Source organism: Diabrotica virgifera, chromosome 2 (genome assembly GCF_917563875.1).
Source record: "Diabrotica virgifera virgifera chromosome 2, PGI_DIABVI_V3a".
NCBI lineage: Eukaryota > Metazoa > Arthropoda > Insecta > Coleoptera > Chrysomelidae > Diabrotica > Diabrotica virgifera.
In genome coordinates, this window is record NC_065444.1 from 112588213 (window position 1) to 113056939 (window position 468727).

The 468727-nt window shown below is 32.8% G+C and overlaps 6 protein-coding genes and 4 long non-coding RNA genes across 17 annotated transcripts; 4 read left to right on the top strand and 6 right to left on the bottom strand.

Annotated features, from left to right (window-relative positions):
- Positions 1-4761: 4761 nt before the first annotated feature.
- On the bottom strand, positions 4762-29922 carry LOC126880183 (sorting and assembly machinery component 50 homolog B). 3 transcript variants are annotated; one of them, XM_050643956.1, is made up of 9 exons: positions 29729-29922; positions 29560-29679; positions 29358-29480; positions 29205-29300; positions 18025-18236; positions 16091-16196; positions 13761-14030; positions 10052-10337; positions 4762-5072 (listed from the first exon to the last, which is right to left on the bottom strand). In XM_050643956.1, the coding sequence occupies exons 1-9, from the start codon at positions 29747-29749 to the stop codon at positions 4885-4887; spliced, it is 1422 nt and encodes a 473-aa protein (XP_050499913.1). In that variant the 5' UTR covers positions 29750-29922; the 3' UTR covers positions 4762-4884. The 3 variants fall into 3 exon arrangements, with proteins under 3 accessions (XP_050499913.1, XP_050499914.1, XP_050499915.1); XM_050643957.1 differs by having other exon boundaries at positions 29560-29670; positions 29729-29895; XM_050643958.1 differs by having other exon boundaries at positions 29560-29689; positions 29729-29885.
- A 2659-nt stretch (positions 29923-32581) lies between these two features.
- LOC126880189 (uncharacterized) lies at positions 32582-36745 on the top strand. Its single transcript, XR_007696469.1, has 4 exons — positions 32582-32804; positions 32914-33074; positions 33196-33429; positions 36218-36745. It is a non-coding gene; the product is annotated as an uncharacterized LOC126880189 (long non-coding RNA).
- A 488-nt stretch (positions 36746-37233) lies between these two features.
- On the bottom strand, positions 37234-42747 carry LOC126880190 (uncharacterized). The gene is made up of 2 exons (XR_007696470.1): positions 42169-42747; positions 37234-39200 (listed from the first exon to the last, which is right to left on the bottom strand). It is a non-coding gene; the product is annotated as an uncharacterized LOC126880190 (long non-coding RNA).
- A 5853-nt stretch (positions 42748-48600) lies between these two features.
- Positions 48601-49402, bottom strand: LOC126880192 (uncharacterized). Its single transcript, XR_007696473.1, has 2 exons — positions 48940-49402; positions 48601-48865 (listed from the first exon to the last, which is right to left on the bottom strand). It is a non-coding gene; the product is annotated as an uncharacterized LOC126880192 (long non-coding RNA).
- A 10150-nt stretch (positions 49403-59552) lies between these two features.
- LOC126880182 (vacuolar protein sorting-associated protein 51 homolog) lies at positions 59553-62048 on the top strand. Its single transcript, XM_050643955.1, has one exon. The coding sequence runs from the start codon at positions 59676-59678 to the stop codon at positions 61899-61901; it is 2226 nt and encodes a 741-aa protein (XP_050499912.1). The 5' UTR covers positions 59553-59675; the 3' UTR covers positions 61902-62048.
- Positions 62049-77135: 15087 nt separating this feature from the next.
- LOC126880179 (tetratricopeptide repeat protein 37) lies at positions 77136-107832 on the bottom strand. The gene is made up of 3 exons (XM_050643946.1): positions 104894-107832; positions 98430-98659; positions 77136-78188 (listed from the first exon to the last, which is right to left on the bottom strand). Exons 1-3 carry the CDS (start codon positions 107557-107559, stop codon positions 77236-77238), a joined length of 3849 nt encoding a protein of 1282 aa, XP_050499903.1. The 5' UTR covers positions 107560-107832; the 3' UTR covers positions 77136-77235.
- A 148-nt stretch (positions 107833-107980) lies between these two features.
- On the top strand, positions 107981-326749 carry LOC126880185 (CD63 antigen-like). Of its 4 annotated transcripts, XM_050643960.1 has the most exons (10): positions 107981-108125; positions 108233-108415; positions 234450-234638; positions 242725-242895; positions 258589-258724; positions 287546-287659; positions 310368-310445; positions 314042-314080; positions 316833-316984; positions 326266-326749. In XM_050643960.1, exons 2-10 carry the CDS (start codon positions 108350-108352, stop codon positions 326329-326331), a joined length of 1011 nt encoding a protein of 336 aa, XP_050499917.1. In that variant the 5' UTR covers positions 107981-108125; positions 108233-108349; the 3' UTR covers positions 326332-326749. The 4 variants fall into 4 exon arrangements, with proteins under 4 accessions (XP_050499917.1, XP_050499918.1, XP_050499919.1 ...); XM_050643961.1 differs by lacking the exon at positions 310368-310445; XM_050643962.1 differs by lacking the exon at positions 287546-287659.
- Positions 261041-270707, bottom strand: LOC126880191 (uncharacterized). Of its 2 annotated transcripts, XR_007696472.1 has the most exons (3): positions 268235-270472; positions 267723-267918; positions 261041-261062 (listed from the first exon to the last, which is right to left on the bottom strand). It is a non-coding gene; the product is annotated as an uncharacterized LOC126880191 (long non-coding RNA). The 2 variants fall into 2 exon arrangements; XR_007696471.1 differs by lacking the exon at positions 261041-261062 and having other exon boundaries at positions 267298-267918; positions 268235-270707.
- Positions 326750-327974: 1225 nt separating the features above from the next.
- Positions 327975-458598, bottom strand: LOC126880181 (vacuolar protein sorting-associated protein 54). 2 transcript variants are annotated; one of them, XM_050643954.1, is made up of 9 exons: positions 458109-458598; positions 448547-448738; positions 441013-441225; positions 435074-435289; positions 433826-433988; positions 429747-430235; positions 422597-423201; positions 421442-421647; positions 327975-329264 (listed from the first exon to the last, which is right to left on the bottom strand). In XM_050643954.1, exons 1-9 carry the CDS (start codon positions 458484-458486, stop codon positions 329231-329233), a joined length of 2496 nt encoding a protein of 831 aa, XP_050499911.1. In that variant the 5' UTR covers positions 458487-458598; the 3' UTR covers positions 327975-329230. The 2 variants fall into 2 exon arrangements, 1 of the variants encoding a protein (XP_050499911.1); XR_007696468.1 differs by lacking the exon at positions 327975-329264 and adding an exon at positions 405767-405796 and having other exon boundaries at positions 406520-421647.
- On the top strand, positions 342116-396503 carry LOC126880187 (cilia- and flagella-associated protein 161-like). The gene is made up of 6 exons (XM_050643969.1): positions 342116-342310; positions 350831-351055; positions 376233-376335; positions 376761-376940; positions 394769-394928; positions 396347-396503. The coding sequence occupies exons 1-6, from the start codon at positions 342211-342213 to the stop codon at positions 396488-396490; spliced, it is 912 nt and encodes a 303-aa protein (XP_050499926.1). The 5' UTR covers positions 342116-342210; the 3' UTR covers positions 396491-396503.
- Positions 458599-468727: the final 10129 nt, after the last annotated feature.

Consider the following 468727-nt stretch of genomic DNA (forward strand, 5'->3'; position numbering starts at 1 on the left):
AGCTCCAGCTATGCTGGGTCATATTAATAGTTTTTCGGCTTTCGTAAAAAAAATATCCCACATATTGAAGTTACTCACTGTATGATCCATCGCCAGGCCCTTATGGTCAAATATTTAAAACCTACACTGGAAGCCGTCATGCATAGTGTCATCAAGATTGTAAATTCTATCAAGGGACATGCACTAAACACGCGGCTATTTCGTGAATTATGTCAGGACGGTGAAGCTGAATATTCGGACCTACTTTATTATACAGAAGTAAGGTGACTCTCTCGCGAAAATGTACTAAATCGAGTATGGACTCTCAAAACTTAAGTCGAAATTTTTGGGGTTGATTAAAAAAATATTCTCGCAGATAAGTTTAAAAACTCTTCCTGAGTTACATATCTCGCATATTTAGCGGACATTTTTTAAAGTATAAATACTTATATTAAACAAAAAATTGTAAGGCAAGAATATTAATATCATTTCAGCGAGAGAAACAGTGTCAGCGAATTGGATAGTATAGTATATGGCTTAACACCCCATGTGGGGTTTCGCCGCTTTCGCTTTCTAGATCCATTTTACGGGGTGGATCAGTCCCCATGATCATTGTATTTGTTCACTAATATGTCACCATTTCTTCCGGTCTATTGCCCTCTCTTTCCATTTTGTAATTCCTGCTCCTCTTAGGTCCTCCTCTACTTCAGTTAACCATTTCGATCTGGGTCGACCACGTCTCCTTTTTCCTCCTGGTTGCCACAATATCATAGCTTTTGATACTGATTCTGGTCCTTGTCTCCATATGTGACCTAGCCATTTGGTTCTTTGTACTTTTATTTTCTTTACTATATCTTCACCATTTAATTCTTCTAAAATTTCTTTATTCGTTCTCCTTCTATAGTCTTGTTCTTCGATTCTCACTGGACCCAGTATTGTCCTTATTATCTTTCGTTCATTTATCCTTAATTTCTCTTCTTCTTTTTATGTCATAGTCATGGTTTCTGCTGCATACATCGTTATTGGTCTTATTATTGTTTTATATATATTCATTTTTGTTTGTTTGGTCAATATTTTACTCTTTAGTAGTTTTCTATTTGCTTGGAATACCCGGTTTGTCGCAGTTATTCTTTCTTCGATCTCCGTTTTTCTTTCCCCTTTGTTATTTATCATAACGCCCAGGTATTTAAATTTCTGTACTTCCTCGAATTTTTTATTTCCTATCCTTACCTCTCTGTTTTGTTCTGCTTTTCCGAGTCTCATTAATTTTGTTTTCTTTTCATTAATTCTTAGTCCCATCTTCTTTCCCTCTTCTTCTATCTCCATTAATAATTTTTTCATGATTTTTCGTGTTTTTGTTACTATCGCATACGCGTGTTTTTGTTACTATCATCTGCATACGCGATTAGTTGGTAACCTGATGCTCTTAGGTTTCCCTTATGGATCTTTCTTAACACAAACTTAAATAGTTAACACTGGTTAAATAGTGTTGCTGACAGTGAGTCACCTTGTCTCACTCCTTTATTTATTTCGAATTCTTCTGTTTCCCCCTTTTTGTGTTAGGATACTTATTTTTGATTTATTCATAGACATTTTTATTAGGTTTCTTAGTTTTTTACTTACTCCTTGATATTTTAGGGCTTTCATTATTTCCTTTCTTGGCATTGGTATTGTCCTATGATATTTTTTGTTTCATCTGTTAACCTTTTTTGTATTATTGACGATAATATTTTATAGGCAACGTTTAATAGTGTAATACCTCTGTAGTTCTTACACTCATGCTGGTCGCCTTTTTTATGGATCGTTATAATCTGTCCAATTTCCCACTCGTTCGGCATTGTCTCCTCTTTCCATATTTTCTTAATCAATTCATGTATTTTTTCATGCAATATGTCTCCTCCGTATTTTATTAGTTCTAGATTTATTCCGTCCTTCCCAGGTGCCTTTCCATTATTCCCTGTCGTTATAATGTTTTTTACTTCTTCTAATGTTGGTTCCTGTGTGTTCGTTTCTTCTTCGTCCACGTCTTCTATTTCATCATTTATAACTGGTTCAATTAGTAATTCTTTAAAGTGACTTGTCCATATTTCTTTATACTCTTTCTCTTCCTCGACAATTTTACCTTGTTTGTTTTTTATTCCTTTTAATTTACCTTTGAATGTTCTGTTTTCTTTTATTTTATTATAGAATTTTTTTGAATTTCTGTTGTATTTTTCGTTCTCTATTTCCTGAATCTTTAGATCTATCCATTGTCGTTTTTGTTTTCTGTTAATTTTTTTGCCCTCATTTCTCAGTAATTCGTAGTTTTCTCTGTCTTCTGCCGTGTTCGTTCTTATCCATTTTAATCTCGCTTCCACTTTTTTTTTTCATAATTTTTTGACATTCGATGTTGTACCATTCTTTTTTCTTCTCCTTCCTCTTTTTGCCAATTGTTTTTTCTGCTGCTTCCTGTATGGCGTCTTTTATGCAGCTCCACTCCCGTTTCACGTCGACACATTCTTGATTGTCATCCATTCTTAGATATTTTTCCAGTTCTTCCTGATATCTCCTTCTTACTTGCTCCTCTTTTAGTTCTTCAATGTCCCATTTCGTTTGTTTGCTTTTATTTTTACTCCTGCATGTTTTTTGTTTTATTTTTGCTGTTACCATGAAATGATCTGAGTCAGCACAGGCTCCTCTGTAGGATCTTACGTCTTTGATTGAAGATTGTCTCCGCCTGTTTATCAAAATATGGTCTATCTGAGATTTAGTTTGCAGATTTGGTGATATCCATGTTATTTTATGTTTGTTAGGATGCGGGAACTTCGTACTGCTTATGACCATGCCTGTTCTTGTTGCTAGGTTGCATAATCGTTGTCCATTGTCATTTGTCCTTTCATGTATTGTGTATCTTCCTGCTACAATTTCTGTGTATTGTTCTGTTCCTATTTGGGCATTGAAGTCTCCCAGTACCATGATCGTGTCTTCTTTGGGTATCTTTTCTATTTCTTCCTCTATATCATCGTACCATTTTTCTTTTTCTTCTCTGTTCGCATTTTCTGTAGGCGCATATACGTTTAGTAGTGACAAATTGCTTGGCTTTGCTTTTAGCGAATTGGATTAAAACTGCAATATTCGAGACAGAAAGTAGAACAGAACAAGATTAGCTTCTCTTTCAAGGTTATTTTGGAAGATTGCGAAAGTAATAGGTTTGTTCTAGCAAACAGTCAAACTTGTCAGCAAACAGTTGGTCAGTGAGATAACATAATACAGTCACCAGTGCTATCCGCTCTACTCGCGCTGGTCCGCTATTCGCTGATGGTTTCAACTGGTTGAAACTGATGCTAGAACAAACCTATTACTTTTGCTGACATCAAGGATACAATTGTAAGACATCTTATCAAACTCAGAAAGCGGTTTTCAGATTACTTTCCAGATCTTGATACACGTACTGTCAGTTGGAGTGTAGGTAGATCCTTTTAAATGTGAAATTGCTACGATACCAGAAGAACCTTCAGGTTTGGCAGAAGCAATTCTTGAACTTCGATTTAATACTGCAGCATGTATTCAAATTGAGAGTAAACCAAATCAGTCGTCTTTTTGGATGTCAAAAGCTGCAGGTTTTCAAAATTGCACATGAAGAGGCGGTTAAAAAATTGCTGCCATTTGAAACACCATATTTGTGCGAACAAGGCTTTTCCAATCTTAATGAACATAAAAATGAAGAATAGAAATCGATTAAACGCCGAAGACTGTATTCAAATCGCACTTGCATCAAAAAGTCCCAATTTTGAAGCAATTGTATCGAACATGAAACAACATCATTTCTCCAAAACGTGAAGGAAGAATGTTTTCAATGATTCTTTTTTTTTTTTTTAATTTTTTCAATTCTAATTTTTGTTTGTACCACCATTATTATTATTATTATAATTTGTTACAGTATTCCAAATTGTCAACCCTCAATTGTACCCCAATGGGTTTCAATTTGTTATATATATTATTTATATTATATTACTATTATTACCGTTATGTATTACTAGGTATTACATTGATAAATTGAATAAATTATGTTTAAATTAAATGTTTAGTTATTGTTTTCTTTTCAAAATTATCATGGGATGCTATAATATGAAAGATACTAAAAAGAGTCGATTTCGTTTTTTTTGCTCTTCGCCATGGGGTAATATTAACTTACACAAAAATACTGTGGGGTAATGAAAAAAAAAAAGTTCCCCAACCGCTGCAGTGTATATCGTTCGATCTTAGTGTTCTAATTCTAATTTTTTTAATAAAGTGTGTAGAATCACTGACGTACCTACGTTTTACACTGGTCAATAAATAGTTTAGTTAGCATCACTAGATCTTAGTGTTACATTCTAATTTTTTTGATAAAGTGTGTAGAATCACTGACGTACCTACGTTTTACACTGGCCAATAAATAGTTTAGGCAGCATCACTAGATATTTTTAGCATCGTATGTAGTTAGAGCCAATTGCACGACAATTTTTAAAGGAACATTTTATTTATAAACATGCTAGGTCATCCTTTTGCCTCTTGTACAATTTTCTTGATTTTGTCGTTCGATAGAACAAGTTGACTAGCTTTTCTCCGAACAATTCGTCTCTTTCACTTTATTGTAGGTGTTCGTGTCCAATAGAACTTTAGATTGCTATAATCCTCGGGTTTTATTTAGTGCGCCAGCGTCATTCATGGTTTGTATTGAAAAGCTTGATTAAACTCCAACTAACGCTTCTGTGTGAATTTTATGTATTATGTAAAAGTGGTGTAAATAAAATACATAAATAAAATATAACTAAGGCAACAATGTCAATTTTAATAAATAACAAGATTTCACTTCTATGGTACATACACATTTGATTTTTGTAATTATACAGTTTGTACTGACTAAAACTTTGTAATTTATCATTACAAAAATTGAACCCCTATTCCGAACTGAACACCTGGGTGGGTTTGGTCTCCTTTATCGTAAATATATGGAAAGCAGTAATTTATTTCTAAGCGAGCCATATTACCCAGTCTTAACGCAATTCCAACTCCATACGAGACCCTCAAGTTATTCTGGATTAAATCGACTAAGTTGCCATCCTTAAGTACTACAAAATAAAAAAATAAAAATTATGTATAAAACTTTAAAAGTAATGACAAAGCAATATTAGGAAGATTTTTAATCATTGAGTAGGAAATTTTATCTAAACCAGAGGCTTTATCCTTTTTTATGTTTAAAATGTTTTGTATCTCTACCATAGAGAATGGTTCATTAATTACTGTTGAGAGGAGAATATTAAAGCTGGGATCTATATTAGTGATTGACATATTATCTAATATTTGTAATGCTGCCAGTTGGATTTGGTAATTTATTTGTATTACTCGAATTTTGATTACATAGTTAATCGTATTAGTAATCGCTTGTAATAATTTGCTGGATAGAAGAATCAAGAAAAAAGAAGACAATTTAAATAATTTTTATTTAATGTTTATTGTTTCTAATTGCAAACTTGACAAAATATAGATAAGGCCGCACCTACATTGGATCCGTTTTTCTCCGATCCGATCAGATCAGATCCGATATCGGCCAACGTTGCGCGTCGGGAGTAGCTTCTCCTATTTTCATCGAGAAGTGTTTGGTTTCATTTCAGTTTTTGCATATAAGTAATTAATTTTTTGTTTTAACTATTTCATGAAATAAATCAACAATAAATAGCTTCCAAATCTTAATATTTAATTTTGTAATATGTGTCTCTACAAAATAGATATTTTATAATGTTGTCTTGATTATAAGGATTACAAAAATTTATAGGTATAAAATTTAATACCTCTAGCCTAACACAGGATAGGAAACAATTATTGTTTCCTATTCTGTCCCTCTAGGTAAATAGTTTTATTGGGATGGTCAATTTCACTTTCGTTATAAAATTCTAACGGGTACTATGTGTCTTTGAAATTGCCAAAATAATCTTGGATAAAACTTTACAAAGAGAACCGAAGTTTATTACTGCTCAATTTGTGATAAAACCGGAAGTATAATTATTATACCACCTATTATGTGTTACTATATCTTTTTATATGAGAAAATTTTTTAATACGTGCCAACACAAGGCTAGTTTGTAATAAATCAATGTATTTTTTCTTTTCTCATGAATTATTTTACATTCTTGTGACGAAAAAATAGGATCTAAAATTTATCAGGATAGTTACGTAGATTTTTGTTTACAATAAATTCTGCTGAAGATCTGTCTTTATTAAATTTACGCATCCATCTACGTTTTTTTCTACGTCTTTTAAAAACGTTGTTTTCCAACAACAGACAACACATTAACACATCTTCATTGGAACTCATTGTCGGTGGTCGGAAGTTAACGGAACCAGTGTAGGCACCCTCGCCGGAAAATCGGTCTATATCGGATCTGATCTGTTCGGAGAAATGCGGATCCAATGTAGGTGCCGCCTATCGGATCGGATCGGATCTGATCGGAGAAAAACGGATCCAATGTAGGTGCGGCCTAACTCATTTCTATCTGATGGCAATAAAAAAGTTTATTATTATTACTGTGAAATTGTAATTAAAATTGTAAAAAATAAAACAATTTTGTACACCTATGAATAGTATAAACAGTATATTATTCAGTAGTAATTGCACGAGAGCTCTAAAATTATCGATTTGTCTCCCGATCGAGATCGAGTGTAATTCGCTGAGATGATTTCATGAATAAAACTGTCTTTTTAAATCATTTTAACTAATATTTTATTGATATCTTCACCTGAATATTTGCTAAACTTATTTCTTGGTGATCTCTGTGACAAGTTGTAAAACATTAATTGTCATTAATGTTACTGCTTGACGACGGGATATTATCAAAAAGTATCGCTGTAATTTTTATTTCTGTAGCTTTCTATTGGTCAGAATCTCTTATGAATGAAATAATCTCTACAATAATCTTACAATAATTGTTAAATTCGTTAATCCGAAAATATCGAGATATAAAACTATTTTATCAGGTTATAAAGTACATTACTGCAATAATTATAATATCTCAAATTATTTAAATTTTAGTTGATATTAGTTGATAACAAAACATATGTGGTTTTTATCAAATATGGTAGGTTTTGAAATTGGACGAACCATCTTAAAATAGTTTGACCAACGACAAGTAGTAGTTTATTCAATGAATAAAGTTATTCGACCAATAAACGTCAAACAAGGTTTATTTTGAAAGTATATTCTTGCCTCTGCCTCTTTTAACTAACTAAAGATTTATTTTATTTATTTATCAAATAAATATTTACTTGTTTATTACTTTTTTAAATTATTTATTATTATTAAATATTTACTCTTCCAATAAATTGACAAGTTAGCTTTAAATATCTATAACAAAGAAAATTCGTCAGTTTAACTTTAAATTATCAACATTGTATTGAAACACAATAAAAATATAATTGACTAATAAAGGACCCTGCAGAAACCTGCAGGGAAATGGCTCTCTGTAAAATGCCCCGAAACTTTGGGTTCTGGTAGTCCTTGATGTGTAGAACAAAAGACTCAATGGGCCCCTAGCTCCAAAAAACCATGGTTTTAAGATATAAGCCTCTAAAGATATAGGTACAGTGAGGACGTTTGAGTTGGATAAATTCATTTTCTCAAGAATGAGCGACTCTGGAGATAAATCCCGAATCAGGTCGATTTTTAATTACAATTTTTTGGCATATACAGGGTGTCCAGAAACTCTACCGACAAACGAAGACAGGAGATTCCTCAGATTATTTCATTCATAGGAGATTCTGACCAATAGAAAGCTACAGAAATCTGAATTAAATCGATAATTTTTGATAATCTCCCGTCGTTAAGTATATTACGTCAGATGCCCTTCGTTGCTACGAAAAAATACATTCAGTGACATTAATGACAATTAATGTTTTAAAAATTATAAAAGTGATGACTTTCAATCGTCAAATATTTATAAAAACTGTGTGTTTAATGGTACTTACATAAATAAATTACAATAAAATTTTGGTTTTGAACAGTTTTATTCATGAAATAATCGCAACAAATTGCACTCGACCTCTGAAATTAATATAGAATTTTTGCTCTCGTGACACTTAATAATGACATAATGACTTAATAATGACTTAATAGTGACATAATTTCACTCGCCTTCGGCTCGTGAAATTAACTGTCAAAGTGTCACTCGGGAAAAATTCAATAATTTCAGAGCTCTTGTGCAATTACTACTGATAATTTGAAGACAATTTAACCCAATTCACCTAGTAAGAAAACGCTTCCTAATGGAGCTAGAGCTCTTTAAAGATGGCGTTTTGTAAATAGTTTTTTAAATTAGCTACAGAAGGCTTCTATTTAGAAAAATGAAAACTCGTACTCCCATTTAACTTCCAAAGATACATCGATTCCATTACTTGCGAATTTCTAGTACTGGTCATAGGCGTCCGTTTTGGGTAGGACAACGGTTATTTTATCATATAACTTTTTTTTCTTTTACTCTTAAGCATTTCTGACACTGGATTATTAAATTGTGAGGTATTATAGTACTAAAAGGTACTCTTGCTTTAAGTCGGTAGGATGCACAATTTTCTAGAAAAATCGATTTGAAAATGTTTCGTGTGTTGAATTTGAAAAAAAAAATTCCCCAAAAAAACTATTTAGAAAAACGAAAACTGGTACGTTTATTTATCTTCCAGAGATAAATCAATTTCCTTAATTGCCAAATTCTATTACCGGTCATATGCGTCCGTTTTGGGTAGGTCAGCAGTTATTTTATCGCATACCTTTTTTGTCTTTAATTTTTAAGCATTTTTGACACTTGATGATTAAGTTATGAGATATTCTAGTACTAAAAGTTACTCTTGCTTTAAGTCGGTAAAATACACCGTTTTCATTTGATTTTTTTTTCAAATTTTTTTAAAATTGAAAAAACGAAACATTTTTAAATCGATTTTTATAGAAAACGATGCATTCTACTCAATTAAAGCAAGAGTACCTTTTAGTACTAGAATACCTCACAATTTAATAATCCAGTGTCAAAAATGCTTAAAAATTGAAGACAACAAAGTTATGCGATACAATAACCGTTGCCCTACCCAAAACGGGCGCCCATGACCGGTACTAGAAATTTGTAATTAATGGAATCGATGTATCTCTAGTAGATAAATAAGCATACCCGTTTTCGTTTTTCTAAATAGAAGCGTTCTGGAGATATTTAAGAAAAACTAATTCCAAGACGCCATCTTCAAAGAGCTCTAGTTCCCTTAGGAAGCATTTTCGGACTAGGTGAATTGGGTTAAATTGTCTTATAATTATCTGAGGAATCTCCTGTTTTCGTTTGTCGGTAGAGTTTCTGGACACCCTGTATAGTGACGTCGTCCATCTGGGCGTGATGACGTAATCGATGATTTTTTTAAATGGTAATAGGGGTCGTGTGATAGCTCATTCGAAAGGTTATTCAATTATCTATTTACTAATATAAGTAAAAGACGTTTATAAACGTTTATATTATATTATGTGTTAACCTACGCAGCATGTCCGCCCATCCAGTCCTTACTGTCCTTATTATCCTGCTAGCATAATTTGGAAGTCATGTTACTGATGACTTTACAAACCATCCCTTGCAACGGCATGTAAGTAGATCAAATTTCAATACATAGTCATAAACCTCATACATTTGCATGTGTTTGCAGGCTTATGAGTACTTGTTTTGCTTATGGGTGTGCATGCATATGTATTTGTTTGTTATTCTAAAATTTCATATCTACATACTTTTCAAAATTTTGGTTTTCTTATTAGCATCTTTTAAGTATAACCAGACACTGTTCTAACTCTGGTTTTTCTTTAATTGTAGCATTTAATCACTTGTAACGCTGACCTGAATATTGTAGAGATCGAAACCGGTCCTCATTGTGATTTTAATTAAATGATTGTGAGCTAATAAATAAAGCTATAAATTTTTAAAGCTACTAAAAAATAGAATAACTTTTTCAATTTTCAGTTAACATTGTTTTCCTCAACTTATTAAGATTAGTCAATAAACTAAAAATATTATATTAATGTTTAAAAAATACAAACCTTCTACGTTTCCAATATTCCCAGCATTCATAAAAAAGTGTGTTCTAAAAAGATCACCCAATCCTCCTCGACCTGGCCTGAAAGGCAACGGTGTAAAAAGATGTAGACCTCCAGCCCAGTAAGCCTTGGATCCAAGCGCATCTCCATCGGAGTGGGGTCCAACTCCACGGTTTTGGAAACCTCTTAGTGATAATGGACCTCCTAGGAAGTACATATCAGAAAGACTTATTTTCAAATCGTTACTAATACTGGTCATGTAACCCGTGCTGAAACATGCTTGAAAAACCTAAAACACAACAAAAATTAGAAATTGCGTTTTAGAACTATTTATTTTGATAACAACTCTATTTATCACAATTGAAAGTTTTATTTTAATAAAATTAAAAATAATATCAAAAATAAAAGTTATTGAGACCAATTTTCTGATAACGCATGCGTGGTTTCTACAATTTACAAACCAAACGAATGCTGGAAAGAAAGAAGGCCAGGGGAGATCTATAAATTGCATCTCACTTCCTCCATGTCCAGCGTGGCAAAATTCCAACGAAAACTTGGTCCCGCATACTCAGTTAGGAGTAAAACTAATAGAAAATAACTAGCAAGATGCAATCTTTGCCTTCTATGACCTCTGGTCAATAATGGGCCAGTGGGTTTCCTTTCAGGGTGCAAGTCGTTTTCAGCAAGTCTTCCCCTTATCGTATTTTGGCTGATTCTAATGTTATAACGATACAAAATAGTTATTTTCCTAGCAAGTGCAGAAAGTCATACTTTTCCGAACGCGACTGCAGTTTGCCGAACGACGCGAAGCGGGAGTTCGGCAAGCAGTCGAGTGCGGAAAAGAGACTTTCTGCAAGAGTTAGGAACAATATTTTTTCTACGAGTCTTTAAAAAACGACCAAATCTTAATCAATTAGTTTAATTAATATGAAAATACATACACAAATTAATTCTTTGACAAGGTTGTCAAAACCAAACTTTCAATATAATTAGTTAGCATGACGACGATCTTGGTTTCCATGACGATGATTCAAAATGACTGTTATTGTCTACCGATTTGACTTTCGAATATTATGTCAAAATAATTTTATTTCATCGAATTGTCAGTAGTAATTTCACAAGAGCTCTAAAATTATTGAATTTTTCCCGAGTGACACTTTGACAGTTTTAATTTCACGAGCCAAAGGCGAGTGAAATTATGTCAAAGTGTCACGAGGGCAAAAATTCTATATTAATTTTCGAGTTCGAGTGCAATTTGTTGCGATTATTTCATGAATAAAACTGTTCAAAACCAAAATTTTATTGTAATTTATTTATGTAAGTACAAATTAGTACAATTAAACACAAAGTTTTTATAAATATTTGACGATTGAAAGTCATCACTTTTATAATTTTTAAAACATTAATTGTCATTAATGTCACTGAATGTATTTTTTCGTAGCAACGAAGGGCATCTGACGTAATACACTTAACGACGGGCAATTATCAAAAATTATCAATTTAATTCAGATTTCTGTAGCTTTCTATTGGTCAGAATCTCCTATGAATGAAATAATCGCGTTAATTTCATTAAAACAGAAACACAATAAGATACATTTGAAATAAAATAGTAAATAATATCTAAATATTAGTTTATTGCATGTATTATAATTATTTTAAGGCCATATTAAAATATCTACACCTGTGCGGAAAAGTAAAACGCGTGCGGAAAAGTGAAACTTTCTAAACTAAAACACGTGCGCGAAAGTAGACATTTTTGCACGCTCGTAGAAAAATTTATTTTTTAGAGAAGTACTGGCAACAAAGCTTTGTCTTAGCCGAAAAGTGTCGAAAACCGGTCTTGATTATAAGTTGTAACCCTTCTACAGCCTTGGCCGAGTCTTCTCGACTTACTTCCAGTGACATTAAAACGCGTTAATACTCTTGAAATCCTCAGAAAGACTGAGTGATATTAAACCGTTCAGAGAGTTCAACATGACGGTATCCTTCTTAGCGAAGAGTAACCGTTCTAATACATTTACTTTCTGACAAATTCGATTTTCTTGCTGCTAGTGGTTTATTTCAAAGGAAAAAACACTTACTTACGTACTTAATCCAGAACTCGTCTACCTTTCGGTGTGAGTTATTACGGAGTTAGGTGCTCCGTCGTTTTCTTCCACATTTCCTTCTATCCATAGCCAATGATTTTGTTTCCTCCCATTTTATTCCTCTTTTGTCGGCCGCTTCCCTCACTTCTTCTGTCCACGCTTTTCTTGGTCTTCCTCTCTTCTTTCTTCCCATATCTCTAGCTTCATATATCTGTCTTACTATTTTTTCTTCTCCTCTTCTCAGTACATGTCCCAGCCATCTAAGTTGTCCTTGTTCGATTGTTGTTGTAACTGGGTGTATTTTCAGATTTTCTCTAAAGGTTTGATTTCTAATTTTATCTTTCCTTGTTATTTCCTCTATTGTTCTCAAAAACCTCATTTCTGTGCTTATTAGTCTATTCTTTTGCCTTTTTGTTAATGCCCAAGATTCACAGGCATAGGTTAGAGTGGGTTTCACAATCTTTTTTACTATTTCCGTTTTTATATTCTTAGGTATTTCTTTCTTTTTTAAAAAGTTACTCTTAAAATAATATTGTACAGCTTACCAGTCTTTGCAATTCTTTCATTTATCTCATCTTCTAATTTTCCATCCCGGCTTCCCCAAATACTTATGTCTGTCTACCTGTTCAAGTTGCTTGCCATCTACTTCTATTTTATGTGTTCCTTTGTGTCTTCCAATTATATCATTGTTTTTGATTTTTTTTTTGTTTATTTTCATGTTTCTGATTTTTAGCTCTTCATACAATTTGTTTATATTTTCTTGTAATTGTTTTTCTGACTCCCCAATGATCACCAGGTCGTCTGCGTAGCATAGTTCTGTCATAGACAGAAAGTTTGTCTATAATTCTCAACTTCCAATATCCTACATTATATTGTCTCCATTTGTGTTTGCATTTTTTATTACGTCATCTAGTACTAGGTTAAAGAGTAGTGGGCTCAGGACACAACCCTGAGCCTTGATTTTTCATTTCTTGTCCTTACATAGATTTTCGTTTTTTCGTATAAACTCTGGATGCATCTTATTAGATCTTGTTCAATTTTTCTCTTCTCTAGTATTTTCCAAATATCATCTCTTTTAATTCAGTCGAAAGATTTTTCCATATCTATGAATCATGCATGTATTTCTTTTTCTGTTTTAAGAGCTTTTTCTATTATTTGTCTCATTATGAAAACCTGATCGTTCGTCCCTCTTTCTTTTCTGAAACCGCTCTGGCTCTCCTCAAAGGTGTTCTCTAGTTTTTCTCTTAGCCTGTTTTCTAGTATACTAGCATAACGTTTTCCTACTGTGCTTCCAAGTGTTATTCCTCTAGAGTTTATTATCGTCATTTTATTAGCGTCATTGATATTCGATTTGTTAAAAGTTACAGAATAGGGCTGAATGTCACAAAAATCGAAACATTAAAATTATGCGTTAATTTTGGCGCGCAGTGTATATTATTAAAAGTAAGGATCGTATTCGTCCAAAAATTAAAAGTAACTATTATCAACTTAAAATACTTAAGAATATTTGTGTAACTTTCGGATTATTAGATTAGTTGTGAAAATAAAACAAGTTATTACTTCCAATATGACAGACTATGCAGAAAACAATGATAAATATTCTACTAGAAATACATATAACTTACTATATCCTCAGCAATAGAATAATTTCCTTGAACGAATATGTCATTCTTCAGGAAACCAACATCTCCACCTAAACCAGCAACTTCAGAAGTCAACTGGAGTAATGAACCACTACTAGGAAAGATTAAATCGTCTCGAAGATCAAGTGATAAGATGTGCCTGAGGGATGACTTCAAACTTAAACCAGATTCTTTTCTAACATCGAATGAGGCATTTCGAGTTAAAACACTCAAATCTCGAATGTTTCCTTCCCATTGCAGATTATGCTTTAACTGTAAAATAAAAGAGGAATTAAAATAAAAACATAAATTGAGGCGCTCAGAGCAACAGTGGCCTAACCCACAACCCACAATGTTACCAAAACGCTTGTATTACATTAAAGTTATCCCTTATTTAAGTATTTTCAGATGCTTTTGTCTATCCCGAATCTTCTCTATTCTCTACAAAAAATTCCAAAAAATACTTTTTCCTTCTGAGGAAAAAATGTCTGCAATATTTTTTGTAAATTTTTCTAAATTCCTGTTTTTAAATTTGTTTTGTTCTTCACTCTATACTTTATTTTTTAACCAGGAGGAGTAAACTAAAAAGACATATTCACACCCGAGAAAGTCACTAGAATAATAACCAAATACATCTTCTTTTTTGGTTGATCTAGTCGGCCCTCGACGGTAATCCATAAATATTATATTAAATGAATACGTCGCTAAAGAGTTCCAAAAACAACTGCTTTTTATATAAAAGCATACTAACAATCTAAAAATTAAAGGAATAACACAGATAACACAAAAATCGCCGATATAACTTAATTAACCTATGAAATGTCACTAGTGTCAAAATTTGATAAATGTCATTAGTGTCAAAATTTTATAACAGTGGAGTAAACTTGCCTGCGGTTAGACCAATTACAAACAAGCAATACAGCGCGGTAAATTTGAATCATGAAAAAACATACCATAGTTATAAGTGAGATCTAACAATTTTTAAAAATTGCATGCTTTCATCATTATTTTTGTTCTGAAATGTATCAGTTCTCATTTTCCATGCACGATTTATTACAGGCCTTATAAACATTTAAACGCCTTAAACTGGTTTTAAATATAGATTTAAATTGCATTTTATAGGCTTCCATATTTTCACTGTCAATCTGTCATGGACGATATTTTTTAAACGGTTTAATTATGAAGTTACATTCATAGTGTTAGTTATTAATAAAACAAATGTTTGGGGAACTAGTATAAAATCCAAGAGTATAGTATAGTATAACTCCAAGAAAATGAAGAAAGGATGAAAAATGAAAAGTATTAAAAAACTTTCTTAATAAGTAACCACACTAAAGTGTGTAATTAGAATTATTCAAAATAAAACAATAACTCAAAATAACAAAGAAAACTAAGATAATAAAGACTAGCCCAAAAGGCATTTTACAAATAAAATTCAACGATGTATCATAAAGATAAAAATTGTCATAACAAAATTCTCTAAATTAGAATTTAGAAAAAATATTGCAGATTTCATTGCCACTTTTCTTATATCGTAAGCCCCTGCTTCTAAGACTGTCTGCTTTCTTTTAGGCATGCTCACCTAGAACCAGTCATTGTATAAATTATTGATTCAAAGCTTGTCAATTTATTATAAATACTCAACTTTACAATTCTGACATTATTCTCACATAGTGAGTCTACCACTGAAGTGTAATTCAACTATTATCTGATATTTTATCTTGATAAAATCATTGACTATTATTTTTTTATGAGTGAACTTTCAATTATCAAAAGTTATTTGACAATTGAATAATGATATAATACGATATAATATGATTATGAATAAAAATACTCATTACATATTGGGACCGTGCAAGTTCGGCAAAGCGACCCCTATTTCTAAGCTCTGTACTTTTATTCGCACTTTTAATTATATTGGCCAATTATATTAGTCCTGGTTACTGGATAATTGTTAAGGCCATAGTCCAAAAAAATAATAAGAAGAAAAAATAAGATGCAGATTATGTTATGCAAACGTAAACAATTGTATGTAGTAAATAAAATTAGTTATTAAAATGCAGTACTGCAAGCAAAATACAATTAATTAATTTTACCTTTATATAATAATTGCATATCATATCGATATTGTGGAGCAATATAATTTTTCTGCTTCAATGACAGAAGGTATGAAATATACGTCAATTTGACAATTTCAATTGACAATATGAATTATTTAAGATAGTTGCAATATTTCTCCGCGACTCGCGCACGGTCGTTTCTCGTTTCCCTTCCAAGTACTTGCACACCGCGAATACGCAGAATTCCAAAATACATACATAGGCAATACTTACTAAAGACCAAGAATAAAATCCTAAGTCAAATATTAATCCTCTTTCAAGTTGTTTATAGCCAGAAGCTGGCCACTCTGAATGGGACTGGAAGACACTTGTGGTTAATCTGTAAATGAAAAAAAAAACAGTTTATTTTACAAGAACTGTATACACTGAAGAAATTATTGAAAAATAGTTCTATTTTGTATTAAATAAAAAAAATAATTTAATATAGTGAGAGATATCAAAATTCTGAAAATGAGAAACTGAAGGGAACTATGCACATATCTAAATGAGTGGAAGAAAATGCGGAGTGATTCACTGCAATAAGCGAATCAGAAAGCTCTAAGTAAGAACAGCAAACATTCCATCCGGAATGAAAAGCCTTGATGATGATGATTGAGGAAGTAGATTATACAACACAACAAATTAATATGCAATGTAAGTAAATAAAAACATTAGAAATAGGTATATGACAAATGGATGAATAAATTAAATTAATGGTTACTGTACGAAAATCATAATCCCTCCTACCATAAGGTGTATTAATATATAATATATCAAATCATAAACATGCTGGAAAATAGAGATATAATAAAACCACAAAAAAAAATAAAGAAAAAACTTAATAAGGCAGCTATAGTGGCAACCACATATACAGTGATGAGCGTGCTAATAACCGGCAAAATAATGTAAAAGATGGAAAACAGAATACATTGTGAAACAAAAAGAGATGAAACTAGTGGAGGTGGAAATTATCGTTATAAACGTAATAATTAACAGTACATTACATAGTTTCCCACCTTTAGACGTCTGTGATAGGAGTATTTTATAAATTCTACTGTCACAGTGACAGTTGTCATACTTCTCTGATACGTCTGAAGATGGGAAACTATGTAATGTAATGTTAATTTATACGTTTATAACGACAATTTGCACCTCCACTAGTTTCATCTCTTTTTGTCTCGCAATGTATTATGTTATCCATCTTTTGCGTTATTTTGTCGGTTATTAGCGCGCTCATCACTGTATATCAAAAATAACCAACAAATTCAATATGGAAGGATAAATATGTACATAGAATACGAGTTAAATATGTACTAGAAATTGCGCTAAAATAGTGTACACATATTATAATACATAGTTAAAGGTAAACTAAATGAAAAAAACGGGTGCTTAGACAGGCAGGTATTGAGGAGAAGGGGAGATAAATACAAGAATATAATTGTAACATAAGAAATGCAACAAAATGCAATACAGAGAAATATAAATCTAGCATGAAATTATCATCATGGAAATGAAAAAGGTGGTATGAAAACTTCAAAAAGGTAGTACAGTAATGCCTGGTTGCACCAACAAATCTTAAGCTCCGGCTTAGCCAAGCTCAGCTTATAGATAGGGCTATTTTAAGTTTCGCTTACGTTGCACCATAACTTTCGATTCTTATCTACATATGTAATCCACATATCAATCCATTGTGGCAAGCTGAAAATTGATCTAAGACTTCATGGTACAACACGTAGGTTTCGTAAGCTGAGCTTAAGTCACGTCTTAAGCTTAAGATGTGTTGGTGCAACCACGCATTAAACCTCCATTAACCAAAATAATTGGGGTGGAAGCTGTTATGGATAACAAGAATTTTGGTTAAAAATAACATTGTTTTTTGTATTTTTCTTGTATCAAATTACATAATATTTTTAGTCAAAGTTGGTTTTAAAAAATACTATGTGGTGATTTCGTAATGTGTTATAAATTTAATTGCATTCTTTAGTTGTATGAAAGCAATGTTGACGATGTTGACAAATTAACATTGAATTGTTTCTATTTTGCGATAAAAATTTACTTTTTATTGACGAAATTATTGAAACTGCCAGCTGTTTCGGTTACCAGAGGATTTACTGTATGAGTATATTGCTTATTTTGATGCTGAAATAGATTTTGTTATGTGTACTTACGTGGGACGGTATGTGCCTCTAAAAGGCTTAATAAATGCTAAATTGAAATTACTGGATTTCTTGGAACCATGGCTGTACTCAACTTGAACTCTCTCACCTCTGCCAAAAATATTTGGAGCTCTCATTCCAATTTGTAGGACACCTTCATTGTTTCCCACATGGGTACTAACTCCACCTGTTATTCTTTTGTGTTCTTTTACATTAAACGTAACCTTAAAAAAATAAAAGCAAAATAATAGTAATGTATTATAATTATCTTTTGCTGATTGCATTTGATTTCTGCCCCCTAAAATATCTTCGTTATCCTATTCCTTTACTTTCTTGCGTGAGATGGCAGAATGTCATGTTTAGTACAAAAGTAACATACTAAACTAAAATGAAAGATCCTGTAAAAAATAGTGTCTTTAATGATTACTGTCTTTAATGAATAGTGTCTTTAATGACCTATCTCTCAAAAAATACGAGAGAGGTCGCGGTCACAGTGGAGAGGGGAAGGTTATTTCGCACCAGTCGAAACACAAATGCTACAATACGTAAATCGTTCAGCTGGACATAGGGAATACACATTGAGGTCATTGTGGCAACTGCGCTAACTTGTGTTAGTTGAAGCTTCTTTTCGAATACGAGTTTCTGGTGGACTAAAGCTGTTAGATCCAATAGAATGAGTGAGTTTAAGTATGTCCATAAATAAATCAAAAACACAGATTATGATTAATGAGTTAATACTTTTACTTTAATTTTTAAAATAATTTTGATTTAAAATGTAATTTCAAAATTAAACACACAATTTTCCCATTCCCTTAGGCCAAAAATATTTAGCTATTACATTGTCATGTTTTGACGTTTATTTGTATCAGCCGAAATGAATAGGCCATTTCAAGACTTTGACGTTTATATCGCCTCCCAATAAGTGTATTCGTAGAGACAATCAGAGACTAGTCGACAAAAAGTGGAGCATGCCATGACTAGTCCGCATCAGGGTCTGCGAATGAACATATTTTATTTGTTTATATTTTTTGACATTGTGTTTCTTAAATTTTTTACCCCTTTAATAGTTTTTTAGTTGTATTTTGCGAACATTTTGTTGTTGATTTTGTGTAGTTTTTAGTTGTAGAAGTACTTAAACGACTTTATTTAGTTTTAAGCAGTGAATAAATAAAGATGAGTGAATATTTTCGAAAGTTGTTGGCAGACAATACAGATGTTACTTGTAGCTACAGTAGTTAGTTATTTAGCATTTTTATAGTGAATTTTATAGCTTTATTTATTATATTTGACCATTGTTTATGTCTTAGATCATAAATTATTTAGTTCAGTTGGTTCTACGCTTAAAATAAAGCACTGATGGTAACCGATAAAACTGAACTATATCAGGATTACTTTGCATTCCACACTTCAAAACACAACAGAAATGAAGCATATTATCGATTATTCCAGTAAAACTGTTAAATTAATTCTTGTACAAAACAAAATTACAAATAAATGCAACTAAAATGATCTTAAACATATCGATGGCTTAGTGTGAAAACCTCGTATCTCATTTTTTTTTTTTCGAAAATGACATTTTGGTGGTTTTAGTTTGAAAACCTTGTATCGCACGATTTACAACCGTTAGAAAAAATCCAAATACACTAGACTATTTTCTACAGCCAAAAAAAGAAACCGCGTATATCAATTGCTCTCTTCATTTTGTGCGAATACCACGTATATTTATAACCAAGACTTTGGTACTTAATTTGGAGTATTTGTTTGAGAGATTCGACTTGGAGAAATGTTTTTTTTTTAACAGTAAAAGGTAGTCCTGCATACAGAAACATTTTATGAACCCTAAATCAAAAGATTTATACTGTATCAACCTAGTATTTGGAGGTGTGCAGTAAGCTATGAAAAATGAAAACCTGGTAAATAATAATAAACACAACCTCATTTCAGATGAAAAACACGTATATCAAGATATACGAGGTTATCATAGTTACTTGGGCAAAGGCTCTATGTACTGCAAGGATATTTACGTGTTATTCATAGTTAATATTTGTATTTCCAATTTAATAGCAACATTTAACACTTTTAGCTCTAGGCCAATATCAGATATTTGTCTCAATGTGCTCGAATTAAAAATATGTAACGGTAATTTTTGTTTTTAGGTTATATTATGAAGAAAATCAATTTTTTGCCTCTCCTGTAAAATTGTAATTTAATGAGATACGAGGTTTTCACACTAAGCCATGGATATTAGAGAGATTTTAGACCCTCTACTTTTTGACGTACGTTAAACGTAAAATGTTATACTTGCCATGCGCATTGAGCAATAAATAAGGGATAACGTGTTTACGTAAAATAGTTTTTGAATCCTTTCAGAAAATACGCATACAGACTAACGTTAATTGACATTAGGTAAAGGTAACCTAAAAAACGGCAGTTGTGTGCTAAACTTATTTTATTGAATTATTTGCCATAATGGAAGAAAATGTATTAAGACGTTCACCAAAGACAATTTACTACTTTAGGAACACAAAACATCCATCCTAAATTTAACAAGACAATTCGGTCAAGTGTTAGATTTCTCAAGAAATGGTGTAATTTAGAATTATTCTACCAGGGTTGCCAAGCAAATTATATTCAATTATATAATAATACTATGTTTATTACCTCATAGTTTTTAAGAAAAACAAATTTTGATTACAATTTTATACATCGTTACTATGTTTTTTATTCTAGTTGTCTTTGGTTCAGCTCATATGACATTATTTCGTTTTCTTATGATTTAGATATATATGACATTTGGCAACCTTACAAATACGTTATCCCTTAATAACGTGAACCTTATTTCTACCTAAATAAGGGGATACCTTATCCGCTAATAAAGTAATACGTTATTTTTCTGTTAATGCGCATGAGCAGAATAACGCATAACGTTTAACGTTGATAGAGATTTTGCACCTCTTATTTTGTAATTCCGTTATGGTTATCGTTATACTACGTCTGCGCAGTAGCGAATATATGATCCGTTAGTCCGTTATCGTTATTAAACATAAGGGATTCCGTAATTTACGGAGGTTTAAAGTAGTGCTTATCGTTATCGTTATAGTAATGGTTAAATTGCTTTGTTGCCAGAATGTAAAAAAATCAGTAAAATTACATTTACATAGATTCTAATTTTGATGACCTATAAATTAAAATATCAAAAACTGTTCAACTATATGCTTAAAATTACAATAACGTTGTGAAGTGAGGTTATGTTTAAATAACGATAACGATGACACGAAAAACCTACTTGACAGGCTGCAAAAACTCTGCTTTTAACGTTGCCGTTATCGTTATGCTTAATAAAGTTAACCATGGCGGAGGCAAAATCAGCGGTTATTTTAAGAGGTGATGAGGTTTAAGAGGTCTGATGAAATAAGGGGCCTAAAAACTCTCTATTAAGAACTGATAGAATAACATTTGTTTCCCTCCCAGTCGCCATATTGACATAATCTTGACAGCATGTTGGAATGGTCTATTGTCAATTTTGAGGTTAATGCCCCTTAATGCTAACAACCATATTGTCATCGAGAGAGCGCAGTTGCCACAATTATCTCAATGTATATTCCCTATGTCCTGCTAAACAATTTATGTACTGTATACTGAATAGTTATAAGAAAGAAATCTTCTATTCGAGTCTGTATTCATTGCTTGTTCACAGTGGAGAGGGGAGGTTGTTTCGCACCAGTAGAAACACAAATGCTATACTGAATAGTTATAAGGAAGAATTCTTCTATTTGAGTCTGTATTTGTTGCTTGTAAGGTATTTTTGTTGTAATTACTTAAATTTAATAAATTATTGCAGAAAAATACGGATTTTGGACTGTTTGCTAGTTTGCAAGAATTACTGGAAAAAAGGAAGACCTTCTCGAAACGTAAACTATATTAATCATCGTCTTGTGTTTCATTTCTATAACTCAGACCACAATAAAAATATTTATATGGTTTGCGTTTTATAGTGATGTATTTGTATTTGGTGATTTTGGTTTGAACTAATAGTCTTGTAACCGAACTGTAACTTAATTTTACCTAACTACCATACATTATACATTGAATACAGTTTTCTGCAGCCTTAAAAAAACGCATTATAAATCATCACCTTTCAAATATGTATGAAATATATTGTGTTGCTGTCAAAAGTTCAATGATTTGCCTAACCACAAACTGATTAATTATTTTATTTTACATTACAGGTTGGCTGCATGTGATCGAAATAATAATTTTCAACATGGCATTGTGGACTGTTCTGTTGGAGAACAATATCAAACATTCTATGGCCACCAAATGTGGTTTCAACAAAATGTTTATTGCAGATACATGCACTTATCGTCTGCATATATTTATTTCTTCTTATTGCTACAATCCACTTTTTTCTCATAAGATATCTTTGGGAAACCTGTGTCCTCATGTTCTCGATGAGAACAAAGGCACAGCACAACACTGAGACATCTTACTTTCTCCAATTAAATCCACACAGCGAAATAAATGCAATATTTACTTATAAATAGACAGATTTGGACAGTTGACATGACCTAGTATCACCATGTTGAGCTTTCCAGATTAGCTGCCATTGAGTTGTCATGCATGTACTGAAGATTGCAACAATAGGCCTCCTCTAAGTTTCTCCATGTTTCCCTGTCATGAGCTACCATCATCCAGTTTGAGCTTGAGCTTACAATACTGGTGATTAAATAATGGCATGGATCTAAAACACAAACAACTGTAATGACATGACACTCCCTTTTAGTGACCATCCTTTGATTCCTTGAGGGCTTGTCTGTCTTATACTATGTACTGGCATACCTCAAAAGAAGTTTTTGTAATACCTAAAAATATACATAAAAAAGAAACTTTCTGATGTGTTAACTATATAAATACTTGTTTAGGAAATTCTAGGAAATAACACAGTCATGTCATACAGCTAGTTCTTGTAATCAAGTATATTCAAATGGGAAATAAGCCACAATGTTACCTAAAAATGATTTTATTTAACGTTTCGACAACGACACCCGACTTGGGCGTCGAAACGTTAAATAAAATCATTTTTAGGTAAAATTGTGGCTTATTTCCCATTTGAATATACTTGATTATAAAAATGCCACAAGAAAATAGCTTCAGAACAACAGCTAGTTCTTGTGCTTCAGTACTACCACATTATTATACACCAATTATTATGGCACACCAGTGGCAGATCTGCGGGAAGAGAAATATGGGAAATTCACCCCTCCCTCCCTAAGATGGTCCAAAATTCATGAAATTTACACAATAGACAGGCAAATTCAACCCAATAAACCCACTATACTAAATTTACAATCAAGATGCAGTAGAAATAAACAAACCAAGACACGTTAAATGCTACTAAGAGCACTCCCAAATCATAATTTAAAATGTATATATATTTTAAATCCCAAATCATGATTTCCAAAGTTTATACATTGTAAATTATGATTCGGGAGTGCTCCTAGTACCATTTAACGTGTCTTGGTTTGTTTATTTCTACTGCATCTTGATTGTAAATTTAGTATATAGGGGAGTGCAATTAGAACAAAAACATGCATTGTTTCGGAAAAATTCAAACAAGCTTATATTTTTCTAAAACTTTTTTTGTTAGTTTATATACATGTTAAAGTAAAAAGTTCTACTCGCGGATTTGGCCGCTAATTGTTTATTAATTGTTTAAACAATAACAATTGTTTAAACAATAACAATTGTTTTGTATTAATAATTTTTAAAATATCGTTAAATTCATCATTTTACTTTGATCAAATATGTTTCTATTCTGTTTTTGATTATAGTGAATCTGAATATGGCATTGCAATTTTAAAATTCTTATACAGAAGCTCTTATACAGTATGTCTGCGTAGCTAGGAACCACATGGAAAACTTTTTTATTATCAATTTTACGAAAAAAAGTTATTCTTCATAAAATGCTCTGGATAGTCAAAAATCTAAAACTCAACCATCAGATATCAAATTTTATCAATTTGTACGAGTTATGTCAAAAATATGAATTTTGTTAAAGAGTAAAGTACCTTTATATTTCAGAATATCAAAAAATGCTATTATGAAAAGTTGGTTGAAATTAAAAACTATGTTTAAATATACAATTACATTATACTAATCGAAAAAAAAATTTCAATTTTTTCTCAAATTACGGATACTCATCATCATTTTATTACAATTATGATAACTATTGTATTATCACTTTTACGAAAAAAAGTTATTCTTCATAAAATGCTCTCCCTGGTCTAAAATCTAAGATACAACCATCAGATATTAAACTTTTTTAATTTTATACGAGGTATGTAAAAAATATGAATTTTTCTAAAGAGTTAAGTGCCTTTATTATTCACAATATTTTAATTAGAAGGATGTAATTGAACACTAAAACAATTTTTTTAATTCCAAACAACTTAATAACAATTTTCGATATTGTGAAATTTAATGATACTTTACTCTTGAGTGAAATTCATATTTTTTGACATACCTCGTATAAAATTCATTTAATTTGATATTTGATGATTGCATATTAGATTATATACAATGCAGAGTATTTTATAAAGAATAACTTTTTTTCGTAAAACTGGTAATAAAAAAGTTATCAATAGGTTCCAAGTTACGCAGACATACTAGGTTTGTTCGTAGTACGACCCAAACGATCAGCAACCGTTGCCAACCATCAGACGCATGCGCAGTTAACAGTTGGCGCTGCGCAGTTAACAGTTTGAGTTCGTAAACTACGAACGCGCATGCGTCTGATGGTTGGCAACGGTTGCTGATCGTTCTACGAACAAACCTACTGTATAAGAGCTAAAAAAAATTTTTTTGCTGAACATTTATTATTGTTGAAGTTTATTATTAAATGTATTTTAAGTAAGTTTTACAGAAAAAAGTTTTGATAACATGTATACAGGGTGGTTCATCTTATTCGCCTCAGTCTCTGTACGGAAAACCACTTGATATTTTAAAAAAATTTCTTCACAGAAATATACAGGGCCTTTAATACTACAACCTAAAAATAATGTGAATTATACAGGGTGTTCCAAAAAAGAGTGGTATATCAAAGTTATATTTTTTCTTATGGAATGCCATATATCTGATGACATTATTGAATTTACCTTAAAAAATAAGCTATACTTTCATAAGGGTTCCCTATACCTAAATACAGGGTGTTTTGATTTATTTCGATTTTTATAAAAATGTAAGGTTTTAGAAAAAAATAAATATCTACGAATCTAAGAAGCAGTAACAAATTCTTTCTTGGATCTTAATAATAGACCATTTAGCATACTTAAACAGATGCTTATTGCAACAAAATTTCTTACAGGGTGGTCAAAATATGAGATTGTTCTATTAACAAATTCAAGCTGTAATAACTTACTTATTTTAAATGGAACACCCTATATCTTACTAGTCTATTGCGTAGAAAATTTACTTAGCTTTCAATTTGTACTAGGGTTTCCTATACCTACCTTTTACAGGGCGGTCAAAATATTAGATTGTTCTATTAACAAATTCAAGCTGTAATAACTTACTTATTTTAAATGGAACACCCTGTATCTTACTAGTCTATCGAGTAGAAAATTTACTTAGCTTTCAATTCTTATTAGGGTTTCCTATACCTATCTCCCTTCATTTTTTAAATATTTAAAGATTTCCTAATTTGTAAGCTTTAAAAATTAGAATTACATAAGTACCTATGTTGTGTTTATGTACAACACATCACCAATACCGGCAATATACTTAGACAAGATACTGTCATTAATGAAATTTTCAGTGTTATCATGTAGTCACACAGAGTGTTGTATTATTTTAGTTGATTTTGGCCTGCATGTGAAATTGAATAATATGTTTATTTTAAACTGCATACCCTATATTAGATGCCGTATTCTGGAAGATATTTAAATTATATTTCATTCCGTATAAGTATTTTCCATATCCTAACCCAACGGTTATTAAGTGAATTTAAGAACGCCACTTTTTGTTTGAATCTTTAAATCGCAATTACAAACAATTAAATGCAATGGCTACTTTGACGAAAACGAGCCTATTGTACAAAAATATGTAAAAATGGGTATTTACAGAATAACATGGGAATTTATATCTACAGAATAACATGTGTATTGAGAATGTTAACATGGAATTGAAGAGATTTTAAATATGTTCCATTATAAAGAATAGAATATAGAGTATGCCATTTAAAATAAGAACACTCTGTGTGATTAAATGATAAAAATGTGAATTTTATTAATGAAACTATCTTGACTAAGATATTTAAGTATATTGCCGGTGTTGGTGATGTGTTGTACATAACCACGACATAGGTACTTAATTCTAATTTTTAAAGCTTACAAATTAGGAAATCTTTAAATATTTAAAAAATGAAGGGAGATAGGTATAGGAAACCCTAATAAGAATTGAAAGCTAAGTAAATTTTCTACTCGATAGACTAGTAAGATACAGGGTGTTCCATTTAAAATAAGTAAGTTATTACAGCTTGAATTTGTTAATAGAACAATCTAATATTTTGACCACCCTGTAAAAAGATAGGTATAGGAATCCCTAGTACACATTGAAAACTAAGTAAATTTTCTACGCGATAGACTAGTAAGATACAGGGTGTTCCATTTAAAATAAGTAAGTTATTACAGCTTGAATTTGTTAATAGAACAATCTCATATTTTGACCACCCTGTATGAAATTTTGTTGCAATAAGCATCTGTTTAAGTATGCTAAATAGTCTATTATTAAGATCCAAGAAAGAATTTGTTACTGCTTCTTAGATTCGTAGATATTTATTTTTTTCTAAAACCTTACATTTTTATAAAAATCGAAATAAATCAAAACACCCTGTATTTAGGTATAGGGAACCCTTATGAAAGTATAGCTTATTTTTTAAGGTCAATTCAATAATGTCATCAGATATAGGGCATTCCATAAGAAAAAATATAACTTTGACATACCACTCTTTTTTGGAACACCCTGTATAATTCACATTATTTTTAGGTTGTAGTATTAAAGGCCCTGTATATTTCTGTGAAGAAATTTTTTTAAAATATCAAGTGGTTTTCCGTACAGAGACTGAGGCGAATAAGACGAACCACCCTGTATAAACTAACAAAAAAAGTTTTAGAAAAATATAAGCTTGTTTGAATTTTTCCGAAACAATGCATGTTTTTGTTCTAATTGCACTCCCCTATATACTAAATTTACAATCAAGATGTAGTAGAAATAAACAAACCAAGACACGTTAAATGGTACTAGGAGCACTCCCGAATCATAATTTACAATGTATAAACTTTGGAAATCATGATTTGGGATTTAAAATATATATACATTTTAAATTATGATTTGGGAGTGCTCTTAGTAGCATTTAACGTGTCTTGGTTTGTTTATTTCTACTGCATCTTGATTGTAAATTTAGTATAGTGGGTTTATTGGGTTGAATTTGCCTGTCTATTGTGTAAATTTCATGAATTTTGGACCATCTTAGGGAGGGAGGGGGGAATTTCCCATATTTCTCTTCCCGCAGATCTGCCACTGGTGTGCCATAATAATTGGTGTATAATAATGTGGTAGTACTGAAGCACAAGAACTAGCTCTATGACATGACTGTGTTATTTCCTAGAATTTCCTAAACAAGTATTTATATAGTTAACACATCAGATAGATCTGTCCAAACTTGAGTAATACCGTCTTAAAGTGGTGGTAATTCTATAAAACTACAAAGATTTCAAAAATTACATTTTTTAAGACGTCATATCATTTGAATTAAATTTTTGAGATTTTTTTTATGAATGAAACATCATTTAGTACGATGCTTGAAAGGTAAGTTGTGCAAAATTGAGGGTTTTATAAGAGAAATTGATTAGTTACACATTTTTAAATCATTTTTAAACAAAATTCATGTAAGGCTCACTTTCGGCCCCCACCGTACTTATACCCATACATTTTATTTCTTTTTATTATAACCATAAGATAGCTTAATTATTTGTTCCATTAATTAAAGAATTACATTAAAATAACTCAATGTACACTTCGCCGTATGTTAGTTTACAGTGCGCCAATGTTTGTGAGAAGGGTGACTTTAGCGTTATAAATAAAAAATTTTAGAAGATACAGATTTAATTTTAGAAAATTCTTTATATAAGGTTTTTTTTGTAAAATTTTCTGAATTTTTCAATGGTCAAGTCAGTTTTGTTCTAAAATTTATATTTTCGGAGTTATTTAAAAAAACATCAAACTGCGTAGTTCATTTGTTTAATAAAAAATGAAGCACCCACTTCTCGAGTAGAACTTTTTGATATGTTGTTTATTAAACATTTCTTAATGAAATTACAAAAAGTTCTATCTTGTTTGATTTTTTCCGAAGTGAAAATGAACTCCCCTAATAGTTGTTAGGAAAATTAAGGGAATTTAATGCATAAGTTATTATTTATGTCTTTTATGTAGTTTATTAGTTTTTTATATTATGTCTTTTAGGTGGTGTTTCATTGGAAGTTTCCCCACCTCTAGCCAAAGCCACATTCCTAGATCTGCCACTGTACTATAACCAATGAACTGTCAATACGGATGGTATAGGTACGAAGAAAATTAATGCGGCCACGATACAAGAGAGAGGTCCTAGAGAGAGACAGAGAAGGTGCTGGAAAATTTGACAGGCCGTGTAATTTCAGTTGCCTACATCAACTTAAATCGGGGAAATAAACCTCATATTTTTTTAATTTTATTAACTTAATTTAATTTTTAAATACTGCCTATCAGCCCTGATACCAAGTTAAAAAAATATGAGGTCCATTTCCCTGATTTAAGTTGATATAGGCAACTGAAATTACCCGGCCTGTCAAGTTTTCCAGCACCTTCTCTGTCTCTCTCTAGGACCTCTCTCTTGTATGTTGGTGGCAATCTCGCTTCACTATCACTATTTGAATGGGACAGGGCCATTCCATCGTATTGACAGTTCATTGACTATAACACACAGGACTAATAAGTACAACCACATCAAATAGCAACTATTTATCAGATTTATGTTAATAAAAAACTGAAATCTTATATTTAAAAACAATAATTACAGAATCAATCTGTTATGTAATCTGTTTGTTATAAATAATAAATGTCACACTCCTAATGTTAGGAACAATTATTGTTTATCTTACCTCTAAACCATCTGGAGTAGATTTTGATCCTTTACTGGTATCTATATATACAGAAATATTTTTAAAGCATCCCAATTCGTCCAATTTTACACGAGCCTAAAAACAAAAAGTACAAAATAATTATGTTAAAAACATACTTAGAAAGAAACTCACTTTATGTGCTTTTAGAAGTACATCTTGAAAATCTCTTGCTTTAAATAGTTCCTTAATACAATCTTCTATAATGTCATTTTTTGTTCGTGATAACCCATCTACATGTATTTTGTCTACTCTGGCCTTAAATCATTGATATTTTTAGTACAACTAAACTAGACTTTATTTTATAACAAAAATGTTGAATAATAACTTACGATACCTTTACGCCTTCCAAGTCGATTTCTTTAATTTGTTCCTTATCTGGTGGCTCCCTAAACATGGCTTTACTTTTTAAGTTAGAATTGGGGCTATCTGTGAAGTTTTCATCGGCCTGAAAATTCTAGGTTAGACTTATTAATAAATTATTTACGTTGCTTAAATTAACTTACTTTAGCATGCACCGTCCCCATTTTATTTAACGCGATAGCACTTAGATAAATTTAAAACATCTCTTTCATGTCTCCCTCAAATTCTACCTTTATTTGATTTTAGAAAAAATCTGACGGACTTCTAGCCAAAAAACTATAAATCAGTCACAGGCATAGATTAATAATATAGTATTACCTGAGTCACAGGACAGCACACCCCATCAGTTGACGTTTGACTTTTGACATTGACACTGTGTAGGGTACAAATTCATGGAACATTTTGAATTTTGACACATCTTTTGGCATTAACAAGGATAAAGCGCGCCACGCACGGCGAGCTAAGCTATTGGCCATGAGCCGATGGGTAGAGGGGATTTGACAGCTTTCGCCAGCGCTGTTAGTGGCAGTTTTGTGCATTTATCTGATAAATTTAAATGGCGCGCCATGGGTAGAGGAGATGAGATTTGACGGTTATCGCCAGCGCTGTTAGTGCAGCGTTGCCACATTTAGTAGGTTTCTACTTTTTTGGTAAATTTTTGATATTTTTTAAAAAATTCTAGTAGGCAATATTTTTTAATAGATTTTTGGTATATTTCAACATTTTCTTATGACAAAAATAAAATTTGCTTTTTAATAGTATTTACCCCATTTCTAAATTAATTTTTAGACATTTTGTTACAATTTCCCAATGTCATTACCAAAAATAAGATTCAGGGGTGGGATTCTGTGTACAATCGCTAACACCGCCGACCGCTTTCTATCAATGTCAATATATTTGAATTTTTAGTTTTAATTCAAATATTTTCTTGTTTTACTAAGTGCCACTTCAGCATCAACTAGCAAAACTAGAAAATAATTCAATTAAAGCTAAAAATTCAAATATTTTCACGACAATTGACATCGATAGAAAGCGAAATGTAGATATCTACAGTGCACGGAATCTAGCCCCAGGACATAGATGATTAATATTAAACAGAAATGAAACTGGATTCTGGTGTAACAAACTTGCAGATTTCAAGTATAGCAGTGCAATCAGTACCTATTTCAGGTGTTATTGAAGAGTTCTGGCATTCGGTGAGCCTGTTAGAAGCTAACGATGGAAAACTAAAATATCTAAGGCCCGGTCTTTTCACCTCCGGATAAAAGTTATTCGGAGGTTTATTTGACATATTTACATGTAATCTGCCGGATAAAGTTCCTAATAAATATTTATTCGGAGGTGAAAAGACCGGGCCTAATTATAATATATGTAACTTTGCAAAACAACAAATATTGTGTTTGCGTGTTTCTAATATAAAATGCGAAATAATTGTTTGAAAAATATGATCCAGACATGCAGATGTTAAAATCAGCGGATGACAAAATATTATATACAAATATTAAATATAAAACTGATAAAAATTAATAATAGTTGGTCATTTTGTTCCACAGTTAAAATATAAAAAAGTTTTGTTTTTGTTTACAAACAGTCATATTAATTTCTAGTTAAACTCCCTCTGTGGCTCAGTGGTAAGAGCGCCTACCTTTGGACCGAAAGGACCGACTGCTCGCGAGTTCGAATCTCAGCAGGGTAGAGAATTTTTCGTTTATTATAAATTAATAAATGAAAATAGTTTCTATCCTTGTGGGATCGGTACCCATCGGGGGGACCGCAGACGTTCGGATACAATTAGCGTCTCTGCAAAGACAATGACATCGACTTTGCAAAGTAACAAGATACTTACTCAACACACACACTACACATAAAGTCGACTTTACATTACATGATTTATCATATGATTTGGTCATGGAGTGAAATTTACATGTTTACACTGTGTGATTTGTCATATGATTTTGCATTGTTTTGTCATAAGCATTGTCATGCGACTCGTCATGGGAAAAATCATATGACAAATCACATGATAAATCATGTAGTGCAAAGTCGACTTTACACTAGCTACCTAATTGGTAAAATCCACTGTACCATCACCATGCCAATGCCCATTAGTTGTCGAGGCATTAGCTAAATAAAAAAAATTTCTAGTTAGTCAGCTGTTATTTTTATTATAAAAAGTCCTAAATTATATACAAATATATTAATAAAGTTTTATAGTATATTTTAGTTTTTGATAAGTAGATTTTAGTAAGCTAAACTTACAGTAGATTTTCTAAATAAAATGTGGCAACGCTGTGTTAGTGGCAGTTTTGTTTTGTGCATTTGATAAACTTCATAAACTGAAATGGCGGATAATATGGATTTTTCAAAAAAGAAAACAAGATATTGCAGCTGTTGTATTGATTCATGTAAAAATACTGAATATAACAGTACTGGATGCATTTATTATATTCGGAAACATTGCGTACATGTCCTGCATCTACTAAATCCTTTCCTTGTTTGGTGTTGCTGATTGAAATTGGATATCATGGGAAATAAGACTTGAATCCAGTATAGTGTTTAATATCCATTTTGATAGAATTCAAACAAATTACAATTCATACAAATTACAAATTTTAATAAGCAAATCAGTAAGCACACAAAAATAAACAGAGGTAACATTTAAAATGTTAAATAATTCATTTAAACGTATTCTTTTTCTCAATGGTCTCTTGCGTAAGCAGTCATCCAGTCGCACGAACTTATATATTAAATATTAAAATTATAATGAATAAAATAAAAAAACATAATTAATTTTACTATTAATTCTGTGTATTCATTTAGTAATCAGGTTACAATAATATTTCAGTTCATAATTTGTGTCTTTCTAGATAAGTATCTATTTTTCTCGTTTTGTATATTTCACATACATAAATTTTATCAGAAAAGTATAAGTTTCAAACCGCGAGAGAGCGCTACCGTCGAAACTCACAGCCAATAATATATATTTCAGATTTCGGATTTATTCGCGCTGCATGTCTCTTTGACTTTTGTTGGTGGAGACAAGAGACAGTTGACAATTCCTGACTGTAAATTGTCAGATTTTTGGTTTGATTGTTGTTTTTTTGCCAAAAACTTTTTGGTTAACTTATTACTTATTTATTTTTAGAGGTGATAATACATATTTTTATATAAATATAACTAAATCTTACATTTTTTTAGTGGTAAAAATAAGATAAAAAAGTAAGTATTTATTACATTTTAATACATTATAAATATGGAACTAAAAACAGTACACATATTATTTTTATCACTATGTATTAATTTATTAATGAATTATTGTTATTTACAGATGAGTGATCATTTTACATCCATCCAGCGATGAGAATTTAGAAGGAATTGACACTTAGGGAGTACCAAAAAATTTAGATTATTTTGAGGAAACTGTGCCTTTGTTCGATGGCGATAAGTATGTCCTGGAACATTTTGGCATCATCAGAGTAAAAGTAGTAGGTAAGCTTATCAGAAAGATTTAGGCACTCTAAATATTCTCATTATCAAAAAGGAGATTCGCAAAAGATTTCTCCGTTAAAATGTTTGACCATTTTCATGCTAATGAGGTAATTACTTTTAGAGATGTTACAGGTCCATTCAACACATCCAAAAGTTGTTTACACAAAATAGTAAGGAGAATCACTTTTTTATCTGCTGAATACGTTCGTTGGCCAAATGAGTAAATGACAATGAAAAACAGACTATTTAAAGATATTTTCGTTATTGCAATTTCCCAGGGGGCTTATGTGAAAATCGATAAACCAAAGGAAGATCCAGATTCATATTAAAATAGGAACAAAAATATTCAATACAGGTAAAAATATGTAATATTTTTGTAATTACATATACAGAGTTAACCTAGTTAAACAGGGTTAAGGCCGGTTTTTCAGTGATGGGTTAACCTATTTATTTTTCAGTCACCGAAATATTTATGGTTAATCAGTTTTTCAGTACTAGGTTAGAGATTAAGCCCGTTTAAATTAACCAAGATTTTAACTGATACTCGTTAGATGGTTTAACTCCGAATTTTGTGGTTACGCTTGTGCATGGGTGCAGTGAATGCATCAGAGTCGAATTTGGAATGTTTATTTTGAAGAGAATAGTTAGGTATTTTGTTTTTATCGTGGGAAGTATTCTTCCTTGTTATTATTATAAGAAAATTATATATTATTATGGTTATTATAATAGGAAGGAATTGTAAGGAAATATGTTTTTATAACTGTAACAGGTATCTTTGTTTACACATACTTTAACAGGATTTAATGCATGATTCCTAGTAATATTTTTAAAAGATAATTATGTCTATACAGCAAAATAATTATTTACTACACAGTTCGACTTCTTATTTCCTGGCTACTAATTTCCAATAGCAATATCACCCTGGTCTTTGACAAACGAAATCGGCAAAAAAATTCTAAATCGTCCCAGTAATTGTAAATGGTCTCTTCTGTTATGAAACCGAGGTAGATGCTATGAACTAAATAAAGAATCCGAACTTGATATTCCATTAAACATTTTTTTTTAATTTGGTTATGAAATTGTTTTTATATATTCTTTTGAAGTTATACTTCTTTGCGATCGAGGGTGAAATTTTATACTTGCCTGGTGCATGCGCAGGACAGACAGTATGTAGTTCGTTGCTAATCTTTCAAATTATGTAGGTATGTATCAGCGCAAATAAGTCATTAAAAGAATATATTAGTGTTTTTAGTAAATGTATTATTTATTATAATTTTTGTGTCTTTGGATTTGTCTTCCTCAGTAATAAAATATTTTATAATAATAGTAAGTATATTTCCTTTAAATTTTAAAGTATTTTGTCAGTATGTATGAGAAATCTTGTAACCTGTCAAAGCAAAGGGATTTAGCTCAGTGGTAGCACGTTCGACCGGAGATCGAGACGTCCCTGGTTCAAAGCCTTGTGTTATCTAACTTTTTTTTTATTTTAGTATTGTTTTAATAAAAATTTTTGGAAAGTAGTAAGTAAAAATTAGTTTAATCTTTAAATACAAATAACCTGTTGAAAGTATATTTATTTCGTTGAAATCATATATAAGTATAACTTCTTAGGTGCGTACAAAGTACACACACATTCTTTTTTCTGTCAAATTGCTCATTATTTCTCGAATTGCACATGCGCAAGTACAATTACTGCAGCCAACATAAGAAAAAAAGTGGTTAGCTAACTGAAATTTTTTAAACTTGGTTTAAAGCACTGAAAAATGCTAGGACAGTTAAAATATTGGTTAAAATTTAAACTAGGTTAGCTAACCAACATTTTAACCTCTCACTGAAAAACCGGGCCTTAGACATGCAATTTATTTGAAAATTAGTTTATGTATACAAATAGGGCCAGTTATCCATTCATAGTTTTCAAACCTCTCTAAACTATCTGTACTATCTATTACCCAAAGACATTGGATATTATTTTAAATGTGTATAAATATGAAACAATTTAACAGAAATTTTCATTAGACAATGATAGATACAATAAGTTGTCCTCCTCACCAACAAATACATTTTAACCCTTAATTACAGACATTCCATTATTACAATGTTACAGAGCCCCAGTATTTTTTACCGGTCATTATAAAATAGAGTCGATATATAGGTAAAGCTAATAAAAAGAAAACATAAAAATTATGCATTATTATTTTTCTGGAGTCTCTAGATATGGGAGAGCTGGTGAAATGAGTGATTTTTAATAATATAATACAAGTTTTTTAAAGAATAATCTAATAAACGATAATTGTGGTAACATTTTTGGTCTATTGGAACAAACGGCCATAAATGCTATGAACAAAAATTTTGATTTTTGTAACAAATAAACCTAACATAGAATTACAAAGAAACAGAAAATAGCATTGACAACAATTTATACATCCATGAAAAAAAATCTGCAAGAGTTTAAATTGTGACAAAATTAAATGGCAATTCCATTTTTGCAAAGTTTCCTCCTCCAAATTTAATCTTCATTAAAGGTCCCCGATGATTTCCACAGTCCATTTCTTCACTTTTTCCATAAAAACAAAAAAATATTATAAACATTTCACATTTCACCCATGTAAGACTAATTAATACTTACTTAAAACAGACCTCTGGTAATTTTTACCGGTTAAGATTTTTATGTGGGTTACAAAAGAAAAAAATATTGACAATACACACTACCCGCTTTGACTAGTACTGATATACAAACTGCCCGAGAGGTACAGAGACACATGAACTTAAGTGGTGAGGTTACCACAAAATTTGCATTGTAGGAATGCCCACCGGTAATAAATATCTGATCTCTGTATAAGGGTTAGCGCCGGACTCCACTTGCGATTTGCAGTCGCGAAGATTGAACACATTGTTTCAAATACAAGTCAATCCATGATTATTTAGTCGTAAATGGATTGACTTGTATTTGAAACAATGTGTTCAATCTTTGGGACAAAACTATCGCACAACTACAAATCACAAGTGGAGTCTGGCGCTTAAAGTGCATTTAATATACCTATATTGATAAGCTTTACAGAAGATCTGTGCTTGGACCCACAATTTTGAGATTGCAGTTAATTTTTATATTCATATCACTCAATAGGCACATATTTTTGTTTCAGGCACAAATGGTTTATGATCACGAGAAAATGATCAGGGATATATTTGTTGTATATCCAGGTTCTGTACACTATAGCAGAGTTTTAAGGAGATCCAATTTGTTTGCAGCTCTTCCACAAAGATGTGGTGAATACTATATTTTAGGTGATAGTGAATACACATGTTTAAACATTTTTTGACTCCAGTTAAAGACAAGGGTCATTTAAAAAGACAGTAAAGAAATTATAATTATTGTTCAAAAATATTGTTTTGGATTTCTCAAACAAAGATTTATAGGCAGCTGTATCACCATCCATTAAGAAATATTAGAGATATAGTCCCATTTATAAGGGCTAGTGCAGTGTTACATAACTTAGCAATTGATGATAATTTGCCCATCAATTGAATGTTGATGCACCTCATCTTCTCATTACCAACAAATATGAAATTGATGCTGTATATAGGTGGTGTTACAAAAAGAAATTCATGCAAGGTTTAAATTTGATTTTGTAATAATTGTGTTTAATAAACTATATTCAGACACTTTCAAATTATTTGCTTTATTAAAACAAACCATCATTTTATAATAACCTATGTATCGATGGCTTTAGTATGAAAACCTCCTATCTTATTTTGAATGAACTGAATTTCACAAGGTAGGGTCACCAGCGACCCCAAAAATATTTTTAAAAATAAACGACATTTCAATATTTTTTAAACTTATTTAGCAAACATAAAGGATTCGATTTCTAATCAGAAATTGTATTGTTACATAACAATAAGCAATACTAATATACAGAGTAAGTCAAAATATAAAAGCACTTATATTTGACATATCGATGGCAGAAAGGCAGGACCTCATAACTGAAAAATTTGTATAAAATGAGTTACTTCGGTTTTCACTTTAGAATAAGTGTATCAGCACCTATTACACATACACTTATTCTAAAGCGAAAAGCGAAGAAACTCATTTTCAGTTATGAGGTCCTGCCTTTCTGCCGTCGATATACTTTATAAGATATCATTGATATAAACAAAGTTAGAAGTTGAATAGTTTATTTTTATATTATTTACAATCTTTACAAATACTAAATTGATGTTCTGCACAGTAAACACAAATATAGCAGCCTTTTCTATCCTCAGGTGGGGTCAAAAATCAGAAATGTGCTGCATTTACGACTAAATGTGAACTTTCATAAAAACATACGTATCATCGGAGTAACTCGCATGTCAAAAAAATTTGAGCGGTGGGGTCACAGGTGACCCCACTTCGTGGTTTTAGGGTTAATAATAATTTTGGATATTGTGAAAAATGAAAGGTAGTTTACTCTTTAATAAAATTCATATTTTTTGACAAACCTAGTATACAACTGAAAATTTTTTATATTTGATGGTTGTTTAAAGGTTTCAAATCATGCAAAGCTTTTATAAAGAATAACTTGTTCCTAAAATTGATAATAAAAAAGTTTTTCATATGGTTCCAACCATGGACGTATAAATAAAGATATATCTTTATTTATACGTCCATGGTTCCAACTTACTGAGACATAAATTTCTTTGCATTTATTTTATTATATTATGATAAGGTTATTAAAAGGGTACAAATGTAAAAACATGCATTTTAACTTTTGTTCTGTGTCATGGATAACATACATGTTTTATTTTCATACAATGTTTACATACAATGTTTTATGTTGTTCATAAAACAACAGCTAACACACTACATATTTACATAATTAACTATTTAGATAGGAAATAAGCCACAATTAAATAAATAATTTTATTAACGTTTCGACACCCAACTCGGATGTCGTTGTCAAAATACAAAATACTACTAAATTAAACAAAAATGTTGTTGCTAAGTAAAAAATTCTTCTAATAATTTATTTAATTTGACTCATTTATATTGGCAATTCAGACATATATTATACATTTTAAAGTAGAAGACTTTAAAATGATATTGCCAATATTTATGAGTTGCGTTCCTGGGACGAATTTACTGAAAGATAGTTCATTCGATTACATGAAATCAACCTCAACTCAAGAATATCCGTCACAAAAAAAAATCATAGCATGTGATCTGTCTTTAAAAAGAAAACCAAATGCAACGATGACAGTAAAATTCTCGCGTTAGAGATTCCATAGTAAATCACTTTTTTTGCATTTGGTTGTCTTTTTAAAGACAGATCACATGCTATGATTTTTTTTGTGATGGATATTCTTGAGTTGAGGTTGATTTCATGTAATCGAATGAACTATCTTTCAGTTAAGTCGTCCCAGGAACGCAACTCATAAATATTGGCAATATCATTTTAAAGTCTTCTACTTTAAAATGTATAATATATGTCTGAATTGCCAATATAAATGAGTCAGATTAAATAAATTATTAGAAGAATTTTTTACTTAGCAACATTTTTGTTTAATTTAGTAGTCTTTTGTATTTTGACAACGACACCCGATTTGGACGTCGAAACGTTAATAAAATTATTTTTTTCAATTTAATTGTGGCTTATTTCCCATCTAAATAGTTAATCATAAAAATGCCACAAGAAAATAGCTTCAGAACAATATTTACATAAAGTACAAATAACACAGAACATACATTTTTCCAAACTTATTGAATTAATTTCTAAAATTAATTTGAATTAGCATTTGTTGGAGTCTTCTTCCTGTGAGCAGATCTCTATCACGAATTCTACCTTCTATATTTATTCCATTGACATTTCCATAATCAATATCTATATGATTGTTTTCTTCATCACCTAAACCAATAGGGGGTACATTATGCATACCAATGCACAAATTGTGCAGCACAGTGCATGCATTATTATTTATTTTATTCAGCCATGGTTGGAGTGTAAAATTCTATGCCTCCATTTTAAAATCCCATTGCATCTCTCTATAGGGGATTCAGTTCTTCTGTGATGAATATTTCTTCTAGAGTAGCAGGTAATGCATTTTGGATGGATGTCAACATCAACTGACTTAGAGCATATCCAGAATCACCTTAAAGTAAGAATAATTGCATTGCTACAAAATATTATGTACATTTATGGCCTGAAGACCATGGCAAATAGTTTATGTTAACTCACATTAAAAAAAAGACCTGTGTCTGTTGTTATTAATGTTTCTAATAAATTGGTAGGCTACACTATCATTGAAAATACTTATAACTAAGTATCATGACTGCTAATTAAACGAATTAATTTGTTGAATCGAAAAGATCTGCAAAATGAAATGAAACTACTTGAATTAAAAGGAGTTTTGTACACATAAATCTATGTATTTACATCAAAATGATGCTGTTAGCGTGATTCCTTGGATAAATAATATGTGTAATAAATAAGGTGATGAATCACCTGTAATTTATTACAAATTACAATCGAAAGTAGCAGAAAATAATATGTATAAGAAAGACGATATTGTTCTGATCTTAATGACCCAGTATCAGATTGAATTATTAAAGAAATTTGGTAGAAACCTCATTTGTATAGATTCCACACATAGCACAAACAGTTATGATTTTCTATTAAGTACTCTTGTTGATGAGTATGGAGAAGGTATTCCTGTGCCATACTTAATTTCAAATAAAACGGATAAATTTTTTATGGCCCATTTCTTTTAAATTATTAAAACTGAAACTGGATCTATAACTGCTAAAGTATTTATGTGTGATGATGATGCTGTTTTCTATAATGCTTGGGTAAGTGTAATGGGTTTACCGCTACCTTGCTTATTTTGTGCTTGGCATGTTGATCAAAACTGGCAAAAACAATTAAAAACAGTAAATAATGGCTCTCAATAAGTTAAAGCTGAAGTATATAAATGTTTAAGACTTCTAATGAACAGTACCAGTGAAAATGAATTTAGCAATCTTCTAGAAAATACCCTAAATGAACTTCACAACAATGGCACTACAAAAGAATTTACTATTTATTTTCAACATAACTATGCTAATTGAGTGAAATCATGGGCATATTATTATAGGTATGGATTGGGAATAAATACAAATATGTATTTAGAAGCATTCCATAAAGTCCTAAGCATATATTTTATTTGGAAGGAAAGAAGGTAAAAAGACTGGATAAAACGACAGATGATCTAATGAAATTTACTAGGGATAAACTGTTTGATCGATTGACAAAAACAATAAAAGGAAAGTCAACTTATCGAATTACCTTAATCAATAAAAGTCAACAAAGTAGCTTTGAAATAAGAGGAAATTACTGGCATTTTTCAAAATTATACAGGGTGTTCCGAAAAGATTGGTCATAAATTATACCACAGATTCTGGGGTCAAAAATAGGTTGATTAAACCTCACTTATCTATATACAATAGTGCACACAAAAAAAGTTACAGCCCTTTGAAGTTACAAACTGAAAATCAATTTTTTTTTCATATATCGAAAGCTCAGGAGATTCTTTATTGAAAATGGACATGTGGCATTCTTATAGCGGCAACATCTTAAAAACATTAAAGTGAAATTTGTGCACCCCATAAAAATATGGGGGTTTTGTTCCCTTAAACCCCCCAAACTTTTGTGTACGTTCCAATTAAATTATTATTGTTGCACTATTAGGTAAACACAATATTTTTAAAACTTTTTTGCTTCCTAGTATTTTTTTTGATAAGCTAGTGTTTATCGAGATATTTTGAATATTTGTTGAATCCGCCACATATTTGTATATGATTAAGTACGATTATAGAGAGCTGTTAATAATCTGAAAATTTATTTATAATTTAGATCATTTGGTATATTTTGAAAAAAAAGTTACATCTTGATAAAAGGTGACTTATCAAAAAAAGACTAAGAGGCAAAACAGTTGTAATACTGTGTTTATTTAATGGTACCAAAATAATAGTATAATTGGAATGTACACAAAGATTTGGGGGATTAATGGAATAAAACGCCCATAAAATTTTTATGTAAACATCTTAAAAAAGAAGCTGCATCCCGATAAAAACTGGCTTATGTAAAAAATACTAAGAGGCAAAAAAGTTTTAGAAACATTGTTTAACTAATGGTACCACAATAATGAATTAAATGGAACATACACAAAAGTTTGGGGGGGGGGGGGGGCTTAAGGGAACAAAACCCCCATAAAATGTTTATGGGGTGGACAAATTTCACTACCTATATAATTTTATTTTAAGATGTTCCTGCCATAAGAATGCCCCATGTCCATTTTCAATAAAAAATCTCTAATAATTTTCGATATATTGAAAAAAATCGATTTTCATTTTGTAACTTCAAAGGGCTGTAAATTTTTTTTATGAGCGCATTTTTAGGTACTAAGGTAAGTTAGGTGCAATCAAACTATTTTTGACCCCGGAATGTGTGGTATAATTTATGACCGACCAATCTTTTCTGGACACCCTGTATGATATGACAGAGAAAATTATTCAAGTAAAATTTATAAACCCCAATGCAAATACCTGAGGGATCAGTTCTTATTGTACTATTTTTTATTTGCATAAATTCATTATCGCTACTACATTTAGAAGTAAGATAAAATTATTTGCTGATGATATCATTATAATTCATTTTAATAATATCCAGAACAACATAGAAAGTTATTTTAAAACAGTAATTATGGAGGAAGATGATACTTTTTTACCTACATATTTTTAGTAATTAAATAAATGTAGTTAATTAATGGACTAGATCATAAATTGTTACATCCCTTTATTTACAGCGTAAGTTGTGATACAAATTATTAAACTTGAAGGCTAGAAAAAATTTGAAAATTTTGTAGGCATAAACATTTTTGAAAACATGATGTGCTTTATTTAATATCTTACTCATTAAAATAATGGTTAAAAATTCTTGTACCATAAATAAAGTAAATAATCACGTAATATAGAAATAATTAACAAAATGTTACATTTTTCTGAAAATTCATAATTTTTGGTGTTTAATCTTATGATCTTAAAAATCATAAAGAGGAACACATTTTAATTTGTCACTATTACCTGTATTGACTAAGGTTTGCTTAATACAAATTATTCTTTGAATATACGTATAAAGATGTTTTGTTTGCGTCTTTTGATCCCTGAAAAATTAGGCGAAAATAAAAATTATACATTGAAATTGAAATTAAAATTTTTTTTCCTTGCATTCTTGGATGAAATGACAATGACATCCGTCAACACGACTGCTTTCATTAATATTTCTTCATTCTACCACATGGCGCTGCCATCGCGTCAAAATATTTGCAAAAATATATCGCTCCCATATCGCTCGGGTAGGCATATTCGAGATATACATAGGATATTCGCAAATACTCGCCTGCCGTTGGTGAACTGAAAATCAACTGTCATCAATACGCCTAACTTCACGCGCAACTATGATATGAGAATTATAAAAAAAATGCATTACAATCCAGATCCCGTAATTTTTTGAGCATTATTAGTGAGTACAAAGACATACATAGTAAATTTGGGTCAATGTCTCTACCAACAAAACTTATATCCTGGGAAAAATCAGGATACGTTCGGGATATGCAGCGCGAATAAATCTGTAATATATATTATAGCTTAGCTCGCCGTGCGTGGCGCGCTTAAAAACCAGAAAAAAATAGTTACTATGAGAATAAATGTGAAATAACATAAAGTTATTTCATTTCCTGTAATTCATATATCTCATAAAATATATTTTCAATCGCTGTGTCTAGGTACACGCTAACGTGTACGCAAATAAAAAAGTTAGGTACACGCGAATTAAACTTCACCAAGCCAGTGAGTGACGTCATTATTTAGCGTGCGCAGTGACTTTATATTTTGGTACACGCTATTTTGATATGTTTAGTGTTTGTTGTTTCTTTGATAGAAAATATTTTTATTAGGGAAGGGGAAGGGGAGCAAAACTATTCAGATGTTTCAAACTTAATTGTAATAAAACAATATGTATATAAAAGTATATATTCAGGTTAGCAAAATAAATATTAGTTAACATGATATATACAAAATACTGCTAAAATAATTTTTATACGTGAGTTAATTATACCAGTTTATATTGGTGTTTATTTTTGTTGTGGTGTTTATTTTTATTTATACAACGAGTTGAACTTGTTACGATTTCCATAGAAAATTGGTTATAACTTTGTAAATACCCTGTATAACATAATAAGCCTTTATATTTTTGTGATATGGAAGTTAAGAAGATTTCGAACATAAAATAAAATATAGCGTGTTCCATTTAAAAAACATAAGTTTGGTCTGCCACTATATTATCGAACACCCTGTAACATTCTAACTAATTTTAGTAATTTTGTAATATGAAGCTCAAAGTTTGCTAAAATTTTTGTTACTAACTGCTATTACTATAGCGGATCAACTGAGCTTTATCACACTAATCAATCGCCCCGTATATTTTATCTTATTACTTCTGCTACCCTTAATCACGAATTTGTGTCTCTTATCTTTTTCATACTGTTTTAGAATGTTGTTAAAAGCATTAAAAGAACTAAATAATTGTCCACACTCCATAGTTAATTTAAAAACAAAACACTAAACAAGTAAAAAATAAGGAAACTCTTTACAAATCAACATTAAAGTGTAAACATAACGCGATTAGACAAATTCTAACCACACTCTGACACTCGCGATACTTACAGCACAGATCACTTAACTCTCTTTAGATGTTTCACGCAGGTATCTCAAGGTCATACTAAACTAAATGTCATTTTTAGTAATGATACGTTTTTTGAGATGTCGCCATGCACCTGGAGTGAAGATTTCTTCTATATCACTGAGTCTGAGTGTCATTATAATTTGTCAATTGTCATCATTGTCAGTGTCAGTATGCCTTTATCTTTTATCTTTATGTCAGTAAAAATGTTTATCTGATTGTTAGCAATAATAAAAAATCCTGATTTAGATAAAATGGATTCAAATACAGTTTTTGAAACAAAACGAATGTGATTTGAAGATCCCTAGGAAGATCAAATTCCTAGCTTACATTTGCATGGTGAGTTGTTATTAGAGAACAAGTAACACAGTTAGTGGTGTAGGGAAGCAAACGAATGTAACACCAAGACCAAGTAAGTAACCCCTACAGAAAATATATAATTAATACAAATTATTTTACGTGAAATGAATATGGTTATTATCAAATCAATTATATTAATTTTTTGTTTTAGTTGAAAGTCCTCAACAAGTAGAGATGCACACATGTTTCAATCATTTGAGATACCCTTTTGTAGAAGTATTTGGAAGATAACTATTAATAATTTCATTTGTAAAGATACGATTTGTAAAAAAGTATATACAAAGTGGTTTTGCTGGTATGAAATAAATAAATAAAAATACGTTGTCATGTCTTATTTTTTCCCAAATGGTATTTTGTATATTTGAAATTAAAAATAATTTGCATATTTTAAAACCAAATTATTTTTTTTTCAACTATACAAATATTTTAACCTAACATTTTCTTTCCACCAAAATTACATTTTGAAATTCCCGCTTGAAATTAGTTCCGATACAAGCGGCATGGAGCGCTGTTTTTCATATTTAACCAAAGCGTTATCGTGAAACATCTAGAGGAGGTAGGTGATCTGTGACTTACAGATACTTAATACCACAGCCAAAGAATACATATCTCTCACAAGAACCGACACGGACGGCGATTCTTTTGTTGTTAGCATGTACTTAATTTTAGTATCGAGTTGGCAAGTGTACACGCGAGTACACTGAGAAAAGTCTCGCACATTTCTGGCGTGTATCAATAAAATTTTAGTTGCACTGAGAGAAAGGTTGCATGCAGGGCCGGCTTTTGTTGACATTCTAAGGGCCGGTACTTTATGTCCCGGTTAAACCTCGGTTAGCTAACCGGGGTTTAATCGGGACAGAAAAGTACCTCATAGGGCCTCTTGCGTTGTAATAAAAGCAATTATAATTATTATTATAATTATTTATGAATATAATAATAAGTATAATTGCGTTTATGTCTATGCTATGCATATATTTCTGTCCCGATTAAACCCCGGTTAACTAACCGGCTGTTAACGGAGACATAAAGTACCGGCCCTTAATATGGTGGAATTATTTTTGATTTACAAAAGGTTGCAAATACAACACAAAGTAATGGTGAGAATTATGTTGATTAAAACCATGGATAAAATACCTTTTTTATCCTGATTTTAGCATTGAAAGACCAATAATAAAATATATTATAGTGGCGTGACATTCACTAATTATTCTTTTTGGCTTATATTGATACAACGATACAAAATATAATTTGTTGTTTTCACCAATTTTGAAAAAGTGTGAACAAGTTGGTGAGAATTTGAACGACTTGGTGTGACCTAATAGGCTGTCTGTCCGTCCGACCGCGAACATAACTCCTTCAGTCACTATACAAGGTAGAATGACAAATGAGGTGTCAAATGAAAGCTTATAATCCATGGATGGTACTCAAGGTGACACATTTGACCTAGACTGTCTGTCCGTCCGACCGGAGATGTAACTCCTCCGTCACTATACCAGGTAGAATCACAAATGAGGTGTCGAATGAAAGCTCATAATACATGGATGGTACTAAAGGTGGGAAAGTTGACCTAGGACTTCCGGTTTTAGAAATGCGACCGGAAGTACTCTTTTAAAGTCACCGCAATAGCACAAGTGATATATTATTCGACGCGCATTCTCAAGACGAGAACAAATATATACTTCTGGTTTCATGACTGTCTGTCCGTCCGACCGCGAATACAACTCCTCAGTTACTAATACAGATAGAATGACAAATGAGGTGGCGAATGAAAGCTTATAACCCATGGATGGTATTCAAGATGAGAAATTTGACATCGGACTTCGGTTTTAGAGTTACAACCGTAGGTACTGCTTTAAAGTCACTCAAAATATGATATGAATGTAAAACAAGATGACAAAATTAGTAAAATCGTAGATCAATCGAAGCAAACTTACACGAAGAGTTCCAATATCGACTTCCAGTTCTACTTTCGATTACTTTGGGTGAAAACCTAGGACCAATTACTTGTTTGTCGAGGTATTTCCTAATTCATTATATTCGTTATTTCGTAAAATAATCGAAAAATAACGGCCGTTGTAACCGTCACGGAATCCAATTCTTTTTGGATGACAAATGTTCGTGATCAACAACAAGAAACTGTATGTTAAAATCGAATGTCAATATTTTCAATTTTTATAGTCTTATAAACCAGCCAAAACATTCCGTACATTCCAGCCAAAACCAGCCAGTACATTCTTTAAAGTCGAATATCGGGGTAAATAAATAAAAAACCAATAAGTATTTTACTATTTTATTTCTATAAATATAAAGATGTAATAACTGAAAAAATATATATAGTATACAATAAAAACTAATAAGCAATGAAGAAAAGAGAAAAAGTGATTTTTTTAATTAATATATATATATATATATATATATATAAAACAGATGAAATAGAGAATGTGGAAAAATCCCCTTACGAACAATTCACACATCCACCACTTCGGGTTGGGAAAAATTTTTTTGAATAGAATCAAAGATCCAAACACCAGTTCTTAGAAATGTGTTTCGCCCTCTTCAACCTCTCTGGGCTTATCAATAAAGATGAGAGGTTGAATATCCACATTCTCTATTTCATCTGTTTGATTCGTACGAGTGGTCGTCAAACCATTAACCTTGGATCTTTTGATCACTGAGTGTTTCAAGGATCTACATCTCATGTTTTTAAACATATATATATATATATATATATATATATATATATATATATATATATATATATGGAAACGTTTTGATCATTATGGTCAGAAGCTTTTATATTCCATATGAAAGCAGCCTTTAGCTTTTTTTGTTGGAACGCAAGTATAATCAAGAGAATGTAAACCTATTATGAAGAGTGTATTGTCAATTATCAAGCATTAACTTGAATGTTGAAACAATTTCAAGTGATATTGGATCAAACTTTTTGAATTAGTTAAATTATATAATGTTACTCCTGAAAATCCTGAATTTCAAGTAGTCAGTCATAAATTGTTTTATATATTTGACCTAAGTTATTGTTTTATACAAACTACAGAAACAATTTAATGAAACATAGTTTATTAAATTTAATTTAGGTTTGCTGATAAAAGTACTTTATGGAAGTTTTTGTGAGTATTGGATCCTCAACTTTTTAAACACAGCACGTGGCTTGTGGAATGAACACATATAAAATATGACTTTGTGCTCTTCCTGCAGATGCATTTGGTACAGTAGAGGTCAAAGAAAAGTTAGAGAATTTGTATGATATTTTAGATTCAAGTTCTTTGTGAAATCCCAATAAATACAAAATTAATTTTTTATACGATAGTTTATAGTTCATGAAAAAGCTTAAAATAATTAATTCACATAATCAAGATATCTCAAAAAGAATTAAATTGTATAAATGTTGGAAAATAACAATTAATAGTTGTAGGCTATATAACAAAATGTATATAGAAAATAAGTCTATACAAAATACTATGAGCTACAAACTGATACAAAAACAATAAACGTTATTACGTAGGTCAAAATTTTTGACGTAAGATAACTGTCAAAACATTAGAATGTGACTTTTCATTATTGCCATGTTTATAATATTTATTATAAATGCCATGTTGCCATGTATTTATTATAAATATATATTGCCATGTTTATTATAAACATGGCAATAATGAAAAGTCACATTCTAATGTTTTGACAGTTCTCTTACGTCAAAAATTTTGACCTACGTAATAACGTTTTTGTAGTAAAAATACTATACTAACGCCAAGCCAAGCCAAACAAACAACTGTGACAACAAACGCCGATCCTGTACAAGACAAATGTCACCAAAATTATTTGCTATTCATACAAATTGAGAAATGGCCGATCTGGCACATGCGCATAAAAATTTAGTTCATAGATAATCCGTTTGTGTCGGTTCTTGGGAGATATGTATTCTTTGCCACAGCATACACGCGGCTCAAATTCAAGGTTAATAGATTAGGGCGTAGGTTGTCTCATAACTGTAGACCAATCAAAGGCTGGCTTTTTAAAGGCGGGAATACGTCATCCGTACGACAATTTTAAAATTGTCATAAGAGTCAATGCTAATAAAAGGTTCAAAAACTTAGGTTTTGCAATATATTTTGAGATTTTCTTGGGTATAGGTATATTAAGTGGTTCTTATATTGGTAATTATATCAATTTTTCCATTAAAAATCAATAGTCTGCTAACAAAAAACTAGAATTCATTTAACACTTATTATGTGTGTTTTAAATGGAGAAAACAATTTAATTAGCACAAAAATCCAAAAAAATAGAAGAAAAAGTTTAAAATCAAAAATACTAATATGTAGGTACTTACTTATTATGTTTTTCGTGGAATGTGCAGTACTTTTATCATTTTTGGTGGTATGCAACAACAAAAGAACGAATAATATAAATAATTTATTATTAGGTTAAAATATAAAAAAGACGTAACATAATATTAACATATTCAGACACGAGGAAATGTTTGCTACCTATTTTCTTATGTTTAGAGGCCCATTTATCTTGAACATTTTATTATCCATTATTGTTTGATAATGTTAAGGTATTTGGGAAATGTCCAAAAACATTATTTTGTTTCCATCTGGTTCAGGAATTTTGGAGTTGCTTTTACATATAGCTATGCTACAATTAAATGTTACCACCACTCATCTAAAAAATGTTTTACTATTATAACATACAAAACTACATATTATTATGTGTAATATTATAATTTTTAAACTAACTTTACACGGTTACGAAAACACACTTCACAAGTCATTACTGCCTTTGTATAGGACCCAAATAAGTAATTATAGTAATATTGTCCTTATATGCTTAAAAACTCAACAAATATTAAACAAATAAACGAATATAACCACAAACAACTGTCAAACTTGACTTTGTCGTACGAGTGACGTAGGCATTCCCCTCCCTCTCGCTTCCGCCCACATAGTTATGAGATAACCTAACCCCTATCTATGAACCTTGGCTCAAATTAGCGTGTACCAAAAAACCCAGGCCCTGATTCTAATTCATTTCGACAGTCGCAATTTCATTTCGACACCGCCATGACAGCCGCAGAGATTCTTATTCATTTCGATATTAGTTACAACTGGGGATATTAACCTTATCATGTTGAGACTGCTCAGAATTTGGGTTGGCGCTTCGGTTTCTTGGAATTTGTTGATAGTCTGGGAAAATTATCGAAAAAAATGCCATTTTTGGGAAAAATTATTTATAGTATTTTTACTACAAAAGCGAAAGCGATATTACGTAGGTCAAAATTTTTGACGTAAGAGAACTGTCAAAACATTAGAATGTGACTTTTCATTATTGCCATGTTTATTATAAATATGGCAATAATGAAAAGTCACATTCTAATGTTTTGACAGTTCTCTTACGTCAAAAATTTTGACCTACGTAATATCGCTTTTGTAGTAAAAATACTATAAAATCGAATCTTAAGATTGCATATATTAGTAATATTAGGTATGACAAGTCCGCAGAAAGTGTGTTATTTTATTTATAAACAAATTAGCACTCCTAAATCTTCTTTTTTTTCAATTAGTGGTCTGTAACTCCTAAAATTTTTCCTTTGAGCCAAAAACACTCAAATAAAAATTCACCGTAATTTAGTTCTGCACAAAGTTATTTTTTTCCGATTTCCTTCAACAAAAATTTTACTCAGAAAATCCGAGTTTTCCGAAAAAATCTGCAATTTTCAATTAAAATTCTAGGGAAGTACCTAATTATTTATCAATAATTAAATAATTGATGACATGAAAGACCTATTATAGTAGGTTATACAGAGGGACTAAATTATGGAATAAATTCATTTCTTTAAAACGGACGATTTTGGAGCAAAATCCCGAAAGAGGTCGATTTTTATTTTTAAATTACAATTTTTTGGCATATATATTTCATACTAGTGACGTCATCTATCTGAGCGTGATGACGTAATCGATAATTGTGTTAATGGGAATAGGGGTCGTGTGGTAGGTCATTTGAAAGGGCGTTCAATTCTCTATTCAGTAATATAAACATTAATATCATTAGGTATTTATACAGGGCTGCCAAAAAAATTTTTTGAATTAAATTAATTGGCGCAAAAAGAAGAATGTATGTAATTTATTTAACTCAAAATATTTACTTTATTTCACAAATAAACATTTCTTTTCGCTTAAATTAAATCACAAACAGCCTCCCTCCTACCTATTGGCAGTTTGAACATTTAATTTAAGCTAAAAGCAATTTTTATTTGCAAAATAAACATTTTTTTCTATTTTCTGACAGCAATAGAATGTATTTGGAGTTAAATAAATTACATGCATTCTTCTTTCTTGCGTCAATTAATTTAATTCAAAAATTTTTTTGGCCTCCCTGTATAAATAATGATATTAATGTTTATAATACTGAATAGATAATTGAACGCCTTTGTAAATGAGCTACAACAAGAACCCCTATTCCTATTTAAAAAAATAATCGATTACGTCATCACGCTCGGATGGATGACGTCACTAGTTTGAAATTTATGCCAAAAAATTTAATTTAAAAATAAAAATCGACCTGTTTCGGGATTTTTCTCTAAAATCGTCCATTTTAGAGAAAATGAATTTATTCCATAATTTAGCCCCTCTCTGTATATCAGGAGACCGGCGACAATCTAACCAATAATTTAGCAATAATTAAAAAATTTCGGTCGAAATAATAACTAGAAAGATTATGATATACCAGAATAACTATGATTTTCGTATAAAAAAGCACTATACCTATTCAACGTACCTTTCAGGATTGAAATCGGACTATTTGAGCGGTCTCAGGAATGTTATAAAAAAAAAAAATTTTTTGGCTTATAAACAAATAGAACCCCTCAGAAAATATTAGATTAAATTAAATTAAGTTAACGCTGTTGAAAAAGGCACGGCTTCTGTGTCCTTTTCGAAGAAAAAAAAATTGAATTGCGAGGAGTGATTCCAGGTATAACCGGTCAAATTTGAACGGCATTTGCGACAGAGTTATAAACAACAGGATTTTAATCTTTGAACCATTAGATATACCTTTTAATTCCAGTCCTCTTTGTACATACAAATTTTCATATCTTCAAGACACTCATAACAAAAAAGATTTATGTCACTGTCACCAAATTATTTAATTATTGATAAATAATTACTTCCCTCAAATTTTAGTTGAAAATTAAAGATTTTGTTTGGAAAACCCGAATTTTCCGAGGAAAATTTCCGTCGAAGGAAATTGGAATAAATTATCAATGTGCAGAATTAAATTACTGTCAATTTTTATGTGAGTGTTTTGGTTTAAAGTTAAAATTTTCGGAGTTATAGAGCAATAATAAAAAAAAAGATTTCGGAGCGCTAATTTGTTTATAAACAAAATAGCACACTTTCTGTGGACCTTTCACAGCTATATTACTAATATAGGAAATCTTAAGATTTGATTTCAGTATGTCCAGCAATAAAATAGCTGGTAATTAATTTTCCTTGTTTTTTACTAATTTTCCCAGAGTATTACCTTACATCTTTCATTGAGTTGATGATTCTAGTCCTGTCGCCAGGGGGGGTACAACGGCCTCGTTAATTCAGATGGACTTACTCAAGTTTTTTTTATGTATTTTGACCCGTAGAACACGAATTTTTTGGGTAACAGTTGATCCGGATGTCGATAAGATTGTTATAGACCAAGAACTTGAGGAATCAAATAACAGCGATTTTTGGCAAAACAAAACAATATTTTGTATTTTTTGGGCCATTTTAAGTAAAAAATATTTCTACAAGTTTTTTCGTAGGATGCACAGTTTTCGAGATAAACGCGGTTGAACTTTAAAAAAATCGAAAAATTGCAATTTTTGAACCCGAATAACTTTTGATTAAAAAATAAAATAGCAAGTCTGCTTACCGCATTTGAAAGTTTAAGTCAAATTATATCGGTTTTGATTATTTGCATTGGTAAAAATTTATTTTTTTATTGTTTAACAAAGCTATAAACACGTAGGGTTTCCCGTGCTTTTACATGCGTTTTAACGCATGTAACGTAGAAATAGTCTTGATTGCACTAGTACCTATTCTACCTACTCGTTCGATTTTAAATGAGAAATCATAGAAACATCACTCACGCACTAGTTGTTTGTAGCTTTGTTTAGCAATAACACAATAAATTTTTAGCAATGCAAATAATCAAAACCGACATAATTTGACTTGAACTTTCAAAGGCGCTAAGCAGAATTGCTATTTTATTTTTTAATCAAAAGTTATTCGGGTTTAAAAATTGGAGTTTTTCGATTTTTTGAAAGTTCAACCGCGTTTATCTCGAAAACTGTGCATCCTACTAAAAAACTTGTAGAAATATTTTTTGCTTAAAATGACCCAAAAAATACAAAATATTGTTTTGTTTTGCCAAAAATCGCTGTTATTTGATTCCTCAAGTTCTTGGTCTATAACAATCTTATCGACATCCGGATCAACTGTTACCCAAAAAATTCGTGTTCTACGGGTCAAAATACATAAAAAAAATTTGGGTAAGTCCATCTGAATTAACGAGGCCGTTGTACCCCCCCTGGCGACAGGACTATTCATGTTGTGGACATTCTCAATTATTATATTTCTAATTTAATACTATTCTATCTAATTCCTCAAAACAAGCAAATTTCAATTAAACCCAGAGCTATATTATAATACCTTTTGCTTTAGTTTTCCTTGCAAGAAATAAACAAAACACATCTAAACTAAACCTAACCTCGCTTTTGGCCATTCATTCATCTCCGTGTCAAATAATTTCGACAGTCGAAATTATAATATCAACACCCTTTTTAAAGTCGCTATTAATTTCGATAGTCGCTATTTCATGACGTCACTTCGTTAGTTCAACTAAAATCCACAAGGCTCGCACAATCGCATTTCAACCGTCGCCATATTGAAAGCGACTTGTTTAGTGTCGAAATTTGATTTAGAATCTGGGCCCCAGTCATAGTACACGCTAAATAATGACGTCACTGACTTGATGACGTTTAAGCGTGTACCTAACTTTTTTATTTGCGTACACATGGGGCCTGATTCTAATTCATTTCGACAGTCGCAATTTCATTTCGACACCGCCATGACAGCCGCAGAATATAGCGATTCTTATTCATTTCGATATTAGTTACAACTGGGGATATTAACCTTATCATGTTGAGACTGCTCAGAATTTGGGTTGGCGCTCCCGTTTATTGGAACTTGTTGATAGTCTGGGAAAATTGTCGAAAAAATGCCATTTTTGGGAAAAATTATTTACCAGCTATTTTATTGCTAAAATCGAATCTTAAGATTGCATATACAGTGCGTCCATAAAGTAACGCATAAATTCATTATTTCGTAAACCAGCGACATTAATGAAAAATCCTGAAACGGGTCGATTTTTATTTTTAGATTCAGATTTTTTGGCATATATATCATACTAGTGACGTCATCCATCTGGGCGCGATGACGTAATCGATGATTTTTTTAAATGAGAATGGTCATGTGATAGCTCATTTGAAAGGGTATTCAATTCTCTATTCACTAATATAAACATTTACCTAATTAGTTATACAAGGTGTTCAAAAAACATTTTTTTAATTAAAATAATTGAAACAAAAAGAAGAATGTACGTAATTTATTTAATTCAAAATACGTTTTACTGTTGTCAGAAAACATGAAAAAAATGTTTATTTGAGAAATAAATATTGTTTTTTGCTTAAATTCAATGTTAAAGCTGCCACCCACCTGTCGCTTGGCAGTTTGAACATTTCGTTTAAGCGAAAATCAATGTTTATTTGTGAAATAAAATTTTTTTCTGTTTACTGACAGTAGTAAAATGTATTTTGAATGAAATAATTACATTATATTCTTCTTTTTGTCTCACTTATTTTAATTAAAAAATGTTTTTTGAACACACTGTATAAATAATTATGTTAATGTTTATATTCTTGGATAGAGAATTGAATACCCTTTTAAATGAGCTATCATATGACCCCTATTCTCATTTAAAAAAATCATCGATTAAGTCATCACACCCAGATGGATGACTTCACTAGTATGATATATATGCCAAAAAACCGTAATTTAAAAATAAAAATCGATGTGTTTCGGGAATTTTCCTTAAAGTAACCAGTTTACGAAATAACGAATTTATGCGTTACTTTATTAGTAATATGGGGTATGACAAGTCCGCAGAAAGTGTGTTATTTTATTTATAAACAAATTAGCACTTCTAAATCTTCTTTATTTTAAAATTAGTGGTCTGTAACTCCTTAAATTTTTCCTTTGAGCCAAAAACACTCAAATAAAAATTCACCGTAATTTAGTTCTGCACAAAGTTATTTTTTTTCCGATTTCCTTCAACAAAAATTTTACTCAGAAAATCCGAGTTTTCCCAAAAAATCTGCAATTTTCAATTAAAATTTTAGGGAAGTACCTAATTATTTATCAATAATTAAATAATTGATGACATGAAAGATTTATTATAGTAGATTATACAGAGGGGCTAAATTATGGAATAAATTCATTTCTTTAAAACGGACGATTTTGGAGCAAAATCCCGAAAGAGGTCGATTTTTATTTTTAAATTAGAATTTTTTGGCATATATTTCTTACTAGTGACGTCATCCATCTGAGCGTGATGACGTATTCGATAATTTTGTTAATGGGAATAGGGGTCGTGTGGTAGGTCATTTGAAAGGGCGTTCAATTCTCTATTCAGTAATATAAACATTATTATCATTAGGTATTTATACAGGGTTGGCAAAAAAAATTTTTGAATTAAATTAATTGGCGCAAAAAGAAGAATGTATGTAATTTATTTAACTCAAAATACATTGTACTGCTGTCAGAAAATAGAAGAAAAGGTTTATTTCACAAATAAGCATTTCTTTTCGCTTAAATTAAATCACAAACAGCCTCCCTCCTACCTATTGGCAGTTTGAACATTTAATTTAAGCTAAAAGCAATGTTTATTTGCAAAATAAACATTTTTTTCTATTTTCTGCATGCATTCTTCTATGCGTCAATTAATTTAATTCAAAAATTTTTTTGGCCTCCCTGTATAAATAATGATATTAATGTTTATAATACTGAATAGAGAATTGAACGCCTTTGTAAATGAGCTACAACGCGAACCCCTATTCCTATTTAAAAAAATAATCGATTACGTCATCACGCTCGGATGGATGACGTCACTGGTTTGAAATATATGCCAAGAAATTTAATTTAAAAATAAAAATCGACCTGTTTCGGGATTTTTCTCTAAAATCGTCCATTTTAGAGAAAATGAATTTATTCCATAATTTAGCCCCTCTCTGTATATCAGGAGACCGGCGACAATCTAACCAATAGTTTAGCAATAATTAAAATGTTAATTAAAAAATTTCGGTCGAAATAATAACCAGAAAGATTATGATACACCAGAATAACTATGATTTTCGTCTAAAAAAGCACTATACCTATTCAACGTACCTTACAGGATTGAAATTGGACCATTTGAGCGGTCTCAGGAATGTTATAAAGAAACAATTTTTTGGCTTATAAACAAATAGAACCCCTCAGAAAATATTAGATTTAATTAAATTAAGTTAACGCTGTTGAAAAGGGTACGGCTTCTGTGTCCTTTTCGAAGAAAAACAAATTGAATTGCGAGGAGTGATTCCAGGTATAAATGGTCAAATTTGACCGGCATTTGCGACAGAGTTATAAACAACAGGATTTTAATCTTTGAACCATTAGATACCTTTTAATTCCGGTCCTCTTTGTACATACAAATTTTCATATCTTCAAGACACTTATAACAAAAAAGATTTATGTCACTGTCACCAAATTATTTAATTATTGATAAATAATTACTTCCCTCAAATTTTAGTTGAAAATTAAAGATTTTGTTTGGAAAACCCGAATTTTCCGAGGAAAATTTCCGTCGAAGGAAATTGGAATAAATTATCAATGTACAGAATTAAATTACTGTCAATTTTTATGTGAGTGTTTTGGTTTAAAGTTAAAATATTCGGAGTTATAGGGCAATAATAAAAAAAAGATTTCGGAGCGCTAATTTGTTTATAAACAAAATAGCACACTTTCTGTGGACTTTGCACAGCTATATTACTAATATAGGAAATCTTAAGATTTGATTTCAGCATGTCCAGCAATAAAATAGCTGGTAATTAATTTTTCTTGTTTTTTACTAATTTTCCCAGATTATTACCTTACATCTTTCATTGAGTTGATGATTCATGTTGTGGACATTCTCAATTATTATTATTTCTAATTTAATACTATTCTATCTAATTCCTCAAAACAAGCAAATTTCAATTAAACCCAGCTATATTATAATACCTTTTGCTTTAGTTTTCCTTGCAAGAAATAAACAAAACACATCTAAACTAAACCTAACCTCGCTTTTGGCCATTCATTCATCTCCGTGTCAAATAATTTCGACAGTCGAAATTATAATATCAACACCCTTTTTAAAGTCGCTATTAATTTCGATAGTCGCTATTTCATGACGTCACTTCGTTAGTTCAACTAAAATCCACAAGGCTCGCACAATCGCATTTCAACCGTCGCCATATTGAAAGCGACTTGTTTAGTGTCGAAATTTGATTTAGAATCAGGGGCCTGATTCTAATTCATTTCGACAGTCGCAATTTCATTTCGACACCGCCATGACAGCAACTGGGGATATTAACCTTATCATGTTGAGACTGCTCACTGCTCAGAATTTGGGTTGGCGCTTCGGTTTCTTGGATTTTGTTGATAGTCTGGGAAAATTATCGAAATAATACCATTTTTGGGAAAAATTATTTACCAGCTATTTTATTGCTAAAATCGAATCTTAAGATTGCATATATTAGTAATATGGGGTATGACAAGTCCGCAGAAAGTGTGTTATTTTATTTATAAACAAATTAGCACTCCTAAATCTTCTTTTTTTTTTCAATTAGTGGTCTGTAACTCCTATAATTTTTCCTTTGAGCCAAAAACACTCAAATAAAAATTCACCGTAATTTAGTTCTGCACAAAGTTATTTTTTTTCCGATTTCCTTCAACAAAAATTTTACTCAGAAAATCCGAGTTTTCCCAAAAAATCTGCCATTTTCAATTAAAATTTTAGGGAAGTACCTAATTATTTATCAATAATTAAATAATTGAAGACATGAAAGATTTATTATAGTAGATTATACAGAGGGGCTAAATTATGGAATAAATTCATTTCTTTAAAACGGACGATTTTGGAGCAAAATCCCGAAAGAGGTCGATTTTTATTTTTAAATTACAATTTTTTGGCATATATTTCGTACTAGTGACGTCATCCATCTGAGCGTGATGACGTAATCGATAATTTTGTTAATGGGAATAGGGGTCGTGTGGTAGGTCATTTGAAAGGGCGTTTAATTCTCTATTCAGTAATATAAACATTAATATCATTAGGTATTTATACAGGGTTGCCAAAAAAAAATTTTGAATTAAATTAATTGGCGCAAAAAGAAGAATGTATGTAATTTATTTAACTCAAAATACATTGTACTGCTGTCAGAAAATAGAAAAAAAGGTTTATTTCACAAATAAACATTTCTTTTCGCTTAAATTAAATCACAAACAGCCTCCCTCCTACCTATTGGCAGTTTGAACTTTTAATTTAAGCTAAAAGCAATGTTTATGTGCAAAATAAACATTTTTTCTATTTTCTGACAGCAATAGAATGTATTTTGAGTTAAATAAATTACATGCATTCTTCTTCTTGCGTCAATTAATTTAATTCAAAATTTTTTTTGGCCTCCCTGTATAAATATTGATATTAATGTTTATAATACTGAATAGAGAATTGAACGCCTTTGTAAATGAGCTACAACACGAACCCATATTCCTATTTAAAAAAATAATTACGTCATCACGCTCGGATGGATGACGTCACTAGTTTGAAATATATGCCAAGAAATTTAATTTAAAAATAAAAATCGACCTGTTTCGGGATTTTTCTCTAAAATCGTCCATTTTAGAGAAAATGAATTTATTCCATAATTTAGCCCCTCTCTGTATATCAGGAGACCGGCGACAATCTAACCAATAGTTTAGCAATAATTAAAATGTTAATTAAAAAATTTCGGTCGAAATAATAACCAGAAAGATTATGATACACCAGAATAACTATGATTTTCATATAAAAAAGCACTATACCTATTGAACGTACCTTACAGGATTGAAATTGGACCATTTGAGCGGTCTCAGGAATGTTATAAAGAAACAATTTTTTGGCTTATAAACAAATAGAACCCCTCAGAAAATATTAGATTAAATTAAATTAAGTTAACGCTGTTCAAAAGAGCACGGCTTCTGTGTCCTTTTCGAAGAAAAACAAATTGAATTGCGAGGAGTGATTCCAGGTATAACCGGTCAAATTTGACCGGCATTTGCGACAGAGTTATAAACAACAGGATTTTAATCTTTGAACCATTAGATACCTTTTAATTCCGATCCTCTTTGTACATACAAATTTTCATATCTTCAAGACACTCATAACAAAAAAGATTTATGTCACTGTCACCAAATTATTTAATTATTGATAAATAATTACTTCCCTCAAATTTTAGTTGAAAATTAAAGATTTTGTTTGGAAAACCCGAATTTTCCGAAGAAAATTTCCGTCGAAGGGAATTGGAATAAATTATCAATGTGCAGAATTAAATTACTGTCAATTTTTATGTGAGTGTTTTGGTTTAAAGTTAAAATTTTCGGAGTTATAGAGCAATAATAAAAAAAAAAGATTTCGGAGCGCTAATTTGTTTATAAACAAAATAGCACACTTTCTGTGGACTTTGCACAGCTATATTACTAATATAGGAAATCTTAAGATTTGATTTCAGCATGTCCAGCAATAAAATAGCTGGTAATTAATTTTCCTTGTTTTTTACTAATTTTCCCAGATTATTACCTCACATCTTTCATTGAGTTGATGATTCATGTTGTGGACATTCTCAATTATTATATTTCTAATTTAATACTATTCTATCTAATTCCTCAAAACAAACAAATTTCAATTAAACCCAGCTATATTATAATACCTTTTGATTTAGTTTTCCTTGCAAGAAATAAACAAAACACATCTAAACTAAACCTAACCTCGCTGTTGGCCATTCATTCATCTCCGTGTCAAATAATTTCGACAGTCGCCATATTGAAAGCGACTTGTTTTTGGTCGAAATTTGATTTAGAATCAGGGCCCAGGGCCCTAGACACAGCGATTTTCAATAAACTGTTTTGAACTGTTGCAATCTTCATATCAGTCAGTCATATGTCAGCTCTGACATTTGTCATTGTTTTTATATTTGTCAAAGTCAAAAGTCAAGTTAAAAAGTCAAAAATATCAATATTTTGATTGGTTTTGAGTTGAGAATATGTACAAATATAGCTCTTAAAAAGCTTCTAGCTCTTAAAAAATTTAATAATTAAATTGTTTATAAAGTATGTCAGAGAAGAAGCCAAATCCTTTGGATATAAATGGATCCAACTTTAATCCAAATATGTATCTAGAAAAGGTATTCAAGGAATATTCCTTGAAACAAATATTGGATCATGAAGTTGAAGTAGTGAAAGATACACAAACATTACACTCAGACATGCAGACCTTAGTATACGAAAATTATAACAAATTTATATCTGCTACAGACACAATAAAAAAAATGAAGAATGATTTCAAAAAAATGGAGACACAAATGGATCTGTTGGCTTCCAATATGGCTACAATAACATCTTTTTCAGACAAGATAAATGGTACATTGCAAGACACTAGACAAACAATTAGTAAGTTATCTGGAATACACACCCTTCTACAGAAGTTGCAATTTCTTTTTAAACTACCAACTACACTCAAGGCTCGAATGGAAGAAAAGAATTATGTTCAAGCTACACAAGATTATCTACATGCTCAACGTGTGTTACACCAATACGGTGATATGCCTTCATTTCAAGGGATCAAAGGGGATTGTGAATTGATTTTAATTGAACTGAAGAGAGAATTAAGAAAACAATTTGGTAATTCTGATGCATCAGCTAAGGAACTGGCAGAGGCTGTTGATTTACTGTTGAAGTTAGATGAACCTGCTAAAGAGTTATGTATGGAGTTTTTGTCTTGTGCTGAAAAACGTTTAGCAGAACAGTTAGTTATGTTAAAAGATCAAAGTGAGCAACGTGATATTATTGAGTTTGTTGATCTAGGTTGTTCAGGTTTCTTAAGTGATCTGTGTTTAATTGTTGCTTCATTCCATGATATGTTTATAAATCGATTGCATATGGAAAACATTGAAAATAGTGATATATTCGAAAATTTCGCTGCAGTTGAATTAGACAGTTTTGTACAAGAGAATATGAAAAAATATTTTGAACTTGTTCAAAATAAGGTTGATTCGGAGCAAGATGTTGGGGATACTTCTATATTGGTGCAAGCACTTGATAGATTTTACAAAAGAATAGAGAGTAATACTCTCTGCAAAGATATTGATTTTGCCAATGTTGCAGCTGAAATTGTTATCAATGCTGCCAGAAAACAATGTAAATCCCACTTACAGATTCTAAAAATGCATTTTGCTGATTCCTTAACCAAAATTAGGCAAGCATTAACTACTCCAAAACTAATTACTCAGGAAGAATCTTCAAAAAATTTAAACGAATTATTAAATTCATTGGTCATTACTATTGTGGAAAAAGTAAAAGGAGTGTTACAAGACTTAGTAATTTTCTTACAACCTAATATTAATTTTGCTTATAAACCACAATTCAAAGATAGTTTTTGCATAGATAATGTTAGGGAGGGTTTAATAGTCTGTTTCCTTCACCATTTAACTGCTACAGCAAGAAGTTTTTGCACTAAAGTTGCATCTGACCCAAAAATTCCACCAACTCTCTTACTTTTGTTATCTAAATTCTGTGTAGATTTTCAAAATGGCCATGTCCATTTTATATTATCCCAGACAGATGAATTGTTCAATATAAATGCTCAAGAAAATCTTGCCGTCTCCAATGAAATAGAAATTACAAACGCAATGCAAGAATCTGCACAAGAATTGCTAAATTTTTTTGTTAGAATTCAAGGTCTTAACTGCTCACAAATGTTAAGAAAGAGTGTAGAAACAAGAGATTGGCTTAACACTATAGAGCCAAGAACTGTTAGAGCTGTTATGAAAAGAGTAGTAGAAGATATTTCAGCTATAGACTCAACTGTAACACAATTATATGATGATCATGGAAACAATGGTACTGAACATAGTAGTGATTCTAGTCGTAAAGCACATAGTATTTCTCTACCAAGGCACCAGTACAGATCTAATTGGTCTAACTATACATCTAATCCTTTGGATTCTGCACTAGTTTCTAATATGCACAGATTGTTTAGTGAAAGAATAGATATTTTCTCATCAGTACAATTTAATAAAGTGTCTATATTAACAGGGATTATTAAAATAAGCTTAAAAACTTTTATGGAATGCGTAAGGCTCAAAACATTTAGCAAATATGGATTACAACAAATCCAAGTGGACACACATTATTTGCAATTGTATCTTTGGAGGTTTATTGCAGATGAAAATTTGGTACATTTTTTATTGGATGAAATATTAGGGTCAGCTGCCCATAGATGTCTAGAGCCAGTTTTAATGGAACCAAGTGTTGTTGATATAATTTGTGAAAGAGGATAATGAATGCAATGCTAATATTTATTGGGTAGATAAATTAAATAATGCGAAAATATATGTGTGTATTCTATAACTTTTCATATATGTTTATTGTATTTATTCTTTTAGTATTTTGTAAGTTTTAAAATCAAATATATTTATCTGTTTTTATTAATTTTTTTTGTGTTGAAAAGATGAATTGGATATGGCAGAAAGCTTATGAACACAATTAAAATAAAAACAAACATCGTATCTGCTACATGTCATAATGCAAAGAAGAGAGAAAGAGTAGAGGGAAAAAAGGCTTGGAAAGAAGAAATCTTGGCCGAGGAATATCAGAGATTGGACTGACCTCAGTGTTGAACAGATATTTCACATTGCAAAAGATAGAGAAGCGTTTAAAGAAGTGATCGCCAACCTTCCTTAGAAGACGGCACAAGAAGAAGAAGGTAGAGATTTGTGTTACTATGCTGTGTATATACAACAGTTCGTATGCATTTTTATTTGTTCCCAGTAATTGCTTTACAATTAACATCCATTCTTTCTTCTGTGGAATTCTACTTTGTATATTTTACCTACTAGCACTAACATCTAGAATAAGCTTCCAAGATACTTATACTTGCTATAGTTTCTACTGTGTCTTCTTCAAATATCAAGCATGGGAATTGTTTATTATTTAATTGTAAAATTGGTCTGTAAATGGGTAACTATTGGGCAATAAACGCTAATATTATTATTATTATTATTAAGTATGGTACTTTTTTTGCTCTACTTCTAAATGCTCGTATTTTATGATATTTACGGACCTTATTTCAAATACTCTTTCATTAATTAATTGTGTCATCTAATTATCATCATCATGGCTTATTCACTCCTAGCGGAGTGTTTGCCGCCCTTTTGGGCTCTCTGATTCATTTGTTGCGGAGAATCAGTCCGCTGTTGTCTTTTATTATTATAGCAGCGTGTGTGACTTGGCTTTGTCTACAACTTTCCTCCATTCTTTCCGGTCCTTACAACGCTCCTTCCAATTGTAGATTCTCAGCTTCTTTATGTCTCCTAAGACTTGATCTCTCCATCTTGTTTTGGGTCTTTCCTTTGGTCTCTTTGTTGTTGGTCTCCAGCCAGTTATTCGCTTTAGCGTAGAGTCTGGGTTAGCTCTTTCTGTGTGTCCCAGCCACCTCAGCCTCTGCGCCTTCACGAACTTGATTATGTCTTCACCCTGGATAACTTCTTTAATTTCTTCATTTGTTAATCTTCTAAATTCGCCTACACTTATCCTCACCGGTCCCATTATTCGTCGAATTATCTTTCTCTCTAAAATTTCTAATCTCATTTCATCTTTTTGTGTTAGGCACATCCAGAGCCTATTTTACTTCAAATCAGGCGCGAGGCACTACATAATTTTCAGGCCCCTAACAAAAATTTAAAAGTAATAATTATAATATCTAATAATAACTTTTTTAAATTTATTAATTATTTAATAGAAATATAGTTGTACCAGAAATTTAAATTTTTATTAACAATAAATAAAATTTATATTTAAATAATTAAACATTGTTTAATTGTTTAAAGTGCAAAAACTACCGTGGAATTTCTCTACTATGTACCGGGTGTCCCAATAAGAATGGCGCTCGGCCATATTTCTGGTACCGTTTATAGTACAGCTTTGGGAAAAAAAATTTTATAACAAAAGTTGCCTCGAGAAAAGCCTGGAAATTATTTTCATAATTGTAAGTCCACCGCTAGAGGGCGTAATTGAATATAAAAAATTAAAAAATCGAAATTTTACAAGATTTGCCTAATGAAAGGGCACTGGAAATCCAATTGTCGTATTCTTCATAAAATTCTGCGCATATTTTATTTCACAAGTTTAAGTCTACCTGTGCAAATAAGAGGTGGGGGTGAGTGGGAACCTTGTTATGAAAAAATCTCGTGTAAGTCCGGTTCTGCTTAATCGATTTTTGCAAACTTGGTCTTGTTGAAAACAGCTCTTTTTCGTCAATGTAATAGTTATAATTTGGAAACAGCCTATTACGTAATATGCCGCCTAGGAGGCGCTATTTATTTTCTTTTTAGAAATCTAGTTTTGTTTGGAAAATATTAAATACAAGTATGTATTTTTTTCCTGTGTTACAAAATTAGACCAAATTAGCAATAGAATACCGAAAACCGCATGTCTATACCTTTTTTATATCTCGAGATACCTTAAAAAACGTGCAAATTTTAAACATAACTGTTGCCGTCATATAAGTAGAAATATATAGAAGCAAGTAGTGTGCTATGGAAAAAAACAAAGAAACATTTTCCAGATGTCACCGTATATAATAAATCAAAACAAAATATGAAAAACTCTACTACTGGGGTGACGTCTTTGGGGATATTTCATTGCATATATTCTAGCCGCAACAGTTGCATTTCTTATGCAAAAAAATTTAATAGAAACAAACCGCAACAAACCATCAATGAACAAATTTTTATGTTTTACTGATTTGACACATAATTTGACACATGATAAATTTTTAAAGTTAATACTTCTAATAGTTCTATTTTTTTCCATAGCACACTACTTGTTTCCACTTTGACTTCCTTAACTTAGTTTACCGGTGACAATAACAGTTATGTATTTATCTTAGTTGGGAATAGGATAATTGATATTAAAATATAATGAAATAAAAATTAAAAATTTGTGTAGATAATCTGACATTTTTACATTTTCTACGATTCATCGAGAGAAAAGCAAATGCGCGGAGGCAACAAATCATAAAAATTTACATAACTCTATTTTTTGGTATTATTTTAAGTATTAAAATTAGTGTAATATTTAAATAAAAATAAAATTAAACTGTTTAAAATATATTTATTTCGTTAAAATAATAATAATAGAAGTATAACTTCTTACTCGCGTACAAAGTATACACATTCTTTTTTTGTTATATTTTATAGTGTTATTTGTCTTATTGTTGTTTTGATTCATTATATATGGTGACATCTGGACAATGTTCCTTTGTTTTTTTTCATAGCACACTACGTGCTTCTATATATTCACTTATATGACAGCAACAGTTATGTTTCGACAAAGGTATCGACATGCGGTTTTCGGTATTCTGTTGCTAATTTGGTCTAATTTTGTAATACATACTTGTATTTAACATTTTCCAAAGAAAACTAGATTTCTAAAAAAAAAATAAATAGCGCCTTCTAGCCGGCATATTACGTAATAGGCTGTTTCAAAATTATAACTATTACATTGACGAAAAAGAACTGTTTTCAACAAGACCAAGTTTGTAAAAATCGATTAAGCAGAACCGGACTTACAGCGATTTTTTCATAACAAGGTTCCCACTCACCCCCACCTGTTATTTGCACAGGTAGACTTAAACTTGTGAAATATAATATGCACAGAATTGTATGAAGAATACGATGATTGGATTTCATTAGGCAAATTTTGTAAAATTTCGACTTTTTAATTTTTGATATTCAATTACGCCCTCTAGCGGTGGACCTACAATTATGAAAATAATTTCCAGGCTTTTCTCGGGGTAACTTTTGTTATAAAAATTTTTTTCCCAAAGCTGTAGTATAAACGGTTCCTGAGATATGGCCGAGAGCCATTCTTATTAGGACACCCGGTACAGCATTTAAAGTCCTCACGTAAGTATATTATAAACCAGCGGCTCCAACCACTAGCAAAAAATATTATTGGAGAGTGGAGAGTATCAGACGGGGAAGATCGACAATGGATCAAATATTTACAGTAAAGCAGGTCTTGATCAATTCATGGGAACACGACATTGATGTTCACAACGTGTTTGTAGACTTCAAAAAGGCATACGACTAAGTCTAAAGGAAGAGACTATACTATATATTGGCTGAATTGGCAATACCACACAAGCTAATTAGACTCATTAAAGCCACAATAAATGAAATTCAGGCATGTGTACGAGTACAAAACCACCGGACAGACTTTTTCAAAATCTCTCAGGGATTGAAGCAAGGAGATGGGCTGGCCCCAACATTGTTTAACCTGGCACTGGAGTATGCGGTTGGGCAAATGCAAACTGAACGAGGAAACCTACTAACAGAACCATTCAACTGGCCGCTTATGCCGATGATATTAATATTATGAGTAGAACATCAACAGGAGTACAGGAAACATACGCAGAGTTAAAAACGCAAACGAAAAGACTAGGTCTGGAAATTAACACAAAAAAAAACCAAAAATCACACGATACAGACGAGAAGAAATATAGTCCCACAAAACGTCATACATGAAGATGCCATTGAAACGGTTGGAAAGTTTGCATATCTGGGAGTAGAAATATATGCCGACGGATCAGACTATGGAGAAATACGACGAGAATAACGCAGGCAAACAGAGCTTATATTGCCTTTTCCATATATTTCGGTCTAAAAGTGTTCACCGAAATACAAAGATGAGAATTTATAAAACCTTAATTCGACCAATAGCATGCTGTGGAAGTGAAGCATGGGTCCTGAAAGAAACATCCAAAAACAAACTCGACACATTCAAAAGGAAAGTACTGAGGAGAATACTATGGCCTGTGAGGGAAAACGGAATCTTCAGAATTCGATACAACGAGCTTTATCAACTTTATAAGGAAACACGCCTGTCAGACTTCATTAGAATACAAATATTGCAATGGGCCTGACATGTTATAAGAATGGGAGGGGATAGGCTACCAAAAAGAGCAATGAACGCTAGGATGCAGGGAAAGAGACCTCTTGGAAAGCCAAGAAAGCGCTGGGAAGACACAGTAAGCAGCGATGCACAAGCAATTTTAGGAATCCGTGTATCGAGAAGAGCAGTCACAGATAAACAAGGGTGGAGGCAAAAAATAAAGGAGCCCAAGACTCAATTTGGGCTGTAGTGCCGTAGAAGAAGAACAGGATGGGAGGACGAACTTCCTTTTTGTGCACTGTTTTGAGGCCTAAAATATGATAATATTGCATCTTTTTGTGACTGCCGTTCTTGTTCTCTTAATTTTTGCTTTTTTTCGTTTTTCACTGCCACTTTTAGATGTTTGTAACTCAAGATAATAACGAAACGATTACTTAATTAAGAAAACTAAGTGTAAAGAAATTTAATAAAACAACTACTGATTCATGAATAGATTAGTTGAACTAACTTAAAAAGCACAGGACTGAAAACTAATACATACAAGCAAGCAATACATTATCTTTGAAGAAAACGGCATCAAACATCAACTAAATATTAAATTTAAACATGCATTTTGAATAAATGTTATAACAATACGTGACAATACCTCTTGTTAATCCTACCTCTTGTTAATCCTTCGGAGTGGTGTCTAAATTTTGCTTATTGTTATTGATGCCGACAAGGCAATCTACCTACTCTTATTGCAGTTTTATGATAAGAACGGTTTATGATTTATGAATATAATTCTAACCTAATTTGTTATCATTTATCATTTCCTGTTCGTAAAATGAAATAATTTTGAAAATTTATTTTGTTTTTTCAATAAAAATTTTCTTTTGGTGATCTTTTCGGGCCCTATTAAAATGCGGGCCCGAGGCAGGGGCCTCATGGGCCTAGTGGTAAAATAGGCCCTGGGCACATCGTCTCTGCACCATAGGTGATCACTGGCCTGATTGCAGTTTTGTAAATTTTTAATTTGGTTGTCTTTACTAATGTGTTTTTCTTTCAAGAATTTTTGGTAGTTCCAATAGGTTTTATTACCCAGTAGGATGCGTTCATGTATTTCATCCGTTCTATCATTTCTGCCATTCACCATCACTCCCAAATATTTGAAACGGTGTACTCTTTCAAATGTATATGCTCCAAGCTTAATTTCTTTCTCGATGTTCGTATTCTCTCTTGAGCACTTGAGGTATTTCGTTTTGCTTTGGTTTATTACTAGCCCTCTCTTCTTTGCTTCTTTATCTAGTATTAATATTATATTCTGCATGGTTTTTAAATCTCTAGTAACCAGTGCAATATCGTCTGCATACGCTATCAGTTGGGCTGAAGATTCGATAATTGTTCCCCTAATTTTGGCTGCTCTTACTGCACCCTCTATGGCAATGTTAAATAATGTTGTTGATAGGGAGTCTCCCTGTCTGTCACCTACCTCCATTTGTACTTCATCTGACGAGCCTTCCCTTTGTTAAGATTCGTGCTTTGGATTCCTTCATCGTCATTTTCGTGAGACTTACTAGTTTTTCTTGAATGCCTAGTTGCTTCATATCATTAATTAGCTCCTCCCTTATTACACTGTCAAAGGCTTGCTTGTAGTCAATAAACAGTATATGTAGATTCCATGTTCGTAACTTTTTTCGACGATTTGCGTTACAATGTGTATTGCATCTATTGTTGACTTACCTTCTCTGAATCCATGTTGCTATTCACCTATTTTTGTTCTCGTTTCTTTTTCTATTCTTTGTCTGATCAAATTAGTTAATATTCCCCTGTAGTTAGTGCATTTCGTCTTATCACCTTTTTTAGGGATTGGTGTTATCAGACCGCAATTCCAGTCGTTCGGCATGCGTTCTTCTTCCCATATTCGTTCTATCAGCTTGTGGATTCTGTGGGCTAGTTCCTCTCCCCCTTTCTTGAAGAACTCATTTATAATGTCGTCTGGTCCTGCTGCTTTCCTTGTCTTTAATCTGTTTATGGTCGCCAATGCTTCGTTGTATGAGGGAGGCTCTGATTGTTCTTCATTCCTATTTTCTGCTTGTTCTTCATTTTCTGCATTTTCAGCATCGCCTTTCTTTTTGAACAATTCTCTATAGTGTGTTTCCCATTCCTTTTTTCCAATATTTGCCGGTATCTTTTTCTTATTCTGTGCTTTTATGTGTTTATATAGTCTTGCATTATCGTTACTATATAGCTTCGAGTTCCAGCAGTAAGTCTTCAATCCATTTCTTCTTTTTAGTTCTGCAACATTTGTCTGACTCTTTCTTTTTCTCTTTATAGTGTAGGAGATCTTCTTGTTTCCCTGTGGCCAACCACCTGTGTCTTGCTTGGTCCTTGCCTTTAATAGCTTACTCGCATTCTTTATCGTACCAATCTTTTCTTTTATTGTCTTTCATTAGTCCTATCGTCTCCTCTGCTGCTGTTAAAATACTATCTTTTATGTCTTCCCATGTTTCATCTATGTCCGATGGTTTTAGGACTAGTAGTTTTTCTTCCAACTTAGTGCAGAATTTTCTGTTTGCATTATCTGTGTTTAGTTTTGACCTATTCCACCTCTTTCTTTTCTTTCTGTCGTTTTTGTCTTTAAGTACATATCTTCAATTTCATGTCGCCTATCACCAAAATGTGATCCGAATCAGCATTGGCTCACATTCCGTACAATTGTTCTCCATTTTTTTGAAATTAGGATGTGGTCTATTTGGTTTCCGTCTGTAGTTCCAGGTATTAGCCACGTTACTTTGTGCTCTTTTTTGTGCTTGAATTGGGTGCTAATAATAAAAGTATTGATTGCTGCTGCTAGATTACATATTCTCCTGCCATTGTTGTAATCTTTACGATATCTTAAGAGCACACAGTAGCGATCAACAGGTAGCAACAAACGTGGTCCAAGATTGCGAAAGTTCTGCGTACTTTCAAAAGTGAGGCAACAGTGCGTCGGTAATTCGACACTGACAGTGACGTTTATACTATCAAAAACAATAATTTTTATACACATAGGCGCGAAATGTTGCCAAGTCAGTGACGTTCGATTTCTTGTTATAAAAAAATCGATTTTTAGTAGTTCCAATGTGACACAAAATCTAGGCACGGAATAAAAAAGTGTATTTGAAGAAAGTGTATTTTTTGTCTTTCTTAATGGCGGTACAGGCTCCTTTTTTCAATATTTTATTTAGTTATAGAGTAATTTCCACATCCGCACATAGTTCTGAAATTGGGCTCTGTACCGCCATTCTTTATTATATTACGAATATGTGTGCCAAATATCTCGACAAAATATTCAAAATTAGAGCCGCAATCTTGGAACGCGTTTGTTGCTACCTGTTGATCGCTACTGTTTGCTCTTAATAAGAAGCAACCAGTATACCTATGTAATGGATTTTGACATTGAAAATTTCATGTAAACTTGTGTACTAAATCGACACGACTCGTAGCTCTTGTCAAAATCAAAATCCAATATGTACCTCTACCTAGTTTTCTGCGAATAAGATAGTATATAAGTAGTCATCTCCAATTTCGATGCCAATGTTTCTACACAACTTCAAGTTTTTAATGCTTCTTATATCACTTTGGAACAGTGCAGGGGATATGCAACAGTCCCGTAAAAGGTTAGCTAACCGGGGTTTAATCGGGACAGAAAAACCGGCCCTGAGAATAACAGACTTAATAAATACAATTATAATTATAGGTTAATAATTATGATTGCATTTATGAAGTCTGTTATTCTCAGGGTCGGTATTTTATGTCCCGATTAAACCCCGGTTAGCAACCGGGGTTTAATCGGGACATGTAAATAAGATTAATCCAGTGGCGGCCCGTGAGGTAGTGCCATAGAGCCATGGCACTACCTTGCTAACTATCCATAAACATATTTTTTATCTTCAAAACTTTTTAATTCCTATTAATTTTTTGTGTGTATTTCTTTTGATCTTCATAAATTATATAAAATATGGCAACTATGGGCGCAATACAATCCCTGCCGACAGCGGAGAGTATTCGACAGGAGAATCTCCTTCGCGCCGAAGTCAGTACTGGCACGAGTAAAGAGAGAAAGATTTTACGAGCATTATATGTAAGTGACAGAGAAAGAGCTATATTGGACTATTAGTATACCTTAACATTAGAATCTCTGTGCCAGGCACGAGGGTATGAAGCCAGGTCTATTTATTTTGAGTTTCTTTACGTGCTGGTTTGTCGCTTTTATTATGTATATTTTCTGTTAAAAAGTTTTTGTATTTATAATTAAACTTTTAGTGCATCATGATCGTGGGTATTTTGATAATATTTTAATTATTTCTTAAGTTTAATTGACAATAAAGATTAGTATTTTAAAAATTTTTTTGGTGGTTTTTCGCTAGAAAAAAAAACTACAAATGTTATAAGGTGTTGTGGAGCTTTCGAGTTAGCTTTAAGAGGTCACGACGAAAAAGAAAATTCAGAAAATAGAGGCATATTTAAGGAGCTGGTCAATTTTAGCGCCGAATTAGACAACGACTTAAAGGTTCATATTATTCAAAGTACCAGATCTTTCAAAGGTCTACCTTCTCCGGACATTTAGTTGCTTCTAATTTATTTATGTCGGAGAAGTTTTCTGCTTATAAGCATCAGTTCTCCGAATCATTTCTTAATGAACCATGGAGACAATTTTAATTTTTAAGCAAAACTCGGTTTAAAACTGAATTAGAAGTAGGTACTGTATTAGCGAGACGAATTAAGTACTACCTCTGGGGCTGTTTCGCTATCGGTTTTATTGTAGAGGGAAGGTTTAAAAAACACATTTGAAGAAACTATTAAACTTTTAAGTATTTTAGTTACCATTCCTATATCAACATCTGAAGCAGAACGCTGTTTTTCGATGTTTACATCGAAACCTAGTGCTTTAGGTATGCTATCTGCAGAAAAGCATTTTGTAAATTGTATTGATAATTTTAATTATAAAGTCATTGAAAACTTTGCAACCAAAAAATAGAAGAATGAACTTCATATATCGTAAACTTTAAAAGTGACATTACAAAAATATGTGCATATGTGTGAATAATGAAATAGTATTATTTTTATAAATTGGTAAATAGAGACTAAATCGTAATAACAATTTTCAAGCACTATCAGCAGTAAATGCTGGTGGTAGCTTAAGAGGTTTTTATTATTAATTAATTTACGGAACTGTTTTGATCAATGTTGGACAATTGCTTGGCACCTCAGATCAATAAACTTAAGATATGTACATAAGATAAAAGTATCCGCGCATATTTTTTTTAGTTTTTGTTGTCAGTACACCTTTTTTTGACAATATCGTGAATCCGTCACTAACAATTTTGGCGGCTGCCCGAGTTGTGGCACTACCTTCTTAAAGTGGTACGAGCCGCCACTGGATTAATCATATATTCTTGCCCACCGTCTACTTCAAGGATTAAGCTTTGCCTCTCTAGTCTTCACAAGGATATAAGAATATCGTTTTTGTGGTCTATATATTACAAAAACACATTTTTTTCCAAAAAAAGTTAATAGGTGCCCTATAGTAAATGGAGGTGTGATGATCACGAATCTGTTTTTTTTTCAGCACATTAGATTTTCAGTTAAAGTGTGTTTGACACGATAGCAAACTATACGAAACTATATTTAATAGCAAATTACACTGCAAAATTGAGTTGTTCATAAAACAACAATGCAGTATAATCTACATTAGACAATCGTTGGTTCTTTTAAATCAAATTGTTCTCTTTTTCCGTGAAAACTGCATTTAATAGTTTTCTTTTAGTGGATTCTTGCGAGTGAGTCCCTCATCAACGTCCAGCAGTAATCAGCCATTATTCTAATATCCCATCTTCCTTTGTAACGCCTCTCACATCCCCTTTTTGTCTTGATGGAACCTCTCTCCCTGTTCCTCGCTGACAGCTCTAAGATTTTCGGGGAAATAGTCAACGTGGGAATCCAGAAAATGAAGTTTGACGATTAAATTGCATCTCAGCTTTTTTTACGATTTTCGACCATGTTAGCTACAATTTCTTTGTAGTCTGGAGACTTGTTGTTTCCAAGGAAACCATCTATGACTTCTACGAAAGAACTCCATATTTCAGATTTATCCTAGGTCGTTGTATTCTGGATATCACCTGTTAAAAATGCGAGGTGTCAGATACAATGAAAGAAAGCTAGCGCACAACGCCAATGGCTTGACCAAATGACTGCTTTAACAACTCGCATTCGCCATTGAACCTTGTCAAGCCAGTGGGCTTGCGCGCTAGCTCTCTTTCACTTCATATCTGATACCTCACGTTTTTAACCGCTGGCAACCCTAATGTGCGCTCATTTTTCCATAGGCAACCTTATATGTATTATCGATTTAAAAAAAAGAATGTGTGTGTACTTTGTACGCACGTAAGAAGTTATACTTCTATTATATAATTTTAAAGAAATAAATATACTTAACAGGTTATTTGTATTTTATTTAAATATTAAACTAACTTTCTTACCTACCACTTTTAAAATTTTTTTATTAAAACGATACCAAAAATAAAAAAATAAAAAAAAAAGAATATGAATCTTCCGGGATTTGAACCCGGGACCTCTCGGTCTCCGGTCACACGCTCTCCCACAGCTATATTCCCTTTGCTTTGACAGGTTACAAGATTTCTCATACATACTGAGAAATTTAATAGACCAAGTGAAGTATACAAAAATACATACTTGAAATATACTTACTATTATTATAAAATATCTTATTCCCGAGGAACATAAATCCAAAGACACAAAAATTATAATTAAATAATACATTTACTAAAAACACTAATATATCCTTTTAATGACTTATTTGCGCTGACAGCGCTGATACATACATATTAGGGTGGGCTGAAAAAACAATTTTTTTTTATTTGATTCGCAATACCTCACAAAAGTTGTTAATTACCTATCTGAGTAAATTTCTGAAAAAAATTTCTAAATAAAAAAATATCTTCCGTTCGCGCATTCCATTCAAACTTTTGAAAAGTTGCGAAAATTTGCTCGTCTTTGACTTTTTTTTTAATAACTAAATTCACTATTATCAAAACTCAATAGGTCCTAATGTTGAATTTAGCGTATGAGAAACCTAAAAAAAAATTGAAATCAGTAGTTTTTCAACATTAACTGACCGCGCAAATCGTGTAAAACATGGTATTTTTACAACTTTTTGCTTAATTTTGAACAAAACTAGTAATAATAAGTACCGCTTATTTCAATCTCCCACCGAAGCTGCGGTTTGAACAGTTCATATGGTCGTATTCTAAAGTAATCATCGAATGTAAAAAATCATCTAAAACCGGTTTCCGCCCGGGCGAATTTACTTTATGCGGTTGTTACGGAGGTTACTCTAGATCATATGATCTGTTGGGGGAAACCGGTTCTTCCCAACACTCCCCACTCTTCACCCGAGTGTTTCTCTATCTCGTCTAACCTTCCTTCCTCAGTTACCTACTACCTATCGATTACCGAAGTCATATTTGTAAACTGTTTCAAGTTCGTTTTCAACATTTTGTTTTGTTCATCGTGTTAGTGAATTTTGGTAAAAAATGTCGTGTAAAAAAGTCACTACAAGAAAGGATTTTGAATGCCCGATTCTTGGTAATCCTCGAGATTTTCCAAATAATAAACTCCCCAATTACGAAGATGTCTTATTGTGCTGCTTCCAAGTAAGGTATGAGATGTCACTCTACACTAACAACAAAAAAGTGAGCTTTAGTGAAGTAGCTAATACGGTTGCTACAAAGATAATGAATTTGTATTCAAAAGCTTCTATTCCTTCGGTGACCAAAGAAAGAATAGTGCAACTTATTAATAAGTACCATGATAAGTACTAAATCTTACCATCGTGACATAAACAAACCCGATTTCAAAAAAAAGATTGACGAGTTCAAACGTGATTCTGCCTTGCTTTTTGATATGGCTGCGTGTAAATGTCCAATTGTCGTGAACTGCACTTGTAAAAAAACTAAGTTGAGTGAGTGCAAGTGCACGATTTCAATAAACTGTCATTGTGAGAAAGCCAACAAAATTCCAGCTATTGAATTACGATTTATTTATCTACAAAGAAGGTATGGTTTGGGAAAGATTGGATCGTTGGACTTGCAGGAAACACGCAAATTAGCGAAACGGCTTGACAGAAAAGCCAAGAACATAGAGCCCCAGCCAAGTACGTCGAGAGGAATAATTAAGGAATCTGACGAAAACGTACAGTTTATAAAGGTGAAAAAAGATTCTGATAGTGATGATGACCTTGACTTATACGACCCTCCAGTGCGGCACCGAGTTGTCAAAAATAAAAAACTATGGCAGATGAGGATCAATCTCAAAACAACATCTCTAGCTAGTGATCGTTTCGGAGTCTCTGATCGAGCCACGGCCGTGATCGCGTCATCTGTCCTTCAAGATTTTGGTATCATTAATGACACAGACACTTCCCAAGTTATTGACAAAAATAAAATACGCAGAGGAAAAACTCAAAACAGAAATTTTTTGCAGTGTCAATCGATTGAGGAAGCATTACATGGATTGTACTTTGATGGGAGAAAAGATGAAATCATAGTAATAAAAGAAATTAATTCAAAGCGCTTTCGAAAAACTGAGAAAGAAGACCACTATTCCCTCATTCAGGAACCTGGATCAAAATATATTGGCCATGTTTCTCCCTCTTCAGAACTATCCAAAGACATAGCTTCTTCTATAGTTGCTATTTGGCTAAACAAGGGATTTCCCTTGAAGAACTTGATGTGATTGGGAGTGATGGAACGGTGATTAATACAGGTTGGAAAAAAGGTGTCATTCATCAGATTGAATTGCATGTTGGAAGACCAGTGCAGTGGGCTATTTGTCTGCTGCACTTCAATGAGCTACCGTTCCGCCACCTTTTTCACCACTTGGATGGAGTTACCACAGGGCCAAAATCTTTCAGTGGACCAATTGGGAAAAAACTTGTTGGCTGTGAAAAACTACCGCCGGTCCAATTTGAGCCTGTGGATTGCCCTATACCTATTATAGACAGAAAAGTCCTGAGCAAGGATCAAATGTACCTACTTGACATTTCTGTTGCCATCAATACAGGTACTATTTCAGAAGATTTGGGGGCCCGTGATCCTGGCCCCCTTTCACATTCAAGGTGGTTGACTGCGGCTAATCGAGTACTCCGACTTTATGTAAGCATGGAAATACCCTCTGAAGAGGTTAAGCAGTTAATACATTTTATTTTAAAATGCTATATGCCTCTGTGGTTCAAAATTAAAACAAGCAAAAAGTGTACAGATGGTCCGAAAATTGTTTTTGAAACCATCAGAACATCACGCTATCTATCTCAAAACTTGCTGCAAGTCATTGACCCTGTGATTGAGCGGAACGCATTTTTCGCTCATCCCGAAAATTTGCTTCTTACAATGATAGTTGATGAAAGTAGATTCATCAGAGAACTAGGGTTGCGCCGAATTTGGAAAGCACGATCGCTTATGAAGGGAAAGCTAATACGAAATTTCAACACTCCGAGGATAAATTTCGATGCTACAGACTACACCGACATGATTTTTTGGGACACGTGTAAACTTTCTCCTCCTCCCCTTTTAAGGAGGATCACGGATGAAGAAATTAAACAACTGATACATTCTGGCACCTGATTTTGATGATTTTCCTTGTCACACACAAGCAGTAGAACGGTGTGTAAAGCTCGTTTCTGAAGCTTCAAAAAAAGTGTGTGGAGTAGACGCAAGAGATGGCTTGATAAGAACCACCCTCCTGTCACGGTCCATTATGCCTGAATTTTCAACAAAATCTGACTTTAAAGTGCAAACTGTTTAATAAAATTGTTTGTTTTTTGTTTAATTATTTTATTTTGTTCTAATTATAGTTATTTGAGTAAGTAAATGTGATGTAAAAAAAATTGGAAAATCGGTCATTTTTGTGAGAAATTGTAATATTTAACTGCTTTGCGCGAACGTTTAACAATAAAAATTTATTAAATTCGTCGTTTTTTTGTTTTCTTCATGCCTTAAACTCATCATTAGGACCTATTGCGTTTTCATAATAATACATTTTGTATTTTTAAAAAAATTAAAGAAAACAGCAAATTTTCACAAATTTTTAAAAGTTTGAATGCAATGCGCGAACGGAAAACATTATTTTATTTGGAAATTTTTTTTCAGAGTTTTACTCAGACAGGTAATTAACAACTTTTGTGAGGTATTGCGAATAAAAAAAAACAAAAAGTGTTTTTTCAGCCCACCCTAATACATATCTTGAAAGATTAGCAACGAACTACATACTGTCTGTGTGCGCATGCGCCCGGTATTAAAAAATTTCACTCTCGATCGTAAAGAAGTATAACTTCAAAAAATAGCTTTAATTTGATATAAAAAAACATACGTCATGAACGAAATTTGAAAAAAAAATTACTATTTAAATAATTACTATTATTTTAATTAAAACTATTTGCGGCCACTTTTTGACTGGCAACCTATTATCGATGTATTCTCCTATCCTTAAATTTATGCAAATATGTGATTTTAATCAACTACGTTATGGACGTAGTGGTTTTGCAGTGGGATCTTAGACTATAAGATAAAAGAAATAAATTAAATCGTACCGATTTTAATTAAATTAAAAAATTAATACAATATAAATACAATTAAGTCACATAATTCATATATAAATAAATTGTCACACGATATTCATCTATTCTAAAGTATTTTTTATTTTCTTAAGCCAATTTATAAGTATTTCGGGTGGATTTAAATTCATCACATGGTGAAATATATTTGAAACAAATTCCTTGGAGCATCGATTTTTATCCTTGACTAAAGCCGCTAGAAGTACAGCCCAACCATCAACCAAATTTGGATAACAATAAATAGCTTTTTGCGCTGATACCAGTACACTTTTTATGTCACCAGCTAGTAGATGTCCCAATGAAATACATCCCAGAATTTTTGTAATATCCATATTAGATTGGCCGAGTTGGAAAGCAATTTGACAGCACTTTACAGCTGCTAAGGCCCTCTTGTGCTCACTTTTCACTCTTAAAATGGTTATTGCTAGTACAAGCCAGATATTCGCATTATCAGGATGTCTATGAACTAATTTTGACAGTTCTTTAACAGCTCTATCAGGTTTTTCTTTTCTTAAAAGTTTTAGACATAATAAAACCCCATAATGTGGAAGACAGTCTTTATTATCTTTTAATTGTTCCAATTCTTTTAATACTAGCTCTGCCAGTTCAAAATCCCTGTGGACCAAACCCAAAGCTAATGTTGCGTAGAGACCCCAAGGAGATGGCGGTTTCAACTGTATACTCTGAAATAAAAGAGTTTTAGCTCCTTCCAAACCTTGAAACATGTATGCCATTGATGCTAAAGCTACTAATAATTCTGATTGATGAGATTGTTCCTCAGTTAACCAATGTAAAGCTTGATCATATGCAGCATATGATTCTTCATAATGTTGACTTTTGAACAACGCTAAGGCCAAACCACTACCAGAACTAAAGGTCGCTGCTTCTACCTCTTGAAAGATGGTTATGGCTTGAACATACTTCTCGTGTTTTGACAGTAATCTACCGTAATTTACTCTGGTCAAGTCTCGATGATTTGGAGAACAATCATATGCGTTCTTAAAAGCTTCCAAGCTGCCTAAAATTATTTTTAAAACCTTGTTAGTAAAACAGATATATACAGAGTGGATCAAAAGTCTGAAAACGCCTAATTATCTCTTAAATGGATGGTCCGAATTGTGTAAAACCGAGATACTCCTATTCTGCAATGTGGAGATTTCTCAAATTTGATTCTTGCAATGTTGCCAAATTTGCCATAAGTAAATAAATCAGTAAATATAGAATGCTGTGATTTTGACACTAATTCATAAACCTAACAATAACTTGACTTTTATTAACAGCTAAAACTGACAGTTGTTTTATGGGTTTTTAAAAATATTTACAATAAAGCTCGTTTTAAATGAAAAAGAGCGAATTACTGTTTTAATGATGAGGCACTACTGTGATAGAAAAATATCTTATTCGCTGTGAGCCGATGAGTAGAGGGGATTTGACAGTTTTCGCCAGCGCTGTTAGTGGTAGTTTTGTGCATTGAATTTGAACAATTTTATCAGAAAAGTACAAGTTTCAAACCGCGAGAGAGCGCTACCAACGAAACTCACAGCCAATAAAAACAGACGTAACCTCTAAATTTAACATAAACTTATTCTTTTTCTCAATGGCCTCTTGCGTAAGCAGTCATCCAGTCGCACGAATTTATATATTAAAGATTAAAATTATAATGAATAAAATAAAAAAACCATAGTTACTTTTACTATTAATTCTGTGTATTCGTTCAGTAATCCGGTTACAATAATATTTCAGTTCATAATTTGTGTTTTTCTAGATATATATATATATATATATATATATATATATATATATATATATATATATATATATATATATATATATATATATATACCTATATACATATACCTATATATATACCTATATATATATATATATATATATATATATATATATATATATATATATATATATATATATATATATATATATAAAATGAATAATTTTGGGGAATGCAGTCAATGTGTTTTGGGCTGATTAGAAGAGAAAATTAATTAAAATTAAAAAAATTAATTTACGTTTACAATTTATATTTTTTAGAAAGAATTTTTATGTTTTTTATAAGTATGTTAGTTATTTTGTAAACCACGAGCAGTAAGTTGTTATTTTTCTAGTTTTCATCTAAATTTAAACATTTGTATTTTTAGATTGTCTTGATAAAGGAAATAAATTGTCCGAAAGCTCGACAAAAGTTCAAAGTGTTTCTCTTCTAATCAGCCCAAAACACATTGACTGCATTCCCCAAAATTATTCATTTTGTATTATTAACAGTCACTACATATTAATAATTATATATATATATATATATATATATATATATATATATATATATATATATATATATATATATATATATATATGTAAAATATTATACGCGAAATAAATATTCTACCTTCGTCTGTGCTGCCATCTTGGGAACGTTTTCGCTGTCTACAGCTCATCAGCCAAGCTCTCAGAACAGACGAAGATGTAGAATATTTCCTCCGTATACCCGAGGCCGTAAGACAGCCATGCAGTCCTTATGGGACTAGCGCAATCTGAGTTGCTGAACTCAGATTGCGCTAGTCCCATAAGGACTGCATGGCTGTCTTACGGCCTCGGGTATACGGAGGAAATATTCTACATCTTCGTCTGTTCTGAGAGCTTGGCTGATGAGCTGTAGACAGCGAAAACGTTCCCAAGATGGCAGCACAGACGAAGGTAGAATATTTATTTCGCGTATAATATTTTACATATTATTTTCATACTTTTTAAAAAGTAGAAAGTTGCGATTATTTCCTGCTTGTTTGACGCCGTAGGTATTTTTCAATAAATACCAGGTGACATCTCGTGGCCTCAAAGTAGAGGCACAGATCGGTTTCGTACCGAAACGAGCAAGGTAGGTTGCTTCTAACTAACTCAGATATATATATATATATATATATATATATATATATATATATATATATATATATATATATATATATATATATATATATATATATATCTATTTTTCTCGTTTTGTATATTTCACATACACCAATTTTATCAGAAAAGTATAAGTTTCAAACCGTGAGAGAGAGCTACCGTCGAAACTCACAGCCAATAGTGAAGTAGCCAACTTGTTCAACGATTCTTTCCCAAACCATTCTTCTATCGATAAGGCGACGGTACAAAAAATTATAAAGTGCTTTGAGAAAACTGGACGAGTAAAAGATGGCATTCGAACAGGTAGACCAAAAACTGTTATAAATTATAATAAAACTTTGGATTTAATGCATTGTTTAGCTGAATATCTACATACATCATCGCGCAGAGCTGCACAAATACAGTATGTAGGTCATTCTTCAGCCTTGCTGTATTACAGAAGAGTTTATTAATTTAAACCCTACATAATCCATTGGTTGCAAGAATTAAATGAAGATGACTGCGACTGTAGTTTATAATTTAGTAAGTAATGATGAATACAATTATTGTAACTGACGAGAACTGCGTTAACAAGACATATATTTTTCCGATGAAGCAATATTTACACTGTGTGGGAGTGCAAATCGCCAAAATTTAAGCTACTGGAGTGAGGTAAATCCACACTAGATACGTGAAAACCATACTCCTAAGACCAAAAAATCTAAACGTATAGTCGGGTATAGTGAGTCACTATTAGTGACTTCTTCTTCTTAACGTGCCCTATCAAGTCCACTTGACGTTGGCGATTAACATGGCGAAACTGTCTCTGTCTCGAGCTATTCTAAATAGGTGTTCTGCTTTCTTTATTCCTGTCCACTCCCGGATATTCTTCAACCAAGAGGCCTGCTTTCTACCAATTCCTCTGCGTCCTTCGATTTTACCCATCATAATAAGTTGAAGAATATTATACCGGTCTCCCCTTACTACGTGTCCAAAATAGGCCATCTTTCTATATTTGATGTTATCAAGCAGCTCGCGGGTAGCATTTGCTCTCTTAAGGACTGCCACATTTGTCAGCATAGCCGTCCATGGTATTTTTAGAATACGTCTGTGCAGCCACATTTCAAAGGCCTCCAAACGGTTAATGGTGGATATTTTTAATGTCCATGCTTCGACACCATACAAGAGGACTGACCAAATGTAGCATTTAATCATGCGCTTTCGAAGTTGAAGTTGCAAGGTATCATTACAGAAGAATGACCTCATTTTTAAAAATGTCGTGCGGGCTATCTCGATTCTACATTTTATCTCTTTATCTGGATCTAGTTGTTCAGTAATATGGCAACCAAGATATTTAAAACTGGGTACTCTTTGAATCATATGACCATCAACATAATATAACCGTGAATCTTGATGGGCCAAACGGCTAAATACCATGTACTTTGTTTTTGAACAGTTTATATTTAGGCCAAACTCTCTTCCCACTCTGTCAATGGCATTTAAAAGGTTTTGTAATCCATTCATATCATCACTTAAAATAACTGCATATCTGATTGTATTTATCAGAATTCCATTAACCTTCACACCCCATTCCAAATTATGCAGCGCTTCCTTAAATATTCTATCTGAATACAAATTGAACAACAGTGGGGACAGTATACAACCCTGTCTGACGCCTCTTTGTATTTTGCATATTTCTGTTGATTTTCCATTTATGCAAGCTGTCGCTGTTTGACGCCAGTATAATTTTTCTATGATTCGTACATCTTGACTATCAACTCCTTTATCCTTTAGTATTTTAATTAATTTGTGATGTTGTACTCGATCAAAGGCCTTCTCATAGTCAATAAATACAGCAAAGACGTCTTTTCTTTGATCTCGGCATTTCTGTAATAACACATTTAGTGCAAAGAGTGCGTCCCCGGTTCCCAGTCCATTTCTGAAGCCAAATTGTGTTTCATCCTGGTCTTCTTCACATTTATCTCTGATTCTACTGTGGATGATACGTAGAAAGATTTTTAAGGTGTGGCTCATAAGGCTTATTATTCTATAGTCGCTACAGTTTTTCGGACGTTGTTTTTTTGGTAGGGTTATGAATTCGGACTTTAACCAATCTTCAGGGATATCACCAGTCGAATAAACATCATTGAAAAGTTTGACTAGTATTCCAATGTTTTCCTCATTTATGAGCTTTAACATTTCTGTAGGTATGTTGTCGGGACCAACGGCTTTCTTGTTTTTTGCCAATTTTATAGCATTTATATTAGTGACTACTCAGTTAATTGGGCCGATTTTTATAGAAAGGAATGTAACAAGCAATAATTATGAAATTCTGCTTAGAAATGAAATTGTACCTGTCCTGAACAACAAGTTTGGAGCCAATTTTAATGAAATATCGTTTCAGCAAGACGGAGCTTCAGCACATTTTGGTGTAAATGTTCGGCTATATTTAGATCAGACATTTCTCGGATGATGGATTGGTAGATTAGGCAGTATTGACGGACCTTTTCGGTCACCCGATTTGAAAATTAATGTTTATTTTTATTGGGGATGCTTGAAAAGTAGAATTTATAAAACTAAACCAGCAAATATTGCAGAGCTAAGGCAACGAATTATCGATGACTATTAATGCCGTTTAGCATACTGTCAAATGAACAACTGACATTTTAAACACTTGATTAGATAGACATTAATTTAGCAATGTAGTAAACTTTTAATTATTATGTTCAAATTTACTTGTACATAGTTTGATTAAAAAATATTATGACGAAAGTGTTTCTAGGCTTTTATTTTGTCTTTTTTAAGATGTTCCTGATTACATAAAATGAAAAGTATTGTATACGGTTCAACTGGTATTGAAGTGGTGATTTCGATAAAGGTACAATATACAAGGTTGTAACAAAAATAATATTTGGCAAACCCTGCCGCAGGACCTGTCAACGGACAACGGCTGTCACAGAGAGACATTCGCCCCATTCGTCATTAAGCATTCAACGATAATAGGTACAGTTAATTGATCAGTTGAACAACGATGATAATATGAATTACAGTTTACTTTTATTTGTTCTTTTGGTAATTAATATTCGCGGTGTGCAAGTACTTGGAAGGGAAATGAGAAACGATCGTGCGCGAATAGCGGAGAAATATTGCAACTTTCTTAAATAATTCATATTGTCAATTGAAATTGTCAAATTGACGTTCATTTCATATCTACTGTCATTGAAGAAGAAAAATTATATGTTGCTCCACAATATTGATATGATACGCAATTATTATATAAAGGTAAATTTAATTAATTGTATTTTGCTTGCAGCACTGCATTTTAATAACTAATTTTATTTACTACATACAATTGTTTACGTTCTTACGTACTTTAAAAAGGACAATTAAGATTAGGCGAATATATACTAATCTACAGTGGAGTAGCAAAAGAAAACAGGGCCAAAGAAGGTGTAGCATTACTAATACATAAAAAATACCAAAATCACATCAAAGAGTGTCAATATTATATCGGAAAGAATTGTCACAGCAAAAATTACAATGGAACAGGAAGACCTGAACATCATCGGAGTATACGGCCCAGAAAACAACAAGCCTCAAACAACAAGGGAAATCTTTTATGACGAATTACAACAAGTAGTAGATCAAGATAGAGGGAAGATGATAATACTGGGGGATTTTAATGCTCGAATAGGTAACCAAGTAATACCCGGAATTAAGCAAAAACACAATGAAAATGTTAAAAACGAAAATGGAGAAATGATGATAAACTTCTGCACAAATAACGAACTTAGAATAAACAACACATTTTTTGACCACAAAGACCAACACAAATATACATTCAATAACACCCGTGGACAAAGATCTATGATAGATTATGTTGTAACCAACAGAGATATATATCCATCAAAAATAATCGACGTAAGATGCCTCAACTCAGCAGATGTAGGTAGCGACCATAGCCTAATATTATGTAAAATAGGAATCATTATGAAATATTTCACACCTAAGAGGGCAGCACCAACACAAACAAAAATCAAAGTCGAAGGACTACATACGGAATCCACGGAATACTTATACAGGAAAAGAATATCAGAGAAGATTGCTGAGAATGGAATATTAGAAAACTATAACATCGATGAAAGCTGGCAAAAACTCAAAAATAACATAATCGACACTGCAACAGAATCACTTGGAGAGAGAAAAGTAACGAATACTCACATATTAAAGAAGAAAACCCCGTGGTTTAGAGAGGAAGTTAAGATAAAATGCGAAGAAAAGAAGAAAGCCTTTTTACAATACAGAACAAAACAAACACAACAGGCATACAACCACTACAAACGAATCAGAAACGAAACGAATACTTTAGTGAGACAAATAAAAAGGGAGCACTGGCAGTGTTTCTCAAAACAGATGGAACACGACTTCTACGGAACACAAAAAGAAGTATGGAGAATGATCAGAGGGCAAAGAAAGGAGATGAACGAATTAATAAAAGCGAAACACATTCAGAAGGAAACATGGGCAGACTACTTCCGATCTCTATTTGCTAAAGGCGACGATAATGAACCACCAACACCTGAAGTTACGACAAACGAAGAAATAAACATCGAGGAGGGAGAGGTAAAGGAAGCATTAAGAAAATTAAAAAATAGAAAATCTCCAGGAGAGGACAGAATATCGAACGAACTCCTAAGGTACGGAGGACAAGATCTAACTAAACAACTATTAAAACTAATACAAAAAATAATAGAACAAAACAGAATACCACAAGAATGGAGATCAAGCATCCTAATACATCTCTTCAAAAAAGGAGACAAATCAGACCCGGAGAATTACAGAGGGATTAACTTATTAAACACAACATTAAAATTAACAACAAAAGTGATAACAAACAAATTGAATGAAATTATAACATTAGCAGAAGAACAACAAGGTTTTAGGTCGGGAAGGTCATGCACTGACGCTATATTTATAATGAGGCAAGTTCAAGAGAAATCGTTGGAATACAACAAAACGGCATATTTATGTTTCGTGGACCTTAAGAAAGAATTTGACAGGGTCACATTAAAGGACGTTATCCACTTGTTATACTCGAGAGAGGTACCTCTGGGAATAATTAAAACGATTGAAAACATCAACCAGAACAACACAATAAAAGTAAAAGTGGAAGAAGAACTAACTGACCCAATTGAGGCCGGCAATGGGATAAGACAGGGAGATTCCTTGAGTCCTTTATTGTTCAACCTGATCATGGACGAAATAATAAAAAAAAGTAAGAACTAAAAAAGGATACCAAATGGGAGAAAAACAACTTAAAATAATCTGCTATGCGGACGATGCAATACTAATCTCTCAAAGTGAAGATGATTTACAACGTATGCTGCACCAATTCAACATAATCACCAGAAAATTTAACATGTTAATTTCCTCAAAAAAGACAAAATGCATGTTTATAACAGCAGACCCAATAAGATTTAAATTGGAACTGGAAGGTCAGATAATAGAACAAGTGATGGAGTTTAAATATCTAGGCATCACACTATTTAGCTACGGAAGGCTCGAAACAGAAGTGGAAGATCAAGTGAATAGAGCAAACAGAGCCGCAGGTTGCCTGAATGACACAATATGGAGAAATAAAAATATCGGAAAAGAAATGAAGGGCAGAATTTACAAAACAGTCATCAGACCAATAATGACATACGTGGCAGAAACACGACCCGACACAGAGAGGACAAAAAGATTGCTCGAAACAGCGGAGATGAAAACCCTTCGAAAAATACCCATAGAGTCTTACCCTTCGATGGTAATGGCTGTATGACACTATGCATTTTCTTGTATCATTTCTAATATCGTTTCTGATATGTCAAAAAAATGTATAGTGTCATACACAGATACAAGAAACGATATCAGAAACGATACAAGAATTTGTGTCAGGCACAGATTCTTGTACAATAACTGCGCCAATTTCTGCGCAAAGAGCAAAAACGTAAAACCTGCTGGTAAAACTTCTAAATGTCATAATGGCGGCTGAAAATGAGATCATATGATTTATGTCTTGATGAATTTATTTGTGTTTTGTAGGTATTATTTATAAATATTTTATTGATACTTAATATACCGTTTGGTATGGACTACTGTTCTACTAGTAACCATATATTTAGAATACCTTTGGGTTTCATATTGCATAATTTTTTAATAGAGGAAAATACAATAGTTGAAATTTGGATCAAACTGAAGATAATTATAATGCAAATATTTTAGCACAAATATCAAAACAAAATAAAAAACACAAATAATCAACAGTCAACGTAAAAATTCTAGTTATTATAACATTAAAATATTTGTTTTTAAAAGTTTATAAATTTTATAAAATCCTTAAAATCAGCTGTAGACGCAGTACTACCATACCAATGTAACGTGACAGGGTGACAAACAAAATTTCGACCAATCACGTGCCGAATTTCATACAGTTTTCGATACAAGAACTTGCATAGTGTCATACAGGGCACAAATGTACGTACAAGAAATGATACAAGAAAATGTATACAAGAAACGATATCAGAAACGATATTAGAAATGATACAAGAAAATGCATAGTGTCATACAGCCTTAAGGCTGTATGACACTATGCATTTTCTTGTATCATTTCTAATATCGTTTCTGATATGTCAAAAAAATGTATAGTGTCATACACAGATACAAGAAACGATATCAGAAACGATACAAGAATTTGTGTCAGGCACAGATTCTTGTACAATAACTGCGCCAATTTCTGCGCAAAGAGCAAAAACGTAAAACCTGCTGGTAAAACTTCTAAATGTCATAATGGCGGCTGAAAATGAGATCATATGATTTATGTCTTGATGAATTTATTTGTGTTTTGTAGGTATTATTTATAAATATTTTATTGATACTTAATATACCGTTTGGTATGGACTACTGTTCTACTAATAACCATATATTTAGAATAACTTTGGGTTTCATGTTGCATAATTTTTTAATAGAGGAAAATATAATAGTTCCAATTTGGATCAAACTGAAGATAATTATTAATTATCATTTATTATAACATTAAAATATTTGTTTTTAAAAGTTTATAAATTTTATAAAATCCTTAAAATCAGCTGTAGACGCAGTACTACCATCATACCAGTAACATGACAGGGTGACAAACAAAATTTCGACCAATCACGTGCCGAATTTCATACAGTTTTCGATACAAGAACTTGCATAGTGTCATACAGGGCACAAATGTACGTACAAGAAATGATACAAGAAAATGTATACAAGAAACGATATCAGAAACGATATTAGAAATGATACAAGAAAATGCATAGTGTCATACAGCCTTTAAGACTCATATGGGACAGAGCTAGAAGTACAGATATACGACGGAGATGCAAGGTGGATAACATTAATAACTGGGTAAGAAACAGAAGAATAGAATGGAATGACCACATAAGCCGAATGACAACAAATAGGGTAGTCAGGACAGCGAGAGACGGTTCCCCAATTCGCCATGAGCCGATGGGTAGAGGGGATTTGACAGCTTTCGCCAGCGCTGTTAGTGGCAGTTTTGTGCATTTATCTGATAAATTCAAATGGCGCGCCATGGGTAGAGGAGAGGGGATTTGACGGTTTTCACCAGCGCTGTTAGTGCAGCGTTGCCACATTTAGTAGATTTCTACTTTTTTGGTAGATTTTTGATATATTTTAAAAAATTCTAGTAGGCAATATTTATTAGTAGATTTTTGGTATATTTCAACATTTTCTTATGACTAAAATAAAATTTGCTTTTTAATAGTATTTACCCCATTTCTAAATTAATATTTAGACATTTTGTCACAATTTCCCAATGTCATTACCGAAAATAAGATTCAGTGGTGGGATTCTGTGTACAATTGCTAACACCGCCGACCGCTTTCTATCAATGTCAATATATTTGAATTTTTAGTTTTAATTCAAATATTTTCTTGTTTTAAAGGGCCGGTTGTTCGAACGCTAATCAAAAATGATCATTATCAAATATTTAATTACTTTCACAACTGTCAATGTCAACTTTGATTGGGTTGCTGAAAACAATTTTATTGATTACAATTATGAAATTAATTAATCAATTATGTTAATAATTGTTATGTTAATTGATTAACTAATCTCATAATTATAATAAATTATGTTTTCAGCAACCCAACCAAAGTTGACATTGACAGTTGTGACAGTAATTAAATATTTGATAGTGATCAGTGTTGATTAGCGTTCGAACAACCGGCCCTAAGTGTCACTTCAGCATCAACTAGCAAAACTAGAAAATAATTCAATTAAAGCTAAAAATTCAAATATTTTCACGACAATTGACATCGATAGAAAGCGAAGTGCAGATATCTACAGTGCACGGAATCTAGCCCCAGGACGTAGAAGATGAATATTAAACAGAAATGAATTAAACTGGATTCTGGTGTAACAAACTTGCAGATTTCAAGTAGCAGTGCAATCAGTACCTATTTCAGGTGTTATTGAAGAGTTCTGGTATTCGGTGAGCCTGATGTTAGAAGCTAACGATGGAAAACTAAAATATAATATATATTAGGTACATTCCATGTCAAATCACTCAGGCAAAAAATTTTGGATCTCCGATTTGTCTGAAAATTGGTATATAGCTTCTGCGGGACGTAAAAATAAGATAATTAAGGTCAAAAAATCTTCTTCTTCTTTTTTTCTCAAAATCGTATTTTATGCGATTTCACAGTGATTTGGTGTTTATTTAAACAAATTTGCATTTTCTGTCGTAAAGTATCAATGAAAAACATAATATTTTAATAGAAAGGACTCAAAAATGTCATCATATGGCATTATAACAAGTTATTTTGAATCAAAACAAGTTTTTGATCAAATTTTATAGTGTAAAAAATGTTAAAATACCGTTTTTTACATTTTCCTCCATTCCCAAAATACATCATCATTGATTTGTCTGAAAATTTGCCCACCGATAGCCAAAAGATAGGACTCTAAGTGGTTAGAAGGATTTGAATTATATTCCAATACCAAAAAAGTTACATGCAGTAATATCAGACTCAACAGTATATATTAGTCCAGTCGGGATAGCATTTGACCTTGAATGCCGAGCTGCCCAAAATTTTATTTTTCTGATCTTTAGGGGAGTCAATAGTAGCCTAAATTTAAAATCACGAATTAATTCCTCCGTTACGTTTGCCGCCATCTTGATTTTAAAGGAGAACCTGTTTTGCTCAATATCTCCGCCATTTTGAACTTTTCGACAAAAGTGGTAGGAACTGAAATTGTTCCAAATAAATCATATTTACAATTATTACAATTTCTTTCTAACAATTTTTGTCGTGAAGTCGATATTTTTGAGTTAATTGTACTTACAGTAGATGCCTATATTTTTGACTATAATATTGCATGTAACTTTTTTCGTATTGTAATATATAATTCAAATCCTTTTCACCACTTAAAGTCCTATGTTTTGTCTATATGTGGGCAAATTTTCAGCCAAATCGATTTTGATGTATTTTGGGAATCGAGAAAAATGTAAAAAACGGTATTTTAACGTTTTCTACACTATAAAATTTGATCAAAAGCTTGTTTTGAATCAAAGTAACTTGTTATAATGACATTTTTGAGTCCCTTCTATTAAAATATTTTTTTTCCATTGATACTTTACAATAGAAAATGCAAATTTGTCTAAATAAACACCAAATCACTGTAAAATCGCATAAAATAACATTTTGAGAAACAAACGAAGAAGAAGATTTTTTGACCTTAAATATCTTATTTTTACGTCCCGAAGAAGCTATATACCAATTTTCAGACAAATCGGAGGTCCAAAATTTTTTTTGCTCCAAAATTGAGTGATTTGAAATGGAATGACCCATTATAATATATATTATATAATATATATTATAATTATAATATATGTAACTTTGCAAAATAACAAATGTTGTGTTTGCGTGTTTCTAATGTAAAATGCGAAATAATTGTTTGAAGAATGTGATCCCGACATGCAGATGTTAAAATCAGTTGATGACAAAATATTATATACAAATATTAAACATGAAACTGATAAAAATTAATTATAGTTGGTCATTTTGTTCCCCAGTTAAAATATAAAAAGTTTGGTTTTTGTTTACAAACAGTCATATTAATTTCTAGTTAAACTCCCTCTGTGGCTCAGTGGAAAGCGCTCCTACCTTTGGATCGAAAGGTCCGAATGGTCGTGAGTTCGAATCTCACCAGGGTAGAGAATTTTTCGTTTATTATAAATTAATAAATGAAAATAGTTTCTATCCTTGTGGGATCGGTACCCACCGGAGGGACCGCAGACGTTCGGATACAATTAGCGTCTCTGCAGAGACAATGACATCGACTTTGCAAAGTAACAAGACACTTACTCAACACACACACTACACATAACACTAGCTACCTAATTGGTAAAATCCACTGTACTATCACCATGCCAATGCCCATTAGTTGTCTAGGCATTAGCTAAATAAAAAAAATTTCTAGTTAGTCAGCTGTTATTTTTATTATAAAAAGTCCTAAATTATATACCAATATATTAATAAAGTTTTATAGTATATTTTAGTTTTTGATAAGTAAATTTTAGTAAGCTAAACTTACAGTAGATTTTCTAAATAAAATGTGGCAACACTGTGTTAGTGGCAGTTGGCCTTGGCAGTTTTGTTTTGTGCATTTGATAAACTTCACAAACTGAAATGGCGGATAATATGGATTTTTCAAAAAACTTATATATTAAATATTAAAATTATAATGAATAAAATAAAAAAACATAATTAATTTTACTATTAATTCTGTGTATTCGTTTAGTAATCAGGTTACAATAATATTTCAGTTCATAATTTGTGTCTTTCTAGATAAGTATCTATTTTTCTCGTTTTGCATATTTCACATACATAAATTTTATCAGAAAAGTATAAGTTTCAAACCGCGAGATAGCGCTACCGTCGAAACTCACAGCCAATAGGAAGACGATCAGTGGGAAGGCCACGAAAACGATGGAACGACAACTTACTAGAGGCACATTGAAAAAAACAGACAGAGTCATGACTATACAAAAAGAAGAAGAAGAAGAAGAAGAAGAAGAGAATTGTCAGTGATGTGGGAGGGAGGGGATGCGGCATACAGTGAGGTAGACGGGCTCGGTTTCACTCGCAAAAACGCTCCATCCAATATGGCGGAACAACTCTTTGGTAGAAGTATATTCTAGTATATTCTGCTCTATATAAAATATATAATTATAAAAATATATGTTATATAAATATATAAATAATTAATCATTTTAATAACTAATTAATAACATATTCCATATATAACGTATAAAAACCTGCCCGTCGCCATATTGGATGTAGCACAAAAGTGTCAAATCAAGTGGTCCCATCTAGTAAATACAAAATCATCCCTTATGTCGTATCTCCTCTCTCCCACATCACTGAGAATTGTTTACGTTTTAATAACATAACCTGAATCTTATTTTTTCTTATTATTTTTTTGGACTATGGCCTTGACAATTATCCAGTAACCATGACTAATATAATTGGCCAATATAATTAAAAGTGCGAATAAAGTTGCAGAGCGTAGAAATAGGTGTCGCTTTACCGAACTTGCACGGTCCCAATACCACACACAGTAATGTGCTACTTTTATTTGTTTCAACCTAGAGTTGCAGTTACAGTTTTACAGTGTAGTTGAAGTTAAAAAAGTACTAGACACCGAAATAAACCCTTATACTCATGTACCCATTCCCACCTAACATCTCTTATAAGGTGTTATATTTTAAAAACCAACTTGACTAATGGTAGAAAAATGGCCAATCTGGCAACGTCACACACATCAAATTTCAAATATTCATATTGACAATAGGTGTATAATTCGATATAATTATATGCCTGTTTTGTATAATTCGATTTAACAGATAATTAGGCGTTTCCAAACTTTTGTTGTGTAATATGCAGAACAATTTTTACAACGAAAAGTCGACTATAGAGACACCTATTTTCAATCTATTATCTTGAACATCATCACAGTAGGTATCATATCTAAGAGAAAAATGCATCGAAGTAAAATTGCTTTTTTTTTCAGTGCGTAGAAAGTTATGAAATCAACGCTTTGGAAATTTTCTGGTGAAAAATCGGATAAATTTTGGTACGTAAGATTTGAAGGTATCTCTAAAACAATGGTGTAAAAAATTAGATACCTACCTGTTTTTAGTTTTTGTGTAATAATTTTGCAAGCCAGCTCTTCCGGAAAATTCGTAAATCCTCAAGGCTATGTGAACATTATTTGTTATATGATTTGGTTATTAATATAAACAACAGTAAACAAGGTTTTACATCCATTTTGAAAAATACAATCGGTTAATTAGGTAAAACGGGGAAATTTTTTCAAAGGGCTTCTTCTTCTTCTTAACTCAGGCGAGACTCGTTAGTCTCTGGCACTTGGTCATAAGACCTTTGTACCAAACCCGGTTCTTCTTCTTAAACTTTAATGTCCTGTGGCCTCAACGAAGGCCAACAGTTTTCTTATTGGTAGTTTTAAGATCTCTTCTGGTTCAAACCTCATTTGACCAGTGAAGTTCTGCCTTACATCACCTAGCACACTGCAATAGCATAGTATGTGTATGGCAGTTTCTTCTTCCATTTCGCACTTTCTGCACCATGGTTCATTCACCTTACCTAGTTTGTATAGGTGATTTCTTAAACGACAATGTCCAGTCACCATTTCAGTGACCGTTTTGATCTCTCGTTTATTGAGGTTCATCAAACTGTTCGAGAGTTTTTTATCAATATTCTTGATTATTTTTTTAGTCTGGATTTGCCCTTGAGTGGTTCTCCATTTATTTTGATGATTCTTTATCAGCCATTTCTGAACCTCGTTTTTCATAGCATCTTTAGTGATGCCACAGAAAGGTTCTGGGCCTTCAAAAGTTTTTCTCGAGCCTTGTTTCGCTAACATATCTGCTCGTTCGTTCCCATGCACCCCTTCATGACCCGGCACCCATATTAAAGACACTTTGTTGTCTTTTGCCAGGTTATTGAGGAGATCTTTGCAGTTTCTCACCAGTTTCGATTTGGTGAGAGGGTTCTTTACAGCCAGAATAGCCGATTTGCTATCTGTGTAAATGTTGATTCTCTTAGCTTTAGGGTCCTCATCAATTATTTCATCAATGCAGGCCACCAAAGCAAAAACTTCAGCCTGGAACACTGTTGTATGTTGACATAGGCTGTAAGATTTATTATAGTTACATGTTTGCCCAAAGACTCCTGATCCAGTACCATGGGCAGTTTTAGATCCATCAGTGAACCATATTAAGTCTCCATTAATGTTTGGGACTTTTTGTTCTCTAGATGGTATAATTGTGTTAATCTTCTCAGTGAAGATTAGTTCTGGTGTCATCATATCTAAGTTCATCATAAAGATGTATTCCTCAAGTATAGTCCCAGTAATGTTTGTGTGGCTATTCAATACATAATTTGGCCTCCAAGTATTGTTTGCTTTGAGCCTCAGGATGGTCATAAAGGCTACCGACGAAATATACAATTCCAGCGGAGGGAGACCTGTGATAGCCTCTAATGAAGCCGTTCCTGTACTATTCAAGGCTCCTGTTATATTTAGAAGCGCTTGTCTTTGTAGGGTGGTGAGAGTGGTCACACAAGATTGCAAAGCCGTATTTCTCCACCAGAGTACTGACCCATAAGTAACTGTCGGTCGTATCACTGATGTGTACAACCAACATATCACCTTTGGTTTCAATCCCCAGGTTTTACCTACAACTCGTCTGCAGTTCCAGAAGAGTCGCTTAGCCCTATTGGTTATATTGGTAATATGAGTATTCCAATTGAGTTTCGAATCCAGGGTTACCCCTAGATACTTAACCTCATTGGTTTTTTCCAGTACCTCTCCAAATAATTTCAGCTCACTCAGTCCAGTAAGCTTCCTCTTATTTGTAAAGGCTACCAGTTTAGTTTTAGAAGGGTTCACGGAGAGTTTCTCTTTCAGACACCAGTTCTCTATGTAGTGAAGGGCATATCGCATCTGATACGCAACAGTGCTGGGAAATTTTCCCCTAGTTACTATCACGATATCATCTGCGAAACCCTGGACCCAGATTCCTTGGGCGCTTAGCCCATGAATCAGATCATCGACAACTATGTTCCATAATGACGGTGACAATACACCGCCTTGAGGGCATCCCTTAGTTGCCCTCAGATTTATGGTATCTTCATGCGTATCTGTGGATATTATTCTGCTCTGAAGCATCTGAATAATCCACTTGCATGTTGTGTTGTTGATTTTCTTCCTCACCAGTGCGCTTTGTATAGACTCGATTGAGGTATTATCAAATGCACCTTCTATATCTAAAAATGCAGCAAGGGCGACTTCTTTCTGATGCAGACTCCTTTCGAGTTCCGACACTAGATTGTGCAGGGCGGCTTCACCTGATTTCCCTGCCTGATACGCCCATTGCCGTTGGTGCAGTGGATTTTCATTTAAATTGTTTTTCTTGATGTGTTCGTTCAAGATTTTTTCCATGGTTTTTAACATGAATGAGGTCAGACTTATTGGGACCGTGCAAGTTCGGCAAAGCACCTCTATTTCTACGCTCTGTACTTTTATTCGCACTTTTAATTATATTGGCCAATTATATTAGTCCTGGTTGCTGGATAATTGTCAAGACCATAGTCCAAAAAAATAATAAGAAGAAAAAATAAGATGCAGGTTATGTTTAGCAAACGTAAACAATTGTATGCAGTAAATAAAATCAGTTATTAAAATGCAGTACTGCAAGCAAAATACAATTAATTAAATTTACCTTTATATAATAATTGCATATCATATCAGTATTGTGGAGTAATATATAATTTTTCTGCGTCAATGACAGAAGGTATGAAATATACGTCAATTTGACAATTTCAATTGACAATATGAATTATTTGAGATAGTTGCAATATTTCTCCGCGACTCGCGCACGGTCGTTTCTCGTTTCCCTTTCCAAGTACTTGCACACCGCGAATAGGCCTGTAGGATTTTGCTAAGGTGTAATCTGTTTTTCCTGGTTTGGGAATAAACGCCACCCTTGCCCTTCTCCAAGCTTTGGGAATGTATCCCAGAGCATGGCTAGCTCTAAATATTGTGATCAGGGGACCCATGATTATTTCCAGACCCTCCTGGAGAAGCTTAGGAAATATACCATCCGGTCCCGCAGTTTTATAAGGTTCAAAAGTTTCAATAGCCCATCTGACCTTGTGAGAACCAAAGATCTCGTCAGAGGTCAGCCAGTCCCTTTTGGTTGGGCTATTGTTTGCTTGATGATTGTTATTAGCAGTCAATTGCGTCGACCCTGGAAAGTGAACACTTAAAAGATGCTCTACAGCCTCCTTCTCTGTGTCCGTATACTTCCCATTGGGCAATTTCATTGACTTGGGTTTGTTAATGTTATCTCTTTTGAGGATTCTGTTAACCCTGGCGCTTTCAGGTACACTTTCAATGTTTTCACAGAATTCTCTCCAGGATCTTTCCTTAGCGGATTGGATTTTCTTATTATAGGTTTTCAGTTTAGCCTTATATGCTTCCCAATCACCTGATTTCTTCGCCCTATTGAAGAGCCGTCTTGTTTCTCTTTTGAGATCAGACAACTCCTTATTCCACCAAGTTACTTGCCTGGGAGGGTGACTTTCTTTTAACGGGCAGTTTTCCTCATATGAGACGACTATTGCATGCTGCAACCAGTCTACTGCCATCTCAACCTCAACATTGTTTTTTGGCCTTTTAGGATAATTCCGTACCCTTGTTCCAAGATCCCTCTTAAAGGATTCCCAATCGGTCACCTTAGGGTCTCTATAGAACCTTGGTTCCGGTTTGACTGAGTTTATCTCAAAGCATATGTATGCATGATCCGATAAGGATAACGCATCCGACACATGCCAGTCAGATATTATGTTCCCAATCCCCATAGAGCATAGGCTTAGGTCGATTAGTGATTCTGCTCTTGATGTCCTGAAGGTGGGCTTATTACCCCTGTTCAGAAGATCAAGTTCAGTAGTGCAAAGGTACTCAAAAAGTAACTTACCTCTATTGTTTGTATCTCTGCTTCCCCAAATGATGTGGTGGGCGTTGGAGTCGACTCCAATGATAAGTTCTGTATGCTTATCATTGGTGTATTCTAGAAGGTTCTCTAGGTTAGTCCCTGGAAGTTGTTCTTTACTGTCAATAGGAAGGTAAAGAGATGCAACAATCAACTCTGTAACCAACCCATTGCAATTCAGTTTAATTCTGGCAGCTGTCATGTCTCCCGTACAGAGCTCCATAACTGGTACCAGGTTAAGGTCAGATCTACAAAATATACAAGTTCTGATTTTATTGTCAGGTACTCCCAAAATTAGTTCCCATCCCTTAACATTTAATCCCCGTATCTTACCTTCATTTATCCACGGTTCTTGAATAAGCACCATATCAATGTTTTTCTCAGCTACTTCCTGGCACAAAAGTGCCGAAGCTGTTTTTTTTGTGCTGCAAATTGATCTGTATGATCTTAATTTTGCAGTTTATTCATTTTTGGGGTCTCTAACAGGCCCTCTTGTAATTTCTTCCACCTGCATAGATTCCCCTTCGGCCTCCTGCAGTTCGGAAGTAATCGTTGCAGGTTTTGGTTCCCCAATGTTCCCAGCCTGTCTTGCTTTACCCTCTTCCAACGGTATAATACTTGCTCGCTGTAGAAGGTAATAAGGCTTCCATTGAAGCCTTTCGAGCTGTGCCTCTGACTCCTTATCAATTCGGAGACTCACATGCAGTCCTCCGTCAGTTGCTGGTTTGGAACTCAGAATTGCCCAACGACTGGTCCTTAGTTCAGGATTTTGTTTTTCAATTCGTGCCAGTGGCACTTTCAGATCCTCATTTTTAGTCTCTGGAAGGTACATCAGTACACGCTTCGATTTTGGGAGTTCCTCAGCCTTAACGACCTTCCACTCCGTATTTTCTTCCAAGAAATCCTTTGTGATCTTAAAGGACTCCTCGTCAGCACATATCAACCCATAGTATCCATCCATGAGCCGATTACCTTCGTAACGAGGTGCGCAAGGAACCTCATCGATAAGTTTAATTAGGGCCTCTTTTATTGCCCCAACGTCTTTTTCCGTTACAGATATGTCTGGGTATTCTTTGGGAATTATTGCCGTCTTTATTCCCGTAAGAGCTGCTTTGTAGTTGCTGCTGAGCTTTTTGAAAGAGGCAGCAGCAGTTCTGCTCTTTTTTGTTAATTTCTCCTCAGGAGTGCTTCTATCAGACACAGTCCGCTTGACAGCTTGTGTGATTTCGGCATTTAGGAGTTTTATTTTGAGGTCTAGGAGGTAATTTGACCTTAGAAGTGTCAATTCCCTGTTCTCTCATTTTCCGAAGCTTTCTTCTCTGTGCCCCAGATATTTTTGGCCGAGAAACCTCATCCTCAACATCTTTTAAAGGAGTCCGCATTGCGTCCTCAGTATTTTTATTACCCGATGTGATGGGATTATTTTCTTCCAGATTCTGCCGAACAGTCTCAGTGGAAGTTTGATTGTTTGTTGGGTTCTCCTGCGAGACCCCTAGGGTTAAATCTTTTAAATTTTTGCATGGTTCCATATTGATCCCACGAGTATGGGAGAAATAAACTGTCCATACCAGCAGCGCTCCCTGTGCCGGTACAAGGCCTTAAATAGCCTTTCAAAGGGCTATAAAAGTTGTATTTTTTTCTTTATTAAAATTTATTTCTATGATCCAAACATACTGAATGAACTTTAATTAACATGTCATGCTCAGAAGACATACACCGGACATAACCGACTCTTAAAAATAAGTGTAGCTCTAAATCAACTAAAAACTAATAAACGTCCGGAAAAGGATAAAATTACGGTTGAAGTTTTGAAAATTAGTGGCAAAAAAATGGAACAGGTATAAATCTTTTATTTATTAAAGTAATTAATGAAGGGGAGGTTCCTCAAGAATGGTATAATTCCGATGTCATTCTACTATTTAAAAAAGGAAACAAAGCGAACATTGAGAATTACCGATTAATATCCTTAGTATCATATCTACATAAATTACTAACCAAAGTCATAAATAACCAACCGCCTAACAAATAAGCTTGACTTCTGCCAACCTAAAAACACAAAAGCGAATCCCATAAAACTAAAACGGGGAGTAAGATAAGGAGATACCATTTTTCCCAAACTATTCACACCAGAAGATGCCATCAGCCATCATTTCAGTACAATTTTATTAATTTTGGACATAATCGAGAGTTAATATTACAACATAATATTATTTGTAAATACTATTATAAATAATTACCTACCTATATTTAGTTTTAATCTCTCTTTTAAGATGCCAAGCATTGTCCAAGCACATCCATCTTTATCATTGTTTTCTGTATACCAAGTCATAGCATCGCAAGCTACAGGTATAGCATGCATTTCTTCTATAGAATAGCTTAAAGTCTTCTGTGGAGCTTCAAGTAAAGTTCGACACACCCAGTGTGCATAGCCAATTGCCCCTTGTTGATGATGACTGAGTTGCACACTATGCCTGGAAAAATAATTAATAAATATCATCAAAATTAACATCCATATGCAATACTTCTACACATCTGAACAAATGCCTATATGAACCTATATAGTTCAGACGTTCAGAGAAATAATTAAAGGCGGGTTCTCACTTGTCAGTTTCGCTGAGGCAGTCTAACTGATTCAGTGATACTGAACAAATAATGAACATGAGAACACATTTTCATTTTAAATGATCAGTACATTCATACTTTCAATTAAAGTGAAAACCAGTTCTACTTTTTATCATTTTTGATTGATCATGATCACATAATGAATAGAAACTGAAGCGTGATAACATAAAGGACCCCGCAGAAACCTTATGGGAAATGGCTATCTGTCAAATGCTTTGAAAATTTGGGTTCTAGTAGTCCTTGATGTGTAGAACAAAAGACTCAAGGGGCGCGTAGTTCCAAAAGATCATGGTTTTAAGATATAAGCCTCTGAAGTTATGGGTACAGTGAGGACGTTTGAGTTGGAATACATTCATTTTCTCGAAAATGGACGACTCTGGAGATAAATTACGAATCAGGTCGATTTTTATTTTTAAATTAAAATTTATTGGCATATACAGGGTGACGCAAATAAAGTGCCTATTAGAAATATCTCGAGAACTAAAGGCAACAGAATCATGAAAATTGGAATAAAGGGGTTTTGAAGGATGATCTATTAAATGAAAATATTTTCATCTCTTTGCAACTTCCGGTTATACCGGAACTTGCTTATAACTTCGTTTTTTTTAATGAGACATTTTTGGATTCTCTTCGATGTCTTCTTTCTTAAAATATGAGCTTTTGTAATATTATACAGGGTATTTTAAAAGATAATTACGTTTTTTATTAATTTCGTAGCAAAATTAACACTCTGTAGAATTGTAGTAGTTTGACATCTAAAACTCTACTTACGTTCAAATGATTTTTAATATACTCTACTATTGTTAAGAATCATTAGTATAGCTAAATTTTTAATTTTAGTATACAGGGTTGGTCGAAACTCGGAATGAGTATTTTCTGAGTTTTCCTAAATGGAACACCCTGTATTTTAGTATTGTAATGAAATGATATTTTATAGTACTTTTTTATTTCTTAAGCATTCCCTATACCTAACTGCTTTAATTTGTGCTTAATTGTTAATCGCACCAACAATCTTAACTACGTAGGTATTTTGATAGTTGAACCATTATTGGTAATTTTAAGGACCAGTCTGGATTAATATGTATTTATTTCTGAAAAATTATTTGGGATTGAGTATTTTCACGGCCAACCTAATAAAATTTTACGTATTTTTTGGTGCAATTAATGTTTAGCTTGAATCACCAATAACTCACAAATTAAAGCAGTTAGGTATAGGGAATGCTTAAAAAATAAAAAAGTACTATAAAATATCATTTCATTACAATACAAAAATACAGGGTGTTCCATTTAAGAAAACTCAGAAAATACTCATTCCGAGTTTCGACCAACCCTGTATACTAAAATTAAAAATTTAGGTTTACTAATGATTCTTAACAATAGTAGAGTATATTAAAAATCATTTAAACGTAAGTAGAGTTTTAGATGTCAAACTACTACAATTCTACAGGGTGTGAATGTTGCTACGAAATTAATAAAAAAACGTAATTATCTTTTAAAATACCCTGTATAATATTACGAAACCTCATATCTTAAGAAAGAAGATATCGAAGAGAATCCAAAAATGTAAAAATATACAGGGTGTCCCATTAAAAAAAACGAAGTTATAAGTCCGGTATAACCGGAAGTTGCAGAGATGAAAATATTTTCATTTAATAGATCATCTTTCACAACCCCTTCATTCCAATTTCCATGATTCTGTTGCCTATAGTTCTCGAGATATTTCTAATAGGCCAGTTATCTGCCTCACCCTATATACACTGTGTTAATTTGCCGATTAGATATAGGGACTTAAAATGGCAATACTGCCGGCTTCCCACATGCAATAAGCTACATAAATTATATAAATTAAATTAAAGCATATAAATTATATTATTATAATTTATAGACATGTAAATATTTAAAAGTGTCGGCGGCATGAGCAAGATTAGAGTATCAATTTCATTGCCGGCTTCCCAAATTCAATCAGCTCTGGATTATGATAATTTAATAGACATATATTTATAAACATTAAGAGTGTATCATAGTCACTTGAGATCCTAGTTACTTGAGACCGTTCACATGCTAACGCGCGTTTTAGGCCATTAAAATCAAGTAAAATGTATGTAGTTGTAATCGCGCGTTAAGCGCCTCTCATGTGAACGGGCTTTTACTCTTGCTGGGCGGTGTGGTTCCAAAGTTAAAGAGAGGGGAGCACTGAACGAGGAATAGTAAGCAATAAGCAACTAATGTAGATAACCACTGCCGGTAATTTAACAATGGTATTACGTTACCTACTCCCTGTAAATGAGCAATTTCCGAACTTAAATTATTTGTTTGAACCTGCCGATGGATGATTAAACATCGATACTATAGTGGAATAATAAGCAATGTTGCCGATTTTAGCGCTTCCTTCAATGTGGTATATCTAATTACAAAGTAAACGCTCTGTATCATACTAGTGACATCGTCGTCCATCTGGGCGTGATGACGCATTCGATGATTTTTTTTAAATAAGAATAGGGGTCGTGTGATAGCTCATTTGAAAGGTTATATAATTCTCTATTCACTAATATAAACATTAACATAATTATTTATACAGGGTGCCCACAAATTGTTTTGAATTAAAATAATTGAGACAAAAAGAAGAATCTATGTAATTTATTTAATTCGAAATACATTTTACTGCTCTCAGAAAACAGAAAAAAATGTTAATTTGAAAAATAAACATTGCTTTTTGCTTAAATTAGATGTTCAAACTGCTAAGAGGCAGGTGGGTGGCAGCTAATATTGAATTTAAGCGGAAAACAATATTTATTTATCAAATCAACATTTTTCTCTGTTTTCGGACAGCAGTAAAATGTATTTCAAGTTAAATAAACTATATGGTACATTCCATGTCAAATCACTCAGGCAAAAAATTTTGGATCTCCGATTTGTCTGAAAATTGGTATATAGCTTCTGCGGGACGTAAAAATAAGATATTTAAGGTCAAAAAATCTTCTTCTTTTTTTCTCAAAATGTTATTTTATGCAATTTTACAGTGATTTGGTGTTTATTTAAACAAATTTGCAAATACAAATTTCTGTGGCAAAGTATCAATGAAAAACATAATATTTTAATAGAAAGGACTCAAAAATGTCATTATATGGCATTATAACAAGTTATTTTGAATCAAAACAAGGTTTTGATCAAATTTTATAGCGTAAAAAACGTTAAAATACTGTTTTTTGCATTTTCCTCCATTTCCAAAATACATTATCATCGATTTGGCTGAAAATTTGCCCACAGATAGCCAAAAGATAGGACTTTAAGTGGTTAGAAGGATTTGAATTATATTACAATACCAAAAAAGTTACATGCAGTAATATCAGACTCAAAAGTATATATTAGTCCAGTCGGGATAGCATTGAATGCCGAGCTGCCCAAAATTTTATTTTTCTGATCTTTAGGGGAGTCAATAGTAGCCTAAATTTAAAATCACGAATGAATTCCTCCGTTACGTTAGCAGCCATCTTCATTTTAAAGGAGAACCTGTTTTGCTCAATATCTCCGCCATTTTTAAATTTTCGACAAAAATGGTAGAAACTGAAATTGTTCCAAATAAATCGTATTTACAATTATTACAATTTCTTTTTAACAATTTTTGTCGTGAGGTCGATATTTTCGAGTTAATTGTACTTACAGTAGACGCCTATATTTTTGACTATAATATTGCATGTAACTTTTTTGGTATTGTAATATAATTCAAATCCTTCTCACCACTTAAAGTCCTATGTTTTGTCTATCTGTGGGCAAATTTTCAGCCAAATCGATTATGATGTATTTTGGGAATGGAGAAAAATGTAAAAAACTGTATTTTAACGTTTTCTACACTATAAAATTTGATCAAAAGCTTGTTTTGAATCAAAGTAACTTGTTATAATGCCATATAATGACATTTTTGAGTCCCTTCTATTAAAATATTATGTTTTCCATTGATACTTTACGATAGAAAATGCAAATTTGTATAAATAAACTCCAAATCACTGTAAAATCGCATAAAATAACATTTTGAGCAAAAAAAAGAAGAAAACTTTTTGACTTTAAATATCCAATTTTTACGTCCCATAGAAGCTATATACCAATTTTCAGACAAATCGGAGGTCCAAAATTTTTTTTGCTCCAAAATTGAGTGATTTGAAGTGGAATGGCCATATACATTTTTGTTTTTGTCTTAATTAATTTAATTAAAAAAAATTTTGGGCACCCTGTATAAATAATTATGTTAATGTTTATATTAGTGAATAAAGAATTTGAATAACCTTTCAGATAAGCTATCACATGACCCCTATTCTTATTTAAAAAAATCATCAATTGCATCATCACACATAGATGGATGACGTCACTAGTATGTTATATATGCCAAAAAATTATAATTTAAAAATAAAAATCGACCTGATTCGTAATTTGTCTCCAGAGTCGCCCATTCTCGAGAAAATGAATTTATTCCAGCTCAAACGTCCTCACTGTACCCATGACTGTACCTACAACTTCAGAGGCTTATATCTCAAAACCATGATTTTTTGGAGCTAGGTGCCCGTTGAGTCTTTTGTTCTACACATCAAGGACTACCAGCACCCAAAGTTTCAGAGCATTTGACAGAGAGCCATTTCCCATAAGGTTTCTGCAGGGTCCTTTTCGTAATTTGTTCAGTATGGCAAGTTTTGAGACCAATTTTGGAGCAATTTTTTGCAGAATCTCTTGAAATTTGTCTTCGTTCTTAAGTGGTTTGTATATAGTTTCACTAGCACCCCATATATTTCTGTGAAATATCCAGGACCTGACCCACCATCTCAGACGTTTACTTTTCTTTTGATTCACTATACTTCACAGCGAACATGTGGTCTCAATTTTTTTAAATATTTTCATTACCACGATATAAAATGTTTGGACTAACTGCGTACTGAATGTAGCAAAACATGAAAGGTGTGAATACAAATGTCGCTTTTTATTTTTCATTATTAATGAATCACTCAGACTGCGTCAGCGAAACTGACAAGTGAGAACCTGCCTTAAGATTTTTCTCGTGACACTGTCCAGTCAAATGACAGTTGATTTGAGTAATATGGATCTCTATAACATGAACCTATCTATATGTTTCCTGCAGTCGATTTTTTGAACAAGTTGTTAAAAAATTAAGGTCAAAAAATGGTCAATTTTCGCTTTTTGCATCAATGAAGTTATACATTGCAACCAAAGGAGAACAGGAGTGGTAGAAAAAAAAGTAAAGTCATGCATATATTATACTGGTACACTAGAAAAGAATAGAGTAGAAACTGAAGAGAAGGAAAGGAATAATAAACATATAAATCTTATAAAGAAAACTTAACAATGATAAAAAATTAAAACCTGCAAAAAAGAAGCCCAAAAAAGACCAAAGAAAAAATTATCTTACTCTAGTTCCTGGACATAAGCGCTACAATGTCTGATTGCAATTCAGATTCTAATGTAGATCTGCACAGTGATCAAGAGGAAATAAAAATAAATGACCTTTTAGATGATGAGGAGGTTCTTGCAGGCAACTTCGTGTTGGTAAAATTTGCAATAAAGAAAACAGTTGTTGTTCATTTTGTGGGTTGTACAGGGAACATTGTTAAGTGTCTTACATAAAATTCAACACCTCATTTTTTCCTTATAATATTAAATAACTTCTTTGTCAAATATGTTCATGATGTAACCAATAAATATTGTTCGTAAGTATTTTGTGTATTAAGTAATTTTTTGTTTATAAGGCTTAAACAAATGTTTATCTGAATTGTCCAAATGTGCCCCATAGTTGTACAAATTTGCCCCATTTTCCCCCCAAAATGGGTTTTTGTATGTTTGTCTACGTTATTCAAAGTATTTGTCCAAAAATATTCAAAAGCAACAGATACAACTATTGATTTGTGCATTACCAGTCCCATGGAAATATTCCACAATAAAAAATATTGTCCAAATCTACCCCACTCTCCCCTACATACAATTTCTGTTATTCAATTTGAGTGTTATGACTTTTTCTTAAAAGTGTTAAGTATATTAAAAATACTACATAATAATAATAATAATAATGATAAAACACATACCTAAAAAGATCCATAGCCTCTTCAACTCCCATAGATTCTGCTATTAATGCTTGTCCTATCCAATTATTAACATAATTTGGATCTGACCTTTGGCCTTGTGCAAATGCTTTATTTGCCAATTTAATATCTCCCACAATAAAATATAAAATCCCCAAATTTCCCCAAGAGACTGGATTATTATTTTCAACAGTAACAGCCTTAATAAAATAATGTTGCGCTAGGGCATAATCCGGAGGTGTCTTCTCCATAGCAATATTACCAAGTAAATTCCAGTGTTGCCAATATTTGGGGTTAGATGTAGCACAATGTTTTGCTGCAGTCATTGCATATGATAAAAGCATCTCTTTATCAGTCTTATTTGCAGTACATTTAGCATGCTTTAAATAACAGGATGATAGATCATGCCACAATAAATTGTTTTCATTTAAAGATATAGCCTTACAGTAACAGGTGGTAGCTAGATGGAATAAATCCTCTCTTTCTATTTTATCTTTTCCTGCTACAAGTTCCTGGGTTACATTTAAATAACAATAATTATCAGGCAAATTAGTAATAAAAACACAAACATCAGCTAGAATCTTCCATAAACAAGAAAATGACTTATTTTGTTTTATAGCTAATGTCACATAGTTTAGTGCATCTTGTAAATGGTTTCTTACTGTTCCTAAACGCTGATCTCTATAACAATCTTTAGCTTGATACAAATATGTTTCTGATAAACCCTTTAACGCTGGCAAACATTGCTGGTTATTTAAAAGTATTTCTTTAAATTCTGCGCAGGCTTCATCATACAAACCCATTGTTTTCTTTATATTAGCTATCTGCAAACAGGGATATAAAGTATTTTCTGTATATTCCAAGGATTTTTCATAACATCTCAGAGCTGATACATACGATCCTCTAGCAAAGTAGGCATCTGCTAAACACTGCCAACAATTGGTATTTTCTTTTTCTACCCTCACCACAAACTGTAATTTTTCTATAGCTTTTGAATAGTTTTCCTGTTCTAAGTAACACAACCCTAGTTGCAACCAAGCCCAACAATTTTTTTGGTTGATGGGCCCAACAGTTATCGCTTCAAGCAAATTTTGAGTAGAGTCCCATTTCTTTAATATTGTATAAATTTTGCTAAGTTTTTCTACTAATTCTTGGGAGCTTTTATTTAAATTGAACGCTTTTTCGTAACACCTTCTCGCTTTATCAAAATCTTCTATTTTTTGATAATAATTTCCTAAACTCAAAAAACAAATATAATTGTTTGGATCACATTTTGAAGCTTTTAGAAAGGGTATGAGTGACTTTTTATAGTCTTTAAGTGTCCAATAAATCAAGCCTATTTCCATAAACCACTCTGTAATATCAGGTGTATCAGATTCTAAGATACTTAAAGCTTCATCAAATTTCATTTGCGCTTTACATAATTTTGCTTTTAAAAATCTTGCATTTAGTTCATTTTGGCTTTCTAAATTGTCAAGTAGTTGCTGAGCAGTGGGATAATCTTTTAAGTTAATAAAGGCTAATATTATATTTTCTAAATTTTCACTCTTGAGTTTTTCATCTAACATATTCTTATAAATTTCTACAGCTTCTGTCCAGTCCTTTTCGTTTTTAGACTTCGACAATATTGTTAAATGTGAATCTGTTAATATATTACCTAAAATATTGTTTGTATATTTTGTTGATTTTAGTAGTTTAGTTGCAGATAAATAAGCTTGCATAGCGTCATCGTTATGATTTAATTTAGAACAAATCTTCATTAAAAAAACCCAAGCATGAACGAGTCCAGGTCGTAAATTACAAACTTCGTTTAAAATTTCTTTACAATCGATCAGCTTACTATCTAAAAAGAGTTGAATACCTTTTGTAAACAACCCTATTGCATTTTTTGGTTCTAATAATAATAATTTAGGAAAATATTCTTTTATTTTATTGTTAAATTTATCCACTAATTTCGATTCCTCCACAAACAACTGATTATATACTTTACATAACCAAACTAGAGACACAATATCATTTTCAAAAAATGCCTGCATTTCTTCTGCGATTTCAAATACTTCTTCATATTTATGTTGTCGATATAGTAAATTTATATAGGAAGAAAAATATTGAACACTTCTATAGTCTCTTAACTTGAGCAATTCAGAAAAACATGTCTCAAAGACAGCTAGCAACTCACTTGGAGTATCGTTTAAAGTCATATAAAATTTAGCCAAAATGTTAAACATTTTTGGAGAGTCAGATTCCAATTTTGTAGAACAATTAAAAACAGCATTAGTTATGTCAGCCAAATTGTTACTGTTCTGAAATGTACACAACTTTTCAGAATATTCGAGTATTTTCTTTGTGTTTGTTTCAACTTTGAGTGCCGAAAGGTATGCATCTACTAGTTTATTTTTAGCTTCATCAGATTCCGATTTTTCATAGTAAATCACCAATCCATTCCAAGCTAAAGGATTTGTGGGATTATGTTCTATAGCTTTTTGAAATGCTTTACAAGCCTGCTCTACTGGACCCACTTCTTGTAAAGCTAATCCTAGGAACACTAATGCCATATAATTTGTCTTATCTTCCCTTAAAATAGATTTGGATAACTTGAGTGCCACATCAAATTTTTTGTTTTTTATAGCCTCGCGGGCTTCTTTTAATAATGCTTTTACGTCTTTCATATTTGTGACGTCTTTTTGTTAAAAAAAAAACAGTTAAAAATTCATTAAGATTCCTGTTTTAAATATTAAAAACATTTTAAGAACTGTTTTGACATATTTTACGTCTTACACTTAACCTCAAATTTAATTTCTTCTTTTTTTAGTATCCTATATTTCGTTATCAAAACTCAAAACTTTAATTAGTTAAACTTTATTTTTTTGTCGTTTGGTAAAGCAAACAAATTGTGGCTTATTCCCAACTAAAATCGTTAATTGCATAAAATGGTACAAGAACCTTCAGTACCGTTCAGTACATAGCTTCAGTACATTCAGAACATGTTACTTTATTGGCTGATAATTTGTTAAAAATAATTTGTTTAGATAGATAGATTATTAGGCAACTTACTAACTTCATTTCTGTATTAAATGTTGCCTACACTACGAATTAATTAACTAAGTATTTATTATGCAGCAAGGACTACACGCGATTGTTTAAATGGTAGTAGTCACGGGAAGGAATTTTACCGAATCGATTCCAGTCGACGTTTAGAGCATGTTGATAGCGAAATTTAAAGTTGTGAGCGCAGGTAAATAAAACCTATTAAGATTAAGCCACGTATTTGTTTAAATATTACTATCATTTTCTTATCAGTTTTATCTGTCACCTGTACACTTATTGTTTCGTTTATTGCAGGAATTATTAGTTAATGGTTTTAAAAGTTGACAAGTGCGGACATCAGGTAGATTTTTAAACGAAAGTAAAAGTGATACTGCTAAACCAGTTTATTAACATTTAAAAAAATATATCAAAATGAATCTCAGTTGCGGTTCAAGGACTATAAAATACCTAATTTTTACTTTCAATTTTTTTTTCGTGGTAAGTAGCAATTTTTTAATTATTGGGTTTGGGTAGATCAAATATCATTTAAGTAAAAATATTTGCAGAATGAAGTGCTGATAGACTTCCTTTGTTATGTAAACATTAACATTATTACACGAATAACCTTGCGGAAAAGTTTGAATAGTCTAAAATCATACATTTTTTGTAAAAGATATGTAGCAAATACGGTATCTAAAAAACTGTTAATGCTGTACATGAACGATGAACGATTACAATACGATAAAGATAATGCTTGCGAAATTACTTGGAACATTTTGAAAAATTTTAGGTACCTAAATTAAACCAATATTGTGCAACTATACAATCATGGATTTAATTTAATAAAATGCAGAATATAGTATTCTAAAATATTTGCTTCTACAATAAAGTACTGGTTGGCCTGGGTGCTTTATTCAAAACAAAGTTTTCTATTTCTATGTTTATGTCGTGAGAAGTTTTTAATACTACAAGCATGTTTTGTCTGCAATTTTGGTCTAAACTAAATATGAACAACATAAACAATCGCATTAAGTATAATTTTGTCTAATTATTTTCTAGAATATCCTATTATTACCGGTTTTTTAGCTTTCTTTATTATCTTTATTTTTTTATTTACCAGTGGTCGGTCCACTTTGAAAAACCGGCATTGAGTGTTTATGGTTTAGTTTATATGTATACCTACACACACGTTTCTAAATTTCAATTAGTCCAGCATAACGTGAAAAATATATATTATGCCTTATATTAAAGCACTAAAGCCAAAGCAAAGCGTTAACGAAAATGATGTGCATTTTTTCATTTTCGTTCGCGGACCTTTCCATTGCTGTATTAGTCCATGTTGTGAGTCCACTCCCGTATTAGTCTAAGATACGATATAAGGTCGATTTGCACCGATCTATTTAATGGATGAAAATGATTGGATATGTAATTTAGCATGTTAACAATGGACCGTGACAGTGTGACGTCAAAACGTCAAAAAGGTTTCCAAACAAAGTTTCCAAAAAAGTTTGACGTCTATAGTCTATACACGTGATTTGTGTAAATGGGAAATATACTATGGGCATAGATTACAATCACGGGTACTCAACACATTACCATTTTGTAAAAATTAAACATCCTACAAGCAATATATTCCAATTATAAAAACGAAAACAAACACCACGTGTGAATTTATCCTTTGTTTGGAAACCTTTTCAGAGTAGCCAACATTGATTTGACGTCACGACTATCACGGTCCATTACAAAAAACAAGGGTTGTCCGATCTAATCTTGTTCTTACTATAATTAATTAATAATTAAAAAATTACATTTTTTTTAGAAATAAAAAAAAATTCGACCCGGGCAGATGTCATTTCAGATTTTTTAGGTCATTCTAAACAAAAAAGGTCTTTTGTAATTTTTCTCTAAAGTTGATCGTTTTGCAGTTATAAACAATTTAAAACTAAAAAAAGAACGAAAGATGACGATTTTTAAGGCTCAAAAACATAAGTATAAAATATCATTTTTAAAATTACAAAGTACCTAACTTCAAGTTCAAACCTTTTCTACCAGCTCTTTATAAGTCTTCTGGACTTACTTCATTCTGAAACATTGTTTTTTAGTTGTTAATGCCCGACTCCCCATAGAATAGAATAGAAATATGCTTTATTGTCACTGAAAATTTTTACAATTTTATGGACAAAGCTTACATACAGTCAAAAGAAAAATAATATCAACAACAAATAACAAATAACAACTACAATTTACTAAAATTAGATGAATCGTCAATATACAGTAAATATGATATAAAACCAAAGACAAAAACAATAATTGCAAAATTTATTACTCCATTAAAATGTTACATTTTTTAAGCCGTACCTTGCATTTGTTAGAGGAGTAAATTTTATTTCTTTAATGTGTATTGGGGATCAGTAGAAGCTTAAGTTCAAGTTTTTGGGGTCGCCACCCTTGTCCCCCGGCCGCCATATTGGAAATGGTGTGCAAAGGGGTTTCGCGCTATATCTCGTAAACTACCAACCCTACGGAAAATCTAATTAAACATAAAATGTAGCAAATTAAATTTTATACAATTTTATTTTTATTACTTTTTATCGTCAAGTGACCAACAAAAAAGATATAAACAAAAATATGCAAAAAAATTTTAACAAGATTCCTTTTGGAGGTTATAACTTTTTTTAAGTTTATTTTAAAATAAAATAACATTAAAGCAGTTTTGTAGAGGGTTTTTCAGCGAACAATTTCCACTATAAATTTGTTTAATTCTATTTATTTATATAGGTGTTACAGCGCTCCAAACTTGACCAGATTCTCGAATGCTCATAGGGATATAATAAAAACAAAAGTTAGGCTTACTTTTCTATCTATATATATATATATATATATATATATATATATATATATTTTTTATTCATACAATTTATTATGATTTTAACATTCCTATGCTATTATTAATCTGATTTTGACCTTTCTCCCCACTATAAAACTTATAACCCGAAGCATATATAGAAACGGCCCAAGAAGTTGTTTGAGGACAAATTCGCCGGTTCAGAAGAAGAATGACGCAACCGCATATTGCAAAATTCTTAAGAAGAGCAAAAAACGAATTTTTGTTATCAAAATCATAAAGTATGATCAAAATTAGCCATTCACCACACCGTGGTCAGGATCTCGAGATATAAGCGTTTTTTGGGGTGTGCCGCTTGTTTATGAAGTAACATATCTTTTTTCCTGTTGTATATTTTGACTTAAAATTTTCCAAAAAACTTCTTCATGAATTATATTTTATTGTTGTGTTGGTTAAAATTATAAACTAAAAAGTTTGTCACTCAACTTTTTTAAGTAACATGAAACTAACGAAATATGATGACAAAATGTTTAAAAACTAACAATAACTCCTTTTTTAATGTGTTTAAATATTTAGGACAAATTCCATTGTTATCTACGTACTTCAGAGATTAAACAGTAAAATTTTCAGAAGGAAATATTTACAGCGACCAAAGATACAGCGAGGTAAATTTGAAAAATCATCAAAATTGATTTTCGGCATTTTTGTATAAAATTTGATTTTTGAACATGTTCCACCAAATCTAGATAAAAATAAACTTCATATTCGGATTCAGCGACCTCGAAAACATAAAAATAGACCAAAATTGGTCATTCACCTAAATTTGATTTTCGTGGTCGGCATAAAGATTGCTGCCGCTCGACTAATACAGTGCGGTGGAATAAGTGTTGCCCTCCCCCCCTATTAACTTGTTTATTTTAAGAATACAAGCAAAACGCTCGGACAGGTCGATTTTTAAACTAACCATAGTATATTATAGCATCAACGTTTCGAACTTTACGCGATCCCTCTTCAGCTGACAGGCATAACTTTGATTTTTTTTAAATGGGAAAGTACATCATGTGACACCTCATTTAAGAGCTCTTAAAATACTGATTTCAAAAATGTATAATACTTTAATCCTGTTTGAGAGCGTAGGCGTAAAATTTCGGTCGAATTCTTTCTAAATGCAATCATTTTTTTCGAATCCTGAAAAAACTAATAACTATTTTTGAAAAATTTAAACGCTGAATGAAATATTACAGTATTCTCGATGGTCCAAAGTCCCTGAGAACTTCTATAATGTTTATTTTAATAAGTCACAGTGGTGAAAAAAAGAGAAAATTTAGTGTGATTTTTAATTTCAAATATATCATTCAAAAGAAACTTTTTGTTATTCTAAGGGACTGTCAGCCCTCGGTAATAATCTAATCTTTGATTCTGCGTTTAAATTTTTCAAAAATACTTATTAGTTTTCTCAGAATTCGAAAAAAATTAATGCGTTTAAAAAGAGTTCGACCGAAATTTTGCGCCTACGCTCTCAAACAGGATTAAAGTATTATACATTTTTGAAATCAGTATTTTAAGAGCTTTTAAATGAGGTGTCACATGATGTACTTTCCCATTTAAAAAAATCAAAGTTACGCCTGTCACCTGAAGAGGTATCGCGTAAAGTTCGAAACGTTGATGCCATAATATACTATGGTTAGTTTAAAAATCGACCTGTCCGAGCGTTTTGCTTATATTCTTAAAATAAACAAGTTAATAGGGGGGGCAACACTTATTCCACCGCACTGTATATAGATAGAAAAGTATTTTTTTATGGTATTCCTATGAGAATTCGAGAATCTGGTCAAGATTAGAGCGCTGTAAAACCTAGATAATAAATAAAATTAAACAACTTTATAGCGAAAATTGTTCATTGAAAAATCCTCTACAAAATCGCTATGATGTTATTTTATTGTGAAATAAACGGAAAAAAAGTTATAACCTCCAAAAGGAAACTTCTTACAAAATTTTCTCATATTTTTATTTATAACTTTTTTGTTGGTCACTTGACGATAAAAAGTAATAGATATAAAATTGTAGAAAATTTAATTTGCTGCATTTTATGTAAAATTAAATTTTCTGTAGGATTGCTAGTTTAGAAGATACAGCGCGAAAACCCTTTGCACCCCTTTTTCCAATATGGCGGCCGGGGGACAAGGGTGGCGACCCCAAAAACTTGAACTTAATCTTCTACTGAACCCCTCTACACATTAAAAAAATAAAATTGACTCCTCTAAGAAATGCAACCTAAATGTAACATTTTAATGGACTATATATAAATTGCAAATTGAACATACTTAAGAAACCTTCCTCATTATCAATTAAAAAAATATGTTTTAGAATATAACATGACTAAAATTATTATCTAGGCCTGATAGAAAAAGGTTTGAACTTGAATTTATTTACTAGATGATTACAAAAATTATATTTTTTACTTGTGTTTTTGAGCCTTGAAAATTGTCATATTTCGTTCTTTTTTCAGTTTTAAATTGTTTATAACTCGAAAACGATCAACTTTAGAGAAAAATTACGAAAGACCTTTTTTTTGTTTAGAATGATCCAAAAAATCTGAAATAATATCTGCCCGGGTCGAACAAATTTTTTTTAAATTCATAAAAAAATGTAATTTTTTAATTATTAATTAATTATAGTTAGAACAAGGTTAGATGGGGCAACCCTTGTTTTATGTAATTGTTGACATGCTAAATTACATATCCAATAATTTTTATCTATTAAACAGATCGGTGCAAATCGACCTTATATCGGATCCTCTACGATATGAAAAAATTTCTGATTTGAGCTTTGCTGATTTCTGTTCAAAAATGTCCCATTTAAACAAATCTGAAGGGTGCCGGTTGAAATTTTTGGACAGAAACAATAATTATTGTTGCCGGGTAATAATAATAATAATAATATGTTGCCGGGTGAAATTGTTTAAACAATTTTTTGAACAAATACAAAAGATCATCTTTTTTGTTCTGGAAAATTATTTTTATATGCGATTTTAAAACCTAAAAATGCGAATCTAGGCTTGAAAAATTATATGTAAATTACTATTTTTAAGGTTGCCAGTTCCCAAGAGCCTAAGTTGAAGTTTAAACATTGATTTTCAAGATTCTGATTAGTAATCGGGGCTTATTTCAATATATAAGTACCGTCGTTTTTAACTCTTAATTATGTGCGTCCACTCGATCTCTTACGAGTATAACTCGAAAACTGTCAACTTTTGATAATGAAAAATGAAATTTTTTATTTAAAATTTAAAACATTTTTTTTTAAAATTACTCAAAAAATCCAAAAAAAATTTCCGGAGCAAAAAAGGTAGTCTTTTGAATTTGTTAAAAAAATTGTTTAAACAATTTCTCCCCAAAAATTTCTCCCGGCACTCTTCTGATTTTTTAAAGGGGACATTTTTGAACAGGAATTCGCAAAAAAACCGAAAAGACTCTTGTAGAGTGCACAGGTGTTCTACACAGATCCGATCTTTGCTCAAAAACCGACAACCGATGGAGCGTGTGTGTTGTGTGCCTCGAAAATTCTTGCGTCCGATTTGCGCGACGAACACGTTCACATCAGCATAATTTACTTCGAGCACGCAAATATTTGCGACGAACAGCTGGTTCGTCACAATTTTTTATCAATGAGGCCGCGGCTTAATACTAAGGGCTTGTCCATATGAGGGCAGTTTGCCAACGTCGACTGCGCGGTTTACCTGTTTTCCCCCTGTTCTCCTTGGTAACTTCAAAGGCGGCATTAGGGTGAGATCAAGTAAAACAGGTAAAGCGTGCAGTCGACGTTGGCAAACCGCCCTCATATGGGCAAGCCCTTAGATCGTGGCTGCAAAGGACGTTTCTCTTTTTTACAAAGGTAGCCTCGGGCTTGTTCTATTCGGATTTTAATTTATGCGGTTGGATCCCAGTGCCCTGACTGATATTATTGAAAATGATCAACACTGCGTTGAATTGAACGTTTTTTTTAATTTGATTTTAGATACAATCTGTTACATCACAAAAAAAAGTAACACTAAGCATTTTTGTTGAACGAATGTCAGAGGAGTTTTAGTCCAATGACTATCAACTCCTAGTAGGTTTGTTACTAATAACTACACTAAGTCACTTATTTTCACTTAAAACCTTATAACACTTTAAGACACTTATGTTCTAAATGGTAAGTCAAGAGGAGTTCTAATTTTCAGTCTATTTAGTTGTGTAGAGTTGTCCAATAAATTCACTGCTAATTCGTTGGGGTGCTTTTCCAGTCTTTTGAAATATTTATCACTGCATTTGATGATCATCTGCTTCACTGTCTCGATCTTCAAGTCCCTGTAAATGTCTGCATTTGGAATGAACCACGGTGCATTTGTGATAGCACGAAGAACCTTGGATTGAAACCGCTCCAGTATTGCTAGGTTGCTGTCTGATGCAGTTCCCCACAGTTTAATCAGTTCCCCACAGTTCCCCGTATGTCCAGATGGGCCGGATGATTGCTTTATACACTAATATTTTGTTAGATAGAGATAACGTGGATTTTCGGCCGAGTAACCAGTAGTGTTTTTTGTATTTTATTCCTAATTTCTTCCTCTTCGTCCAGATCATAGGCGTAACCAGGATGATCCTAAGGGGGGTTACAACTACCTGAAAGGGGGGGGGTTACAACTACTGGAAGGTCTCTGAGGGCTATAGTGTTAAGAGTATAGAGCTCAAAGTACATCCCAATGGGGGGGGGGGGTTATAACCCCCAAAACCCCCTGGTTATGCCTATGGTCCAGATGTGTGTTCTCCATGTTAGCCCATTGTCAAGGTGTAATCCGAGATATTTTACAGTATCATTTTTAGAAATATTCTTGTTATGCATTAGGATATTCGGTGTTTCTTTGTGACATTTAGTGAATACTATGTTAACTGATTTTGCTTCGTTGATCTTTATCTTCCATTTCTTAGCCCATATTTCAACTAGATGTATGTTTTCTTGCAATATTTCAGCTGCCTGTATGGGATCTGGGTTTTTTACCAGAATTGCATTGTCATCTGCGAATATTGCGATTGTAGATTCTTCTCCAGTTGGGAAATCAGCTGTAAAGATTGTGTAGAGAATTGGTCCCAAGACGCTGCCTTGCGGGACCCCAGCATTTATGTTGTGAATTTCAGGCACACTTTCTTCGTATCTTGTGAACTGAACGTAATTTGATTTTTTAACAGGACACTGCTCCACATTGTGCTTATGTGCTGTACTTCTTCTTCTTCATCTTCTTTTTCTTCTTCTTCTTCTTCTTTTTCTTTTATTCTTATTTACTGCCTGTTTTTCTTCAACGGTGCCTTTCATTCTGTCCCTAAATTGTCATTCCATCTTTTCCTTGGGCGCCCCATACTTCTTCTGCCTAACGATGACTTGTCCCTGGCTATTCTTACTATCCGTGATTCAGACGTCCTGCTTATGTGTTGATTCCACCATTCTTTTCTGTTCTTTGCCCAGTTATTTATATTGTCTACCCCACATACCTATGCGTCTGATTTCATCACTAAGTCCTGTTGTCCTTTTCCAGCGATTCTTCTTAAGATCTTCATTTAGTTGGTATCCAGATGCCTTTGTGTTTTGCTTGTATCTGGTCTTGTTTCGGCCGTGTAAGTCATAACTGGCTTAATAACTGACTTATTATTCGGGCCTTTGTTTCCACTCTTAGGTGTTTGTTTTTCCAATTCTTGTCGTTTAGGCATCCGATTGTGTCTTATTGTTTTTTCTTATAAATAAAAAAATAGATACTTACTGGACCGAGGAGCAAAGTGATCAACCAGTGCATCCTTCCTATCATGACATATAGATGTCAAACCTGAACCCTAACCAAGGCAAACATGAATTAAACTAGCCACAACAGAAAGAGCAATATTAGGTATACGACTGTCAGATAAAAAGAGTAACGACTGGATAAGATCAATCTTTGTTCAAGACAAAAACAAGAGAGGTTGTTGAGAACAGAACGTAGAATCTTGCGTAGATGCAACTATGAGCACTGGCGATATCCCTCAAACGAAATCCATAACATCTCGAACACCCCCAAAATCACCGAGAGAATAAACTCTCTGAACAGGAACTTCACAATCAAAGTAATCAACGGCCCCCCTTCCGACACACAAGAATCTCTCAAATGTTCCTGTTCATCTTCCGGCCACGTACTCCACCGAAAGCCCAAACGCAAAAAGATTCATGTACCGTCCGCTCTAATGCAAACATGCATTGACGAACTCCCGGTGGAGTACGATAACATCCTTGAGGCTACCCCGTTAGCCTACCGTACCCACCTCTAACATTTCCTCTTCCCTACCCCGAACAGGGAGAAGTTGGTTTTTTGCGGTTTCCCAACTTCATTGCACAATTATACCTGTTCGTCCCAAGAAAATAGCCGCAACTATTTTCTCCACTCGAACGCACACTGTCCACGCTGCACTCAAAGCCACCTCCTGACCGCCGACGAGGGACGCAGGTTCGCCTGTCGTTGTACAATGGTTTCTAGGGAGACTGGTCGAGAGCAAAGCACGGACAGTACACGTAAATGTCTATGGAACCAACAACAATCCATCAAACTTTCTTCTCTGTTGACTTCTTAGCCTTCTGGACACCACCGTCCGGCATAACCCAGGATCCAAGAACACCAGGACACGGCGCTTGCCCCAGTGTGTTTTTCGGACTGTTTGCTTTTGCTGCCAACACAATACATTCACCTCAAACCCTGAAGAGGACAAAATCCTAAACGGGGAAGCACATTGAATGCATTTCTTCTAAACATTATCTAGACAAGCAAATCAAACAATGTGGCTGGCTGATAAGATCAAAAACAAAAGTCGAGGACATGACAACAAAGGTTGCCAAACTTAAAAGGAGCTTCGCAGGCCACACTGCTAGAAACGACCAACGTTAGAATGCAACAATACAACACTGGAGACCTTACGAAAGTAAACGACCGAGAGGAAGACCACATATGAGGTGAATCATAGTCACCTTTACTTTACAAGCCATGAAGAGAAAAAGGCAACGTCGCAATTGATGACGTCCGTAGTCTATCTTTCGGACTACCGCTTTCGAAACTACGATTTTAAAGTACAAATTCTGGTAAAATTTATAGTATTTTTTGAGTCGAACAAGAAAATATTATTAATTGGAAGTTTGTACAAAATAATATTAAAAGTAATTCCTTGTAAGTAACGTTTATTATATAAAAAAAAAATCAACAACAAGAATATAAACGGGATTCATTTTTTTTCGAATCCTAAGAAAACTAATAAGTATTTTTCAAAAACTTAAACGCAGAGTGAAAGATTACGTTAGGACCAAGGGCCCAAAGTCCCTGAAAACTTCTATGTTTATTTTAATAAGGTACAGGGGTGAAAAACTAAGAAAATTTAGTGTGATTTTTAGTTTCAAATATGTCATTAAAAAACTTTTTATTCATTCTAAGGGACTTTTAGCTCTCGGTAATAAATTTCTTTTATTCTGCGTTTAAATTTTTCAAAAATACTTATTAGTTTTCTCAGAATTCGAAAAAATGATTACATTTAAAATACAGGCGTCAAAATTTTGCGTTTTGTTCCTTTCCCCTTAAAGTTTGTCGCACTGATTTAGAAACACCCTGAATTGATAAAGAACAAATCTAGTTGTTAAACATAAGCGAATTAATAAAAAAAAACAGAATGTTAAGAAAACCGGAGTCTATAGTTGGGTTTTAATTTCAGTATTTTATAAATGCCCGGTACAGCATAAAAATTTCACTGGTTAGCAACAATATTATTACAGCGGTATTGTTAAAGAATTAGGCTAAAAATCACTTAAATCTGCCAACAGGTTTATTAAATATAAGACATTAAAAATGACAAAATTTTTAAGTGGACGGATATCTATATGCACGCAAGTTTATATAAAAATATATTATATTGAACTAAAATCATCTTAATAACATACCTTTTAATGTTCTTTATAATTTGGAGCACGAAATATTGTAAAATATTTCAGTTTCTCTGTAAATACAGTGAAAATTATTTAAAAACAAATGAGAACTGTCAGAATTAATCGGTCTACCAATAGATGTTGCCAAGTTTCAACTTCGTGGCTTGTTAAGTAAAGGTGGCTATGGGTGGGTTGATGATATTAAAAGAGTAGCTGGAACAAATTGGAAATATGTTGCTCAGGATAGAGACCGATGGAAGGAGTTGGGAGAGGCCTATGTCCAAACGTGGACGATAGAAGACTAAGAAGAAGAAGAGTGACTTAATTTAAAAATTTGATGACTAATCTACAGAGAATTGTAAGCGCCTTAAAACGGATATCTAATTTGACCACCATTGCCATTAAAAAATGTTGTGATTTTTACCCTGGTTTAGAGGTGAAAGTAAAATAATCGAAAATATCGGAAAAATACGTAATCGAACATTGACCTATCGCTGGGTTTTTAAAAAGTGTTGTCGTAGTTCCTGATAATGCCTCTGTTTCGTTTTTGTTCGCTAACTCTGTATATAGCAGGTTCACATCACTAATTAATTATGGTAAATAAATGATGGTTTTTTCCAATCTTTCTACAATTAAAAAGTAATTGACTAAAATAGTTTTAATATTCTAGGGAATGCCTATAACACCGAATATAATTTTAGCGACTTAAAATAAAAATGTGCTTGTAAATGTTTCCAAAATGTTGATATGCTTTCTTTCCGCCACAATATAGTATAACGACGATAGTATATATATAGTGATAACGACGGTTGTTTTATAAATACTTGGAAATATCAATAAACGTTACATTATCTACCTCCAGAAGATAAGAACTTCAATAACATAATAGTCTTCACTTATAAAATGTGAACTGTTAATATTTTTTTATGTGTGCTGATTTATACTATTCAAAATATTTTCTACTACATTTTAGACCTGGATCCCGCGTACCAAAAAAAGTTGATTGATAGCAAGCTGAAAATTTGTTAATAGCTTAACGGTGCCTAGTCGGACAAACTTTGATGTACGGGAACACTGGAACAGAGGGGAAGTTTTAAATGTGGAACAGTTTAAAAATTTGAAACGTCAGATTACGAAAACGTCCCATGTATTTTGTCGGACAGAACATCCAATTGATTTGTTACCCTTTCATTAAACTCTCATGCAAAAATCAGACTGGTATTTATCACCAAGTGGGCATTTTAATAAGTCCGACACGTAGAACATGTCAAATGACAGGAATTATGACAGGTGATAAATAGCAGTCTGATTTTTGCATGAGAGTTTAATGAAAGGGTAACAAATCAATTGGAAGTTCTGTCCGACAAAATACTGACAAAATTCTGACGTTCCAAATGTTTAACCTGTTCCACAATTAAAACTTCCTCTGTTCCAGTGTTCCCGTATATTAAAGTTTGTCCGACTAGACACCGTGAAGATATTAACAAATTTTCAGCTTGCTACTTATCAATCAACTTTTTTTTTGTACGCGGGATCAAGGCCTAAATGAACATAAAATTAGATCAGAGGCACAATAATAATTATTAAATTACTACATAATATAAGCTAGGTTTCAACTTCAACTAAAAAAGACGCAAAAACTTAAGATACAGAAACTAAAGTCAGAAGAAACAAAAGAAAATCTGAAACACGAAATCAACACAAATCTAGACAGAAACCCAGGAAATAATTGCAACGTAGAACAGCAGCGGCAATTCTTCAAAACCTCTATATTAGAGCCAAGTAAGAAAGTACTTACAGCAACCAAACGTAAGAAAGAAGAATGGATGACGGAGGAAATTCTAGAGTTGATGAAAAAAAGAAGAAAAAACAAAACCATCAATAAGACCCGCTATAAACAGCTTCAAAACCAAATAAGAACAAAAATTAGGGAGGCTAAAGAAACCTACTTCTCTGAAAAATGTAAAGAAATAGAAGAGCTACAAAACAGATATGACAACTTCAACCTACATAAAAGAGTCAAAGAACTAGCCGGAATAGGAAATAAAAGAACCTCAAATATATTGCTCGACAAAAATGGAAACATTATAATGGAGACAGAACGAAAACTACGATGATGGAAAGAGTACATTGAGGAACTATTTCATGACCAGAGAGAAGCTAGTACATCCGTAGATAGCCAAACCGGAGATGTGGGCCCATAGATAACCAAATCAGAGGTTAGTCAGGCAATAGACTCTATGAAAACCAATAAATCTGCTGGTCCAGATGAATTACCTAGCGATCTGATAAAGTTCGTCAACGAGAAAAACCTGGACATAATAGTAGAACTGTTCAACGCTATCTATACTACTGGAATCATCCCTAGAGAAATGTTGACATCAGCATTTGTGTGTTTGCCAAAGAAAGTGCATGCCAAAGAACGCAGTGACTACCGAACCATAAGCTTTATGTCACATACCTTGAAAATTCTGCTGATTATTTCATTCATAGGAGATTCTGACCAATAGAAAGCTACAGAAATCTAAATTAAATTGATAATTTTAGATAATTTTCCAACGTCAAGTATATTACGTAAGATGCCCTTCGTTGCTACGAAAAAATACATTCAGTAACATTAATGACAATTAATGTTTCAAAAAATTATAAAAGTGATGACTTTCAACCGTGAAATATTTATAACAACTGTGTGTTTAGTTGTACTAATTTTGTACTTACATAAATAAATTACAATAAAATTTTGGTTTTGAACACTTTTATTCATGAAATAATCGCAACAAATTGCACTCGATCTCTAAAATTAATATCGAATTTTTGCCCTCCTGACACTTTGACATAATTTTACTCGCCTTCGGCTCGTGAAATTAAAACTGTCAAAGTGTCACTCTGGAAAAATTCAATAATTTTAGAGCTCTTGTGCAATTACTACTGAAAATTATCCACTCCAGAATACACTTTAAACTGGAGCTGGATATTAGTGACACTCAATGTGGGTTCCGCAATGGTATGGGTACCAGAGAGACATTATTCTCCTTCAACGTGCTGACACAGAGATGTTTGGATGTTAACCGTCCTCTTTACGTCTGTTTTATAGACTACAATAAAGCGTTTGATAAAGCAAAACATGATCGACTCATGGAAATTCTGAAAACTAAAAACCTAGATGAAAGAGATTTAAGACTAATAACACACCTCTATTACAATCAGCGAGCAATAGTAAGAATTGAAAAAGAAACATCTGAAGAAATAAAAATAAAGATAGGAGTCCGACAAGGCTGAATACTATCACCTCTATTATTTAACGCTTATTCTGAAGAGGTAATGCGACAAACTCTGGAAGATGAAACAGTCGGCATAAGAATAAATGGAGTCTTAGTTAACAACATCAGATATGCAGATGGTACAGTAATAATAGCCGATAGTTTACAAAACCTACAAAGACTCATGAGTAAAATAGTAAGGTGTAGTAGGGAGTACGGACTCTCTCTCAATATCAAAAAGACGAAGTTTATGAAAATTAGTAAACACAACCATAATACTAACGAAATCTTGATACTAGAGGGCCAGCAGATCGAAAGAGTAAAAAAGTACACTTACCTAGGAACACTTATAACAGAAAATAATGACTACACTGCAGAAATCAACGTCAGAATCGAAAAAGCACGTTTTAATTTTATGAAAATGAAAAAGGTCCTATGTAGCAAAGATTTAACATTTAATGTTAATTTAGCTTTTAAAGTACGCCTAATAAAATGTTACGTATACAGTGTAATATACTATGGAGTGGAATCATGGACGTTAAATGTAGAGACAATGAGACGACTTAACGCCTTTGAAATGTGGAACTATAGGAGAATTATGAGGGTTTCCTGGGTAGATAGAGTTACGAACAACGAAGTACTAAGAAGACTAGGTAAAGAGAAGGAAGTTGAACTTACAATTAAAGAAAGAAAACTACAGTATCTCGGACATGTGATGCGGGGCGAGAAGTATGGCATCCTGCGACTCATAATGCAAGGCAAGATAGATGGCAGAAGAAGCATCAGAAGAAGACGAATTTCATGGCTGAAGAACCTGCGAGAATTAAAATAGCTATGGTGATTGCCAACCTCCGTAGCGGAGATGGCACCTGAAGAAGAAGAAGATAATATAAGCCAGGGCATTTAGCACTCAAAACATCGGAATAAATCGATTTTTAAACACAGCACCTAGAGACATACAACTTTCTGCAATGTGTTCAGGATGACGTCAGGAAAAAAGCCTACAATAGAAAAATGGGTGGAAATGTATAATTGCATTTTAAAGTGCAAAACATGCATCCATAAGTGCATAAACATGTCAAAATCAGTATATTAAGAGCCACATTTTGTTATTCGGGTTTTTGGGGTCGTTGAACACGATTACGCTGTCAGAACCATGATCAGAACCGACCTCCGGAGCACCTGGTGTTCAGGGTGACTACTAAGGCACGTCATCTGGAGATTCGAGGGTTATCGGAACTAAATTGATGCAAACACATTAATTACTTGAGGTTTTTGAAGTCCTTGATCACGCCATCAGAACCGGACAGTGGCGGATCCAGGGGGGCGATGGGGGTGATCGGCCCCCCTCTCAACCCAAGTGATTTTTTTTTAAATTATAATATAAAGATAACAAAAACGTTTATTTATTTTTTCAAATGGATAATTATACATGTCAAAATTACAATATTATATAAATTATGAATTACATAAATATAAATATATTTTATTAGTATGGGACTTGGCTAAAACGGGCCAGTGACGCCAGTGTATTTGGAAATGAGTAATTTATAATCCTTATAAATTAAGAATTAAAAATGATCACAATAAGCATATTATTTAAAAAAATATGTAATCCTATATACTGTGAACGCAACTTAAGCATCTCCACGTATAATTATAAAATCGTTTGCAGATAACAGATTCGCTGAAAATCTCTCGAAAATTGCGCGCCTAGCAAAAACTATATTAATTCGCCGAAAATATAAATAATATGTTCACACGCCGATAGCTGACCACGAAAAAAGAACACCTTTATTAATTATTAGTAATTAGTGCATTTTTGTATCGATGCAAGTAACATCTCTAATACTGATTCGTACAGATCTTAGTTTGTAAATTGTTAGCGTGATTAATAGTATTTTGAGTTTATTCTTCTTTTTTTATATTAATATAGTTTGTGATTTACGAAGAGTTATAAGATGACAAATAAACGAAAGGAATCAGAAGCTTCTACCGAGAACTTAAAAAGTAAAAAAATTCAAATGTCGCAATAAAACTGATTATTTTTTTAAAAATCAACGTAATTTGGGTGATAATATTAATAGTAATGATGATAATAAATATGTACAAGGTACATCTTATCAGATAAAAAATAGATCATACTATGAGACCTACTGATCTTGGATCAAATTTAAGTTCTGAGAGCATTCAAAACAAGCCATGCCATTTATGTAAGTCATGCAGTAAATACCAATTCTACTTTCGAGAGTTTTATGGAAAAAGGTATGTCTTATATGCATGAAAGTATAGAAAGTATATATTATATAAGTTTATTTTATATCACGTTTGACAGAAGTGAGTATTTCTCCACGAGTACGATAGATACTTAGTCACTTATGTCGCGGGATGCAATCATCCACATAATATATAAAATTATGGTAATAAATTAAATTTTAAACTTCGTATGGGAAAGTACATCATGTGACACCTCATTTAAAAGCTTTTGAGATACTGATTACAAAAATGTATAGGCAATACTTGTGAAAAATGTCGGTCCAATACTTTTTAAATGCATTCATTTTTTTATATAATCCTGAGAAAACTAAAGTATTTTTGAAAAATTTAAACGCAAAATGCAATATTACCTTATTACCGAGGGTCGAAAGTACCTGAAAACTTCTGTGATGTTTATTGTGATGAGTTACAGGGGTGAAAAAAAAAAAATTGAGTATGACTTTTAACACGTTGACGGACAGTGCGTCAAATGTATAAGCAAGTGTTGTGACACTATATTGTATTTTGCAAAGTAGAATAGGGGAAAATGCAACGTCTGTAGACGTTGTGTCACATTACATCAATGGAAATTAGACGTCTATAGACGTTCTGTACGTTAGCGTGTTAATTTCAAATATATCATTCAAAAGAAACTTTTTCTTTATTCTAATGGACTTTCGGCCCTCGGTAATAATGTAATATTTTATTCTGCGTTTAAATTTTTCAAAGATTCTCGTATTAGTTTTCTCAGGATTCGAAAAAAAAAATTAATGCGTTTAAAAAGCATTTGACCAAAATTTTGCGCATGTACGTATTATACATTTTTGTAATCAGTATTTCAAACGATTTTAAATGAGGTGTCACATGATGTACTTTCCCATTACGAAATAAAATTAAAACTATTTCTACGTGAATTTTTTTGCCTTGAAAAAAGTAAAGTATTTTGCTTTTTTGAAAATTACATTCGGTTAATTCATTATTACATTTCCGAAACTACTATAAGTTAACTTATAAAGTCTCATTTTGTAGGTTTTTTTAAATATTAATGATAATTCACTACATACATATATTTATTTTTATTTCGTCAACTTTATATATTATAGGGTGTCCCAACCCAAAAGTAATGGAACCGTTGAATATTTCGCGAAATGAACATCGGATCAAAAAAATGAAAAATATGTGTTTAATAATTTTTAAAAATCTATCAAATGATGCCAAACACGACCCCCTACGTGGGATGGGGGTAACTTTAAAATATTTAATGGATACCCCCAGTTTTAATTGCAAATTTTGATTCCTTACGTAAAAGTAAGCAACTTTTATTCGAGACATTTTTTCGAATTTTGGATAGATGGCGCTATAATCGAAAAAACGATTTATCGTGATACGTGATACCATGGGTAATTTATAGAAATTGTTTAATATCTATAGAAACACATTCTCAAATGAAAAATCAAAAAACACAAGTTGAATATTTTTTAAAAATCTTAAACACGACACGGTGTCATTCGATAGGTTTTTGAAAAATATTAAACACGTGTTTTTTAGTTTTTTATTTGGAAGTGTATTTCTCGAGACAGACTATTTGTATATTATTCTATTTCTATAGAATACAAAAAATGTCTCGAATAAAAGTTGCTTACTTTTACGTAAGGAATCAAAATCTGCAATAAAAATTGGGAGTTTCCATTTACGATTTTAAATTGAGCCCCACCCCACCTCTAGGGGTTGGAGTAGGGGGTCGTTTTGGTGTCATTCGATAGATTTTTAAAAATTACTGAACAGGTATTTTTCAGTTCTTCGATCCGATTTTCATTTTAGCCAATCGGCCCCCCCTCTTAACGATGCTGGATCCGCCGCTGCCCTCGGAGCACCTAGTGCCCATATGCATGTCATCTTCTGTAATTTCGTGACTTTCCGACACTAAATTGATGCAAATATATTACTCGGGAGGGTTTTTGGGGTTTTGTCTCAATGACAATAATTCTGTGTGATAATTCTGTATAATTCTATAGATTCTTAATAAAGCAAAGAAATCAAAAATAAAATTTAAACTTACGTATGTAGTGTTATTTATATCAAAGTTAATGTTTATCTTAATCTATTTGACATTGGATACATTTAGAATGACCCGGATAAATCAAAACGTTATCAGTCTTTTTTGTCTTTTTTCCCAGTCAATTTGGAAAGTACGCAAAATATCTGGGTAAAACTAATTTTACCCAATTTTAGGGTTTATCCGTAACATAAATATTATACAGTGATGAGCACGCTAATAACCGGCAAAATAGCTCAAAAGATGGAAAACATAATACATTGCGAAATAAAAAGAGATGAAACTTGTGGAGGTGGAAATTATAGTTGTTATAAACGTATTAAATTAACATTACATTACATAGTTTCCCACCTTTAGACGTCTGTGACAGGAGTATTTTATAAAATTCTACTGTCACAGTGACAGTTGTCATACTCCTCTGATACGTCTAAAGGTTGGAAACTATGTAATATAATGTTATTTTAGACGTTTATAATGATCATTTCCACCTCCACTAGTTTCGTCTCTTTTTGTTCCGCAATGTATTATATTTTCCATCTTTTGAGCTATTTTGCCGGTTATTAGCGCGCTTATCACTGTATACATTCCCGGATTCATACACAACAACTTTGCTTAAGATAATCACATGATCAGATGCATAATTGCCAATATTTTTTGTATCTTTTTTGGCGTTCCAAAATTGATATTTTCAGTAATAATTACACTAGAGCTCTAAAATTATCGATTTGTATCCTGAATGACACTTTGACAGTTTTAATTTCACTACCCGAAGGGGAGTGAAACTATGTCAAAGTGTCATGAGGGCAAAACAAATCGATAATTTTTGAGAGCTCGAGAGTAATTCGTCAAGATTAGTTCATGAATAAAACTATCTTTTTAAATCATTTTAACTAATATTATATTAATATCTGCACCTGAATATTTGCTAAACCTGTTTCTTGGTGGTCTCTGTGACAAGTTGTAAAACATTAATTGTCATTAATGTCCTGAATGTATTTTTGCGTAGAACGAAGGGCATCTGGCGTAAAATACTTGACAACGGGAAATTATCAAAAATTACCGCTGGAATTTTTATTCTTGTAGGTTAATATTTTTAAGAATATCTATGAATGAAATAATCAGTAGTAATTACACGAGAGCTCTAAAATTATCGATTTGTATCCCGAGTGACACTCTGACAGTTTTTAGAAATTATGTCAAAGTGTAACGAGGCCAAACAAATCGATATTTCGAGCTCGAGAGTAATTCGGTAAGATTATTTCATGAATAAAACTGTCTTTTTAAATAATTTTAATTAATATTTTATTGATATCTTCGCCTGAATATTTCCTAAACCTGTTTCCTGTTGTTGCCTCAACGAGGCGCATGTGACGTAAAATACTTGACGACGGGAAATTATCAAAAATTATCGGGTATAATATCACAAGAAAGTGAGAATAAATTGAAAGTAATGCGACAGTTTTTCGAAAATTTGTTGTCTTGCAATAGAAACGAGAGCCCGCAGGGCTCGAGTGGATATTGCCCAATGACAACAGATTTGAGTAAAAATGAAGCATTATTTTCTTATTTATTCTTACTGTCGTGTGATATTCGTAAGATTATTTTTTAATACGTATATTATGGATATCTTCTAAAATGTGACAGTTGTCAAAACTAGGAAACTGGTAGCCATTAAACAGAAACAATCTACTTAAAAAAATTCTATCGGTAATTTTCTACAGTAGATAATTCTCAGTATAATTTTAATCTGATTGGACAGAATTAAACACGTGATCAAATATCTTACTATACGATTGGAAGTTAAAATCATCAAAAAATAATCAGTAGTAATTGCACAAGAGCTCTGAAATTATTGAATTTTTTCCGAGTGACACTTTGACAGTTTTAATTTCACGAGCCGAAGGCGAGTGAAATTATGTCAAAGTGTCACGAGAGCAAAAATTCTATATTAATTTCAGAGGTCGAGTGCAATTTGTTGCGATTATTTCATGAATAAAACTGTTCAAAACCAAAATTTTATTGTAATTTATTTATGTAAGTACCATTAAACACACTGTTTTTATAAATATTTGACGATTGAAAGTCATCACTTTTATAATTTTTAAAACATTAATTGTCATTAATGTCACTGAATGTATTTTTTCGTAGCAACGAAGGGCATCTGACGTAATATACTTAACGACGGGAGATTATCAAAAATTATCGATTTAATTCAGATTTCTGTAGCTTTCTATTGGTCAGAATATCCTATGAATGAAATAATCGCTGTAATTTTTATTATTTTAGGTTTCTATTGGTCAGAATCTCTATGAATGAATTAATCTGCAAAATTCAGCTTTTTCATATGATTTTTAAAGGCCAAGTCTCTGATGGCTGGTTCTAGGTTCCAATTTGGGCGATTATTTTTTAATGATTTTAATTTCCAATCGTGTAGTAAGATTTTTCGTCACGTGTTTAATTCTCTCCAATCAGATTATTATTATAGTGAGAATTTTCTAATTGATTGATATAGAGGGAATATTTTTAGGTAGATTGTTTCTGTTATTTACAACGAATTTTCTAGTTTTGACAACTATCACATTAAAAGAAAATGAACCATAATAAACTTTTAGTTCTGCATCTAATGTCAAATTATTACGAGGACAACACAAATCGACAATTTTAAGCGCTCGATTGTACTTCTGTAAGAGTATTTCATGAATAAAACTGTATTTATAAGTAATTTTAACTAATATCTTATTGATATCTTCATCTGAATATTTGCTAAACTGGGCTGTTCACTTTGACAAGTTGAAAAATGTGTGCCACATTAATTGGGATAAATGTCACTAAATATTTTTATACAGAGACTTGAATTTTACACACACCCAAACTTAAATGGAATCACCATGTATTTCAAAGCAATATTTATTTCTTTTAAAAAAACTTGTTATTTTTGTGAAGAATAAAGGTTTTTATTGAAAATAAACAAATCGATAAGACAATCAGATAATACAGCTAGGTACGGTATAAGTTATTTGCTTAAGTTGCAAATTGAACGAAAATAAATAAACTAACTTTTGCGTCCAAAAACGAAAATATGCCTCATGTGGGGTTATAGAACTTACAACGAGGAAAGATTATTGGTCTTGTGGAGAAAGTAATGTTCTCAGAGGGACATAGCTGTAGAGCTAGGCGTAACACAGGGCGTTCTGTCCAAAACCTATGCTAGGTAACAGGAACTAGGAAAGCTTAAAAATAAAGCAAGGGAAAGTCGCCAAAAAGTAATAACGGCTTGCCACGATCGTTTAATTGTCCAATCAGCTGGAAAACACCCAACAATTTCTCACCTGCAGCTCAAAAGACAGCTTTTGGAAGCTACAGGTGTAACTTTTTCAGTTGAAACGATAAGAAGAAGAGTTCGTGCCAAGAAGTATACAGCAGTTGACAGTTATGGGTTCCCGAGTTATCGAGGCAGTACAAGATTGATCGCCTAATTTGTTGTCTTCACCACCAAAACTGGAACATTGGGAATTGACAAAATGTGCTATTTTCAGAAAAAGTTAGGTTTGGTGTAAAATCAGATGACCCACGAAATAGTGTACTTAAAGGTCGAAGAAGAGAAGCAAGAACGAAAACTGTCAGATCTGTTCACAAATATACAAGGGAAAGTACCTATATTGCTTTGGAGAGGACTTGTGATCCGTAAAAAAACTTGTGTGAAGACGATTTACAACGTATGCTGCACCAATTCAACATAATCGCCAGAAAATGTAACATGTTAATTTCCTCACAAAAGACAAAATGCATGGTTATAACAGCAGATCCAATAATATGTCAATTGGAGCTGGGAGGTCAGATAATAGAACAAGTGATGGAGTTTAAATACCTAGGCATCACACTATTTAGCTACGGAAGGCTCGAAACAGAAGTGGAAGATCAAGTGAATAGAGCAAACAGAGCCGCAGGTTGCCTGAATGACACAATATGGAGAAATAAAAATATCGGAAAGGAAATGAAAGGGAGAATTTACAAAACAGTTATCAGACCAATAATAACATACGCGGCAGAAACACGACCCGACACAGAGAGGACAAAAATATTGCTCGAAACAGCGGAGATGAAAACCCTTCGAAAAAAGATGGTAAGACTCTACGGGACAGAGCTAGAAGTACAGATATACGACGGAGATGCAAGGTGTATAACATTAATAACTGGGTAAGAAACAGAAGAATATAATGGAATGACCACATAAGCCAAATGACAACAAATAGGATAGTCAGGACAGCGAGAGACGGTTCCCCAATAGGTAGACAATCAGTGGGAAGACCACGAAAACGATGGAACGACAACTTACTAGAGGCACATTGAAAAATCAGACAGAGTCATGTCTATACAAAAAGAAGAAGAAGAAGAAGAAGAAAAAATTCTTTTTTAATTTTCATCCAATCAACTTTAACTGCTCACAGGTATGTTGATAACCTGTAGTTAGGCTTTGGAAAAATGCAACAGGAGAAAATTTAATTTTCGTGCATGATAATGGACCTCCACATACCATTAGAGTGACTAGAGACATCATTGAAGCAGAGGGTATCCCTTGTTTGGAGTGGACTGCTTGCTCACCCGAGCTTAACCCTATAGAGTATTTGTGGGATATGCTTAAAAGAAAGATTAGAGCTCGCCGGGATAATCGACAAAACACCGAACGGCTAGTATAAGCTGCTTTTGAAGAATGGAGCAACCTACCACAACAATTTGATTAGAAGCGTGCTCAAGCAAACTGAAGCTAGCATAGGACTAGAGGTAATAATACAGACTACCAAAAAAAAATAAAAAAAAAAAATAAAAACAATTATTTAAACATTATTAGTTTTACTTTGAAATTTTTTATTCTATTGACTTTAAAACAACTAGTATTAATTTGTTTGCTAAATACTTTATTGTTTTATTTAATTGTTACGTATTTGTTATTAAATTGCTTTAATAGTTATTTATGATATAAGTGTTAAAATTACACGTTTAAGGCACGCATGTGAAAGTTTGCAGAATGAGCGACAGCGAGTTCTGCAATTCACATGAGTGCCTTAAAAACGTACTTTTTAACACGCATATCATATAATATTTTTTCTACAAACGTAATTACAGGACAATATCTACAAAAACTTTTACTAGAACTTGAGAGACATTCCATTTTTATATTTTTTTGACATTACATCAAAATTGTCTATACGGTCAATACGAACTGCAGTGCCTTAAAAATATTTTAAAGCACTAGTGCCTTAAAGTAGATTTTTAACGCTCGTATGGAGTGCTAAAAATTGCATTTTTAACACGGTTGTAGAAAAAATAAATTATGTTTGACTTCGTGTGTTCGTTTTTTTAAATTCGCAAGAAATAATAAGAAATATCAGATGATTCCATATAAGTTTGGGTGTGTATATAGACATGTTAGGAACACTTAAACGTAACTTTTAAAAAAGGTTTTATTGAGAAATCACAACTTTTACAACTTATGGAACTATTGTTATACAATTAAATACAGATTAAAAAGAACGCTGAAAAATGTATGTTGCATCTATTTATTGGTTCGGTTATGCTGCGTCGGCTTCCGGGTCATCGGTCAGCTTGGGACGTTGAGCCTTGCATTTTTCCTTCCTCCTCTGGAATTGATTTCGTCCTCGAAGTCTAGGAAACTTCTGCGATTAGCTGGTACAAAATTTGGATTTGGGCTGGCTGTAGTTTGGGTCCAAAAAGTAATCTGGAAATCCTTTTTCTCTTTTTGATTAGAACAACAAAAATAAATAGTAAGAAGAAAACTATTAAAATTAAACTGGTAGTGTCAAGTCCCGTTGAAATTTGTGGAAGAGGGTCCAGTGTTTCTATTGGCTGAAGCTGGCCATGGGTATCTGGAATTTTGAGTTTTTCAATTTGAATCTTATGCTCTGGTATCAATTTTATTGGAACGACTTCTGGGATTAGTGCGGCCGATATGTGAATTAATTGTACATTTAATGATACAAGCATATAATTTGGGCCACATATACTACACATATAAAGGTTCAAATTTAGATATGAGGCCATCTCAGATTTTGCCTTTTACAAAAATGGCGGGCATTCAAAATGGCGGCTATACATATGTGTTTAATAGTACCATAACTTTTGAACGAAAAGTCCGATTTTAACCAAATTTCGTATATAGGCTACTTTTTTGATTTACAAGATGGATGTGGTGAACCAGAAGAATCGGTTTACCAAAAGTTGTGTTTTTACTGGTTGTTTATGTAAAAATATGTTTTTTAAAATTTTTCCCCTCTGTATATATTAATTTTTCAAAAAGGTAATACCGCAATTACCGAAAATATTTTTAACTTTTTGGTTATGTTAATTACCATTTAATAAATGCATAACGTATCTTCACATGTACCTATGTGTGACAGATTCGTGCAATAATATAAGAAGTATTGTCCATTTAATGGTAGAAGCATATAGTTTGGACCACATATACTACACACATAAAGTTTCAAATTTAGATATAAGGCCATCTCAGATTTTACCTTTTACAAAAATGGCGGGCATTCAAATTGGCGACTATACGTATGTGACTAATAGCACGATAACTTTTCAACGAAAAGTCCGATTTCAACCAAATTTGGTACATAGGTTCTTTTTTTGATTTTTAAGACCAAGGTATGGAACCGGAAGAATCGATTTACCAGAAGTTGTGTTTTTCCTGTTTTTTATGTAAAAATATGTTTTTTTACCAATTTTTTCACCCTGTATATATTAAATTTTCAAAAAGCTAATACCGGCGTTGAAAGAGCGTAAAAATATTTTTTAGGAAATATTTTGAACTCTTTAGTTATGTTAATTACCAATTAATAAATGCATAACGTATTTTAATATGTACCTATGTGCGGCAGATTCATTTTGAATACCCGCCATTTTTGTAAAAGACCCAATCTGAGATGACCTCATATCTAAATTTGAATCTTTGTATGTGTAGTGTGTGTGGTCCAAATTATATGCTTCTACCATTAAATGCACAATAATTCTTATAATATTTGCACGAATCTGCTACACATAGGTACATGTGAAGATACGTTATGCATTTATTAAATGGTAATTAACATAACTAAAAAGTTCAAAATATTTCCTAAAACATATTCTTACGCTCTTTTTAATGGTGATATTACCATTTTGAAAAATTAATACATACAGGGTGAAAAAATTGAAAATAAATTATTTATTTAATATAAATAGTTTTACATAAAAAACCAGGAAAAACACAACTTGTGGCAAACCGATTCTTCCAGTTCACGAATTGATCTTGTAAATCACAAAAAGAACCTATGTACCAAATTTGGTTGAAATTGGACTTTTTGTTCAAAAGATATCGTGCTATTAGTCTTATATGTATAGTCGCCCATTTTGAATGACCGCCATTTTTCTAAAAGGCAAAATCTGAGATGGCCTCATATCTAAATTTGAACCTTTATATGTGCAGTATATAAGAACCAAATTATATGTTTGTATCATTAAATGTGCAATTCTTATAATATTTGCACGAATCTGCTGCACTAGATGGAAATCTCTTGTGTAGTCTTTTTATTAAATTTGGTTTCTTCTATGACAATTGGTTTATCTCTCATTAGGATACTACTGGTTATGACTTTTTCTTCTCGAATCTTTATTGGATGGACTACTCCTAATAGTATTACTTTATTGGTTCCTTGGAAGAAGTTTTCTGTGACAACGACCTTAGTGCAATTTTGAACATTGGGTATGGAGCATCTGGATTTGATCAATTTCGTACAAATCATGTATTCAGCATGTCCACTGCAGTCTTCGCACCATTTATTGTTAGCATAGAAATGTGTGATCCAAAACCAACAAACCACTCACAAACCCGTCCAAATACGTATTGCGAACCATCAAAGCATTTGTTGAAAAGCCGACAGAAGTTAGATCGTGGTGCGCCGTGTGCGAGCCGTTTGTGTGCCACTTGAAAACACGTACTAATCTAACAAATATGCTGCGCGCGAGCGGCTCGCACACCGAGCAGAGCGCATATGTATACCCGCCTTAACTGTCAAAATCGGCAGATAATTTATTAACTGCGGATAAAAGTACGAAACTATTATTATTAATTTTGTTTATAAGTTTGTCGAATCTCGTATCAATTGATTGTCCAAATGAGATTTGATTGTTAAATTTTTTTATGATTTCGTTTTCTTTAAGTTCAATAGCTGTAATGTGAGTTCTTAACATCTCTAGATCTGAATTATCGGGATTACCTGTTACATATTTGATAGCTGTACCGAGAAAATTAAAACGTCCTCTTTTCTGTTTTCTAGTTATTTTGTGTAAATTATCTTTAACTAGGTCATGTAAGTGAGTATACCGGGAATACAATGAGGACAAAGGTCCATTTTTTATAGGATGCTTAAAATAGTGGATAGGATCTCTTTCTAAGGTTTCTTCTAATTTTTGTAAAAAGATGTGTCTGTGATAATGTAAGATTTCTCTGGATTTTCCAACTTCTTCGGAGAAGTAACCATTATTCGGAATTTGTTGGATCTTGAGAAGATGTCACAGGGATAGGATTGTCCTGTAAAGAAGTTTTGTCTATAAGTTTTCGGGCTCTTTTTGTAAATCTTAAGTGAGTGCTCGCTACGTTTTTTTTGTCAGTTTTACCAACTACTTTCGTCTTATCTTGTTTATCGGGACGTAATTTAGAATAGGGATTTTGTAATTCAGGTCTACGTTTTTTCTTAGTTACGTAGGTACAGGGGTTTTTCAAGATTTATTTCGGGTATCTCTTCGGCAGTCTCGTTTGCTTTGTCAAGTATGTTTTGTCTTTTATCTTTTTGTTTTTTATATAAGTGCTCTATAAAGGGTTGAAGTTCGTCTTTGTGTCTTTGGTTATAGGTTTCATATACCGTAAGATTAAAATCGAAGTGTATTTCTTCGGCGTAATGTCCGTAGAGAATAGAAAAAGGAGAATAATTCGTGGAAGTATGGATAGATTGATTATAAATTAATACAGCATGGGTAAAGATGTCATCTAGTGGATCGTTTGGATTTTGGTCTTTTAAAGTTCTAAGTTTTTCGATAAGGGTAGAATGAAATCGTTCTACAGGGGAGTTAAAAGAGGAATTATTTACTGTAGTGAAATGTAGTTCAATTTTGTGAAGATTCATGAATTCTTTAATTACGGCGGAATTAAATTCTGTATCACTATCACATACTATTTTTTTTGGGATAGTTGTGGTGTGAGAAGTAATGTCTGAGTTTGCTTAGGATTGACAACGAAGTTTTGTCGGGAATTTTGTAACACTGTCCGTATTTTGAAAATGAATCGATAACTGTTAGATAGAGATTTTTGTTGCAATGGAATAAATCTATGTGCATGATATCAAAAGGTTTTTGTCCAAGTAAAGGTCCTAACTGTGGAAGTTTGTAGGGACGTCTTTCGTATTTATTTTTTAGGCAGATTTCGCATTGGTTAATATAGTTTGAAATAGTAGTTTGCATATTAGGCCAGTAAAATTTATTTTTTAAATGTTTGTAGGTTTCTACGATACCGTTATGATTTTCGGTATGGTATTTCTTTACGCATTCGATTTGTCTTTCTTCTTCTTCAATGTCTTGCAGCATTTTATTGCAGAAAAAGGTTTTAACGGTTGAATCTATATTTTTTCTAAAATAGTTGCAAATAAAAGGTCTAAATTCATGAGAGACTTTTATGGCAAATTTTTGATTGGGCCTTAAAGTATTTTTAAAAGATTCTGGTATTTCTGTTTTCCAATTTTCTGTGACATTAACATTGTATCTGTGCTTGTTAAAAATTTGTTTATAAACGATATCGAAATTGTCAGAGTGATCATTAATTATAATTTGATTCGTCGACATATTAATGGGTTCTTCAGAAATTTGGATTCCAGAAATGGGATTTTCAACTGCAGTGTGTTGCGTATCATCATCATTTTGTAATTGGTCAAATTGTTCCAGAAATTCGTCTGGGTCGAATTGTTCATCAATATCTGTAGGTTCAGCACAGTTTGAGCTGGTACTTAGAGCGTTAATTTGTACGCTAGAAAGAGCATCAGCAACTTGGTTTTCCTTTCCTTTCTATTTTACATCAAAATTATATTCGTCAAGGTTGAGTCTACAACGTGCTAATCTAGACGTGGGCTCTTTAATTTTATATATCCAGACAAGGGGATTATGGTCCGTTTCGACTAAGAACCTTTGGCCATATAAATAAGAACGAAAATGTTTACAAGAATCTATGATGGCTAAGAGTTCCTTTTCGATTGTGGAATAAGCTTGTTCAGCGGAATTTAGAGTTCGCGAGTAATACGCTATTGGATGATTGTTCTGAGAAAGCACAGAACCAATCACTACATTGGAAGCATCAGTAGTGAGAACATAAGGTTTTGAAAAATCTGGCTATTAGAGTACAGGGACATTAGTTATCAGTTGCTTACATTTTTCAAATAACTCTAGATAATTAGGATTCTTAGGGTCGACTCCGGACTCTTTTCGAGTACATCTAGAAAGAGAGGATGTAATTTTTGCAAAATTGGGTATAAATCTCCGATAATATCCTATAAGACCTAAGAAGGATTTAATTTCTTTGATTGATTTTGGCAATGGGAATTTTTGGATACCTTCTATTTTGATAGAATTTGGTTTAATACCATCAGCGGTTACTAAGTGACTTAATACTTTCAGATTATTTTTCCGGAATGTATCAATATGAACAAGATGCTCGTGTAAAGACTTAGAAAATACAATAACATCGTCCATATATACGAAACAAAACTTATGAAGAAAGGGCCTAAGAAAATTGTCCATTAATTTTTCGAAAGTGCTTGGGGCATTTTTTAAACCAAACGGCATCCTTGTAAATTCAAAATGAACATGAGGAACTGTGAAGGCAGTTTTCTCGATGGAATTGAGATGTACTTCGATTTGGTGAAAACGAGATTGTCTAATATCTCGTCAATTTTGGGCAAAGGGTATTTATCATCTATTGTATTTTCGTTTAGTTTACGATAATCAACTACCATCCTAAATTTTTGCTCTCCGGATGCATCGGCTTTCTTCTTTACGATCCAGACCGGAGCACTGAATGGACTTATGCTTGTTCTAATAATATCATTATCTAATAATGTATTTACTTGTTTTGTAATTTCTTCTTGCATATTTTTTGAATGCCTAACTAAATCCTCTTACATAAATAAGATTTTCATCTCGCGTTCTAATTTCATGTTTAATGCCAGAAGTAAAAGTTAACTTATTTTTATCATCATAAAAAATGTCTTTGTATATTTTGCCCAGTTTTAAAATTTTATCTTTTTCTTCTAAATTTAAATGACTAGTTCTGATAATAGAATGATCAACATTTGTTGGGCCATTTGAGACCTCATAATTATTTAATTTTTCTACATGAATAGGTTCAAGTTGAATATGATTACAGAAAGAAATATTATCTATGTAATTGTCTTTTGGAATGTGAATGGACTCTGGTATGACTACGTGATTAATCACGGTCTCAGGGAATAAAATTTCACCTTCCGCAACGTCTACTGGAATGTTACTCTACAGCAGCGGTTCTTAATCTTTTTGAGTCATGTACCACAAAATACTTTTTATTATTTTGGTACCACCTAACTGAAATAACTACCTATCTAGATAGGTAATCTAATTAATTGTAATAGTGGTGATTTTGACAGTTTTGCGTTTTGTGTACCACCGCAAATAATGATATGTACCACCAGTGGTACATGTACCACAGATTGAGAACCGCTGCTCTACAGCGTTTGAAATGGAATTGTAACACCGACACTCTTAAGGGTCAACGTTTTTGTCTGATAATTTTATGACAGCTTGTAAATTTTCTAAATCGCGATTCCCAAGTAGTTGAGTCACTGAAGGTGGATATGAGCTATTACCTCCGATTTCGTTGAACCTCCATCGATTTGCTGGAAAATTGGTGAGTGGTTAGAGGATATCTCATGGAACAAAGGTGACATGGTGCCAACTTGCGCTTTTACCCTGGGGGTGGATGCCACCCCTTCTCGGGGGTGAAAATTATTTTATTAAAAATAACCCCATAGTTCGATAGAGGGACAAATTTCAAGCAAAATTTGTTATATAAAGTTATTAAAATAAATCAAAACTTTTTGAGTTATTAAAGATCAAAGATTTTAATTTTTCTTGAGAAAAATGCATGTTTTTAACCAATTTTTCATCAATAACTCAACAAGTGTAAGTTTTTACAAAAAAGTTATTATTATTAAGATTGAAGCTAATAAAAAACGAAATAAATCCCTTACTAGAAAAACGTTTTAATGTTAACTAAAAGTGAGTAATTGAATGCATATTTTTTTCGGCGAGTAAAAAACTCTAAAGTATTCAAGCTGAAATAACGGGAAATTGATGCATTGTATAACATAAACTTATTAAACATTTATCAAAGTACTTAAAAATATCTATCAAATGAGCCCCCGAACATGTTGATAGCGTTAAAATTTATGCTCCAAAATTTTTTGAAAATTTATCTTTTAAAAGTTTTTCCAAAAAATGTTATTGTTTTTTTTAATAACTCCGTTCGTGTTTACGATATCAGGTTCATCTAAAAACTGTTTAAAAGTTAATTCCAAGTGCTATTTAAGCACGTTAAACCTAATCTTCTAAACCCCTTACTTTTTTAAAAAATAAAAGTTTAAATGACCCCGGTTGCATGGTTCCCACAGCAAAATTTAAGATTTAAACGTTTCTATCTCGGTTATTTTTTACCCTATAGAAATAGTAAAACAGGTAAAATATTTGGCACAGAAAAAACTAAAATTTGGTTATATATAATTTTTTACGTATATTGAGTATTTTTGGATTTATTATCAAAAGAATATGAGAATTACAATAATTTTAAAAATTATAATTTTTTTAAATTATATCTTTTTTTCAAAAATATGCATTCTAAATCGGTCAAAATTATCGAAAACATTACTTAGAATTGCTAATATAAAGAAATTCTTGTAAGGATTACTATAAATTTTAATTTTTGTGGAAATGGCGTATGTTTTATTTTTCACTTTTTCCTAAAAAATTCGAAACGGCTCTTTTATTTTCATTATAACTTGCTTAATTTTGACGCTATTACCTTGTTCTGAAGCTCATTTGATAGGTATTGCGAAGTACTTTGACAAATGTTTAGCAGGAATATTTTATACATTGCATCGTTTTCCCGTTATTTAAGCTTGAATACTTAGATTTGAGTACCCGTCGAAAAAAATACACATTCATTTGCCAATAACTCACTTTGAACAAACATTATTTTAGTTCTGTATGTAAAGAATGTATTCAATTTTTTATTATCTTCAATTTCAGTAATAATAACTTTTTTGTAAAAGCTTATAGTTTTTGATTTATACGTGAAAAACCGATTTAAAACATGCATTTTTTTACGAAAAAATAAAATCTTTGGTCTTTAATAACTCAAAAAGTGTTGATTTATTTTAATAACTTTATTAACAAATAATGCTTATAATTTGTCCCTCTATGGACTTATGGTATTATTTTTAATAAAATATTTTCACCCCTGAGAAGGGGGTGGAATCCACCCCCAGGGTAAAAGCGCAAGTTGGCATCATGTCACCTTTGTTCCTTGAGGTATCCTCTAATTACTGACCAATTTTCATGAAAATCTATGGAGGTTCAACGAAATCGGAGGTGAAAACCCTCAGTGACTGCACTAAAGTAAAATATGAAATTCGCGATTCCAATCAGCGATTCGGGCATCAAAAATTTTATTTATGTTCATTTCTTTTAGAAGAGGGGTTTTTATATTTTGAAAATATTTACGAGTCACGTTCATTGAAGTTAATGTAAAGGGTTTTTCATAATAAATGTGAGAAGAGTTAAAATAATTTACAGCTTTAGAGGAACTAATTGTATCAGAACCTCCTCAGTCAATTAAAACTTTCAAACCAGTTTTGGGCATGATAAAATATGGTAAACGGGGAGAGTTATTAATATTATTTAAATTTATAGAAGAGGTAGGTCGTCGTCGAAAGGTCGTACTGAAAATCCTGAGAATGTTCTTGGCTATCTGATTCGATGTCTTGTGTGAAATTTTCGGGATTTTCGTCAGAATTAGCATCTCTATGTTGAAGTTATGAGTTCTTCTTGTAGAAACAGTCATGGGTTGATTGGATGAGATTGTTTGTACACCACTCATAGGAGAAGTATAATTTCGATTTGGAACATTTCGTCTATTATACAGATTTTTTGGGTTAGGTTTTCTGAAATTCGGATTATTGCCGAAATTATTGGGCTGAGAATCGTTTCTAGGATTATTGCCGAAATTATTGGGCTGAGAATAATTTCTAGGAAAGCTGGCTTGATTAGCCTGTGGAAAATTTCTTTCGGGAAAATTATAGCAGGGGCGGCTCGTGATAGTAGAAGGTGGTGAGGCACACTACACCTGAGGAATTTTATTATGATGGTTAGGTTCTCTTTAATGGCCGGAAGGTCGATTTTGTGAGGTCATAACGCTAGGACGAAGCTAGGACAAGTAATCCCAGACAAAAGTCCCCACAAATTATCCCTGGACAAAAAATCTCCAGACAAATAATCCCCGGACAAAAGATCCACACAAAAATCCCCGGACAAATAATCTTCGGGCAAAAAATCCCCACAAAAAATCCCGGGCAAATAATCTCCACAAATTATTTAGACAAAATATCTCCACAAAAAATTCCGGACAAAAAATCCTTAAGAAATATTTGCTGCCGATTAGTTCTCTAAAAGTTTTCCCGTGAATGCGATCGACTCAAATGCTTTCAGCCTCCGTGTATAGAGTTATTTTCAATTCCAATTCCATATCGAAAACTTCAAATTTTATGTAACAAAAGAGTGAGTTTTTTAAAAAATCGTGGAAGATATGGGGAATGAACTAACGCTGTGGGAATCATGTTGCAATATTATTTGCTTAAATCTTTTGCTCACTCTGATTTGAATAACTATGTTCAAAACATTGCCATTATCCAAAAAATTTGTGGGGATTATTCGTCCGGGATTTTTTGTGGGGATATTTGTCCGGGGATTTTTGTGGGGATTTTTTGTCCGGGATTATTTGTCCGAACCCTCGCTAGGGCGTCTACAGAACTGCGCTGTATTTATTTTAATGCTTGCAAACGATAAGTACTAAAATATTAAATAACAATTTTATTCGCAAAAGAATAGCAACGAAAGCTCTAAGCCTCCAACAGGTTCACACTCATAAGAGCTGTTTTTAGCTAAAAAGAATTACTATAATACCACATATCAAACCAATATGAATCAGATGTTTCGTCCTTCCTTGGTCTCATCAGCGTTGTACAGCCATATTAAGCAAACTTTACATTACATACTACTACATGACAACAACAGACAACTGATAAAATTCCAGCGAGTTGCTACATTAGAAGGTATACGATTTCCTCCAATTTGTTCTAACACTTGGGTACCTACGCTTTGCAGATTTGGAAAAATATGAAGAAAAACCGGATAATGTTGAGAAAAAACTTTAACCTGTTGAATTGAACTGCATGCGTTACTTAAAACTAAATTAAATACATGTGCATAGCAATGTATGAACATTGCTTGTGGCGCTATAGATTTAATTTTTGTGTGTAGACCATTCACTTCTCCAGACATCACAGAAGCCCCGTCGTATGTCTGACTCACTAATTTATCATGCAAGTTAAACTTTCCGAATTTGGTAGATAAAAACTCAAATAAATCTTGTGCAGAACGCCCGGAACTTAATCGAAAAATCCCTTGAATCGATCGACTGGTTTACCGTTTATTATTATCGAAAAATTACAGATAGTGGTGAATGGCAGCTTATATCAGTTGTCTCATCTACTTGCCAGGAAAAAACATTGATTTTGAAATTCCTTCCTCAATTTTGTTATTTATTATGAAAGCAATTGAATCGATCAATTCATTTTGTATAGGGCTTTTCATCGATTGTCATTTGTTTCGAGCTTCTGTCATATGTCACATAATATTAATATATCTACGTCATACGTCTTTGGTTTGTATCATTGTAAATACCAATAACGTATGACGTAGATATATTAATATTATGTGACACATGACAGAAGCTCGAAACAAATGACTGTTAATGAAAAGCCCTATTGTTTTAGATGTCCCAGAAAAAACCGATCTACAGTTATTATCATTTTTTTAAATGTTTTTAAATTACTGTCAAATTTACTAACAAGAAAAACTAACTCTTTGAAATTTCCGCGATTTAAAGATTCATTAGATTCGTCATGACCTATAAACGGTAATTCTTGCATACACAGGTGTAGCGTAATATCTATAAGGCTGTTTAAAATTTGTCGATTTTCTTTAACCCTAGCATTAAAATTTTCAATCTCTATTTTACGCGCATTGCCTATTGCAGTTGCAGTGGCGATATTTTGCTTTTGTTTTCTTATAAGAGTAAGCTTGCAATTTTATGTAATATGTTGAGAACTTTTACTGTGTAACAATAGACTCCGAGACAAATTTTCTAAATCAATATAACCACTTTTAGACCAAACTTTTTCGCTAGTATTAGGTGGGGCGAATAAAATAGGTACATGCAAAACAATACAATTTATTTAAGGTTATACTACCCCTAAGCCAGTCATACTTTTCATACCATGAATTTTGAAATGCCCGGATTTGGTTTTCCGACGCCACCGATAGAAACAAGACTTTTACTTAAATCTGGAATGGGTTGTTTCATTATTTTAACTATATATAATTTATCTTCGTATGAATGACTTGAATTCTGCTGATTGACTAAAAAGTTTACGGGATCACAAGTATTATGAATATTTACATTTACCTGGAAAAGTTGTGATAAACTGGTTGGTGATAAATCCATTTTCACTCAACCTGTCTAAATAAAACCGAAAATTCTACAAATTGCAAACAAACCGAATAATATTGTATGTAGTGATAAAGAACGTAAAGCGTTACCGCACCAACAAAAAATTAAGTACTAAACAGAGCGTACATAGCAAATAAGGCAAGCAAGGTCAAGTATTAACTTCATAACTTAAAAAAAATGTTTGAAGCATGCTTCAAGGATAGATAAATTTCGTTCCCAGAACTGGTGGCACATTTTTCAAATTTTGCCGCTTTTACTGTCCCATTTTAAGAAATGGTAGTCTGCTAGACAAGGAGGTTTGAAGCAAGCCTCATCTGTAATGATTTGAGAAAGTTGGAATGAAATGCATTATGCATATAATACTGGCACGTGGAAGACGGATACAAAGATAAAGAGTCAGGGCCGTACTGATTTTAATTTTTGTCATAAAAATAAAGCTATTTAGGAAATTTCAAAAAGCTAAATTATATTTAAAAAACTTATTATGAAACAACGAAATAATGTAAAGAGTCGATTGATATACTGGTGAGGCACTGCCTCACCTGCCTCATAGGACAAGCCGCCACTGAATTATAGTTAGGTTGTTGCTGGTTATAATTAGGTTGTGGCGAAAAATTAAACGTGGGCTGTTGCATATTACCAGGGGGATACATAAAGTTATTTTGAAAATTAGGCGGATTATTATTTCTATTATTAAATCTACCTGAATTATTGTTTTGATTAGAATTATTTGGTTTTTGTTTAAATGTATTAGGTCGCTTGTTTTGTTGACCTTTCAAGAAATTCATGTACTGTTGTTGACTTTTGTGGTTGTCGTATGCAATGCATTTTTGGAGGGCAGCTTCTGGAGAGTCAGCTTGAAAAGACAAATATTCGCAATAGGGGTCATTTATGCCGGTACAAAATGTTTTAAGGGCAATATTCTTAAAATAAGGGGTTTTGAAGGTGACTGTGGCAGGGAGGTATGCTGTAAAAGATCATTTAAGTTATTGGAATCAGTGGTAGACAGTTGGTTTAATAAAATTTTTTCGGAACGTCTATCGCCATACTTAGCGAGTAAAGCGGGCCGAATTTCGGTCCAAATAGTTTTGTTAGAATAGTTTAAGAAATTTCTAGGTTCACCCTTTTTACGAGAAGCGATATTAGCATTGAATACAAATTCTTGTGGCTGGGTAATTTCTTGTGTACCCAAAAATAAAATTAAATTATCGACTGATTTAATAAATGTGGAGAGATTATCTCCAGTAGAAAATTCATGTAAAGTATTACATAAGCTAGAAATATTACCAGAGAACGGTAGTTCTCGCCAGTGGCGCACACCTACACCCCCTACATGCGACACTATATATATACACGAAATTTTCGATTTTCTAAATCTGACTGAATTGAAAATTGGGCCAACTCCCATCTTAAAGTTCAGGAAAAAACTCACCCATTCATATGTCAACCATCCATTTTGGTCCAAGGGTGTGGATTTTACGGCCCTTCCTATTTAGGGTCTGTTTTTCGTTCTCGTCCCCAAAACTCCCAAAAACTTAGAAAATTTAACTCCGACCTTTGCGGCTTCTAATAGAAGCGATCATTACCTTTCCAACGCATGTCTAATTTTGAAAATCGGTTATACCGTTCAAAAGTTACCGAGCTCAGAAATATGAGTAAATTGTTATTTAAAAAAGGGAAAATGTTTGTGGATATGTATGTATGTGTGTGGAAAAGTTAAACCAATCTGAATTTTTTTCTTCTGTGTTTGAAGAGGGGGTGAGGGCCGATTCAGAACCGGTGTAGTTTGTGAGTTTGGACTACCCATAAGCCAGCTATAGGACTTGGTAGGTACAAAACGGCATATTTTTTAGCGGTATATGTCTTCGGTTCAAGAAGAGACAGGAGAACAGTAAATACACCAAATCAATAGCGTTGAGTTAAGCTTTCAAATGGTGTCTAAGCTGTCAGTATCAGACATACAGACGGCTCAGTATAGCCGAAAAACTGAAAAAACTAAACTTTTAAAATTTTGGTTTTTCGACAATTACTCAAAATTTGCAAAACAAAATTTTTAGTTTTATTTTAAAAGATTTGTTCATAATATTTATCAAACTGTATCAAAGTTATTTTTTTGTGGTGCGTTTTACTTCAAATTGGGCAAATATTATGAAAAAATCTTTTAAAATAAAACTAGAATTTTGTTTTGCATCAAAATGAAAATACATTTTCGCGCCACGTAATATTCATATCAGATCTTTTGTAGCTGGAATATTGTATGCGTCACTCATTTTTACGACGTTTAGCGGTTTTTTATTCTTGTCACTATTAGACATAGGCACAGTATAAAGAGGGACAGTAGAACCACTCTCCGAAAAATTGGAAGTAAAATCTGTAGTCGCGCATGGCGACCGCGCAATGTTGGCAGTCGCTTTTGCCCCACTCTCGCATTGCTAGTCGCATAGAAACGCAGGGATTTTAACAGGGAAAACCCGCATCCACCACTGGTGAATTACCAATTGCGTACTGCCGGTATTACTTCTTGAAATCAAAGCGCCGACAGAAGAGTGATTTTACTGTGGAACCTCTATATAGGTACTGTGACATAGGCATTTTTAATTTTTTAAATGATTTTTTAGAACTACGAATATTATCGACACCCCCATCGAACAAGGTTGTAACTCATTTTTAGCGATTTTACAGGAGAGGCAAAAAACGAAAACAAGAATTTTTAAAAATTTGTAGCGAAATTATTAGACCCTTTTACACTAATGTGATATGATATTTAAAACCTAATAAGGGATTACTGTGAAATGTATGCTTTGTAATTTTATTAGCTATTGAGAATCTTGAGTTTGATTGAGATACAACCTTGAGATTAAACATGAGTATTCGTACAAAAAGGTTGTAACTCGCCTAATAACCATTTTACACTCTCCGTGTTAATTATTTTTCCCGTTTAACTATTAAAAGGTTGTATATTTTGACTTATTTGCAATATAGCTAGGAGAAAATTAGTTTTTATGGTATATTTAAACAAAATATCAACTCACAGTTTACACAATTTTAATTGGAAATTATAAATTTTACAATAACAGTAATATTCAACACAACTTCTATCACTATGAAAAAATCATGGTATAAAATAGCTCAAATTTTTCGCATTTTTATTGCGTATCTGTAAATATTTAATTTTAAACCATTTTACTTTATTACTTTACTCTTTTACTATTAATATCTACTTCAAAATTAACATGTGTGCCTTTAAGTGGGTTAAAATTTAAAATTTGCTTCTGATTTATTTCATTTACGGATTTAGGCTTGCCTGATGCTTTGGAATATCGTATCATGGTTATCCATTGGCGTGGAGCATATACGACTCAATGTTTTTTCTGTTTTTCTATAAGGGCATGCATTGAATCACCCTCGTTTTGTGAATGTGCTATTTCTAAAAATATATGTGTAATGTTAATATTAAACTTTTTCACTACATAGAAGTACGTAGCAAACACTATTCGATACTTATTTTGTCCACCGCAACTACCAAAAAGGAAAAAAACTCCGTAAATCCGTTTTTACTTTTATGTCGATAATTTGACTTATGAGATGCACCATATGTTTGAATACGTTATAAATTAAACATACGTGCAACAAACTTGTAACTCATTTAAAAACCTTGTTAATCGTCAAGTATAAAGAAAGTAAATATTTTACATAGGGAGTATCCAGTGTTACTGCCTTCTTCAAGCTAAAATGGAGTAAAATGGCATACGTAACTTAAAATACAACTTCTTATTAGCCAAACTATTGAGAATTAAACTATGTCGTTTATATTGACGTGTGCGCAATTTTTTTGCTGAATTCGCCTGTGTTGAAATCTGAAAAAAGATGTAACTTGAGTTACAACCTTGTTCGATGGGGGTGTCGTTATTATGTTTAGAACTACTAGAAGTATCTAAGACAAGATTTTCAAATAAAACTTCTAAATTATCTCTTGAAATATCGTTTAAAATGCTCATAAAGGAAAGTAAGGAAAATAGACTTACAGGATGATGATCACTGGTGATATTATCTGCATGTTCTTCCTTCTTATCCCAGGTTCAGTGGATTCTCGTCGAACAACTGAAGTTGACCAGGAAACGGGTGGTTTCTGTACGAAGAATCCTGTTCGCAGCGCCAGAAATGTTGGGAACACTTAAACGTAACTTTTAAAAAAGGTTTTATTTGAGAAATCACAACTTTTACAACTTATGGAACTATTGTTATACAATTAAATACAAATTAAAAAGAACGCTGAAAAATGTATGTTACATCTATTTATTGGTTCGGTTATGCTGCGTCGGCTTCCGGGTCATCGGTCAGCTTGGGTTGCGCCTTGGTTGAGCGAAAAGGTTGAGCCTTGCATTTTTATACAGTCAGCGCCAACATACTAGACACATAGGAACATTGAGCTATTACAGTCCTGGAACGTTCAGTTGTTGCAATGTTTATTTTTATGTCTAGTGGCGTTTAGAACGTCAGAAAATGTATAGGTCTAAGAGCTGGGAGCGGATTTTGTGCGTGATAAGTAATATGGAAAAACTATACGTGGATATGTTGAATTAGTTGTGTACATGACTTTCACCAACGGCCGGAAACCAGAGTGGGAGCCGAGGGAGTTATAAGGGGTCAAAGTCGCGGTTTTTATTATTTTTTTTATGAAGCTCATGATCGAGATAGTGCACCAAAATTTGGGAATAAGTAGGTCATGACGTACCTAAGTAAAATCTCTAGGGGCGCAACACTGCTTGGCTGACAAAGGGGTGGGGGTAGGGGTGAATATAAAAAATATAAGGGGCTTTTTGCGACGTTTGTGATTGAGATAGTGCACCAAAATTTGGGTATAAGTAGACCATGACATAAGTAAGTAAAATCCCCAGAGCCGGAAACCAGAGTGGGGGAGGAAGGTAGTTATAAGGAGTCAAAGTCCCGTTTTTTATTATTTTTTTTGTGACGCTCATGATCGAGATAGTGCACCAAAATTTGGGAATAAGTAGGTCATGGCGTAACTAAGTAAAATCTCCAGGAGTGGAACGCTCCGTGGCCGACTAAGGGGTGGGGCAGGGGTGAAAACCCACCCGTTTGTCGGCCACGCAGCGTTCCGCCCCTAGGGATTTGACTTAGTTACGTCATGGCCTACTTATTCCCAAATTTTGGTGCACTATCTCGATCATGAGCGTCACAAAAAAATAATAAAAACCGCGACTTTAACTCCCTAGTTTTTCAATATTACTTATCACGCACAAAATCCGCTTCTATCTCTCCGACTAAAACTGAATATTAACATATAATAGAAAGTTGACAAATAATAGATCAGCTGTATTAAATACAGCTGATCTGATTTTGACGTTTATAGTTGTTGTCATTTTGTTAAAGTTGTAAAAGTTTTAAAGTATGGTAATATTCTTGGTGTTTGAATAAAGTTATTTAAAAAAAAAGTAATAATACTATTAACTAATGTATTTTTTGTATCGAAAAACAATTATTTTGAATAGTTTCTTGACAGTGACATGACAGGGATGAAAGTCACATCTGAGAACGGACCGGATTAGCCCATAAGCATAGCAATTAGGTATCTACCCATGTGCCTAGTACGGTGACTCTTACTGTATAAGTATTAAAAAATAATCTGTCGAATATCACACGATAGTAAGAATAAATAAAAATATCATGCTCCAATTTTTTTCTTAAACTTGTTGTACCTGGCAATAGACACTCTCGTGTCTATTGCCAGGCATCAGATTTTCGAAAAATTGTCGCATTATTGTCAATTTATTCTTACTCACTCTCTTGTGATATTAATGTTGATAATTAAATATCCAACCATGTTTAAAATAAAATTAGTCTATATTTTGTTGATCGCCAAGATTGTTTTTAATAGTTTTAATGTAAAACAGATCACCTACCCAACCACAACCAGACTTTACCAAAATATTGTTGTTTGTTTGGATTTATATGACTGGCGGCACTAAATACATTTGTCAATATTACTTTCCGTCATACAATGGAATTTTCATTATTTGTTCATTTCATTATAGACCTGGATCCAGCGTACCAAAAAAATTAATTAATAGCAAGCTGAAAATTTGTTAATTGCTTAACGCTGTCTAGTTAGACAAACTTTGATGTACGCGAACACTGGAAGAGGGGAAGTTTTAATTGTGGAACAGGGCCTAGATTCCGTGCACTGTAGATATCTACATGTTGCTTTCTATCGATATTTGAATATCAAAATATATAAATTTTTAGCTTTAATTGAATTATTTTCTAGTTTTGCTCTAGTTTATCAATTAGAGTATAACCTAGCAAAACTAGAAAATAATTCAATTAAAGCTAAAAATTCAAATGTTTTGATATTCAAATATCGATAGAAAGCGACATGTAGATATCTACAGTGCACGGAATCTAGGCCCAGGTTACAGGTTTCGAACGTCAGACTACGAAAACGTCCCATGTATTTTGTCGGACAGAACTTCTAATTAATTTGTTACCCTTTCCCTAAACTGTCATGCAAAAATCAGACTGCTATTTATCACCAATATAATTCCTGTCATTTGACATGTTCTTCGTGTTGGACTTATTAAAATGCCCAGTTGGTGATAAATACCAGTTTGGATGAGAGTTTAATGAAATGGTAACAAATCAATTGGAAGTTCTGTCCGACAAAATATATGGAACGTTTTCGTAGTCAGACGTTCCAAATTTTTAAACTGTTCCGCAATTAAAACTTACCCTGTTCCAGTGTTCCTATACATCAAGGTTTAGCTATTAAGAAATTTTCAGCTTGCTATTAATTAACTGTTTTTTGGTAACGCGGGATCCAGGCCTATTATGAAACAAACGGTGCGTTCGGACGACCACAGCGGCTGGACAGCTGAGCCAGCAGTAGCTGTCAGACGTCACCGCTGGAAGTCAGCCGCTGAGAGATTTACTAAGCTTTCCCTATCACGGCTGGATACAACCACTCAGCCGATTTCTGCTGACAGTCAGCCGCTATGGTCGTCCGAACGCACCCAAAGACTACTTCGAGTAGGGTTAGGTATGTTCCTTAAGCTGGGATCCAACGGAACGAGAAAATCTTTTACACTGAAATAAATCTTTTAACATCGATCTCATCTCGCTTTAAGAGCCTAGGCGCAAAATCTCCGATCAATGCATTTTGCATTAATTTTTTTCGAATCCTGAGAAAACTACTAAATATTTTTGAAACATTTATAAGCAGAATGAAAGATTATATTATTACTGAGGGCCGAAAGTTTAGAATAAACAAAAAGTTTCTTTTGAATGAAATATTTGAAATTAAAAATCACACTAAATTTTTTCTTTTTCTTTTTTCACCTCTGTTGCTTATTAAAATAAACATAGAGGTTTCAGGGACTTTTGGCTCTCAGTAATAATGTAATCTTTCATTTTGCGTTTACATTTTTCAAAAATATTTTTTATTAGTTTTCTCAGGATTAAAAAAAATAATGCATTTAAATTGCATTGGTCTGAGATTTTGCGCCTACTTCCTTAATTTTAATTTGTAATACATTTAATGTAATCTAAAGGTTATTATACCTTCTCAAGTGGCTAGTTTCAATTGGTAACTATGTAAATATTTACCACATTTTTTCGGTTAACAATCAACAATAAGGGCCGGTTGTTCGAACGCTAATCAACAATGATCATTATCAAATGTTTAATTACTGTCACCAACTGTCAATGTCAACTTTGTTTGGGTTGCTGAAAACATAATTGATTACAATTATGAAATTACTTAATCAATTATGTTAATCATTGTTATGTTAATTGATTAACTAATCTCATAATTATAATCAATTATGTTTTCAGCAACCCAATAAAAGTTGACATTGACAGTTTTGGTGACAGTAATTAAATATTTGATAGTGATCATTGTTGATTAGCGTTCGAACAACCGGCCCTTAATCTCTTTTTCATTCATTATTTTTTATACTTTTAAGGTTCGTATCCATACGTGGGTGCTCCGTGCTCGGTGTAGCAGCTCGACATAGTGGATACGTTGGTGCTCGCTGCTCGGCGCTCAACCTCTTCAATTAACTGGTTTGCGGTTTATATGTAGGGGAGCGCATGCCGTATCCATTTGAGCAGCTACACCGAGCACGGAGCACCCACGTATAGATACGTACCTTTAGGTTTTCACTGATGACTAGACTTATAGTCCAGGGCGCATCCGTTTTGAGATGGACGTTGAGAGGTGACTCAAATTTTTTTTCAGAAATTGCTTGAAAATACCTCAAATAATAATATTTGAGTTATCCTCCCACTCAAAATGGTCTGGAACATTGTTTAAAATAATCCAAATGTCAAAATATGAAGGAAAAATTCGATTTTTTTATTGGTTTTTTGATTATAACTTTAAAACTATTTATTTCTGAGAAAAGTTGTACTGACATAAAAGTTGCGTAATTAAATTTCCTACAATACAGAATTGGTTAAAAATTTAAAAAATAGTCACCCTTGTTGCAAAATAGCAATAATTGCGAAAAAAGCCATACAATAACAAGTATTCGAATTTTACGTTTTTCAACCATTTACGCTACACTTAAGACTTTCATATTTTGACCATAAAAACTTTATGATATAGTAAAACAACACTGTAAATTTCATTATAATCGGTTTAATAGATTTTGCAAAATAAGTTTTGCAATCCAGCTTTCGCAAAAAAAAATCATTTTTTTTAAATGTTGCAGGACGGAAAATAAAGCAGATAGCAAGTTGACTTTTTTTTGCTTATAGAAGTGTACTGTACCTTTCATTTGCAATTTGCAAAATTAAAATCGATTAATTACCACGGCGTCAGAAAATTTTTTAAATAAACATTAATTTTTCGTGCTACGCGCAGGACAGCGGTGTTCGATTCACACAAGTTGATTTCCACCAAAATTTCTTCCAATCTTTATGTACTATATTATTTTCTTACTCTATATTTTGTTGTATTTTAATATTTTAATTCCACAAAAATCAAACTAATTTTATTATTGTTTGTGAAATATTGTTTAAACAATTGTATATGTTTAAAAATAATAAACTTTTATTCTCTAAGTTAAAATATATGAAGAAAGAAAGTTTTTGCTAAAAAAAGTGTTATTTCAAAAGATAGAGTATGTGTTTTTCTTTTGCAATAAACAAATTTATTTATTTATATTAAAATGTAATAAAAATTAAAATGTATTAATCATTATCAAAGGTCATTGGAATGCCCAATCAGGGCAAACTATCCGCTGTCCTGCGCGTAGCACCAATAATTATTGTTTATTTAAAAAAATTCCTGACGCCGCGGTAGGTAATCGATTTTAATTTTGCAAATGGCAAATGAAAGTTACAGTACACTTCTATCTGCAAAAAAAATTTCAACTTGCTCTCTGCTTTATTTTCAGTCCTGTAACATTTTGAAAAAATGAATTTTTTTTACGAAAGCTGGATTGCAAAATTTATTTTCCAAAATCTATTAAACCGATCTTAATGAAATTTACAGTATTGTTTTACTGTATCATAAAGTTTTTCTGGTTAAAATATGAAGGTCCTAAGTGTAGCATAAATGGTTGAAAAACGTAAAATGCGAATACTTGTGTTTGTATGGTTTTTTCGCAATTATTGTTATTTTGCAACAAGGGTGACTATTTTTTAAATTTTTAACCAATTCTATGTTGTTGGAAATTTAATTACGCAACTTTTATGTCAGTACAACTTTTCTCGAAAATGAATACTTTTAAAGTTATAATAAAAAAACGAAGAAAAAAAATCGAATTTTTCCTTCATTTTTTGACATTTTAATTATTTAAACAATGTTCCGGACCTTTTTGAGAGGGAGGATAACTCAAATATTATTATTTGAGTTATTTTCAAGCAATTTCTGCAAAAAATTTGAGTCACCTCTCAACGTCCAAATGTACTAATATTTTTACAGATGCGCCCTGGTCTATTAGCAAATTTGCAAATAAAAAGGTATTAAATATGCGCATAAATATGCAGTGTTTTACTCAAAAATATGCAAGTTTATCTAGAAAATATGCATGTAATAAAAAAATATTTACAATATTTTTTAATTTACAAAAAACGATATTATTTCGAATTGTGGTACAAAAAATTTTTCTAACAAAAACAAATCTGGCTTCTATCTGAGTGCATAGAAAAACTTCTTTCGACATGAAGTGATGTAACTGGGGCATTTTTCAAATTCACCATAATAGTTGGCTAGTACTTGCACCAAAAATGTCCCAGCTAGTATTTGAACCACTCCTATTTTTTCCATGGTAGTTTAAATTTTTGGAAAGTTTACTTTCCAATATGTATTACTTTTAACGTTTTGACACAATGATTCAAATTCTGTTATTAAAAATGTACTGTCTAACAATGATACTTTGGAGGAATCCAATTGGGTAATAGTTTTCTGAGAAAAACTGTAGTTTGATTTTATGAATGACACTGAACTGTTTATTTTCGGCATTTTCAAAGCAGAACAATTACAGAGACAGGTGTTCACGGCTTATTTTACAACAAAAGTTAAAAGGACCGTCAAAATAAAAATGTTTACTTAAAGATATAAACTGGCAGATTTTGGAACTGTCTTTTATTAGTTACGATATTATAAAAAACTTATCAAAGTTTTTTAGAAAAAAATTGATTTTTTAGTTACTTTGGAAGCTGTAAAGGTGCAAGAGAATATATTTATATCAAAATATATATAGTAATTATTATTACGCAAAGAAATAGTGAATTCCTCACTGAAAGAAAACTATATTAGTACATGGTACATGGTGATAAACATAGATATCAAAATCTTTATTTGGTCTTGTTTAGTATTCTTTTTTAGTGATTTAATTGACCATAATATAAAGGATTACATTTATATCCAGATAAAGGTAAAAATTGTTAGTGTTCAAGAAATCAGTGAAGCTCTTACTGAAGAAGTGACACAAATAGACGTCAAAACTGTAATAAAATCTGTTGATATCCCGTTAAGAGAATCCCGTTAACGGTCTCAAATCATACGAAAGTGTGAAACGAACTCTCCTTGATGATCCCATCAACTAGTTGTAATATATATAAACGTTAACCCCATGGAGGAGGATTTTATAACAGGCATCCAAATTCAAATAGGTTAGAGCATTTCTATTTATTTTAGTAAGAACATCTGTGTATGTATCCTGTATTTCTTTAGTGTTAGTAGTTAGTACTCCTGCCACCTCCACGTGGTTAGGGGGCGGGCAACCACTCCACTGCCATAAGTCGGGGTCCTCCCACAATAAGCTCAGTGGTAGGGCTAAGAGCACACTGAAGAAATTGTAGGTAAAAAAGTGGAAAAAATGGGAGATAAAAAGAAAATTACTTCTTTTGGAGGTAATTCATCTCAAATAGATGACATAATTGAAAATAGTTTTAGAATTAGTATTAATACCTTATCTCAAAATAATAATAATGAAATATTAGATAATAGTATTGTAGATAATAATATAAATAATACTGAATTAAATATAAATTTGAATGAAAATATTGATAATACTAAAACAAAAATTAAAGACTTACTTGACTTCATTGAAGGTGAAATGGAAATAGGTAAAAGATTAAGTAAAATAGGAAAAGATGATTTAAAAAATAGAATAATGTTATTAGCAATGGAATATGGAAATATGGAAGGACAAATAAAAATATTAAAAGAAGAAAATAATAGACAAAGAATAGAATATGAAAAATTAAGAACAATAACACAAACACAAGAAACGAAACAAACATATGCTGCAATAACATCAAAACCAATAAATAATAAAATTGAAAATCAAAAACTAATAGAGACACAAAAACAAATAAACACTCTTTTTATAACAAGTGAAACAGCACAAACTGGAAGAAAAGTACAAGAAGAACTTACGAAAGTTCTAGATCCAGAAAAAAATAAATTAAAAATAAACAAAATGAGAACATCAGGAAGAGTATTAATAATTGAAACTCCAACACTAGAAGACATTGAAAAAATAAAAAATAATGAAAAAATAAAAGAAAAATTTAAATGTGAACTTCCAAAAAAAAGAAAACCACTAGTAATAATGTATGATTTACCAAGCAACGAAAAAGAAGAAATTATATTAAATAAAATATATACTCAAAATTTTGAAAATATAACAAAAGAAGACTTTACAAACAATTGTAAATTAAAATTTAAGACAGGACCAAGAGAGAAATCTACGGTCCATTATGTATTAGAAGTGTCACCTGATATAAGAAAACAATTAATAATAAATAAAACATATGTTGGTTTTACAAGTGTAAACACAAAAGATTACATAGTGGTAGCAAAATGTAATAAATGTAATGATCTAGGACACGTAAGCAAACACTGTAATAAAGAAACAACATGTAACCATTGTGGTGAAAATCACGAAAGAAAAAATTGTAATAAAACAGGACAGCCAAAGGTATGCATACCTTGCAAACACAGAGGAAAACAATGTAATAAAGAAAATAAAAATTGTACAACTTATGCTCTACTTTTAAATCGTCTAATTCAAAAAACAGACTATGGTACATAAATATTATTTAAAATTTAATTAAAATTAAAATTAAAATGAAAATTAAAATTAAATTTGAAATTAAAATTAAATTAAAATTAAATTTTATAACATTAAAAATTAATATAATAAAAAATAAAAAATTTCAAAAACATAAAAACCAATGTGATGCAATGGTTAAAAACAGAGTCATGAGAACCAAAAATCATACTTTAAATACTAAAAATACAAAAAATATAAATCATAATATAAAACAAAAATACTTTAAAAATAATAAAAATTATTGTATCAGAGAAGAGGGAATAAACTCAGATAAAATAATTAAAAATAATAAAATACACAGATATGGTGATAAAATACTAAAAATGAAAATTTATTCGATTCTAATAAACACGGAAACCAAAATGAAATTAATAAAAAAAAAACAAACCAAATTAATTAATGACAAACAAAACATTCAATATAAAAATAGGACAAATAAATGGTATGAGAAGTATCACAGTACTACATGAAATAAGAAAAACAGCAGAAGAAAATAGTCTTGATATGGTTTGCATTCAAGAACCATACACAAGACTAGGAAAAATTCAACACATGCCAATTAATGCACAATGTGCAAGCATAGGAGAAAATCCAATGGCGGTAACCGTATTATTCAATAAAAATATGAGACTTCTAATTCTAAAACAATTTAGTGATCGACACTGTATCTGTGTAGAATTGCTAACAAAAGCAGGTAAATTTATCATAGCTAACCTATATTGTCAGTTCTGTGAAGATATTGATGAATACGTGGAAAAGATAAGAGCTATATTTATAACGTATAGAGAGGAAAAAGTTATAGTTGTAGCAGACGTAAATGCAAAATCAATATTGTGGAATTCAACTCAAACAGATCAAAAAGGATTATTAGTAGAAGATATGATTAATGAACTAGAGTTGATAGTACACAATAAACCAGGAAACCCACCAACTTTTCAAAACAGAGCTGGTGCGGCTAGCAATATAGATATAACAATATCAAATGTTGCAGTAGCACACCTAGTTAAGGATTGGAAAGTGATGGAGCATGCAACAATAAGTGATCACAACCTTATAACTTTCAATCTTAATAACCTAAATCCACGTAATACGGAAATATCTTCGGTAAGATACAATATAGGTAAAGCAAATTATGAACTATTAAAGTCTGAGTTTCGACCACCTTGTCTGGTACAAAGGGGATCTAATATAAATATTGCAACAAAAGAATTAACCAAACAAATTAAAAAAGCAATGGATATAGCAATACCAAAAATAAAAGAAAATAGTAAAGTAAAAAACTCAGCCTGGAAGGAAAACCTCACAAGAATGAGAAGCAGAGTTAGATATGCGCGAAAGCGATATCAACGATGTGGTATCTATCTTGAGAGGCAAATCCTTCTAGGTGAGTATAGAAGACTAAAACAAGAATATAAACAAGAAATAAAAATAACAAAAGCTAAAAGTTGGGAAACCTTCGTATCAAGACACTTAGAATTAGATATGTGGGGAATACCATATAAAATAGTTTCTAAAAAAATTAGATGTCCGACAATGCTTTCTACTTTAAAAAAAGAAGATGGAACATTTACAGAAAGTTGGGAAGAATCGGCCGAAACATTACTTAATGTATTATTACCTCCAGATAAATTAGAAGGAGAAACAGTAGAACAAAGAAATATAAGAGAAGAAATGATACAAGAATACCAAATAGAAGAAGAAAGAGAAATAGAGGAATTCACAGAAGAAGAAGTATATGAAAGTATGAGAGAAATGAAAAGAAAGAAGGCACCTGGACCAGATAATATTCATGTTGAAATACTTCAAGCATTGTCGGAACAAATAATTCCAGTACTAACATCATTATATAATGAATGTCTTAGACAAAGAAGGTTTCCCAATAATTTTAAACAAGCAGAAGTTATAATAATACATAAAGGGGAAGATAAAGATCCTGCCTTACCGAAATCATATAGACCGGTATGTTTATTGAATACAATGGGAAAATTACAAGAAAAATTACTATGTAAAAAATTAAATCAAATAAGAACAGAAATTGGATTACATCCTGGTCAGTATGGTTTTAGGAAAGGTAGATCAACAGAAGATGCAATAAATAAAGTATTTGAAATAGTAAACGAAAGCATAAAAAAGTATGTTTTAATGATCTTTATAGACGTGTCTGGGGCTTTTGACAATCTTTGGTGGCCGTCATTCTTTGAAAGACTTCGAAGAATGAGATGTCCAAAGAATCTGTACGGAAGTCTCAGAAACTACTGTCAAGACCGATATGCAAGCCTAAGCTGTCCAACAGGAAAAAAGACAAAACATATCACAAAAGGATGTCCACAAGGATCAGTTTGTGGACCTATGTTCTGGGATGTAATGCTAGAGGAACTGTTGGAACAATTGACTATAGATCCTGAAGTGCTTGGAAGCATAGCATATGCAGATGATTTGTTGTTGATCATAGATGCAAACTCAAGAAGAGAATTAGAAAATAAATCAAATGAAGTATTAATAAGAGTAAATGATTGGATGAATAAAGTAAAATTAACAATATCAGATTCAAAAACAACATATAGTTTAATAAAAGGAAATTTAGAAAGAGATCCAATTATAAAAATTAGAGGGAAAACAATAAAAAGAAAAATGGAAACAAGATATTTAGGTATTATAATAGACGAACAAAAATTATTTACAAAACACATGAATTGTGTCTGTGAAAAGGCAACAAAGATCATGCATAGCATTGCTAGTCTAGCACAGAAGGAATATAGAATTTCGTTCCGACAGATGAGAATATACCTAAGTACAATACTTGCATCAATTGTAGGGTACGGTTCAAGTGTATGGGCACATAGATTAATAAATAAAAAAAACGCAGAAAAATTAAATAGAGCTCAGAGAGGATTTCTTGTAAGAATGACGGGAGCATTTGGAACAACTGCAACACAGGCACTCACAGTTTTAACTGGAGTAATGCCAATGCATTTAGAAACACAAAAAAGAGCATGTAATTATTGGCTAAAAAAAGAAAAATACGAAAAAATAATACAAATAATAGGATTAGATATAAGAAATAAAAGAGAATTAAAAGAAATAATAAATAGAAAAAGACAAAATGAATGGGAAAATTCAACAAAATCTAGACGTTTATACAATTTTATACCAATATTAGAAAACATTCCAAATTATTTTAATCCAAAACAAGGTTTAATACACTTTTTAACAGGACATGGACCGTACCCAACATATTTGGAAAGATTTAACTTAAAAGATGATGCATATTGTGAATGTGGAGAACTAGGTACACCAGAACATATAGTGTTACATTGTGAAAATACTATAGAAAATGAAGAACACAGAGAAATGAGAAGAATATTAGAAAGAATTGAAATAAGAGATATATTACAAAATGAAGAATATTTTGAAATATTAAACAATCTCACACAAATAATATCTAAAAAACAACAAGAAATCTATAATAATAGAAGAAGACAACCAATAATCCAACCCTGATGAAGTTGAGTAAGATAAAGTTAAAATAAATAAAATAAAATATAAATTCAAAAATAGATATTTACAATTATAATAATAATAATTCAATATAAAATAAATAAATAAAAATAATAATTCAATACATAATTCATAAAAAAAAAATAAAAAAAAAAAAACTACCAACTCTCTTCTGAAAATAGAGGGACTGTCTTTATAACTTAGAAGGGAGTTGATAGTACCAAAAATATTTTAAATTGTTTATTTAAATTTGTTTGTTATACGTAATTAAGAGATTATGGCAAATTGTTATTGTAAAAATAGATTTAATAGTTGAGTAAAAAATGTAAAAATATAAAAAAAAATATCTGTAATCCCATCAGGAAAAAACGACCTGGATTAGTCACTAGAGGCCAGGTCATATGTATAAATAATAAATAAATAAAAATAAAAATATTAGTTACGATACCAAAAAATTGAATACTAAGAGATTATAAAACAAAATAAATATTGAGATTTCCAAGCTTTTGGTTACATTTACATGAATATAAAAATACATACATGTATACAACCAAAATTTCAAATTATATGCACTTTATGCCCATTTATGTATATAAAAATATGCAGAATTGGAGATTTTTGCATTTTTTATGCATAATATGCAAAATATGAAATTTGCATATTTGCCTAATTCTACTGATGACGCATGACGGTCTGATAGCAAAGAATATAGCTCCTAGAAGAAGCTTTTTATTAAACAGATGGTCACTTTTATAAGCAGGCTTGTTCGCTTGTTAACGAGGGATGTTGCGGCCGCAGTGCGGGGGTGGTAGTCCGTAGTCGCTGTCAGGTCTATACTATGCACCTCCATGGCACCTACTCAGTTGGAACGCAAAATCCTATGCTAAAACGTTACAGGGCCGTACCTTTCTATCAGAGTATATATTCGTTGCTGATAGTATCGAAAATTTTCTGAAATTTTAGTCCGTTTGAATAATTTCAATTTTTTATAAATATAATTTTTAAACATTCTACACTAGAAGTTTTTTATTTCACTGGAAATTTTTTTAAACTATGCTATACAGTCAAATATTGGGATGTTTATTCAGGTTATCAGTTTATCAAACACGGTTATCTTTTCGTGGTTTTTTATTTTTTGGTTCCTGGATTTTATAGTCGTCTGTTTTTCGAAAAGTTCTGTGTAATCTAAATGTCTTCATGTTTTAAAAACAATAACATAGTTTCTTCTCATCATCAGTTCACACTTTCTGATTGCAACATGTTAATAGCTCAAATTCATTCTGTATCTTGTACCGGGTGTCCCAATAAGAATGGCTCTCGGCCATAAATCTCAGGAACCGTTTATAGTACAGCTTTGAGAAAAAAATATTTATAACAAAAGTTGCCTCGGGAAAAGCCTGGAAATTATTTTCATAATTGTAGGTCCACCGCTAGAGGGCGTAATTAATTATCAAAAATTAAAAAAATCAAAATTTTACAAAATTTTCCTAATGAAAGGCACTGGAAATCTCATCATCGTATTCTTCATAAAATTTTGCGCATATTTGATTTCACAAGTTTAAATCTACCTTTGCAAATAAGAGGTGGAGGTGAGTGGGAACCTTCTTATGAAAAAATGGCTGTAAGTACCGTTCTGCTAAATTGAATTTTGCATACTTGGTCTTGTTGAAAACGGCTCTTTTTCGTCAGTGTAAGAATCTTATTTTCGAAATAGCCTCATAAGTAATATGCCAGCTAGTAGGGGTTATTTAATTATTTTCAGAAATTCAGTTTTCTTTGGTTAATATTAAATACAAGTATGCATTTTTAATCCTGAATTACCAAATTAGCAACATAATACCGAAAACTGCATGTCGATACCTTTTTTCTATCTCGAGATATCTTAAAACGTGTAAATTTTAAACAACTGTTAATGTCACCGGTAAACGAAGTTAAGGAAAAGTAGTGTGCTATGGAAAAAACAAAGAAACATTTTCCAGATGTAAACGTATATAATTGATTAAAACAACAATAAAACAAACAACACTATAAAATATAACAAAAAATAAAAGCAACTACTTACTTAGTGACGACCTAAGTGTTCAAATTGTTGCCCATCATTTACTCTTTCAAGATTGAACAGCAGTCTCAATTTCTGCTCTCGCAATGCTTTGAATGGCGTTTCGTATTCTCTAGATCATGTTTTCTAGAGTAGTGGGCCTAGCTTCAAAAACAAGGTCTTTAATTCGTCCCCATAAATAAAAGTCTAAAATAGTTAAATCTGTTGCTGTTCAATCTACTCTTGAAAGAGTAAATGGTGGGCAACAATTTGAACATTTAGGTCGTCACTAAGTAGGTAGTTGCTGTTATTCCTTTGTCATATTTTAAAGTGTGGTTTTTCTTATTGTTGTTTTAATCAGTTATATACGTTTACATCTGGCAAATGTTTCTTTGTTTTTTCCATAGCACACTACTTTTCCTTAACTTCGTTTACCGGTGACATTAACAGTTGTTTAAAATTTACACGATTCTTAAGATATCTCGAGATAGAAAAAAGGTATCGACATGCGGTTTTCGATATTATGTTGAAAATTTGGTCTAATTTTGTAATACAGGATTAAAAATGCTTATTGGTATTTAATATTAACCAAAGAAAACTAGATTTCCGAAAATAATTAAATAACGCCTACTAGCTAGCATATTACTTATTAGGCTATTTCGAAAATAAGACTCTTAAAGGGGTGATACACACGCGAGTAAGTACGCGAACTTATGGCTCGCGACCTTTTTCGCACGTGTATCACCGCAAGTACGCGTACTTTAAGTTTGCCGAGTAAGTACGCCGTCGATCCAACAAGTTTGAAATCTTACTCGTAACCCGTACGTGTATCACTTCCACGAGCCGCGAGCCTCGAGCCTTCATGTTATTGCGCTTAAAAAGTTATACTTTTATTATATTTTCACTAATTAAGCAAATTGCCTAGAAATAATTCAATCGTTTATTGTTGAAACGTTCTTACATTTTATAAGTTTTGAGAAAACCGTAAAACACTATTTTAAGCTATACTAAATTATTTTTGATTATTTGTTTTTGAGTAAACCTAATTATTTATAGGCTGTTTTATCCTCCTGATGAAAATATTACCATCTTATCTATGATACTTTGTTTGTTTATGCCTACCTTGTATTAAATTAAAATAGATCAAAAACAAGTGCTATACTTTACATCATTATTTTGACAGCTTACCACACTTATAAAAAATCAAATTATTCTTCTATTTAACAAAACCTGATCAAAAAAATAATCAAACTCTACTAAAAAATATCATTCAGCAAAATTAGGTACACAGAAAATAAAAAAAAATTTAACCACGAGGACAGTTTCTAAATTTTTTGCTAAACACACTTCTCACAGCAGGCTACGATAGGATCCATGCATAAGTAACATTTGCAAAGTGTGCAAAATATCTGGTATTCCTTGTCGTGCAGTGTTTGAAATGCTTTTTTACCTCGTGGTTGGATTAGGTCGGTTTTGTGTAGGCATTCCAGAGTATGTATTTCATAACAGCTTATCGAATATGAGAAAGTCATTCTGAGGATGCAGTCCTAATTTGAAAATAACTTTCTACTAGGTCTATTATAATTTTTTAATAAATAATATTGTCTTCGTTGTTTAGTATATTCCCTATTAGGGTTATGGTAGGGGAGCCCAAGCGGGGATTTTTGCAGTTACTCGAGCGCGTCAGATTATCATATGGGGAGAAACCTAGTGCCCTGCAGATGTACCTCTACCATATATTGGCTCTTAATGCAGGGGAGTTCGTTAAGGGGGGCCCAAAAAAAAATTTATCCTTAAAAAAACTCGAAATTGTCAGATTAAGATAAGGTAAGTTAAGTACATGCAAAAGAGTGTATATTTCAAAAATCTGACGATTTGAGCCGGGCGTAAGGAAATGGGTGAGTCCCAAAGTTTCACAAGAAATAAGTGAATATTTCGGGAAAAGAATGACAAATCAAAAAACTAAAAAATATGTGCTCAATATTTTTTAAAAATCTATCGAATGATACCAAACACGACTTCTCACGGAGAGGGGTGGAGGGTAAATTTAATATTTTAAATACGAATCTCGCGATATTTCGCGAAATGAACATCAGATCGAAAAACTGTCAAATACACTTATTTAATATTTTTGAAAAATCTATCGAATGACACCAAACACGACCCCCCACGGGGGTGTGGTGGGGGGTTACTTTAAAATCTTAAATAGGAGCCCACATTTTTTATTGCAGATTTGGATTCCTTACGAAAAAATAAGTAACTTTTATTCGAAACATGTTTTCGAATTATGCATAGATGGCACTATAATCTAAAAAACGATTGTTGGAAATGGAAAATTAAATTAAAAATGGACAAGTCCCCACTAAAATGGAAAACTTTACTTAACTTTTTTTGGTTTTAGGACCTACTCTTCACATCCCAATAGGTTCCCATAACGCTCGAGTGACTGCACATTTAGCATACTTTGCTCCCCTACCATTATTAGGTAAATGTTTATACTGGCGATATTTAGAACCCCATAAAAAAATTACAAGTAGCCATCGTTTAATATTTCTAGACAAATTATAAGGTGACGCCATTTTATGTACAATATCTACTCCACATTTGATATCATTATAAAATAAAATCATCTCTGGCGTGTTGCTAATTTCGTCTATTCAGTCTGCTGTATCAGTGTAATGAAATGATGAAACCAGTAATACATTTCTATTCTTTTTGGGTACATGATAATCTTCTTTATCTCCACGTGACTCTCTACTAAAAACTAAATTCACATGTGATAAACGCTCTCTTTGCGTAAGCCAGTGCTTTACCCACACTTTTCGATTTCGTCTTTTTTTATTAGTATTTAAAATATAATATGATAAAATTGCTAAATAGCACAAAGCATCTTCTCTCGACGACATTGCAATGGGTTATGAGTTATGAGTATGAGTAAGAGAGTAAGTCTGCCGTGTGTCTTATCGACGGCGACCGCGATCTTTAAAACCGCGTACTTTAAGTCTGCCGTGTATCACCGACGGCGAGCCGAGTAAGTCCGCGATCTTTAAACCCGCGTACTTAAAGATTGCGTGTGTATCACGCGCTTTTACATTTGACGAAAAAGAGCTGTTTTCAACAAGACCAAGTATGCAAAATTCGATTTAGCAGAACCGGACTTACAGCCATTTTTTCATAAGAACCTACCTCTAGCGGTGGACCTACAATTATGAAAATAATTTCCAGGCTTTTCCCGAGGCAACTTTTGTTCTAAATATTTTTTTCTCAAAGCTGTACTATAAACAGTTCCTGAGATACGGCCGAGAGATATTCTTATTGGGACACCCGGTACATTAAAAATAATCGTTTTAATTTCTCTAACTTGGACTAGCGATGGCGGTTGTTGACAAAACACCAGTTTTCGGTTATACCGGTTTTTTTTCACCTAGGGTTTAACCTGGCGGTTATAACCGGTCAAAAAACCGGTTATTCCAAAAACCGGTCAAAAAACCGGTTATTCCAAAAACCGGTTTTCGGTTTTTTAGTCAATAGCCAATACCAATAGGTTACATTTATATTGAGCTTTAGTTTGCGATACTCCATTCTAATCGATGTCAATCCATATCAGTATAGAAATCAGTCATCAATGTTGTCAAATCGGTTTCGGTCAGCTTAAAATTTCTCAGTCGTGCGTGTAGAAGTAAAAATTTTCCCATTTTTTTTTCTGAATTCATTATTTTTTCCATTTATCCGGTTTTTCACCGGTTATTACTTTAAAATGAAAAACCGGTTATAACCGGGACAAAAAACAACCGGTAAAACCGATTATTGCGTAAAGAGCATCATTAGTGTTCTTACAGGCTTTAAATGCTGAGCCACCAAAAATACATTGGTTAAAACCTTTAAATATCGACTAAATATCTCACATTAGAATATTAAATATGAAATTCAAAGGATGGATAAAATCCCTAAGGATCTGCCCTAAGGCATTATATGACTTCCACGAAGCACGTGGGTTGTTAAGTAAAAATTATGTGTCTTCACATTGAGAACGATGAGAGTCAACTCACTTAACTGATGTTCTGCAATGTTATGGATGTTTTTAAACTTCACACTGATCAGTTCTTATTGTTTGTATTTGACTAAGATTTTAAGTATTGTGACTTAAAAATGTTTTTTGTTTTTAACAATCCGTCCAAATATATCGGCCTGTAGTCATTTAGTTTTTGGGTGCGGAAGATTTGCAATTTCACACGCAAGTGTAAATTGAATTTGTAAATTTGTGAATTTGTAAATTCACACTCAAGTGTGAACGTTTATACTAATCGCATTCTTTGAATATACAACTGTCAAGTGACTGTCGGATTCACTGTACAGTGAGTACTTCATCAACAGACAGAAATGTGGCAGCTCAACTGTGGAAGTCTTGATCGTCCAATTTCAATAAAAGCAATTTCAGAACATGTTGGCGTGTCTATAGGATCTGCCCAGAGTATCAAACTACTTTAGGTACATCAAAGTTTGTACGCAATGGATTCCTCGCCTTTTATCAGACGACCAGAGCCGGAGTAAAAGTTTCCAATTAGTTTATCTTTATAATACCTCTAGTCCAGGGCGCATCTGTTTTGAGATGGACGTTGAGAGGTGACTTAAATTTTTTTTGCAGAAATTGCTTGAAAATAACTCAAATAATAATATTTGAGTTATCCTCCCTCTCAAACAGGTCCGAAACATTGTTTAAATAATCAAAATGTCAAAAAATGAAGGAAAAATTCGATTTTTTTCTCCCTTTTTTGATTATAACTTTAAAAGTATTCATTTTCGAGAAAAGTCGAACTGACATAAAAGTTGCGTAATTAAATTTCCTACAATGTAGAATTGGTTAAAATTTTTAAAAATAGTCACCCTTGTTGCAAAATAGCAATAATTGCGAAAAAAAAACATACAAAAACAAGTATTAGCATTTTACGTTTTTCAACCATTTATGCTACACTTAGGACCTTCATATTTTACCCAAAAAAACTTTATGATATCGTAAAACAACACTGTAAATTTCATTAAGATCGGTTTAATAGATTTTGCAAAATAAATTTTGCAAGTCGGCTTTCGAAAAAAAAAAAAATCATTTGTTTAAAATGTCGCAGGACTGAAAATAAAGCAGATAACAAGTTGAATTTTTTTTGCTTATAGAAGTGTACTGTACCTTTCATTTACAATTTTCAAAATTAACATCGATTAATTACCACGGCGTCAGGAAATTTTTTAAATAAACATTAATTTTTAGTGCTACGCGCAGGACAGCGGTGTTCGATTCACACAAGTTGATTTTCACCAAAATTTCTTCCAATCTTTATCTAATATATTATTTTCTTACTCTATATTTTGTTGCATTTTAATATTTTAATTCCACAAAAATCAAACTAATTTTATTATTGTTTGTGAAATATTGTTTAAACAATTGCTTATGTTTAAAAATAATAAACTTTTATTCTCTAAGTAAAAATACATGAACAAAGAAAGTTTTTGCTATAAAAGTGTTATTTCAAGGGATAGAGTATGTGTTTTTATTTTGCAATAAACAAATTTATTTATTTATATCGAAATGTAATAAAAATTAAAATGTACCAATCATTATCAAAGGTCATTGAAATGCCCAATCAGAGCGAACTATCCGCTGTCCTGCGCGTACCACCAATAATTAATGTTTATTTAAAAAAATTCCTGATGCCGTGGTAGTTAATCGATTTTAGTTTTGCAAATTGCAAATGAAATGTACAGTACACTTCTATAAGCAAAAAAAAATTAACTTGCTATCTGCTTTATTTTCAGTCTTGTAACATTTTGAAAAAATGAATTTTTTTTGCGAAAGCTGGATTGCAAAATTTATTTTGCAAAATCTATTGAACCGATCTTAATGAAATTTACAGTATTGTTTTACTGTATCATAAAGTTTTTCTGGGGTGAAATATGAAGGTCCTAAGTGTAGCATAAATGGTTGAAAAACGTAAAATGCGAATACTTATTTTTGAATGGTTTTTTCGCAATTTTTGCTATTTTGCAACAAGGGTGACTATATTTTAAATTTTTAACCAATTCTATATTGTAGGAAATTTAATTATGGAACTTTTATGTTAGTACAACTTTTCTCGAAAATAAATACTTTTAAAGTTATAATCAAAAAACGAAGAAAAAAATCGAATTTTTCCTTAATTTTTTGACATTTTGATTATTTAAACAATGTTCCGGACCTTTTTGAGAGGGAGGATAACTCAAATATTATTATTTGAGTTATTTTCAAGCAATTTCTGCAAAAAAATTTGAGTCACCTCTCAACGTCCAAATGTACTAATATTTTTACAGATGCGCCCTGGTCTACTCACGGAATACAGACAAAACGTTAATGACTTTCTTTTAAAGCGTAAATAATTTCTGGTCACGAATACTTGGTGTAATTATTTTGAACCACCTACGAGTAGTAACCTGGCATCGATGCAGTGTAAACACGCAAATTTTCTACCTTCAAAGGAATTTAAAGTTTAACCTTCTGCAGGCAAGATCATGTTAATGTTTTTTTTTCGACCATGAAGGACACTTGCTCGTAGACTTTACAGAACCTAAAATGCATATCAACGAAAGCCTATATGTATAATGAAACTTTAAAAAAGCTCCATCAAATAAGACGAAAACGTCCAGGCAAGCTTTCACTAGGTCTCATTTTTCTGCACGACAGTGCTCTGCCTCGTGTTGCCAAAGTAGTGAAGAAAACTCTACAACGAAAAAAATGAAAGATATAAGAGCATCCACCCGATAGTCCTGATTTATAGTCTTGCGATTTACATAACTTTGTGCCACTGAAAAAGTCGTTAAAATGTAATCGTTTCCAGCCAGACGAAAAGTACAAAATGCAGTAAAAGAATTCTTAGAGCAACACTCACAAGAATACTTTAAGTAGGGTATACATCGATTCGTGGAACAATTATTATTTGTAGATTTATTTGCCAATCCACTTTTGCTGGACCAGAGATGGGTTTCAATTGAAGAAGCCTCGTAATACAAAACTACCTCTAGCAAGAAATTTTATAATTTTATTATATCTAATGTAATCTAATTTGCAATGCATTGTACCGTTAGGTTTGAAATAACTTAACTCAGAGACCCTGCTTAGACACTACCCATTGTTATCTTAAATTTTCATTTGAATCATATCAAACAATTCAAACTATGTATTTAACTATAAGCTTAACAAAGTGTTAAAATATTTTGCGTATTTGTACTATGTCAATATAAGTTACTGTTGAACTGATAATTGTTTTAGTCGATATAATGATCTAATTCCTTTATTAAAAACACAAATAAACAATTTTAATGTAAATAACATAGTCTTATAAATGTTCGAAAACTAATATAGCTTAAAATATGTGCTACATGTATCAGTGTTTCATGTATCAGAGCTACATCTCAGTGTTTCAATATTATTCGTCACTGCGGTTTCTGAATCAGTTCATTTGTTTTTCCATATTATGCTGTTGTGTTCCTGGGATGACTTTATTAGAAGATAGTTAAAGTTGACTTCATGAAATCGAATGAACTATCTTCCAATAAAGTCGTTCCAGGAACGCAATAGGAACGTCATAAATAAATATTGGCAATATCATTTTAAAGTCATCTACTTTAAAAAGTATAATATATGTCTAGCAATAATTATTGTTATATTCCGTCTACCAAACAGAACAGACGGAGTTATCGAGTGAATAAATCACAATATTTCTTCAAAATACCTTAACGCACGCCCTTGTACACAATTTTGATAACACCAATATCGAATACATTGTTATTGTTATTGGTATTGTGTAGAAGGGCGTGCGTTAAACGCTCACTATACTACTCGCGAAGTCGATCGAAGTTCATCAAGTACGAGAGTGTAGACACGCACCTTATGCGACTTCGCTATGCCTCGGCCTACTTCCATTCGGTGGCGGTTTTTTGCGATCAAGTCAAAGGAACCGAAGTCCTTATCGCCCGGCGTGAATGTGTTCCTCGCGAAGTAGAACGAGTGTGTAGTGACGGGTACTTCGGACTTCGATCAACTTTGCCGAAGTAAGTTCGCCGAGAGTGTGGTGCTTGCTTAAGGTATTTTGAAGAAATATGTATTGTGATTTATTCACGTTAGTTCAGAGAAATAAGGAAAAAAAATATCCTGTTGGTGACACAACCCCCTCCAGGCCGAAACCAAATTTTTTGAGTAGTATGGACATCTATATTAATAACCTATATGTTTCCTGCAGCCGATTTTGATGATATACATAGTATAGTTATAAACAAATGAAGATCAAAAAACGGTAAATTTTCGCTTTATTCATCTATAACCAAAAAGTTAAGTATTTTTAACAAATTTGAGAGCAAGAAACTCATAAATCGTATAAAAAAACTTTAATATGGCGTTCGCTGAATATGTCTATTCTTATTGGTTGCTTAGAAAATTGCAAAATAAATCATAAATTTTGAGTTTTTATAAATATTCACAACTTATGTAAAAATTAACTTAAACGTTCTTATTACACGGAATGCTGAGACTTCTGGTGCTTAAATCATACCCTAAATTTCAAAGCAATTGGTCAAATAGTTTAAAAGGTATTTAATTTGTTTATCTCAAATTAATTTTTTTTTGCAACGCTAAAGTCAGAAAATGATGAAGTTACACTAATACTTTGCATAGTTTATGAAAGAAGAAGATTTATACTATTAATTTAATTAAAAAAAATGACAAAAAATAATTCTAAATACTGCAAAATTATTTTGCAAAAACATGTAAACTAAAAAAAGGGGGGCTAACTTCGTCTCTAATTGTCCTAGGACAATTGTTTTTCTTTCTAAATGTGTATAAAAATTCAGTCTTTCCAAATATGAAAAAATAATTTTTCTACAAGTAACGGTTAAAAAGTTATTCTAATTGTTTATAAGTAAGCAAAAAATCGACGTCTTTTGCAAAATAAGTTTACACTGTTTAAAATTACTTTTTGTCATTTTTTTTAATTAAGTTAACAGTATAAATGTTCTTCTTCCATAAACTGTCCGAAGGCTTACTGTAACCTCATAATTTTCTGACTTATAGTGTTGCAAAAAAAATGAATTTGGAATAAACAAATTAAATAACTTTTAAACTATTTGACTGTTTTCTTTGAAATTTAAAATATAATTTAAGCACCAGAAGTCTCAGCAATTCGTGTAATAAGAAGATTATCAGTTAATTTTTACATAAGTTATGAATATTTATAAAAACTCAAAATTTATGATTTATTTTGCAATTTTCTAAGCAACCAATAAGGATAGACATATTCAGCGAAGCCATATTGAAATTTTTTAGACGATATATGAGTTTCTTACTTTCAAATTTGTTTAAAATGCTTAACTTTTTGGTTATAGAGGAAAAAAGCGAAAATATACCGTTTTTTGATCTTCATTTGTTTATAACTATACAGGGTGGGGCATTAGTGTGACAAAGTCCAATTACTTGTTTGTCGTAAGAGATACGAAAAAAAGTTATTAAGGTAAAAGTTGGGGTACAGGTAGGACCATAACATAAAAATATTTTCAAATATACAGGGCTACCCGTATTGACAGGGTGTCACAAAATTATGTTTTTTTAAATGGAACACCCTGTATAATCTTACTTTTTTGGATTCTCCTCGATGCCTTCTTTCAAAAAATATAGGGTTTTGTAATAATATACGAGGTAGCTTAAAAGATAATTACGTTTTTTTGTTAATTTCGTAGCAATATTTACACCCTGTAGTGATTTGACATCAAATTTTTATTTTATGTTCAAACGATTTTTAATATAGTCTTCTATTGTTAAAAATTAACAGTATAGCGAAATGTTTAATTTTAGTATACAGGGTTGGTCAAAACTCGCAATGAGTATTTTCTGAGTTTTTTTAAATGGAACACCCTGTATTTTAGTATTGTAATAAAATGATATTTTATGATACTTTTTTATTTCTTAAGCATTCCCTATACCTAAGTGCTTTAATTTGTGTGTAAGTTATTCGTGATTCTTAAGCCAAACATTAATTGCAACAAAAATTACGTGAAATTTTATTAGGTGGCCGTGAAAATATTCAATCAAATTTTTCGAAAATATACATCATAATCTAGCCTGATCCTTAATTTATTAATATTGGTTGATATATCCAAATAAATTCGTAGTTAAGATTGTTGGTACGCAAAATATTAATAAAAACAACATACAATATTCTACCTAGTCGGCTATGACACTAAATTTGCTTAAACATTTGACATAATACCATTTTTATAGTTCCAGTTGCTTTGCTACCATTACTAATATGAATTTTACTAATGAGGAACTGATTAATAAGATTTTTGTGCTAGTGGAATATAACAAAAATGTGCTACTAGCAATAAGAATTTTTCATCAAAAATTCCCTGATAGACAACAACCAAAAAGGGAAAGGTTTGAAAAAAATATACTAGAACGGTTTCAACGGACTGGACACTTAGATTATGATAAATCTGATAGAACAAAAACTATTGTAATGAAGAAAACAGGAATTAAATGTTATCCTTAGTGTCACTAAGAATCTGCATATTAGTACAACCGTTCTTACAATCTAAGTATCTAGTCTGTTGTGACCGTTCTAGTATACTTTCAAAAGTTTCTCTTCTAGGTTGTCGTCTATCAGGGAATTACTGATAATAAATTTTTATTGCAAGTAGCTCATTTTTGTTATACTCTCCTAACACAAAGCCATTTAAATCAGTTTCTCATTAGAAAAATTAATATTAGTAATGGTAACAAATCAACTGAAACTATATAAATAGTATAATGTCAAATGTTTAAGAAAATTTTGTGTCATAGCCAACTAGGGAGAATTTTGTATGTTTGATTAATGTTTTAAGCACCAACAACCTTCTACGAATGTATTTGGATATATCATCAAATATTAATAAATTAAGGATCAGGCTAGATTATTATGTATTTCTTTTTTGAAAAATTATTTTTGATTGGATATTTTCTCGGCCTCCTAATAAAATGTTCACGTAATTTTTGTTGCAATTAATGTTTGGCTTAAAGAATTACGAATAACTTACAAATTCAAGCACTTAGGTATAGGGAATGCTTAAGAAATAAAAAAGTACCATAAAATATCATTTTATTACAATACTTAAATACAGGGTGTTCCATTTAAGAAAAATCAGAAAATACTCATTCCGAGTTTGGACCCACCATGTATACTAAAATTAAACATTTCGCTATACTGTTAATGTTTAACAACAGTAGACTATATTAAAAATCGTATATATATATATATATATATATATATATATATATATATATATATATATATATATATATATATATATATATATATATATATAGTCTTTTAAGTCCCTTTTACTTTTCAGTGTCGGGACTAATGTCTATTCACGTGTGCACAAACTTTGACCATTGTTTTCTATCCTGCGCCAGTCTGCTTGCTTCTGCTACGGTTTTCCCTTTCTTTTGGATAATCTTCGCAATGGTTGTATCCCAGTTTTCTGATGGTCTTCCTCTGTTTCTTTTTTTCTGAATTCTTGCTTCCCATACTTTCCTTACTGGTATGTTTCTTCTCATTCTTTTCATGTGGCCCCACCAACTCAGCTGTTTTTCTTCGATGTATTCTAGGAATGGTTTAGTTTTGAGCTCCGCTCGTATATCTATATTTCTTAGTCTGTCTCTTTTTGATACTCCTTTTACTCGTCTTAGGTATTTCATTTCCAGTGCCTGGATCTTACTCTTCATACTTCTTGTTAATACCCAAGACTCGCACCCGTATGTAAGTACTGGTCTGTATATCGTGTTGAAGACAGTTATTTTGGTTTTTCTGGATATTTCTTTTTTGTTTAAAAATTTGTTGTTAATTGCGTGGAATATTTTAGACGTTTTGTTAATCCTTTCTTCTATATCTTTGTGTTGTTTTCCGTTGTTTTCCACTGTTACTCCCAGGTATTGAAAGTAGTTTACCTGTTCTATTGTTTCTCCATTGATTTGTATGCTTAATACGGGTTGTTCTTGTGCTACTACCATAATCTTTGTTTTGCGTGTGTTTATTTTCATCCCATGCCTATTTAATACCTCATTCCATGTTTGTAGATTATTTCTTAGATCTTCCTCTTTATCTGCCATGACAATTACATCATCAGCAAATGCACATTCTGATATTCCTATTCTTTCTAGGTTTCGGTAACCTACATGTAGCTTTTTTAATTGTGGTATACATTCTTTGATTATTTCGTCCATGAAGATGTTAAAGAGTGTAGGGCTCATGACTCCTCCTTGTCTTAAACCTTCAGATGTTTTAAATTGTTGCGATTTCATATTTTTATGCATTATGTAATTCGTGTTTCTTTTATATAGACTTTTGATGACTTCTATTAGTTTTCTATCAACTCCTCTTCTAATTAGACTGTTCCATATTGTTTCTCTTTTCGCTCTGTCGAATGTTTTTTCTAGGTCGATGAAGGCCATGTACGCTTTGGTTTTAGTCAGTAGTGTTTTTTCTGTTATTTGCTTCACTGTGAATATGTGATCTTGCACCCCTCGTCCTTTCCGGAAACCACTCTGGGCTTCTTCTAGTGTCGTTTCTATTATATTCTTCAGCTTTTGTTCTAATACTGTTTCATATACTTTCAGTGCCGTACATAATAGTGTAATTCCTCTATAATTTTTACATTCTTTGATATCTCCTTTCTTATGTATGGGCAGTATTACTCCCATATCCCAGTCTGACGGTATTTCTTCTTTCTTCCATGCCTCATTGCATATTTCTCTGAGCAATTTCCTACCTTCCAGTCCCATATACTTCAGCATTTCTGGTGTTATTCTATCATGTCCAGGAGATTTCCCATTTTTAAGTTTCTTTATTGCTGTTTCTATTTCTTCGTTTGTTATTTCATCTGTGTTTTCTTCCTGTTCTGTTCTTTCTTCATTTTCTTCGTTGTTCTCTTCTCTGTTTACTTCATTACTAGTTAGTAGTTCTTGAAAGTGTTGCTTCCATCGTTCCATTATTTCTTGATCGTCTGTTATTATTGTTCCATCTGTGTTTTTTATTCTTGTATCTCTTGTTGGTTTGTCTATTCTTATATTTTTCATTGTTCGATAGAAAAGTTTCTGATTTTCTTTACTGTTGTATTCCATCTGTTGTCCGAATTGTATCCAGGTCTTTTCTTTTTCTATTTTTATCATGTCTCTTACTTTCTTTCTTTCTTCTTTGTATCTATCGTAATTTTCCTCGGTTTTGTTCCCTAAGTACTTTTCCCACATTTTCTTCTTCATTTTTACATGGTTTTTGATTTCATCATTCCACCAGCTCGTTTGTTTAGTTTTGTTGTTTTTCCTGTACACCCCACACTCTTCTTTTGCCGTTTCAATTAATATATCTTTGAGTAGTTGCCATTTTTGTTCCAAATTGCTTACCTGTATTGATCTCATCAAGTTTGTTATTTTTAAGTTTGTCAGTTCTTCGTATTTTTGAGCTATTTGTTTGTCTCTAAGCTTATAGTTTTTAATTGTTTCGAACTCAATCTTTTTCCTATTTTCTGCTGCTCTAGTTTGGGGTTCTATCCTATGTTTTATTTTAGCTTCTAATAAGTAGTGGTCACTGCTTATTTCCGGTCCTCTTCTAACTCTTATGTCTTGGAGTGCCCTTCTATTATTGCGTTCTATCAGTATGTAGTCGATTATTGATTTTTCCGTTTCTCTTGGTCCTTGTCTTGTAAATTTATGAATATTTTTATGCTCATAATGTGTGTTTGTTACTATTAGGCTATTTAATTCACAAAATTCTATTAATCTTCTTCCATTGTTATTTCTCACCTCCTCACCATATTTTCCAATTACATCAGATGTCGACATATCTTTGGTTCCTACTCTACCATTAAAATCTCCAATAATAAATATATTTCCTTTACTGTTTTCTACGGCTATGTTGAGGTCTTCCCAGAATTTGTCCTTTATTTCCTTTTTCTCATTTTCATCTGGGCCATACACCGTGATTATGGTTAGGTTTTCTTCCCCTTCATCCTTCATCTCTACTGTAAGTATTCTTTGTGTCCAACTTTCCCATGTTTGTATGTGCTTTATTCTGTCTTTATGTATTACACATCCCACTCCCGCTGCTGCTCTTTTTTCGTTTGGCACACCGCTGTATATGAGAATATGTCCACCTTCCAAATACATTTCTCCATTGCCTTTCTTTTTGGTTTCTGTTATTCCTAGTATTTCTATTCTGTTTCTATCAAACTCATAGCTTAATTCTGCCTCTTTTCCATTTAGTCCTCTCACATTCCACGTTGCTAGTCTCCAAATTGTTTGTTTATTACTATTACCATTTTCATTTCCTGTTCTTTGCCTCGTCGTTTCCGTTGATGTCTTGCCATCTCTTTTCCATGTAGTTATTGTAGCCAGTTTTTTGTTTGCGTGTTATTGCTTCTTTGTTCTTGTATCAATTCATTATTTTTTGTACTCCATATCCATTTTTCTCCATTGATTATTAATTTTTGATATCCTATTTTTACTTTCTTGTTTTCTTCTCTTTTTTTTTCTGCAATTATTTTGAGTTTATTTTGGATTGCTCTTTCTTTTACAGTCAGATCATTATTTATATAAACCTGTTTGTGTTCTCCTCTCATTAGTAGTGTTTTATTTTTCATTATTTCCAATTTTTTTGGGAAGTTAGCTACTTTGACCAAGTATGTTTTGTTCTTGATTTTTCTTACTTTTGCATTATTTATTGCAACTTTTAATTCCTTATCGACGAAGTTTTTGACATGGTCTTCTATTTCTTTTTCGTTAATATTTGGTATGTCCAATCCGTTTATGATTATATTGTTTTTCCTGTTTTCCCTATCATTCGTTTCTATTCTATTTTCTACTTCCTCTATGTAGTTCATTTTAGCTCGTATTTCCTTTATTTCGTTTTTCATCTGCAAATTTTCTTCTATTAGTCTTTTTATTTCATCCTTATACATCTGATTCATTTCTTTCACTTCTCTGATTAGATCTCTTGTTTCTTTCATCATTTCCTCTCCATTTTCGGCCATCAGTTCCTTTATGAATTCTTTAATTTCTATTATTTGTTCTTTTTGAAAACTCATATTTAATTGATAATGTTTTATTCAATAATTTACTATTGCTGAGTTTGTGTTGCATACGCTATCGGCGTACTTCACTCTTGTTTTGTAAGTATTATGTGTTGCCTACTCTATCGGCGTAATATATGTAACTATGTAATAATGTGTTCTGTGGTTACCGTTCAGTTTGTTTGCTCTATGCACACCAGGCGTAAAGGCTAATTTTCACAGATCCGATATCCGAAGACACGAAATACGAAATTTTTTCGTACGATTATATTTGATTGTCGTATCCGAAATTTTTTGACATTTGTGTAATATGTCAGATTATTCCATGGATTGATATTTGATACAAATGTTTGCTGTTGGATATTGAACAGGAACATATAGATAGTTTTATTTCGATTTTATTCTTATTATTGTTTGGATCATCATGGATTCGTCAAATTATCTGTTTGAAGAGGATAAAAATGTGAGTTATTGTTAGAAGTACCATCACATCCATTTATAATTAACTGTTTTTAATGGGAAATACAATTTTACTAAAAAATAAAATCATTTTTTTTATTAAAATTGTGGCTTATTTCTCATTAAGAATAGTTAATTACAAAAATGCCACAAGAAAATAGTTTCAGAACAACATCCATTTATAATTACGATTTTGTTGTTCCATTTCAATATATCAAAAACATAAACACTTCACAAAAGTAAGGTTATCAAGACGTTCAAGATAGAATGTCATGTCAAAATTCATCCGATTTTCGTGCAAAAGTTAAAATAATTTTAACTTCTTCCGATGACTTTTTTATTTCGTACGAAAACCCAACTGTCATTTTTCAACCAATGAAATTCTCTGAAATTTCTATCGTATCATCGTACCGTCGGACATCGGATCTGTGAAAATCCACCTTAAGACATTTGACACACCTCAAAAGTGCGGATGTCAAAATATCTATTCCGTGTGCAAGTTTCAAGGTTATTTCTATTTTTATTATAAACGATTTTGACTTACTAAATCTTGTTTTTGGCTTCGTATTTCACTCACATTCACTGCTAAGTGTTCCAATTTTCCAATGGTCACAATTTCGCAATTTTCTACTTGTAAGTTTCCGTTATTTCGAAGTTTTCTTACAGAGCGGATTTATCACGTGTTTACTATCACCAGTGGCGTAACTATCCATTAAAAATCGTTTGAACATAAAATAAAAATTTGATGTCGAATCACTACAATTCTACAGGGTGTAAATATTGCTACGAAATTAGCAAAAAAACGTAATTATCTTTTAAACTACTTCGTATACAGTGGAACTTGGATATTACGGCCTCGGTAGTTACGTCACCTCGGTTGTAACGTCAATTTTTAATAGGTCCGGCCAAAAACTATTCGATAACATTATTAAAAACCCGGTTTTAGCGGAAAAATAAAGTAAATCTCGTCTATAGCGTCATAAAATTTTACAGTAGGTTGTTGTTTTTTCATTTTATGAAGAATAATGTGCAATGCGTTTCCAGCCTTGCGACATTGCTCCTTCCAAGAATGTGAGAAAGGCCCATTATCCCTCTTTGTGTACAGTTATGTGAGCTTGGCAGTTTATGATTTCGTATTATTTATTTCAGTGCCATCATAAAGAGTCAAATTTTCTGCTGTAATAAAATAGTGTAAATAATGCTGTAATAAAATTTTGCCTGGTTAAAATTTCATTTTTTTCTACCTCTTTTATAACGTCACTCTGATATAGCGTCATTTTTTTATGGACCATTCAATGACGCTATAACCAAGTTCCACTGTAATATCACAGAACCTTATATTTTTAGAAAGGAGACATTGAGGAGAATCCAAAAATGCAAAAATATACAGGGTGTTCCATTTAAAAAAACATAAGTTTGTGTCACCCTGTCAATACGGACGCCCCTGTGTATTTGAAAATATTTTTAAATTATGGCACTATGTGTGCCCCAACTTTTACCTAAATAACTTTTTTTCGTATCTCTTACGACAAACGAGTAATTGGACTTTGTCACACTAATGCCCCACCCTGTACATATCATCAAAATCGGCTGCAGGAACATAAAGGTTATTAATATAGATATCCATACTACTCAAAAAATTTGGTTTCGGCCTGGAGGGGGATGTGTCACGAGAAAAATCTTATTTATCTGGACTACGTCATAGGTAGACGGAGTACGAAGTATAGATAAAATGAATTTCCATGAAGTAACGGTGCAATGCATCAACAATAATATATGTCTGAATTATCAATATTAATGAGTCAAATAAAATTAAATTATTCATCATCATCATTTGTACCCAAGCACCCAAGATTTAATCTTCACCTTAAGGCAGATAGTTGAAAAAACCGTTGAAAGAAATGGACAGGTATTTATGGGATTTATCGTCCTCGAAAGTGCTTTTGATCGAGTCCCAAGGCAAATCATTTGGAATTCCTTAATCAGGAAAATGTCCCGGATAATATAACTAATGCAATTAAAAGTTTCTATCCCGAAAATGGGAAGGTACATGTAAGACAAGGAAATAAGATCTCGGAAGCATTCAGGACAAGAGTTGGAGTACGTCAAAGAGGCATACTAAGCCCATTGTTGTTTATAGCTGTCGTGGATGAAATAATGAAAGCATGCAAACAAATGACAAAAGCCTATCACATAGGATACAGACTCATGCAAACGGTATCAATACACGCAATGGCGTACGCAGATGACCTCGTTATTATGTCACCTAGCATTCAGAGACAGAGGACTAATAATAAATGCCAGGAAAACACAAGTAATGAGTATACCGCATCAACAAGATTTCGAAATCACAATAGACGATGAAACAATTGAACAAGTGTCATGGTTCAAATACTTAGGAGGGTTCATTAACGAAAATGGAAATATTGAAACAGAAGTAGACAGCAGAATAAGAAACACCGAAAGACTTTTTCATGCTTTAGGTAAGGCTCTGCTCAATAAGAAGGAAATCACGAGACAGACGAAGTTGAAGGTCTTTAATTCCATCTACGTGCCGACACTAACTTATAGCAGCGAATCATGGATAATAAATCAACGTAATGCTTCGAGAATACAGGCTGTGGAGATGAAATACTTAAGGAGAGTACTTGGAGTCTCCAGGAGGGATCGTATCAGAAACGAGGATATCAGAAAACGCTTGCAAACAAAAGCAGTTCTGGATAGAGTTGAAGAAAATCAGCTGCGATGGTTTGGCCACCTGAATCGAATGCCAAATGAGAGACCCAAAATAGTCTGGTAGTGTAAGGCGCAAGGCAAAAGAAAAAGAGGCAGACCTCAGCTAACATGGAACAACACCATTGAGAAGGCTTTAACGAAAAGAAATATAGACTGCAGGCAAACAAAAACTTTGACAAACAACAGAAGAGAATGGAGAAGAACTTATATTGCAACGCCACGATAAAAGAGTCATAATTTAGTTTTAGATTTTAATTAGGTTGTATGTAATTATTATATACACTAGAATACACAGAAAACTGGAAATGGACATCAATGATACCCAGTTTGGATTCCGAAATGGACTCGGAACAAGAAGGGCGTTGTTTGCACTGAACGTTATGTCTCAAAGATGTCTTGACATAAATCAAGATGTATTCATGTGTTTCATAGATTATAACAAGGCCTTTGATAAAGTGCGGCATGATCATCTAAGCAGACTCCTGGCAGAAAAGAATTTAGATAAACGAGACATCCGACTAATAGCAAATATGTACTACAATCAGAAAGCAGTAGTGAGAGTAGAGAATAATACCACTGACGAAATTGAAATAAAGCGAGGTGTGAGACAAGGGTGTATACTGTCACCAACCCTGTTTAATCTTTATTCCGAAGACGTAATGAATAGAACACTCTCTGAGCAATCCATAGGTATTAAAATAAATGGTGTTAGATTAAACAATCTGAGATTTGCTGACGACACCGTTCTCATCGCAGAAACACTTGAAGAAAAACAGACATTGGTGAATAAATAGCAGACTGCAGCGAAGAATATGGACTATCTTTGAACATAAAGAAAACTAAATTTATGGTAATATCGAAATCAACACGAAATGTCCAAAATTTATATCTACACAGTGAAATTATCGATCGAGTTAGCAAACACAAATATTTAGGCACTTTAATAAATGAAGACAACGATAGCTCAGCAGAAATCAAAATAAGAATAGAAAAAGCCAGATCCATATTCACGAAAATGAAGAGAGTGTTCTGTGGAAGAGATTTGAGCCTTGAAATGAAACTTCGCCTGATAAGGTGTTACGTACTTTCTGTGCTGTTCTACGGAATAGAGTCATGGACGCTGAAAAAGATTGATACCAAAAAATTAGAGGCATTTGAAATGTGGATGTATCGCAGAATCTTGAGAATATCATGGACGGAGAGAGTCAGAAACGTCGAGGTCTTGAGAAGAATGAATAAAGAAAAGGAAGTCATATTTACGATCAAAAAACGAAAACTGCAATACTTGGGACACATTACAAGAAGCAAAAGATATGAACTGCTTCGAATAATTATGCAGGGGAAGATAGCAGGAAAAAGGTCCATAGGAAGAAGATGAAACTCCTGGCTAAAGAATCTACGGGAATGGTATAGCTGTAGCAACAACGAATTGTTTCGGTCAGCAGTTTCGAAAATACGTATAGCCCTGATGATCGCCAACCTTCGGAACGAAGATGGCACTTGAAGAAGAAGAAGAAGTTATTATATAAGTTTATATTTGTTTTTGAAATCTAAAATTTTATTTTCGACACTGGCGTCAGCCGGTAAAAGAAATAAAGATTATTTTATGCATCTATGTATCATCATCATTAGCTCTACAACATCTGGTGAGTCTTGGCCTGTTCTAGAATCCGCTTCCATTTCTCCCTATCCTTCGCCTTGGTTTTCCAATTTCGCACTCCTAACACACGCAAGTCGTCTTCCACCTGGTCCTTAAATCGTGCTCTGGGCCTGCCTCTTTTCCTCACTCCATCCGGTATCTGGCTATAAATGTGTTTCGACGGCTCCATCTCGTTCATTCTGTCTAAGCGGCCCAGCTACCTCAGCTTGTTTATTTTGATGGACTTACCAATATTAGGTTCACTAAAAAGGTGACAAAGCTCAAAATTATAGCGTCTATGCCATAATGCGTTCTCCTGCACGCCTTTTGCTGCAAAACAGCCTAAACGTTCTTTATCGCTTTTTGTCATGGTCCACGTTTCCATCCAAAGTTTCTTTAATCCATAGTTATGCTCTATTTGCTAGATATATTATACGTCTGTTGATTTCTTTGGTTATTGTGTGGTTGATTTGTGAGCCTAGATATATGAACTCTCTTACTCATTCGAAAGTATATGTTCCAACCATTAGATCTTCAGGTTTTGCTTAGTGTTTGTCATCTTCATGTACTTTGTTTTACTACCTAGTATTAACGTATAGCCCCATTCTTTTTGCTGCTGCTTCTGCTTTCTCTACTCATATTAATAATGATTCCTCTTGTTGTTATTCCAGACTCTCTACCTAATAACTTTCTCTATGGCAATGTTGAATAGAAGGTGCGATATTCTATCGCATTGCCGAAGTCCTATTTCTGTTTGGAAAGTTCTTAATACTCCGTTCTCCACTCTAACCTTATACTCGACTGTTGAGAGGGTCGCTTTCACCAATTTCACTAAATGTATTGGGATGTTGAATTCTACCATGGCTTTGTATAGTGCCTTTCTGTCGACACTGTCATAGGCACATCTAAAATCCACAAACAAATTAAATTAGAACAATTTTTAACAAGCAACAAATTCAAAATTTGTTTAATTTATTAATGTTTTTCAGCAGTGGAAATCGAAACATCAAATAAACTTAAGTAAAATTGTGACTTATTCCCAACAAAAATAGTAAATTGCGTAAAGTGGATGTCTCAGCCTAAATATGAAAATAAGTTCTTAAATTAGCCATCTGTTTTTTTAATTGCTCACCCTTATCCGTAAGTCCTCTTCCTCCTAGACCATTTTTAGCTGATCTTTATACTGCACTACGATCACGGGCGCCCATACGCATGGGCAGGGGGGCTGTGGCCCCCCTCGCTTTTCGGGTGCTTTAAACTATACAGGGTGTCCAGAAATTCTACCGACAAACGAAGACAGGAGATTCCTCAGATAATTTTAAGACAATTTAACCCAGTTCACCTAGTCCGAAAATGCTTCTTAAGGGAACTAGAGCTCTTTGAAGATAGCGCCATGAAATTAGTTTTTCTATAATACCTCCAGAACGCTTCTATTTAGATAAACGAAAATTGGTATGCATATTTACTTTTCAGAGATGAATCGATTCCATCTATTGCAAATTTCTAGTACCGGTCATAGGCGTCCGTTTTGGGTAGAGCAACGGGTATTTTATCGCATAACTTTTTTGTCCTTAACTTTTATGCATTTTTGACACCGGATTAATAAATTGTGAGGTATTCTAGTACTAAAAGGTACTCTTGCTTTAAGTGGTAGGACACACCGTTTTCTAGAAAAATCGATTTGAAAGTTTTTCGTTTTTGGAATTTAAAAAAAAATTGAAAGAACTTTTCAACAAAAAACGAAGTATTTTACCAACATAAAGTAAGAGTAACTTTTAGTACTCGAATACCTCATAATTTAATAATCTAGTGTCAAAAATGCTCAAAAATTCAAGACAAAAAGGTATGCTATAAAATAACTGTTGACCTACCCAAAACGGACGCCTATGACCAGTACTAGAAATTAACAATTAATGAAATCGATTTATCTCTGGAATATAAATAAATGTACCAGTTTTCGTCTTTCTAAACAGTTTTTTTTTGAATTTTTTTTAATTTAAAAAGCGAAAAATTTTCAAATCGATTTTTCTAGAAAACGGTGTGTCCTACCGATTTAAAACAAGAGTACCTTTTAGTACTAGAATACTTCACAATTTCATAATCCAGTGTCAGGAATGCATAAAAGTTAAAGGTAAAAAAGTTATGCGATAAAATAACCGTTGCCCTATTCAAAACGGACGCCTATGATCGGTACTAGAAATTTGCAATGGATGGATTAGTTTAATATCTTGTAGATAAATACGCGTACCAATTTTTGTTTTTTTAAATAGAAGCGTTCTGGAGGTATTTAAGAAAAACTAATTACAAGACGCCATCTTCAAAGAACTCTAGCTCCCTTAGGAAGCATTTTCGGACTAAGTGAATTGGGTTAAATTATCTTAAAATTATCTGAAGAATCTCCTGTCTTCGTTTGTCGGTAGAGTTTCTGGACACCCTGTATAGAGTTGGGATAAAGTATGGAACCAGGCAAATATCTTTGAAACGAAAACAACAATATTTATGAAACTTTGCATGCAAGTACAGTGACGAAAAAGACATCTGATGCCATATTTTTTATTACTACTCCACTTGCGGTTTCACCAGAAATACCCTTAACTTATTTACTTTAAATAGGAAACCCTGTATATTTTTGCAGTTTTTAAAAGAACTTGTTATTTTTAATTCATACATACCAAGTTTGGAAGAAAAAACTATTAAAACAAGAAATAAATCTCTTTACAGTTAAAAAATAGGTTAATTTATTTACGTTAGACCAATGATATTAAAAATTAAAAAAAATAATTTCAGACGTGAAAATGTTTGCTGTTCACCTCCTGACAACGTGCAAACCTATAAATAAATTCGTGAGTCACTTTTTGCAAGATTTCTTCACGTATTAGTTCACATTCATCAATTATTATTCTTTGTCTCAAATCCTGCAAGCATGTTGGTCGCATAACGTAAACACGTAATTTTAGATAACCCAAAGAAAAAAATCTAACGGGTTGAGGTCCGGAGAACGAGCGGGCCACTCTATGAATCCTCTACGTCCAATCCATGGATTTGGAAAATTCACTTCCAAAAAATGAAAATTCACCATAACCTATTATCATTAATATTTCAATACGATCTTTTCCACGTAAATGAACTATTGTTATTACAACTTATTTCTGTCAATTAGTTCAGTAACAGTTTTACCTACTATACTAAATTCAAATAAGTCATGCAGTGCATGTAAACAACAATTTTAGTCTACAGCAGGGGTGGGCAAAAGCCGGCCCGCGGGCCGGATGCGGCTCTTTTGCTTACTTAATCCGGCCCGTTGAAAAATCAAGCAAGCAATTTTTTTAACCTCTTTCATGCGATTTCGTTTAAATCAATAGTATTAGCATTATATTAGTGTGCATGGTGTTCATATAAATAATGAAATAAAGAGAGTGTTATAATTTCGAACAGCCGTAACCATATCTCTACTTTAAAATGTCCCACATACTTTCATAAAGCAGAGGTCGACTGACTATATAGAATTGAACATGCACATATCTCACTCTTCGAGGCATATTCTTCTCTCTTCGTCTGTGTGTTACCCTGTCCAGTCGCGAATGTTTTTCAACCAGGATATTTGTCATCTGCCAAGAAGTTTTTCTTAGATTTTACCCTTTATAATCAGCTGCAACAACTTCTACTTAGGTATCGTTTCTAAGTATATGCCCCAAATAAGTTGTCTTTCTTCTTTTAATGGTGGTCAAACATTTTCTGTCTCCTCCCATTCCGTGTCACACCATTTAGTTCGTAATATGATCGGTCCATGGTATTTTCAAAATTCTTCTAAAAATTACAAACCTTAAAAGCTTCCAGCTTTCTCATTAAGTTAACAGAAACAGTCTAAGCTTCGACACCATAAAGAAGAATAAAGTGGATATAACATTTTACCATCCGATATTGAATTTCCAGATTGAGTCTTTGGTTACTCCGAAATTTCTTCATCTTCCAAAAGGCTGCTCTTGATTGCTCTATCCCTGATCGAATTTCTGATTTCGGATTTAGATCTTTCTAATACAAACTCCTAAGTATTTAATTTTGTTTCAATATCTTCATTTTTTATTTGGATCCTTGTTATGACTTAATATAATAGATCATATTTCTTTAAAAATTATGTGACATATTTTATTGGGCACAAATTTTTCGCCTGTATACCCAAGTATGGAAATTTATTATTACTATTATCTATTAACAGTCAAATTTCTTTGTCCAAATTTGGTCCAATTTTCTTTTTCCAAAAAAAATTTCTTGGACAGGGAAAAAACCTCCACCAAAAACATTCGCGTGCGCACAGTGTACGTACCTATCCGCTGTATAATAGTCCTCCGGCCCGGGAGCCATTTTGAAAATTTCATTTTGGCCCACGCTTAAAAGTCTTTGCCCACCCCTGGTCTACAGTATAGATGGTACTCGTTTATTTCCTATTACGTTGTATTAATACAAAATATTATCTACAGACACTTTTTAACAAATTTTTTCTGCCAAATTTGGTATGTATGAATTAAAAATAACAAGTTCTTTTAAAATCCGCAAAAATATATAGGGTGTCTCATTTAAATTAAATAAGTTAGTGGTATTTCCGGTGAAACCGGAAGTGGAATAGTAACAAAAAATATGGCAACAGATGCCTTTTGCGTCACTGTACTTGCATGCAAAGTTTCATAAATATTGTTCTTTTCGTTTTAAAGATATTTGCTTGGTTCCATACTTTATCCCAACCCAGTATATGGTTATCCAAAGTATACATAAGGTAATGTGCAACATCTTCACGTCTGCTCCCCTCTAAAAATTTTTATATGGGCGCCTGTGCTACGATGATGATGTTTTGGTAAATTTGTTAAACATGTTTTTAGTTTATGCTGAACATTTTCTATAACAAGTACATATGTATTTACACTATTGTTAATAATATTTATTATAATAATTATTGGTTTTAATATAGAATAAAAAATTACTCTGTGCTATTATCTGAACTGTCGAACTGTAGAGTATTTATTTATATACAATTACAATTACATTGCTAATAATGTATGTAAATATCGAACTCATAATATGTGCAAACATTTTTTAAATAGACTGCATAGAGATTTCACATTATACAAAAAATACCTAATTCAGATTCAGACACATTGTTTGCCTCATGATTTTTAATAGAACGGGATTTCCAGATTACATTTTTGCAGAACTCGAAATCGCGCATTTTTAAAAGGCGGAAATTCCTTCATATTACATTCTGCATGGCGAGAACAACATTCTTCATTCCGGTTTTCGATCAATAATGGTTATTTTTCGGCTATTAACGGTAATACCGTTGTAATACGTTTAATATTTCAGGTATCAGAATTGAAAACTACATTTTTAAATATGCAATGCAAAATGCAACCATATAGACAGAGACCAGAGCAGATCGGTGAAAAAACGTCTATTTTGGATGTTAGAGGTGGCATTCGGATTTTTGCAGAAAAAGTTAGGTACAAGTCAATAATAATAATTGAAAAATGAAAAATGAATAACCATTTTCAATTTCGTTGCAAAACGAAAATACAGCCGAACCACATTCCAGTCCAATCAGAGAGTGCTGCAAGCACCTCTACCGGTTTCGAAACTTATTAGTCTCTCATCAGGAGGCACATATGCTGCTCTCCCTGATCCAACCAAAACAAACCCCAGCGTGCAGTCCCGAATTGCAACGAACGAAATGGCATACCCTAGCGGCAACTGCTAGCAAAAGACTAAGTTTTCACTCTAATGGCATATAACATATCCCACCAGAATGAAAACAATGGGAACCTTCTCTGGTTACACCTCCGAGGCTTCTACAATTTGCAAGCCATACGGATGGATATGTTATATGCCATTAGAGTGAAAACTTAGTCTTTTGCTAGCAGTTGCCGCTAGGGCATCTATGCCATTTCGTTCGTTGCAATTCGGGACTGCACGCTGGGGTTTGTTTTGGTTGGATCAGGGAGAGCAGCATATGTGCCTCCTGATGAGAGACTAATAAGTTTCGAAACCGGTAGAGGTGCTTGCAGCACTCTCTGATTGGACTGGAATGTGGTTCGGCTGTATTTTCGTTTTGCAACGAAATTGAAAATGGTTATTCATTTTTGATTTACATTTACTCTGTGTGGAGTATGAAGGGAACCAATCTCGTTGGAACTTTACCGCGCTGAGCAGATGTGACGTGAATTGTAAATTGTAGAATTCCCTCATCTTCCTTAGTCTCAGCATCCGTATGGCTTGCAAATTGTAGAAGCCTCGGAGGTGTAACCAGAGAAGGTTCCCATTGTTTTCATTCTGGTGGGATATGTTATATGCCATTAGAGTGAAAACTTAGTCTTTAGTCTTCTAATAATAATTGACTTATTAGTGTGACCAACTCCAATTTAGTCGAATTCGGGACAAGGCTGAAAAATAACCTGAAATCCGGGACTTTTCAATGAAAATCGGGCCATTTTTTTAATATAGAACTTTAATATCGTAATTTTATTGATTAGGCAAAGAAAGAAGTCTTCGTCTGTTCAGAAGACCATAATTAAAATACAGAATCTAAAAAGGTCCACAGTTTGAGCTTTCGTAGAACTATAATACCACGATATAAAATGCATGCCTTTTGGATGTGGTATTAGTATTACACTCTAGAAATTGTTCACTTTTTTTCGTCCCACCAATTCAATCTGATGTGAATTCTTAGAAGAATAACGTTTTCAAAATAGAATTTTACAAAATCGCCGAAAATTCGGATGGCCCGGAAGCCTTGTCCCGGACACCGGGACACGATTTAGTAATTCGGGCCATGTCCCGGATTTTTCGGACTAGTTGGTCACACTATTATACTCCTTCTCAAATAAGCCCGGAACATTAATAAAAAATTAAAATATTTAAAAATTTCTAAAAATATCGATTTTTTTCTACTCTTTTTGCTTATCACTTTAAAACGATTCATTTTGGAGCAGTGGTATAAAAATAAAATAAACTTAATTAAATTTTTTATGACATACGACTAGTTAAAAATGTCTTAATTTATTACACTTGCTGCTGCAAAATAGCAATAGGTAAATACAAAAAAGGGGGAAACAAGGCTGTTCTTATTCAATATTTTTAAACCGCGTGGGTTGCACTTATGACCTTCATAATGCGATTAGAAAATTATTATAACATACTGAAACCGTCCAGAAAATTTCATTAAAATCGACTTAATAGATTTTGCATAATAATTTTGCAAACCAAATTTTTTTTAAAACAGTTTAAATTTTTTAAAGCTGTCAGAACAAAAAGTAGACAATTTAGAAGCTTACTATTTTTTCATATAAAGAGGCGGCGCTTTACCTACCTAATACACTTTACAGAATTAAAATGGGATTATTCAGGCGGCCTCAGCTACATGTTTTAAAGATATAAACAATTTTTTGGCTTATAAACAAATAGAATATCTCCGTTACTATTATATTATATTATAATAAATTCAAAAAACGACACTGGAAAAGAGTCGGTACGACGAACGACGCCTATTTTAAAAGAAAAAAGTTTAATTGCAGTAGTTCCTGAGATACAACCGGTCAAAGTTGGCCGAAGTTGGCTACGAAGTTATAAACAATAGGATGATAATCTTTGAACCATTACCTTATTCTTTCGATCCTATTTCTGCATGCAAATTTTTTATATGCTTAAGACACGCATAAAATATATTACATTAAAAGTCTCATGAAGGAGGTAATAATTTTTTTTAAGTGTGGGCCCAAGACCTATAGTGTCTATTAAAAATGCACCCACATATATTTTTAGCCAGAGGTCCCCTCCCCTCTCGTATCTTTTGGACCGTTATATAATAATGAAATTTCGAGGGAGGAAATAAAAGGACGTAGACTTCTCAAATAGTCATAACAGGTGGCGTAAATCTGACGACAGATGACGTTACATAGCCACTTTGACCGATAATTTTAAATGGGATCTTATGGCAGGTGATATCTCGTTTGAAAGGTATTGAAAATACCTATTTAATCATACTAATTTTGGTTGGGTTTAAGTTGATTTTGATGAATAAACTAAACAAAAATATAAAATTCTACTTTTACATTTAAAATAAAGATTCAAACGTCCGCCTATGGTTACTTGTCAAAAAATTGACGTTTTTCATTTATGTAGTTGTTTTATACGTCAACGTCAACTTTTTTTACAAATAACCATAGGCGGACGTCTGAATATTTATTAATTAAATGCGAAATTACACTTTTATAATTATTCATCAAAATCAGTTTAAATCCAAACAAAATTAGTATGATTGCATGGGTATTTTCAATACCGTTCAAAAGATATATTACTTGCCATAAGGTCCTATTTAAAATTAGTATCATTGAACAGGTATTTTTAATACCTTTTAACGAGACATCACTTCTTGTCGTAAGGTCTCATTTATTAAAATTATCGGCCACAGTGGCTCTGTAACGTCATCTGTCAGTACTACATCACCTGTTATGTAAAGTTGTGAAGCCACGTCCGTTTATTTCCTCCCTCCTAATTTCAATATTATAGGTATTTATTATATACCATACCGTTTATATACCGTATAGCAACCGTTTATTATATAGTGTAACCACAGCAGTTAAAAAAGCAAATTCTGTGCAAAAATGACTCATTTTTCATTATTTAAACAATTTCCCTTTATATCAATCATAGGTATACTTGAAAATATCTTTTGTTTTCACCTAAACTGTAAATTTGTTCCAACCTGTACGGAATTACATTTTGATTTGCATTCATTGTATTTGTTTGATTGGGCTACTATTCATATACCACTACAGTTAATCAGGAAAATGATACTGCAGTTTTCACACCCATTTCTCATTATACATTACCATACATACAGGATAAAACACTAAAATTGGCACGAATGTTAAACTCTGTGACTTATAAGTTTTCAAATAAAACAGTTCTTACAATAAATTCAGTTTTCATCTGAACTCAAAGATAAAATCTTAAAAGATAATCGTGCCTATCCGTTCCGGATGTTGTCGATGTATTAAACCACTTTCTCAGATTTTGAAGTCAAGATATTCTTCTCCTTGGTCCTGTCTTTCCAAATACCTTGCCATGAAGAATGAGTTGCAACAAGCCATATTTATGTTCATTCTTCATAACATGGCCAAGATATTCTAGTTTGCGCTCTTTGATGGTGTTAATAATCTGGTATTATTTGCCCATTCTACGTAGGACCTCTACATTAATCTCACGATCCACCCAAGAAATTTTTAAAATACGTCTGTAGCATCACATCACACCACATATCACCACAAGTTTCGGAAAATATCTAGGCCTCTACTCCGTATAACAACGTAAAAAATACATAGCATCTGATGATAAAGATTTTCGTACCAAGTGGCAAATGGTGACTTCTGAAAAGAGACTTCATCATTATGAACGCTGATCTCGCTTTTCCTGTGTGTTGTTTATGTTCATACCAAGGTATGTGTAGTTGTCCACCCTGTCAATTGGTTGTTGGTTAACTAAAAGCCGTGTATTTAATATTTCGCGCTTACTGACTACCATGTACTTTGTTTTTTCGTATTGAGATCAAGTCCATGTTCTCTACGTATGTCTGATATGGGCGACAGTATTCTTTACAAACCGTCATAGTCTAGGCCCTAGACTATCTGCAAAACCTACTGCGTCGCGTCGTCGCCATATCTAATGTTGTTTAGACGCACTTCGTTGACTAATACGCCTTCTTGTACATCTCCTAGCGCTTACTCGAAAATATGTTCAGAGTATAGTATATTCAGGTATAACACCGGGGACAGAATGTATCACATAGGGACTGCCTCTTTCAATTGGTCATCCACTTTAATGTTGGCAGTTTGGTTGTAATATAAATTATAATATATGATTCTTAAGTCTCTCTCCTCTAATCTCGCTTCTTTCAAGATGGTTATGAGCTTATCATGTTTTACCATCAAATGCCTTTTTGTAGTCGATAAAACAAATATCCTAAGGCATCGCGGAATCCAAATTGTGCCCATGATACTTGATTTTCGATCTTTTTTATATATTCTGCTGTATATCAATTTTAAAAACGTTTTAAGTAAGTGGCTCATTAGCCTAATTATTGTTCTATAGTCTTCGCATGTTTTAGCATTTAATTTTTTTTTATTGTTACGTCAAATATAGTCTTTAGTATCCCTGGCACAAATTGTAATTTGCAATACATTGAGTACTTACCAAGCCGTTTAAAGGACCGCATTACCTCCCAAAGGAGTGATTCCAGGAAATATCCAGATGTGTGTAGTTTAGCTATCCACGTTAATAAAAACGATCATAGCAACAGAAAACAATTATTTTAGGGTATTGTTTCTTGAAATGGCTTTTATCTCCGAAACAGACAAAACCATAAATAAAAAATCTGACATCAGCCACTTAAGTGATAGGTCTGGATCCCGCGTATGAAAAAAAAGTTGATCAATAGCAAGCTGAAAATTTGTTAATAGCTTAAGGGTGTCTAGTCGGACAAACTTTGATATATGGGAATACTGGAACAGGGGAAGTTTTAATTGTGGAACAGGTTAAAAATTTGGAACGGTCAGACCACGAAAACGGCACATGTATTTTGTCCGACAGAACAGACTTAAACTCTTCGAATAGAGATTAAACTCTCATGCAAAAATCAGACTGCTATTTATCACTAAATGGGCGTTTTAATGAGTAGAACATGTAGAATATGTCAAATGACAGTAATTATGACAGGTGATAAATAGCAGTCTGATTTTTGCATGAAAGTTTTATCTCTGTTCGGAGAGTCTAAGTCTGTCCTGTCGGACAAAATAAATGTGCCGTTTTCGTGGTGTGACCGTTCCAAATTTTTAACCTGTTCCACAATTAAAACTGCCCCTGTTCCAGTGTTCCCATATATCAAAGTTTATTCGACTAGACACCCTTAAGCTATTAACAAATTTTCAGCTTGCTATTAATCAACTTTTTTTTCATACGCGGGATCCAGACCTATGAGATTTATCATATTTACTGTTTTTAGATAAAGAGTTCAACGCAAAAAGGTATACGGTTTTAATGCCACAGTCCGAAACCGATTGCATTCGCAGCTTACATATTTTATGAAAAAAGCACTCTTCTAATTCTGATTATAAGATGCGGACTACTATAATTTTACTCACATTATTTTTCTAGAATAGACACAGACACATCCAAAGACTTCTACGAGTCTTGAACTAATTTACTACTTTTATAACTGTTGATTGATTGTTTCTATTTGGATACCTGTTGTTAAAAATAACTGTGGTTTTTCTCTGCATGTTATAATTTCCTCTCACAATCAAAATTGTAGTAATAGGTTGGGCCACTAGTTTTAAAAAAGAAGAAGACTTAGTATGACTTGGCTTGATAAATAGTATTGACTAATTCATGTTATTCCATCAAAACAAAACATTCATATATTGAAGAACAAAATATGATGACGTTGCTATAAAGTTATACAGTTATTGTATTTTTTAAACATAAATAAGTGGTTAATGTTACATGGCGCAGTCAGTAAAGAACTAGTGAGAAAAAAGAGACGGAAAATTACCAAAATACATAGAATTCTAAGGAAATTTAAGAGAAGATTTCAGAAAGGTTTATCAGAACTTTAAAATATATCTGACTGGTACTGAAAAAGTTTAAAAGTCAGACAGGGTTTTTAAACTTAATAACTAGACGAGGCAACGAAGCATTAAACCTAAGAATTTTGTGCAGTAAGATAAATCCTCATGCAACTTTTTGCATTCGAATCGAGAGAGTATCAGGCAATTTTGTGAACTAAATTGATCTCCGGCAAAATTTTTTGTGCATGAGAAAGTGCATTTTCAAAGTGCACCTCGAAGAGATGGGAAATGAAAAATTAGAAACTCAGGAAATATTGGCGGAAATAAGTTCAATTTTTATACTGGGCGGTTTTCGAGGTCACTGAACATGAATTTCATGACGGCGATGGTCTCCGAGGTACCTGGTGCCCAGGGTGGAACTCGTCGTCTGGGACGATCGAATAATTCGCGAAATGAAAACTGGATCGAAAAACTGAAAAATACGTTTTTAATTTTTTTCAAAAATCTATCAAATGACACTAAACACGACCCCCCCACTGCACCCCCTGGAGGTGGGATGGAAGTAACTTTAAAATCTTAAATGGAGACCTCATTTCTTATTGCAGATTTGGATTGCTTACGTAAAAATAAGCAACTTTTATTCAAGACATTTTTTTAAATTGTGGATAGATGGCGCTATATTCGGAGAAACCATTTTTTCGTGAGACCATAGGTAAATTATAGAAACGGTCTAATATCTCGAGAAATACACTTCCAAATAAAAAACCAAAAAATCCGTGTTTAATATTTTTTGAGAACAAATCAAATAACATCAAACACGAGCCTCCACTCGTGTGGCGAGACATTTTTTCGAATTATGGATAGTTGGCGCTATAATCAGAAAATACGATTGTTGGAAAGGGAAAATTAAATTAAAAAAAAATGAAAAGTCCCCACTTGAATGGAAAATTTCTTAACTTTTTTGGTTTTAGGACCTAATCTTCACAACCCAATAGGTCCCCATAACGCTCGAGTAACTGCAAATTTAGCGTACTTTCCTCCCCTACTATAATTTATGTTATTTTTCAATGGCTTGAAGTTCATAGTAGTTTAAGTTCAAGTATACACTTGAAATTATAAAGCAACAACTTTCTAAAAATAACTCATTAAAAAATTGATAGTAGTAAAAATATTGTTCTGAAGCTTTGTTTTTGTGGAATCTTAATACAATTTTATTTTAATTAAAATAAAAATAGTTATTTGAAAATCATCTCACAATAAATTTAAAGAAGGGAATATGGAATAATCCAGACCCTTTGAAAAGAGGATTCCCTTCCAGTTAGTCTAAATACGAGGACTGGCCAAGTACCTAAGAGGTGGAGGCCATGAAACTACAAGAAGAAGAAGAAATATGTTTATTTTGACGTTTTGATTTCACTTCGCAAATCGTTCTCAAAATACAAATTAAACAAATATTTTGTTTTTGTTACAAAAACAACACTTCTAACGAATTTATTTGTAAAATTAACAAAAAATATTTTTCTAAGTGATTCCAACTTCAATGGACACGTTGTACATTCTTATCAAACAAAGCTAGGACTACACTTTGATAACATACAAATCACGATTTTCCCATAGTATTATTTGCATGAAATCACATAAAAATACATTATGTTTTAAAACATCAAAGAGGTCCAATAGGCCTGGATCCCGCGTACCAAAAAAAATTGATTAATAGCAAGCTGAAAATTTGTAAATAGCTTAACGGTGTTTAGTCGGACAAACTTTAATGTATGGGAACACTGGAACAGGGGAAGTTTTAATTGTGGAACAGTTTAAAAATTTGGAACATCAAATTACGACAACGTCCCATGTATTTTGTCAGACAGAACATTTAATTGATTTTTTACCCTTTCATTAAACTCTCACGCAAAGATCGGACTGCTATTACTAACCAACATGATTCCTGTCATTTAACATGTTCTTCGTGTTCCACTCATTAAAATGCCCAGTTGGTGATAAACACCAGTTTGATTTTTGCATGAGAGTTTAATGAAATGGTAACAAATCAATTGGAAGTTCTGTCCGACAAAATACGTGGAACGTTTTCGTAGTCTGTCGTTCCAAATGTTTAACCTGTTCCACAATTAAAACTTACCTTGTTCCAGTGTCCCCATACATCAAAGTTTGTCCGACTAGGCACCGTTAAGCTATTAACAAATTTTCAGCTTGCTCAATCAACTTTTTTTGGTACGCGGGATCCAGGTCTATAATATTCTCGACGACTAGAGTTTTGACGATTAAATAATGTGAACTCAATTTGACAAAAAGTTTCTCATGCAAATTAGCAAAGCGTTAAAAGTAAAAAACATTTTAAATTTTATTCCCAATATTTTTAGTTAAAACAAGCAATTGGACTTGGACTTCGTAAATCCTAGGTTTTACCCAAGGTGACCGGGAGTAGAACCGTGAGGTCGATATTTGAACTTTTCATGTAATTTTGCATAGATAGATATACGATTTCACAAATTTTGAGTCATTTTTGTCAAACTTCCGTTCATTTCTTTTTACTTAACTTGAAATGCCACCAACAATGCCACCAACACCGACATAACCACTAGATGGCTACTACTACTGGCAACTAAATATTCGAGCTCGACTTTTCAATACACTTGTCCATTGATGTTTTACCTGTATTATTTTTGCAACTATAATATGATAACTCCGGTTAGACCAGGGCTGATCTGTGAAAAAACGTCTATTTTTGGATGTGAGAGGTGAGAGGTGGCATTCGGATTTTTGCAGATAAAGTTAGGTGTTATTATTATTCAATAATAATAATTGACTTATGCTACTTCTCAAATATGCCCGGAACATTAATAAAAAAATTAAAATATTTAAAAATTTCGAAAAACATCGATTTTTTCTACTTTCTTTGCTTATAACTTTAAAACGATTCGTTTTGGAACAAAATCGTAAAGAAATAAAATAAAGATATATGAATTTTGTATGATATACGACTGGTTAAAAATGTCCCAAAGTATTACCCTCTCTGCAATTTAGCAATGAATACAAAAAGGGGGGGGGGCAAAATAAGCCTGTTGTTATTCAATGTTTTTTAACCACTTTGGTGGCACTTAGAACCTTAGTAATTCGCTTAGAAAATTCTTATAACATACTTAAACAATCTACCAAATTTCATTAAAATCGACCTAATAGATTTTGCATAATAAATTTGCAATCTAAATTTATTTAAAAAAGTTCAAATTTTTTAAAACTTTTTGAACAAAAAGTAGACCATTTAGAAGTTGGCTAATTTTTTTACATATAAAGAGGCGCTCTACCTATCTAATATCCTTTACAGAATTAAAATCGGATTATTTAAGGAGCCTCAGCAATGTTTTAAAATTATAAACAATTTTTTGGCTTATATTAATAAATAGCTTTATTTAAAAATAAAAAAAATTAATTTTTAGCAGTGCAAACAATCAAAACCGGTATAATTTGACTTAAACTTCCAAATGCTGTCAGCAGAATTCCTTTTTTATTTATTAATCAAAAGTTATTGAGGTTCAAAAATTGCAATTGTTCGATTTTTTTAAGTTCAACCGCTGTTATCTCGAAAACTATGCACCCTACGAAAAAACTTGTAAGAATATTTTTTGCTTAGAATTACCCAAAAAATACAAAAAAATGTTTTATTTTGCGAAAAATCGCTGTTATGTAATTCCTCGAGTTCTTTATTTATACCAATCTTATCGACATCTGGATCAACTGTTACCCAAAATATTCGTGTTCTACGGGTCAAAATACATAAAAAAACTTGGGTAAGTCCATCTAAATACAGGAGGCCGTTGCATCCCCTCTGGCGACAGCACTAATTTGTTTATAAGCCAAAACATTGTTTATCACTTTAAAACATTGCTGAGGCTGCCTAAATAATCCGATTTTAATTCTATAAGGTGTATTAGATAGGTAGAGCGCCTGGTTATATGTTAAAAAATTAGCCAACTTTTAAATGGTCTACTTTTTGTTCAGAAAGTTTTTAAAAAATTTGAACTTTTTTAAAAACATTTAGATTGCAAAATTATTATGCAAAATCTATTAGGTGGATTTTAATGAAATTTGGCGGACGGTTTAAGTATGTTATAAAAATTATTTAAGAGAATTACGAAGGTTCTAAGTGCAATCAAAGTGGTTGAAAAACATTGAACAAAAATAGGCTTATTTTGCCCCTAGATTTTGCCCCCTTATTTATTGCTATTTTGCAGAAAAGGTAATCATTTAAGACATTTTTAACCAGTCGTATATCATACAAAATTTAATTGTCTTTATTTTATTTCCCTACGACTTTGTTCCAAAATGAATCGTTTTAAAGTTATAAGCAAAGAAAGTAGAAAAAATTCCATGTTGTCGAAATTTTTAAATATTTTTATTTTTTAATTAATGTTCAGGGCATATTTGAGAACGAGCTTAAGTCAATTATAATTATTGAAGTTGTCATCTAACTTTATCTGCAAAAATCCGAATGGCGCCTCTCACATCCACCTCAAAACAGATCCGTCCTGGTCTAGGTTACAACTTTTTAAATGTAATATAAAAACCGGAAGTATTATGTGCTCGTTTTGTGAAGGGCGTCGAATAATACACTCACCGGCACAAAATTCCGCCACCCAAAATTTTTGATCAAGTTTGACAATTTATAACTTTATTATTAATTTGTGCTCCAATTTTCAAGATTCTTGCACCAGTTTGTAGGTACATGTATTGATATCGTTTGGCATTATTCTGGTAACAAAAAAATTTTGCTTGCATGGCATTATACAGGGGTGAATGAAAGCGTTGTATTTTCTCCTAACTTTAAAAAATTCTGTGGAAAAATGGAATAGCTGATTTGGTTTCATAGTCCTGTCATATTATCCCGGAGGCATCACTAAAATTTTGTTTTTTGAATTATCCGAATATATCTTTTCTTGTAAGAGCTGTACCATTTTTTGCAAATGAGGCGCTCAGAGCAACAGTGGCCTAACCCACATCCCACAATTTTACCAAAATGCTTTTATTACATTAAAGTTATGCATTACTTAAATATTTTCATATGCAGAGTGGCTCAAGCAACCATTGTTTGAGCTACTCTGCATCTGAAAATACTTAAATAAGGGATAAGTTTAATGTAATAAAAGTGTTTAGGTAAAATGTGAGATGTGGGTTAGGCCACTGTTGCTCTGAGCGCCTCAAATAAAAACACTGATTGACTCATAAAATAGAGGTTGGATTGATGAGATTAGAATGGCCCGCATGTAGCCCAGATCTCAATCCTATTGAGAATTTATGGGATGAATTAAAAAAAGCTATTTGCCGACATCCTAGGCCCCCAGAAAATTTGGTACCGTTAAGGGTCGTTTAAACGCAGCGATAAATCAAACAACTTATCAAGGTCAATCGAGTTGTTGCAACTTATCATTGTGTGTAAACGGTGCATCGCACAACTTATCAAAGTTGGAGTTGGGTTGAAGGTGGTATCGCATTGAATCGCAGCGTCTAAACAGCGTTTCAACTTGTCATCACAACTAATTGCTGTGACTTATCGTTGTGTTTAAACGACGCTTTATGGCCATGGTAGAGGAAAATCGGGCTATTCCCCAGGCAAGGATAACATATCTTTATTCGACGCTAAACAGCTTGTGAGCAGTCGTTGCTGCAAGAGGTGGACGTACTCGCTATTGACTTGTTTTGTTTTGTTGTTACTTTTGTTTTGTTTTGTTAATTTTAGTGCTTTTGATATTTTTAATTAAATAAACCTTCAAAGCAGTGTTTTTATTACAGCTCTTACAAGAAAAGAGATATTCGGATAATTCATCCTGTAGATACCTCCAGGATAATACAAAAGGAGTATGTAACAAAATTAGGAGAAAATACAACCTTTCATTCACCCCCGTATAATGCCATCCAAGCAAAAATTTTTTGTTACCGGAATAATTACAAACGACATAATATATGTACCTACAAACTGATGTAAGAATCTTGAAAATCGAAGTACAAATAATAAAATTATAAATTGTCAAACCTAATCAAAAATTTTGGTTGGCGGAATTTTGTGTCGGTGAGTGTACATATTTATAAACTCAAACTTCCTTTCTAATTCTCTTTTTTTTTTCACTCCTCTAACTTATTAATATAAACATTATAGAAAGGGACTTTCGGCCCTCTGTAATAATGCAATCTTTCATTCTGCGTTAAATTTGTCAAAAATACTTATTAGTTTTTCCAGGACTCGAAAAAAATGAATGCATTTGAAACACACTGGCACGAAATTTTGCGCTTACACCCTTAGGCTAACGTATTCGTTACAAAAAATGTTATACTCTATTTATTTCAACAATTACAATATTATTAAATATTTTAAATCGAAATTTGCAAATCGAAAAAAAAACTGACAAAAATTCAATATTTGAACTTTGTAAAATAAAGGGCACTAATTTAATTTGTGTAAATAATACTACATATGTATAATAGCTATTTATGATATAAGTGTTAAAAGTACACGTTTAAGGCACGCATGTGAAAGTTTGCAGAATGAGCGAAAGCGAGTTCTGCAATTCACATGAGTGTCTTAAAAATGTACTTTTTAACACGCATATCATACAATATTTTTTCTACAAACGTAATTACAGGACAATATCTACAAAAACTTTTACTTGAACTTACTGACGTCCATTTTGATATTTTTTGACATTATATCAAAATTTTCTATACGGTCAATATGAACTGCAGTGCCTTAAAAATATTTTTTCTACAACCACTATTCAAAGTGCACTTTTCTGCACGGTTTTATGTTAACAAACTTGATATTTTCTCACAGTATAAGATATTTGACATTAGTGTGCAGAAAAGTGACGTTTCTGTGCCGCAAAGTGACGTTTCTGTGCCGCAAAGTTCTTTTCTGCACAGTTGACTACCTCATTCTGAGTAACGTTATATTCTGTTTACATCCGTGGACTACCGCATTCTGAGTAACGTTATATTCTGTTTACATCCGTGGTTAAACTTTAGACAAATATATAACCTATAAGACAATTATTATACTTAACTATAGCATAGAAACTAAATTATGGATGTTACAACTGTTTTATTTTACAATTTTATTCTTATTAAACATTTTATAATTATCAAATAACCAATAAGGATTTAGCAACCTGTGCAAGAGACGTCGAATGAAGTAGGTTTTGTGTAAATCCGTGACTGCATAAATATAATGTCAATAAGTGTAATAATTGTTTAAATTTAAACAAATTAAGGCAGTGCATTAATTTTTTAACTGATTTCTGTGCAATTTATTTAGGTATAAGTAATTTAAATTGATTAGTAGGTATTAATTAAATACAGTTTAAAATTTATCACATAGGTACCTATTATAATTAATCGTCGTTTGGAAATTGTGATTTTTATTTTTAGGAAAAACTGTGCTTGTAGAAAAAGTATAGTGTGAAACACGTGCAGAAAGGTAATTTCTCACTCGTTTGAATTGCGGCACTCGCTTGCGCTCGTACCGCAACTTTTCAAACTCGTGAGAAATTAGTACCTTTCTGCACTTGTTGCACAATATACTATTAAAGCACTAGTGCCTTAAAGTAGCATTTTTAACGCTCGTATGGAGTGCTAAATATTGCATTTTTAACACGGTTGTAGAAAAAATAAATTAAATGTATAACCTGAAGATATCCTGAAAAATTAACACAAAAATAATGTCCTGGAAAATAATAATATTTTCAAGTAGATTATTTTTTTAATATCTAGATTAAACAGTCTGTTATAGATAGTATAAAATGACGTAAATTCAAGATAAATGTTTAAATAAAGAAATTTACAGTTGTTTGAAACAATTGTTAATAAAATTTATATGTGATATATGTAAACTGAAAACAGCAAGTAAATATTATAATTCTAAATCTAATTATATCATAGGAAAACTATGGAAAAATGATGTGCCAAATATGATATATCTTTATTTAAAATTAAAGGTTTGTGGTGCTGGTAGGGTGGTAGGGAGGAGGTTGACAAATTATGATTGTTAACTATTGAATTAAAAAAAGAAAAGCGAAGGAAAATAAAACGGGAGATTATTATCATTACAACGAGTAGAAAAGTAATTAGAAAAGCTGACGAACTAATGCTATGCACCAAGAAACATTCACAATATGATCCAAAAACAATACAGCACAACAGTGTCCGGATACATTCAAATAAAAACTTTCTGTATACTCAGGCCGACTAAGGAGGTACAAAGTTAGTAACAAACGGAAATGCGACTAAACCCTTTTAGATCATGCAGAGTAGATGTTTTATAATTTCACCGTAGAAATTCTCAATAAATCGTACCGTACCCAAGCCAAGAAGAAATTCATGACTTTTGTGAAATCTACTTTCCACACCAGTGGCTCTTAACACCAATCAATGCTGGATGGATCGAAGATAGGAAGCACAACTGTCAACATACATTTTCACTTCCTATGAACGGTTCACTACCGAAAAATTCTCAAATATTATCAAAGAGCTTCATAATTGGAAATCTTCTGGACCAGACTGAGTTCAAAGCTTCAAACTGAGTGAATTAAAAATTCGCATAATCTAAATTATTCTATCTAAATTATAAGTATATATTATCTATTATAAGTATTATAAATATATCTAAATTAAAAGTACGAAAAAATGCGCACCTGGACGGGTAAACCTCTGCTTGGGCATCATCTCAATGAGATTAGCTAAGAATATGTCGACAATACAACATCAGGAAAGGTGTTTCTCGAGACAGAGGGTTTCCTACTTGCCATTTAAGATCAGGTTACTCCAACTAGAAATTACCTGAAATGTATTGTCAAAGACAGTCAGGTCCAAAACGACAAATGCCGATACGGATGTCAAGCCAAGAAACCATCCAACATCTTAGCGGGGGCTGCCATGCATTTATCGGTACTGATTACAAAGAACGCCATGCCTGAGTAGGAAAGATTGTTTATAAAGAACTAGCTAGCAAACTGGAACTTCTCCAGAGACCAATCAGTGGCACATAATAGACCGAATCTCATACTAGTTAATTAGCTTACTAGGCAAACAACACTGTGGCTATACTTCATGGCACATATCCATTATGTTGGTGCTCCGGGCTCCATGCAACTGGACCCAACGTATTCACTATTTGGAGCAGTTGCAGGAGCGCGGGGCACCAACATAATGGATATGTGCCTTAAAAATAATAATCTGCGTGTTAAATGCAACGAAATGATCGCCGCAAAGATCTAGAAATTCAAATAAGGAGACAATGACGTAAAAACAAGTTGTTTTTGTTTATACCCACAGTTAATATTAGACGATTCCCATAATTATTCTTCAAATTTCCGGTAATAATAAACAAATGGATGTATGAATCGCATTTAAAGTAGTTAATTTGTGTTGAAACAGCAGTTATAAATCATGTGTTTTTGATAACTTGCAAGTGAATGCTTTATCCAAATATATAAAAATAATATGTCTACATCAAGAATCATCCCAATCTTGTATTATAGAGTGATATTTACATTTAATTTTTTTAATTCACTCAGCTAAAAATCGCGGAGTGCTACCATTTAAAGGAGTAGGTACGTTTTTGAGAAAGGGGTAAATTACCTATGCACTAGGGTGCATTATAGTAAATTCTATGCACTTTTCGTACATATACATCTACATGAAATTTGTTCAAAATTAAATTTCCTATCGAACTTTTTTGTGTTACGGCCATGTTATAACTAGAAATTACGAAAATATCCATAAAGGTTAGTAAAAATCGTTGCGGGAATCACACTTTGATGAAACATTTCTTGATGACCGTTAGTCCTCAAATCTTTTACAATGGATCATTTTAAAGTACAGAAAATAAGCTTTCTTTATTATTTGGCGATGTTAGTGAACGAAGTTAAAACGAAAAATTTAAAAAATAGCAGTAAAAGTTAACAAAACCGTTAAAAGTAGAAAACTTTGAAGTACTGTGTATCTTGCTTAAAATTAGTCCTAGAACATTTTACGATAAATAGACCATTTTAAAGGTAATTGTTTTTTATTTCAATTAAATACATATACGCTATGAGCTCGTAGGTAGAGGGGATAATTAAAAATTCGCGAGCGCCAGTAGTGACAAGTCTGTAAGCTTTTACTGGAAATTTGACATAAATGTCATAGTGATTAATTTAAAACATTGAAATTAAAAACATTAATAGGAAATAATATTAGTTGGTCAAAGCTGTGGTGTATTTTTTTACCTTAATACTTACGTTTTAAATACTGAATTTAAGTTTTTTTAATATTTCGTAATATGTAATTATAAATTAATCTTAAGCGCCATCTACACGATAATTGTGAAAGTATCCGAAGTAAGAAATTAATATTTCATTAATAGAACGTTAAAATGATTAAAACGCTTGAAACGATTGAACGTTAAATATTAAGCGATAACAATTAAATAATAAATTTAAAAATTACCGGCAAAAGTTGCATTAGTAATCCGCTAGGAGCGACACCAGCGAAGCTCAGAGCGTATACAGTCGGAAAAATGAAAGATTACCCATGAACGATCACATCAATCACTTATTTTGTATTTGCTGTCTTTTTCTATAAATAACAAACGTTTGTTATAGAAAAAGACAGCAAATACAAAATCAGTGATTGATGTGATCGTTCATGGGTAATCTTTCATTTTTCCGACTGTACCTTTAAAACCAATACTGTGTAGAACAGAGTACCAAACCAACTTTTTTCCTTCGTATATCCCTTGTTATATTTTTCAATTTTAGCTCGACCCTCGATTAGGTCGATTAAAATTTCTCATTCGTTTCTTCAATTTCACCAAATGGGTTAATAATATGTACATTGCGGTTCTTGCCATTTACCCCCATTTTCATTTTAAAGACCCCTAATTTTTATTTTCGCCCACGTAGACCCGTTGCAGATTGTCCTAGACCCCCGGGGGTCGACATAGACCACTTTGGGAATCACTGGCATAGAACATACCATGTACTGGAATAAGTGTTACTATTAATTTATTTATTTTTAGCACACAATCAAAACGCTCGGACAGCTCGATTTTTAAAATAATTATAGTAGCATCAATATTTCTTCTTCAGGTGGCAGTCAGATTTTTTTTTAAATGGGAAATACATCATGTGACACCTCATTTAAAAGCTTTTGAAATACTGATTTAAAAAATGTATAATACTTTGGTTCGAAAATTTACAGAATTTAAATTATACGAGAAAGAATTTTCATACGTACCTTGCAACCATTTAATCATTTTTTGTTCGTTTGAGTTAATTTTTGTATAACAATGTTTACCAATGAGAGTTTTTTTATCAATGATAGTTTAGTTCCTATGCAACGAAAGATCATTAGGTAAGTTTTTTGATTAGATCTAGAGGTACGTAGGTACAATACATTAAAACTCTTTCTCGCATAATTTAAATGCTGTAAGTTTTCGAAATCCTGTATTATACATTTTTGATATTAGTATTTCAAAAGCTTTTAAATGAGGTGTCAAATGATGCACTGTTAACACTTATGTGCTAAAAATAAATAAAATTTATTGAAACAAAAGGCAGATATCGAGCACCTAGTTTAGTAAATATTGCCCAAGTATACTTTCGCTCCGGACACAGGGACTGATTCGTCGAAGTAAGTTTACGTTATTGTATTTTCTTATTACACATCAACTTCGATTTTTTGTCCAAGTTTTTCCAACTTTTTCGTTTTTTACAATGGCGTTTTTTGGCTTATTTCAGACGCGCCTGATGATGCTCTAGTAGCGAAACTATACTTGGGTAAGATTTAGTAAACTAGGTGCTCAAAATCTTCCTTTTATTAAACGCTCTTCTTTAGTTCAATCATTTGGGTCAAATCTTTAGACGTTAATTTGATTGCCTTTTCTTCAATGCAAATGAATGAAAATTTGCAGACATATGCATTCGCTGGAACAATACACGAATAGTCAATAATTTTTTTATGTTTATTAATTGTTTAATAAAAAAAAGATTTTAATGAAAAATGCTTAAATTGTCTTGCTAATTATATGAACTATGCATAATTTCACTTTTTACGTTAATTGTTTACGTTATGCTTCATAAATAAACAATAAAGTTTCAAATTTTTTGCCGATTTCCACTACTTTTCATGTTTGTGCATCATGTTTAACATCCTAAGCGGCGACGATTTTGAACGCTCATATCTTTGTTTATACAGGGTGTCCAGAAACTCTACCGACAAACGAAGACAGGAGATTTTTCAGATAATTTTAAGACAATTTTGCTCGATTCACCTAGTCCGAAAATGCTTCCTAAGGGATCTAGAGCTCTTTGAAGATGGCGTCTTGTAATTATTTTTTCTTAAATACCTCCAGAACGAACGGTTCAATTTAGAAAAACGAAAATTGGTGCGTATATTTAACTTCCAGAGATAAATCAATTTCATCCTTTGCAAATTTATAGTATTGATTACAGGCGTCCGTTTTGGGTAGGGCAACGGTTTAACTTTTAAGCATTGTTGACACTGGATTAATAAATTGTGAGGTATTCTAGTACTAAAAGATACTCTTGCTTTAAGTCGGTAGGACACACGGTTTTCTAGGAAAATCAATTTGTAAATTTTTCGTTTTTTGAATTTGAAAAAAATTTTTTTCAAAAAAACGGTGTATTTTACCAACTTAAAGCAAGAGTAACTTTTAGTAATACAATACCTCATAAATTAATAATCTAGAGTCAAAAATGCTTAAAAATTAAAGACAAAAATGTTATGCGATAAAATAACCGTTGAGTCAACGGTTCAACCAAAACGGACGCATATGACCCGTACTAGAAATTCGCAATTAATTAAATCGATTCATCTCCGAAATACAAATAAACGTACCAGTTTTCGGATTTCTAAATACACTAAGCATCAAAATTAACGCACCACCTTAAAAATGGGACATTGATGATGGCTCGTATTTCCTAAACCTGTTATCCGATTTTAGTGATTTTTTTAGTATATTATAGCTTTATTTTTCAATAATATCGATGTAATAATATTATTGTTAAACAGATATGTGTCATTGTATACCGGGTGTAACAATGATAGGGTGTTTTTCCTCAAAGTTTGGAACACCCTGTGGAATATTCTAGCGTATATAAAATATTGAAATTAAAACAGAACTTTAGACTTAGACTTTCTTAACATTTTGCTTTTCGATTCATTCGCTTATGTGGGATAATAAAACAGTTAGGTATTTTAACAACTAGTCATGTTATTCATCAATACAGGGTGTTTCTAAATAAGTGCGACAAACTTTAAGGGGTAATTCTGCATGAACAAATAATGACCGTTTGCTTTATAATCATATGTCCGCAATGGCTTTGTTTCCGAGATACGGGATGTTGAATTTTTTCTTACAAACTGACGATTTATTTATTGCTCTAAAATTGGTTGAGAAATGCAAATTAAATTTGGCAGGTTTTAAGGGGTAGTTATTTCTCATTTTTTGACATACAATCCAGAGTTTTATATTCACCATTGCCGTGCATACGGGATGTATCTAAAATGTTTATACCCGTATGCACGCCAATGGTGAATATAAAATTCCTAATTGTATGTCAGAAAATGCTCAATAACTACCCCTTAAAACTTACCAAATTTCATTTGCATATCTTAACCAGTTTTAGAGCAATAAATAAATCGTCAATTTGTAAGAAAAAATTCAACACCCCGTATCTCGGCAACAAATCATTTGCGGACATACGTTTATAAAGCAAACTGTCATTATTTTTTCATGCAGAATTACCCCTTAAAGTTTGTCGCACTTGCATCGCATTGATGAATAATTGCTAGTTGTTAAAATACCTAACTTTTTTATTATTCAACATAATCGAATGAATCAAAAAGCAAAATGTTAAGAAAGCCTAAGGCTATAGTTGAGTTTTAATTTTAATATTCTATATACGCTATAATATTCCACAGGGTGTTAATTAACTTAAAAACACACTATCAATGTTACACCCTGTATACAATGACACTTATCTCTTTAGCAATAATATTATTACAACAATATTTTTGAACAATAAAGCTATAATTTACTAAAAAATGACTTAAATCGGACAACAGGTTTAGGAAATACGTAACGTCAAAAATGTCCCATTTTTAAGGTGGTGCGTTAATTTTGATGCTTAGTGTAGTTTTTTTCTGAAATTTTTTTTTGGAAATTCAAAAAGAGAAAAATTTTTAAATCGATTTTTCTAGAAAACAGTGTTACTATCGACTTAAAACAAGAGTACCTTTTAGTCAATGCCTTTTAGCATTGATTATAAATATTCCACTAGATAGCTCACCTCTTGGTAACCGAAAGACGTATCAACAACTAGATGGCGCTACTCGAAAATCGTATCGAGATTTCTCATTCTCTCTCTGACTTGCGAGGAGGTAGGAGTAGTGTCAGGGCCGAACTTACCCTATAGGTGTATTATCTGTGACAAGTGTTGTGACAAGTTATAGCAAAATTTAAAAAAAGGACTCACATTTTAGATAAAATGGCCTCTGTAACGCATAAGTGTGTTTACGTAGTTATTAATCAATGCTTTTAGTTGTAAAATACGTCAAAATTTAATAATCCCGAGTCAAAAATGCTTAAAAATAAAGATAAAAAATTTATGGGATAAAATAACTGTTGCCCTACCCAAAACGGACGCCTATGACCGGTGCTAGAAATTCGCAATGTATGGAATCGACTTATTTCTGGAAGATAAATATGTGTACCAATTTTCGTTTTTCTCAATAGAAGTGTTCTCGAGTTATTTAAGAAAAACTAGTTACAAGACTATCTTCAAATAGCCATCTTCAAAGAGCTCTAGCTCCCTTATGAAGCATTTTTGGACTACGTGAATTGCGTTAAAATTATCTGAGGAATCTTCTGTCTTTTTTTGTCTGTAAAGTTTCTGGACACCCTGTATAAACATCGCCGCTTATCCGTGTCAAATTTCAATACGATACAACCAAAACGAATTAAAAAAATTCGTGTTTTTGACGTAATCTTATAGGTCTGGATCCCGCGTATGAAAAAAAAGTTGATTAATAGCAAGCTGAAAATTTGTTAATAGCTTAAGGGTGTCTAGTCGGATAAACTTTGATATATGGGAACACTGTAACTGGGGCAGTTTTAATTGTGGAACAGGTTAAAAATTTGGAACGGTCAGAACACGAAAATGGCACATTTATTTTGTCCGACAGAACAGACATAAACTCTCCGAACAGAGATTAAACTCTCATTCAAAAATCAGACTGCTATTTATCACCAAATTGGCGTTTTAATGAGTGGAACATGTAGAGTATGTCAAATGACAGGAATTATGACAGGTGATAAATAGCAGTCTGATTTTTGCATGAGAGTTTAATCTCTGTTCGGAGAGTTTATGTCTGTTCTGTCGGACAAAATAAATGTGCCATTTTCGTGTTCTGACCGTTCCAAATTTTTAACCTGTTCCACAATTAAAACTGCCCCTGTTACAGTGTTCCCTTATATCAAAGTTTATCCGACTAGACACCCTTAAGCTATTAACAAATTTTCAGCTTGCTATTAATCAACTTTTTTTTCATACGCGGGATCCAGACCTATTAAAAAAAAACACCGGTAGAGACGTTTCGTGCTACAATTCACCTTAGAATTTTTGGGAATAATCAATAGCCTACTAACCGATATACAAAAATAGCTAGGAAACAAAGAAAATGCATTGAAGATTAAGCAATATACACTAGCGAGGTTTCCTCAGAATACTCCAAAGACAAAATAAGGGAGACATGAGTCAATTTCGCTGAAACAAAAAGAATATGTCGTGCAAAGTCAGTATTAGGTACGATTATAAAAAGTTTTGTACAACACTTAAAGGTTCGAGGATACATAAATATTTCAATGAAAAAACGACGCTGGTCAATCCATTCTTTATTTTACTTTTTGGGAACAGGGACAAAGACATTATAAAAAGTCTAATAAATAGCTTATGTTACTAATGTTACCACTGCGTTTATTGACTTTTTCACTTACCGAAACTACATGCGATGTTTTATTTACTTTTTCAGTGACGGGTTTTGTAAGGGAGGTAGGCAATATAATTATTAAATGTAGAAGACCCGAAATCAGTTTTAAATTAGTTTTAATATAATGTACAGGTATTAATATTTATAATTAAACAAATTAAACTATTACCGACAAAGGGGTACCCGTACCCAAGTGTGTATATTTAGATCGTCAGGTCACACTCAGTGTTCCCAACCCCGGAAAGTGTACATAGTGGGATTATTGTGCCTAAACCATAAAATTATAGTAAATTTCAAAAAATTTTAGTAGATGAAAAAAAGATAATAGTAAAATTCTATTTTATCGCATTAAATAATGGATAACGTTTATTATGGTTTGTTTTTTAACCAAGAGGAGTGATTCAAATTTACCGCGCTGTATTGCTTGTTTGTAATTGGTCCAACCGCAGGCAAGTTTACTCCACTGTTATAAAATTTTGACACTAATGACATTTATCAAATTTTGACACTAGTGACATTTCATAGGTTAATTAAGTTATATCGGCGATTTTTGTGTTTTCTGTGTTATTTCTTTAATTTTTAGATTGTTAGTCTGCTTTTACATAAAAAGCAGTTGTTTTTGGAACTCTTTAGCGACGTATTAATAATATTTATGGATTACCGTTGAGGGCCGACTAGATTAACCAAAAAAGCAAATGTATTTGGTTATTATTCTAGTGACTTTCTTGGGTGTGAATCTGTCTTTTTATACTCCTCCTGGTTAAAAAATAAACTATAGTTGTTTTTAATGAAAGACAGCTGCGTATGTTTCATTTCGGTTCAGAGCTGATCAATCATCCCCTTACGTACGTTTCGGTCTCCCCAAACCCCATGAAAAGGGCTACATGATGTATCAGGTGATCATTTAGCCCCTCTGATGAGGTCTGGGGAGACTGAAATGTACGTAAGGGAAAGACGGATCATCTTCGAACCAAAATGAAACATAAGCTGTGTTTTATTTTCTCAGTTTACTCAGATTGTGAGTACGCGGCACCAACTTTCGTTGGAATTTTTTCCTAGACGAGTAGACGGAATGTGACTGCATATTGTAGAGTCCCTTTCGTCTCTTTTATTCGTCGTCTTCTTGCTTTACAAATTGTAAAAGGCAGAGGTAAAAAGGATGTAACCAGAAATTGGTTCCACGAGAGGTTTCAGATTTACAGATGTGGGACTTCTCATTTCTTTAATTCTTTTTAATTTTATTAAAATTTAATAAATTTAAGGTTTACTTAGATTTAGCAGGATTTCTAATCACAACTATTTGAGTTGTTAATGAAGCCGAACAGACTTTGCATTTATCTTTACCAATATTAGTCGTTAACTCGAGTTAACCATTGTCTAAAGTCAGCTTTATTTAACTAAGTGTCCCGAAATTTTTGTTGTTGTTTTCCCGTTTTCTGTTGTTGATTAAGGCGAATTTTCTTGTTCCATGGAGTATTTCCATCATCTGGTGGTTCACTCATATTTTGATCAATCAAGTACCTACTAGATCTTCTATCAACTATAATTTTATTATCTTTAGTTGAATCTTATTATACGTATTTTCTATATAAGTACCAAATTTAAATATACTTTTCATGTATGTGTTTGAGTTTTTATCGATACATAGAGTAATATAAACACAGCATATTATCAAGTATATAGTTACCAGTTTACATCATATCATCACAATCGAGGTTTGTTTATATCCTTTAATATTATCAGGAAGTACAACAATCTCTTGAACAGGATAAATCTCTCTTACAAAATTCACTGACACCGTCACCGTGAACTATTGAATTCTATAATTTAAGCATCGTCGCTATTTCATTTTTTTATTGAATTATTTCATTAGATATTAGTTCTATCGTAAAATTATGGTTTATGAAAAATATACTATCTATATCTAAGGATTATTGTAAAGGCCTGAAAGTAGGTATATATAGTAACAAAAGAAGATGAATATAGTACCTATGTCTACTATAATAATTATAGTATGGTGGTTAACACTGGTCGCAATACGTGTGTGAAATAGCATTGAATAAGGTTTACGTCAGGTAAAGAACGGAGTTCAACCACCGAAAATTTAAATGAATCAAATGCTTGAATTACCCTGTAAATTTAAATTTATGTAAAAGTGGATATTTACATATACAAGTCGACGGTTTTCAGCGTTTTTTGTAATTTTTTTAAAAGGACAGAAATAATTTTTTCCTACAAATGGTTTCCACCCTGTATATAGTGGACAATACGTTCAATCATAAATTAAACCCTTAATTCTCACATTAATACTAACTTCCTAATTTTACTATATAGTGAGAGGGAAAATTTTGGAATAAATTCATTTTCTTTGAAATGGGTGGTTTTTTTGATAAATCCCAAAACAGGTCGATTTTTATTTTTAAATTGTAATTTTTTGGCTTATATATCATAATAGTGGCGTCATTCATCTGGGCGTGATGACGTAATCGATGATTTTTTAAATGGGAATAGAGGTCGTGTGGTAGCTCGTTTGAAAGGTCGTTCAATTATCTACTCAGTAATATAAACATTAACATCATTATTTAAACAGGCTGGCCAAAACAATAACTTTTTTAATATATGTATATGCCAAAAATATGTAATATGTTTTGTGGACTTGGAAAAAGCATTTGATCGGGCTAAACCGTAGAAATGTGAAACCGAAGTTAATCCAAGCAATAAAGAGTATATTATATAAATGTACACGTAATAATGTAAGAACGAACAATCGCTCATCTCTAGAATTCTACACAAGGACAGGTGTAAGACAAGGTGGTGTTCTGAGTCCTTTGTTATTCATCACTCTAATGGACGAAATTGCAAAATAATGCAGGGTTAAGGTAAAAAGAACTAGGGTTGGGGTGTATAAACTTCAACAAGGCTACGTGTCAGAGTTGATATATGCCGATGACCTGGTAATTCTGGCAAAATCAGAAAAAAACTTGCAAGTGAATGTGAATGTTTGGAATGAAGCCTTTAAGAAATTTGGGATGAAAATAAATATTGAAAAAACAGAAGCTTTAGTAATATCGAAAACTCAGAAAATATAAATGTAAAGCTGAATAATGAGACCATTACACAAGTAGAGGAATTCAAATATCTAGGATCAACAATGAATGGGCAAGGAAATAAACAACAGGGTAATGAGTGCAACAAAATTATACTATGCACTAAATAAAAGTTTTATTAGAAAGAAATAAGTAAGCCTGAAAACAAAAATGAAAGTATTTCAAACTGTATACGAGCCGGTGCTACTCTACGGTAGTAAAACGTGGACAGTGAACGACAACATCCGTAGTAAAATTCAAGCATGCGAAATGCGATATTTACGTGCGGTATCCGGAGTGACCAGACGTGATCGTATAAGAAATGAAGACATACGTGAAAGGTGCGGTGTTGGAAGGACCTTAGACAGACTTGAAACGAAACAGTTATCGTGGTTCGGACATATGGCGAGAATTAGTGAAGGCAGAACTGTAAAGAGGGTATGGAAAGCGGCATCTGACAACAAACGACGAAGAGGCAGGTCAGCAAGAACGTGGAACGCAAATATTGGAAAGGCTTGCGTAAAAAGAAAATTGGGCGGAGAGAAGCAGAAAGACTAGCTACTGACCGAAAGGCATGGAGACGTCTGATTTCTCCACTTACCTCGGCACCGTAAGGTACAAGAGGACGGCTTAAGTGTGACGAATGCCAGAAAAATTACCATTTCGCTTGTTTGGATGTTGGTATATGCCAAAAAATTATAATTTAAAAATCAAAATCGACCTATTTCGGGATTTATCTCCAAAATCGTCCATTTTAGAGAAAATGAATTTATTCCATAATTTTGCCCCTCTCTGTAATAATTGTGATAGATATCTATAATATACTTTAATTGCGATGTCAGCGATGTTATTTGAGGTACAATTATTGTATCAGTTTGCTAAATTATGTTGCGATAACTTCTTAGTTCAATTTATTTGTGTATGAGTCTAAGTTCAACGGTACTAGTTACGATATAAGGCAAGGGACTTTTTGACGAATTTTACGAAGGTATTATTATTTGTGAGATTTTAAATTAGGTTTAAACTCTTGTGAGTTCGTAGTCTAAATGAGTCAAGTTGCATTGTCACTGTTTGAAGTTACTCCGAGTGTATTTATTTTGAAGCCACCAATAAAATATTTACTCCACCAATTCGAGAATTATTTCACATCGTCGCGCGTCGATTGAGAAGTTCGGACGTATTATTCATTCTTTATATTCGAAATACACACACATGGGAAAAGTATAGAGGTATTTTTAAAAAGAGACGTAATTTCTTCTTTAATTGTTTTGAATAAATAATAATCGATTTGTAGTGTCTAGTAGTATTTAATACACAACAAAATTTGTTGAAAGGTCAAAAATAACGAGAATGCCTTCCAGAAATGTCAGAAATATCGAGTACAATTTAAAAAATAGTTCGTCACAAAATATGGTCGTAATAAGAAAAAAAAATAAAATGAATACAAAGTATCACGTCCACCATGGTTTATTAAGGCTCTACATCTGTCGTTCGTAGACACAATTAAATTGTCGATAGCTGGTTGAGGTAAGTTTGCCTATTCTTCTATCAGAATTTTCTCGGAAATCAAACGATGTGTATTTGTTACACACATATGTGGAGTAATTCCTCGTTGAAGCATGTCCCATACATACTCGATGGAATTCAGGTCGGGGGATAGTGCTGGCCAAGGCAACACCAATGGATTCGTTGCTAAGCCACTACGTCAATGGGTGTGCGACATGTGAATGAGCATTATCATGCATGAGATGGAAGCTTTGACCAACCGCATCAGCAAACGGATTAACAATGGGTTAAAGAATGGTGTCGAGGTACTGATGAGCTGTAAGGAAGCGGTTTGGAAAAACGAGGTCCATTCTTACCTAGTCCATACCATTAAGGTCCATACCAAAGAGGTCCATACCATTACTGCACCACCACTGTATATGTAAAGGTCCTGAACATGTTTTAAGCGTTCTACATTTCCAGATCGTTTCCACACTTTTTCTCGACGAGAATTTGGATACAATGTTCGGCGGTTCGTTTGAGGTGCAAACGTACAATAATTATTTGGAAATCATAGGTCATCTTCTCCTTTCTATACTTTTTTTGTCCTTGATTTTTCCTTGTATAATGCATTGAATTATTCAGTAATTTTTCCCATGCATAATAGGTATGTCTTAGGTATTGCATCTTTATTGTTTTGATAGGTTCTATTATTTAACCCTAGAACGCCTCTGGCAATTCTTTACAAAAATCGATTTTTCACGTACACGTACAGCCTATTTTGTGCCACCATCACCATCAAGTGACCAAATGTATGATATATATTTTACGTCAATGTGCGCTATAAATATACCACTTCTGTTTATTTTTCAAGAATCGTGACCTTGATTAATGAGACATAATAGTTCAATTTATAGATTTTTAATGTATAAATTTCAAATTTCTTCAAATAAAGTTAATACAATATTAAATATTTGAATAGCGTTTTATTCCGCAAATACTAGACTTTTCAACTGTACATTCATATTAAAAATCATTAGAATTAATTTTTTTTCCTACGCAATTACTTAGGTAATACTTTACGTAAGATATAATTACTAACAAAAATTGATTGTATTTTGATTATAGTTATTTAGGCAAAACACATCTATCCAATGGCACTACAGCCTAAACCGGGCCTTGGCCTCCTTCAGCAAGCTTCTCCAATCATCTCGATTTACTGCTTTTCTTTTCCATAAACACGTTTTTATGAGGTTTTTGGAATCCTCATCTATTGTAGATTATTCTCTGTTTTCTAGAAATTTTTCATCCACTGTTCTCTCTAATCTTTCTTGTAACTCGGGTTATCGTTTAGGTTATCTTAGTTTAGTTTTTTTTGTTTTGTATATTTTTCCTTCGCCTGTCGACTGATTTTACATCTAAACCGTGTCTGTACTACACTGAACCAAAAAAGTACGTAAATATAATGAAAAAAACATTGATTCAAAAACGGGGAGCATTAATTTTCGTCCGAAGATCAGTATCGTTGGTCCAATGTAAGTAGATATATTAACTAATACTCAAAAACATTAATTTTTATGAATTAGTACGTTCATTCAATGTACTTTCTAGTTAAGAATCAATGTATCGGTACATTTAATCAATGTATCGGTACATTGAATCATTGGATAGATAAAACGAATATGGTCATTACTTAATGACTACGTGTTTATAGTATTAACGAAATTTTCATTGAATCAATGTAAAAATAGTCAATGATTGGCGTTCATTGGTACTATGTACAATATTTTTTTCAGCGTAATAGATGGTCTGAGTAACAGCTTGCTTCACGCCTACTTTTTATATCTAATATTCTTGTGGCCATTATTTTTTCAACTTGTATGTGGTCTATTTGGTTGAATGTTTTTCTGTCAGGTGATATCCAAGTGCCCTTATGTATGTCCCGATGTGGGAAGCATGTCGAACTGATAACCATATTCTTTCCATCTGCGAAGTCTATTAGAAACTGACCAATCTTATTTGTCTCTCTATACAGACTATATTTCCCTATTACCCCTAAGTACTCTTCTTCTTTTCCGATTTTGGCGTTTGTGCTGCCTATCACCATTTTAATGTCGTTTCCTGCTATTGAGTCATAGATTCGTTCTATAGATCTTGATAAAATGCTACATTAGTGTCTTATTCCTGTTCATTTGTGGGTCAACCTACATTTACAAAAGTTACGTTAAAGAAATGCGTTTTTATCCTAAGCTTACAGATTCTTTCATTGATGGCTTGAAAGGTGATATCAAGTGCTTCATTTTATTACCTTTACCGCTATATAGAATAGTATGTGTTTTAGTGTCCCGGATGCCTTTTCCCGATCATTTAGTCTCCTATACTGCAGTAATTCCTATTAGGGGACATCCATAAACTACGTCGTAAAAAATTTGAACTTTTTAATACCCTCCCCCCCCCCCCCCGTCGTAATTCGTTGTTTACAGACGAACCCCCCCCCCATGTCGACGTCGTCATTGCAGTTCACGACACCCCTTTCAGTGATTTAAAAAAATTCATTTCTGTTTTTTTTAATCAACCTTGAAACTTTATTTGCGAATGTATCATAACAAGAACGATTAAGGGGGTAGGCGCAAAATCTTGGTCCAATACTATTTAAATGCATTATTTTTTCGAATCCTGAGAAAACTAATAAATATATTTGAAAAATATAAACGCAGACTGAAAGATTACATTATTACCGAGGGCTGAAAGTCCCTTAGAATAAACAAAAGGTTTCTTTTTAATGAAATTTTTTAACTTAAAAATCAGACTAAATATTCTCTTTTTTTATCACTGTAACTTATTAAAATAAACATTATAGATGTTTTCAGAAACTTTTGGCCCTCGGTAATAATGTAATATCTCAATCTGCGTTTAAATTTTTCAAAAATTTTTATTAGTTTTCTGAGTATTCGAAAAAAATGAATGCATTTAAATAGCATTGGACCAAGATTTTGGGTATAAATCTTCTCTAAGTATAAATACCACTTAACTAAATAGAACACAATATTTTATTTCCATTCATTCTTTCAGAACTATTTTTTCACACACAGTATGCAGCACATAAATGAACTAACAATTTAATATTGTTTGCTTCCAGACGTTGTTCTGTATATATAGAAGCGCTTGTTTAAACCCAAAGAACAATGTCTTATTGTTTGTTGTCCTGTACAAAAGTGCTACCTAATATTATTTTAAGGCTGTGACTGATAAAAACGAAATGTATGCGATAAAAGTATCTATAAGATAAGAGGATTCTTTTTAATTTTAACAAAGGTGTATTTATTTGTAAACGTTTTGTTTTATTTTCAATTTCATTTCAAAAACTATTTGTTTTTATATGAATATCTGACATACTGATACTTTAATGCTGGTAAAATCTAGTAAAAAATTATATTTATAGAGACAACAGCGACACATTTAAATATACCAATATATTAAACGACGTCGAATGTGCACTCATACCCCCCACCCCCTGTCGTATTTCGTCGAAATAAGCAAGCCCCCTCCCTCTTCTTAACGACGTAGTTTATGGATGTCCCCTTATAGAGGGAGGCCCCATTAGTGCGTTGCGCTGCGTTACGTCTCGACGTCGCAACGGAACAACGCATCGGAACGAGGCTCCATCAGTGCGTTGCACTGCGTCGCGTCGACCAGTTGCGGGTGTTCTTCGATGGCAGTGTCATCGCAAGGCACATGTCGCATAAAATGCGTTGTGCCGTTGCGACGTCGCAACGCAACGCACTAATGGGCCTCACCCCTGTGTTGTTCCGTTGCGATGTCGCAATGCAACGCAGCGCAACGGACTAATGGGGCCTCGCCCTTGTATCTTTTCATTTCGCGTGGAAGAATGCTTTGTGCTCCTGGTCTATTTAGTGTTCTGGCATTCTACGTTTCCAGCAAATATTCCGTTGCCAAAGTTGTCGTCTTGATATCCGTCCATTTTGAGGCCTGTCTGAATGTTTCGTAGTAGTACTTTTTTTACCAGAATAGGTTACTGGCTTATTGCACAACTCTCCTTCTTTATCCGGTCTTTGGACCGGCACTGGCAGTAACTAAGCCACTTACCAGAGGCGGAGTTGATTTATAATAAACGTGGAACATCCTCTGTTAAATACAGCGAATTTGCAAAGGGGTTTTGATAAAAATAGGCAGCACAGTACCGAACATTCGACATTTATATTTGGGACTTTTATTACCAAAGAGATATTAACATACAATTTTGGCTTGTAGGTAATGAAATTAATATTTCAAGCTTTTCTTACAAAAAAAAAACGATTTCGTGGTTCTGTGAGTGGCGACCATAGTTCAGTGGCTAGACACTGGTTTTATTACCGGACGACCTGAGTTCGATCATGGCACAAATATCCGAAATTTTTCAATTTCTCATTTAACTGAGCCACTACCGTGCTTCGGATGGCACGTAATGCTATTGATTCAGGCTACGTAAGTAGTCGTTAACACTAAACATGAGCCAGATGGTTACATGAATGGAAACTGTACAGTAAGCCATTTGGCTGCAGTGTGCAGTGTGATCGGTTATAATAACAAACGACTTCAAAATAAAATTAAACAAAAATCCTTGCTGTGCAATATGTATTATTAAAAAAAAATGGTTCTGTTTATACTATGCTATGTTTATAAAATTCAAATAAAAAAAATCAAATAAATTCCTTACTTGAAAAATGTTTTGAAATTAATTTCAACTGAGTTATAGGTAATTGAATGTAGAGGCATTTTTTTTCGGCGTGTACTCAAATCTAATATTCAATCTTAAATAACGAGAAAATTATGTATTTTATAACATATATATATATATATATATTAAAAATTTGTCAAAGTACTCAGGAACAGGAATGTCCATCAAATGAGCTCCAGAAGAAATTGATAGCATCAAAAGTAAGCAAGTTATGATGAAAATAAAAAAATAAGAAACGCTTTTCTTTAGTTACGAGTGACTAAAATTAAAAATATTATAAAAAATCAACTAAAAAGCAAAAAATAAAAAAAATTCAAACTCGAAGGATTATTCGAAAAAAACTGTTATGACAGATTAAATATACAAAAAACTAACACATTCGTTGAAAAATTGAAAAAATCTAACACATTCGTTAAAGAAAAGCGTGGGGCGCAAAAAGTAAAATAGTATCTATCCTCAAACCGTTTATTCGATGAAAACGCGCCCCACGTTTTTCTTTAACGAATGTGTTAGATTTTTTCAATTTTTTAACGAATGTGTGAGATTTTTGTATTTTAATCTGTCTAACAGTTTTTTTCGAATAATCCTTCGAGTTCGTTTTTTTTTTTATTTTTTACTTTATAGTCTCACACTTTTCAAACATTAAACTATATCGTCATGTTAAAAAAAAGGATGTACATATATGATAGACACATTTTTTTGCATTTATTTCAACATTTGATACACACATTGTACATTTTCTGTAATTTATTCATACATTTCTTAAATCAAAATCATTATTCACACCTATTACAGTTTTCGCAGTCTTTCCATCTCTTCTAATACTTTACTATTACAAGGTGTAGACCCTGTCAATTTCTCGTAACGGAGTTCTTCGATACGCAAGCCGTCTAATGATCGCACTCGGCTCAATGCAACGTAAGCCTGTCCTTCTTCAAACACTTTCGGGCCTAAACAATTAACGTAAAAAGTGAAATTATGTGTAGTTCATATAATTAGCTACAATCGGTAAATGTTTCAAGTTTCTACATTGTAAAAAAACAACGAGAATTTAGTCATTTTTCATCAAAATCGTTTTTTTTTAACAATTAATAAACAAAATCTTTTTTTATTGACTATTAGTGTATTGTTCCCGCGAACGCATATGACTGCAAATGTTCATTCATTTGCATTGAAGAAAAGGCAGTCAAATTAACGTCTAAAGATTTGACGCAAACGTTTAACTAAAGAAAAGCATTTAATAAGAGAATCCTTTCAAATGTTTTAGGAAAAAGTGAAAAATAAAACATACACCTTGTACATAAAATTAAAATTCATAGTAATCCCTATATAGTCCTGTCGCCAGGGGGGGGTACAACGGCCTCCTTAATTCAGATGGACTTACCCAAGTTTTTTTATATATTTTGACCCGTAGAATACGAATTTTTTGGGTAACAGTTGATCCGGATGTCGATAAGATTGTTATAGACAAAGAACTTGAGGAATTACATAGCAGCGATTTCTCGCAAAACAAAACATATTTTTGTATTTTTTGGGTCATTTTAAGCAAAAAATATTCCTACAAGTTTTTTCGTAGAATGCATAGTTTTCGAGATAACCACGGTTTAACTTTCACAAAATCTAAAAATTGCAATTTTTGAACCCGAATAACTTTTGATTAAAAAATAAAGTAGCAATTCTGCTTACCGCATTTGAAAGTTTAAGTCAAATTATATCGGTTTTGATTATTTGCATTGCTAAAAATTAATTTTTTTATTGTTAAACTAATCTGTAAACACATAGTGTTTCCCGTGCCTAATACATGCGTTTTAACGCATGCTACGTAGAAATTGCCTCGCTTGCACTCGTAGCTACTCTACCTACTCGTTCGATTTTAAATGAGAAATCATTGAAAACATCACTCACATACTAGGTGTTTATAGCTTTGTTTAACAATAAAATAATAAATTTCTAGCAATGCAAATAATCAAAACCGATATAATTTGACTTAAACTTTCAAATGCGGCAAGCAGAGTTGCTACTTTATTTTTTAATCAAAAGTTATTCGGGTTCAAAAATTACAATTTTTCGATTTTTTGAAAGTTCAACCGCGGTTATCTCGAAAACTATGCATTCTACGAAAAAACTTGTAGGAATATTTTTTGCTTAAAATGACCCCAAAAATACAAAAAGATGTTTTGTTTTGCGAGAAATCGCTGTTATGTAATTCCTCAAGTTCTTTGTTTATAACAATCTTATCGACATCCGGATCAACTGTTACCCAAAAAATTCGTATTCTGCGGGTCAAAATATATAAAAAAAACTTGGGTAAGCCCATCTGAATTAAGGAGGCCGTTGTACCCCCCCTGGCGACAGGACTATATAAGAATTTCTTTATTTTAGCATAAGTAATGACCTCAAAAATTCTAACCGGATTAAAATCCTTTTTTTTTCATTTTCTTTTAATAATAACTTAAAAAATACTCGATATACGTAAACAATAATAAATAACCAAATTTTAGATTTTTTTTAACAAAGATTTTACGTTTTTTATTATTTTTGTAGAATAAAATATAACCGAGAGAAACGTTTAAAGCCTAAATTTTACTGCGAGAAACATATAATATAACCAGGACCCTTTAACCTATTATATTTAAAAAATAAGGAATTTAGAAGTTTAAAATTTAATACGATTTTATAGCCATTCAAATTACCTTTCAAAAAAATGGTTTTTAGATAAATCTGATATCATAAAAATTAACGGGGGGATTCTAAAAAACAATAACCCTTTTTTGGAAAAATTTTTGGAGCATAAATTTTAATACTATATTAATTTCTTCTGGATTTGATACGTATTTTTGAGTACTTTAACAAGAATTTAGTTAGACTATTTTATAAAATGCAGCATCGTTTTCCCGTTATTTAAGCACGCATAATTAGATTTAAGTAGGTACTCGCCAAAAAAAATATAGGTACATTCAATTACCTCACCTTGAATTAATACAAAAAAGATTTTGAAGGAAGAAATTTTTGTTTTTTTATTAGCTTCAATTTTATTTTAGTAATAATAATTTTTTTGTACAAACGAAGTTTTTGAGTTAATTAAAATATTTGATCTTTAATATCTCAAACCGAAACCGGTTCATCGAAATTGGAGGTAATAGCTCATATTCACCTTTAGTGACCACCACTATACATAGAATTAAAGTATTTAAATTTACGTTTAAAAAATATTGTGGCGATAAACTGCATATCAAAGTCGTCAGATATCATTAATTATCAGTATTTGAATAACAAAAGAAAATGGTATTACAGGTGCACTGTAAATAATTATTGTGCTTAATCTCCATGACTATAAATTTGTATATAATTTAGCTTTTGTTCTATTTTATAGTGGATAGCATCACAATTCCTTTCAGTGTTGTTGAGGTAAAATTTCAAATAACAATAGGACGAACATAAAGAACGCCCTAGAGAGAGAGAGCTGTACAAAGCATAGGCTATTAGTTCAAAAGACTCTTAGGATACTAATAATTTATTGTGGTAAAGACACAAAATATAGCCCAACAATATGAAATTAAAAGAAAAACATACATACAACATACAAACAAATAAATGCAACACTAGTTGATAAAGAGAAACAGAACTACTAACTACGAGCCCCTTCCCATTTCAGTTGGCCCACCTTTGGAATTTGAAGTTTATGACGATTACCATAAACAAGTGATAATCAACATATTTTTATAAGTTCCCATATTAATTATTATTGCATTTCTTACTAATATTTATTGAAAACATTACCCTTATGGTTTTTTATTTATTTTAAATAATAATAAAAAAGTCGCTAAATCGTGGCTTTTGATTCAATTACATCAACATACATTGATTTTTTCATAATTATCTTAAAATCAGAGTTAGGCTATGGAAAATGATATCAAAACGATTGTCAATTAATGTCAAATATATTTTGTGATATTATAAAGCCTATTGCCGTTTGTCGGAATATAGTCATCGATGGGAATGACTGAAGGTAAAGTTATGGATGAGAACATTTGTTCAATCATCAATAGATTTTTTAATTCTCGAAAATCAATTCGAAAATCTCGAATATGTTTCAATTGTCACAGTATAGTGTAAGAAATATAGTTAGGAGATACAAAACCTCAGGTTTTGTCATCACAAAACCTATAAATGAAGGAAAAAGTAAAATAAACGAAACGAATAGAAGGGGATTAAGACGCATTATAGTGAAAAACCGACGTGAAACTTATCTAGATTTAAGTAGTTTTTTTGGAGTAAACTGGTTGGAACCCACGTTTCTAGATCGACATGTCACTGAGAGGTCCACAAATTAAGATTTTCTACTTACAAAGTGATTGATAATGTTAAAAAATCAATACGAATTCTTTGTGAAAATTTTAATTTTATCTCAGTCTAACGAAAATCCAGTCTTAACATTACAACACAAGAATAATAAGTTAAAATGGTCAAAAGAGCATTGAGGTTGAACAAATTCACTAAGGGATACAATACAATGGAGTGATGAATCCAGATTTGAAGTTTGTGATGGAGTCGAGTTAGATACAGTAGGAGTCGAGTTATACGCAGGAAAAGTAAAGCTTTTCAGCTTAATGCTTTAATAGAAAAGTCAAATTTCCTACGTTTATCATGGTCTGGGGCAGCATGTCATCGAATAGTTTGGAAAAATTGCATTTTATCGATGGAATCTTAAATACGGGCAAATATTATTTGAAGGTTTTAAATAATTTCTTACCGATTGTGCAACAAAGTCGTTTCAATAAGTTTAAATTAGCGAAAGATTTTGTCTTCCAACGAGATGGCGTAGGTTGCCATACCTCAAAAAAGAGTTTAAACTGGATTGATGACCACGGTATACTACTTCTGGAATACGTTTCTAACAGTCCCGACTTGTCCCCGAGAAAAACTTTTGGCCTCTTTTTACGCGAAATGAAAAACATTGAGGAAACATCCTTCTAGATCCGTCAAAGAATTGAAGCAAAACTTGCAAAAAATATGGGATCCATTTACACCAGAGTGTTGTCAGAACTTTATAAAAACTATGCCTCGAAGAATTTTGAATCTAATTAAAAATAAAAAAGATGTCACTTAGTTGTAAACTTCCACATTTGTTTTGTTAAAATTAGACATTTTTTGCGTTTTTTTTTTAATTTGTTATTATTCTGTTTAATTAATCGTTCTTATTAATTTAAAACATATTTTGTATACTTTTGGATATCCAAAAATTATCGATGATAACTTTCAAAGTTTAGGTATGCTGGACTTTTGTTTTTGTTCTATAAAATTGGATTTTCTCTTAAATCTACATTGGGCCAACTGATATGGTAAGGGGCTCGTACAAGTATTTGCTAGTGAAATTAGTCTTTCAAAAGTCTTGTGTAAAAGATTGTCTATGTGCACTATTGTCTATTAACAAACTCTACACTGGATCCAATTGGTTGGATTGAAGGAACAGAGAGGTTGCGTCTTCTTCTCAATTCACTCTGTTAAGTGACGTAAGATACCTTGACGAAATCTTTGATGATGCAACAGAGACAGCTGTTGCATCCATGAAAATATCGGTCATGAGTATGGAGTAATCGAAACACCTTAGGAAACCCAAATAGCCAAAAATTAGTTTGGAATAACTATGAACAGCAGATTAAAAATTGATGTAATTCTCAGCATAAGGCACCTTATTAAGAAAATATAGGAATAAAAAGCAAACGCTCATATATAGGTTTTATTGATAATATTGACAAAGCATATTATAGAGTTATAGGTACGAGAGGTTTAGAGTGGTAGGCTCTCAATAAGAGAGGAGTCACCTATGTGTACCTACCTATTTAAAAATCGCGGGAGATATTTATAAAGGAGTACACTAGTGTCAGTAGAGATGTGGACTGTGGAAGAACATTTTTAATTGTGTGCTCTTACTGAAAATAAAACATTTTAGGGTTAGATGTACAATGTTCAAGATAGTTGACATATGTAGATTTATATTACAGAAATACATTTAGAGTACAGTTCAAAGAAGTGAAGTTGGTTTATTTATTATAAACATATTATTAATTAAGAAACCTAAATTATTATTAAATTTAAACATATGCTCTTATTAATCATAAACATATTTTGATGTATGTCATTATTTAATTAAATAAATGTAAATATATCTTAACTGATAAGAGAAATAAGATGGATAGACAAGGTAAATAAATGAATTTTTAACGGGATAAAATATTATTTGCCCGCCATACATTACTATTGTCTATCAAACAATCCAAGGAAAACACGTATTATGTCATAATAAAAGATGATCTACTGGTTTTTACACCAATTACACAAAGTGCAAATATATGTAATCCATCCAACATATTAAAATAATTCAAGCATCACCAAAATTTGATAAGCATTTTTTATGAGTTCATACCTTTTTTCAAATAATGATCTTGAATTATAAAATGGGTTCAATGTTCTTTACATATTAATAGATTTCTCTCACACTTTATTGATTAGAAATAAATCTGTTATATCGTAAGTCAAATGAGTCAGGAACTGTTGCTTATTAACTCATTTGACTTATGATTCATAGATGGTAATCTAATAGCATCTTTGGTAATTAGTTTAATAATTACACCGAAGAGATGAAAATATTTGATACCATTTCAGTGCCTCTACACAACAGGTGCTCCGAGGAGGCTACGGTAACGCCGAAATACGTATAAGCACATGCAGAGGCTCTGTCTGTACTTTAATCAAATCTGAATCTTCTTTTCTATCAAATCTATTTTATATTTGTCACTGGGCAGCTTTTTTAAGAGGTGACGACTCTCATGCTCACCCTGGCTCCTATGCTTTCACTCTAAGATAGTGGGGAACTTCCGGTACTTCACGCGAAGTATGCCAACCTGACATTATCCACTTAACACCTCCATCTACTACTAAATACTCGGGACCATAGGCGCTCGTACCCATGGGAAGGGAGGGCGGTGCCGCCTAGTTTTTCGGGGGTGCTTTAATTAAACTATATATTGTCATCCAATGTATATGTTACGCTCAAACTCCGAATTCGGACAATGTCCGAAATTTTTACTCACTTTGCGATGTGGACAAAGTGAATTACCCACGTCGCGAAGTGAGCATTTTATTCGGACATTTGCCGAAGCGAAATATCTAGAATCCGTTGTGGGTAAACGAAAGTACTCAATTGTCGAAATAAACACGTTCACCGGAGATTGAGAAAAACCGTAATACCCATAACCCGACGTGGGTAATCTGTTTTACCCACGTCGGGTTATGTGTATTTCTAGTTTGAGCAAACGCCGAAATCCGTTTCAGTTCAGACTTGCAGACTCACAGTTACCACAGTGGGATCAAGAGAACCCCTTATGAGACAATGTTTGGTTCACCGCAGAAAAATGGATTATTAGCAGTGCCGGATTTAGGGTACTTGCGGCCCTAGGCCAAATTACCCCGAGCGGCCCCCGATAACTTAACGATTATGTAATTTAAGCATAAAGCACATAATATTAATACATAACGTTTATTTTAATTTTGCTTTTTAAAATTGGTACAACATACAAAGCATAACACAAATGAATAGAAATGTTCTATTCACTAATTAAATAATCTTTGTTTACAAATTTGGCTAAAACCCCAAATCAGCTCTAACAACAATTTCTATCAAAAATGAATAAACATTTTCAATTTCGTTGCAACACGAAACTACAGCCGCAACATTATTCCAATTCAATCAGAGAGTGCAGCAAGCCCCTCTACCGGTTTCGAAACTTATTAGTCTCTCATCAGGAGGCACATATGCTGCTCTCTCTGACCCAACTACGACAAACCCCGGCGTGCTGTCACGGATTGCAACGAACGAAATGGCAGGGATGCGCTAGCTGCAACTGCTAGCAAAAAACTAAGTTTCCAATCTAATAGCACATAAAATAACATCCAAAAATGTTACTCTATATCCTACCAGATTTAAAACAATGGGAACCTTCTCTGGTAACACCTCCGAGGCTTCTACAATTTGCAAGCCATAACGGATGCTGAGACTAAGGAAGATGAGGGAATTTTACAATTTATAATTCACATCCCATCTGCTCAGCGCGGTGAAGTTCCAACGAGAATGGTTCCCTTCGTACTTCAATCAGAGTAAACATGTAAATCAAACATGAATAACCATTTTCAATTTTGTTCCCATTATTTTCAGTCTGATAGGATGTGGAACAGCATGGTGCTGTTTTATGTGCTATTAGATTGAAAACTTAGTCTTTTGCTAGCAGTTGCCGCTAAGGCATACCTGCCATTTCGTTCGTTGCAATCCGTGACTGCACTCCGGGGTTTGTCCTAGTTGGGTCAGAGAGAGCAGCATATGTGCCTCCTGATGAGAGACTAATAAGTTTCGAAACCGGTATAGGTGCTTGCTGCACTCTCTGATTGAACTGGAATAATGATGCGGCTGTAGTTTCGTGTTGCAACGAAATTAAAAATGGTTATTCATTTTTGATTTACATGTTTACTCTGATTGGAGTACGAAGGGAACCATTCTCGTTGGAACTTTACCGCGCTGAGCAGATGGGACGTGGATTATAAATTGTAAAATTCCCTCATCTTCCTTAGTCTCAGCATCCGTTAGGGCTTGCAAATTGTAGAAGCCTCGGAGGTGCTACCAGAGAAGGTTCCCATTGTTTTCAATCTGGTAGGATGTAGAGTAACATTTTTGGATGTTGTTTTATGTACTATTAGATTGGAAACTTAGTTTTTTTAACAGCTTCTATATTTATAGAAAATATATTATTCAAAAAGTTAGCAAACGGCAGTTATTTATAAAATTATTAATATTGCTAAACTTATATTATAAATTAGTATTGCAGTTAAGAGCATAGGCGCAAAATGTCGCCAGTCAAAATGTTCAATGTGTTTTAAATAATGTAGTAATGTTTTTTTTCTTGAGAAAACTAATATGTATTTTTGAAATATTTAAACGCAGAATGAAAGATTGAACGATTGTTAAAAAAATCTCTTTTGAATAGATATTTGAAATTAAAAGTCACACTAAATGTTCTCTTTTTTTCACCTATGTAACTTATTAAAATAAACATTATAGAAGTTTTCAGGGACTTTCGGCCCTCGGTAATAATAGTATGGTATAGTTAGACCCAAACCCAGACATCCAAAGTGAAAGTTATCCTCCAACACCAAATTTTTCTATATGATCCACATAATGTTCAGAAAAAAGTCACACCATTTTGAGCGTCGGGTTTGGGGGGGGGGAGGGGGGAGAAATCTGCAAATTCGTAGTTTTTTACGTTTTTCATCAATATTTCTAAAACCAAGCGGTTTAGCATGAACAACCCTCTACACCAGCGTTTCCCAAACTTATTTTTCCGTGGCCCGGTTATTTTTGTGTTTATCCTCCGTGACCCACTAATTTTTTTGCATACCCTGGTATGAGTGTGTACCAGAAAACATATTTAAATATTTATTACAGTTATATTTCAATAAAGAATCATTAGATTTAACAAAAATGTAATAAAGAAAAATAAAAATCAAATACTTTATTAATGAGAAAAATATCGTTTTTGGTTAAAAACTTCACTTTTGGAGGAAAAAATGATAATTTTATCCTCAGGTCCGGTTCGACTTGCACACCATTCCTATACTTATTTTTGAGGAAAGCCAGTGTTGAAAACCCTGCCTAACACTTATAGGTCGTAACAAAAGGAATTAGAAATTATCGCTTTTTTTGCTTAAACTTGGTACTCCTGGCGGCAAGACAGCCAAAAATTTATCAGTGGTATTTTGTCAAGTATGTCTTTGAGTGTCCTGTCACACAATAGTTTAGTTGCTGACTCAATATCTATATTCGGAAGTCTTGTCTCGGATTCTAGGTCCATTGTAAATGCTTATCCTTATCCATGCTTGTTGTTGCTGTAGATGGGGGAAAAATATTCCTTCAGATTTGCCCCAGTCCTAGCAGGTGTTCCTTGAAAGCAGCTGAAATCTCATCCGGCAATGATTCACATTATACTCTTTTTGTAGTTCTGTTAGCTTTGTAATTTCCTGCTTCCGCGCGACGTGTCCACAAATGTTTTGTTGCAGCTTCCACCTTCTCTGGTACTACACATTGCTATCTTGTAATGGCATATTTAAATTGTTCAAGAAGTCAAAAATACCACAAAGATAGGCTACCCTGACTAACCAATTGACATCATGAAAACTGTCTTTAACTTAAAATATTGTATCCCTAGGCGTTGGTGGATGTTGTTCTAAGAATATTGAAACTTCTTCCTTCGATTCAATTAATTCAATTAGTTTTTTTTTAACATTCCATTTGGATAGCCAACGCACTTCGCAGTGCAAAAGAAGACGTTCATGTGAAACGGCGAGGCAAGAAGACCCGGTGTTTTGCTTTCATGGCCCGGTACCGGGTCGCGACCCACCATTTGGGAAACGCTGCTCTACACAAAATTGTTCTACATTAAATTTGAAATAAAAAAGGCCCTATGCATAACCCATCTAAAATGAACGGTTCCAAAGTTACGGAGGTAGTATAGTCCAAAAGTTGGTAGTTGGTCCAAAAAAAGGCCTAACCCAGACATCCAAAGTAAAAGTTTTCCTTCAACACCAAATTGTTCTATATAGTCCACATATTGTTCAGTAAAATGTTACATTATTTTGAGCGTCCGGTTTGGGGGGGGAGATGGAGGAGAAGTCGATAAATTAGTAGTTTTTTTACGTTTTTCGTCAATACTTCCAAAACTATGCTTTAGCGTAAACAATGTTCTATACAAAAATATTCTACATAAAATTTAAAACAAAAAAGGTTCTATACATAATTGTTATAAAATAACGGTTCCAAAGTTACGGAGGGTGAAAAGTGGAGGTTTTCGATACTTTTTATATTTACCGATTTCTCCCCCTCTCCCCCCCCCCCAAAAAATGGTGTGACTTTTTTCTGAAGATTATGTGGACCATATAGAACAATTTGGTGTTGGAGGATAACTTTCACTTTGGATGTCTGGGTTTTTGGTATAGTTATATCATAAATATTGCCCAAAAAATATAAAAAGTATCGAAAACCTCTACTTTTCACCCTCCGTAACTCTGGAACCGTTGATTTTATAACAATTATGTATACAACATTTTTTGTTTTGAATTTCATGTAGAACATTTTTGTATATAACACTGTTTACGATAAAGCACAGTTTTAGAAATATTGACGAAAAACGTAAAAAAACTACTAATTTACCGGCTTCTCTCCCATCTCCCTCCCAAACTGGACGCTCAAGATGGTGTAACTTTTTACTGAACAATATGTGGACCATATAGAACATTTTGGTGTTAAACGAAAACTTTTACTTTGGATGTTTGGGTTGGGCCTTTTCTTGGACCAGTTATACTATACTACCTCCGTAACTTTGGAACCATTCATTTCAACCATTTCATTTTAGAAAGATTATGCATAGGGCCTTTTTTATTTCAAATTTAATGTAGAACAATTTTGTATAGAAGGTTGTTCATGCTAAACCGCATAGTTTAGAAATATTGGCGAAAAACTTAAAAAACTGCGAATTTACCGATTTCTCCCCCCTCTCCCCCCCCCCAAACCCGACGCTCAAAATGGTGTGACTTTTTTCTGGACATTGTGTGGACCATATAGAACAATTTGGTGTTGAAGGATAACTTTCACTTTGGATGTCTGGGTTATGCCATCTTTTGGATCAACTATACTATACTATAACGTAATCTTTCATTCTGCGTTTAAATTTTTCAAAAAAACTTATTAGTTTGTCAGGATTCGAAAAAAATTAATACATTTAAATCACATTGAACATTTTGACAGGCGACGTTTTGCGCCTATGCCCTTAATTGTTAAAATAGCATTTATTTCATCCGTGGGAAAAGTAGATATAGGTGACAATAAAAGACTAAAAAAAGCCGAGTTGAAAAGACATTATAAGTAAAAGAACAAGAAAAATAATATGAACTGTAACAGTAATAGGCTACGGTACTAAAAAATAAAAATATTAAGAATACCACAAATAAACTTTTAGATCGTTAAATTGTCACAATATTCTCTTATACCGAAAAACGTCAGTGTAATATTCTTAATTTGGATAAAGTTGGATTAGTGATTACCATTGACACTCACTCCACTCCATACTCATAATAAATCTCATATCTAAACTCTAAACACTCACTTTTCTACCTTTTTTGGCTGCAAAATCTTTAATCGAATCGTTAAAGTCTAAGGCCTTGTTTAGATAGGGCGCGGTTTGCCAACGTAAACGTCCCGATTAACCTGTTTAAACGCTGGTAAACAACGTAAAACTCGCGGTGGCATATGTACGATGGTGAGCGGTTGCATTTGTTTCTATGTTAACTTGAACCGCGGTGGTTGGGTTTTTCAGGTAAACGGTGAGGTCGACGTTGGCAAACCGCCTGCATATAAACAAGCCCTAAGGCTTGAAAAAGCCTTTGGGCATTTGAAACAAAACTAACCAAACTAGACAATCTAGAATTTTCGTCAATTTTTGATTCTTTTCAACACGCTGAATGATCTTTCTCTAGATGCATTAGATGTCATCATGCATAGTAGAATGCGCAAAGCCGTGTCCATATTCGGACGCGGCTTTTTTTACACATTTTTTTTTACCAAAAAAGTTTTTTTACAAAACGCTGCGGCCCCCTTTTGCTTGCGGCCCTAGGCCGCGGCCTAGTCGGCCTAGTGGTAAATCCGGCACTGATTATTAGATTCCCCTTTGACAGCCGACGCGCGACGTCGTAAAAAAATAACAAACATTGAAAATAATATAAATGAAATAAAAGACGTTTATGTATGAAAACGTTTAATAATTTTTGTTCTATTTTCAATAATAAGATACTTTTTTTATTTCACTGTTTAGTTTTTTTTTATTAAAATAAATAGAATTTCAAGGAAAATTTTATTTTATTTTACTTGTTATTATGGAATTAGTGTAGAGTATGGTAGTGTTAACTGTAACAAGATACACAAAGGCACAAAGAATCAGGTGGGCAGGTCATGTCGAGAGGATGGATAGGTCAAGAATGCCAAAGAAGATACTATTAAGAAAACCAGTTGGGACAAGGAGACGAGGTAGACCAAGAAAAAGATGGCACGAAAAGTTTCAAGAAGATATAGGATCGATGGAAATTACAGACTGGAAAGAGAAAGCGAAAAACAGGATACAGTGGAGAAACATAGTGCAGCAATTTTTACATAGACAATAAATCAAATTATATAACAAATATAAGACATTAGTATATATTGTCATTTGTATTATGTAAAATTGTTATTGTTAAGTTGTAAAGCCCTAGGCCTCCAAGGCCTGTAGAGCATGTTAAATAAAATAAAAAATGGTAGTGTTTGGAGTTTTTTCGGAGTTTGCGTAAATTACAAATACCCACAACCCGACGTGGGTAAAATATATTACCCACGTCGGGTTATGGGTATTATGGTTTTGTTTAATCTCTGGTGAACGTGTTATTTCGGCAGTTGAGTACTTTCGTTTACCCACAACGCGGTCTGGGTATTTCGCTTCGGCCAAAGTCCGAATAAAATGATCACTCCGCGACGTGAGTAATTCACGTTGTCCACATGGCGAAGTGAGTAAAAATTTCTGAAATTGTCCGAATTCGGAGTTTGAGTGTAACATATACAAAACATCTTCACGTCTGCCCCACCCCTAAAAATTTTAATATGATCGCCCATGCTCGGGACTACTCCTATCGTGTGTAACTTCGAGAATGTCGCTTTTGTCTCTGCCCTATTTGTTCAGTTCCTTTTGTTCTTTTAGTTTTGCCTATTTTGTAGCAGCCTCTCCCAAAGTATTCTTTGCTAGCTGTGGCTTTCTTTATTATGTTTTCAAAATGTGAAAGTTTAAATTCAGCGTTTTTAGACATTTTTCAAATGCGTCCGAAACTGTTTTATTACCGAAACTCAAAATCGAAATTTAATGTTATAAAATTTTGAAGACTAGGCTCTAACAATGTAAATTCCGTAGTGACTCGTCAATGGAAGTTATAAATTTTATTAATATAATAATTCAACACAGACAATCCATTTCAAATAGGACTTAGATTAGTTAAGACACTTCTCATTTTTCTCATGACAGATAAACTTTATTAATATTTTATACCGGTTGGTGAATTGGAAAACGGGCCATAGGAAACTCAATGTAAAATTATAAATTGGTGAATTCCTGCTTCCCTAATTATTTTACATCAAAAGTCATGAGAAACTATTTGTAGAGGATTAAAATCTGGATTTAAAACAAAAGTTAAAATTGTTCTACGATTTGAACACATTCCAAAATTTTGAAAAATATACATTTGCCATAGTAAGTAAGTGCGTAAAAGTAAGGCCACACGTTACTATTTCTGACAGTACGCAAACTATTGACTGAATAAAACATCTTTATTATTACTAGATACTTTCTCCTCAACTGAGGACATCTTTTCAACTTTATTGTTTTTTAAACAATAAATGATAAAATAAAAATACTGGCTGTTCAAAATATCGTGAATATAATAATTTCATTGTGACCGAACGCAACCTTATACACATTCTTGCACCGTATGTGGCCTAAATTTGGCAAATACTTTGATAAAATTTATTATATTTTACATAATTTTGGAATGTGTTTAGTTCGTAGAACAATTTTAACAATTGTTTTCAATAAATATTTCAATCCTCTACTCATGTATTTTGATGTAGAATAATTAGGGAAGCAGGAATTCAACAGTTTAGTAATTTTACATTGAGTTTCCTATGGCCCGTTTTCGAATTCACCACCCGGTATATTTACATCAGCGCGTCATCATTTTTTTTTTCGACTGTGCATCAACAGTGCGTCGGCAGTACGAAGTGACAGTGACACTATACTAGTGACAGTGACACTATACAAGATACAATATTGTGTGTAAGGATTTTATTTATTATACTCATAGGTGCGCTGAATGTTGCCAAGTCAGTCAAGTTCGATTTCTTGTTATAGATCAATTTTCACGACTGAACCAATATAGTGCAATATAGGCCACAAACACTTCAATATTAGTATATTGCACAATAAAAATCAAAGTCCTGTTGATTGACACAATAAATTGCGCAATTGTTAAATGTGATCTACGGACTGTCAATATATTGTACACTATTAAATATTGTGCAATATATTGACAAAAATATTGAGCATCTAGGACCGCTGTACGTCTTAATACTCTAGTTCACTTGTATGGTACAATTTGAAACTAATTCAGTCGAAAAATACTAGAATTTCATGGAAATGCAGAAGCCAACACCGTGAAATAAATAAATATGTACCTACTTACAGTTGAGTCCGCGAGTCTTTACCCGTGCGTCATCATTTAAAGCATACGAAATAAGTCGGAAATTTACTAAACGCAATAGCAAGTGACAGAAATTGGGTATTATTCCGATCACGGGTTATAGTATAAAATTTGACGTTATCAAATAAATAGAATGTCAAATTTAAGTTCTGCTTTAAAATTTTGGTGCATAATTACAACTACATTCGAAGTAGCTTAATAAGTTATTTTATTATTATTAATTAATAAATAAATAAACAATTTATAAAAAAATTCAATAACATATTTTCTTTTTGTTATTTTGTTCACTTTGGCGGAACATTAAACACAAGCATTTCTTGTACGTTATCAAAATTTATCGTAAAATAACATAAACTTATTTATCATAAAATTTCTAACTCCAATATAAAATTAGTTGTGAAAACAATTGTCTGTATATTACAAAAAACTTCAAAAGGCAACAATTCGACAAAATAACAGCAAAAAATTCAACAAACTGACAGCCACAAAAGTAAACAGACCAAAACGTCAGAAATTTTGCTTAAAAAATGTGAAAACATCCCCAGTCGTCTTTCTTTGTATCTATCTCTTTTCAATGCACTGAGTCCAAATCGTTCATAAAAATAACATGTGTTTTTACTTAATAAAATGCGGCAGCTGATTTGTCATTAGATTCATGCGTGGAAGAGAATGATGCTAGATAAAAAGTTTGTGTTTTATCTCGCCAGGTATTAATGACGCACGGGTAAAGACTCGCGGACTCAACTGTACAAATGATTTTTTTTTCTGTATTCAATGTCAATACTAATTTGATTTAATTTTTGTTTTAGATAACTGGTATAATTTTAATTGCAGTTGGAGCTAGTATACATACCTACTATACAAAATATGATTTTTTCCTTAACAGCGAATATTTTTCATTACCAAATATGTTAATTGCTACTGGAACATTTATCTTTCTTATATGCTTTTTGGGATGCTACGGAGCAATTAAGAACAGTTGGATCATGCTAATGGCAGTAAGTATTTATTTTCTTCCTTATTTAGTTACTTGATTTTTTGATCTTGATTTTTCACTTTTGTTGAAAATACATATTAATAGTCTAGTGTGCCACGGTTTTTAACCCCCGAATCTCATCAATATGCATCGATTATCTTGAAATTTTGACAGTAAGTAAGGAAAGAGTTTTCTTACTAAAAATGAATACTTTTAGACTTATTCTTGATTGAAAATTTAAATTTTTCTTATATTTTTAATCGATTTTTTCGCAATTAATAAAAATTTTACATTTTCCCGAAAAACCTGTATAGGGATAAAATGTAGAGATTGCGTTTTTAATTAAGCCTAATATAAACTGATTGAAGTGGCTAATTAGTCCTACCCAAAGCCAGCAATACCTTGAAGAAGAAGAACTCATTGACACTGAAAATGACATATTTAACGAAAAATTTTAAAAATTGAACATAGAGTCACAGAAAAACGGTCAATTTTACGGGAAAAACTAAAATACGTTTTGTAAAATACGAATACTAAATAAAGGATTAAAATGAGATTTTGTATAGTCTGTTCGCTAAACTCAGACGCAACTTTCTAGATATTTTAGTCGGTAATTTTGCCAATTTTAGTAAAATTGGCAAAAAATAATTACTAAATAGTTAATAATCACTAAATAGTTAATAATTTTGCAAATTTTTGCAAAATTGGCAAAAACAAAAAAATTATCGACTAAAATATGTAGCCAGTTGCGTCTGAGTTTAGCGAACAGACTATAAATCTCTGTGCAGCATATTATTAAATAAGAGGGTTGTGACGAAAATAAGAGATTCTTATTGTTTTCTTAAAAAAAAATAAAAATACTACCCTTGCTGTTTGTATCCTAATTGCAATTAAAAGTTTCACCATTTTTATTGAAAACAATTTTTATTGAAAAAGTTTATAAAGATTATTTTTCCGAAGTTAAAACACTTGCGATTGTGGTTGCAAAAAATTAATTTTTTTTTTGAAAAACAGGTAACAAACGGTATATAGGACTTCACAAAAAACACATCATGATATAGGATGGTATAGGTGCAAACTTCAAATAGACCAGGGCGCATTTGTAAAAATATTAGTGCATTTGGACGTTGAGAGGTGACTCATATTTTTTTGCAGAAATTGCTTGAAAATAACTAATTTGAGTTATCCTACCACTCAAAAGGTCAAAAGGTGATTGTTTAAATAATCAAAATGTCAAAAAATGAAGGAAAAATTCGATTTTTTTCTTCGTTTTTTTATTATAACTTCATTTCTGAGAAAAGTTGTACTGGCATAAAAGTTGTGCAATTAAATTTCCTATAATATAGAATTCGTTAAAGATTTTAAAAATTGTCACCCTTGTTGCAAAATAGCAATAATTGCGAAAAAACGATAAAAAAACAAGTATTTGCATTTTACGTTTTTCAACCATTTATGCTACACTTAGGACCTTCAAATTTCACCCCAGAAAAACTTTATGATACAGTAAAACAATACTGTAAATTTCATTAATATCGGTTCAATAGATTTTGCAAAATAAATTTTGCAATCCAGCTTTCGCAAAAAAAATTCATTTTTTCAAAATGTTACAGGACTGAAAATAAAGCAGATAGCAAGTTAATTTTCTTTTGCTTATAGAAGTGTACTGTACATTTCATTTGCAATTTGCAAAACTAAAATCGATTAACTACCACGGCATCAGGAATTTTTTTAAATAAACATTAATTATTGGTGCTACGCGCAGGACAGCGGATAGTTTGCTCTGATTGGGCATTTCAATGACCTTTGATAACGATTGATAAATTTTAATTTTTAGTACATTTCGATATAAATCAATAAATTTGTTTATTGCAAAATAAAAACACATACTCTATCCTTTGAAATAACACTTTTATTAGCAAAAACTTTCTTTGTTCATATATTTTAACTTAGGGAATAAAAGTTTATTATTTTTAAATATATGCAATTGTTTAAACAATATTTCACAAACAATAATCAAATTAGTTTGATTTTTGTGGAATTAAAATATTAAAATACAACAAAATATTGTGTAAGAAAATAATATATTAGATTAAGATTGGAAGGAATTTTGGTGGAAATCAACTTGTGTGAATCAAACACCGCTGTCCTGCGCGTAGCACCAAAAATTAATGTTTATTTAAAAAAATTCCTGCCGCCGTGGTAGTTAATGGATTTTAATTTTAAAAATTGCAAATGAAAGGTACGGTACTCTTATATAAGTAGATAAAAATAATTTCAACTTGCTATCTGCTTTATTTTCAGTCCTGCAACATTTTGAAAAAATGAATTTTTTTGCGAAAGCTGGATTGCAAAATCTGTTGCACTGATATTAATGAAATTTACAGTATTATTTTACTAAGTATATTATATAGTTTTTCTGGGTAAAATATGAAGGTCCTAAGTATAGCATAAATGCAAATATTTGCTGTTTTTTTCTCAATTATTGTTATTTTGCAACAAGGGTGACGATTTTTAAAATTTGTAACTAATCCTCTATTCTAGGAAATTTAATTACGCAACTTTTATATTAGTACAACTTTTCTCGAAAGTGAATAATTTGAAAGTTATAATCAAAAAACGAAGAAAATGATCGAATTTTTCTTTCATTTTTTGACATTTTGATTATTTAAACAATGGGTGCGTTCGGACGACCACAGCGGCTGGACAGCTGAGCCAGCAGTAGCTGTCAGACGTCACCGCTGGAAGCCAGCCGCTGAGAGATTTACTAAGCTTTCCCTATCACGGCTGGATACAACCACTCAGCCGATTTCTGCTGACAGCCAGCCGCTATGGTCGTCCGAACGCACCCAATGTTCCGGACATTGAGTGGGAGGATAACCCAATTATTATTATAGGAGTTAATTCCAAGAAATTTCTGCAACAAATATGAGTCACCTCTCAACGTCCATCTCAAAACAGATGCGCCCTGGACTAAAACCATCTGGAGTCGAGCCAGCAGACAGAATCATTCTGTCTGTATTCTGATTTTTCTGATGTCTAGTACATAGTATGACAAAAATTCACTAAATTGTCTTTTTCAATATTTAAATTAAGAAGGAACCTTTATAGAAGCTGAAATAAATCACAAGGGGTTGACAAATCATAAACAGCATCATACAACCTTAATTCAAACCCTATAAATGTTTTTCAAATAATGCATCAAGCTACAATTCGTAATATATAATAATAAAATATAAGTCCGAAAAGAAAAAAGGGAAGGAAACAATTAGGTCACTATAAATGGAGAAAAATGGAAATGGGATAAAATAAAAGAGAAATTTATAAAAACAAGCCCAAAAACTGAGTCAGAGGAAGGAGGGGGCATAGGTAACGACAAGGCAAACGAAAAGGACTCAGAGATTGTAATAGGAAGTAAAGAAAACTCAGATCACAACGGAAAATTGCAAAGGCAGAACAACGGTTACATAAAAGATAAAAGCAAAAAAATAAACAAAAATAGCTTCATGGAATATTAAAACGCTACTAAAAATAGGAAAAATTAAAGAAGTGGCAAAAGAGGTAATAAGATATAAAATAGACCTGGTAGTAGTACAGGAGGTAAGATGGGAAGATTCGGGGGAAATTAAAAAAGACCGCTACTCATGATTTTTTAGTGGAGAAAAGAAGGCAGGGAAAAACGGTGTCATGTTTTGGAGCATATTATCTTGAAAGAAGCAAAACTAAACGGAAAGGATATAATACTGAATGGAACACAATTTATCGCTTATGCGGATGATGTAGCAAAGAGAAAACTTTTTTGATGCTTAAATGTTCTGTTGGCCTATTTTTCTGAATTAAGTACAAAATACAAACCTTCTTTATTATTTTCTTCTTCTTGACTGGCTTTACAATTTACAATTGGAGGTGAGTTTTCTCAGTATCCGCTATAGGCGATATAATATATCTCTCCATCTTCTACTGTCTTGCGTTTCCATTTTCCATTATTGTACTCCAATTCTAGATAAATCAGCTAACATCATTTTTTTTTTTTTTTGATAGACGGCCTTTTGATCTTCTACCGTCTGGTCTCTCAAAAACACTCTTTTTAACACTCTGTCTTCATCTGATCTTACCACATGACCTTCTTATCTTATCCGGTTAGTTTTTATACAGGGTGTCCAGAAACTATACCGACAAACGAATACAGGAGATTCCTTAGATAATTTTAAGACAATTTAACTCAATTCACTTAGTCCGAAAACGTTTCCTAAGGGAGCTAAAGCTATTTGAAGATGGCGTCTGGTAATAAGTTTTTCTTAAATTCCTCCGGAACACTTATATTTAGAACAACAAAAATTGGTATGCGTATTTATCTTCTAGATATAAATCGATTCTATTCATTGCAAATTTCTAGTACCGGTCATAGGCGTCGGTTTTGGGTAGGGCAACAGTTACTGTATCGCATAACTTTTTTGTCTTTAACTTTTAAGCATTTTTGACTCTGGATTATTAAATTGTGAGGTATTCTTGTAATAAAAGGTACTCTTATTTTAAGTCGATAGGATACACCGTTTTCTAGAAAAATGAAATTGAAAATTTTTTTTAATAAAAATAAATTCATAAAAAGAAACGAAAACTTGTATTTAGAAAAACGAAAATTTGTATTTAGAAAAACGAAAACTTGTACAGTCGGAAAAATGAAAGAATACCCATGCACGATCACATCAATCACTTATTTTGTATTTGCTGTCATTTTCTATATATGAGAAATGTTTGTTATAGAAAAAGACAGCAAATATATTCAAATTATATTCCAGATATGAATCGTTTTCATTAATTGCGAATTTCTAGTATCGGTCACATGCGTCGGTTTTGGGAAGGACAACGGTTATTTTATCGAATAACTTTTTTGTCTTTAATTTTTAAGCATTTTTGACACAAATTATTAAATTATGAGGTATTCTAGTAGTAAAAGTTACCCTTGCTTTAAGTTGGTAAAATACACCGTTTTTTTGTTAATTTTTTTCTCATTTCTTTTTCAAATACAAGGGACGAAAAATTTTCAAATCGTTTTTTCTAGAAAGTATGTAGTCTCAAATTTAAATCAAACCGTTGTTTGGTTTTGCGGTTATTAGCGCAAGTACTTAAGGTCCACGAAAGATGGACTGATAAATCCAAAAACGTTCTTTCTGAACAAAAATAAACTATTGTAATCCATTTGGATGTTTAATTTAATTTTTCAATTAAATATATACACACACCGGCAAAATTAAAGGAACACCTTAAAAATGGTTTGATGTCTCGAATCTCCTAAACCAGTTGTCCGATTTGAGTGATTTTTTAGTATGTTGTAGCCTTATTATTTAAGAATACCGGTATAATAATATTTGATGCTAGACAGCTAAATGTCATTTTATACCGGTTGTAACAATCACACTGTATTTTTTCCTTAAGGTGATACAGTAGCGATCAACAGGTAGCCAAAACGCGTTCCAAGATTGCGGCGGTAATTTTGAATATTTTTTTGAGATATTTGGCACACGTATTCGTAATATAATAAAGAATGGCTGTACAGAGCCCAATTGGAAAAATATATTAATATGTAAAAATTACTCTGTAATTAAATACAATATTAAAAAAACGAGCCTGTACCGCCATTAAGAAGAACAAAAAAATACACTTTCTTCAAATAAACTTTTTTATCCGATGCCTAGATTTTGTGTCATTTTGGAACTAATAATGAAATAAAAAATTTAAGTAGTTCCAAAATGACACAAAATCTAGGCATCGGATAAAAAAGTTTATTTGAAGAAAGTGTATTTGTTTGTTCTTCTTAATGGCGGTACAGGCTCGTTTTTTTAATATTGTATTTAATTACAGAGCAATTTATACATATTAATATATTATTTTTCAAATTGGGCTCTGTACCGCCATTCTTTATTATATTACGAATACGTGTGCCAAATATCTCGAAAAAATATTCAAAATTACAGCCGCAATCTTGGAACGCGTTTTCGCTACCTGTTGATCGCTACTGTTTCCTCTTAAAGTTCGGAACACCTTGTGGAATATTCTAGCCTATATAAAATATTGAAATTAAAACTCAATTATAGCCTTAGGCTTTGTTAACATTTTATTTTTTGATTAATTTGCTTATTTTGCATAATAAAAAAGTTAGGTACTTTAACAACTAGCCATGTTCTTTATCAATACAGGGTGTTTCTAAATAAGTGCAACAAACTTTTAGGGGTAATTCTGCATGAAAAAATAATGACAGTTTACTTTATAACCATATGTTCACAAATGCTTCGTTTCCAAGATACGGGATGTTGAATTTTTCTTGCAAACTGACGATTTATTTATTGCTCTAAAACTGATTAAGATATGCAAATAAAATTTGGTAGAATTTAAGAAGTAGTTACTGGGCATTTTTTGGCATACAATTAAGAATTTTATATGTACCATTGGCGTGCATATGTGTATAATAAAAAATTCTTAATTGGATGTCAAAAAATGCGCAATAACTACCTCTTAAAACCTACCAAACTTCATTTCCATATCTCAACCGGTTTTAGAGCAAAAAATAAATCGTCAGTTTGCAAGAAAAAGTTCAACGACCCGTATCTCGGAAACCAAGCATTTGCGGACATATGTTTATAAAGTAAACTGACATTATTTTTTCATGCAGAATTACCCCTTAAAGTTTGTCGCATTTGTTTAGAAACACCCTGTATTGATGAAGAACATGGCTAGTTGTTAAAGTATCTAACTTTTTTATTATCCAAGATAAGCAAGTGAATCAAAAAAGAAAATGGTAAGAAATCTTAAGGCTACAAAAGTTTTAATTTCATTATTTTATATAGGCTAGAATATTCCACAGGGTGTTCCGAACTTTAACGAAGAAACACAGTATGATTGTTACACCCGGTATAAAGTTTACTTGTCTAGCCCCAATATTATTACACTGATATGATTAAATATTAAGGCTACAATATACCAAAAAAATCATTCAAATCGGACAACGGGTTTAAGAGATTCGAGATATCAAACATGTCCCATTTTTAAAGTGTTCCTTTAGTTTTGCCGGTGTGTGTACCAATTACAACAAAAGTTTTCACTTCGACATTAAAGTTTTTTGCTAAATAAATATCATTCTCTATATTAGCTAACTTCTTGTCCTAATCTATTTATGGTAGGGGAGCCCAAGTGGGGATTTTTGCAGTTATTCGAGCGCGTCAGATTATTACATGGGGAGAAACCTTGTACCCTGAAAATGTACCTCTACCATATATTGGCTCTTAATGCAGGGGACTTCGTTAAGAGGGGGGGGGGAATATATCCTTAGAAAAACTCGAAATCGCCAGATTAAGATAAGGTAAGTTAAGTAGACGCAAAACAGTGTAAGTACATTTAAAAATCTGACGATTTGAGCGGGGCGTAAGGAAATGGGTGAGTCCCAAAGTTTCACAAGAAAAATGCGAATATTGAGCGAAATGAATGACAGATCAAAAAACTAAAAAATACGTGCTTAATATTATTCAAAAATCTATCGAATGATACCAAACACGACTTCCCACGGAGATGGGTGGGGGGTAAATTTAATATTTTAAATACGAATCCCGCGATATTTCGCGAAATGAACATCAGATCGAAAAACTGAAAAATACACTTATTCAATATTTTTGAAAAATCTATCGAATAGCACCAAACACGACCCCCCACGGAGGTGGGGTGGGGGGTTACTTTAAAATCTTAAATGGGAGCCCCAATTTTTTATTGCAGATTTGGATTCCTTACGTAAAGATAAGTAACTTTTATTCGAGACATTTTTTCAAAATATGGATAGATGGTGCTATAATCTAAAAAAAAACGATTGTTGGAAATGGAAAATTAAATTAAAAATGGAAAGTCCCCACCAAAATGGAAAACTTTACTTAACTTTTTTTGGTTTTAGGACCTAATAATCACAACCCAATAGGTCCCCATAACGTTCGAGTGACTGCACATTTAGCATACTTTGCTCCCCTACCATTAGAATTTATTGCTTTATTTGTGATTAACTGATTATGCTTCAAGTAGATATTATGATACCCATAATGTCAGTTAAATTGATTCTTTATTTGTTTCAGTTTTCATTACTGTTGGGTATTATATTCATTTTTGAATTTTCCGCTGGAATTGCTGGTTACGTATTAAGAGACAAAACAGAAAAATATTTGACAGATTCGCTAACCACAGCGATGGATAAATATAACAGTTCGTCATCAACTGCTACCATGTGGGATCTCGTTCAAACAACCGTAAGTACTTTGAACTTTTATTTTTAATTTTTTTCTTTTCCCCCATTTGCCATGTAGTGTTTTTATTTTGCTTATAGATAATCCTTTCTGACGTTTTCGTCAAAATATCATTTTTCTTATCTGTTTATAAATTATATATATTTTTCACTTTCATATATTTTTAGCATCATTTATGACGTCGGATACACAAGAAAACCTTAAAACTGACGTCAAATAATCAATTACAAAAGAACGCGTAAATATGAATATGGGCCTATCTATGGTTTATTTTTTAACCAAGAGGAGTAAACTAAAAAGACAGATTCATACCCGAGAAAGTCACTAGAAAAGTCAACAAATACATCTTCTTTTTTGGTTGATCATATCGGCCTTCGACGGTTATCCATGAATCTTATATTATAGGAAATACGTCGCTAAAGAGTTCTAAAAACAACTGTTTTATATATAAAAACAGACTGAAAATCTAAAAATTAAAGGAATAACCGCAGAAAACACAAAAAATCGTTGATATAACTTATTAACCTATAAAATTGGCGAATGGATTTAGTGTCCGCAGTCATATAAACCCAAACAAACAACAACAACCTATAAAATGACAGCAGTTTCAAAATTTCATAAATGTCATTAGTGTCAAAATTACAAACAGTGGTGTAAACTTGACTGGGGTTAGACCAATTACAAACAAGCATTGCGGCGCGGTAAATTTGAATTACTCCTCCTGGTTTAAAACAAACCATAGTACTAATAGGCTACAGATTATGTAAAAAAAATAGAGGTTTAAAAGAAACTACAACGCTAAAGCGGTTTTATCCCAGAGAACGGCAGTTCTCGCCAGTGGCGCACAACCCCCGTACATGCGACACTATATGTACAGTGATAACCGCTCTAATAACCGGCAAAATAACGCAAAAGATGGAATACATAATTGCAAAACAAAAATAGATGAAACTAGTGGAGGTGGAAATTATCGTTATAAGCGTATAAGTTAACATTACATTACATAGTTTCCCATCTTTAGACATCTGTGACATGAGTATTTTATAAAATTCTACTGTCACAGTGACAGTTGTCATACTCCTCTGATACGTCTAAAGGTGGGAAATTATGTAATGTAATGTTAATTTAAACGTTTATAACGACAATTTCCACCTCCACTAGTTTCATCTCTTTTTGTTTCGCAATGTGTTATGTTTTTCATCTTTTGCGTTATTTTGCCGGTTATTAACGCGCTCATCAGTGTATATACACGACATGTTCGATTTTTTAAATCTGACTGAATTGAAAATTGGACCAAACACCATCTTAAAGTTTACGAAAAGACTCGCCCATCCATATATGTCAACCATCAATTTTTGTCCAAGTGTGTGGATTTTACGTCCCTTACGGCCCTAATATTTTTTTTTCAATCTATTTCGAATAGAAAAAGGATCAAGACACTAGATCATTTGGGAGATAATGCGAGAAAGGCGACCATTTATAACGCTTAACGTATAATCGAGAAACATTACATTCAACTTCATACATTTGGATGTATATTTATTTTAATTGAAAATAAAATTCTAGTTTTATTTTAAAAGATTTTTCCATAATATTTACTAAATTTGAAGCAAAACGCGCCGCAAAAGAGCTTCAAAATGCAAACTGTATCAAAGTTACTCTTTTGTGGCGCGTTTTACTTCCAATTTATAAAATATTATGGAAAAATCTTTTAAAATATCTGAAACTAGATTTTTTTCACCAAAATGAAAGTACATTTTCGCGCCACGTAATACTCATATCAGTTTTTTTGTAGCTGGAATATTGTATGCGCCACTCATTTTTACGGCGTTTAGCGGTTTTTTATTCTTGTTATTTATTTATGTACGGTCAATGGACTTCCAAATATGAAAAAACGTGGAGTGTTACTATTTAAAGGGGTGCGTTTCTTTAGAAAGGGGTGAATTAGACCCAATCCACTAGGGTACATTAGGGTGAATTCTATACACTTTTCGAACATATACATGTACAGAAAAGTTGTTCAAAATTTTTCCTATCAAGTTTGCTTCGTTTTTTTGAATATATTATTGTTACAAAACAATATTTTTGATTTTAGAAGCTGAAATTTTTATATGAAATTTAATTTTGAACAATTTTTCTGTAAATGTATATGTACGAAAAGTGCCTAGAATTCACCCTAATGCACTCTAATGCATTGGGACTAATTCACCCCTTTCTCAAAAACGCACTCTTTAAATGGTAGGACTGGTAGGCGAATTTTTCATATTTGGAGGTCCATTAACCATATAAAATAAATAGTAAAACTCCTTTCTGTAGTTCTTATCAAATGTACATAATCAATAAACTATAGCTAACTATAACACACAGGACAATACTTTATCAAAATTTTTCACGGCGGTTTTTTTAGTGGCATAGACATAAGTCATTTAGCACTTATCACGTCAACATATAAAAACATTTAATGGCAGGATTTGGGAATCAATAAGCAGCTTCTGAATATATGCGGTGGTAGACTTTAAATTTAACAAAATAAAGTATTGATAATAATTTATAATTCAAACTTTATCTTAAGAAAGAGTATAACAGTATGGTGCAAATGTCTGTGGAATAAATTCATTATTGTGTAAACCGGCGACTTTAAGGTGATACAGTAGCGATCAACAGGTAGCTAAAACGCGTTCCAACATTGCGGCTGTAATTTTGAATATTAGTAATTAGTAATATTATTCAATTATTCAATAGTAATTGCGGCTAAGTAATCAGAGCAAGCCTATAACGTATCTGCGCGTAGGGCTAAATTTTTTTGATGAATTCGCGCACATTTACATTCACTCCCAATCGCGCCTAAAGAAGTATAACTTCAATAATATTGTTGACAGATGTTGAGTCTAAAGTCTAAATAAACCTTTCTGTTTACTGTTTTCTCAAATAAGAAAGGGCCTGTTACATGATTACCTAAGATACCACCTTAAACGTTTAAGAACCACCTATACTAAATTTACAATCAAGATGCAGTAGAAATAAACAAACCAAGACACGTTAAATGGTGCTAGGGGCACTCTCGAATCATAATTTACAATGTATAAACTTTGGAAATCATGATTTGGGATTTACAATGTATATACATTGTAAATTATGATTCGGGAGTGCTCCTAGTAGCATTTAACGTGTCTTGGTTCGTTTATTTCTACTGTATCTTGATTGTAAATTTAGTATAGTTTGACTGTTCGTAATTTTGTGGTACGAATTATATCCATTACATTTTTAAATGCTCTCTGATTCGAATGCCAACGATCTGGATATTGCTCATGATAGGATCTTGCTGCAGGTAAACAGTTCTTATTACATTCACCTAATATCCATACCATGTTCATGTTGACTGTTGTAAAATAATTAAAATTCAAGACAATGGCAAAGCAATTTGATTTAAAACTGTGAAATTTAAAAGTTGTGAAACATACCTTTATAGCAACTTTAATTTTAATGATATTATAGTATATTATTATTAATCCAAGTAGGTAACCAAAATAGGACAAAAGTCCAAGTAGGTAGTCCAAATAGGACAAAACCTCGCAATTTTTACAGAATGGATCGATTTGCTTGAAAATTTAAGAATAAATAGTGGATAGTCCAAGGATCAAAATCTATATGAGACCGAAAGGCGCTTTTACCATGGGGGTGGTTGCCACCCCATCTCGGGGGTGAAAATTTTTTATTTTATTTTGACCACAAAAGTTGGTAAAAACATTCATTCTAAGCAAAAAACGTTCTATACATTTTTTTGATAAAATTAATAGTTTTCGTTTTATTCGCTATCGAAAGTGTTAGTTTTATATCTAAAAAAATCAATGTTTTTAATCAGTTTTCTGCTAATAACTCAAAAAGTTTTCGTTTTATCTAAACAACTTTGCTTAACAAAAATATACCTTTTGAAAAAATAAACAAAACGGTTTTTTTATTTTTTTTAAGACCGATAGTAATCGAGCTATATTTTATTATGTTAGCTCTTCTTCGTCAAATGCTAAATATTGTAGTTTCAAAGTCAAAAGACGGGAAAACTATGCATTTTTCGAGGATATCTTGTTCAAACTAATTTAAAGTATTTAAAAATGTCTATCTCCAGAAATAAAAAAATAGTCTCTAACTCAAAAATTAAGTGACTTATAATAAAAATAATGTCAGCCCCCATTTTTTTCAGCCAAAAAGGTAATCGGAAACTTCCCCCTACTTACCACCCTAATTAAAATTAGGCATTGACCTTATTTGGTCTTCTTTATTTATGTATTGTTAATAGGTTCTAGATGTTTGACCGGCTTAGAATGATCAGTTTAAAAAAATGGAGTTTAAAGCGAATAGCGAATTTTTGTAGTTTGGTAAAAAATTCCATTTTCTTCAGAATAGAAAGATTAGCAACAGAGATACGAAAAAATATTTAAATATAAAATTGTAGCTTATTTAATTCTCAAGAACGTGGTTTGCAAAAAATTTTTCTACAGCAAAAATTGAGTGAGCTATTGACAATTTAAACTTGTAATAACATGCAAAAACCACCTTTACCAACCCTTTCAAAGTCACCTCTTTTTGCGACTAAGGATTTTAAAAGGATTTAATATTAATAGCCTTATAGACCTTGTAAAAGTATACAAAATTATTTTTACCAAACTTTCTAGGATAAAAAATAAAAAAGTTACGGTTAAAAAATCAATATATTTTTTTGAAAAAAAAAAGGATAAATCCAATTGGAAGCATAATAATGTAAGTTGGCGGTATTTTTAGTCATTGACCTTATTTATACTTCTTTATTTATTTATTATTAATAGATTCCAAAAGTTTGACTGGCTTAGAATGATTAGTTTTTAAAAAATTGGAGTTAAAAGGGAATAACTAATTTTTGTAGTTTGGTAAAAAATGCCATTTTCTTCAGAATAGAAAGATTAGCATCAGAGATACGAAAAAATGTTTAAGTATGAAATTGTAGGTTATTTAATTCCCAAGTACTTAATTTTAAAACATTTTTTCTACGGCAAAAATTAAGTCAATCGTAAATGAGTATAATATCGAAAAACATTGATTTTTTCGATATAAAACTAAAACTTTCGATAGCGAATAAATCAAAAACTATTAATTTTATCAAAAAAATGTATAGAACATTTTTTGCTTAAAATGAATGTTTTTATCAACTTTTGCGGTGAAAATATAATAAAAAATTTCCACCCCGAGATGGGGTGGCAACCACCCCCATGGTAAAAGCCCCTTTCGGCATCATATAGATTTTGATCCTTGGACTATCCACTACTTGTTCTCAAATTTTCAAGCAAATCGATCCATTTTGTAAGAATTCTGAGGTGAAAAGCTTCAGTTTCTGGACTATATGAAGTAACTCATTACTATAATATTACAATAATTACAATCAAGCACAAAAAAAACATTTATATATATTACGTCATTTAGGGGATCGGTGCAGATTCTCGGCTCCAATGCTATTTAAATGGGATTCATTTTTTTTTCGAATCCTGAGAAAATTAATAAGTATTTTTAAATAATTTAAACACAGAATGAAAGATTACGTTATTACCGAGAGCCTAAAGTCCCGGAAAACTTCTATAATGTTTATTTTAATAAGTTACAGGGGTGAAAAGCTAAGAGAAAATTTAGTGTGATTTTTAATTTCCAATCATCATCAACCCGTACGCGTCCACATAGGTCTCCCTCAGCTCTTTCCATTTATCTCTATTTTGTGCGGCTTGCATCCAGTTACCGATAACATGCTTCAAATGATCGGCCCATCTGGTTAGTGGGCGTCCTCTGCTCCGTAGTGATTCTTCTCGCGGCCTCCACTCGACAATACGTTTTGTCCATCGGTTGTCTGGCAATCTGGCGAAGTGTCCTGCCCAATTCCGCGACGCGATTTTTTCGACAGCGTCTGTTGTTTTTGTTCTACGGCGTATTTCTTCGTTTGGGATTCGGTCTCTCAGGGAGACACCCAACATCTGGCGCTCCACAGCCCTCTGAGTTACGCGAATCTTGTTCACTACCTTTTTTGTTAGTGTTAATGTTTCGGCTCCATAAGTGAGTACAGGCAACACACACTGGTCAAAGATTTTCCTTTTGAGGCATATGGGCAATTCCGATTTAAATACATAGTTCAGTTTACCAAACGCTGCCCAGGCTAACCTATGCGACGTGGGAGTTCCCACGTCTGGTTATTTCGCCCCAACCGAATTTCATGTCCCAAGTACTTATAAGATGCAGTCTGCTCAATATCCATTCCATCAACAACAATATTACGATTTAGCACCAGATTAGTCATTATTTGCATCTTGTTGATGTTAATCTTTAGTCCGACCTCTAAGGAAGCGTAATATCTCATTCAAAACAAACTTTTCAAATACAGTCGAACCCGCTTATTGGAATAGCCTTTGTACCAGGCAAAAATATTCTTATAACCGGGATATTCTAATAACCGATCATTGGTGGCTAGTCGAAATAAGTATACCGAATATACGTAATAATATTATTTACATACTATGCCAATGTGTAGTTTTACATACTATGCCAATATGTAGTTTTACATACTATGCCAATATGTATATCATATATTACCTACATAATCAGTATATGTAAATGTTTTTAGGTCTTTTTACGTCAATAATACAGTAGTGTAACTACTATTTATCTATGTATGTGTTAAATACCAAATTACATTATATTATGTATGTGAATGAATACAGTAGCAGTAGGTAATTAATATAAAATGTATGCAATATGTAGATATGTAAAGATTTTCTTATTAAAATGCATATAACAAAATTACTTATTTTTTCTTGAGAAATTATCGGTAATTATAGCTTTTTCGTCGTTAATCCGTGCGGTCATCCTTAATCCATTGGTTGAATGGAACCTACCACATCGGAACGACCACTTTATTGGCGGCAAGAAATGGATGAATTTAACAAAGCCATAATTCACATCTTGCAAACAAGTAGGTAAATACTCTCTGGGTGAATTCTAAATAAACTGCTTCTAACAATTTTATAGCATGCAACAGTGCCTTTGTGTAGACAAATAAAAATTACTTTATAACCCATGCATTTTTCGGCTAAAGATCGAATTGTTAGGTACTCCTAACAAATTAATAAATATTTATTCTTCTTCTTCTTCTTCAGCCTGTGTTCGTCAACTGCTAAACATAGGCCTCTTCCATTTGCTTCCATCGATTTCTACTCTTGGCAATTCTCATCCACTGCTTGCCCGCGACTTGTTTGATATCATCTGCGCACCTCTTCTGCGGTCTACCTACTCCTCGCCTGTTCTCTCTCTAATATATTTATTATCCTAAATATTTATTACCCTAATAATATCTAATCCAGCACTACAGGATCTTGACGACTGACCATAATACCAAACATAATTTAAATTTTTAGTAAATTGTAAAAAAAAATATTCGTTGACCTGCAAAATATGCTAATAAGCGGTATTATCTAATTAGAACCTATTCCAATAAAAGGATAAATTTATTAAGGAGTAAATGGAAACGTTTCGGGAACTCGAATTTATATCCCATAAACCGGGATATTCCTATAACAGGGATTCTAATAAGCGGGTTCGACTGTATCTAATTTCAAATAACTCATTCAAAACAAACTTTTTATTTATTCTCAGGGACGTTCGGCCCTCGGTAATAGTTTAGTATTTCATTCTGCGTTTAAATTTTTCAAAAATATTTATTAGTTTTTTCAGCAGTCAACACCGTGACAATTTTAGATATTTCACACGGCTTCAGGAATATTTTTAGTTGTTTATTAATTAATATTGATAGTGTATTTGATAAATATAATTGATTTAAGAAGTGAAATTAATAAAAAGTTATTTATTGTTTATTATTTATGGAAGATCCCAAGCAGATAATACAGCAGGATATATTCTGAAATGCAAGTATTTTGTTACTAAAGATGTTCAAAATTTACGTAAGCGTTCCGTAGTAATAATATATTATTAAAAAAATTACTTTTCCTCTTTTCTCGATTGAGTATTAGTTTTTATTAAATAGTATATAAATTATTATAATCACTGAATACATAGTTAGGGGTGTAGGGTTGTGTTATAGAGGTAGTACCTTTCATCGGAACGACCACATCGAGCGTCATAGACGGGAGATGGTTCTTGATAACTGGTCCTCATAAGACACTCAACTCTCACTTATGGCTCCACGTGCCACACCCTGGGAAACTGCAATGGTCTGCAGTGAGGGTAGCCAGATATGGTGAAAATAGTAACGTCTGTACCCAGAATGAGCGGTTGCAAACGGCGTCTGTTCCATAGTGGGCGGCCGAAAACTAAGCCCGGAAGTGTCATAAAGGAAGGCAACGGGATAATACGTTCATAATTTTTTCCCAAGATAATCACTTGAATACATTCAAGTCAAAATTATCCAGAGATAATAGTTCACCAATCGGATCTCCGGGGGGAGCGGTCTTGAATGTTTCAAACGTACGAGCGAACTTAAGAAAGACGTTAAAGATAGGCACCTGGGATACACGCAGCTTATTTGAAACCGGAAAGCTGGTTAACTTAACTCAAGAAATGTGCAGAATCGATCTGGATATCCCGGGGGTCTCAGAAACCTGGTGGCCTGGATCCGGTAAGTGCACTACAGAAAGCGGAACATTCTTTTACTCAGGCAATGATGACCGCGATCATAGAAAAGGCGTCGGGATTATGATAACTAAAAAATTGATGAGAGCCGTCACAGAGTTTGTACCATATTCCGACCGCACAGCCTTAGTAAAACTTGAAGCGAAACCAAATAATCTCAACATCATACAGGTTTATGCACCAACTGCAGATGCAGCAGATAAAGAGGTGCAAAACTTTTATAGTGAAATCAAAGAATTGCTTAAATTGACAAAGAAACATGACGTTAACATAATTATGGGAGATTTTAATTCCAAAATGGGGAAGGGCAGCTTTGAAGACGTAGTTGGACCTTATGGTCTTGGAACAAGGAACGAAAGGGGCGACAGGCTTATACAATTTTGTCAGGAAGAAAATATGAGAGTTACCAACACATGGTTCCAACTCCACTCCCGTAGCCTTTTACTTGGAAATATCCATCTGATAGAGCTCAGAACATAATAAGAAACCAGATAGACTTTATTCTGATCAACGGTAGATTCAGCAGACTGGTTGCTATCCTCAACAGTCGTTACGCTCTACCTTTATTCCCTTACCCAAGAAAATCAATGCAAAAAGGTGTAAGGATCACATACTCATTAGCCTAATGAGTCACACTTTAAAAGATATTCTTAAAAATACTACATCAAAGATGTTGTTCTGAAGCTATTTTCTTGTGGCATTTCTATAATCAACTACTTTTAATGGGAAATAAGCCTTTTTTGTATTCTGACAACGACACCTGACTTGGGCGTCGAAACGTTAATAAAATCAATTTTTTGATAAAATTGTGGCTTATTTTCCATTAAAAGTAGTTGATTACGTCAAAGATTATACAAAAAATGTGAATGGGATATCAGTGATTCTCAGTTCGGGTTTAGACAAGGTTTAGGAACAAGAGAAGCAATAGTAGCAACACAGGTGCTGGTTCAAAATTGTTACGACCAGAGGAAGGACGTGTTCCTATGCTTTTTAAATCACGAAAAAGTGTTTGATCGTGTCCAACACCACAAGTTAATGCAGATCCTCAAAAAACTTGATATAGGCCAAAAATACATAAGATGCATTGAAAACTTGTACTGGTATCAAACGGCACAATTAAAAATATACAATTCTATATCCAAACCCATACATATAAGAAGGGGTGTTCGACAAGGATGTGTGTTTTCCCCTCTTTTATTTAACATTTATTCGGAAGCCGTATTTCAAGAGTCATTGGAAGATGCAGAAACGGGAATCAAAGTGAATGGAGTATTGATCAACAACATAAGATATGCTGATGAAGGTGTCTTAATTTGTGACAACCTAGTCGATCTTCAATAACTTATCACTATAATCGGAGAATACAGTAAGCGAATGGGATTAGAGAGTAATACCAAAAAAACCAAATTCATGATCATCTCCAGAAATCTGGATGCACTTGAAAACTCCACCATAACACTGAATACCAAGTCTATTGAAAGAGTGAGCAAATCTAAATACCTGGGAACGTGGCTTTTTGAAGACTGGGCATCGGACAGGGAAGTAAAATGTCGCATTGAGCAAGCTCGACAAGCTTTCGTAAAACTCAGGAAGGTACTGACCTGTTCAGAGTTCGATTTTCAGCTGAGATTAAGGTTTACTAAGTGCTACGTATGGTCGGTGCTGCTATATGGAGTAGAGGGCTGGACACTCAAAACGAGGGATATAAACAAATTGTAAGCCGTCGAAATTTGGCTTTATCGCCGTATCCTAAAGTGACCATGGACGGCGAAAGTCACAAATGTAGACGTCCTTAAAAGAATCAACCAAGAACGCCAACTTTTCGAAACCATCAAGAAAAGGAAGACGGCGTATCTGGGTCACATCATACGAAACGAAAAATACCAGTTCCTTCTTATAATCAAAGGTAGAATTGAAGGCAAGAGAGGAATAGGACGCAAGAAAATGTCCTGGCTCCGAAACATAAGTCAATGGACAGGGGTTAACGACATTCAATCCCTGATACGCATTGCAAGAAATAGAGTTAATGGAAAATGTGATCGCTAACATCCATTAGTTGATTTGCATCTGAAGAAGAAGAATACATAGTTAGTGAAAAAGTTATCATAATAATTAACTGAAGTAATAATTTAAGCGATTATACAAGTAACAGTTATCCAAGCACATTCAAAAGTGATCTCTAAGTTAATGGTGACAATGTCATTGTCAAGAAATGTTTACATATCCATATCAGTGAGAATTTTACTACACGTAATTTGCCATGTAAAGAAGGAATAAGTAGGAATAGCCGTAAAATATTTGCGGCTACACTCTTAAGTAATTCTGCAGCATCAAAAATATTTTTAAATCTTGTTAGGCTGTGTAATCATTTGAAATAATGATTTGCATTTAATTGTTACCCTAAAAGTCGCTCCATTTGTTTTAATATATTTTTTTATCGATATTAATAGGCGAGCGGCACACCCGTAATTTGAGGCTTAGAAATCGAAAAAGCGACCATGATAGGTTAATGCCAAATTTTGGTCATTCTTTATATTTTTGAGGTTGCTGAATCCGAATATGAAGTTTATTTTTATCTAGAATTGGTGAAACATTTTCAAAAGTCAAATTTTATGCAAAACTGCAAAAAATCAATTTTGTTGATTTTTCATATTTACCTCGCTGTATCTTTGGTCGCTGTGAATATTTCTTTTTGAGAATTTTACTGTGTTATCCTCGAAGTATTTAAATAACAACAAGCTTTGTCCGAAATGTTTAAACAAATTAAAAGAGGAGTTGTTAATTTTTAAACATTTTGTCGTCAGTTTTCGTTAGTTTTATGTTTACTTAAAAAAGTTGAGTGACAAACCTTTTATATTATAAGTTTAACCAACAAATTTTCTGGAAAATTTCAAGTGAAAATATGCAATAGGAAAAACCGTGACTTTATAGACGAGCGGCACTCCCCCCCCCCAAAACGCTTATTTCTCGAGGTACTGAAAACGGTGTGGTGAATGGCTAATGTTGGTCTTACTTTATGTTTTTAATGGTGCTGAAAACGAAAATGAGGTTTATTTTGAGTTTTAGATGGGGGAACATTGTCAAAGTTGCAATTTTACCATAAAAATAAAAAAAGAAATCACGTTTTTCTTAAAATTAAAAGTTGCACAATTTTTTTTCTATAAAACATTTTATTCTTTGTACCCTATATTTTAACATAAATTTGATTAAAATGCTAAATTTCAAGGTATACATACTACAAAAATTTCAGAAAAAATATTAAAATGGAACAGAGTTGTAGCGAGTTAAACGCAAAAAAATGTGATGTCATTTTTTTTATTTTTATGGAAAAATTGCGATTTTGCCAATGTTCCCCCACGTAAAATTCAAAATAAACCTAATTTTCGTTTTCAGCATCATCAAAAACATAAAGTATGATGAAAATTAGCCATTCACCACACCGTGGTCATCATACACACAGTAATTTCGAGAAATAAGTGTTTTTTGGGGTGTGCCGCTCATCTATAATGTCACATAACTTTTTTCTTATTGCATGTTTTGACTTAAAATTTTCCAGAAAACTTCTTCATGAATTATATTTTATTGCTGTGTTGGTTAAAATTACAAACTAAAAAGTTTGTCACGTTACTTTTTTAAGTAAACATGAAACTAATGAAAGCTGACGTCAAAATGTTTAACAATTAACAACTTGTTGTTATTATCTAAATACTTCAAAGATGACACAATAAAATTTTCAAAAGGAAATATTTACAGCGACCAAAGATACGGCGAGGTAAAGTCGAAAAATCATCAAAATTGATTTTTCGCATTTTTGCATATAGGTAATTTGATTTTTGAACATGTTCTACCAATTCTAGATAAAAATAAACTTCATATTTAGATTCAGCGTCCTCGAAAACATAAAGAATCACTAAAATTGGTCATTCACCTTAAATTTGATTTTCGTGGTCGGTATAACGTAATTTTATGGGTTGCTGCCGCTCGCCTATAATCCTAATTAAATGTTAATAAAGGTATAATAAAAAATTACGTAAGGCACTCGTAAAATAACTCTTTAAAAGAACTTATACATTAGGTGCATAAGTTATTTTAAAGCACTTGCAACGTTTAATGATGTTTGTGTTCAGTCAAGATCTTAAACCTGATAGTAAGTCTAATGGACTGTTCTCACCAAAAGCAACTGGCGACCGCAACACAACAGCAACGCGACTGGGCACTAATGTTTAGATACACGTGTTTCCACCTAATAAAAGGCAACTCTACTTATTGGGACCGTGCAAGTTCGGCAAAGCTATACTAAAGCTATACTATTTCTACGCTCTATACTAAAATTCGCACTTTTAATTATATTGGCCAATTATATTAGTCGTGGTTACTGGATAATTGTCAAGGCCATAGTCCAAAAAAATAATAAGAAGAAAAAATAAGATTCAGGTTATGTTATGAAAACGTCAACAATTGTATGTAGTAAATAAAATTAGTTATTAAAATGCAGTACTGCAAGTAAAATAAAATTAATTAAATTTACCTTTATATAATAATTGCCTATCATATGAATATTGTGGAGCAATATATAATTTTTCTGCTTCACTGACAGAAGGTATGAAATATACGTCAATTTGACAATTTCAATTGACAATATGAATTATTTAAGATAGTTGCAATATTTCTCAGCGACTCGCGCAGGGTCGTTTCTCGTTTCCCCTTCCAAGTACTTGCACACCGCGAATAGACTAAGAGCCGCTATAGGTGAAATTTCTTAATCATTTTAGGCACGACGGGACCCTATAACTTAAATAGTAGAACCTAAAAGAAAACGTTTGAGCACTGTGCCGTCACTTTTCAGTGGCACATGCGTCTACAGTGACGCATCAAACTTTCCACTTATGGACGGGATACATAAATTAAAAAATACCCTCCCTCATTACCAGAATTCAATTTTTTTCATTTTTTTAAGTTCTATGTCATTAAGACATAAAATTCATCGTAATTTTAACCCACCACCCCCTTCTCCCTGCCCCCACCATCGAAAACTTTATTTTTCGATTTTATTTTTTTTTGGTGGGATGCAATCAATTTTAAAATTTCAAAAAATTCACACACATAGTTAGGGCTTCTATAAAACACGTCTATTTGTTATAGACCTGTAGGTTGAGTGTACATAACCTCAAAAAAATTAAAAATTTTTTTTTTTGGAAAAAAGTACATAACTTTTCTTTTGGGGATAGCTGCAGATCTAATTTTTTCTTAGTCTTGTGTATTTTATCAAACACTATATTTCTAATTTTTTTCAGATTTTTTTGTAACGCTGGTCACCTTCAAAAATCCAAAAAAACTGTTTTTTAAGGGGGTTTTGGGGGGTTTGAACGTGTTTTTCTGATTTTTAAATATTCTAAAGGACTCAGTTACTTCAAGTTGCATATAACCTATAAAAACAAAATTGATTTAATATATTATGAAGTCTATAAAATAGGGAAAATCCCCCAAAACCCCCCAAAAAACAGTTTTTCGGATTTTTGAATGTGGGGAGCCTTACGGAAAAATCTGAAAAAAATTAAAAATATAGTGTTTAATAAAACACACAAGATTAAGAAAAAATTAGACCTGCAGCTATTCCTCAAAAAAAAGTTATACGCTTTTTTGAAAAAAAAATTTCTTTTAATTTTTTGAGGTTATGTACCCTCTACCTATGGGTCTATAAAAAATAGGCATGTTTTATAAAAGCCTCAGCTATGCGTGTGAATTTTTTGAAATTTTAAAATTGATTGCATCCCACCAAAAAAAATAAAAACTAAAAATAAAGTTTTTGATGGTGGGGGCAGGGGGAAGGGGGTGGTGGGTTAAAATTACGCTGAATCCTATGTGTTAATCACGTAGAACTTAAAAAAATTAAAAAAATTTAATTCTGTTAGTAAAGGAGGGTAACTTTTAATTTATTTATCCCGTCCATAAGTGGAAAGTTTGATGCGCCACTGTCGACGCATGTGCCACTGAAAAGTGACGGCACAGTGTTCAAACGTTTTCTTTTAGGTTTTACTATTTAAGTTATAGGGTCCCATCGTGCCTAAAATGATTAAGAAATTTCACCTATAGCGGCTCAAGTCTATTAAACTTAACCAGTTGCAGTTGCTCCTTGGTTGCTGGCAGCGCTGCATACCGCGTCGCAGTCGCGAGTTGCCTATTACAGCTGCCAAGAATAGCTTAGTAATCGCGGACGAGACAGCAAAAACTTTGAATTTTGTAGCCCTCGTCGAGCACAAAAGGTTTCAAAACAGTTGATTTCAGTAAGTACATACGAGCAACTCGACTAAAGTTGCGGTATCATTTAGGTCTGGATCCCGCGTATGAAAAAAAAGTTGATTAATAGCAAGCTGAAAATTTGTTAATAGCTTAAGGGTGTCTAGTCGGATAAACTTTGATATATGGGAACACTGGATCAGGGGCAGTTTTAATTGTGGAACAGGTTAAAAGTTTGGAACGGTCAGACCACGAAAACGGCACATTTATTTTGTCCGACAGAACAGACTTAAACTCTCCGAACAGAGATTAAACTCTCATGCAAAAATCAGACTGCTATTGGGTGTTTTAATGACTTGGGTAAAAAATGGGTGTTTTAATGAGTGGAATATGTAGAATATGTCAAATGACAGGAATTATGACAGGTGATAAATAGCGGTCTGATTTTTGCATGAGAGTTTAATCTCTGTTCGGAGAGTTTAAGTCTGTTCTGTCGGACAAAATAAATGTGCCGTTTTCGTGGTCTGACCGTTCCAAATTTTTAACCTGTTCCACAATTAAAACTTCCCCTGTTCCAGTGTTCCCATATATCAAAGTTTGTCCGACTAGACACCCTTAAGCTATTAACTTTTCAGCTTGCTATTAATCAACTTTTTTTTTCATACGCGGGATCCAGACCTAATTGTAATTGCGTTGCTGTCGCCGGTTTCTTTTGGTGAGAGCACGGCCTAAAGGCTCATGTTATGCTATTATTATGTTATGTTATTGTTGTCCATTATTGTAAAATATGTTTTAATTTTTTAGTTCACATGCTGTGGAGTTAACAGTTATAAAGACTGGGAGCCAGTTATGAAAAATACCGATTTACCCATATCTTGCTGTCCTACGAAGGCGGGTACATCTGGTTCATTCTATTGCAACGCTGTTACTCCTACTATTAGTAAGTGTTTACTGTTTCCCTCTATTAAACAAAACATGTCGCATATTTTCTTTTAATGTTGGTATTTTAAAATATAATATAAGCAGTGGGGTTCCTACGGTTTCCTCCGCATCCCACATTTCGCTCGCCATCGTTTTCTATCCACCCATTCGTTTTCTTCAATTGCTCTATCTGCCATAGATTGTTCTATGCCTTTCTCTCATATTTCTGCAGGCCTTCCTCTTCTTCTTCTATTCATGGGTGTGTAATTTAATGCTCTTTTTGGCCATCTTTCCTCTGACATCCTCATAACATGACCATACCATAGCAATTTCTTTGTTTCTATATGGTCAACCGTGGAATATACACTCTTTGTCCGTCGTCGTATTTCCTCATTTGGTACGTGTTCTAATGTAGATACCCTGCATACTCTACGTAAGTAATCCATTTCCGCTACTTCTATATTTTTTCTTTCCTTTACTGTGAGTCGCCAACACTCTGCTCCATAAGTTATAATAGGTTCCACAATTGTTCTGTAGATTGTTAATTTTGTGTTTAGCTTCACCTTGTTAGACAATAGTAGACCATTTAAAATGCTTTCCTTCCTTGCTGTATCCTATGCTGTATGTCTCTTTTTGTAGTTCCTTCTTCTGATGTTATGCTTCCTAAATATCTATATTCCTTACATTTTCTTATACTTCTTAACTCTAATTCCGGATCTTCGGTTTCCTCTCCTATTCTCAAACATCCGTTTTCTCCATGTTCATACATAGGGTCCCATTTTTCATATTCGATCTGTAGCATATAATCCATATCATGTTCATCGTTGGCAAGAACTACTTGGTCATCATCAAAAAACAATTAAGCAGTTTTCTTCAATCATTATTTATTGTTTATTTTATGTTTATGTTAATGGTTTATTTTATGTTTATTATACACCCAGAAAAGTCTAGGGATATTTTTATAATATAGTGCATTCATAAAGTGTGGAAACAGTCTATTATCTCATGACTTAATTATTTTCGATAGGTCGATTTTTATTTTTAAATTATGATTTTTTGACGTATATCCCATAATACTGACGTCATCGATTTGGGCGTGATGACGTCATCGATGATTTTTTTTTAAATAGGAATAGGGGTCGCGTCCTGTGGTAGCTCATTTGAAAGGTGATTCAATTCTCTATTCAGTAATATAAACATTAACATCATTATTTATACCGGGTGGCCAAAAAAATAATTTTTGAATTAAATTAATTGCCGCAAAAAAAGAATACATACAGTCGGAAAAATGAAAGAATACCCTTGGACGAACATATAAAACACGCTGTATTTTCCTGTCATCGTGTCACAAAGAAAATTTCTCAGCGCAAGTACATGTAATAATAATTATTACATGTACTTGCGCTGGCCAATTTTTTGTATGACACGGTGACAGGAAAATACAGCGTGTTTTATATGTTCGTTCATGGGTATTCTTTCATTTTTCCTACTGTAGTAATTTATTTAACGCAAAATACATTTTACTGCTGTCAGAAAAGAGAAAAAAATGTTTATTTAACGTGTGGCTGTTTGACGTTTAATTTAAGCGAAAAGAAATGTTTATTTATGAAATAAACATTTTTTTATATTATGTGGCATCAGTGAAATGTATTTTGAGTTAAATAAATTACATACATTCTTCTTTTTGCGTCAATTATTTTAATTAAAAAATTATTTTTTGGTCACCCTGTATAAATAATGATGTTAATGTTTATATTACTAAATAGAGAATTAAATCACCTTTAAAATCACCCTCACGACCCCTATTCCCATTTAAAAAAATCATCGACGACGTCATCACGCAAAAATTTATGACGTCACTATTATGTACTATACGTCAAAAAATCATAATTTAAAAATAAAAATCGACCTGTCAGAACTTTAACTCTGAAAATAATTAAGTCATGAGATAATAGACCGTTTCCACACTTTATGAATGCACTGTATAATAAAATTAATAAAAAATAAATTCACATGATCCTTCAATTTAATTGAATTTATACAGTTGCGTAGATTTTTGTGAGTAAAACATAACGGCAAAAGTGTCAAATTTGACAAAGCTGTTTACAGGATAGGAACAAACTAGTGGTTTACACTGCAGTAAATATTCTGCTAGTTTCATTTCTACAGGTTGGGCGCGATAATTCTTATGCATTGTGTTTTACTTTATCGTACTACATACGCAGTATGAGTATAATAGATAAATATAGTAATGAAACACAGACTTACTCACAATCATTTAATTATACTTTGACGACCGGTTTCGATCTCTACAATATACAGATCATCTTCAGGTCGGCGTTACAAGTAGTTAAATGCTACAATAAGAGAAAACTTGTGTTAGACCAGTGTCTGATTGAAGAGATGTTAATAGAAAGCCAAATTTAAAAAAAAAAAAAAAAAAATTTTTATAAAATTTTTTTGACATAAAGGTTTGCAACTGTTGACATTTCAGAATATTGGTATATACAAAGTCAAACCTATGAGTAAAAATGCTCATAGTCATGTATGTGCAAATGGGTGCATACAGTTTGAATTTGTTGAAATTAAAATTTTTAACCATTAAAAAACAAAATAAACATAAACTGACTTAAATATGCTTCCAAATTCAAAGTAGTAATAATAAAAGAGATAGTAATATTGTTCTAATCTACTTACATGCCGTTACAAGGATTGCGTTGCAACTTAGTTGTTGTCATATTAGTACGTCCAAATTATGCTAATTGGTTTGTTGGGATAGTGATAGGGTAAACAGACATGTTACGTAGGTTAAAACACAGTAAGATTTCGAATTTGGAATGGATCCTGAAGGAAGATGCGTATGTGAAACGGGTGATGTTTTGTTAGAATGGAGAAAGACAATGCTCCAGGAGTTGCGTATTAATTGTAGCAAAGTATGAAATGTTATTCTAGGCTCTTGTACAAATGTGATGGTCTTAGCTCGTAGATGTTATACGATGCGGGCAGAGGTCAAAGCATAGGAAATGACAAATAGGAAAATGTTGTCATAAATTAATCTAATTTAAGATATGTTGTTCTCAGTAAGTTAACTGAGGGATGTCATAAGTATAATAATATCATAATATTATGAAGTAGTAAGTGCCATACACTGTGAAACTATGAAGTGTATAGAAATTAAAGGAAAGCTAGTTAGTTAAATGAAAAAATATTAATATCAAAACATCGGTTAAGAAACTTTAAATTGAAAAATTGAAAAAGGTAAGAAATTGATAAAATTAAAGATTATTTTGTTTGAGCTATTGTATAATGGGATATGTACAAAGAAAAAGAAAGAAACGAAATATTAATGGAAGGGTGTAGGCACTTACTTGAGAATAGTTTTTAACTAAATAAATAAATTAACACATAACACATAGGGTTTAAAAGCACAAAGACATAACAATTATTGGTAAAAGGTTTTTTTTAAGGGAGGTAGCACTACATTTCCCCAATTACTATTTAACTTAGTTTTTACTTCCTAAATTGAAGTCTAGTTTTTGTGTTTTCAAGAGGGAATATTGACAGTGTAGGCAGATGTAGGTTATCTGAAATGTCAAAACACTTCTTCTCAAATGTTGTACAGTAGTTGCCTATTTTAATTAAATCTCTTAGTAACATAAAGTATACAGCATTTTCAAATTTTACAAAAAAGATAGTTGTTAATTTATAGCATTAATAACAAAATCTAAACTATATGTGTAACCACTATTGTGAAAAAACTGTTGTAACAATAATAAAAATACATGATTAATTATTCTACATTAGTATTCAAGTAGAGAAGAATTAAAGTAGAGAAGAAGTGTTGAGTTTAAGTTTAAGTAGGCAGTGCATAATCTAACGTACAAGCATATCACCTGTTGCATAATTGTAGATGAGTAAGATAAATTGATTAGCCTAGTCTATTTAAATTTAGTAAATGAAAACAGATATAAAACTTGAAAGTTATAACGAAGAAAAAGAAAAGAAAGTTGGTTGGTAGTATTGTTAATATTGTAGTCGTGGCAATGCCACGTCAACGAGGTCAAAGGAAGCGGAATGTTTAATGACAGGTGTGTGGAGGGAGGTAGGGGGGGTGTTAATTTAAAAGAGAACCTAAAGTTTGTTTAAATCCTATTTGTATTTAAGTATTGGTGCCAACCAACTTCCTCATGCGCCATAAATGGTAAGTTATAAATTTAAAGTATTTAATAGATTAAAAGGTTTTGATAACTTGTACAAAATAATCATGCACTTCCATAGCGGAACCTATTAAATTTATAAAGCTATAATATAAAATGTGTAGTCTTAGTGAATTCAAAATAATTTAGGGTGACATTTTTAAATTGAGAAACACGTGTTTAATGTTTAAGAATATTGCACTGATCAAACTCCGTATTAAATGTTCAAACGGTCAGGCACCTATGGGATATTAACAGAATGAGCTCAAATGCCATACCAGCAAATTTTCTGACATTTTAAAAAAGTTGTAGGTTACCATTTTTATATCACCACGTGGAAAAGTGCAGATGGTAATTGATTGTCCAGTAATGAAGCTAAGATGGGAAAATTGGCTGTGTACTGAGCTACAAAATCATCAAATTCAACAGGAAACGAACAATGGAAAATGGATTTGAATAAAATTAAAATTAGCGGGATTTTGGAAATTAAGAGTGAGTAGTTGTTGTAACTTTTTAAAAATTGTAAGAGTGTGTATAAGATTGTGAGTTGGAACTATGGAGTAGTTTGAATGAAAAGGCGGGTACGATAACTGCTGTTGGTGTATGTATATTGAAAGATAGATTTGAAATAAAATTTTAGATTTTGCAGGTTTGAAGTTTTAATTAGATGTCAGGTTGTGTACTGTACTAAGAGTGGGTTATTTTATAGTAAAACTGAATAAGCTGGTATAAATTCAAGCTCTAATTGGGCATTCAATGTATGTCTAGTAGGGTCCTTTAACGATTTTAAAATCTCAAAATGTTCCAGGTTATTCAGGACGTGGCCCTTTTTGCAGATGTGAAGAATTTTGAAATCAATGTCCGGATTGAAATTATGGTTGGAGTTACGGATATGTTGGGAAAAATGAGACTGTCCAGATGTTGGGCGCTGTATGTATCTAAGATGTTCCTTCAATCTGGTGTCGAACGATCTAAAGGTTCTTCCGACGTAATATGACGAGCAGGTATGGCATTTAAGCTCATAAACTCCACAACACTCAGATCTATCACGACTGTCCTTGTTATTCAAGAAAACCAAACCTAAATTTGAATTAGTTCTAAAAGAAATATTACAGTAATCTTTAAAAATATGAGCTAATTTGTAAGAGAATTGACCTGTAAATGTTAATGATCTATATGGTTTTGGCTCCTGTTCGACTGGAATAGGCTGTGTATATACTCGATGTTCTAAAATTCTATTTGTTTTTTTGTGTAAAATTTTATTTACTAAGTCCACAGTATAACCATTATTAACTGCTATTTGTTGGATAATTCTTAATTCTTTATTAAATGAAGTTGAAGTCAATGGGATAGAGACAAGCCTGTTGATGTAACTATAAAAAGCAGCCAGTTTATGTTGTATGGGGTGGTGTGAATCGGCAGGGATAACTGTACCTGTATGTGTTGGTTTTCTATAAATACCAAAGTCAATCGTTCCATTTCTGAGTGTCAATGTAAGATCTAAAAAGTTCAAACTCTTTGAGTCATTCTGAATCTCTAAAGTAAATTTAATAGTGTCATGTAAAGTATTGAGGAAATCTAAGAAATCGTGAAGAATGTCAATTGTGCCATTCCATATTATTAAAGTATCGTCAACATACCTAGCGTAAAATTTAATATAATCTGTAAATGGATTATTTTTCACTATTTTATTAGATTCCAAGTCATTTAGAAAAATATCAGCTAATATCGGTGAAAGAGGAGATCCCATAGCTAGTCCGTCCGGCTGCACATATGTGGTGTTGTTGAAATTAAAGAAATTCTGACTCAGACACAAATTCAAAAGCTCTGTATACTCAATAATTTGATTAGGATGGTAATTATTATTCCACAAGTCTAAAGCAACAATACTGATAACTTCTTGTGTTGGAATGTTAGTAAAGAGATTAGTTATGTCTAAGGAAATCAATAAATCTTCATTACTAAGATTAACTTCTGTAATTTTATTTGTCAAACTTAAGTTGTTAGAGACTACATAATCGAATTTATTGTTGTAAAAGGTTTTAAGGAATTTGTTTAAGTGAGAAGCTAATGCATGAGTGGGAGAATCAGTAAAGGATACCACTGGTCTGATTGGTATGTTTTCAAAGACATCAGTCTTGTGTATTTTCATGAGACCATAGAGTCTGGGAACGTTTGCTTTAGATGGTAAAAGTTTCTTTTTAGTAGTATTATCAAAAACTTCAGTGATTTTATTGATGGCTGTTCTAACTTTAGTAGTGAAAGTATTAATATTGACAGATTTTGTTAGAAATTGGTTATCTAGTATAAAATTAGTGACTTTTTGATGGTAGTCTTGGGTGTGTAAGACAACTACAGTGCTGCCTTTATCTGCTTTAGTGATTGTAAGGTTATTTTCACTAATTTTCTTATCAATTGATTTAATGGTGTCCTTAAATTCATTGAGAGGGTTTCTGTGATAGCCCTTTCTGTTGTTACAAATAGCCTCCTTTTCTTTTTTCAGTAATACTTTCAAACTGCTCCTAATTTCTTCTGTGTTTTCCAGTGGTATTGATTGTAAGATACTTTCACTCTCAACTCCGAGTAGTTCTAGATTTCTAAGTTGTTGTTTTTTAGAAGATTGGGGGGGATTGAATTTGAAACCTTTTTGGAGTAGAGACAGTTCATTATTTGAAAATACTACGTTAGAGTAATTTATGAAAGGGGTATAGAATGTATGTTGCTCAGAGCCATCGAAAATGTTGTCTGGGTCAGAAGATATAGATGTATTAATACTATGAGTTTGATCAGGAAGATCACTAAGACTAGTATTGGTAGTAACGTTTAATAATCGTTCAGAAGTATACAAATCAGAATTTGTAAAATTAGAAGGTGTTACAATATAAGAGCCATTACTGTTACTATCCACCACATTGTAGTGGATAGTAACAGTAATGGCTCTTATATTGTAACACCTTCTAATTTTACAAATTCTGATTTGTATACTTCTGAACGATTATTAAACGTTACTACCAATACTAGTCTTAGTGATCTTCCTGATCAAACTCATAGTATTAATACATCTATATCTTCTGACCCAGACAACATTTTCGATGGCTCTGAGCAACATACATTCTATACCCCTTTCATAAATTACTCTAACGTAGTATTTTCAAATAATGAACTGTCTCTACTCCAAAAAGGTTTCAAATTCAATCCCCCCCAATCTTCTAAAAAACAACAACTTAGAAATCTAGAACTACTCGGAGTTGAGAGTGAAAGTATCTTACAATCAATACCACTGGAAAACACAGAAGAAATTAGGAGCAGTTTGAAAGTATTACTGAAAAAAGAAAAGGAGGCTATTTGTAACAACAGAAAGGGCTATCACAGAAACCCTCTCAATGAATTTAAGGACACCATTAAATCAATTGATAAGAAAATTAGTGAAAATAACCTTACAATCACTAAAGCAGATAAAGGCAGCACTGTAGTTGTCTTACACACCCAAGACTACCATCAAAAAGTCACTAATTTTATACTAGATAACCAATTTCTAACAAAATCTGTCAATATTAATACTTTCACTACTAAAGTTAGAACAGCCATCAATAAAATCACTGAAGTTTTTGATAATACTACTAAAAAGAAACTTTTACCATCTAAAGCAAACGTTCCCAGACTCTATGGTCTCATGAAAATACACAAGACTGATGTCTTTGAAAACATACCAATCAGACCAGTGGTATCCTTTACTGATTCTCCCACTCATGCATTAGCTTCTCACTTAAACAAATTCCTTAAAACCTTTTACAACAATAAATTCGATTATGTAGTCTCTAACAACTTAAGTTTGACAAATAAAATTACAGAAGTTAATCTTAGTAATGAAGATTTATTGATTTCCTTAGACATAACTAATCTCTTTACTAACATTCCAACACAAGAAGTTATCAGTATTGTTGCTTTAGACTTGTGGAATAATAATTACCATCCTAATCAAATTATTGAGTATACAGAGCTTTTGAATTTGTGTCTGAGTCAGAATTTCTTTAATTTCAACAACACCACATATGTGCAGCCGGACGGACTAGCTATGGGATCTCCTCTTTCACCGATATTAGCTGATATTTTTCTAAATGACTTGGAATCTAATAAAATAGTGAAAAATAATCCATTTACAGATTATATTAAATTTTACGCTAGGTATGTTGACGATACTTTAATAATATGGAATGGCACAATTGACATTCTTCACGATTTCTTAGATTTCCTCAATACTTTACATGACACTATTAAATTTACTTTAGAGATTCAGAATGACTCAAAGAGTTTGAACTTTTTAGATCTTACATTGACACTCAGAAATGGAACGATTGACTTTGGTATTTATAGAAAACCAACACATACAGGTACAGTTATCCCTGCCGATTCACACCACCCCATACAACATAAACTGGCTGCTTTTTATAGTTACATCAACAGGCTTGTCTCTATCCCATTGACTTCAACTTCATTTAATAAAGAATTAAGAATTATCCAACAAATAGCAGTTAATAATGGTTATACTGTGGACTTAGTAAATAAAATTTTACACAAAAAAACAAATAGAATTTTAGAACATCGAGTATATACACAGCCTATTCCAGTCGAACAGGAGCCAAAACCATATAGATCATTAACATTTACAGGTCAATTCTCTTACAAATTAGCTCATATTTTTAAAGATTACTGTAATATTTCTTTTAGAACTAATTCAAATTTAGGTTTGGTTTTCTTGAATAACAAGGACAGTCGTGATAGATCTGAGTGTTGTGGAGTTTATGAGCTTAAATGCCATACCTGCTCGTCATATTACGTCGGAAGAACCTTTAGATCGTTCGACACCAGATTGAAGGAACATCTTAGATACATACAGCGCCCAACATCTGGACAGTCTCATTTTTCCCAACATATCCGTAACTCCAACCATAATTTCAATCCGGACATTGATTTCAAAATTCTTCACATCTGCAAAAAGGGCCACGTCCTGAATAACCTGGAACATTTTGAGATTTTAAAATCGTTAAAGGACCCTACTAGACATACATTGAATGCCCAATTAGAGCTTGAATTTATACCAGCTTATTCAGTTTTACTATAAAATAACCCACTCTTAGTACAGTACACAACCTGACATCTAATTAAAACTTCAAACCTGCAAAATCTAAAATTTTATTTCAAATCTATCTTTCAATATACATACACCAACAGCAGTTATCGTACCCGCCTTTTCATTCAAACTACTCCATAGTTCCAACTCACAATCTTATACACACTCTTACAATTTTTAAAAAGTTACAACAACTACTCACTCTTAATTTCCAAAATCCCGCTAATTTTAATTTTATTCAAATCCATTTTCCATTGTTCGTTTCCTGTTGAATTTGATGATTTTGTAGCTCAGTACACAGCCAATTTTCCCATCTTAGCTTCATTACTGGACAATCAATTACCATCTGCACTTTTCCACGTGGTGATATAAAAATGGTAACCTACAACTTTTTTAAAATGTCAGAAAATTTGCTGGTATGGCATTTGAGCTCATTCTGTTAATATCCCATAGGTGCCTGACCGTTTGAACATTTAATACGGAGTTTGATCAGTGCAATATTCTTAAACATTAAACACGTGTTTCTCAATTTAAAAATGTCACCCTAAATTATTTTGAATTCACTAAGACTACACATTTTATATTATAGCTTTATAAATTTAATAGGTTCCGCTATGGAAGTGCATGATTATTTTGTACAAGTTATCAAAACCTTTTAATCTATTAAATACTTTAAATTTATAACTTACCATTTATGGCGCATGAGGAAGTTGGTTGGCACCAATACTTAAATACAAATAGGATTTAAACAAACTTTAGGTTCTCTTTTAAATTAACACCCCCCCTACCTCCCTCCACACACCTGTCATTAAACATTCCGCTTCCTTTGACCTCGTTGACGTGGCATTGCCACGACTACAATATTAACAATACTACCAACCAACTTTCTTTTCTTTTTCTTCGTTATAACTTTCAAGTTTTATATCTGTTTTCATTTACTAAATTTAAATAGACTAGGCTAATCAATTTATCTTACTCATCTACAATTATGCAACAGGTGATATGCTTGTACGTTAGATTATGCACTGCCTACTTAAACTTAAACTCAACACTTCTTCTCTACTTTAATTCTTCTCTACTTGAATACTAATGTAGAATAATTAATCATGTATTTTTATTATTGTTACAACAGTTTTTTCACAATAGTGGTTACACATATAGTTTAGATTTTGTTATTAATGCTATAAATTAACAACTATCTTTTTTGTAAAATTTGAAAATGCTGTATACTTTATGTTACTAAGAGATTTAATTAAAATAGGCAACTACTGTACAACATTTGAGAAGAAGTGTTTTGACATTTCAGATAACCTACATCTGCCTACACTGTCAATATTCCCTCTTGAAAACACAAAAACTAGACTTCAATTTAGGAAGTAAAAACTAAGTTAAATAGTAATTGGGGAAATGTAGTGCTACCTCCCTTAAAAAAAACCTTTTACCAATAATTGTTATGTCTTTGTGCTTTTAAACCCTATGTGTTATGTGTTAATTTATTTATTTAGTTAAAAACTATTCTCAAGTAAGTGCCTACACCCTTCCATTAATATTTCGTTTCTTTCTTTTTCTTTGTACATATCCCATTATACAATAGCTCAAACAAAATAATCTTTAATTTTATCAATTTCTTACCTTTTTCAATTTTTCAATTTAAAGTTTCTTAACCGATGTTTTGATATTAATATTTTTTCATTTAACTAACTAGCTTTCCTTTAATTTCTATACACTTCATAGTTTCACAGTGTATGGCACTTACTACTTCATAATATTATGATATTATTATACTTATGACATCCCTCAGTTAACTTACTGAGAACAACATATCTTAAATTAGATTAATTTATGACAACATTTTCCTATTTGTCATTTCCTATGCTTTGACCTCTGCCCGCATCGTATAACATCTACGAGCTAAGACCATCACATTTGTACAAGAGCCTAGAATAACATTTCATACTTTGCTACAATTAATACGCAACTCCTGGAGCATTGTCTTTCTCCATTCTAACAAAACATCACCCGTTTCACATACGCATCTTCCTTCAGGATCCATTCCAAATTCGAAATCTTACTGTGTTTTAACCTACGTAACATGTCTGTTTACCCTATCACTATCCCAACAAACCAATTAGCATAATTTGGACGTACTAATATGACAACAACTAAGTTGCAACGCAATCCTTGTAACGGCATGTAAGTAGATTAGAACAATATTACTATCTCTTTTATTATTACTACTTTGAATTTGGAAGCATATTTAAGTCAGTTTATGTTTATTTTGTTTTTTAATGGTTAAAAATTTTAATTTCAACAAATTCAAACTGTATGCACCCATTTGCACATACATGACTATGAGCATTTTTACTCATAGGTTTGACTTTGTATATACCAATATTCTGAAATGTCAACAGTTGCAAACCTTTATGTCAAAAAAATTTTATAAAAATTTTTTTTTTTTTTTAAATTTGGCTTTCTATTAACATCTCTTCAATCAGACACTGGTCTAACACAAGTTTTCTCTTATTGTAGCATTTAACTACTTGTAACGCCGACCTGAAGATGATCTGTATATTGTAGAGATCGAAACCGGTCGTCAAAGTATAATTAAATGATTGTGAGTAAGTCTGTGTTTCATTACTATATTTAATATGGACTCACATATGCAACCCATTCAATATTTTTATTATAATAGATAAAGTTATAGGATCGTGCAAAAAAAAATTTTTTCAGATTTCACTTTTTTTAAACGTTTTGAGTCCCCCTGAGACTAAAAAGCAAATAAAAAAAACATGTCGGAAGTATGTACGTACGTACGTATGTACGTACGTATGTAGCCACCGCCCAGCAAAAACTACTGGACCGATTTCGATGAAATTCGATATGAGTAAGTTTAAGAGAATTTTGTCAAGAAACTAAGCTTTTGAAAAAAACCTCTCAAAGGGGGGCCGAAATAGGGGGGTTATTTGGGGCCCATTTTTGCAAATTTTGACCGAAACGAATGAAATTTAACTTAAAGTTAGCTAATCGATAGGTAAATAGAAATACGGAATTTGACATTTCCAATTCCAAAATGGCGGCCAGCATGGCCGACCGCCCACCCGATACATTTCCCTACCAATCTAAAAACTTGTTTAGGATAAATTTAATTTGAAAAAACATTTATATAGCCTAAAGATGGGGCTATAACAAGAATATTATCGTTTTTCAGAAAAAGTTATGGGTTGCCTATATTTAAGGGGTCAAAATTTGACATAAATTTGAACTAAATTTTCTCAAAAATGACTCCAAGGAATTTGTTTATTTTTTGATATATTTTTGATATTCTATCGGTTAATTGAATAACATTGATCAGATTTCTTAACTCCTCATAGGAGGGGAGTTATGAATTTTTTATAAAAAAATATTCGAGTGCCCGTAACTACCTCTGTAATAGAAACTAAAATTTGAAATTTGGCAGACGTATATAGTACTTTGTTATCTATTAGCACAATAAATTTTACCCACAATATGGCTTCCGGTTTAACCGGAAATGAAAAAAAATCTTAATTTTTTACATACGCCCTGTATATTTTTACACATTTTGAAAGAATGTAAAATTATCTTTCCAACGACATAAAACTCGTTGCTGTAACTCAAAAACTCGAAAAGTTACAGAAAATAGAAATTTTGCTAGAATCTTGTGTGTGTCCCCTCTCACGCGATCATAGCAGAGCGTTATTATAAGGCAGTCAATGAGGGTATTTGGCTCCGAATTCCATCCTACTGCATCGATGTACTTGATATTTTCACAGTAAGTAGGGAATAGCTCAAGAAACAAAATCTACCCTATATACTATGGCGCTTTTATCTTGGGGGCAATTACCACCCCTTTAAGGGGGTGGAAAATTTATTGGTCAAAATAAGCATGGAAGTGGCTAGAGAACCTATTTTTAAGCAAAAACTGATCTATACTTTCTTTTGAGAACTCAATACTTTTTGAGTTATGCGTAGTTGAAAATTGGCCATTTTCATTTAAAAATGACACGTTTTCGGACGGTTTTTTGTGAATACCTTAAAAACTATGCATCAAACTAAAAACACTAGGTATATAAAATTTTTTTTAATTATAAATAACAAAGAGATTCGTTCCTTGAAGTGTAGTGTTTGAAAAGGCCTTTAAAACGAGCACCGTTAAATGTCGGTTACATTCAAACTAAGCGAGATATGGTGCAAGAAAATATATGACTAATGTACTTTAAGGAAAAATGAGAAGTACATACATTTAACCCCTCATTCACCAGAATTTAAATGCATTGTTTTTCTTTTGCAATACCTCTTAATATAGTGTTATTTCTACTTTCAAAAAGTTGGACGGGTGAAAAAAATAAGATCAAATTATAGAGCGCATTTTTAAATTTTCTTAAAATTCTTCCTTTTGCTCCATGCAATTCGAAAATAAAAATGTTCTATCCCCGAGAAGTGGTGAGAACCGCCCCCATGATAAAAGCGCCATAGTATATAGGATAGACTTTGAATTAGGAGATTGGGCTTTGGGCTACTCCCAAAATTTCATTACAATCCATGCAGTAAAATGAAAATATTGTAAACTATTAATTTCTCAGAAAAATGGACTAATTTGAAATGAAAGTATGACTAATATTCTATTGATTTATGCAATAATCTATAGTGTGTCCCCGAACATTTTCTCAAATGCGGGAATTAATGATGCGTAGAACCATAAAATATTTTCAAGTATACAAGGTGTTTCTAAAATATGAAAATAACGAGTAACTTTGTTATTTTTATAGAATGCCAGTATCTAGTACGATAACGATAATAGATCGGTACGATAAAGTTCTCGGGTGGCCCTTGCGTCCAGCGTTTTTTCTTATTACGATCATATTTTGTGATGACCTATTTTTCTTTTAATTGTAGGTACCTACTAATAGTATTGTTGACATGACATTTCTGAAAGGCATTCTTGTTATTTTTGACAGCTCAACAAATTTTGTTGTGTATTAAATACCACTAAACACTACAAGTTGATTATTATTAACCAAAGCAATTAAAGAAGACATTACATCTCTTTCTAAAGGCCGGTTTTCACGCTACGTTTTCTTGTACATTTTGTGGGTCATGCAAAACGTACGACAAAATATACGTTTTGTCCAATGTATACACACTACGTTTTTACTTCCGTTTTATACTTCATTTTCAATCCAGAGTCTCGAGTTCTATGAGAAGTAGGTAGCGATAGGCGGACGATAACAAAGGCAAACGAAGAGAGACTACGTGCTTGGGAAAGGAAAATCCCAAGAAAGATCTTTGGATCTGTTCTTGATGAAGCAGCAGGACAATATAGGATAAGATCTAACAAAGAGCTCGAAGAACTATATCCAGACACCAACATCATAAAAGAAATAAGGTCCAGAAGACTCCAATGGGCAGGACACCTCAAAAGACATTCTGACCAAAGAACAGTAAGACTGGTGTGGGAGGAAGTCCCAACTGGAACTATGGGCGTAGAGAATTGGATAGAGATTTTTCAAGACAGAGAAGAGTGGAGTAACGCCAGGGAATAAATAAGTAAGATGGTTGGTTTGGAGAAGTCCCAGTTTGATAGATATAGATATCTTTTGATGAAGGATATTTCCTACGAAAATTTAAGAAAAAGATCTTCTGTGTAAAAGTTACATTTATTTAAACCCCAATAAAGGGCTACATTAAAAAACAAAACGTTTTCGCTCTAAAGAGAGCATCATCAGTGTTCTAAGCAAGCTCTACATGCTAAGCCACCAAAAATACATGGGTTAAAACCCTTAAAATGCCGACCAAAAGTCTTACATTGGCGTGTTATATATTAAACCCTGGCGATGGGTGAAATTTAAATAAGATATACCTCAAAGCATCATATGACTATAGCAATAGCATGTGGGTGGTTGAGTTGATTTCTCTGTCTTCACAAAGAGAAAGGTGAGAGAAAGGTGAGAGGTGTCTTCACAAAGAGAAAGCTACCTTTTAGGCTCGAAACGGATAATCGTTTGCAAAAATTGCCGACCGTGATTTGAGTTTTCATACGTGTTATTGGTACCTTTAGCCGTATGAAAATACTTGTTGCCACGAGCGAGCGCGGTGCGTTGCCGTTCCGACCTTGCGCGCCTCGCCCACTTCCCTAGTTTGCCTTTGTGCTCGGGCGCGACCTTGCCAGCTTGTACAGTGCTCGCCAGTCGACGCGTAAACATCGCCGAATATAAATGTTTTCAATTGTGTACGTTATTTACTTATTAAAGTAATATGTTTTGTTGAGACAATGTCGCTAGAAATCGTGAATTTAAAGAGAAAAAGACCCAGTGAACTAGTGTGTCTGTTTTGCGATTCGCCCGGACAGTTAGTGAGTGAACCAAAGCCTGTGAACCACACAAATTATGTCCGTGGAGTGTCACTCTACTTACAAGACATGATTCAATTGCCTAAAGATATCGTGGATGATTTCAGACGCGGAATGCTTTCAGTAAAGCGATCCATGGGAAAGTTTAATTCTGTTGGCTGTGATTTGGCTCTAGAGCAGTCGTAGAATCGGTCTTCGGCCGTAATTGGAGGCCTGATTGGTATAACTCAAAATAAAGAAGCGATGCAACAGTGGATCTTTCTGTATCCCTTCAAAAACTCAATTCATTCCACACTACTGTCATATCTTGGAATGCAAACAGATACTACGGGTGATATTGATTCGAGGGTACATACTTAGTGGAGTGAATCAAGGATCGCTAGAGATGAAAAAGATATTCAAAATCTTATTTCGATTTTGAATGACTTTAATCCATTTAAATCTAATGGGGAGAACAATGTACTCTACAACATACATACTGGTGCTTTGGCTGATAAAGATACCTCAGAATGTCTTCTTAATATCAAAGAATCGGGAGAACGTCTGATTAAAGATTTTGATAAAGCACGTTTTGAATTAAAACAAAAAAGTGTATTTGATATCATAACAGGAAATAGATCTTTAAACTTCAATTTCCAACCTACCAAAAGCAAGATGAAATGTTTTAATAAACAATATCAAGATACAAAAGATGTTACAGAAGTTCAACAATCATTCATGTTAGCTTCTCAACGTGATTTTGACCTCAAAGAACTTGCATCACACTAAATACTGGATTATACAAAATATATTTTTCATAAGCATGGTTTTTATAGAAAATCGCAGAAGTCAAAGTTTAGCTCTGGAAATTGAAAAAAATAGCAATTGCACTTCACAAGATATTGTACTAAACCCAAAAATTTATCTTGTAGATAGCATGGCACTCGTTTATCAAATACAACTAAATAAATTTAGTACATTCGGAGATTTCGCAGCAGCAGCAGGAAAAGTAACGGCATTTTTGTCTCAAACTTCCGTTACGCGAATTGATGTGGTATTTGATCGGTATGATGATATATCGATTAAGTTTATGGAGTCAAAGTTACGAAGCAAAGGACGAAACACAAAACAAGTAATGATTACCAGTCCATTGACAAAAATCCCCGCTGATTGCAAAGATTTTTTTACTAGCACTGTAAACAAATTACAATTATTAGTAAAATTTCTTTGCAAGTACGCTCCCACTTATGCAGAAGTAAGTGAAAATAGTGAGCTATATATTTGCGGTGGGTTTGACGATCCTACAAAATGTTATAAATTGCAAGGAGGTTCTTTCGCTGAAGTTACTAATTTAAAATCTAATCACTTAGAGGCTGATTGCAGAATATTCTGTCATGTATTTCAAGGCATGAAACAAAATACTGAAACAGAAATTATCATCCTCAGTCCTGACACAGACATATTTGTATTAGGTATTTATTTCTGCCATAAATTTGAAAAACTAGGGTGCCGGTGTTTGTGGTTTGAGGAATCACGAAAGAAGAACAGTTTCCTTGGGTGTCATTTAGCTGCACAGTCTCTTGGTGAAAATGTATGTAATGTTCTTCCTGCATTGCACTCTTTAACCGGCTGCGATACCACAAGTCGCGTAGGTACGAAAAAACAAATGCTAAGTGCCGCGAAGCTTGATTTTGTTCAGAACGCACTCCTTACGTTGGGCGATGGGCTTTTGTCAAGGCAGCAGTTCCAAGATGTGGAGAAAGTTTGCACTTACCTAATTTCCAAACATCAAACAACAGCCGATGAACTTCGACATAAATTAATATGTCAAAACATAGGCTTTGTCTTAAGTTTGTCAAGAGTTATATGTACCTCCGATGCGTTGTATTTACATTGTTTAAGAGCATCAGCACAAATATATCTTTGGAAATACTCTTCTGAACCAATGTTTGAGCCCATTGATTTCCTTAAATTTGGCTATGAGCTACGAGAAGGAAACTTATATCCAAAGCAAATGACAAAAAATGCTCTGCCTATCTCTTTAATTAACCCATGCAAATGTAAATCTAACTGTCGCACAATGTCATGTTCTTGTAGAAAAGAAAATTTAAACTGTATAATTATCTTTGTGTAAATGTGTCAATAATGATTGCAAGAATTTAAAACAAAGTTAAATTAAACATGTGAATATTAAATTATTTTGTGCATTTTTCATTTCTATTAAAAGTTTTTAAATCCTTATTGTAGTTTAACTTTCGCCACATATGAATAGGAAAAACATAGCCTCAAGTAGGTACCTATAAAATTTCATGCCTAAAAGCAATAGTCTTTTTAATCGACTTCAATAAAAGAAGCTTTTATCTCATCGCATCTTTATTTTTTTCATCGCAAATACAAGCCTTTATCTGTATGATTTTTTAATGTTTGTTACGCGATTACCCCATCAATTATGAACCGATTTTTATGATTCATTTTTTGTAGGTCATATTTAAGAGATCGATCCAAATTTAAAATTAACTTTACTGGTGCTATTGTACAGTCTGTAGAATTTTTTGAAAAACAAATATTATGAAGTATTGGAGCGGGTGGGGTGGGGGGAGGGGGAACCACAGTACAGACTGGCAACATCTGTGAAATCAAAGTCCAGGGTTACAACAACACATTTCAGAAGTCAGAATCCGGTCTGCAATTTTTTCAAACGAAACTCCTTTGAGAGTCCGGTCTACAATATTATTGTTGTTATCATAAATGTATTTTTCAAAAATATTAATTTGATCTAATTGATCGAGAATTACAGAGTAATATTAAAAGTAACTATTTTATATTATTTAATAAATCGTCCTAATGTTTCTAATATTTGCATATGTAAGCTACCCAGAAACTCTCCCTACCAACGAAGACAGGAGATTCCTGAGATAATTTTAAGACAATTTAACCCAATTCAGCTAGTCCGAAAATACTTCCGAAGGGAGCTAGAGCTCTTTGAAAATGGCGTCTTTTAATTAGTTTTTTTAATACCTCTAGAATGCTTCTATTTAGAAAAATGAAAACTACGCCCATTTATGTTGCAGAGAAAAATCGATACCATCAATTGCGAATTTGTAGTACCGGTCATAGGCGTCCGTTTTATCGCATAGCTTTTTTGTTTTTCACTATTAAGCTTTTTTGACACTGGATTATTAAATTGTAAGGTACTCCAGTACCAAAAGGGACTCTTGCTTGAAGTCGGTAGGATACACCGTTTTCTAGAAAAATCGATTTGAAAATTTTTCATTTTTTGAGTTCGAAAAAAATTTTCGAAAAACTAGAACTGGTACGTTTATTAGAGATGAATCGATTTTATCAATTGCGATTTTTTAGTAAGTAAATGTCATATGCGTCTGTTTTGAATAGGTCAACGGTTATTTTATCGCATACCATTTTTGTCTTTAATGTATGAGCATTTTCGATACTAGATTATTAAATTATGAGGTATTATAGTACTAAAAGTTACTCCTGCTTTAAGTTGGTAAAATACACGTTTTTTTGAAAAAAAATTTCTAATTCAAATAACGAAAAATATTCAAATTGATTTTTCTAAAAACACGGTGTATCCTATCGACTTAAAGCAAGAGTATCTTTTAGTACTAAAATACCTCACAGTTTAATAATTCACTGTCAAAAATGCTTAAAAGCTAAATACAAAAAAGTTTGCTATAAAATAACCGTTGCTCTACCCAAAACGGATGCCTATGGCCGGTACTAGAAATTCACAATTATTGATGGAATCGATTTGTCTCTGGAAGATAAAAAGGCGACCTACAAATTTTCGTTTTAATAAATAGAAGGGTTCTGGAGATATTAAAAAAAAACTAATTACAAGACGCCATCTTTAAAGAGCTCGAATTCCTTTAGGAAGCATTTTCGGACTAGGTGGATTGGGTTAAACTGTCTTAAAATTACCTGAGAAATAATAAGTATTTGTTCTAGCACACAACTAGAATACTGTTTGGGAAAATGTTCTTCCCTCTCAAATTTGAGTATCTTTCCCTCGCTCGACATTGTGTACTTATGCCCATAACTCAAAAATTTCATACATTGACTATTCAGGATGACTATTAATTCAGGTTTATTCGATGAAGACGTGCCCCACGCTTTTCTTTAACGAATGTGTTAGATTTTTTCATTTTTTTAACGAACTTTTTTTTTTCGAATAATCCGTCGAGTTTCGATTTTTTTTAGTTTTTGCTTTTTAGTTGATTTTTTTTTATTTTAACTTTTAGTCACTCATAACTAAATAAAAGCGTTTCTTAAATTTTTTTTTATATTGTTTTATTTTTTACGTTTTAGTCTTACACTTTTCAAACATTAAATTATATCGTCATGATTAAAAAAAGGATGTAGGTATATGACAGATACCTTTTTATGCATTTATTTTAACTTTTGATACATACTTTGTTCATTTTCTGTAATTTCTTCATACATTTCTTAAATCAAAAGCATTATTTACGACTATTACAGTTTTCGCAGTATTTCCATCTCTTGTAATACTTTACTATTGCACGGTGTAGACGCTGTTAATTTCTCGTAATGCAGTTCTTCGATGGGCAAGCCGTCTAAAGGTACGTATCCATACAAGGGTAAACCTCGCTCGGTGTAGTAGCTCCACATAATGGATACGTCGGTGATCGCCACTTGGCGCGTACACTCTTCGTTTCAACCGGTTTGCGGTTTATATGTAAAGGAGCTCATGCTGTATCCATTTGAGCGGCTACACCGAGCGGGGTTCACCCTTGTATGGATACGTACCTTAATGATCGCACTCGGCTCAATGAAACGTAAGCTTTGCACGCTCAATGCAGGCTTTTAAGCCTGTCCTTACGCAAACACTTTCGGTCCCAAGTTCACGACAGCGCAGCGTAGTCAACAGTCGAACCTTGCGTTTTATGGACAGTCGAAGCCCACGACAATACTAAGGGCAGCATTCGTCCCTCTGCGGTGCCATAACTTTTTTTCGCTGAAAACTGGATAGAAATCGGGCAGAAACTGGATAAATTTGAAACTTTATTGTTTATATATGAAGCATAATGTAAACAAATAACGTAAAAAGTGAAATTATGTATAGTTCATATAATTAGCTACAATCTGTAAAAGTTTCAAGTTTCTACATTGTAAAAAACAAGAGAATTTAAGCAGTTTCCATTAAAATCGTTTTTTTTTATTTAAACAATTAATAAACAAAATCTTTTTTATTGACTATTAGTGTATTGTTCCCGCGAACGCATATGACTGCAAAATTTCATTCATTTCCATTGAGGAAAAGGCAGTCAAATTAACGTCTAAAGATTTGACGCAAACGATTGAACTAAATAAAAGCGTTTAAAAAAATGGTGTATGTATTAGGTCTCTAAACCTAGTAGAAGCAGGGTTATAACTAATAGACAAGGCGAAAACGGCGGGTTCGTTGGAAAAAATATTCCCATGAGATCTTTTTGCATAATCACATTCGTGAGTCACCCCAGAATAAGGTTCAAGAAGTCGCCCACGCGAAAAGTGGTCCAAATTTTTTTTAACAATTTTTTTTTAATCAAATTTGCAATTTAAAATTTGAAAAACGCGAAAATGACCATTTTTGAGACTTAATAACTCGGTTAAAAATTATTATTATGAAAGTAGAATGTGGCTAAATAAAAGTTTAGAGCCCCCCTCCCCCGTTCATGATCCTGAAGAAATTTGTGTCATTAATTTATTACTAAGCTGTTATTTTTAATTATTGTTTGTATTTCAGTTATTAATAATACGTGCATGGTGCTCATTATTATTACTTAAAAATAACAGCTTAGTAATAAAATAATCACAAAAATTTCTTCAAGATTGGAAAGAAATCCTTTGTAAAAGGTATAAAATTTTTTTTTTATTAAAAATCCCTTAAAAGGGCTACATCACAACAAAACGTTTTCGATTTTTATAAAAAATCATCATCAGTGTTCGATAAACTGGATGCTAGCTGAGCCACAAAAGAAAAATATCTGGGTAAAAACGCAAATGGGTAAATGACTTAATGGCAACTGTCATTGAAATGTGATCAACTCAATTTGGATCCCACGTGTTGGGAAACCTGTATACCTTACCTTAGGGCATTATCCTGTTTGCCATGTGACCATCACAGGCCTTTTTCTTGAAGTATGCACTTTTAAAGCATCTATATTTTATGTAAAGGGTTTTTACCCAGATATTTTTCTTTTGTGGCTCAGCTAGCATCCAGTTTATCGAACACTGATGATGATTTTTTATAAAAATCGAAAACGTTTTGTTGTGATGTAGCCCTTTTAAGGGATTTTTAATAAAAAAAAAATTTTATACCTTTTACAAAGGATTTCTTTCCAATTTTGTGATTGATGGTATACAGCCAACTACAGGAAAACTTTTTCTTTTCCTTGTGGATTTTCTTCAAGATCTTGTAGGGGCGGCTTTAAACTTTGATTTAGTTACTTTATGACTTTCATAATCATAACTTTTAACCGAGTTATTAAGCCTTGAAAATCGCCATTTACGATCGCCAATACGATCAACTTTAGAAAAAAATTATAAGAGACCTTTTCTGTTCAAAATGGTCCAAAAATTATAAAAAAAAAATTGTCCGGGCCGAAAATATTGATTTTTACAATTTGATTAAAAAAATTTGTACCACTTTTCACGTGGACGACTTCGTGAACCTGATTCTGGGATATCTCACGAATATGATTATCCAAAAAGTCTCATGGAAATGTTTTCTTCAACGAACCCGCCGTTTTCGTCTTGTCTATAATGAATAATAGGTTGATATTCGTAAAATTCTAAATTGAATATTTTAACGTGAAATAACCACAAAATGAAGCAATTTCAGAAGTTGTGTATGTATTGTTTATATGATCTGTAAGCAGGCTTGCCTTGTCTAGGGATTTTTTGGAACTTCAGTGAAGAAAGAGATTTTTCTCCTAGCGCCACCTAGTATGCAGCAATTAAACATGTAGAATTCAAATTTAAAAATACAGTTATCTTCCTTTTGAATATTCCATAAAAGTGTGACAACTTTGTTGGCGTTCAAGTGTTACAAATTGACATTGACACCTGACAAATGACAATGACAATTTCTCATTTTTTGTTCTAACATAGACGGATTAGTAAACAATTATATGTTCTGTGCTTGCGAACCCGTCTTGTTAAATAAATTGACATTTACAGCAGACAAATGACAGCGACAATTTCTTCTTTTTTTATTCTAACATACACGGAATAGTAAACAATTATATGTTCTGTGCTTGTGAACTGAGTTAGGGATTTCTAGGGGAAATTGAAGCTCCCGTCTAGGGAGATTCAGAAATTTCATATGGCAACCCGGTCTGTAAGTTTCATCGGTTCAACGTCCTTATTTTTGAAAGGGCTTGAACGAGTCACTAATCATGAGTGTATGCAATTGTTAACACACTTGTTTTGTGTTTGTTTAACCAATTTTTGTCTTACAGAAAAACAAAAAAATCAAAAATATTCAGAAAAGAAAACCCGATTTTTTTTACTCTTTAATATTTTCACTACGCACACGTCTTATGGAAAATATAATGTCACTCAAATTCAATAAAATTTATACCAATAGATTCGTTTTAAATTAACGATCAAATCTTGTCATTGCGCCAACTCTCTATTTTCAAAAATAAGAGCAGAAATTGATATAAATAAATCTGAAATCAAATGGGTAGGTACATAAGTTAGAGAGAGAAAAAATATTTTAAAATACCCAGATTTTCGGTACTCCATAAATCAGCGGATTAGTTTCACTAATCCGCTTAGGCCCAGCGGGATTTAAGCTGTTATGAATAGCACTCAGAGCAATAATGATTGTAAACTAACATTTTATGGACTCCAAAAATGTGATTTCGATAAACTTTAATTGCAATTTGCGCCGTAATTAATCATAATTAAGAGTTGGCGCAATGATAAGAATTGATCGTTATATTAAAACGAATCTAATCGTATAAATTTTATTGAATTTGAGTGACATTATATTTTCCATAAGATGTGTGCGATGTCCTTTTTAATTTTTATTTTTTACTACCTATTTTGAAAAAAAAACATTTTTTTCAAAATTAAAATTTTTAAAAATTTTACTTTGAAACCAAATTTTTACAAAAGTAAGATGCTAATTAGCGGGTGATTTTCCCGATTTTTTTGCCAAAACAAAAGGGACCATCTTTATTTTGGGCGTAACTTGCTTACATTTGATGCTAGAAATTAACAGAAGTAAAGCTTTTTTAAACACTTGAAAAAAGTTTTAATGAGTTTTCTCCAAAAAGTGCTTTATTTTTTGGTTATTTCACGTTGAAATATTCTATTTGGAATTTGACGAATATGAACCTGTTTTTAATCAGCTATAACTCTGCTTCTACTAGGTCTAGAGTCTAGAGACCCCATACATTCACAATTTTTTTCACTTTTTTACAGATTATATTTTTGCTAGGAATGATTTTTTTTTCAATAAAATACTTACCTTTTTAGTTATTTGCGAAAAATCGTCTAAAAACGTGTTTTCTTTTTGTTGAAAAATAAACTTATTCACTCGCAAATAACTCGAAAAGTATTGACTTAGTGAAAAAACTCTATAGAACAAAAGTTGCTTAAAATTAGTCATATAGCGATACGCTTTAATTACTATTTCGCTAATTTTAATTTTAATATTTTTTCTCAAAAGCGAAACAACTTAGTCATTCGAAATTCACATTAAATTAAACACAAAAATGCTAAGAGTGAAATGGCTTTACTCTGTCAACGTCTGTTTCCTCACCCACATAAATTAGTTATCATATCAGACCATTATGTCAACAAAGAATGCATCGAAATTGCTTTCTTAAAACTGCGAAAGTGTACGCCAGACCTAGTGATTTATTGACAGCTGGTCAAAGTAAAAGAAACACAAACATATTTATCGTTTGTGGTTTTTTCTTTAGTCACTACACAGCATTCGAACGATTCACACACACACCGACTCGACCCTCTCCGAGAGACCTAAACGATAACACATTTTCGTTACAACAATAAAATTACCGTTTGTTTTATTATATTCATTTTTAATTAAATTCCAGCAACTCACCCATCGGAATAGTCAGTTTATAGAATTCCGGACTTATTTTTGAACGTATGCTTTTTCACCCCCCAGACAGACGAGGTGAAACTCACCCACTGGCCAAAAGCGCACATCGGCACATTATCACTTTTTTTCTTTGGCCTGTTAGGCCAAAAGCCTGTATGTCAAATTTCATGCCAATCCAAGTGGTTCTTTAAAATTTGGAGCAAAAACCGTGATATAATGTACCATTTGTGATGTTTGTACTAGCTGATTTTCCTAGTATCAACAGTGTCCACTTTTGATATTGATTCATAATAATAACAATAATTAACTCGGCGAGCCCAGTAGGTCTATGGCTTGATTGACCATTCTCCTCCATCCGTTCTTGTCCATTGCCTTCATCCTCCTATTTGTCTATCTTCTACGTCCAGTCTTGATCATCTTCTACATCCATTTTCCACCTTGTTCTGGATCGACCTCTTCTCTGACGTCCTCCAATTGCAACTGTAGAATTTTTGGTAATCTACTCTCTGACATCCTTTGTATGTGTCGTAGCCATCGTAATCGTTGGGTCTTTATTACTTCTAGTATGCTGGGCTCCCCATATAACTCCCTCAGATCTTCATTTGTCCTTCTGATCCAAACGCCGTTCTTCATTTTCCACCAAATATTTTCCTTAGTACTTTTCGTTTCCATATCTGTACCTTTTCATGTTGCTTTTTATTTATTAATGTCCATTTCTGTGCTGCATAGGTTACTATAGGCCTAACAATCGTTCTATACATAATATCATTAATTTGGCACCTCTTAATCTGGATTTATTTTTTAATAACGTATGTAATGCAAAAACACACTTGTTCGATATCGTTCGAAAATAGCTTGTTATGGAATTTGTTTTAGAATATAAAGTATTCAAGATTATACAAATTAAACGAGAATGCTTTCAATATGTTTACTATGATAAGTATCGATAGTTATTACAGAACCTTAACAAACCAAAATTTATATTAGGTACAGTATACGGTCAAATAAACAGTACTAAAATGAATATTGAAATGTTTATGATTATAATATGCAGTGTGTCAATTTGAAAAGGCGCCGCCCTCTATAATTTGGTCCCTATAGAAAATCTAAAGATGTGCAAAAGCACGTCAGCTTTATTTGTGAGAGAGACATTTTGTTGGGGTCGCGGACGTTTACCCAACTGTCATCAATACGACTAACTTCACGCGTAACTTTGATACGAGAATTATAAAATAAATATGCATTGAAATCCATATCCTGTAATTCGTTAAGCGTGATAAAGTGAGTACAAAGACATACCTACATATTTGTTTCTTTGTAATTACAGCTTCAATTTACCGTACACTTCTCGTAGACTCTGCCGATAAGGTAGAGTCGTGTTATGGAAAAGTCGCGCGCCCATTTTGTAGACCAGTTTTCAACTAAATTACATCAAACCTCTAGGGGGGCGGACACAACCCCCAAAATCTTTAATGGAAAGGGCGGTTGAGTGATACCTCGTGGCACCTTTTCAAATTGATACACTATATAATATACATGATATCTTGCAAACATTATTCACGGCGACGTTCCCGATAAAACAGATGTTAATTATGTTCTAGCACGAAAAACATCTTTAATTCTAGTCGACAATTTCGGAATGTCTGAAGGTGGATCGGCCTCCTTTAGCATTCCCCATATGTACGCATGAGGTGGCGTTATGCCTGGTGAGTGGCGATCTCCCAAAATGATCACGCAGTATTCGAAGAAACTCACTAGTCGTGCGACAGGTTGCCTCGTCCTGCTGAAGCCATTCTTGATTTTAAGGTTGGACCGTTTTCGCAACATTTTCCGTATGACCGAAAATACTACTTCACGATAATTCTTTTTCTGCAAAATTTAGAACCATCCTGAAGCACCTAACATTAACACGACATTCACATACGTTATAACGACGCTCGGAAACCACTCAGTACATTTCGGCGCATGGCACATACAGATATACGACGGCGACATTCATTTTAACTCGGATTATCGGAAACAGCAGGCACCTGTAGTATTCCTTTATGTATTTCAAACTGTCTTAGCATTGTTTAAAAAAGACTAAAAGGCTATTTAAAAAATTCTTTTTTAAACAATGGTCTTAGTCTCCACCGTTCTTAAATAACATAACATCGTTCCGATTGTGACTGTATTGTGTGTAGTGCAGTCTTGTATTGTTCGCGTCCGTTCTGTAATAGTGCTTCAGGTAGATTTGTGTTTGCATGTATTTTTGTCTACGTAATGGCAACAAAACGTAAAAATGTTGTAGTGACAATGGAAAAGAAAGTAAAAGCATTAGGTAGGATTGATAAAGGCGAATCTTTAAAAACAATTGCAACATCATATGGTGTCGGTACATCTACAGTCTACAGTATTGGATTGGAAGAAAAATAGAACTAAAATCCAAGAATTTTGTTTCAAAATGATAACAAAGGACAGTTTGGACAATCGGTGCAAAGCTAATAAAGCTAAAAATGAGACTCTCGACGACGCTTTGTATATGTGGTTTTGTGCGGAACGCGAACGTGGTTTACCAGTGTCTGGACCAACTCTATACTCTATACTTAAACAACTATACCTAATTTAGATGTGTACTGTGCATATATATTTCATGTTATTTCAATGATAACGGAGTTTATGTGTACCTAAGTATACCGTATTTTATTAATTTTTACCATATTCTCCGACTAACCCGGATTTTCGATAACCCGGATCGGCCGGGGTCCCGATTAATCCGAGTTATCGAGGTTCTACTGTACTCATTTCAGTACTGTTTATTTTGCCACATACCGTAATTTTAGAAATACAGTCGAACCCGCTTATTGAAATAGCCTTCGTGCCAAGCAAACATATCCTTATAAGCGGGATATTCTAATAACCGATCATTGGTGGCTAGCTGAAATAAGCGTACCGAATATAGGTTATAATAGTACATACTATGTCAATATGTATTTGCATATAGTTTTAGGTGTCAATAAAAAATAATCTATTTACAAAAATAATTACGAAACGATTAGAAAATAACTTGGAATTGGGTTTTAGAAAAGACTTCCGAATAAACGATCAAATTGGTAATAAATAATCTTATAGAAAAATGCTGTTTCTAAAAACAGCCAAGTGCATGGGTGGCATTATGTACCCATAGAAATTTGTAGACAAATGAAATTATTTTGTGACCTTGTCGGCGAACCATTGAAGTTTCTGTGGGAAATGAGCGTTTATTCATAACACAGTAATAAAAGGCCTATTCGAGCTGTATACTCCGAACGTACCCAGAGGGAGAACGCTTGCGCATTACAAAATTGGACGTTCAATAAGGTCGAATATTTCCCTCCGAAAACCTAATGCGCAGGCGATCTCTCTCTGGGTAAGTTCAAGATACGTTAAGGGCATGCAGCGCGAATAGGTCTAAAGTGTTTATTAGGTACTTGAAGAACCGTAATATACAAAACAACAGGCAGCAAAACAGCGACAAACCAATATACAAAGCAAAATTTAAAATTTAGATAAATTAAAATTTAAAATTTATATTAATTAAAATTTAAAATTTATATTAATTAAAATTTAAATAAAAAGAAATTGTATTTAAAAATCTATTCGTTGACCTGAAAAAATTATTCTATTTTGCGGTATTATTTTGCTAAACCATATTCCAATAAACGGGTAAATTTATTAAAGGGTAAATGGAAACGTTTCGGGACCTCGAATTTATATTCCATAAACCGGGATATTCCTATAACCGGTACTCTAATAAGCGGGTTCGACTGTACATGCTGCAGTTTGTTCTACAAACGTTGTTGACGTATGCTGACCAGATTGGATTCAAAATTGAAAAACAAATGTACTTGTATTTCATATTTTATTACATTGAGGATTGAAAATGGTTTTTTTTATTAGTATCTGTGTAATTCAGCGTATCTCTGGAATTGGCTTTCTTTGCAGTTTCATTATCATCTATTTTATCGTCCTCGCATGTATGTATTATTGTACATAATTCAAAAATATTGTGATCGTTTGTAATTATTGCACGTTGCTTGCCGTAGGTACATCATCTTCTGAGACAACTAGTAGTACCCCTTCTACCAATTCTACCCCTACTACTACTATCAAAACCACACCCTCTACCACTTCTAGTACTGTTGTCACCAACGAAATGAGTAAGTAAAGTATACGCAATGCATTTTAATGTATCATTAACACAACTAATTTATTAACAAATTAACACTTTAACACTATACCCCAGGAAACGAAGCCGAAAAAAACACTTGAAAAATTACTGGGCGCTATTTTCAACTACATACTTCTAATAATTAAGGGTACGAGTACGAACAGAACAAGTGGATCGCAGTGGAGGTGGCGGTCGCGGTCGATGTCGACATCCATATAAAATAAACAACATTGTACTAAATGGAATAGAACCAGTCGCGTAGCGATAGATCAGCGGGCCCTTGTTTCCATTTGGGTGTGTGGGCCCTCCCGCCCAATAAAAACACACATTGTATAACAAAAGTTTTTAATAAACATTAAATATAAATCATCATATTACGGGGTGTTTGGTAAAGATTGGGCCATAGCTTAACCTCAGATGCCTGAGCTTAAAATAGGTGGATTTAAGCTAACTTACTTTAGTACGAAAGTTGATAATAACCGAAATACGGGGTGTCAAAAGTAAACTTTTATTTTATTTATTCTTGAATATTTCGTGACCGGCATGGGATAGCAACACGAAATTTGGTAAGCTGGGATTTTTTGGGACAAGAAATCTAAATTTGTCACCAAAAATGCTGTATTGCCCAGAGGGCGCCACATACGTCTTTCAGTGCTCATTTAATACGTTCAATTTTTTTTATCCCCCACTCTACATACGTTTTGAATCAAAACTTTTATTCTCTTAAAATTTTTACTTAAAAAGTATATACTATATTCATCTCACTAAACTTAACCGTCTTCGAAATAAACGCATTTTAAATCTGCGATGAAACATAATTTTTTGCATATCATTGTAGTTACACCTGGAAAATAAACTTAAAACCATAATAATTGTGCGAGTCCTCATATTTATGTTATTGCATGCATCGCATATTCCATTAGAAGAAATTTGCGATACATTTTTGGAAATTATTATGGCTTTTTTAAGTTTATCTTTCGGGTGTAACTACAATGATATTATGCAAGAATTATGTTGCATCACAGGTTTAAAATGCGTTTATTTCGAAAACAGTTGAGTTTACCGAGATGAATGTAGTATATCTTTTTTAAGCAAGACTTATAAGGGAATAAAAGTTTTGATTCAAAAAGTATGTAGAGTGGGGGATAAAAAAATTGAACGTATTAAATGACCGCTGAAAAACGTATGTGGCGCCCTCTGGGTAATGCACCAATTTTGGTAGCGAATTTAGATTTCTCGTCCTAAAAATCCCCCCTTACCAAATTTTGTTTTTATCCTATGCCCGTCAGAAAATATTCAAGAATAAATAAAATAGAAGTTTAACTTTGACACCCTGTATTTAGATGATTATCAACTTTCGTACTAAAGTAAGTTAGCTTATATCGACCTATTTTAAGCTCAAGAATCTAAAGTTAAGCTGTGGCCCCTTCTTTACCAAACACCCTGTATATTAGTCCTGTCGCCAGGAAGGGTACAACGGCCTTCTTTATTCAGATGGACTTACTCAAGTTTTTTTATGTATTTTGGCCCGTAGAACACGAATTTTTTGGGTAACAGTTGATCCGGATGTCGATAAGATTGTTATAAACAAAGAACTGGAGGAATTGCATAACAGCAACTTTTCGCAAAACAAAACATTTTTTTGTATTTTTTGGCTCATTCGAAGCAAAAAATGTGCAAAAAGGATGCATAATTTTCGAGATAAACGCAGTTGAACTTTCAAAAAATCGAAAAATTGCAATTTTTGAACCCGAATAACTCTTGATTAAAATAATTATTAAATAATTATTAAAAATAAAATAGCAATTCTGCTTACCGCATTTGAAAGTTCAAGTCAAATTCTATCGGTTTTGATTATTTGCATTGCTAAAACTTAATTTTTTATTGTTAAACAAAGCTATAAACACATAGTGCTTGAGCGATGTTTTCAATGCATTTCTCATTTAAAATCGAACGAGTAGGCGCGCCTACAAACAGGCAATTTATACGTAGCATGCGTTAAAACGGATGCATTAGGCACGGGAAACACTATTTGTTTATAACTTTGTTTGACAATAAAAAAATTAATTTTTAACAATGCAAATAATCAAAACCGGTATAATTTGACTTGAACTTTCAAATGCGGTAAGCAGAATTGTTATTTTATTTTTTAATAAAAAGTTATTCGGTTTCAAAAATTACAATTTTTCGATTTTTTGAAAGTTCAATCGCGTTTGTAATTCAGCGAAAAATCGCTGTCGTAATTCCTCAAGTTCTTTGTTTATAACAATCTTATCGACATCCGGATCAACTGTTACCCAAAAAATTCGTATTCTACGAGTCAAAATACATAAAAAAACTTGGCTAAGTCTATCTGAATAAATGAGGCCCTTGTACCCTGCCTAGTAGGGTGGGCCGAAAAAATTTTTTTTGGAAATTTTAGTTGGCATAGTAGAAAAAAGTTGCAAAATGGGTCGACAATTAAACCTATTTTTTTTTAAATTTTTTCTTTCAAAAAAGAGCCGCGCCCCAGGGGGCTGAAAAAAAATTTTTTTTTAATAATATTTTTTTAATTTGGTATAGCAAAAAACTAGAAGATATTAATTCACTTATAATGTGGAAAAAATTTAGTTAAATTTTTTTAATATTTAGCCGCGCCCCTGGAGCTTTGAAGAATTTGATTAATACTTTTGAATATTTAGCCGCACCGCCCCTGTGCAATTCGCCTAAGTTGGCGACCGGAAATAGGAATATAATACGAGACAGACATCAGTTTGTCTTAAACTGTTGTTAGAACATGGTATTGTTCATTAAAGGCATTTTTTTACCGCGAGAACTGAGAACGTTACGCCGTGTTGTGTCATCGTATCCAGGACTGCCTTTGTTTATTCAATCAGTTAGTGATAAGTGATAAATTACATAAAATATCCATGCAAAAAAACATTGGTCGTGTTATAGTGCAATTTGGACACATAACATAAACATGGATAAAGTTAAAACTAGGAAAACAGACATTTGCCCAATATTTGGCTTTTCTTCCGACTTAGAATGTAAAAATTGTTTGCCGACCAAAGAGGATGTGTTTCGATGTTATTTATTTACAAGAGAACAGATCAAGGGAAATTCGAGCAAGCAGCCGCCTGAGTGGGAAGTTGCGAAACTGGTTGCCAATAAAATAGAAGCTATATGGAAACTTGCTTCACTTCCAACAGTTGGTTCCAAACGCGTCATAGCCATGATAATAGCATATCATAAGAAATATCGCAACCTAAGAAAACCCCTAAAAACACGAAAATCGCCATCTTTTTTACAAAAAGTGCAAAATTTCAAACTGGACTCTAAAAAATTATTTGACATTTCTTCATGTAAATGCAGTGATTTTAAATCTTGTAAATGTGAAAAACTCTATAAAGTGCCTTTGTTAGAACAATGGTTTTTAAAGGATCAGAGGAATGATAGAAAAATGCGAATTGCTGGAGTAGATAAGTTAAATACTGAAAAAAATAAAAAAAGGGAAGAAAGGCTTCTTAAACTTTCAATACCTTCGACAAGTAGTCAAAAGATTGATTCCAACTCATGTAGAGGCGAACCCGAAAGTGAAATTTCCTCCAGCGAAGAAGACTTTACCAAAGATGAAGACTTTAAGTGGTCATATTCTCTAGAAGAGCCACAGGAGAAAAATTCACTAACGAAAACATCCAACCAACTCAGAGTTGCATTACCAAATGTTGCTCAGATTGCCGATATGACTGGTGCATCAAATCGAACAGTAGCCAAAATTGCAACAGCTACATTGGAAGATTTTGGACTTGTCACGTCAGATAATCTAATTAATGTAGTGGATAAAAATAAGGTTCGTCGAGAATTACAAAAAAGAAGAAAACACTTACAAGAAAATGCTACCAAACAAAGAAAAGACATTGAAGCTATTTACTTTGATGGTAGAAAAGATCAAACAATGAAGCTAGTTGAAGGCCGCCGTAACATTGAACAAGAGGAACATGTAGCCTTATTAGAGGAGCCGGGAAGCAAATATTTTGGTCACCTATCAATAAATCCACCAGCAAACGCTGCCAACATAGCGAAAAATATTTTATCTTATATGAAGGAAAATTTCGTTAACCCAAGAAACCTTAAAGCAATAGGCTGCGATGGCACGAACGTCAACACTGGCTGGAAGGGCGGTGTAATTAGAACAATTGAGGTTCAAATTGGAAAGCCACTTCAATGGGTTGTTTGTTTGCTACATGCAAATGAGTTACCCCTACGTCACTTGCTCCAACACTTTGATGGACAAACGAAAGGACCAAACTCGTTTTCGGGACCAATTGGTTTATTGCTGGCATCATGCGAAACCAAACCCATCCAAAAGTTTGAGTCAATTGATATCGTATTACCTGAAGTTGACAAAAATAGTTTAAGCACAGATCAGAGATATCTATATCAGATTTGTTGTGCAATTAAAAATGGTTTTTGTTCTGAAGCTTTATCTAAAAGAGATCCTGGAAAAATCAATCATGCGCGGTGGTTAACCACAGCCAACCGACTACTGCGCTTGTATGTAGCCACAACTAATCCTTCCCAGAATTTTCTTCTTTTAGTTGAGTTTATTACGAAAGTTTACGCACCTATGTGGTTTAACATAAAATCGCGTCCTTCAATTGAATATGGCTCCATACATTTATGGGAAACCATAAATAAATCAAGACACCTTCCTGAAGAAGTGAAAATAATTATAGATAAAGTGATTCAAACTAACGCTTATTTTGCCCATCCGGAGAATATATTGACAGCTATGATTGCCGACGAAAGAAGTCATATTAGAGAACTTGGTTTTCGACGCATATTAAAGGCTAGAACTAAAGATCAACCAGAAAAAGTTCGTGTTTTTAAAATCCCTGCCATAAATTGGAATGCCGAGAATTATAGTGAGCTAATTAATTGGAATGAATGCTTTTTAACAGAGCCCCCGCTAACGATGGATTTTAAAAATGAAGAACTGCTAGCAGCTATTAAAAATAGGTCGTTTTTAAATATAAGCAAATTACCAAGTCACACTCAAGCCGTTGAGCGATGTATAAAGATTGTAACAGAGGCATCTAGCAAAGTTTGTGGTCACTCGGCTAGGGACGGATTTATAAGAGTTAGACTAGAGGCAAGACAGAACTTACCTACATTCGAGAATAAGTCACAATATGTTACAGCTAAAAAGGTAAGAACATCAAATAATTAACTTTTACTTTACTACATATTATTAAATTTAGATTTACAACATAACATTTAACCCTTTCGATGCGGCTCTCTCTCCGGCGATACTCATGCCCCAGTGCGGCTATTTCTGACGTCAAAACGGTCGGCCGCTTTCGCGCTAAATAATGCGACTAAATGATTCTTTATAACGTTGTTTTATATAAACAAAATAATTGGGTAATTATTTATAATTTTTTTTATTTTTTTTTGAAACAAAATAAATTTTACAAAAAAATACAAAAACGCTATTGTTTAGAAAAACTTAGGATAGAAAGATAGACAAAAAAAATTAAAAAATTATTGCACATATTTTTGCATTCAAATTCAATGTAAACAAATGTTAACAAAACAAATAAAAACAAAAAAATTATCCATAACAAAAAAACAACAAAATTATCCATAACAAAAGAAAAACAAAATTATCCAAAACAAAAAATAAAACCAAATAGTCATTTGTTATGTAGAACTTACTTTCTAAAAATGTTTGATGGTGTGAAATCTTTCAAAACAATTCACAACACATAAAGGCACATTGCACTCACGGCACATAAAACTTGTTTCTTTTCTTTTTTTGTTTTTGGCACACACAACACATTTTCTTAGTCCAACTTTCCTACTTGTTGTGGGAGGTACATGCGACGGAAAATGCCTACAAGTAAGCCGCAATGGATTGTCGTCGACTGATCTTCGACCTGCTGACGTGCGCATTTTCCCCTTGTGATTTTCTTCCACTATCTGTTGGATGAGTGTCAGTTGAAATTCTGCCAACGAAGTTTTAGTTTTTGCTACTATATTATTCAAAACGTTTGCATTGAGCAGAACCATATCCATAAGGTGAAGGAAAACTTTTTTGTACCATTTCGCAGTTTTTCGGACGCACTCTACTGAACTCAGTAGCATGTCCGTCTTGTCTACTGCACCCATAAACTTATTGTATGCAACAATACACTGGGGTTTTACAATTGTCCTCCCAGTGAGGCGATCTTTTTTACCAGTTTCCATACCGGTGTTGTTATGTAAGCTCGTAAGCATGTATACTTCTCGTTTATCACAATATTTTAGCGACAACAATTTGTCATCACTTCGGAAACTCCATTCTCCTCTCTGAAGCTTTTCTGCCATTTGCGGCATATATTTTCTATTTTTCCGCACAGTTCCACACGCATTTGTAGCTCTATTATACAGCCATACAAACAGACTGGGGCTTGTATACCAATTGTCACAATACAAAGTATGACCTTTATCCAAATAGCGTGCCAAAAGCGTTAGCACCACATCGCCAGATTTACCCAAATTACAATTATTCGTTTGTAAGTCAGTTGTTGCTCCAGTATAGACAACAAAATCGAGAATGTACCCAGTCACTGCGTCGCATAAAACAAAAAACTTTACACCAAATCGATGTCTCTTCGAGGGTATGTACTGTTTGAAAAAGAGTCGGCCTTTGAAAAGCAAAAGGCTTTCATCTATGCACAATTCTTTATGCGGCTTGACAGCGTTTCGGAAAGCATCACGTACGTGGTCTATTACTGCTCTAATCTTGACCAAACTGTCGCCGTTTTTTGGCAGATTGTTGTCCGAGAAATGCAACATTCGCAAAATCAGAAAAAACCTGTCACGCGACATAAGCTCAGAAAATGCTGGAGTAGATAATAGTGTGTTTGTTGACCAGTATTCACTGAGGCGCAATTTTTTTACACGAGGCATCAGATATGTAATCCCAAAAAATAACCACATCTCATTGAAATCTGTATCTTTCCATTTCTTCAAACGTGACTTAGCGGATACTTCCACATGTTCACAAACGTAAATATAAAATTTGTTTGTTTCCGTAACTATATGATTTACTATATTGTCCGTAAAAAATACTTTACAAAAATCCAAAGGTTTATTTTCAGCAGTCAGCCCATCAATTGTTCAACCAACCTCTGACGAGTCAAATGCAAATGTTTTTGGTAGAAGGTCTTTTTTTTTCCAGAGAAAATCGTAGGTATTATTCGATGTTTGGTCTTCGGGCTCTTGAGCAACGTCCATTTCTTCATCGGAATCTAAAGCATTTTGCGTATTTTCTATGTATTCGTCTTCACTGTCGCTTCGAGTAAGAATTTCAAGTAACTCTTTTTCAGTATAAAACTGCCCCTTCTTAGGTCTTGGTAACGCTTTTGAAGGCCCCGGTTGCTGCTCGTCCATTATTTATAAAAACTAATAGGACGATACTGATGTAAAAATGATGCAATACTAAAGTAAAACTGATAGAAATCGCAATGTTTTCGTGTTGGGACAAGCATCGGCAATGAGTGAATAACAACATCTAAACGCAGACGTAAAGAGACCGCCCACTACTCAGCAAGCGCTAGCCCCGCCTTGAATTACCCACAAATGAACACGTGCGCAGGAAACTGCAATTGTCGGCCACAGCACTTCACGGCAAATCAAAATAACTAAATGACGTCCATAGCACTGTAGGCACGGCAAATCAAAGACGTCAAATGACGTCCGCAGCATTCAAAGGGTTAAGGGAGGGAGGCGGGTCCAACTCGACATGCAGCCACCTCCCCGTGGTGAGTTGTGGGTTGAATAAATGATGATAAAAATAGAATGTTATTGCAAAATTTAAATAAATCATCATTTTTTCAAGCGAAGAGCTGCATATTTCGAATTTTTTATTCAAGTGCATTTTTCAAAACGCCAGGGGCGCGGTTAAATATTAAAATAATTTGACCAAATTTTTTTCTCATCATAAATGGGCTTATATCTTTTAGTTTTATGCTATACCAAATAAAAAAAAAAAAATTCAGAAAAAATTTTTTTTTGACCCCTTGGGGCGGGGCTAAATTTTTTTTAATTAAAATAAAAAAAAAACTGTTTGATTGTCTGCCCATTTTGCAACTTTTTTTTACTATACCAACTTCATTTTCCAAAAAAAAAATTTTCTTCCCTTTTTCGGCCCACCCTACTGCCTAGCGACAGGACTATATCATAAAATATATCATATATTTTTTATAAAAACGCAAGCTAATTTATAGTTCATTTTTTACTTACGGTTTTCGCTGATATTTTAAAGAACCGCTTGGATGGACATGAAATTTGGCATACGTATAGCTAACATGTCAAAGAAGAGAAGTGATATTGTGTCGATGTGTGCTTTTGCCCTGGGGGTGAGTTGCACCCCTTCTCGGGGGTGAAAAAACATACGCTCAAGGCGATTATGGTTACAACGTAGAAAATCAAGAAATCTACACTACACAATGAAGACGCAACAAGAGAAAACATGTCAAGTGCTATCCTAAAACTTAAAGATAATAAAGACCCAGGAATCGATGAAATCTTCTTATAAAATCTTCGGCAATGTATTGTTTGAAAGACTTAAACATCTTACAAAGGATATTGTTGGTCAATATCAATGCGGATTTACTGATGGAAAGTCAACTATACATCAAATTGAAGCAGATTCTAGAAAAGTCACTAGAATATAACATAGATACACACCATCTCTTCGTCGACTTAAAAGCAGCCTATGACAGTGTTAACAGAACTGCATTATATATAATGCAATGATAGACTTTGAGATCCCACCTAAATTAGCTAAGTTGATACAACTAACAATGCAAACCGTAAGATCCTGCGTTAGAATTGAAGTGGAAAACTCTACGTTCTTTGAAATTAATGTAATGGTCTAAGACAGGGGGACGCGCTGGCGTGTCTCCTCTTTAATATTGCCTCGGAAAAAGCAATCATAAAATTAAATATTAGAACGAATGGAACTACTTATTTTTAATAGATCGAAGCATATTCTCGCGTTCTCTGACGATATTATGTAGTTGTAGTGGGCACACGTATGAGAGGCATGTTGCAATGTTTTACAAGGCTTGCGGACTCATACTTGCGAATTCAAATCAACACATACCTTTGAGCAAGTCAACGAATGCATGCACATATCTTGGATCGCTAGTAAACGCAATAAACACGACAAGCGACGAAATAAAAAGACACATAGCAATAGCAAACAGAACTCACTGTTCACGGTCTCCAGAAACATTTAAAAAATAAAAATATAGAACGTGCAGTAAAGCTCAATATATACAAGACCTTAATAAGACCGGTTTTGATAAATATGGGGCTGAAACGTGGACTTTATCCCAAAATGATGAAAGACTTCTTGGTATTTTTGAGCGAAAAATTCTTAGAAAGATTTTTGGGATTGTAAATGAAAATGGGCTGTGGTGTCGAAGATACAACTTTGAACTATATCAGTTATACACCGATCCAGATATTGTGAAATTCGTTAAGTACAGAGACTTAGATGGGCTGGACACGTTGCTAGGATGTCAGATCACGAATACATGAACAAATTAACATTTTCAACACCAGAGGGCACAAGAAGTAGAGGACGACCACGAAGAAAATGGATTGATGATGTGGAATAAGACCTAAAGATTCTAAGGGTCAGAAGATAGAGGAAAATTGCCAGGAATTGACAGGAGTGGCAATTTCTTTGCGAGCGGGCCAAGATCCACAACGGATTGTCGAGCCACTTATGATGATAATAATGACTGATCTAATCACTGATCACTTTACACGGAACCCGCGGAACCATGCGCAGTACGCCACTGAATAGAACAGAAGAAAAGAAATTCTTAACGATTTTATTACATATTTGTTGTTAAACAAACAGCTACAGATCAAGAGAAAATACGTATTAATATAATATTTTGTTGAAAAGTCAGTTAAATAACATTTTATTATACTAATAACTTCAGTTAATTGACTGCATATACAGGAGCTTTACCAGATGGTACGCCTATGCACACAGCTGATCCAATACACACACACCTTCTACCTCGTTGACAAAAACTTATGAGTCATCCACAGACGTTCAAGATGGCCGATTCTGCTAGAAATTTAAGGTGTTGTTGATATATGACAGACTCCTTCCTGTTTATTTTATATTCTAAGAGCGCGATGCCATCCAAGAGGTTTAACATCGATGCTTTTTAAAATCAAATGAGTTTGTTTTTACATGGATGCCTACTGCGCGGTCTTCAAGGATGCTTCTCTGTGATTGGGGTTCGATGAAGGTTGTGGTGAGAAGCAGAGCAATTCAAATAGATAATAGTTGTTTCCAATAAGTACGAGAATGTCTCAGGCTTCAATCATTGAAAACCGTCTGTTTGGTATATTACCTATCAGCCACCACTTGGTGACAGCTGACATTTTTTATCAGTTTCATCACTTGATTCGCACAGCATCGCAAAAGCTCAATCTTTTCGTTATTCAAAGGGTACCCCCCCGTTAAGATAGGCAAAATGCCCTCACTCTCAGAATTCAATTTTTTTAATTTTTTTACGTTCTGTGCAATTAAAAAATGAGATAACGCGGATTTTTACCTCGCCACCCCCCTTACCCTCCCCCCACAGCCAAAAACTTAGATTTTTAAATTTAATTTTTTTTAGTTGGGTTGCAATTGATTAAAAATTTCAAAAAATTCACACGTATAGCTGAGGCTTTTACAAAACATATCCATTTTTTATGGACCCTTAGATCGAGTGTACATAACCTCAAATTTTTTTTTAACTTTTTTAAAACCAATAACTTTTTTTTGAAGGGGGCTGCAGGTCCAATTTTTTTTGGATTTTTTCAGATTTTTTCAAAGCTATCCCTCTGATTTTTTTCAGATTTTTCCGTCAGGTGCGCCATCTTGAAAAATCCGGAAAACTGTTTTTTATGGGGTTTTTAGGGATTTTCTCCATTTTATAGACTGCAACATAGATCAACTCAAGGTTTTGTTAATAGATTATGTATAATTTGAAATAAATGAGTATTTTAGGATTATCAAAAATTGGGCAAAATACCTTTAAACCCCCCAAAAACCATGTTTTTTTAAGTTATGTAAGGGTTTTCGCGGGCTTAATGATATTATTTTTTGAGATCGATACAGCCTGAATATTTTTTTTCTTCATTTTTTTACGTTATATGTGAATAAAAAATAAGACTAATCGCATTTTTAGCACACCACCCCCCCTGCCCCCCACAAAAACGTCAATTTTTCTATTTTCTTTGTTGCAATTAATTTAAAATTTTTATGAGGCGTCTACAAAACATATCTATTTTTTATAGACCCGTGTAGGTCGAGTGTACAATACATATAACCTCAAAATTCCTTTTTTAATTTTTTAATACGTATTTTTGACTTCCAATCGATATTTTTTTAAAACGTCCAATGAATATTGTACATCTCTCTCTCGCGGACGGCTGCTTCAATACATGCTTAGCGCTCATTTTTAATTATTAAAAATAATAGTAATAAAATAATGACAAAAATTTCTTTAGGCTATTGCAGGGGGGCTTTAAACTTTGAGTTGGTCACTTTATGACTTTCATAATAATAATTTTTAGTCGAGTTATTAAGCCTTGAAAATGGCTATTTTCGCGTTTTTTAAATTTGAAAATGCATGTAACTCGACAACAGTCAATTTTATAGAGAAATCATAAGATACCTTTTTTGCTCAGCTTGATCCAGAGAATCTAAAACAAATTTGTCCAAAGTGAAAAAATTGATTTTTTGAATTCGTTTAAAAAAATGTTTAAACAATTTTCCGACCGCGGTACTGCCTGGCACCTTGTGGATTTGTTATAAGCACCTATTTTTGAGTAAGTTTGTGCAAAAAAAATAATCGGAATAATTTACCTAACGGGACAAGCATACAGCGTGGACTATTTGCATTAGGAGCCAAACGTAGATGATTTGTAAAATACACAAAAGACAAAAAAAATTAGCAGCCATCGCCAAAAAAAGTTATACGTACCTATTAAAAAACAAAAAAAATGAGGTTATAATATGTACACTCGACCTTCGGGTCCATAAAAATAGACGTTCTGTAACAGCCTCAGCTCTGCGTGTGAATTTTTTGTAATTTATAATTTAATAATTAGGTACTAACTATTCTAAATGCGACATAAGCCACAATTTAACTAAAAAATGATTTTATTAACGTTTCGACGTCCACCACGGACGTCGTTGTCAAAATACAAAATATTAATAAATTAAACAAAAATGTTGCTTGGTAAAAAAATCTTTTAATAATTTAATTTAATCTGACTTATTTATATAGATCGTCCCAAACCATTTTTTCAGTGCGTCACAGATTATCGAATTCTCTCTATCGCATTACAGATGGAAAATAAAATCATTTTTTAGTTAAATTATGGCTTATTTCCCATTTAGAATAGTTAATTACAAAAATGCTTCAGAACAACATTTATAATGTAATTGCAAACCAACTTAAAAAAAATAAAATAGAAAAATTAACATTTTTGGCTGTGGGGGAGGGGGAATAGGGGAAGTGGGCTAAAATTGCGGTGAGTCCTAATTTTTTTAAATCATATAGAACGTAAAAAAATAAAAAAATATTCAGGCTGTATCGACCTCAAAAAATATAGTTAGACCCGCAAGAATCCTTACAAAACTTTAAACAAACATGGTTTTTGGGGGGTTTAAAAGTGTTTCTCCCAATTTTTGAATATCCTAATATACTCAGTTATTTCAAATTATACATAGGTAATCTATTAACAAAACCTTGAGTTGATCTATGTTGCAGTCTATAAAATGGAGAAAATTCCCAAAACCCCCCTAAAAAAACAGTTTTCCGAATTTTTCAAGATGGCGCACCTGACGGAAAAAAAATTTGAGGTTATGTACACTCGACCTAAGGGTCCATAAAAAATGGACATGTTTTGTAAAAGCCTCAGCTACACGTGTGAATTTTTTGAAATTTTTAAATCAATTGCAACCCAACTAAAAAAAAATAAATCTAAAAATCTACGTTTTTGGCTGTGGGGGTGGGGTAAGGGGGGTGGCGAGCTAAAAATCAGAACGTAAAAAAATGAAAAAGATTGAATTCTGAGAGTGAGGGCATTTTGCCTATCTTAACGGGGGGTACCCTTTCATTAAACTACTTCACTTTACAGTGGTCCTAGCTCGACTGAGCAGCGCAGATAACCGCTTTGCTATGGTCTGTCGACATCGACCGCGACTTAACTGGTAGCATCCACCGCGACCTCCACCCACTTGTTCTGTTGTGCCTTAAGAGAAGGAAACTGAGATAGATATATGGGTTATAATACTCGAGGTCATTATGCAAGCAAAAATCTAACGGAAAAGATCCATAGGAAGGAGACGTAACTCATGGCTGAAGAACCTTAGGGAATGGTTTGGATGTAGCAACAACGAATTATTTAGAGCCGCGGTCTCAAAAGTAAAAATTGCTCTGATGATTGCCAACCTTCGAAGCGGAGACGGCACCTAGAAAAGAAGATTTTTGAACTGAAATATCTAGCAGAAGCCAATAGAAAAGGGCTTACCATCACGTGGGTATCGAAATTTTTACTGCGTCACAGTTTTCTAGTTTTTCACAAAGCAAAGCGACTTCTTCTAATTTCAATATTCTGAAAAAACTAGGCACTGTAGATGAATATGTTCAACAGACTATGTACATTCTTGAAATTACTTTCTCTTTAAAATAAGATTCTCTAAATTAAAAAATGTTTATAACAAAAAGGTTATTGCAAATTAAACACGAAAGTAAGCATTTTTGTCAATTGTTTATAATTATTAAAATAAACAATAAAATATTTTATGGTTTATATGTAGTTCATGTAGTTATATATGCGCAAAAGTTGGGTCCATAGTTTTTAAACAATAATATTTGTTTGTCCTATCTAAGAAAAACAATTTTTGAAGTGAAAACTTTAGGGACGTTGTGCGATTTTTGGATAGGGGAAAAAACATTGAATTCGCGACCGTCATTGCGACCGTCATCGCTTATGCTATATATTATTTGTATGTATATATAAATTGTATAGAAGTATTTAAATTTAAAATAAATGCAAAACCTATTTTAGGATGGGGAAAAAAGGTTTATTTCGCGACCGTCATCTCTACGGCGAAGTAAATTTTGTACGTATCTACATTATGTGTATGTATACATAAATTGTATAGAAGTATTTATATTTAAAATAAATGTAAAACCTATTTTTGGATGGGGAAAAAGGATTTATTTCGCGACCGTCATCGCGACCGTCATCTCTTCGGCGAAATAAATTTTGTACGTATATTTATTGAAGTGAAAACTTCTTTAGGGACGTTGTGCAATTTTTGGATGGGAAAAAGTATTAAATTGGCGACCGTCACCGCTTCGAATAAATAAATTTTTGAAGTGAAAACTTCTTGAGGGACGTTGGGCACTTTTTGGATGGGGAAAAGTATTAAATTAGCGACCGTCATCGCTTCGACGAAATAAATTTTTGAAGTGAAAAGTTCTTTTGGGGACGTTGTGCATTCTTGGGATGGGGGAAAAGTATTGAATTGACCGTCATCGCTTCGACGAAATAAATTTTTGAAGTGAAAATTTATTTTGGGACGTTGTACACTTTTTGGATGGGGCAAAAGTATTGAATTAGGGACCGTCATCGCTCCGACGAAATAAATTTTTAAAGTGAAAACTTCTTTAGGGACGTTGTATACTTTTTGGATGGAAAGAAGTATTAAATTAGCGACCGTCATCGCTTCGATGAAATAAATTTTCGAAGTGAAAACTTCTTGAGGGACGTTGTACACTTTTTGGATGGGGAAAAGTGATTAAATTAGCGACCGTCATCGTTTCGACGAAATACATTTTTGAAGTGAAAACTTCTTTAGGGAAGTTGTGCACTTTTTGGATGGGGAAAAATTATTAAATTAGCGACCGTCATCGCTTTGGCGAAATAAATTTTTAAAGTGAAAACTTCTTTAGGGACGTTGTACACTTTTTGGATGGAAAGAAGTATTAAATTAGCGACCGTCATCGCTTCGATGAAATAAATTTTCGAAGTGAAAACTTCTTGAGGGACGTTGTACACTTTTTGGATGGGGAAAAATGATTAAATTAGCGACCGTCATCGCTTCGACGAAATAAATTTTTGAAGTGAAAAGTCCTTTTGGGGGCGTTGTGCATTCTTGGGATGGGGGAAAAGTATTGAATTAGCGACCGTCATCGCTTCGACGAAATAAATTTTTGATGTGAAAATTTATTTTGGGACGTTGTACACTATTTGGATGGGCAAAAGTATTGAATTAGGGACCGTCATCGCTCCGACGAAATAAATTTTTAAAGTGAAAACTTCTTTAGGGACGTTGTACACTTTTTGGATGGAAAGAAGTATTAAATTAGCGACCGTCATCGCTTCGATGAAATAAATTTTAGAAGTGAAAACTTCTTGAGGGACGTTGTACTCTTTTTGGATGGGTAAAAATGATTAAATTAGCGACCGTCATCGCTTCGACGAAATACATTTTTGAAGTGAAAACTTCTTTAGGGAAGTTGTGCACTTTTTGGATGGGGAAAAATTATTAAATTAGCAACCGTCATCGCTTCGGCGAAATAAATTTTTGAAGTGAAAACTTCTTTAGGGACGTTTTGCACTTTTTGGATCGTGCAAAAGTATTGAATTAGGGACCGTCATCGCTTCGACGAAATGCATTTTTAAAGCGAAAACTTCTTTAGGGACGTTGTACACTTTTTGTATGGAAGAAGTATTAAATTAGCGACCGTCATCGCTTCGACTAAATAAATATTTGAAGTGAAAGCTTCTTGAGGGACGTAGTGCACTTTTTGGATAGGAAAAATAGTAAATTAGCGACCGTCATCGCTTCGACCAAATAAATTTTTGAAGTGAAAACTTCTTTAGGGACGTTGTACACTTCTTGGATGGGGAAAAAGTATTGAATTTGCGACCGTCATCACTTCACTGAAATAAATTTTGTGCGTAAATAAATTATGTGTATGTATACATAAATAGCATAGAGCCTACGCGTCGCGTATATGATATAGGTATAGCCCTTCTTTTTGGATGGGGAAAAAGCATTGAGCTCGTAATTTATATAGTATAAGAAGTTTTCACTTCTGTCGGCACTCCCACGAGTGCCTTCAATTTTTTTTCTTGTAAACAAATGAATTATCTGCGCCGTTTTGACCTGAAAAAAACAAATCAAAATACACTACCTGAAATGTGAAAAAACACATTATTATTCTTTTTTGCATTTTTTTATTTGTTCGTTTTTTTACTATCATTATTAATCAATTGAATTGCCTTTTAATATTTTGAAAGAATACAATTTTTGAAACACTTTATAACCCAATTTTGTTTATAAAAAAGCATTTTTGTTATAAATTGTTTTTTTGTCATCATTTTTCTTTTCATTATTTACACTGCTCTTTTCAAAATTTTTATTTGCAGTACCAATATTTCACCTCCGAGGCTTCTACAATTTGCAAGCCATAACGTGGCGTTACCAGAGAAGGTTCCCATTGTTTTCAGTCTGGTAGGATGTGGAACAACCTTTTTTGGTGTTGTTTTATGTGCTATTAGATTGAAAACTTAGTCTTTTGCTAGCAATTGCCGCTAGGGCATCCCTGCCATTTCGTTCGTTGCAATTCGTGACTGCACGCTGGGGTTTGTCCTAGTTGGGTCAGAGAAAGCAGCATATGTGCCTCCTGATAAGAGACTAATAAGTTTCGAAACCGGTAGAGGTGCTTGCTGCACTCTCTGATTGAACTGGAATAATGATGCGGCTATAGTTTCGTGTTGCAACGAAATTGAAAATGGTTATTCATTTTTGATTTACATGTTCACTCTGATTGGAGTACGAAGGGAACCATTTTCGTTGGAACTTTACCGCGCTGAGCAGATGGGATCTGAATTATAAATGGTAAAATTCCCTCATCTTCCTTAGTCTCAGCATCCGTTATGGCTTGCAAATTGTAGAAGCATCGGAGGTGTTACCAGAGAAGGTTCCACTGTTTTCAGTCTGGTAGGATGTGGAACAACATTTTTTGGTGTTGTTTTATGTGCTATTAGATTGAAAACTTAGTCTTTCGTCTGTTTAAGAATTGTTAGAAATAAATAAGTTACCATGAAAAAATTCGGTAAAGTTTTAAACATAGCATATTGACATCATAATTTATCGATTAAAACAAGTTTCAGTTTGTGGGTATGAAATTGATCTTTTTTGGCAAAAGCCACCTGCCTAATATACAGAGTGTCCCGAAAAGATTGGTCATAAATTATACCACACATTCTGGGGTCAAAAATAGTTCGATTGAACCTAACTTACCTTAGTACAAATGTGCTCATAAAAGAAGTTACAGCCCTTTGAAGTTACAAAATGAAAATCGATTTTTTTTATATATCGAAAACTATTAGAGATTTTTTATTGAAAATGGACATGTATCATTCATATGGCAGGAACATCTTAAAACAAAATTATAGTGAAGTTTGTCCACCCCATAAAAATTTTATGGGGGTTTTGTTCTCTTAAACCCCCCCAAACTTTTGTGTATAATTTAATTGCAACGTACACAAAAGTTTGGGGGGGGGGGGTTAAAGGCCCATAACCCCCATACAATTTTTATGGAGTGCACAAATTTCACTTTAATTTTTTTTAAGATGTTGCTTCCATAAGAATGCCACATGTCCATTTTCAATAAAAATTCTCTAAGAGTTTTCGATATATGCAAAAAAAAATCGATTTTCATTTTCTAACTTCAAAGGGCTGTAACTTTTTTTGTGTGCACTATTTTATATTGGTAAGTGAGGTTCAATCCACCTATTTTTGACCCAAGAATCTGTGTTATAATTTATGACCAATCTTTTCGGGACGCCCTGTATAAAACAATAATTGCTCTGTGAATTAAAAAAATATTTCTGGTTCTATGAGTCGTACAAACTTCTATTTTAAGATAGTTTTTGTATAAGATTACAGATAGTGTATTTCGTTTTTTTTTTTGTAAAGGTTAAAACAGCGCTGGTAATTTAATTGTTTATAATGCGAAAAATGGTACTTCATTCTTTTCTACAATGGTATTTCTACATCAATTATTTGTAAGTAAACAATTAAAAATGGATATACTTTTTTAAAAACAAAAATTTTAGGCCTTACGAAGAGAATGAGACCAAAATAATCTCTTGTAAATAATGACAAAGCTTACTTTCGGGTTTAATTTGTGCATTTTAAAGAGCAATTAATTTCAATAAAGTTATCTGTCGCACGTTTTCATCTACAATAATTAGTTTTTCACAATATTTAAATGAATGAAAAAATCGTTTTTTTGCTCAAATGTCAATAAAAAACCTTGACGCAGTAAAAATTTGGATACCCGCGAGATGTCACGCGTTTTCTATTGACTTCCCCCCGAATATTCCAATTAAAAAATAGCGGCCAGTAATTTTCGGTTTTTTGCTTCGAAATGCTTCATTTTCTGGGATAGGTACTACTGCTAGAACAAATTAATCACTTTTATAGATAAAATAAAGTGGATCAATAATCGAGAATTTTTATATTGCAAAGATGTTTTTTTGTATACTTTAAATCTTCGTTTCAGTGAAAATGATTTGTAATTTCTAAGAAAGCCTAGTATTCATTTCCGATAATTTCCAGTTGCTGATAGTATGTTTGCCCTCCATTTTCGCAGAACGTTCATGTTTCTCTTTCCAAGTTCACTTTACCCATTTTATAGATACTATTTTAATGATCTCTGAATATCTCAATTATCAATCATTTAAAATTTTACTGAAGCTATTTTCTTGTGGTTTATTTAACACAGATACTTTTAAGATGGTATTAAACAATCGGACCGGTGACCGACAAAGTAACAACAACTGAATCCAATTTGCAAATGGCCCTAGAACAAACTATACATACTAAGCAAGCAATATAATTGCAAAATATCTACAAAACTAAAATAACGAAAATTTAGGAAATCACAACATTAGAAGCAAGATATGCATTGATAACATCTCTTTGGAAAAAGTGTCGAATTATTTATCTGTGTTGCGATTTAGATTTTGACTATGACCAAGAAATTTACAATAAGTTGACATTCCAAATGTTCCAACTTTCTAAAGAATGTGGGAAATCATGAGAAGATCCATAGGAAACACACGAGAATAGATACAAACTTGAAATGAAATGCCAGCGAAACGTGGAGGCTAACAAAAAAGTTGAAAATAAAATCCATACTCTTGAAGTGAGATGTTTGAGAAGTGTTAGAGAATAACAACAAGAGGGACTATTATTATTAACAGGAGTGTACAAATACTGACGTATGCATCGATATCATAGCAAGAAGAAAGACGGACCTAGTGCAATCGCTTACGGCATTAAAGCAGCAGCAAAAAGAATGGGACTACACTAGTAAAACTAAGTATACCTACATATATAAAACATAGTCACAAAAAACGACAGTACCTACCCATGTTAAGCCCGTCCTCACTTACGCATCATAAACGAGGACGGTGACAAAAAGCGACAAAAAAGGTGACAAAAAGAACTTTCAGTCTGTTTTGAACGTAAAATCATCAGACATAATATTATTTATAAAGGCGTATAGGAAAACTATATGACGTGCAGCTTTACCGCCTTTATAGTGAACCTAGTATTGGTAGGTCCATCAAAATAAACAGTTTTCGGTGGCTAGGCCACTTAAAGAGAATGAACGAGGTCCGAGGAGCCGTTGAAATATATTTATAACCAAAGATTGGTTGGAATGAGGAGAATACGCAGCACTGGCGAAGCGTTCATGTAACCACTGTTACCAATGGTAACAGTTAAAAATCTTGCAAATAAATATCTTATAACGATGAATAATTTTACAGTATGATGAATCTGGTAACAGTAGCCCTGTTACCAGATTTAAATTTGGTTACAGTACCTATAAAAAGTATGCGTGCAGTTAACCATGGATGAGTGTCGCTGCGTAATAGATCAACTACTTGAAAAGTAATTCTCCTTGTATAATTTTGAAGAAAAAAATGAGATTATTGAAAATGAAAGACGTATTTTAAACAATTTAAAAAAGGAATAAAAAAAAAGTAGCTCGATATTTTAAATTTAGTTAGTACAGTGAAAATCCTTGGTTATGTGGTTGCAAGAAAAATAGACTGTATTGTTGGCCACGTCTTCTGGTTTCTACAGAAGAATGGGTGGACCAGGTTCACGATTTAAATCGTTTTAGAGTTTTAAAAAGGAGACATGAAATTTCTCCGTTACCTACATGTAAGATGTATACCCAATTTGATTCAGTTTGTCAAAACAAGAATCGAAAGATCTCTTAACTAAGCTTTTAAAGCAAATATTGCTAAACATAATGAGTTTGTTAAAAAAATAGATAGGTATATCCTTAGCACACTTATAATAAATACTGTATGTTTTTTGGCTAAACAAGAATTAGCGTTTCATGGTCATTTTGAGGGCGACGACTCTGACAATCGAGGCAATTACAGGGAATTGTTAACATTAATTGGCAAAAAAGATCAAAAATTTTACCAACGTCTAGAAACATCAACTGTTTTTTTGAGAGTTTCAAGTGATATACAAAATTATATTATTGAAGCTATATATACATTTTTTGCATCTGGTTTTGGTAACACTTTAGAAAAAGTCACGCGTCGCCTCTGATACGCAGACCCAAAGCACGAATTAAGGACTAGATAGAAGACTTACGAGTTGCCGTTAGGCTACAGCCAGACAAGCTACAATTTACAGCGCTGCAAGAGCAGTAAAATGAAGCGCGAAAAATGGGTCCCACGGTGAGTGTAGTGGATGGCCAGACTGAGCTGTAAAATACCGCTCAGCAACATAGCAACATAACCATTTTTCGCGCGTTTATTTTACTGCTCTTACAGCGCTGTAAATTGTCGCTTGTCTGGCCGTAGCCTAAATGTTCGAAGACCCAGAGAGAGGTGTAGTGAAGGAACGGAACAGATCAGAGGGCCTAACCAGTGAAGACTGATGATGATGATGATCATGTTCACAACTTTTATTTCATAATTTTTTGAAAAAGTTTTCCGCACTGGAAATCGAAACGTCAAAAAGATAAAAAATGTAATGTTCATTACAAATAATTGGGGTTTAATCCCAACTAAAAAATCTGTACCTATCTATTTTTTGTCATTAAATTCTATTCCACTATAACTGGCGTCTGATCGGCCTATAAAGGAGCGGTACGGCAAGAGATAAGGGCTTGCGGCTTGGTGATACTCCTCCATAGATCCTTACCGAAGGGCGTTGACGCCTAATAACGGTGTATAAATTCTCTTCCATCTTTTCTAAGTATATTGTCATTTTATTTTTTTCTAATAAAACCAGTAGACGTTATTATCTGCCTATAAATCCAGTTTTATTTGTAGTCCATACTTACGAACGTAGTCCATATTTATTGTTTGTGCGTGTATGCGCTGTATGTAGCATATTATGCATATTTTAGTAGGGGAGCCAAGTATACTAAATTTGCAGTTACTCGAGCGTTATGGAGACCTATTGGGTTATGAAGATTAAAAAAAAATTAAGTAAATTTTTCTATTTTAGTGGGGACTTTTTATTTTTAAATTTAATTTTCCATTTCAAACAATCGTTTTTTTCCTATTATAGCGCCATCTATCCATAATTCGAAAAAATGTCTCGAATAGAAGTTACTTATGTAGGAAACCAAATCTGCAATAAAAAGGGGGATCCTATTTAAGATTTTAAAGTAACCCATCATCCCACCTCCATGGGTGGTCGTGTTTGGTGTCATTCGATAGATTTTTGAAAAATATTGACCACGTATTTCTTAGTTTTTCGATCTGACGTTTATTTCGCGAAATATTCGCTTTTTTTGTGAAATTTTGTGACACCCATTTCCTTGCGCCCCGCTCAAATCGTCAGATTTTTAAATATACACTGTTCTGCATGTAAAGTATTTCTCATGATCGTCTTTCAGTGCGTCACAGTTTTTCGATTTCTTTCTAACGCATTAAATTGTATGTGACAGAAAAAAAAGCACGTCGGTGATTACATTTCGTCGGTGACATTTTTATAACATTTATTCTAGTTATTCTAGTTGTCGATAGATGGCGCCATAATAAAAAAAATTTTTTTTAATTAGATAATAATATTACAAATATAATCTGTATAATTTATAAGACTATACAAATCAAAGAAAATACCATTTTATAAATGCAAGAAACACATTTGATTTGTTTTTATTCTAAATTGAAAATAAAATGTGACAAACTGTCAGATTTAACTAAAATGTCATGTTAGAATAAATGTCATAAATGTGTATTATCACGGACTTACCCTTTTTCCTATCATTTGTTACGCACTGAAAAATGATCATGAAAAGAACAATACTTATCTTATCTTAAGTTGACGATTTCGAGTTTTTCTAAATATATTTTTTTTGACCCCCCTTAAGGATCTTCCCTGTATTAAGAGCCAATATATGGTAGGGGTACATTTACAGGGTACAAGGTTTCTCCCCATGTGATTTTCTGACGCGCTCGAGTAACGCTTGAGCTCCGGTAACATCATATTTTCCATACTCCACAAGTCCACACACAGAATTCTAATGTTGATCTGATTATCTGTAATTACATGTTACTTACCGCAGGTGTACCAACTCCATCAACTACTTCTGTACCTACTGCTTCTACCGCAAAACCCTCCTCTATTACTCCTACTGTTCAAAGTAAGTAAAGTACTTAGGTATATAATATGAAATAACATTTTAATATACTAATCAATATAACAATTCATACTAATAGAAATTCATTAACCAATTTAAATACCATAAACCTTTTTATGGTTAATTCATATGTGCAACATTCAAACTGGATTTTCTAGATCAAAATTTAATTTAAAAACTAAAAGTAAATAAACAGCCAATATTGTCTATTGGTAATCAAGACAAAAATTTAATGATGACAATTAATAGTTTTGTATTCTTTCTTTATAAAAAGGACGCAAAGCTCGGGTTCGTTCGGCAAAATATTCCCATAAGATTTTTTTGCATATTCACTTTCATGAGATATCCGAGAATAAGTTTTAATTCATCGCTCATGCTAAAAGTGGTCTTAATTTATTCAATAGTATATTGTACAACAAGAGAGAAAAAAGACATATTTCTCACGAGCGCAGAAGTTTGTTGGCACTAGCCGAGGCACGAGGCGAGTGCCGCAAAGCAAGCGAGAGAGAAGTATGTCATTTTCTCTCGTGTTGTACACTGTACTTTTTCTATGGATGCGTTTTTGTCAAGAGTTCAAACTTCAAAATTAAATAATTTAGGTGCTTTTAGGTATATTATATGCCTAAATTGAAATAAAACACATACATACACATAGGTATTTATTACTCTTAATATTTATATACCTTATTTATTTAAAATTATAATTCACAGTTGAACAGTCTTAAAAGGTAATGTTTTATAAGTTTTGACAAGTTTGAACACATTTTGTTTGACAAAAATAATTGTGTTTGTATTGTGCATGTTACCATGGAAATGGCGATCATATGTATGTAAACCGGCGGTGAACCCGTGAGAAAAAATATTTCTCACTGCAATGGCCGACTTTTCTCACTGCCTGAGAAATTGTTCGTTTTGAATGTATGTAAGTAGTGAGAGAAGTTGCACATTGTATAGCATCCATAGAAAAACAATTTTTTAAAACGAATTGTAAAAAATCATTTTTCTCGACCCGGACAAATTTTATTTAGTAGGGGAGGCTTGGATGCTAAATTTTCAGTTACTAATGCGTCATGGGGACCTATTGGGTTGTGAAGATTAGGTCATAAAACCAAAAAAAAATCAGTTAAGTTTTCATTTGAGTGGAGATTTTGCATTTTTTAATTTAACTTTATATTTTTCAATGGTTAAAGAACCTCAGAACATGGTTCAACACAACATCTGTGCAGCTTTTCCGCGTTGCTGCAGATAAAGTGAAGATTGCCATGAGGATCGCCAACATTCGTCACGGATAGGTACATCAAGAAGAAGAAGATATTTTCCAAAAATTGTTTTTTCCGATTATATCGCCACTATCCATAATTCAAAAAAATGTTGTTCTGAAGCTATTTCCTTGTGGCATTTTTGCAATTAACATGATCGTTGTCAAAATACAAAATATTTATAAAATACCCCGAACTTACGCGATAGGTGGGACCGAGCGATAATCGCGTAAGTCGAATTCGCATAAGTCGGGGTATAATTTCGTATATGTATGTATGTATATAAATTATTTTAATTGGGACCGGAAGTTAAAAAAATGCAATTTACTTTATCAACACTTTCCGCTTTCTGAAATGCTATGATTGCTATGTCAATTACAGCGACTTTTGAATCGGCTGAACCAACCAAACTCTTAATCTTTAGCGATTTCTTCAGCATCCTCCTTCAATCTATCAAAAATTAGCTTAGCTTGGGAGCACACTGTGTTCTGGTCAATAGGACAATTTTTCACATTCACCTGATTATCACACCATAATTTTACATTGTCTCCATATCAGTGATAATACCATGACGTTTACATTCGATGGTGGAATTTAAAGATTGTGCACTTTTTACAGCATTGAGAATTTTTTCCTTGCACATTATAATTGTTCTGACCGTCGATTTCGATAGATTAAACTTCTTTGATAATTCACAAAATTTCATTTTTGATTCAAAATATTTAATTACGTTAAGTTTACATTTCAAAGATAACTTTGTTTTTCTAATAATGATAAGTTTTTCTTTTCTAAATCCACAAGGAAAAGAAAATGTTTTCCTGTAGTTGGCTGTATACCATCAATCACAAAATTGGACAAAATCCTTTGTAAAAGGTATACAATTTTATTAAAATCCCTTAAAAGGGCTACATCACAACGAAACGTTTTCGATTTTTATAAAAAATCATCATCAGTGTTAGATATACTGGATGCTAGCTGAGCCACAAAAGAAAAATATCCGGGTAAAAACCCTTTACATATAATATAGATGCCTTAAAAATGCATACTTTGATAAAAAGCCTTATGATGGTTACATGGCAACTAGGATAATGCCCTAAGGTAATGTATTGAAATTTCCCAGCACGTGGGATGCAAATTGAGTTGTTTACATTTCAATAACTTAATGGCAACTCAATTTGTAAACAACTTAATTTGGATCCCACGTGTTGGGAAATTTCAATACATTACCTTAGGGCATTATCCTAGTTGCCATGTGACCATCATAAGGCTTTTTATCAAAGTATGCACTTTTAAGGCATCTATATTATATGTAAAGGGTTTTTACCCGGATAATTTTCTTTTGTGGCTCAGCTAGCATCCAGTATATCAACACTGATGATGATTTTTTATAAAAATCGAAAACGTTTTGTTGTGATGTATCCCTTTTAAGGGATTTTAATAAAATTTTATACCTTTTACAAAGGATTTTTTCCAATTTTTTCTTTTCTAATTTTATACAGGCGGATCAGTTTTACTTCGTTTGGATGACATTATTACTCTTTTAAGTCTTCTTAGGTATAAAACAAAAAATCCCTTTATAAAAGTAACAAACACCCACTCCATTAGACAAAACTAAGACAAAACTGTAGATAAGAAATACCTAATACAAAATAAAATCGCTGGTTCCGTGTGAAAAGTCCAAACATGTACATTGGATGAGCAATAGTGTGTGGCTGGTAATTCTATCTCGTCCGTAGATAACTAAACGATTGTGTGGCGCTCACATAATGAATCAACAAGATTTTAAAATCGCATATCAAATAACAAATCGACAAGATTTGAAAATCGCGTAACTCTGGGTTCGCGTAAGTCGGGGTAGCGTAAGTCGAGGTATTACTGTATTTCACTTGAGTTCTGTTAAGTTCATACTCTAGTTATCCGGAGGTGAAAACACCGGGCCTAAGAAAATAATTATTGCCAATAACTTAGGTAACATTGTATATTGTATACCATTGTCTGACCACAACCTATGGTTTTTTTCATGAAGTTCCACAATTGCTATTGGTTTTTCATGTTCTAAAATGTTGCATTTGCAACAAAATATTTAATATTATTGTTTTATTTCAATACATATTTTTAAAATATAACAATATTGAGAATAATAAAAGAAAATTGATTTAGAAAAATGTTGAGAGTATTTTTTAATATTTCTTACATGTATAGGTACCATAATAATTCTTATAGTTCGTATCGGTTCATGTTAGTTGATTAAGTATTTTTTATTTTCCAAAACAAATTAAAATGTAATTAATATTCTTGGAACTTTTTGTACTGTTGAATAATTGCTTTTATTTATCTTAGGTACAACTACCAATGAGACTAGCGCACAACATCCCAATCGTAAGTATTAAGAACCATATCAATAAATTATAAATACATATTTAACAGGTTTATAGTGAATAGTTTTGAGCGAAAAATCCCAAGAAGAATATATGGAGGCATAAAAAAACAAGGTTTGTGGCGCAAGCGTTACAACTTTGAGTTGTATAGAAATTGTGGAGAACCTGACGTTGTACAATTCATTAAGGTAGCACGCCTTAGATAGATAGGTCATGTAATCAGGCGAGAGGAAGATGCCATAGTCAGAAAAGTTTTTGACCGAAGAGGGTCGATAGAACAACGAGCAAGAGGAAGACCGAGACTTTGGTACCAAGACAACTTAGAAAATTATTTAAAATCTAATAGAAGTAGGTTGAATGCTCGAATATATAGAATTTATAGGAATAAGAGGCAGATTTCAAGCATATAATTTAATCAAATCTTGCCCAAGTATACTTTCGCTAACTTAGTTAGCATCATCAGGGGCATTTCGCCAAAGCAGGAAGATATCCCAGCAAAGTGTAGATAGCATTTGTACGGCAAGAAATTAGGTAATTTAAAGACTTATAAATAACATTAAACACACACTGGACGAAGGACAAACAGATCAAAAATTAGTCAATATTTGCCGGATGATATGCCAGAGACGGGAGCGAATTGAGGATTGTTCTGAAGAAGGCTTTGGCTCATAAAGAGCTGCAACGCCACTGATGATGATAGTTAATAGTTAAGTTAGTAATTATTAGTAGTAATTACACGAGAGCTCTAAAATTATCGATTTGCATCCCGAGTGACACTTTGACAGTTTTAATTTCACGACCCGAAGGTTCCCGAAGGAAGACAATCAGTGGAAAGACCACGAGAACGATGGAATGACAACTTACTGGAGGCACATTTAAAAACAGACATAGTCATGTCTACACAAAAAGAAGAATAAAAGAACTCAATATCCATTTAAACTCATTAATATTTATTTGATCTTCTGTGCGCCATAAAATAATTCAATTTATTTAAAAAGTCAAATCAAACTAAAAATTACAAATATGTACTAAGTAAATATGTAACTCGATTAAAAATTTAGCAACTTTACTTCCTAGTGGTACAATTCCAATTTCTTTAATATATCGGGCCGTGTTACGGAAGGTATCAAGTCCCTTCTTTTCGAAATACTTCTTTGATAACTCCTGCCCTTTTTCTGAGGGGCCTTAAAAGTTTTTTATCTTTTCTTCGTCATACAACGGTCATACCTACAAGAATACTAAACCGTTCTATGTCTTCGCACAGCAGTACCAAAAAAATAACTTTATCATAGATAAAAGTGTTAGTAGGATTGGGTAGAATGCGATCTTACTCTTAAAAAAATATGTCACGTATTTCAGCGCCACCTGGTTAATTGGAAGGGTACCATAATCTAGCCTACACGCTAGTTACATAGCCTCCATACGGTACTTCGTACTTCCAATATTTAATATTTTATTCAAGTAGAGAATAAAGGTAAAACACAAACAACTTTTCTTTCTTAATTATTTATTTATATAATGTGACATTTTACATAGAAATATGAGTATTTAATTTGGATTAAAATATAAATATGTTTACTTTTTGAACTTTTCCACCGTCTGCTCTGCACATAACAGCTGATCGGAGCCATTTAACCTAACAACAAAAAGCGATATAAAATGTGTATTTTAAATCCGTTGGATAAACTATACTCTACAGTACAATCAGAAAAACTTACCTTTAACTTTAAAAAGGTACTCTTACAAAATAACAAAAATAAAAAAACACGACTGAATAATATTATACTTTTTATGGTGACACAAACACAAAATAAAAAAATAATGACTGAACACAAACAGCGCACGCTTTGTCAAAAGTCACGTTCCACGATGCTACGATGCACGAAAGTAGCGCTTCGCACGTAAATTCGGTCTGGAAGTAAACTAAAAATGCGATTACATTTTAATTTACTAGAGTGCGCGGTGTACGATTTTTATTTCTTATCGATTCTTATTCGCTCCGTGACTGACTGACGCGACCCCTAGCGTAGTCGCCCGACATTTTTGGCGACCATAATTTGACGTTAAGCATATGATACACATAATATGCCATATTTGACGTTATTGTTATATTTATTTACCATTTTTGATAAAATTTGTTATACAAACAATAAATATGTCAAGGAGACAGTCAAGGACTAGTCCACGACAAGTGAAGCTTGCGCACTTTAAAATAATTTAAATAATACCGTTGATAGATAAATGTACAAGGTATATTTACTATTAATTAAAATTATTAATTAATTATTAATATACTGGTATATTTATCAATACACGATAATACATTAAATAAATATGATATGGAATTAAAGTGCGCATGCGGTGACTTTTAGTCCACGACAGGTTCCGCGAACGAACATAATGACACTGACATTACAAAAATTCGCCAAAATTGTCATATTTCGGCGCTACGGACGCTGGCATAGTTTCGTGTAACCCCACCATGATCACGCACGGAGCGACCACCACCACCATGGCTTCTACACAAAAAAAAGAAAATTTTTGCTGGCTGGTAATATTTTGACAGTTTTGATAGCAGTTTTTCTATCCAAATACAAAAAACTTCTCAAGGTATCTCGCGACTAGCAAATAAAAATTAGACATAGAAAAGCAGAATCTAATGAGATTTTTAATACTTTTTTGCTATAAATAAAGCTTTTAAAGATTTAAATTAGTATTTATTAAAATGTTAATGATATTTTTTCAAATATTAGCAACTTCATCTAGAAGAAAACGACGAGATGTTTCACAACCAGCCACCACCACATCTCCCTACAATATTGGATGTGAGACGGCATTTGGAAAATGGGTTAAAGCTCATGCTGTAGACATCGGAGCAGTGTGTTTCACATTAGCAGTGTTACAAGTAAGTATAGTCCAATTATAGCCAATATATTCCAATATACAGGGTGTCCCGAAAAGATTGGTCATAAATTATACCAGACATTCTGGAGTCAAAAATAGTTCGATTGAACCTAACTTGCCTTAGTACAAATGTGCTCATAAAAAAAGTTACAGCCCTTTGAAGTTACAAAATGATAATCGATTTTTTTCAATATATCGAAAATTATCAGAGATTTTTTATTGAAAATGGACGTGTATCATTCTCATAGGAGGAGCATCTTAAAACAATATTATAGTGAGATTTGTCCACCCCATAAAAATGTTATGGGGGTTTTGTTCCCTTAAACCCCCCCAAACTTTTGTGTACGTTCCAATTAATTCATTATTGTGGTACCATTAGTTAAACACAACGTTTTTAAAAATTGTTTGCCTCTTAGTATTTTTTCTACAAGAATAAAAAACCGCTAAACGCCGTAAAAATGAGTGGCGCATACAATATTCCAGCTACAAAAGATCTGATATGAAAATTACGTGGCGCGAAAATGTATTTTCATTTTGATGCAAAACAAAATTCTAGTTTTATTTTAAAAGATTTTTCCATAATATTTGCTAAATTTGAAGTAAACGCGCCACAAAAGAGTTTCAAAATTCAAACTGTATCAAATTTACTCTTTTGTGGCGCGTTTATTTCAAATTTAGCAAATATTATGGAAAAATCTTTTAAAATAAAACTAGAATTTTGTTTTGCATCAAAATGAAAATACATTTTCGCGCCACGTAATTTTCATATCAGATCTTTTGTAGCTGGAATATTGTATGCGCCACTCATTTTTACGGCGTTTAGCGGTTTTTTATTCTTGTATCAGGAGTTTTTCAAGTTATATACAAATTAAATGTATGAAGTTGAATGCAATTTTTCTCGATTACACGTCAAGCTTTATAAATGGTCACCTTTGTCGCATCGAATGTATACTAGATTTTTTTCTAGTCGAAATAGAATAAATAAAAATATTGGGATGGCCGGTAAATGAACTCAGATTATCCGTTACAGATCAAATTTAGCGTCGTAACCACTACAACTACATAAACCATTTCGGGAATAATAGTTAATTGGATTATACATTTCTAACTTAAGACTTCTAAACGGCTTAACCGATTTTGATCACTAAACATGAGTTTGAAACGTATTGACAAGTAGTATCTGATGCATCTGAGTTCAAGTATGAAAACTAAAGTTGTTACAAAAATTATTGAGCTTGAACTGTTTTTCCCCATAGGAAATAGATTTGATCATACTTATGAAGCGTATAACTTAAAATTTCTAATTTTCCCGGATATGAGGTAAACAACGTTAGATTAGCCTAGAGTCCTTCTACAAACGCTCAGTTATTGGCGCAATTCGTAGGTTGAAATTTTGAGTAATTGTCGAAAAACCAAAATTTTCAAAGTTTAGTTTTTCAATTTTTTGGCTATACTGAGCCGTGTGTACGTCTGAGCTTGATCGCTTAGGCAACGTTTGAAAACCTAACTCAACCCTATTGATGTGGTTTATTTGCGATTTTCCTGTCTCTCCTTGAACCTAAGATATATACGCCCAAAAAATTTGCCATTTTGTATCTACCTAGCCCTATAGCTGGCTTACGGGTAGTCAGAAGTCAAAAATTACACCGGTTCTGAATCGGCCCTCACACCCTCTTGAAACACAGAAAAAAAATTCAGATCGGTGTAACTTTTCCACATACATACATACATACATACATATGTACATATCCACAAACATTTTCCCCTTTTTAAATAAAAATTGAGTTCTAATTCTGAGCTCGCTAACTTTTAAACGGTATAACCGATTTTCAAAATTAAACATGCGTTGGAAAGGTCATGATCTATGCTATCAGAAGCCGCAAAGGCCGAACTTAAGTTTTTGAAATTTTTGGGAGTTTTGGGGACGAGAACGAAAAACAGACCCTAAATAGGAAAAGCCGTAAAATCCACAGCCTTGGACCAAAATGAAGAAGTAATATATGGATCTAGGAGTCTTTTCCTAAACTTTAAGATGGGATTTGGCTCAATTTTCAATTCAGTCAGGTTTAGAAAATCGAAAATTTCGTGTATATAATATATAGTGTCGCATGTAGGGGTTGTGCGCCACTGGCGAGAACTGTCGTTCTCTGGTAATTTTCAAAATTAGATGTGCGTTGGAAAGGTAATGATCAGTACTAGCAGAAGCCGCAAAGGTCGAACTAATATTTTTGAAATTTTTGGTAGTTTTGAGAACGAGAACCTTGGTCGCAATCTCTCCCAAATGATCTAGAACTTACGACACCAGTGATAAGACAATCCGAGTTCATATCCCAGCCATCCTAATAATTATGTAATTATGGCCGGCAAATGAACTCGGATTGCCCAATCAAACTAGCATCGTAACCACTACAAGTACATAAACCATGATTGATTAATAACATTGATTTTTTCGATATAAACTAAATTTCGATAACCAATAAATCGAAAACTATTAATTTTATCAAAAAAATATAAAACATTTTTTGCTTACAATTAATGTTTTTACCAACATTTGCGGTCAAAATATAATAAAAAATTTCCACCCTCGCGACGGGGTGGCAACCACCCCATGGTAAAAGCGTCTTTCGGAATCATACAGATTTTGATCCTTAGACTCTCCACTACTTATTCTCAAATTTTCAAGCAAATCGATCCATTCTGTAAAAATTGCGAAGTGAAAAGTTTCAGTTCCTGGACTAATTATACTTTTGGAGCTCTATAACTTCTGAACGGCTGAACTGATGTTGATCACTAAATATGAGTTTAAAACGTATTGACAAGTAGTATCTGATGCATCTAAGATCAAGTATGATAACTGAACGTATTACAGGAATTATTGAGCTTGAAAAACGGTTTTTCCCATAAGAAATAGATTTGATTATACTTATGAAGCCTATAACTAAAAAATTCGAATTTTCCCAGATATGAGATATACACCGTTAGACGCGTCCTGAGTCCTCCTACAAACGCTCAGTTATTGGCGCAATTCGTAGGTTTAAATTTTGAGTAATTGTCGAAAAACCAAAATTTTCAAGGTGTAATTTTTCAGTTTTTCGGCTATGGTGAGCAGTGTGTATGTCTCAGGTTGATCGCTTAAGCACCGTTTGAAATATTAACTCATCCCTATTAATTTGGTGTATTTGCGGATTTCCTGTCTCTCCTTGAACCCAAGATATATACGCCCAAAAAATATGCTATTTTGTATCTATCTAGTCCTCTAGCTGGCTTACCGGTAGTCAGAAGTCAAAAATTAGACCGGTTCTGAATCGGCCCTCACACCCTCTTGAAACACAGAAAAAAAAATTCAGATCGGTGTAACTTTTCCACACACATACATACATACATACATACATACATACATATCCACAAACATTTTCCGTTTTTTAAATAAAAATTGAGTCATACTTCTGAGCTCGATAACTTTTGAATGGTATAACCGATTTTCAAAATTAAACATGCGTTGGAAAGGTAATGATCTGTGCTATCAGAAGCCGCAAAGGTCGGGCTTAAGTTTTTGAAATTTTTGGGAGTTTTGGGGACGAGAACGAAAAACAGACTCTAAATGGGAAGGGCCGTAAAATCCACACCCTTGGACCAAAATGGAGATATGACATATGGATGGACGAGTCTTTTCCTATTCTTTAAGATGGGATGTGGCCCAATTTTCAATTCAGTCAGGTTTAGAAAATCGAAAATTTCGTGTATATATAGTGTCGCTTGTAGGGGTGTTGTGCGCCACTGGTGAGAACTGCCGTTCTCTGTGGATAACCGAGTTTTTATCGAGATGCGGCTTCTTTTTTAATATATTTACATACAAATTTTATGGGTGTTTTGTTCCTTTAAACCCCACAAATGTTTGTGTACGTTCCAATTTAACTATTATTGTGGTACCATTAGTTAAACACAGTGTTTTTAAAACTTTTTTGCCTCTTAATCTTTTTTTGATAAGTCACCTTTTATCGAGATGTGGCTTCTTTTTCAAAATATACCTAAAAATTTAAATTATAAATAAATTTTCATATTATTACCAGGTCTCTATAATCGTACTTAACCATATACAAATATGTGGTGGATTCGACAAATATTCAAAATATCTCGATAAACACTGGCTTATCGAAAAAGTACTAAGAGGCAAAAAAGTTTTAAAAGCACTGCTTTTAACTAATGGTGCCACAATAATAATTTAATTGGAACGTACACAAAAGTTTGGGGGGTTTAAGGGAACAAAACCCCAATAAAATTTTTATGGGGTGCACAAATTTCACTTTAATTTTTTTTTAAGATGATGCTGCCATAAAAATGACACATGTCCATTTTCAATAAAAAATCTCTAAGAGTTTTCGATATATGAAAAAAAATCGATTTTCATTTTGTAACTTCAAAGGGCTGTAACTTTTTTTGTGTGCACTATTGTATATAGGTAAGTGAGGTTCAATCAACCTATTTTTGACCCCAGAATCTGGGGTATAATTTATGACCAATCTTTTCGGGACACCCTGTATAGCCAATTTTAACTGTGTATCAGATACTTTCGTACATTTAAACCAAGCTAACATCTACTTTCATGCCCATAAACGAAAACTACCTAATAATATCGTTTTTTGTCCATTGCGCTATACGAAATGTGCAAAAGTTCACATCGTCTAGCAAAAGCTTTCTATTGCTATTGCTTTCGATCTATTAAAAGCCAATATATGGCGTCTGTCTATCGATCTAACTTCTAACTCCTAATGTCATCCATTGTTGATTATTTGCTCCTAAATCCATACTGCCTATCGGAAAAAATTCCTCCTTTTCATTCAGTTCGTCTGTTAACCTTCTAGCGATGTTATGGACATCTATAACATTAGATGTCTATAACATTTTTAGCGACAAAGATCGGGGTACCGTTTTTTTATTACAAAACTTTTAATTTTCAAAAAAATAAAGAAAATCTACGGATTTCGTTTTGATTCAAACAGGCTCTCTGAACCGAAAAGTGGAATATTTTCCTAGCGGTGCCTCTTGGTATTGTTATACCTGGGTTATACAGAATACAGAGAGCTTGAATCGAGTCGAAATTCATTTCACTTTTAATTTTCAGTTGTGGATGTACTTATATTTAATTAATAAAGATTTTCGATCTCTTATCCGACTTTACAGCCGCGTTTCGTTAGTCCGATAACGTAAATATGTTAATGTTGTTCTGAAGCTATTTCCTTGTGGCATTTTTATAATTAAGTATTTTCTATGGGAAATAAGCCACAATTTTACTAAAAAATGAATTTATTAACGTTTCGAAGCCCAAATCGGGTTTCGTTGTCAAAATACAAAATACTATTAAAATAAACAAAAATGTTGTTGCTAAGTAAAAAAATTCTTCTAATAATTTATTTAATCTGACTCATTTATATTGGCAATTCAGACGTATATTATACATTTTAAAGTAGAAGACTTTAAAATGATATCGCCAATATTTATGAGTTGCGTTCCTGGGACGACTTTACTAAAAGATAGTTCATTCGATTACATGAAATCAATCCCAACTCAAGAATATCCGTCGTAAAAAAATCATAGCATGTGATCTGTCTTTAAAAAGACAACCACATGCAACGATGACAGTAAAATTCTCGCGTTAGAGATTCCATAGTAAATCACGAGGGAAAACCAGGAAAAACCTCGTGATACTATCCCGACATCGTAAGTATTTGGTCTTACATTTAATTTACCTTCAAAAAACTAATACCAAATTCTGACTTTAATATGTTTAAACATATTAAACTAACATAGAGTTCAGTGGAGAGATTCAAGTATAGTCCTGAAAGAATCAGATAGTAAAAAAAATCAAAGAAGCAGCTCTAATTATGCTAAATGAAACCAATTGTGTCGCAAATTCCTCGGTAGAATGCAGTAGGACGTGGTTACCCATACTGAAAGAGGAAGTCAATAGAAAGAAAATACCACGATTAGTAAGTCAATATCATATCGAGTTAGTACATATTTTATATTTTAGTATTACTTATTGTATATCTATGTATTATTAATATTATTTATAATTGAAACATATTAAAGTCAGAATTTGGTATTAGTTTTTTGAAAACAAATTAAATGTAAGACCAAATACTTACGATATCGGGATAGTATCAGTAGGTTTTTCCTGGTTTTCCCTCGTGATTTACTATGGAATCTCTAACGCGAGAATTTTACCGTCATCGTTGCATTTGGTTGTCTTTTTAAAGACAGATCACATGCTATGATTTTTTTACGACGGATATTCTTGAGTTGGGATTAATTTCATGTAATCGAATGAACTATCTTTTAGTAAAGTCGTCCCAGGAACGCAACTCATAACTATTGGAGATATCATTTTAAAGTCTTCTACTTTAAAATGTATAATATACGTCTGAATTGCCAATATAAATGAGTCAGATTAAATAAATTATTAGAAGAATTTGTTTACTTAGCAACAACATTTTTGTTTATTTTAATAGTATTTTGTATTTTGACAACGAAACCCGATTTGGGCTTCGAAACGTTAATAAATTCATTTTTTAGTAAAATTGTGGCTTATTTCCCATATAGAAAATTGTAAATATGTTAATGACGCGGGACGCGGAAACGCGTCCAACCTGCACTCTGAAATTTTTTAGAAAGTGGTAGACTCGCTCAAACGAAGCAGTTAAAACCATTTTTAAGAGTTTTGTAATCATCTTCCAAAAAGGACGATGTACTGTGGACTATAATCTTTCTCTCAAAAACTTTCCGTTGCTCTTATTATTAATGTAAATTAATAATCTTATGGTCGTTTTGTAGATTTTCAATTTTTTGTTTCGGCTTGTCTTATTTCTAAATATTTTTTTATTTCTGTAGATCGTTTTATTTCTAATTTGAATTCTTCTTCTTATATTATCTACACTTTCATTTTTTCTGTTGACTAATACTCCCAAATATTTGAACGTTTCAGCCTCTTCGAAACTGTGTGCATGTATTGTCAGTTCTGTCGTTTGTGTCTTCTTTTTCTTGCTTATGTTCATGTATTTTATTTTATATTCATTTATTTCCTGGCCTCGTCTTCTATTTCTTGGAAGGTTTTCTTTAATGCCCTTTTATCTATTGCTACTATGGTTATATCGTCCACATACCCCATAATTTGTACTGTATTCTTGTTTATAGTTCCTGCGTTTGACAGCTTTTTTATTATTTTGTCTTCTTCTTCTTCAGATGCCGTGTCTGTATTCAGACGTTGGCCGTCACCATGTTTACAATTTCCTGAAATCTCTCTGTATCGGCTGCTGCGCGAAATAATTCTTCTACTGTGGAGCCACACCATTGTCTAATATTACGCAGCCATGAAAGTTTCTTTCGACCAATCCATCTCTTTGCCTCCACTTTTCCTTGTATTATAAGGCGAAGCAGATAGTATTTAGGTCCTCTAATTATATGGCCGAAGTATTCTGTTTTTCTCCTCTTTATGATGCTTATGAGCAGACATTCTGAATTCAGCATTTGAAGAACATCTTCATTGGAAGTGTGCGAAACCCACGATATCTTTAGGATTCATCGATAGAACCACAATTCGAATGCTTCTATTTTGTTTAGCATTGCGGTTTTTAACGTCCATGTCTCACAACCATACAATAGGATAGACCATACATAACATTTCAGCACTTTCTTGTAAAACTGGTTTCCAGGTCATAAAAGCCTTCCGTGATATTTCGATCCTAGTTATTATCTCTTCATCAGAGTCACAATTTACATTTAACCAGCTGGTTAAAATGGTTGAAATGATTTACCCGTTCTAACTCCTCTCCATCAAGAGAAAGCGGACCTTGATCTATATTAATCTTTCCAACTGCCATCCACTTTATTTTGAAATGTTGATTTTAAGGCCTCTCCGATAACTTGCTTCACTGACTAGATTTAGTAGTGTATGAAGATCTTGTAAATTTTCAGCAAGAATGGCTGTCTCGTCAGCGTAATATTGTTGATTACTTCTCCGCCTAGCCTTACTCCCTCTTGTGTGTCATCCAAAGAATCCCTAAAGATTTCTTCAGAGTACAGATTAAAAAGGGTGGATGATAAAACACAACCTTGTCGTACTCCACCTTTTATCGGCAGTTTTTCAGTACGACTGTCTCCAATTTGGATAGAGGCTACTTGATTGTAATATAAGCATTTCAGCAGTCTTATATCGTAGTGGTCAAGTCCTGCTGCCTGCAGGCAATCGAAAAGTGTATCATGTTGCACTCGGTCAAATGCCTTCTCGAAGTCGATGAAAAAAACATAAACGTTCTTTCGGAATTCACAACTTTTTGTATTAGAACGCGCATACAAAATAGTGCTTCTCTAGTTCCTAGACCGTTTCTAAATCCAAATTGCTTATTACCCATTCTAGTTTCGCACAGAAGGAATACTCGATTTTGTATAATACGTAAAAGTATTTTAAGTGTGTGACTCATCAAACTGATTAGTCTAAAATCGCTGCATTTGGTGGGCCTGCTTTTCTTTGGTAATGTTATAAACAGTGACTCCAACCAATCATCTGGTATTTTTCCTTTGTTGTAAATTTTGTTAAAGAAAGTAGTCAAGTAGGTAATGTTTTCCTCATCTAAAAGTTTAAGTAGCTCAAACTCAACAGGGATTTGATCTGGTCCAGGTGCTTTATTGTGTTTGGCTTGTTGTATTGCTTTTATGACTTCTGACTTCAGTATGCTGGGGCCTCTGTCTAATTGGTTGTCACAGGTAGTATTTGGAGCATTTTCTCAGAAGCATCGTCAAAAAGTCACTGAGGTGTCTCTCCCATTCTTTGCACTGTTGTTCGTGATCACAAATTTTTCCGTCTGCGGTTTTAAGTACGTGAGCATTTTTCTGTTTTCTAATTCCGGAGAATATTTAAGTTTCTTGTGGAGGTTGAAACTGTCATGCTTTTATTTTGTCTAGTGATAGAATAAATAGTAAGTACCGTTGAGAGGGCATCTCCTTGTCTTGCTCCATTTTTTTTTCTGTGCTTTCTCTTCCGGTGTCTATTGTTGCTTGGGAATCTCGCATTGTCATTTATTTCTATCATTCTTTTAATTTTATTTGGTATTTTATTCTCTTGTAAGCCTTCGACCATTTTTCCCCAGTTTAGTTTGTCAAACGCCTGTATAAAGTCTAGGAAAAGTATATTTCTCTGTCGAACTTTTATGTTTTCTCTGTCACTTGTTTTTGATTGATTTATTAAAAAAGTTAATAAGTACTAATCATTATTCAAATGTTTTTTAGCTCATCGGAATTGGATTCTCCTGTCATTTGTCCAAACAACTGAAGAATTCATATTATAGTACATAAAGTAGTTATCAAATCACTAATTATGTTATTTTCTAAGAATTATTGTTATTTTTGTAATTTTTTTTCCGTATTTTTATTTTTAAGTATAGATATTTTATTTCAATATTTCAAGAGGAACGAATAAAACAGATTATTTTGATGTACCGAATGTAAGATTTTTGATTTTGTACTTAAATTTTTTGGTAAAGAAAAATCATAATTTTGGTATTAAAAATTGAAGCACAATTAAATTTTTCACAATATTTAGTGTTGATCCTGTAATTGGCACTTATTTTTAATTAGTCCACTTTAGAATAAGTTCAATAATTGTTAAAATATATTGTAAAGTATTTAAAAATAAAAGTTGGAAAGAAATGTATACCAGAACGTTATTGTTATGAATTGCAGTATTTTTTAAATAAATAACCATACATGGTGACTATTTTTGTTTTGATATATTTTTTGTTAATAATATGATCGACATAATATTTATTTTTAGCAATGAAATATTTATTGCGAGTTTTGTTATATTATAAATGATTTATGAATATATAGCATGAGAGCTGTTAGACATTTTTGAGTAGGTATTTTAGACAATCTGAAAATTTTACAGGTGACTCTTCCATGATAGCCTAATACAAAAATGCCGGTCTGGCTGGAGGGTAGTGGTTATCTTCCTCAAAAATCCCCCTCAAAGTTAAAAAAAGGGGTAAAAATTGTTATTACAAAAAATATCATTGACGTGACTTTAAAGTAAATTTAAATATTCAAATATAAAAAAAATTAACAGGCCAGGCGATTTCCAAAAGATTTTAACTCTGCAAGATGCTTGTATGGGCGCCCCAGGATTATTTTCAGGGGGTGCATCTGAACTTCAGAAGGCATCTAAACCTGTACATACTATTAACCAGTATAAAGTATAAACAACTATATACATGCATAGCTATGTACTTTCTTTCCGGACAGGGGGTGCAATTGTTATTTTGACAGGGTATTTTTTAATATTAAAAATAAATATTCTAAAAAAGACAGGTTTTTTTAGTGAAATTTTCTAACTGCCAGGTAATCAAACAAATTATGCGTGCATATGAATGAAAAGCGCTATAAATAAGCAGCAGTGTGAAAAAGAGCGTATACCAATAGCTGTTTTGCTCGAGCGAACGGACTCGCTACGATAGATGATGCAAACAGCTATTGGTATACGCTCTTTCTCACACTAGTGCTTACCTATAGCGCTTTTCATTTATACATGCACGCGCAATTTGTGTGATCACCTGGCAGTTAGAAGATTTCACCAAAAAACCTGTCTTTTTAAGAATATTTATTTTTAATATTAAAAAATAACTTGTCAAAATAACAATTGCACCCCTCTGTCCGGAAAGAAAGTACATAGCTATGCATGTATAGTTGTATATTTTATATTTGTTAATAATATGTACAGATTCAAATGCAATCTTCTGAAATTCAGATGCACCCCCTGAAAATAATCCTGGGGCGAACATGCAATCATTTTGCAGAGATCTCTCGCACATCGTCTGGCCTGTTTATTTTCTTTCTATTTGAATATTTAAATTTACTTTAAAGTCACGTTAATGATATTTTTTGTAATAACAATTTTTACCCTTTTTTTAACTTTGGGGGGGAGGGGATTTTTGGGGAAGATAACCAGACCCGCATTTTATATTGGACTATCATCTGAAAAATTTTTCAGATTGCCTAAAATACCTACTCAAAAATGTCTTAACAGCTCTCGGACCAATACTAAATGGTTATTAACTTGAACAATAAAGGAAAAAGTATAAAAGAGTTTAAAAATGTATTACAGTTGCTCCAATGAATCTTTGAACATGCATGAAATTATTCACGAATTCCTTTTTATACTACTTAGGTCTTTTTTTACTCACAGAAACTAGTATCGCTAAATTAAGCCGCTTGTTCATAGACACATTTAATACAAAACAAAATAAGTTATACATTTAAATATAAAAATTTATTTTGTATAAGCTTTGTCCACAAATTGGAAAAATTTTTGACAATAAAGCATACCTTACTTACTTACTTACTTACTTACTAAATAAGCGATACGGCATTCGCTAAAATTTTGACGTTTATCATTGTCTATAAAGAATTGTTGGATTCTACCGTTACTTGATGGAAGTAGGTCATCCACGTATCTCCACCAATATAAGAACTGTTTGAATGCGAGATATTTTGAAATCGTTGTTTGTAGATGGTTGTTAAATGTTGTTAAAATACAACATTTTCAATTACCCAACAACTCTTATATTAATTTTATTTGACATTTGAAAAAATCTTTTTTCATAGTATTCCTCCTACAAAAACTTTTTCTTGTTAAAAATCTTTTAGACCATATTACAAATTCGATCATTATATCTGAAATTTTACACCTTCTTGAAACTTCCATAAATCAGGACTACTTTGAATTTAATAATCAAATGTGCACAAACAACAGTACAGGACTTATCATGGGCAATCCTCTAAGCCCATTGCTATCAGATATTTTTATGAATCATCTAGAAACAACGATTTCACATCCCGTATTCAAACAGTTCTTCTATTAGTGGAGATACGTGGATGATATACTAATATGCTTTACAGGAATTAACAGGCAACTTGACCAATTTTTATCATACCTACATTAATTTACTCCATAGTAATATTGAGTGTACAATACAAACAGAACAGAATCAGCCCATAAACTTTCTAGATGTAACAATTCTTCTTCTTCGTCTAGCCATTCACGTCCACAACTGAACATAAGCCTCTTCAAGTCTTCCACTCAATTGTTTTTTGTTGTACGCTACTTGTAGCCAATTTTTCCCGGCAGTCCGTTTCAGATCATCTGTCCATCTCATAGGAGGTCTGCCTCTAGGTCTTTTGTGTTGGTATGGTCTCCAGGTTAGAATTCAGGGGCGACATTTGATTGAAAATGACTGAAATTTACAAAAAATAGATCAATTTTGTATTATGTTTGCATATATAATGTATTGTATATATAATGTTGGCCCCCTAGCAAAATTTCAAATGACGCTCCTGTTAGAATTGTTCTGTGCCATTTGTTTAGATCGCTACATGTCCAGAACTTTAACTAGCTACATGTCCAGCGTATTCCCATTTCAATTTTAATGATTTTTGTACCACATCGGTGACTTTGGTTTTCTGTCTTATCCATGTGTTTGTTTTCCTGTCCTTAAGTGATATGCCAAGCATTGCTCTTTCCATCGCGTGTTGACTGACTCTGAGTATGTTCATATTCTTTTTTGTGATTGTCCATGTTTGTGCCCCATATGCCAATATCGGAATAATGCATGCATACAATTTTCAGATCTAAGATCTTTAATCTAATCTGAGCATATAATTCAGTTTGCCGAATGCTGCCCATGCTAACTTTCTTCTTCTTTTTATTTCTTCCGTTTGAATTTCCCTATTTAGTATTATTTTTTGTCCTAAGTATATATTATATTCTTCAACTTTTTCTATAACTTTGTCGTTTATGTTCGACAAAACGACAAAGATGTAACAATTACCAGACTGCAAAACAAACATGAGTTTGTTTTGCTTATTGGCTAATCCTCTTATTTCTCCCATTGCGACATACGCAGCTGAAACATGAACTCTCAAAAAAATCGATGAAGTAAGATCCAAGACTTCAAAATGTCCGGATAAAAATACAAAAGAATTATATGTGTGTCCTGTCCTGGACAGAACACAGAACGAACTTTTCAAATATGACAGAGCTTCATATAAAAGATAGGTAAATAAAAAAGTAAAACAAGCGTGCCTAAATTATTTCGGCCCCATAGCCGGAAGAACGGAAACCATCGAACTATTGGTATAGTAGAGAGAAAGGTAGAAGGACGAAGGCCAAGAGACCCAACACGATGGGCAGACCATTTGGTTCGCCAATCTGATTTGGCTGATTACATAATATAACTCAAGTAATTTAAATGCGGCTAAGATGGGCAGGCCACGTGCATAGACTTCATAAAGAGAGACTTTTAAGACTGGTATGGGAGGAGATTCCTACAGGCAAAAGACCACTCTGACGTCCCAGAATGCGATGGAGAAATAACATCCAAGCAGATCTCCGGAAAATGAACATTCCATTTAACCCTAGGTTTATGGAAGACCTAACAAATTGGAAAACAGTTGTACAGTCAGCCAGGACCCAACCAGGGTTGTAGCGCTACGTGATGATGATTAACTAATTTGAATATACAGGGTGTCCACAAACTCTACCGACAAACGAAGACAGGAGATTCCTCAGATAATTTTAAGACAATTTAACCCAATTCACCTAGTCCGAAAATGCTTCTTAAGGGAGCTAGAGCTCTTTGAAGATGGCGTCATGAAATTAGTATTTCTTAAATACCTCCAGAACGATTCTATTTAGAAAAACGAAGATTGGTATGCATATTTACTTTTCAGAGTTGAATCGATTCCATCCATTACAAATTTCTAGTATCGGTCATAGGCGTCCGTTTTGGGTAGAGCAACGGGTATTTTATCACATAACTATTTTGTTCTTAACTTCTATGCATTTTTGACACCGGATTATTAAATTGTGAGGTATTCTAGTACTAAAAGGTACTCTTTGTTTAAGTCGGTAGGACACACCGTTTTCGAGAAAAACCGATTTGAAAGTTTTTCGTTTTTGGAGTTTGAAAAAAAATTGAAAGAACTTTTCAACAAAAAATGAAGTATTTTACAAACATAAAGTAGGAGTAACTTTTAGTACTCGAATACCTCGTAATTTAATAATCTAGTGTCAAAGATGCTCAAAAATTCAAGACAAAAAAGTTATACTATAAAATGACTGTTGACCTACCCAAAACGGACGCCTATGACCAGTACTAGAAATTCGCAATTAATGAAATCAATTTATCTCTGGAATATAAATAAATGTACCAGTTTTCGTCTTTCTAAACAGTTCTTTTTTTTAATTCAAAAAGTGATAAATTTTCAAATCGATTTTTCTAGAAAACGGTGTGTCTTACCGATTTAAAACAAGAGTACCTTTTAGTACCAAAATACTTCACAATTTATAGTCCAGTGTCAGAAATGCATAAGAGTTAAAGATAAAAAAGTTATGCGATAAAATAACCGTTGCCCTACCCAAAACGGACGCCTATGATCGGTACTTGAAATTTGCAATGCATGAATTAGATTTATATCTTGAAGATAAATACGCGTACCAATTTTAGTTTTTCTAAATAGAAGCGTTCTGGAGGTATTTAAGAAAAACTAATTACAAGACGCCATCTTCAAAGAGCTCTAGCTCCCTTAGGAAGCATTTTCGGACTAAGTGAATTGGGTTAAATTATCTTGAAATTATCTGAAGAATCTCCTATCTTCGTTTGTCGGTAGAGTTTCTGGACACCCTGTATAATTGGATGAGAATTATTTTCAACAGTGAGTATCACAAAATGGTATCTACTGTATATTTGATAAAATAAACAATATATAACTTATCTAAAAATATATAATTTGTATCGATACCTTATTTTTATTTAGAGTTATTTCAACATAAATAAACCATGAATCTAATGAATACTTCTTTGTGTCCATAATTGCTAAATTTTTAATTTTACATGTAAATAAAAAGCGAATAAAAGTATTGTTTTTGTTTTCTTGGTACCAAAATCTCTATTCATGAGTTGCTATGTATTTCTACGTTATCATTCGGAGTAGAGGCCTGGACACTTTCGGAAGCTTCTTTAAGAAAACTCGAGGCATTCAATATGTGGTGTTACAGACGGATTTTAAAAATTTCGTGGTTGGATCGTATGACTAATGTTGAGGACCTACGTAGAATAGGCAAAGAATGCGGGATTATTAACACCACCAAAGAGCGCACACTAGAATATCTTGCCCATGTTATAATTAATGAACAGATATATGGCTTGTGGCAACTCATTCTTCAGGGCAAGGTATTTGGAATGAGAGTGTCAAGGAGAAGAATATCTTGGGTTCGGAATCTGAGAAAATGGTTTAATACATCGACAACCGGACTATTCCGAATAGCAGCAAGCAAAATTAGGGTAGCCATGCTGATCGCTAACATCCGGAACGGATAGGCACCGCAAGAAGAAGAAGAAGATGTTTTCTTATAATTGTTCGATCGAGAACCGAATTTATGCATTCACTGAAACTATCTTAAAGATAAAAATTGTGTAATAATTATTACAAAATTGTGTAATATTATTGATTATATATACTAAATCACTTGAAGATTTTTTTACTAAAATAATGTTATCTTCTTCTACGGCACTACAGCCCAAATTGAGCATTGGCCTCCTTTATTATTTGCCTCCACCCTTCCCTGTCTGTGGCTGCTCTTTTCCATACACGAACTCCTAAAAGGGCTTGTGCGTCGCTGTTTATTGTGTCTTCCCAGCGCTTTCGTGGCTTCCCAATCGGTCTCTTTCCTTGCATTCTAGCATTCAGTGCTCGTTTTGGTAGCCTATCCTCTCCCATTCTTATCACATGTCCGGCCCATTGCAATCTTTGTATTCCAATGAAGTCTGACAGGGGCGTTTCCTTATACAGTTGATAAAGCTCGTTGTTGTATCGACTTCTGAAGATTCCGTTTTCCCTCGCAGGTCCTAGTATTCTCCTAAGTACTTTCCTTTCGAATGTGTCGAGTTTGTTTTTGGATGTTTCTTTCAGGACCCAGGCTTCACTGCCATAGCATGTTATTGGGCGAATTAAGGTTTTATAGATTCTCATCTTTGTATTTCGGTGGACACTTTTAGACCGAAATATATGGGAGAGGGCAAAATAAGCTCTGTTTGCCTGCGTTATTCTCTTCCGTATTTCTCCATCTTCTGATCAATCGGCATATATTTCTACTCCCAGGTATGTAAACTTTTCAATCGTTTCAATGTCATCTTCATGTATAATGTTTTCTGGGACTATATTTCTTCTCGTCTGAGTCATTATTTTTGTTTTTTCTGTGTTAATTTCCAGACCTAGCATTTTTGTTTGTGTTTTTAACTCTGCATATGTTTCCTGTGCTCCTGTTGATGTTCTACTCATAATATTAATATCATCAGCATAAGCGGCCAGTTGAACAGTTCGGTTGGTCAGTAGATTTCCTCGTACAGTTTGCATTTGCCTAACCGCATACTCCAGTGCCAGGTTAAACAATGTTGGGGCCAACCCATCTCCCTGCTTTAGTCCCTGCGAAATGTTGAAAAAGTCTGTCCGTTGGTTTTGTATTCGTACACATGCCTGAGTTTCATCCATTGTGGCTTTAATGAGTCTTATTAGCTTATGTGGTATGGCCAATTCAGCCAATATATAGTATAGTTTGTTCCTTTTGACTGAGTCGTATGCCTGTTTGACGTCTACAAACACGTTGTGAACATCAACATCGTGTTCCCATGCTTTGCTAAAGATCTATTTGACTGTAAATATTTGATCCAGTGTCGATCTTCCCCGTCGGAAGCCCGTCTGATACTTTCCAATAATAGTTTCTGCTAGTGGTTGGAGCCGCTGGTTTATAATATACGTGAGGACTTTATATGCTGTACATAGTAGAGAGATTCCACGGTAGTTTTTGCACTGGAGTTTGTCTCCTTTTTTATAGATCGGGCATACTATTCTTTTCTTCCAATAGTCGGGTATTTTCTCTTCTTGCCATACGTCTTTGATGAGCGCGTGGATGTGACTTGCTAGGTGGTCGTCACCTACCTTATATAGTTCTGCTGGTATTTGGTATTTCGTCAACTCCCGGAGCTTTATTGTTTTTCTGGGCCTTAATGGCTTCGAAAACTTCCTCTATGGTTGGAGCTTCTACTCCATTCTCTTCTACGTAGATCATACCCATTTCATCTTCCATGTCTACTTGAGTTCCAAGTAGTGTCTGAAAATAATGCTTCCAGGTTTCTGTGACTATCTGTTGGTCACTGATTATTTGCCCACTTTCATCTTTACATAGACTTGTTTGAGGTTTATACCCACTTTTATCTTTTTTAGGTATTCGTAAGCCCCTCTAATTTCGTTGTTTTTTAAATTTTCTTCCATTTTTTCTATTTATCCATTTTCATAGGCTCTCTTTTTATTTCTACATGTCTTGTCTGCTTTCCGTCTTGCGACTTCAAATAATGTTCGTCTTTCCCGTGTTCTTCTTGTTATGTACATTTTGTGTGCTTCATTTCTTTCCTCTATTGCTTGTCTGCACTCGTCATCAAACCATGCTGCTCTTCTCTCCTTTTTCTTGTTTCCCAGGGTGGACGCTGCTGCTGTCAGTACTGCTGTTTTGATATTAGTCCATTTGCCCTCTATGCTCTTGTGCAGTTCTAGCGTCCTTAACTCATTTGCGACTTCTTGTTCGAACTTCTCTTTACATTCCTGAATCTTCAGTTTTTCCAGGTCCAGTTTGTTTGTTCTTTGTGGTCTTTCGTTTCTTTCCCTGTTAACTCTGCATCTAAATTTGGTTTGTACTAAAAGATGGTCTCATCCACAGCATGCTCCTCGTGTTCTCACATCGGAGATACTACTGGCTGCCCTTTTGTCTATCAGCACATGGTCAATTTGATTGGTTGTGGTTCCATCTGGTGAAATCCATGTCATTTTGTGCATGTCTTTATGTGGGAAGCATGTGGAACTTATAACCATGTTTTTACTGGTGGCAAAATTTATCAAAAACTCCCCATTCTCGCTTGTTTCATTGTGCTGAGAGTGTTTTCCTAGTGTGCTATAAAAATGCTGTTCCTTGCCTTAGCATTCATATCACCCATTATAATCTTGATGTCATTTTTTGGCGCACTGTCATATACTATCTCTAGCTGTTGGTAAAAGCTTTCCTTTGTATGTTGCTCTTGATCTTCTGTTGGACAGTGAATGTTTATCATTGTTAGGTTGAAGAAGTGGGTGCAAATTCTCAACTTGCATATCCTTTCACTGACTGCCTGGAAGTCGATGATTTTTTACTTAAAATCATTATCCACCACAAATGCGACTCCACATTCTTTGCTTCCTTGTTCCTTCCCACTATATAGAATTGTGTGCGTTTTAGTGTCCCTGACACCTTTCCCCAGCTATCTTGTCTCCTGAAGAGCAGTAATCATGAGCTTATATCTTTTTAGTTCTTGTAGAAGTGCGGTTTGAGCTCCTGGTCTATTTAGCGTCCTCACATTCCAGTTTCCAAATGCATAGTCCATGTTTCGTAGCTTGAGTCGTTTCCGAAAGTTCCGTCCAGTATTTCGAGGCAAATGTTCAGGTTTCGTAACAGTGTGTTTCTTTCGGGAGTGGGTTGTCAGCCCACCGCCCAACTGTATAAGCCTGATGGAAGGTGTAATAAATAAAACAAATACAATACTATATTAAATAATTATTGTAGTTATGATTAACAAGTATCTTAGTTCACATTCTACATGCCGGTAACGCTAACCTAACAACCTTGAACCTGACTGCTGTCACCGTCGCACCTCGCTGTCATGTAATCTTGTTACCAACATGAATAATATGAATGTCACTTAACTCTGTATCATCATCCTCTTTTCTTTTTCTTTATAGGTTGAGCTTACAAGGTTTTTTAATTTGTCTCCCTGACCTTGTACAGTAAGCATTAGTTGGATTTGACATTTCAGGTGTATGATTGTCAGGGATTAATATTTCTCTTGATTGAGGGTCCCTACTTTCAATACCCTCATTGTCTGGCAATGCATGACCCACACTAACATCACCACCCAAAAGAGTGGTTACTCCACGGTTACTCTTTATTTGATCATCTCCAAGGTCTAATTTTAAGATTTGGCAGTGACAGTATGTAAATAATAAGTATTTATCGTTCAAAATATAATAAATTAAATATAATCAAACTCATATTCACACACCTAATCAAAAGCTTTTTACAAGAACATAGTCAGCGATTTTGACATGGCTTAGAGCCAGACTACATCAAGATCCCCTATAAATCGTGCTGGTAATAGCCTTGCAACGAGACCAAAAACAAAAAGAAGAAGAAGAAGAAAGTACACTGCTCAATTTTCTACAAAATACGCTTTAAGAGTCGTATCAGTTTTTTTTGGAACCAGCTGTACATTTTCAATACTAAAACATTTGTAATATAAATTAATCTATTAATCTAAGTACCATCTACACGATAATTGTGAAAGTATCCGAAGTAAGAAAGAAAGAAACTAATATTTCATCAAAAATATTTTTGATGAAATATTTTGAACGTCGAAATGATTAGCAAAATCTTAAAAAATAATCATAATTAATTATTCGAGCCATTTTAAATATCATGTGAAGTGTTGCTTGTTTTGTGTGCACCCTGTATACAAAACCGTTAGTTATTGAGAATTGTTAAAAGCGCTGGGTAGTGAATATTTTCGTAATATGGGTACATTTACATTCTTCCACTTATCGGTTTGTTTTGATAATAATTACGTCAGATACATATCATATTGTTTTGTTGAATCAGCAGAATCGCTTATATGATGGGAAGAATTTACCCTTGAAATGTGTAACGAGAATTTCGAAAAGTTAGCGTCGTATGAGTATGTGAGCAGACAAGACAAGATACCGAACGAAGAGTATCGGAAATATTTCCGCGTCGGCCGGTAAAATATAAGTAAGTTCCGAAGATACTGTAATGCACGTCGAAATTCCGGATTACGGTACAAACACTTTAATTATACACGGTGTGTTATAATCAGTGCTGTTTTTGTAATAATATAGGTTCCGGTACGCAATGTTTCAGGAGTCTGGGGGGAGTCAGGCCCCTGGAAAACTTTGTAAATTTAGCCTCAAAAAGGGCGTTTTAAAGCTATTTGGGAGCAAGGAAGAAATTTAAGAATTGTGTATAATTTGACCTGAATACTATAAAAAATCTAAGGCCATCTCTACTTTGCTACATCATTGATAAAATAACTACAAAAATTATTTTTCTCAGAAAACTTGAAATTTTTGACTCCTATTAAACTTGTTTGTGGTTTCTTAACAGGTATGTCTGCTTTTACTGGAAAAAACTCTATTTGCTAAGTAACTGGCCTACTGTAGAAATTTAGTCTTGTACACATTTCAAGGGCATATTATAAAAAACGCACAAAATCTTAGTTTACATGTTTTATTGCATAATTTTCCAAATAACAGTTCAAAAGTAACAAATTAGTTAGTATTCAGTAACAAATTAATCAGTGTAAGTTTTTAGATCATAGCTACATTTTACAAGAAAGAAAGCAATAAATTTGAAAACTTACAGTTTATAGAACTGTCCAAAGTTTGGAGAAGTTTTTGTCGTAAGTCTCTTCTCTGCCTCTTTCCTTGCTGTTTGTGTCCAATGCTGAGTGCCGTCCCCGAAGCAGCCACGAATTCACGTACTTCGAGGGTTCAAATCGAGTAAGAGGTGGGCCGTTTAACTTCACAAACATTAATGAAGAAACAGTTTTTGTGAGTAGGGAAGCTGTGCCATCAGTAATTATCAGGTTCATTTGGGAAAATCCGCTTTCACACTCATTGGAAGATATTGGTATTGCCTTTAAAGCTGTTGTCAAACGTAGCAAATTTTCTGGGTAGCTATTGTTCACACAATTTTCCCCCAAATTTCTACAATTGTCAAAAACATATTCTCTGAAGGATTTAATTGCCTCTCGTTTGTTCACTTGTAGATGAACTGCGAGCGCTTCAATGTATGTTTCCCGAAAAGTATTGTCTTTAATGTTTTTGGGCCAAGCGTTTTTGTCAACTTCATCTTCTTCAAGTGCCGTCTCCTAATCGGAGGTTGGATATCATCATCACTATCTTTACTCTATCCACCGCTGCTCTAAAGAGTTCTATAGAACTGTATCTAAAAGTCCCTTAAATTCTTTAACCATAACACTCTCCTTCTTCCTATACTCCTTCCGCCTCTTATCTTTTGTCAACTATGCGTGCACAATTGGCCAACACTGCAGCGTCTCCACTGAGCATCCTCTTTTCGACTGATTGAGCAGGGTGGTCATAAAACACAACAGCATTGATTGGGTCTTCATTAGATTTCACATACAGTTCGATTCCCATAAAACTTCTGTTGTTGACAGCTGTCTCAGCTTGCGCATAAAACATTCCAGGACTGCCTTTTCGAGAAACAAACGTGTTCATCAAAATCTGAAGTTTCTTGTTAGCTTGAAATAGGTCAAGGTCTCGATGTTGCAACTCCTCACTAACATCAGATAGTTCTTGCAGTGCGTCGCACATCAGTCCCTAATCCAAAATGAAACACGTTGATGTCAGCTTTCTGTGTAGGCCTTCGTATTTGGATCTTTCCAAAGGATCACGCGTCTGGTCTACTTTGGCTGCTGCAAAATGGTTGGTTAAGACCTCATAATTTTCCCAAACGGCCGAAACTGTGCGAAAACTTGATGCGACCCACCGCGTGTTCAACACTCTACCGATTTTTAACAGTTGTACACCAAGCTCATCGGCACATACGTGCAGCTCCCGACTGTTCTTGGGCGAGGCGTGATACAGTACGTATAGTTTGTCTATAAATCCCTTGATCCGGTTTATACTTGCCATTTTCTTTACCACGTCACTCACACACAACTCAAGTCTATGATTACAGTAATGCCAAATAACAATAGATGGAAACTTCTCTTTCAACAGTACACCAACCCCAGACTTCCCTTCAAGCATCACTGCTGCTCCATCACATGCCAAAGCAACAAGTAAACTTTTTAAAACGTTTTCATCTATTTTGTGCCCTTCAGGGCATTTCATAACAGATCTAAAAATTCCACGAGACGTCACATTTTCCAGTTCCACAAGGTCTAAAAAGAAGTTCACAGGTGACTCCATATATAAATGTTTTAGGCACACTCTAAGGTACAAAATAAATGTTGATTTTTTACTTAATGTCGTTGACTCATCAATAATAAGCGCAAATTTATCAGTCCCTTCTACAATTTCCTGTACAACTTGTTTCTTCATTTCTGAACTTATGTGAGCAATTATATTAGCACAAGCGTTCCGTAAATGTAAAATTCTGCCCATATCTAACCCGTTTAACTCTTGAACATCTATTTCTGCCTCAAAGTGGCTGAAAGATTGATTTTCCTTTGCTATATTATAAGCAAAAATCTTAACAGCGCAGCTTCATGAGCAGCACTAACTTTGTGATCAAATATCTTTTTTTTTTAGTCAAGTTTGTTGCTGAGCTCGACTCTCTACAGAACTACTATCATCACATTCAGTCCACTGCTTGACCATTTTCATACCATTTTTTTTTCTACACCCAGAGATCCAACTTTTCTGCAAACGTCACAGCCTAAGGCCTAACTTTTTGTTTTGTACAATAAGCCAATCGTTTTTCCTACAATGTTCACTCTTTTGTTCAAAAGTCCAACAGTCTGGCCAGTGTTTATCACCTTCTTTGGACTAGATACTAGTGAAGGCGTTTGATCCAATATCACTGGAGATGTTAAGCATTTTTGAAATTGTTCATCTAGTTTTTGTTTTTTGGGCTGGTTAAAATAATTAGTAATCTTCTGCATTTTTGAAGCAACACAACACTTTCATACTAAATGAGCGGAAGAGGGTAGCAGATTAGGGCGCACAAATAGGACAGTGGCAAGTACCTGTCACTTTGACCGCGGTTACTGAACTGAGTGAAATATGGAAAACAAAACAACACACGACCTTGGATAGTGCAATATTGCTGGCCGCGGGGGCGGAGACTGCGGGGAGGGTAGAAGAAAATACAGTGGTGGGATCACGATGAGTAGAATTCTATTTTGCTGACGTCACGTTGCCTAGCAACCGTCGATTCTCGCATTGTAAAATTCGTTTTGTGACGTCAGCAAAATAGAATTCTACCGAGCGTGATCCCACCTGTCTCGCGTTAAATACAAAGTTGTAAGTTCTACATCGGGTAAATCGCATAATGACTCACCTAAAGTTACAAAATATTTGTTGTTTTTTTTTTGTTTTCTTGTCCCAAAAGGTGCCGGTACGGCGTACCGGCGCGTACCGTCACAAAAACAGCACTGGTTATAATTATCCATTTTAGAGAGATATACTGTTTATTTTTCGCTTTAATATTTTGCAAGCTGTTAACTCTTTTGACTTAAGCTAATTATAGAAGATAGAAGTACAAAGGCTTTTATTTAATTTCGAATCTCGGGGGGTTTGTCTTAAGATCGGGTAGATTTTTAGAGGCCTCCACAATAATGAATCATAAATTATGTAGTTACTTATATTAATCATCGATTATAATTTAATTACTTCTTTACGTTGTAAATATTACACCATAAAAATTAAATAATACATTTATAAATTTCCGGCAAAGGTTGCATTAGTAATCCGCTAGTTGGTGATGCCAGCGAAGCTCAGAGCGAATACATTTTTTTTCGGAAGTTTTAAATGGTTTACACTGAAGTCTATGAGATATACCGATTAATATCGCTGTTCCTTACAATAACAAGATATTTATCAAGCATTACGAGATAATATCGATGCATGCAAACCTCACTATAGAAAGCCAAAAATTGTAACATGTGGCTAATGTTAAAAGTACATACACCAATAGATTTAGCGACAGGAATTATTCCAAATGTTTAAAGACATTATTCAAACTAGGATTCTAGTTTGAATGAAGGTGGTGATATCTGTATGTCTGTATGCAGCGCTGGATTAACCATTAGGCGGACTAGGCGGCCGCCTAGGGCCCGGGCGCTTGATGGGGCCCGCATCCCGCTCAAATGCATTAATTGTTATTGAATTATTTAAGCGGTGATTTAAAAAAAATGTAAAATGTTAAATAAATCAAATAGGGCTAACAGCTTTTTTACATTGTCGTAATTTATTTTTGGAGTAACTACATCCCAAAACGACATAAATATCTGTAGGTAAATTTGTATTGAGTAAATGGTCGCTATAATGGGGCCTACTTCTTATGGCCGCCTAGGGCCCCATGATGCCTTAAACCGTCACTGTCTGTATGTAATATATTTTACATATTTGATGATCGATCTCATTCCCTTTGATACTTCTATCCAGAAAAGGTAATTTTTATCCACTTTATGCTGAGTGCTAAGTAAGTGTAAGTAATGTTGAGATACGTGTGTGTGTTTGTGTTTATTATTATTATATATTATTGGCACTGGTTTTCACAACCCACTGGCCAGTCAATTCCATAATGATTTTATGCTCTGGGGAGTAGTGTGTGTGTTGAGTAAATGTCTTGTTACTTAGAGTTGACTTCATTGTCTTTATACAAAGAGGCGCTTATTTAATCCGAACGTCTTCGGTCCCTCATGTCAGTAACGATCCCATAAGGATGTAAATTATTTTTCATTTACCTATTATTTTTTTAATAAAGAAAAATTTCCCACTAAGTCGGGATTCAAACTCACGACCTTTGGGTCCAAAGGTAGACTCTCTTACCACTGAGCCACGGAGAGGTGTAATGTTGAAATACACATTTTTTTCTACCCTTGGTTTGGAAACTTAAGCCACGTAATGAGTCATGTGTAGTGTGGGTATGTTAAGTAAATGTCTTGTTACTAAGTAAAGTCGACTTCATTGTCTTTACAAAGATATGCTTGATTCCGAACGTCTGCGGTCTCCTAGGTGAGTATTTAGAGAATATTATTTATTATTCTTCTTCTTACTCTCTTTCTTGGCTTGCATACTTGTGTATCTGCCAGTACATTTGATTGTATTGCAGCTCGTCTTGCTCTAAGCAATGCTCCAACACTGAAAACCTAAATGTTGCCTTGATTTACCAAGTAACCAGGGAAGTATTGGGGGATGTTTAAAATAAGTATTTTAATCTATCACGTCTTCTCTTGTCATTTAATTATATATTTTCTGTCATACGAGACACTATTTTCTGTCATAATAATTTGGTTTTTGATAACAGTACATAATTGTATTACAAATTGTACCATGAAGTGTAATTGTGATAAAAAACGATCATTAAAAAATGATCATGATGATGGAAGTATGTTTCAGAATAGAATTATTTATTCGTTGCCGGTACATATAGGTAAGTACTTTTCAGTAGCGTACTGATAGATCAGCGGACGCTGGTTCCAGGTAGAATGCGGGCCCCTTCTTAATAAAAACACACATTGTATATCAAAAGTTTTTAATAAACATTAAATATACAGCGTGTCTACTTAAGTTGGAAACATATGAGAAACATTTTTATTATTAATTTTACGAAAAAAAGTTATTCTTCATAAAAAGTTCTGCATGCTCTAAAACCTAAGATTCAATCATTAAATATCAAATTTTATCAATATTATACGAGGTATGTCAAAAAATATGAATTTCGTTCAAGGGTAAAGTACATTTATTTCTCTGAATATCGAAAATTCTTATTATGAAAAGTTGTTTGGAATTAAAAACTAAGATCAAATATGCATTTATATGCATCTAACTGAAAAAAAAATATTTTCCAAACTTTTCTCAAAGGACAACGCACACATCTTATGGAAAATATAATGTAACTCAAATTCAATAAAATGTATACGAATAGATTCGTTTTAAATTAACGGTCAATTCTTATCATTGCGCCAACTCTTAATTATGATTAATTACGGCGCAAATTGCAATTAAAGTTTATCGAAATCACATTTTTGGAGTCTATAAACGTGTCAGTTATAATCACTATTGCTCTGAGTGCTATTCAAAACAGCTTAAACCCCGCTGGGCCTAAGCGAATTAGTGAAACTATTATAATAAGATGCTTAATAGCCCGAGAAGATTTATGAAGTACCCATAATTTGGGTATTTTAAAATATTTTTTCTCTCCCTAACTTATGTACCTACCCATTTGATTTCAGATTGATTTATATCAATTTCTGCTCTTATTATTGAAAATTAAGAGTTGGCGCAATGATAAGAATTGACCGTTAAATTGAAACGAATATATTCATATAAATTTTATTGAATTTGAGTGACATTATATTTTCCATAAGATGTGTGCGTTGTGGATACTTAAAAAAGGTATGTTTATAAAACTCTCTGTATGTCCTAAGCCCTAACGTGCAATCATCAGATATCACATTTTATTAATTTTATACGAGGTATGTCAAAAAATATGAATTTCACTCAAGAGTAAAGTACCTTTATTTGTCACAATAGTGATAATTGTTATTACAAAAAGTTGTTTAGAATTAAAAACAATGTTTCAATATGAAATTACATCCTTCTATTTGAAATATTGTGAAATATAAAGGTACATACTATACTCATGAGCGAAATTTATATTTTTTGACACACCTCGTATAAAATTAAAAAATGTTGATATATTATGGTTGTATCTTAGTTTTTAGCCCATGCAGAGCTTTTTATGAAGAATAACTTTTTTTCGTAAAATAAATAATAAAAGAGTTAAGTATCATATTATTTGTAATAAATAAAAATGATGTTGGGTATTCATAAATTTGAGAAAAATTTGTAAAATATTTTTTTTTTCAATTAGAAGCATGTAATTGCATATTTGTTATGAGTTTTTAATTCCAAACAACTTTCCATAATAAGAATTTTCGATATTCAGAGAAATAAAGGTACTTTACCCTTGAACGAAATTCATATTTTTTGACATACCTCGTATAATATTGATAAAATTTGATATCTAATGATTGAATCTTGGGTTTTAGAGCATGCAGAACTTTTTATGAAGAATAACTTTTTTTCGTAAAATTAATAATAAAAAAGTTTCCCATATGTTTCCAACTTAAGTAGACACCCTGTATATCAACAGATAAAAACTCAAGCTAATTTAAAACAGTAAAATAATATTAATCCTATCGTTTTTGATACTGACATGACTGATCACTTTACTCCATCCGTTTTTATACCTAAATAATGAAACTAAGAAATTTTCTACATCTAAGTCCTGGATCCGGCGTACCAAAAAAAATTGTTTTTTAACAGCAAGCTGAAAATTTGTTAATAGCTTAACGGTGTCTATTCGGACAAACTTTGATATATGGGAACAGTGGAACAGGGGAAGTTTTAATTGTGGAACGTGATTTTAATTGTGGAACTTTATGTTTATGATTGTGAAATCTAGCAGGTTGTTTTTAAGTTCATTCAATAGCAAACTTATACAATATGAAAAAAATGTTAGTCCGACAAATATTTTGGGCATTTTACCGACGCGTAGAACATGTCAAATAGCAGGAATTATGTTGGTGATAGATAGCAAGATAGCAGTCTGATTTTTGCATGAGAGTTTAATGAATGACGTTCGAAACCTGTAACCTGTTCCACAATTTAAACTTCCCCTGTTCCCGTATATCAAAGTTTGTCCGACTAGACACCGTTAAGCTATTGACAAATTTTCAGCTTGCTATTAATAAACTTTTTCTGGTTCGCGGGAATCCAGGCCTGTCCAGTCATAATTAAAAACCTTAATATCGGAAAACAGCTTTTAAAAAATGAACATTAGATGCAATTTATCAACAAAATAGATTCTCAAATTGCACATAATATATCATATGTATAATACATTTATAAATAAGTTAAATAATTACAAACAAACCTCTAGGAGTAGGGAGATAAAACGCTTAAATAAAAAATAGCAAAAATAAAACCTTGGATAAAGGTGGGGTAGATATCTTTAATCAAACGACGAGATTTTTTTAAAAAGAAATTAACACGTTGACAGACAGCGCGTCAAATGTATAAGCAAGTGTTGTGACACTATCTGAATTTTGCGAAGTAGAATAGGGAAATTGCTGAATTTCTTTTACCGCTTATAGTATATGGAAACAATAAGTTTTTAAAATATTTTTGTAAACATATGGACGACGACCATGGATGTCGTATCACATTTCATATGCATCTGTAGATGTAATCTACCAATTTTTTGTCTACAACTCGTTATTTTAAAAATGTCGTCTATAGACGTTGTGTCACATTACATCAATGTAAATTAGACGTCTATAGACGTTCTATCAGTCAACGTGTTAATAAAGCAATTTTCGCCAACACTTAGAGATAGGCGCATATTTCGGCCCCAATGTATTTTAAATGAACTCATTTTTTTTCGAATCCTGAGAAAACTAATAGGTGTTTTTTAAAATTTCAAACGCAGAATGAAAGATTACGTGCTTACCGAGGGACGGAAGTCCCTGAAAACTTAATATTTATTTTAATAAGTTAAAGGGGTGAAAATAAAAAGAGAAAATTTGATGTGATTTTTAATTTCAAATATCTCGTTCAAAAGAAACGTTTTATTTATTCTAAGGGACTTTCGGCCCTCGGTAATAAGCTGGCAGTAATAAGATAGCCGGTGGTATCCAATAGACGCCGTACAGCGTGTATTGGAGACCACAACCTTAGATCAGGGTCTTTTAGATATTTCAAACTGTAACTGTACTGACTAAACTTACTAACTGCAGTGACTGCTTCCACACATGAAGGTCGAAAGTTCTGATACGTACCTGTAAGTTCGGTTGTCCTCATTTTTGTCTATATTTAGAATTTAATTTCAGGTATTTTATAAGAATTAGGTACCTAAAATTAGGTAAAAGCTGAAGAATGAAAGTGCTATAAATACGAACAAAAGGAGCATCTAGCGTCTAATTTATTGTCTTGGGATTATTTTTATAACCCCCGTATAAAACTTACATTGAATATCTTAATTTCCAAATTTCTACAACTTTGTAGTTTACAACTATTCATAGATCGTGCTGATATAAACACAAGTGTTTGGGTTAGTAGGTACATGCGGTTATTCTTTAAATAAGTGTTGAAACCAGGGCTTGGGCTTAAGCAGGTAAAAAGAGTACAGAACCTGACAAAAGCGTTCCCTATGTTTCTTATTAAATTTTGTTTTCAAATTCTTTGATAAATATGTGTACTTGTGTAGTTCAAAATGTCCCCATCAAATTATAAAAAAAAAAAAACAAAAAGCGTATTAGAGCGGGCCCCTGCTGGGCCCAGGCGCATATTTACAGATGCTAGTGTGTGTATATACCAGGGTGTTGAAATCAGTTAGAGTTTGAAAAAACAGTACATTTACAGATGCTAGCGTGTGTAGACACCAGGGTGTTGAAATCGGTTAGGGTTTGGAAAAACAGTATATTTACAGATGCTAGCGTGTGTAGACACCAGGGTGTTGAAATCGGTTAGGGTTTGGAAAAACAGTACATTTACAAATACTAACAGATTTGGACACCAGAGTGTTGAAACCAGCTTGCTTTTTTAGTGGCTATATGCATAGATGCTAACGGCTATTGATATTGATTTTATACAGTGCGTTCATAAAGTAACGCATAAATTCATTATTTCGTAGACCGGTGACTTTAAGAAAAATCCCGAAATAGGTCGATTTTTATTTTTAAATTACAATTCTTTGGCATATATATCATACTAGTGACGTCATCCATCTGGGCTTGATGACGTAATCGATGATTTTTTAAATGAGAATAGGGGCCATGTGATAGCTCATTTGAAAGGGTATTCAATTCTCTATTCACTAATAGAAACATGAACATAATTTTTTATACGGGGTGTCCAAAAATTGTTTTAAATTAAATTGGGACAAAAAGAAGAATGTATGTAATTTATTTAATTCAAAATACGTTTTACTGTTGTTAGAAAAAAAGAAAACATGTCATTTGGCAAATAAATTTTGCTTTTCGCTTAAATTCAATGTTAAAGCTACTACCCACTTGCCTCTTGGCAATTTGAACATTTCGTTTAAACGAAAATCAATGATTAACTATTTATATGGGAAATAAGCCACAATTAAATTGAAAAAATAATTTTATTAACGTTTCGACGCCCAAATCGGGTGTCGTTGTCAAAATACAAAATACTATATTTATAGTAGTATTTTGTATTTTGACAACGACACCCGATTTGGTCGTCGAAACGGTAATAAAATTATTTTTTCAATTTAATTGTGGCTTATTTCCCATATAAATAGTTAATCATAAAAATGCCACAAGGAAATAGCTTCAGAACAACGAAAATCAATGATTATTTTTTAAATAAAACATTTTTATTTTTTCTGATAGTAGTAAAATGTATTTAGAATTAAACAAATTACATACATTCATCTTTTTATGTCAATTAATATAATTAAAAAAACAGTTTTTGGACACCCTGTATAAATAATTATGTTAATAAAAAAAAGACTAAGTTTTCACTCTAATGGCATATAAAACAACATAATGCTATTCTACAACCCACCAGAATGAAAACAATGGGAACCTTCTCTGGTTACACCTTCGAGGCTTCTACAATTTGCACGCCATACGGATGCTGAGACTAAGGAAGATGAGGGAATTCTACAATTTACAATTCACGTCCCATCTGCTCAGCGCGGTAAAGTTCCAACGAGAATGGTTCCCTTGTTACTCCACACAGAGTAAATGTAAATCAAAAATGAATAAAATGAAAAAAATGAATTTCTACAATAAAATTGTAGAATTCCCTCATCTTCCTTAGTCTCAGCATCCGTATGGCTTGCAAATTGTAGAACCCTCGGAGGTGTAACCAGAGAAGGTTCCCATTGTTTTCATTCTGGTGGGGTGTAGAATAGCATTATGTTGTTTTATATGCCATTAGAGTGAAAACTTGAGTCTTTTTGCAAGCAGTTGCCGCTAGGGCATCTATGCCATTTCGTTCGTTGCAATCCGGGACTGCATGCTGGGGTTTGTTTTGGTTGGATCAGGGAGAGCAGCATATGTGCCTCCTGATGAGAGACTAATAAGTTTCGAAACCGGTAGGGGTGCTTGCAGCACTCTCTGATTGGACTAGAATATGGTTCGGCTGTGTTTTCGTTTTGCAACGAAATTGAAAATGGTTATTCATTTTTAATTATGTTAATGTTTATACTAGTGAATAGATAATTAAATACCCTTTTAAATGAGCTATCACATGACCCCTATATTCTCATTTAAAAAAATCATCGACTACGTCATCACGTCCCGATGGATGACGTCACTAGTATGATATATATACCAAAATATTGTAATTTAAAAATAAAATTCGACCTGTTTGAAAATTTTTCCTTAAGGTCATCGGTTTACGAAATAATGAATTTATGCGTTATTTTATGGACGCACTGTATAGAATGGTGCAAATGTCTGGAATAAATTCATTATTTCGGAAGCCAGCGACTGAAACAGGTCGATTGAATGAAGGAAAAATCCTGAAACAGGTCGATTTTTAATTTTAAATTATGACTTTTTGACATATATATCAAACTAGTGACGTCATCCATCTGGGAGTGATGACGTAATCGATGAATTTTTAGATAATAATAGGGGTCACGTGCTAGTCCATTTAAAGGGTTATTCAGTTCCTATTCAGTAATATAAATATTAGCATAATTATTTATACAGGGTGTCCAAGAAAAATCTTTTTGAATAAAATTAATTGACACAAAAAGAAGAATGTATGTAATTTATTTAATTCAAAATACACTCTACTGCTGTCAGAAAACAATAAAAAGTTTTTTGATAAATAAGCATTGCTTTTCGCTTAATTTTAATGTTCAAGCTGTCACCCATCTGTCTCTTGGCAGTTTGAACATTGAATTTAAGCGAAAAGCAGTGTGTATTTATGAAATAAAATTTTTGTTTGTGTTTTATGACAGCAATAGAATGTATTTTGAATTAAATAAATTACATAATATGTTATATTATATTATTCTTCTTTTTGTGTAAATTAATTTAATTCAAAATAATTTTTCTAGGACACCCTGTATAAATAATTATGTCTATGTTTATATTACTGAATAGAGAATTGAATAACCTTTCAAATGAGCTATAACACGACCCCTATTCTCATTTAAAAAAATCATCGATTGCGTCTTCACTCCCAGATGGATGACGTCACTAGTATGATATATATGTCAAAAAGTCATAATTTAAAATTAAAAATGGATGTGTTTCAGCATTTTTCCTTAAAGTCGGTGGCTTCCGAAATAATGAATTTATTCCAGACATTTGCAGCACTATACTCAACTATACTGTATGTATAATATCAATGTCAATAGCCGTTAGAATCTATGCATGTACAGTGGAACCCCGCAAATCCGAACCCCGCAAATCCGAACCAACGAAAAGTGAAAAAAATTAAAAAATTCAAGACAAAAACTTAAAAACATGTTTATTTTACCGAGTAAGACCAAAAAGTTGAACAATGTAGAATTAATAGGACTTTGACATTTACAATTTCTTAAAAATAAATACGTACTTTATATGTAGTGTTTATAAAGATTAAACGTAAACTTACGCCGCGCCGGTTCTCCTGTAGCCAACTTGAGTCAAAAAAATTGTCTACACTCTTGCGAGACCGTTTTGAAGAAGTCGGTCACTCTCTTCTGATGCATGGAAGTGTAGCGACTCGACGCAGCTATCTTGAACCATTTACGCATAAACATTACAGACCGGGAACGCATCAGAGTTCTGCTCCACGTAACGATTCAAAGGTTTAGTGGCATCTGCGTGTGACACTCGATCTGGCAGGGAAACTTCTTCCTTGCTTTCTTCATCTTCATAGGGTTGCCTTGAGATTACACTTTCTTCTTCGTTTTCACATCTTGGAAGTTGTTGTACGACTTCTAGGAGGTCATCTTGTAATGATTCTTGGAAAAAATGGAGTTTCTTCAAATTGTAAATATGGTTAGAACTTCTTACATGATTAATATATTCAAAGCCTAAGACTTTGTACATATGCAGGCGGTCAACGCCGCGGTTAGCCGACGTTTTACCGTATACATGACAGCGCTAGCGCTGCGTTTGACTGGGGGTCCCATTCCCCACTAGCAACTGGAACCGCCCTGCAAACGCGGCATTTGAAGTTAATACAACCGCCGCGGTTTGACGAAGTTGGGCGGTTGCACGTGTACGATACCATTTGTTCCTTGGTAGCTTGAAAAGCGGCGTTTGGGTTTACCAGGTAAAACGCGGCGTAAACGCCTGCGTGTGTACAAAGCCTAAGGCTAACTTTCGGATAATCCGAACTTTTCGGAATCCGAACAGGCTGTCCCCCCAATTAGTTCGGATTTGCGGGGTTCTACTGTATAGCCACTAAAAAAAGCTAGCTGGTTTCAACACTCTGGTGTCAAAATCTGTTAGTATTTGTAAATGTACTGTTTTTCCAAACCCTAACTGATTTTAACACACTGGTGTCAACACGCGCTAGCATCTGTAAATGTACTGTTTTTTAAAACCCTAACCGATTTCAACACCCTGGTGTCTACACACGCTAGCATCTGTAAATGTACTGTTTTTCCAAACCCTAACTGATTTCAACACTCTGGTGTCTACACACGCTAGCATCTGTAAATATGCGGCCCGGGCCTTCGCTCAGTACGCCACTGGTACTTTTAATAGTATAATTTTAATTTTTGTATTTTTTAATTGGGGATATTTTGCTATAATTTAGTTAATATTTTTAACTTTTACACTTGTAGGTATATTTAAAACACTCTCCCAACATGCACCTAAGCCATGCTAGAAAATTATGCCAATGTTATTTTTCAGATATATATTAGATATGAATATTATTTCTACTGTTTTAAAAATTCTAGGCATGTGGGATGAAGAAATGGCATTAAGGGATGAGAAAATGCGAATAACTGCTTACAAAAGAGACAATTGTCAATTGTTAATTCAAAAAACAAAAAAAATGTTTAAAAATGTGTTAAAAGCTACAGTATTGGCTATTGAGTCGCCTTTTGTGTTATATGGACAAAATTATCAATTGCGTGCTTGTGATGTCATTACCCAAGACTCATCTGGTTTATATTTATCAGGTACGTTAGTAATTGATTTAATGATCATAAAAATCTAAATAGTTGATATAATTCGCATTTCTAATTATAATTCCTATTTTGTTAATTCTGTGAACTTAAAAAGTATGGCATAGTAAGACTGCCAAAAATATGCTGCATATTATTTGCAAACTTCTACTTTCGAAGAATTATAGGTACCGAAGAAGGTTATAGATCCTTAGAAGAAGGTTTATTTTAACTGAGTTTAAGTTCTTCTTCTTCTTCTTCTTCTTCCTCTTTATAAGCAATTCTGCTTATTCATTGACAGATTGATACCTCTATGGAACGTTGTCATTCCATATTTTCCGCGGTCGTATGATACTTCTACCACTGAGTGATTTTAGTACACGGGTCTCCCCCATTCTGTTTATGTGGTTATTTCATTCTTTTTGTCTATTTAGTGTTCATTCTTTTATACACTGTACGTTATAGTCCAGGGGTGGCCAAACTGAGGCTCGCGAGCCACATGCGGCTCTTTGAAGAATTGCTTGTGGCTCTCGATAAATGTACCCGAGATCCTTATTTTCAATTTTGTGTTATTATTTAAAAAAAAATTATTATCGTTCCATATGTGTTTCAGAATGTCTTTTAAATTACTGACAACAAATATGAAAGACCAAATGCAACTTTGTAACAAATTCCATTTCCATCCAAGCTAAGAGTGATATAACAAATCGAAAACTGCGCGAAAGAATATTAAGAGTGACGCGACATAAAAGTCAGTAATCAACCCACTCTAGACCGATTTGTATATTTAGTCATTTTACTCGACTTAAAAAAATTTGTTACAATATTAAACTAGAAAAACTTAACGAGTAAATAAAAAAGCTAGAAAGAATATTGACCGAAGTCCAAAATTTATTTCAAGACTTAAAATATTTTAAATCGTCTCTTCATTTTTTTCTGAGTTCATTTGAAATATATACATACTGAATTTTTGTATGTATTACCAATATATGACCCAAACAACATCTGGTGAATTAAAATTAATAGAGACGCAAGAAGATCAAGCTCGAAAATAAAACTATAAGTCGACGCCGATTACCGAATTTTGGAAATTTGTGCCAAAATCCAAGTACATACTCTAAATTAAAAAAGGATGCTTGTCGAATTATTTCCATATTAGAAACAACGAACTTGTATGGGCCATTTAATTCCATTTTAAAATTCGTGAAATCCTAACACATATCAGTATTAACTAACCAGCATCTGAAAAAATTACTGAGAAGTGCTACCACAAATTATTCACCAAATTTTAAAGAATTATCAAAAGAAGGAAAACAAATGTTGAACAGAGAAAGAAACGAAAACATTAGAAACATGCTAAGACAGGGAACAACAGACAAAAAAAATTTAAAAAAGAAACCTGAATTGGTTTGGACATATAACTGGAATGAACGAGAACAGACTAGTAAAGAAGGTGGCAGATGCCAAGAGACAGGGGAAAAGAAGAAGGAGCAGACCTAGAAAGGGGTGGATGGAACAAATCCCGGAAATCGGAGCCAAGAGACGCAACACAGCGCAACAGGTGAAGGAAATGGGAAGGAGGCCGGAAGGCGTGGAAGAAATGGGTAAAAGATGGATAAGTGATAGATGATAGCAAAGTTCGACTCTCTTATTGGACATAAGGACAACGAGAAGAAGAATAAAGAAAACAAAAATGTAATTAAGTTTAAATATTTCGTAATTTTATTTCTGTTTTCAATAAATAAAAGTTCTGTTAAAAACATTGTACATACCTTCTTTACATACCTTTTGAATACGTTTTTAATTGCGGCTCGCGAAAAATTTTAACTTACGAAAAGTGGCTCTGGCTATCAAGGAGCTTGGCCACCCCTGTATACTGTATAGTCTAAGATCCGAATAGGAGGTCAAAATGTACCCATCTGCTTGCCGGATGAAACATTTTTTCTATTAAATTTTATACATAGACAAACACGACCAGCTTGGGTTGCCTATCAAAATCGATGTCGGTAAAGTCAGCAGCACCACTTCATAAGACCAAATTCAGACTAAGACTATATTTTATTGCTAATTTATTGCTAATTTATTACGCAAAGGAAAAATTTATTGCTGTAGCCGTTTCCGAGAAACAGTGGGTGCTGCTAGCTTTACGGTAAAGCTAGCAGCACCCACTCTATATCTCGGCAATGAAAAGGAGTACAGGGATCATTTTAATGGCATATTTTATTGCTATTTAATTGCTCTTGATTGGTATATTAACCAATCCTGAAAAGCTACCCCATCATCCCCTAGCGTAAAACTCACCCCCAAAAAGATGATGAAAATCGAAAATTCAACCCCAAGGAATTAATTGCTAATTTATTGCTAATTTATTACGGAAAGAAAAAATTTATTGCTGTAGCCGTTTCCGAGAAACAGTGGGTGCTGCTAGCTTTACGGTAAAGCTAGCAGCACCCACTCTATATCTCGGCAATGAAAGGGAGTACGGGGATCATTTTAACGGCATATTTTATTGCTATTTAATTGCTCTTGATTGGTATATTAACCAAACCCAAAAAACTACCCCATCATCCCCTAGCGTAAAACTCACTCCCAAAAAGATGATGAAAATCGAAAGTTCAACCCCAAGGAATTAATTGCTAATTTATTGCTAATTTATTACGGAAAGAAAAAATTTATTGCTGTAGCCGTTTCCGAGAAACAGTGGGTGCTGCTAGCTTTACGGTAAAGCTAGCAGCACCCACTGTATATCTCGGCAATGAAAAGGAGTACGGGGATCATTTTAACGGCATATTTTATTGCTATTTAATTGCTCTTGATTGGTATATTAACCAAACCCAAAAAACTACCCCATCATCCCCTAGCGTAAAACTCACCCCCAAAAAGATGATGAAAATCGAAAATTCAATCCCAAGAAATTGATTGCTAATTTATTGCTAATTTATTACGGAAAGAAAAAATTTATTGCTGTAGCCGTTTCCGAGAAACAGTGGGTGCTGCTAGCTTTACGGTAAAGCTAGCAGCACCCACTCTATATCTCGGCAATGAAAAGGAGTACGGGGATCATTTTAACGGCATATTTTATTGCTATTTAATTGCTCTTGATTGGTATATTAACCAATCCTGAACAACTACCCCATCATCCCCTAGCGCGAAACTCACCCCCGAAAAAATGATGAAAATCGAAAATTCAACCCCAAGGAATTAATTACTAATTTATTGCTAATTTAATACGAAAAGAAAAAATTTAGTGCTGTAGCCGTTTCCGAGAAACAGTGGGTGCTGCTAGCTTTACGGTAAAGCCAGCAGCACCCACCCTATATCTCGATAATGAAAAAGGGCACAGGGCCCATTTCAACGACATATTTTGTTGCTAATTAATTGCTCTTGATTGATATATTAACCAATCTCGAAAACTACCCCATCATCCCCTGGCGCGAAACTCACCCCCGAAAAAATTATGAAAATCGAAAATTCAACCCCAAGGAATTAATTACTAATTTATTGCTAATTTATTACGAAAAGAAAAAATTTATTGCTGTAGCCGTTTCCGAGAAACAGTGGGTGCTGCTAGCTTTAAGGTAAAAGCTATATCTCGGCAAGAAAAATGGGTACAGGGTCCATCTTGGCGACCAATTTTATTGCTAATTATTTTTAATAATTCTGTCAAAATTCCGTCATGTCAATTCTGTAAATATTCTGGACGCTACCGGAAAGCCTCTGGAACGAAAATAATAAACAAAAACCAAAAGTGGTCAACGAAAACACCATGGTTTACACTAGAGGTTACATAAAACTTTCACCAAAAAAAAGAAAGCTTTCCTAAAATATAGGTCAGAAAAAACGAATGAATCATATGAAAACTATAAAAGAGTAAGAACTGAAACTCATTAATTGGTAAGAAAAACAATAACAGATTATACTGGGAAAGATTCACAAAAGGACTAGAGATGGATTTCTATGGACAACAGAAACAAGGCGCTTCATAAGACAACAAAGAAGCGAAATGAAAGAACTAGTTGAAATAGAACACATAAAAGAGGATACGTGGGTGGCCTTCCTGACAGAAATTTTTAAAAAAGAAAACGAAAAATCTTTACCAGAAACACCAAATAAAATCAAATGCCAAATGAACTCTTACTTATAATATGGTGGTGTACGTACAACAACTGCAACTTCTTATTCATAAAATAATCACCACGAACAGAATACCAGATGAATGGAGAAGAGCGATCATGCTGAGGTTCTTCAAGAAAGGAGATAAGAAGGACCCCAATAACTATCGAGCAATAAATCTTTTAAATACAACACAAATTGACAAAAAGAATTATAGCGACAAAGATAAACGAACGAATAACTCTGCAAGAGGAGCAGCAAGGATTTCGGACAGGAAGATCATAATGCACGGATATGTCTGTAAACCTGTATTGCCCCAGTTCCCAATATATCTTTTCATAACTGTAGCAGTTAGTGCTAGGTTTGTTCTAGTTTGTTCTGTAATTTTGAAGTTTGTTCTAAAAAAATAAAAGAGTTATTCAATATACAATGTGGCGCTCCAAGTTTACGTAAAGTTGTATTGCCCATATAGAACCCAAACGATTAGAGAAAATCTGAATAAACCACAAGATAGTGCTAGGTTTGTTCTGCATTTTTGCCGAAGCGTGTAATTTGTTCTGTATAAACAAAAAATATATATAAGATATAATGTGGCGCTCCAAGTTTACGTAAAGCTGTATTGCCCATATAGAATCCAAACGATTAGATAAAATCTGAATAAACCACAAGTTAGTGCTAGGTTTGTTCTGCATTTTTGCCAAAGCGTGTAATATGTTCTGCATAAACAAAATAGGTTATACAAGATATAATGTTGCGCTACAATTTTGCCTAAAACTGTAGTGCCCCACAAACGTTTATGGAAACGATATGATTCGATACTCGTATAGCACTGATCATTTGAAGAAAACTTGTTAGAAAAAATAGTCTATAATCAAGAATAAAACAAAAGATTTGCTTTTTGTCTTGTTTGACCCCACCGAAGTTTTAAGATCATCGTAAATTTCCCATTTATTGTTATTTCGTCGGCAGTGGGAAATATAATGTCCAATTGTTATTTCGTTTTCAGGAGGAACAAACTCAACAATGTCTTTAATTTGGTATGTTTTGTTTTTTAAGGTACCTAACTAACTGTTGCTGGAATGTCGGTTAACTCGACTAATGTACAATTTTCAAGACAAAAACATGAATGGGAGCAAAAAAAATGCTTGAAAACGTAGTAACAATTAATGTCTCTTCCACAAACGGAACACATAGATATGGTTACATTTAATGCATTTTACAAATTCTTGATTCCCTTCCTTGACAAATACTGTGTGTTATTGATAAACCGATTTTTTATTTATGCTGAAAAATAATCATGTATTGCTGCTGTATTTGAAATTTCTCATTGTTTCAGTTTTCATTTTATTATTATAACGCTTATGGAAAAATTTATCTGTATCCAGAAATTTAGTGTCTCATTATAAAAGTTATTTTAATAACAGCTGTGAAGCTGAATAATCCCTTGTAAATATAATACCTACTCTATTGTTGTATAGTTTTCAGAATTACCCAAGATGTCAGGACCGGCTTCCAAGTCAACTAATATTATCATCAGATCAAATAATCTGTACTAGGGTTCCAGCTTTCATTAATATGAGTACCCAGATATACAATATTACTTACTCGTTCAATTGAGTCATTACCGATTGTTACGTTATAGTTATTATTATTTACGGCTGCCTGTTTACTAATAACCATAAACTTTGTTTTTCTTGCGTTGAGTTTGAGTCCATATATCGCGCAGAATGCCACCATTCGTTTCAATAACGCTTGAAGATGTTCAATTGATCCAGTTAGCAACAAGGTGTCATCTGCGTATCTGATATTGTTCATAAGCATACCATTAATGAGTATTCCCTCTTTTGCGTTTTCCATTTAAGATTGTTTCAGCGTAAAGATTAAACAACATTGGTGACAATATACAGCCTTGTCGAACTCCACGCTTGATTTTTACTTCTTCAGAGCACTGATTCGCAACCCTAACACATTCAGCCTGGCCACCCAATACAAATTTGCGATTATTCTAATGTCCCTACCGTCCAGACCGGTAGTTTTGAGAATATGTAGCATTTTTTCATGGCGAACTTTATCAAAGGGTTTACACATACAAAATGTCAGAAATGTGGTGTGGCACTGTGTTTCAATAGAAATAATACTTAATTGTTTTTATAATTTTCATGTAAATTAACAATGTAGATTTTATATCCTTACTTGACCTTGTATGCACAATGTAGAATTTTGGCAACAAACTTGTTGTTGTCAAAAACCAGTGTTTAAAATTAAACTTAATTTTTTTTATTATTTTTTCATCATTTCTAAGCTTCCGCTAAAGGCCTTTTTTTGATATGTAACATCAACAAAAAAAATCATGCATTTAAGGGTTAAACCAATTTTATATTCTCCAATTTCTGAATGTGCACTTAGGCGACCATATAAGATACTTGAAATATTTAATATTATATAAAAAATATAATATTAAAATTAAATAAATAATAAAGAAATAAAAAACAAATGGTACAGTGGAACCCCGTTAAGTCGGCCTCCGATAACCCGGAAGTCTGGCTAACCGGGACCGATTTTCATCAGACAAACATTTCAACAATAAAAACGTAATATTGACAACCGAAACTGACTGAAATTTTTACCAAGGAATGAACAATACTGTATATAACTGTACGTAATTCACATGTACTGTGCATAATGTATTTCATGTTTTTGCAATTATAATGGAGCTTATCTCTAAGGATACCGTATTTGATTAATTTTTACTATATTCTACGGCTAACACGGATTTTCGATAACCCGGATTGCCCGCATTTTCGATTAATCCGACTTATCGAGGTTCCACTGTAATCTTTATATACACAGCGTTTCAAAAGTATGGTAAAGTATTTAAGGGGGCGTTTGTTTGGGTTTATTTTAAGAAGAAAACTTTATTTAAGATGCCCTAAACGTCTTAAATTCTGAGATATACGAACAATCTATAAATCCCTAGGGTGTTTCATTTAAAATAGGTAGGTTATTACAGCTTGAATTTGTTAATAGAACAATCTAAAATTCTAACCACCATGTACAAAGATAGTTATAGGAACCCTTAAAAAGATTAAAAGCTAAGTAAATTTTCCATACGATATACTAATAAAATGTAGGGCGTTTAATTTAAAATAAATGAGTTATTACAGCTTGAATTTGTTAATAGAACAATATAATATTTTGACCACCCTGTACAAAATTTTGCTACCATAAATATCTATTTAAATACGCTGAGTAGTATATTATTAAGATCCAAGAAAAAATTTGTCACCGATTTTTAGATTCATAAATATTTACTTTTTTATAAAACCTTTATATAATTTTTTTTATAAAAATCGAAATAAATCAAAACACCTTGTACTTAGGTATGAAGAACCCTTATAAAAGTACAGCTTATTTTTTAAGAAAAATTCAAAAATGTTATCTGATATAGGGTGTTCCATAAGAAAAAAATATAACTTTGATTATATTACTATTTTTTTTGGAGCACCCTGCATAATTCACATTGGTCATTTCCCGTAATACAGAGACCGGGGCGAATGCAATAAACCACCCTGCATAATATTTTTCTATGAAATAAAATGAACACTCCTGTCACAAACTACGGCTTCGTCAATAATTGTTGGTTATTGTCGTATTTCTGATTATAAAATTATTGTAATATTCACTTTCTTCTCTTACATGGAATATAATATCTAATAATACCTATTACATTAATTTATTATAATTTTTTTTTTATTTACAACAATCCGCTTCAACCTAAGAAGGTTATTAGCGGGATAGTAAAGGCCACGTCTCACCATCAAATAATTTGATCAAACAGTTTGAGCAAACTGCGGAAGTACGTAAAAGTGACGTCACAATTGCAGTTTTTTTGAAATTCTAAAAATCTGTGCTCTCACTATCAGTCTAGTTTGATCAAATTTTTTGTATTGAGTTGTCTAACTTGTTTGTACTTTATTTAAAATTAAAATGTTTCATTATTATCCACAATGAACACTCAGGATGTGACGTCACTAACTGTCACTTTGTGTCACTAACTGTCAAGTTTGATCAAATTATTTGATGGTGGGACGCGGTCTTAACAGTTAATTACACTTTGTTTAGTAAGTTGCAGTCTTTTAGAAACAGAAATAGTTTATTAGTGTTGTTATAGTCTAAAATGTCTTTAAGATTGTTAGCTAAATGGTATTTAATTCTATGGCTATTGAACTTTTCACACTTTTCCACTAGCACATGTTTCACTGTAAGGGGTGACCCGCACTCATCACAAATTGGAGGTTCTTCTTTTTTCAGCAAATATTCATGAGAAAATTGGGTATGTCCAAGTCGTAAACGGGAAATAATTGTTTGCTTTCGTCTAGATACCTCGGGTGGTTGCCATGGTCCAACGTTGTTTTTTATCTCCTGAAGCTTTGATGACGTGGATTTCCATTTACTGTTCCAATTTTCGAAAATGTGTTTTATGAAGTAGCTTTTTAGATCCATACTTACAGATTGAAGCGACATTGGAATACTGTTATCATTTATGGCTTCTTTGGCATTTCGGTCTGCTGCTTCATTGCCTGCTACTCCAACATGTGATGGGACCCAGAGAAACTTGATTCTTAAATCTTCAGTATGCAATTTATGTAGTTCTTCCTTTATTAGTAAAGCTATTGGATGCTGCGTGTAAATTTTCCTTATTACGTGTAGTGGTGACATAGAATCTGTGACGATTAATATCTTCTTCATCTTGTTCGCATTTGCATGTAGTATTGCTTGGTAGATCGCATAAAGTTCCCTAGTTAATACAGTTGCAGTATCTGGAATTTTATGTTTGTGAGTCTCTGTGTTGTTAACAAATGCCACTCCGACTCCATTTTCAGTTTTAGACGCGTCTGTATAGTATACTGTGTAATCGGAATGAGAGTTAATTAGATCTCTGAAGTGTTGTAAGATGAGATTAGGGTTAGTGCTATTTTTTTGGAATTGTAATAGACTGCAATTGACTGTTGAAATTTTTACAGTCCAAGGTGGAGATGAAGATATTTCTTTGTATTGATATAAGGGTGGAAATTCCTGCCAGTTAAGTAGCTCCATTGCATGGTGGATTCTGCGAGAATAAGGGAGATTGAACTTTGAAGAGTCATTGGTCATGGATGGATCTAAAATGTTATTTATTGAAATTCTTTTATGTACATTTATGTTAGAAACGTAATTAAAGGTTAACAGCTGTCTACGAAGCATTAGAGTGGGTTCGCCTATTTCAGCTCGTATGCTATTTATCGGAGTTGTTCTGTATGCTCCAAGTATAATCCTTAGGGAGGTGTTATGTAGCGTATCCAAAGGTTTCAACGTTGGTTTGCTGGCAGATGCATATGCGACACATCCGTAGTCAATCTTAGAGCGAATTAAGGATCTATATAGCATGAGCAGTGTTTTACCTTCGGCACCCCAAGTCCTGTGAGCTAGATACTTTAACAAGAGATACTTTAACAAGTTAAGACCATTTCGACATGAAAGAACTAACTGCTGAATATGACTTTTCCAATTTAACTGTTGATCAAATATCATTCCTAGGAATTTTATTTCGTTTGTATAGGAAAGATTTTGATTCTCAAGCGTGAGATTTGGTTTATCCTCGATACGTTTTTTTGAAAATATTATACATTTTGTTTTATTACAACAAAAACTAAAACCGGTGTTTAAGGACCAATTTACTAGTTTATTTAAGTGTTCCTGTAATATTGACGCCATATGATTTACGTTTTTTCCTTTGATGTAAATAATCAGATCGTCAGCATATAGTCGTGCCTGAACAGGTCTCGCCATGATTTTTACTATATCGTTTATTGCTATTAAAAACAGAGTAGGGCTGATGACTGATCCTTGTGGGATTCCGTTTTGTTGTTCTCTAAGATAGGATATAGCACCATTCGCTCGGACTTGAAATGTTCTTTGAGTTAAAAAATTGTTTATATAGGCTAAAATATTTCCTTGATATCCAAATTTGTTTAGAATGCTCAATATACGGTGTTTCCATACTGTATCAAATGCTTTAGTTATGTCAAAGTAAATCGCCATACATTTTTGGTTATTTTTAAAAGCTTCGTGAATAGCGTTTTCCAGATCGATAATGTTGTCGTTTGTAGATCTGCCTGGTCTAAAGCTAGCTTGTTCGATAATCAGTTGATCATTGCGTTCCAGGTTCCACATTAATCTTCTGTTGACTATTTTTTCCATAAGTTTACATGAGGAACACGTTAATGATATAGGACGATATGATTCTGGGTGTAATTTATCTTTATTTACTTTAATAATAGGAATAACAATGGCATTTTTCCAGATTTTTGGAAATGATTTTTGTTCCCAAATAATATTGAAAATTTGGAGCAGAAACTCTTTTGCTTCCATGGGAAGTTTTTTAATGAATTGTATTGGTATGTCATCTGGACCTGGTGCAGTGTCTTTTATGCTATTAAGTGCATCTTCAAATTCCCCATAACTGAGAGGTATATTAATAGCGTTAAATTCGTCGGAAACTGTAATAGGTACTGCCTCCTCCTCTTGTTTGTATGTTAGGAACTCGTTACTGTAACTTTGGTTGGATGAGAATTTTTGATAGGTATCAGCCAGTTCATTTACTATATCCTGTGGCTCAGTTAGTAGCGTTTTTTCTTTTTGCAGGCTCACAATTTGTTGGTAGGTACGCTGCCCTGTTATTTTTTTAACTTTTTTCCAAACTGATGATATATTTGTACTACTGTTTATGCTAGATATGTATGTCTGCCATGATTCTTGTTTGCTTTTTTAATTATTCTTCTTGCTTCAGCTCTACGTTTTTTGTACTCTGTTAATAGATCAATATTTTTGTATTTTTTGTAGCGGTTCCAAATTGTTTTACTTAATTTAATAGCGGCTTCACATTGTGAATTCCACCAGGGAACTGGTTTGCGTTTTTTTTAAAAGTTGAGATTTACCTATGGTTATATTAGCCGCATCCAGTATAAGCTGATTGAAGCTCCTAAGTGTGTCATCAATGGAGTCTGAAATTTTAATCTGATCCATTCTGTTTGATACAATTCTCTCAAATTCAATCCAATTTGCCTTTTTTAATTTCCATTTTTGAGTTGGTATTGTATTTGTGTTTAAATTTACTGTGTGCTTTATTAAGATTGGGAAGTGGTCGCTACTATATAAATCTTTTAATGCTGTCCAGTCTAGTTGGGTGATCAATGAGGGTTCACATATGGAGAGATGAATGGCGGAAGAAGTTCCCGTAGCCATATTGAATCTTGTTGGCGAGCCGTCGTTAAGTAGGCATAAGTTCATAGTGTTCAAAACGTTTTCTAACATATTTCCCCTCGTTGTTGTTTTATTTGATCCCCATGTAATATTATGGCAATTAAAATCTCCCGTGATTATTCGAGGGGAAGGAATTTGTTGGAGAAGACTAAGTAGTTCGGGTTTAGTCAGAGTCTTGTCTGGTGGAACATAAATGCTGCAAATATTTAACTTTAGAGGGGCAAGTATTGTTACTTACAGCAACTGCTTCGATATTAGTTGTGAGGTTTATATTTTGAACAGGTATATTTGACTTTATATATAGAGCTACTCCTCCACTAGCGTAGTTCTGGTTGGGTGGATTGGTGCAAAATCCTGTGTAACCTTTCCGGTTGTGTGTTGAGTTATTCTTGAAGTGAGTTTCTTGTAACGAAATAAAATCTGGTGCATATCCTGAGATAAGAAGCTGTAACATTGTTAAATGGGTGTAATACCCATTTAAATTCCATTGTAATATACTATTGAAAGTGATTTATTGTTTAGTTGAAGTACATGAATCACTATCGGGTTCAGATACTTCATGTTGTAATAGTCTTTCTAGCTTTTTGCGTAGTCGTGTGATTCGATTTTTTAATTTTGAGTCAGTAAAATGAGGATGAGTGTCTATGGGCCATTCCACGAACATACGCCTGTTTTGGATTACTTCGACAACGAATATTTTACTGTGTAACATAAGAAGTACGAAAGTAAATGGCGCTAATAATTATTCCAATAAAGAACAATGTAATTTGCAATTTACTTTCGTTCTTCTTATTTTGCACAGTAAAATATTCGTTGTCGAAGTAATCCAAAACAGGCGTATGTTCGTGGAATAGGGTATACAAGCATTTTAATAAGTAATGGTAAATCTGGTATATAATCCTTAACAATATTATAGACATCTTTAGCTCCGCATATAGACATCTTTTGTAGCTAACATTATCATGATTAACCATGACAAAATCAGGTATGGCTATATATTACCTAGGGGTTCTATGTATACTTGACGCCTAAAACTTAGTATGTGGCTATATTCAGGATTTGTAGCTCCAATTCTCAAACATGTTATTGGTGACATTAATTTCAAGCCTAGGTTCTGGAGAATATTAATTAACATTTCCTGCGGTATTGTTGGATGAACATTAGATAAGAGAAGACGTTCCGATGGAGTGACTAATCTACGTGCTAGAAGTACTTCATTATTTATTTTTATGGATCCTGCTTTATTTAGAAAGTCATCAACTACAGCTTTACTTGAAAGATAAACGCATACTCGGTTATTAGAGATTCTTGATGAATAAATAATATTTTTTGGTTGGACGAGTGGTCCTAGTTGCAAAAGATAATCTTGCAATTTTGCGCCATTAATTGAACTGAAGATGATGGCTTGTTCTTTCACTGGTAATTTTGGAGTAGTTTGTTGAGATGCAATAGTAGAGTACATTGGAGTGTTTTGAGAAGTGGTAGGAGTTTCCATTGTTGATAAAGTATTATTCATCATTTAATTTTACTTGAACGAATTATTATAAAAATATTCAAGTACGGCCCTGGTTTTAATTGTTGTTAATAAAAAACCAGTCCGGTGTAGTGTTGATATGAAAATTTTATATAGATAGATTTCCAAATGAATATATTATTTCAATCTAATTAATGTTCTTCTACTCACGTTTTTGGGTCTTCTTATAACACTAACTTTATTGAACAGGTATATCACTTTTGTCAATTTACTATTGTGAAAATACTGGTATAAAATTGCGAGTATATCGGAGCTGAAATTAAACATGCTTTGTGGTTCGGAATCAGGTCCGGTCTGTATTTTAATTTTCATTTCACTCTTTTATTATTTCACTTGCAATTTATTTTTTCTACGAGCGTGCAAAAATGTCTACTTTCGCGCACGCATTTTAGTTTAGAAAGTTTTACTTTTCCGCACGCGTGTTACTTTTCCGCACGCGTTTTACTTTTCCGCACACGTTTTACTTTTCCGCACGCGTTTTACTTTTCCGCACGCGTTTTACTTTTCCGCACGCGTGTTAATTTAGATATGTTAATATGGCCTTAAAGTAATTATAATACATGCAATAAACTAATATATAGATATTATTTACTAATTTATTTCAAATATATCTTATTGTGTTTATGTTTTAATGAAATTAACGCGAGAATTCGTTGAAATAAAATAATTATGACATAATATTCGAAAGTCAAATCAGTAGACAATAACAGTGGTTTTGAATCGTCGTCATGGAAACCAAGATCGTCGTCATGCTAACCAATTATGCTGAAACTTTGGTTTTGACAACCTTGTCAAAGAATTAATTTGTGTCTGTATTTTCATATTAATTAAATTAGTTGATTAAGATTTGGTCATTTTTTAAAGACTCGTAGAAAAAATATTGTTCCTAACGCTTGCAGAAAGTCTCTTTTCCGCACTCGACTGCTTGCCGAACTCCCGCTTCGCGTCGTTCGGCAAACTGCAGTCGCGTGCGGAAAAGTATGACTTTCTGCATTTGTTTGGACAAACCTAGCAGGTGCATTTGTTCAGAATGTGCAATTAATTCAATGGGTCTATTGAATAAAAAGAAGTATTTGCTTTTACTTACAAGCATTTAAGTATTTACTTAATACTAATTGAATAAAGTCATTTCTTTAATGCTTTATTCAATTACCGTTAAGTAAATACTTAAATACGAGGAAGTAAAAGCAAATACTTCTTTTTATTCAATAGACCCAATTAATTGATTAAGATTTGGTCATTTTTTAAACGCTCGTAGAAAAAATATTGTTCCTAACTCTTGCGGAAAGTCTATTTTCCGCACTCGACTGATTGCCGAACTCAGCTTCGCGCAATCGCGTGCAGAAAATTATTACTTTCCGCACTTCTTAGGAAAATACCTATAACATATCAAAAATTGTTAATTACTTTCAAAATTGGGATATATGTAATAAAGAATCGACACAGAAAAATATAATAATTAATTAATTCTAATACTCTATCAGTTTCTGTATTTTTCCCTTATTTATCTAGATATTTATTTAAAATAAATATGTAATGTTAAGTTAATACCAAATGAAATATAAAATTTCTTAAGCCGGCCCATTTCAATACTTATATTTACCTGAAATCCCTTTATTGCTTCGACTTTATCAACGGGTTACTCTTACAGCTTGTTTACATGGGCGGTTTGCCAACGTTTGACGCCGCGGTTTACCTGAAAAACCCAAACGCCGCGGTTCGTACACATGAGAGCGATTGACTGGCGGTCTCATTCCTCCCCTAGTAAACTTACAACCGCCGCGATTTGACGACGGAAAGGTTGCATGTGTACGATATTGAGCGGTTGCATTTGTTTCTATGTTAAACTTGAACCGCGGCGGTTGGGTTTTTCAGGTAAACCGCGGCGTCAAACGTTGGCAAACCGCCCATGTAAACAAAGGGTTAAACTCTGCATAAGTCAATTCTTAGAATTATTGTGAATGAGCTTTATAACAAAGTTAGCCTAATCATTTTTTTTTGGATTTTATATTATGGGGCAGTACATTTAGGTAGAATTGGAGCAACGCATAATATCTTGTGTAACTGTTTTTGCGCAAATTTCACGCTTTGACAGAAATGCAGAACAAACCCAGCACTAACTTATTATAATATGGTCTATTTAGGTTTATCCATTTCACGAATATACGACTGTTTTGGATTATCTTAACAACGAATATTTTACTGTGCAAAATATGAAGAACAAAACTAAATTGCAAATTACATTGTTGCTTATTGAAATAATTATTAGAGCAATTTACTCGGAAACGGCTACAGCAATAAATTTTTTCTTTCCGTAATAAGTTAGCCATAAATTAGCAATTAATTCCTTGGGGTTGAATTTTCGATTTTCATCATCTTTTTGGGGGTGAGCTTTACGCTAGGGGATGATGGGGTAGTTTTTTGGGTTTGGTTAATATACCAATCAAGAGCAATTAAATAGCAATAAAATATGCCGTTAAAATGATCCCCGTACTCCTTTTCATTGCCGAGATATAGAGTGGGTGCTGCTAGCTTTACCGTAAAGCTAGCAGCACCCACTGTTTCTCGGAAACGGCTACAGCAATAAATTTTTTCTTTCCGTAATAAATTAGCAATAAATTGGCAATTAATTCCTTGGGGTTGAATTTTCGATTTTCATCATCTTTTTGGGGGTGAGTTTTACGCTAGGGGATGATGGGGTAGTTTTTTGGGTTTGGTTAATATACCAATCAAGAGCAATTAAATAGCAATAAAATATGCCGTTAAAATGATCCCCGTACTCCTTTTTATTTCCGAGATATAGAGTGGGTGCTGCTAGCTTTACCGTAAAGCTAGCAGCACCCACTGTTTCTCGGAAACGGCTACAGCAATAAATTTTTTCTTTCCGTAATAAATTAGCAATAAATTAGCAATTAATTCCTTGGGGTTGCATTTTCGATTTTCATCATCTTTTTGGGGGTGAGTTTTACGCTAGGGGATGATGGGGTAGTTTTTTGGGTTTGGTTAATATACCAATCAAGAGCAATTAAATAGCAATAAAATATGCCGTTAAAATGATCCCCGTACTCCTTTTCGTTGCCGAGATATAGAGTGGGTGCTGCTAGCTTTACCGTAAAGCTAGCAGCACCCACTGTTTCTCGGAAACGGCTACAGCAATAAATTTTTTCTTTCCGTAATAAATTAGCAATAAATTAGCAATTAATTCCTTGGTGTTGAATTTTCGATTTTCATCATCTTTTTGGGGGTGAGTTTTACGCTAGGGGATGATGGGATAGCTTTTCAGGATTGGTTAACATACCAATCAAGAGCAATTAAATAGCAATAAAATATGCCGTTAAAATGATCCCTGTACTCCTTTTCATTGCCGAGATATAGAGTGGGTGCTGCTAGCTTTACCGTAAAGCTAGCAGCACCCACTGTTTCTCGGAAACGGCTACAGCAATAAATTTTTCCTTTGCGTAATAAATTAGCAATAAATTAGCAATAAAATATAGTCTTAGTCTGAATTTGGTCTTATGAAGTGGTGCTGCTGACTTTACCGACATTCAAAATCGTGTCATAGCTATCCTTAACGGGGGCGTAGGGGTTGAAATCCACATTTCAAGCACATTTTTGTGAATTTTTTTTTTTTGAAAGGATGATATATTTTTTTAAAATTTAAATAAGCGTATTGACTATAATTCAAAGAATACTCAAAAAAAAATTTAAGGAAAAATATTGAAAAATAAGCCAACGGTGGCAAACTTTTAAAGACACCTCGAAAAAAACATGGATTTTGCGGTGGACATCCGAACTTATCATTGGATCATGGCAAACAAAAAATTCAAAAAGATTTTATTAGCTTATATATTTATCGAGATAACTCTGTCGAGTTTTTTTAGTTATAACGATTTTTGACTTTTTGGTATCACTCAGAAATCAAAACAACGAAATTTTCTGCACAAAAAAGGGCGAAAATCAACATATTTATTATTGTTAAATAGTTAAATAAAAAATAAACATAAAACAACAAATATAGCGACAGCGTTACCTCAAGGAATGTCTAAAGAAAATGTATATAAAATTCCAGGTGGGTCGGTCAAGTAGTTTTTGACTTACAATGTCTACAGCCTTTGAAAAAAAGCAGTTTTGAGGAAAAAGCGTTTAAAGTATTGTCAGCTTTTATTTTCAATTTCTGTTTTATTTTCAGTTTGTTTGTCAAATCATAAAATGATGCACAGTGGAATATCTTTTTGAATCGCGGAGTAATTTACAAAAGAAAATGAAAACAGCTGTTGGCCGTTGTTCATTACGTTCAAGCGTGCTGACGCCAACCTGGCGTCAGACAGATTTGACAGACAAAAAATATTGAAAATAAAAGTTGACAATACTTTAAAAGCAGTTTTTCTCAAAACTCCTTTTTTTCAAAGCCTGTAGACATTGTAACTCAAAAACTACTTGATTAACTCATCTGAAATTTTGTACATATTTTCTTTAGACATTCCTTGAGGTAACACTGTCGAGATATTTTTTGTTTTATGCTTATATTTTGTTTAACAATAATAAATATGTTGATTTTCACCCCTTTTTCTGTAAAAAATTTCGTTGTTTTGACTTCTGAGTGATACTAAAAAGTTAAAGATCATTAAAACTAAAAGAAACTTGACAGCGTTACCTTAAGAAACTTATTAGCTAATAAACTCTTTTTGAATTTTTTGTCTACCATGATTCAATGATAAATTCTGATGTCCACCGCAAAATTCATTGTTTTTTTTTGAGGTGTCCTTAAAAATTTGCCACCGTTGGCTTATTTTTTAATATTTTTTCTTGATTTTTTTTAGTATTCTTTGAATTATGCTTAATTTGCTTATTTAATTTAAAAATAAAATTATTCTCTCATAATTAAAAAAAAATCACAAAAATGTGCTTAAAATGTTGATTTCAACCCCTACGGCCCCCCTTAAGGATAGCTATGACACGATTTTGATAGGTAACCCAGGCTGGTCGTGTTTGTCTATGTATGAAATTTAATAAAAAAATGTTTCATCCGGCAAGCAGATGGGTACATTTCGTCCTTTTATTCGGATCCCGTACTATTGGCTCTCTATATTAGAAATTGCAAACTGAAAATAGACCAGGGCGCATCTGTAAAAATATTAGTACATTTGGACGTTGAGAGGTGACTCAAATTTTTTTGCAGAAATAGCTTGAAAATTAATCAAATAATAATATTTGAGTTATCCTCCCTCTCAAAAAGGTCCGGAACATTGTTTAAATAATCAAAATGTCAAAAAATTAAGGAAAAATTCGATTTTTTTATTGGTTTTTTGATTATAACTTTAAAACTATTAATTTTCGAGAAAAGTTGTACTGACATAAAAGTTGCGTAATTAAATTTCCTACAATATAGAATTGGTTAAAAATTTAGAAAATAGTCACCCTTGTTGCAAAATAGCAATAATTGTGAAGAAAAACATACAAAAACAAGTATTCGCATTATACGTTTTTCAACCATTTATGCTATACTTAGGACCTTCATATTTCACCCTGAAAAACTATATGATACAGTAAAACAATACTGTATATTTCATTAAGATCGGTTCAATAAATTTTGCAAAATAAATTTTGCAATCCAGCTTTCGTTAAAAAAAAATATTTTTTCAAAATGTTACATTACTGAAAATAAAGCAGATAGCAAGTTGAAAATTTTTTTGCTTATAGAAGTGTACTGTACCTTTCATTTGCAATTTTGCAAAATTTATATCGATTAACACCACGGCATCAGGATTTTTTTTAAATAAACATTAATTATTGGTGCTACGCGCAGGACAGCGGATAGTTTGTTTTGATTGGGCATTCCAATGACCTTTGATAATGATTGATACATTTTAATTTTTATTAAATTTCGATATAAATAAATAAATTGTTTATTGCAAAATAAAAACACATACTCTGTCCTTTGAAATAACACTTTTATTAGCAAAAACGTTCTTTGTTAATATATTTTAACTTAAATAATAAAAGTTTATTATTTTTAAACATATGCAATTGTTTAAACAATATTTCACAAACAATAATAAAATTAGCTTGATTTTTGTGGAATTTAAATTTTAAAATACAACAAAATATAGAGTAAGAAAATAATATATTAGATAAAGATTGGAAGAAATTTTGGTGGAAATCAACTTGTGTGAATCGAACACCGCTGCCCTGCGCGTTAGCGCCAAAAATTATTGTTTATTTCAAAAATTTTCTGACGCCGTGGTAATTAATCGATTTTAATTTTGAAAATTGCAAATGAAAGGTACAGTACACTTCTATAAGCAAAAAAAAATTCAACTTGCTATCTGCTTTATTTTCAGTCCTGTAACATTTTGAAAAAATGAATTTTTTTTGCAAAACCTGGATTGCAAAATTTATTTTGCAAAATGTATTGAACCGATCTTAATGAAATTTACAGTATTGTTTTACTGTATGATAAAGTTTTTCTGGGTGAAATATGAAGGTCCTAAGTGTAGCATAAATGGTTGAAAAACGTAAAATGCGAATACTTGTTTTTGTATGGTTTTTTCGCAATTATTGCTATTTTGCAACTAGGGTGACTATTTTTTAAATTTTTAACCAACTCTATATTGTAGGAAATTTAATTGCGCAACTTTTATGTCAGTACAACTTTTCTCGGAAATGAATACGTTTAAAGTTATAATCAAAAAACCAAGAAAAAAATCGAATTTTTCCTTCAATTTTTGACATTTTGATTATTTAAACAATGTTCCGGACCTTTTTGAGAGGGAGGATAACTCAAATATTATTATTTGATTTATTTTCAAGCAATTTCTGCAAAAAAATTTGAGTCACCTCTCAACGTCCATCTCAAAACAGATGCGCCCTGGACTAAAAGTGATTCCCTCGTTCCAAGTACTGCTCTGAATCCAAATTGAACTTCACTCAGGTGTTCTTCTAATTTGGTGTATAGGTACTCGCGAGTAAGGAGTACTTTAAGTACATAGCTCATCAAACTAATTAATATATGGATGTTCTTCACATTTCTTAGCGTTGTAATGAATATTGATAGTAGTCTTTTAGTAAGTGACCAGCCTCATATCTGGTGTTATACAATAGCTGCGTAAAAGCTGTGATTTGGTGCGTTCATCAGATCCTGGTTATTTTCTATATTTAATTCGATTCTTACTATTATATTACTTCTTCTTCTGAACCGTAGGGATTGTCTATTTCAACCGATATTCTTGCTGTATCTTCGAATAAGTCTTGCCCTCTTTCCGTCGTTCTTAATTTATCTTCAATTATAGTCGAAATCTTTCCTTCGATGTCTACATCATCATCAAGCTTTTCATTCCGGATTAAATATTTGCCGCTCTTACTTAGGGCTCACTTGTGTGTTGTCAAAGTTTGTTGTATAACTTAGCTTTCGTTACAATTTTCTTCCACTCATTTCGATATGTGCATTAGTTCCCTCCAGTTTCTCATTTTCAGAATTTTGATATCTCTCATGACCTGGATCCCATCTCTCTCTATACACGGAGAGCTAGAGCCGAAAAATCATCGTCATAAGTAATATGGAGTTTTTCCTGTGAAATGTGTCCATTGTATATTGACAATTATGACCCCTTTCAGGCTGACACCTCAGTGGATACAGGAAGTAGCAATAAGGGATGAAAGGGGAAACTTAGTGCAGTCATTAAAGGTTTTCACCTCCTATTTTGTTAAACCCAGGGTTGCAAAAAAACATGTTTTTTTTTATTTTAAACAAAGCACATTTGTTTTTGTTTTAAATGTTTTTTTTTGTTTTAAACATGTTATTTTTGTTTTTAAATCGTATGTTTTAAACAAATAAAACTTGTTTAAAACACATGTTTTTTTTGTTTTTAAATTTAATATTTTAAACAAATAAAACTTAGAAGAAAACATTGTTTAAATCATATTTTCTTAAACATAACATTAATTGAAGGTGTTTGATCTATTATTCTACTAAATAATAGATAAGAAATTGCCTGGAGAACCCCAGACTATTTATTATTTATAGATTCGCATTGCAAGTTAGCTATTGCAATAACGTCTACAGTAGGAAAAATGAAAGAATACCCATGAACGAACATATAAAACACGCTGTATTTTCCTGTCGCCGTGTCACACAAAAAATTGTCCAGCGCAAGTACATGTACTTGCGTTGGACAATTTTCTTTGTGACACGGTGACAGGAAAATACAGCGTGTTTTATATGTTCGTTCATGGGTATTCTTTCATTTTTCCGACTGTACTGTCAGTTATTTTGTGGTGACCCCAGCTCATTTTTTGGTAAATTTGCTTGATCATCGCTTTAGTGGAAATAACCTTATCATCCATCCATTATAAATTATCATCCAGAAGCATTTTCAATTATTATTATTATTACCAGGCAAAGTGTGTACCCTTTATTTAAACCATATGTTTTCTAAACATCTAATTGAGAATGTAAAAACTATTGGCATGGTGGCGTTCTAAGAAAAATATAAATGCTACAGCATTGAAACTTGCTCAACAGCTTCACAGAGCTATTGCATCGTCAGCCAACATAGAAAGACTATTCTCATCATTCTTCTTCTTCTTCGTCTAGCCATTCACGTCCACATCTGAACATAAGCCTCTTCAAGTCTTCTTTTCCATTTTTTTTTGTTGTACGCTACTTGTAGCCAATTTTTCCCGGCAGTTCTCATCATACGGTTTACCATTCCAAACTACGTAATCGACTAGGCCCACTAGGCAATGTCAAAGCTTTTATAGTCGGAAAAATGAAAGAATACCAATGAACGATCACATCAATCACATAATATTTTGTATTTGCTGTTCTTTTTCTATAAATAACAAACGAGAGAGATAGATTATTAACTATCTTAATAATATGTGATTGATGTAATCGTTCATGGGTATTCTTTCATTTTTCCGACTGTAAGTTGGTTTCAATTTTTAAAGAACTTAATTCCATCAGTGATGACATGACTGATCAGATTGATGATTTAGATCTCAATATTACTATGAGACTGAAACAGTTTTGAGAAATTGATTAACTCTTTTATGCAAAATGTTTTAAGTTTTCCAATTTTTTTCTGTGATCCGATTATTAATTAATAAATAATATGTATGTTAAAAAGTTTATTTAATGTATTTAATAATTTTTTTTATGTTCATTATACATATTAATAAAGAAAATGAAAAAGAAAATACTCGTTTAATTTAAGTGTTTTAAATATGGTTTAAACTGTTTTAAACAAAAACTATTTTAAACATAAACGAAAGTTTAATACATGTTTAAAACAGTTGATTAAAACAAAACATCGATTTGCATGAAAATTGGTGACTAGTTAGAGCATACTTCAAGAAACAAAACTGATTTGGTGCCACTTGCACTTTTACCCTGGTGGTGAATACCACCCCTTCGCGCGAGTGAAAACTATGTATTTTATTAAAAATAACCCCACAAATCGATAGAGGGACAAATTTTAAGTAAACTTTATTATATCATGTTATTAAAATAAATCAATACTTTTTGAGTTATTAAAGATCAAGGATTTGTCTATTTAAGAGCATATGCGTGAAGTTACGGATGATAAAAAGAACATGTTAATTAATTGTATGTTAGTAAAATATTATTTTTATATTATTTCGATATTTAATTGAATTTTTTTTTTCATTATAAACTGAATATGCCCAGAAACTGGGGGTGTCTAATAATGGGTTCGTTTGACATATTCGAATACACTTTTGCTAAATTTATAATATCGAAATAATATAAAAATAATATTTTAGTAGCATACAATTAATTAATACGCTCTTTTTATCATCCGTAACTTCACGCATGCACTCTTAAACAGACAAATATTTTATCTTTAATAACTCAAAAAGTATTGATTTATTTTAATAACATGATATAACCAATTTTACTTATAATTTGTCCCTCTATCGAATTGTGGGGTTATTTTTAATAAAATCGTTTTCACCCACGAGAAGGGGTGGTAACCACCCCCAGGGTAAAAGTGCAAGTTGGCACAAATCATTTTTATTTCTTGGGGTATGCTCTAACTAGTCACCAATTTTCATGCAAATCGATGGAGGTATAACAAAATAGGAGGTAAAAACCTTTAAAGACTACACTAACTTTCCTCTTTCATCCCTTATTGCTACTTCCTGTATCCACTGAGGTGTCAGCCTGAAAGGGGCCATAATTATCAATATACAATAGACACATTTCACATGCCAAACTCCATATTACTTATGACGATTATTTTTCGGCTCTAGCTCTTAGACTACTAGGTTTTCCCCTTGGTCTTTAAGTTTCTAGTTTTCATCTAGTGATCTTCTTAATCAGTAGGTTGTTTTTCCTTCTATATATGTATCCCAGCAATCTCAGTCCCTGCGCTTTAATAAAACTAAATATATCTTCTCCCTTCATTATGTCTCTTAGTTCATGCTTCATTCTTCTTCTCATTTCTCCGTTGTCCATTCTTATCGGGCCCATAATCCGTCTGAGGATTTTCCTTTCAAATATTCTCAATTTTTCTTCATGCTTTTCTGTGAGGAACATTGTCTCAGCTGCGTACGTGACTACTGGTCTGATTGCAACTCTGTATATTTTCAGTTTTGTAGTTCTCGATAAGTTCTTGTCCTTCACTAGCCTATGATATCTCCAGTATGTTTTGTTGTCTGCTAGTATTTGCTCCGTTACTTATTCACTTCTCTTATTTTGGCCATTCACTATTACTACCACATATTTAAATTGTTGAACTCTTTCAAAAATGTAGTTTTCTATCTTGATTTTTCTCGTTCCGTTATCTTCACTTCTAGAGCAGAGTTGATTTTTTGTTTTTCCTTCGTTAATTTCTAGACCTCTTCTCCGTACTTCCTTTGCCAGAATTATTGCTGCTCCTTTTAATCCTTCCTCGTCTCTTCCCATAAGAACTATATTATCTGCTTATGCAACTATTTGTGTTGAGGAGCGGGCTATAATTCTTCTAATTTTGCTGGTCTCGACTGTTCCTTCTACTGCTATGTTAAATAATTTGGTTGACATGGAATCACCTTGTCGCACTCCTGTTTCTATTGCAGTTGATTTTGTTCTACCTTCCTCAGTCGTTATTTTAGCTAGAGATCCATCCATAGTGATTCTTGTTAATCTTATTAACTTTGCTGGTATATATTGATTTTTCATTTTAATAAATCATTTATTTCTTCCAATACAGTGAAAGGCTTGTCTGAAGTCTACGAAGAGAATGGTGAGGTGGAGTTCTATGTTGTGTTTGTGGCATTTTTAGATTGTTTGTGTAATTCTGTGGATCGCAGTGGCGCACCGGGGGTGGGGGTTGGGGGTTAAAACCCCTCCCAGGGCATATAAAAATATATAAACAATAGTAGGAAATTGTAACTTGTCTTTCACAAGCATGCAAAAAATTTCGGCGCCCAAGCCAAACCCCCCCCCAGAGGAAAATTCTAGGTGCGCCACTGGTGGATCTGCCTTCTCTGAATCCTTGCTGGAATTCCGTTCTTTCCATCTCCTTAATGTATCTTCAATTATAGTCAAAATCTTTCCTCCGATGTCTACGATGTCTACAATTATAACTATATTGCGTTGTTTTAAGGTATTCTGACCTCTTTAATATTTTTGTGCGTATGGAAATGTTCATGTATGCGTTGAAGTGTTTTAATTTCCGTACATTTCTCCATAAGCCATGCGCTCTTTTTGCTCTTTTTATTTCCCTTAGTATGATCTTATGTAACTTATATTCATTGTCATTTCTACCTTTTAATTCCCTTCGTTCTCCAATCATCTGCAATATTTAAACTATCATCCATTATTGCTTCTTTTCTTTTTTTTTTATTGAAGACATTTAATTGTGGTAATAGATGTCTTCATCTCGTTCCACTGTTCTTCTACGCCACTAGTAGTGTCTTCAACTATTTTCGCAAAATTCTTATTAATCACTGCTTTTACCTTTTCCTGGATATTATTGTATTTCAGTAGTTTTATATTTATTTTGGGCCTCATTTTCTTATAACTCACTTTGAGTCGTATGTTGATATTTGCGACTAATAGACACCTCAATCTGAGAAGACACCTGTGCCTGAATATGTTTTTGTAGGGGCGATAGAATTTCAAAATCTTTTGTTTATGTTGATAAAATCAATTTGGTTTCTTATAATTTTCCGTGGGCTATCATCAGGAAGATTTGTTTATAGGATGTAATATTTAAAGGAATAATTTGTTATTCTTAGGGGTAATTAACGAGCGAGACATAGATTATGTACAACACTTCAAACATGGATGCGGGTTATCCGCTTCTCAGCAGAAACAGCCTTGCATCCGAAATACGTTTAAGTAAGTATACAGTGATGGGAGTGCTAATAACCGGAAAAATGGCGCAAAAGATGAAAAACATAATACACTGTGAACCATTAGAGGTGGGAGATTTAGCGATAGAAACCTGTGACCAAGCGATAGAAACCAATTGACATTATATTTTATAGGCGTATCGGGCGAGTTCGGCAACTACCACTATGGCAGTGACAGTTTTAGTTGACATACCTACTCCTCCCATACGTCTAAAAGTGGGAAACTATCAATAGAATGTCAATTTATAGGTTTTTATCGCTAAATTTCCCACCTCTACCAGTTTCATCTCTTTTTATATCACAGCGTATTATGTTTTTCGTCTTTTGCGTTATTTTGCCGGTTATTAGCACGCTCATCACTGAATATGCGACATTTATGCACAAAGAGGAATTCGTAAATAACACTCATAGGATCATGGGAACAAGATCAAATAAAGATGGTCAGCAAGTGGTTTATGGTCAAGATGTCTTTATTCAAATTTGTGAGAGTTCTGGTCCACCTCTTTATTTACAATGCGAAAATTTCACAGTGGATACCTTTGGTCGACATCTCTCAGTAAGATTATCGGAATGTCCAGATATTTATTGCAGGTACTGCTTTTATTTTTCTTAGTTCTGTTGATAGCTTGATAGTATCTAGCAATACCGGGTGTCCACTTATATTTTCCCCCATTTTAACTGCTTATAACTTCTAAACGACTCAAGATAGAAATATACGGTTTTCGCCTGAAATGTTTTATTTTAGTAAAAGTTTTGTTTAAATGGATTGAATTTTTTATATCGCTTTTAAATAAAAAATGGCGGATTTAAAAAAAAAACGTTGTTGACTTTTTTTATTGAAACACTAAGTATATTTTTTTTGTAAATTGAAAGAACGGTCATTTACCTATCCAGCGATATAAAGTTTTTTAAAATCGGTTGTCAAATGACTGAGGAATTAATTTTTAAAATAAGAGATGCAATGTGGAAATTACATAACATAATATCAATTTGCTTAGTTATGTTATGGTCTAAGAGCTAGCAACGTTTTCGAGAAACTATTATATTAAGACAGCTGATTCTTTCATATATTGTTCCCTATGCTTCCTCTAACACCGTACGGGCCATCTGGCTGCTGATACAGGTTGCGTTCATTACTGTGCAGCACACCTGTAGGTACAGGTAAATACAAAATCAGTGTGATTGATTAGTGTGATAAAGCTTAGTAGATCCGCTATAGTAATAGATAGCAATAAAAGTAAATAACAAATCTTGTAGCCAACTTTGAGCTTGACATTACAAAATTAGTTAGAATGTTACAGGGTGTTCGATATCATAGTGGCAGACCAAACTTATGTTTTTTAAATGGAACACCCTATATTTTATTTTATATTCGAAATCCTGTTAACTTCTCCATCACAAAAATATAAAGGTTTGTTATGTTATACAGGGTATTTACAAAGTTATAACCAATGTTCTACGAAAATCGTAATAAGTTCAGCTCCCTGTATAAATAAAAATAAGCACAACAGCAATGGTTTATTGGTGCCATATTTTTTGTTGATTGTCAAAATTTATAAAAATGGTTGATATTGCTAATTTTCTTTGTATCGAATACAGGATGAGTCAAAACGCAAGTACATTATTTTCTCGGTAATTTTAAATAGAACACCTTAATTAATAACATGCTCTGAAAAATGAAAATATCTCGAAAACTAACAAATTTAGGCATAGGGAATATTGTACAAAATTTAAAGTACGGTAATTATACGTTTCGATGATGATATAAAATACAGGGTGTTCCATTTAAAATTTCTGAGAAAAGAATGTACTTGCGTTTTGACTCACCCTGTATTCGATATAAGGAAAATTAGCAATATCAACCATTTTTATAAATTTTGACAATCAACAAAAAAATATAGCACCAATAAACCACTGCTGTTGTGCTTATTTTTATTTATACAGGGAGCTGAACTTATTACGATTTTCGTAGAACATTGGTTATAACTTTGTAAATACCCTGTATAACATAACAAACCTTTATATTTTTGTGATGGAGAAGTTAACAGGATTTCGAATATAAAATAAAATATAGGGTGTTCCATTTAAAAAACATAAGTTTGGTCTGCCACTATGATATCGAACACCCTGTAACATTCTAACTAATTTTGTAATGTCAAGCTCAAAGTTGACTACAAGATTTGTTATTTACTTTTATTGCTATCTATTACTATAGCGGATCTACTCAGCTTTATCACACTAATCAATCACACTCATTTGGTATTTACCTGTACCTACAGGTGTGCTGCACAGTAATGAACGCAACCTGTATCAGCAGCCAGATGGCCGGTACGGTGTTAGAGGAAGCATAGGGAACAATATATAAAAGAATCAGCTGTCTTAATATAATAGTTTCTCGAAAACGTTGCTAGCTCTTAGACCATAACATAACTAAGCAAATTGATATTATGTTATGTAATTTCCACATTGCATCTCTTATTTTAAAAATTAATTCCTCAGTCATTTGACAACCGATTTTAAAAAACTTTATATCGCTGGATAGGTAAATGACCGTTCTTTCAATTTACAAAAAAAATATAGTTAGTGTTTCAATAAAAAAAGTCAACAACGTTTTTTTTTTAAATCCGCCATTTTTTATTTAAAAGCGATATAAAAAATTCAATGCTTATTTTTATTTATACAAGAAGCTGAACTTGTTACGTTTTTCATAAAAAATTGGTTATAACTTTGTAAAAGCCCTATATAACATAACAAACCTTTATATTTTTGTGATGGGAAAGTTAAGAGAATTTCGAATATAAAATAAAATATAGGGTGTTCCATTTAAAAAAAAACATAAGTTTGGTCTGCCACTATGTTATCGAACACCCTGTAACAATATAATTTCGTAATGTAAAGCTGAAAGTAGAGCTTTATCACACTCATCAATCACCCTGTATATTGAATTTAAATTATTTTAGAACGAAACAATTTTTTGTCATCACTTTTTAAACCACAAAAATGTCTGGCAATTATAGGTCATATTTCTAATAATGTTTAAAAAGTAATGACAATAGCTATTTGTATAACAAGGGAGGAAAGTGCTACTTTTCCTCCCGAGAATGAAGTTTACTGCCCGACGCGTAGCGGAGGGCAGTAATCATTCAAGGGAGGAAAAGGCACTTTACTCCCATGTTATACATATGGTTTTTCCACCTTCCTCAAATCACAAGTCATTTTTTCATTTTTACTTAATTTATTTTATGCAACTAACCAACAAAATTTATTAGAACTAAATCTAACAAGTAGGTACAATATAGCTGTCAACTGTCAAATATAAGTCAAATTATTAATGTAAACATTGTTAAATCAAAATAACAATTTACTGTTTTTTACCATTTTGCAAAATACAGGGTGTTTTATAAATAAACGTTAAAATGTATAGATACTTACGTAATAGAAAATAGAATATTATACAGGGCGTCAATAAGTTATATTTCATGAATGAAATACCATGACGTCACTTTTACTTTTCTTCCCTAGGGAGGAAAAGTACAACTTTGCTCCCTACAATCAGCTCCGGAAAAGTATACTTTCGGTAGAGGTAGGTGGAAATAGCTATTTGTATAACAAGGGAGGAAAGTGCTACTTTTCCTCCCGAGAATGAAGTTTACTGCCCGACGCGTAGCGGAGGGCAGTAATCATTCGAGGGAGGAAAAGGCACTTTACTCCCATGTTATACATATGATTTTTCCACCTTCCTCAAATATCAAGTAATTTTTTCATTTTTACTTAATTTATTTATGTAACTAACCAACAAAATTTATTAGAACTTAAAACTAACAAGTAGGTACAATATAACTGTCAACTGTCAAATATAAGTCAAATTATTAATGTAAACATTGTTAAATCAAAATAAGAATTTATTGTTTTTACCATTCTGCCAAATACAGGGTGTTTTATAAATAAAATGTATAGGTACTTACGTAATAGAAAATAGATATTGTACAGGGCGTCAATAAGTTATATTTCATGAATGAAATACCATGACATCACTTTTACTTTTCCTCCCTAGGGAGGAATAGTATATTACATACCTAGCGGGAAAGTACTCTATTTCAGCCGAGCGGCAAGGTAGTTTACCGAGGTGCGAAGCACCGAGGTAAACTATAGTCGCGAGGCTAGAGTGAGTTCCCGCGAGGTTTGTATACTATTTTAGTCACAATCGGTTAGTAGTGTATGGATTTCTAATACTCACAATCTACCAATAATAATTTCGTTTCAAATATCTGTATCCATTTTCATTATGTGATAAGATGAATTATTTTAAGTAACCTGTGAGATCGTTGCTAGGTAACAAAACAAGTTTGTTGAATCTGACAAATCTATTTCTGAAACTCATAATTTTGAGCAACACGGTCTTACTTTAACCGTTAATAGTAATCATAATTCCAATGTAACTATTAATATTCATAATTCCAAATAGTTTTCTTTTTGTTATTGTTGTTGTTGTTTCTTAATTAAATAAATGTTGAGTGGATTCTATTCTTTCTAAACCATCTTTTAATCAAAAATGACATTGACATTTGCAGGTAGAAAAGTGACAGATGCTAGCCGGGAAAGTACTTTCCCGGCTAGCTGGGAAAGTAAAGTAAGTAATAAGTCGCTACCTGATTACTTCAAAGGTTAGAAATCCATAAATTACTAACCGATTGTGAGTAAAAATATTTTCCTCCCTAGGGAGGAAATGTTCAACTTTGCTCCCTACAATCAGGTCCGGAAAAGTATACTCTCGGTAGAGGTAGGTGGAAAAATAATTTTTCGTCTTACAATAATTTTAAATTCGATATGTTTACCTGTACAAATGTGCTGCGCGCAGTAATGAACGCAACCTGTATCAGCAGCCAGATGGCCGGTACGGTGTGCGAGGAAGCATAGGGAATAATATATTGAAGAACCAGTTGTCTTAAAATAATTTTTTTTCCGACGTTGACGTCTTGGTCCATTATTTAGTTATGTGATATCCACGTTGCACCTCTCATTTTAAAAATTAATTACTCAGTCATTTGACAACCCATTTTAAAAAACTTTACATCGCTGGACAGATGAATGACCGTTCTTTCAATTTACAAAAAAATATAGTGGGTGTTCCATTAAAAAAAAAGTCTACAAAGTTTTTTTCAAAAATCCGCCATTTTTTTTTTCGTAATTGAAGGCGATATAAAAAACTCAATCCATTCAGACAAAACTTTTACTAAAATAAAACATTTCAGAGAAAACCGCATATTTCTATCTTGAGCAGTTTAGAAGTTATAGGCAGCTAAAATGGGGGAAAATATAAGTGGACACCCGGTATAATAAGTACCAAAAGACTATATTTTAATCGTTATTGATATTCACTTCATCTTTCCTCGTTAGAAGTCGCTGAAGGCATACCTTGGTAGAATATTTAAATATATTTTACCATATTTACCAATCAGTCGGTGCGTTTTGATTCAATTCAGTCTTCTTACAAAGCGTCTTTGATAACGGGTAAATCTAGAAGCACGTGTCAGAGGATGGTAAGAGACTCGAATTGAATCAAAACAAAACCATATTTTTTACTATATTTTTATTAGCGAATAATAATTAGTAGTGAGAAATAATTATTGTCATGTAAGAAGAAGGAGAGTATGTTGTATAAGTAGATGACCTTAATTGAGGGGATTAGATGCTAAGGGGTACAAGTGACAAAATATTGTAAACTGAGTTTAGTGCACAAAATAATACTAGATAGTATTAAAAATTTAGTGGGAAAGAGATACAGGTGAATTAAACTACTGGTGGCGACATATCGCAGATTCTAGTTTGTCTCCTTACGAAATATTTAAAAAGAGTTTGTGGCAAACAGGTATAACGTATATAGGTCTGGATCCCGCGTATGAAAAAAAAGTTGATTAATAGCAAGCTGAAAATTTGTTAATAGCTTGAGGGTGTCTAGTAGGATAAACTTTGATGTACGGGAACACTGGAACAGGGGAAGTTTTAATTGTGGAACAGGTTAAAAATTTGGAACGGTCAGACCACGAAAACGGCACATTTATTTTGTCCGACAGAATAGACTTAAACTCTCCGAACAGAGATTAAACTCTCATGCAAAAATCAGACTGCTATTTATCACCTGTCATAATTCCTGTCATTTGACATATTTTACATGTTCCACTCATTAAAACGCCCATTTGGTGATAAATAGCAGTCTGATTTTTGCATGAGAGTTTAATCTCTGTTCGGAGAGTTTAAGTCTGTTCTGTCGGACAAAATACATGTGCCGTTTTCGTGGTCTGACCGTTCCAAATTTTTAACCTGTTCCACAATTTAAACTTCCCCTGTTCCAGTGTTCCCATATATCAAAGTTTGTCCGACTAGACACCCTTAAACTATTAACAAATTTTCAGCTTGCTATTAATCAACTTTTTTTTCATACGCGGGATTCAGACCTATGACTACACTTGTATCCGTTTACTTGTAAAGTGTTGGATATTATTTTTGGTGAATCGTTTAGCATCTTTGCAAATCAAGCACTTAAAAAATTATTCAAAATAAGTGAAATAATTAACTATTATATGGGAAATAAGCCACAATTAAATTGAAGAAATAATTTTATTAACGTTTCGACGCCCAAATCGGATGTCGTTGTCAAAATACAAAATACTACTAAATTAAACAAAAATGTTGTTGCTAAGTAAAAAAATTCTTCTAATAATTTATTTAATCTGACTCATTTATTTTGGCAATTTAGACGTATATTATACATTTTAAAGTAGAAGACTTTAAAATGATATCGCCAATATTTTTATGAGATGCGTTCCTGGTTTTGGACACCCGATTTGGGCGTCGAAACGTTAATAAAATTATTTTTTCAATTGCGGCTTATTTCCCATATAAATAGTTAATCATAAAAATGCCACAAGGAAATAGCTTCAGAGCAACATTAAGTGAAATAATAACACAAAATGTACCAAGTAATTTTTCATAATGAAAAACGTTTAATCTTTACGAATTTTTTCTTTTATTTTACTTTAAGAAATTTGTAAGATGGCAGATTCGTTGAGGCAAAGAGAAACAAGTGCAAAATTTGAAGCAGAGGGGTACAAGTGCGAGAGTTTTTTTCAAAATTTCAAATATTTTGAATGAAAATGAATACTAGCTTTACAAAAGCTTTTACAATTAGATAAATAAAATGTATAAAATTAATTCAAAATAAGTATATAAGTAATTAATTCGCTGTAGAATTTACTATGTAAATTTTATCACTTGTACCCCTTAGCATCTAGTCCCCTTAATAATTATAGTTGTACCTACCTAGTTTTGGAGGTAAGGGAATAGTCAATACGATTTTCTATGAAATAAATACTCTATTATAAAGTTAGCAGTTATAGAGAAAACGTATTAACAAATCATGTTCCCCACACCTTGTTGATCAGTATGAACCTATTCAAATTTTCATTCTGAAATCGAAAAGTATGCAAAGACTAGTCCGCAAATTTAACATAAGCATAAGAGCAAAAGAATTGAATACGAAAATCTCAACTCAGAAAACTAAAACAATAGTAATCAGCAAAGTGCCAATCAGATGTAAAATAGGAATTGAGGGGATCAGTATTGAACAAGTAATAGAAATAAAATACCTTGGAATTATACTGTCAGCTACAGAGACCTGGACAAAGAAAAGTGAGAGATCAAGTATAAAAAGAAAATAGACTGGCACGATGCCTTAATAATTTCATATGGCGAAACCGACATATTAACACTAAGATGAAGTCAAAAATTTATAAAGCCAGTGTAAGACCAATAATGACATATGCATCAGTAACAAGACTCAACACATCAAAAAGCCTACTAGCAGAGATGAGAGTACTAAGAAGAATTATACGAAATACGCTGAGAGATCGAAAAAGGAGTGAAAACATTAGAAGAAAATGTAACGACATACAGTATATAAACGAATTTACACTAAATATAAAAAATATAATAATAACCGCATATGTAAAATGTATCGGGTGTCCCAATAAGAATGGCTCTCGGCCATATCTCAGGAACCGTTTATAGTACAGCTTTGGGAAAAAAAATTTTATAACAAAAGTTGGCTCGAGAAAAGCCTGGAAATTATTTTCATATTTGTAAGTCCACCGCTAGAGGGCGTAATTGAATATCAAAAATTGAAAAATCAAAATTTTACAAAATTTACATAATGAAAGGGCACTGAAAATCCGATCATCGTATTCTTCGCAAAATTCTGCGAATATTTGATTTCACAAGCGTAACTCTACCTTTACAAATAAGAGGTGGGGGTGAGTGGGAACCTTGTTATGAAAAATGGCTGTAAGTCCGGTTCTGCTTAACCGATTTTTGCAAACTTGGTCTCGTTAATAACAGATATTTTTCGTTAATGTAAAAGTTATAATTACGAAACAGACTAGTAAGTAATATGCCAGCTAGGGGGCGGTATTTTATATTTTTCAGAAATCTAGTTTTCTTTGGAAAATATTAAATACAAGTATGCACTTTTAACCCTGTATTACAAAATTAGATGAGCAGGTATTGTGCAAAAATGTTTTGCAAGTAGTCAACGCCAACGTCATTTCAATTATAACTAATATTGTTACTTATTCGTTCAATGAGATTAAATCATTGTGCATATATTTTGATATTATTTGATTCCTTCAAAGAAAACAAAACCAATGAATGGACTCTAAGATTTTTCAAATTCATAACTTTGTTTATTTTGATTTAAATGACGCGTGTTGCATATTACGTATGATGCGTGTTTGCATGTATTTAAGCACGGAATTTCCCTTCAAATATTTAAGTAATTAATAGCAATGTGAAAATAGAATTCACTATTTTATTTGGGAATAAGCCACAATTTAAGTTTGAAATTAAATTTATTAGACGTTTTTATTTCCACTTCGGAAATCGTTATCAAAATACAAAACATTAATAAATTAAACTAATTAAATAAATGCTTAATTTATTAATGTTTTGTATTTTGATAACGATTTCTCGAAGTGGAAATCGAAACGTCAAATAAATTTAATTTCAAACTTAAATTGTGGCTTATTCCCAAATAAAATAGTAAATTGCATAAGATGTCACAAGGAAATAGCTTCAGAATAATATTAGGGAAAAAAGAAATAGATTCAGAGATAAAATAAAAATAAATAAATATATAGATATACATATATTTGAGGGAAATACCATACTTAATTAAGTGCGAATGCCGTTTAGGGGGGAAGGGTAGCGTTTGAAAAAAATTTTTGTTTGAAATTTTTGATTTTTTTTTATTATTTTAAATGAAAGTACATAAATAAATAAATAAATAAACTTTAAGAATACTGTAAAAAATTTTCAGCCTGGCCGGAGTAAAATTACCGGAAGTAAAGCATGTTTAATATCCCTACCTTCGACTCGCTTTGCAGTAGCTTGAGCGTAGTGTGAAACGTTCAACAGCTGTTCCCGTCTCTTTTGTAAATTACTCTACGATTCAAAAACATATTCCGGCGTGCATCACTTCACGATTTGACAGATAAAAACAAATTGAAATAAAAGTTGTCAAACCAAACGCGTTTTTCTCAAAACTGCTTTTTTCAAAGGCGGTGGACATTGTAACTCAAAAACTATCTACTTGACAGATCCACCTGAAATTTTTCATAGATTTTCTTTGGACATTTCGTGAGGTAACTTTATCGAGGTATGTTTTGGTTAACAAGAATATATATGTTGATTTTCACTCTTTTTACAAAAATTTCCTTATTTTGACTGGTATTTTGAGTGATATCAAAAACTCAAAAATCGTTAAAACTAAAAAACTCAACAGCGTTACCCCGAGAAACTCATAAGTTAATAACATATTTTTGAATTTTTTGTTTCATATGATCCATTGACGAGTTCTACTGCAAAATCCATTTTTTCTTGGAGCTGCCTGTAAAAATTTGCCACCGTTTGCTTATTTTTCAATATTTGGTCTTGAATTTTTTTTTTTAATAATCCTTGAATTGTACTGAATATGTTTATTTAATTTAACCATGACCCCCACCCACCCGTAAACAATATTAGTAAAAAGTTAAAAATTCGAACATTGTCAAATATTGCGGCCCTCGGTAATAGACCAAAAATATTTTGTGGCCCTTAATAAAAAAAGTTTGCCCACCCCTGCTATAGACGGTATGGTGTTTAGTGATCCTATAAATGGGGGTATAGTTTTTTGTTTTGTCCTAAAACTGATAGAAAATTATTACAACCTTGTGCATATCAATTTCCCTTTATTTACGTTTTTTGAAATACTTTATTTTGATGCAAGGATTACATCAATGTTCGAAAAGGCATTTTCAGTTAATATACAGGGCCCAGATTAAAATCAAATTCTGAAAATGCCTCTGCAGAGGAAGCTGAAAATTCGACGTAGGTAGCTAAATTTGAAGCCAAACACAAATTCCGCCGACAAAGAAGGAAAAAACCTCTTAAAAAATGGGTCCTTGAGTTATTCTCAAAAAATTGATTTAAACAATCAATGTAATTTAGATTGTTATTACCTACTTGAGGGGTGTAAAATCAAAGGCGGCAATCTCCGCTTTTTCTTGTTTTGGGTTAAGGACGTCTGTTGCGTTTTTTTATTACCTGTTAGATAAAACTATTTGTGACAACCAAAAACGGTCTTAAATGTATACAAATCGCAGTGAAAAATTCATATTGGGATCAAAAGCGGCAATCTTCATAGCTGAATGCGTACCAAACACGGCAATCTCCGCTGCGGCCAATAAGAGCCACGTAGCGCTCGCATGTGATAAACTGTGAATATCTTGAACTCTGTAGAAACCTGTGAATATATACCCGAACTTACGGATATTTTAGTTTAAGTGATATGTATATAAATTGCATTTAACTTTACATAAATTATATTATTTTCTTCTTCTTGCAGTACCGTCTCATTATCGGAGGTTGGCTACCATCACAGCAATTTTAACTTTGTTGGATGTAGCTCTGAACAATTGTATAGAATTGCACCCGTACCACTTCCTTAAATTTCGCAACTAGGGAATCCTCCTACGTCCCACATTTCTCTTTCGCAAGTTTAGTGGATTTGCGATTTGCGATCGCTGGTTCGAGCCTCAGCTAGGTCATAAAGTTAATAAAAGGCCAACGCCGTAGTATAAAACTCTATAAAACTCAATAGAGTCTACGGCTTGGTCTGGAATATACTACACACACCGGCAAAATTAGCCGAACACCTTAAAAATGGGACATGTTTGGTGTCTCGAATTTCCTAAACCTGTTGTCCGATTTGAGTGATTCTTTTGGTATGTTATAGCCTTATTAGTTAAGAATATCGTTGTGATAATATTGTTCCTAGACAGGTAAATGTCATTTTATACCGGGTGTTACAATCATACTGTGTTTATTTCTTAAAGTTCGGAACACCCTGTGGAATATTCTAGCATATCTAAAATATTAAAATTAATAATCGATTGTAGACTAAGGCCTTCTTAACATTCTCTTTTTTGATTCATTTGCTTATGTTGGAAAATAAAAAAGTTATGTGCTTTAATAACTAGCCATGTTTTTTTTCAATAAATCCTTATAGTAGGAGAGGAAAGTATGCTAAATTTGCAGTTACTCGAGCGTTATCGGGACCTATTGGATTGTGTAAGAGTAGGTCCTAAAACCAAAAAAAGTTAAGTTAAGTTTTCCATAAAGTGTGGGACTCTCCATTTTTTAATTTAATTTTCCATTTCCACCAATCGTTTTTTCCGATTATACCGCTATCTATCCATAATTGGAAAAAATGTTGCGAATAAAAGTTGCTTATTTTTACGTCAAGGATCCAAATCTGCAATAAAAATTGGGGGCTCCTATTTAAGATTTTAACCCTACCTCCGTGGGGGGTCTTGTGTGGTGCCATTCGGTAGATTTTTGAAAAATATTGAATAGGTGTATTTTGCAGTTTTACGATCTGATGTTCATTTCGCGAAATATCGCAGGGTTCGTATTTAAAATTTTTAATTTACCCTCCACCCCTCTCCGTGGGGTGTCACGAGCCCCCACGGAGGTGGGGTGGTGGATTTAATTTAAAATCTTAAATAGGAGCCCCCAATTTTTATTGCAGATTTGGATTCTTTACGTAAAAATAAGCAACTTTTATTCGACCCATTTTTTCGAATTATGGATAGATAGCGGTATAGTCGGAGAAAAATGATTGTTTCAAATGGAAAATTAAATTAAAAAATGAAAAGTCCCCCAATTTATGGAAAACTTAACTTAACCTTTTTCTGATTTTAGCAAATACTCTTCACAATCCAATAGGTCCCCATAGCGCTCGAGTAACTGCAAATTTAGTATACTTTCCTTCCCTACTATGAGGATTTATTGATGAAAAACATGGATAGTTGTTAACGCACATAATTTTTTTATTATCTCACATAAGTAAATGAATCAAAAATATAAATGTTAAGAAAGCCTCAGTCTACAATCGAGCATTAATTTTGATATTCTACATATGCTAGAATATTCCACAGGGTGTTCCAAACTTTAAGAAAAAAACACAGTATGATTGGTACACCCGGTATAAAATGGTATTTATCTGTCTAGCAACAATATTATTACTACGATATTCTTAAATAATAAGGCTATAACATACTAAAAGAATCACTCAAATCGGACTAGTGGTTTAGGAAATTCGAGACATCAAACATGTCCCATTTTTAAGATGTTCGGCTAATTTTGCCGGTGTGTGTATATAGGGTGAGGCAGATAACTGGCCTATTAGAAATATCTCGAGAACTAAAGGCAACAGAATCAAGAAAATTGGAATAAAGGGGTTTTGAAGGATGATCTATTAAATGAAAATATTTTCATATCTTTCCAACTTCCGGTTATACCGGAAGTTGCTTATAACTTCGTTTTTTTAAATGGGACACCCTGTGTATTTTTACATTTTTGGATTCTCTTCGATGTCTTCTTTCTTAAAATATGAGGTCTTGTAATATTATACAGGGTATTTTAAAAGATAATTACGTTTTTTTATTAATTTCGTAGCAACATTCACACCCTGTAGAATTGTAGTAGTTTGACATCTAAAACTTTACTTACGTTCAAATGATTTCTAAGATATTCTACTATTGTTAAGAATAATTAGTATAGCTAAATTTTTAATTTTAGTATACAGGGTTGGTCGAAACTCGGAATGAGTATTTTCTGAGTTTTCTTAAATGGAACACCCTGTATTTTTGTGTTTTAGTGAAATGATATTTTATAGTACTTTTTTATTTCTTAAGCATTCCCTATACCTAACTGCTTTAATTTGTGAGTTATTGGTGATTCAAGCTAAACATTAATTGCAACAAAAAATACGTAAAATTTTATTAGGTTGGCCGTAAAAATACTCAATCCCAAATAATTTTTCAGAAATAAATGCATATTAATCCAGACTGGTCCTTAAAATTACCAATAATGGTTTAGCTATCAAAATACCTACGTAGTTAAGATTGTTGCTGCGATTAACAATTAAGCACGAATTAAAGCAGTTAGGTATAGGTAATGCTTAAGAACTAAAAAAGTACCATAAAATATCATTTCATTCCAATACTGCTCCTGATAGCAGATTAAATATAGAAAATATGGAAGATAGACACCAAACTTTAAGAAGAGCTGGAGTATCTTATGCTCAAGTAGCACAACCAGAAACTGAAAATAATACAGACACAGTAACTGAAATGTTGCAAAAAATAATGGAGAAAATGAGCAAACAAGAAGAATTTAACAAAAAAGTACTTGAAAGGCTGGACAGACTTGAAAATATCAGAAGCCGATCATAATAAGACTATAATGCCCCCGGACCTTAGGATACTCCAATGGAAACCGAGCTATTTATGATAAACATCCAGCAGGCAGCGTGGAACAACACACCTATAATCCAAAGAAAAACAGTAGGAAACAATTACCCCAAAGAAATTAGAGACTTGATACAGGAAAAAAGAAAGGTTCGGAAGATATGGCAAAGAACTCGAATTACAGAAAATAAAAATAAGCTTAATAGGCTCACACAACAGCTGCAAAGGGAAATCTCGAAAATTAAAAACGAATCAATCAACAAGTACCTGAGAGAACTAACTGATGATGAATGCACCGATTACTCCCTTTGGAAGGCAGCCAAAAAGATAAATAAGCCAGTTCAGCATGTACCTCCTCTACGAAAAGAAAACAGAACATGGGCAAGAAATCCCAAAGAGAAAGTGGATGCGTTCGCTGATTATTTAGAAAACATATTTCAGCCAAACCCTGGGGAAACTCATGTAGACGATGAACCAGTAGCTTTTGATTCTGTTAACATACAACTGACTACTACAAAAGAAGTTCAAAAATTAATCAAAAATATCAATACAAAAAAAGCGCCTGGGTTTGACCTGATCAATGGTGAGATACTAAAAAAATTACCTAGAAAAGCCATAGTAAAGCTTACTACACTAATAAATGCATCCTTTAGGCTTAGATATGTTCCCATCCTTTGGAAAACTGCAGACGTTATAATGATACCAAAAGTAGGACAAGATAACCATGAATTAACATCATACAGGCCAATCTCCTTACTATCCATAATCTCAAAGGTGTTTGAAAAATTACTACTACGAAGAATGAACCATAAAATTGAACAAAAAAATATTATTCCAACTCATCAATTTGGATTTCGTGATAAACACTCCACAATTGACCAGATCCATCGAATAGTAACTGAAATAGAAAAAGCACTGGAAGGGGACAAAATTTGTTCGGCAGTATTCCTGGATATCGCAAAAGCATTTGACAAAGTATGGCACGACGGTCTGTTAATGAAGCTAAAGAAAATATTTCCTATGCAACTCGTTGAAATATTGAAGTCATACTTACACCAGCGAACATTTAGAGTTAAAATGGAAAACGAGTACTCTGAGTTAAAGGAAATAAATGCAGGGGTTCCACAAGGTGGCGTTCTTGGACCAATACTATACCTTTTGTACACATCTGACATTCCGGAGAGGGAAAACATCCAACTGGCCACATTTGCTGATGATACAGCAGTCATGACAATAGGAGCAACTATAGAGGAATCTACGATTAACTTACAAAATGCAATTAATGGCATAGAAGGCTGGTCCAAAAAATGGCGTATAAAGTTTAATGAACAGAAGTCAGTTCATATTAACTTCACTAACAAGAAAATCAATAATCTTCCAATTATCCTAAACAACAACGTTGTTCCTAATAAAAAAACAGCGAAATACCTGGGTTTAAATCTCGACGTCAAACTAAAATGGAAGGAGCACGTTAAAAAGAAAACCGAACAGATGAAGATAAAGTACAAAAATATGTATTGGCTAATAGGTAGGTACTCTCAACTTTCCATCCAGAACAAAGTACTAATTTACAAACAGATATTGAAACCGGTGTGGACCTATGGCCTACAATTATGGGGCTGTACCAAAAAAAGTAATTACCGAAATTTAGAAACGCTCCAGAACCGAATATTAAGGAATATTGTATGTGCTCCTTGGTATGTTCGGAACGACGATTTGCGTAGAGATCTTAAAATCGAATCTATTCCAAATGAAATTAAGAAAGTCGCCAGGAGACATGAAGACAGGCTCCACAAGCATCCCAACCATGAAGCACTTCAGCTTCTTGTCAAAGAACCCCAGATGCGAAGGCTCAAGAGGACTAAACCGTTCGAGCTCGTGTAATGTGTGAAGTTGTGCCGGGCTTAGTTAGTGTTGTGTATTGTATTGTAGCCACAACAAATACGTGAGCAATTAGTGAAAAGCAGAGTCAGTGCTGTGCTGTGTAGCCACAACAAAGAAGTGGACATTTCATGTAAAAAAAAAAGCTAGGATGGACCAGGTGACATCTAGTTTACAAACATTTTTTAGGGAAATTAGGTTAAAGAAAAAATACGGATTAATCTTGTAGATTAGGTGTATTTATATTGTTTAAATAAAAAAAAATACAATACTAAAATACAGGGTGTTCCATTTAAGAAAACTCAGAAAATACTCATTCCGAGTTTCGACCAACCCTGTATACTAAAATTAAAAATTTAGCTATACTAATGATTCTTAACAATAGTAGAGTATATTAAAAATCATTTGAACGTAAGTAGAGTTTTAGATGTCAAACTACTACAATTCTACAGGGTGTTAATTTTGCTACGAAATTAATAAAAAACGTAATTATCTTTTAAAATACCCTATATAATATTACAAAACCTCATATTTTAAGAAAGAAAACATCGAAGAGAATCCAAAAATGTAAAAATATTCAGGGTGTCCCATTAAAAAAACGAAGTTATAAGCAACTTCCGGTATAACCGGAAGTTGCAAAGGGATGAAAATATTTTCATTGAAGAGATCATCCTTCAAAACCCCTTTATTCCAATTTTCATGATTCTGTTGCCTTTAGTTCTCGAGATATTTCTTCTTCTTCTTCAGGTGCCGTCCTCGTTCCGAAGTTTGGCTATCATCAAGGCTATGCGTATTTTTGATACCGTAGATCTAAATAATTGGCAGCTGCTGCACTTGTACCAATCTCTTAAATTCTTCAACCATGAATGTTTTCTTCTGCCAATGGATCTTTTACCTATTATTTTTCCCTGAATAATTAATTGTAGTAGCTGGTACTTTTGTCCCCTCATTATATGTCCCAAGTATTGCAGTTTGCGCTTTTTAATAGTAAGCGCAAGTTCTTTTTCTTTCTGCATCCTTCGCAACACTTCCATGTTTGTCACTCTCTCTGTCCACGATATTCTCAGTATCCTGCTGTACATCCACATCTCGAATGCTTCTATTTTCCTTGTATCGATCTTTTTCAGTGTCCAAGCTTCCATTCCATAGAAAAGAACTGACAGCACGTAACATCTCATGAGGCGAATTTTAAGATTTAAACTTAGCTCTCTTCCGCATAAAACTGTTTTCATTTTGGTAAAAGTAGCTCTAGCTTTTTCTATTCTGATCTTGATTTCTTCAGAGTTGTCGTTGTCTTCATTAATAACAGTTCCCAGGTAATTATATTTTCTAACACGCTCAATTCTTTGATCATGTACGGTTATGTCAGAAAAATTTTGTGGAGATTTCGACACCATCATTATTTTTGTTTTTTTGATGTTAAGTGATAAACCGAACTTTTCGCTGCACTCTACTATTCTGTTTATCAGTGTTTGGAGATCTTCCGGGGTGTCTGCTATTAATACTGTGTCATCAGCGTATCTCAAATTGTTTATTAAAGTGCCATTTATTTTAACCCCTATATCTTGGTCAGCAAGGGCTCTGTTTATAATATCTTCTGAATATAAGTTAAACAAGGTTGGTGAAAGTATGCATCCCTGCCTTACGCCTTTTTTGATCTCGAGTTCCTCGGTTGTTTCCCGTTCTACTCTAATATTCGCCTTCTGGTTATAGTAAATATTGAAGATAATTCTGACGTCCCTTTTATCCAAGTTTTTCTCTACCAACAGTCTCATCAGGTGTTCGTGGCGAACTTTATCGAACGCCTTGTTGTAGTCAATAAAGCACATATATATATATATCCTGGTTAACATCCAGGCATCTTTGGCACATGATATTAAGTGCAAATAGTGCTTCCCTTGTTCCAAGCCCGTTTCGAAACCCGAACTGAGTATCACTGATGTCAGCGTCTAGTTTTTTGTGAATTCTTGTATGTATCACTTTAAGAAATACTTTTAGTGTGTGTCCCATTAAGCTTATTGTGCGATGGTCGGTGCACAGTTTTGCGTTTGTTTTCTTTGGAATAGTTACAAAAGTTGACAGAAGCCATTCCTTAGGTATTTCTCCTGTTTTATAAATGCAGTTAAAGAGGTCAACCAAAACATTTACTGTTTCATCTTCCACAAGCTTAAGAAGTTCCGATGGAAGTCCATCTGGACCCGGTGATTTGCCATTTTTCATTGTTTTTATAGCATATAGTATTTCTTCTTTAGAGATTTTTGGTCCTTCCTCACCTTGTATGTTACCAATATCATGATCCTCTCTTTCATCGGCAAAGAGTTCTTCTATATAATTCTTCCAGGTTGTAAGCTTTTCTTGTACGTCAGTTATTCTTGTACGTCAGAGATATTTCTAATAGGCCCTTTATTTGCCTCACCCTGTATATAATCAGTTACTCGTTTTACCCTAAGGTGTACGAGGGTCTGGAATATACCAGCGTCTAATCGGCCTATGGAGGAGCGGTACGGCAAGGGATAAGGGCTTGCGGCTTGGTGATACTCCTCCAGAGATCCCTACCGAAGGGCGTTGACGCCTAAGAACGGTGTATAATAATATAAAGTAGATATAACTTTATTATTGTTTAATATTTTAAAATTTGTATGCAGATGTTATATATTTTCTGCCGTATCCTTTTAATCTCATTTAAAATTTAAGGTTTAAATTTTATCACTGGAATCCCCAACAGAGAAATAAAACAGTTGGTACAACTTTTAAACCTGACACCAGGGTTATAATTCAACATACTGCATCAGGAAGGAATTTGTCTGTAGAGCCTAATCAGATGATGCCTACATTTTTTGGACCAGAAATCCAGGTAAACATATTTCATGTGATATCACTCACGTAAAAGTTGCAAATAACTCATTTTTCGTCGGTACATTTTTACACACACTCACAAACGGTCGAACGAATATTTATCTGCCTAACATTTATCTACCTGACTGCCTTTTCCAAGGCATTATTTGAGGGGAGGCACGCTAGCGCGTGTCCCTGTCTTCTTCTTCTTTTAGTACCGTGAACAAATTTTAGGCATGGGTACTGGGTAGCTTTCATGACAATTTGCCGATATCGTTCTTGATCTTGCGCGGCATGTAATAATTAATCTGCTGATAAGCCAGTCCATTGACGAAGGTTTCAAAGCCATGAACATTTCTTCCTACCAATTCCCCTTTTTCCGTCGATCTTTCCATTGAGTATTAACTGCAGCATTCGCCTGTATTTGCTACCTCTCATTATATGCCCGAGATATTCAAGTTTTCTCTTATTTATCATCTTGATTAAGTCACCTTCGCCTTGATGTATTGAACCCTCGTTCCCTCCCTGTCTTATACCATTATTATTATTGAAGAACGTAGAAATTTCCCCTTGAATTCTAGCGAAAGAGCTTACGATTTGCATTGTTAGTTTTGTCAATTTAACTAACTTGTGGGATCCCAAAGTTTACCATTGCATTGAATAGTGCATTTCATTTAAGACTGTTATAAGCTGCTTTGAAGTTAACGAAGATATAATGTGTATCTATATATTTTAGTGATTATTCCAAAAAAATTGCCTATATGCATTTATTTGGTATACACTTGTCTTTCTAACAGTAAATTCGCATTTTTAATGTCCAATAATATCCTTTGTAAAGAGTTTAAGTCTCTCAAAATGTACACTGATGAATATTTTATATGCGCGTACTAACAGAGTAATGACCCTACGGTTCTTGTAATCAAGTTAATCGCTCTTTTTATACAGCGGACATATTATTCCTTTAGCCACTCCTTTGATATCAACTAGTTCGGCCATAAGTACTAACAGTTTATGGATTACGGTCAAAAGATGGTCACTTCACTGGCATCAGTTGGTGTCACCACTAGACTTTCCCTAATATTCTCATTCTTAATTGTATCCCTTTTTGTAACTCCACTCATCTATCTAAGCATTATCATTTCCGCTACATGCGTTCGTTGTTCCTATTTATTTTTAACTGTCCCACATTAAGTTACGTACATCTTAGCCGGTCTTATCGCTATTTTATAGAATTTTCCCTTCAGCTTCATTGGAATTTTTCTGTCACACAACCCACCACTCGCTTCCTTCCACTTCATCCATCTTACCCTAATTCGAATGTGTGTATCTCCATCTACTTCCCCATTACTCTGTAATACCGATCCTAGGTACTTTAGGTACCTACTAAGTTTTCTTGTCGTAGAAGAGATCATCATTATGTATTATTTACTTTTGTAGGTTAGTTGCCATACTTATAGAGACTCCCATAAAATGGAAACAGCTGAAAACTTTTGGAGAATCGTAACACGGCCAATATCAGATGCTTTTCTTTTGGTACGAGCAGCAAAAGGGGAAAATATTCCAATGGAATTATTTGATTAAAGCATTTTTTATATTCAGTTTTTTTATTTCTATTTAGTAATTTTATATTATCTTTTTCAGTGGTTCCCAAACTTTTATGTGTGGCGACCCACCTTCGGATGTTTTTTCATATTCGCGACCCATCCCTCACCTATGATGTTATATATTTACGGTATTCAGCTACTGTAAGAGCCACGCCGCGACCCACCTGAAATCCGCTCGCGACTCACTAGTGGGTTGCGACCCACCGGTTGGGAAACGCTGATCTATTTGATTAAATCATTTTTTACAATATTAACAACAGAGTGTGATTAAAACGTTACAATTTTTATAAGTGCTTAAAATAAGAAGAAATTCAGGGCGCATATAAGTAAAAACAAGGTGAACACATACTTCAGTGGTGAATATGGCAAGTGATAGTATATTGCTATTCGTTCCTCACATTTGAATGACTTTAGCACATGTGAACGACCTTGAGAAAATAACAAAAAGGGCTCAAATGTGAAAGCAGAAAGAAACTAGAATATTGTAAACAAGTTAGATTGTGTATCATGTATTCTTCTGTGGCAGTGAGTAACCTTCCAACCAAAAGAATACTTATTGCAAAATCTGCTCTATCTATATATCGATGCTTCAGAAGCCAATCGGTGTAAGTCATGTCGTTTCAGTCGGTTTAAAATGAGATACTAAGATGTTTCTGACAGTAGTTACAGAAATATAAATACACACACCGGCAAAATTAGCCGAACACGTTAAAAATGGGACATGTTTGATGTCTCGTATTTCATAAACCAGTGGTCCGATTTGAGTGATTTTTTTAGTATGTTATAGCCTTATTATTTAAGAATATCGTTGTAATAATATTGTTGCTAGACAGGTAAATACCATTTTATACCGGGTGTACCAATCATACTGTGTTTTTTTCTTAAAGTTTGGAACACCCTGTGGAATATTCTAGCATATGAAAAGTATTAGAATTAATGCTCGATTGTATACTTAGGCTTGCTTAACATTTTCCTTTTCGATTCATTTACTTATGTGAGATAATAAAAAAGTTATGTGCGTTAACATCTATCCATGTTTTTCATCAATAAATCCTCATAGTAGGGGAGGAAAGTATACTAAATTTGCAGTTACTCGAGCGCTATGAAGAGTATGTGCTAAAATCCGAAAGAGGTTAAGTTAAGTTTTCCATAAAGTGGGGGACTTTTCATTTTTTAATTTAATTTTCCATTTGAAACAATCATTTTTCTCCGATTATAGCGCTATCTATCCATAATTCGAATAAAAGTCGAATAAAAGTTGCTTATTTTTACGTAAAGAATCCAAATCTGCAATAAAAATTGGGGGCTCCTATTTAAAATTTTAAACTAAATCCCCCACCCCACCTCCGTGGGGGCTCATGACACCACACGGAGAGGGGTGGGGGGTAAATTAAAAATTATAAATACGAACCCTGCGATAATTTGCGAAATGAACATCAGATCGTAAAACTGCAAAATACACCTATTCAATATTTTTCAAAAATCTACCGAATGGCACCAAACACGACCCCGCACGGAGGTGGAGTGGGGGGTTACATTAAAATATTAAATAGGAGCCCCCAATTTTTATTGCAGATTTGGATCCTTGACGTAAAAATAAGCAACTTTTATTCGCAATATTTTTTCCTATTATGGATAAATGGCGCTAAAATCGGAAAAAACGATTGGTGGAAATGGAAAATTAAATTGAAAAATTGAGAGTCCCACACTTTATAAAAAACTTAACTTAACTTTTTTTGGTTGTAGCACCCACTCTTCACAATCCACTGCAGGTCTCAAGAACGCTCGGGTAATTGCAAATTTAGAATACTTTTCTCCCCTACTATGAGGATTTATTGATAAAAAACATGGTTAGTTCTTAAAGCACATAACTTTTTTATTTTCCAACATATGCAAATGAATCAAAAAAGAAAATGTTAAGAAAGCATAATTCTACAATCGAGTTTTAATTTTAATATTTTATATATGCTGGTATATTCCACAGGGTGTTCCGAACTTTAAGAAAAAAACACAGTATGCTTGTTACACCCGGTATAAAATGACATTTACCTGTCTAGCAACAATATTATTACACCGGTATTCTTAAATAATAAGGCTATAACATACTAAAAGAATCACTCAAATCGGACCACTGGTTTATGAAATACGAGACATCAAACATGTCCCATTTTTAACGTGTTCGGCTAATTTTGCCGGTGTGTGTAGTTATTAAAAACAAATAAACAATAAACTGTCTTTATTTATCATAATATGGGTAACATATTCATAAATACAAACAAGGAAATAATAATATTAAGTATTATATATAATTATAATAAGTGTTGTATCTCATAAGTCATTTTTAGGGAGAATGTGACTTACACCGTTTGACTTCTGAGGCATCCAGTCCGGTTTATAGCGTACGCCTTCCGCTTCCTAATCTCCATTCACGTCTGTCGGCCCAGTCTCTTCCTCATAAATTTGACATTGATTTTTGGATCCCATTAAGCAATGTTGTTTTCGTCTTTCATCGTTTTTTTCGCACAGGTCGCTGCCAATCTAATATTAAGGGGGGGGGGGGTATGGTTTGAAATCAACATATCAAGCACATTTTTGTGAATTTTTTTCGAAGCTATGGTACAATTATTTTATTTTTAAATTAAATAAACATATTAAGTACAATTCAAAGAATATTTAGAAAAAAATTAAATCCAAAATATTGAAAAGTAAGCCATTGGTGACAAATTTTGACAGGCAGCTCACAAAAAAATGGATTTTGCGGTGGACATCAGAACTCATCACTAGATCATACGAAACAAAAAATTCAAAAAGATTTAATTAGCTTATGAGTTTCGCGAGGTCACAACGTCGAGTTTTTTTATTTTTAATGATTTTTGAATTTCTGGTATCACTCAGAAATCAAAAATATGAAATTTTTGGTAAAAATTTTGTGAAAATCAACAGATTTATTATTGTTGAACAAAAATTAAGGAAAAAAAGAAAAATATCTCGACGTTGCTACCTCATGAAATGTCTTAAGAAAATCTGTGCAAAATATCAGGTAGATCGGCCGAGTAGTTTTTCAGTTACAATGTCCACCGCATTTGAAAAAGCAGTTTTGAGAAAAATGCGTTTAAAGTTTTGACAACTGCATCTTCATCTTCTTATTTGTCTGTCAAATCGTAAAGTGATGCAGATTGGAATATGTTTTTTGAATCGAGGAGTAATCTACAAAAGAGAAGGCGAACAGTTGTTTAACGTTTCTCACTACGCTCAAGCGTGCTGACGCGAAGTCGCGGGAAAGCGAGTCGAAGGTAGAGATATTCAACACGCTGTATCTCTGGTAATTTTACTCCGATTATTTTGAAGTTTTCAGAGAGTATTCTTGAAAGTATGCACTTTATTTGAAATAATAAAAAAAAATTTAACGTACTCATGGGAGTGCCGACAGGAGTGAAAACTTCTTATAGTATATAAATTACAAGCTCAATGCTTTTCCACATCCAAAAAGAAGTGCTATACCTATATTATATAAGCGTTGAGTACGTTCTATGCTATTTATGTATACATACACATAATATATATTATGTACGTACGAAATTTATTTCGGCAAAGTGATGACGGTCACAAACTCAATACTTTCTTCCTATCTCAACAGTGCACAACGTCCCTACAGAAGTTTTCACTTTAAAAATTTATTTCGTCAAACAATGACGGTCGCTAATTTAATACTTTTTCCCCAACTTAAAAGTGAACAAAATTTATTTCGCCGAAGCGATGACTGTCGCTAATACAACACTTATTCCCATCAAAAAGTGTATAACGTCCCTAAAAAAGTTTTCGCTTCAAAAATTTATTTCGTCGAAACAATGACGGTCGATAATTCAATACTTTTTCTCCATCTAAAAAGGGCACAACGTACCTAAAGAAGTTTTCACTTCAAAAATTTATTTCGTCGAAGCAATAACGGTCGCTAATTCAATACCTCTTTCCCATCCAAAAAGTGCACAACGTCCTTAAGGAAGTTTTCATCAAAGCGATGACGGTCGCTAATTCAACACTTTTTCTCCATCTAAAAAGTGTATAACGTCCTTAAAAAAGGTTCGCTTCAAAAATGTATTTCGTCGAAGGAATGACGGTCGTTAATTCAATACTTTTTCTCCATCTAAAAAGTTTTTCTCCATAAAGAAGATTTGACTTTAAAAATTTATTTCGTCGAAGCAATGACGGTCGCTAATTTAATACTTTTTTCCCATCGAAAAAGTGCAAAACGTCCCTAAAGAAGTTTTCACTTTAAAAATTTATTTCGCCGAAGCGATGACGGTCGCTAATTCAACACTTTTTCCCCATCTTAAAAGAGCACAACGTCCCTAAAAAAGTTTTCACTTCAAAACTTTATTTCGTCGAACAAATACCGGTCGCTACTTTAATACTTTTGCCCCATCTAAAAACTGCACAACGTCCCTAAAGAACTTTTCACTACAAAAATTTATTTCGCTGAAGTGATGACGGTCGTTAATTCAATACTTTTTCTCCATCTAAAAAGTGCACAACGTCGTTAAAGAAGTGTTCACTTCAAAAATGTATTTCGTCAAAGCAATGACGGTCGCGATGACGGTCGCTAATTCAATATTTTTGCCTATCTAAAAAGTGCACAACGTCCCTAAAAAGTGTTCACTTCAAGAATTTATTTCGTCAAGGCGATGACGGTCGCTAATTCAATACTTTTTCCCCATCTAAAAAGTGCACAACGTCCCTAAAGAAGTTTTCACTTCAATAATATTAGTATTACTATACGTACATTATAATAATACACGTACAAAATTTATTTCGTCGAAGCGATGACGGTCGCGATGACGGTCTTGAGATCTATCTTTTTTCCGCATCCCAAAATAGATTTTACATTTATTTTAAATTTAAATACTTTTATACAATTTATGTATACATACTCATAATATAGACACGTACAAAATTTATTTCGCTGAAGAGATAACGGTCGCGAAATAAATCATTTTTCCCCATCCTAAAATAGGTTTTACATTTATTTTAAATTTAAATGCCTCTACACAATTTATATATACATACACATAATATATAGCATAAGCGATGACGGTCGCCAATTCAATGCTTTTTCCCCTATCCAAAAATCACAACGTGCCTAAAGATGAAGGTCGCGATGACGGTCGCGAATTCAATGCTTTTTCCCCTATCCAAAAATCGCACAACGTCCCTAAAGAAGTTTTCACTTCAAAAATTAAATATTTCAAACCATACCCCCCCCCCCTTAACTTCCCTAGGTGATGGTCTGTTATTCTCTGTACATGTCTGTATCAGATAAGCTGGTTATGCTATATTTCTTTTATGACGGTAGTTATTTTCTCCATAATAGTCTCCCGTTTTATACCACTGTGGCTTTGGGAGTATAGCAGGGTAGTCTGCTATATCTAGGGCCTACGGTATACAAGGGATTATCCATGAATTGTCTTATTCTTTTATTTGTTACGTGCATCATTCTGGATATACCTGTTAATCTGCGGCAGAAATCAATTTCCGGAACAACATTTTATTTCGTTCTCTTAGTGAATTGGCAGGTTTTCGCAACGATAAAGTACAATGATTTTAAAAATACTCTTAGATAGTTCTGTTTTTTTCTGTTTAGAGATAGTTTTTGACCAGAGTAGTGAGTTTAGCGCATCTATTATTTTTTCCCTTTGATGAATCGTTTTTCAATCTCTGTTTCATTTCTTTCCATCTTTTCCCCAAATAGACATATTCGGAACACGACGAAATTACCTGTCCATCTTTTAAGTTTACTTAATACATGTAATTCGTTTTTGTTAACGTTTAGACCCCACCAATCGTATTCTTCTATTCATTGCTGAGTCATGAATTGAAGATCTTCCTGGTGCTGTGCGGTAAATACTTGATTGGATTCCATTTCTTCAGTGCCTCATTCAGGTATATTTTGAAAACTGTTGGAGATAGACTGACCTTGACTTAATTCCTTATCCACACTAAAATTTTCGGAGAACTGTTGTGAATCTTTATTTCTGATCGAAGATCGTTGTAGAATCGTATTGCTTTCACAAGTGTAATATTAATAGATGAGCTCTACCTGCGTTAGTCGTGGGGTGAACTGAGTAGCTCTGCAACCGATACAGCCAGTCCAAAGCCAGGAAAAAAGAAGAGGGATAGAGGAATAACACCACTATATAATAAAAGATCAGAGTTCAGCTGATCCTATTATTAAAAGAAAGACCAATCTCGCAAGTCCTGAAAGACAATCGCTATAAGCGAAGAACACCGTGAGAAAAAATTACCCGGCAAGGTAGGCAATTAATTTAGTCTCCCAATGCTTGTAAAAAAAATACACAGAATAATCTGGTGATCAAACAAATCATCATCTGATCAAACATCTGCTCTAATTACGATTTGTTTTTCGGTGGCTCAATATTTTCCCTAAGAAATTTGTATATTATACAGAGGGGCAAAATTATGGAATAAATTCATTTTCTGTAAAATGGACGATATTGGAGAAAAATGCCAAAACAAGTCTATATTTGGTATATATTTCATAATGGTGACGTCATCCATCTGGGCGTAATGACGTAATCGATGATTTTTTTAAATAAGAATGGGTCGTGTGATCGCTCATTTGAAAGGTTATTCAATTCTCTATTCACTAATATAAACATTAACATAATTATTTATACAGGTTGGCCAAAAAAATAATTTTTGAATTAAATTAATTGACGCAAGAAGAATCTATGTAATTTATTTAACTCAAAATACATGCTATTGTAGCATGTATGTTAATATATGTTCGAGCGTTAATATTTCCTATCGCCACCTACGCTTCAGAGACTTGGACCATCAAAAAAGCAGATTCAAAACGTATAATGGCATTTGAAAGGTGGGTCTACCGGAGAATGTTGCGCATACCATGGACCGCACATCGCACAAATAATTCAATATTAGCAGAACTTAACATAAAAACTAGACTCGCCACAACTATCAACCAAAATATACCGAGATATTTTGGACATATAACCAGAAGGAGAGAAAGCATGGAACGAATGATGGTTGAAGGCAACGTAGAGGACAGAAGATCCAGAGGAAGATCTACATTACGATGGTCGGACCAAATAAAGGACATAACTGGTTACTCATTCTCCGAAGCAAAACAACACGCGCAGAAGAGAGAGAATTGGATAGAAATAGTCAAACGACTTACATGACGCCACTATGTACATCCTTACGAAGGAGAAAAGATAGAGGAGGAGGAGGACATGCTATTGCTGTCAGAAAATAGAAAAAAATGTTTATTTGGCAAATAAACATTGCTTTTCGCTTAAATTAAACAAACAGCCAAGAGGTAGGTGGGAGGCTGTTTGTGATTTAATTTAAGCGAAAAGAAATGTTTACTTGTGAAATAAACATTTTTTTTCTATGGATACTATACAATGTGCAACTTCTCTCACTACTTACATACATTCAAAATGAACAATTTCTCAGGCAGTGAGAAAAGTCGGCCATTGCAGTGAGAAATATTTTTTCTCACGGGTTCACCGCCGGTTTACATACATATGATCGCCATTTCCATGGTAACATGCACAATACAAACACAATTATTTTTGTCAAACAAAATGTGTTCAAACTTGTCAAAACTTATCAAAAATTACCTTTTAAGACTGTTCAACTGTGAATTATAATTTTAAATAAATAAAGTATATAAACATTAAGAATATTAAATACCTATGTGTATTATGTATTTTATTTCAGTTTAGGCATATAATATACCTAAAAGCACTTAAATTATTTAATTTTGAACTCTTGACAAAAACGCATCCATAGAAAAAGTACAGTGTACAACACGAGAGAAAATGACATATTTCTCTCTTGCTCGATTTGCGGCACTCGCCTCGTGCCAACAAACTTCTGCGCTCGTGAGAAATATGTCTTTTTTCTCTCTTGTTGTACAATATACTATTTTCTATTCTGACAGCAGTACAATGTGTTTTGAGTTAAATAAATTACATACATACTTCTTTTTGCATCAATTAATTTAATTAAAGAATTATTTTTTGGTCACCCTGTATAAATAATGATATTAATGTTTATACAGTGATGAGCGCGCTATCAACCGGCAAAATAACGCAAAAGATGGAACATATTAAGTTGTGAGATAAAAAGAAGTGAAACTAGCGGAGGTGGGGATTTAGCGATAAGAACCTATAAACTTACATTCCATTTATTGTTTCCCACCTTTAGACGTATCAGAGGAGTATGTCAACTAAAACTGTCACTGTGACAGTGGCAGTTGCAAAACTCGTCCGATGCGTCTAAAGGTGGGAAACAATAAGTAAAATGTAAATTTATATGTATATGTTTTTAAGGCTAAATCTCCCACCTCCACTAGTTTCATTTCTTTTTATCTCACAACTTATGTGTTTTCCATCTTTTGCGTTATTTTGCCGGTTATTGGCGCGCTCATCACTCTGTTGTTGAATAGAGAATTGAACACCCTTTCAAATGAGCTACCACACGACCCCTATGCCCATTTAAAAAACCGTCTATTACGTCATCACGCTCAGATGGATGACGTCACTAGTATGCAATGTATGACAAAAAATTGTAATTTAAAACTAAAAATCAACCTGTTTCGGGATTTTTCTCCAAAATCGTCCATTTTAGAGAAAATGAATTTCGTCGTTGTCACGGCAAAACTCACTAAGTCCACTTTTGTCAAAATTGAGTTAAGTGTCCTGGGCCTCGATTTTTGACCCTTCGCTTCGTTATCGAACGTATGCGCTACGTATACTAAACAGATACGAAGCGAATACGTTCGATAACGAAGCGAAGGGTCAAAAATCGAGGCCCTGATCGATTCACAATATCAATTTTCATAATTTGGCAGAAATAACGAAGTCCTAGAAAGTACGTAGAGACGGTTGCCAAGTCACTGAATATGCATAAGTCCTAAATTACCATTTTGTTGTCAGGCAGAAGTCACTAAATGTTCGTTATCTCAGATCTGTTATTTTGGACTTACGCCCGGTTTCATAATCAACTTAAAGTGAACATTAACTAAAGTTTACTTTAACGTTGACATTTACCCATATGAATTGCATTGATAAAGGTACCAACTTAAAATTTAAAGTCCACATTAACTGATTATGAAACCGAGCGTTAGTGACTTTTGCCGCGACGACTTATTCCATAATTTAGTCCCTCTCTGTATAAAAAAAAATCAGATAGATAAAATAAAACAGTATTTTATATCACCGTTTATTTTGCTTATTTGCTTAAGGTACTAGTACACTTTAGAAGACCAAAAATAATCATTTTTTTCAAGAATGTTTTTCTTAGAACCTTTATTAGAAATGAACATGAAACATTTTACATATTAATATCTAACTCTTAGAGAGTACAAAAAACATATCTTTTTTCATTTATGCACGTACACTAATATTGTAGAGGGCGCAAAAGTCGAGGCCTCGAAAAATGATGGCGGACAGTTAATCTCAGGATTGGGATATCTGAAACAAAAAAATCGTACTGCATTTGGAAAAGGAAGGTTTCTTACGTGACAATTTACCACAATTTGACCAAAAAATAAAAAATAAATATTTTTTAACCATGAAAAACTGAAGAAAAACGGTCGATTTTTTCACAAAAAATTTTCAAATTTCCGTAAAATCTTTTTTTTTGCGGAATTTTTCACTAACGGTGGTAAATTGTCACGTAAGAAACCTTCCTTTTTCAAATGCCGTACGATTTTTTTGTTTCAGAGATCCCAATCCAGAGATTAACTGTCCGCCATCGGAACTACTTTTTTTCGAGACCTCGACTTTGGCGCCCTCTACAATATTAGTGTACGTGAGTAAATGAAAAAAGGTATATTTTTTGTATTATATAAGAGCTAGATATTAATATGTAAAAAGTTTTATGTTCATTTCTAATAAAGGTTCTGAGAAAAAAAATCCTGAAAAAATGCTTATTTTTGGTCTTCAAAGTGTACTAGTACCTTAAATAACAACTTTATAAAATAAGTTAAAATTATGTACAGTATTTTATACTTAAATTATTCACAAAAAAATAACAAATCGCCCTATCTGACAGCTATAACAAAATCTGTTTAAAAATCGAGTAATACTTATTTACAAAAGCGCAACAAATCTCTTTTTTGGACCAACTGAAATGTACCGATAAAAGTTCAGTTAATCCGTATTATACAGGATGATACAAAACATTATGTGATTTAAATGGGAGTTCCATTAAATCATAATTTAAATTTCAAAATATGCCTTTTTAATCAAGTATATTCAAATGGGAAATAAGCCACAATTTTACCTAAAAATGATTTTATTAACGTTTCGACTTGGGCGTCGAAACGTTAATAAAATCATTTTTAGCTAAAATTGTGGCTTATTTCCCATTTGAATATACTTGATTATAAAAATGCCACAAGAAAATAGCTTCAGAACAACATGCCTTTTTAATTTATAAAAATAAATATCTACGTTAACAGCTGCATTGCAGCTTTTATATTTGCTTTTTAATAAACAATAGATGCAAATTTAATATCTTTCTTTATTTTAATCACGTTCTGTTCTGCCAGACTTTGAAAAAGAACTCTTTTAAATATTCCATTCGAATATTTAGACAAAATAAATGATATCTAAACATTTCATCTAATTATTACAATAATAGGAGCGGCGAGATATGTGATGTCCTGCCATTTATGTTTAAATGTTTGCGTTGTGTTCACTATCGAGGTAATCTCAACTCAAACTCCAAGATTTAAAGGCTGGTCACCGATTAAACTAAAGTTATCTTGTTTTACTGTTATGAACAACCAAAAATACGTTATACACTTTTATCTTCTAATTATGTAAGAACTTGCCTTACAAAAAACTATCGAAAGACGAAGTTAACTTCGAAAACACACTACTTAATTCATTTAAAAATTATAAAATTGCTCGATTTTTCGAAAGTCAATTATTAGTATATAAAAGAAGTAAAAGTGACTACTGCGTAAATGAACACATTAAAATGTAACACATTAAGAATTTACTTCTTTCCTTAACTGTCAATTATTTTTGGCCCTCCAACCTATGTAAGTTGAAGTCCAGTTTTTTTTTCTTTTCACCACAGATCTACCACTGCAGTCCTTGGTCAAAAATAAAGTCACATTTACAACAAGAAGAGATAAATGTTTAGCAGTGTTACTAAATTGTCAAATGATTGCTCGAAAAAATGAAGTTAAGTACTTAGGTTTACATCTTACCAGAATATTAACTTAGAAATCAGATACATTCTCAAAACGAAAATAACTGGCAATAGGGATGTTCACAAAAAATTAAAAAGTCATTTCAAACATGTAAAACGATGAAGAAACACCCTAGGAATAATTGCCCAAAATTTCAACAAAATTGAAAAAGCCTTTCTATAAAAAATCTTTATTAGAAATCTAGCATTATTTTAAATTTCAAGAACGCTTCTCTATTGGCCTGACGTCACTAGTTGCATACCCCAAGCGCGCGCCATTCTCATAGTGTTATTGTTTACCTGTTTGACGTTTCAGGTCATTTTATTTTGTTCTCTTCTTGTTTTATCAGGGTTAAAGTGGAGTTTTATAGTGAATTTGTTTAGTTTAAAGTGGGTAGACTGTTTGTAAGGACATGTTTTGGGTGGTACAAAAATAAACAAATAAAATGGAAGGTTTTCAGAAAGCCGATTCGGATCAACTACCGACTGTAGTGTAGATGTAACAATGGTGTATGATTTATTGGCATCTTGTAAAAAAATAAATCTACCACAGCTTTACTGAGTGTATATTCCATATAATTTTCCATGTCTTCTTTAAGCTAAAAAAATAGATGCTTAATACTCCACAAAAAAAATAGAGAAAGTTGTATGCATGCATTGTATGCATGCATATTGTATACATACATTGGCTGGTTATTACCTTACCTTGGTTAGGTGTATTAAAAATATTTTTATTCTTCTTCATGTGCCATGTCCGTTGTGGACGTTGGCTATCATCATGGCAATTTTAATTTCATTGCGGCGTTTCTGAATAACTCGATCGATTTTTGTCCAAATCATTGGCGTAAGTTTTTAAGTCATGAGTGTATTTTCTTCCGGGTCCGTGTTTGCTCTCTATTTTACTTTGCGTTATCAGTTGGAGTATACGATATTTATTATGCCCCATGAGATGACCGAAATATTTAAGATTTCGTTTCTTAATTGTAAAAGAGATTTCTTTTTGTTTTCCCATTCGACGCAATACCTGTACGTTGGTGTGGGTCGCCAGGATATTCTGAGGATACTTGGGTACACCCACATCTCGAATGCCTCTAGCTTTTTCATTAATGTTTCCATTATTGTCCAGGCCTCTGCGCCATATAGCAAGACCGGAAATAATAACATTTTAGCAGCCCCATTTTTAGTGAGAGAGATATTATGTCGCAATGGGTGAAAATATTTCTGATGCATGTTGTTAAATGTTGCTCTGTCCTTTTCAACTCTAGATCCAAGGTAAAAAATATTTTTGAACTTGGGTATTATACATTTTCATTTCAACCAATCTTTTCACTAAATTATTAATGATTTTAATGTAATATAAAGTCATACCTACATCCACATGTAGTTATTTCAAGGTTTACTTTTACTGTATGTTTTATTAGAATCCCGTTTTTAGGAATATCCCAGTTTAAGGAATACAAATTTGAGGTCCCGAAACTTTTTCATTTACTCCTTAAGGGGGTAGGTGCAAAATCTTGGTCTAATGCTATTTTAATTCATTAATTTTTTTCGAGTTCTGAGAAAACTAATACGTATTTTTGAAAAATGTAAATGCAGAAAGAACAATTACATTATTACCAAGGGCCGAAAGTCTCTGGAAAACTTCTATAATGTTTATTTTATTAAGTTAGTTCTTTAAGTTAGTTATTTTAAGTTCTAGCTGCAACAAACCATTTCTTTTTCTCTTTTAAATTGGCTGGAACGGTCATAAACATCTTGTCAGAACTGTTTTTTGATGTATTTACACACCCAGAAACAAAACACCACTTATTTGGCTTCATTTTTAATTATTTTTAATAAATAAATCGTAAATAAGTATACAAAACTAGTCGTCGATCAAAAACGTTACGACTGCTGACGTCACAGACCGTAGCCTCGCTGCAGGGTACCGTTTTTCTAGCCTCCAAGAAAATCAGCATTATGAACTCATTTATCTTAAAAAATATACATTTTTAAACAGTTTTATGATTGTTACGTTTTTATATACCTTGTAATCTATTGAATTTAACTATATTTAAAAATTAGTGAACATCCCTATTCAATTAACAACTTAAGGGCCGTTTCACATTATAAGAATTTTAAACGTGCGAGTGTTTTCTCGTGCGGTAGTTTTGAAGCAACTATCCTTTTCACACAATAAGAATTGAGTCGCACGAAGATATTTTGCTGTGTTGTTTGGTATATTATTTTTATTTACACTTTGTGGCTGAGGTAGGTATATGATACGATGTCTGATATGCATCATTACGAAATATCATTATAGATCAGTATTTTTTGTCCATACTTTTGTCCTTATGTACTGTAATTCGTATTTAATTCATTTGCAATTTCTAAGTCTTAATTTGTCTTTAATTTTTATAATTGTTGTTCTACTAAGTTATTTGTGGGATCTTGGATTAGCTCATCTAATTAGCTCATACTATCTATGTAATAAACTATTCTAAATGGGAAATAAGCCACAATTTAACTAAAAAAATTATTTGATTACCTTTTCGACATCGGGCGTCGAAACGTTAATAAAATCATTTTTTTAGTTAAATTGTGGCTTATTTCCCATTTAGAATAGTTTGCTACAAAAATGCCACAAGGAAATAGCTTCAGAACAACATTACAATCTATGTTTTTCATGTACATAATTTAAAAGACCCTCTGTTATCCACTCGTTTTTAAATGTTGTTCCACTCGTTTTAAATGTTGTTTTTAGATAATTTCACACAAGACGTAACCGTGAGACGTGAGTCGTTTACCCTATAAAACTAAATATAATTTCGTATCATTTCTCGTCAAGTTTCTATCTTTATATATTTCTATTGTTTTGTCCCAAAGAACAGGTCTCGCTTCAATCAATGTTATTAATATTTCACTATCAATCTGAGACATCATATAAAATATATGCACCTACTTCAAACAGCCATAAAGTGTAAATTAAAATAATGTACCAAACAACCAAGGAAACTATCTTCGTGCGACTGAACGCTGAATGACAGTATAATATGAAAGGATGCATTAAGTCCTCTATACTACTGGGTGCGTAAAGACGGCACGGCTGCCGTCTGTTGTTGTAGCAAGGGACGGCATAAACACGGCGACTTCACCGAACGTTCCAACCACTGACTAGTGAGAAAGGCTCCATATGCTTACATGAGCCACCATAGGAATGTCGTCGTGCGTTCTAACCCTCGCACGTTTAAATTCTTATAATGTGAAACAGCGCTAACGGCTTATTGACCGAAAGATCACAATTAAATCACCAAACAAGGATAATATCGTGGGCTTACAACCAAAAGACACTAAGTCAAAATTTTTAATTTTGAGATAAATGGATTTGAAAGTTTGAACAGTAATGATAATTCATACAGACATAATAAGCTATTTGAAATACTTGCTCTTAAAATAATCTTCAAGTATTTAATATTCCAAATAGCTTATTATGTCTGTATGAATTATCGTTAGTGTTCAAACTTTCACTTTCAGATCCATTTATCTCAAAAGCTAAAATTTTAACTTATTGCCTTTTGGTTGTAAGCCAGTAAGCCCATGATATATACAAGGCCATATTACAGTCAATATGGACTTCTGGCATCCAATTGTGATAATCAGAAATCATACAAAGATTCCAGAACAAAGCTCTCAGAATCATAACCAAGGCTCAATGGTATGATACTAACAATATAATAGAAACGAATGCTAGATTATGAAGTGACATTAATAGAATATTTGGAAAGACGTACATCCAAATCAAAATTAAAAAAGCACGAAATCAACGGTTATGAGAAAAGTAGACTAATTCACACTAGATTATGTAATACATAAAAATTAACTATGTTGCTGGTATTAAAAGCTTGATGATACCGTGTGAAACCGTTATTTAGGAGTGGCTTTGGAACGAATGACCACCTAGAATTAATAAAGTCCATTAAATAGAGAAAGTTAAGAGCACGTAAATAGTGCGGTGTTGATCATAGGTATACAACTCTCATTCGAAATATATATAATAGTGCAGCATCTGCATTCAGACTATACTAAGGCGGCACAAACACATTTCCCTTGGAGAAGGGTATTAGGCAAAGGGACGTCATCTATTCACCGCTTTATTGCAGAGGGCTATGAGAAAGAAAAATTGACAAAACATTGGAGCCAGCATAAATGAATAGTTTCTGAACAACTTGAGGTTTCCAGACGATATAGTCCTTATTACAGTCCGAGTAGATCAAGGATGCCAATTTCTTCAAGACCTTCAGAGCCCTTGTACACGAGTTAAGCTTAAAATTGACTTTTCTAAAACACAATATGGCACACAAATCGAACAAGTCTATACCTGCAGCAGAAACACTGATCCTTACCAGAAAAGTAATAAAATAAAAGTGGCACAGAGAGCAATGGAAAGCTCAATGTTGAATATATTCCACAGAAACAGTTTCAAATCAAATAGTTAAAAGAATTACAGTGCTGAAATGGAACTAGGCAGGTCATTTTGATAATGTCAGAGATGGAAGAAGGACCAAGAACATTTTAGAATGGAGACTTGAACAATATGTGTATCGTAATCGAAGATTTCCTCCAACAAGATGGTGGAACGACATCAAGCGCATCCAAGACAACTGGATTCAAGGTGCACAAAACCGAAAGCAAAGGGGCTATTTATTGGAGGCCTATGCTCAGCAGTGGACTCAAAACTGCTACTGATGATAATACTGGTGAAAATTGTGGCAATGGTTCTTAACCCCAATTTCAATCATTGCTTTCCTGAAGCAAAGGACAAAATTCAATAAAATTTATATGAATAGATTCGTTTCAAATTAACGGTAAATTCTTATCATTGCGCCAACTCTGTATTTTCAATAATAAGAGCAGAAATTGATATAAATAAATCTGAAATCAAATGGGTACGTACATAAGTTAGAGAGAGAAAACATATTTTAAAATACCCAAATTATTGGTACTCCATAAATCAGCGGATTAGTTTCACTAATCCGATTAGGCCCAGCGGGGTTTAAGCTGTTTTGAATAGAAATAGAAATAGAAATAGAAATATGTATTCATCCTTTTAAGACATTTTTACAAATGTATAGGACAGGTCATATACAGTAATATAACTGTTACAAGCTAACATTGTTTAGCTACACAATTTTTTATAGGTACCTAACACCTAACACATATTATAAAATAACATATTTAGACTAACATTTTTAGACATTTTAGACTTTGTATACACAAAACAATTTATACATAAAAAATAAAATAGTGTAAAATAGTTCATAGGCTATCGTCAAGGAATTCTTTGACGGCACCCAGAGCAATAGTGATTGTAACTGACACATTTATGAACTCCAAAAATGTGATTTCGATCAACTTTAATTGCAATTTGCGCCGTAATTAATCAAAATTAAGAGTTCGCGCAATGATAAGAATTGACCTTTAATTTAAAACGAATCTATTCACATAAATTTTATTGAATTTGAGTGACATTATATTTTCCATAAGATGTGTGCGGTGTCCTTTCATTGTAAATGTTTATAAATTATTTATTTTGGACGTAATAAGATATAATAAATAAGTAAGCTATCATTAAAAACACAATCAGTAAATAAATAACGATAAGCATAAGAACATTATTTTCTACGTTCATGCAAAAAAAAACATTAGTACAATATATTTAGTGCAAAATTCATATTAGTAATGGTAACAAAGCAACTGAAACTATAAAAATAGTATAATGTCACATGTTTTTTAAACTTTAGTGTCATAATCAACTAGGTAGAATATTATATGTTTTTATTCATATTTTACGCACTAACAATCCTAACTATATATGTATTTTGATATATCATCCAATATTATTAAATTAAGGAAATCTAGATTAATATGTATTTTTTTTTGTAATTATTTTTGATTGAATATTTTCACGGCCAACCTAATAAAATTTCACGTAATTTTTGTTGCTCTTAATGTTTGGCTTAAAGAATCACGAATAACTCACAAATTAAAGCAGTTGGGTATAGGGAATGCTTAAGAAATAAAAAGGTACCATAAAATATCATTTCATTACAATAATAAAATACAGGGTGTTCCATTTAAGAAAACTCAAAAAATACTCATTCCGAGTTTCGACCAACCCTGTAAACTAAAATGAAACATTTCGCCAGATTAATATTTTCAAAAATAGTAGACTATATTAAAAATCGTTTGAACACAAATAGAAATTTTTATGTCAAATCACTACAATTCTACAGGGTGTGAATGTTGCTACGAAATAATTTAAAAAAACGTAATTATCCTTTAAACTACCACGTATAACATTGCAGAAACTTATATTTTATGAAAGAAGACATTGAGGAGAATTCAAAAATGTAAAAATATCAAGGGTGTTCCATTAAAAAAACACATAAGTTTGTCATTGCGAGTGGCCCTGTATATTTGAAAATATTTTTAAATTATGGTCCGAGCTGTGCCCCAACTTTTATCTAAATAACTTTTTTTCGTATCTCTTAAGGTATGATTCCGACAACGTCCTAGTACAGGTGGGAAATGGTGTTATTTAATAAATATAATAATAATGTTTATTCAAAGAAAAGATACAAACTTACAATAGTAATACATTAAAATCATTATAATTCCCTATAAATAAACACAAATACCACTTGAAGCAGAATGCTTGTGCAGTGGCATTTGTGTTTATATAAACCATAAATTTTCATTATATTGATAGTTTCCCACCTTTAGACGCATCGGAGTCAAACAGGAGAATTTTATAAAAAATTTCTGTCACAGTGGCAGTTATCAAACTCCTCCGATACGTCTAAGGGTGGGAAACTATCCATATAATGGTTTCTATACCGCCATTTCTCACTTCTACTAGTTTCACCTCTTTTTATTTCAAAACGTATTATATTTTCATTTTTTTTGCGATATTTTGTATATTCTTAATGCACTCATCACTGTACCTATATTATAGTATAGCTCCCCGTACGTGACAAGCTTTACTGTCACTTAAATAAATTAATATTTTTTAACAAATTGAATTTTCAATGATCTTTAAAATTTCCCTTAAATTGATGGTCGAGCTGTTTTTCGATTCAGAGGAGTGCACGCTAGCGCTGTTGATAAAGCCTGAAACAGTGGAAACAGCTGTCCGGCGATTGTGCATCCCTCTGAATCGAAAACAAGCAAAATCATCTTTTACTTTTTACTTTTACTTTTAATATTTTTTAGTTTTTGTATGAACGTAGAAAATGCAACCCGTGCAAAGAGATGGGACATTATTCAACGAGGCCGTGAGATCGATTTGGACAAACAACACTTATTTTTTATACATCTTACATAAATGTTTTGTAAACACAAATTATAAATAAGCCAATGCTTCAAGCATATTCTTTTTAGTTAATTGTAATTGTTATACCTACTTTCAACGTCAAGGCAATAAAAGATATTAAATCGTAAAATATACGTTTTGTATCACCCTATAAAATTTAGCCCATCTAGCCACCACAAACCTCATGAACACATAAACGTGTAAACTATACTTACATATAAAAACAACAAGCATTTTTATCTATATATGTACCTAGTAATTTTTGGAAAATGTAAAAAAATATACAGATAGAATGACAAAGTATCACAAATCAAGACCGAAACGGACTGAAATTAACGTAAATTTTATTATTTTTCTCTATAATTTTCGCGGAGTATACAAGAAGTTTTAAACGAGCTATACGAGCAATTACGTCGCTTATTCCACCTATGATTCGTATAGTATAAATACCGTTGCACGTCACCCGCGTCATAGCAAGTGACATCACATAATACCAACACAAAATAGAATCTTTTAACCATGTACACTGGAGTTACAGCCAATACACATATAGTCCGTCCGCTATAGCTTTTCCCATGCGGTACGATTCATTTTCAATCAAATTAAGTCAAAACAGAAAGTGAAACGTACGCCGATTTATGTAGTATATAGTATACAGTATACAAATTGTATATACACATCGACGTTCGTTTCAATTTATGTTTTGACTTAATTTGACTGAAAATTAATCGTACCGCATGGGAAAAGTTATAGCGGACGGACTATATGTTATTATATGTATTTGCGTAGAAATAATATTTGAAGATTTCTATTAATGTAAACTTAAAGAAATACTCCATAACTTGTTTCAATTGATTTGTATAAATGGATTATAAAGCATATTTTGTCCTAACTACACTACTTTAACAGTGATCGGACGAAGGTGACATTTTGGTATAAATTGGTAACACTTATTTGACACTTGCGGTGTTGACACTTCAGATTTGTTTTTATTATTTACTATAAATATGGGTTTAATTATATTTATTGTTTTTATTATTTACTTTAAAGTAAGATTATTACTTAATTTTTGTTTTCTATTTCTGATGGGTTTATTTATTTACATTGTTAAATAGCATATTAAATTGTTTTGTTGTATTGCACTTCTGCAATCTAGTTCTTTCACTCGTAACTTTTCCCATGCGTCACGATTCATATTCAAACAAGTTAAATCAAAAAATAAAGCGAAACGTACGTCGATGTGTAGTATTGATACATAATATCAGAGTGGTAATAATTAAGAAATGGCTATTATCCCGTGTACGTATTTTATAAAGTTATTTTATTGAAGTGTTTAATCTTTTTCACTATTGAGGAGATTTATGGACTCAACATTAAACAACTTGAACCCCATACAGACTATTACTAATATAAAGATAAGTATAGAACGGCAATAAATGAATTTAAAAAAGTCACAACAACGAAGTTCCTATTGTTAAGAAGATTTAATATTACCTAAGGTTGAGAAATGCAAAACTATTGAGTAAATTACATAAAAAACAATTAGGTAATATTTTTAATATACAGGGTGTTTCATTGGGAAACGGAAATACTTTAATGGTGAATAGAGGTCACCGAGCCGGTTCTAGATATAGTACATTTTTTGCCCTACCGCCTTTTATAACCGAGTTACAGGGTGTTTTATCGATTTTGCCCATTTCTTTCCCAAGCAATAACTTTAGAACCACCGTGTATATTTTTTGATATTTGGTACACATATGTCTCATTCAAAACCCAAACGACCGACATACTAATCATAAGAAAAATCCAGGTCCGGTTTAACAAAAAATTATAAAGTAATTGTGACCTTAAAACAACACCCTGTATATTGAAATTTTGAAAATCTGTTTGCATATTTGAAAAGAGCACAAAAAAGTAAGTTTAATGGTTCGCTTCAATTTTTCGGGCAGACAATTTTATGACTTTTATTTTGAAATTATATTGAATTTTTTAAGAACTTTGACATTAAAAAGCAGATATTATTAACTTTTAGTTATAAATTATTAAAGTTAATCAATAAATACTCATTTTCAAAATAATCAATACTTATTTACTACATTGGAACGACCCAATTACTAATGACAAGAAAAATCCAGGTCCAGATTAAGAAAAAAATATAAAGTAATTGTGACCTTGAAACAACACCCTGTATATTGAAATTTTGAAAATTTGTTTGTGTATTTTCTAAATCATTTATATATCCCAATTCTCGCAATTCTAATTTTTAATGATGTGCATATAGCTACAAATCCAGAGAATCTATGAAGCCAGCGTAGTAAATAAGTATTAAGTATTTTTAAAATAAGTATTGATTCATTAACATTAAATTATTATTAAAAGTTAACAATACCTGGTTTTTAATCTCAGAGTTCTTTAAAATTTCAATATAATTTCAAAATTGATGTAATTAAATAAACGGCGAAAAAATTAAAATAAGCCCTTAATCACAGTTTTTCATGCTCTTTTAAAATGCGCAGACAAATTTTTAAAATTTCAATATACAGGGTGTTGGTTCAAGGTCACAATTACTTTGTATTTTTTTCTTAATCCGGACCTGGATTTTTCTTGTCATTAGTAATTGGGTCGTTCCAATGTGGTAAATAAGTATTGATTATTTTTAGAATGAGTATTTAATCATTAACTTTAATATTGTATAACTAAAAGTTAATAATATCTGCTTTTTAATGTCAAAGTTCTTAAAAAATTCAATATAATTTCAAAATTAAAGTCATAAAATTGTCTGGCCAAAAAAATTGAAGCGAACCATTAAACTTACTTTTTTGTGCTCTTTTCAAATATGCAAACAGATTTTCAAAATTTCAATATACAGGGTGTTGTTTTAAGGTAACAATTACTTTATAATTTTTTGTTAATCCGGATCTGGATTTTTCTTATGGTTAGTATGTCGGTCGTTTGGGTTTTGAATGAGACATATGTGTACCAAATATCAAAAAAATATACAGGGTGGTTCAAAAGTTATGGCTTAGGAAAGAAATGGGCAAAATCGATAAAACACCCTGTAACTCGGTTATAAAAGTCGGTAGGGCAAAAAATGTACTATATCTCGAATCGGCTCGGTGACCTCTATTAATTCACCATTAAAGTATTTCCGTTTCCCAATGAAACACCCTGTATAGTACCTTTGGGCAAACAGTGATACAATTGCAAATTTTTCAAATTGAGTTATCAACACTACGATATTACTAATACTCGTCTTTGTCTGGCGATCCAAAAGTCAGTATTGCATCTCTTCCTTTATGTAACTGAAATATTATATTTATTTTTTATAAATATAAATCCAAATAAACTTTATTGATAAACAAATAAAACTTTATTGATCTACAAAACCAAATAAACAATAAATGCAAATAAACCAATAAACTGTCACTGTCATTGAAAATTATAAACGTCAAAATTCATAAGCTATTAAAGACATTCCTTATTGTTTATCCTTGTTTACCTTATTGTGATTTCTATGGAAAAGCGGCTTAATTTTGCGATACTAGTTTCTGTGAAAAAGAGACCTACTATTGAAAGTAATTCGTGAATAATTTCATGCATGGGAAAAGAAAGCGTGAAAGAACTATAGTTACGTGATATATTTGATTTAAAATGAATTCAGGATTTTTTTGTAATTTGGCACCGATGTCAACTTAAATCTCTGACCTGGATAATGATGTGCAACGGTAATTAAACTGTACCAACCTTACGTCAGATTTTTTAAGTGTCCATAAATGGACGGCCTCAGTGCAAAAGATAACAAGTCATTTTTCGGATTTTTTTTTATCATTTGTTTACCAATTATAATTTGATTATTCATTGGTTTACCAATGTCTAACTGTGTGCAAAAAGAAACAGGTCCACTACCACTCAAAGGCCACATATTGTTACGTGTAGAAGGTAATAAGTTAAATATGAAAAATTTCATTTGTACAACAGGAAATGAGGAAATTTGACTTGTTACCTTTGGCACGTCCAAATATAAAAATGGTTATGTTAAATACCGAAATACTGAGCGCTATTCAGAGGTGTAGCATGGTTTATTCATTATTCTCTAAAGAATCATTGTATGTACATACTTTAACTAACTACATCATACTCGTTTTCTAGTCTATATCTATCAAATGAGCAAAGTGTGCAATTCCGTTCTCTTATCTAAAAATCAATAGTTGATCAACAGATTGAGTTAAATTTCATTATTTCGGTATTTGGTTTCTTATATAGTTCTTGTACATAGTTATGTTTTTAATAGGCCCCTATGTTCTATGTTTCTGGTTTAACTTCTTCTCCAGCTGGAAATGACTCGCTAACGAGATTGATGAAATCGATGATCGGAACATTCTTTTGCATTAGTTGTTTTTAGTATTGGAATGAATGTGGATAACAGCCATTCTTCAGGAATAATACTAGTATTGTATATTATGGCTTTGACAAGATGAAATATTATTGTAATATAATTATCGTTCATTCTTACTTACTTTAGTCCTCTTGGTTCCATTTGAAACATAGGGCCTCTACAGTCCCCCTCCATTCATCTCTGTTTCTGGCAGGGCCTTCACCTCTTTCCATGTTAACCCGTTGTTTTCTAGCTCTCTGGTAATATTTCCTTTCCAGGATGTCACTGGTCTGCCTTGTTTTCTTTTTCCAGTTGGTTGGTAATCCAGGGCTTGTTTGGTTATTTCATCTTCATTTTTCCTCAATGTGTGTCCAATAAACTTCCATTTGCGTCTATTTATCGTTTTGGCTATCGGCTCTTGATTAGTTTTTCTCCAAAGTTCCTTGTTACTTATCCGATTTGGCCAATATGTTTTCAATATTCTTCTGAGGCATATATGTACAAATGTTTGAACTTTTTGTATAATCTTTTTCTCTAATTTCCAAGTTTCTGATGCATATAGCACAATGCTCTTTACATTTGTATCAAATCTCCTGATTTTGATTTTGCTTTTTAATTTATTGCACTCCCATGTTTTCTTTAGCATATAGAACGCATTCTGGGCTTTAGTTATCCTTCCATTAATTTCTTCTTCTATTCCACCGCTAGCGTCAATTATGCTTCCCAGAGAGCAAAACGTTTGTACATTTTCTACTTCTTCTCCTTCAATGAATATTCCCATTTCTCTTTCCGTATTTATCTTCATAAGTTTGGTTTTTCTTGTGTTAATCTCTAATCCTATTTCTCTTGCTTTTTGCTTCTTGCAAGAAAAACAAATTATCGTTCATAGTTCTGTAGAAACTCCGAGTCCCATTGTTTTTCCATTTTTAGCATTTATTATTGAGTTTTCTATTTCTTCTTTCAATAAATCAGGAATGGTTTCATTCTTTATTTGTAGAGGGTTGTTTCTATTGTCAGAATATAATTTATTTATATATATTCAGTCCATCTCTGTAGTTTATTTTTTAAATTCGTGATTATCTTTCCATATCTGTCCTTAAGTACGCCGAAGTGCCTTTCTTTCGAATCCCTGTTATCTGTTACATTTTGGGTCTCTCTTTTGTACGTTGTTCATTGTATTGGTAGACAATCGAATCAATTTCCATTTTCTAAAAACTAAAGGATTAAGACGAGAGATTTTTCCTCTAACAATTTATTTTTATAGGACAATTTTATCTTCGCATGTCTCACCTATATAATATAATAGTACACTTTTTAGGCAACTTTAAATTTTTCAAAAATTCTTGCGTTTTTTATTCTGTTTTTGATATTATTTCCACCTTTATGATTGAACTTTTTGTACTTTTGATATTTTTCTACTTTTTAGGTTCTTATCTAAATTATGTGTGAATAATAATCTCAGGCAACAAAGCAACTTTTTTACTCTCTTTCTGATAGCAGTATCCCCCTTTAAGTAGAGATCTGTAGACCCACGTCCCAAAGCTCGCCGCTGTGTTCTTCAAAATACATGAGTGCCGATTGCATAGTGAACGTATCTAGACATAGAATTCTTCGTCTACCTTATATTCCAAGACTAAACTTTCCCTTGGGTTAATTTTTATGTTACCCACAATAATACCCAACTTCTGGGCATCTTTTCTTTCCATCCAGGTTCAATTTACATTACAACCTTTAAAGAGAGTTTAAAAAAACAGAAAAAGACAACAGTGGTGAAGCACTGTCGCACAATTATGTATAACTCGTCCAAAATACCTTGTAAACAAACCTTAGATTCTGACAATTGCCAATTACCTATAATACATGCTAACTATTGGTAACCATCATGTTTTCTTCTCAGTTCTTTTTTAAAATGTATCCTCAGCTTTAACAAAAACCTATCAATCTTTCCCTACCTGGTCCATATATCATCCATGGCACTATCAGACTGATATTTCTCCGGTAAAACTTTTAACATTTTCATAGTTTCGAGATAAAATATTACTTCTGTGGTTACGACACCGTGTTGAGGTCCACCGTTGTTCTGGATGTTCATTTTCGCCAAGTGGTCCCTTAAGCGGTTTTTAAAGTTTTTATGGATTACCTCGTATATGTCCGTCACCTACAAAAACAAAATCAGAAAGTTGACACTTGACACAACGTCAAATTTCTTGTATAAACATTTTCAATTTATTTGCAACACGAAAATGCAGCAGCTGCATAATACTCTGGTTAAATCGGAGAGTGCAGGAAGAACCGGTTTCGGAGGTCTTTTCCCGCTAATCAGTAGTCCCATATCCTCTTCTCTCCGATTTCTCCACGTATCATACGTTGGGCCTTTCCGAATTGCAAAGAAAGAAATGTCACGGATGAACTAGAGCCATCTACCGAAAAACAAAGTAAGTTATCAATCGAAGTAGCACAGAAAACGACAATAAATGTCGTTCCCATACCACCAGATTGACAACAGGTGGAATACTTTCTTTGGTTACACCTCCTGAGATTTTCAAAATTTATAAATAAAACAGGATGCCGAGGAAATTAAGATGAGAGAATTTTAAATAATTCACAACTCATCTGCTCAGCGTGGTAAAAGTTCCAACAAGAAAGATTCCTTAATACTCATACAAGAGTAAATGAATTAAAAATGTATAAACATTTTCAATTTCTTTGCAACACGAAAATGCAGGAGCTGCATAATACTCTGGTTAAATCGGAGAGTGCAGGAAGAGTCCATACCGGTTTCGGAAGTCTTTTCTCCCTCATCAGTAGTCCCATATCCTTTTCTCTCCGATTTCTCCACGTATCATACTTTTTTTCATATCATATTCGGGCCGTTCCGAATTGTATAACAATCCGAATTGATAGACAATCCATTTGCGACTAAATAATCGTGGATTGACTGGTATTTGAAACAATGTGTTCAATCTTCGCGACAAAACAATCGCGCGACTACAAAATCGCAAGTGGAGTCCGGCGCTAAGGAGGGTGAAACGTACATAAGAAGAAATGAAACAAACGAAAATAAAAGCAGAAAATCTAAAATAGTGCTTAATATTATAGCTACTTACCTGTTCATCTGGCAACACAGCGCTCACAGCCTCATGTAACTTCTTGAGATGTCTCGAAATATTCCTAAACTGTTTTGAAGGTACTGGAGGTTTAGCATCCCATTCGCCCAACTGATCCCCTAATAACGTATTCATTATAGACAATACCTTTGTCTCTAATTGGCGAATATGATGCCCGATATCTTTCTCAACCAAATCAAAGCCACTTAACGCCTCAATGGTGAGTGTTTTAAAATGTGCCCTAAGTAATGGTATCATCCACACTAAAAATTGTAAAGACCTAGATGCTAAAGCTAAATTAGTTGAGGTTATAGTCTTCAGTCCTGCCGTTCTAAGAGCACCTGCACCTAATACTAGTTGACAGGATCGCGAATTAAAGGTTTTGAGCAGGTCAGTCAGATTTCTGGCTACCACAGGAGCCAATAGTTGAAGGTCGTAGGAACAAACACAGTATTCGCTGATTAATCGAATGAGAATGAGGAGAGCACCGATGGTGTAGTAGCTTTGAGTGCCGATTTTGATATATGGAGATGGTTTTAAATTATAACGGTTCGTTGTTATATCTTCTTCGCTCGGAGAAGACGGTAGGGACTTGATAGGCTCCCCTGGAAACAAAAGATGATTTTAAATTATACCGATATACATTTATGTCAAGACAAGTCTTTTAATACCGTTTAAGACAGTCTTTTAATACATAAACTTAATTGAAAACTTATTGAAAACTGTATTTTAATATTACTAGCATTTACACTTTGACTCAGGGTGTCTACAATTATAGACACTAATTTTCCCGTATCCACGCTACCCACAATCCGCATCGTTTTACAAAAGAACTTTTCATCACCAAAATATATACAGGGTGATTGATTAGTGGGGTAAAGCTCAATATATCGGCTATAGTAATAGATAGCAATAAAAGTTAATAACAAAAATTGTAACCAACTTTGAGCTTCACATTACGAAATTAGTTACTTACAGAAAAAAAGAATGTTACAGGTTGTTCGATAACACAGTGGCAGACCAAACTTTGGTTTTTTTAAATGGAACACCCTATATTTTATTTTATATTCGAAATCCCGTTAACTTCTCCATTACAAAAATATAAAGGTTTGTTATGTTATAAAGGGTATTTACAAAGTTATAACCAATATCGTATATGAAAATTATAACAAGTTCAACTCCCTGTATAAATAAAAATAAGCACAACAGCAGTGGTTTGTTAATGCCATATTTTTTAGTTATTGTCAAAATTTTCATGAATTATTGACATTGCTAATTTTCTTTATATCAAATACAGGGTGAGTCAAAACGCAAGTACATTATTTTCTCAGTAATGTTAAATGGAACACCCTGTATTTTATATCATTATTGAAAAGTAACATTACCGTACTTTAATTTTTATATAACATTTCCTATGTCCAAATTTATTAGTTTTCGAGATGTTTTCATTTTTCAGAGCAAATTATTTAAGGTGTCTAAATTTATCTAAATTTTAAGTAAGATATGACTGAATTGACAATTGACGATTACTGATTATCAATCCGGTAATCAATGTAACAATGTAGCAAATAAAGAAATAAAAATAATTTATTAGTAATACATTTTACAAAAAAAAAAAACACAACCACAACATGCAACATTTTCGAAACAATTAAAAAATACTTTTTTATGTAAATGTAACAAATAAAGAAAGGAAATTATTAATAGAGTTTACAAAAAAATACACAAACACAAAATACAACATTTTGTGAAGACAATTAAACACTACTTTTGTATGTAAATGTAACAATGTAACAAATAAAGAACGAAAAATAATTTATCAGTAATACATTTTGCACAAGAAACGTGTTTGAAAAAATTGGAAGCTATTTTTAATAAAATATTTTTAATATTTAATTACATAAGGTGTTCAAAATTACCTCCTAACACATTTATGCACGCCTAAAAACGATCATTGAATGAGCTACTTACTCTACGAAGCATTTGTAAATTAACACATCGAAATACACTTTGTATTATATTTTTCATCTCATCCCTTGTTTTGGAGGTATTTTATACACTTCATTATTAACGTAACCCCAAAAAAATCAGTCCAGTTTATTAAATTCTGGTGACGCTACTGGTCCATTGAAAAATGAAAATATCTCGAAAACTAATAAATTTAGACATAGGGAATGTTATTTAAAAATTAAAGTATGGTAATGGTACTTTTCAATAGTGATATAAAATACAGGGTGTTCCATTTAAAATTACTGAGAAAATAATGTACTTGCGTTTTAACTCACCCTGTATTTGATATAAAGAAAATTAGCAATATCAATCATTCTTGAAAATTTTGACAATACGTAAAAAACTATGGCATTAATAAACTATTGCTGTTTTGCTTATTTTTATTTATACAGGGAGTTGAACTTGTTACGATTTTCATATAAAATTCGTTATAACTTTGTAAATACCCCGTACAACATAACAAACCTTTATATTTTTGCGATGGAGAAGTTAACAGAATTTCGAATTTAAAATAAAATATTATAGGTGGGGCTTACAATACCGAGCCAAAATCTCAATACCGGTATTTGGTATTTCAAATTTCAAATACCGGGATCCCGGTATTAAAAACCGGTATTATGAATAAAAAATATACACGTTTTATTTATACTATCCTCAGTTGTTATAACGACTTGTTATTAAATAATATACGAAACCTATTAAATTTTGTTTTGAAATTAGTAGATGTTGTTTATAACATTACATAGAGAGTAGGAATAGATAGATACAAAAAATGTGCAAATAGAAAAACTATATATTTGATTCTAGGATAAATTTTGCATACAATAGGATAGTACTTTTTACTTATGAAATTTGCTATTTGTAAATTAATTTAACTTTAAAATATATTAATACAAAGATTAACTTACTGTGACAAATATTTTATAGGGATTACTCTGTATTTGGACCGTTATATATTTTCAATTATTATTAATAATTCAGAAAATAAGTGAGCCTAATTTATACACCACAATACACAAAAAAATGAAAAATGGATCTGAAAATGTAAAAAAAAATTCTGATTAATAAATCTTACGGCTTATTTATAAAATAAAGTAGTCTAATTTTAAATATTAAAGGTATTATCCCGTTTTATTTAAATATTAAAGAATTTTTATATAACTCATTTTATGTATTTGTATAAACGAGATTTAATAATTTGATTGTAGAAGCTGATATAACCCTTCGCCTTAAATTAACGACATTCGCGCTTTTAGAAAGCGCTATAATAAACGTGTTTATTAAATATTGTTTACAATGATATTGGTTGTTTATCTTCAAAAATAATTTCTTGCAATAGCAAAAAATATCTTAGAAGAAAGTTTATTGTGCATCAATTCACTTTTTATAAATTAAGCTAATACCGAAATAGCGGTATTTTTATTATAAATTTTTATAATATTTTTATATTATTATAAAAACGCCATTTTAGTGTACAATAAATAATACATTGATATATGTTATTGTACTTGTTATCAAATTAGCTTATATAATATGTAATTATGATTGCTAATAAATGCTTACAAAAAAAAAATAAATAAATACCGGTATCGAATACCGGACAAAAATCGTCCGGTATCCCGGAATCCCGGTATTGTAAGCCCTAATTATAGGGTGTTCCACTTAAAAAAACATAAGTTTGGTTTGCCCCTGTGTTATCGAACACCCTGTAACATTCTAACTAATTTTGTAATGTGAAGCTCGAAGGTGGCTAAAATTTTTGTTACTAACTTTTATTGCTCTCTATTACTATAGCGGATCTATTGAGCTTTACCCCACTAATCAATCACCCTGTATAAAATATAATATAAAAATTAATTATTATTTATAATGTGTTGTTAACTTTATTTATATACAAAAACTGTGATATAGCCATACGCTAAATAAATAAATCACCAAAATAGTGTCAGCCTTTTTTCGTGCAGTTTTTGTAAACAAACATGTTAGGTTAGGTCCGGAATGGTAGGTTTTAACATTCAGGAAACAAAACAAGTGTTTCCGGAATGTTAAAAACAGACCGGAATATTTTGGACTCAAAATATTTATTCATAGGTTCCATCTTAAGTATTTTTACATCGTTATAAACAAGTAGTGGTGATTAACCTCTCAATTGTTGATCAAAATGTACGAAAAACGTGGTTGCGCATGCTCTCGTTACTTGATGAAAAGGCCTATTACGTGACAGATTTGTTCTAGCATGTAGTTTTGTATGGTTTGACACCAGATTATTGTACTGCTTTACTGCGCATGTTCAATCGACAAACTGGTAACAAACCGTTTTTTGCTAGAACGCTTCTTTATCAGAGAAAATACCAACATCAAATATCAAATAAAATTTCTGTTCTGTGACTAGTTTATGTTTGTTTTTATGTATAATTTTGAGGTTAGATTAGAAATACATTTTTCTTATAAGTATCAAAAATTTCAAGAGTTATGCTATGAAAATGAATGTTATAAACGTAAATAATGGTGAGTAATAGTCAAAACGTATTACTTTCATTAAAATTTATAAACTTCAAACAAATAATTCCATTGCGCAAGTCACAAACTGAAACCCGAAAAAAATCCGCAAAACTCTTTTGACCGTTTCAAGCCAGTTTCCAAATCAAAATTTACTTTCGTTAGAACGCTCGACCAGTAGTTTCAACCTAGTAATTTGTGTACTTGAACTCCATCAAACAAATGCGCATGTTTCTGATAATTTTAAACCGTTTCAAACTGATGCTAGAGCAAACCTATATATCCACAGACATCCTGTAATAAGTATTGCTTAGTTTAAGGTGATTTGTTACCATACTAAACAGAAGCATAAAACTATTATATGGTGCTTCTCAGAGGGTTTTTTCAGTGCGTCACAAGTGACAAACAACAGTGTGATTATACATATTTATAATATTTATTCCAGTTGTTGATGGTAGGCGCTATAATCGGAAAAAATAATTTACCTATTACATATCTATAGGTAGTCCAGTCTTTCAGTGTGTCATATATTTTGACGTTATATATGATTTTAAGAATGTAGAGAATCATTGCATGACGTAATCGTGTTTATTGCATTTATAAAAAGATATGTTCTTTGATTTCTATAGTCGTATAAATTGTACAGATTATTATAGTCATATAGATAATACGTAAATCATTTTTTATTATAGCGCCATCTATCAACAACTAGAATAAATGTTAGAAATGAGTATAATCACTGACGTACCTTTTTTCTGTCACTTCCAACTTAATGCGTTAGAAAGAAATCGAAAAACTGTGACACACTGAAAGAAGTCTCTGAGAAAAAGTATATAACGACACAATACAAACATAATAATATGTACTTGTGTTGTATAATATTATTATTACATTTTTATAAAAATTTTGTAGTTTTCTTTTAGTGACTGTAATAAGTCAGTAAAATTGGGTGTCTCCAATTGTGGACTATTGTATAAAAGGGACATTTTATTTTTTTATATGCGCTTATACATGTGCTTATAAATGTGCCTATATCCCAAACAAATGAAATCACATGGATGCAACATGACATTCCACACCAGAAGTTTGTTTTTGAAAGAACAATCAATCAAACCAAAACTTTTTACTTGAGAATGAAAATCCAATAGACTAACATCATGAAATTACCAATATTAAATATTTATTGGTAAAATATTTTGTACGCTTCATAATAATGACAATCAATTCTAACCAACCAATTTGAAAGGGCTGAAAGCTTTCTTTGGATTACACCATGATTATTGGTTGCCTGAAGTTTCCACGTCTAAGTATACTGGAATAAATCATTAAAGGTTATAGTATTTCATGAGAAAATGTCCATAAATAGATTCTACAAACTTTGGACCAATCTACATTTTGTTAACAATTTAGAGGACCAATATCAGAACGACAAGCTGTGGAGACCAATCTTCAATTCAGCACTGAATAGATGCAAGGAGCTAGAAGTCGAGAACAAAGAACAATGTTTTCTTTCAAAGGCCACGTTTTTTTGCTAAGGGAATACAACGGAAAGAAATCCTAAAGAAGTTAAAAAATCTGGCCAGGAAGCCGCAGTAGTGTTATATCTCTCCGAAAATTTAACGCCACGAAGACACACATTATTTTGTTATTTCACTTTTTATCGAGGTCCTGGATCAAAAATCTATTTATATATGACGGGTACTGACAGTCTAAACAGATTATTTAAACCTCCTAAAGAAGTGATATCAAATGGTGGAATTGTTTTGGTCAACTAACTGGAGAATAACCCAGTATCATTGGCTTCATACTATGTAAGGAATAGGAGACTAAGACGAAGTAAAACGTTGGGATAAAACTACAAAAGAACGAAACAAATCCAAGTCAAATCATGAAGAAATACAATACTTCAATGGGCGGAGCCGTCAAAGCTGTCTTAGTAATATATGAACAAAAATTTGCTCAAAAAAATGAACAATGAGAACAATATTGCATGCGGTGGATATGGCACTTATAAATTATTTTTAAGAGTACAGAAAATATTGCTAATTACTTCCGTCGCCCAACGAAAAATAAGTTGTTGCACTTCAGAATGGAGGTAGGAGAAGTGCTCATGAAGCAGGGCAATGACATTTTCAGGAAGAAAATGGGGAGGGCTTCAAAAGATGAGTTTTGTATTCAACTAAGTCACACTAGCATTGAAGTAAGGCCTCCTCAAGCTGTGCAATTAAGCCCAAGCGAACTGGGGTATCCCTTCCTGGACGAAGTCACAATGTTGGCTGTAAGGACAACTACAGATGGACTTACACTAAACGTAAGGAGCATATTATGTACCTTCAAAAAGATGGCAAATGTTTTTGTGAACTTCCATGAAAAATAAATAAATATATTTTACATTACTTACTTATATCTTACATTACTTACACCTACATTTTATTTAAATTTTTACTGTATTTCCATTTTTCAATAAATACTAAAATTTATTTCACTGACTACCAATGTCTACAATTGTAGACATTTTTTTCATATACACACTAGGGAGTAAAATTTTGAAAAACAAATCAAGGGTGGTAAGTTAACAAAAATGTGTGAGTCAAAGTATTGAGGATATTAATAATAATGAATTCCAAGTAAAATACTTTACCTGACGCTAATTTATCCACCAAAATCTGTATTTCCGAAGGTACCTCAGCCACTTTCCATCTTTCGGCATCTAGTAGCAACTGTAACTTATTTTTCCGTTGTGTGTGAAACTTATGTACATAATTTCCTGCCTGAATTTTAAACGCCGCCTTCAAAGCCGCGCTTTGACGTCCGCCACATGTCCTTTCGCACATTTCCGTAAAACTTTCGACGATATTAGATAGTTCTATAACTTGAGCAGACGTTACTGTTTGTTTATCCGATTGAGTACTGACTAGAGATGCGATTCTCTCGTTGCAGTAATCGCAAACTGAACTAAGGAGATCGCGTAATTTTAATTCTATACGATTGTGTTCCTCGAGTGTGAGGAAATTTTCTGTGGGCGTGGAGGATATGCTTGTTGATGTTTCTAAGGATGATAGGCCGGCACTTGCTGCTGCCGTTTCTTTAATGACATCATGAACAGCTTTCACACGTTCGATGATTTTCGCTAAAAAATTACAATGTTATAACTTTGACACGTTTCATGATTTTTTTTTTCTAAAATGAAGCCTATAGAATCAAAACCTGCTAGATCCATGTTTTGAAATTTAGTCAGGAGGCACCAAAACATTAAAAATGTTACATTTCCAAAAAGTATCCACCATTTCACAGTCAGAGGGGCATTAACAAATATCATAAAATAGCACATTAATTTGTCATTTCTTTGCATGTCCCTTACATCTTCAGAAATTTGTACTTTTAGTTTGGATTTAGCAGAACGAAAAATTTAGGATTTAGCAGGTTTTGATCTGAATGGGCTCAAATATAATATATACATTTATCTAAACACACTATAACTTTTGTGGACTATCCCTCTGATTTTTCCTTTTCATCATGTACTATGTATAAATGGACCATTTACGATGCGACATTAATACCTGACAAAAAAACAATATCACATATTTTGGATGCATAACCTTGTTTTTTTTTCCTAGATAAAAGGAGCCAAAAAAGCTCTTTGCTTAAAGTTGCCCGATTGTATGCAGAGAAAACATTGTTTTAAGATGACAGCTTGTAACCTCAATAAAAAATTCAAAAGGGAAAGAAATACAAGAGGTTGTCAGTGTCATGCTTCAAAACTATATGGTCGCCAAAAAGGAAGCGAAAGTAGCAGTAGCAAATATAGACCTAAAAAAAGCAAAATATTTTAATCAGATTAGATGTATACGAGATAAACATAATAAAACACTAATTCACGAAAAAGGTGGCAAAAAGAGATGGAAAAGTACCTTGATAGTTTATTAAATAAAGACTTTAACAGAAAACCAGTTGAATTAACGGAGACAGTAACAGCAATGGTTACTTAAATAACAAACGAAAAGTGGTTCAAGCACTTCAAAAAATAGAAAGGAAATACAGTAGAATTATAGAAGTTTGACAAACGTCAGATGGATGGAGAAGCAGTGTATTAATTATTTCGAAAGTACTGAAGCAGTACATTTCGAAAATACTGACAACGATTTTAACAACAATTTGACATTAAAAGCCCCATTATAGCATACCAATAAAAAGAAAAACGCCCTCAATTTTAGTTCCGCCGAAATCCACGGGAGGTCGTCATTGTGACAACATCGCCAATACAACAATGTACAAACTACCGGGCCATAAAACTACTTAGTCACACCATGAAAATAAGGAAGAGAGTAATTATTGATAAACGGATACGTGAAGAAACTGAAAAATCCGATAATCAGTTTGGCTTTATGCAAGGCAGATCAACAACAGATGCAATTTTTAATATAAGGCAGTTGATGGAAAAATACAGAAATAAAGATCACAGATCTTGAGAAAGCATATGATAGGAGATTCTATGGAGGGCATTCAATAAGAAATGAGTGAATTTGTAAGATTGTGAGAGATATGTCTGAGGGAGTAACAACTAGTGTTAAATAAATTTCATGTGAAAGTAGTATTGTTCAGTGCATAGTCCTTATTTCGCCGCCGCCTACAAAAAGTATAACTCCGAAAAATGCCGTTAAGAGTAGAACTTCAATGAACGCCGCGAAAAATATTATTTTCGATTATATGATTGTGAAAATTATAATCCCTAATAAAGTGTTAGCGAAAAAATTTATTTTTTGAGGAGTATCAGCAAAAAACATCATATCTGTTTGTGGGTCCACGAAAATTATAATTAAAAGTTCTCAGAAATAATTGTTTTCGTCGACAGAAACAGAAACAGAAAGGGAAATAATTGTTTTCGTCGGCATCTATTATGACACGCATATAAAAAAAATTGTATCGCCAACACTTATCAAAGAGTTATTATTTTCACTGGAAATGTATTAGGAATCACATTAATCATATATATGTACCAGCGATTTATTCTCAGTATTTTGGATCACAGCGAAACTACATGGTAACATTCTCTGGTGCTTAGTATAAGCTGATGATGTAGTGTTAGTAGGAAATAGTGAAAGCGACTTAGGACAAAAACTAGAACAGTGGAGTTAAGTTCTTGAGGAGAAAGGTTTAAAACTGGCCAACAAAAATATATTACGTTTTACCATATAAGCTCTATTATTACAATAGCTTGACAAAAAAAACAATTTTGAAAATATCGTGAGCGATACAGGAGGCTTTCTTATTTCAACTGAATCATTTATTCGATATGCGCACGAACCCACATGGCCTATTGTAGTGCGATTTAAGCGCCCGCAGTGGATATACCGAAAAGTTCAACTGCAGGACAGTTTATTAATATATTATAACTATAAAAATATGATTCATAGTGTTTGTTGCATTCCATTTTGACCAAATAAGGGTAGAAATCGTAGATGCAGATTTTGAATAACTTTATTAATACAATATGTATATACAGGGTGTTTCATTGGGAAAGTAACATACGTTAACTGTAGAAAGAGGACACTTAGGCGATCTCAAAAATACCATACTTAATGGGCCTTACTTCATTAATAACCTAACTGGGTGTTTTATCTATTTTGCCATTTTCTTACTTGGTTCATAACTTTTTAACCACACTGTATATTCATTTTATATTTGGCACGCAAATAGTCTTTAAGGTGTACAATAAATTAATTTATTTACAATTGTAAAAAATCCAGGTCCGGATTAAAAAATATTGGAAAAATGTTCCGACCCAAAAACAACACCCTGTAAATAAATTAATTTATTGCACACCTTAAAGAATATTTGCGTGCCAAATATAAAATAAATATACAGTGTGGTTAAAAAGTTATGAACCAAATAAGAAAATGGCAGAATAGATAAAACACACAGTATCTTTGTTATTAGTGAAGTAAGACTCATTACGTATGATATTTTTGAGACCGCCTAGTGTCCTCTTTCTACAGGTAACGTATGTTACTTTCCCAATGAAACACCCTGTAGGTATGTATTGACTTTTAGAAAATCTTTTAATGGTTATACTTTCAGATATACTTTAGTTAAGTTAGAGGTAAAGTTATACTTTCAGATATTTAAATTCTTTTTTTTTTATTAATCACTTGACTTATGGCACATGTAACTGAATTGAGTAGTAAAATATAATTACATTTAATAAAAGTAGTATTATCTCACAACGTCCTTAAATGTATTATACATTATCACATTTGATGGCATAGGAAATAACTTATATTTCAATGATCACTTTGAAATTTTATGTTTCAGGATCTCTATTAGTCCCAATCACTACAGCAGTGGAGCTATGTTTTTTTCACGGTGCCAGCAGATCGCTCATAAATCATTTAATTTTAATATTTTTTTATGAAAATTGTTTTACATGTACTTCTTTTTATAATAAATGCTCATGCAAAATTTTCAAACAATTGGTATCTACAGTATTTTTTATTTTAAAAATTCCCAAAAAAACTGTATGAATTTCGTACTTTTACACTAGGATATTCCCTTAATCGTATTAAAAAATTGTTATACGAGACCTTTTTATGAGATAGTGATAGGCCGAAGACACCAGCCCATTAAGAAATTTAATTAGGCAAAAAATATGATGATGAATTGGTTCAAGACTGCTCGTCTTTTTATTAACCATGCGCTACCAAAATAGTGTCTGATACCTACTTAAGGCCGCACTTGCAGATCTAATAACACGCAACCAATGGGCTGCGTCCATACTTGGTGCTATTTCTCCGGATCCGGTCAGCTCGTTGAGTTCATCCTCTGCATCTGCTAACTGCTCGATCATAAGTTGTTTAAGAAGGGCTTGAGCTGCTGTTACTGCTTCCTAAATAATAAAAAGAAATTAGCTCAAGTTTGCTTCTTTGCATTTTTTATATTCAAAGATAAATTAACTAATTAATTCTGCCTGTGTTACTTAAGGTGGTTCGAGTAGTTTAATAGTAAACGAGTCGATTCCAATCCCGAATAATTGAGGCGAATTCGAAAGTGAGGCTAGTAGGGGTGAGGCCTTGTTAAAAAAGAAACATTTACAGGAAAAGGACTACAGGAAAGAATACCGAATTACGATTAGTAGGCTAGAATATTAATTACTGATCGAAATGACCACCTATAAAATCGATATCAAGCGTACTTTCGAAAAAATGAAGAAAGAAAAAGGAACATCAAAATATCCAAAATTGCATGGTCATTTGCAGCGGAAATGACAAAGGAAATTATGCAAGCTTATGATTTTACTGCATCAGAAATTTAAAATCGATATAAAAGATATGGAAATTTCTGCTCCAGAACACTGAAAACTACCTTGAACGCGGAAAAAGAAAACCCAGGTCAAGTAAAACACGTGTAGAAGTATCTGGAATCTTCCTGATTGTTCTGGAATGTTCTGTTGCAATGCAGAATTAACTAGAAGCTTCTATGGAAACTAATTTAATATATGGCAGAATATATTATTTGTCAGCTTTGTTTGCCAATTTCAATTGCCTATAATAACATCTGTTAAACTGCACAGACATCAACAGTAAAAAAAAATAAAAATTTTGGGATTGGTATTTTTAATTTTTTTTAATTCGAGAATTTTCTTCATAAGAACGACTTTTGTAGAAAAATTACAACAAGCTTCCCACAAGTCACTTTTCTAGGCCCCTTATTATATTTACTCAACATTTGCAAGCACCTCAAGAATATCCGACTAAAACTAAATTTGATGATGGTACATGATGAACACACTAATTTTTGAAAAGAGAATAAAACCTATATATAACTGCTCCGCACAAGAAAAACTCACGACAAGACAAGAATCTTTCCAACATACATCCAAAATTTTTTGTTACAAACAGTATCTTGAGTCCACCACATGAAATTTCTGCAAAATAATTATTACAAAGTCAATCAATATTCGTTGAAACTCACCTGTTTATAAACTTCTAAAAAGTGCAAATGATTTTGTCTCAGCAGGCCAGCCACTAAGCTTACTAATCTTTCGGGTTCTAAAACACCTGCACTTTCAAAATCTAATGGCCTGTGAAGATCCGCGGCAGCGTAACGTTCAAATTCAGTGCTTAGCATTTTGTCTATCAGTTTTTGCATTTCCTTGAGCTGAGAAGGAAGGTGTCTAAGACTTGTGACCTTTAAAAAATAATTCAAATAATTATTACCATTCTGCTATTATAATATCATAATTTATATGGGGCCTGATTCTAATTCATTTCGAGGTCGCAATTTAATTTCGACCCGCCATGACAGTCGCAATTTATAGCGATTTTTATTCATTTCGATAGTACATAGTTCCAACTGGGGATATTAACGTTATCATTTTGACACTGCTCAGAATTTGGATTGGTCCTCCTGTTTATTGAATTTATTGGCATGCAACCACCGCAACGTTTGTTGATAGTCTGGGCAAATTATCGAAAAAATGTCATTTTTAGGAAAAGTTATTTACCAGCTATTTTATTGCTAAAATCGAATCTTAGGATTGCTTAATAATGACAAGTCCGCAGAAAGTGTGTTATTTTATTTATAAACAAATTAGCACTCCTAAATCTTCTTTTTTTTTTCAATCAGTGCTCTATAACTCCAAAGATTTTTCCATTAACCAAAAACACTTAAAACAAAATTCACCGTAATTTAGTTCTGCACAGTTATTTTTTTTTTTCGATTTCCTTCAACAAAAGTTTTCCTCGGAAAATCCGAGTTTTCCCAAAAAAATCTACAATTTTCAATTAAAATTTTAGGGAAGTAATTATTTATCAATAATTAAATAAACTGGTGACATGAAAGATTTTTTTATAGTAGATTATATATCAGGAGGCCGGCGTCAATCTAACCAATAGTTTAGCAATAATTAAAACGTTACTTAAAAAATTTCGGTCGAAATAATACCCAGAAAGATTATGATACACCAGCATAACTATGATTTTCGTATAAAAAAGCACTATACCTATTCAACGTACTTACAGAATTGAAATTGGACTATTTGAGCGGTCTCAGGAATGTTATGATGAAAAAAAAATAAAATAAAAGACAGATGAGCGAAACAGACTATTTAATACCTTTTTGTAAACTTTAAGATAAATTAATGTTGTTTTATAATCAAAATTTAACCCTCACGCACAAGTGGTAGTCCATGTACCTAACAACTTCAGTGAGAACTTGGGTTTATTATTATGTACTAATTGTTACAAATAAACTCATTATTATTATATTATTATTATAGCTGTTACATAATTTTCCTTGATTTATACTAATTTTCCCAGATTATTACCTTACATCTTTCATTGAGTTGATAATTCACGTTGTGGACATTCTCAATTATTATATTTCTAATTTAAAACTATTCACTTACATCTTTCATTGAGTTGATAATTCACGTTGTGGACATTCTCAATTATTATATTTCTAATTTAATACTATTCTATCTAATTCCTCCAAAACCAGCAAATTTCCATAAAACCCAGCCATATTAATACCTTTTGCTTTAGTTTTCCTTGCAAGAAACAAACAAAATACATCTCCTAAACTAAACCTAACCTCGCTTTCGGCCATTCATTCATGTCCGTGTCACAATAATTTCGACTCGAAATTATAATTTTAACCACTTTTGAGGAGTCGAAATTAATTGCGACCTATCGAAATTTCATGATGTCCTTTAGTTAGTTCAACTGAAATCCACAAGGATCGCAAAGTCGCATTTCAACGTCGCCATATTGATTGCGACCTGTTTTTGAGTCGAAATTTGAATTAGAATCAGGGCCCTGATATCTGCGATTGTTAACACATTCTATTACATACAAAAGTGGACAAAATCACTCTCAAATAGACTATTTCATGACAAGAAAAGATATACGTGAATGTGCAAGGTTAGTGAGACATTAGGCCAACAACATGAGTTGCTTGTGCTGGACATCGAAGTGAAAAGAGAAAGCAAAACCAAACTATCAGAGAGGGCCATAAAAAATCAAGTGGTGGATGTTAGAAAATGAGAAAGAAGGTCTATTCAGGGCAAAAATAGTAGAGAAAATGAGTTGGAACATGAAGTAAGTTCTAATACATCTTGGAAAATGGCCAGTATCATTGATACTGGCCATTGATACTATTGAAATGGCCAGTATCATTGATACTATTGAAATACTTGGGCCATTGATACTATTGAAATGGCCAGTATCATTGATACTATTGAAATACTTGGGAAAACGTCAGAATAGAAATTTGAGAATAAAAGGACTTGTGGTGGTCAAACGAAGTTCAAGAAAAACTAAATATACAATCAACTTGATACCAAAGAAGGAGAAAAAAGATATATAAAATAGCCAAAAATAGGTCAAATAACGCAAAAGATGAGATTCAATTTATCCAAGATGAAAATAATAAAATACTATTTGACGAACAGGATATAAAAATGAGAGGGAAAGTACTTTGACAGTTTATTAAATCAAGAATTTGGCAGAAAACCAGTTGAGTTAACAGAAACACTAACATCATGGTCACCAAAATAACAAATAATGAAGATTTAGTTCAAGCATTCCAGAAAATAAAAAAGGAAAAGCAATTGGATCAGATGATATTTTTGCTAAAGTATGGACAGTATTAGGAGAGAGGGACAACTTGGATAACAGATTTATTTAATAGAATTATGGAAGTGGGATAAGTGCCAAACGAATCGAGAAGTGGTATATTAGTACCTGTTTACAAAAACAAGGGAGATATACAACAATGTATAAGCTACAGTAACAAAACTACTAAGTCACACCATGAAAATAAGGGAAAGAGATATTGATGACGGATAAGTGAAGAAACCGAAATATTCGCTAAACAGTTTGGCTTTATGCAAGCCATATCAATAACAGATGCAACTTTCATCAGAAGGTAATCGATGGAAAATACAGAAATAAAGAAACAACCCTCATAATATGATTAGAATTAGAAATATACTTTATTGTCACTGAAAATTGTGCAATTTTATGGACAAAGCTTACAAAAAATCAGATAATAACAATAACAATTACAAATTGTTGGTTGAAATTACATAAATCGTTAATATTGCTAAATAAAAGATAATAAAATAAAACAAAACAATATATTGCAAAATTTAAATAAAATGCAAATTACATAATACAACCTTAGGAACCAATAAGTTGTTGCATACAATACACAAATATAGATAAAAATATTTTAGTTGCTCGTACATAAAGGTACTGTAATTTCGTAGTTATTCATTGATATTCCTTGATATTAAGAAAGCAAATGATACAGTTCCTTGAGAGATTCTATGATCATTCTTGGGAACTCAATCAGAGATAAGTCCGCGGTGAATATGGAAAGACTATGAGAGACATATTTATACAGGGTGTCGAGAAACTCTGCCGACAAACGAATACAGGAGATTCCTCAGATAATTTTAAGACAATTTAACCCAATTCACTTAATCCGAAATCGCTTCCTAAGGGAGCTAGAGCTATTTGAAGATGGCTTCTGGTAATTAGTTTTTCTTAAATACCTCCGGAACGCTTCTATTTAGAAAAACAAAAATAGGTGTGCCTATGTATCTTCCAGAGATAAATCGATTCCATCTATTGCAAATTTCTAGTACCGGTCATGGGCGTCCGTTTTGGGTAGGGCAACGGTTACTTTATCGCATAACTTTTTGTCTTTAACTTTAAAGCATTTTTGACTCTGGATTATTAAATTGTGAAGTAGTCTTGTACTAAAAGATGCTCTTGTTTTAAGTCGATAGAATACACCGTTTTCTAGAAAATCTATTTGAAAATTTTTCGTTTTTTAAATTTAAAAAAAAAACTATTTAGAAAAACGACAACTTGTACGTTTAATTATATTCCAGAGATGAATCGATTTCATTAATTGCGAATTTCTAGTAGCGGTCATATGCGTCGGTTTTGGGTAGGTCAACGGTTATTTTATCGCATAACTTTTTTGTCTTTAATTTTTAAGCCTTTTTGACACTAGATTATTAAATTATGAGGTATTCTAGTAGTACAAGTTACTCTTGCTTTAAGTTGGTAAAATACACCGTTTTTTTTTTGAAAATTTTTTTCAATTTGTGTCCAAATTCAAGGGACGAAAAATTTTCAAATCGATTTTTCTAGAAAACGATGTGTCCTACCGACATAAATCAACAGTACCTTTTAATACTAGCATATCTCACAATTTAATAATCCAAAGTGAAAAATGCTTAAAATTTAAAGACAAAAAAGTTATGCGATAAAATAACCGTTACTCTACCCAAAACGGATGCCTATGACCGGTATTACTATAAATTTGCAATGGATGGAATCGATTTATCTCTGGAAGATAAATGCGTACCAGTTTTTCTAACTAGAAGCGTTCTGGAGGTATTTAAGAAAAACTAATTACAAGACGCCATTTTCAAAGAGCTCTAGCTCTATTAGGAAACATTTTCGGACTAGTTGAATTTGGTTAAATTGTCTTGAAATCCTCTCCTCGTTTGTCGGTAGAGTTTCTGGGCACTCTGTATAAGAGAGTAATAACTATAAAGTATCAGGACAGGTGTGGGTGAGATTGATAAATTTTATGTGCTAGTAAGATTGCACCAACGCTCGGTGCTTGGTCAATATTTTTATTCTCATTATTTTTGGATCAGATAACAGCGAGAACTACAGTGTAACATTCCCTGGTGCTTAATGTATGCTGATAATAGTATTAGGAAATAGTGAAGGCAATTTAGAACAAAAACTGGAACAGTCGAGACAAACTCTTGAGGAAAAAGGTTTAAAACTTATAACTTACTAGGACAAAAACAGAGTATTTGGAATGTTCATTCTAGATTCATTACTACAAATAAAATGATATCTTTGGATGGTGAAATAATTGTGAACGGTAATAGTTGATGATGATCAAGATTGGTGTTACAGAATAATGAAGAAATAGATGGAGATACATGCAATAGAATAAGGGTTGGATGCACGAAGTGGTACAAGCGAGTCGTGTGTTGTGTGACAGAAAAATTCCAATGAAGGTGACAGGAAAAATCTATAAAACAGCCATATGACCAGATGATGTACGGAACTGAGTGTTGAGCAATTAAAAAGAAAAGTGAACAATGAATGCATGTGGCAGACATGAGAATGCTTAGATGAATTACTGAAGTGACAAAAATGGATAAAATTAAGAATGAGTATATTGGGGGAAATCAAGGGTGGCACCAGTTGATGCCAAAATGAGAGAGCATAGGTTAAAATCGTTTGGTCATGTTCAACGTCGAGAAATTAATCATCCAATACGAAGGATTGCTTCCTGGAAGTAGGAGTGGAAGACCTAAGAAGACGGTAGAACAAGTCAGTAAAGTGTGTTAATATTGGTGTGACTACGATAGAAAGGAACTACATCTTCTTCATCTCTAGATGAAGAAATGTAATTACGGAAACCGACCCCACATAGGGATACAGGCAAACATAATGATGATGAGGTGAAAATTTTCACCAATATCCCAAAGATTATTAATGTTAAATGATTAAATACTGTTAAAGTGGATTTTCTTTGTTATGCGATTTATGAAGTTTGTTATGAAATAAAGTTCCTGTTTGGTATCCTTCTTTGGATTACGGACATGGTTGAACTGTTTTGTATTCTGCTAAAAGATCATTTATTATGGATTTTCGTTTATTTCTTTTATAATCATCTTATATTTAAGTCTATTGTTAAACTAATATAAGTGTATTAATGTTACCCATTCTGTATGAACTGCTTTAGCTACTACTATTAGTTTAAAATTGAAACTAAATAGTCTACAGAGTTTATTTCTGGCTAGAACATTCGCGCTATTTTTAGAGTATGTAATGTGTAGTACCATATATTATGAAATCAATTCTTACCCCAGCTAACTCTTTGGCTAAAACTTCTTGAGTCCCGGATATAAGTTCCAAAGCACCTACGTAGTCTGAAGAACTCAGCAAAAGCTGTAACGTTGGTTGTGTCTGCAACACTGTGGCCATTAATTTTAATTTATCTAACAAAGCCACATTGTTGGATTTCGATCTTGCTAATCCAATCAGTCTCAAGGAATCTCTGGCCAAGGCTTTATCCACCTAAAAATGAATATTTTAAATGAGTACTAATACATTTATGAGTAGTTCCAATTTTTCTCGTAAAAATCAGCCAGGGCCAGGATAAAGATCTTTGGACTGGCTTGCCAACACTCTAGCTCTTTTAGCATTACCCAGAAGTCCCAAAAACAAGAAAACTCGGAAATAGCTCTTGACGAAAAATGGAAACAAAAATAGATGCATAGATACAACTGAAAATTTATACAAGCGAAAGTTTTACTTTAATAAAATTAGAATAATATTGGGACCAAGTTTTCTGGTAACACCTTCGTGGTTTCTAAAATTTGCAAATCAACGAATGCTGGAGCAAAGAAGGCGGAGGGAGATCTAAAAGTTGCATCTCACTTCTCGCCTGTCCAGCGCGGTAAAATTCCAACGAAAAATAGTCCCACATACTCAGTTAGGAGTAAAACTAATAGAAATAAGACGGCTCTAGTTTCGTTTTATAACGAAATGATTATTTATTTCTATTAGTTTTACTCCTGAGTATGCGGGACCATTTTTCGTTTCAATTTTACCGCGCTGGACAGGCGAGAAGTGAGATGCAACTTTTAGATCTTCCTCAGCCTTCTTTGCTCTAGCATTCGTTGATTTGCAAATTTTAGAAACCACGAAGGTGTTCCCAGAAAACTTGGTCCCAATAAAGTTTTAGTTTTAATATTATTCTAATTTTATTGAACTCAAACATTCGCTTGTTTTAAACAGATTTCGCCACGACACCCGTATCACATTGTTTTGTTGTAATTCGATACTAGCATTCCGATTTGTTTCAGTTTGTTCAGAGATAGACCTATATGCATCCTATATTTCTGATGAGAACCTAACAAGGTTCGAAACCGGTTAGAGTGCTTATGGTGCTCTCTGAACGAACTGAAATATAAGACGGCTCTTGTTTCGTTTTACAACGAAATGATTATTTAAGAAAATTTATACTTCAGACAGTCTAGTAAAAAAGCTTGGAGTCTGCTGAGGAAAATTGGTGGCGGTACAAAACTAAAACAACAACAAAAGAAACTAAGTTATTCCTGATCAGATATCTACCAGAATAGTGAACTTATCACAGAATCCATTCCATAAAGCATATACTAAAACAAGAACTAAAATTAAACAAGAACTTAAACTTCTTTAAAAGTTGACAATTCGATGTAAATATCAGGTTCGAATTGTTTTCTAATGCCCTGTCTACGATTCTTCTCGACCGACGATGGTAAATAAATATTTGAAGTGTGGAGTAAAAATATGATTTTATTGACAGCTACTGATAATTACACTATAGTTGTTAGTTAGGTAACTTTCTATAATAGACTGCGACTCAAAATAGTCCCTTTGGCTAATTTATAATCTCATCAAAATATACAAATCATCAATAACTTGCATGGTAACAAGAACTATGAACTTGCAAACTACAGTTTAATCGAGGAAGCTATTGCAAAACTTAGGAAGTTCAAATGGAAATACCTTCTTCTTCTTTACGTGCCATCTCCGCGACGAAGGTTGGCAATCATCATTGCTATTCTCACTTTTGACACTACAGCCCGAAAGAGTTCAGTTGAGCTGCATCCAAACCATTCTCTGAGATTTCTCAGCCAGGACATTTTTCTCCTACCCATGCTGCGCCTTCCTTGAATCTTTCCCTGCATAATTAATTTTAGGAGTTCATATCTGTCACCACGTGTTATATGACCCAAGTGTTGAAGTTTTCTTATTTTGATGGAATCCAGTACCTCTCTGCTGTTCTGTATGCTCCTAAGTACTTCCTCATTGGTTATTCTGTCTGTCCAAGAGATTCTCAGAATTCTTCGATAAGTCCACATCTCAAATGCTTCCAATCTATTGAGGCATTGTTTATTGAGAGTCCATGTCTCCACACCATACAAAAAAACAGAAAATACATAACATTTTAGTACTCGCTTTCTAAGATTTAGGCTGAAGTCTCTACTACATAATATTTGTTTCATATTAGTGAATGCACTTCTAGCCTTTTCTATTCTAATTCGGATTTCTTTGGTATAATCGTTTGTTTCACTAATTTTTGTCCCTAAATAGTTATAATTCTGAACTCATTCTATCGTCTTATTATTTACGTGTAGATTGATGTTTCTAATATTTTTCTTTGATGTAACCATGAATTTAGTTTTCTTTATGTTTAGTGACAGATCAAATTCTTCACTCGTTGCAACAACCTTATCTAAAATTCTTTGTAGATCTGTAATACTTTCTGCTATTAGTATTGTGTCATCGGCGTATCTAATTTCACATATGGGTAGGTCATTTATTTTTTTGCCTGCTACTTCATCTTCTAATGCTTTTTTGAATATTTCTTCCGAGTATGCATTAAACAGTGATGGCGACAAGCCACAGCCATGTCTAACGCCTCTTTTGATTTTTATTTTATTGGTGTTTAAATTATTTATTCTTATGACAGTTTCTTGTTCATAATACAGATTATTTATTATTCTTATATCCCGTGGGTCGATGTTCTTTGTTCTCAGTAGTTTTATTAACGGATTATGTTTCACCGTACCGAATGCCTTGTTATAATCTAGGAAGCAGACATAGATGTCCTGGTTTACATCTAAACATCTCTGTATTAGCACATTTACTGCCAATAATGCTTCTCTGGTTCCTTGAGCATTTCTAAATCCGAACTGAGTTTGTCCAAAGTCTTGTTCTAACTTTTTGTATGGAAATACCACGATTTGGCAATTTATTTAGGTTGCAGAAAGTTCACTGGACTCTAATAATTAAAATATTACTCGATATGTTTTCCAATGTTTCAATTATACACGGTGAAACTATAAAAGTTTAGGAAGTTAAGAATAATGTGAGATTACAAATTAAGGGATTAATTTGAGATTGAACAAAAGGTTACACAAGAAATAAACAGCCCCCGCAGACTTTTTAGTACGGGAAAGGTTGAAAAGGCAATCAAAGATTTAAAAACAAGTAAATCCCCGGATTTTATGGACTACATAATGATTTTTTTAATTAATATGGCGCCCAAAGCAAAGGAGAAATCCAGAATTGCCTCAAAACATATGTAGCATTTAGTCATAACAGCAGCTTATGATACAGTGCGAAGAGAAGGACTCATATGCAAGTTCTTACAAATAATTCCTTGCAAAACAATTATTGATCTATTTGCAGAACAATTGTCAACCAAATGCTGTGTGACAGAAGACTCAAAGTTGTTATGGGTGACGAAACAAATAAAGAAAGAAAACTAAACAACCTACCTACTCCTAAACGGCTCAGTCCTTACACAACTTCTCTTCAACACTTGTGACTAGACATAAATTCATTGAAACAACGGAAGAAATTTTAATGTCAGATTTAAAAAGCTTGAAAGACTATTAAAAAAATGCAGACTATCTTAATGCCAGCAAAACTGAAGTATGCTGTTTTCATCCAATAATAAAATAATAGACAGATAATTATTAAGCATCACTTTTTAAGACAGAAAACTCACAATCAATATACTAAAACTTGAGATCTCCAACATATACTCTGCGATATTCAGAGATGACCCTGGTGCATTATGTAACAGAATATGTTGATCCCCAAGTTCACAGTACTATGCGAATGATAAACAGATCATTAAGATGCACCCTACACAAATGTTCTAGTAGAATGTTCTAGTAAGACAACATAAAAAGATTAATAATAATCCTATCTTACCGTTACCTGTACACCAAGATATTCACAACTTAAAATGACATAATCTAAAATCCAGAAACCCTCTTCTGCTAAGTTAGTCCAGAAAGCCACTGCGCATCCGCTAGGAAAAATATTCCGATTCGGATTTTTTGCACAATCTTACTCAAAAAGGACCCCTTTTAACAAATTTGCATGTTGCCAGGACCAAAACCAAAAGTGGGTCAAAAATTTTTTAAACGTTTTTTTTTGTTTTTTTCCTAAAATTATTTTTTTTGCATGGAACAAAGTTTTTTTAGGTTTTTTGGATCATTCCAAACAGAAAAGGTGTGTAGTGACATTTCTCTAAAGTTAATAGTTTTTGACATATAAGCGATTAAAAATTGAAAAATTGCGAAATCGGCCATTTTTAACCCTCAAAAACTATGTGAAAAACTTAAAATTTGAATGTTGCCAAGGTAGGTAGATATTCTTTAAACATCGATTGATGAAATCCCGAAGAGTTTTTTGCAATACAGTATTCAAAACTCATTTGTTTTTTAATTTCTAATCACGCGTGCGCGACACTATTTTCCACCGTTGCATGTGTATACAGTATGGTTAGTGTGACCAACTACTCCGAAAAATCCAGGACATGGCCCGAATTACAAAGTCGTGTCCGGGCGTCCCGGACAAGTCTTCCGAGCCATCCGAATTTTCAACGTTTTGGTAAATCTCTATTTTAAAATTTTGAATACGTTATTCTTCTAAAAATTCACATCAAATTGAACTGATGGGACGAAAAAAAGTCGACAATTTCTATAGTAGAGTTTAATACTCATTCCACAACCAAAATGCATGCATTTTATATCCTGGTATTATAGTTCTGCGAAATCTCAAACTGTGGACTTTTTCGCTTCAGTATTTTAATTATCGTCTTCTGAAAAGACGATTCAAAAACAATAACAATTAAAAAAATGGCCCGATTTTCATTGAAAAGTCCCGGATTTTGGGTATTTTTTTTAGCCTTGTCCCGAATTCGACTGAATTGGTGTTGGTCACACTAAGTATGGTGCAAATGAAAGGAATAAATTCGTTATTTCGTAAACCGGCGACTTTAAGAAAAAAACCCGAAACAGGTCGATTTTTATTTTTAAGTTATGATATTGTGGCACATATGGTATAGTAGTGACCTCATCCGTCTGGGCGTGATGACGTAATCGATGTTTTTTTTTAAATGAGAATAGGGGTCGTGTGGTAGCTCATTTGAAAGGTTCTTCAATTCTCTATTCAGTAATGTAAACATTTACATAATTATTTATACAGGGTGTCCAAAAAATTTTTATTAAATTAAAGTATTTGACAAAAAAAGAAGTAGAAGGACACCCTGTATAAATAATTATATAAATGTTTATATTACTAAATAGAGAACTGAAGAACCTTTCAAATGAGGTAGCACACGACCCCCATTCTCATTTAAAATAATCATCGATTACGTCATCACGCCCAGATGGATGACGTCACTAGTATACCGTATATGCCACAATATCATAACTTAAAAATAAAAATCGACCTGTTTCGGGATTTTTCCTTAAAGTCGCCGGTTTACGAAATAACGAATTTATTCCTTTCATTTGCACCATACTGTATACACATGCAACGGTGGAAAATAGTGTCGCGCACGCTTGATTAGCAATTAAAAAACAAGGGAGTTTTGAATATTGTATTGCAAAAAACTCTTCGGGATTTCATCAACTGATGTTTAAAGAATATCTAACTACCTTGGCAACATTCAAATTTTCAGTTTTTCACATATTTTTGAGGGTTAAAAATGGCCAATTTCGCAATTTTTCAATTTTTAATCGCTTATATGTCAAAAACTATCAACTTTAGAGAAATGTCACTAAAGACCTTTTCTGTTTGGAATGATCCAAAAAACCTAAAAAAAACTTTGCTCCATGCAAAAAAAATAATTTTAGGAAAAAAACAAAAAAAAAAACGTTTAAAAAATTTTTGACCCACTTTTGGTCCTGGCAACATGCAAATTTGTTAAAAGCGGTCATTTTTGAGTAATATTGCTATCGGATGCGCAGTGGCTTTTTGGACTAAGTTCCAGGTCCCTAATATCAGATGACTTTGACAAAAAAATAGTGGAAAATAGATTGGTAATAAACCAAAGAAACTCCGCCTGCATGACCGCTGGGTGAATTGAGTAGTTTAGCTGTTATGGAACAACTGACGAAGTAGGAAACTAGGAACAGGAAGGTGGAGAACGCTATAAAAACCGGGATAATGAATAGAAAATAAAATAAAGCACAGAATCACATATTCATATAGTAATTAGAGGTAAACTTTTAGATAGAAAGTGTAAGTCATACCTAACTGAGAACATGTCTTCTCTAGAAGTTTTTTTGTAGACTGTTGGTTATATTTGGGTGCTGCTTTCCTGGGGTATTTGGAAACTAGCTCTTAAGCTCTGGTTTCCTCGAAAGCCGTACCGGCAAATTGCCACCGCAATATTGCGGCGAATGGCGCCATGGAAAACTGTACCACGCACAACGATAGCAGTGGTTTCCAACATTCAGTCAACGGTTTATTGCGGTGGTGAAGTGTTTGATGTAATCAATAGTAATGGAAATACATACCTTAAAAACAGGCATAATTTCTGCTCAGGAGTCAATGGATTTAGAACACGGTTTGTTAGTATTGAACAAAGATCGTCTTTTATATATCCTAATTACGCCTATGTTATCCTAAGACTAAGTAATCAAATAAGACTGGCGTCAAACGAAAATATTCTCTGGGCATATTTTCGTTAGTATGTATGTAGATGGCGACAAATCAATATTTTGGTATTCAACCTCTACATTTCTATTTTTAAAAAGATCAGATTCACTTCTTCTATGAATCTCTTTATCTGATTCCTCGCAATCTAGCACTAGTAAAAGAGCAACATCGAGATCGTCCATGGTCGCTTATTTTCAATGCAAAATGGTACTGACTACACCTTCTGAGTTTACACATTTCATTGCCGCAATAAAGAACCCTGATTTTTCTACCGCAATCTGACGTCATCCATTGCATTATTAAGGTCGGAATTTGCCGGTGCCGCTTTCGCGGAAACCAGGGCTTTAGAATAAACAGCAGTAAAAACAAACCTATGCAAATCTACTATGAAACTGATTAGTTGTAAATTATGAATAATAGTTATTTATGATATAAGTGTTAAAAGTACCCGTTTAAGGCACGCATGTGAAAGTTTGCAGAATGAGCGAAGCGAGTTCTGCAATTCACATGAGTGGCTTAAAAATGTACTTTTTAACACGCATATCATACAATATTTTTTCTACAAACGTAATTACAGGACAATATCTACAAAAACTTTTACTTGAACTTGACTGCATTTTTATATTTTTTTGACATTACATCAAAATTGCCTATACGGTCAATACGAACTGCAGTGCGATAAAAATTATAAAGCACTAGTGCCTTAAAGTGGCATTTTTAACGCTCGTATGGAGTGCTAAAAATTGCATTTTTAACACGGTTGTAGAAAAATTTTTTTAAAAACTATTAGGAAGGTGTTGATTTGTCATATTGAAATTTGTATTTATTGGTAAAACAAAATTTTTTAAAATGGATTAAATATAATGCATAAAGTATTACTAACCCTTTGTACTTTAGATCGCAGGCTTTTTACTTCCCCAAGAGCAATGCCCATTTGCTCCATAATACTATCATGGGATGTCATAGCATGGAAGAATGCACCAGATTTTTGGGATACTTGCTGGGCAATTTGTTCCTCTACTATATCTAAATGATGGCTGAGCTCATCTTGAAGTTCATGTTCAGTTTTCTTTGTCTAAAACATACACTAATTCTTGTACAAAATGTTCCAAGTAAATGATGACAAGATACTCTTATAATGGATATTTATGTTATAATAATAATAATAATAATAATAATAGCCTTTATTCCCCAACAGTTTCCCATTTACAGAGGAATACAAAGAATAAGAAGTTATAATAGAACTTAAAATCTAACTGCATACTAATATCATTAGAAAATGTTTCTACAGGTTTTAGCATCTCTTCTAGGTGTTCTCGAGTGGAAGCCATTAATTTCAAATCATCCATATACAACAGATGATTGAGCTTCGCTACCACAGTATTATTGCTTTTAATGCTAAAACCTGAGTCAGTGGAGTTTAATAGCTGGGAAAGGGGGTTCAAAGCTAAACAGAACCACAATGGACTCAACGAGTCTCCTTGAAATAGGCCCCGGTTGATTGCGATATTTTCGGTTTCGATATTGTTTTCACCAGGTATTTGGAGGTGAATTTTAGTCTTCCAATCTCTCATTATATGCCTTAAAAAGGTCACTATGTTATCATCTACTTTGTATATTTTCAATATATCTATTAGCCATTCATGCGGTACTGAATCAAAGGCCTTTTTATAGTCAATAAATGCAGTAAAAAGGTTCCTTTTTTTAGTGAATGCCTGGTTAGAAATGACTGAGTCGATGATAAGCTGTTCTTTGCAACCCATGGAACCCTTAGCGCATCCTTTCTGTTGAGGCTCTATGATATTGTTTAGAGCACAGTGTTGGTAGATACGCCGGGTTACACAGGATGTGACCAATTTATACAAAGTTGGAAGACAAGTAATTGGGCGGTACTTGGATGGATCTTGGGTGTTATTTTGATCCTTGGGTATTAAATAAGTAGTTCCCTGAGTTAGAAATGATGGTAATTCCTGCGGATTAGAAATAACATGATTAATTAATGTTGATAAGCACTCATGAATACTCCAAAACTTTTTAAGCCAGAAGTTCTGAACTCCGTCTGGTCCAGGAGATTTCCAGTTATGAAGCTCTTTGATGACATTTGAGACTTCTTCAGTCGTGAATGGTTCGTAGTTAGCAGTGACGTAGTGGTGACAGTTGCGCGTCGTATCTTCTATCCAGCCAGCATTGTTGTTAAAAGCAGCTGGTGTGGAAAGTTGATTTCCCCAAAACTCATGAATTTCTTCTTGGCTTGGGTAAGACTTGTCGACACTTTCTACGGTGGAATTGAGTTTTCGGTAGAACGCCTTCTCAGAGTTCTCAAAAAGTGCATTGTCACATTTTCGGTTGTTACTAACTTTATACCTTCTTAATCGTCCTGAATAGACGGAGAGTTTTTGTTTTAATGTATCCAGACACTGTTGGGCTGTGTTATTTTCTGGATCGTATCTCGAGTGTCTTGCAGTGCTCCGCATTATTTCTTCAGCTCTTTTAATGACTTTTCTACTTGTAACACCTCTTATATATTCTGTGACTTGACCAATATCCCTACGCAGTAATTCAATTTTTCCGAGAAGTCTTTTTTCCCAGGGTGCAATTCTGTTACCAGTCCTTCCGTTATTAGTACCCCCGTCGTGTTCTGATCTTAACGCCCATTACATTGGCAATTGCTGTAGCTGCACAGTAGATTAGCATATGCAGATACTCCAATGTGTGGGCTTCTACAACATAATTGGGTAGGACTTCAGTATTCACAATTTGTAACAGGGCACCTAGTTTCTTACAAGAGTTTATTCGTGGTAGCGGTGGTCTGCTAAGTGGATTTGTTCCATTAAACTCTTGTACGGCACGAGCCATTTCGTTCTCTAGACTATCGCGCAACTCGTTGTTTTCCTGCTGTGTATTGTCAGGTTGAGTTTCTGGTATGGGAATCTCAGGAATCTGCTCATCAAGGATTTCATTAGGGGACTTGATCTAAAACTAGCTCTTGGTCATTAATCTCCCGTTCGACTTCGCTTTTGATCGTATTGCGTCTAGTCTCTGGGATAAGGTTGTTTCTTACGATTACCCGGTATTGATCTGATACTCTTTGCTCCGATACTTGAATATCTGGGTACTCCCTGCAAAATTCGGCATACAGCTGTTGTCTGTAGCCGATCGTTTCTTGACCGAGGTTTGTCACCTTATAATAGAAGCGCAAAATGCTTTCGTTAATGGACACAGTCCATTTCATGCGCTGCCTCGGTCGTCCCGCTTGAGTGAGCGCCGGCTGATGTTCCGGCGCAGCACCTTCAGCGAGTGGAGCTCTTGCTGTTGTTTGGCTCGCTTGTGGTTGTTGTTGTTGTTGTTGGGCTGTAGCTGTTTGTGTGACAGGGGCCCGCCTCCTCAACACCCTGCCACCGACGTCCCGCATGCTGTCACGTCCAGCGTCGGCTCCAGACGTGCCCTGGCGATCCCCAGGCAGCGGCCCTAAACATAAACTATTAGTGTCCATTCTCATGGGTGTGCATTTTATACCTACTGCCAGGTGTCAGTTTTTGTTCCACGGCAAGTATTCCTGCTACTCTCTGGGTATTGGCGCTACGAATACCCAGAAAGCATCCCCCATTCGCAGGGGGCCGCGCCTGATAGAAGAACTGACATAAAACTCCCACAGGTTAATAGCCTTTATTCCCCAACAGTTTCCCATTTACAGAGGAATACAAAGAATAAGAAGTTATAACAGCACTGCATGCTTAATACAAATAATAGAACTTAAAATCTAAGGTTGCGCAACTTAAAGTAGAATAATAAAACAAAAAGAAAAAGAATAAAATATAGGTAAATATTACAGAGATAATAAAACAGAAAATTTATATGCTTATATGTGGTAACTTATTAGAAATTACAAATAAGTATTGCATTTGTTTTTCAATTCCGAGACACTACAAAACTGACAAAATGTCACAAAAAGATGAAAGTTTGTTTGCATTAGCACACATCATATTAATCGGCGCTTTTAACATTAGATTTGTTTGAGCTCTTTTGCACAGAAACGTCTGATTTTGTCTTGATGCAGGCCTCGGAACAAAAAAATCTAATTGATTTAGTAACACTGCACAGTCTATCCCACCGTTTAATAACTTATGTAGAAACAATACTGATGCCTGATTTCTACGTTTTTCTAGAGAAACAAAGTTAAACTTTTCTAATAAATTAAAATAATTTCAACCCCTAGCAGGGTAAACGCCGTCAACTTTAAAACTAAGAAATTTTAAGAATTTCTTTTGCACCCTCTCAACAGCTGTTGTATGGGGTTAAGGGGTTAATACATTTGTTAGTTATGTATTAGAAAGTCATTTAAGATTTATTATGTTAAGATATTAAGATTATGTTAAGGGGTTAATACATTTGTTAGTTATGTATTAGAAAGTCATTTAAGATTTAGGAAGTGTGAATTATTTTTTTGTATGTAGTTCTAAAGGACACCTAAGTTTGTAAATTCAGCTTAACGAGCATTTTTCTTATTGTGCTATTTTACATATTCATTTGTGAATTGTTTTCACGATTCACTGGTTATGGTAGGGAATAAATACATTAGATTCAATTTTTACGAATAGTAAAAATGAAATATAAAGATTATGAAAAGTTAGAACGGTAATAATTTTCTTGATATTTAAGGCTTAACTGATATATTTTTTAAGACTTGCTGCATTTAAATTTGACCTTAATACAAGTGTTATTAAAATATTGAAGTCAGATAAACTTCTGAATCTTAAAACCTTATAACATAGAGGGAGTAAGAGAGCTTGTGTAATGTCTGCTTTATTTTTAAGCTAGTTAATGCTGCTAAGGATGATGTATGAATTGCTTTCCTAACATCCCTGTTAACACCTTGGCTGCATTTAGAAATATTTATAAACTTGCATTGAGTGCATTACATATACAGTGCGCTGGAATAAGTGTTACCCCCCTTATTAACTTATTTATTTTTAGCACATAAGCAAAACGCTCGGACAGGTCAATTTTTAAAATAATCATAGTATATTATAGCATCAATCTTTCGAACTTTACGCAATCCCTCTTCAGGTGAGAGGCATAACTTTGATTTTTTTAAAGGGGAAAGTACATTATGTGACACCTCATTTAATAGCTTTTGAAATACTGATTACAAAAATGTATAACACTTTAATCCTTTTTGAGAGCGTAGGCGCAAAATTTCGGTTGAACTCTTTTTAAACGCATTCATTTTTTCAAATCCTGAGAAAACTAATAAGTATTTTTGAAAAATTTGAACGCAGAATGAAAGATTAGATTATTACCGAGGGCTGACAGTCCCTTAGAATAAACAAAATGTTTCTTTTGAATGATATATTTGAAATTAAAAATCAGACTAAATTTTCTCTTTTTTTCACCCCTGTGACTTATTAAAATAAACATTATAGGAGTTCTCACGGACATTCGACCATCGAGAATACTGTAATATTTCATTCTGCGTTTAAATTTTTCAAAAATATTTATTAGTTTTTTCAGGATTCGAAAAAAATGATTGCATTTAGAAGGAATTCGACCGAAATTTTGCGCCTACTCTCTCAAACAAGATTAAAGTATTAGACATTTTTGTATTCAGTATTTCAAAAGCTTTTAAATGAGGTGTTACATGATATACTTTCCTATTTAAAAAAATCAAAGTTATGCCTGTCACCTGAAGAGGGATCACGTAAAGTTCGAAACATTGATGCTATAATATACTATGATTATTTTAAAAATCGACCTGTACGAGAGTTTTGCTTATGTGCTAAAAATAAATAAGTTAATAAGGGGGGTAACACTTATTCCAGCGCACTGTATGTCCCGTAGTGAACCTTTGCCATGGTGCGTTATGACAGAGTCGACCCAGCCAACCGTTAGTGTAATATGAGTTCCTTTTGTTTTGTAACTCACCCAAGGTGTTAGCACTTGAGACATATTGATTTATTATTCATTCCTATTCACTCGGCTGGGTAATATCAATAAAAAAAGTCAAGGGTATAACAACAAAAACTGCCAAACTTAAATGGAGCTTCGCAGGCCACACTGCTAGACAAAGAAAACTACATTGGAAAGCAACAATACAACATTGGAGACCTTAGAACAGTAAACAACCAAGAGGGAGACCACAGATGAGATGGGTTGATGGTATTAAAAGAGTAGCCGGAACGAATTGGAAATATGTTGCTCAGGATAGAGACCGATGGAAGGAGTTGGGAGAGGCCTATGTCCAAACATGGATGATAGAAGGCTAAGAAGAAGAAGATTCATTAGGCAAATTACAGATTGCAGTCTTTTATTGGTAGAACAGTAAAGTTTATTATGATCAATAAATATAGACATAAAATTTTGGAATGAATATGGTTGGATTTAAGGACCCTGCATAATTGCGGTGTTTTTTAATTTAAATAAAGGCAATGCCATATCATCTCTATATTTGTTTATGTATACGCTCTGAGCTTCGCTGGTGTCGCTCCTAGCGGATTAGTAATGCAACTTTCACCGGTAATTTTTAAATTTATTACGCAAAAAAGTAATTCAATTGTAATCGATTTTTTAAAGATTTTGCTAATCATTTTGACGTTCTATTGATGAAATATTAATTTCTTACTTCGGATACTTTCACAATTATCGTGTAGATGGCGCTAAGATTAATAGATTAATTTATAACTACATATTGCGGAACATTAAAAAAACTTAAATTCAGTATTTAAAACGTAACTATATTTAAGGTAAAAATATGTACCACGCAGCTTTGACCAACTAATATTTTTTATAATTAATGTTTTTATTTTTAATTTTAAATTAATCACTTTGACATTTATGTCAAATTTCCAGTAAACGTTTACAGACTTGTCACTACTGGCGCTCGCGAATTTTTAAATATCCCCTCTACGTACGAGCTCACAGTGTATAGGTGTTAAAAATCATATACAGTTGTTTGCACAAACATAATGATTCTTTTGCAAACAAGTTAAGTCAAAACATTAAGTGAAAAGTATGTTGACACATACTGTCAATGTAATTAAATGGCTATTATCCCGGTGGATGTATTTTATAAAGGTATTTTATTGAAGTGTTTGATCTTTTTTCACTATTGAGGAGATTGATAGAATCAACATTAAACAGCTTGAAAATCATACCGACTATTACTAGGTAATATAAAGATAAATATAGAACAGCAATAATTAACTTTAACAAAAAAGCAAAAAGTGAAAAAGTAATATCGAAAATAAACAAATAAGTTTCCGTTCAATAGAACTATAGCCGAACTCATATAGTATAATTAAAATTTGTATGTTAGAAAATATTACTTGTCTCATTAGCTTAAACATCAATAATTATCTGAAGTAATCAAATAAGGGAGCAGCATTTAGTTGTTCTAACAATTATGTTTGAAAATAAAAATTACAATGAAATGTACAAAAAAGACAAGTTTAAATATCATGAAAAACTGTTTATAAACACAACAAATGTGCTAATGTGACTGAAAATGATAAATGTCAAAATTCATAGTATCAAAGACATGCGGTATAGTTTATCCTTGTTTAACTTATTGTGGTTTCTATGGACAAGTGGCTTAATTTTGCGATACTAGTGTCTGTAAGTAAAAGAGACCTAGTAATAGTTTTACTATTAATTTGTGAATAATTTCAAGATGCAAAGATCTGCCGAAACAACTTTATCTATGTCTATCATCGTTATTATTAGACATTCAAATTGTAAAATATGGCTATCCATAAATTTTGTAAAATAAAAAAAACAATGGGACATATTATAGGTTTAACTCATAAATAATAAATACTACCTATGAGCTTTAAGCTTATTATTAAAGATATTTAGTTAATAACCTTAGTATGATGTCTTATGAAATTTTTACATTATTATTGTTATTGGAAATATTATCTACTATGACACATTTATAGTTGAGCTATCCTTTATTTAAACTAAAACATGAGATAAAAGGTTTTTCAGAAATATGATGTTGATCAATTGTAGAAATGAAATCATCAGGGATAATTAAAAAGGAAAAGGAGTACCAAATATATCTACCAAACCATTCAAAGTATAATATTCTTTAAGCAAAAAAAATCTTGTCATACTTTAGCATAAATTTTACATAATTTCAAGTTAATATGGTTTTTAATGATTACTTTAAATAATACCTCAAACTGATAAACAGTTTATAGATATGCTAATACCAAAAAAATATTACAATTTAAGACTATTGCTAGTAATATAGACTATATAGCTAAACTAATATAAAAATATGTAAAGTAAATCCCTGAGCAATTCTAATTAATTATTAGACCTTAATTTCCAACACCAACGTGAATAGAATAGAGAAGATAGCCTTTTTTATAAAAAATTATGTACATAGAAAATGTTGTTCTGAAGCTATTTCCTTGTGGCATTTTTGTAATCAACTATTCTAAATGTGAAATAAGCCACAATTTAACTAAAAAAATGATTTTATTAACGTTCCGACTCCCAAATCAGATGTTGTTGTCAAAATACAAAATATTACTAAATTAAACAAAAACGTTGTTGCTTAGTAAAAAATTATTCTAATAATTTATTTAATCTGACTCATTTCAGTAAAGTCTTCACAGGAACGCAACTCATAAATATTGGCAATATCATTTTAAGGTCTTCTACTTTAAAATATATAATATGTCTGAATTGCCGATATAAATGAGTCAGATTAAATAAATTAGGTATTAGAAGAATTTTTTACTAAGTAACATTTTTGTTTAATTTAGTAATATTTTGTATTTTGACGACATCCGACTTGGGCGTCGAAATGTTAATAAAATCATTTTTTAGTTAAATTGTGGCTTATTTCCCATTATGAATAGTTGATTACATAGAAAATATACAATTACTTTGCGTTTTCTGTGTGGTACCAATAGACAGCACATCTTTCAGTAAATTCTTTATGGTAGATTATAGTGGCTTGTTTGAATATTTGCAAACAAAATACGCTGGTTCAATAATTTGCCTAAGGGCAACAACTAAGGGCATATTTTTTTAGTAAGTAGAAACTTCTAAGGCTGAGGCATTAATGTCTATTGGCACCACCAACAAAATTATTTAGTGAGAAAATACAAAAATTACAGTCATGTAGAGGGATTTTAATAAAATTCATAAAATAAACGAAAATTGGACAAGAGATAGGTATATCTACCAGATTTTTGACAGGATTCACTACATACATCATGGCAGTCTCAAATAGACTCAAAATACTAGGCTTTATTAAATACTGTATTAAAAATTTTCACAGTATCACCAAAGAATATAGACCTTATAGAAGGATACTGCCCTGTAACGTTTTAGCATAGGATTTTGTGCACCTACTGAGTTGGTGCATGTGGCCTGACATGACTACGGTATTTTCAAGCGACAAATAAACGTGACCATCTGTTCCATTCAAACTCTTCTTCTAGCAGAGTATAGATTATTTGGTATCACTCTAAATTATTGTTCTGTTCACTTTTGAGACCTCAGTTAGATGTTTGCGTATCTAGTCACCCTCCCCAAATACACCACAACACCATAGAGTTAAGAAAATCAAGCATTAAGAGTTTTCGTGATATCACTATAGATCAGTTACACACAATGGTTACACTATAGGTAGATCATTACGTGGTTACACGAGAGGTTTCAGATTTATTGTTTACATCTGGGACTTCTCATTTCTTTAATAAATGTCACTACAGCATCAGATATGCGAATTATTTTTATAATTCAGCTTAAATAGACAGTTTGGTTTCGTTTCGTTTCACAGGTGTCTATATAGCCCCACTGAGGAGGCCTGGAAAGGCAAAAACTTATGTATGGGGATGATGGATCATCTCTGAATCAAAATGAAACATAAGCTGTCTTATATTTTTCATTTTACTCATATCTTGAGTACGCAGAACAACTTTCATTGGAATTTTTCCTAAACAAATAGACAGAATGTGACTGCATATTGTAGGGTCCCTCTCGATTCCTTTATTCGTCGTCTCCTTGCCTTATAAATTGAAAGTGGTTCCAATAGAGGTTTCAGATTTATTGGTTACATCTGGGACTTCTCATTTCTTCATTTCATTAATTATTGTCATTAATTCCTTTGGAGCAGACCTGATAAAGTATTTTGTAATGATTTAATTAAACAACAGATAACTGACTTTTTTTAAACTTACTCTTCTATGAATCAAAAAGATAAATAAATTATATCAAACAAAGCACAATGTTCTTAAGAAGTACCTACTTACAGAATCAATGTATGACTGACTTGAATCTAAATACATTCAATGTTTATTCAGTGATATTGTATTTACAAGCTTTATAGTATATATTATAGGCCAACTTTGAAACTGGACTATTGAACTTAACTAGTCACTTGAACTATTTGAAAACAGGAATAATAATTCTAAAACTTGATCTGTTACCTGAAAAACATCTTGAAATATTTTTGGATCATGTAAATTCAGATGCTGCCTTAAATATATGTCAGGAATGCCTTCAGTGTTCAGACTAGGGGTTTTGATTTTTGTATGATTATTCTCAAACTTTATCTTCTTACTATCATTGTGTTTCTTATACCGTCTTCCATATTTTTTTAAGTATCCTTCAAAATGTGCCCACGTAATCTCTGGTAAAAACGGGCTCTTCTCTATAACTGACTTCTCCACAAAAGTATCTCCCCAAGTCTTGGTAAAAAAATTTGCTTGTTTTCCCTTGTTGGGATCTGTTAAAACAGCGGGCAGGTGTTGGGAAGCTGAGTAAAGAGACCAATGGTCATCCTCACCGTTCATCTTTGAAACCATTGGTATGTATCACTACCTAATTTTAAACTTTTTCACTATACGAGACATTGCAAAAATTATTTAGAAACTTTGAGGTGACGCGGTTGACAGTTCGTGTATAGTCCCTATCACTGTCATGTCAAATCTGTCACTGTCAGTGTCAGTTTCAATATATGTCAGTTTATCAGATGTCTTAGTAGGATACTGTAATAGAGAACTTCTATCTACAGATTTTATTTAAAAGTGACCAAAATTACGACAATACATTATCTGGATTTACATTAGATTTAAAAATACTTAAAAATTAGTTTTAATATAGGTAAGGATTATTAAAGATACTGTTGATTGAGGTATTGGAGCCCATATCAATATTTCAATCAACGAAGATACATTAGTAAATACTATTAAATGAAAGGATCAAGCATAGATGTCAGCACCTACAAATCATTAAGAGGATTCGTATTTCGTATACATAGGTTTCATTTTGTTTTAAAATAAAATCAAGATCTATAATTAATACTTGAGAAATATAGGTATAATAGACAAGACAACATTTTTTAAATAATTGGTTTAGATAATTAATTGTCAAATAACAAATATAACGATTGTTAGTAAATACTACTTTATTTATAGCTAAGTATATTATGTTTTTTTAATAGAAAACACTTTACCAACAGGTCGGAGTATCGAATGAGTAACACCGAGACGTAAAACCCTTCTTCTTCTTAAAGTTCCCTCTCCTATCGGAGGTTGGATATCATAATGGCTATGGTCACTTTGTTGGCTGCTGCTCTGAACAGTTGTAATGAACTACAGTTAAACCATTCTCTAAGGAGATGGTTCCTCAGCCAGGAGATGCGTCTTCTTCCTATGCTTCTTCTTCCTTGGATCCTTCCTTGCATAATAATTCTCAGCAACTCGTATTTTTCTCCTCTGGTAATGTGACCCAAATATTCCAGTTTTCTAGTTTTTATACTCTTCATAATTTCTAACTCCTTATTTAAACGTCGTAGCACTTTAACATTGGTAATCCTTTGAACCCACTGAATTTTCAATATTCTTCTGTAACACCACATTTCGAACGCTTCTATTCTTCTTATGTGTTGTCTATTCAATGCCCAAGCTTCCATTCCGTATAGCAATATAGAAAATATGTAGCATCTTAGAGCCCTCAATCTGAGAGGCAACCGAAGGTCTTTGTTTGTAAGGAGTGTCTTCATTTTTATAAATGCTTGCCTTGCAGTTTCAATTCGGACTTTAATTTCTTTGCTTTGGTCATTTTTGTCATCGACCCAGGTTCCCAGATAATTTGGGTTTGCTCTATCATTAACCTTTCATTTCCATGTTCTGTTTTTGAGACGATCATAAATTTAGTTTTTTTCTTGTTTATTTTTAGTCCGTATCGAATGCAACAATCGTTAATTCTATTTAGCAATTCTTGTAGCGATTCCAGGGTGTCTGCCATTATAACGGTGTCATCAGCGAATGTTATGTGTTATTTACTATTCTTCCGTTTATAGAGATTCCATCACTTAGCTCCGCTATCGCTTCCTCAAATATGGCTTCACTGTATAGGTTAAACAGTAGCGGCGACAGAACACAACCCTGTCTTACCCGTCTCTTTATATCAATATTCTCGGATTCTTGTTGTTCTATCTTTATATTGACCTTTTGATTCCAATACAGATTTATGATAATTCGTAAATCTCGTCTGTTTATATCTCTGTTTTTCAATAATTCTATTAGTTTTTCATGTCGGACCCTGTCGAACGCTTTTTCGAAGTCGATGAAACAGGAATAAACGTAAAACCCACCGAGACGCTAATCCATAGGTATATCGATACAACAATATATTCTAGCCTCAATGACAGACTATTTAAATTTTCCACTGCTACGTTAGTCTTTTTTTGTGGCCAGGGTCTAAACCATCGATCCATTAGATCTTTCGCAGTGAAGTCTTGGCCTTGGGTGGATCAATGCTGAAAAGTTTTCGCAACGTTTCCGAGGTATAATTTTCCGTTTTCACTACCTGCGACTATGTCTTTTTTGCAGCTTGCTCGTGAAGGCTAAAACAAAAAATGCATGTGACGTAAAGGAGAAAATTACGGACACTGACCTATTAACATTACATGTTCAGCTCATAGTTAACACATTTAACTTTTAAATTTTTTAAAAATATAATCAATATAATTGTTTCGTAAAATAGCATAAAGGAGAAAATCGCCGCAGCACATGAGATTTTTTTTTACAAAATAAATTCAATTTTCCTAAGAAAATTCACTAGGAAACCTCATAGTTTTCACATATTTTACTTCTTTTAGTATCTTTTTCTCAAAAGCATAAGGGATATAATCGTGGTTGAACTTCATCGGAAATCCGACAGTCTATTTAGCTCGATGCTCCTTGATTATTGTCATTATTTTAATTATGTTTTCGATTATTTTAAGCCCTATTTTTTGTGTTTCGGGATCAATTTACTTGAACGCTTCAATTAGTATTTGCTTGCTACTACTACATCATCTGCATATACAGTAATTTTACTGTTTTGCTATTTATATGGCCGGTTATATTGGTTTTTCTGATGACTGCCTCAAGAACTAGGTGGAACAGCGTGGCTGTTAGTGAGAATGAGTCTCACATTAATGTCAAATAGGGGAGTCAGTTCTCAATTTACTCTAACTGCGGCTTTTGAACCCTACAACGCCATTTTTATAAGGCCGATATATTTTTTAAATATGACCTAAATTACGAAGGTCTTCCAACATTTTGTTTCTTGTCACACTGTACAGGATTATCAGCATCCAAAATAAGAGCAACACATATTCATTTAATTTTTAAATGTCCTACAAAACAAACATCACGTTTGTTGTTAAATAAATTAGGTGACACAGATTTCTCAACATAAGTACACTAGTTTTCAATAACGCTTCGTCAGCTATTGGTTATTGTTAATATTTCATGGCCGAGCTGTGTCAGCATTCAAATCAACAACACTTTACAAGTTTATTTATACATACAGCCAAAGCATCGTGGATCATTCTATTAATTCTATTTCATTCTTTAATCAATCATCATTCGGGATTCAGATACATGATTAGATAGTTATACCTCAAGCCCACCAACTCGTTACAGATATTTAGAAGTGATCAATAAATAGAGTATGAGTAAATAGTATTTTACCAAATCAACCCTCTCCTCAGGGTAACTACCCCGTTACATATGGAGTTCTATTATAACACTATGAAAAGCTTGTTTAAAGTCTATATACATAATATTATATACTTCTATGTCATATTCATAAGCTTTTTCTTGTTTCGTTCTTAGTATAATAATATAATACCTATTGTAAATAAATTTAATGAACAATGTTTTCTTCAGCTCATGAGTTGATTTTCATCTCTCTCAGAGTAATGACCTAATTATTACCTATCAACCCACGTACCACGAGTGGGAGTCATATGTTTCCCTAAGGCCATACCCATAGGGATTATATCCATTCTTTGGATTTAACAATATATTTATATATGCAAGACATTTAGTCTTTTTCTAAAAGGTTTTAACCTTTGTATTTTTGGGTGGCTGAGCATGTTCTTGTAACACTGATGATGCTCTTTTTACAGAGCGAAAAGGTTTGTTGTGATATTTGTGACCGTTTTATGGTTTTTTTAAATATACCTTTTAGCAAGAAAAAATGTTTCATTAAATTTACTTGTAAGTAATTAATTAATGGTATATTAATTAGCCATTAATTAATAATTAATTAATGGCTAGAGGAAATTCTTCCTTGTGAATATTAATATATTGTCTGTAGTGGCTCATTTTGATCTGGATCCATTTTTATAAAAACACCAATTATATTTTCGGAATATTCTATCTATTGTAAATAATACGAGAAAGAATTTTGCATACTACATTTAGCGATGTAATTGTCCTACAATTCTGCCATTCCCTCTTATCTATTTTCGTATATATTGGCTAAGACCAACTGCCCATTCCTCTGGCATTTGCTCCTTGGTCCATATTAATGTTAGTAGATAATAAATTCTTACCCAGAGATCCTACATGTTTTAATAATTCCGCCGAAATTCCGTCAATTGATGACGCTTTATTGTTTTCTGTCTTCTTTATTAATTTATTAACTTTTTATAACTTCGGAGTTTCAATGTGCTGTTTCGCTGTATAATATATATATTGTCTCGTTTTGATAATTTTCATTGTCTGCATTTAGGTTTTCTTCGAAATATTCTTTCCATCCCATTATACTTTTATGCTTCTCTGTTAGTAGTTATCCGTCCTTGTCCTTTCATATCGTCAATTTTGGTCTAGATAGATGGACAGCCAGACAGGCATTAAACCGGAAGTATATATTTGTTCTCGTATTGTTAAGGTGCGTCGAATAATAGATCGCTTGTACTATTTCGGCGACTTTAAAACAGTACTTTCGGTTGCAACTCCTCCTCCTCACCTTTACGAGTAATACCATCCTTGGGTTATAGGCATTCATTAGACACCTCATTTGTCATTCTATCTGGAATAATGAAAAAGGAATAATTGTGTTTACAAACGGACAGATAGACATGGAAATTCAACGTTTTAGCATTTTTTAAATGGGTGAAAATATTAACGATTCAGTAGAATGTTTATTGTTTAAAATGGAATTTCAACGTCGATTTTTTTAATTTATAATCATTTTGATTCATTTTTTGTAGACTTAGGTAAAGTCTTTTAACCGGTGGTATATATTTGTTCTCCTCTTGCTAAGGCGCGTCGAATATTATATCGCTTCTACTATTTCGGCGACTTTACAATATTATTTCCTATTTCAACTCTGGAATCGGACGTCCGACGTCAATTTCTCACCTATATAACCATCTTTTGATTATATGTACTCTCATTCAATGTACAACCCTTTTCAATTTCGTTGCAACACGAAACTACAGCCGCATCATTATTCCAGTTCAATCAGAGAGTGCAGCAAGCACCTCTACCGGTTTCGAAACTTATTAGTCCCTCATCAGGAGGCACATAGGCTGCTCTCTCTGACCCAACTAGGACAAACCCCGGCGTGCAGTCACGGATTGCAACGAACGAAATGGCAGGGATGCCCTAGCGGCAACTGCTAGCAAAATACTAAGTTTTCAATCTAATAGCACATAAAACAACACCAAAATATGTTGTTCCACATCCTACCAGACTGAAAACAATGGGAACCTTCTCTGATAACACCTCCGAGGCTTCTACAATTTGCAAGCCATAACGGATGCTGAGACTAAGGAAGATGAGGGAATTTTACAATTTATAATTCACGTCCCATCTGCTCAACGCGGTAAATTATAAATTGTAAAATTCCCTCATCTTCCTTAGTCTCAGCATCCGTTATGGCTTGCAAATTGTAGAAGCCTCGGAGGTGTTACCAGAGAAGGTTCCCATTATTTTCAGTCTGGTAGGATGTGGAACAACATTATTTTTTGGTGTTGTTTTATGTGCTATTAGATTGAAAACTTAGTCTTTTGCTAGCAGTTGCCGCTAGGGCATTCCTGCCATTTCGTTCGTTGCAATCCGTGACTGCACGCCGGGGTTTGTCCTAGTTGGGTCAGAGAGAGCAGCATATGTGATTCCTGATGAGAGACTAATAAGTTTCGAAACCGGTAGAGGTGTTTGCTGCACTCTCTGATTGAACTGGAATAATGATGCGGCTGCAGTTTCGTGTTGCAACGAAATTGAAAATGGTTATTCATTTTTGATTAACATGTTAACTCTGATTAAAGTACGAAGGGAACCATTCTCGTTGGAACTTTACCGCGCTGAGCAGATGGGACGTGAATTATAAATTGTAAAATTCCCTCATCTTCCTTAGTCTCAGCATCCGTTATCGCTTCCAAATTGTAGAAGCCTCGGAGGTGTTACCAGAGAAGGTTCCCATTGTTTTCAGTCTGGTAGGATGTGGAACAACATTTTTTGGTGTTGTTTTATGTGCTATTAGATTGAAAACTCAGTCTTTTTATATAAGTATTCCCTTTTTATTAAGGCACGTCGAAAAATATATCGCTTGTTTTAGTTCGGCAACTTTAGAACAGTACTTTCTGATTGCAATACAGAAATCAGAAGCCCGAAGTCAAATTTCTCAGATCTCACATCTAATGCCATCTGTTGGTTATAAGCTCTCATTCGATACCTCGTTCTATCTGTTTTAATATCGGAGGAATTTTATGTGCGGACAGACTGACGGACCGACAGACAGGCATGAAACCGGAAGTATATATTTGTTCTCGTTTTGGTAAGGCGCGTCGGATAATATATTGCTTGTACTATTTCGGCGACTTTGGAACAGCACTTCCGATTGCATCTCTAAAACCGGAAGTCCGAGGTCCAATTTCTCACCATTTCTCGTTATATCTGGTATAATGGCGGAGGAGTTGTGTCTACAAATTCCCTGGGACAGACGGACATGGAAAATTCAACGTTTTCACATTTTTTCAAAATAGGTGAAAACCACTATGTAGTCTATGTACAGGGTTATTCACTATATTTTGACCCCCTGTAAACTGCTTTATTTACAGAATTAGAAAAAAAATGGTAAATACAAAAGTTATTCGATTTTTAAAATATGATCTTTTGACATATATAACATACTAGTGACGTCATCCATCTGGGCGTGATGACGTAATCGACTATTTTTTTCAATTAGAATAGGGGTCGTGTGCTAGCTCATTTGAAAGTTAATTCAATTCTCTATTCAGTAATATAAACATTAAGATAATTATTTATACAGGGTGTCCAAAAATAATTTTTTTTAATTAAATTAATTGACACAAAAAAAGAATGTATGTAATTTATTTAATTTAAAATACATTTTACTGCTGTTAGAAAACAGAAATAAAAGTTTATTGCACACATAAACATTGATTTTTGCTTAATAGCCTAATAAAATAAAAAAAAAGGCAAAATGTAAATTCGTACAGGTTGAAACAAATTTTATATCAAATTTTAAATGTATACAAAAGATATTTTCAAAAAAGTGTCCAAATCATACAAGGGGATCATTGTTTAAATAATTAAAAAGGGGTCATTTTTGCAAAAAAATTACTTTTTTAACTGCTGAGGTCATTCAATTACTAATAAAAGTCAATAGGATTATTTTCTGTAAAGTTGAAGGGTAAATCTTTCACATACGACTTACTTAATTAAATTTGACCCCCTCTTTATTTAAATAATTGTATATAAAACTTTAAAAACACATTTGCCAAGAATTATTTTTAGCGTTTTAAATAAACACTATAAAATATCTTTTTTTACAGAAAAAGTTGTGCTATGTTACCAGTTTTAAGCAAAAAAAAATTGGTCAAAAAATATTTAATATTTTTTGAGATATTGAATTTGTTTATTAAATGTTACTATATTTTCAATTGCAAAAACGCGGTTGTTCCCAAAGAAATATTCACCTGAATAAGATCTCGTTATTTTGATTTTTATCGATAATTTCGATAAATGCATTTATAAATTCAAATTTCAACGAAATTCCCCCCTAAAATGGCATTTGAAAATTATTCAAATTTGTTTATATTGTGTTTTTTTAATAACGTCGCGGGGATTAAGTATTTTGAAATACCGTTTCGATAATTGGGTTCCTGGGAATTTTTTACTAATTAACAAAATTTTTTTGTCGTTTTTTCTTCTTCTTTTTTTTCTTGGAGTTATATTACTACGGGCCCTTTTAGGGTTAAATTTCATTAAGAATATTGAATCTGTGAGTTGTAGATTCTAGACCTAAAAATATTAAGATTTAACTAAAACCTCTTAAATAAAATGTGGCTACTTACTGAGTTACAGGGTGTTTTATTTAAAAATTTAAAAATTATTGTTACCAAGTAATTTAAAACTATTTGACGTATCCTTATCATACTTGGCAGAAAGTGTGGCTATTATACACCCTACTAAATTGTGATTAATAATCGTTTCTAGCTAGTGCCAGAGGCGTACGACAGGGGATAGTGAATGATTAACCCTTCCCAAATTCTACGCCACTGGGTGAATTACTATTTTAGCGAAATTTTTAGATTCTCCAATACTTTGTATGTAAATAACTTTATTGGTATCGATAAAGTCATCAGTTTGCGACATATTGGAAGTTTAAAATGAATGAATTATTAATGAATCAAAATAACTAAGTTTCATTTTAAACGTCCAATATCTCGAAAACTAATGACTTAATCGTTACCAGTAAAGAGTATATTATTTACACAAAAAGTATTGGAGAATCCGAAAATTTCGCTAAAATAGTATTTCCCTCAGTGGCGTAGAATTTGGGAAGGGTTAACCATTAACTATTCCCTGTCGTACGCCTCTGGTAGTAGATTGAAACTTTTATTTATCACAATTTAGTAGACTGTAGAGTACTCACACTTTCTGCCAAGTATGATAAGGATACGTCAAATAGTTTGAAAGTACTTGGTAAAAATAATTTTTAAATTTTTAAATAAAACACCCTGTAACTCAGTAAATAGCCACATTTTATTAAAGTGATTTTAGACCAATCTTAATATTTTTAGGTCTAGAATCTACAACTTGAGATTCAACATTCTTAATGAAACTTAACCCTAAAAGGGCCCGTAGTAGTATAACTTCAAGAAAAAAAAAAGAAGAGGAAAAAAAGACAAAAAAATTTGTTAATTAGTGAAAAATTCCCAGGAACCCAATTAGGCATTCCAATGAAACGTCAAACATGGCCGGGTGTGGGCAAAATCTAACCTTACATCGACATTAATTTGTAAAGAAAATCCTGTTTGGTTGTTTTTTTTTTATGTTAATTGTGTAGGAAAATCTGCGAAATTGTGATAACAAATTAAATATGAAGTGGTTTATCGCCTACAGAACTGAATTATCCCATATTAGTTACCAGTTTGTGTCAATAACTACTATGGGATAATTCAGTTCTGTAGGCGATAAACTAGTTTATATTTATTTGCTATCACAATTTCGGTGCACAATTAACAATAAAAAACAAAACCAAACAGGATATTCCTTACAAAAACTGATGTAAACCCTATATTATTAATTTTTTGCCCACTGCCGGCCATATTATATCACGTGATTTGGAATGGTCAATTATGGAAACGGCATTTCAAAATATTTAATCTCCGCGACGTTATTAAAAAAACAAGTTATAAACAAATTTGAATAATTTTCAAATGTCATTTTAGGGGGAAGTTTAATTGAAATTTGAATGTATCTATACATTTGTCGAAAATATACATAAAAATAAAAATAATAAGGTTTAATACAGGTGAATATTTCTTTGGCAACAACCGCGTTTTTGCAATTGAAAATAGAGTAACATTTAATAAACAAACTCAATATCTCAAAAAATATTAAATATTTTTGGACCATTTTTTTTTCAATTAATACTGATAACATAGCGCAACTTCTCTAGTAAAATAATATATTTTATAGTGCTTATTTAAAACGCTAAAAATATTTTTTTGAAATTTGTTTTTAAAGTTTTATGTATAATTATTTAAATAAATAGGGGGTCAAATTTAATTTAGTAAGTCTTATGTGAAATATTTTCCTTCAACTTTGCAGAAAATAATTCTGTAGACCTTCATTAGTAATTGAATGACTTCAGCAGTTAAAAAAGTAATTTTTTTGCAAAAATGACCCCTTTTTAATTATTTAAACAATGATCCCCTTTTATGATTTGGATACTTTTTTGAAAATATCTTTTGTACCCACCTAAACTTTGATATAAAATTTGTTTTAACCTGTACGAATTTACATTTTGATTTACATGTAGTGTAATTTTATTTTACTAGACTATAAATTCAATGTTCAAACTTTCAAGAGGCAGATGGGAGGCAGCTTGAACATTGAATGTAAGTGAAAAGTAATGTTTATTTGTTCAATAAATATTTATTTCTGTTTTCTGACAGGAGTATAATGTATTTTGAATTAAATAAATTATATACATTCTTCTTTTTGTGTCAATTAATTTAATTAAAAAAATTATTTTTGGACACCCTGTATAATTAATCATGTTAATGTTTATATTACTGAATAGGGAATTGAATAACCTTTCAAATGAGCTAGCACTCGACCCCTATTTCCATTAAAAAAAATAGTCGATTACGCCATCACGCCCAGATGGATGACGTCACTAGTATGACATATATGTCAAAAAAACATAATTTAAAAATCGAATAACTTTTGTATTTTACATTTTTTTCTAATTCTGTAAATAAAGCAGTTTACAGGGGGGTCAAAAT

Excerpts from the sequence above, each read along its gene's own strand:
- LOC126880182 (XM_050643955.1), top strand. The coding sequence starts at position 59,676 with ATGTCAGAGAAGAAGCCAAATCCTTTGGATATAAATGGATCCAACTTT.
- LOC126880179 (XM_050643946.1), bottom strand. The coding sequence starts at position 107,559 with ATGAAAGACGTAAAAGCATTATTAAAAGAAGCCCGCGAGGCTATAAAA. Across the intron at positions 98,660-104,893 it reads GAGGCTATGGATCTTTTTAG|GCATAGTGTGCAACTCAGTC; the intron begins GTATGTGTTTTA and ends TTATTTTTCCAG. Across the intron at positions 78,189-98,429 it reads GAGATTAAAACTAAATATAG|GCAGCTTGGAAGCTTTTAAG; the intron begins GTAGGTAATTAT and ends AAATAATTTTAG.
- LOC126880187 (XM_050643969.1), top strand. The coding sequence starts at position 342,211 with ATGAAGTGTAATTGTGATAAAAAACGATCATTAAAAAATGATCATGAT. Across the intron at positions 342,311-350,830 it reads TTCGTTGCCGGTACATATAG|GCATGTGGGATGAAGAAATG; the intron begins GTAAGTACTTTT and ends TAAAAATTCTAG. Across the intron at positions 376,336-376,760 it reads TGCATCCGAAATACGTTTAA|GATCATGGGAACAAGATCAA; the intron begins GTAAGTATACAG and ends TAACACTCATAG.
- LOC126880183 (XM_050643956.1), bottom strand. The coding sequence starts at position 29,749 with ATGGGGACGGTGCATGCTAAA. Across the intron at positions 16,197-18,024 it reads AGAGGCACATACCGTCCCAC|ATTAACCACAAGTGTCTTCC; the intron begins GTAAGTACACAT and ends TTTCATTTACAG. Across the intron at positions 10,338-13,760 it reads ATTCTATTGCTGAGGATATA|GTTTTTCAAGCATGTTTCAG; the intron begins GTAAGTTATATG and ends GTTGTGTTTTAG.
- LOC126880181 (XM_050643954.1), bottom strand. The coding sequence starts at position 458,486 with ATGGTTTCAAAGATGAACGGTGAGGATGACCATTGGTCTCTTTACTCA. Across the intron at positions 441,226-448,546 it reads TGCGATCTAAAGTACAAAGG|GTGGATAAAGCCTTGGCCAG; the intron begins GTTAGTAATACT and ends ATTCATTTTTAG. Across the intron at positions 329,265-421,441 it reads ATGGATGATATATGGACCAG|TCATTTTCAATCAAATGTCG; the intron begins GTAGGGAAAGAT and ends TGTAAATTTCAG.
- LOC126880185 (XM_050643960.1), top strand. The coding sequence starts at position 108,350 with ATGAATCTCAGTTGCGGTTCAAGGACTATAAAATACCTAATTTTTACT. Across the intron at positions 234,639-242,724 it reads GTTGGATCATGCTAATGGCA|TTTTCATTACTGTTGGGTAT; the intron begins GTAAGTATTTAT and ends TATTTGTTTCAG. Across the intron at positions 287,660-310,367 it reads TGTTGTCACCAACGAAATGA|GTGTACCAACTCCATCAACT; the intron begins GTAAGTAAAGTA and ends TACTTACCGCAG.